This window comes from Bos grunniens, chromosome X, assembly GCF_055505025.1.
Source record: "Bos grunniens cultivar Pamir isolate PY7600 chromosome X, Bosgru_T2T1.0, whole genome shotgun sequence".
In the NCBI taxonomy this organism is placed as follows: domain Eukaryota; kingdom Metazoa; phylum Chordata; class Mammalia; order Artiodactyla; family Bovidae; genus Bos; species Bos grunniens.
In genome coordinates, this window is record NC_141194.1 from 17851960 (window position 1) to 18424236 (window position 572277).

Genomic DNA, 572277 nt, shown 5'->3' on the forward strand with positions numbered 1-572277 from the left:
TCCCTCTGGGTCGTCCCAGTGCACTAGCCCCAAGCATCCAAAGGCTTAGCTCAGAAGTCAACCGTCATGCTCCTCAAGAACAGTTACTTGCTTCCTATTCTGATCTCCCACCACACTTCATTCGTAATGCTGTTAAGGTGCTTACCTCAATATACATGAACACCTAAAGGGAAAAATGCTGCATTTTCACCATCTTTGCCTTAGTGCCTAACATATTGTCTGCCACACATTAGATACTAAATATGTATCTGTTGAATTAAACTGAGATGAATAGTTTTTCCAACAATACATAACAAACTAAAAACAAAACTCTCTGAAATAAACTCTCTGAAATAGAATTGCAGTTCAAATTAGTAAATGTGAGTAAATTCCAACTCTCAGGATAATGATTAGGGATGAAGAAGAAATGCTCTTGGGCTTGATAAAAGATCAAATAGGCATTTGCACTAGAAAATTATTATATGTGCTTTCATTTCTGGTCCTTTGCTGGGAGGTGACCACTAGGTTAGCATCATTTTGTATTATAAATATTGTAGGAATAAATTCTTAATCAGGGTCACCAGAAAATTACATCACTCAGCACATATAAAACTCTAAAATCTAAATTTAAAAGGAGGCTTCCTAGTGATGCTAGTGGTAAAGAATCTGCCTGCCAATGCAAGAGATGTAAGAGACATGGGTTTGATCCCTGGATCAGGAAGATCCCCTGGAGAAGGAAATGGCAACCCACTCCAGTATTCTTGCCTGGAGAATCCCATGGATAGAGGAGCCTGGCAGGCTATAGTCCTTAGGGTCACCAGGAGTTGGACATAATTGAAGCAACTTGATCCACACTTGCAGAAAAAAATCCATGTTACTCCTCTTTATTCTCTAAAACTAGCATGTCAACAAGAATAGTTCAAGTAACCAAAAACTACTCACACTTTTTTAATTAGACATCTACAGCAGATTTGGATTTTTATATAACTCAATAAGGCATTGAGACGACTCATTGTTAGAAACATTTCACATATAAAATTTAAAACTTGGAAGAAGAGAATTTAAAAAGAAAGGAGTTAACGTGAATCTAATCATGATGAGATAGTTGGCAAATTAAAACAAAGGAATAATCTACAAACCAATGGCTACAGTCCATAGGGTCGCAAAGAGTCTGACACAGCTGAGTGACTGAGCATGCATGCAAGCACTACAAACCAATTGACCTCTATTCTTCCAAAAGATCAACATAGTAATGGTAAAATTCAGTCCAAAAAATTGTTCTTAATTAAAGAAGACTAAAAAAATTTGGCAAATAAATGCAACAAGTGACCTTGGATAAAAATAAAAAGCATTAAAGGACATAAATAAAACAATTCAAGAAATTTGAATGATTATGTTATATAAGATAATGCTATCATATCAGTGATAAATGTCCCAAATTGAATAATTTTATTATGGTTATTTAAAAGAATGCATTATTCCTGGGAAACACATGTTGAAGTATTTTTAGGTCAAGAGATATCATGTCTGTAACTTCTTGCCAAATGATTCTGTGAAAAATAACAACTATGAATACAGATTAATTTATTCTTACAATTTTTGAAGAATTCTAACATAAAAAATAAAAATGATAAAAATAAATAAAGGGACTAGAGAAACTCTTGTACATGTGTATCAGGAGACATGTATAAGTTTATAGCAGCACATGCACGCTCATATCATCAAAAAGTTAAACAACCCTACAGTTATTCACTAATCATGGGTAAATAAATTACAGTATATGTATACAATGTAATACTACAGAGCAGTAAAATGAATCAGCTAGAGTTACACAGCACAACATGGGTGAATTTCTAAAACATAAAAATCAGAGAATGAAGTTGGAAAAGACATCATGCTGCATGACTCCATTTATTTAAAGTTCAAAATCAGGCAAAAGTAAAGATAACTATAAGGTAAAAGTCTAAGATAATCAAGGGTAAAAAGACATTATTATAAAACCATTTATCATCTGAAAAAAAATAATAGCTTTATTTGTATTGAATACCTTGCTGCCCTTTACTAGTTGTGCTCTTCTCCCGCTCCCCTTCACCCTCCTGGTTTTATTAACTCTATGGGACTGTGCTCAGGAAGCTTCAAAAACTGTGGTCTCATCACCTGTGGGAGCTCAGTTGAGGGTTTCTGTTTGTTTGTTTCATATTTACAGTCATTCTAATGAGTATCATAATTCATGAAAGAGGCTGGTGACAGAGAAACCACAAACTATCATGTTGAGATGCCTGCCATAAATCTATTTATCGCTATCTATATGTATTTTTTTTATCTCAGCACTGGAAAAAGGATATTATATTAGAAATTTGTTCCTAGGATCCTTAGTCCTTTTTCCATTCATCTTCTCCATTAAGTGCCACTTCCTTTTCTTCTATCATTGTGAGGTTACAATGATATTTTACAATGTAAAATATCTACCATTTCTTCTCAAAATAGCACCTCCCCTAGAAAAGGACAGAAATGGAAGTCTACTCATAGTCACAGCTAACACAGCCATTAATAATGCTTGGAGACACACTTTGAGCTTGGGGATAGAGATAAATAGACTGGAGATTTAGATACCCAAAGCCATACGGCATGGTAAACATTTTAAAGAATTTGATTATTAAGCTCTGGAGAAGAATATGGGGGCAAGGGAAACACTTTTGATAACTGAATTCAGGTATCTAAAGAAGTGTCACATGCAAGCTGGATGTGATTTGTTCTTCATGACCTCAAGGGACAGAACTTGGATCAATGGGTGAAAGCTTCAGGAAGATTGATCTGAATCAACATAAGGGAGAGCCATGAAGAAATATGATAGCACCATAGGGAAGTGAATTGCATATTTCAAGAAGCATTATGAAAGAGGCTAACCAAGTAATGGCATAGGACTGAAGGGTAAAATAATTAATTATTTAGGGTTCTAAGTTTCTAGGTTCTGTGCAGTTTCCAGGTATGAAAGAGGATGCTGAACTAGCAGTTAAGAGTCCAGAGTCATTGCACTGAAGTTCAGTTCAGTCGCTCAGTCATGTCTGACTCTTTCTGATCCCATGAACCGCTGCACACCAGGCCTCCCTGTCCATCACGAGCTCCCAGAGTTCACCCAAACCCATGTCCATCAAGTTGGTGATGCCATCCAACCATCTCACCCTCTGTCATCCCCTTCTTCTCCTGCCCTCAATCTTTCCCATCATCAGGGTCTTTTCCAATGAGTAAGCTCTTCACATCAGGTGGCCAAAATATTGGAGTTTCAGCTTCAACATCAGTCCCTCCAATGAACACCAGGACTGATCTCCTTTAGGATGGACTGGCTGAATCTCCTTGCAGTCCAAGGGACTCTCAAGAGTCTTCTCCAACACCACAGCTAAAAGCATCAATTCTTCAGTGCTCAGCTTTCTTTATAGTCCAACTCTCACATCCATACATGACTACTGGTAAAACCATAGCTTTGACTAGATGGACCTTTGTTGGCAAAGTAATGTCTCTGCTTTTTAATATACTGTCTGGGTCATAACTTTCCTCCCAAGGAGTAAGTGTCTTTTAATTTCATGACTGCAATCACCTTCTGCAGTGATTTTGGAGCCCAGAAAAATAAAGTCTGACACTGTTTCCACTCCCCATCTATTTCCCATGAAGTGATGGGACTGGATGCCATGATCTTAGTTTTCTGAATGTTGAGCTTTAAGCCAACTTTTTCACTCTCCTCTTTCACTTTCATCAAGAGGCTTTTTAGTTCCTCTTCACTTTTTGCCATAAGGGTGGTGTCATCTGCATATCTTAGGTTGATATTTCTCCCCGCAATCTAGATTCCAGCTTGTGCTTCTTCCAGCCCAGTGTTTCTCATGATGTACTCTGCATATAAGTTAAATAAACAGGGTGACAATATACAGCCTTGCCATACTCCTTTTCCTATTTGGAACCAGTCTGTTGTTCCATGTCCAGTTCTAACTGTTGCTTCCTGACCTGCATACAGGTTTCTCAAGAGGCAAGTCAGATGGTCTGGTATTCCCCTCTCTTTCAGAATTTTCCACAGTTTATAGTGATCCACACAGTCAAAGGCTTTGGCATAGTCAATAAAGCAGAAATAGATGTTTTTCTAGAACTCTTTTGCTTTTGCTATGATCCAGCGGATGTTGGCAATTTGATCTCTGGTTCCTCTGCCTTTTCTAAAACCAGCTTGAACATCAGAAGTTCACAGTTCATGTATTACTGAAGCCTGGCTTGGACAATTTTGAGCATTACTTTACTAGCATGTGAGATGTGTGCAATTGTGTGGTAGTTTGAGCATTCTTTGGCATTGCCTTTCTTTGGGATTGGAATGAAAGCTGACCTTTTCCAGTCCTGTGGCCACTGCTGAGTTTTCCAAATTTGCTGGCATATTGAGTGCAACACTTTCACAGCATCATCTTTCAGGATTTGAAATAGCTCAACTGGAATTCCATCACCTCCACTAGCTTTGTTCATAGTGATGCTTCCTAAGGCCCACCTGACTTCACATCCAGCATGTCTGGCTCTAGGTCAGTGATCACACTGTCATGATTATCTGGTTCATGAAGATCTTTTTTTGTACAGTTCTCTGTATTCTTGCCACCTCTTCTTAATATTTTCTGCTTCTGCTAGGTCCATACCATTTCTGTCCTTTATTGTGCCCATCTTTTCATGAAATGTTCCCTTAGTATCTCTAATTTTCTTAAAGAGATCTCTAGTCTTTCCCATCCTATTGTTTTCCTCTATTTCTTTGCATTGATCGCTGAGGAAGGTCTTCTTATGTGTCCTTGCTATTCTTTGGAACTCTGCATTCAAACGGGTATATCTTTCCTTTTTTCCTTTGCTTTTCCCTTCTCTTCTTTTCACAGCTACTTGTAAGGCCTCCTCAGACAGCCATTTTGCTTTTTTGCATTTCTTTTTCTTGAGGATGGTCTTAATTCCTGCCTCCTGTACAATGTCACAAACCTTTGTCCATAGTTCATCAGGCACTCTGTCTATCAGATCTAGTCCCTTAAATGTATTTGTCACTTCCACTCTATAATCATAAGGGATTTGATTTAGGTCATACCTGAATGGTCTAATGGTTTTCCCCACTTTCTTCAATTTAAGTCTGAATTTTGCAATAAGGAGTTCATGATCTGAGCCACAGTCAGCTCCCAGTCATGTTTTTGCTGACTGCATAGAGTTTCTCCATCTTTGGCTGCAAAGAATATAATCAATCTGATTTTGGTGTTGACCAAAATCTCATGTTCAAGAAGAATCAACTTGAGAGGAATTACCCTCCAAGAGTTGTTTTGGCTTTGGCTTCTATGAAATATCAGTATATTACCTGGAATTAAGTATCACAGTTTCTTTTTCATTATTTTGTTTTGTTACTAAGTAATACATAGGAGCAAAATTAATTGGTCACATATTGCTCACAGTATAAGTCTTTATAGTGTGTATGAATAGCTTACAGCATCCTTGATACCCCAGGAACCAGAGAGTCAGCTGTGTTTGTGTTTCATTATAAATTTTACAAAAGAGGGAAAACTCTTTATCTTGGCACTAAGATTCAGGACTATGGACAGGAAAGAAGGCTCATTTCCTGTCCTACTATTCCTATCTCTATACAAGGAATTCATATCTACCCTTCAACTGCACTATAGTTTTTAGCAATTTCTAATAGAGAAGTATATCAGTCAGGGTTCTGGCAGGAAATAGAATTCTACTGGGTGACTCAATGAGGAGATTTTAATAAAGGACTACATTCAGATATGTGAATGGGGTTTAGGAAAACAACAAGGACGGTTGAGGCATCCAAGGATGAGTCATAACTGGAAGCCATTACCAACCCTAGGATTGAAGAGGTAATGGGAGGAAATAGTATCACATAAACTACTGAGAGCTGAAACCGTGGAGGAGACACGGAGCAGAAGCTATACTCATGGAGAGATTTGACCACAGCCCGAACCAAGGCACAGAGATGAGTGAAATAGGGAAGAGATATCCCAACTTTTCTATCTTCTTGTTCTGTGGTCTCATGCTGGTGCCTCCATTTAGCTGAGTCAATGAAGTAAACTCAGAAACTCAGTACAAGCTCATAAGTGCTTGTCTCCTAACTCCCATTTCAGATCTCTTCCCATAGCAGCATAGTTTCATGGGGACATAGTCTAGGAATAGTGATGACACACACCTGTAAGTAATTTAGCCCATATGCCACTTGGAGACAAAAATGATGCACAGGGTCACATTTATCGAAATTTCATCTTCATCTAAAAATTAATTCAGAAACTATATGGTGCTAGAGACAGAAATTATCTCAGACCTCATGGATCTTGTGCAAATATAAAAGTACCTGGAGACATTCTCAGAAAAAAGAAGAGGGGATATAGATGCTATAAGCAAAAATAAATGTTTGCCTATACAGATATATGTATCTGGGGTATATTGTGTAGATGTCTCTGTGTGTGTGCTTTTGGTAAGTATGCACACATCTGTATATGTATACTGAATATCCTCCATTTCCCTTCTCATATCCCTCCCCAGATCTACTCTCCACTCTTCTCTATCTACTTTGTATTCTGGGAGCCTGAGCTATGTAAATTATGTCAATAGGTTTACTCACCCTCTGGCCTCCTGTTCAGACTATGGGAGGAGCAATAGCTGAAGATTAGAAGGCAGTAAAAAAGGAAGGTCCTAATATTTATTCCTCTGACTCTCCTTATTCCCCTGATTCTCTTTGTAGGGTCACTATGGCTGGCCACCTCCTGAACTGAAAATCACAGTTTCTATCATGTAATCTATTTTTCTTTACAGGTTCCCTTGTTTCTCCTTCTCTCGTCCCTTCAGGGTTGATGGTACCTTGCTGTTACTGTCTTCTGTAACTCTGGTTTCCCTGAACCCTGCTCACTTCTTGTTAATAGTACCTTTATTAAAGTCTTCTCAGAATACTCAATTTGAGTGTGCCATCTGTTTCCAGCAGAAACTCTGACTGATACAATATGTCTTAACAGCTTATAAGGATCAATAGTGTTTTTCTAGTCTACTGTAACTTTCCATGTTTTAAAAAATTATATTTGCTTGGTAATAATCTGGGTCTGTTAGACTGTGAGGTCTTCAACAGATCCTTCGGCAAGGATCATATCATATACATGGTTGTAACATTTGCAGGCCTAAATAGCTCCTGACCATAGCTGGCAGTCAACAATTATTCTGAGGAATTGAGTTTAACTGAAATACAACAGCTATTCCTAGATGCTGATCTTGAATGAACAAGATAAATATTATTTTAATCATTATATAAAAAGTCACATGATCCTAAAGAATTTGGGGATGTTAACTTGCTGAACATAATACCCATTTTAATGTCTTCTTCATGCAGAAATAAACGGTGTTTAAGGGTATTATAGAGCTTGCTGTGTAATTACATTAATCAGAGAGTGTCTCTTCTGTTGGTTCCTTTGCTGTTGCCATGGTAGCAACTACATGTTTGCAAGTAAAGAGCACATGTAGAACCCATTCTTAATTACAAGTATAGCACTACATTTCAGAGAACACAATAAATACGGAGGTCATGGAGAGCATAGAAAAGAGATATGATGAAAAGAGATTTGCTTTCCTATCTCTTGGTTATTCCCAAACCCTTTATTAATATGTTCTGACTCCCTATTACCCTTTTCTTTCACTGTAGTAAAAAGGCCTCTGCAGACACCCAACAAATTATAATCCTCTGTTCCTGAAATGATCCAGAACTTTTCCTGAAAAAAAATGTCAGTAGGAAATTAAGTCCTGTCATAACAAAAATACAGTGGAATAAAATTGTCCAGTGCCAATTTTCTAAGAAAACTGACACTACCTTCCATCTTTTCTGATATCATGGCCAAGTATCAAGGCTTCCCTTCTTTGTATTATTAAGAATTCTTATTTGTGTTTAAATACCTTGCTTGGCTGTGCATTGTGGGTAATAGCTCTTGCCATTCACAAGGATATTGCCAAGATTAGCTAATTACTGCATACTAAAAAATAAATAAACCAAAAGGTATAATGTAAAGGTTAAAAAGAATTTTCCAAAGGTTTCTCATTAAATCAGGGGTAAATAATATTTTTTCTTTCTTTCTCCCTACTTTTCAGATATTGCTTAAGGAAGATAACACATTCTTTGGAGAAATAAGAGATGGTCTTTCCTTAATTCTAATTAAGATACTCCAAAGAAGAACCATATGCCAACTCAATCTAGTTGAAAATTTTCTATTTATTTTAAATAGTCTCAAAGTTTAATCACATAATTTAGCATTCCTTTTTTCCAATAAAAATAATCTTACATTGGCAATAAATTATTATGCAGTAACACATTTGTTTTGCCTCTTTTTGGTCTTCAACTCATCAATGTTGATCATTTGTTTATTTATCCCTTCTATTAGCATTTTGCCAAATACTTATTATGTACTTGACATTTTCCCAGACTCAGAGGATACTGAAATGAATAGTTATAACTCTCCAAGAGCTTATATCTACTGGAAGAGATAGACACAACTATTTATGGTCTACGAAAATCTTAGTGGGAACCACTTATCTCTGCTTCCTGAGCATGTTCATCCTCCAGAAGCCTAGCCCAAGATAGTTCTCATGGAAAAGGGAAGGGAAAAAATGACAAGAAGTGCATAAGGGCTCCTGAGTCCTAGGCTTGAAACTGGACCACTGTCACTCCAACTTTATCCTATTGGTCAAGTAAAGTCACAAGGCCAACCCAGATTTATCGGGTAATTATATGGGCTCTACGATTCCCTGCTGGCTCAGACGGTAAAGTGTCTGCCTGCAATGCAGGAGACCCGGGTTGGATCTCTGGGTCAGGAAGATCCCCTGGAGAAGGAAATGGCAATCCACTCCAGTACTCTTGCCTTGAAAATTCCATGGATGGAGGAGCCTGGTGGGCTACAGTCCATGGGGTCGCAAAGTCAGACATGACTGAGTGACTTCACTTTCACTATCTCCAGATAGAAGAAGCAGCAAAGTATCAGTGCAAAAGGAGTGGATGCAGGGAGGCACGGAGGACTGGGGCCATTTTTGCAATCTCTATAGCACCAAATATGGGCTTCCCTGGGGGCTCAGTGGTAAAGAATCTGCCTGCCAGTGAAGGAAACATGGGTTTCATCCCTGGATTGGGACGATCCCCTAGAGGAGGAAATGGCAACCCACTCCAGTATTCTTGCAAGGGAAATCCCACGAAAAGAGGAGCCTGGCAGGCTAAAATTCATGGTCACAAAAGAGGACACAACTTAGCAATTAAACAACAACAATAGTATCAAATGTATAGTAATCAACTGAGTGAGAATCAGAAAAGGTTGAATACAGTCTTGAAAGATGAGTAGAATTTTCCATAATGATACACTTTAAAGGATAAATAAATACTTAAATTGACAGTATAAAACAGAGTCCAAAACATATAATTGAGTAATACCCTGGAGAAATGTGTCCCGTTGCTATGTTTCTCACTTAGCTATACCTCTGAAAAGTAAAGTAAGACCTTTTTTTCTGAGCTAGCTAAATTTAAACTCTGATTAAAGTTAATTAAGATCTTACACTCCTACAACCACTTCAATTGTGGGATTATAATGTTTAAGAATACTTAAGAACTCTTATCTGCCGACAACCAGAGAATCACAAAAATTCCAGAAACTAGCCTATAATAAGTGCTCCATAAGTATTTCTTTGGTGAATAAATTAATAAATGAGTAAATGAAAGGATGAATAAAGTAACTTTAAAAGACTGGGATGATTTGAGAGAATGGCATTGAAACGTATACATTATCATATGCAAAACAGATAGCCTGTGTGATGTATGATGCTGGGCACCCAAAACTTGTGCTCTGTGACAACCTGGAGAGATAGGGTGGAGAGGGATGTTGGGAGGGAGGTTCAGGATGGAAGGGACACATGTATACTGATGGCCAATTCATATTGATGTGTGGCAAAAAACATCACAATATTATAAAGTAATTATCCTCCAATTAAAATAAATTTATTAATTTTTAAAAGATTGGCTTAAAAAAAAAAAGCCAGGTAGTACCAAGAGAAGTGCTGCCACACAAAGCAGTCCAATCTGAGAAGCCTATTTATCCCCACAAGCTTGAGACAGATTCTCTTCTCCCATCAAAAGAAACTGGACATCCCAACCTGGAGAAACTCTTTCCATATCCTCAGACAACACCAGCAGAGACCAGTGGGAATTCCAGTGGCACCAGATAAACTGAGCAGACCAAATTAATATAAGAACGCTGAAAATTGAACTGCCATTGGAACTAGAGCCCACAAAAGTAGACTAAGGCCTTTTTGCTAAACCTAAAATGGGTGACAGCCTACTTAAAGAAAAGATTTAAGTAAGACTCTGAGTCTCCTAACATAATAGCAAAATATTTTGCTACCTTATTTAAAAATCTTCCCTAATTCCAAGAAGTGAGAAAATCACAACTTCACTGAGAAAAAACAATCATCCAATACCAACATCAGGACAAGTCAGACGTTGGAATTATCAGAGAAAGATTTTAAAGCAGCCATCATAAAAAAAGAAAATGTTTCAGCAACCAATTACAAATTCTCTTTTAACAAATGAAAAAATAGAAAATTTCAGCAAAGAACCAAAAGTTATAAAAGAACCAAATGGAAATATAAAACTTAAAAATACAATAAGAGGTTAACAAAATACCTTGCTGAATGGGTTCAATAGTAAAGTTAAGATGATATGAAATAGAAGCAGAGAACTTCAGGATATATTAACAGATTTACCTAACCTGAAAACAGAAAAACAGACTGAAAAGAAAAACAAACAGAACCTTAAAGACTTGTGAGAGAATGGCAAAGGATTGAAGTTTCCTATCATCAAAGTTATTAAAAAAAAAAAAAAGGAAGTAAAGAATGGGGCTGAAAACTATAAGAAGAAATAATAGCTGAAAAATCACGAAATTTGGCAAGACACAAACCTACAGACTTCAGAAGCTGATTGATACTCAAGTAGGACAAATCCAAAAATATTCACACGAAGACACCTCAGATTTAAATGTCTGGAAATCAAAGAAAAAGGAAAAGTTTCTTTAAAACTCAGCAAGAGAAACATCAAATTACCTACAGAGGAACAACTATTAAAATGATATCTGAAACCATGAAAGCCAGAAGGAAGTGGAAAACTTTTTCAGGCACTGAAAGAAAAGAACTATGAACTTCAAATTCTATATCTAGTGAAACTATCTTTCAATATATAATGAAGGGGAAATAAAAAAATTTTCAAATTAAGGAAAACTAAAAGGATTTCTCACTAGCAAATACAGCCTTAAAGATTGCTTAAAGAAATATCTTCAGATGAAAATGAAATAATAAAAGAAGGAATCTCAGATCATCAGGAAGAAAGAAAGAATAATGGAAAGAACAAAAAATATTGGTATATAAAATAGATTATCATCTGCATGAATTGTCCAAGCAATACTTGATAATTAAAACAAAAATTATAATACTATCTGATACTAAAGACAATGATATTTAAAGGTGGGGAGTGTAAATGAAATGGTAAATGGAATAATAATGGTAGTCAAATAAGATCAGTCGCTCAGTCATGTCTGACTCTTTGCGACCCCATGAATCACAGCACGCCAAGCCTCCCTGTCCATCACCAACTCCCAGAGTTCACTGAGACTCACATCCATCAAGTCAGTGATGCCATCCAGCCATCTCATCCTCTGTCATCCCTTTCTCCTCTTGCCCCCAATCCCTCCCAGCATCGGAGTCTTTTCCAATGAGTCAACACTTCGCATGAGGTGGCCAAAGTACTGGAGTTTCAGCTTTAGCATCATTCCTTCCAAAGAAATCCCAGGGCTGATCTCCTTCAGAATGGACTGGTTGGATCTCCTTGAAGTCCAAGGGACTCTCAAGAGTCTTCTCCAACACCACAGTTCAAAAGCATCAATTCTTCGGCACTCAGCGTTCTTCACAGTCCAACTGTCACATGCATACATGACCATAGGAAAAACCATAGCCTTGACTAGATGGACCTTTGTTGGCAAAGTAATGTCTCTGCTTTTTAATATGCTATCTAGGTTGGTCATAACTTTCCTTCCAAGGAGTAAGCGTCTTTTAATTTCAAGGCTGCAGTCACCATCTGCAGTGATTTTGGAGCCCAGAAAAATAAAGCCTGACACTGTTTCCACTGTTTCCCCATCTATTTCCCATGAAGTGGTGGGACCGGATGCCATGATCTTCATTTTCTGAATGTTGAGCTCTAAGCCAACTTTTTCACTCTCCACTTTCACTTTCATCAAGAGGCTTTTGAGTTCCTTTTCACTTTCTGCCATTAGGGTGGTGTCATCTGCATATCTGAGGTTATTGATATTTCTCCTGGCAATCTTGATTCCAGCTTGTGCTTCATCCAGCCCAGCATTTCTCATGATGTACTCTGCATATAAGTTAAATAAGCAGGGTGACAATATACAGCCTTGATGTACTCCTTTCCTGATTTGGAACCAGTCTGTTCAATCCCCAGTTCTAACTGTTGCTTCTTGACGTGCATACAGATTTCTCAGGAGGCAGGTCAGGTGGTCTGGTATTCCCATCTCTTGAAGAATTTTCCTCAGTTTGTTGTGATCCACACAGTCAGAGGCTTTGGCATAGTCAATAAAGCAGAAGTAAATATTTTTCTGGAACTCTCTTGCTTTTTTGATGATCCAATGGGTGTTGGCAATTTGATCTCTGGTTCCTCTTCCTTTTGTAAATCCAGCTTGAACATCTGGAAGTTCATGGTTCACGTACTGCTGAAGCCTGGCTTGGAGAATTTTGAGCATTACTTTGCTAGCATGTGAGATGAGTGCAATTGTGTAGTAGTTTGAACACTCTTTGGTACTGCCTTTCTTTGGGATTGGAATGAAAACTGACCTTTTCCAGTTGTGTGGCCACAAATGAGTTTTCCAATTTTGCTGCACTACTTTCACAGCATCATCTTTCAGGATTGAAATAGCTCTGCTGAAATGCCATCACCTGCACTAGCTTTGTTCGTAGTGATGCTTCCTAAGGCCCACTTGACTTCACATCCAGGATGTCTAGGTCTAGGTCAGTGATCACACCATCGTGGTTATCTGGGTCATGAAGGTCTTTTTTGTATAGTTCTTCTGTGTATTGTTGTCACCTCTTCTTAATATCTTCTGCTTCTGTTAGGCCCATATCATTTCTGTCCTTTATTGTGCCCATCTTTTCATGAAATATTCCCTTGGTATCTCTAATTTTCTTGAAGAGATCACTAGTCTTTCCCATTCTATTGTATTCCTCTATTTTCTTGCACTGATCACTGAGACAGGCTTTCTTATCTCTCCTTGCTATTCTTTGGAACTCTGCATCAAATGGGTATATATTGCCTTTTCTCCTTTGCCTATCGCTTCTCTGCTTTTCCCAGCTATTTGTAAGGCCTCCTCAGACAACCATTTTGCCTTTTCACATTTCTTTTTCTTGGGAATGGTCTTGATCACTGTCTTCTGTACAATATCATGAACCTCCGTCCATAGTTCTTCAGGCACTCTGTCTATCAGATCTAAACCCTTGAATCAACTTCTCACTTCCTCTGTAAAATCATAAGGGATATGATTTAGGTCATACCTGATTGGTCTAGTGGTTTTTCCTACTTCTTCAATTTAAGTCCGAATTTTGCAATAAGGAGTTCATGATTTGTGCCACAGTCAGCTCCTGGTCTTGTTTTTGCTGACTGTACAGAGCATCTCCAACTTTGCCTGCAAAATCTTATTATTTACCATCTGGTGATGTCCATGTGTAGAGTCTTCTCTTGTGTTGTTGGAAGAGTATTTTTGCTATGAGTGCATTCTCTTGGAAAAACTCTGTTAGCCTTTGCCCTGCCTCATTTTGTACTCCAAAGCCAAATTTGCCTGTTTTTCCAGGTATCTCTTGACTTCCTTCTTTTGCAGTCCAATCCCTTTTAATGAAAAGGACATCTTTTTTGAATGTTAGTTCTTGAAGGTCTTGTAGGTTTTCATAGAACCGTTCAGCTTCTTCAGTATTACTCATTGGCATAGACTTGGATTAGAAGTGGTAAAATGTTAATATCAGTAGATATCCTAGATAGACAGATTAAGGTGGATTCTAATCTAATTTTGGACTTTCCTGGTGGTTCAATTCTGATTGCAATATGGGAGGCCCAGGTTAGATCCCTGGATTAGGAAGATTCCCTGGAGAAGGAAATGGCAACCCAGTCCACTTCTTTCCTGAAGAACCCCATGGACAGAGGAGCCTGACAGGCTATAGTCCATGGGGTCACAAAGAGTCAGACATGCTGAACAACTAACATACTAATCCAATATCACTGGTGTCATTTTCAAAAGAATAAATTTGGACACTGTGTTAGACATGTATGGAGGGAGAATTATGTGAAGGGATACAAGGAGAAAACCATGTGGAGATGGAAGCAAAGATTGGAATTATGCTGACACAGACCAAGGAATAACTGGGGCTGCTAGAAACTGGAAGAGTCAAGGAAAGATCCTTCCCCTGTAGGTCTCAGAGGGATCATGGCCCTGACAACATCTTGAGCCTCCAATAAGAGACAATAAATTTCTATTGTTCTAAGTCATTCAGTTTGTGAGATTTTGTTATGGCAGCTGTTAGGAAACAAATACAAATATGAACAACTATATGCTCATAAATTGTGAGGGATTTGATTTAGGTCATATCTTAATGGTCTAGTGTTTTTCCCTACTTTCTCCAATTTAATTCTGAACTTTGCAATAAGGAGTTCATGATCTGAGACACAGACAGCTCCCATTGGATCATCAAAAAAGCGAGAGAGTTCCAGAAAAACATCTACTTCTGCTTTATTGACTATGCCAAAGCCTCTGACTGTGTGGATCACAACAAACTGAGGAAAATTCTTCAAGAGATGGGAATACCAGACCACCTGACCTGCCTCCTGAGAAATCTGTATGCACGTCAAGAAGCAACAGTTAGAACTGGAGATGGAACAACAGACTGGTTCCAATAGGAAAAGGAGAACATCAAGGCTGTATATTGTCACTCTGCTTATTTAACTTATATGCATAGTACATCATGAGAAATGCTGGGCTGGATGAAGCACAAGCTGGAATCAAGATTGCCAGGAGAAATATCAATAACCTTGGATATGCAAATGACACCACCCTTATGGCAGAAAGCGAAGAAGAAATAAAGAGCCTCTTGATGAAAGTGAAAGAGGAGAGTGAAAAAGCTGGCTTAAAACTCAACATTCAGAAAACTAATATCATGGCATCTGGTCCCATCATTTCATGACAAATATATGGGGAAACAATGGAAACAGTGAGAGACCTTATTTTGGGGGTCTCCAAAATCACTGCAGATGGTGACTGCAACCATGAAATTAAAAGACGCTTGCTCCCTGGAAGAAAAGCTATGACCAACCTAGACAGCATATTAAAAGCAGAACTACCCAGAGGGATGGTACCAGGAGGGAGGAGGGAGGGGGTTTGGGATGGGGAACTCGTGTATACCTGTGGTGGATTCATGTTGATGTATGGCAAAACCAATACAATATTGTAAAGTAATTAACCTCCAATTAAAATAAATAAATTCATATTTTAAAAATAAAACTTCACCATTAAAAAAAAATAAAATAAATTTTAAAAAGCAGAGACATTACTATGCCAACAAAGGTCCATCTAGTCAAAGCTATAGTTTTTCCAGTAGTCATGTATGGATGTGAGAGTTGGACTATAAAGAAAGCTGAGTGCCATAGAATTGATGCTTTTTTACTGTGGTGTTGGAGGAGACTCTTGAGAGTCCCTTGGACAGCAAGGAGATCCAACCAGTCCCTCCTAAAGGAAATGAGTCCTGAATATTCATTGGAAGGACTGATGCTGAAAATGAAACTCCAATACTTTGGCCACCTGATATGAAGAACTGACTCCTTGGAAAAGACCCTGATGCTGGGAAAGAGTGAATGTGGGAGGAGAAGGGGACGACAGAGGATGAGATGGCATCACCGACTCAATGGACATGAGTTTGAGCAAGCTCCGGGATTGGTGATGGACAGGAAAGCCTGGTGTGCTGCAGTCCATGGGATTGGAAAGAGTCGGACACAATTGAGTGACTGAACTGAACTGAACTGATGCTCATAAATATGACAACTTAAAAGAAATGGACCAATTTCTACCAAATTCAACCAAAATGAAATAGATCATCTGAATTGTCCTATTCAGGAAATTGAATCTATAATTTAAAATCTACTGAAAAAGAAATTACAGATAGTTGCACACCACTTGGGGAAATTAGGATCTCTCTGCTAGTCTTAGAACTGCACATGATCTACAATTATCTCAAAAGTTTTCAATTTAAAAACAGGTTACACAGAACTTATTGAGAGCAATCAGGACATAATCTAGGCATTCTTTATCTTCCCTTAAACAGAGACCTATATTTCTGTTGGGATATGTCTTTAGGACTTTAAAAACCTCTCATGTTGCCACCTGTCTTGCGAGCTCCTCCTCTATGAAGTGAATTTACATAAGGCTTTGAAGTACTAGAATTTGCAAGTAATAGTAGCAGAAAGGAAAATACTTTCAAATACCTTGTCAGAGTAGAAAGTAAAGATCTAAACCAATTACACATATATACTCTCTCAGCATAATATCAAACTTTCAAGAAACAGACTAGGCAGCAGTTTTCAGAGAATTTTTTTCTTCTTATTTCTCCTTGTTTCCTAGGATAATTTGATTCTATGATTAAAATTTAGAATAAAAAAGACAAAGAACAAAAGATAGAAAGAAGCAGTAGACTCAGGATCCTGGACTCTAGTGCCAAATTTGCTACTATCTATCTGTGTGAGTTTAGGCAAAACTACTCTATTTTTTTGCATCTCAATTTCCCGGTAAAGATAAAAGCATTAGACGAAGCCCCAAGATCCCTTCCAGCTTGAAAATATTCTATGATCCTATGAAATTTAAAATGTGGATGCAAATATGTTTGATGATGTTTTATCCCATTCCTTCATTAGGCTTAATTTAATAAAGTTCTCCACAGTAACTTCAATTGGCAATCCAAGTATTCATTTCAGCTGTGTAAATGATGCCCCTCATTCCAGCATAACTGTTCAGGTTTCATTATCAAGTCTCTAAGTGCTAATTAACTTTGAAGCAGCTCTCCAATATCGGCTCCATTACAATTCACACCAAACTGCTTCTATCTGCTTCCGAATTTTCTCCTCAAATTTTTTTCAGACACATGGAGTGTGTCATTTACTGCTATTCTAAACCACTTCCTTTTGAAGTTCCTCTTTTTCATTCATTCCTTTGAGTGAAATAATGTTAAAGTATGAAGAGACTGAAGAGGACATCAATCACATAGCAGCTTTAAGATTTCTAATGCTTTGGGGGAATCTTGCCCAATAGGCTTCTGGGGCTCAGATATCACCATTTCTCAAAATAAGAGCTACCCTTGATACAGTGCAAATTTTTCTTTTTTCACTCGACTATTGCTTTATCAGATCGTCCAGTCCCTCAAGAAAATCCTGGGTAGGAAAACTATCTGTAGTACTCATCTCCTCTTATTAGCTGATCCTCACTCCCTACCAAAAACCTTAAATATCTTATTGAATCTTCACATCAGAGCTGCTTTTTGAAGGGCAAACGTGGCTGTTGACCACAACTTAATGTATGGTGTCTTCCTTCATGATGTTGTGAAGTGCCTACTGTGAAACTTTTGCCTTTTCATACTGTTGATGGGGTTCTTGTGGAAAGGAGTAGGACAAGGCTGTATATTGTCACTCTGTTTATTTCACTTACATGCAGAGTACATTATGTGAAATGCTGCATTGGATGAATCACAAGCTGGAATCAAGATTTCCAGGAGAAATATCAACAACCTTAGATATGCAAATGATACCACTCTAGCAGCAGAAAGTGAAGAGGAATTAAAGAGCCCCTTGATGAGGATGAAAGAAGAGAGTGATAAAGCTGGCTTAAAACTCAACATTCAAAAATTAAGATCATGGTCCATTGTTCATTGCAGCACTATTTGCAATAGCTAGAATATCTAGCAACCTAGATGTCCATTGACAGATGACTGGATAAAGAATTTGTGGTACATATACACAATTACTCAGCCATAAAAAGGAATGCATTTAAGTCAGTTCTGATGAGGTAGATGAACCTAGAACCTATTATACAGAGTGAAGTGAATCAGAAAGAGAAAGATAAATATTTTATTCTAAAATATATATGGAATCTAGAAGAATGGTGCTGAAGAATTTATCTACAGGGCAGCAATGGAGAAACAGACATAGAGAATAGACTTATGGACATGGGGAGAGGGGAGGAGAGGGTGAGACGTATGGAAAGAGTAACATGGAAATTTACATTACCATATGTAAAATAGATAGTCAACGGGAATTTCTGTATGGCTCAGGAAACTCAAACAGGGGCTCTGTATCAATCTAGAGGGGTGGGATGGGGAGGGAGATGGGAGGGAGGTTCAAAAGGGAGGGGATATATGTATACCTATGGCTGATTCATGTTGAGGTTTGACAGAAAACAACAAAATTCTATAAAGCAATTATCCTTCAATAAAAAATAAGGGGTTCAAGATGGGGAACACGTGTATACCTGTGGTGGATTCATGTTGATATATGGCAAAACCAATACAATATTGTAAAGTTAAAAAATAAAATAAATAAAAATAAAAAAATTAAGATCATGGAATCCAATCCCATCACTTCATGGCCAATAGAAGTGGAAACAGTGACAGATTTTATTTTCTTGGGCTCCAAAATCACTGCAGATGGTGACTGCAGCCATGAAATTAAAAGATACTTCCTCCTTGGAAGGAAAGCTATGATAAACCTAGGCAGCTTATTAAAACACAGATATATCACTTTACCAACAAAGATCCATATAGTCAAAAATATGGTTTTTCCAGTAGTCATATATGGATGTGAGAGTTAGACCATAAAGAAGGCTGAGCACCAAAGAACTGATGCTTTCAAATTGTGGTGCTGGAGAAGACACTTGAGATTCCCTTGGACAGCAAGGAGATCAAACAAGTCAATCCTAAAGGACTGAATATTCATTGGAAAGACTGTTGCTGAAGGTGAAGCTCTAATAGTTTGGCCACCTAATGTGAATAGCCGACTCATTGGAAAAGACCCTGATGCTGGAAAAGACTGAAGGCAAAAAGAGAAGGGGGAGGCAGACTATGAGATGGTTAGATAGCATCACCACCTCAATGAACATGAATCTGAGCCAACTCTGGGAGACAGTGAAGGACGGGGAAGTCTGGCATGCTGCAGTTTGTGGGGTCACAAGGAGTTGGACACCACTTACAACTGAAAAACATAATACCATGAAACTAGACTGCTATATTATTCAGGCTTTTTACATTAATGCTGCTTAACAAAGACTTCTCCCTGCCTGTCCCCTCTCCAGTTCTCAGTGGTTTACAACCACAAATATGTATTTCTATAGTGCAGTTCTACAGTAAAGTCAGCTGTTGGTCAAATGGACTTGACTGAGCTTACATGGCCTGGCTCCTGGCTAAGAATGACTTCATGTCTATTTTATACATTTCTTCACTCTAGAACCAGCAGCTTTTCAAAAATACTTTTCATGGCAATGGATAGGTTTGCAAGGCAGCTAACAGAAACTTTCCATGTTTCTCTGAGGCCTGTAACTGAAAACTGACATACTCTTAATTCTACCCAAGTTAAATTGACTAAAGCAAATGATATGACTAAGTCAAACATTAGTGGGTTGAGGGAGCACTGGATTGGCCAAAAAGTTTGTCTGGATTTTTCTGTAACATCTAACAGGAAACCTGAACGAACTTTTTGGCCAACCTGATACAGTCTATACATGGTGAATCCATGGCAAGGGCGGGTAGGGAAAGACTTGTAAACAAATAATACCATCTATCAATTCTGCTGCTTACTACTACAAAGAGAAATAAGAACATGCAGCTAGCACTACTCCAATAAGTTGAAGGCATTTTACTTTTTCACCTTCCTATTGGAGAGTGAGAATCTGGGTTTTGGAAATGTGCTGTCAACTCCAATGATGTCTACATTATTTCTACTTGACTAGACTGAGGGCCTGTGCTGGCATCAACGGTGCTTACAAGGAATAAGGTGGGAAACAGGCTCTGATTTGGAGTAAGAATCCTTAAGGTTTGGGGCAGAGTTTGTGAATCAAGTAGTGTGAGTGTTTTCCTAGTCTTGATTTTCTCAAAAGACTGAGTGGTCTAATAAAGCAAGAGTCAACAAAAACAGCAAAGAAAATTCTGAACTATTGAACAATATATCAAGGGTAACTTTTATCTTAAGAACAGTGAGGTCTGAGCCCCAGAAAATTATTCGACAGGATCCCCCCAAATCACCTACAGCTAAGAGCTTGAACTACATGGTTGGAGAAGGAGTCTCCACTTTAAAATGCAAAATAGCCTTTCTGCACCCCTAGTTTTATTTCCACTCCTTGCCCTATTCTCTTAACTGAGATTTGAAGAGATGTGACTTGCCTAAGGGCAGAGAATGCTGCTGCTGCTGCTGCTGCTGCTAAGTCACTTCAGTCGTGTCTGACTCTGTGCGACCCCATAGACGGCAGCCTACCAGGCTCCCCCGTCCCTGGGATTCTCCAGGCAAGAACACTGGAGTGGGTTGCCATTTCCTTCTCCAATGCATGAAAGTGAAAAGCGAAAGTGAAGTCGTTCAGTTGTGTCCGACTCTTAGCAACCCCATGGACTGCAGCCCACCAGGCTCCTCCGTCCATGGATTTTCCAGGCAAGAGTACTGGAGTGGGGTGCCATTGCCTTCTCTGGAAGTATGTGGCTGATCCCCAATAAGAACTGCCAATAATGAGCATCTTGGAAGCTTGAGGGAGAATTTTTAATTTTCCCACTGGCATTTGGTGGGCCTGGGACGAGAGATATCTTACAATGAGCAGGACACAGACATACAACAAATGACTGGATTACACTCTACACGAGTTTCTAATGTCTTACCAGATGGTCACACAGATGAAAATCCCATTTATAAGTATCTACACTTAGAACCTAACTCCTGTCACATAAAATATTTTTTTTGCAAAGCATTAATTTGCTGAATTTTCTAGAAATGCAGCCACTGTATAAATCAAAGGAAGACTATATTTTGTTTCATGAGTTTTCTTTGGAATTTTACCAGGTTTTCTTCATTTATTTTTCAGGAAAATCATATCCCTGAGGCAATGCTGTGTATGTATTTGAGTTACCAGCACAACATACCTAGATTGGTCTGCAGCTGTAGCTGTTGCATTCACACTTATTATAATAATACATGGAATAATAGATGCCTAAAATGGCAACCCACTCCAGTGTTCTTGCCTGGAGAATCCCAAGGACAGGGGAGCCTGGTGGGCTGCCGTCTATGGGGTCGCACAGAGTCGGACACGACTGAAGCGACTTAGCAGCAGCAGCAGCAGCAGCAAACACATACTGAAACATATTATAAACTACATATTTTTGTGTGATGTATTATATGTAATAAAATACAGTTGAAACAGATTACATGTTATAAAACACATATTGAAACACATTTGTTATAAATTACTTTCATTTCTCTTTATATTACAATTGGTATGTCTACTGCTTTCTAAAAGCTTATTTGTTTGAGGACAAGATTAAGATAACAGAGTAGGAGAACACAGGGTTCACCTCCCTCTATGAACACATTAAAAAAACAAAACAAAAACTTACATAGGGAGCAATTCTCCCCAAAAACAAACTGAAGACTCACAGGAAGACTCTTATAGAACAAATGCTGTGGGAAAGATCCACACAGAATGAGGTAGGAAGGGAAGAGAAGCAATCAGGCAAGGACCTGTGCCCTCAGGAGGGGATACAGAAGAAGAGAAGGATTACACAGGCTTGGAAATCGTCCACGGATATATTGTACAGCAATCAGAATATAGTCGATATTTTAAAATAACTTTAAATGGAGTATAATCTATAAAAATATTAAATCACTATGTTGTATACCAGAAACTAATATATTGCAGATCAACTCTACTTCACTAAAAGCAAAAATGAAGAGAATCATATTCTTTCTCTGTAATAACTGATTCTGACAGTTGTGATACTCAGTTATAGTCTTTTGCCTGAGTTAGTGTTGAAATAACTAATAATAAACTTCTAATTCTTATAAAAAGTCATCAGCAAAAGTGGGTTATATTATATATGAATTTCATCTCATGGTAATAAAGTATAGTTCAGTCGCTCTGTTGTGTCCGACTCTTCGCAACCCCATGGACTGCAGCACGCCAGGCCTCCTTGTCCATCACCACCTCCTGGAGTTTATGCAAACTCATGTCCATTGAGTCGGTGATGCCAACCAATCATCTCATCCTCTGTCATCCCCTTCTCCTCCCAACTTCAATATTTCCCAGCATCAGGGTCTTTTCAAATGAGTCAGTTCTTTGCATCAGGTGGCCAAAGTATTGGAGATTCAGCTTCAGCAATAGTTGTTCCAGTGAATATTCAGGACTGATTTCCTTTAGGATGGACTGGTTGGATCTCCTTGCAGTCCAAGGGACTCTCAAGAGTCTCCTCCAACACCACAACTCAAAAGCATCAATTCTTTGGCACTCAGCTTACTTTACAGTCCAACGTTCACATTCATATATGACTACTGGTAAAATCTTAGCTTTGACAAGAGGGACCTTTGTTGGTAAAGTAATGTCTTCCTTTTAATATGCTGTCTAGGTGGATCATAATTTTTCTTCCAAGGAGCAAGCATCTTTTAATTTCAAGGCTGCAGTTATCATCTGCAGTGATTTTGGAGACCCCCCAAAAAAGGTCTCTCACTGTTTCCGTTGTTTCCCCATCTATTTGCTATGAAGTGATGGGACCAGATGCCATGATATTAGCTTTCTGAATGTTGCATTTTAAACCAACTTTTTCACTCTCCTCTTTCACTTTCATCAAGAGGCTCTTTAGGTTCTTCTTTGCTTTCTGCCATAAAGGTGGTGTCATCTGCATATCTGAGGTTATTGATATTTCTTTGGGCAATCTTGATTCCAGCTTGTGCTTCATCCAGCCCAGTGTTTCTCATGATGTACTATGCATATAAGTTAAATAAGCAGAGTGACAATATACAGCCTTGATGTTCTCCTTTCCCGATTTGGAACCAGTCTATTGTTCCATCTCCAGTTCTAACTGGTGCTTCCTGATCTGCATACAGATTTCTCAGGAGGCAGGTCAGGTGGTCTGTTATTCCCATCTCTTGAAGAATTTTCCACAGTTTGTTGTGATCCACACAGTCAGAGGCTTTGGCATAGTCAATAAAGCAGAAGTAGATGTTTTTCTGGAACTCTCTTGCTTTTTTGATGATCCAGCAGATGATGGCAATTTGATCTCTGGTTCCTCTTCCTTTTGTAAATCCAGCTTGAACATCTGGAAGTTCACAGTTCATGTACTGTTGAAGCCTGGCTTGGAGAATCTTGAGCATTAGTTTGTTAGGGTGTAAGATGAGTGCAATTGTGTGGTAGTTTGAACATTCTTTGACATTGCCTTTCTTTGGGATTGGAATGAAAACTGACCTTTTCCAGTTCTGTGGCCATGAATGAGTTTTCCTAATTTGCTGGCATATTGAGTGCAGCACTTTTAACAGCATCATCTTTTAGGATTTGAAATAGCTTAACTGGAATTCCATTACCTCCACTAGCTTTGTTCATAGTATTGCTTCCTAAGGCCCACTTAACTTTGCATTCCAAGATGTCTGGCTCTAGGTGAGTGATCATGATTATCTGGGTCATGAAGATTATCGGGGTCATGACGATCTTTTTTGTACAGTTCTTCTGTGTATTGTTGCCACTTCTTTTTAATATTTCTGCTTCTGTAAGGTCCATGCCATTTCTGTAATTTATTGTGCCCATCTTGACATGAAATGTTCCCTTGGTATCTCTTATAGGGGACTGGAATGCAAAAGTAGGAAGCAAAGAAACACCTGGAGTAACAGGCAAATTTGGCCTTGGAGTACAGAATGAAGCAGGGCAAAGGCTAATGAGTTTTGCCAAGAGAATCCATTGGTCATGGCAAATACTCTCTTTCAACAACACAAGAGAAGACTCTACACATGGACATCATCAGATGGTCAGTATCAAAATCAGACTGATTATATTCTTTGAAGCCAAAGATGGAGAAGCTCTATACAGTCAGCAAAAACAAGACCGAGAGCTTAATGTGGCTCAGATCATGAACTGCTTATTGCCAAATTCAGACTTAAATTGAAGAAAGTAGGGAAAACCGCTAGACCATGGAGGTATGACCTAAATGAAATCCCTTAGGATACAGTAGACGTGACAAACAGATTCAAGGGACTAGATCTGATAGACAGAGTGCCTGAGGAGCTATGGATGGAGGCTCGTGACATTGTACAGGAGGCAAAGATCAAGAACATCCCCAAGAAAAAGAAATGTAAAAAGGCAAAATGGTTGTCTGAGGAGGCCTTACAAATAGCTGACAAAAGAAGAGAAGCAAAAGGCAAAGGAGAAAAGGAAAGATATACCCATTTGAATGCAGAGTTTCAAAGAATAGCAAGGAGAGATAAGAAAGTCTTCAGTAATCAATGCAAAGAAATAGAGGAAAACAATAGAATGGGAAAGACTAGAGGTCTCTTCAAGAAAATTAAAGATGGTAATAAAGAGGACCTACAAAATTATGTTATAAAAAGGGAACACTGAACTAGATAGATTTGATAACCCCCTCTATGTCATCCTGCTGTTTCTTTTCCCCCACCTCCTTAATTCTTGATAAATAATTTAGAACTGTGAATTAGTGAAATCAAATTCAGTGAAGCAACCCTGATAAATGTCTAGTTTACCACAAATTAAATGTCAATCATTTTTTCTCTTAAATTGTTTTTTACAAATGCTGTTTGACCCCATTCCTTTTCTCTATGCTTTCCCTTCTCTATTCCATTATTATCTTACTCACTTCTTAGCCCTAATCATATGTTATGAAGATCTTTCAGAAAAACAAGAACTAAACCAATAGAGAGGAGCTTCCCGGGTGGTGCTAGTGGTAAAGAAACTGTCTGTCAATGCAAGAGACATAAGACACATGGGTTTGATCCCTGGACCAGGAAGATCCCCTAGAGAAGGAAATGGCAACCCACTCCAGTATTCTTTCCTGGAGAATCCCATGGACATAGGAACCTGGCAGGCTACAGTCCAGAGCATTGCAAAGAGTTGGACACAACTGAAAATGCACCTACATGCACACAGACCAATAGAGAACTCATTCTATAAAAGTATGAGTGTTTAACAGAGTCAGACTTTCTGGTTTCTTATTTTATTCCTTCTATTAATCTGTTTGGAGTAGGAAATGGCAACCCACTCCAGTATTCTTGCCTGGAAACTCTCATGGACAGAGGAGCCTGATGGGCTACCATCAATGGGGTCACAAAGAGTCAGACACGACTGAGCAATTGAGTATTAATCTGTTATTGAACATTATATCTGATTTATTTCCTTTGTCTTTGAAGTGATCTTATTTCTATCTTACTAAATGTTAAAGTTTTCTGATTCTCTGAATTAAGAAAATATATTTGGAAATAAAGCACTCTATCTGATTCACCATATAGATCTCTACTCAAATTATGTTCTTCTACATTAGCCAAATTTATTACTATGTGTTAGGTCATGGTAAGCACTGGGTGAGAAGGGAATGAAAAACTTAATAATTTCCACTTGGGTTTTCAGGAGCTTACCCTCCAGTTACATCAGTCAGCTCCATTTCTTAACCAGAAGCAGAAAGAAGACAATATATGTACACATAGCAATGTCATTAAAAGCCCACACACCAACACATCAGTTTCTCACACACTTTTTTCAGTTCTTAGTACCACGGTATTACATTTTCAGAAACTAAGTAGAACCTTTAAAAAATATGTAGGACTAAATAGTATCTATAAGTGTTTAAGCCCAGCACTTTGAACATGAAACTATATTCCATAAAGATACAGTTAAAGAGTTGAACTGCTTTCATTGTCAAATTGCAATTGCTTTGTTTTTCTGCTTACTTGCTGTTCTGTGATTATATATGAATTCAGGCCAAAGACATAAGGTTCAAATAATAATTATTTCCTAAAGGATCTCAGTTCTGTCATATAATAAACAATGGGTTTATAAAGACTACCCATGTATTTGTATGTCTTTGTCTGGAATTTTTGCCTTAGTCCAATTTATAAGCAAGAATTATGCCATTTTAACAGATGGTTGTACATGTAAATAACCAAACGAACAGGAAGAATGGAAGAGTGATAATGGCATGCTCAGAAAGAAAAAGAAACAATTATGTAAAACAGAGAATGAGAAAAGCATCATTACCCTGAATGTACATTGGGATCACCTGGGGAGTTTAAAAATTCTGTACAGTGATTCAAATTTAGCTAATCTGGGGAGTGACCTGAGTATTGAGATTTCTTGAAAGCTCACCAGGTGATTCTAAGATAAAGCCAAGGTTGAGACCTACTGCTCTAAATAGTGGAGAAGGCAATGGCACCCCACTCCAGTACTCTTGCCTGAAAAATCCCATGGACAGAGGAGCCTGGGAGGCTGCAGTCCATGGGATCGCTAAGAGTTGGACACGACTGAGCGACTTCACTTTCACTTTTCACTTTCATGCATTGGAGAAGGAATGGCAACCCACTCCAGTGTTCTTGCCTGGAGAATCCCAGGGATGGGGGAGCCTGGTGGGCTGCCGTCTATGGGGTCGCACAGAGTCAGACACGACTGAAGCGACTTAGCAGCAGCCGCAGCTCTAAATAAAACCTACAACTCAGCTCTGTTGCCAATCATATTTTACTAGATATTTAAAATAATTATATGATAGTTTTCTCAAAGCAAAATGCAATTCTGTCAGCATAATAAAATATTCTTCACAGCTGTAGATGATAATATACATTTTCTTTTGAGCAACAGTATTTTTTGATAGTTTTTCCAAGATAATTTTACCATTTTACCAAGATAATTCAGATCAGAGAACTATGATGTATAACATATTTCTATCTTAGTTTTCAAAATACCTGACATGGACATATTTAATTAAATGCAATAAAAATAGGTACTTCAAATTGTCAGTGAGTTGCTAAAACTCTATTATTATGCAATAACTCTAAGTATGCATGTTTCTAACTGCTAAAAATTTTATGGACATATTTCATGTTGAGAGTTTAGGAGAAATTAAACAGGATAGCAGATGGTATCATGGCTTTCCTCAAATTGTTTAGATTACTGACAAAATAGTAAAGCAATTTTTTGCTTTTCTTTCATTCAGTTCAGTTCAGTCACTCAGTTGTGTCTGACTCTTTGTGACCCCATGGACTGCAGCATGCCAGGCTTCCCTGTCCATCACCAACTCCCGGAGCTTGCTCAAACTCATGTCCATTGAGTCAGTCGGATGGCATCATCCAACCATCTCATCCTCTGTCGTCCCCTCCTCCTCCTGCTTTCAATCTTTCCCAAATCAGGGTCTTTCCCAAGGAGTCACCTTGTTGCATCATGTGGCAAAGTACTGGAGTTTCAGCTTCACCATCAGTCCTTCCAATGAATAATCAGGACTGATTTCTTTTAGGATTGACTGGTTGGATCTCCTTGCAGTCCAAGGGACTCTCAAGAGTCTTCTCCAACACCACAGCTCAAAAGTATCAATTCAGCACTCAGCTTTTGTATAGTCCAACTCTCATGTCCATCATAACTACTGGAAAAACCAAAACTTTGACTAGATGGACCTTGTTGGCAAAGTAATGTCTCTGCTTTTTAATATGCTGTCTAGGTTGGTCATAGCTTTTCTTCCAAGGAGCAAGCGTCTTTTTTTTTTTTTTTTTTGTCATGGCTGCAGTCACCATCTGCAGTAATTTTGGAGCCCCCCAAAATAAAGTCTGCCACCGTTACCATTGTTTCCCCATCTATTTTTCATGAAGTGATGGGACCGGATGCCATGATCTTAGTTTTCTGAATGTTATATTTTAAGCCAACATTTTCACTCTCCTCTTTCACTTTCATCAGGAAGTTCTTTAGTTCTTTGCTTTCTGCCATAAGGGTGGTGTCATCTGTGTATTTCTTTCATTACCCAAATCTGTATCAGTTTAAAGATAAGTCATGTTAATAGCTAAACAAAATATTCTTTATACAGGAAGTCTTGCACAAAAGTCAGTGAAGTTGAGACAGTGAAATAGGTGTGATGTATACAATTCTATTTCAGTTCATCCTGTATCGACTCACTGAAAGCTAATTCCCTGTTAATCTATGATACTCATAATGTGCTCTAAAGCAAGCAATGCAGGCATCACTTGGGTGTTTGTTAGAAATGCAGACTCTCAGGCCCCAGCCAAACCTACAAACTCAGAATCTGCTTTTTAACAGATTTGCAAATAATGCACATTAAGGTTCACATAACCAGTGACATGACCACTTCACCAAATTTTCCAAATTTATCAAGTTGTGAAAGAAAGTTTTAAGGAGTAGTCTGGAATTTATCAGTAATATATAAACTGATTAGTAGCATTTTAAGGAACGTTCAGTTGGTCAAAAGCTAAGGGTTAGAGAATAGCATAGTCTTCTATGAATCTATCCTTTTTATCAACATATTTATAATGAAATTGTGAATAATATGGAGTAATTTTTAAAATTCTCAAGTGTAAATATATTAATAAAGGATATATAGATATATAAGTACATTCTAATGCATATTCTTAGTATTTGAATACAAATTGTATTTTTTATAAACTTATAAATTTGGTAAAATTGACAAATTGGCCATTTGAGGAAATAGTCATTTGACAAATTAGCTTTAGCTCAAATGGCATTTGGTAAATTGATTTTCAGGGATCAGCCTGCTTCCAATGGGTAAAACCCCGCATGGCAAATATATCCGTATTTTGGCTATACTTTACTTTTCTCACTGTGGTTTTAAAACCTCAGAAATAAGCTGATTAATATTCAGGCAACATTAAGTAGGGTTAAAAGCAGACATGGGTTTGAGTACTAGAGTCACTACCTATATGATCTTCATTAAATTATTTAACTCTCTAAGAATGTTTCCTAGTTCATAGGGCTATTGTGATAATAATATACAAGTCCCTAGTACATATTAATCATGCACTAATCCTTCTTTTAGTCAGTCTATCTTGATTTTTATTTGTTTTAAAGATGAAGAAAATAAAATGAGCAAGAGTCATGCTGCTACTCCATTTTATTTCTAACATAGAGAAATGATTTAATCCAATTCTTCAGAAAAAAAAAAATACTGCGAAGATGGTTGATGACCTGGGTCTTTTATCTTGTTTTTAATTTCCCTGGTTTGTATCTATGAATGCCTGCTCCAGATATAATATCATTTCTAGGAGACTGTCAGTCATTCTAGGGCACAGAGGATAGTGCTGTTTGCTTTAAGCACTCTCAGTACCCAATGACAAAATTTTCTACAGAATCTTAGCAAACCAGAGAATGGGCCAAATGAATAAATGGGTTTAAAGCCAATGGTGTGACTTAGGTATGACTGGAGTACCAAAAAATCTCAGAAAGTTTCAAAGTGTTAACTTTGCCACCTCTCGTGTATTTTAATAGGAAAGAATTCAAGTAGGTAAGACAACTCAAATTATCCATAACAATCTATACTATAACCAATTCATTATCTATTACCTATGTTTTCTTAGATGGTGTTGGGCTGCACCTGGAAGGCCTGCAAGCCTTGTAGGCCCAGCCTCAAGACAGAAGAAAAACCCTACAGACAGTGACAAAGACATCAGTGGTTTATGGGATAGGAAATCTGGAAAGTCAGAAACAAAAGGTCCTGAAGCAACATCCCACTGTGGAACATAGCTGGCAAGACATGACAGCACTCTTTGCTACTGATGGGAACAGAAAGAAAGAAAGAAAGAAAGAAAGTGAAGTCGCTCAGTCATGTCCGACTCTGTGACCCCATGGACTGTAAGCCTGCCAGGTTCCTCTGTCCATGGGATTCTCCAGGCAAGAATACTGAAGTGGGTTGCCATTTCCTTCTCCAGGAGATCTTCCCGACCCAGGGATTGAACCTGGATCTCCTACATTGTAGGCAGACGCTTTACTGTCTGAGCCACCAGGGAAGTCCAGGGTCTGGGGAAGGGGAAGAGGCTACCATTTATAGGGAGAATTGATGTCAAGTTCACTCATTAATTATCAGGGAAACCAGTAGCTGGGATAGGGAGCAAGCATGGAGGCAGTTACTGATTAAGCCCTATAATTGAGAGGATTGGATAGTCATCAGAGTGAAACAGGGACTAGTTGAGCAGGGGATGTACAGACAGCAAGAGAACAGCCATCTTGAATGGCCTGACTGTACAGATGGGAAAACAGTGAAATTAAATTTCCTATCATGGGGAAACAAAATTTTTACCTTCAGATAGCCAATAATATGGTAAGATCAGCACTGGTGCTTCTTTTAAATTAAAAGTAAATTATGTAGGCTCAGTGAACTGATACCCCCTGTTCATATATATATATATATATATATATATATATATTTTACAATATACTACATCAAAGGCAGAGGAGGGATTACCAATTCATGTTTACTCTTTGCTGAGTACATTACACAAGTCACATCATTTACAACGGCCTTGTGAGACAGATGTATGTTACTGATGAGAAATTAAGGTTTGGGCTAAATGACTTGCCAAGGAACACACAACCAGAAAAAACTGAGCTGCAAACCCGGGTTTCTCTGCCTCTGAAGTCCATGCTCTTTGTAATGCCCTATGCAGCAATAGGGGTTCCCTGGTGGCTCAGCAGTAAGGAATCTGTCTGCCAATGCAGGAGATGCAGGTTCAGTCCCTGGGTCAGGAAGATCCCCTGGAGAAGGAAATGGCAACCCACTATAGTATTCTTGTCTGGGAAATCCCATGGGCAGAAGAGTCCATAGGGTCACAAAGAGTTGGACATGACTCATCAACTAAGGATTCCCTGATAGGTCAGTTGGTAAAGAATCCTCCTGCAATGCAGGAGACCCTGATTTGATTCCTGGGTTGGGAAGACCTGCTGGAGAAGGGATAGGCTACCCACTCCAGTATTCTTGGGCTTCCCTGGTCGCTCAGCTGGTAAAGAATCCGCCTGCAATGTGGGAGACCTGAGTTCGATCCCTGGGTTGAGAAGATCCCCTGAAGAAGGGAAAGGGTACCCACTCCAGTATTCTGGCCTGGAGAATTCCATGGACTGTATAATCCATGGGGTCACAAAGAGTCAGACATAACCGAGCAACTTTCACTTTCACTTTTTAGCAACTAAACAACATGCACCTCTCAGGGCCTAAGGTATATTGGAGAAAGCCTATCTGATTTGTCATGGAAACAAGGGAAATCATTAAGAGTTTTGGACCACCACCAGATAAAATTGTGATCAAGTAAATTATTTTACCTGTATTTCCTCATCTACAAAATTAAGAACTAGATTATAAGATCTTTAAGGTATTCTGGCACTTCTAAAAGAATGTTACATTAAGTAACCTCGTACATGGAATACATGTCTTATTCATTTATTTAATCACTGATTCATTCGTTTGTTTAAAAATTCATTAATTTATTTAAAAATGAGTTTAACAATTGTATTTATTAAATGCCCAGGTTGTTTTCCTATTTGTGTACATATGGATAACATCTGTGGTCAAAGGATGTTTTTTAAATGTTTGGGAAAATGCCAAAATAGATGGAATCTATCCTTAATCTGTAGCTACCAAGTACACAAAGAGCTAGTTATGACCAAGTACACAAAGAGCTAGTTATGAGAAGTTGGGTTGCTTATTAATCTTATGGTACTAATGAAGCTGAGATTTCTACTCAGAATAATAATAGTAATAATAATAATATCAATAACTAACATTTATTCAAGGTCTCTTTGGTGGAAAATGTTTTGTGTTCATCATGTCATTTTAAGTCTTATCCATCAAATGCTTTTTGTACTATTTTATAGATATTGATTCAGTACAGGAATTTGAAAAGGTAATAAGATACAGAAGGTAGAAAATATTACAGTCTTAAAATGTGCAGCAGATTCTGACTTGTTCAGTGCCAAGTCAAGGCAGAAGTATTAGCTGTATTATGATGACAAATGATATATCTATTCAGCAGTTCTTTACCTCCTTTGACAATTGTCTTCTGATTCAACTGTAAAATGTTCATGTATTTAATATATGCATTTTGCCAGTGATATATAAAAACATTAATAATTGACTTAATCCCTGTTCAGCTGAACCCAAAAAACTACAGCCCTGAGTAAACTCATGTCTAAGGAACAGACAGCCTTGGAGTCAAAAGAAAAGAGCCACTCTTGTATTATGTCAAAATATTTAAAGCTTGAAGCTGCCACCACATTCCCTTGATGTAACAGCAGTCAGCCAGTTTCTGCCAAAAAGGAAAAAAAAATGAGTTGCACATAACAACTAAAATAGCATTGAACATTGTACATTGTAGGACACATTAAATGCTGCACATTGCTACTCATGGAGTCAGCAGGATGAGCTGTGTACCTAGACTAACAAATTTCAGGTTTTCAAAGTAATGATTAGAGTTGAGTATAACAAAAATGCATAGTTTGGCTGTGAGACAGCTGAAACAGATTTTTACTTTATTTCCATTGGAAAAAACAACTCATGAAAAGTAGGACATAATGTAGAGAAGTTTCTTTTAACAAAACTATGTATTTCTCTTCAACAGAAAAGGCCCATAGTGTGGACTTTCAGACCTTAAACATGTTTATCCTTTGTTGTTTACCAAAATAATGGCCATATGTACAGGGCCAGCTTAATACCTAAACAAAGTGGGCAAGTTCTCCATTAAAGACCGTGGCCTCCCTTTCCAAAACATTGCTCCCACCAACCTAGTGAAAGGGCTTGGATTGCACCAGTTTGCCCTTTGAGTTAAAAGAATTGATCTTCCATAGAGTGCCTATTAACATAACTCCAAAGGGTTAAAATATCATTTTAATTATTAATAATCTTTAGTCCATAAACTCAAATAAATTAATATGTCAAATTTAAAGTAAGACATAGAACATAAAACAGGTAAATTTTGACAAGAGAAGGACAAACAAGGTTTGAGGCCGAGTTCAAATGCTGCAAGCCAAAACAGGATATGTAATTTAATGGAGATACTCTGGCAGACAAGGGAAAGCATGAGGACCTATGATCCCAGTGCCAAAAAAAGAGGCATGAAACGAGGGAAAGAAGGAAGATGGAGATGAACTATGTCTATATTTCAAATTTTGCCTTAGAGAAGCACTGGCAATTCTGTTTGGATGCATCTATATCACTATATTTTGCTTTGCATATTTTTTAAAATTTAAACTGCCTCATTTGAAAACTCTGGCCTTTCTAATTTTTACATATGAGATGCAGAATTAATAACTCATCATTATATTACAATATGGTTATGAAGGTACCTAAGGGAGCCGTTTGTTCAGAAGAGAGATGGCAAGTAAAATGGCATAGCTGCTGTTTTGGAAGAAGAAATGAGGATGTCCTTTGGCAGTAGAAGTCTATTTTCTGCTGTCATTCAAGGGCACAAAGTAAATGCTTCTTGCTCTCGAGAAAGCCTTGGGGCTCTCTGTCAGCAGTTTTCAGGGATATACCAATGGAAACCATGAAAGGGACATCAGATTCAGTGCCTACCTTAAAAAGTTCTTCCCACAGAGGACTCTGATACATCCTTAAAGACAAAGGGTATTTGTCAGCTGATTAAAGTTACTTTAAACTCACCTAAAGGGTGTTGTTTGATTCTTACAGAAAGCTTTGTTTTGTGTGCTTGGTTTTGAGTAGTTTTCTATTATAAGTGAAACATAAAGTGACTTATATTAACCATGGCCACACTGGCAAAACAACACAAGAAGCTGTGCTAGGAAAAGTATTATGGGGAAAAGTATGAAGGGTGACAAGGAAAGGGCAGTCAGAAATGCACCGTTTAAATGTGACTATCTTTTTTAAGAAACAAAAAATCCACAGGTCATGAAAATATGAGTTTTGCAGAATATCTCTTATATTGGGGAGCAGGTCAACAATTGTTAAGGCATTGATTTAAATGCCACCGACTGAAAGTGAGTGAGGACCTAGTAGCTCAATTGTCAGTAGCACAGAGCTTCTGGCCTCCAGAACAGAAGGTCCTCCACAGTGACCACCTCCCCTTTGCTTTCCTTTCCAAAGATATGAGTTTTACCAGGTGTATTTCAAGTAAGGGTAGAGAACTTGTGAAACATATGGAAATTATAGCTCTATAGTTTTTCTGTTAATTGTTTTTCAGTCATCTTGAACTAAGAATGCTAGTAAGAAATTTAGACCATTTCTTTGTTCCATGTAGAGTGGGAATTTAATATTAGTCACTAAGGGGGATTATTTTGGGGGGGCTCCAAAATCACTGCAGATGGTGACTTCAGCCATGAAATTAAAAGACGCTTACTCCTTGGAAGAAAAGTTATGACCAACCTAGATAGCATATTGAAAAGCAGAGACATTACTTTGCCAACAAAGGTCCGTCTAGTCAAGGCTATGGTTTTTCCAGTGGTCATGTATGGATGCGAGAGTTGGACTGTGAAGAAAGCTGAGTGCTGCAGAATTGATGCTTTTGAACTGTGGTGTTGGAGAAGACTCTTGAGAGTCCCTTAGACTGCAAGGAGATCCAACCAGTCCATTCTGAAGGAGATCAGCCCTGGGTGTTCTTTGGAAGGAATGATGCTAAAGCTGAAACTCTAGTACTTTGGCCACCTCATGTAAAGGGTTGACTCATTGGAAAAGACTCTGCTGCTGGGAGGGATTGGGGGCAAGAGGAGAAGGGGACAACAGAGGATGAGATGGCTGGATGGCATCACCGACTCGATGGACATGAGTTTGAGTGAACTCCGGGAGTTGGTGATGGACAGGGAGGCCTGGCATGCTGTGATTCATGGGGTCGCAAAGAGTCGGACACGACTGAGCAACTGAACTGAACTGAAGGGGGATATTGGCCTAGAGAGCCTTGTGAGAAGGGCATTCCAAGAACACTTTTTACCATATGTCATTTTTATCCGTGTTTTAATTTAGATACCTTAAATCTTTTCTGGAGCAAACCAGAGAAGGGAGGAATCGAGGAAGGGAATGAAGGAGGAAGGGAGGAAAAAAGGAAGGAAGGAAAGGGAAAAGGGAGGAAGAGAGGAAAGAGAAAGGAAAGAAGGAAGGGAGGTGTGATCACAGGAAGAAGGAAGGCTAGGGTATTATAGGTTAACCATTTTACCTGTTTTTCAATCCAATAATTTAAATGGGAGGAAGAAGTTCCACACAAAGGAATAATTTCAACGATAAATAGCACCCTAAACCAAAAAAGGAAATTAGGATCTTATGCTCTAATGTTAAAAATAAATGTCCAGTCCCCTATTTGATTTCCAGTTGATGCATGTCTCAGATCAGGTTCATAGAAGCAGAGCCTGAGGCAGAGATTTTGTGCAAGTGATTTGTAGAGGGAGTGCTCTCAGAAGGGTCCTGTAAAGGAGTGAAGGAATCAAGAAACAGCGAGGAAAAGCTAACCAAAGATGCGGTGGCAACAGGAGATTAACTTCTTCTTGATCCCCTGGGCAGTTCTAAGGCTTGAATTTCACCTCATAACAAGACAGTCAGGCTTTGATACCTCAGTTTCAGTGGGTCATTGCCCTCAGGCTGTCCCCTACCCCACAGGAAGGTATGCTGATCTCCCAGGCAAGGCAGTTCTCCTCTGCCAACATCAGTCCCTTCTAGAGAAGTGTACAGCTGTGAGCCTTTAGCAGGCAACATTCACAGCAGCTGGCAAATGGATGCATCAGTTCAGTAAAGAGGATCTGAGTGAGGCAGCACCCACCACAGCCCCTTTAATACCAAACAGCTAGATGGGGCTCAGGGTCTAGAGCAGCAAGGACAGCCTCATCACAGGAATTCTTTTGGAATAGTGCTGCTACCTAATTTCCAGGACTCTTATTTGAATCCTTATAGGGAAACATTTCTGACCAAATTATAGGAGCTATAGTATATAATATGGCATTTTCCTATTAACCAACCCCCTACAGCTCATGCTATAGAAGAGGTCCCTAACTGCAATCCCACAGGCATAATCTTAACAATTACTTGCCATAAGCCCTATCAGAGGAAAGCTCAATAAGTATATGAGTATGCCTTGAGATGGGCTTCCCAGGTGGCTCAGTGGGTTTCACCTGCGATGCAGGAGATGTGGGTTCAGTCCCCTGGTGGGGAAGATCTCCTGGAGGAGGGCATGGTAACCTACTCCAGTGTTCTTATCTGGAGAATCCCATGGGCAGAAGAGCCTGGAGAAGAGTCTGAAGCGACTGAGCGAGCGTGCATGCTTTGAGATCCCTTTTACCGTAACCAAGTTGTAAGAGCAAAGGTGTTTTGTTTTTGTTTTTTCCTAACAGACTTTATTTCTGGAATGAGGGCTAGTATTTACAATCCCTGGTTTATATTGTATCTTCAAAGTCTTTTTTTTTTTTTAAACTAAGATTGTGATTTGATTTCTCTCCCTCAGGCCCCATATTCCCAATTCTGTGTCTTTCGATGAGAAACTAATTCCCCCCACCCTTCTCAATGAGCAGATGTCATTAATTTTGTGTCTTTTCTACCTTTACTTTTTCTTATTTGCCATGTAAAATTTAAAAAGGAAATTTTTACATAACTGTGGAAAAGGCACGAGGAAGACTATCTTTGTTTAGTTAATCTACCTTCTCAATTCTTAACAGTCTCAGATACTTGTTGCCATGTTTTACTTATCCTTTATTTTAATTTTAAAAAATGTTAACAGTATATTTTGGCCTGACGTGGTCCCTTGGCTGAATGCCAGCTGCTAGCTCTAATTCTGGCTTTAAAAACAAAGTCCTGAATATTTAATAACTAAAAACTAGAACTAGTTGCCATCCTACTCCAAACCAGCTAGCCTAAAGGAATAAGCCTTTCCATAAAAGAAGCGTGGTAAGCAACTTCTAAGATGGGCCAAATTATCCGTGCCTTCTCATAGCCTGCAAGCTTCTGTAATCCTCTCCCCAGAATATAGAAAAAGGAATGGGATGTCACTTTTGAGACAAAATTTCATAAAAATTCTTGCTTCTGTCTTCCTTTCTCATCTCACTTGCTCTGAGAGAAGACTACTGCCATGCTGTGAAATGCTCTATTGAGAAGGAAATTAGGAAAAATTAGTGAACTTGGAAAACAGGTAGTTCCCCTAGTCGAGCCTTGAGATGACTGCAGCCCCTGCCAACACCTTGATTACAGTCTTATGAGGGGCTAGGAGCCAGAAAACCAAACCAAGTCATGCCTGGATTTCTGACCCATAAAAACTGTGATATAATAAATACTGTTTTAAGGCATTAATTTTTGGAGTGATTTATTAGGAAGCAAAATATAACTAATATTCAAGGCTTCAGTAATATTTTTTCTGTTTAAATTTGTCCCAAACCCCTCTTCTATTCTTAAAATGAAGAAAATATGTACATCACAGGTATTTTTGGCAGATAGTGATATAAATGTTGACAGTGATTGACTATCTGGATTTAAATTACCATCACTATTTTCATAGGGAGTATAGGAGTTTTATGTAAATGCATGAAAAAGAGCCTAAATTTGATACAAAAAATTTCTAAAACATGAATTTGTGAGCCCTTTTGCCTAAAATACAGATTAAAGCAGTGCTCTTTTATGCCATCTTAAATTTCAGTGACTTTGGTTTGTGTTATTACAACCTTTGAGCATCAGTAATAATGACGCTCATTTTTTTTTTTTTTTAATTTTATTTAAAAAAAAAAAAAAAAATCACATGCTCCCCATCCTGAACCCTACGCTCATTTTTTTCTCAAAGACATCCTGATGAAGCACTAAGCATTTTCACAATGGCAAAAAAAAAAAAAAATCAAATATTGCTGAAAAAGAAATCTAAGAGGCTAGAAAGCAGAGTAGTAAGTAGAGTAATTGCAAGTCTTACATACCAACTATCTTTATGTTGTCTATCACTATGTGGCAAAAAGATAGGCGTTCTTGTGATATTTTGGAAATTCTTTTTTGAGGGAATTTTAAATGCATGGTTCTTCAATGTTAGCTTGATTTTTAACAATAATGAGGAAAGGCTTGTTGAATAACTTTGGAATTTCTCTAATCCTGGTTTCAGCCACTTAAGAATCAGATATGGACATAGTCAGTAACAGCCTCTAGCTACAGAACTCAGACCTGGCTACTAGATTATTTAATCCCTTCAATATACAGTTATTTCAAAATCAAACAAAAGAAAATGACTCACCTTTAAGAAAAGGACTCCAAAAATGAAAGTGTTCATGCATAGGCTACCTCATCTTGGGCCTTTAGCTAATATATTCACTAGATGTAAACAAAGTAGACATAACTTAAAATTGTACGTGTAATAAAAAGAAACAAAAGCATGAAAAATTATTCATGCATTCATTCATTCAACGAATAGTTCTTAAGCATTTCTATGTGTCAGTATTACACTCAGTGATGATATAAAACACAAAATAATATACTATAGATTTCAAGATCCTAAGGAACTAACAGTGAGGATGAGAGGATGAGGAGTAGGGCAGATAAATGTACAAATAAACATTAAAAAGGCAAAAAGAAGGCATATACCACCTTAGTGGTTTTCAAATGGCAAGAAATAGGTTTTATTTAATAACTTTATAATCAATAATTTCTGACAAAATGTTCTGCCTTAAGATGAAATGATTAAACAGGTAAGTAAACTAGTAGCAAGTTGGAAATTTTCTACAAATAAAGTAGGTATATTCTGTTGAACACTATTACGTCTATATATTAGAATTACAAAAGATGAATAAGATATTTAAACAGATACCTACAATTTTAAGTATGGACAAGTATACACAAGTACTTATACAACACCAAAGAGGAAATTTTAATAAATGGAAAGTAATTATCCAAGTAAATGCATATGTTGGTTAGGGTGGCAGGGTTGAGAGCATTCTAGAAAGAGTTGACAGCATGAGCTAAGCTTCAAAAGCAATAAACAGTGCGCTATGTCCTGGGAATCTATGCCAGTCCAAAAATCACAAAATTCTCCAGTAACCCTGGCAAGTAATTTTCACCAGTTAACCAGGAGGAGTTACAATTTTATTCTAAAACTTCTTTTAGTCCCACATAGCTGTTAGAGTTTATTGTTTATGTTGAAATTTATCATAGTGAAGAACTATACATAAATTTCATGCAACTCTGAGGGGTTCAATCATTTTCAACAACTCTTTTGTTATTTCCATAAAGTCTTGAATTACAAAGCAATTCCAAAATTGTAGATCGCTATTTATATTGGGTCAACAACTCTCTTTGAGTCTTAGAGGAGACAAACCAGGTAAATATCACCCATGGAGAATACTTCTTTGGCAAGGGCTTTTCTGTTGTTGTTGTTTTGTTTTAATTTCTGGATGTGTTGCAAGTTATCCAGAATTTCTGCAAGCACTTCCCTTATCTTACTAGGAAGTATTGTGATTGTACTCAAGTGCTGTACTTTTCTAAGGCAAAAACTGCCAGTTCAACCCAAAATGTATTTCCTTAGCTGCTTGATTATTTCTCTGGCACAATTTATTTTATCACGGCCTTTCAACTTTTAGGCCACACTTGGCAATGCTGTGATGGGGACTGACTTTCTATGGCTTTGCATTTGACCCAACCTGGAGAATAATTTCATGCTGAGAAATAGAGGACATCAGTGGAACATGTAAATGCAGTTTGATTTAAATCCCCCAAACACAGTGTTTGTTTATAAAAATTGCCCTGATTGTTAATCTATTTATTTTTGTCACCTCTCAAAAACATTATTTCTAAGCAATTTAGTGAAAAAATGGTTGAACATACTTTTTATTACTCATGAGCTTTCTAGTAATTCATTTGTCTGCTATAGAAAGACTTCATTGTTAGTTTAAAACATTTTACCTGTGTGTGCATGCTAAGTCGCTTCAGTCGTGTCTGACTCTTTGCGATCTCATGGACTGTAGCCCAGCAAACTCCTCTGTCCATGGGATTCTCCAGGCAAGAATACTGGAGTGGGTTGCCATGCCCTCCTCCAGGTGAACTTCCCAGCCCAGGGTTCAAACATGCACCTCTTACGTCTCCTGCATTGGTAGGCAGGTTCTTTACCACTAGTGCCACCTGGGAAGCCTTTTGGATGTAGACAGCAAATATACAGCATTTCAAATATACTTTCATTAAAGATAGTGTTGTAATTTACAGATTTTAGTGCTTCTCCATATCTTTTAAAAAAGAGGTCTATGTGTACTTTAATAACTTATAGCTACCTAGTATATTTTATGGAATAAAAAATGAAAAAAAAAACAGTGCTGAGTTTCTTTTTAAGACTCACAATATTAACCTTTAAAATTGAAGATGCCATATGAATATTACTGATCTTACTAATCTATGATGCTTAAGGTTATAGGAAAAAAACACTGCTAGTCCTACATTTATTTTCCCTTTGACTCTCAAGAAATTTGGAACAGAAATTTTATGAAATTTATAGAAGTTCAATTTATGAAAGCTTTGGATCTAAACAGGAGAGAATCAAAGTAATAATATTAAAGATAATGTATTTTAAATGGGATATTTTTTTCTTCTTGGGATGTAATACTAAAACAAGCAACAAAATGCTACAACAAATGATAGTAATGTTTAATAAAGTATTACTCTTAGATTTAATTTTGCATTATAGCCTCATTACTATAAGTGGATGATAATCATTTAGATAAGAAGTAATCTTTAATTTCTTTTTCCATTTGAGTTTTTTTTTAAAGAAGAATTATAGATTTACTAGAAATCAGGGCAAAAAAATGATAACAAAATAAGAATGTTTTCTATTATTTTTAAAAGCAAATTATTTTACTATGTATATGACAGATTATACAGACCAAATATATCTTGGAACTAATTACAGCCTTAACACATAAAAAAGGTGAAAGTAGCCTGAGATCTGTCCCTCAGTATCAGTTGTATAAGGGGTTTCTGATATCTCTTCAAGAAAATTAGAGATACCAAGGGAACATTTCATCCAAAGATGGGCACAAAAGGAAAGAAGTGGTATGGACTTAAGACAAGCAGGAGAGATTAAGAAGAGGTACCAACAATACACAGAAGAACTCTAAAAAAAAGATCTTCATGATCCAGATAACCACAATGGTGTGATCACTCGCCAGATATCCTGGAATTTGAAGTCAAGTTGGCCTTAGGAAGCATCACTATGAATAAAGCTGGTGAAGGTGATGGAATTTCATTTGAGTTATTTCAAGTCCTAAAAGATTATGCTGTGAAAGTGCTATACTCAGTATGCCAGCAAATTTGGAAAACTCAGCAGTGGCCACAGCACTGGAAAAGGTTACTTTTCATTCCAATCCCATAAAAAGGCAATGCCAAAGAATGTTCAAACTACCGCACAATTGAACTCACCTCACACACTAGCAAAGTAATGCTCAAAATTCTCCAAGCCAGGCTTCAACAGTACATGAACCGTGAACTTCCAGATGTTCAAGTTGGATTTACAAAAGAAAGAGGAACCAGAGATCAAATTGCCAACATCCATTGGATCATCAGAAAAGCAAGAGAGTTCCAGAAAAACGTCTACTTCTACTTTATTGACTATGCCAAAGCATTTGATTGTGTGGATCACAACAAACTGTGGAAAATTCTTCAAGAGATGGGAATACCAGACCACCTGACCTGCCTCCTGAGAAATCTGTGTGAAGGTTAAGAAGCAACAGTTAGAACTGGAGGTGGAACAACAGACTGGTTCCAAATAGGGAAAGGAGTACATCAAAGCTGTATATTGTCACCCTGCTTATTTAACTTATATGCAGAGTACATCATGAGAAATGCCGGGCTGGATGAAGCACAAGCTGGAATCAAGATTGCCAGGAGAAATATCAATAACCTTGGATATGCAGATGACACCACCCTAATGGCAGAAAGTGAAGAACAACTAAAGAGCCTCTTGATGAAAGTGAAGGAGGCGAGTGAAAAAGCTGACTTAAAACTCAACGTTCAGAAGACTAAGATCATGGCATCTGGTCCCATCACTTGATGGCAAATAGCTGGAGAAACAATGGAAACGGTGAGAGCCTTTATTTGAAGGGGGGGAGTCCAAAAACAGACGGCAAAGCATCTGCCTACAATGCGGGAGACCCGGGTTTGATCCCTGGGTCGGGAAGATCTCCTGGAGAAGGAAATGGCAACCCACTCCAGTGCCCTTGCCTAGAAAATCCGATGGATGGAGAAGCCTGGTAGGCTACAGTCCACGGGGTCGCAAAGAGTCGGACACGACTGAGCGACTTCACTTTCAAAATCACTGCAGATGGTGACAGCAGCCATGAAATTAAAGGACGCTTGCCCTTTGGGAGAAAAGGTATGACCAAACTAGAAAGCACATTAAAAAGCAGAGACATTACTTTGCCAACAAAGGTCTGTCTAGTCAAAGCAATGGTTTTTCCAGTATCATGTATGGATGTGAGAGTTAGACCATAAAGAAAGCTGAGCACCGAAGAATTGATGCTTCTGAACTCTGGTGTTGAAGAAGATCTTGAGAGCCCCTTGGACTGCAAGGAGATTCAACCAGTCAATCCTGAAGGAAATCAGTCCTGAATATTCATTGGAAGGCCTGATGCTAAAGCTGAAACTCCAATACTTTGGCCACCTGATACGAAGAACCGACTCATTAGAAAAGACCCTGATGCTGAGAAAGATTGAAGGCGAGAGTAGAAGGGGATAACAGAGGATGAGGTGGTTGTATGGCATCACCGACTCTATGGACATGAGTTTGAGTAAACTCCGGGAGTTGGTAATGGAAAGGGAAGCCTGGCATGCAGCAGTCATGGGGTCGCAAAGAGTCAGACATGAATGGACGACTGAACTGACTGACTGACTCTGCATAGAAGTTGAATAAGCAGGGTGACAATATACAGCCTTGATGTATTCCTTCCCCAATTTGGAACCAATCCATGTCCAGTTCTAACTGGTGCTTCTTGACCCGCATACAGATTTCTCAAGATGCAGATAAGGTGGTTTGGTATTCCCATCTCTTGAAAAATTTTCCACAGTTTGTTGTGATCCACACAGTCAAAGGCTTTGGCAGTCAATAAAGCAGAAGTATATGCTTTTCTAGAATTCTCTTGCTTTTTCAATGATCCAACAGATGTTGGCAATTTGATGTCTGGTTCCTCTGCCTTTTTTAAATCCAGCTTGAACATCTGGAAATTCACAGTTCATGTACTGTTGAAGCCTGGCTTGGAGAATTTTGAGCATTACTTTACTAGCGTGTGAGATGAGTGCAATTGTATGGTAGTTTGAGCATTCTTTGACACTGCCTTTCTTTGGGATTAGAATGAAAACTGACCCTTTCCAGTCCTGTGGCCACAGCTGAGTTTTCCTAATTTGCTGGCATATTGAGTGCAGCACTTTCACAGCATCATCTTTTAGGATTTGAAATAGCTCAGCTGGAATTCCATCACCTCCACTAGCTTTGTTCATAGTGATGCTTCCCAAAGCCAACTTGACTTTGAATTCCAGGATGTCTGGCTCTAGGTGAGTGATCACACCATCATGGTTATCTAGGTCATGAAGGTCTTTTTTGTATAGTTCTTCTATGTATTGTTGCCACCTCTTCTTAATCTCATCTGCCTGTGTTAAGTCCATATCATTTCTGTCCTTTATTGTGCCCATCTTTGCATGAAATGTTCCCATGGTATCTCAAATTTTCTTGAAGAGATCTCTAGTCTTTCCCATTCTATTATTTTCCTCTATTTCTTTATTAATAAATGGAATGGAGGAAACTTTGGGGAAATATAGATATGCCTATGGCCTTGACAATGACAATGGTTTCACAAGTTTATATTTATCTATAGTCTCATTGAGTTATATACATTAAATATGTACAGTTCTTAACATGTCAATCATACCTCAATAGGTTAAAAAATAAACTAGGTGATAAAAATTCAGTCTCATCTCATTTTATTGTGTTTCACTGTATTGTGCTTTGTAGATAGTGCATTTTCTTTTTCTTAATTATATTATTTATTTTAATTGGAGGCTAATTACTTTACAATATTGTCGTGGTCTTTGCCATACATTGAAATGAATCAGCCATGGGTGTACATATGTTCCTCATCCTGAACACCCCTCCTACCTCCCTCTCCATCCCATCCCTCAGGGTCATTCCGGTGCACCAGCCCTGATCACCCTGTCTCATGCATCGAACCTGGACTGGTGATCTGTTTCACATATGATAATATACATGTTTCAATGCTATTCTCTCAAATCATCCCATCCTTGCCCTTCTCCCACAGAGTCCAAAAGACTTTATACATCTGTGTCTCTTTTGCTGTCTCGTATACAGGGTTATTGTTACCATCTTTCTAAATTCCTAATATGTGCGTTAGTATACTGTGTTGGTGTTTTTCTTTCTGGCTTACTTCACTCTGTATAATAGGCTCCAGTTTCATCCACCTCATTAGAACTGATTCAAATGTATTATTTTCAATGGCTGAGTAATAGTCCATTGTGTATATGTACCACTGCTTTCTTATCCATTCATTTGCTGATGGACATTTAGGTTGCTTCCATGTCCTGGCTATTATAAACACTGCTGTGATGAACATTGGGGTACACGTGTCTCTTTCAATTCTGGTTTCCTCAGTGTGTATGCCCAGCAGTGGGATTGCTGGATCATAAGGCAGTTCTATTTCCAGTTTTTTAAGGAATCTCCACACTGTTCTCCATAGTGGCTGTACTAGTTTGCATTCCCACCAATAGTGTAATAGGGTTCCCTTTTCTCCACACTCTCTACAGCATTTATTGTTTGTAGACTTTTGGATAGCAGCCATTCTGACCAGCGTGAGATGGTACCTCATTGTGGTTTGGATTTGCATTTCTCTGATAATGAGTGATGTTGAGCATCTTTTCATGTGTTTGTTAGCCTTCTGTATGTCTTCTTTGGAAAAATGTCTGTTTAGTTCTTTAGCCCATTTTTTTATTGGGTCGTTTATTTTTCTGGAATTGAGCTGCATGAGCTGCTTGTATATTTTTGAGATTAATTCTCTGTCAGTTGCTTTGTTTGCTATTATTTTCTCCCATTCTGAAGGCTGTCTTTTCACCTTGCTTATTTTTTTTTCATTGTGCAAAAGCTTTTAATTAGGTCTCATTTATTTATTTTTGTTTTTATTTCCATTATTCTGGGAGGTGGGTCATAGAGGATCCTGCTGTGATTTATGTCAGAGAGTGTTTTGCCTATGTTTTCCTCTAGGAGTTTTAGAGTTCCTGGTCTTATGTTTAGATTTTTCATCCATTTTGAGTTTATTTTTGAGTATGGCGTTAGAAAGTGTTCTGCTGCTGCTGCTTCTAAGTCACTTCAGGCGTGTCCAAATCTATGCGACCCCATAGATGGCAGCCCACCAGGCTCCGCCATCCCTGGGATTCTCCAGACAAGAGTACTGGAGTGGGGTGCCATTGCCTTCTCCTAGAAAGTGTTCTAGTTTCATTCTTTTACAAGTGGTTGACCAGTTCTCCCAGCACCACTTGTTAAACAGATTGTCTTTTCTCCATTGTATAGTCTTGCCTCCTTTGTCAAAGATAAGGGGTCCATGGGTGCATGGATTTATCTCTGGGCTTTCTATTTTGTTCCATTGATCCATATTTCTGTCTTTGTGCCAGTACCGTACTGTCTTGATGACTGTTGCTTTGTAGTAGAGCCTGAAGTCAGGCAGGTTGATTCCTCCAGTTCCATTTTTCTTTCTCAAGATTGCTTTGGCTATTTGAGGTTTTTTTTGTATTTCCATACAAATTGTAAAATTATTTGTTCTAGTTTTCTGAAAAATACCGTTGGTAGCTTGATAGGAATTGCATTGATTGCTTTGGGTAGTATACTCATTTTCACTATGTTGATTCTTCCAATCCATGAACATGGTATATTTCTCCATCTATTTGTGTCATCTTTGATTTCTTAAATTGGTGTTTTATAGTTTTATATATATAGGTCTTTTGTTTCTTTAGGTAGATTTATTCCTAAGTATTTTATTCTTTTCATTGCAATGGTAAATGGAATTGTTTCTTTAATTTATGTTTTCTCATTGTTAGTGTATGGGAATGTAAGGAATTTCTGTGTGTTAATTTTATATCCTGCAACTTTACTATATTCATTGATTAGCTCTAGTAATTTTCTGGTGGAGTCTTTAGGGTTTTCTACGTAGAGGATCATGTCATCTGGAAACAGTGAGTATTTTACTTCTTTTCCAATCTGGATTCCTTTTATTTCTTTTTCTTCTCTGATTGCTGTGGCTAAAACTTCCAAAACTATGTTGAATAGTAGTGTGAAAGATACTGAATTTTCTACAAATTGAGATTTGTGGCAATCCTGCATCAAGCAAATCTATCAACACAATTTTTCCAACAGCATTTGCTCACGTTTTGTTACATTTTGTTAATTCTTACAATATTTCAAGCTTTTTCATTACTATTGCATTTGTTAAGGTGATCTGTGATTAGTGATATTTGATGTTACCTTTTATTTGTTTGGGGGCACTGTGAACCTCGCCCATATATGACCACAAACTTAATCAATACATGTTGAGTGTGTTCTGACTGTTCCACTGAACCAGCTGTTTCCCATCTCTCTCCCTATCTTCAGGCATCTCTGTTCTTTGAGACACAATAATATTGAAATTAGGCCAGTTAATAATGCTACAATGTACTCTAAGCATTTAAGTGAAAGAAAGAACTGCAGAACTCTCACTTTAAATCAAAAGCTAGAAATGGTTAAGTTTAGTGAGGAAGGCAAGTTTAAAGTTGAGATAAGCCAAAAAGCTAGGCCTCTTGAGCCACATAGCCAAGTTGTAAATGCAAACGAAAAGTTCCTGAAGGAAATTAAAAGTATTCCCTCAGTGAACACATGAATCATAAGAAAGCAAAATAGCCTTATTGCTGATATGGAAAAAGTTTTAGTGGTCTGGTTGGAAGATCAAACCAACCACAACATTCTTGTAAAACAAAGCCTAATCCAGAATAAGGTCCTACCTCTCTTCAGTTCTGTGAAGGCTGGGAGAGGTGAGGTGGGTGTAGAAGAAAAAGTATAGCTAGCAGAGGCTGGTTCATAGGTTTAAGGAAAGAAACTGTCTCCATAACATAAAAGTGCAAATGAAGCAGCAAGTGCTGATGTAGAAGCTGCAGCAAATTATCCAGAATATCTAGCACAGATATTTCATGAAGGTGACTACAATAAACAACATATTTTCAATGTAGACAAAATAGTCTTACATTGGAAGAAGATACCATCTAGGCTTTTAATAGCTACAGAAAGATCAATAAGGCTTCAAAGCCTCAAATGACAGGCTGAGTCTCTGTTAGGGGCCAATGCAGTTGGTGACTTTAAACTGAAGTTAAAGCTCATTTACCATTCTGAAAATCCTAGGGCCCTTAAGAATTATGCTAAATCTACTCTGCCTGTGCTCTATAAATGAAACAACAACATGACATACTGAATGACAGTATATATGTTTACTAAATATTTTAAGCCCAGTGTTGAGATCTACTGCTCAGAAAAAGATTTCTTTCAAAATATGACTGCTCACAGACAATGTATTGGGTTGGCCAAAAAGTTCATTCGGGTTTTCCATACGTTGGAAAACACAAAAAATTCTTTTGGCCAACCCAACACCTTGCCACCCAAGAGCTCTGATGGAAATGTACAGTGAGTTTAATGTTGCTTTCATGCCTGCTAATACAACATTCATTCTGCCATTCATGGAACAAGGAGCAATTTTGACTTTCAAGTCTTATTATTTAAGAAATACATTTCATAAGGTTATAGCTGCCATAGAAAGCAGTTCTTCTGATGCATCCAGGCAAAGTAATTGAAAACATTTTGGAAAAGACCCACCATTCTAGATTCTATCAAGAACACTCATGATTCACAGAAAGAGGTCAAAATTAAAACATTAACAGGAGTTTGAAAAAAGTTGATTCCAGCCCTCATGAATGACTTTGAGGAGTTCAAGACTTCAGTGGAGGAAGTAACTGGAAATGTGGTGAAAATATCAAAAGGACTAGAATTAGAAATAGAGCCTGAAGATGTGACTGAATTGCTGCAATCTCATGAGAAAACTTTAATGGCTAAGCAGTTGCTTCCCATGGACGAGTAAAGAAAGTGCTTTCTTTAAATGAAAACTATTTCTGGTGAAGATACTATGAAGACTACTGAAATGACAACAAAGGATTTAGAATATTACATAAATTTAGTTGATAAAGCTGTGGCAGGGTTTGAGAGGTCAGACTTCAATTTCAAAAGAAGTTCTACCATGGGTCAAATGCTATCAAACATCATTGCACACTACTGAGAAATAGTTCATGAAAGGAAGAATAAATTGATGCTGCAAACTCCATTGTTGTCTTATTTTAAGAAATTTTCACAGCCACCCCAACATTTAGCAACCACCACTATGATCAGCCAGCAGCCATCAACACTAAGGCATGACACTCCACTACCAAAAAAGATTAAGACTTCCTGAAGGCTCAGATGATGGTTGGCATTTTATTTTTATATTAAGGTATGTATATTACTTTTTCAGACATAATGCTATTGCACACTTAATAGACTACAGCATAACATAAACATATTAAACATATCTTTTACATGCACTGGGAAACAAAAGAAATTTATGTGACTCACTTTATTGTGATATTCACTTTATTGCAATGGTCTGGAAACAAATTGCAATATTTCCAATGTACACCTGTGTATACAAATGACCCTTAAAAAATCAACAACTCAATATAAAATAGGCAAAAGTCATAAAGAGACATTTGGCCATAAGAATAAATATGAAAAACATGTGAAAAACAGCTCCTTCTCAAGAAAATACAAATATAAGCCATGTCATTGAATGAAGAAAAGCAAAATATGAAAGGACACAAAGTAAGTTATTACTCATTCAAAGTTCCAAAACCAGTAAAAGTAAACACATATTTTTCAGGAGGTCCTATACATATAGTAAAATTATAAAGAAAAGTAGAGGAGTGAGAAATTCAAAATTTCTGGCAGTGGTTATTTCTGGGATTGTATTCAGGCAAACAGGGGTTGTATTCAGAATAAGGTACAGATAGGCTCTAAGTACTGGTACTACTATTTCTTAAGTTGGGAGGGTAATACATTGGTGTCCATTATATTATGTCTTTAGGACATATATAAAATGTACAAATTCTTTTATTATAATATGTTTTATGATAAAGGTATATTTTTAAAATCTGAGTTAATTAGAAATAAATTTAATAAAGACTGTGCAGGATCTATATAAGAAAACTATGAAAGTGCAGAGTAACATAGTTCAGTCGCTCCATCGTGTCCGACTCTTTGTGACCCCATGGACTGCAGCACACCAGGCCTCCCTGTCCATCACCAACTCCCGGAGTTTGCTCAACCTCATGTCCATTGAGTCGGTGATGCCATCCAACCATCTCATCCTCTGTCATCCCCTTTCCCTCCCACCTTCAATCTTTCCCAGCATCAGGATCTTTTCCAAGGAGTCAGTTCTTCTCATCACATGGCCAAAGTATTGGAGTTTCAGCTTCAACATCAGTCCTTCCAATGAATATTCAGGACTGATTTCCTTTAAGATGGACTGGTTGAAAAAAAAAAAAAAAAGATGGACTGGTTGGATCTCCTTGCAGTCCAAAGGACTCTCAAAAGTCTTCTCCAACACCACAGTTCAAAAGCATGAACTCTTCGGCGCTCAGCTTTCTTTATGGTCCAACTCTCACATCTATACATGACCACTGGAAAAACCATAGCTTTGACTAGATGGACCTTTGTTGGCAGAGTAAAGTCTCTGCTTTGCAATATGCTGTCTAGGCTGGTCATAACTTTTCTTCCAAGGAGCAAGGGTCTTTTAACTTCATGGCTGCAGTCACCATCTGCAGTGATTTTGAAGCCCCCAAAAATAAAGTCTGTCACTGTTTTCCCAACTATTTGCCATAAAGTGATGGGACCAGATGCCATGATCTTAGTTTTCTGAAAGTAAGACTTTTTCCTAGATAGAAAGTTTCAATAATAAAAAATATCAATTCTGACCACACAAATATAAGCATTTAATGAAACTCAATACCAAACCTCAAACAATTATTAAGTACATCTAGAAAAGAAATATGTGAGAAAACCAGGAATTTTCTAAATTTAAGAATAATAATAAAATACACAATGATGCACTTATTCTGTCAAAATGTAAAATATATACTTTGGTAGTTAAAGTAGTATGCTACTGATTTAGGAAGAGACCAAGAAAGAAAATAAATAAATTTTGTTAAGTCTAACATCTATAAGAATTTAGCACATAAAAATGTCAAGCCTGGAGAGAAAACATGAATTGCTCAATGAATAGAGTTGAGAACTGGCCAGCCAAGTGGAAGAGGAAACTGCATGTTAAAAACAGTGCTTCCATCGTAATAAACATAATCTAAATAAAATATTTAGATGTAAAATATAAAATATAAACATACAAGTAGAAGAAATTATAGGAGAAGACTTTTTAAATCTTGAGGTGGTGCTAATTTGACACAAAAGCCACAAACGCTTTTAAAAAACACTGATGCTGTGACTACCTGAAAATGTGATTATGGATTTAAAAGAGAAACAAGAAACAGAGCAAAAAATCTGTAACATGTGTAAAGAAAAAGACTTTCAAAAAAGAAAACAAGAATGATGGCCAGTAATAAATTGGGCAAAAGATAAGACCAGGTAATTCATAAAGAAAAATTTGAAGTGAATAATAAAACCATACCAACAATAAGCAATAAAATAAAGTAAGAGTTTTCTCTCATATACCAGATGTACCCAAAGAAAGGCAATATCAAAGAAATTTCAAACTACCGCACAACTGCACTCATATCACATGCTAGTAAAGTAATGCTCAAAATTCTTCAAGCCAGGCTTCAACAGTACATGAATCAAGAACTTCGAGATGATCAAGCTTGATTTAGAAAAGGCAGAGGAACCAGAGATCAAATGGCCAACATCCAATGGATCATAGAAAAAGCAAGAGAATTCCAGGAAAAACATCTACTTCTGCTTTATTGACTATGCTAAAGCATTTGACTGTGTGGATCACAACAAACTGTGGAAAATTCTTCAAGAGATGGGAATACCAGACCACCTGATCTGCCTCCTGAGAAATCTGTATGCAGGTCAAGAAGCAACAGTTAGAACCAGACATGGAACAACAGACTGGTTCCAAATTGGGGAAGGAGTACGTCAGGGCTGTATACTGTCACCTTGCTTATTTAACTTATATGCAGAGTACATCATGAGAAACGCTGGGCTGGATGAAGCACAAGCTGGAATCAAGATTGCTGGGAGAAATATCAATAACCTCAGATACGCAGATGAACTACCATTATGGCAGAAAGTGAAGAACTAAAGAGCCTCTTGATGAAAGTGAAAAAGTTGGCTTAAAACTCAACATTCCAAAAACTAAGATCATGGCATCCGGTCCCATCACTTCATGGCAAATAGATGGGGAAACAATGGAAACAGTGAGGGACCTTACTTTTGGGGGCTCCAAAATCACTGCAGATGGTGACCGCAGCCATGAAATTAAAGGACTCTTGCTCCTTGGAAGAAAAGCTATGACCAACCTAGAAAGCATATTAAAAAGCAGAGACATTACTTTGCCAACAAAAGTCCATCTAGTCAAAGCTATGGTTTTTCCAGTAGTCATGTATAGATGTGAGAGTATAAAGAAAGCTGAGCACTGAAGAATTGATGCTTCTGAACTGTGGTGTTGGAGAAGATTCTTGGGAGTCCCTTGGAATACAAGGAGATCCAACCACTCAAACCTAAAAAATATCAGTCCTGAATATTCATTGGAAGGACTGATGCTAAAGCTGAAACTCCAATACTTTGGCCACCTGATGTGAAGAACCAACTCATTGGAAAAGACCCTGATGCTGAGAAAGATTGAAGGTGAGGGGATGACAGAGGATAAGATGGTTGGATGGCATCACCGACACGATTGGCATGAGTTTAAGTAGGTTCTGGGAGTTGGTGATGGACAGGGAAACCTGATGTGCTGCAGTCCATGGGGTCAGAAAGAGTCAGACACAACTAAGTGACTACACTGAACTGAACTGAACTGCTCCTTGGAAGAAAAGCTATGAGCAACCTAGACAGCATATTAGAAAGCAGAGACATTACTTTGCCGACAAAGGTCCATCTAGTCAAAGCTATGGGCTTCCCTGTTGGCTCAGATGGTAAAGAATCCGCCTGCAGTGCGGGAATCCTGGGTTCGATCCCTGGGTTGGGAAGATCCCCTGGAGGAGGGCATGGCAACCCACTCCAGTACTCTTGCCTGGAGAATCCCTGTGCATAGAGGAGCCTGGTGGGCTACAGGCCATGGGTTTGCAAAGAGTCAGACATGACTGAGTGACTAAGCACAGCACAACACAGTCAAAGCTATGGTTTTTCCAATAGTCATATATGGATGTGAGAGTTGGATCATAAAGAAACATGAGTTTGAGTAAGCTCCAGGAGTTGGTGATGGACAGGGAAGCCTGGAGTGCTGCAGTCTATGGGGTCACAAAAAGTTGGACACGACTGAGTAACTGAACTGAACTGAAAGTAAGAATTTTCTTTTATTTACCAGATTAGCAAAAACTGAAATGCGTAATAATTTCCAGTTATGACAAGTGTACAGAGAATCAGACACTCTCAGACACTGTCATTAGGACTATAATTGGTACAAGTATTTAGGCAGTAATTTAGCATTTTCTATTAAACTATAAATGTATTGCTCATGACCCAGTAATTCCACTTTCAGAAATTCATTCTATAAAAAACTCTTGTGCAAGTGCACAAGAACATGTATAATACACACTGCAGCACCGTTGTAATAGTGATAAATTACAATGTCCATTAATGGGAAGGAGTAAATAAATTATGAAACAACTATGAAATGAAATACTGTATTACTATTAAAGAATGAGGGAGAGCATGTACTCTAGAATGCAAGCTCTTATGTCTCCAATCTCTGATCAGAAACTAAAGCTCTCCTTAGGGGAAAAAAAGAATGAAGATAGCTAAATTTACTAATATGGAAAGCAGTCCGTGAAATATTTAAATTGTACCTACTTATATGCACTTTATGCACCAGTGAATGCTGTATGCTATATAGATGCATATGTATAAGTCATTGAGTTGTTCAGAACTGCAACAGCTATCTTGTCTTCATGGAGGGATGACAGAGATAATCTCGGGAAAATCAAATCAAAAACAGATACATTATTGAGCCACTATAGTCTGGAAAAATCTCACCTTCAAACTTCTGGTTATGTGGAATAGTAAACATCCTATTGTTTAAATCCCTTCCATTTGAGTCTTTTGCTACTTAGCCAGAAAATTCTAACCATAACAGCTGGGTTATCAGCACAACTTTAAATCAGTGACATGATGACTAAAAAGAAATTTATGGGATATTTTTATATTATATAGCCACAGAAGCTTTCCAGAGAAAGGAATTCTAAGGGAAAGAATGGAGAATTAATTTTACTTGAATTCTTTATTGTTTCTTTTCATAGGAATAAGATTAAATCAAGACAAATCCCTGAGATTCAGATATCATGTAACAAAAATCATAATAAAAATGTAAATTTTAAAAGATGAAGAGTTACTACTTCTAAAATATGAGTAAAAATTACTGTATTATTTATTGAATGATAAAAATTTTAGGAAGCACTTTTCCTTTAAAATTTATTTTGCTTAATACTATACATCAAACTTTATTTATATTAGTGATATTCTGAAACCTGTATATTCTAGCTTGAGTTCCTCAAAAAAAGCAGAGTCTGACACAAGGGCTTACATGCAGGTGGTTTATTTTGAGGTTATGGAAAGGCTGAAATATGGAAGGAATAAAAACAAAGAGTGCCTTAGTGAGCAAGGTAGTGCTGTGGGTAATTGGGGCTCAAATCCACTGGGACCCTTGCCAAGAAATATGTAGAAAGCATCTCAGACTTGCATCCCCAAGGCCTTCTTGAGGATTCACTTCCTTCAACTGCAAAGCTTTTCATGAATTCTAAAATCAGATACAGCTCTAAAATTTGTATTTATATATAGACACAAATGATGCTTTCATTGACCAAAAGTAATACAACAAAATTCATACTGTAAGCATGAGTAATTTCATTAATGTATTTTGAAATACATGCCAAACTCCCAGAATACTATTCCATATAATAATGCACAATGGGAAATTCAGTAGAAAAAAAAATAGCCTTCAACTTACTGGGTTTTTTTTTTCTATTTTATTATAAAGAATCTATACAATGACCAGGCAGTACTGGGAAATAAGTCACAGCTGAGAAGAGCTGATCCTTCAGTTGAGAATGTTTGGGATACTCTGCCACTAAATATCTCAGTATGTTTTAGCTATAAATTGATTCAGTCATAATAACTATGTGGAATCAAAAGAATAGACAGGAAACAGAAACTGCTATATCTAAAACAAGAGTGATCCAAAAGAGTAGAATAACTTAAAAAAATCTCTATCAAAACTAACATAAAAGTATTTGGAATTGTTCATTCCAGTTATTTATAACTGCTTTCTAGAGAGATAGATAGAGATGTCACATCATTATTTATTTATTTCAATCCACTGTTACATGCTCAACTTAACTTACTTTACTACTTACCACACTAAATAGGCACCTATTACAATTTTATAGGTTAGAATGATACTATAATACCTAATTTATTAATTCAACTCTACATCTAAAAATAAAGATTTTATCAATACACTTATAGAATTTCCCTTTTCTAATGAAACATAAAATTGTTGATATATTTTCCCTACATTTTGGCAATTACCTTTGTATTCACAATTAACAATAAGAGAAAATTTAAGAAAATTTAATTGTTTATTTGAATAATGGAAGAAATTTCACAATGCATTTCAGTTTATCATATTATCTGATAGTTTTGCATTTATGTTTATATGTCTATGCTAAAATTTTAAAAGAATATTTCTGGGGAGATTCTTTTTTTCTCTAAAGATTTCAACTGCTCCTATATTTTAACTATTGAATGAAAATCTGTAAAATACCTGTAAACCTAGCTGAGCAGGTTTTATGTACTTTATCTATATGTACACTGTAACTACTCAACTTCTCACTGATTGTAATCAATGCTTTTTTAAGTCGCTTTTGAACTTTAGTGGATATTTTGTGTATTATAGGTAAGGCTTGAGTGCATGTCCCAAAAAGCATTTTATTCTAATACCAACAGTCTTTGCAGTGTTCCTGGTTTGTTAATATCACATAAAATTCTCTAATGTGAACAGAGAATGTATACTAGTGTCTAGATACTTTACTTTTGAAGGTGGGTGTAAATCTTCTCCTAAGCAATGGAATGAACAAAAGACTTATTTGTTCACTGTGGTGGGTCTCACAAGATTTTGCCCCTATTAAATTTCTTTCCCAGTGTTAATTCCTTCATAATCCATTAGGTAACACAAAGTAGGCTTTGTTTTGGTGTACTATTAAAAGAGCCTCATAACTGAACTCATAAGAGAACTCATACTTCTAGCAGCATTATTTTCAATGTGCTGTAGATCTGTGTTCTGGAGAGTCACCCAGAGAATTCTGAAAAACAGCACAAGTGTGAAACAAGAATTTGCATCTTATCAAGAATTTGGGATTTTTATATGAATTGTCTCTGACAAATGTTTGCCATACAAACATTTATATGCGAGGGTTAGGAGGGGTCATAAAAGAAAAACAGCTGTGTTATAAACCTCTTAGTCTCCAAACCACTGGGAAAACATAGGCATGTTTAGACTTTTAGCAGTTCACTTCACAGCTTTCTAAAGATCAACACTTGTACAGTCTAGAGTCTGAAAAAAAATGGAGACTCTTTTCCTTTGGAAATTTTTATTTTAATCATATACATTTTTCAACCAAATTAAATTTATATAGTTCCTCTATTTTCATTTCTCTTTCCACCTCAACCAATCCTGAAATAACCAATAAACAAATTACATACAGTTGACACTTTAAGTAACATGTATTTGAAATGTGCAGGTCTACTTATACCTGGATTTTTTTTTTTTTAGTGAATAGGTACTATGGTACTACACAATCCACATTTGTTTGAATCCACAGATGCAGAATCATGAATAGAGACCTGACTGTAAAGCTATAATGGAATTTTTCCACTGCACAGGTGTTAGCACCCCGAACCTTTGCATTGTTCAAGCACAACTGTATGCAATGTTCAAGCTCAACTGTATATGCTAGGAAAACAATACCACAGCAGTATACAAAAATTCTTTATGAAAGAATGTAACATTTTATATCTGCACCTCTCCACCCCAGCGTTAAAGCAGAATTGGCAAAGTTAAAATTTAGATGGAATTCCTTTCTTTAGTATTAGCATTGTTTCTTTTTACTTTTTTATCAGGATACCATACTCTTCTTTGTTTATGACTTCTAATTGTCTTCTTTTTAACATTTCATTATAGAAATTTTCAAACATACACCAAAGTAGACAGAATAATGTAATGAACCCTCACATACTGATCACCTAGCTTCAACAACCTATAAATCTTGATAATTACTTAATTAATACTTCTATCCATTCTCAGTCCCCACCCATCATTATTCTGCAGCAAATCTGATATTATATCATTATTTTTCTGAGTATTTACCTGTGCATATCTAAAACAGGTCTGTTTGAAAAAATTCAAAAATGATAAAAATAGCTCAAAGAAAATTCATACTTCTTTAAAAATGAAGATTACTTTCTTCACAGAGATTACCAACTGCTAACATTTTTGCTATGTTCACTTTATCTTTTTCTGTATAGTATATAAATATATATGCACACATATTCCAATTTTTTTGTGACACATGTAAGTTTAGGTTGCAGATATTATGACCCTCCACCTTGAAATATTTCGTCATGTATCTCTCAAGAATAAGGATATCCTCTTATATAACCATATTACAACTATCAATTCGGGAAATGTAACACTGATACTGAAGGGAAGCTAAATATGCCACCTCAAAATATTCTGAATTAAAGTTACTTAAGAAATAGCTGGTACAAGAAGGACACTCTGACCCTCCCTTTCCCCCCTGAAAGCAGAAAATAAACCTCCCATGTGAAAGGTGTCCTTCCTGTACCAGGAGGGTAGAAGGTATTCATATCACCAGAAATATGGAATTTAAGGCTGTATGTACAAACCTTGTCCCTCACTAACATACTACCCCAAGCCCAAACTTGTCAATTCTTCACAAATTTATTATTTCTTTCTCTAAAAGATATAAAAGCTTCCTGCTTTGGTCACTTCTTTGAGTCTCATGTTTTTATGAGCTCCCATACATACGAAATTATTTGGTTTTTTTTCCAGTTAATTTGATGTATGTCAATGTAATTATTCGACCAGCCAAAAAACTTACAGGGGAAGAAAATAAAAGTTTTCCTTCCTTATAACACAATACTATCGTTTAATACATAATCAAATTTCTCTGCTGATCCCAACAATGCCCTTTATAGTAAATAATTTCAATCTGGGATCCAATTCAAGATTGCATTTAGTTATCATATATCTTTAATATCCTTTAATCTGAAATGATTCCTTAGTCTATTTTATTTTTTACAAAACTGATATTTTGAAAATATATCAATTTGTCTGTGGAATATTTTTCAGTTGTCTTAATATAGCCCCAGTATCAACCATCTCTATCGCTACTCTGTAGGCCTTTGACTTCTTTTGTGGATGCCAAACAGACAGCTGAAGTTGTGTTCACTTAGAATCTCTCTTTAAGATAAAAGTATTTGGATTTGTGGGGAAGTGAAAGGCAATGTGGGGAAGGAAATCAGAGTGGACACTCTTAAGTATAGGCTTAAAGTCATTAAGATTCAAACACTTAACATTTTCATTACAAGCTTTTTCAATTGCTTCTTTCTGTTACTATTTTTATAACTTCACTTGACAAGTGCTCCAAGTAGAACATCTTAATAAGCAAGCATGTGTATCTGATGAGATTTCCTGAGCAAGCTGAGACTGTTGCTGTAACATACTAGTTTGCTTTCTACTTGCCCTAGGCCCTATCTTGGCCTCTTAAATCCATCCTCCCACTGCAGTCAGAGGAACCTATTTAAAAACACAACTCTGCCCATGTTATTCCTCTGCTGAAAGTCACCAGTGAGATAAAGTTCAAGATCCATAGCATGACGCAAAAAGTCTTCCATGACTTGATATATCCTAGCTATTGCTCCAGTTTCTCATATTTCTTTCTGACCTTCTCAAAGAGGAATATGTATGTGCCCAGAGGTATGGAACAATATGCTGGAAGGATCAGTATGGTGCAGTTTCCTAAAGCTTCAACTTTATACAATGGTAAGAAATTGTGGAAAATTCTGAAAGAGATGGGAATACCAGACAACCTGATCTGCCTCTTGAGAAATTTGTATGCAGGTCAGGAAGCAACAGTTAGAACTGGACATGGAACAACAGACTGGTTCCAAATAGGAAAAGCAGTACGTCAAGGCTGTATATTGTCACCCTGCTTATTTAACTTATATGTAGAGTACATCATGAGAAACGCTGGACTGGAAGAAACACAAGCTGGAATCAAGATTGCCAGGCGAAATATCAATAACCTCAGATATGCAGATGACACCACCCTTATGGCAGAAAGTGAAGAGGAACTCAAAAGCCTCTTGATGAAAGTGAAAGAGGAGAGTGAAAAAGTTGGCTTAAAGCTCAACATTCAGAAAACTAAGATCATGGCATCTGGTCCCATCACTTCATGGGAAATAGAAGGGGAAACAGTGGAAACAGTGTCAGACTTTATTTTTTGGGGCTCCAAAATCACTGCAGATGGTGACTGCAGCCATGAAATTAAAAGACGCTTACTCCTTGGAAGGAAAGTTATGACCAACCTAGATAACATATTGAAAAGCAGAGACATGACTTTGCCTACAAAAGTCCGTCTAGTCAAGGCTATGGTTTTTCCTGTGGTCATGTATGCATGTGAGAGTTGGACTGTGAAGAAGGCTGAGCACCGAACAATTGATGCTTTTGAACTGTGGTGTTGGAGAAGACTCTTGAGAGTCCCTTGGACTGCAAGGAGATCCAACCAGTCCATTCTGAAGGAGATCAGCCCTGGGATTTCTTTGGAAGGAATGATGCTAAAGCTGAAACTCCAGTACTTTGGCCACCTCATGCGAAGAGTTGACTCATTGGAAAAGACTCTGATGCTGAGAGGGATTGGGGGCAGGAGAAGGGAACGACAGAGGATGAGATGGCTGGATGGCATCACTGACTCGATGGACGTGAGTCTCAGTGAACTCCGGGAGTTGGTGATGGACAGGGAGGCCTGGCGTGCTGCGATTCATGGGGTCGCAAAGGGTCGGACACGACTGAGCGACTGAATTGAACTGAACTGAAGGAATTGTGGCAGGGTGTATTTTCCAAAGATAGTTGCCGAAATACATCTCATCCCACACACTTTCTTAAATGTGAAAGTTGACTAATCATCAAGAGGCTGTATGCTCCCTTCTCTTCCAAAAAATGTATGTGTATGTATGTGTGTGTGTGTGTGTGTGTGTGTGTGCACACATGCATCCATGTGGGTGTATGACAATATTTGCATCAATGCCAACTGTAACATAAAAGTCCTAGAAACTTGGTGAATCCAATCATGATTCCAGACCATCTGTTTTCAATGTGGGATTCACACACACCAGGGGATTTGCAAGGCCATCACTAAGATATGAGAAAAGATTATAGAACCTGAACTTCCTTTTTATTCTCATACTTCTTTGATTTACACTTTTGAGGTTTTAAAATATATAAAACTACACTATCATATACTGTATTTGATTTTAGCCAAAAGGCCAAAAAGTGAATATCAGATACTGTAAGTCACTAGCCACATGTGTTTATTGAACACTTGAAATGTGGCACCTGAATTGACAAACTAAAAGTTTCAAATATACACCAAATTTCATAGACTTAGTATTAAAAACGTAAAATATCTCACATTTTTATATTGATGTCATGTTGAAATTATAATATTTTTGATATGATGACTTAATTGAACTATATTATTAAAATTAATTTCTTGTTTCTTTATATTTTTTGGTTTGCGTCCAAGTTAGTTCAGTCACTCAGTCATGTCCAACTCTTTGTGACCCCATGGACTGCAGCACGCCAGGCTTCCCCGTCCATCACCAACTCCCGGTGTTTACTCAAACTCATCTCCATCGAGTCAGTGATGCCATCCAACCATCTCATCCTCTGTCATCACCTTCTCCTCCTGCCTTCAATCTTTCCCAGCATCAGGGTCTTTTCAAATGAGTCAGTTCTTCGCATCACATGGCCAAAGTACTGAAGTTTCAGCTTCAGCATCAGTCCATTCAATGAATATTCAGGACTGATTTCCTTTAGGATAGACTGGTTGGATCTCCTTGGAGTGTAAGGGATCTTCAACAAAGAGTCTTCTCCAACACCACAGTGCAAAAGCATCAATTCCTCAGTGCTCAGCTTTCTTTATAGTCCAATTCTCATATCTATACATGACTACTGGAAAAACCATAGCTTTGACTAGACGGACCTTTGTCAGCAAAGTAATGTCTCTGCTTTTTAATATGCTATCTAGGTTGGTTATAGCTTTTCTTTCAAGGAGCAAGTGTCTTTTTATTTCATGGCTGCAGTCACCATCTGCAGTGATTTTGGAGCCGAAGAAAATGAAGTCTGTCACTGTTTCCATTGTTTCGCCATCTATTTGTCATCAAGTGATGGGACCAGATGCCATGATCTTAGCTTTTTGAATGTTGAGTTTTAAGGCAACTTTTTCACTCTTTTTTCACGTTCATCAAGAGGCTTTTTAGTTCCTCTTCACTTTCTGCCATAAGGGTGGTGTCATCTGTATATCTGAGGTTATTGATATTTCTTCCAGCAATCTTGATTCCATCTTTTTTTTCATCTAAGTTTTATTTATTTATTTATTTATTTTTACTTTACAATATTGTATTGGTTTTGCCATACATTGACATGAATCCACCATGGGTGTACATGTGTTCCCCATCCTGAATCCCTTTCCCACCTCCCTCCCCATCCCATCCCTCTGGGTCATCCCAGGGCACCAGTCCCTAGCACCCTGTATCATGCATCAAACCTGGACTGGCGATTCGTTTCACATGTGATAATTTACATGTTTCAGTGCCATTGTCCCATATCATCCCACCCTCGCCCTCTCCCACAGAGTCCAAAACACTGTTCTATACATCTGTGTCTCATTTGCTGTCTTGCATACAGGGTTATCGTTACCATCTTTCTAAATTCCATATGTATGTGTTAGTATACTGTATTGGTGTTTTTCTTTCTGGCTTACTTCACTCTGTATAATAGGCACCAGTTTCATCCACCTCATTAGAACTGATTCAAATGTATTCTTTTTAATGGCTGAGTAATACTCCATTGTGTATATGTACCACAGCTTTCTTATCCATTCATCTGCTGATGGACATCTAGGTTGCTTCCATGTCCTGGCTATTATAAACAGTGCTGCGATGAACATTGGGGTACACGTGTCTCTTTCAGTTCTGGTTTCCTTGGTGTGTATGCCCAGCAGTGGGATTGCTGGGTCATATGGCAGTTCTATTTCCAGTTTTTTAAGGAATCTCCACACTGTTCTCCATAGTGGCTGTACTAGTTTGCATTCCTACCAACAGTGTAAGAGGATTCCCTTTTCGCCACACCCTCTCCAGCAATTATTGCTTGTAGACTTTTGGATCACAGCCATTCTGACTGCAGTGAAATGGTACTTCATTGTGGTTTTAATTTGCATTTCTCTGATAATGAGTGATGTTGAGCATCTTTTCATGTGTTTGTTAGCCATCTGTATGTCTTCTATGGAGAAATGTCCGTTTAGTTCTTTGGCCCATTTTTTGATTGGGTCGTTTATTTTTCTGGAATTGAGCTGCAGGAATTGCTTGTAAAACACTGGTGAAAGAAATCAAAGAGTACACAAATAGATGGAGAAATATACCATGTTCATGGATTGGAAGAACAATATAGTGAAAATGAGTATACTGCCCAAAGCAATCTATAGGTTCAATGCAATCCCTATCAAGCTACCAAAGGTATTTTTCAGAGAACTAGAACAAATAATTTCACAATTTGTATGGAAATACAAAAAACCTCGAATAGCCAAAGCAATCTTGAGAAAGAAGAATGGAACTGGAGGAATCAACCTGCCTGACTTTAAGCTATACTACAAAGCCACAGTCATCAAGACAGTATGGTACTGGCACAAAGACAGAAATACAGATCAATGGAACAAAATAGAAAGCCCAAAGATAAATCCATGCACTTATGGACACCTTATCTTTGACAAAGGAGGCAAGAATATACAATGGATTAAAGACAATCTCTTTAACAAGTGGTGCTGGGAAAACTGGTCAACCATTTGTAAAAGAATGAAACTAGAACACTTTCTAACACCATACACAAAAATAAACTCAAAATGGACTAAAGATCTAACCTTAAGACCAGAAACTATAAAACTCTTAGAGGAAAACATAGGCAAAACACTCTCTGGCATAAACCACAGCAGGATCCTCTATGACCTACCTCCCAAAATATTGGAAAAAGCAAAAATAAACAAATGGGACCTTATTAAAATTAAAAGCCTCTGCCCAACAAAGGAAACTATAAACAAGGTGAAAAGACAGCCTTCAGAATAGGAGAAAATAATAGCAAATGAAGCAATGGGCAAAGAATTGATTCCAGCTTGTGCTTCATCCAGCCCAGGATTTCGCATGATGTACTCTGCATATAAGTTAAATAAGCAGGGTGACAATATACAGCCTTGACGTACTCCTTTCCCAATTTGGAACCATAATAATTTGCCTCCTAGAATATTTTAAATTATATATGTGGTTTTCATTTGTTGTTCAAACTATATTTTTATTTGATAATGTTGATATACAATACAGTTTTATAGTAATATGACTGTAAGTTTCAAACTAATACGCCTATATTGGGAGATGCATGTTTACACATTTTTATAATAATAGGAGTGGGCGATTAGAAATGTTTGGAGAACACTAATCTAGAAATTCATTTGGGAAATCCATTTTAAATTATGTAGAATACAATGTACCAAAAGGAAAAAAGCATCCATCTCCATTATGTTGCCTTTTCTCCTCACAAGTCCTCAAAAAATAGTCATTATTTTCTAAATCAATACACCCCTGTGTGTAGGACCCAGTCTGGGCCATTTCCCACTCTATAGTTTTGCTCAAGGTACCCCACTGGCAAAGCTGCTAGTGTGGGTCTTTCTCACTAACCAGCTACCTCATCCAAAAGTTGCTCTCTCAGAGGGCCTCAGGTTAGTACTGGCTACATATTTGTGGGGCCCAGAGCAAAAAGAAAACACAAGCCCATTGTTCAAAAATTATTAGGTATTTTAAGAAAGCAAAAGCAGAGCATTAAACTAAGTGCAGGGCCTTTCTGAGCCCTTGGCCCTGTGCAACTGCATATATCACATTCTCATGAAGCTGACCCTGCCTCAGGTCATATACCTTTTCAGAGCCTCCAGGTGTTCTTACTTCTTTCATATCCCTAGATAATTACTGTGAGGTACTGAGAATTCCCCATCCTGATTTAGCACAATGATTATAGGTCTTTATAATTATAGTTCCTCAAGTAAAGGCTCTACTCTTCCATTAAGCTGCTAAAACCATAAGTTTTCTTGAGTGTTCTCTTGAATCTCTTTGACCATCTCTGAATAGAGTATTCCTGGCCACAGCAAAGAAATTTGACTGTCTTCTCAAAAGAGATCTCATTCCTTTAGCATTCTTTGTCTGATTAAATTTGAATTAGAATGTTTTTCATATTGAGTAAGAGACAATGTTTTGATGATGATTATTTCTTCACACAATATAAGGCATAACTGACCTAATGAAAGTTAAAAGAAATGTGGAAGGTTGTCAGTCACTATTTCATTAAAATACAAGAAATACTGATAAATGTGTCTTAATACCCTATGAGCTTTTGATCCAATTTAATATATCATTATTATGCCAGAGAGATGTTTAAAAATGATTTTAAAAAAAAGAAGGTGCTAATGTTTCTCCGGCATTAAAAAAAAATGAATTTTTTATTAGCAAAATACAAAAAAACTGGTCCTAGTTAACTTTGGGCAAATAAATCATTGTATTGATTTCACTACAATAATAAGTATTGATCATTTTGGTTCATAAACTGAATGGCAAGAAATGTGTGCCTTCTAAAAGTAGAGGAAGTTTAAAACTATGCCTTTTATTGCATAATATAAAGAGAACTCGCACATGGGAAGCACATGGATAATGGAGATACAAATGAAGAGAGATGGAATGAGTCAAAAATACAATAAGAGGCACCATTTCATTGAGCTGTCAGCTACCATAAATTCCACGACCTGATTTTACTTCAATGACAAAAGGTTTACTTTTAAATAACTTATGCCCTATATTATGCTTGCATTCATTTTAAATTTAATTGGGTATGAGATGAATAAAAAATAAAACAAAATTTTAAAGCAAGGTATATAGATGTCAAATCAGTGCTTGAAAACCAATAAAATATATCATTAAACAACTTTCATGAAGCTATCATGTTTTCTTACAATAAAGCTTTTATATAGTCAATATAAAATCCTAATATGTGTAGTCAATTAGAATATCAAAAGAACAGAATCTACATTTATAATGACATGTCACCTGGCAATTCAGTGTTGAAATTTATTTGCTTTTGGTCATCATTCTACATTTGCAAACATACAGAAAATAAATCAGTAGAGATCTTTTAAATTATAGTATAATGTAAACATATCAGTAAATGCCCAAGTGAAATCTGCACTTGATTTTAATAACCACTGTTTACCAAGAGCAAGACACTTGTTCAATCTCTTAAAAATAACCATAACGCCTGCCCTGTTAACTCACCAGCTAATAAGATACAAATGAGATAATGAAGATGAAAAAACTTTAAAATCTACAAATTATGGTATAACTATATCATATTTGCATATCTTCTATTATCAGGACTGATTTAGTTCTGGGGCTCATCTGGAATCTCTTCTCAAGCAATTGCTTCCTCCTTGTAGTCTAGGGATTATTTTTTGAACTATGCTGCCTCTGTCTTCCAACTGCTACTATAGCATGATTTCTCATGCTGTGAACAAGCATGTGGTGAGTATAATATCCATCATAGGCATAACACAAAGCTACTTAGATTTTGTGGTGCTGGTTGATTCACATGACTGTTATTTACATAGCACTTTATAATAAGATTCATCTGCCTATGTTGCCTAAGTAAACAATCCCACCTAGTCATTACAATTGAACTTCCTATATAATGTGAATTAAGTAAAAGAAGAATGGATCTTAGCAGGCTGCATTTTCTTAGATAGATGACTCATTTGTCACACAGTGGTTGATTCCTTTGTGACACATGGAAGACAGCAGGTGAATGTGAATGAGAAAGGTCACTTTGTTCAAAGTAGGAAAATAGCTGTGATGTGATTTTCATAACTGTCAATCATATTTATCCACATAAACGTAGATAGTGACAAAGTCAATAATAAAATGAAACACTTCCTATTGGATATCTAGGAGAGAGTAAAAGAGCTCCATTCTGGGAATCCATCCAGCCATTTCCAGTGACCGTTTAGTTCTCATTCCAATAAATGAGATACTAACCTTATTTTACTTCCATTCAGTTCAGTCACTCAGTCATGTCTGACTCTTTGTGACTTCATGGACTGCAGCACGCCAGGCTTCCCTGTCCATCACCAACTCCCGGTGTTTACTCAAACTCATCTCCATCGAGTCAGTGATGCCATCCAACCATCTCATCCTCTGTCATCACCTTCTCCTCCTGCCTTCAATCTTTCCCAGCATCAGGGTCTTTTCCAGTGAGTTGGTTCTTCATATCACATGGCCAAAGTACTGAAGTTTTAGCTTTAACATCAGTCCTTCCAATGAATATTCAGGACTGATTTCCTTTAGGATTGACTGGCTGGATCTCCTTGCAGTCCTAGGGACACTCAAGAATTTTCTTCAACATCACAGTTCAGAAGCATTAATTCTTCGGTGCTCAGCTTTCTTTATACTATCACATCCATACGTGACTACTGGAAAAAGCATAGCTTTGACTAGACGGACTTTTGTTGGCAAAGTAATGTCTCTGCTTTTTAATATACTGTCTAGGTTGGTCATAGCTTTTCTTCCAAGGAGCAAGAGTCCTTTAATTTCATGGCTGCAGTCACCATCTGCAGTGATTTTGGAGACCCCCAAAATAAGGTCTCTCACTGTTTCCATTGTTTCCCCATCTATTTGCCATGAAATGATGGGACCGGATGCCATGATCTTAGTTTTTGGAATGTCAAGTTTTAAGCCAACTTTTTCACTCCCTTCTTTCACTTTTATCAACAGGCTCTTTAGTGCTTCTTTGCTTTCTGCCATAAGGGTGGTGTCATCTGCATATCTGAGGTTATTGCTATTTCTCCCGGCAATCTTCATTCCAGCTTGTGCTTCATTCAGCCTGGCATTTCTCATGATGTACTCTGCATATAAGTTAAATAAGCAGGGTGACAATATACAGCCTTGATGTACTCCTTTCCAGATTTGGAACCAGTCTGTTGTTCCATGTCTGGTTCTAACTGTTGCTTCTTGACCTGCATACAGATTTCTCAGGAGGCAGGTCAGGTGGTCTGGTATTCCCATCTCTTTCAGAATTTTCCAGTTTATTGTGACCCACACAGTCAAAGGCTTTGGCGTAGTCAGTAAAGCAGAAGTAGATGTTTTCCTGGAACTCTCTTGCTCTTATATGATCCAATAGATGTTGGCATTTTGATCCCTGGCTCCTCTGCCGTTTTTAAATCCAGCTTGAACATCTGGAAGTTCACAGTTCACATACTGTTGAAGCCTAGCTTGGAGAATTTTGAGCATTACTTTGCTAGCATGTGACATCAGTGTAATTTTGTGGTAGTTTGAACATTATTTGGCATTACCTCTCTTTGGGGTTGGAATGAAAACAGTCCTGTGGCCACTGCTGAAAGTTTTCCAAATTTGCTGGCATATTGCATACAGCACTTTCACAGCATCATCCTTTAGGATTTGAAATAGCTCAGTTGGAATTCCATCACCTCCACTAGCTTTGTTCATAGTGATGCTTCCTAAGGCCCACTTGACTTCACATTCCAGGATGTCTGGTTCTAGGTGAGTGATCACACCATTGTGGTTATGTGCGTCATGAAGATCTTTTTTGTAGAGTTCTTCTGTGTATTGTTGCCACCTCTTCTTAATATCTTCTGCTTCTGTTAGGTCCATACCATTTCTGTCCTTTATTGTGCCCATCTTTGCATGAAGTGTTCCCTTGGTATCTCTACCTTTCTTGAAGAGATCTCTAGTCTGTCCCATTCTATTGTTTTCCTCTATTTCTTTGTACTGATCACTGAGGAAGGCTTTCTTATGTCTCCTTGCTATTCTTTGGAACTTTGCATTCAAATGGGTATATCTTTCCTTTTCTCCTTTGCCTTTAGCTTCTGTTCTTTTCTCAACCATTTTAAGGCCTCCTCAGACAACCATTTTGCCCTTTTATATTTCTTTTTCTTGGGGATGGTCTTGATCACTGCCTTCTGTACAATATCATGAACCTCTGTCCATAGTTCTTCAGGCACTCTGTCTATCAGATCTAATCCCTTGAATCTGTTTGTCACTTCCACTGTATAATCGTAAGGGATTTGATTTAGGTCATACCTGAATGGCCTAGTGGTTTTCCCTACTTTCTTCAATTTAAGTCTGAATTTTGCTATAAAGAGTTCATGATCTATGCCATAGTTAGCTCCCAGTCTTGTTTTTGCTGACTGTATAGAGCATCTCCCTCTTTGGCTGCAAAATCTGATTTCGTTATTTACCCTCTGGTGATGTCCATGTGTAGTCTTTTCTTGTGTTGTTGGAAGATGGTGTTTGCTTTTACCAGTGCATTCTCCTGGAAAAACTCTGTTAGCCTTTGCCCTGCTTCATTTTGTACTCCAAGGCCAAATTTGACTGTTACTCCAGGTATCTCTTCACTTCCTTCTTTTGCATTCCGGTCCCCTATAACGAAAAGAACATCTCTTCTGGGTGTTAGTTCTAGAAGGTCTTGTAATATCTTCATAGTACCATTCAACTTCAGCTTGTTCAGCATTACTGGTTGGGGCATAGACTTGGATTACTGTGATACTGAATGGTTTGCCTTGGAAATGAACAGAGATCATTCTGTTGTTTTTGAGATTGCATCCAAGTACTGCATTTTGCACCCTTGTTGACTATGAGGGCTATTTCATTTCTTCTAAGGGATTCTTGTCCACAATAGTAGATATAATGGTCATCTGAGTTAAATTCACCCATTCCAGTCCATTTTAGTTAACTGATTTCTAAAATATCGATGTTCACTCTTGCCATATCGTGTTTGACCACTTCCAATTTACCTTGATTCGTGGACCTAACATTCCAGGTTCCTGTGCGATATTGTTCTTTACAGCATTGGACTTTACTTCCATCACTAGTCACATCTGCAACTGGGTGTTGTTTTTGCTTTGGCTCCATCCCTTCATTCTTTCTGGAGTTATTTCTCCACTGTTCTCCAGTAGCATACTGGACACCTACTGACCTGGGGAGCTCATCTTTCAGTGTCCTATCTTTTTGCCTTTCCATACCTTTTATGGGGTTCTCAAGGCAAGAATACTGAAGTGATTTGCCATTTTTATTAAAGTTACATATTAAAAATGTGGTTAGGTACGCTTTTGGGAGAAAATCTACTTATCCAAAGTTGTTCTATCTGGATAGGTTGGATATGGTCAAATAAGCCTTAACTTGAGCCTGAACTAATTACAGCACCCAAAGACTTGGTTCCTGCTACTTGTTAAGTACTACAGTGAATGTGTACACAGTATTGCCTCTAATTTTTTTCTGAATACTTAGTCCCATTCTGACTCTGACAGTACAATTTCTGATTCCAAAACAGAGCTTCATGGGATAAATTTCTGAAAGGTAAAGATCATGATTCACATATTATTACTTGGTCCATATAATAAAATCACAAAACATTAACCTAGAAGAGACCATAGTAATCATTTTATTTGTTTTATTATTTATATATATGGACACTAAGGCCTAAAGATTTTAAAGGACTCATAGAGTGAGTCAACAGCAGAGCAAAACCTAAACTTGGACTTCTGAGATCCTAATATACATGTTTTCTATGAATTAAGTTGCTTTTATTACATGTGGAAAAAAGTTTTTAAGCTGTTTCTAGGATTTTGGTTAACTCAGACACTTGATTAAATCCTAAATTCTGGATTTTTTTCTGTATGTTTTCTCTACCTTATACACTTGCACTATTGTAACAACAACAACAACAAAAGCTAAGTAATAAAATATTTTATATCTTCCAAACCTCACCCTGACTCCTTCATCCCTGAAATTGTTCTAAGGTGCGTTTTAGCTTAGATTTTCTAACATTATCCTCTCTGGAGCCCATTTTGAGAAGGGGTAAAGAAGAAAGCCCTGGTTAGAGAACAATGGGGACCTGTAAGTGCACAAAGGCACTCTCAGTCCTCTCAACAGGGCTATCTTACTGAGAAAAAGCCATCAAAAGTTGCAATTTCTCCTAAGGCTTATACCAGAGCTACTTGGCACATCAATTTAGATTGACTGTTTGGCTGTGTGGTTGTTATAAGGAGACTACAGGGTTTCATTCACAATTGTAAACTCCACAATATACCATAGGACTTCTTTTGGTCCCTGCTTCTTGGTTCATATATCATTTCTAACCCATCAGTCTCTATCCAACAGTAAGTATTTGACAAGTATTTTGTGTGCCAGGAGCTGTGCTGGCAGTGAAGATACAGAGATAAACAAAATAAACCAGCTACCATCCCCATGAAGCTAATATCCTAATCTGGCATAAGAAGAAAGAAAGATAATAACTGGTCTTGATAAAGAGTTTGAGGGAAGATAAAATGTTAACATAATAATACCTGACTAACTTCTATGAGGTGTCTTAAGTTGAATAAATGAGCCAAGAAGAATCTTTCTGAAAAGGTACTATTTGAACTGATTCCCTAAAGGGATAGCAAGTTGATGCAGCTGGCGAATAGTGAGCACGGGATTGCAGCATGAAATGCAAGTAAGAGACGGAGGCAGTGCTGATCATACAAGGCCTTAGAGACCATAGAAAGAGGTTTCGATTTTATTGTTAGTGGAGTAGAAAGCCATTGAAGGACTATGAAGGGACTGACCTTTTTATAATCTCAAAATATAAAACTGGAAAAGATCACAGTTATTATTCTGTTTAAATATTTTATTATAGTGATAAAGGCAGTAATGCTCAGACAGTCAAAGTGATGAGTAGAGTAACTCAATAGCAAGGCAGAGCCTAAACTTGGGTCTCTGAGCTCAAGAGAAAGACAAAGAAAGGCAAAGTTGAGAAACAAAGTAAGTTTGCCCAGATTTTGAAGTTATTCTCAACTTTAGGATATATTTTATCAAAAATTACCAAAATAAGGAGACTAGGGTAAATTCTAATAATCACAATGTCTAAGAGTTGATCTAGGTTCCAGCACTTATAGCTTTATGCCCATGGCATAGTCTTTTAAACACTCTGAGTCTCAGACTGACCTTTCTATAAATTGTATAAAACAGAGGAAATAACACTTACCCTGTGTATTTTATAATATCATGTGTGATAATATACATAGTAATACATAGTAAAGTGTATAAAATGGCTAAGAAATGTACACAATCACAGAAATCAGGTAGGTGTACATGAAACTTTATTTACCTTTCCAAAACTAAACATAACCTAGGTTTCTGGTCCTCTAGTTTCACTGATAGCATAAAACTTAATTTTAATTCAATCACTTTCATATTTTCCTTTCTTAACCTCTATGCGTTAGTCAATTCTTTATTCTCCCCTTTCCCCATCTTCTTACATCTGGTTCAGGATGATTGGAAAAGCTGGTGAAAGGGGTAGATCTAAGTTCTCTGAGAGGGTGAAGAAAGGGTCATATATAGATATGAATATGTATTTATATCAGGGAGGTATGGGATATCAGATTCCCAAACCATCCCATCTTTAGCCTCTGCTGAGCTATAACTCATGTCATTTGGCTTTCTACAAGATAGGCTGGTATCTATCGATGTCTGCTAGCTTGCTATAGTCCTTGACTACCAGGTCCATACATGTATTCTATGCCAATTCTAGCCTCAGACTCCTCTCAGTAATTTAGTGTTCCAATCACCCTGAAGTGAAGAGGAATGCTAGGTAGCTTTCCTACACCACACTGGGGTGCTTGCAGCTCAATAAGACTGCTCATCCCTCCAAACTTAGCCAATACTACCGCCTATCAGCATCAAGCTAGACACTGATCTTCTCCAGAAGAATTGCCGGAGAATCATGATTCAGGTTCCGTCTATTCTGGGCTCAACCAAACTTATCTCATGTTTTTATCAATCCTTTAAACTTACAGAGGGCAAGATACGGAATTCCCACATTCAGGATATGTATTAAGAGTACACATCAAAGACTCTTATTTTTCATCTCCTTATCCTCAACATCAATTTCTCTCAGTGGTAACCAGCTCTTATCCTAAAAGTTTCATGCTCTGGGTTCTCAGTCTTTTAGACTTTTGATATTCAATCTCTATTTTTTCCATCTCTATTCTTTTTCCATAAAGAAACTCAGGTACTTGCCTTGGCTTTCAAGATTATTGCCATAAGTCAAAAAAAGAAAATGTAAGTCATCATTAAGGTTCTACACAAATTCCATTTTTCCTTTGAGAAATATGGTAGGATGAACTTTCCCACTTATTTTGAAGTTAGAATTAGCATGATATCTGCTTTGGTCAATGAAATGCAAGAGGATGGTACATATATACAGTGAAATATTACTCAGCCATAAAAAAAGAAGGAAATAATATCATTTGCAGTTACATGGATGGACCCAGAGGTTATCATACTGAATGAAGTAAGTCAGACAGAGAAAGACAAATATCATATGATAATGCTTATATGTAGAATCTTAAAAAAAGGTACACATGAACATATTTCTAAACAGAAATAGAGTCACAGATGTAGAAACAAACTTGTGATTACCAAGAAGGAAAGTGGGAAGGGATAAATTGAGAGATTGGTATTGACATATATACACTACTATATATAAAATAGATAACTAACAAGAACCTACTATATAGTACTCAATACTCTGTAATGACCTATATGGGAATAGAATCTTGTAAAATGTGGATATATGTATATGTATAACTGATTCTCTGTGCTGTATAGCAGAAACTAACATGATATTGTAAACCAACTATACTCCAACAGATGTTAAATTTAAAAAAGAAAAGAAGTGCAAGAGGAAGCAACATGTCACTTCTAGCCAGAAGTAAAATCCAGTGTACATTTTCACTTCAGTTCAGTTCAGTCGCTCAGTCGTGTCTAACTCCTTGCGACCCCATGGACTGCAGCACGCTAGGCCTCCCTGTCCATCACCAACTCCTGGAGTTTACTCAAACTCATGTCTATCTAGTCAGTGATGCCATCCAACCATCTCATCCTCTGTCGTCCCCTTCTCTTCCCACCTTCAATCTTTCAAAGTATCAGGGTCTTTTCCAATGAGTCAGTTTTTTGCATCAGGTGGCCAGAGTATTAGAGTTTCAGCTTCAACATCAGTCCTTTCGATGAATATTCAGGACTGAATTCTTTTAGGATGGACTGGTTGGATCTCCTTGCAGTCCAGGGGACTCTCAAGAGTCTTCTCCAACAGCACTGTTCAAAAGCATCAATTCTTCAGTGCTCAGCTTTCTTTATAGTCAAACTCTCATATCTATACATGACTACTGGAAAAACCATAGCCTTGACTAGATGGACCTATCCAACAAAGGTATGTTTGGACAAAGGTATGTTCCAGACAAAGTAATGTCTCTGCTTTTTAATATGCTGTCTAGGTTGGTCATAACTTTTCTTCCAAGGAGTAAGCATCTTTTAATTTCACAGCTGCAGTCACCATCTGCAGCGATTTTGGAGCCCCCCAAAATAAAGTCTGTCACTGTTTCCACTGTTTGCCCATCTATTTGCCATGAAGTGATGGGACTGGATGCCATGATCTTAGTTTTCTGAATGTTGAGCTTTGAGCTTTAAGCCAACTTTTTCACTCTCCTCTTTCACCTGTACAGTATACATTTTACTGTATCCCATTTCAACAGCCCTAATTATAGAAGGATGTGTTGAAATGGAGCCTTCATTAACCTGGGTCACTGATTTCAATAAACAGAACTCCCTTTCCTCACATGTTCACAATGTTTGACAACTAGTATGAACAAGAAATGAAGCTATTTTGGATCAAGCCACTGAGGTTTGAGGGGTTTTTTGTTACTGTAGCATAGTCTAGACTATCCTGAATGATAAATCAGTCTGGAACTTTAATTTAGCTGTATGAAAACCTCTACTGATAATATATAAATATTGCTGATTTAATTTGGAGAGCCATGGAGGAAAAGAAATTAGGGGGAAAATTGAGTTATTTGGAAATGGGCTTCCCTGGTGGCTCAGACCGTAAAGAATTTGTCTGCAGTGAGGGAGACCTGGGTTCAACCCCTGGCTTGGGAAGATCCCCTTGAGGAGGGCATGGCAACCCACTCCAGTACACTTGCCTGGAGAATCCTCATGGACAGTGGAACCTGGTGGGCTACAGTACATGGGGTCACAAAGAGTTGGGCGCGACTGAGCAACTAAGCACAGCACACATCACCCATTTGTATACTGACTTACTTGGAACTATCACTCATTTGTAATCACATCATCTTTTAGGTATGAACACCAACTTATAGGAAGAAGGTGATCATTTATAAAGGAAAGGTGAAACCTGTTTACCACGTTGAAGTCTTAGGGAAAAGTTAGAGGAAAACAGCTAAGGAGAATTTAAGTTGAACCAGGAAGAAAGAATAAGAGCAGAAGCTTCAAAATAAAGTAACATAGTAGATGGTATGAAATGGTTGAGTGATGCTGGAGGGGCATTATGCTGCATTATAAACCCTCTCTGGAAAATATGGAGAAAAGTCTATGCTTTTGTTCCCTTACTAACAGGATACATCCATATTCATGACAGTCATTTAACTCTTGGCTTTCAGTTCCAAATTTATTCTTTTACACTTTCTTTTGTGATGGTGGGTCACAGAACCTATAAACTACATTTTCCAGATTCCCCAGGCCACCTGAGCACTAACTCTGGGGCAATTGTTACCAGAAGTTCGAACATCATTCATAGGTCACCCCAACCAGAAGTCTGAACAACAGGAACTCCCCAATATGACACCATTCCTCAGTTGGACCACCAAGAGATTGATTATATGAGACACTTTCCATCATGAAAACAGCAGCAATTTTTTTCTCAAAGGAATAGACATTCTGTATATGGATTTGCTTCTGTGGTAGGTAGGATTTTAGGAACATTCCCAATATCCTCCAACTCCTGGTATATATACGCTGTAAAATCTCCAGGACTGTGAACATAGTGAGTTTTACTCCTGTGATTAGATTATGTTTTATGGCACACTTGGTTTTAGAAAAAGATACTATCAGAGTGGGCCTGACCTAAATACAAGAGCCCTTTAAAATAGAGGGTTTTGGGGACTTCCCCAGCAGTCCAGTGGTTAAGACTCCGTGCTTCCCTTGCAAGGAGCAGAAGTTCCATTGCTCTTTGGGGAGCTAAGATCCCCTATGTTGTGTGGCATGGCAAAAAAAATAAATAAATAAAACAGAGAGCTTTCTACCACTAGCCCCAAGAGAGGAAATCAGTCAGAGGTTCAAAGCATGAGAAGAATTCAACGTGTCCTAACTGACTTAAAGATGCAGGGAACCACATGGCAAGGAATGCAGGTGGCCTTCAGGAGCTGAAAACAGCCTCTGACTGATAGTCAGCAAATAAACAGAGGTATCCATTCTATAGCTGTGAAGAAGTGAACTCTGTAAACAGCAAGAATGGACTTGGAAGAAGAATTTCACCCAGAGTCTCCAGATGAGAACTCAATTCAGCAACACCTTGACTTCAGCTTGTGATACTATTAGCAGTGAATTCAGTCACAATCATGCCTGCTTTCTGACTTACAAAACTGTGAGCTAACCGATGAGTATTGTTTTAAGCCACTAAGTATGTAGTTATTTCTTATGCAGCAAAAGCAAACTAATTAATACACCTTCAGTTCAGTTCAGTCACTCAGTCATGTCCAACTCTTTGCGACCCCATGAATCGCAGCACGCCAGGCCTCCCTGTCCATCACCAAATCCTGGAGTTCACTCAGACTCACGTCCATCGAGTCAGTGATGCCATCCAGCCATCTCATCCTCTGTCGTCCCCTTCTCCTCCTCAATCCCTCCCAGCATCAGGGTCTTTTCCAATGAGTCAACTTGTCGCATGAGGTGGCCAAAGGACTGGAGTTTCAGCTTTAGCATCATTCCTTCCAAAGAAATCCCAGGGCTGATCTCCTTCAGAATGGACTGGTTGGATCTCCTTGCAGTCCAAGGGACTCTCAAGAATCTTCTCCAACACCACAGTTCAAAAGCATCAATTGTTCGGCGCTCAGCCTTCTTCACAGTCCAACTCTCACATCCATACATGACCACAGGAAAAACCATAGCCTTGACTAGATGGACCTTTGTTGGCAAAGTAATGTCTCTGCTTTTGAATATGCTATCTAGGTTGGTCATAACTTGCCTTCCAAGGAGTAAGCGTCTTTTTATTTCATGGCTGCAGTCACCATCTGCAGTGAAATTGGAGCCCAAAAATAAAGTCTGACACTGTTTCCACTGTTTCCCCATCTATTTCCCATGAAGTGATGGGACCAGATGCCATGATCTTCGTTTTCTGAATGTTGAGCTTTAAGCCAACTTTTTCACTCTCCTCTTTCACTTTCAACAAGAGGCTTTTGAGTTTCTCTTCACTTTCTGCCATAAGGGTGGTGTCATCTGCATATCTGAGGTTATTGATATTTCTCAGGGCAATCTTGATTCCAGGTTGTGCTTCTTCCAGTCCACCTGTCTGCAAAGGCCAACTGAAGACTACAGCAGCAGTTGGGAGTTAAAATTGCAGTTAAAAAAAATCTGGTGAGATTGGTATAGTATTCTAGAGCGTGGAATATGCTTTGAACCAACCACAAATACATGTTGCTCTTTCACCCACAGATTCAGAATACAGGAATCCTGAAGTTACAGGAGGTGACAAATAAGACTGATTCCTGCTTCTTTTATAGTAGAACTATACAATTTGGGGTCCTAATGTCTACCTGGTCTGCTTTCCCCACCAGAATGATGTTGTTATTGGGAACCAGGGAAACAGGAAAAAAGGTACAATCTCTGCCCTCATGGAGAAGGTGATAGCACCCCACTCCAGTACTCTTGCCTGGAAAATCCCATGGACAGAGGAGCCTGGTAGGCTGCAGTCCATGGGGTCGCTAAGAGTTGGACACGACTGAGCGACTTCACTTTCACTTTTCACTTTCATGCATTGGAGAAGGAAATGGCAACCCACTCCAGTGTTCTTGCCTGGAGAATCCCAGGGACAGGGGAGTCTGGTGGGCTGCCATCTACGGGGTCTCACAGAGTCAGACATGACTGAAGCGACTTAGCAGCAGGAGCAGCAGCAATGTCTACCTGAGAGGACAATGTTTCAATTTAATAGGAAGCTGAGACCATCACCTACTCATTTGTGGCTCCTCATAAGACTGAACCAAAAGGCAAATGAGGGCTAAGCGTGATCAACATGTATTCAGTTCAGTTTAGTTGCTCAGTCGTGTCCAGCTTTTTGTGACCCCATGGACTGCAGCATGCCAGGCTTCCCTGTCCATCACCAACTCCCGATGTTTACTCAAACTCTTGCCCATCGAGTAGGTAATGCCATCCAAGTGTCTCATGCTCTGTCATCACCTTCTCCTCCTGCCTTCAGTCTTTCCCAGCATCAGGGCCTTTTCCAATGAGTCAGCTCTTCGCATCACATGGCCAAAGTATAGGAGTTTCAGCTTCAGTATCAGTCTTTCCAATGAATATTCGGAACTGATTTCCTTTAGGATTGACTGGTTGGATCTCCTTGCATTCCAAGGGACTCCCAAGAGTCTTCTCCAACACCACAGTACAAAAGCATCAATCCTTTGGTGCTTTCTTTATAGTCCAACTCTCACATCCATACGTGACTACTGGAAAAAGCATAGCTTTGACTAGACGGACTTCTGTTGGCAAAGTAATGTCTCTGCTTTTTAGTACATTGTCTAGGTTGGTCATAGCTTTTCTTCCAAGGAGCAAGAGTCCTTTAATTTCATGGCTGCAGTCACCATCTGCAGTGATTTTGGAGACCCCCAAAATAAGGTCTCTCACTGTTTCCATTGTTTCACCGTCTATTTGCCATGAAGTGATGGGACCAGATGCCATGATCTTAGTTTTTGGAATGTTGAGTTTTAAGCCAACTTTTTCACTCTCCTGTTTCACTTTCATCAACAGGCTCTTTAGTGCTTCTTTGCTTTCTGCCATAAGGGTGGTAACATCTGCATATCCGAGGTTATTGCTGTTTCTCCCGGCAATCTTCATTCCAGCTTGTGCTTCATCCAGCCTGGCATTTCACGTGATGTACTCTGCATATAAGTTAAATAAGCAGGGTGACAATATATAGCCTTGATGTACTCCTTTCCCGATTTGGGACCAGTCTGTTGTTCCATGTCCGGTTCTAACTGTTGCTTTTTGTCTGCATACAGATTTCTCAGGAGGCAGGTCAGGTGGTCTGGTACTCCTATCTCTTGAAGAATTTTCCACAGTTTGTTGTGATCCACACAGTCAAAGGCTGTGGCATAGTCAATAAAGCTGAAGTAGATGTTTTCCTGGAACTCTCTTGTTTTTTCTATGATCCAGTAGATGTTGGCATCTTGATCCAACAGATGTCTGGCTCCTCTGCCATTCCTAAATCCAGCTTGAACATCTGGAAGTTCACAGTTCATGTACTGTTGAAGCCTGGTTTGGAGAATTTTGAGCATTACTTTGCTAGCGTGTGAGATGAATGCAACTGTGTGGTAGTTTGAACATTATTTGCCATTGCCTTTTTTGGGCATTGGAGTGAAAACTGACATTTTCCAGCTCTGTGGCAACTGCTGAGCTTTCCAAATTTGCTGGCATACTGAGTGCAAGACTTTCATAGCATCATCTTTTAGGATTTGAAGTGGCTCAACTGGAATTCTATCACCTCCACTAGCTTTGTTCATAGTGATGCTTCCTAAGGCCCACTTGACTTCACATTCCAGGATGTCTGGCTCTAGGTGAGTGATCACACCATCGTGGTTATTTGGGTCATGAAGATCTTTTTTGTAGAGTTCCTCTGTATATTCTTGCCTACCTTTTCTTAATCTCTTCTGCTTCTGTTAGGTCTATACCATTTTTGTCCTTTACTGTGCTCATCTTTGCATGAAATCTTCCCTTGGTATCTCTAATTTTCTTGAAGAGATCTGTATTACCTAAAGACATTTCTACAAAACAAGAGAAAATGACTATAGTTCAAGGGATTCTTTGTGGTACCACTTCATATTTCCACATCCAATAGTAAAAGCTAATGGAAAACTAAAGCAACTCAATTAAGAAAGGACAAATAACAACTCCAGAGAAGGCAATAGCATCCCACTCCAGTACTCTTGCCTGGAAAATCTCATGGACGGAGGAGCCTGGTGGGCTGCAGTCCGTGGGGTTGCTAAGAGTCAGACACGACTGAGCAACTTCACTTTCACTTTTCACTTTCATGCATTGGAGAAGGAAATGGCAACCCACTCCAGTGTTCTTGCCTGGAGAATCCCAAGAATGGGGGAGCCTGGTGGGCTGCTGTCTATGGGGTCACACAGAGTCGGACAGGACTGAAGCGACTTAGCAGCAGCAGCAATAATGACTCAGACCTTTCAGGAATGAAGTTAGGGATTATCTTACCATGTAAAGATCCAATCAACTTATTTTCTGACAGTAAAGCAAACTTGGAAAGAGTAGTGGAAGAAACAAGTTATAAATTTCAACTATGACCTTCTGACTAGTTACAGAAGTTAAAATTTAGTAGCTTCATTGGTTGTTATGAATATATTAACCATTTTATTTTTTTTCTTTCATCTATTATTTTAATTAAAAAGAGTTACCATTATCTGATTGGTTATTTCAACTTATGCACAACCCCTTATGCTCTTTCAGCCTTCCAATGTCTAGGTTACTATTGTTGTTGTTTTTCAGTTGCTCAGTTGCAACCCATGGACTGTAGCACACCAGGCTTCTCTATCCATGGGATTTCCCAGGCAAGAATACTGGAGTGGGTTGCCATTTCCTTCTCCAGGGGATCTTCTTGACCCAGGGCTCGAACCCAGGTCTCCCTCATTGGTAGCTGGATTCTTTACCACTGAGCCATCCTGGAGCCATTTCTCTATATTAAATCCTGATGAACACCTAAAATTGTTTCTGTTTTCCCCATAGGACCCTAACTAACACTTCATTCTCACTTATCTTTCACAGGCCTCAGTTGTTGTGACTATAGCTTTGTATTATACTTTCCCCTCCTTTCAAGTTATATATCAATTCTGTTTATTTCTATAATAAACAAGTCACCATACATATTATATGTTGACTTTCATGTGGTGATGTCTAGAACTGAATTTAGTAGTTACACTTCTAAATTCAGAGAATTCAGTGATGCTTCAAGAACTGTGAATGGAGCTTCCCTGGTAGTTCAGTGGCTAAGAATCTGCCTTGCAATACAGGGAACACCAGTTCAATCTCTGGTCTGGGAAGATCCCACATGTCAGGGAGCAACTAAGCCTGTGAACCACAATTACTGAGCCCGCACACCTAGAGCCTGTGCTCTGCAACAAAAGAAGCCACAGAAATGAGAATCTCACACACCACAACTAGAGAGTAGGCCCCCACTCTTTGCAACTAGAGAAAGCCTGAATACAGCAATGAAGACCCAGAGCAGCCAAAAATAAATAAATAAATATTGAAGAACTGTGAATGATGGCACAGTTCATCACCACAGATGAGTGGTGAGGAGACACAGTTAATTTGCAGGGTAGGCGAGGGGAAAATATGTCACACTCGCCTATTGGTATTTGGACTTAGGCATCAATCAGGGATTTAAATGCTAACCTTTACACATAGGAGGTAGGGGAGCTAGTGGTTACCAGATCTAAGCTTTCTTCTTTTTCCTAAAAATACTCTTTCATAAAAATTTCATTATGCACTGCATATGTAGAAAAGAGGTAGGTTTTTAAAGAATCCTGGTAGTTTAATTTGGAATTAACTAAGGAAAAAGTCCAAATTGGTTGCTCAACCTAATAAAATAATATCACATAGCAAACCAAATTGCCTGTTTGATGAAGCCAGATTGCTAGACTTTGCATAAATGATACTGTTTAAAGAAATACTTTTTAACAGAAAACAACTGTCTGCTATACAATAATTTTGTTTTCTTCAAATTAAAACAGAGGAATAGAAAATGAAAAGTTCTGCAATTATTCTGCAAGTTTATTGGCAAAATGAATGAACCTGTATTTTGGTTGCTCTGCAGAGATGACGTGACCTAACTGAAAGAGCAATGTGATGCCTGGTGACAGAGCTGGATAATTGTCTTTTAGAAAAAGAGAGTAAATAATTATCCATCTTCTGTATTTCTTTCACATAGGGTTTATGATGACTACTTCAACCCTGCAAAATAACTCATGCCTCCCAAAATCCAAACCAGAGACTCTAATATTAGTTTGACTATTATTACTAATAGTAATAATATTACTATTAGTTTGACTTTAATAGTAGTTTGATTCAGGGCCTTTATTAGTAAAACAACTACTTCTTTACTACTACAATCACTGATGAATCAAGAACTGTCCTTCTGATTCTTTGTCTATAAGACGAGCACTAAGATTGTTCAGGGGTTTGGTTATTTGTTTTTATTTTTGTCTTGTGTTTTTGTTTTGTGGGTTTTTTTTTATTTGTTTGCTTTGCTTTTGTTTTCCCAGCAGCAGTTTAAAGTTTTTTCTTATCCATGTACAATCCCTTGCTGTTTTCCTCCTGATCAATGCATTGATTTGTTATGGTGTATCTGTAACTAGAAATAGATTGATGCTAAACAGACATACAGAAGGAAAAAAAAAAATCCATCAACTCTGCCTCCATATTCCATCGCCAAAATAAGCTACTCTTCCCAATTATTTGCTCATTTCCCTTTAGTTTCCAGCAAAGTGTGAGCTCCTTTGGAAATTAATCCTGCTTATCTTTTATTCTCAGTTCCTAGATAATGCACTCAGTAAATTCTGATGTGTATAGGAGATCACCTACACTTCAGAACAGTGCTATTAACAATGGAACAATATCAGTTATTTGAAGCTGCTATAGGAAGTCTGTGGAAAAATGTATAAGGTGAAAATACTTCCTTAATTTGCATTCTTACCCTTATTGTTATGTGGAATGGTAGTTTTTCACAAGCTCAATTTCAAAACCAGAACTCCATGCTTTATGCTCCTTAATGTTCAAAACATGAGAACTATCATAAATAATTAAAGTTGTTAAGGGGTCAGTTACTTTGATACTACATCTGTGCAGAAGAAAACTCAACAACCACTCATTCAATTCATTTGATGAACACATGGATACAAAGATGAACAAAAGACACACCCAAGTTTTTAAATACTACACAATCTTGTTGACCAAACAAGAATGAAAGAGTCAAACCATGGGGTATTACGGAACAGTAGGGGGAGGATACCTAAAATTCCAGGCCAGAGGGTTCAGGGAAAGTTTCCTAAACTGAATCTTAAAGAATGAGTAGGAAGCAGTCAGGCAGAAAGGATAGTTTGAGCAAAGACATTAAAAAAAAAAAAAAAAAAAGAATAGAAAAAACCATGGCATGTAGGAGGAAATGTAAACATTTAGATGTCACTGAAGCATAATAGGAGGGCAGAAGATGGCTGAAAAGGGAAGTAGTATATGGAATTTAGAAGTAAAGGGAGCCCTTAGGGAGTTTTAAGAAAAGCAATGACAGGGTTGGATATGCACTTTAGATAGATCATCTGAATTAGAATGAGGATGGATTTGAGGAGCACAGTATTGTAGGGAAGCAGTATTATAATAACCAAGGTGAAAGATATTGAATGGTTTGCCTTGGAAACGAACAGAGATCATTCTGTCATTTTTGAGATTGCATCCAAGTACTGCATTTTGGACTCTTTTGTTGACCATGATGGCCACTCCATTTCTTCTGAGAGATTCCTGCCCACAGTCGTAGATATAATGGTCATCTGAATTAAATTCACCCATTCCTGTCCATTTTAGTTCGCTGATTCCTAGAATGTTGACATTCACTCTTGCCATGTCTTGTTTGACCACTTCCAATTTGCCTTGATTCATGGACCTGACATTCCAGGTTCCTATGCAATATTGCTCTTCACAGCATCGGACCTTGCTTCTATCACCAGTCACATTCACAGCTGGGTATTGTTTTTGCTTTGGCTCCATCCCTTCATTCTTTCTGGAGTTATTTCTCCACTGATCTCCAGTAGCATATTGGGCACCTATTGACCTGGGGAGTTTCTCTCTCAGTATCCTATCATTTTGCCTTTTCATACTGTTCATGGGGTTCGCAAGGCAAGAATACTGAAGAGGTTTGCCATTCCCTTCTCCAGTGGACCACATTCTGTCAAATCTCTCCACCATGACCCGCCTGTCTTGGGTTGCCCCACAGGCATGGCTTAGTTTCATTGAGTTAGACAAGGCTGTGGTCGTAGTGTGATTAGACTGACTAGTTTTCTGTGAGTATGGTTTCAGTGTGTTTGCCCTCTGATGCCCTCTTGAAACACCTACTGTCTTACTTGGGTTTCTTTACCTTGGGCGTGGGGTATCTCTTCACGGCTGCTCCAGCAAAGCACAGCCATTGCTCCTTACCTTGGACGAGGGGTATCTCCTCACCACCGCCCTTCCTGACCTTCAATGTGGGATAGCTCCTCTAGGCCCTCCTGCGCCCACACAGCCATTCAATATCAGAGTAATCCAAGTCTATGCCCCAACCAGTAACGCTGAAGAAGCTGAAGTTGAACGGTTCTATGAAGACCTACAAGACCTTTTAGAACTAACACCCAAAAAAGATGTCCTTTTCATTATAGGGGACTGGAATGCAAAAGTAGGAAGTCAAGAAACACCTGGAGTAACAGGAAAATTTGGCCTTGGAATACGGAATGAAGCAGGGCAAAGACTAATAGAGTTTTGCCAAGAAAATGCACTGGTTATAACAAACACCCTCTTCCAACAACACAAGAGAAGACTCTATACATGGACATCACCAGATGGTCAACACTGAAATCAGATTGATTATATTCTTTACAGCCAAAGATGGAGAAGCTCTATACAGTCAGCAAAAACAAGACCAGAAGCTGACTGTGGCTCAGACCATGAACTCCTTATTGCCAAATTCAGACTTAAATTGAAGAAAGTAGGGAAAACCACTAGACCAATCAGGTATGACCGAAATCAAATCCCTTATGATTATACAGTGGAAGTGAGAAATAGATTTAAGGCCCTAGATCTGATAGATAGAGTGCCTGATGAACTATGGAATGAGGTTCGTGACATTGTACAGGAGACAGGGATCAAGATCATTCCCATAGAAAAGAAATGTAAAAAAGCAAAATGGCTGTCTGGGGAGGCCTTACAAATAGCTGTGAAAATAAGAGAAGCAAAAAGCAAAGGAGAAAAGGAAAGATATAAACATCTGAATGCAGAATTCCAAAGAATAGCAAGAAGAGATAAGAAAGCCTTCTTCAGCGATCAATGCAAAGAAATAGAGGAAAACAACAGAATGGGAAAGACTAGGGATCTCTTCAAGAAAATCAGAGATACCAAAGGAACATTTCATGCAAAGATGAGCTCGATAAAGGACAGAAATGGTATGGACCTAACAGAAGCAGAAGATATTAAGAAGAGATGGCAAGAGTACACAGAAGAACTGTACAAAATAGATCTTCACGACCCAGATAATCACGATGGTGTGACCACTGACCTAGAGCCAGACATCCTGGAATGTGAAGTCAAGTGGGCCTTAGAAAGCATCACTACGAACAAAGCTAGTGGAGGTGATGGAATTCCAGTTGAGCTATTCCAAATCCTGAAAGATGGTGTTGTGAAAGTGCTGCACTCAATATGCCAGCAAATTTGGAAAACTCAGCAGTGGCCACAGGACTGGAAAAGGTCAGTTGTCATTCCAATCCCAAAGAAAGGCAATGCCAAAGAATGCTCAAACTACTGCACAATTGCACTCATCTCACACGCTAGTAAAGTAATGCTCAAAATTCTCCAAGCCAGGCTTCAGCAATAGGTGAACCGTGAACTTCCTGATGTTCAAGCTGGTTTTAGAAAAGGCAGAGGAACCAGAGATCAAATTGCCAACATCTGCTGGATCATAGAAAAAGCAAGAGAGTTCCAGAAAAACATCTGTTTCTGCTTTATTGACTATGCAAAAGCCTTTGACTGTGTGGATCACAATAAACTGTGGAAAATTCTGAAAGAGATGGGAATACCAGACCACCTGATCTGCCTCTTGAGAAATTTGTATGCAGTTCAGGAAGCAACAGTTAGAACTAGACATGGAACAACAGACTGGTTCCAAATAGGAAAAGGAGCTCGTCAAGGCTGTATATTGTCACCCTGTTTATTTAACTTATATGCAGAGTACATCATGAGAAACGCTGCACTGGAAGAAACACAAGCTGGAATCAAGATTGCCGAGAGAAATATCAATAACCTCAGATATGCAGATGACACCACCCTTATGGCAGAAAGTGAAGAGGAACTCAAAAGCCTCTTGATGAAAGTGAAAGTGGAGAGTGAAAAAGTTGGCTTAAAGCTCAACATTCAGAAAATGAAGATCATGGCATCTGGTCCCATCACTTCATGGGAAATAGATGGGGAAACAGTGGAAACAGTGTCAGACTTTATTTTTCTGGGCTCCAAAATCACTACAGATGGTGACTGCAGCCATGAAATTAAAAGACGCTTACTCCTTGGAAGGAAAGTTATGACCAACCTAGATAGCATATTCAAAAGCAGAGACATTACTTTGCCAACAAAGATTCATCTATTCAAGGCTATGGTTTTTCCTGTGGTCATGTATGCATGTGAGAGTTGGACTGTGAAGAAGGCTGAGCGCCGAAGAATTGATGCTTTTGAACTGTGGTGTTGGAGAAGACTCTTGAGAGTCCCTTGGACTGCAAGGAGATCCAACCAGTCCATTCTGAAGGAGATCAGCCCTGGATGTTCTTTGGAAGGAATGATGCTAAAGCTGAAACTCCAGTCCTTTGGCCACCTCATGCGAAGAGTTGACTCATTGGAAAAGACTCTGATGCTGGGAGGGATTGGGGGCAGGAGGAGAAGGGGACGACAGAGAATGAGATGGCTGGATAGCATCACTGACTCCATGGACATGGGTTTTGGTGAACTCCGGGAGTTGGTGATGGACAGGGAGGCCTGGCATGCTGCGATTCATGGGGTCGCAAAGAGTCCGACATGACTGAGCGACTGATTTGATCTGATCTAAGGTGAAAGATTGTGAGGCCTTGACTTGGAAAATAGGGGTGAGTTCCAAAAATATTTAGCAGAGCTTGGTGATTGATGGAATGTGAGCTGTGAGGAAGAGACTCCCAGGATCCTAACTGGCACAAATAAGTGATCGTACTACTTGCAAAGGAGTTACGGAATGGGAAAAAAAAGGGGGAAGTGGTTTGAGGAAAGGATAAGAAGGATGTAAACAGACATAATGAATCTGACATAACGTTGGGGCATCAGATTGGAACTATATATCAGAAAGTTAGATATGTAAGAATCCCTCCATCACATTTTGGCAGTTGAAACCATGAGAGTAGATCTGAGGGGAGAACAGAGAAACTGCTAAGAGGAATAGTATCAACAAAAAGAAAGGAATTTCAAGGAGGGAATTATCAACAATCAAATCAGCAAAAAAGCCCAACTGGATAAGAACTGAAAATGTCCAGCTATATTTGATAATTAGTAGGTTTTATAGAACATAATGAGAGAATTTTCAGTAGAGAATAAAGCCAGAAAGCTGACTGTATTGGCTTCATTGTAAACGATGAGTGAAGAAGTAGAGATGAGTTCAGACGTTTTAAGAGTTTATATGAGAAAAGAGAAATGATGGTGGCTCAATTTGTTCTTTTATATGAGTTGCTCTTTTAGTGCCATATCTAAGAACTCTTTGCTTAATCCAAAGTTACAAAGATATTTTTATGTTTTCTTCTAGAAATTGTATAGCTCTAAGTGTTACCATTAGTCTATGATCCAGTTTGAATTACTCTTTCCATAAGGTATGAAGATTAAGTCAAGGTTTATTTTTTAGCATAATTGATGTACAATTGTTCCAACACTATTAGTTGAAAGAACCTCAACTGACTGCTTTTGCAACTTTGCAAAAATCAGTTGGTTGCACTTGTGAGGGCTAATTTCTGGACTCTATTCTCTTCCATTGATTTATTTAATTTTTTTTTATTTTATAATCGAGCTAAGTTGATTTACAATGTTGTGTTAGTTTCATATATACAGTAAAGTGATTTAGTTATACATACATTTATATCCATTCTCTTTCATATTCTTTTCTCATATAGGTTATTACAGAGTATTGAGTAGGGTTCCTTGTGCTATACAGTAGGTCCTTGTTAGTTATCTATTTTATACATTGTAGTGTGTATATGTTAATCCCAAACTCCAAATTTACCCCTTCCACTACCCTTCCCCTTTGGTAACCATAAGTTTGTTTTCTAAGTCTGTGAATCTGTTTCTTTTTTTGTAAATAAGTGCATTTGTATCATTTTTTAGATTTCACATATAAGTGATATTATGATATTTGTCTTTCTCTGTCAGACTTACTTCACTAAGTATGATAATCTCTAGATCCATCCATGTTGCTGCAAATGGCATTACTTCATTCTTTTTAATGGCTGAGTAATATTCCATTGTATATATGTACTACATCTTCTTTGTCCATTCATCTATTGATGGACATTTAGGTTGCTTCCATTTCTTGGCTATTGTAAATAGTGCTGCAATGAACATTGGGGTACATGCATCCTTCTGAAATATGGTTTTCTCCAGACAGATGCCCAGGAGTGGGATTGCTGGATCATATGGTAGCTTTTAGTTTTTTAAGGAACCTCCATTCTGTTCTCCATAGTGGCTGCACCAATTTACATTCCCACCAACAGTGTAAGAGAATTCCCTTTTCTTCACAACCTCTCTAGTATTTACCATTTGTAGACTGTGTCTAACCTTTCACTAATACCATACTATCATTTAAAAATTTTTTTTATTATTTTTTTTTACTTTACAATATTGTATTGGTTTTGCCATACATCAATATGCTTTTATCTTATGTCTTGAAATTAGGTAGTGGTGATTCCTCTAACAATGTTTTTTTTTTTTCTCTCCCCAAAACTCTTTTGGCTTAGACTAGTTACTTTGCCTTTCAGTATAAATTTTAGAATCAGCTTGTTGATTTCTACAAAATTACTGCTGGTATTTTGATTGGAATTTTGTTGAATCTTAAGATGAATTGGAAGAGAAACAGCATCTTAGCACTATCAAACTTTCCAATCCATAAACATGGTGAACATCTCCATTTATTTAGGTGTGATATATTGATTTATAATAAAAATATGTATTTGGTTTCCATCCCCAATTTCTGGCATATCGCTCCTAAAACGCTTGTAATTTCCTAAATGAGATAGGTAAAAGGAGTTTCTTTCAATGTTAATAAGGAGGTGATTTTGTAATGCCCCTACGTCACATCAGGATAGGGGTTGGTCACCAGAGGAACCAATCATGTGATTGAAGCTTTCAGTCCCTTCCACCCCTCACCCCACCTCCAACTACAAAGAGGGGAGAGGGACTAGAAACTGAGTTCAATCACCAATGGCCAACAATCCTGCCTATGTAATGAAGCCTCCATAAAAACTCAAAAGGACAGAGCTCAGAGAGCTTCTGGGTTGGTGAACACGTGGAGATTTGGGGAAAGTGGCATGCTCAGAAAGGGCATTGAAAGCTCCACATCCCCTCTCCATTCCCTTCCCTAGGCATCTCTTCCATCTGGTTGTTCCTGAATTATATCCTTTAATAATGAACTTGTAATCTAGTGAGTAAAATGTTTCTCTGAGCTCTGTGACTTTGTCTAGAAAATTACTTGAACCCATGGAGGAGGTTGTTGGAGCTGAAGATCTATAGCTGGTTAGTCAGAAGCACAGGTGACAGACTGGCATCTTAACTGGAGGGGGCAATCTAATGGGACCAAACCCTTAACCTGTGGGATCTAATGCTATCTCCAGGTAGATAGTGTCAGGAACGAGTTGAATTGTAGGACAATCATCTGGTGTCCCAAGAATTGTTTGATAGTGTAAAGGAAAACCCTCCTCCATATATTGGAATTGGGTTCAGAACTCAATTATTGGGTGTTCTTGATTTCTTTCATCATCGTTTTAGTTTTCACCATACAGATTCCGCACACATTTTGTTAGACTTGAACCTAAGTATTTCAACATTGTGGTACTGTCTTTTCAGTTTTGTACTCTAAATGTTCATTGCTAGCATATAGAAATACAAGTGATTTTTTATATTGACTTTTTACCTTGCAACCTTTGTAAACTCATTTATTAGGTCTCAGAGCTTTTTTGTAAAGCCCTTGAGACTTTCTATATAGAAACCATGCCATTTGTGCACAGATATAGTTTTGTTTCTTTCCTTACAATCTGGAGATCTTTTATCTTTTTCTTGATTTACTACACTTAATAGAACTTCCAGTATGCTGTTGATTAAAAGTACCCTTGTCTTGCTCCATCTGATGAAGAAGCATTAGTCTTTCATTACTAAGTATAATGCTAGCTGTGGTGTGAGTAACTCCCTCAAATAAAGGGATTTGCCTTTTATTCCCTGTGTGCTGAGAAAAAATTTTAATGACTAACACAGTTGTCCCCCCTTATCTGAGGTTTCACTTTCTGAGGTTTCCGTTGCTCTTAGTCTACCACAGTCTGAAAATTAAAAATGGAAAATTCCAGAAATAAATAATTCATAAGTTTGAATAGCATGATGAAATCTCACACCATCCAGCTTTGTGTGAATATATGTCCATTAACAATTCATGTGTTGTTTTATTAGTGTATTCCTTTTTTGAGGTTAATTCGTGATTTTATTTGCCAGCATAATTAATTATAGTGGCCTGCAAGCTTTTTTGATCTAAAAATTACATTTTACATTACAATCAAACACACATACACACAAATATAATATAATATTTGTTTGTGTGGGTGTGCATTAGTTGCTCAGTTGTATCCAACTCTTTGTAACCCTGTTGACTGTAGCCTGCCATGCTTCTGTTTATAGAATTCTCCAGGCAAGAATACTGGAGTGGGTAGCCATTCCCTTCTCCAGTGGATCTTCCCAATCCATGGATTGAACTCGGGTCTGTTGCATTCTCCAGTGGATCTTCCCAATCCATGGATTGAACTCGGGTCTGTTGCATTGCAGGTGGATTCTTTACCATCTGAGCCAGCAGGGAAGCTTATATACAATATGTATACATATTTTGTTCAGTCACTCAGTCATATCTAACTCTTTGCGACCCCATGGACTACAGCATGCCAGGCTTCCCTGTCCTTCACCATCTCCTAAAGTTTGCTTAAATTCATGTCCATTGAGTTGGTGATGCCATCCAACCATCTCATCCTCTGTCATCCCCTTCTCCTGCCTTCAATCTTTCCCAGCATCAGGGTCTTTTCCAATGAGTTGGCTCTTCACATTAGGTGGCCAAAGTTTTGGAGCGTCAGCTTCAGCGTCAGTCCTTCCAATGAATATTCAGGGTTGATTTTCTTTAGGATTGACTGGTTTGATTTCCTTGTAGTCCAAGGGACTCTCAAGAGTCTTATCCAGCACTACAATTCAAAATTTAGCACTCAGACTTATTTAGGGTCCAATTCTCACATCTGTACCTGACTACTGGAAAAACCATAGCTTTGACTAGATGTACCTTTGTCTGCAAAGTAATGTCTCTGCTTTTTTTAAATTTATTTTTAAATTGAAGGATAATTGCTTTATAGAATTTTGTGGTTTCCTGTCACATCAACAAGAATCAGAAATAGATATACCCATGTCACCTCCCTCCCAGACCTCTCTCCCATCTCCTTTCCCACTCCACCCTTCAGCCTGTTGCAGAGCCCCTGTTTGAGTTCCCTGAGGCATACAGCAAATTCCCATTGGCTATCTATTTTATATATGGTATTGTAAATTTCTGTGTTACTCTCTCCATACATCTCCCCTTCTCCCTTCCCTCCTCCCACCTTTTCCATAGGTCTGTTTTATATGTCTGTTTCTCCACTGCCACCCTAAAAATAAATTCATCAGTGCCATCTCTTCAGATTCCATATATATGTGTCAGTATATGATATTTATATTTCTGACTTACTTCACTCTGTATAATGGGCTCTAGTTTTGTCCACCTCATTAGAACAGATTCAAATGTGTTCCTTTTTATGGCTGAGTAGTATTTCATTGTATATATGTACCACAACTTCTGTATCCATTCATCTGTTGATGGACATCTGGGTTGCTTCCATGTTCTAGCTATGCTAAAGAGAGCTGCAGTGAACATTGGGGTACATGTGTATTTTTCAGTTTTGATTTCCTCAGGGTATATGCCTAGGAGTGGGGTTGCTGGGTCATATGATGGTTTTATTCCTAGCTTTTTAAGGAGTCTCCATACCATCTCCCATAGTGGCTGTATCAGTTTACATTCCCACCAGCAATGCAACAGTGTTCCCTTTTCTCCACAACCTCTCCAGCATTTATTGTTTGTAGACTTTTTGATGATGGCCATTCTGACTGGTGTGAGGTGGTATCTCACTGTAGCTTTGATTTGCATTTTCTTTTCATGTTCTTGTTAGCCATCTGTATGTCTTCTTTGGAGAAATGTCTCTTCAGGTCCCTTTCCCACTTTTTGATTGGGTTGTTTGCTTGTCTCATATTGAGTTGTATAAGCTGCTTGTATATTTTGGAAATTAATTCTTTATTAGTTGTTTCCTTTGCTATTATTTTCTCCCATTCTGAGGGTTGTCTTTTCACCTTGTTTGTAGTTTCCTTTGCTGAACAAAAGCTTTTCAGTTTAATCAGGTCCCACTTGTTTACTTTTGTTTTTATTTCCATTACTCTAGGGGTGGGTCATAGATCTTACTTTGATTTATGTCATCAAGTGTTCTGCCCACGTTCTCCTCTAAGAGTTTAATAATTTCTGGTCTTACATTTAGGCCTTTAATCCATTTTGAGCTTATCTTTTTGTATGGCATTAGGTAGTCATCTAATTCATTTTTTTTACACATAGCTGTCCAGTTTTCCCAGCACCACTTATTGAAGAGGCTGTCTTTGCCCCATTGTATATTCTTGCTCCTTTGTCAAAAATAACGTACCCATAGGTGTGTGGGTTTATCTCTGGATTCTCTATCTTGTTTCATTGGTCTATATTTCTGTTTTTGTGCCAGTACTATACTGTCTTGATGACTGCAGATTTGTAGTATAGGCTGAAGTCAGGAAGGTTGATTCCTCCAGCTCCATTCTTCTTTCTCAAGACTGCTTTGGCTATTCGGGGTCTTTTGTGTTTCCATATGAATTGTGAAAGCTTTTGTTCTAGTTCTGTGAAAAAGAAAACCATTGACAATTTGATAGAGATTGCATTGAATCTGAAGATTGCATTTTGGTAGTATAGTCATTTTCACAATATTGATTTGTCCCACCCAGGAACATGGCATATCTCTCCATTTCTTTATGTCATCTTTGATTTCTTTCATTAGTGTCTTATAATTTTCTGTGTACAGTTCTTTGGTCTCCTTAGGTAAGCTTATTCCTAGATATTTAATTCTTTTTATTGTAATGGTGAATGGGATTGATTCCTTAATTTCTCTTTCTGATTTTTCATTGTTAGTATATAGAATGCAAGTGATTTTTGTGTATTGATTTTGTATCCTGCAACTTTGCTAAATTCACTGATTAGCTGTAGTCATTTTCTGATACTATCGTTAGGGTTTTCTATGTACAGTATTATGTCATCTGCAAACAGTGAGAGCTTTACATCTTCTTTTCCAGTCTGGATTCCTTTTATTTCTTTTTCTTCTCTGATTGCTGTAGCCAGGACTTTGTGAACTTTGTGGAATAATAATGGTGAAAGTGGACATCCTTGTCTTGTTCCTGATCTTAGGGGGAATGCTTTCAGTTTTTTGCCATTGAGAATAATGTTTGCTGTGGGCTTTTCATATATGGCCTTTATTATGTTGAGGTAGGTTCCTTCTATGCCCATATTTTGAAGCGTTTTTATAATAAATGAATGCTGGATTTTGTCAAAGGCTTTTTCGGCATCTATTGAGATGATATGGTTTTTATCTTTCAATTTGTTGATATGGTGTATCACATTGATTGATTTGTGTATATTGAAGAATCTTTGCGTCCCTGGAATAAACTTGACTTGATCATGGTGTATGAGCTTTTTAATGTGTTGTTGGATTCTGTTTGCTAGAATTTTGTTGAGGATTTTTTCATCTATGTTCATCAGTGATATTGGCCTGTAATTTTCTTTTTCGTGTTGTCTTTTTCTGGTTTTGGTATCAGGGTGATTGTGGCCTCGTAGATTGAGTTTGAAAGTGTTCCTTCCTCTGCAATTTTTTGGAAGGGTTTCTTCTCTGAATGTTTGATAGAATTCTTCTGTGATGCCATCTGGCCCTGGGCTTTTGTTTTTGAGGAGATTTTTGATTACTGTTTCAATTTCAGTGTTTGTAATTGGGTTGTTCATAATTTCTATTTCTTCCTGGTTCAGTCTTGGGAGGCTGATCTTTTCTGAGTATTTGTCCATTTCCTCTAGGTTGTCCGTTTTATTAGCATATAGTTGCTCATAATATTCTCTTATGATCCTTTGTATTTCTGTGTTATCTGTTGTAACCTCTCCTTTTTCATTTCTAATTTTATTGATTTGATTTTTCTCCCTATTTTTCTTGATGAGTCTGGCTAGTGGTTTGTCAACTTTGTTAATCTTCTCAAAGAACCAGCTTTTAGTTTTATTCACCTTTGCTATTGTTTATTTCATTTCTTTTCCTTTATTTCTGCTCTGACTTTTATGATCTCCTTCCTTCTGCTGACTTTGGGGGGTTTTTTGTTCTTCTTTTTCCAGCTGCTTTGGATGTAGAGTTAGGCTGTCTATTCAATGTTTTTCTTGCTTCTTGAGGTATGAATGTACCACTATAAACCTCCCTCTTGGAACTGCTTTTGCTGAGTCCCATAGGTTTTAGGTCATCGTGTTTTCATTGTCATTTGTTTCTAGGAATCTTTTGATTTCTTTTTTTTTTTTTTCTTCAGTAACCTCTTTGTTATTTAGTAATGTATTGTTTAATATCCAGGAGTTTGTGTTTTTTGCTATTTTTTCCCTATAGTTGATATCTAGTCTCATAGCTTTGTGGTCAGAGAAGATACTTGATACAATTTCAATTTCTTAAATTTACTGAGGCTTGATTTGTAGCCCAAGATGTGGTCTATCCTGGAGAATGTTCAACGTGCACTTGAGAAGAAAGTGTATTCTTCTGCATTTGGATGGAAAGTCCTAAAGATATCAATTAGTTCCATTTGGTCTAATGATTCATTTAAGGTTTGTGTTTCCTTATTGATTCTCTGTTTTGATGATTTGTCCATTGATGACAATGGGGTGTTAAAGTCCCCTGCTATTATTGTGTTGCTGTTGATTTCTCCTTTTATGCCTGTTAGTGTTTGTCTTATGTATTGAGGTGCTCCTATGTTGGGTTCATAGACATTCACAGTTGTTAAGTCTTCTTGGATTTGTAGTGTCCTTCTGTGTTTCTTATGATATTCTTTATTTTAAAGTCTATTTTGTCTGAAATAAGGATTGCCACCCCAGCTTTCTTTTGGTTTCTATTCACATGGAATATCTTTTTCCATCCTTTTACTTTCAGTCTCTATGTGTCTCTAGGTCTGAAGTGGGCCTCCTGTAGGCAGCACATATATGGGTCCTGTTTTTGTATACATTCAGTCAGTCTGTATCTTTTGGTTGGTGCATTAATCTATTTACATTTAAGGTAATTATTGATACATATGTTCCTATTGGCATTTTCTTGATTGTTTTGAGTTGTTTTTGTAGGTCTTTCCTTTCTCTTGTGTTTACTGGCTATGTAAGTCTCTAGTATTTGTTGCAAGGCTGATTTGGTGGGGCTGAATTCTGTTAATTTCTGCTTGTCAATAAAGCTTTTGATTTCTCCATCAATTCTGAATGAAATCTTTGCCAGGTATAGCAATCATGGTTGTAGGTTTTTCTCTTTCAGTATGTTAAATATATCCTGCCATTCCCTTCTGGCCTATAGAGTTTCTGCTGAAAGATCTGCTGTTAATTGTATGGGTTTTCTATTGTATGTTACCTGTTGCTTTTCCCTTGCTGCTTTTAATATCCTTTCTTTGTGCTTTATCTCTGTTAGATTAATTGTGTCTCTGCTTGATTAATGTGTGTCTCAATGTACTTCTTCTTTGGTTTAACCTGTAAGGGACTCTCTGGATGTCTCTGCTTTTTGATACACTTTCTAGGTATGTCATAGCTTTCCTTCCAAGTAGCAAGCGTCTTTTAATTTCATGAGTGCAGTCACCATCTGCACTAATTTTGGAGCCCAAGAAAATAAAATCTGTCACTGTTTCCATTTTTCCCCATCTATTTGCCATGAAGTGATGAGACTGTATGCCATGATCTTAGTTATTTGAATGTTGAGTTTTAAATCAGCTTTTTCACTCTCCTCTTTCACTTTCATCAAGAGGCTCTTTAGTTCCTCTTCTCTTTCTTCCATAAGGGTGGTGTCATTTGTATATCTGAGGTTATTGGTATTTCTCCTGGCAACCTTGATTTCAGCTTGTGATTCATCCAGGCTGGCATTTCACATGTTGTACCCTGCATATAAGTTAAATAAGCAGGGTGACAATATACAGTCTTGACATACTTTCCTGATTTGAAACCAGTTCATTGTCCCATGTCCGGTTCTAACTGTTGCTTCTTGACCTGCATACAGGTTTCTCAGGAGGCAGGTAAGGTGGTCTAGTATTCTCATCTCTTTAAGAATTTTCCACAGTTTTCTATGAGAGTTGGAATAATATCTAGCATCTTTGTTACTGTTTTCCATTTGTTGTCCTTGTTCTTAGTTTCTCTGTTTGTCTTCCATTACTTTTCTGCCTTTTGTATTGTACTGCTGCTGCTGCTGCTGCTAAGTCACTTCAGTCTTGTCCAACTCTGTGTAACCCTGTAGATGGTAGCCACCAGGCTCCGCCATCCCTGGGATTCTCCAGGCAAGAACACTGGAGTGGGTTGCCATTTCCTTCTCCAATGCATGAAAGTGAAAAGTGAAAGTGAAGTCACTCAGTCATGTCCAACTCTTAGTGACCCCATGGACTGCAGCCTACCAGGCTCATCCATCCATGGGATTTTCCAGGCAAGAGTACTGGAGTGGATTGCCATTGCCTTCTCCGTTTGTACAGATGGGTCTTATTCACTTTGATAATCTCATCCTTTCATTGTTAGTGGTTGCTTTAGAGTTTGAAATATACATCTACAATTAATTCAAGTACACTTTCATCAAATAATATTATACACTTCTCAGGTAGTGTGGGTACCTTATATTACCAGTTCTTCCCTCTCATCCCTTATGATGTCTCTTATTACTGTACTTACCCATAAGCTATAATCACCCAATATATTCATTTGGAAAGGTTTTATTGACATATGTTCAAAATCACTAATTCCTTCCTTAGCTATGTCTAGTCTAGTGATGAATTCACTAAAGGCATTCCTCATTTTTGGTAAAGTGTTTGCAATTTCTAGCATTTCCTTTTGTGTCTTTCTTAGAGTTTCCATCTCTCTGCTTACATTGCCAACTGGTTTCTGCATTTACCCAATTTTCTATTACAGTCCTTAGAATGTTAATTATCATTATTTTAAATTAGCACTGATAATTTCAAAATCTCTGCCATATCTGTGTCTGGTTCTGATGCTTGGACTGATTCTTCAGACAGTTTTTTTGATTTGTTTTGCCTTTTAGCATAGCTTGTAATTATCTTCTTGTTGTTGTTGAATGTCAAACATGATGTATCAGGAAAGGAAATAAGGTAAACAGGCGTTTAGTATGAGGTTTTTGTGTTTATCTGGCTAGGAGTTAGGCTGTGTTTACTGTTTGCTGTAACTATAGGTATGGGAGGCTAAGATTTGTTCTAAAGTCCTTTTCTTTCCCTGTTTTCCCTGTTATTTTTGAGTTTCCCTAGAAGCTCCTTCTTAACTATAGCAAAAGTCTTGCAGTTCTTTCAGATGTAATTCCCTATTTACATACAGAAGCCCTGTTGAGGAGAAGGCAATGGCACCCCACTCCAGTACTCTTGCCTGGAAAATCCCATGGACGGAGGAGCTTAGTAGGCTGCAGTTCATGGGGTTGCTAAAAGTCGGACACAGATGAGCAACTTCACTTTCACTTTCATGCATTGGAGAAGGAAATGGCAACCCACTCCAATGTTCTTGCCTGGAGAATCCCAGGGATGGTGGAGCCTCGTGGGCTGCCATCTATGGGGTCGCACAGAATCGGACATGACTGAAGTGACTTAGCAGCAGCCCTGTTGATATTGTGGAAAGACATGGAAGGAAGAGGAGCCTGGCAGGCTGCAGTCCGTGGGTTCAAATGTCAGAGTCCAGCTCTAGCAACCAGGGAATCAGCCTGAAGAGATGAGTGGTGTCAGCAGAGAATGATGTAGCCTCTGACTCAAGGTGCGGGACTGCATGTTTATTTCAAGCATCAGGTCTTCTTTTATACTTTGACAAAAGCATTAGGTCAGAGGTTTTACATTTTTAGCTCCCCCTCACTCAGATTTATTGTCTCTTTGTTGTCTTTTAAACAGAGTTCCTGTTTCAGTGATTCTCTCAGAATCATGTTTATTTGTAATTACATTGTAACTCATGTTTATGTCTGGGCTGCATACCACATTCCTCAGTTTACTTTTTATCTTTTTAAATTTTGTTTGTCCCTAGTATCTTTAAGCTCACTATCTCCTAAAAAGGCTTCTAGCTATTCTTAATTATTCCTAAACCCTAAGCTCAGCAAACTTTCTTTGCCATAAACATTCCCCTCACAAACAGGTCTCAGATAACAATCCTTTTCATGGCCTCAGGCTGCAGCCTACGTGTTCATCCTGGAACATTATTTTTAAAGATCTTTGAACAAATGTCAATGGTTACTTTATAGATTATTTTCTGGGCACAACTGCAGAAGGCTTTGTGTTTTCTCGGGTTTTTCTCAAGAACAATAAGCACCTTAACATTCTTTTCAGCCAACTCAACCGAAGAAAGGAAAGAACAAGTCAGAATCACAAGACCTAACTCCTTCATCCTGGGACCATGCCTGCAGGATGAGGAGAGGGGGTTGGGGCCATGCTTCTATTTTGTCAGTAATGCCTAACACAGCTCCTGACATTCAAAGATCTTTCTCATCAGAAGATCTTCATGAGTGCATGCTAAGTTGCTTCAGTCATGTCCAACTCTGCGACCCCATGGACTGCAGCCTGCCAAGCTCCTCTGTCCATGAGATTTCCCAGGCAAAGAATACTGGAGTGGGTTGTCATTTCCTCCTCCAGGGTATCTCACAGACTCAATATATTTTGGCTTAACTTGGCCATTTAATGACTTTTTTCTTTCTGTTTTCTCCATTCTTCATTCCTCATTTTTTCTTACTTCTCAGTGAGGTATTTGAACATTCTTAAGAATTCTCTCCTGATAAATGTGTAGTGTTTTTTAATATATTTTCTGTATGGTTTTCTTAGCAGTGTCCTAGATACTATATATATATATATATATATATATATATATATATATACATATATACACACACACATAACACACACACATGCACACACATACATCACAATGAACTGGTTTAAACATTTATCCAATTTGAGTTAAGTATGGAACATGACTTCCACTTAGGTTCCTTGATCCTCACCATTAAAAAAGCATTTTTTCAAAGTGTGTCCTCTACTTCTGTTTAGCATCAAGCAGCTGGTGTTACAATTTTTGCTTCAGCTTCAAATATGATTTAAGAAACTCATGAGAAGTAGGAAATCTGTTATATTTACCTCTATATTTACACATTCTAATTTCCTTTCCTTTCTGAAATTCCAAGTCTCCTTCTGTTATCATTACTTATTCTGATTAGAGAAGTTACTTCATTCTTTTTTTTTTTTAATTGAAGGATAATTGCTTTACAGAATTTTGCTGTTTTCTGTCAAATCTCAGCATGAATCAACCATAGGTATACATATATCCCCTCCCTTTTGAAACTCCCTCCCATCTCCCTCCCCATCCCACCCCTCTAGGTTGATACAGAGCCCCTGTTTGAGTTTCCTGAGCCATACGGCAAATTCCCGTTAGCTATCTATTTTACATATGGTAATATAAGTTTCCATGTTACTTTTTTCATACATCTCACCCTCTCTCCATGTCTGTAAGTCTATTCTCTATGTCTATTTCCACACCACTGCCCTGTAAATAAATTCTTCAGTACTATCTTTCAAGATTCTGTACATGTGTGTTAGAATATGACATTTCTCTTTCTCTTTCTGACTCACTTCACTCTGTATAATAGGTTTAGGTTCATCCACCTCATCAGAACTGACTCAAATGCATTCCTTTTAATGGCTGAGTGATATTCCCTTGTGTATATGTACCACAAAGTCTTTATCCATTCATCTGTCCATGGACATCTAGGTTGCTTCCATGTTCCAGCTATGGTAAATAGTGCTGCAATTAACAGTGGGATACATGTGTCTTTTTCAATTTTGGTTTCCTTAGGGTATATGCCTAGGAGTGGGATTTATGGGTCATATGCTGGTTTTACTTCTCATTTTTTAAGGAATCTCCATATCATCTTCCATAGTGGCTGTATCAATTTATATTCCCACAAACAGTGCAAGAGAGTTCCATTTTCTCTACACCCTCTCCAGCATTTATTGTTTGTAGACTTTTTGATGAGGGCCATTCTGACTGGCCATTCTGCTTCACTGACTATGCCAAAGCCTTTGACTGTGTAGATCACAACAAACTGTGGAAAATTCTTCAAGAGATGGGAATACCAGACCACCTGACCTGCCTCCTGAGAAATCTGTATGCAGGTCAAGAAGCAACAGAAGCAACAGTTAGAACTGGACATGGAACAATGGACTGGTTCTAAATCGGGAAAGGAGTACATCAAGGCTGTATATTGTTACCCTGCTTATTTAACTTATATGCAGAGTATATCATGAGAAATACTGGGCTGGATGAAGCACAAGCTGGAATGAAGATTGCCGGGAGAAATATCAATAACCTCAGATATGCAGATGACACCACCCTTATGGCAGAAAGTGAAGAAGAACTAAAGAGCCTCTTGATGAAAGTGAAAGAGGAGAGTGAAAAAGTTGGCTTAAAGCTCAACATTCAGAAAACTAATATCACAGCATCTGGTCCCATCACTTCATGGGAAATAGATGGGGAAACAGTGGAAACAGTGTCAGACTTCATTTTTTGGGGCTCCAAAATCACTGCAGATGGTGACTGCAGCCATGAAATTAAAAGACGCTTACTCCTTGGAAGGAAAGTTATGTCCAACCTAGATAGCATATTGAAAAGCAGAGACATTACTTTGCCAACAAAGGTCCGTCTAGTCAAGGCTATGGTTTTTCCTGTGGTCATGTATGGATGTGAGAGTTGGACTGTGAAGAAGGCTGAGCGCCAAAGAATTGATGCTTTTGAACTGTGGTGTTGGAGAAGACTCTTGAGAGTCCCTTGGACTGCAAGGAGATCCAACCAGTCCATTCTGAAGGAGATCAGCCCTGGGATTTCTTTGGAAGGAATGATGCTAAAGCTGAAACTCCAGTACTTTGGCCACCTCATGTGAAGAGTTGACTCATTGGAAAAGACTCTGATGGTGGGAGGGATTAGGGGCAGGAGAAGAAGGGGACAACAGAGGATGAGATGGTTAGATGGCACCACTGACTCGATGGACGAGAGTCTGGGTGAACTCCGGGAGTTGGTGATGGACAGGGAGGCCTGGCGTGCTGCGATTCATGGGGTCACAAAGAGTAGGACACGACTGAGCGACTTAACTGAACTGAACTGAATAATGAGCGATGTTTAGCATCTTTTCATGTGTTTGTTAGCCATCTGTATGTCTTCTTTGAAGAAATATCTGTTTATGTCCTTTTCCCACTTTTCAATTGGGTTGTTTGTTTTTCTGGTATTGAATTGTATGAGCTGCTTGTATATTTTGGAAATTAATCCTTTGTCAGTTGTTTCATTTGTTATTTTTTTCTGCCATTCTGAGCATTGTCTTTTCACCTTGTTTGTAGTTTCCTTTGCTGTGCAAAACTTTTAAGTTTAATCAGGTCCCACTTGTTTACTTTTGCTTTTATTTCCATTACTATAGGAGTTGGGTCATAGAGGATCTTGCTTTGATTTAGTCATTGAGTGTTCTGCCTATGTTTTCCTGTAAGAGTTTTATAGTTTCTGGTCTTACATTTAGGTCTTTAATCCAGTTTGATTTTGTCTTTGTGTATGGTGTTAGGAAGTGTTCTAATTTCATTCTTTTACATGTAGCTGTCCAGTTTTCCCAGCACCACTTATTGAAGAGGCTGTCTTTGCCCCTTTGTATATTCTTGCCGCCTTTGTCAAAAATAAGGTACCCATAGGTGCATGGGCTTTTTTCTGGGCTTTCTATCTTGTTCCATTGGTCTATATTTCTGTTTTTGTGCCAGTACCACACTCTCTTGATGACTGTAGTTTTGCAGTATAATCTAAAGTCAGGAAGGTTGATTCCTCCACCTCCATTCTTCTTACTCAAGACTGCTTTGGCTATTTGGGGTCTTTTGTGTTTCTATATGAATTGTGAAATTTTTGCTCTAGTTCTGTGAAAAATGCCATTGGTAATTTGATAGGACTTAGACCATTCTTTCAGAGCAGGCAATGGCACCCCACTCCAGTACTCTTGCCTGGAAAATCCCATGGACAGAGGAGCCTGGTAGGCTGCAGTCCATGGGGTCACTAAGAGTCAGATGCGACTGAGTGACTTCACTTTCACTTTTCACTTTCATGCATTGGAGAAGGAAATGGCAACCCACTCCAGTGTTCTTGCCTGGAGAATCCCAGGGACACTGGAGCCTGGTGGCTGCCATCTATGGGGTTGCACAGAGTCGGACACGAAGCGACTTAGCAGCAGCAGCAGCAGCAGACCATTCTTTAATAGGAGGTTTACTAGCAAATAATTATCTTAGTTTCCCTTTTGTCCCAGAATGTCTTTATTGATCCTCCATCGCCAAAGGATATTTCTTTCAGATATAAAACTTGCTGTTAACAATTTAATTCAGTGCTCAAAAAATATTCTGCCACTCTTTAACCCCATATTTTCAGATGAGAAATCTGCTGTTATCCTGATCAGTGCTTCCCTATAAGAAATGCAGCATTTCTCTCTGGCTGCTTTCAAGGTACATTTCTTGTCTTTTGTGTTCAGAAGTTTAATTATGATATGTCATGGCATAGACTTCTTTGGGCTTATCTTAGACTTGTTTAGTTTCTTGTATCTGTAGGTTTGTTTCTTTTTGCAAATTTGGTTTGTTTTTAGCTATTAATCCTTGGAATAATATTTCAGTCTAACTGTCTCTCTCCTCTCCTTTTGGAAGTCTGATGATACAAATGTTCTCTTTTGCTATTGTCCCATAGGCCCCTGAGACTCTACTCAATTTTTTTTTTTTTTCAATCTATTTTCTCTTTGATGTTCCGATTGGGTAAATTCTACTGATTTGTACTCTGGTTTACTTATTCTATCTATTTTCTCTACTATTGGGCCATTGAGTGAATTCTTCATTTTGATTATTGTGTTTTTAGCTCTATCATCACCATTTATTTTTTGTTATAGCTCATTTTTCTGTGGTGAGTTTTTTTATGAAAATTCATTAAATCATCTTTGTGATGGTGCTTTAAAATTTTTGCCAGATAATTCCAATATCTGATTCCTTTTGATGCTGACATTTATTAATTTTCTTTTCTCATTCAGGTTTTATTTTTCTGGTTCTTACTATGCTGAATGACTTTTTATTATACCTTCAACATTTTGGAAATGGTATTATGAGACTAGAGATCCTATTTAATCTTTATTTTATCAGGCAGTCCACCTGTTGAGGTGTAGCTCCCATACCAGGTGGAGTATATGTTATGTTTCCTGCTGGGTTCTGCAAACACTACCTCAGCAAAAGTAGGGCAATGACTCACACTATCTCATTGAAGATAGGTGGGATGGAACGTAATCTCCTCCTTCAGTCCTGCTGACCCCTTCCTGGTGAAACTAGGATTCTGGCAGGTAGGAATAGAGACTCAACTTCCAGTGAGAGAACAGAAATGCTATCTAGCCTTTCTTTGTACCACATCATTCAGTCTCACTGTTACTGGGTAAGTATGTAAGCTCAACTTGGCACTGGCCTTGTTGACACCAGAGGTAGCTGGAAAGCTGGGTGCTTACTAGGCTTGACTCACACTATTTATTAATACTTAGTCTCATTGATCTCAGAAAAGGTGGAGGCTTAGTTTCTCACTGAGCCCTTTGACACTGGACAGCAGGTATAGGCCCACCTCCCATCACTTCATTAAATCTCATTTCTGCTAGGTACAACTAGAGGCTCAGCTCACCTCTGAACCCCACTGAAACTACCCTGTTGAAGGAACCTGAACACTGCTTAATTCTGTCAGATGGGGAATAAAAGACTGGCTCCCCACTCATCTCCACCAATAGAACCTTGGTAAGGGAATCAGAGCACCACCTACTTCCATCTGGCAGGGGATGGACAATCAGCTCCCCACTTGGTCCAGTCATTACTATCTCTATAGGAGAAATCAGATAACTGGTGTCTACTTCAGATCCCCACTTAGCTTGCTAACACCACCTAGTGGAGAAATCAGAGTGCCACTTACTTGCGCCAAGAGGACTACCACTGAAACATGGGGGATAAGGCATACTTTTTTCCCTTGATGTTTGTCTGGTATACGATGGGTCTTGCCAGAAAGGTTTTTTGTTCTTAGGAAATCCTGTTTCTAGTACTTTGGCTAGACAGTGGGAATTTGTTTTGTCTTTGCCTGTTGGTAGTTTTGGGTTGGAGGCCTCTGCCATACCCTGTCAAGAATATATGGGAGACAAGGAAACCCAGGGAACACATCACTGTGTCTCCTCTCAAGTCAAGTTACCTATACTGTCAGTCTTTTTTTTTTTAACCTTTCAAAGTCTACGATCATTTGCTATTTTAAGCCATGACTTTGTACTTGTAAGAGGGAGAACCTGGAAGGAATGGGGTAGAACCAGAAGTCTCCCCAAAAATAATTTAAAGGAGACAATATTTTCTGTTTGTTCCTTACTAGAATTTTATTTAAAATAGGAATTGAATATTTTACCAAAATTTTTTCCTTCATGTATTATGGAGATTGATTTGTGTTTTGACCTTTAATCTACTGATTAGGGTTAGGATGGACATTTAGGAAAACTTCACATGATGGCCCAAACATTTTTTTCCCTATGCAGAAGGCAAGACAGTTTATTGATCACCAACCTTTTAAATTTAAAAACAGACTTTGAAATTTACCAGTTTTGTTGAGAACCTGAAGTGAGTACTAAAGGCTTTGATATTTGATGTTATTAAGGTATGTAACTGAAGGCTAGAAGGTACTGAGTCTTCCAGTGAAGCTGCAGTCTTCTCAAAAAGAAGTATATAAAACTTTACTGGTAACCATTTTAATACTTATATGTGTGATATATTAGTATAAGAGCAGCTGCTCAGCCAAGTGGCTCCCAATATTTTGTTTCAGCTGACATCAACATGCTGTTCCTCTATATGTCATTTGACAACTGCTTAAAGCCTTCTATATTTCTCAGTGTTCCAGAAATATTTAAATATTATGATCAAGGCAGTATTCAACCTTTAATCGGTTCCTAGACAATGGTCATATGTTGAAGCATCAAAAGCTTATCCTAATGTCCTATATGTGCAAAATTACAAGACAGAATTTAATTCTTGGATATAAATTATGTACCATAGACAGACCAAAAGTGATCGGCTATATACATGGAGTAAAACTATGCCTTTAAAATCATGTATTAAGTAATTAAAATTAAACAGACGGTATGAAAACTTGATTTCTAATATTACTTTTCAGGGATTTTTCAGAAACAAAAGAATTAAGTATAGATCCGTGTGTCGGTATGGATGAATCTCAAAAATAGTATCCCAAGTAAAGAGAAGCAAGACACAAGAAGTATACATTGTATAATTTCATTTACATGAAATTCTAGAATGGACAAAACTAATAATCCATGGTGATAGAAAACAGATCATAGTTGTGGGGACATTCACTGAGATGGGACATAAGGGAGATTTCTGTGGTGATGAGGCTGTTCTGGGTCTTAATAATGGTATGGGTTAATACAAGTTTATGCATTTGTCAAAACTGAACAGTACACCCAGAGTATTTAGCTGTATTTAAACTGTATTCCAAAAAGTCAAGATCTATCTATCTATCTATCTATATCTATCTCTCTCTATATATATGATTAAAAGACTTAGAAAGTATACTGGCTAAATAAGTTTTATACTCTCCCAAATTAAATAAAAATCTTAGCAATATAGGGCAAAGCAGGGAGGAAAATGTGAAGAGAGAAAACAAGAGAACCAGATGTAGTGGAGGAAGGGAGGGCTGTGTCCTTCCCTTCAGATGCTATACAGAATCCTGCTGTGAGTATGTGAGACAGTATAACGAATCCTGGGTAAAGACGAGGGAGAAGGCAAGCCTTTTGGAAAAGCTCTTCAAACCATTAAAAGTGCAGTTGTTATTGTGTGCCTATACTGGAGAGGGCCAGGGAGTCCTGGCATACTCCAACCCATGGAGTTGCGAAGAGTCAGACACGACTTGGTGACTGAACAACAATAGACAAAATCCACTGAATTTCCTGTAGGATGGCATCTGAAAGTCCTAGAGAGTTAGAGAGGAGCCATGAAGAGAAATAGTTAATGAACTTGTGAAAGATCTACAGGTGATACTAATGATCACTAAATAAGAGGAATGTACAGCTATATAGTTTGATTTTAGCAGATCTCAACATGCCAGGCATAGGCCTGAGGACTAGACAGGAGAAGTCACATTACAGAGGATGTCAGTTTAGGATATAACCAAATTAAACATAACAAGTAGATACACCTACTTTATGGAAACTTTTAAATATTTGTTTAAGCTTCCTTCCAGCTTTACATCTACCTTGAGGAGGGGGAGAAGGTAAAACCTATGAATTTCTTAAGAAAAATCTTAAAGGTAACAAACTTTACTGGTTGTGACCAAATAAAACTTTCTAGGACATAGATAATTTTTCTGTTACTAGATAAAATTTTCTGGGCACTTGAGACAGAGAATACATTTAGTCAAATAAAAAGCAAATCTTCTTTTACTGTATGTACTTGTTTTAAACTTAGAGAAAATTTGCAAAAGTAGTACAGAGAGAGTTCTCTTCTATAGCTCACCTTGCTTCCCCTGTTGTTATAACCATAGTTTGATTATAAAGAACAAAAATTTAATATTGATACAATATTATTAACTAAACGACAGAATCTATTCAAAAGTCACTGATTTTTTTCCCACTAAGTTGTGATGGCAATGTGGGATCCTGGATAGGATCCTGGAACAGAAAAAAGACATTAGTGGGAAAAAAATCAGTGAATTTTGAATAAAGTCTGTCGTTTAGTTAATAATATTGTATCAATGTTAAATTTTACTCATTAGGTAACTACAGACATTCTTCATTTCTCCAACACCTTTAAACTGAATTGAAAATTTGGGCTGCCTGTTATGAACATTTTCACTGATCATTATATGTGTACAAATGCCTCCCAAAGTCTTTATGTGATAAATACTAGGGGAGGAGCAGATTGCATGGTGATTTCTTCTGTTTCAATGAAACCTTGCATTTGGTTTCACTGTAGCAAACTCTCTAGAAGGCATACCTTCTACTTCAATGATTTGTTTATTTTTTTCTTGAAAAGTCTTCTATGTATTTCTATAGGTAGTTACAAATTTTTTGATGCTATGGCAACAAGTTTTTCTTTTGAAACAATCAAACCTTATTTTGCTCATGATGCTGATATGTCACTGCACTAACTCATTTCTCCTGAATTGCAAAATGTTTTGGCCATATATGTTGCTTAGATCTGCTGCTGCTGCTGCTGCTAAGTCACTTCATTCGTGTCCGACTCTGTGCGACTCCATAGACGGCAGCCCATCAGGTTCCACCATCCCTGGGATTCTCCAGGCAAGAACACTGGAGCAGGTTGCCATTTCCTTCTCCAATGCATGAAAGTGAAAAGTGAAAGTGAAGTCGCTCAGTCGTGTCTGACTCTTAGCGACCCCATGGACTGCAGCCTATCAGGCTCCTCCGTCCATGGGATTTTCCAGGCAAGAGTACTGGAGTGGGGTGCCATTGCCTTCTCCTGAGGCATGAGAATTCACTGCATTTGATTACAAATCTGTGCAACAAAAAGTGTTTTGACCTGCTAAATCACCCCATCCCTATTCAAATTACCATTAATCATATTAATCCTCCTTCTGAACTATTTGATGGTAGAGCTTAGCTGATGTCTATGTCTGAGGAAGTCACTAGTTAAAGTGTGAAAGTGAAAGTGTTAGTCAGTTGTCTCCAACTCTTTGCCATCCCACAGACTGTAGCCCATCAGGCTCCTCTGTCCATGGAATTCTCCAGGCAAGAACACTGGAGTGTGTAGCCATTTCCTTCAGGGGATCTTCCCAACCCAGGGATCAAACCCCATTGCAGGCATATTCTTTACTGTCTGAGCTACCAGGGAAACTGAGACAGTCATTTAGATATTAGTGAATTTGGAAACATGTTGTGACTACACTCATTTGGGGAACGAAAGATCATTAAAACAGAACATCACAGTCAAATTGTCATAAATTTTCTCCTTGAAAATGTTTTTCTAACCAGTTTATGGAGAAGGTGGCATAAGTTCCACTTATCTTGAGCTTTTGATTCTCTCTAACACTCTTACTATACTTCTTCCAGGCCTTGACTATATGATAATATCTAAGGTAATGAAAGGTAGCAAAACATGCTATCATATGCTGCTTGGTATATTGATTATTTTGAGCTGAAGGCACTTAAAAACAGCAATTGCAGGGAGAGGCTTTCTTTGAACTCCCCTTATCTACCTAAAATTCTTCTAAAGGATTTCAATTATCATAAATCCCCTCCCTAGGAGTTTCATCAACTAGAGAGGACTGACTTTTCTCCAAGGAGAAACTAAAAGTCCATACCACACCCAGACAAACTTTGTCACACACTATCATATTTCACACATATTCTTTTAAGGCCCCATTCATCATCCCTAAAAATTATTTTATCTCCCCTAAGAAGCCTACCGTCGCCATCCCCTTTCCCTAGTAAGGTGGTTTTTGATCCTGAATTTTAAAGCCACCTCTTTTGTTAACCCATCTTTGATTATTGGATTCTCAGCTAAGAATTTAGAAGGGTAGAGAGAAAATTATTTTGTCTTCCCTACAATCAGTAAAGAATCCACCTGCAATGCAGGAGACCACCTGCAATGCAGGAGACCTGGGTTCAATCCCTGGGTTGGGAAGATTCCCTGGAGGAGGAAATGGCAACACTCCAGTATTCTTGCCTGGAAATCCCATGGACTGAGGAGCCTAGTGGGCTACAGTCCATGAGGTCATGAGAGTTGGATGCAATTTAGCAACTAAACCACCGCCACCACCACCACCACCACCACCACCACAGTAATAATGGCAGCTGTGTTAATACTACAGAAACTGATATCTAAGAAGCACAACTAAAATGTTAGCAAATTATTTCTTTGAGGTATTCAAAATAAATGCAAAATATAACTGTATAAATGGCAGGTATCAGCTGAAGTCATCTTTACCAAATGCGTACGGGAAGTCTTTGTATTAATGTTTGCTTGAGGTTGCTTCTTCTGTGTAACTTACTAAAACAGATAAATTACTATCAATAGATTTTTCAGTTTGCTATCACTGTTGAACCATAAGATCCCATGAGAGTCCAAGTATATTTTTCATACTAAAAATGAGGTACACCGCATGGTAACAGAACACTTCTGATTATACTAACAGCCTTTGAAAGAGATTTGATATCTTGCTATTTTTTACATATTTATGTTCTAATGGGCCAAGAAAAATTGAGTAATCAATATAATATTAAAAAGCCATGAAAAAAGAGAAACACACTGCATATCCAAAAACAATATCACTTCCCCCAAAGCAAGATCACTTTGGGTACCTAATATAATTTATGAATAGTGTTTTTAAACTAAATGTTGTATTTAGTTAATTTCATCATCTTTCTAATCTCTTTCCCAATTAGCTACAACTTCATTTTCTTTGTTCAGGTATAAATTTCGCATGTGGTCAGTCTCTTTCCATGAGATTATGCATATCAGAAGCTGTGCCATTAAGGAAATAAAGTTCTATATTTTCTAAGTATGGCAGTTTTTTGGGGGGGCACACCACACCATACTACACCACACAGCTTGTGGGATCTTATCTCCCCAACCAGGGAGATGCCCCTTGTAGTGCAAGTGCAGAGTTCTAAGCACTGGACCGCTAGGAAATTCCCCATGGCATAGAATTATTATTTTTTTAGAAAAAGACATATAATAATTCTATGACCTTTTCTTCTGCCTGCCATGTGAGGATTTCAACAATGTTACATAGGAACACAGATATGTGGTTTGGGAGAGAGAACCCTGAACTGCAGTTTACTTTCTAGCCTACAGAAAAGGTATTTCTGTAAATAGAGAACAAAGGCAAGGTTTAATTTTTTAAACCAATTTTGTTTTCTTCAGGTACTCATTTAAATATGTTGATAGTGAAGTGGTACTTTCGTAGTGCAAACATTTTTCTCCCTACTCCTCTCCCTTCCCTTTCCTATCTTTATTCACAATCCTGACAAAAAAGGAATAGTTTATAGGAGCTGACATTTTATTTACCTTTCTATAGCCACACAAGAATAACAGAATATTTCATATATCTCATTTTACAAACAAATTTACTTACTTATCTTGTGCTCTACTTTAAACTTCTATAGAGTAGTATCTTAAACCAAATATGTAGACCCATGATACTAATAGAATAACCTAAAGTACAGATAAATGTATTCTTTTAAGAAACATAAGCAAAGAAATGCAAACAATTAGTGTTAAGGCTTCAAGTAGTCATCTTTGGGATGTTGATATAATTCAAACACTCTGGGAGCTTTTAAAACATTGCTTTCAGTAATTTTATGTGGCATGTTTATAAAAATGTATATTTTATAGCTTATTTTTCCTTAATCAAAAACAGTATTAGTTAATTGGGGCATCAAATTTACTGGTTTGACATAGTTTTAAATGAATTTTTACTATCAAAATTATTCTTGTAGAAAAAAAGTTTGTCAGTTTTGAAGGTATTTAGAAAACTGTGCTACAAATTCTATGCAATTTGAATGATAACATTAGCTTACATTTGTAAGTTTACAGTGATTGTGAACACATTTTTAAATTTGAGCCTCATGACAATTCTAAGAATGTGAATTCCTATATTGCAGAAGAAAATACTGAGGATTAGTGGGGTCATGTGATTTGCCCAATATTACAGAGCCTTGAACTTAGAAGTTTAGACAGCAGGCCCAACTCTTCTCACTCCTAATTTAGCACCCTTTCTAAGTATATCATATCATTTTGCAATTCTACATGTTCTGGGAAGTTTATTTTTCTTATAATTTTATATGAAATTTATTTTCATATAAGTTATAATAATATAATTTATAGTTGCTCTATAATTTTGATGAAGACATATACTTCAATGAAAATTAAGGTTTGCTGCTAAAAACATCCTTAACTTTGCCTTTTGAATTTATACATTTAGGTTAATACATAAGCATATGTAAAGCCTCAAATCATTATTTCAAAATTTCTGGACATCTGGTACCATAAGAGTCATTGCATCAGAACAACCAATCCTTGATAATAATTAAAAAATCTGGACACATGCAAAGGAAAATAAATAATAATGTACACCTTTCACTGGATGGCTATAATCTGCCATGAAATAAACCACAAAATAAAACTGTTTTCATAGAATATTAAAAGTAGCCACATGCCAATGGAAAAAAGCTTGGTAATTATGCCTTCAAACAGGACTTTTGCAGAAAGTTATTTGCTTAGGAAGCAAGAAAATGCTGTCAAATTCTCATTATCAACTGATTTCTGTTTCTTCTATCACATTCCAAATCCCATAATAAGTGGGTTAACGTAACTATATGACATTGGAAACTGTACGTCTCTTCTAAGTAGAAAAGATATGTGGCTTCAGTCAAGTTTAGAAGTAATATATTGTTCTAAAAATAAGGTTTCTGACTTAGAAGACATATGGTGAATCTTCATGAAGTCAGTGAGAGAGGAGGAGTTGTCATGAAATGTGCTCCATTAGAATTGCCAGGGGGACAGACTGTACTTTCCCACTAACAAATGTCCCTTTTTTAATGTGACTGTCCCTATATTTTCTTATTACATGCACAATTCTTTCCAATTCTTTCACTTTTTCCCTGTGAATATGTGAAATACTTTCTCTATTGAATTTCCAGAATTCATGTTTCTAAATATTTACTTATTAGAACTTAAAAGGTATATTATATTACCAATTGCATATAAAAATGGAATTTAAAAAAATGCATGCTATAAAGGAGATAATTCTACTTTTGAGAGTGGAGGCTGCTTGATTTGAGAAAGGCTCTACAGAGGAATTTAGATTTCAGTAGAGCCTTTTTGGGTGAGAAGGGTACCTGAGGAAGAGTTAACAAGAGAAGTAAGACTTCATTTTCTGATGTGGCTAAAGCAAAGTATTCTAGGCAATGGATAGAAATAGAAGTAAAGCTAAACTGGAGCCAGCCTGTAAATGATTTCAAACACCATGTAAGTGATTTCAGTCATTATGCTCTTGTCAGTCCAGTAGAGACTTCTGGTTTTAATTAAAATATTTTTAAATGTTTACCAAAGTAATACACGCACAGGACTTAATAATCTAATGGTACAGAAGGACTCAAATGAGCAAACCATAGTCCTCTGCCCTACTCTTAAGTACTCCCATTTTAACTCTTGTAAGCCAATTGTCACTATTAATAGACTTATTAATTCAAGACACTACCATGGATTTTCTGCCAAGGCAGAAGAGTACTTAGCTAACTCATACCATATCTACTGCTTCATTAATTCTCCCCAATGTGATTATTTTCAGCTCCTATATTTCTTACTATTGTAAGTTCAAGGAATATATTTAATGTTTATTTCTTTTTCATCAACAGTATAAAGTAAATCTTTACTCTCTACCATGTAAAATGAGTTTCCCAGTACTTCTATTTTTTCTCTTTTACTTTTCTTCCCTCTTTGAAATCACTTTATCTGACATTAATATAGGCACTTCTGCTTATTTTTAATTAATATTTGCTCAATATATCTTTTTCCAACCTTTTACCTTCAACCTGCCTATATTGCTATATTTGGAGTTTATTGTAGACAGCATATAGTTATATCATGTTTCTTTCCCCACAAAGTTTTATTTCTTCAATAGTACACAGAATATTAAGTGGAATAATATGCTTTATGACCTGGAGAATCAGGTTGTGATATATTTTATTCTATTGTGCTAATGAGGGTTCAGCAAAAAGGATAATGAATAGGATTTTGTTTTACTTGAAATATAGTTGAATTAAAATATTGTGTTATTTACCACTATAGTTATACACAGATATACATTCTTTTTCATATTCTTTTCCATTTTGGTTTATTATAGGATATTGAATATAGTTCCCTGTGCTATACAGTAGGACATTATTGTTAGCTGCATCATGTTTTCTTTTTCATTGGAGGATAATTGCTTTAAAATATTGTATTGGTTTCTACCATACATCACATGAATCAGCCATAGGTATACATACACCCACTCCTTCTTGAACCTCCCTCCCACCTCCCACCCCTTTGGGTTGTCAGAGAGCACCAGGTTAAGCTCCCTGTGTCATACAGCAAAGTCCCACTGGCTCTCTGGTTTATATATGGTAATGTATATGTTTCAATGCTACTTGCTCAGTTAATCCCTCCATCTCCTCCCCCCACTGTGTCCACAAGTCTGTTCTCTGTGGCTGCATCTCCACTGCTGCATCTCCACTGCTGCCCTGCAAATAGGTTCATCAGTGCCATCCTTTTAGATTCCATATATATCCAATAATATATGTGCATCATGTTTTTCAAATCCACTCTTAAGTCTGCCATTTTAATTCTTGTTTTCTGTTTGTTCTGTTTTTCACTTCTTTTTTCTTGTTTCTGTCTTCCTGTAGGTTACTTGAATATTTTTAGAATTTTATTTTACAGATAGTTTTTGAGTATATCTGTTATATAGCCTTTTAGTGATTGCTCTAGGCAGTACATTATATATACATTAACTTATTACAGTCTACTGGTGTCATCATTTTACCAGTTCAATTGAAGTTTAGAAACAGTACCATTCTCTGTATGGTTTTATTCTCCCTCATTTATACTATAATGATCTTATATATGTCCTCTTTATACTGTATCGGGCATTGTTATATTTGTGCTTCAATCATCAGCCATAATTTAGAATACTCGAAGGAAAGTCTATATTATATTGTATTTACCCATGTTCTTTCTTCCTTCTGGATGTTCTACCATTCCTTTCTTATCATTTTCTTTCTGTTTAGAGAACTTCCTTTAGCCATTCTTTTAGGGTAGATCTGCTGGCAAAATTTCTTAATTTTCTTTCATCTGAGAATATGTTGATTTACACATCATTCTTGGAGGATATCTCTGCTGAATATAAAATTCTGAGTTCTTTCCTTTCAGTGCTTGAAAGATGTTGTGCCACTTCTTTTTGGATTCTATGGTTTTCCTTTTTTTTAAGTATTTTTATTGTGATAAAATATACATAAAACTTACCACTTTAAGCATTTTTAATTGTAAAATTCAGTGGTATTAAGTAAATTCACAGTGTTTCACAACCAACCTCTATTCATTTTCAAAATTTACCACTTAGACAATAACTCCCCATTCTCCCCTCACCCAGCCCCTAGTAATCACTATTCTCCTTTCTGTCTCTGTGAATTTGCTTATTCTAGGTACTTTGTGTAAGTGGAATTATACAACAGTGGTTCTTTTGTGTCTGGCTTATTTCACTTAACATAGTGTCCTTAAGGTTTATCCATGTTGTAGCATGTATCAGAACTCCAATCCTTTTTAAGGATAATATTTCATTGTATGTATATACCACATTTGTTTATAAATTCATCTGTTGATGGACATTTGGAGTGTTTTCCACATTTTAGCTATTGTGAATAATGTTGCTATGAACATTGCTGTAAAAGTTTGTTTGAGTCCCTATTTTTTTTTTTAGTCCCTATTTTTAAATTCATTTAGATATATACCTACAAGTAGTATTGCTAAATCATATGGTGCTTGTTTTTGATTTTTTGAGGAACTGCCAAACCATTTTCCACAGTTGTTGTTGTGCAGTCGCTCAGTCATGTCCAGCTCTTTGTGACCCCAAAGACTGCAGCACACCAGGCTTCACCATCTCCCGGAGCTTGTGCAAACTCATGTCCATTGAATTGGTGATGCCATCCAACCATCTCATCCTGTCATCCCCTTCTCCTCCTGCCTTCAATCTTTCCCAGCATCAGGGTCTTACTGCCAAATTCAATGTCATGGAAATTGTCTTCAGTGTTTTCTTCAAAGAGTTTTATAGTTTTAGTGCTTACATTTATATGTTGCATCCATTTTGAGTTAGTTTTTGTATATAAAGCAAGGGTCCAAATTCATTTTCTTGCATGTAAATTTCTGACTTTTGTTTTTTGTTTCATTTTGCTTTTTTCAAAAAATGTTTCTTTGAGGAACAAGAACATGAAGCTTCCTAGTTTGCAATCTTGCTGTCATCCTGGATTCCATGGTTTCTGATGAGAAATCAACTATCTTTCACATTATTTTTTCCCCATAGGTTAAGTCTTGTTTATGTCTGGCTGCTTTCAAGATTTTTGTTTTGCTTTTAGTTTTCAGAAATTTGACTGTGACGTGTCTTAGTTTGAATTTGTTTGGTTATCCTATTTGGAATTCATTCAGTCTCTTGAATCTGTAGGTTTGTATCTTTTGCCATTTTGGGGAAGTTTTCAGCCATTATTTATTTGAGTTGTTTTTCAGCACTTCCCTTTTTCTCTTTTCCTACAGGACTCCAATGACATGAATGTTAGGTCTTTTGTTTTTGTGTTACAGGTCTCTGAGGCTCTGTTCTTTTTTGTTTAAGTCTGCTTCCTCTTTGTTGTTCAGATTTGGTAATTTCTATTATATTTTATTTTAAAAAATTTATTTATTTTTGACTGTGCTGGGTCTTTGTTGCTGTGCACAGGCTTTGTCTAGTTGCAGCAAACGGGTGCTACTCTTCCTTGCAGTGCTTGGGCTTCTCATTGCAGTGGCTTCTCTTACTGTGGAGCACAGGCTCTAGGCTCAAGGGCTTCAATAGTTGCAGCACATGGGCTCAGCAGTTATGGCTCTTGGGCTCTAGACAGCAGGCTCAGTAGTTGTGGCACATGGCCTTAGCTGCCCCACAGCATGTGGATCTTCCAGACCAGGAATTGAACACATGTCTCCTGCATTGGTAGGTGGATTCTTAACCACTGAGCCACTAGGAAAGTCTCTATTCTATCTTTGATTCTTTCCTGAGTCACTTCCATCCTTGCTGTTTGACCTCTACATTGAATTTTTATTTCAGTTGTTTTATTCTTAGGTTCTTAAATTTTGTTTCTTTTTATGTCTTCTATTTCTTTGCTGATCTTTAAAAAATTTTTTCATATATTTCAAGTGTGTTCTTAATTGTTCATTGAAGGTTTTTAATTAGGGCTGCTTTAAAATCTTTGTCAGATAATTCTAACATTTATGTTATCTTGTTGGCATTAATTGTCTTTGTCTATTCAGTTTGAGATCTTAGTGGGTCTTGGTATGACAGATGAATTTCAACTGAAATCTGGACATTTTGGGTATTATGAGCCTTTGGATTTTAAATAAATCTTTGTGTTTAGTTGTGACACCACTCCAAAAGAGGAAGCAGAGGTGTGGCCCTTTTTCAGCCAGGTGTCATAAAGTCCAGGTTTCCCACTCAGACTTCATTGACACCTGAAGGTGAGGCTTCTCATTATTGTTTGGCAATATTTGGAATTTCTGACTTTCTTACAGACTTCCACTAATATTTTCCAGGCTGAGAAGGGTAGAAGTGTTTCATCACTTAAGCTCACCATTTGGTCTCTGCTGACATCGTGGGATGGGAGGTGGTATCATTACTGCTGGGCAGTGGTCAAACTCTTTACTTTCCACAAGGACTCCTCTGACACCACTAGAGCAGAGAGGGGGACACTCTGTTACTGCTGAGCAGAGGAAGGAATCCAGGTTTCTCCCTCACTGGAAGTGGGATGGAGGAGGTCATACTACCTGGCAAGGATGAAAGACCTAATTCCAATTTGGCATTCTCTGAAACCACCATGGCAGGGGTGTTGAAGTGCCTTGCTATAGCCTTGGGAAGTTAAAGAAGTCTAAGTGCCCTACTTTGCCTTTTGCTGGCTAAGGTGGGGTGGGGTTTAGTTTTCTGAGTGGTGTTTGGCTGGAGTAGAATGGTTAGTGTTTCAATGTTTTCTGCCTTCCTAAGCTGCTGGAATCAAGATTGCCGGGAAAAATATCAATAACCTCAGATATGCAGATGACACCACCCTTATGGCAGAAAGGGAAGAGGAACTAAAGAGCCTCTTGATGAAAGTGAAAGAGGAGAGTGAAAAAGTTGGCTTAAAGCTTGACATTCAGAAAACTAAGATTATGGCATCTGGTCCCATCACTTCATGGGAAATAGATGGGGAAACAGTGCAAACAGTGTCAGACTTCATATTTGGGGGCTCCAAAATCACTGCAGATGGTGACTGCAGCCATGAAATTAAAAGACACTTACTCCTTGGAAGAAAAGTTATGACCAACCTAGATAGCATATTAAAAAGCAGAGATATTACTTTGCCAACAAAGGTCCATTTAGTCAAGGCTATGGTTTTTCCAGAGGTCATGAATGGATGTGAGAGTTGGACTGTGAAGAAAGCTGAGTGCTGAAGAATTGATGCTTTTGAACTATGGTGCTGGAGAAGGCTCTTGTGAGTCCCTTGGACTTCAAGGAGATCCAACCAGTCCATCCTAAAGGAGACCAGTCCTGGGTGTTCATTGGAAGGACTGATGCTGAGGCTGAAACTCCAATACTTTGGCCACCTCATGCAAAGAGTTGACTCATTGGAAAAGACCCTGATGCTGGGAGGGATTGGGGGCAGGAGGAGAAGGGGACGACAGAGGATGAGATGGCTGGATGGCATCACCGACTTGATGCACATGAGTTTGGGTTAACTCTGGGAGGTGGTGATGGACAGGGAGGCCTGGCGTGCTGCGATTCATGGGGTCACAAAGAGTCGGATATGACTGAGCGACTGAACTGAACTGAACTGAAGCTGCCTCTTTCCTGGTCACTTAACTAGAGAGCTCAGGCTTTTCTTAGGACACTTTTGTCTGTGCCTTTCATTCTCTTCATTTTTCTAGGTTGCTAGCTTCTTCAGCTCTAAGTGATGAACAAAAAATAAACAACCTGGGAACTTATCACTGTGTCATTCCTTGGGTCTGAGTTCCCTTGCTTGTCTGCTTTCTTCCATATTTCAAAGCCTTCTTATGTTGTTTTATATATAATGTCCAGGGTTTTAAACTGTTATGTAGTGGGAGGACTAGGGGAAAGTACCTCTCCTTGGTCTTTCTGGAAGTGAAAGCTCAACTCCTTAAATTACAAATATAAATCACATCATGTTTCTGACCTGCTTCCAAGTCTTAAAGGTTTTGCACTATACTCCAAGCTAGTTACTACATGGACTTAGAAGACTTTTTTTTTCTAACTCAAGCCTATTTCTCTAGCCCCTTTCATGCCCTCACCCATTCTCTATATTTCAGTCACATGGACTTCCTTTCTGTTCCTCAATCACGTCAAATTCTTTATTGCCCCAGGGACTTCACACACGCTTTACTTCTCCCTTGAATGAGATATCTCTGATCTTTGCCTGCCTGTATTCTTTGTGTGTATTTCAACGGTGCCTGAAAGTCACCTACTCGGAGTGTTCTTTGATTACTGTAAGGAATTCTCTCTCTCTTGCTATAGTTGTTCTCTATCATTACACTTTGTACATTTCATGCCAGTGTTTTTCATAATTTACATTTTTATACACATATTTTGTTTGCTTACTAGTGTATTGTATGCTTTTCACTAGACTGTAAACTCCATAGGCTCAGGAGCCATATTCATTATATCCACTGGTTTATCCATGATGCTTAGCCTTGTCCCTGGTACACAGTAACCATTTAATAAATGCCCATTGAATGAATGAATGGAGACAAAACATTATACAATGTACAAATTACATTGCCATTTTATAATCTAGAAATATATGTATTTATTTGCTTTGCATTCATATTTTCATATTTTGAAATACACCCAAAATACCTTTGTATGTCTCTTTCATTTTACTTGCTACCATATGTCAAAAGTATCTATTTGTACGCTTTGTTTTGTTTAAAGGATTCAAGGACAGCAACTACGTTTTACATTTTTGTATGTATAGTGCTTAGTACAGGGCCTATACCAAGTAGATGCTCATGATGAAAAATCAATAAATGATAGCTTTTGCAATGTGCTACAAAGTATTTGAAATAGTTCCTAAGAGGAACTAAACAAACCAAAATATTTTCATAACTTAGATGATCCAAATAACTAAGTTTCCTTTCAAAATCAAGAAAATGTCAAAGCAGGGACAAACTTACATGCCTCTCTCTCTTTCTGGATACAGCTCTTGGTCAGTGGGAATAAATGATTTGTTCCACTTGGTATGACCATCTTTAATTTTCCAATCTTCCTAGAAGTAAATAAGACCCATTTGAGAAAAATGACAATTAACTATGGAGAAAGAAAGCAATCTTCCTTTTCCACTCCCCATCTTTATTCTTCTATACTCTGTGAATTATTAGCCAAAGATCAAACAATTTATGTCTTAAGTACTTTTTATGTTTAAAATTTTTGATTTGTTGAGCTAATTTATAAATAAAATGTCTGAACTTATCTAGCATCAATTTTGCCAGTTCACATTTGCCACTATTAATAAGAATAATAAATGTTCACATGAAAATGGACCTGACATTTTGAATATGAGGGAATACCCTAAGAGTGAGATGTTTTGTAAATAAATAATGTTAAAGCTCGGAAGAAAAGGTTTAGATCAGGTTTTTATTCTTACCCTGCAATATTAACATTGGATTTTTCTTTTATTAGTTATGGAGTTATCTTAGGCAGCCCCAGTGATTGAAGCAATACATCCTTTTTGAATTTGAAATCCAGCTCCTGCTGCTGCTCTTGCTGCTAATTTACTAGGCCAGGGCTGGACTGGCCTAGTTTATTCAGGCAGAGGTTCGGCAGAGCTCACTTTTTTGGGGAGTATTTATGGACTTCCAAGATCAAATCTGTGCCAAGTGGTCAAGCAATACCTAAGCAGCAGCGTGGTGGCAGCTGCTAGGTTGGTTTATCACACCTCCATAGATTCAGTCAGTAAGGCAAAAACAAGTCCAAATGAATTCTGAAAGTTTATTATTTACACAGACAGCAACACAACATCAGCATGGTGTCAACTCCCCACGTCCCAAGTCCCAAAGGATGATACCAAATTGGAGAGGCCAGATGATAGATGATACAATGGTAAGTCTCTCTGTCCCTGAAGAGCCAACTCTAAACTACTGCTCAACAGTTCTTTAGTTTGAAGTTGTATCTGAAGCTCCTATGAGATGGCAAGTCCCATTCCTCACTGGAACCAAGGTGGCAGATGAGAAATGGACTTGAGATAGCTCCTCACAGTATTGATTTGCCATGTTCCAGGGAAGATCACAGGTCGTTTTGCCATGGCATGTGTCAGACTGTGGTACAGCCTTGCCTATGCAGAGATGTGCAAGATGACCAGAATGCCATGGTAAAGTTGTTCTCCTATAATCTGATGAGGAGGGGAAGATTTCAAAGTCAGCCTAGTTAAAAGGTGCCATCATGGGCTTCCCTGGTGGCTCAGATGGTAAAGAATCAGATGGCCTGAAATGTGGGAGACCTGGGTTCGATAGATCTCCTAGAGGAAGGCATGGCAAACCACTCCAATATTCTTGCCTGGAGAATCCCATGGACAGAAGAGCCAGTGAGCTACAGTCCATGGGGTCGTAAAGAGTTGAACATGACTGAGTGACTAAGTACATACACATCATTCTATAAGTGGTGAAAGTATAATCGGGTAAGAGTAGGGATCATTATTAATGGATGAGAGTTCATCAGAAAATAGTACTGAAAGTGGTGGTGGTAAATTGAAGAACTGTTACCATTCATCGTCAAGCCATCTGAATAAGATATACACATAGATGGGTTATGAGGAAGAAGAAAAAAATCAACTTATGAAAAAGCTGATAGCCTATATATACCAAGTTTTCCCATTTTGACATCCAGTTCTTCCACAGATATCAGTAAGGCAGGTGAAGATATCAGTAAGGCAGGTGAAGATATCTAAACTGACAAAACTACCAGATTTTTCTTCTGAATTCTTACTGGAACAACATCATTTTTGCACTGCACGCCATTTTTCACTCTTTTCTATCTGAAACTCTTTTTTCATTGGGCTGCCATGACACTTCATTCTCTTGTTCTTACAATTTTATTTTCTCTTTCTCTTCTGTGGGTGTCCTCCATGGACATCTCATACTCTTCTGGTCCTCATTTATGTTTTAGGAGTAACTTTCAAGTCTACATTTTCAGTCCATACTGAGCTTCACATTCCTATATGTGAATGCAGAAACTGCCTACTGAGAAGCCCTTCTCACTTGTCCCATGGGTACCTCATGTTTAGAATGTCCACAAAAGAATATCTCAGGTCATTTTCTTTTCCCAAATCCTTTTTTTTTTTTTTTATTTTAGATGGAGAAGAAATAATTCACCCATTCACCAAAGCTAGAATCATGCAAATCATTCTTGATATTGCTGTTTTCCTAACCTCTCATATCCAATCAATTACCAGGTTCTGCTGAATATTTATTAAATTCATCTGACCCAAGTCATGTCTTCATTGGTCTATTGCCACGTCCTCCAGATTGACTTCTCCCTCCATCCTGTCCCTCTCACATCTGTGCTTCTCCATGGCTGCCAGTCAATATAAAAACATAAACACATAAATATGACCAAATCACTTAGTTGCTTAAAATTCTTGAAAGGCTATCTTTTAGGTTACCTTTCAGTTTTAATTTTTTCCCCTGATCTGGCTATTATCCACCCCTCCCACCTCATCTCCTGTTGCCTCTTGCTTTGCTTTTCAACTCCAGCCATTCAGGCACTTCTAGGCAGTTGCTTTGTAGCTACTCACACATTATCTTCCCCCCAGTTGTTAGGTTCTCCTCAGTGCATAGTACTAGACACATCTATCACTGTATTTATCACATTATCCTATCAAATTAATTGTGAATGTTTTCATTACTAGTCAATGAGTATCTTGGTCATCTTTGCATCTACAAAATAAAGCTCATTTTTTTCTGATTAAGGATACAACTTGGGCCACCACATTGGTAGTGTTCAAAAAAATGTTTGTTTAATAATGTTTATATTCTTTTCATTAATGGCTGCTAAATGTACCAGAAACTTCCCTGATGGGCTAGGGCTAGTCAAGAAGACTAGGTCTCCTAATCTTAGGTGGGCTCTGGGATTTTTATTAAACTGTGATTAATACCTGGAAAGAGCCCTAAAAACACTCTATTGGGATAATCTCAACTTCAGCCAATTTTTCTTCAATCAGAGATGATTGCTGTGAGTCTTGGTCTGGAAAGGACATGGCTTGATTTAATACAGTTTACCCCTGAGGCAGAACAGCAAAGAAAGGATTCTATTAATTTAATTATAGTCTCAGGGTCTTTCTCCCTGATAATCTAAAGGGAAGTTTGGCCCAGAGAAGCACACTTCAAGGTCCGTTTATGGTTAAAGACTACTCTTCCTACTTACCTCTCTGACTACTGGAGGCATAGACAGATTTGCTTTTTTTCAGAGGCTTTGGTTCTTTACTCATAGCTGTTAGTTGAATTATACAGCAAGAAAATAAAAACACTGTTTCAGAAATTTTCCTTTACTTTCTCTGGAGCAGGTTTTATATACTCTTCTTGAGAATAATTTGTATTTAGTTTTATCACTACTAGTCTTATCCGAATTGGCTAGCTAATTTTTCTGATCAAGGTATACAACTTGGGCCAGCATAGAATACCTGCTTTTGGAATTATAGAAAAGGTTTGGGCACAACTAAGTGGAAAAGAGAGGGCTCTCATCCTTTCCTGTCTTTCAGAACATGGATTTACCCACACAGATGTTCTGTGTGGTCACTCCTCACTAATTATTCAAAAATGAAAGATAAAAGAGAAAAAAATTTCTGATAATATATTACTCATTTAAAAAGCAAGAAATCTAAATGTTAAACAGAGAGCTATAGCAGAAACACAATCTAAACAAATTGGGAATATATCAGAAAGGGCTCTGCAAGACATTCTGTAAATATTAAATAACTAAAAACCATTAAAATAAGTCTTGCATTTCAAGTCTGAGGTCTGTGCAGAGAAAGCTTCTCAGCAGAAGAAATGGGAAGTGAAGATTAAGGCCCCTATGAAATAATCTAGGTTAGAACATGTGGAGGTTAGAGATCTTCAACTTGCAGCTCCAGAAGAAATGTTCACGTATTATTTACTCCTGTCTTTGGCCCCAAAGAGACAAAGGCTTAAGGTTCCCTCCCCATCTAGCACCTAGATTCTAGTCAGAGGACCTTTGTAAATTTTGTATCTGAAGTACTTAGACTCGTTACATATACTACAAAATCTTAACTGAAAATATTTTGGTCAAGACATTTTAATTTTTTATGGAAATCGAGAGGGTCTAAAAGACAAAAATAGAAAACTATAATAATTGGATTAAAAGATGATTTAAAGTGGTTTATTTTGATATAGTTGCAGACATCTAACAAGTTCTGTCTCCAATTAATTGAATCAATTTAATGTTTCTCCTTTACCTGCTTCCAAAAATAATCCAAGGCTGCTTCCAAATAATCAGTTTGGCTTTTATATCTGGACTGTTGAAGTCTGTGTCACATATCACTTAGTGCACTGTTGTGATATGTAGTTTATGACAACATACCTTTCCCCTAATCCTTGAGATTTGTTCATTGAGAAGGCAAAATTAAAGAGGTTAAAGCTTTATGTAATAACGTTATACTAACGAAAATGGGGCAAGAGATTAACATTTTGAATAAGAGGTAAAAGAATATAAAAGGTAGTTTATTTGAAAAGTTGTAGAGAGACTTCCTCAGGAATACAGTGGCTCAGGCTCCATGCCCTCAATCCAGGGGCCAGGGTTCCATCCCTGGTCAGGGAACTAGATCCCACAGGTAGAAAGTTATCTCAGGTGACTAGATTAAATAAATTCCTTAATGTAACATAAATAGGAGAATGTGTACAACCTAATTCTGTGATTAATTCTCAATATCCTCTTTTTCTAGGGCCTTTTTTCCCCATTTTCTCTGGCACTTGTCTTTTCATGAAATGCATGTCTTTTATTTTTACTGCACCCTGGTCTTTAGCATTTGTTTTGATTGATATTACATTCATTATGCAAGTAATATCTCACTTTAAGCTTGCTTGCACTATGATGTATAGTCTGGTTGCTTGTCATAAAAACACAGCCAGGATACACTGTTTGGGTGTTTCAGCCAAATTTCTTCATTTCCTATATTCTCAGTTGGTACTGCTCAGGAACACTGATGGTGACTCTCAGCCTCCTTTGTTGTTAACTTTCTGAGACATGGTCAGTTAACAATGAATAGACCTTCCCCTTCCAAAGTATTGTTCATTTTGTGACACTGATACCTATCTTTGTACTAGTTTTAAAAGCTCATATTGTGGAATCACCTTAACTTGGTATTACAATCATGCATCATTATCTCAGACAAATTACTTAACCTCTTTAAGCCTTATTCATTAATTTATTCAACATTTATTGAACTATGTGTCATAGGCTCTGGGGATAGGAAGTGAATGTGATAGCCACTAGTTTCTCATCTATAAAATGTTGCTAATGATAGAGCTGTTTTGAGGATAAAATATAAGTAAAATACTTAGCACAGGGCTCAATAAATGTTCATTGTTATTATTAGCACTATTATTTTGATCAAATTACTTTCAACATCTGTGACTGTAACCTCTAATGATTCACAATGCATCCATTCCATTTCTGAATATAAAGCTACTCCATAAATTACTGATGCTTGGAAATGATCTTTTATAGAAATATTGATGCAGCCTTCTGAGAACACGGGAATGGAGGCACTTCAAAATTTTTCACGCCTGGTTAAGCCAAGAAAAAAAACTGTAAATCACACCACGATCTGGATTATGAAAGGAAGGTGCTATGTCTGTCTTACCTGAGTGTAGACTTATCTAGATAATCTACATTTCTTTCTAAAATCTTCCATATACTTTTAAGTTTGTATTATTAAAAAAAAATAAATAAACCAAGCCTACAGACAGGTCATCTTAAGTTTTACTTCTTGTGTATCACTAGCCTGAAAAAAATCAAAAATATTTTTACTGTGGTTTCAGCTCTTTGTGTGTTTGAGGGGCGGGGTGGGGGTGGGGAGATGTCAACTCCTGTTGGTTGAGAAAAGTGGCAGTTCTGCATCTCATGCAGTTGAACTAGAGAAAATGGGTTACTGCAGGGGCTGGCAAAACCTACTGCCGTTATTGAAATGGTTATACAAGTAAAATTGAAATGGCTATACAAGTAAGATGAGTTTCTCTTTTACTCAGTGGAGCTATTTAAGAATGACAAAGATAAAACATCTACAATGGTGGCAGACTGCTTGTGCCCAAACATTCTAGGATGAATTATTTGTCGTTTAAATCGAGCCTCATTAGGCAAGCTTTTTACTAAGGATTGCACGGGAGCCTGTGTAACATTTCTGAAGAACGGGAGTTTTGAAGAATCGTTTTCCACACTTTGTCACTCATTTGCAAGCCCAGTGTTACCCTTCAGTTCTTACACAAGAATATCTTTAAACAAAAGGGCATCCCCTGAAATGGGCACTGGGCGCTCTGAGCTTCGGTGGAGTTGACCGAAAACCCCATACCGAGCCCTTCAAAAGGCACGTGGGGCCGAACCTTCCTCTGAATCGCCGCGGCCGGCGCTCGCAGGCTCCAGGCTGGGCGCGATTTCCCCGGCGGGTGCAGCACCGGGGACGGTCCCACAGCGCCGGCCCTCCTGCCTCGTCATCGCTGCGTCTTTGGCCGGCGGGGCCCGGTCCCCGTCCGCGGCACTCCACGCCTCCGTCTCCGCGGGCGTGCGCGGGGCTCGGGAATCACCTCGGGAGCCCACTCAGCAGCGGGAGGGCGGGAGCGAGGAAAGCCCGGGCTCCCGCTTTAACCCCCGCGCTCAGCGGCATCCCCCTCCCCTCGGCGGCGGGGCCACAGGTACCTCCTCAGCCGCCTCAGCAGTTGGCGCTCAACTGGTGGGCAGGGCGTCCCGCCACCGCCGCCGCGTCCGCTCAGAGGCCCTTCAGAGCCGCGCTCCCGCCGCCCCGGCACCTGACTAACAGACTGACTGACCGAGCGACCCAAAGCCGCCGCCGCCGCCGCCACTGCCGCCGCGCACGCGCTCCAAGTCCGCCTCCGTCCCGGGGCTGCCCGCTGGGCGGGAACGCGACGCTGGAAGCCGCCCGCACCTGCCTGACTGACAGGCAGACCCCGGGATCGGGCCTCGTGCGGGCGCGCACGCGCACGCGCATCGCGCTCCTGCCGTCGGCCCCGGGGGCGGGACCGCGCGGCAGCGAGCGGGCGGGGGGCTCGTGGCGCGCGCGCCCCGCACCCGAGGGCTGCGGAGAGATATTTTGGGTGGCAGGAGGCCCCTCGTCATTTCCGCCGGGTAGCTGGTCGTGCCCGGGGCTTCACTCCCGCGCACGAGGCGAACGGGCAAGTTGGCTTCGGGAGTGCGGCGGCAGCGCCTTGCCTTAGCAGCGCGACCCTCGGCAGTGCAAGCCATGAACTGAAGCCCCGAAGGGACCGAGACCCGAGCGGAGTGTCCGAGCCACGGCTGCAGCCGCCACCTCAGCGGGGAGCGAGCAGAGCCGGCGCGGAGCCGCGACCCCGGCGCCTTTCCCTCCCCGTCGCCTCTCCCACCGCTGCTGCCCGCCGTTTCCTGCGAGACATTGCAGCCGCGAGACTCGATACACAAAAGCCTCCTCCTCCGCGCCGCCCGTCCAGCGAGGCAGCGACCAGCGAGGGGACCCCACCTGAGGGCGGCTCAGGCTGCTGAGTTCGTTTTGTGTCTGAGCTCCGAGCTCCGCGCCCCGCGCGGAACCGACCCCGTGCCCATGGCTCTGATCATGGAACCGGTGAGCAAATGGTCTCCGAGTCAAGTCGTGGACTGGATGAAAGGTAATGCCCGCTGTGCGGACGGCGAGGCGGCCCTGGGGCGCGGGGTCCCGGCGCGCGGGAGGGAAGGGTCGCCCGCCGCGGCCGAGCCCGCCATTGGGGCTGATCTTGGGGCGCCGAGGGCGGCGGGGGACCGCCGGGACTGATTGGGGCTCGGGATCCCGGTCTCCTATTGTCTCCAGCCAGTGGCTTCCCAGCTGGAGAGGGGCGCGGAGAGCGTGGAGGTGGCCGGCGCAACCCGATGGGAAGCTGGAAACACGGCGGCGGAATCCCTGTCTCCGCCTCCTGGCTACCCTCGCTACCCTCAGGCCGGGAGGATGTAGCGACCCTGGTTTTCCCCCCTCAGGGAGGAGGCCCCAGGGACTGTCGCCCCTTCCTCCGGCCCCTTTGTTCCTGGGAATCCTGACACCCCCTTGGCGGCCGCCCCTGCCAACTGCCTTTTCTTGCGCCAACTCTCCCGGCAACTTTTAAGCCCACATAATGGGGTCAGGACTCGGCCGCAGGGGTTTGGATCCGTGAAGCTCACCCTCTTCCCCAGGTTGGGCTGAGGATGCTCGAGGGATGCTTTACTTTGGAGGAGAGGAAAACATGCTTCCCCCGGGACAGCATCTGCGCTGGTGTCTGTGGCTCCCTCCTGTGCATCCCCCCTCCACCCTCACCCCGCATCCTCTGCCTCCTCCTCTTCTGACCGCTTGAGGCTTTGCATCTTAAGGCTTTTTACTGGGGGCTCGACCCAAGAGATGATGCACATTCAAGTGCCCCCTCATTTCTTCCATCTTGAAGACGCTCCCCTTTTTTCCCCTGCAGTTTCTAATAACCATACTTAATTTATTCGCCCTCCTAATCTCAAACGTGGGCTTTTTCTCTAGTCCCTGGTCTTTCCTGCCTCACTATCTCCCTCTGTTGTCTGAGTTAAGGGGCCTGTAGAGGACCCCCTCCTCACGACCACTGCACCGCCTCCCATCCTCAAGATTCCTAAGATTTGGGGAATGCTGACGGGGGATGGACGGGATGGGAAAAAAAAAACGATTCCGCGCTACACTTGGGAGATGTTAGAGCTTTGCCCGTGGTTATTCTTAGGCACAAGCTCTGGGTAGATTAGTCAGGGACCAAGGCTTATCATTTGAAAATGCCCGTTCCGAAGATGGGGGAGCCCCTTCTTAGGGCTTGCTTAGCACTCAGACTTTCTAAGCTTAAGGTACTTTAGAACGAAAGGTAGGGTGATTGGAAGGGATAGAGAACGACAGGGGGAAACTCAAATTTTTTTTTTCTTTTTTCCCTGAGCCTTTTCTGCCTCTTGTTCTTGTGGATTTTCCTTTATCCATTTGCTTTCCTGTTATGCCTTTACTTGGCTCCTTTATTCTTCATTTACTTCGTTTTTCTTTTCTAATATGTGGAAAGTGCTTTGTAACTGCAAAGCACAGTACAAATGAGTGTATTGACTTAAATCGAGTTTATTATTTATCGACTGCCCCCCTGTGTTCGGTGAATTGTGCTAAGGTGCCATGGGTGCCATGACTAAGACAAAGTCCTGCAGTGGCTCTTTTTTTTTTTTTTTTTTTCCCTGCAGCTTCTTGTCTTCTCATATTTGCTATTGAAATTCCACTCTCCCAGATTCCCATCAATTTTAACCCCCTTTGGAGTGTCAGATGCAGACAAACATCTGTCTTCTCTGTTTCTCAGTCATGGAAGAAAGAGCCAGAGTACATGCAAGAAGCAAGAATGCTTAATTAAAATCCTTTCTTTGAATTTGCCTATAAGATTACTTTAGTTTCCGTCTTGTTACTGAAGTACTCAAAGAAAAGCTGTCTTGGCTCCATGGGAGTCAGATTACCTTCAGAGACTACCTCTCACAAATTCCCATGATGCTTGTAGTGAGTGCTGCATACTCCATCTTCTTCACCTCCCACCTTCCCAGTACATTTCTGAGGTTTCCCCTCTCTCTACACTTTAGGTCCACTGAAGCATACAGAACATATGATGTACATATTCTGACACACATCATTAGTTTCTCAGTACACTAGTCCTTTAAAAATCTCTCCAGCCTAAAATGCAGCTTCTTTGAGGTTGAACTGACATCAGTTGCTGTGCTTTTAAGTGATTGTTATATTTAAGTTGAATAATTTATTTTCCTACCTGTTGGTGACACATTTTAGCGCTATTTGACAAAACAGAATTCATGTATCTTTGTATACATTAAAGCGGAAGAGAATCACTGATGTATCTGTATATTTCAAGTCCCAAACTGCTTATTGCTGAAATTCCCATAATCTTCATATAAATTTGATTGCAAATACCATTGGAAAATAAGGTTTAAAAAAGTAGTTGGATGAAATGAACATTTCCTCAAATTAATTAAGGTAACTTACACTGTTACCTTAATTAATCCCTCCCACTCTTTTCCCCAAATAAACTTTATAAAATACACTTTAAAAATACTTTTCACCCTTTCTTCAGATGCACTAATGTTTAAAACTCAATTTAGGCTGTAGCTTTGGAATGGCTAAATCTCATTTAGTGTTGTATGTAGTGTTATATAGGCAGGACCAAAGCATGAATAGGACTTTCGAACAACTGTAGCATTGTGGGAGTTCTTTAAAAACATGCTTCTAATGTGACAGTTTCATCATCCTTAACATTTAAAGCATATATATAGCATATGGTTTCACGTGGTCACAATTGTAGATAGTTATAACTCTCTTTAGTAAGGTATATGCTTTATGTTCTTTCTAGGCTATTTTTTTTCTTCACTAAACAGGAAATGAACCACTAAGCATATAAAAATAGCATGGCCATGTATTTAATGCTTCCAGACAATTATAGAAGTGCTATAGAAACTCAGTCAGCAGAGCGGGAAATGAAAGGAAAAACTCCTGGCTGACAAGATTATTAAGCTTTGATAGAATAATTCAAGTTTAATTATGAAGGACCATATATACATTGCAATTTACTTTGATTTATTTCTTTTTATTAAAATATATTTCAGGACACCTAAGTATTAATCTGTGTTAATTGAGTGCTATGAGGAAATACTTCCATATTTTTTGCTCACTCCCAGCTTCACTATTTGTAAAATCCAATACTCATTGGATTTTCTGCTGACAATGAAAATTTGGTATGAGACAGTGTCAATGTTAGTTCCAGTAAATATATGAACTCCTCATGAGTCAGTAAAATAAGCATTTATGTCCCATATTATCCTGATAGTACTTCACACAATCTGGAAATGTCTCATAGCCTTCAAAATTAATTTAAAAAATGAATTTTATAAAAATATTTTTTGAGAAAATCAAATACACATTGTTTGAAACTAACCTTTTTCAGTTGGAAATTGCATTCAGTCCTCTTGTAGTTTTGACAAAATTTTAAAACCAAATCCTTTTTTACAGTAAATAAAAACAAAGCAGTTATTGGAAAAAGGTACAAAAGTAGGTCAGTACAGTAACTGTTTCTAATTTTTGCTTAGTCTATTACTCTAAAGTACATTATTTCTCAGCTCCTGTCTGTTCACTTGCAGTGCCTGGAAATATTTCATAATCTGCAGTTGCTTGAGTCTACTTTTTTTGCCCTCTGAAATATAACAAAAACCCCTAAACAAGTTAGGACCCCTATTACTAGTTTTATTACTCATTTTCCTTATCCATGTCACACCCAATGATTCCAGTTTTTTTATCACACCTTTTCTGACTTTTGAAATTCTTTCATAATATCCGTATGACTAAGATAAAGTTATTTTCCTGGACCAGCTCCCTTTATGACATTTTCCCAGTGATCTTTAATCCTTTTCTGGATCAAATAAAATGGATTATTGTTTTCAGAGTCAACCAACAGGCCCCACTTTGCTGATCTTCTCTTATGGTCTCTGTGACTTAGTTTCATCCACTCTTGTGTTATTGTGATTCCTAAAATAGTCTATATTTTTAAGATAGCCTCTTAAACCATCCCACAATTAACTGCTCTGGTCTTTCCTGTTTACTATAAACCATTTTCTTTAAGAAGCATTCACTGACTTCTAATTTCTGTCTGATGACTCAGCCTTCTTGAGGATAGAAAATGAAATACATTATTTTAGGTCTTAAAACATAGATAAAGCCGTTTTGTATACAGCTCTAAAAAAGAGGAAAATACAGTGATGAAATAAGCTCTATTTAGTATAAAAGTGTAAATGCTCTAAGGGAAAATGTGCCTGGTAACAGAAAGCAGTTTCGACAGGTACAACGCTCTTTAGTAATTTCTTTTCCCCCTCATAGGACCAGACCTGAAGTTGAAATTTATCTTAATCAGGAAAATGTCAAAATTTTGAGTTAACTGTCTTGAGAGAGAGATCGGAAATAATTTTCTGACAGGAATTTGAAAAGTATACACCATAAGGGGAAAAAATATGTTCAATGACCAAATTGGTGCTATCACCTCTATTTGAAAAATTAATTTTTTTTCCCCAATTGCAATGTGACTAGGTAGTAACCAACAGTTACCTGCTTTGGATTTGGCATTTTGGGAACAGAAATTCTTGTCATTTTATACAAAGAGGAAGTTTACCTTATATAGATATAAGATATATAGATATATAGAGTTGAGTTCACAAGAAACATTTTATTTATAGTGTCATTAACATTCGCTCCTTAAGGTAACACTCATAGTGCACAGTAGGAAAAATAGTATATTTATGTAGATATATTCTAGTACTTATATATTATTTACATAGTCTTTCAGCGTGGAAGGTTCTTTAATGGATGGATTTAAATAATTCCCTGCTTTGAAGAAATTAGTCTCTGTAAGGGATGGCAGTGACATTGACAAACCTTTGCCAAGACAGAGATAGGTCCCAATTAGTACATTTGGTAAATTTTAAGAGTTTGAATGTGCATACAAGCACGAGTGGAAAGAGAAGATGATGATTTTAGTAAGTCAGGAAAGAATCTATGAGGTAGCTGGGGTTTTCGCAACTGTTTAAGCAGTTTATTTAATTAAGGTATATTCTAAGAGGGATGTATTCTAAATGTAGAAGCACATCAGCAGACTGTAGAGTTGAGATAGGGTGATTAACCAGAGGGGTTGTGTCTAGGTTTGTCTGGTTGAAGGAGAAAGGTGGGCAGTAGAGGGAAAGTGAGGGAGGAGCATGAGTAGGTGGCACAAAAGTACAAGAACAAATCTGCATTTCACAAAGACAATAAAACTCTCATCGTGTCCTGAGTTTAAATAAATACCACATTATAAAACTTTGGCTGCCAAAAATAAGCCCACAAAGAATGTGTATTGAATTGGTACAGCTGTTTCAAATCTGTTTCTCAGGAATAATTTGGAAATAATGTTAAAATGAGTTATTTTGAAGATTAATTACATCATTAACATTATGTTGTTGGATATTTAGAAATTTACTGATCCAAATTCTTACATGAAGAATGAAGATGGGCTTTTAAATGTTGACATTGTTCTTAAAACAATGATAAATTATCATTTTCATTTATAGCAGAGTGACCTCTGATTAGGACTACTTTTAGCTTTCTCTGTGACTTCCCTCATGTTTAAGGTTTATTGTGAAAGCTGAAGTACTAACTTCTACAAAGAGTCCTAGAAGGATGGATCATCTGTAATGATTTAAAGGTGGGGGCGAGGAAGGGTAAGTAATTTGGGGAAAAAAATGGAATCTAAAGTTTTATGTTTTATAAGTTTGTCATATTTTAGTGTCTGGCTGAAGAACAGCCAGTGTAGTCTTAGCATTCAGTGAGTGAATTCAGTTTTCATACATAGCATAGGCCCGTGCTCCCCAAAATGGTATGTTTCTATGGTTGTGGAAGTCAAATGATCAAAAAAAGCCAAAGAGTTGATTTTTGCTAAGTATTGTAGAACATTATTTTTACATTAAAACAAACATATATTATATTCATGCTATAGAAAGCAAAATTGGCAGGATTTTAAAGATGAGACCAGAGGCTTAACAGGAATCTTAAGCTTGCAGCAGGCTGTTTAAAGCTGCATTTCCCAAACCTCCCAGGGTTATGAGTGTACTCCATTTAGCAATTATGGATACATCAGTGGAAAAGTTTGAGAAGTGGTGGTTGGGTTTAGAAAAGGTAAAATTTATGTACTCTGCTTCTTCTTTTTCTCCTATGTCAAGGGTCAAAATAAATTTTCAGTCAAGGTCATGATAATTATAGCATCTTTGTTGTATTCATAAAACTGTAGTCAGAATGAACTTCTTAAGAATGATTCTCTTCTGATCCTACCCTTTCACTTCTCACTCACCCCGCCCCAATTTAAAAATTTTAATGATTTCTCACTGTTTTGAGGAAAAAGTCCTCAAAATAGCCTATAAGACCTTTGAAAGTTTGGCTGTTGCCTATGCGGTTAAACCTCATTGCTAGCACCAGCTCCACTGGCCTTCTTTCAGTCCTGTTTACCCTGCCCTTGAGCCTTTGCACTTTTTCTTCACCCAGTTAAGTCCTGCTCATCTTTCAGATCTCAGGCCTCCCATCCTCCACCTTAGAAAAGCCTTCCTGAATCCCCAGATCACAGCAGATCCTCAGTTACCTGTTATCTTATTGCCTTGTATATCTTCTTTGTTCCATTTGCCATTTTTACGTTGATTTGTGTGGTTATTTGATGAGGGCAGGGAACCTATCTTTTTGCATTACAGTGCATAAGAAAATATCTGGTGAAAAGTAGGCACTCAGGAAATATTTGCTGAGTAAACGAATAAATAAATTTATTCACAGATTACTGATCTGTGGGCAAATCTGCTTTCCTAAATGGCAGTTCACGTAAAGGCTCTTATTAATACAACGCTCTAATGGATACTTCAGAGACAAAGTGTATACTGTGTGCCAGAATACAGTGGAAATAGAGTTGCTTTGTCTATTTTTCATAGTTGTGTTGCTGTCTAGTCAATTCAGTATTCCAAATCATGGTTTAGATTTATTTTGTTAAGAATTAATAATTTTAATGAATCTATAACACTTCTGTGTTTATGCTCTAAATATTATTTGCTGATAATCATTTAATAGGCCAACAGAGTAGGCAAACTTCTGCTTAAAAAATGAAAACATACCCCTTTTCTTAAGCATTTTTTTTCTTTCATACAAATTTTCTAATTGTTTCTTCATTTTGGTGTTTCTAAAGGAACTCTATATATTTTGGAATGTTGATAGAATGAAATTGAAAGAAAAATGCCTTAAATTTGTCCTCTTAAAAATTTTTTAAAAAGTTCAAATAAGAAATTAAAATTTATTTTTCTGTTGTGAGAAGAAAATGCATTGTATTTGTTAATTTGGAGGATAAAATGAAAAAAAGCCCTTTAGCTTAATGAGAACCATTATCTTCTCTATTATATTTAATATTGAATTTACATTTTTATTAATAGGAATAAAATTAAGATATTTATACTTGCATCTTAAGTTTAGCATTTCTCTATATTTTTTCATCTCTCACTTTGATTTTGAAAAATGAATTTTAATTTTTTAAGCCAAATATAAATTTATTTGGACGGGATGATTTGGGAGAATGGCATTGAAACATGTATAATATCATATTTGGACTAATTTTTTTGAAGAGTGTTCATTAAGAATCTATATAGGAAGTTACTGTAAAGCATAACTTGTTGAATACAGGTGCCTCGTGGACTTTTTGTGAATTACATGCTACTGGATAATCACTAGTAGGCAAGTTACAGAGATTTTTCTAATGAAATGTGTCCCTCCACCCAGATTTAGGATTGTTAAAGCATAAGTCAGAATAAGTGAAATTTTTAAGACTTTAACATAACTTTGCCTGTTAACTCTTAATAAAACAACACCTTCAGGCTTCAATGTCCTAGTTAGTACTGCAAACCAAGGATTGCAATTGTGCCCTGATTTGAATTACAAATAACCATTAAACATGCTAGAATTTTTTTTAACTTGAAAGATGTATTTAATTTCTTGTTCAATTTCAATTTAAATTACAATCATTAATTCTAATAGAAGTTTCATTATCTTAATCTTACTCTTGCAATTTCAGGAAAGAAAGGGTTGTGGGTATTTGCATAAATTCATTGAATTTTAAATTTTACTAAAGTACAATAACTACTGTTTTAGTTGTCTGCATTCATCTATTGAATAATTAGTCACAACATAAAATTGTTTTAAAAACCAAGATTTATTAAATAAACCAAAACTCACAATGGCATTAATGTATCCTAGTTTGCCACAGTAAAAACATTGTTACATAACTAATATCAAATGTAGCATACTTGTCTGTTTTATATTTATTTAATGTTAATGTTCTTGGAAATTAGTCTTATTAGGTAGGTTGAATCATCTTCTAATAAGATGATAGAGAAGAGGAAAATTTGTTACTTGCTTTTAAAGTGTTAACCAGTATCCTTTTGTGTGTTTGAACTATTTATTTTGTTTTAGCTATATCTGCTATTTTTAAAATGGGCTGGGAACATGGTTTCTGAAGTAATATCTACAAAAAATCAATAGAAGGCAGACTTAGATCCTGAATTTTACTTTTTTCCAACTTGTTTACCAAAGATTACCAAAGAATCTGTTTTTTAGCAAGATGTTCAGTTCAGTTCAGTCGCTCAGTCACGTCCGACTCTTTGCGACCCCATGAATTGCAGCACGCCAGGCCTCCCTGCCCATCACCAAGTCCCGGAGTTTACCCAAACTCATGTCCATCGAGTTGGTGATGCCATCCAGCCATCTCATCCTCTGTCGTCCCCTTCTCTTCCTGCCCCAATTCCTCCCAGCATCAGTCTTTTCCAATGAGTCAACTCTTCGCATGAGGTGGCCAAAGTATTGGAGTTTCAGCTTCAGCATCAGTCCTTCCAATGAACACCCAGGACTGATCTTTAGATGGACTGCTTGGATCTCCTTGCAGTCCAAGGTACTCTCAAGAGTCTTCTCCAACACCACAGTTCAAAAGCATCAATTCTTCGGTGCTCAGCTTTCTTTATAGAGTCCAACTCTCACATCCATACATAGCAACTGGAAAAACCATAGCCTTGACTAGGCGAACCTTCGTTGGCAAAGTAATGTCTCTGCTTTTTAATATGCTGTCTAGGTTGGTCATAACTTTCCTTCCAAGGAGTAAGCGTCTTTTAATTTCATGGCTGCAGTCACCATCTGCAGTTATTTTGGAGCTCCAAAAAATAAAGTCTGACACTGTTTCCCCATCTATTTGCCATGAAGTGATAGGACCGGATGCCATGATCTTAGCTTTAAGCCAACTTTTTCACTCTCCTCTTTCATCAAGAAGCTTTTTAGTTCCTCTTCACTTTCTGCCATAAGGGTGGTGTCATATGCACATCTGAAGTTATTGATATTTCTCCCGGCAATCTTGATTCCAGCTTGTGCTTCTTCCAGCCCAGCGTTTCTCATGATGTACTCTGCATATAAGTTAAATAAGCAGGGTGACAATATACAGCCTTGACGTACTCCTTTTCCTATTTGAAACCAGTCTGTTGTTCTGTGTCCAGTTCTAACTGTTGCTTCCTGACCTGCATATAGGTTTCTCAAGAGGCAGATAAGGTGGTTTTAGACGTGTACTAAGTTTATTAATTAAAAACCTTTTAAGTACTGGTTTTAAATAATTATGCTGAATGAGTAATTTCAACATTAGGTGAATTCTCATTATAATTTTGGTATGTTTTATATGTGTATGTGGGAGTTTATTTCATATACATTTTCCCCCAACTATCCATATTATTTTCAAAATGTTTGATAGTTCTGGGGACTTGTGGGTTTTTTCCACTTGACTGTGCAGAAAGTTCATATTTTAATTTTGTGTAATTCACTTATATTTTGACTATGCAAACGAGCTACTAAGCTATTAAAATATATAAAACAAGAGAAAGTGTTACAGAATTGCTGGTGCTCAAAATAGACATTATAGTCCAGTTTCTAGTTTTCCTCCCTGCTTTCCAGAACCTATATGGAAAAACCAAGTTCAGTTTGGTGGAAGACAACACATGGATGGCAAGGCTAGGTGCTTCTTCCCCGCTTCCCTCTGTATTGGTGATATTGTGAGTTTTGCGACAGTCTCTGTTGGCACCAGCTGTGCATTAAATTAATGGCAGCTTTCCTTATCTAGAAAGCTACTCCCTTCTAGAGGCTTTCATTGGGATGTTGAATTGTCAAAGCAGAGAGAAGCTTATTTCTATGGAATATTTAGAGCTAGATAATTTGTCTTTCTCCTTGGTTGCTCCTTGCAAGAAACTTCTTCCAAGCTTGCTCCTTGGAAGCTTGCTTCTTCTCCAAGCTTGCTCCTTGGAAGAAAAGCTATGACCAGCTTAGACAGCATATTAAAAAGCAGAGACATTACTTTGCCAACAAAGGTCCATCTAGTCAAAGCTATGGTTTTTCCAGTCGTCACGTATGGATGTGAGAGTTGGACTATAGAGAAAGCTGTGTGCTGAAGAATTGATGCTTTTCAACTGTGGTGTTGGAGAAGACTCTTGAGAGTCCCTTGGATAGCAAGGAGATCCAACCAGTCAATCCTAAAGGAAATCAGTCCTAAATATTCATTGAAAGGACTGATGTTGAAGCTGAAACTCCAATACTTTGGCCAACGGATGCGAAGAACTGACTCTTCATTGGAAAAGACTCTGATCCTGGGAAAGGTTGAAGGCAGGAGGAGAAGGGTATGACAGAGGATGAGATGATTGGATGGCATCACCAACTTGATGAGACATGAGTTTGAGCAAGCTCTGGGAGTTGGTGATGGACCGGGAAGCCTGGCATGCTACAGTCCATGGGGTTGTAAAGAGTTGGACACAACTGAGTGACTGAACTGAACTGAATTTGTCTTTCTAATCTGTCCCTGGATATAATGTTTTAAGTCTATTTATGATAAAAACTCGGAGAAGGAAATGGCACCCCACTCCAATACTCTTGCCTGGAAAATCCCGTGGATGGAGGAGCCTGGTAGGCTGCAGTCCATGGGGTCGCTAAGAGTCAGACACGACTGAGCGACTTCACTTTCACTTTCATGCACTGGAGAAGGAAATGGCAACCCACTCCAGTGTTCTTGCCTGGAGAATCCCAGGGACGGGAGAGCCTGGTGGGCTGCCGTCTCTGGGGTCGCACAGAGTCGGACACGACTGAAGCTACTTAGCAGCAGCATGATAAAAACTTGTTAACTCAGATTCCATTTATGTGATGTTTGTGATCAATTTGAGTAGGTTCCCACTGAAATTTACTTTTGACCTGTGAAGAAAGGGCTTGCTGATCAATCTAATAATGTAATCAAGATTGGAAAGAAATTGTTTGACCTTGGAGGATGCGGTGTTTTCAAGTATCGTACTTTGCCAGGAGCCGTTTCTATACTGAAGATATTCAAGCTAGAAATGAGTTATATTTTTAGTTAGAATTTAGCATGATTGGCTGGAGTCATGGTTTTTTACTTTTTTGGTATATTTTTGCAAACATCCTATAGTACAGCTTGGTTCTTCCCCTCATTCGGACATGTTAGGAAGGTCTCATGCATTTCACATCTATTAGTAGTAGTAGTATTAAAAGTGAAATAAAGGACAGTTGTTAACACCCTTTTTCCTGATAAGTTACAGAAAAGTTAAGTAGCTCAACAAAGATGTGCAGCTGTCAATAGCTAGGACATGGAAGGAACCTAGATGTCCATTGGCAGACAAATGGATAAGAAAGCTGTGGTACATATACACAATGGAATATTACTCAGCTATTAAAAAGAATGAGGTAGATGAAACTGGAGCCTATTATACAGAGTGAATTAAGTCAGAAAGAAAAGCACCAATACAGTATATTAACACATATATATGGAATTTAGGAAGATGGTAACGATGACCCTGTATGCAAGACAGCAAAAGAGACACAGATGTAAAGAACAGACTTTTGGACTCTGTGGGAGAAGGCAAGGATGGGATGATTTGAGAGACTAGCATTGAAATGTGTATATTACCATATGTGAAATAGATCGCCAGTCCAGGTTCGATGCATGAGACAGGGTCCTCAGGGTTGGTGCACTGGGATGACCCTGAGGGGTGGGATGGGGAGGGAGGTGGGAGGGGGGTTCAGGATGGGGGACACATGTGTACCCGTGACTGATTCATGTCAATGTATGGCAAAAGCCACTACAATATTGTAAAGTAATTAGCCTCCAATTAAAATTAATTAATTAATTTAAAAAAAGATGTGCAGCTGTAATTAGATTGAACATTAACTCTTTTTTCTGCCTACTGGATTGGACTTATACTTTTGTGAATGAAGAACAGAGTTCAAGTTTATACATAATTATCTTCAGGCTTAACTTTTTTAAAGTTGCCTGAATTTTCTACCTTTTAAAAATTGGCACAACTAGGTTGCTAAGAGTCGGACATGACTGAGCAACTTCACTTTCACTTTTCACTTTCATGCATTGGAGAAGGAAATGGAAACCCATTCAAGTGTTCTTGCCTGCAGAATCCCAGGGATGGGGGAGCCTGGTGGGCTGCCGTCTATGGGGTCGCTCAGAGTCAGACACGACTGAAGCGACTTAGCAGCAGCAGCAGTATATATTATAAAGAGTACTTTGAAATCAGATGCCTGGCTTAGTTATATTGAGGCTCCATTACTTCCTAGCTATGTGATCTTAGGGAGAGTTTAAGTGACTTGCCAGATTTTCTCATTTTTGTTAAATAGGGGCGAAAATATTATGCACCTCATAGGGTTGTGGTATGCTTAAAACAATACTTAGTATATACCGAGTGCATGATAAATGTCAGTTTTTTTTTTTTTTAATTAAGGAGGAAGTTTAATTCTATTGGTAATCTTTAGAGGCAGAACTGTTAATAGATAATATTTATTGACTGTGTACTATATAGCATGTCCTGTGCTAGGTGCTTTTCCTGCATCATCTTATGCTTATCCTAACCCTGAAAGGTTGGAATTATCCCTGTTTTACGGATGAAGAAACTTTTTTTTAGAAACTGAGTCACTTTGCCCTATATATCCAAATGTTTATCCAGCAAGTTTTCAATAAATATTTTGAGGAATGAATAAACATTAAGTGCAAGAAGCAGAGTTTGAATGAATTTCTAACTGGTTCTGAAACATAATATGTTTACCTTGCCTTTCTACCAGAGGTAGATGTGACATGAGAGGAATCCTGGGAATCCTTGCAAAAAGGTGGATGTCCTCTCCATCAGACCTACTTTCTTTAGTGTGTGATAAGGTGGGCTGTGGTTATTGAGTTCTCTTGACCTCTGTAGGAGTGTATGTGTGTCGTTTGTTTGGTGGTGGTAGTTTTTACTCAAGACTTTAGCCAGTGACAAAAATGCCACATATATGACTATAGTATTGGTGACATCTGTTGTTTCTTTTTGGCTGCACTGTGTAGCATGTGGGACCTTACTCCCTGACCAGGGATTGAACTTGTGCCCCCTGCAGTGGAAGTGCAGAGTCTTAACTACTGGACCACCAGAGAAGTCCTTCATCTTTGTTATTTTTAAGTGTACTCCAGGAGTTTGATATTCTCCTCTTCTGAGTGTGGTGGTGGTGGTGGTTTAGTCACTAAGTCATGTCCGACTCTTAAGACCCCATGGGCTATAGCCCCTCTGTCCATGGGATTTTCCAGGCAAGAATACTGGAGTGGATTGCCATTTCCTTCTCCAGGGGATCTTCCTTACCCAGGAATTGAACCCAGGTCTCCTGCATTGCAGGCAGATTCTTTACTGACTGAGCTATGAGGGAAGTGACCTAGGCTAAAGATCTGCTTTAGGATACTACTATCACCAGCCCTGGAGAAGGAATTGGCAACCCACTCCAGTATTCTTTCCTGGAGAATTCCATGGACAGTGGAGCCTGGCGGGCTGCAGTCCATAAGGCCACAAAGAGTCAGATACAACTGAGCAACTAACATTTTCAACACTGATTAACAACCCAGTGCTGAGATGTTTTATTCTGAAAGAATTGCTAATGAAAGTGCATGGTACCTCATGAAAAAGGATGCTCAACATCACTAAGCATCAGGGAAATGCAAATCAAAACCTCAATGAGTTATCACCTCACACCTTTCAAAATGGCTGTTATCAAAAATACCACAAATAATAAATATTAGCGAGGATGTGGAGAAAGGGGAATCCTAGATCACTCTTGGTAGGAATGTAAATTGGCACAGCACTGTGTAAAACAATATGGAGATTCCTCAAAAAATTAAATTGATAGAACTATTATATGACCCAGCAATTTTACTCTTGGATATATATCTGAAAGAAATGAAAATACTAATTAAAAATATACGTGTGCCCCAGCATTCATAACAGCATTATTCACAATAGCTAAGATATGGAAGCAATTATGTGTCCATCAACAGGTGAGTGGATAAAGAAGATACAGTATACACACACATATACACACACAATGGAATATTACTCAGCCATAAAAAGGAATGAAATTTTGCCATTTGCAACAATATGAATGGATCTAGAGGGTATTGTGCTTAATAAAGTAAGTCAGACAGAGAAAGACTCACTTGAAAGTGCATGTTTTCACTTATGTATGGAATTTAAAAAATAAAATAAATGAATATAACAAAAGCAGGAACAAACTCAGATACATAGAACAAACTAGTGGGTTACCAGTGGGGAGAGGAGTCAGAGGAAGGACTGATAGGGGAAAGGGATGTATGAGATAAAATAAGCTACAAGGATGTAATATATGACACAGAGAATATAGCCATTATTTTATAATTCCTCTAAATGGAATATAATCTGTAAAAATACTGAATCACTATGTTGTACACCTGAAATTAATATAGCATTGTAAATCAACTATACTTTAATAAAAAATAATAATAATAAATTTTACTTGTACTAGGGCTACCCTGGTGGCTCAGCTGGTAAAGAATCCGCCTGCAATGTGGGAGACCTGGGTTCGATCCCTGGGTTGGGAAGATACTCTGGAGAAGGGAAAGGCCATCCATTCCAGTATTCTGGCCTGGAGAATTCCATGGACTGTATAGTCCATGGGTTGAAAGAGTAGGACACAAATGAGTGACTTTAACTTACTTATACTTTGAGTAGTATGGATAAACATCTAGAGTATTTTTTAAATATATTTAATATGTTGTTATAAATTAAAGAAAAAAATCACCCCTCCCCTAGAAGTAATGGTGCCTATAGTAGATGTTCCTAAGGAGTATTACATTTTACTACAAATACAGACATACCTTGGAGATAATGTGGGTTTGGTTCTAGACCATAGGAATACAGCAAATATTGCAATAAATTGAGTCACATGAATTTTTTGGTTTCCTGTGCTCAGTTGTGTCTGACTCTTTGCAACCCCCTGGAATGTATGTAGCCTACCAGGCTCCTCTGTTTGTGGAATTCTCCAGGCCAGAGTACTGGAGTGGGTTGCCATTTCCTCCTCCAAGGGATCTTCCCGACCCAGGGATCAAACCCTGGTCTCCTTCATTGCAGGCAGATTCTTTACTGTCTGAGCCACTAGGCATAGTGAATCCCAAAAAAAAACCTTACATGCTGGAGAAAATTTAATTGTTATGTATCAAAAAATCTATTGTGAAATCACTGTTAAATACAGAGTGGTGAAGTTGAGCTAAAGATGTTTCATCAATTGAATACTTGTATTATACAATGGTACTGATAGGTACCATTACCTCAGATATGCAGATGACACCACCCTTATGGGAGAAAGTGAAGAAGAACTAAAAAGCCTCTTGAGGAAAGTGAAAGAGGAGAGTAAAAAAGTTGGTTTAAAATGCAACATTCAGAAAACTAAGATCATGGCCTCCGGTCCCATCACTTCATGGCAAATAGATGGTGAGACAATGGAAACAGTGACAGACTTTATTTTGGGGGAGCTCTAAAATCACTGCAGATGATGATTGCAGCCATGAAATTAAAAGACGCTTGCTCCTTTGAAGAAAAGCTCTGACAAACCTAGACAGCATACTAAAAAGCAGAGACATTACTTTACCAACAAAGGTCTGTCTAGTCAAAGCTATGGGTTTTCCAGTCGTCATATATGGATGTGAGAGTTGGACTATAAAGAAAGCTGAGCGCCAAAGAATTGATGCCTTTGAACTGTGGTATTGGAGAAGACTCTTGAGAGTCCCTTGGACTGCAAGGAGATCAACCAGTCCATCCTAAAGGAAATCAGTCCAGGGTGTTCATTGGAAGGACTGATGCTGAAGCTGAAATTCCAATGCTTTGGCCACCTAATGTGAAGAACTGACCTCTTGGAAAAGACCCTGATGCTGGAAAGACTGAGGGCAGGAAGAGAAGGGGATGACAGAGGATGAGATGGTTGGATGGCATCACCGACTCAATGGACGTGGGTTTGGGTGGACTCCGGGAGTTGGTGATGGACAGGGAGGCCTGGCGTGCTGCGGTTCATGGGGTCACAAAGAGTCAGACCCGACCGAGCGGCTGAACTGAACTGAACTGAATGATAGCTAAAGTTGCACCCATATTATGTTTTTAAATGATACATGTGGTTTTGCATGTGTATGTAAAATATATGTTCTAGCATGTATTTTTGAAACTTTAAACTTTGTCCAGCGTAGAAACAGAAACATAATATTTTCTATTTCTTTTTTGTTTTCCTTTAATAGAGTTGAGGTGAGTTTGCTTTAGGCTGGAAGTTTTAAAATAAGTGAAAACAACTTAAATTGTCCTTTGATTGTGGAGAGAATGATTTGAAGTCTCTCAGTTTTTATGAAAGCTACAATAGTCAGGACAATAGATATTTAAAAATTAACGTCAACTGTGAACTGTGGTAATTATCAACTATTTTCAAGTCGGCTTAATGTCCATTTGATTTTGTAAAGCATTTTTTCTCTCCTAATGTGCTCATTATCTTTGAAAATCCATACAAATTAAAATTAATTTTGTTTGGGTATGTTTTTGAGAATTCCATCACTTTCTTTGAAAAAGTTGACATTTGTGTTGATAAGTGGTAAAAGATAAACTTTTAAATACGGAAACACAATGAGTCTCCATCTCCATTAACTTTAAGATATGTCTAATGTTTAAACAACATGGTTTCTAATTTTGAGGTATCTTTTTGCAAATGAGGCTGTTCTGTCAGCGTGTTTTTACAATTGCGATCATCACACACAGAAATAATAAATACAGCAAAATAATACCTAGGGATCTACTAACATTTTTCTTTTTACTGATTTACCAGTAATAAGATCACAAAAAATTAAAGGCTGCTGTGTTTCTAAAAAATAAGGGCTTAAATATATATACATGATACATACCCCTACAACACTATTATTACACCAAAATTCATTTCTTAGTATTAAGGATCTAGTTCAAATTTCTAGTTTCATAAACATCATTAACATTTTTATAATTTTTTCCCCATAAATCAGGATCCAAATAAAGCTCACACATTGTAGTCTACCTTATTTTTTTCCTACATCAATCCTTTTGGATTCAGTAATCCCTTTATATGGCAGGCATTATTTAATGTCTCTTGAAGTAAAATTCATAGATAATAAAACCTACCTCTCCTACTATTAAAAAATTCACTGTAATGCCTTTAAGATAATTTAAAAACAATTTTTTTAAATAAAATAAGATAGGCTTTTATATATAAGTGCTTCTAATGACTCTACTAGAAAAAACCAATGTGTGCCTATTTATAATAAGAATGCCTGGATTTAAGCTAAGCAAGCAGTAAATTCAGAAGTTATTCCGTAAGTACAAGAAAATGGAAGAGCAGATGAATTGATAAACAATGGAATAAAAATAAGTATTAGAAGAAGTATCAGGATAGATGTACTTGATATGTCACTCTAATACTTTCTGTTCAACATTTATTGAAAGGAACCTCAGCTTTTTGGAGAAATGGTAGAATCTAGAGCTGAGGAGGGAAAATTTAAGATGAGTGTGGAGCATCTTTTGCCAGAAGGTAAGGAAGTGCTTAAAAAACACAATGATAAGAGCATGTCAAAGACTTGGAGCCCTTCTGAAAGAGCTGTCAGTGGCTGAAGCTGGAACAATTTGAGCAATGCAAGCAGTTTTGAATTTTAACTCAATGTATAATGTAAGTATTGAGTCTATACTGATGTAAATAAATATCTGGATAAACAAATGAGGGAGGAAAGAAAAAAATCTCCCATACAGATAATTTCAAATAATTTATGTAGAAACATCCCTCTCAAGGAAGTGACACATAACTCCACACTTTATGATCCTGAGCTCACTTGGTGACCTGTTCTGAAGACTAATGTGTGGGAAGGGAAAGTACAATTTCAGTGGACGAACCGAGTGAACTCTCTGTTCGCCACCCGATCACCGTTTGCATCATCAGTAATAAGTGATGTTCATCGCAAGTACTTTTGATATGATATGATGTGGTGAGAATGGCACCTGACCAATGTGGTCTTCTTCCCCAAAACCCACAATTCCAGTCTCAGTTCAGTTCAGTTGCTCAGTCATGTCTGACTCTTTGCGACCCAATGGACGGCAGCACGCTAGGCCTCCCTGTCCATCACCAACTCCAGCAGCTTGCTCAAGCTCATGTCCATTGCGTCAGTGATGCCATCCAACCATTTCATCCTCTCACGTCCCCTTCTTCTCCCACCTTCAGTCTTTCCTAGCATCAGGGTCTTTTCCAATGACTCAGTTCTTCACATCAGGTGGCCAAAGTTTATTCGCATTTTAGCTTCTGCATCAGTCTTTCCAATGAATATTCAGGACTCATTTCCTTTAGGATTGACTGGTTGGATCTCCTTGAAGTCCAAGGGACTCTCAAGAGTCTTCTCCAACACCACAGTTCAAAAGCATCAATTCTTCAGCACTCAGCTTTCTTTATGGTCCAACTCTCACATCCATACATAATGACTGGAAAACCATAGCTTTGATGAGACCTTTGTTGGTAAAGTTATGTCTGCTTTTTAATATGCTGTCTAGGTTGGTCATAGCTTTTCTTCCAAGCAGCAAGCGTCTTTTAATTTCATGGCTGCAATCACCATCTACAGTGATTTTGTAGCCCAAGAAAATAAAGTCTGTCACTATTTCCATTGTTTCCCCATCTATTTGCCATGAAGTGATGGGATCGGATGCCATGATCTTAATTTTTGGAATGTTGAGTTTTAAGCCAACTTTTTCACTCTCAACTTTCGCTTTCATCAAGAGGCTCTTCAGTTCTTCGCTTTCTGCCATAAGAGTGATATCATCTGCATATCTGAGGTTATTGATATTTCTCCCGGCAATCTTGATTCCAGCTAGTACTTCATCCAGCCTGGCATTTCACATGATGTACTCTGCATATAAGTGACAATAAACAGCCTTGTTATACTCCTTTCCCAATTTTGAACCAGTCTGTTGTTCCATGTCTGGTTCTAACTGTTGCTTCTTAAGCTGCTGCAGATTTCTTAGGAGGCAAGTAAGGTGGTCTGGTATTCCCATCTCTTGAAGAATTTTCCACAGTTTGTTGTGATCCACACAGTCAAAGGCTTTGGCATAGTCAATAAAGCAGAAGTAGATGTTTTTCTAGAACTCTTTTGCTTTTTCGATGATCCAACAGATGTTAGCAGTTTGATCTCTGGTTCCTCTGCCTTTTCTAAATCCAGCTTGAACATCTGGAAATTCTAGTTCACGTACTGCTGAAACCTGGCTTGGAGAATTTTGAGCATTACTTTGCTAGCGTGTGAGATGAGTGCAATTGTGCGATTGTTTGAACATTCTTTGGCATTGCCTTTCTTTGTGATTGGAATGAAAACTGACCTTTTCCAGTCCTGTGGCCACTGCTGAAAATTTTCCAAATTTGCTGACATATTGAGTACAGCACTTTCACAGCATCATCTGTTAGAATTTGAAAAAGCTCAGCTTAAATTCCATCACCTCCACTAGCTTTGGTCCTAGTGAAGCTTCCTAAGGCCCACTTGACTTTGAATTCCAGGATGTCTGGCTCTAGGCGAGTGATCACACCATTGTGGTTATCTGGGTCATTAAGGTGTAAACAGGAGAAAAACATTAAACAAATCTAAATCTATGGACATTTTTACAAAATAACTGACCAATATTCCTTCAGAACTGTCAAAGTAATCAAAAACAGGGAAAATATGAGAAACTCACATACCATAAGATAAGGAGACATGAGGATTATTTAGATCCTAGGACATAAACAGCCTGATAGGAAAAAAGTATTTGAAATAAAAATGAATTGTGAAGTTTAGTTAATAGTGGTATAACAGTGCTGTTCCTTAGTTGTGAGAAATGTGTCACAGCAATGTGAGCTGTTAATAATAGAATATAAAATGAAGTGAAGTGAAAGTTGCTCAGTCATGTCCAGCTCTTTGCAACCCCATGGACTGTACAGTCCATGGAATTCTCCAGACCAGAATACTCGAGTGGGTAGCCTTTCCCTTCTCCAGGGGATCTTCCCAACCCAGGGATCGAACCCAGGTCTCCCATATTGCAGGTGGATTCTTTACCTGCTGAGCCACAAGGGAATCCCAAGAATACTGGAGTGGGTAACCTATTCCTTCTCCAGGGGATCCTCCTGACCCAGGAATCGAAGCAGGGTCTCTTGCTTTGCAGGTGGATTCTTTACAAACCTAGCTATCAGGGAAGCCCTTAAAGTGAAAGTCGCTGTCGTATCCGAGTTTTTTTGGCCCCATGGACTATACAGTCCGTGGATTTCTTCAGGCCAGAATACTGGAGTGGGTAGCCTTTCCCTTCTCCAGGGGATCTTCCCAACCCAGGGATTGATCCCAGGTCTCTGTCATTGCAGGCGGGTTCTTTACCAGCAGAATATGAGTGAGGGCTATGCAGAAACTCTGTACTATTTTTCCAACTTTTCTGCAGACCTAAAATTATTCTGAAATAGTTTAAAAAATTAGAGTTAAATTTCTTTTGAAATTTGGTTATGTCAAAATATAAACAATATCTCATATGAAAAAGCTTTGGTTTACCATTTTGTGTTAATGATAAACTCTTTCAATGTAAGGGAAAAAGTCATGTGGTTTACAGGCAGTTGTACAGTGTGGGACTGTTGCATTCATCGATCTAGCAATCATTCAGTAACCCAATCATTGTGATAACCCCAAACTCCTCACAATACTTACAAGTGCACCCAAGGGCCAATATTGGCCCTGACCTGGCTACAAGAACCTCTGCCTATCTCTTTGCTCCAGTGTAAATCTCATGCTCTTCCACTTGTGAAGAAATAATTTTTTGAATGAATGTTACACCTGGTTTCCCTTCAACTGAAATTAATCTTTTACTTGATTAGCTTTTGTTTTTAATGTTTTGCTAATGAGTAAATGTATTTGAGAGAAAGAAACTGAATGTGCATGGAATAGGGTGGAAACCACCAAAATTTAGCTCCACCTCCTTATGTATATTACCTCAGTTATAACAGATTTGCAGTTAAACTGTTCGACAGAAGAGTGTGCTATTCTAAACCTTGTTAACAAAGCCTGATTACCAACACTTTCTAATTGTAGTTTCTGTTTCCTGCAGACATTGTGTAGGAATGTTAAACAAGGCATGAACATTTTTTAGCAAATAAATGTGGTTTATAATAATTGATTTTAACCTGAATATATAAGTGAAGCGAATATATAAATGTGTATATAAATATGCATTCATGTTTACTTAGGGGAGATATTTGCCTAGGGTAGATTTGCTGAAATTGAATATAACCAAATGAACTTTCATCATTGCTTTTCTACAAGGAAATCACCATTTTTCTTTTTGTCACTAAAGGTAACACTATTTTCATTGTATTATGGAGTCATGTCCTGTGTTTAGTGGGCTTCCCTGGTGTCTCAGATGGTAGACTCTGCCTGCAATTTGGGAGGCCTGGTTTCCATCTCTGGGTTGGGAAGATTCCCTGGAGAAGGGCATGGCAACCCACTCAGGTATTCTTGTCTGGTGAATCCACATGGACAGAGGAGCCTGGTGGGCAATAGTCCATGGGATTGCAGAGAGTAGGACATGACTGAGCAACTAAGCAAAGCACAGCACAGTGTGTTTAGCAGCTGAGTTTTGGGTATGAGAGTGTTTGTAACTTAATACCTCCTTTGGTCACATCTCTGAGAAATTATATTTGATTTCAAAATAGAATTACTTTAACACTTGCATTTTATTCCTGTATCTTTTTTTTTAATTAATATTATCCTTGTTTTCTATTTTACTGGCATGAAAATTTTCTGAAAGGAGTAGGCTCTGGTAATAAGTAGGTAAAACTGTGACCAGGAATTTGATGCATTAACTTGTTTTTTTCTTGCCACAATAAATTGAAATGTTATATTGATCACAATTTCAGCTTATTTGATTCTTTGCTATTAATCCACATCTATGAAAGTGTGAAGTTCTGCTGATGTTAATGTGAATATCTGAGAATTGTCTCCCTGTCTTGCTGCTAAATGTCCTTCTCTTTTCCTGACTTCATGCTCTGACTACCAGCCTAGATATACATTAATGTATTATCTATGAAATACTTTTGTTTTTTGTGCAAAGTGTTTCTTAAACTATGCTCACATGAATGAAGGAAAGTTTATTTTGTTTTTTCTGCTTTATTTTTTTTGTTTTAGTAAGGTAACAATGTTTTGCATTTTAAGAAAACTTAAAAAAAACAATCTGTGTAGATTGTAAGTTAAATATCAAAGCTTTGAAGCCATCTTTGAATATGTGATTAGAAATGATGGGTTGGCTTTCCAAGATTCTCCTATATCATAGACAGGATAGAATCTGTCCCAAGGTAGGTGGGCAACATTTAGATTGAAATTGTTTTCATAACTTTCCAATGATACTTTTCATAACAGAAGTACACAGATTTAGGATGACTAGCTATTACAGTAATACAGTCTCATAATAATTAAAAACAGAATGTTAGAAGCAAATAGTGTGATTTTCATGACTTATGAAATACAGATGGTAAGAAGAAGACTTGGAAGCTTTTTCAGAGTGCAGATGGACATGAGTTCTTCAGAGAAGTTAATTAAGAGTAATCATTGTATAGTAACTACTGTCTTGTAGGCTGCCATGAATTTAATATTCTACCTTCCCCAATAAAAATGCCAGATGATGTATTTAAGGCTGCTGAAAGCATCTTTATCACCTGTAGGCATACCAAAAGACTTACTCACCTTTTGTACCCCACTCTTCCCCCATCTCTACATGTCATAAATGTATAAAAATATGAATAAAAAGATAATCAAAGGGAAAAATATCTAGTAGGAAGCACTGTATAGTGAAAACAATACAAGTTATCTGTAGGACTGAGTTGGAACTGAAAATCTCCTGTTTTGGTCCAATTTAAATTCTGTTCCATTGTGTGTTTTTAACTCACCTCCTCATTTCTCAAGCCTTCAATTTCTTTTTCTAAAAATGAGGGTAAGGAAAATGTGCTTTATAGAGACTTCTGAAGAACAGTCAACATGTAGTCTGAGTAGAAATTGAGTAACATTTTTACACTGGCAAAAGTAGTTTATTAATTATTGAACAATATTTTAAAATGATATTTATGAAAAAGAATTTTAAGTATTCCAATTTAGAAATAAATTGCTGTATATAGCTCACATATACGAAGAAGCTAAGACAAAGATTATACTGATTTTAAAATATATTTGGAATATGAAGTGGCTGGTTCTCTCTTGGAAACTTTTCCTATTATTAGCTTCTTTCTGCCTTGTGTGTAGCCACTTCTCTCTAACAGCTTTATTGGTATCTTCCTTTCCAAACAATTTTTTCCTTATGTGAGTCAAATGATCACTTAAGTAATTCAGCCTAATTATTAGAATGGTATATCTTGTTCTCCCTGCCGGGAAACCAAATACTAAGGTCCAAAAGGCATTGCTGTTGATGCCTTACCATCCGTGTCTATGTCTCAACTGGTATGAGCCTCATCTCAGTAGGAATCCTTGCATATCATGATTCCTCACACTTCTCAGCTTTATTTTACCAAAAGGTTTATGATCACAGAAATTTCATTTTTCAGACATTGTCAGAAGATTGGAATATAAGTTTTATCAACACAGGCATATACATGCTGATCAAAATCGTTAAACACTGGAACTGTACAATGAAAATAACAGGCACTTATGAACACTAGAGCTCTATTTAAGTATTAAGAATGTATTGACTTTTCATGGGGAAACAGTCAATTGTAAGAAACAAATGTACCAATTCAGTTGAGCTTGGATCAATGAAAACAAGAGAGAATCACTGACAAAACAATGCCTTTTCTCATTCGTGTATCACAAGTGGTATTTGGATGGAGGACAATTGAGAAGCATTAAAACTACAAATTAGTTCCCATGTTTTGTATTATGGAATGGTTGTTGGAAAGTGTACTTTCCCAATGCTAGTATGCTATATATTTTTTTAATTACCAGCAGTTTTGTTTTTCTCCTTATGTTTCACATCTGTGTTTCCCTTGGAAAAATGCCCCATATATCCAAATTGGTATACTCGTGTAAATGATGTCAGCTCACATATAAAATTTAGTGTAGAAGAATTTTTTAAATACTGCAATTAAGAGCTTCCTTTTAATCAGTGTAACAGTGTAACAATGTTGCCTTTAAAACCTTTGAGAAATATTTTTCTTCATGATTTTGTTATTACTACTTTTCCTCCATCTTTTTGATTTTGTGTGATAAATGACAAAAGGCAATAATATGCCATATTTTATTCTTTTCATTCAAACTTTGAAGATCATTTGGACTTTTTTGGTCACCCCTGAGCCATTTATAGCTCATTTTTTAAAACCATTTAAATTTTAAATTAAACAAATGACTTTTGAAAAATGAGATCATGTAGTTAAGATAGCTATCAGAGTTACCGAGGGAAATAATTTGAACTTCTGGTTTTCTTTGCCTTAAAAGAATATTGGGTGACATGTTCTCCTTTAAAACTGGATTATAAATTTTAAATTCCTTCTTATATTTGGTTTAGAAGCAATGAATGATGAGCATTCTTGATTTTCTTTATATCTACTTTAGTGACAGTTGGGACTTCTGAATTTTTAGAAGGTTTAATTTTTTTCCATCCTATAAATTGAATGTCAGGCATAAAACTTCATGTACTTTACATAAAGAGTTGTTATGTAACAAAAGCAGAAGCTGTATTTTTGATGTTGTAGGTGGATCTGAATCCTTCAGGTCTGTGCCATCATTGCCAGATTACTTTTACAAATTCTGGTTAGCAGATTGCTCAGATGGTAGGTTACAAATCTCTCCTCTTTCTCCCTTTTCTCCCTTTTTCTATAATCTTTCACTACTAAAAACTGTAACAAGTTTTGCAAGAAGGTCATTGAGCAAATACCTTCTGATCCCTTGGATAGACTAACTCCTCACACTCTTTCTCTGCCTACTTCTTGGTAATATTAAAAAAAAAATTTCAGGTAGCTGAAAAGTCATACTATATAAAAATAAAAATATGAATTACAAATGCTCTCACAAGACAAGGAAAGCATAGATTAGAGTATGTGGTATATGCAAGTTGATACAGACTATCTTGACAAAAACCCCAATGCTTTTTGTTCTTGGTGTTCATTTTTAAATCATCCCTTTAAAATCAGGGTCTGTGTAATGTTCTTTCAAGTTATTTCTAGATATGTGCAAATTAATCAAACAGATTTGTATTAATGGATGTAGTGCAAATATGTCCCTTAAATTCTTAGCAAATGTTACAGATATTTTTATAAACCTTTAACATTTATGGTATTAATTATATTTGACAGGGAAATTCTTACTTAGGTCCCTTTATTGAAACATATCAGTTAAAACAGTTTGTAACACTTCTTTCATAAGAACATGCTTATTTGTGTGTACACTGACACACTTGTTCTCTGTGAAATAAATTGATAAGAAAGAACTTATAGAAATCTCTTATTACATGTAACCAACTGAACTCAGATTGGTTAAGGACTTGTCTAGATTCACATATCTTTTTAGTAACAAAATTACAAAAAGACAGCTCAGAAAAAGTGTGAGGCATACATCTTTTCATTGTTATAAGGACATCTCTGTTAGGAACAAAATTAATTATTTTGATCACTGGTGTCAAAGCTAGAACACGTCTTGATTAACACATGCAACAAGCCTACTTCATAAAAAATCCCCTCATTAAGAATGTTTGCTTTAGATTTCATTTATCATAAATCGAATATAAGATTCAGAGAATGCCAGACCCCATTTGTAAGGAGTTAAAAATGCTATTAACTGCTAGAAACACTTCTGATAGTCTTCAAATCTCTGTGTGCTGTGATTCAGTGATTTTTAAATATCATTTTCTAAGGCAATGCTGTTTGTTAGTATAGTCCAGGGCAACAGGATTAAATCCAAATCTGAACACACAGTGGATTTTGTGGTCTGTTTAGAGCTGTAAATGGTTTACTTTGCTGAATTGTCTATTACAATTCACTTATTTTTAATTATTTGCCATTTTAATTATGAATGATATACATGTTCCTGAATCTCTACATGTAGAATAAGTTTTGGCTTTATATTCTTTAACTATATAATTTAAGTAACCTCAGCATTCTGCTAGAATTAATATAATAGAATAAATTGGTCCCAACCAAACACAAATAGCTGTCTTTGATACATCAGAAAAGTACATTTGAAAGATCAGGACCACTGAATTATTTTAAGATTTGTTCGTTGAGTTGACTTATTGTGATGTCCTCCTTGATACCTATTTTAAACAGTGCTTTCTTCTTCTGTGTAGTAGATATTGCATCACTTATACTGTTCTCATTGCTTTCTCTTTCTGACATTCCTATATCTCAGTGTTAAAGCCACACAGTTGGAGTCTCTGATAAGTATATTAATGCCAAATAGGGAGACGTGAGTAAATAAAAATACTTAACAAAATGGAAACAAACATATAAATGGATTTTTTTAAAGTTTGAAACGTGTGGGTCTCTTGTATTAGGTGTGCTGTCACGTATTCAATAACTAGATGAAAACAAAGTATTTTTTCTTTCACCACTGAAATACCATTGTGTTTTCTATTCTAAATTTCCTTCTAATGGCATTTACTGTCCTTTAGGAATTACTTTTTTTTACATGTTAATCTAGATACTGTATTTTTCGAGCTTTGTCATCCTTTTAAGAATGGCAAAAATTTGTAAGTTAATTGCTTGAGAATGAACTGTGGCGTTATGCACATTTTCTGATAGCTGCTGTTAAAGATGGAATGATAATGCTTTTCCTGCCACCATAAGAAATGTGGTCACCTCAGGACAAGCACTGAGTCATACTTCTGGGACCAGTAGGAAAAGTTCACATCATTGGCAGCCACCCGGGCTCTTCATGTTCCATGACAAATGGCAAACGGGCACATAGTGTAACTGAAGTGTTTCTCAAATGTCTAAGTCCCAGGAAAATTAATGTTAAGGAGTGTAAAACTTAATTCTGTGACTGCTTTTGAACCAGCAGTTTTGAGTTATTAATTTAGTTATGCTTGTTTCACAAATCTATAATTGTGTTTTAACTAAATTTATATTATAACTTGAAATGGTAAAACTAAAGCACCTTGTATAGTGAAGAGCTAAAGAATTAGATCTTGTTCCTATATTTTTTTTGTCTGTTAACCCATCTCAGCAACTCAGATAACACTGGAATATGACCGTAAATGTTTTTTTACTATATGTTGGTCATAGATACACAGCTATTAAATTAACCTAGAAATTTTTGGACTTACATAAAAGTATTTATGCAGTTATGTACAACAGTAGTAGAATAATAGAAAACTTAATTGATTACCCTCATAAATACCAATAAAGTTTGGTACCAAAAACTGCCCACTTCCACCTACTCAAATAAACAACCTTAAAGCATAAATTCTACTTTAGAGTATTTTACTAATATTATGTGTTAGTACAATTAAAATAAGCACCTTATTAAAATAAAACCTTTAATTGAATCTCTTTGTTAATGTACATCTTCAAGGCACCTTACATTTTTTATGCAGAAGTTAATTGTATGTATATCCTTCAAATGAAAGGAAGTTTGTTTTAGAGACATTTTTCTCTTTTTGTAGTTTTACTTGAAACATGTAATTAGCTAAGTATATCAGAGCTAATTCTGTATGGTTGGGTAGTATTTTTATTTGTCCGTGGGCCGTTGAGTTTTTTAATAGTAAAATACAACATATGTTGCCTACATAATTAGGTATTTTTAAAAGTTGCTCTGAGAACATTGGAATCTAACATGAAAACCTTTTGGGATAGTTCAGTTATTTTTCCCCTCAGGTAATCAGAATGTCCCCATTCTAAATTAAAGTTTTGACAGAATATTTTTTTTACCATTTAATCCCATTAACTTAAACTCCTGTAAGGCCTGTCCACCATCACCATTGTATAACCACCTCCAGTAATCTACTCAGTGGTCACTGTATTACACAGTCTATTCCAGTAGTCACTTTATTACAGTGGCAAAAATGTAGACTTTGAAGCTAAATATACCTAGATTTAAATTCTAGTTTTGCTACTTATTGATTGTTTGGATTTGAGCATATAATAACCATTTTCTCCTTTTTAAAATGAGGACATAACAACACCTCCCCTAAAGACCATTGAGATTTAAATGAAGTAATCTATGCAAATGATATACTGATTATTGGTACTTACTAGGTTCTAACATTGGCTGTTATTACTACCACCACTAATACCACCTATAAAAGAGGGTTGTAGTCTGAGAGTGCTAATATATGCAAAGGTCATAGTAGAAACTGGAAAAGTATTGGTTATTATTGTTACCACTAACAACACAAAGTCACCACGCTAGCCTACAAATAATTTATTACTGTAATTGATGCTGAATGTAAATCATCAAGTATTTTTTGAGCTACTTAAATTTAATTTTACTGAAATAATAAATGAATTTTAAGTATAATGAAGCTGGAAAACAAGATTACTGAGAAGATAAAAATAAAGATTCAGTAAACAGTTTACATTTGAGTCAGAATCGAGACTCTGCCAGGAACGGACCATTCAGTTCAACATGGCTTACTCATACAAAAATTTCTGTTTATATGCCTCATGCTTTAATATACTTGAATTTAAAGCCATACTTCTGAAATGTAGAGCTTCACATATTTTCATATGGCGAAAATATAGTATTTAAGTCAGACTTAGCAATGTCTGAGTTTCAAAAGACTTTCAGAGTTGTATCTGGCACATTTATACAATAACTATTTTTGAATGAACTAATGAGTAAAATCACCTCAATAAATAAAAAGTGATCTAAGATAAATACTGCTCTTAACTTCTGTTTCATATGTCAATTTAGCTACAGCGCAAAGAATATTTTTCTTCCACCCTTTTAAAGATTAAGAAAGATAAATTTTTATTTAATCTCAGGGCAGAGACTTTCTTTTTATTGGTTTGTGTAAATTAAGTATTTTATCGAAAGCTTTTCTTTTATGAACTAGAGTTCAAATGTTGCGTGAATAAAACCCAAGTCAAAATATATAAAGAAAATATTTTAAAATGAATAAATGTTCTTAATTGTTTTGGGGCAACCTTACTTAAATTTGGGGGGGTCATTATGAATGATAAGAAAGAGTAGATGAAAGACTTAAACTTTTAGGTGTTTTAGTCACTTCTTTCTTCCTTAGGTCTTTACAAGTGTTTTTATAGTAGTAGAAGCATGCAAATACATTTTAAAATCTTTTAGTGCTTCTTTTTAAGAACACTCTGGAATTTAAACCTACAGCTATACCTTGTTCAAGCTAGTGTCTTTTGGCCAAGATGTATCTTTTCTAAGCAGTGATTTGCTGAATTAGGGGTTCTCTAATAAGCCAGGATGTTAGTAATACTAACAGAATGATGAGCTTAGAAAAGTAGGTTAAGAATTGTCCACTAAAAGGATAGTCCAGTAGCAGGAATCTTAAGTGTTCAGTTCAGTTCAGTTATTCAGTCATGTCTGACTCTTTGCGACCCCATGGACTGCAGCACACCAGGCGTCCCTGTCCATCACCAACTGTCGGACTCTACCCAAACCCATGTCCTTTGAGCTGGTGATGCCATCCAACCATCTCATCCTCTGTCGTCCCCTTCTCCTCCTGCCCTCAATCTTTTCCAGCATCAGGGTCTTTTCAAATGAGTCAGCTCTTGACGAAAGCCTCTTGATGAGCCTCTTGATGAAAGTGAAAGAGGAGAGTGAAAAAGTTGGCTTAAAGCTCAACATTCAGAAAACTAAGATCATGGCGTCCAGTCTCATCACTTCATGGCAAATAGATGGGGAAACAGTGGAAACAGTGGCTGACTTTATTTTTCTGCGCTCCCAAATCACTGCGAATGGTGATTGCAGCCATGAAATTAAAAGACGCTTACTCCTTGGAAGGAAAGTTATGACCAACCTAGACAGCATATTAAAAAGCAGAGACATTACTTTGCCAACAAAGGTCCGTCTAGTCAAGGCTATGGTTTTTCCTGTGGTCATGTATGGATGTGAGAGTTGGACTGTGAAGAAAGCTGAGCGCCAAAGAATTGATGCTTTTGAACTGTGGTGTTGGAGAAGACTCTTGAGAGTCCCTTGGACTGCAAGGAGATCCAACCAGTCCATCCTAAAGGAGATCGGTCCTGGGTGTTCATTGGTAGGGCTGATGTTGAAGCTGAAACTCCAGTACTTTGGCTGCCTGATGCGAAGAGCTGACTCATTTGAAAAGACCCTGATGCTGGGAAGGATTGAGGGCAGGAGGAGAAGGGGATGACAGAGGATGAGATGGTTGGATGGCATCACCGGCTCAATGGACATGGGTTTGGGTAGACTCCGGGAGTTGGTGATGGACAGGGAGGCCTGGCGTACTGCGGTTCATTGGGTCGCAAAGAGTCGGACACGACTGAGCAACTGAACTGAACTGAGCTTTAAGCCAACTTTTTCACTCTCCTTTCACTTTCATCAAGAGGCTCTTTAGTTCTTCTTCGCTTTCTGCCATAAGGGTGGTATCATCTGCATATCTGAGGTTATTGATATTTCTCCTGGCAATCTTGATTCCAGCTTGTGCTTTCTCCAGCCCAGCATTTCTTATGATGTACTCTGCATATAAGTTAAATAAGCAGGGTGACAATATACAGCCTTGACATACTCCTTTTCCTATTTGGAACCAGTTTGTTGTTCCATGTCCAGTTCTAACTGTTGCTTCCTGACCTGCATACAGGTTTCTCAAGAGGCAGGTCAGGTCTGGTATTCCCATCTCTTTCAGAATTTTCCAGTTTATTGTGATCCACACAGTTAAAGGCTTTGGCATAGTCTTAAGTGTAGATAGCAACAGTTTGACTTTTTATATTAAGGTCAAAAATAGAGGGTTTTAAAATTGGAAATAACATGCTCATATTTCTCGATAATTATCTAACTCTATAAGCACTTAAGGTGATAGCACAAACTCCTAAGATCTGGCTTAGAGATAATTCATTTTGACCTTTTTCAAAGCCAGAAAAATACCACTTGTGGGTTCACAGACTCTGATATATAATAAATACCTATTTCCTTTTCCTTAGTTTCTGACTGGAAGCACTGAAAAGTCTTGGAATTTCCTAAGTGAGGGGATTAATAAAGGTGTCTTGTTATTTTAATGAGGTGATTTTTGGACTACACCCAAGAATGTGTGACTGATGAGCCTAAATTTCTCTCTCTGAGGAGAGAGCTTGGAAGTGCCTTTGCCCTTTGCTGGTACCTTGCCTTGTTCATATCTTCTGTTTGGCTGTTCTCGAGTTATATCCTTTTATAATAATGGTAGTCTGATTAGTGAAATGTTTCTTTTATGTGAGCTGTTCTAGCAAATTAATGAAACCTGAGTATGGGTTTGTGGGAACCTTTGATTCATAGCCAGTTGATCAGAAGTAGAGGTAATGGTACTGAAACGCACTTGGGTCCACTCTCCCACCATGCAGCAAAGGCAGTCTACTGGCACCTGGTTGTGGTGACTGAGCATACAGCATTTATTGAAAGGGTACCAAGCAAGGAGAATGAGCAACTCATGCTCAAAAGATTGTACTCCCTTATGACCTTCAGGAAAGGGTTTTAAAGGCAACATTTAAGGTGAGGGTTATAGGGTGTATGACTTTCTTCTGATGGGTTGGTGGTGATATTTTGGGAATCTTAATTCCAGCCTAGTAAATTCAGCCTAGTTCCAACCAGTTTGGGATCTGTGTGCTTGTTTAGCATGTAGTCCCCATCCTCTACCTGGCATGTGGATGTCTTTGTTTCTGCAGAACAACTCAAAGATTTGTGTCTGATTGTTATGTATATCCCTTGAGGAGGAACTAGTACCCTGTTATATCCCTGAACTTTTGTTTAAGCTATTATTTTCTTGCTTGACAGCTTTTCCTATGTTTCTGCATTTACTCACTTCCCTAATTAGTAACTGTTTGAGCCTGTTCTTTGAGAATCAGAAAGGCCCAAGAGACTAAAGCCTTTTTCTACAAACAAGAAACCCAGAGGGGTTTTTGTGCCTGGGAGGGACCTTCAGGGTCTTGCTCTATTTCAGTAACAATCTGGGCTTGTGGTTGGCCTCCTGAGTTAGAGGGGATCCTTGGACCCTCCAGTTTGTAACTGGTGGGTCATAAGCACAAATAACCTGGGCTTTCTGATAGTGTCAGAGTTGACTTGAATTATCAGACACCCTCCTGGTTTTAAAGGAGTAGATTTCTACTCTTATAGCAAAAAGCTCAAAAAGAAGGCTGCCACATTCATTCACTTGTGTAACTTTTTACTATCCTATATATGACTGTACAGGTATGTATTACCCAACCTGCACGGATCTATGTGGTGTCCTTGGATAAGTAAGGATATGGAGTTGAAACCTAGAGCAAATAAAGGGAAATTTCATAAACTTTCTGGTTTTGCTTATCTAAAATTGAGAATATTAGAATAAATCATTAATATTTTAGAATGGTTTAGTTTATGTTCATTTTCAGTTTGGGTAATTGAATGCTTATGCCAAAGACTATGTTTGGACTTATGATGATACTTAACAGGCTTAATAATTATAAAGAAAACTTATGTTTATGATTTTTCTAATTTATTTCTAATCTAGTAACTAATCTGAAATTTAAATGGCAAATGACTACAAATAAATTTACTATAAATTACTCTATCTTACAAATAAAAATCCATTTTTTTACTATTCTGGAACATGCAAATATTTGACATGTAGTTAGCTCCAAAATATTTATACAAAAACAAGAGATCATATTAAAATTATAGGCATTTAAATTTTTATACTTATTTGACATAATTTAATTTTTTTGTGCTTGATTTACCATCTTGATTATGTTTAGGACATAATTTTTAAATTAATCTCTTGAATCCAGCTCACAACTGAGTATTTCAATCATCAAACTTGTAAACATATAAAAAAAGGAAGAGCTGGGAAAACCTGGAAAAAGAAAATCAATAAAGTGGGATTAACTTTACTAGATATGAAAACATTATAAAGCTTCTCTAATAAAAACAACTTGATGTTGACCCATAGACAGACAAATATACCAGTGGAATAGAATATAAAGCCCAGAACTAGATGTCAGCACATACAGAAATTTACTGTATGATAAAGGTAAACTTAGGTCCTTAACCTCCTACCATACCCAAGATGGTTTTGAGATCTAAATGTAAAAAATGAAACTGCAAGAGTACTAGAAAAACCCGATTTTAATAGCGGTCTCCATTTTTTAAAGAAAATTTCCACACAATAGAAAAATTTCCTTTTAAAATGATACCTTCTTCTCATTTTGCAAATATGATCAGTTGCAGATAACAGTCATAGGGAATATCTGTTCTCCTGTGCTCTCAATCTTATCATCCAGTATATGGATTCTTTTATTAAAAAAATCACTGTCAATTCATACTGATATTATGTAAGAATAGATTCACTCTCAGTGACCATAATATGTTTATATACATTATCAATTCTCTCCTCAATTTTTTCCTGTGAACCTTAGTATGAATTTATCTAACTATAAAATATCAGTGGCAATTCAGATTTTGTGATGGTGAGACAGGGAAAGTATTTTAAACTCTACTTGTGACTATGACTGATGAGTGTAAATTTCAGTTATAGAGAAAAATGAGTTAAGTGGTTCATTACATAAGGATTTTAGAAGGAGAAAATCTCATAAAATTTTTAAAAAACTCACAAAACGAATTTTAAATCTGTTGAATTTTGAAACAAAAGATATTTATTAGGTAAACATGTATTAAATACTTTCTGTTCTGGAAGTATAAAAATAGCATATAATACCAAAGCTGGTCCTGCTAAGTATATGGAGTTAAATGTATAATCTTAATTCTAAATAAAGGTTATTATATTGACTCCAGTGTATGAGTTTCCATGCTATATACAGCTGCTATATATTTCACTTAAACCACATGCTACTTGTCAGAACAAATGGTAAACTGGTACATTAAAGAAAAACTGCTTCCAGAAAATAGCATTATGTAACATACTATTCCTCCTGGAGAAGGAAATGGCAACCCACTCCAGTATTCTTGCCTGGGAAATCCCATGAACCGAGGAGCCTAGTGGGCTACATACAGTCCATGGGATCGCAAAGATTTGGACATGACTTAGTGACTGAGCAAGAACACACAAACAAAAAAACATACTATTCCTCATAAAATCTTCCATAGTAGCTTCTATATTCATAAATAGAAACATGCAACAATATGTACATAATGCAAACTAGATTTCAAGAAGAGCTTAATTAGTTGAAAGAATCAGTTGATAAATCCTCAATCATGTAAATAATTCACATGGATAGGTTTGTTTCTGGATTCTGTTTTTTGGGTTCATGTATTTCCTATTCAGTGCAGTTTTGAATTAATGTTGCTTTATAGAATGTTTACTATCTGAATGACAAGTCCTCCCCCAGCACCATGTTATGCTGTTTCAGATATTTCTTGCTTATTGCTCACTTTTCTTTTTATATGAAATTTGGGTTCAGTTTGTCAGGTCAAACAAAACAACATCCTATTAGGATTTTGACTGAGATTGAATTGAATAGGTTAATTTGTGGAAAATTTATATCTACTCACTCTTGGGTATTTTCATCCTGGAATGTGTGTGTGTCCTTCTTTATTTGCTTGGATATTCTTTTATATCCTTCCATGAAATTTGTAAGCTTTAAAAAAAATGAGTGTTGGCTACATTTTTTGTTAGGTTTTTTCTTAGCTACTTTGTGTTTATTCCTATGTGAATGGAATTTTTTTCATTATATTTTCTAATTGGTTTTCCTCTGTATCAGTTCAGTTCAGTTCAGTCACTAAGTTGTGTCCGGCTATTTACGACTCCATGGACTGCAGCACGCCAGGCCTCCCTGTCCATCACCAACTCCTGGAGTCCACCCAAACCCATGTTCATTGAGCCTGTGATGCCATCCAACCGTCTCATCCTCTGTCGTCCCCTTCTCCTCTCACCTTCAATATTTCCCAGCATCAGAGTCTTTTCAAATGAGTTAGTTCTTTGCATCAGGACACCAAAGTATTGGAGTTTCAGCTTCAACATCAGTCCTTCCAATGAATATTCAGGACTGATTTCCTTTAGGATGGACTGGTTGGATCTCCTTGCAGTCCAAGGGACTCTCAAGAGTCTTCTCCAACACCACGGTTCAAAAACATCAATTCCCAATCCTGAACCCCCCTCCGACGTGTACACCCATGGCGGAGGCATGTTGATGTATGGCAAAACCAATACAATATTATAAAGTGAAAAAAAAATACTAATAAATAAATATAAATAAATAAATAAAAAACATGCAAAGCAAAAAAAAAAAGCATCAGTCTTCGGCGCTCAGCTTTCTTCACAGTCCAACTCTCCCATCCATACATGACTACTAGAAAAACCATAGCCTTGACTAGATGGCCCTTTATTGGCAAAGTAATGTCTCTGCTTTTTAATACGCTGTCTATGTTGGTCATAGCTTTTCTTCCAAGGAGTAAGCGTCTTCAGTGTCATGGCTGCAGTCACCATCTGCAGTGATTTTGGAACTGAAAAAAATAAAGTCACCCACTGTTTCCACTGTTTCCCCATCTATTTGCCATGAAATGATGGAACCAGATGCCATGATCTTTGTTTTCTGAATGCTGAGCTTTAACCCAACTTTTTCACTCTCCTCTTTCACTTTCATCAAGAGGCTCTTTAGTTCTTCTTTGCTTTCTGCCATAAGGGTGGTATCATCTGCATATCTGAGGTTATTGATATTTCTCCCTGCAATTTTGATTCTAGCTTGTGCTTCATCCAGCCCAGAGTTTCTCATGATGTACTCTGCATATAAGTTAAATAAGCAGGGTGACAATATGCAGCCTTGACGTACTCCTTTTCCTAATTGGAACCAGTCTGTTGTTCCATGTCTTTTCCTAATTGGAACCAGTCTGTTGTTCCATGTCGATTTCTAACTGTTGCTTCCTGAGCTGCATACAGATTTCTCAAGAGGCAGGTCAGGTGGTCTGGTATTCCCATCTCTTTCAGAATTTTCCATAGTTTGTGGTGATCCACCTAGTCAAAGGCTTTGGCATTGTCAATAAAGCAGAAATTGATGTTTTTCTGGAACTCTCTTGCTTTTTCCATGATCCAGCGGATGTTGGCAATTTGATCTCTGGTTCCTCTGCCTTTGCTAAATCTAGCTTGAACATCTGGAAGTTCACAGTTCACATACTGCTGAAGCCTGGCTTGGAGAATTTTGAGCATTACTTTACTAGCGTGTGAGATGAGTGCAATTGTGTGGTAGTTTGAGCATTCTTTGGCATTGCCTTTCTTTGGGATTAGAATGACAAGTGACCTTTTCCAGTCCTGTGGCCACTGCAGAGTTTTCCAAATTTGCTGGCATATTGAGTGCAGCACTTTCACAACATCATCTTCCAGGATTTGAAATAGCTCAACTGGAATTCTATCACCTCCACTAGCTTTGTTCGTAGTGATGCTTCCTAAGGCCCGCTTGACTTCACATTCCAGGATGTCTGGCTCTAGGTCAGTGATCACTCCATCGTGATTATCTGGGTCGTGAAGATCTATTTTGTACAGTTCTTCTGTGTATTCTTGCCACCTCTTCTTAATATCTACTGCTTCTGTTAGGTCCATACCATTTCTCTCCTTTATTGAGCCCATCTTTTCATGAAATGTTCCAGGGAAGTTATTGTATACTCATCTTATTTTTGGCCACTTTAACCAATTTGCTTATTCTAATAGTTTTTCGATTGATTTTCTTGAATTTTCTAAGTAGACATATATAATATATATTCTAAATATATATTTTGATGGTTTTTCTTCTACTTTTTGTTACCTTTTTGTGTTGGCTCGGGCTACTGCTCACTGTTGATTATTCTTATCCTTAAAGAGAATGTTTAACTTTTATGTTGATCATATGATTCTGAATTGTTCTAAATGTGTCTCTTTATTTAATAAGGTCTGGTAAACCAATACATTCACCTTTATACTTATACTTAAAAGTTTTAATTAAATAAATACCCCATATTTATGTAAATCATAACAATTGGCTTAGAAAAGTTAGTTTAAGGAAATGATTATTAGTGGTCTCTGGGGAAGACTAGAGCTCTCCTCAAGAAAATTAGTTACCAAGGGAACATTTCATGCAAAGATGGGCTCGATAAAGGACAGAAATGGTATGGACCTAACAGAAGCAGAAGATATTAAAAAGAGGTGGCAAGAATACACAGAAGAACTGTACAAAAAAGATCTTCACGACCAAGATAATCACAGTGGTGTGATCCCTCACCTAGAGCCAGACATCCTGGAATATGAAGTCAAGTAGGCCTTAGAAAGCATCACTACGAACAAAGCTAGTGGAGGTGATGGAATTCCAGTTGAGCTATTCCAAATCCTGAAAGATGATGCTGTGAAAGTGCTGCACTCAATATGCCAGCAAATTTGGAAAACTCGGCAGTGTCCACAGGACTGGAAAAGGTCAGTTGTCATTCCAATCCCAAATAAAGGCAATGCCAAAGAATGCTCAAACTACAGCACAATTGCACTCATCTCACACGCTAGAAAAGTAATGCTCAAAATTCTCCAACCCAGGCTTCAGCAATAGGTGAACCGTGAACTTCCTGATGTTCAAGCTGGTTTTAGAAAAGGCAGAGGAACCAGAGATCAAATTGCCAACATCCGCTGGATCATAGAAAAAGCAAGAGAGTTCCAGAAAAACATCTATTTCTGCTTTATTGACAATACCAAAGCCTTTGACTAGGTGGATCACAATAAACTGCGGAAAATTTTGAAAGAGATGGGAATACCAGACCACCTAACCTGCCTCTAGAGAAACCTATATGCAGGTCAGGAAGCAACAGTTACAACTGGACATGGAACAACAGACTGGTTGCAATTAGGAAAACGAGTATGTCAAGGCTATGTATTGTCACCCTGCTTATTTAACTTATATGCAGAGTACATCATGAGAAATGCTGGGCTGGAAGAAGCACAAGCTGGAATCAAGATTGCTGGGAGAAATATCAATAACCTCAGATATGCAGACGACACCACCCTTATGGCAGAAAGTGAAGAGGAACTAAAAAGCCTCTTGATGAAAGTGAAAGTGGAAAGTGAAAAAGTTGGGTTAAAGCTCAACATTCAGAAAACGAAGATCATGGCATCTGGCCCCATCCCTTCATGGGAAATAGATGGGGAAACAATGTCAGACTTTATTTTGGGGGGGCTCCAAAATCACTGCACATGTTGACTGCAGCCATGAAATTAAAAGACACTTACTCCTTGGAAGAAAAGTTATGACCAACCTAGATAGCATATTGAAAAGCAGAGACATTGCTTTGCCAACAAAGGTCCGTCTAGTCAAGGCTATGGTTTTTCCTGTGGTCATGTGTGGATGTGAGAGTTGGACTGTGAAGAAAGCTGAGCACCAAAGAATTGATGTTTTTGAACTGTGGTGTTGGAGAAGACTCTTGAGAGTCCCTTGGACTGCAAGGAGATCCAACCAGTCCATTCTGAAGGAGATCAGCCCTGGGTGTTCTTTGGAAGGAATGATGCTAAAGCTGAAACTCCAATACTTTGGCCACCTCATGCGAAGAGTTGACTCATTGGAAAAGACTCTGCTGCTGGGAGGGATTGGGGGCAGGAGAAGAAGGGGACAACAGAGGATGAGATGGCTGTATGGCATCACCGACTCGATGGACGTGAGTTTGAGTGAACTCCAGGAGTTGGTGATAGACAGGGAGGCCTGGCATGGTGCGATTCATGGTGTCACAAAGAGTCGGACATGACTGAGCAACTGAACTGAACTGAACTGAGGCTTATGGATTTAGCTACCTGTCTTCTAGGAAGCAAATGTATGTTGAGGAAGATTTTTACTTATGTAACTTAGTTTATCAAGTAACTTGCTTTCATATTTTATAATAAAAATATAATTTTAGAGAATGTAAAAATTCTCTTTTAAGTCTATTTCAGTTTATTTTTATGTACTGATGATGTCATTAACATTTTAATTATTGAACCATTAGGGCATCTGCACCCATTATTGTTTATACATTTCCTGAAAGCTTTGTTGTGTTTCTCTGAAATGCATGAAGGGCTTGCCTGGTAGCTCAGTTGGTAAAGAATCTGCCTGTCTCAAGCAAGCCTCTGTGAATGAAGAAGTGAAGACATGAAACCATTGAACCACTCCCTGTTGGACCAAAGAGTATTCCATTGTTTCTGATCTTCATCTTCATTCCTTCCTGTCAAGACAAGAAGAAATGGGAGTAGGAGCTTAAGTGTCATGTGTCTCTTTAGTTTATAGAGGTAGTGATTTAAAATACAAGTGTACAGTCTTGAGGTCTTCCACATATCCAAGGAATATTAATCTGTTGCTAATATAAGGTGTATTTTTAAAAAACAGAAGATAAGTGTTGTCTGTGTAATCCTCCTTTTCTTTTCTTAAAGATCAAAATGTGTAAGAAGTCTAAATTGAAAAGTTTCATTGGTTTTGCTCCTCTTGGTAATACTTTCACTTTTGTGGCTTTACCAGGTCATAGTCACAGAGTAACACTCCTCTTCCTATTTGACAGACTATGAGAGCTTTTAATTGCGGAACATTAGTACAAGTTTATTATTTTTAAAATAAATCTAAGAGCCATAAGATATTTTGAAGCACATGTAAACCTGTAGTTCATATTGTAGTCTTAAAAAATTATATGAAGATTTAAATGAAGGATAAATAAATAAATCTTATTTCAGAAGAAATGCCCCTAATTTAGGTATTCATTAGCTTGCACCAGATTGAACTCGTTAAAGTTTACCTCAGGGCTGGAATGTACTGTATGTATTGAAGAGAAAATGCCATAGTAAAGCATGTGGGCCATGTTTCCTTGCAGAGAGGACCAGTTTCTTCAGATTAGCTGTATTCTCTTTCCTATGGTAGTCTTTTAAGTCATTTGTTAATTTCTTTTTCTTGTTGTATCCTTACAAGATAATCACCAGCTGCATGCCCCTCCTGTTCAAGCAGAAATAATTTTTTCTCCTCCTTTTTGGGATTTTAGGTTTGGGGTTGCTATGAAAAGTAATAAAATCAGCTTTTGGCATGATTCAGTTTCAGATAGGAATGCACAGTTTTATTTTGAACTCTTTACCGTTTTTTGGTTTAATATTATTTAATATTAATATTAAATATTATTGTTTTAAATATTATTTAATATTTAACAGCACTGGACGTCAGGATCAAAATGCTTTTTTTCATTACCAGAAGTGTCCAAAACTTTAACAGGAACTTAAAGTTGCCTTTATCATTATTCCATGAATCACACTCTTCCTAAATGACTTTAATCTGTGATGCTATAGCCAAAGAATACATTTCTTGGGAAGTTGCTGACAATAAAAGATGTAATTATAGCTTTTCCTGCATTGTTACATATCTTAGTATAATTCATATTTCCTTTCTTGAAATGAAAAATTCATATTCACCATAGGTTCCTTCAAGACTTTTTCCATTTCTGGAAAAATACCTTGAATTCCAGTTGGCTGTTAAAAGTTATGAGTAGTGAATTATTGCCTTTGAGAAAGGAACAGTTTTGACGCATGTCTGCCAGTATTTCTGTAGCTTTCACCAGGGTTGTTTGTAATGCTTATCACAGTTAGTTTTATTTTGTATATTTATAGCATTTGCAAAAGAGTTCAGGAAATAGCTTAGTTTGTGGCTGCTCAAGATGATCCTTGGTAAGCACTTGGTTCTTTTCACAGGTTGATTTACAGCTGTCTGGAGTATAGGCCTGTGCTGCAGTCAGTGGTAGCATATTTATATATATGCAAATCTTGCTTCCCTCAGGGTCTTTTTACTGAAATTAACCAATGGAGAGATTTGGGATTGAATTGAAATAAAAGCTTGCTAAAAGGATTGTTTGCACAGCTGCTTTTAGGCAGTGACCAAAGTCTCTCAGGAGAGTGAGTGAATACACTCCTGTTGGAGCAAACTCAGAAGTTTTTGAGTTGTGCTTTGCATAATATAAAGTCATTAATATGTTGAATCTTTGCCCTTGCTCTAACCTCCCCCAGCCCTCACATTCCCCCCATCCTGCCCCGCCTTTTCCTTAGTCTCCTTTCCTTAGAAGAGCTGATTGTTTATTCTTTGTGTCCTGTGGAGGTAATTTTTTAAAAAAAATTATGGTCTCGTGTGACATCAGTGTATAGTGATCTAAAGTTAAATTTCATGTTAGACAATTTTTAAATCGTGAGAACTGAATGAAATGATGTCCATGCATCTTTATCTTATAAATTGCTGTCTATGAAACTAGGGTTTTGAGTAGTAATTTAATCAAAGGAATCAGAGAACATTAAGCTCCATTAACTATTGGGTTGCCAACAATATGGATCTAGGATTAAATTATGACTTGGAACTTTGCAAATGTCATCTAAAAGTTAATTCTTAAATTCCTGGCAGGCGCTTGCCATCTGCTAAGAAACAGATGTGGTGGAGGTTAATTTGTGACTAAAGAAGCAATGTTGTCTCTGCGGTAAGGAGTGAGGGTAAGATTAAAAAAAAGCAGGTCTATCAAATTATTTCCTTTACTCAATATTTAGCCAAGTCCCTGACATGCTCCCTCCATCTCCCTTCTCCCTTCTCCCTTCTCTCTCTGTTCTCTTCTCTCCCTCCCTGTCTCCTGGCTCCCCTCTTTTCTCTCATTCATATGCATCTCTGTAGAACTTTATCTTCCTTCCTTTCTAATTTATTAGTATTTCTGATTCTGGTCCCCAGTTAGGAATTTGGCATCTGGAGGGAACAAAGTGCTCACTAACACTGTTTTTTTTTCCAGTTTGTTAAAAGGAGGAACCACACTTCCCTAACCAATGGTGATTGCAGTAGAATGTTATCACAGTGAGAGAGAATTTTAATTTTAATAAGCAGAGAGGAATTATGAGAAATATTAGAAGATTCTCATATCCTTGGAGCTCTTTGAGAAATGCTTAATGATAATGAAACCAAGCAGGACCCTGTGGGGCCCTCTCCAGTACAAATCCTTTGTGTCTTCCCTTTCTTATTTGTAGGAAATGAGCTTCATTCAGCCCCCTAGACTTTCCTTGAGTTCCAAAGGGTAGTTTCAAAGAGTTGCTAATCAGTGAAGTGAGGGAATGCAGAGACAAAGGGGGAGCCCTCAAGAAATTATAGCACAGCAATGAAAGATGGGTCCTGGTTCCTTCTCAAAGGATATACACAGCCATATATCTCTTGAGTTCTTCTACGGAAGCTAAAGCCCACCCCCCACCCCCCCACCCCCCGGGTGGAGAATGGAAACCAGACTGAGCACATGACTTTTCCTGGAGCACCACCCTTTATGTTACCACCAAATAATCAGAAGAAAGTCACACACCCTGCAGCCTTCACCCCCAATTTTGCCTATAAAAACTTGTCCCTGAGGTGTTGAGGGACAGGGAAGCTGGACACGCTGCAGTCCCTGGGGTCGCAAAGAGTGGGACAGGACATGGCAACTGAACAACAACAGCTGTACCTGGTTAATACTAATTGCAAATAAGATTGATCCAAAAAAAAAACTTCCCCCTGAAAACCATCTGGGAGTTCCAGTTTTTTAACACCTGTTCTCCTTACTTAGCCCTACAATAAACCTCTCTGCTCCAAACCCCAAAACACAAACTTGGATTGGATACCAATAGGGAATAAAAGTTTGTATTGTTTGTTGTTTCTTTATTAAAAAAAACAAAACTTGCACTGCATTCTTTTATAATTGATGATAATACTGTGAAGGATGAGAATAATTTAAGCTGGTGAGTTTCTCCCTGGATTTCATATTTTGGAAAATTAGGACGTTTTCTAAATACCAATCTTAAAAGATGCAGTTAGGGATTTATTTGAATAAACATAATTTCGATTAGTTTTGAATACCTTTTTTTCTTTCCACTTGGTTAAAATAATTTGTCTAGGTTACAGTATGAGAATTTGTTACCGTGTGGTTTATAAGTTTATGGTGAATATTTGTTGATCTGTGAGTATCATAATAAATATATTTCCTAATTAGGACTGGTAAGCCTATAAATGCTTCCCTGGTGGCTCAGATGGTAAAGAATCTGCCTGCGCTGCAGGAGACCCTGGGTTGGGAAGATCCCCTGGAGAAGGGAATGGCTACTCACTCCAGTGTTCTTGCCTGGATAATTCCATGGACAAAGGAGCCTGGTGGGCTACAGTCCATGACGTTGCAAAAAGTCATGACTGAGTGACTAAGCACAGCACAGCACAGCAGCCCACTTGTGTCTGTTTATGTGTATTGCCAGTCATCCTTATTGTCCTATTTGATAATGACCTCATCACTTATTGAAAAAGTCTTCTCTTTTTGCATCTGACAAGCTTGGCTGTAGTAATGGCTATTGTTATTTGGGACCTTGTTAAAAATACACAATCTCGGCCCCCACCCTACAGCAACTGAATCAGAATCTTGAGTTTAATCAGCTCCCTAGATCTTTTATATGCACATGAAGTTTGAGAAGCAATGAAAAACTGACATTGTTTTGCGTTATAATTATAGAATTATCTTGAGAAGGTCTTATGAATTTTAGGGGAAAAAAGTCAGCCCCTCCAAATAGCCTGTTGTCCTAGGTAAAGTAAAATTTACATATAGGCAAATAAAAATATCGAGCTTTTAGTAAAATTGTATGATATTATGTATTGATTCTGCTACATAAAGGAACACATATATAAAATTCAATATCAGAATTTATGTTTTTAACAGACAACCCAGAAATGACTAGATTCTTTTAATCTTGGAAATAAATCCTTATGAATACATTTTAGCTTTGTGTTAAAGGTCAAAATTCATAGCTTTTAAAATTTCAATATTCAGTAAAACTAAATGATACAAACATTAAATGGAAGGTAAATGTTGACTGAAAATTTGTCGTTGCTCAGTCACTAAGTTGTGTCTGACTCTTTGTGACTTCCCTGTCCTTCACTATCTTCCAGAGTTTGTTCAGATTCATGTCCCTTGAGGCAGTGATGCTATCTAACCGTCTCATCCTCTGCCAGCCTCTTCTCCTTTTGCTTTTAGTCTTTCCCAGCATCAGGACCTTTTCCAATGAGTTGGCTCTTCGCATCAGGTGGCCAAAGTATTGGAGCGTCAACTTCAGCATCAGTCCTTCCAATGAATAATCAGGGTTGATTTCCTTTAGGATTGACTGGTTTGGTCTCCTTGTAGTTTAAGGGACTCTCAAGAGTCTTTTCCAGTACCACAATTCTAAGGCACTCAGCCTTCTTTAGGTTCCAACTCTCATATCAATACATGACGATTGGAAAAACAATAGTTTTGATTATATGGACCTTTGTTGACAAAGTGATGTCTCTGCTTTTTATACACTGTAGGTTTGTCATAGCTTTCCTTCCAAGGAGGAAGTGTCTTTTAATTTCATGACTGCAGTCACCATCTGCAGTGATTTTGGAGCCCAAGAAAATAAAATCTATCACTGCTTTCACTTTTCCCCATCTATTTGCCATGAAGTGATGGGACTGGATGCCATCATCTTAGTTTTTTGAATGTTGAGTTTCAGGGCTGCTTCTCTTTCAGCCTCATCAAAAGGCTTTTTAGTTCCTCTTCAATTTATGCCATTAGAGTGGAATCATATGTATATCTTTTGTTGTTGATATTTTTCCTAACAATCTTAATCCCCACTTATGATTCATCCAGCCCAGCATTTCACATGATGTACTCTGCATATAAGTTAAATAAACAGGGTGACAGTGTATGACCTTATCATACTCCTTTCCCAATTTAGAACCTGTCAGTTGTTCCATGTAAGGTTGTAACTGTTGCTTCTTGGCTTGCATACAGGTTTCTCAGGCAACAGGCAAGGTGGTCTGGTATTCCCATCTCTTTAAGAATTTTCCACAGTTTGTTGTGATCCACACAGTCAAAGGCTTTAGCATGGTCAATGAAGCAGATGGTTTTTGGAAGTCCCTAGATTTTTCTATGATCCAACATATTTTAGCAATTTGATATCTGGTTCCTCTGCCTTTTCTTGTACATCTGGAAGTTTTCGGTTCATGTACTGCTGAAGCCTAGCTTGAAGGATTTTGAGCATAACCTTAATAGCATGCAAAATGAGTGCAAATGTCTGGTAGTTTGAACATTCTTTGGCACTGCCCTTCTTTGGGATTGGAATGAAAACTGACCTTTTCCAGTCTTGTGGCCACTGTTGAGTTTTCCAAATTTGCTGGCATATTGAATGCAGCATTTTAGCAGCATCATCTTTTAGCATTTGAAATAGCTCATCTGGAATTCCATCACCTCCACTTGAGCTTTGTTTCTAGTAATGTTTCCTAAGGCCCACTTGAATTCACACTCCGGAATCTCTGCATCTAGGGGAATGACCACACCATCATGGTTATCCAGGTCTTTAAGACCTTTTTTGTACAGTTCTGTGTATTCTTGCCACCATTCTTAATCTCTTCTGCTTCTCTTAGGTCATTACTATTTCTCTCCTTTATCATGCCCATCCTTGCATGAAATGTTCCTTTGATACCTCCAATTTTCTTGAAGAGATCTCCTGTCTTTCCCATTCTGTTGTTTTCCTCTACTTGGCATTGTTCATTTAAGAAAGCCTTCTTATTGATCCTTGCTGTTCTCTGGAACTCTGCATTTGGTTGCGTCTATCTTTCCCTTTCTCCATTGCTTTTTGCTTATCTTCTTTCCTCAGCTATTTGTAAAGCCTGCAGGCACCACTTTGCCTTCTTGCACTTTCTGTTTCTTTGGGATGGTTTTGGTCACTGCCTCGTCTACAGTGTTACAAATTTCTGTCCATAGTTCTTCAGGCACTCTTTCTACCAGGTCTAATCCCTTGAATCCATGTGTCACCTTCACTGTATAATGATTTAGACCATATGTGAATGGCCTAGTGGTTTTCCTTACTTTCCTTAATTAAAGTACAGGCTAGTAGCCGGCCAATCAGGGCAATGTATAGGCTAGGAGTCAGCCAATCAGGTCAACATATAGGTTCGGAGTTAGCCAATCAGAGCACAGTACAGACTAGAATTCAGCCAGTCATGGCAATGTACAGGCTGTTAATCAGCCAATCAGAGCAAAGTACAGACTAGATGGCAGTGAATCAGGGCAAAGTACAGGCTTGGAATCAGCCAATCAGGGCAGAATACAGCCTGTCTTTGTTCAGTTGCTAAGTGGTGTCCTACTCTTCATAACCCCATGGACTGCATCAAGCCAGGCTTCCCTGTCCTTCACTATCTCCCAGAGTTTGCTCAGATTCATGTCCATTGAGTCTGTGATGCTATCTAAGTATCTCATTCTCTCGCTCCCTTTTCCTCTTGCCTTCAATCTTTCCTAGCATCAGGGCCTTTTCCAGTGAGTCGACTCTTCACATCAGGTGGAGCTTCGTTGATTTACTTTAGGATTGACTGGTTTGATTTCCTCGCTGTCCAAGGGACTCTCAAGAGTCTTCTCTAGCACCAAGATTCAAAAGCATCAATTCTTCAGCCCTCAGCTTTCTTTATGGTCCAACTTTCACATTTGTACATGACTACTGGAAAAAACATAGCTTTGACTAGACAGACCTTTGTCTGCAAAGTGATGTCTCTGCTTTTTATATGCTGTTTAGGTTTGTCATAGCTTTCCTTCCAAGGAGGAAGTGTCTTTTAATTTCATGACTGCAGTCACCATCCACAGTGATTGTGGAGCCCAAGAAAATAAAATCTGTCACTGCTTACACTTTTTCCCTGTCTGTTTGTCTTGACGTGATAGGACCAGATGCCATGATCTTAGTTTTTCGTTGAGTTTTAAGTCAGCTTTTTCACTGTTCTCTTTCATCCTCATCAAGAGGCTCTTTATATACTCTTCACTTTCTGCCATTAGTGTGACATCACCTGTATTTCTGAGGTTGTTGATACTTCTTCTGTCAATCTTGATCCCAGCTTATGATTCAACCCAGCATTTTGCACGATGTTCTCTGCATATAAGTTAAATAAATAGGGTGATAGTATACAGCCTTGTTGTACTCCTTACCCAATTTTGAACCAGACATTTGTTCCATGTAAGGTTGTAACTGTTGTTTCTTGGTGCACACACAGTTTTCTTTGGAGACAGGTAAGGTAGTCGGGTATTCACATCTCTTTAAGAATTTTCCACCATTTGTTGTGATCTACACAGCCTAAGGCTTTAGCGTAGCCCTTCCTCCAGTGGACCATGTTTTGTTGGAACTCTCTACTATGAACCGTCTGTCTTGGGTGGCCTTGCATGGCTTGGCTCATATCTTCATTGATTTACACAAGCCCCTTCTCCAGGACAAGGCTGTGACCCATGAAGGGGACTGAAAATTAAATTGAATATAATATTTTATAACCTGTTTTAGGAGTCATACCATATGTAAAACAGATAGCCAATGGGAATTTGCCCTATGAATCAGAGAACTTAAACAGTCTCTGTATCAACCTAGAGGGGTGGGATAGGGAGGGAAATGGGAGTGAGGTTCAAGAGGGAGGGGATATGTGTATACCTATGGCTGATTCATGTTGATGTTTGACAAAAAACAACAGAATTCTGTAAAGCAATTACCCTGCAATTAAAAATAAGTAAATTTAACAAAATGTTTTAAAACACCAAAGATTTCTTTTTGGCTTGAACCTGTCAAATTCTTGACTAGTTATTGTCTATTATAGACATTTATCATGGCAATAAGTGTGTCAGTGTGTGTGTGTGTGTGTGTGTGTGTACCAGACGCAGAGGGTGCACACAGTGAATTTGGAATGCTGTATAAGATTTGTAATTAGGGAAGCATCATACGAGATGTATTGAGATTAGGTTTACTAGTGGATGGTACCCTTTGTTTCTACAGTTATTACTTTAATGCTAGAGTTTTCTTTTGGGAAAGTTATTTCACTCAGAATTAATGATTTGCACAAATTTAGATTAAAATGATCAGCTGTAACTTCTAAAGACAGTTTTTTACTTTCTATTACTATAGTGTTGTGTTTTTTTTTTGTTTTTTTTTGAATCACCATTTTAAAAGATGTTTCTACTTTTATTGCATTTTTTCCCATTGATTTTTGGTTTGTTGTTCAGGTATAAATAACATAGGATAGGTTGTACTTCTAGGTTTTTTCCCCTTACTTTTTGTTACCAGGAGGAGACTAGGTGGTGGTACGGGGGGAGGAAGGTGTGGTATAGGTAGCGTGGAGGAAGGAAATAGCCCAAGAAAAGCCATGTTTGGGAAAGCTTATTCAACTCCCATGACTGGAATAACTTGAGAAGTGAAGGTACTGAGCAGGAAGATGAGTTCCTGCCAAAGACGATCTTTTCTTGGCAAAATGTAAACTGGTCACAAGTCACTGTGCTACACATTGAAGCCAGCAGGAGCTTTTGTGAGCACAAATCTGAATGCAGCCTTCAGTAATACTGGCCTTCTTTCAGTGCTTCATACTCTCCATCCTCTGTCCCACCTTTGGATCTTTGCTGTTTCCAGAATCTAATGCTCTTCCCTCCCCCTTCACGTAACTGGCTCACACTCCTCTTGTCATACTTCTCACAGAAAACCTACCCTTGAACTGTTGAATTTGGTCATATCCCCCTATTACAGGCTTTTGAAGCACCATTCAAAGATACCTTTCCTTTGATTTACATGTCAGAGTTGCTTGTGTGATTCTTTATGTAATGGTCTTCTTTCCCATTAAACTGTTGGCTCTGTGAAGGAAGGGACCATGTCTATTTCTGCTTACCTTTTATTCATATTCCCTAGAATAATACCTAGATCATAACTAGGCATTTGATAAATACTTGTTGAATGAATAAATGAAAGTTGATATCAGGAAATGGAAAAGCACTTGGGAGGGATCCTGATATTGAGCCAGAAAGGCAGATATTCCTAGCTCAGCAAGCTAGTTGGTCAGAGGAAAATCATATACAGTTCTGTGCTAAGGAATAGTTATTGATTTAGGAATCTGATTTAAATCTGAAGAAAATCAAGAATATTAAGGGAAGCCTGGGGCTGAGATAAAGCAAGATTAGATGACTCTCCAGAAGTAAAGTTGGATCAACAGGTTTTGCCCTTTACAGTGGCATGACCCAGGTTGTCCCCACATCAACATTGGGCAACCACTGTCTACCCTCCCCCTTCCTCCCTAGAGAAGGAGATCTCTCCCAGCACTCAAAGATGACTGATTAATCCTTTCTGCTACTGTTCCTTCAACATTTATATGGATGGTGTTTGGATACAAAATTGCTTTCCTCCCTTGGTAAAGCTAATGTACAATTTTTTATAAAATTCAAAATCCACATATTGCTGAAACTTTTGGCGTGTCTTCACATTCAACAATACTGTTTAGACATTAAAATATTAAAAACAAAAGATAGCTAATTATTTTTTATGATGTATTAGCTTGCTTGAGGTATTTTGATGAGTTTCATGTGAGATTCCCTGAATGTAGTAAATCATTGCTTTTGATGGTTTCTTTGAAGTCAACAAAAAGAAGAGTTGTGTTTCTGTTAGAGAAACTTAATTACACAGGAACATACCATTTGTAATCAAACATAAAATAGTAAATTACAGGCGTGGCTTTCATAAACACATATACTTCCCCAAATGCTTAAGTATATTTAAAATTTGAAAGTAGTTAATTTAGGCTAAAGTTAATACTTTGGCCACCTGATGTGAAGAGCTGACTCATTTGAAAAGACCCTGATGCTGAGAAAGATTGAAGGCGGGAAGGAGAAGGGGATGACAGAGGATGAGATGGTTGGATGGCATCACTGACTCAATGGACATGGGTTTGGGTGAACTCCAGGAGTTGGTGATGGACAGGGAGGCCTGGTGTGCTGCAGTTCATGGGGTCGCAAAGAGTCAGACATGACTGAGCAACTGAACTGAACTGAATTTTTTAGATAGCTTGTACTTTTTAATATATACATAATGTAAAATTTACCATTTTTAATCATTAAAATTTTTTAAATTATAAAATACACATGACATCAAATTTACTATTTTAGACATATTAAAATGTACAAGTCAGTGATGTTATGTCCATTCACATTGTTAAGCTACCATCACTAATATCTATCCATGAAACAGTTCATCTGGTAAAACCAAAACTCTGTACCTATTAAACACTAACTCCCTCTCTCAGCCCTTGGCAACCAGCATTCTACTTTATGTCTATGAATTCTAGGTATTCTAGGTACCTCATATAATTTCAGTCATATAGTATTTGTCCTTTTGTGAATGGTCTATTTCACTCTGTGCTCAGGGGTCATCCATTTTATAGCATGTGTCAGCATTTCTTTCCTTTTTTTTTTAAGACTTAAAAAATATGAACAAAGTTTGTTCATCTGTTGATGGACACTTGGGTGTTTCCACTTTTTGTTTATTGTAAATTATGCTGCTATGAACATGGATATACAGATTTTTTTAACTTTTTATATTGGAGTATAGTTTATTAACAATGTTTTGTTAATTTCAGGTGTACAACAAAGTGATTCATTTATACAAATATCTATTCTTTTTCAAATTATTTTCCCAGTTAGGCTGTTAAATAATATTGAGCAGAGTTCCCTGTGATATACATTAAATCCTTATTGGTTATCCATTTTAAATATAGCAGTATATACAAAAAATTAAACAAATGAACTTATTTGTGAAACAGAAACTGACTCACAGACTTGAAGAATGAATTTTTGGTTACCAGGGGAAAGATAGGGGGAGAGATATTTCAGGAATTTGTGATTGACAGATACCTTTTTGAGACATTGCTTTCACTTCTTTTGGGTTGAGAAGTGAAATTACTGGATTACATGGTAGTTGTTTTTTTCCATTTTTTAGAGTAACTGTTGTACTCTTTTCCATAGTGGTTGTACCATTTTATATTCATTTAATGGTCTTTATCCACATCCGTGACAAAACTTGTTGTTTTGTATCTTGTTTATTTTGTTTTGTTGGATCATTGCTATCCTGATTGCAAATAGGAAAAGGAGTACGTCAAGGCTGTATATTGTCACCCTGATTATTCAACTTATATGCAGAGTACATCATGAGAAACGCTGGGCTGGAAGAAGCACAAGCTGGAATCAAGATTGCTGGGAGAAATATCAATAATCTCAGATATGCAGATGACACCAACCTTATGGCAGAAAGTGAAGAGGAACTAAAAAGCCTCTTGATGAAAGTGAAAGAGCAGAGTGAAAAAGTTGGCTTAAAGCTCAACATTCAGAAAACTAAGATCATGGCATCTGGTCCCATCAATTCATGGGAAATAGATGGGGAAACAGTGGAAACAGTGTCAGACTTTATTTTTGGGGGCTCCAAAATCACTGCAGATGGTGATTGCAGCCATGAAATTAAAAGACCCTTACTCCTTGGAAGGAAAGTTATGACCAACCTAGACAGCATATTCAAAAGCAGAGACAGTACTTTGCCAACAAAGGTCCGTCTAGTCAAGGCTATGGTTTTTCCAGTGGTCATGTATGGATGTGAGAGTTGGACTGTGAAGAAAGCTGAGCACCAAAGAATTGATGATTTTGAACTGTGGTGTTGGAGAAGACTCTTGAGAGTCCCCTGGACTGCAAGGAGATCCAACCAGTCCATTCTAAGGGAGATCAGTCCTGGGTGTTCTTTGGAAGGAATGATACTAAAGCTGAAACTCCAGTACTTTGGCCACCTCATGTGAAGAGTTGACTCATTGGAAAAGACTCTGATGCTGGGAGGGATTGAGGGCAGGAGAAGGGGACGACAGAGGATGAGATGGTTGGATGGCATCACTGACTTGATGGACTTGAGTTTGAGTGAACTCCGGGAGTTGGTGATGGACAGGGAGGCCTGGTGTGCTGCAGTTCATGGGGTCGCAAAGAGTCGGACATGACTGAGCGACTGAACTGAACTGAATGGATATGAGGTAGTATTTCATTATAATTTTGGCTTGTATTCCCTAGTGACTTGTGATGTTGAACATCTTTTAATGTGCTTATTGGACATCTATATACAATCATTCTTTGGAGAAATGTCTATTTAAGGCTTTTGGCATTTATTAATCAACCTTTTGTTGTTGTTGTTGAGTTACAGGTGAGTTCTTTACTCTGGAGTTCTTAATCTTTTCTGTCCCTTGCCAGAATTCTCACTTGCAAATATTTTCTCCAATTCCATGAGTGCCTTTTAATAGTTTAGTGTGCTATAATGAACAAAATTACTTAATTTTGATGAAGTCCGATTTATTTGTTTTTTTTCCTTTTATTGCCTGTGACTTGTACTTTTTTAAGTCAAAATCTGTAAGTGTGCTTTTCAATATTAGAAGTATGACAGTAGGAGTCTTTTATTTTCAGTTGTCATTGAATGAATATACAGTATGTATCCTCAAAACATTTTAAACACCTGTTGACAAACTACCGATTTTCCAAAGATGATTCAACTCCAACTCACACATTTATTTTTATTATTATAAAAGTGAGACTCTACTAGCTATTTTCTCCTTAGAATTAGAACCTCTGTTGAGAAATTGTAACATTTTTAAAGCCAGTAAATATGAGTATTTTTTGTCTTTGTGATAATCAGTTACTATTTGGCAAACAAGACAATAAAATTTTAGGAAAAATGTATTTCAACATTTCTGTAAGAGATTCCAATTAGAACCTATAGTTGTGTTTATTAAAGGGGTTTATTGAAGGCGGTATTCATTACATCACACAAGAATTTCTTCCAATGGGAAATCTCTTTTTGGCTTCAGTATTAGATACTTTTGAACTGTGGTGCTGGAGAAGACTCTTCAGAGTCCCTTGAATTATAAGCAGATCAAGCCAGTCAGTCCTACATGATTGGAAGAACTGATGCTATAGCTGAAACTCTAGTACTTTGGCCACCTGATGCAAAGAGCCAACTCATTGGAAATGATCCTGTTGCTGGGAAAGATCAAAGGCAAAAGGAAAAAGGGGCAGCAGAGGATGAGATGGTTGGATGGCATCACCAACTCAATGGACATGAATCTGAGCAAACTCTGGGAGATAATGAAAGACAGGAAGCCTTGCATGCTGCAGTCCATGAGGTCACAAAGAGTCGCACACAACCTAGGAACTGAACAACAACAAATCAGGAATAGGTGAACTTCTCTTAGAAATTGGTTTGCTTTTCTAATGAGTATTTTTAACTGTATACCTGATCCAGTTTTCTTCTTTATTATCTTCTAGGCAATTTACAAGCAGTGTTCTATCTTTTCCCATACTTTAGCAAGCCTAGTATTTTTCATTGTTACGAAGTTTGTGTATTACCATTATTTCTGGATCCCATTTAATGACTGTGTATTACCATTATTTCTGGATCCCATTTAATGATATTTTAATTAATATTATTTAATTAATATCATTGATATTTTTAACCACCATTATTTCTGGATCCCATTTAATGATATTTTCTCTCAACTGTATTTTTCTCATCGACTTTTAAATTTGTGTTCTCCTGCTGAGTTGTGGGGAGAAGGCAATAGCACCCCACTCCAGTACTCTTGCCTGGAAAATCCCATGGATGGAGGAGCCTGGTAGGCTGCAGTCCATGGGGTCGCTAAGAGTCAGACATGACTGAGCGGCTTCACTTTTGCTTTTCACTTTCATGCATTGGAGAAGGAAATGGCAACCCACTCCAGTGTTCTTGCCTGGAGAATCCCAGGGACGGGGGAGCCTGGTGGGCTGCAGTCTACGGGGTCGCACAGAGTCAGACACGACTGAAGTGACTTAGCAGCAGCAGCAGCTGAGTTGTGCGTGCTTGTGTGCATGTAGATGACATACTAAACCCCTTTTGATATAAAGTAAAATTTAAATAAAGGGATTTTAAGACAATGTCTTTAAAGTTTCAAATGGAAAATAGAAAAAATATTTTTGGTATAATGTCTTTCTTGTATGTTACAGATGATCACTTTGGGAAGAATTCTAATTCCTTCTAATTTAGCATAGGTTTTAAAGGTAGAGATTTGATGTCAGATGGACTTGGTTTTAGATTTGACTTTACTATTAAGCTATGGGATCCAGGGCATGATCTCTAAATGTCCATTTTCTTATCTGTAAAGTCAAGATAATTATATGTAATCCATAAGAGTGTCCTACAGATTAAATGAGAAAATGTTTGTGAAGTTCTTAAAACAGTGCTTGGCACACAGCACTAAATAAATAAATTGAAGGTATTACTGTTAATCAGAATCATCTTTTCTACTTGGAAATAATTTAAGTATTGCCAGCTTAACATTTTCTAGAAGAAATTAGGACAAAGTCTTGAATTTTTTTTTTTTTTTTTGCTTCATCTTCAGGATACCACCCGTTTCTCTCTCTCTCTCTCTTTTTTTTTTTCCTATCCCTCCTTTGCTGTACTTGCGCAATTTGGCTCTAGCAAAGTAATGCTCAGAATTCTCCAAGTTAGGCTTCAACAGTACATAAACTGTGAACTTACAGATTTCAAGCTAGATTTAGAAAAGGCAGAGTAACCAGAGATCAAATTGCCATCATCTGTTGGATCATAGAAAAAACAAGAGAATTTACAGAAAATCATCTACTTCTGCTTCATTGACTACACTATAGCCTTTAACTGTGGATCACAACAAACCTAAATTTTTTAAAGAAAATTCTTAAAGAGATGGAAATACTAGACCACCTGACTTGCCTTCTGAGAAACCTGTATGCAGGTCAAGAAGCAACAGTTAGAGCAGGACATGAAACAACAGACTGGTTCCAAATCAATAAAGGAGTACGACAAGGCTGTATATTGTCACCCTGCTTATTTAACTTATATGCAGAGTACATCATGAGAAATGCTGGGCTGGATGAAGCACAAGCGGGAATCAAGATTTCCGGGAGAAATATCAATAACCTCGGATATGCAGATGACACCACCCTTATGGCAGAAAGTGAAGAAGAACGAAAGAGCCTCTTGATGAAAGTGAAGGAGGCGAGTGAAAAAGTTGGCTTAAAACTCAACATTCAGAAAACTAAGATCATGGCATCTGGCCCCATCACTTCATGGGAAATAGATGGGGGAACAGTGGAAACAGTGTCAGACTTTTATTTTTCTGGGCTCCAAAATCACTGCAGATGGTGACTGCAGCCATGAAATTAAAAGACGCTTACTCCTTGGAAGGAAAGTTATGACCAACCTAGATAGCATATTCAAAAGCAGAGACATTACTTTGCCAACAAAGGTCCTCTAGTCAAGGTTATGTTTTTTTTTTCCAGTAGTCATGTATGGATGTGAGAGTTGGACAATAAAGAAAACTGAGCACCAAAGAATTTATGCTTTTGAACTGTGGTGTTGGAGAAGACTCTTGAGAGTCCCTTGGACTGCAAGGAGATCCAACCAGTCCATTTGAAAGGAAATCAGTCCTGAGTATTCATTGGAAGGACTGATGCTGAAGCTCCAGTACTTTGGCAACCTGATGTGAAGAACTAACTTATTTGAAAAGACCCTGATGCTGGGAAAGCTTGAAGGCAGAAGGAGAAGGGAACAACAGAGAATGAGATAGTTGGATGGCATCATTGACTCGGTGGACATGAGTTTGAGCAAGCTCCCGAAGTTGGTGATGGATAGGGAAGCCTGATGTGCTACAGAGGATGGGGTTGCAAAGAGTCGGATGCAACTGAACTGAAGACAACATTAAATTTTTAGAGAAAGAACTTGGCTTTGGGGAGAAAAGTAGAAATGCTGGTGGTCCCTATGGTGGATCTTGGCCGTCTAAGAAGTCTTCTAAAGACCACAGTCCCTGAGTGGTTTTCTACTGCATCACTCTATACATCCTATATTATATCAGCTTCTTAGAATTCTGGTTATAGTCTCTCAGCTCTGCCAATTAGCAGGGTGAAGGAGACTTTTCAAAGGTAGTTAAATGCATGAATGCACACTGCCCCAAAGTTAGTTCAGTTCAGTGGCTCAGTCGTGTCTGACTCTTTGCGACCCCATGAATCACAGCATGCCAGGCCTCCCTGTCCATCACCAACTCCCGGAGTTCACTCAAACTCACGTCAATCGACTCAGTGATGCCACCCAGCCATCTCATCCTCTGTCGTCCCCTTCTCTTCCTGCCCCCAATCCCTCCCAGCATCAGGGTCTTTTCCAATGTGTCAGCTCTTCACATGAGGTAGCCAAAGTATTGGAGTTTCAGCTTTATTATCATTCCTTCCAATGAACACCCATGACTTATCTCCTTTAGGATGGATTGGTTAGATCTCCTTGCACTCCAAGGGACTCTCAAGAGTCTTTTCCAACACCACAGATCAAAAGCATCAATTCTTTGGCACTCAGCTTTCTTCACAGTCCAACTCTCACATCCATACATGACCACTGGAAAAACCATAGCCTTGACTAGACAGACCTTTGTTGGCAAAGTAATGTCTCTGCTTTTGAATATGCTATCTAGGTTGGTCATAACTTTCCTTCCAAGGAGTAAGGGTCTTTTAATTTCATGGCTGCAGTCACCATCTGCAGTGATTTTGGTGCCCCCAAAAATAGTCTGACACTGTTTCCACTGTTTCCCCATCTATTTCCCATGAAGTGATGGGACCAGATGCCATGATCTTAGTTTTCTGAATGTTGAGCTTTAAGCCAACTTTTTCACTCTCCTCTTTCACTTTCATCAAGAGGCTTTTTAGTTTGTCTTCACTTTCTGCCATAAGGGTGGTGTCATCTGCATATCTGAGGTTATTGATATTTCTCCCGGCAATCTTGATTCCAGCTTGTGCTTCTTCCAGTCCAGCGTTTCTCATGCTGTACTCTGCATATAAGTTGAATAAGCAGGGTGACAATATACAGCCTTGACGTACTCCTTTTCCTATTTGGAACCAGTCTGTTGTTCCATGTCCAGTTGTAACTGTTGCTTCCTGACCTGCATATAGGTTTCTCAAGAAGCCAGTCAGGTGGTCTTGTATTTCCATCTCTTTCAGCATTTTCTACAGTTTATTGTGATCCACCTAGTCAAAGGCTTTGGCATAGTCAGTAAAGCAGAAATAGATGTTTTTCTGGAACTCTCTTGCTTTTTCATTGATCTAGCAGATGTTGGCAATTTGATCTCTGGTTCCTCTGCCTTTTCTAAAACCAGCTTGAACATCTGGAAGTTCATGGTTCACATACTGCTGCAGCCTGGCTTGGAGAATTTTGAGCATTACTTTACTAGCGTGTGAGATGAGTGCAATTGTGCGGTAGTTTGAGCATTCTTTGGCATTGCCTTTCTTTGCGATTGGAATGACAACTGACCTTTTCTAGTCCATAGGTACTTAGTATATAGTTGCTAAAAGGAATGCTGGAAACATTATTGTCTGGTCTCGGTCTTTTATATCAGTCACTATGATAAAATGATATGAGAAGGAAATTTTTTTCAGTAAAAATTTTAGTATTTTCCATGTAAGAAATTAAATTATATTCCAAAATTAATATTTTCCAAATATTGTATTGCCTGTAGTTCATTTATAATATTTGTAATTTTTATTTTTTTTCAATTTGCAGAATAAAATTGATATTGGTGGCATTACAATTGTATAAGTTTTAATATGTGTATAGATTTGCATTACCATATCACAGTTGGAGCACAAAACAGTTTAATCACCTCCAAAATCTCCCTCTTGCTGCTTTATGGTGATAGCCTCTTCATATACTCAGTATCTGGCAACTACTGATATCTTTTCTACTGCAATAGTTTCATCATTTTCATTATGTAATATAAATGGAATCTTGCAGTAAGCTCTTTCATATCAGTCATTTTCACTCAGCATAATACTCTTTGAGCTCCATTCAAGTTATTGTGTATGTCAGTTGTGGCTTTTTAATTGCTAAGTAGTATTCCATGGCATGGATGCTCCACTATTTGTTATTCTTGTTCACATTATTTCCCCTTTGTTAAATCAGATATTGCCTAACTTTTATTGCAATTTAGAATTATTTAGTGGCATAAAGGGTTTTGAAGAAAACTTTCTTATTTTTTTGGTTGAATAAAATTAAATTTGAAAAGAGGAAAAAACAGAGCAAAGAGTAAATAACGCTTTTACTTACAAACTAAGAGTGATGGCCAGCTTATCTCTGAATTAAATCAAGAATTTAACATGGCTATATCATCTCGCAACTATATGAGAGTTGTCAAAACAAAATTTAACTGCATGGGTTCTAGAGCAAAATCATGTGTCTAGATTTATTAGATAGTCTAGGTATCTGTAAAGTACCGTATATATTGATGTAGTTTGGTCAGTTTTCCGGTGATTAGAATACAGTATTTAGTTTTTATACTGGGATAGGTGGTGATACCTTTCACTGAGACGGTAATTACAGGAGACTCCTCTGGAGGGGAAAATGAGAAGTTGTGTTGTGGACGTGTTACAATATATAGATAATGTAAGTTTGGCATTCATGAGGGAAATCTGAAATGGATGTTTAAGATCTCAGATGGAAGTGGAAGACATGGATGTGGATGAGCTTCTTCAGTTAGAATGTAATGAGTGAGAGGTAAGGCAAGTAGAAAGGGGTCTTTGGAGCGTGCTGCTGCTAAGTCACTTCAGTCGTGTCTGACTCTGTGCGACCCCATAGACGGCAGCCCACCAGGCCCCGTGGTCCCTGGGATTCTCCAAGCAAGAACACTGGAGTGGATTGCCATTTCCTTCTCCAATGCATGAAAATGAAAAGTCAAAGTGAAGTCGCTCAGTCGTGTCCGACTCTTAGCAACCCCGTGGACTGCAGCCTACTAGGCTCCTCCGTCCATGGGATTTTCCAGGCAAGAGTACTGGAGTGGGGTGCCATTGCCTTCTCCCCTCTGGAGTGTAGGGCAACAATATTTTAGGACAGTTGAACAAAGCATCCTGAAAGGGAACTGACAACAAATAGGCAAAGAGAACCAAGAAAGAGCAATGTACACACACCAGTAGAGGGTGAAAGAAAGAGTAGATAATATAGAGAGACTGCAGGTTAACTCAAGTTACTTTAAGGAAGTTTGAAATTTAGTGAAGACTGTGTGACCTGGTATACTAGACTACCGTACCAGGAACCAGGCAGTTTTTAGGATTATCTGTTCTTCTTTCAGTGGCTACGTAATTTCTGTTATGGAACTTTGCTTCCCTTTGCAAAGTTTTTCTAATCTTGTCTCTGCTTTCTCTTATAATATCTGTTCCATCATAATTTCAGCTGAGTTGTAGCCCATTATTACCTTTCATTTCCCGCCTTGACATATAATCAAGACCTTTTAGATATTGAGAATTACCTCACTTTCTTGGTATTTCTTACTTAAAAATCTTATTAGTCCAGTTCAACATTTATATCAAGTCGTTTCATAGGTTATTGAAGCCACTCAATCTGTAGCCTGGCCAATCACTTATTGAAGTGCCCTGAGTAATCTTGAAAACCATATTAATTGTGGATTTCTGCTTTTGGATCTGTAAATTGCAAATGATTGTAGATTAAAGAGTGCATTATAGGTGAGGAAATAAATGTGTAAGGGGTTTGGAAGGGAATAACAGACTAGTGGGAAACACAGCATCAAGGAAATCAAGGAAAGAATTTTGTTTTATTTTGTTTTTTAAGGTGACAGAGGTTTGAACATAGAAGTCAATAAAAAAGAAATGGGTTACTTCAACATTTAATTTTTTAATTGTTGAAGTTGTGTTAAGGTGGCAGAGGAAGATTGAATAGCCTTGTATTGAAACAATGATACCTCTCCCTCTGCGATGGAGTTAAAGAAGAAAGGAGGAGGGGGCAGAGATAAATTTGGAAGTAGGGGAATATGCCCATTAACACATTTTGTGAAACAGGCCACAAAGAGAATGCTAAGAAGAGAGGTAAAGATTTCCAGTAATTGCTGAGGAAAATTCAAATAGGAACCTAACAGCTAAGGATAGGAGGAAGTGATTATCCTCCCCCCTCCGCCACCCCCAGTGAAGCCCATATATAGGTTGAGAAAAGGTGGATGACTGAACTAGTCCAGAGCTGAAATGGACTCAATTTGTGACTTGGTAGGAGTTAATGCTTGCTTTATTGTAAAAATTTGTTTGGTTCCACTGGGTTTTTTTTGTTGTTGTTTTTCATTCTGGTCTTCAATATGTTTCTTCTGCAGGTCTTGATGACTGTTTGCAACAGTATATCAAGAATTTCGAGAGGGAGAAGATCAGTGGGGACCAGCTGCTGCGCATCACACATCAGGAGCTAGAGGATCTGGGAGTCAGCCGCATCGGCCATCAGGAGCTGATTTTGGAAGCGGTTGACCTTCTTTGTGCACTGGTAAGTGCATCATAGAACTGGTGGGAAGGGAAACTTTGCTTTTTCTCCCTGTTTTCTTTCCTTTTAAAATTTTTTCCTATAATTTTTTTTGTTTCTTCTTCTCCTCCCCTTTACAAAAATAATTTCAATGCAAGAAGAAAAAAAAATCCCCTAATTATCAGTCAACTGGATGTGGTATTTTCCTCCTTCATTGTATATGATGTGTTATGCCATGCCAAATTACAAATTAAGGAGGCTTATTAACTCAATTTGTGGCATTTTATCTAGCTACTTGAAAAACTAAGAGCTCACCAAGGGAGTTTTCACAGCAGCACTTGGGATGTACAGTTGTATACAATCATTTATAAAGTTCATTTCCTTCTAAAAGCTTGATTTAGTATCCCAAATGTTAAAGTAATCCTATTTTAGAAAAAATCATCCTTAAAATAATCAATTATTTTAGTGTTGTTTGCATATATATCAATGAATATTGAATATTGTATTTATGTCTGCTTATGTATTGTTATAAGAGCAGTGCCTAGTCAAGGCAAGAGAAATCAATATCAAAATAATCCTGCAAGATTTTGATAGTACATTAGATATTCTGAGAGGAATATAGATTCCCCCCACCCCCCCGCCCGTGTTAGCTAAAATGACACTAGCATGATTGGGGCTAGAACTACAATGAGAAAGAACATGAGTCTTGTAATAATATGGGACTGAAATTTGACTCAGTCAGTTAATGACATTTGTGGGCAAATCATTTCACCATTGCCTTAGTTCTTTTATTTAAAATAGAGATATTTTATTTAAACAAGAGATATTTTATTTAAAAAAAAAAAAGTGCTTCCTTGGTGGCTCAGCCACTAAAGAATCTACCTGCAATGTGGGAGACCTGGGTTGTAACCCTGAGTTGGGAAGATTCCCTAGAGAATGGAATAACTACCCATTCCAGTATTCTTGCCTGGAGAATTCCATGGACAAAGGAGCCTGGTGGGCTACAGTCCATGGGGTTGCAAAGAGTCAGACTCGACGGAGCAACTAACACTTTATGGGCTTCCTAGGTGGTGCTAGTGATAAAGAACCTCCCTGCCAATGCAGGAGATGTAAGAGACTCAGGTTTGATCCCTGAGTTGGGTAGATCCCCTGGAGGACAGCATGGCAAACAACTCCAGTATTCTTGCCTGGAGAATCCCATGGACAGAGGAGCCTGGCGGGCTACATACAGTCCATGGGATCACACAGAGTTGGACATGACTGAAGCAACTTAGCGCAATATCAACTACCTCTTGGTGGTGGTGTGAAAATGAGATAGTGTTTGAATAGCTCCTAATTCACTGCCTGGCACCCAGTCGACATTCAATAAGTTGTCGCTATTATTAAGATGATGATTAATAATAAATGTGTAGATAATTAAACATGATTCAAGCATCCATATACTCAGCACTGTATGTGTCAAGTGTAAAATCTAGTTCCTGCCATCTTGAAAAGTCTAGTGGAGGGAGAGTGACACACAAATAAGCATAAATAATAAAATTACTAAAATAAAAGCATGAGCTAAGTATTAGGGGACACAGAAATTTTGACTAAGATAAATGGGTTCATATTGCAAAAGATGTCATCTTTAACAGCCTACTGGAATATGAGCTTGTGTTTAAGAGGTAGAGAAACAGAGGGAAGTAATTTCCAGGTAGATAAAACGGCACATACACAGGCACACAGAATAAAGAGCATGCCTGGTACGTATGGAAAATGGTAAGTTATTTTCCCTCCACAAGTAAGCGGAAAGCAGTGGGCATAAAATTAGACTTTAGAAGATAGATCAGACTGTAGAGTACCTTAATATCCTGGTAAGAGATTTGTAGTTCTTAGTCTGGGCACTAGAGATCCATGCAAGAATGATCAATTACTTGCTTTAAAAAGGTAACTGATGGTAGTGAAAAGGGTGGACTGGCCTGGACTGAAGATAGGGGAACAATTAGGAAATGTTTAAAATAATCCACTTAGGCTATGAGTATGGCTTGAACTGTGGATGTGCAACAGGAATAGAGTATACTGGTAAATAGGAGTGAGTGACATAAAAGAAGCTGAGAAAGATTCCATCCTTTTAGCTGCAGAGATAGAGTAGATTTTACAATAATGAAGATAGGCAATAGCAGCAAAAATAGATTTAGGTGGGAATATAAATTGAGTTTTATATTTGTTGAATTTGAGACATCTCTGGTTTATCCAGAAAGAGAGACTCCATCAGACAATTGAATTTATGAATTTGGAGCTGAGAAGTGACTGAGGACAGAGATTTGGGAGTCTCAAGGACATAGGGATTGAATCCATAGAGAGAGAGAGATCATTCAGGGAGGGTTTATAGACTTCAAAACCTTGACACTCCATCTGGGAAGGAAGGAGGGGAGGGAAGGGGAGAGGAGGCTGCAGAGGAGTTGTCAGAGAAGCATGAAGACAACTATGAAAGAATGGTCACAAAAGCAGTGGGAACTATTATTTCCATTAAGGAACATTAATAATGTCATCAAATTTCACAAAAAGCCAATAGAATAAGCAAAGAAAAGAGAACTGACTGAAAATATTTTTTAAAGAATCTGAAACCAGATTGGTTGAATAGTACCTCCTACTTACACATTTCAATCTTAACATTAATTGTCCTTTTGTCAGAGACATGCCCTGATCACTCACTTCCTCACCCTGACCGGGTCTAAAATCATCCCCTCACTGTTCTTCTCTTTCTTAATCCTCATCTTATTTTGTAATTACATATTTATTTATATATATATATATATATATTTTTTTTTTTAGTTTAGTATCTGTTTCTTCTGCTAGACTATTAGCTATATGGGAAAAGTGCCATTGCTTATTGAACACCTAATATGTAGCACAAATGCCTGGCAGCAGTAAATGCTGAATAAACATTTTTTTGAAAGTGGCAATGAAAGAGACTTGACATATTTTTCACATGATAATTTAGAGATCCTCTTGTTTCCTTATTCCTGAGATAAGAAAATTAATTCAGACCAGAACACACACTTGCACTAATCAGATCGCAGAAATCATGCCTGAAATAAAAGCTAGTACTCAGGGTAAGGTAAGAGTCCACAGTGTTTTTGCATATTGGTTTCCATATCTGAGTCAAAATGGTCATCATAAAGGTATCATCTAAGTGACTCAGAGACGGGAATCTGACCTAGCAGTACCCTATCGTTATAACAGTAAAGTTGAGCATGTTAGAGCTTGAAATCTAGAGTGAATGTGTCATAAGCAGGTCTTCTCATAAATGAACCATTCACATGCTGAGCTCCAGTCTGTCACTTTGAATAAGAGAATGAGATTGGTCATTATGGTACTACCTAGAAAGCATCTAGACCTATAGACTTTGGAGTTTGGCCCATGATAAACTCTGCTGACCTCAACTTACTTAAAATGATGGTATGAGAGATATAAACCACTGCCATGCAGTTCTGGGTTTAAGCACTCTAGTGTTGCATCATTTTCTTGGGGGGGAAAATGAAAACATTAAATTCATTCTTTCTATGTTTCTTCCTCAAAGAGGTCAAATGTTAAACTTCATTTTCACTGCTTCCTAATGGCTATACATCAGCAGCTTAAAAGTGGACATAGCTTACACTTTATGCAGTAGATGTTTTCCAGTAAATATAAAGCAAATATTTGAGCAATGAATCCGGATGTATTTCTCTATGACATTATAAAATCAGAAGGTGAGAGCCCTCCCCAGCAAGCTGAGTTGATTGCAACAGCAGTTGTGCTGTTGGGAACGGGAAACTATGTTTTGTCTCTTCAAATCTGTAATGTCTCTACTGACACTTCTACTTTTTCCTACATCTATTGTATTTATTTCTTCTTTTAACAATTATATATTCATGCTCATACAGTGCTACCACAGAGAATACAAAGATGAAAAAGGCATAGTCTGTGCTCTTAAAATGTCTATAGTCCAGTAAAGAGGACAAGAGTAGTTAAAAGATAATATAGATTTAAAACAAAAAAAATCCCAGGGGAAAGCAGAATTAGATGATAAACACTACTGAGGGATCCAGGAAATGTAAGTGGGATCTGTATTGGGACTTGCAGGATAAGTAGGTGTTTGCCAGATAAAAAAGCTGGAGAAAAGTTATCTAGGCAGAAAAATATGTGTAAAGACAGAATTGTGAAAGAGTTTGAGATGTTCAGAGAAAAGGAAGAATTTTGATTTAGCTGCTGAAGAGTGGGAAGTGATGGCAAGAACGGCACTTTGCACTTTGTGTCACATTATAAATCTTTGCTTTGGTTTTTTGGTCCTCAGTGTGCTTTCTGCCTGGTGCTGGACACACAGAGGATATTAAATGGATGCTAGCTTACTGAATGAAGTTCTCTACCTTTCTCCAGAGAACTGTATAATTTTTTTCTCTTGCCAATACAGCCTCTGACTCTGAAATATAAGGAAGACACAGAGAAGTTACCAAATTTCATTGTTTCATTTAAGCAATGGAATATTTTTCTGCCTTGTTTTAAAATTAGTCCTGATGGGAAATAAATGTCATGGAAGCTAATGAAAATCAAAAGTATATTCAGTGACTTGTTCATTTATGTAACATAGATTTATTAAGCTCCATCTATATACTGTTTGTAAGGACTTCCCTGGTGGCTCAGATGATAAAGCGTCTGTCTACAATGCGGGAGACCCGGGTTCGATCACTGGGTTGGGAAGATCCCCTGGAGAAGGAAATGGCAACCCACTCCAGTACTATTGCCTGGAAAATCCCATGGACAGAGGAGCCTGGTAGGCTACAGTCCATGGGGTCGCAAAGAGTTGGATATGACTGAGCGACTTCACTTTCACTTTAATATACTGTTTGTACAATGTTATCTTAGAAAGAAAGAAGCTTTTCATGATTTGGAATTATATTAACTCTTTCAAGCTGTTATGCTATCATTTGATGTGCTTCAATAGAGAGCACCTTCTATTAACTAAAATAATAGAGCATATATATATAGTTTAATGTATAGTCCTCAATTTATGTTCTGACAATACAACTTGTATTGAGAAGTACAAGTGAATCATTTATGACAGGATAAGAACAGTTTTTATTTCATTCATGTACTTTTAATGTAATAGGTATTTTGCATGAAAAATTTGATGTCACTTGCTAGGATTTGTTTCTTTGCAGCATAATTGCTTGGTTCATTCATCTCAAAATAATTTATTTCTGAAACTATTTGTTAAAGCAATCCTTTTAGGACTCACTTGTATTTATAAAGTATTATAAAACTTAAACATGTATTACATGATGCATTCAGATTAAGAGCTCTGAAGAAAATAGCATTGACATTGTAAAATGCATTGTACTAATATTTTCAGTTAAGTGTGTAGTGAGAATTTGCCACTAGTGAGGGTATAGCCAACTTGACTTTCTAAAATGTTGTTTCTTTCTTTCATGTGCTTTTCCATGCATATAGTTGAGAGAACAGTAGAAACTTAGCACCAGTTCTTTAAGACTAGACTGGCTATGTTGAATCCTTGTGGAGTCACACCTGATTCCTGGCATGAATGTTGTTGGCCACATAGGTAACATAGGATAAAGAAAATAGCAAAGTACATTTCATGTCCAAGCTTTTGTTTAATTGATTTAGTCCTTTCTATACCAATAGTAATGCCTAGTTGTCCCATGCGTATCCAGTAAAAGCAAGCCTGCAGTGAATAAACCTGCATTTTAAAAATGTCAGGACAGTAACTCTCACCTGCATACCTTTGGCCAAAACAAAGAGGCAGTTCATTTACTTGTTGCTTCTTTACATGGTAGGCTGGGGAGTGTGATTTACTGGTGACATAGTGAGTCAGAACAAACCATCCATTTTCATGAAGGAAAAGGCAAAATGGTATCTGTGTTGTCAGTAATTGATTTTGAGCTACTTAGAATTGAGTTCTAATATGATAAAAATTAACTTGCAGGATCAACTAACCCACCTCTTTTGTTAAAGTAGTATCACATCAGATCAGATCAGTCGCTCAGTCGTGTCCAACTCTTTGTGACCCCATGAATCACAGCATGCCAGGCCTCCCTGTCCATCACCAACTCCCAGAGTTCACTGAGACTCATGTCCATTGAGTCAGTGATGCCATCCAGCCATCTCATCCTCTGTCGTCCCCTTCTCCTCCTGCCCCCAATCCATCCAAGAATCAGAGTCTTTTCAAATGAGTCAACCCTTCGCATGAGGTGGCCAGAGTACTGGAGTTTCAGCTTTAGCATCATTCCTTCCAAAGAAATCCCAGGGCTGATCTCCTTCAGAATGGACTGGTTGGATCTCCTTGCAGTCCAAGGGACTCTCAAGAGTCTTCTCCAACACCACAGTTCAAAAGCATCAATTCTTCAGCACTCAGCCTTCTTCACAGTCCAACTCTCACATGCATACATAACCACAGGAAAAACCATAGCCTTGACTAGACGAACCTTTGTTGGCAAAGTAATGTCTCTGCTTTTGAACATGCTATCTAGGTTGGTCATAACTTTCCTTCCAAGGAGTAAGCGTCTTTTAATTTCATGGCTGCAGTCACCATCTGTAGTGATTTTGGAGCCCAGAAAAATAAAGTCTGACACTGTTTCCACTGTTTCCCCATCTATTTACCATGAAGTGGTGGGACTGGATGCCATGATCTTCATTTTCTGAATGTTGAGCTTTAAGCCAACTTTTTCACTCTCCACTTTCACTTTCATCAAGAGGCTTTTGAGTTCCTCTTTACTTTCTGCCATAAGGTTGGTGTCATCTGCATATCTGAGGTTATTGATATTTCTCCCGGCAATCTTGATTCCAGCTTGTGTTTCTTCCAGTCCAGCGTTTCTCATGATGTACTCTGCATATAAGTTAAATAAGCAGGGTGACAATATGCAGCCTTGACGTACTCCTTTTCCTATTTGGAACCAGTCTGTTGTTCCATGTCCAGTTCTAACTGTTGCTTCCTGACCTGCATACAAATTTCTCAAGAGGCAGATCAGGTGGTCTGGTATTCCCATCTCTTTCAGAATTTTCCATAGTTTATTGTGATCCACACAGTCAAAAGCTTTGGCATAGTCAATAAAGCAGAAATAGATGTTTTTCTGGAACTCTCTTGCTTTTTCCATGATCCAGCGGACGTTGGCATTTTGATCTCTGGTTCCTCTGCCTTTTCTAAAACCAGCTTGAACATCAGGAAGTTCACGGTTCACCTATTGCTGAAGCCTGGGTTGGAGAATTTTGAGCATTACTTTACTAGCGTGTGAGATGAGTGCAATTGTGCGGTAGTTTGAGCATTCTTTGGCATTGCCTTTCTTTGGGATTGGAATGAAAACTGACCTTTTCCAGTCCTGTGGCCACTGCAGAGTTTTCCAAATTTGCTGGCATATTGAGTGCAGCACTTTCACAGCATCATCTTTCAGGATTTGGAATAGCTCCACTGAAATTCCATCACCTCCACTAGCTTTGTTCGTAGTGATGCTTTCTAAGGCCCACTTGACTTCACATTCCAGGATGTCTGGCTCTAGGTCAGTGATCACACCATCGTGATTATCTGGGTCGTGAAGATCTATTTTGTACAGTTCTTCTGTGTATTCTTGCCATCTCTTCTTAGTATCTTCTGCTTCTGTTAGGTCCATACCATTTCTGTCCTTTATCGAGCTCATCTTTGCATGAAATGTTCCTTTGGTATCTCTGATTTTCTTGAAGAGATCCCTAGTCTTTCCCATTCTGTTGTTTTCCTCTATTTCTTTGCATTGATCGCTGAAGAAGGCTTTCTTATCTCTTCTTGCTATTCTTTGGAACTCTGCATTCAGATGTTTATATCTTTCCAAAGAATTGATGCTTTTGAACTGTGGTGTTGGAGAAGACTCTTGAGAGTCCCTTGGACTGCAAGGAGATCCAACCAGTCCATTCTGAAGGAGATCAGCCCTGGGATTTCTTTGGAAGGAATGATGCTAAAGCTGAAACTCTAGTACTTTGGCCACCTCATGAGAAGAGTTGACTCATTGGAAAAGACTCTGATGCTGGGAGGGATTGGGGGCAGATGGAGAAGGGGACGACAGAGGATGATAGACAGTGTTATATACAGATAAGCTGCTAAACTATTTTTATAGTCCTCTAGAATTTCTTAAATGCTTTTGAATTATTGGTTTAACTAGTAATAGTTCAACTAGTTATATTTGTTAACTAAAATAACTTTTAAGAATTTCCTTCTCCATCTTCTACTATGCATATTTTGTCTGTTCTTGCTACTGGGTTACTCTGTTTCCCACATTTTTTATCTGAATTTCCTTCATAAAGGGTATTTCTTTAGTAGGCTTCCAACTTAGAAGACCTCTGTATCTTACCAGATTTTGTCCAGAAGATTTTTGGATTATCTTAATTCTTGAGCTGTATTTTTTTTTAATGTAATACTATCTTAAAGTTTGAAAGCTTCAAAGTAGTTGTACTTTGCCTACAGATTTTTATTTATGAGAGAATCTGTATTCTTTTAAAATCACTTTTACCATTTCTAATAAAATATTTGAGATGATTGTATATAAGGAGATAGTTTAAATGGATCTTTTGTGGGCACTAATGGCTATAGAGTTCAAGTTATGTTACCAGATCGATTAGGTTCCTCATTTTTAAACTACTTAAATTTGAGCTTCTCTGAGCAAATGCAAATATTTTCTCATTAAAATGATTAATATACAGAAATGAAAAAAGCAGACACTGTTGTACTTCAGGGAAAATGCTTTAACACAGAGAAAAACTTCTGATAATATTTTCAAGTACTTCAGAAGTTTCATTTTAAGTTTAGTTGATATAATTTTTTTTTTAGTCATTAGAGTATCTGTTCTAAGAGGATTTTCTTCATAACATACAGACATGCTGGATAAAATCTCCTAAATGTCTCACAAATAATTCATGCTCAGATGCAATAGAATTTGAATAGAATGTTGTTTTATTTGTGTAAACCAAACCTTTTAACTTGACAAGACTATTGCAGTTCAAATTTAACAGTGAATATTTAATATATTATGTGTGTGTGTGTTTTGAATCTATGGCTCTAAAACTTTTCTTTTAGTAAAACTATAAATTTTCAGCAAAGAACAGTCAGATTTTTATCATTATTAAATCTTTAGTGGTAACATACATAAGTTGGTATTAATGTTTATGCGTCCAAATCCTCTTCCCACTCCCTTTTTTATTTCTTTCCTTAAATTACCATAGAAAAAAATAAACCTAAATTGCATGTAAACTTAGGTACGCAATAATTGTTGACTTGATAATAGAGCTAAATCTGTTGTTATATTTGCTTCCCTTTTTCATTTTCCCTATTACTTTCTTCCATTTTGCTTCATTTGTTTCTCCTACCCTGCATGAACAGGAACAGATTAGTAGTGCAAAGGAGTGAGTGTAGAGGTATTCTCTCATAGGTGGCCTGGTAACTTACAGTCCCATTCTGATTTCTGTCTGCTCTAAGCTCTGAGCTCTTTAAAGCAAATCAAAAAGTCTCCCTCACTTTACTTAACTGTAAAAGGAAAGGCTAAATCAAAGTTAGAATTTGTTTGTGCCTCAGAGACTATCTAACATTCTTCAACTTTCATGATTTTCTATGTTAATAATACTTTTAATTTTACACATGAAAATAGTGTACATGTTGCCAAGTAGTTTGATCAAGGTCATCCTCTGATCAGGTTAACCGGCCTTTCCTAGAAGTGTTTTACAACTCACAATTACCTGTTTTAAAATTTAGTTGTAACTTGGGAAATCTTTCGCTGAAGTTTATTTGAGAGGATCCTACAATATGTCCCCATTGAATATGGTTTAAAAAAATTATTTGTATTTATTCATAGAAATCCTTCTTGGAATATTTGGGGTGAGATACTATATATTACTGTGGGCTCACCAGGTGGTGCTAGTGGTAAAGAACCCACCTGACAATGCAGGAGACATAAGAGATGCTCGTTTGATCCCTGGGTTGGGAAGATTCCCTGGAAGAGGGCATGGCAACTCACTCCAGTAGTCTTGCCTGCCTGGAGAATCCCATGGACAGAGCAGCCTGGCAGGCTGCAGTCCATAGGGTTGCAAAGAATCTGACACGACTGAAGTGACTTAGCACACATGCACTGTATATTACTAGAAATTGAAAACTGAGACCAAGGAAAAGAAGAACAATTATACTTACAAAAAAGTCATTATGATTTCTTTAGATGTGATTCATACTTGACTGAGCTAATGCAACCATGACAAAATTAAAAGTTTAGTTTTAAATTTTGTATTATAAAAAGGAGAAAGTGTATTGGTTCCCTAAGGATGCAGAGGTTTACTATGTATACCACCATATCATAAAAGAAACTTCCTATGTGAGTCATTATGAAGAGGACACAGAAGGAAAGTTATATTGTATATGATGTATTTTATTGTTGGGTTGTACTTACTTTGCTCGTTTTGGGGAAACATAATTTTTCCTACTGTCTACTTTCATGACTATCAGTTCAGTTCAGTTCAGTCGCTTAGTTGTGTCCGACTCCTTGCGACCCCATGAATCGCAGCACGCCAGGCCTCCCTGTCCATCACAAACTCCCGGAGTTCACTCAGACTCACGTCCATCGAGTCAGTGATGCCATCCAGCCATCTCATCCTCTGTCGTCCCCTTCTCTTCCTGCCCCCAATCCCTCCCAGCATCAGGGTCTTTTCCAGTGAGTCAACACTTCTCATGAGGTGGCCAAAGTACTGGAGTTTCAGCTTCAGCATCAGTCCTTCCAAACAACACCCAGGGCTGATCTCCTTTAGAATGGACTGGTTGGATCTCCTTGCAGTCCAAGGGACTCTCAAGAGTCTTCATGACTATACATATGCTAATAGAATAGATAATCAAAAATAATTGTTGATAATTATGAATTTCACAAGTAAATGAACTTAGGTTTGCTTAAAAAAGAAACTGCTTATGAGTTCTTATAATTTTTCTGTCTTGGGTGCCTTAGTTCCAAGATACTATGCCCTCATCTCTCCATGTTCATGTTAGTACTTACACATTTTATTGTAATTTGTTTATCTGATGTTTCCTCAAATCCTCATTTGACTATGAATTCTGCTAGGCCAGGAATCCTATCTTATTCATGTTTAACTCTTAATACTCGTTCCATTGCCTGTACATATAGTAAAGTACTCAGTAAATGTTGACTGAATAAAATATTGATTGTAAGTATATTTGTTTTCTCTCTTTTTATAATTCAGAATTATGGCTTGGAAACAGAAAATCTAAAAACTCTTTCTCACAAGTTGAATGCATCTGCCAAAAATCTACAGAACTTTATAACAGGGAGGAGAAGGAGTGGCCATTATGATGGGAGAACCAGTAGAAAATTGCCAAATGACTTTCTGACTTCAGTTGTGGATCTGATTGGAGCAGCCAAGAGTCTGCTTGCTTGGTTGGACAGGTAAAACCTTTTACATGTTTCATAAGTTATCCTCTTCAGACATCAGTTTGAATATAACATTATTTCATTTTCTTGTGAAAAGATTGCTTATTGATAAATTGATAAGTAGAAGAATATTAAGTAAAAAATATCTAATTATGATTTACCACAATATAGGCATTGTGATACTAATTATTTGCAAAATTTTATATTTGCAAGATTTTATATTCAACTGACTAGCTAATCAGTCATTAGTTCCTGACAGTTTTAAAATACATTTTCTGCTTTATAAGCAAAATCATTTTTGGCTATCACAAGATTTGTAATACTGCCTTGCTTTGTCTCCTGATTTTCTATGTGCTTTTCATTCATTGGTCATATTTAAAGAAGCAAACATCAACATTCTATTTATTGTTTTAAACAGGTAATTAGACACTGACATTTTCATAGTGTGCATTGTATGTCTCATTACGTTTGCTTTATCCATTCTATATTATTATTCACATTGCACAGTCAATTTTGGATATTACAGACACAATTTTGGTCCTTTTTTTGCTAGTTTAGTTAATTTCATTTGTTTTGAACACATAAAATAACATAAAAGTTTTCATAATATAAAATGAAAAAGGTTGTTAAAATTATATATGTGATTAAACATTTTAATTGTGAAACATTACAAGTATTAAAACTAAAGTTTTCGTTTTTGAAAATTTTTTCTGAGGGACATAAGAATGTTAGTTGCTCAAACTCTTAGTGACCCCATGGACTATAATCCACCAGGATGTATACTATGTTATAATGGTTAAATAATCAAAAAAATATTTTGTCTGAGAAACTCTGATATATAGAAGTTTACTAGAATTTTTTCTTGAATAAATGTCAGTAGGATTTCCATACATGTACAGATATATATGAGCTTTCCTGGTGGCTCAGTGGTAAAGATTCCACCTGCCAATGCAGGAGATGCAAGAGACGTGGGTTTGATCCTGGGTTTGGGAAGATCCCTTAAAGAAGGAAATGGTAACCCACTCCAGTGTTCTTGCCTGGAAGATTCCATGGATAGAGGAGCCCAGCTAGCTACAGTCCATGGGGTCATAAAGAGTCAGACATGACTTAGTGACTGATCACGCATGCACATATGTATATACATATATACACAGTGACCCTTGAATAGCATGAGTTTGGAGTGCATGGGTCTACTTAAATATAGTTGTTTGTTTGTTTCAATCAATATTCATTACAGTACTACACGTCATAATCGTCCGTTGAATGAGTCTGTGAATATGGGCTGAGTATAAAGTTACACATGAATTTTCAACTGTGCAGGGTTGAGACTCCTAACCCTCTTGTTGTTTGAAGTTCAACTGTATTATATTTTTTCCTTTTTTTAAACTATAATACTTTATATTAAAAATAAAGTGTTTTTATGTCTAATGTAAAAGTTAAGATAATTTTACTTATTTCTATAATGTCTAAGTTTATATATATATATTACTAATAATATATCACGAAGTTGAAAGTGTTAGTCTCTTAGTCGTGTCCGACTCTTTGAAGCCCCATGGACTGGAGCCCACCAGGCTTCTCTGTGCATGGAATTCTCTAGGCAAGAATATTGGAGTGGGTTGCCATTCCCTTCTCCAAACATATAACATGATAATACTAAATCCAGATCTGAACAGTAGGCTGTATATTGTTAGCTTTTTGGATAATTAATTGGTAGACAGCATATTTCTCTTATGACACCATTAAATTCTTTAAATTGTTTAACCCACATTTATCAATTGTATGAATTGTCATTTAAACATAGATTCTATAAGTTGTATAATGATCAATAAGTAAATATATTTAAACTATAGCTTATCCTTAAGTAATGTAATATACTTGTTTCAAGAAGCTTCTCAGTAATTGGGAAACTTACAGAAAATATATTTGATTTTTAGTTATATCTTCTTATATCACCTATCCTATATTATAAATTTGTGAAGCCTTTATATTTTATTCAGTAAATTTCATTATTTTCTTTTTACATTAGTACTTATGAAATAAATAAATAGAATGATTAGAGAATGTGTTTACTTCTTAATGGCAGGTAATGTTTATAAAGTCACATAATGGCTTCTAGAACATTATATAATAATTTCTGAAATTCCATTGTATTATATAATTTATTATGGTTGCATTATTTGTATCATCTAAGACCACATCCTTAGTAAATGCTAGTTTATCTGCAAACATACATGAGCATACACACACACATACATAGTAATTTATACAATCAGTGGTGTTTTGTGTTGTTTCATAGGAAAAAAAAATGTGAGAAAAAGCTTGAAGGAAATAAATTAATTCATCTGTTAGTCTTCCATTGCTGCAAAGGTTCTCATAATCCTTATTTTGAATTATATAATACTACAGTGATAATTAAATCAAAGGCCATTTAACATTTTGGCCATAAAAATGAAATATATACTTTGAAGAAACAGACAACTTTGTGATAACCTCAAAAATCTTCTGACTAGACTATAAATTGAAAAAAGAAACTTAAGTTTATATTTTGAAGATTTTTCTGAGGAAAGTTTAGCTCCAGGCTGGCTTGCCTATAATGATTATGCTTTAACAGATTAAGTTTTAAAAGGGAAAGAAGAAGAACAAAAATAATTCTTTGTCATTTTAAGGTATTTGGTCTTTATGCTGAAGGCATATAGTTAGCTGTTTAGAATCACTGTTGTTTTCAGACCTGTGAATTTGGATGATGACTTGGGCTATAGTGTTGGGAAATATTAGGTGAAGAATAAGGCTAAAAGAAGTGAAACCAGTTAAGAGGTTGTTTTAGGAGTATTTGTCCCTTGTTATCTGCCCAGGAGTTAGTTCCAGGACCCCTCAGATACCAAAATTCGAGGATTCTCAAGTCCCTTATATAAAATGACATAGTATTTGTATAAAACCTATGCACATCCTCCTTTATGTTTTAAATCATTGGTAGATTACTTATAATACCTAATACATGCTATGTACATAACTGCCCTTGTGCAACAAACTCAAATTTTACTCTTTGGAGCTCTCTGCAATCTTTTTTTCCCAAATATTTTGAATCAAGTTTGGCTGCACCCATAGATATGGAACTTGCCAATATGGAGTGCCAACTCTAATCATGCTATTGCTACTATTAGTGATTCTGATACTACCAGCCACATTCACTTAAAGCAAACCTAGGAGAGTTGTCTTCATTTTGCAGATAGGAAAAATACAACATTCAGAGGCAAAAGTTAAGTTAAAAACCAAATAGGAAGTAAGTGGTGGAGCCAGGATTCATTCCAGTCATCTGACCACAGAGTTGATTCTCTGCACTGCTTGCTATTGACTGAGATATTTAATTGGAGAAGCAGGAATGGGGATAGAAGAATATTAGAGACAGATATAGAGACTAAGGAAAAGGGAGACATCTAGGGTGAATAAAGGTATCTGACTTGGCTCATCCAGTGGATGGTGAAGCCATTATCAAAATAGGAGGAACGAGTTATGGTGGAGGACAAGTGCTGAGTGTTGGCCATGATTGTGAAAAGTTCTTTAGAATATTGCTACTCAGAAAAGATACATGGTGGATAGAGATTTGGGAATCATTAAACTATGGGTGATAGTCCTAAATATATTAATATGGTGGTGTAAGGAGATTTTTGCACAAGCTGGAATCAAGATTGCCGGGAAAAATATCAATAACCTCAGATATGCAGATGACACCACCCTTATGGCAGAAAGTGAAGAGGAACTAAAAAGCCTCTTGATGAAAGTGAAAGAGGAGAGTGAAAAAGTTGGCTTAAAGCTCAACATTCAGAAAACTAAGATCACGGCATCTGGTCCCATCATTTCATAGGTAATAGATGGGGAAACAGTGGAAACAGTGTCAGACTTTATTTGGGGGCTCCAAAATCACTGCAGATGGTGATTGCAGCCATGAAATTAAAAGACACTCACTCCTTGGAAGGAAAGTTATGACCAACCTAGATAGCATATTCAAAAGCAGAGACGTTACTTTGCTGACAAAGGTCCATCTAGTCAAGGCTATGGTTTTTCCAGTAGTCATGTATGGATGTGAGTTGGACTGTGAAGAAAGCTGAGCACCGAAGAATTGATGCTTTTGAACTGTGGTGTTGGAGAAGACTCTTGAGAGTCCCTTGGACTGCAAGGAGATCCAACCAGTCCATTCTGAAGGAGATCAGTCCTGGGTGTTCTTTGGAAAAAATGATGCAAAAGCTGAAACTCTAGTACTTTGGCCACCTCATGTGAAGAGTTGACTCATTGGAAAAGACTCTGATGCTGGGAGGGATTGGGGGCAGGAGGAGAAGGGGATGACAGAGGATGAGCTGGATAGCATCACCGACTCGATGGAGGTGAGTTTGAGTGAACTCCGGGAGTTGGTGATGGACAGGGAGGCCTAGCATGGTATGATTCATGGGGTCACAGAGTCGGACACAACTGAGCGACTGAACTGAACTGAAGGTGATTTTTAGAATGAATTCCTCTTTTTCTGTTATATTTGTTTTCCATAACACTTAAACCCTTCTAACATTCTATATAATTTGCCTATGTGTTAGTCTTGTTTTTATCTGACAACTCTACACATGATGTATGCTTCAAGAGAGCAGGGATTTTCATCTGCTTTGTTCACTGCAGTCACAGTTATCTGGAAGAGTTCTTGGCCTATAGTAGGTACTCAATGAAGTTTTTTGAGTGAACGAAGCGAACTGAGATAAGGAATGACTGCTGCAGACCACCACCAATTGAAGGATGATTAGAAGTTCAGCTTATGGGGAAAAAATAAGAAGGTATAACCAGAGACTCCATAGGCTAGAATTTGTTGAGAGTGGTGTCATGGGAGCAAAAGGAGGAAAGAGTTTTTTTGGTATATTTGGGGAGAGGGAGTGTTGATATTTTTGTATTTTTCCTAACTTTATTGAGATACAAGTGATGTATAACATTGTATAAGTTTAAGCTGTACAATGTGATGATTTGATACACATACATGTTGCAAAATGCTTACCACAATAAGATTAGTTAATATAATTTATAAGCTCACATAATTACCTTTTTTGTGTATGTGGTGAGAACGTTTAAGATGGGAATAAAGAGTTTTAGGGAAAAAGTGAAGTGGTTGATAAGGTCAAATGCTGCTGACAGTTTAGGCAGGGTAAGACTGAAAGTATGTGGTAAATTAGGGAATCAGGATATATATAATCTTACAAGCAACAGTTTAGTCTTTTTATTTAGAATTAATGAAAGCTGGAATTCATGGGTTGATTGTGAGTTAAATGTAAGTGATAACTCTGAAGAAATTTTTCTGCGAAATGGTTAGTAGTTCAGGATAGTTTTGCATAATATCAGACTTTGACTTTTCATAGACTCAAGTCTTTTAGAGGTATTGGCAAGGAGAAAAGGCAAATGATGAGTGCAAGAAGGAAATGCCAACCCACTCCAGTATTCTTGGCTGGGAAGTCCTGTGGATAGAGGAGCCTGGTGGTCTGTAATCCTTGGGGTCACAAAAGAGTCAGACATGATGTAGCAACTAAACAACTTCTGTATTTGGGAACTTGACTTTGCTTCTCCACTGCCATAAAAGTAAAGTGAAAAGTGAAAGTCGCTCAGTCACGTCCAACTCTTCGCGACCCCATGAATAATAGCCTGCCAGACTCCTCTGTCTATGGAATTCTTCAGGCAAGAACACTGGAGTGGATAGCATTTCCCTTCTTCATGGGATCTTCCCAATCCAGGGATCAAACCCAGGTCTCCCGCATTGTAGGTAGATTCTTCACCATCTGAGCCACCAGGGAAGCCCAATACAAATTTCGAAAGGTTCCAAAGTCAAATATAAATGTAATAGGATTTTATCTGTAACTGTGCCAGGTAAAATATTTACACTGTTTGTTTTCCTGACAAGTAGCCCGGGAAAGTTTTCCTGACTTTTATTAGAGATTGTTAACAGATGTGTATTTAGGTTATATTTTTATTCCTTTCAAAGAAAAAATGTCTTCTAGGTAGTAGCTAGAGCACAACACAACACTCCACATGTCCTCTTGTTTCAGGGTATCCTACAAACTACACCAAAAGCTAGACACATTAATCAACACTAGAAAAGCCAAAAGAGCCGTATTCTCCATGACTGCTGTTGTGAATCCCTGCCAAAACTCATCATGAAATAGTATAAAAGACCGAGGGGCTAATAAGAAAGAGATGAGTTTCAGTTCTGCCTAATATTGAACCTTAACCTATGTTTTTCTTTCTAGAATAAGGATGTAAGATCTGGAGAATTTGAAGTTCTCTTATAAGCACTAATAGTCTGTAAATCATTGACCTTGTTCACCAAAGTGATATGAAAAATATATTCATCTTATTTCCCTTTACATAATTTGAAAGAACAAAATACTAACAAAATTTGTTAGTGATTTGTAAAATCATGATTTAACTATCTCTTCTCTGATTTAGTTCATATTAAGTTCTAGACCCAAACTGATCTGTTTTTGTGCTTTGTTTATATAAGGTAAGAATGTATCTTGTCTTTTTTATTTTCGTTTTGAAGAATTTAGAGCTTAAGTACTTAATTATAAAAGTTCCATAGAAATTATATTGACTTGTCATTGTAGATTAATTTGGAGGGTTTGAAATGGTCACTGCAATCAAATACTGCCAAGCATTGGACTTTAAACTTGGTTTATTCCTCTGATATATATAATGCTCTGGTTGAAAAATAAATTCTCTCAGTTGAGTATGGTTATTTTGATGCTAAGCAACTGGCTTAATTTTTAAAATTTGACTTTTGGCATTACACCTGTTTTACATTTTGAGGTGAACTTTCATGCACAGCAATATGATGACATTATTGCAATTTTTATTTTATGTCACTTGAAGGAGAAGAAAGGAAAAGAAAAAATAGGAAAAAAATCTTTAGTTCCATACTGAACTAGATGCTTTGCATGTATTGACTCACTGAGTTCTCACAGAACAGATATCATTATCACCATTTTACATATGAAACATGAAGTAACTTGCCTAAAGTTATTCACGAGTGTGAAAATTATCATTTGAATCTATGTTTGTTGTAATACAAAAGCCCTTCTGGTTTCACTTTTATCTTGTTCCTTTGTTATACTACATTTCCTTTTGAATGTGGACTGATTCTTCAGAATTTTGAGGAAGTAATTCTTTGGAATGCAGCATATATAAACATATATTTGTACTTGGGTGTTTCTCTTCAAATGCTAAAGAAGAATACCACTTTTCTGTTTCTGGCCTTGATACTTCAAAGTGCTATGTAAAATTTTGTTTCTAGAAAGTTTATTTCTCATTCTACTTTGAAGACATCAATGAGATATTTTAATATCACTGAAAGAATGCTAGGGGAGATGTTTACAAATCACAAAACCCGCAATTTCAGTGGAGCTTCTATTTAAATAATATTTAAAATGTTTGAAATAAACAACACTTATTTTAAAAAAACAGCTCCTAACATTTCTTAAATAAAATCTAAGGCTAACAAAATCCTTTTTTTTCCTTCTTATTTTAAATAGCAACGAATAAAACAACAGACTTTCCCAGAGGAAAAACCTCAGATAGGAATCACAGTTGGTTAATATTTTTATTGTTTATTTTCAATTCATGGTTTACTTGTCTATTTTTAACGTACGTCCTGCTATTTTTCACACCTCATCTTTCTTGCAGTTTTATATGGCTTTGCCAAAATGAATCTATACTTTGAGGTTTACAGATCAATTTATGTTCTATGTTGTGCCATAACCTTATTAAAAATGTTCAAAAGTATTATTTATAGAAAAAGTTTATTTTACTATTTATAGTGAAAGTTTAATCTTTTCTCTCATTTTTAGCATTAATACCTATTTCTAATTGTTTCTACATTTTAGGACCATTCTGTTTTGAAGGGATCAATGCGATATCTTTATATCATTGAAAACCTTTTAAATATTTAAGGCATAAAGGTTGGGATGCTAAGGAAAGAAATGTATTCTTTGAAATCTTTTCCTTTATCTAAGAAAGTGGTTGAACTAATTTCTTCTTTCATGATAAGGAAATATAGGACAAAAGTTATTTCTATACTAGGGAAAAATTATAGAGGCAGAGAAAACTACCCCAAACACTACCAGATGCTTGTTGTTTGGTCTTATTTCCTCTTGTGTGCTCACTGCTCCCACTTGGCACCTCTTGTTCCAGAAATGAGCAGTGATGTTAGCAAGGCTGCTGTTCACACACTGCCCCTCAGGCTCAGCAATGTCAACCTGAGAAATATTAAGGCCTTTCAGATTTCTTGATTAACTCTTAGCTTTTCTTATTAGCTTCTAATTTGTTTAGGATTTCTGAAACATTAATAACCTTTCCATAAATGCTTTTGTTTGAGAAGAATGTACAACAAGTAAGTTTTTTATAGTATCAATAACTTTTTTGTTAGAAGTATAAGCATTATATTATCCATTAGATTTGAGGATAGTTGCGTATTTTAAGATCTATGTAGGATAGTTTCTGTAATGGCCATTTATTAATGAGTCAAGGATTTTATCTTTTTTAAAAAACTTTTAACTTTTGGCATCAAAAAGTTTTCATGCCATGAACTTAATTTCCTTTAAGTCAGCCACTTATTTTTTTCTAAGTAGCCTGAGCTCTAACTTGGGGTTTTTTGAGACTGAGAAACAAATTCCTCTCATAATTTTGTTTTCAAACTGATCGTGTTCAGCGATTCTGTAATGATACATTTCTTTATCTCATTAAGTCATGATGAGCTTATCTCATCTTGATGACTTATCTCATAAGTCATCTTTGGTAACTCACGAAGATTGGAACCTGTCAGCCTTCTTTTATTTATGTATGTGTATAGCCAAGATCATAATACCAAATATTAATATATGCTAGCTAAGAATGGTTGTCAGTATAGTTGTATGTGATTTACCTTTAAAATGAAAACGTTAGGGGGATTCACTACAAGATAAAATTTATGTTTTCCTTGCTATATGTTTAGATTTTTTTCCCATTTTTTTTGGACACTTAATCTTGAGTGAGAAACTGGTCCTACTTGAAATGTGAAGGATCAGGAAAGTGGAAAACACACCTTAGAGTTCAGTTTGCTACAGGCATTCAGTTATCAAATAGATTTTTCTTTTGGTACATTTTAAAGATCAAATGAGTATTTTTTTTTAAGAATTTATAGGGAAAATCATGCTGTACTTCATCACTTCTGAATGAAGTTTTAGATTTTATTAACAGTCTTTGACCTTTGTAAAACTAGGAACCCAAGCTCTTTCTAATCATGCCAGAAGCATTTTGAATTCTTAATTAAAATGCCAATTTTTATGCTTCAGTGCAGCAAAAATGGTCTTGGGTGGTATTTTTAAATGATGTTTTCCTAGAAGTACTTTTATCTTACATCATTAAAAAATAGTTTTATTGAGGCCTAATTTACATTCTATAAAATTTATCCCCTTTAATGAGTTTTAATAAATTTAGATGTAGCTATGCAATGATTTCTACAATCACATTTTAGAAAATTTCCATCAGTATAGATTTGTTTAAAACTGGATCCTGCTTACAATTAAAGAGGTTAATTTTTTTTTAACAGAGAACACAGATTAATTAATTGCATATATTTTGCTCTAATTAACATTATTTGAATTCTTAATGATTCCTTAAGTTTTGGTAAATTTTGTTGGAAAAATATACTGTTTTGAAATAGTAATAAGCAGTAGTGGAACACAGCACAAAATAGACTGTGATATATAGAATCATTTAGAAAGCAATATGTTAAAACTCCTGGAGAAAGAAGGCTTCCCCTGTGGCTCATTTGGTAGAGAATCCACCTGCAATGCGGGAAACCTGGGTTCAATCCCTGGGTTGGGGAGATCCCCTGGAGAAGGGAAAGGCTACCCACTCCAGTGTTCTGGCCTGGAGAATTCCATAGACTGTATAGTCCATGAAGTACAAAGAGTCGGACATGACTGAGTAACTTCACTTTCACTGGAAAAAGGGTCATTAAATAAATGGAATTGGGGCACTTGATTAAGCCTTTCTAAAATAAATTATGATGGAGCACTACCTGTTCACTAAAGTAATTTTAGGTATATTATTTATTTAAGCGAGAAGCATTAGTTCATAAGGAAACTGGAGAAAATATAGACAAAATGATTTCCAGATGTAGACTTATTGTTTTAAAATGTGCAATAAAATACAAAGAAATATATTGTTTGATTATATAATATCGAAAAAAATGATTAGTATAAGATAGAAGACAAACTGGAAAAATACTTGTAGCAAACAGTTTTGAGAAATGTAGGGTTAATGTGTACTATGTGAATATTACATTTAAATTAAAATATAAAGCACCAAAGTGCAGTAGATGAGCCTATCAGAACAGATCACATCAGTCGCTCAGTCGTGTCCGACTCTTTCCCACCCCGTGAATCGCAGCACTCCAGGCCTCCCTGTCCATCACCAACTCCCAGAGTTCTCTGAGACTCATGTCCATCGAGTCAGTGATGCCATCCAGCAATCTCATCCTCTGTCGTCCCCTTCTCCTCTTGCCCCCAATCCCTCTCAGCATCAGAGTCTTTTCCAATGAGTCAACTCTTCGCATGAGGTGGCCAAACTACTGGAGTTTCAGCTTTAGCATCATTCCTTCCAAAGAAATCCCAGGGCTGATCTCCTTCAGAATGGACTGGTTGGATCTCCTTGCAGTCCAAGGGACTCTCAAGAGTCTTCTCCAACACCACAGTTCAAAAGCATCAATTCTTCAGCACTCAGCCTTCTTCACAGTCCAACTCTCACATCCATACGTGACCACTGGAAAAACCATAGCCTTGACTAGATGGACCTTTGTTGGCAAAGTAATGTCTCTGCTTTTGAATATGATATCTAGGTTGGTCATAACTTTCCTTCCAAGGAGTAAGCGTCTTTTAATTTCATGGCTGCAGTCACCATCTGCAGTGATTTTGGAGCCCCCAAAAGTAAAGTCTGACACTGTTTCCACTGTTTCCCCATCTATTTCCCATGAAGTGATGGGACCAGATGCCATGATCTTTGTTTTCTGAATGTTGAGCTTTAAGCCAACCTTTTCACTCTCCACTTTCACTTTCATCAAGAGGCTTTTGAGTTCCTCTTCACTTTCTGCCATAAGGGTGGTGTCATCTGCGTATCTGAAGTTATTGATATTTCTCCTGGCAATCTTGATTCCAGCTTGTGTTTCTTCCAGTCCAGCGTTTCTCATGATGTCCTCTGCATATAAGTTAAATAAGCAGGGTGACAATATATAGCCTTGACGTACTCCTTTTCCTATTTGGAACCAGTCTGTTGTTCCATGTCCAGTTCTAACTGTTGCTTCCTGACCTGCATACAAATTTCTCAAGAGTCAGGTCAAGTGGTCTGGTATTCCCATCTCTTTCAGGATTTTCCACAGTTTATTGTGATCCACACAGTCAAAGGCTTTGGCATAGTCAATAAAGCAGAAATAGATGTTTTTCTGGAACTCTCTTGCTTTTTCCATGATCCAGCGGACGTTGGCAATTTGATCTCTGGTTCCTCTGCCTTTTCTAAAACCAGCTTGAACATCAGGAAGTTCACGGTTCACCTATTGCTGAAGCCTGGCTTAGAGAATTTTGAGCATTACTTTACTAGCGTGTGAGATGAGTGCAACTGTGTGGTAGTTTGAGCATTCTTTGGCATTGCCTTTCTTTGGGATTGGAATGAAAACTGACCTTTTCCAGTCCTGTGGCCACTGCTGAGTTTTCCACATTTGCTGACATATTGAGTGCAGCACTTTCACAGCATCATCTTTCAGGATTTGAAATAGCTCAACTGGAATTCTGTCACCTCCACTAGCTTTGTTCGTAGTGATGCTTTCTAAGGCCCACTTGACTTCACATTCCAGGATGTCTGGCTCTAGGTCAGTGATCACACCATCGTGATTATCTGGGTCGTGAAGATCTATTTTGTACAGTTCTTCTGTGTATTCTTGCCATCTCTTCTTAGTATCTTCTGCTTCTGTTAGGTCCATACCATTTCTTTCCTTTATCGAGCCCATCTTTGCATGAAATGTTCCTTTGGTATCTCTGATTTTCTTGAAGAGATCCCTAGTCTTTCCCATTCTGTTGTTTCCCTCTATTTGTTTGCATTGATCGCTGAAGAAGGCTTTCTTATCTCTTCTTGCTATTCTTTGGAACTCTACATTCACATGTTTATATCTTTCCTTTTCTCCTTTGCTTTTTCTTCTAGTAAACAATTTAAAAAAGAAGAGACAGGGATTCCTTGATGGTCCAGTGATTAAGATTTTGCCTTCTAATGCAGGGGGTGAGGGTTCTATCCCTGATCAGAGAGCTAAGATTCCCGCATGTCTTGGAGCCAAAAAATCAAAACATAAAACAGAAGAAATATTGCAACAAATCGAGACATTAAAAGTAGTCCACATTAAAAAAGAAGAGAAAGAAACAAACTTCTAAGTTGTATAATATCAAGCAACAATTTCAAAGTACCTGAAGCAAAAACTGTCAGAACTAAAAGAAGAAATAGATAAATCCACAATTACAATTGGATACTTCATCTCCTCTCTCAAAACAGAACATAATGATTAGAAGAGCTGAGCACCACCACATAACAAGATATAATTGACATTTTTAGAGCATTTCATTCAACAAATATATAATACAATTTCTTTTCAAGTGTCCATGGAACATTCAGGAAGGTATACCACATCTGCATTATAAAACAAACTTCAATACATTCAAAATAATTTAAATCAGACTGTCTTCTTTAACCATAATGCAGTCAAATTAGAAATCAAACAACACACTTCTAGTAATCTATGGATAAAAGGAGGAAATCTCAAGGGAAATAAAAAGAAATACATTGAACAGAATGAAAATTATGATAAGTCACAATTTTTGTCAGTTCAGTTCAGTCACTCAGTTGTGTCCGACTCTCTGACCCCATGGACTGCAGTACACCGGGCCTCCCTGTCCATCACCAACTCCCAGAGTTTACTCAAACTCATGTCCATTGAGTCAGTGATGCCATCCAACCATCTAATCCTCTCTCATCCCCTTCTCCTGCCTTCAATCTTTCCCAGTATCAGGGTCTTTTCCAATGAGTCAACTCTTCGCATGAGGTGGCCCAAGTATTGGAGTTTCAGCTTTAGCATCATTCCTTCCAAAGAACACACAGGACTGATCTCCTTCAGAATGGACTGGTTGGATCTCCTTGCAGTCCAAGGGACTCTCAAGAGTCTTCTCCAACACCACAGTTCAAAAGCATCAATTCTTCGGTGCTCAGCTTTCTTTATAGTCTAACTCTCACATCCATATATGACTACTGGAAAAACCGTAGCCTTGACTAGATGGACCTTTGTTGGTAAAGTAGGTAAAGTAATGTCTGTGCTTTTTAATATGTTGTCTAGGTTGGTCATAACTTTTCTTCCAAGGAGCAAATGTCTTTTAATTTCATGGCTGCAATCACTATCTGCAGTGATTTTGGAGCCCCAAAAAATAAAGTCTGTCACTGTTTCCACTGTTTCCCCTTCTATTTGCCAGATGCCATGATCTTAGTTTTCTGAAGATTGAGTTTTAAGCCAACTTTTTCTCTCTTTCACTTTCATCAAGAGGCTCTTTAGTTCTTCCCTCACTTTCTGCCATAAAGGTGGTATCATCTGCATATCTAAGGTTATTCTTATTTCTCCCGGCAATCTTGATTCCAGCTTGTGCTTCATCCAGCCCAGCATTTCTCATGATATGCTCTGCATATAAGGTTAAATAAGAAGGGTCACAATATTAAAATTCAATTATAATATAATAATACAATTTTTATATATGACAATATAATAATGCAATTTTTGTGGGACACAGCTAAAGCAGTTCTGAAAGGGAAATTTGTAAAAACTGCTTATATGAGAAAAAAGATCTCAAATTGCTATCTAAGCTCTCTTCTCAAGAAAATAAATCAACAGGCATGGGCATAAGGTTTCAGTTAAGCAAGATGAAAAAGTTATAGATACCTGGTGTAGAACATTGTACCTATAGATAACAATACTGTCTTTAGCTGGTCCTTTTGTGATGCCAGTTGTCTTGCTGTTCACACTGTACTGTTCACTGAACTTAGCAGAGATAACGTATGCACTAAGAGACTGGAAGAAGACTCGAGGAGCCACAGGAATTGCAGATGTGTTTATTCTCTCCTGGCTGGCATGACAGCCATAACACAGCCTCTCTCCTGCCTGACACAGCAGCCATAGCAATAGCCATAGCATAACCATAATGTAGCCACAACGTAGTCATGAGATAACTTCATGTAACATACCCATGATGTCACTCCCGTGTACCCCCAGTGCTGTAGTAGCCAGGGCTTTCATGGTGAAGCTCATACAGGCGTACTGTACAAGGTAGCCTGTTGACCAAGTGAGTACCTTGTGACGTGTGTGTGCAGTACTGTAAGTGATCTCAGCTGTTACATAACTGTGTGAAGCCATTGTTTACAGAACATGGGGCGAGGGGATGAGAGAGACTGACTGGTGCCATCTTCTTAATTTCCCCACACTGTCTTTTACAGTTAAATTTTTAAGAGGTTAGATCTCATGTTAAGTATGCTTAAAAGAATTAAAATAGAAAATAAGCCCAAAGCAGCAGAAGGGAGCAAATAATAATGATCAAAGAACTAAATGAATGAAAATGGAAGCACAGTATGTTGAGAAGTCAATCAAAATTAAAAGGATAACAAGAAATACTACAAATAACTCTTTATAAATACGTTTGACAGCTTCGGTGATATGACTCAATTCCTTCAATATCACAAACTACTTAAACCAGTTGGAAAACTATCAGGGAAATTAAATAGCTCTTAAATATAGATAATAAATACATAGGGAAAATACATATAACTTTGGGAAAATACCAATTAAATCTGTGATATGCCCCTCTATAGCTATTAGAATGGCCAAAATAGGTAAGTGAAAAATATGATTTTTAAAACTATAACTAATAAAGACCCTCTCATATGGACACCTATGGAGATGGGAGGTGCTTGAGTTCTAGAGTTTTTCTGTAAGAGAGACATTCAGATTGTAACCAAGAAGCAGTTTTATATAAATTGCCTTAAGAGTTATCCGAAGCACTGAAGTTCTAGTTATCTGACTAGATTTTTAGCCCCATATCTTTTCTTTTTGTGTTCTTGTTATCTTTAAACTGGGCTTCCCATATAATCTCTGGTCCCATAAAAACGTAATTGGCATTCATAGACAAAGAGGATAAAGAATAATGGAAGTAAAAGTCACTCAGTTGTGTCCAACTCTTTGCGACCCCATGGACTATAAAGTCCATGGAATTCTCCAGGCCAGAATACTGAAGTGGGTAGCCTTTCCCTTCTCCAGAGGATCTTCCCAACCCAGGGATTGAACCCAGGTCTCCCGCATTGCAGGTGGATTCTTTACCAGCTGAGCCACAAGGGAAGGCCACTGTAAATTCATTTGGTGGCAAAACACTTGCTTGGGAAGACTGCTGCTGTCTGTAACATTCTTGAAAATAAAAACCTTGTACCAATATATATTATTTGTATGCCAAATTGTTTGATAAAGGATCTGAAGTGACATAAAGCCATTAGTTTAGTACAAGTGAAAAGCTACTTAAACTCACAGCAATTGGTATATCAGTGTTTAACTCTGGGCTGTGGAATCTGGGAGTCAGCCTTCCTCTGTTTGAATATTAGCTCCACCACTTACTAGTTTTCACTTAAGCTTGCTGTACCTCAATTGTCTCATATGTAAAATGGGAGTAAATAATAGTGTCTTGGAAAAGGGAATAGCAACCGACTCCAGTATTCTTGGGAAATCCCATGAACAGAGGAGTCCAGTGGGCTACAGTCCATGGGGTCCCAAAGAGACGAACATGACTTAGTGACTAAGCAAACAACAATAATAGTGCCTATAAGAGTTGTGAAATTTAGTACATGTAAAGCAGTTAGAAGAATAACTGGCACATAGTAAGTCCTCAGTAAGTGATAGCTGTCATGAGACTAAGCTCTAGATTGTGACTCTTTCTAGCTGATACTGGACTCAACAATGTTAGCTTCATTTGAAAAGAACCCAAAATGTCTTTGCTTAAGTATGCCATTTTTTATTTTATTTTAGATGTAGTAAAGAGACTTTGTGAGTACCAGAGAACTTTTAAGTATTAAGAACTAAAAAAAGAGAAAGTAGTATGATGGAAAGCAAGCATTGTTTCTTGTATTTAATTCTCTTCCAAGCATTTCTCTTAAATTTTTTTCCTTAAGTACGTTCTGAATATTTTTATCACTATGTAATCTTAAGAACAATTCATTTCACATTATTCAAAACCTTATTTTATGTTGTTGTCTTTGGGGACCTTTCAAAAGCTGTTCCGATTAATCACAGTTTTCCTTTTCCCTTTATAGATCACCATTTGCTGCTGTCACAGACTATTCAGTTACAAGGAATAATGTCATACAGCTCTGCTTGGAATTAACAACAATCGTGCAACAGGTATTAGCTGGCAAAATTTCCTTCTGTTAATTTATTAGTATCATATTCTTGTTTAATATAAATTTATTTATTTTAATTGGAGGCTAATTACTTTACAATATTGTACTGGTTTTGCCTATTTAGCAAGCATTTATAAAATACTGGTTTGGGATTTTTCTCATTCAAAGATAAATGGTTCATTAGCAATCAAATACATAATTCATTGGAAAACTGTGCATATAATAGCCCAATAAACAAGGGTTTTATTTATCAGTAGATGTAAATTAACCTGAACCTCTAGAGACAGTATTATATCAATAATAAGTAAGGCTGTTAGTCTTAAACTTTTAGTGGGGATGAATAAACTATATTGACTTTCACAAAATTAAATTGCCCCATTTGGATAGCAATCTGAGACTTTTGCTCTAAGATGCCATTAGTTCCTTATTAATACAACTAACTACAGTTTTATTTATATAGGTATACATAATAAATATATATAATAGCCTTTAATTATACTTACCATTTAAGTGATCTATTTACATGACCCAGTTTTTTTACTTTGAATATTATTTAAACCAGGGACTGCCAAATCAAATGTGTCCAGGAGTGCAGCAACTAAAATGTCCTGTCATAAGATATGAAGAAATGGTAGAGGAAGGAATTGACTAGTACATATACTGCAAAAATTTGTTTAAATCTAGCAAAACATATCTGAGAGGTGTAAGGCCAGCAAGCACCACTCTGTAGAAGCCAGATGTCAACATAGTGCTGGTGCTACTTTCTCATTATTTGTTAACCTATCCAGTGATGCAGAAATAGGAAAAGCAGAGGATAAAATGTGATGATACAGAAAATTATTGAGGAAATTAATGATTTAACTTATCCTTCTACTCCCTGTCTTTATTACCAAGGATAATTAAGAATTTACTATATTGCCTATATTTTCTCAAATAAGAAATTTTATCAGTACAAATTTTAATGTTTCAAGTGTATTTTCTGTTGTACTATGTAGATTTTATTAGCACCATTTCTCTGAAACTGCAGGTGTATAGAAAGGAGAGTTAAGTTTGTGACTTTTAATTGTGGAATATAAGAGACATTCATCATTCTGTCATAGCAGTAAGAAAGTCAGTAACTCAGTGCTGTTAGTCACAGACATTGATGAAGATGATAAATATTTGAAATACTCTTGTCTCAGTACATGTCTTCGTATTTGATATCAGTAAATTTTATTTCTGAATGTCAAAGATTTCTGGATAATAGGGAGGAGAGGCATTTGAGGGTGAGGGTCAGCAAATGTTTTCTGTGAAAGGCCAAATAGTATTTAAGGTTTTGGAGGCTTTATGATATAGGCTATATGGTGTTTGATCCAACTGCTCAATTCTGCTGTTACTCTGCAAAAGCAGCCACAGACAGTGTGTATGTGAAATGAATGGGCATAGCTGTGTGCCAGTAAAACTTGTGTTATGAAAACATGCAACAGGTTGAATTCAACCCTGGGCCACAGTTTGCTGACGTGTTCTAATGCTAATCCAGTGTGTCCAGTGTGGTTCATGGACTAGTGGCATTATTATCACAAAGAAACTTGTTAGAAATTCAGATTCTTGGCACACACTGCCAAATTTACTGTGGGGAATGCCCAGGAATCTGAATGTTTACTAGTTTTTCAGGTGATTCTGGTTCTCATACACTGTTCTAGGGCATAGGAATGAAAAAGCAGTAATATAGTCTATGGGTAATTTTTCCTGTAGTTCTGTATTATCAGTGACATTGCTTCAAAAAAATGTTTTCTAAAGCGACTTTTAAAAGCCATTAAACTTGACCAGAGACTTGAGATGTGGATAGCAGACTATTAGTTTCTTCTCTTTTACTATGAAAAAAATTTTCTCTGCTTTAAGGGTACCTGTTGTACAGTATTTGTATGATAATCGTTTATAGTATATTGGATATGTGTTCAGGAGTAATCTATATGCAAATAATCCTTGTTTTGCATTTTATGTATATAATTATATACATATATAATTTGCAAATGGTTATTGTCTGCTACATGACAAGATCTGTGATAATCATATTTATGTATTTCTTAATGTTTTCATTTATGCATGAGACCCAAGACAATTCAAATACTGTGGAATTAAATGGGAGAATTAAGTTTATTTTTTTTAACTTTTATACATGAGAAACTCATGCTTATTGTCAGTTCTTTGAGAATGCAGTCCATCTGATGTCACCTTCTAAAATAATGTAATTTCCATGCATAATTATGACAGAAAGTGGGTGTTTTTAATTTCTTATATCTCTTTTAAACATCTGAATCTAGATAGCCAGTTTAAGGTTAACTTTTGAGTAACTGGCCCATTGTTGCCTTGTAAACAAAGACTGCAGTTCTTCTAAATGGCAACTTTGAAAAGTTTTCTTGAAAAATATTGAAGGAGAATCAGGTGTAATCATTTTCACTGAATTCATTCATACCTAATTTTTTCCTATATAAAAATAATCTTATGTTATTAGATTTAAACAAACTCATCTTTTAAAAAGTTACATTTCTTTTAACATTACCTATAAAGTAAAAAATGGACAATTTTCTATGTGTATAATTCACAGGTTCTAGAACATAATTTTGTCACGATAACCTTCAGACGTTACATTCGGAACGGCTGAAATGATTTTCAGTGACTTTAAATTTCCTGTAGAGGCATGTGCAGGGGTGAAAATGCAGTTTGTGTAGAATATGACTAACCCACCCATTCCGCTATTTTAAGAACCTACCATCTAAGTAACAAGTGATGCAGTTTTCATTTCCAGAATGTATGAACACCTGCTATAGACATCTACTTCATAGAAAACATATGCCATTCTGATATTGCCCTCAGAGGCTTGTTCATGCTCACAATAGGACCTTTTAACAGCTACACTGTTTGGCTCAACGTTCTCTTTAGGAAGCTTACTTCAAGGCATAATGGGTTTGAGTTTTGGTAATTTACAGATCAGGAAACATTAGGTAGAATAGAGAGAGATGTTTTTACAGCTTGAACTTTAAGTACATTTTGTCTTGAACAAATGCAGAATTACTGAAATTATCCCCAAATAATTGAAATACTCCAAGTATACTGAGGACATAGAAGGACTTGCTGTACCCTCCACCCACTGTACATTCTGTTTTGAAGAGGATGCCTTGCCCTTCTTAGGACGTTTTGCCCTGATATAACCCATTTATTTATTTATTTTTTAAAGTTCAGTAGCTCATAACATTTGTCATTGTTCATTCTATCTCACCCTCATTTCCTGATCACATGTCCTGTCCCACATGTCACTTTTAAGATTTCCAAACAGAAAGTTCTCTGTACATGAATGTTCTTGGTTCTTGCCTTGCCTACCCCATCCCAGTATGTACCTGACTTGATGTCATAATTCATCTACTTTAATTCTTTTCTGTTGTACCTTAAAGGAAATATTAGATGTAAATTTTTCTTAATAAAGCACATCTTCATGACATTCTGGTTTAATCTACTTACAAGTATAGAATGGATCACGTTCAGACTAGTTATCCTAAAGCCCTGCTCTGATTCTGTCGCTTTCAGCAATTTTCCCCTAATCTCCAAACTGATTACAAATTCCTCTCTTTGGAATTCAAAGGACTCCTAGTATGGTTCTAACATAATTTTGATTTTATTCTCTAATTCTCCTTTGTATCTTAATTGTACTCTAGTTCATGTGGATGAGTTATTGTTGGTAAAATAGATCTTGTAGTTTCATCTTTTTATGTTTTGAGGCTGCCTCAGAACATTCCCCGTATATCTTTTTATCTCTGCCTGCCAAAATCATGTCCCATCCTTTAAGGCTTCTAGGGAATGCCACCTCAGTTGTGAAATTTTTTACCATTCTCATAATTGTTTATATTCCCCCTACTTTGACCATTTATATTTAATATAATTACTAATGTGATTGGGAATAAATTAAATATATCACCCTGCTGTTTGTCTTCTTTGTCTCCAGTCTGGTCTTTGTTCTTTTTTCTGCATTGATTATCTTATATGATTCCATTTTGTCCTTTTTATTAACTTCTCAGATCTAATTCTTTGTTGTGTGGGCAAAGATAGAAAGCTCTTATTTTACATGCATTTTCTATCTTGTCAGTTATAGTCTGCTGTGAATCATACTTATCTTTCTTCCATTAGATTGTTATCTCCTTGAAGACAGGAACAATGTGTGCTTGTTACTTACTTGTTAAAATAAATTGACCTGAGCCCCAGTTATCTTATATGGTTTAGCATATGCTCATTTATGCTCTTCCAGAAAAGTCCAGAATTAAATGCTTGAATTGTTACTCATTTTTATTTCACCTCCTGTGTAAAAGCCACAGTTCTATCTCTGCTACTCATATTAAGAACCCCAGAGATATCCAGAGATACCCATCACTTTGCATCTCAGTTTATTCATTAATTAAAATTACTGATCCTCATAACAATTTTCCAATGCTAGAATGAAAGTGAACAAAACTTCAGAAACACCATATGCTTTTATATAATGCTAGCAAAACATATTTTTAGAGGAAACTTAATTATAGTCATGACATGAATGTATATAAATCATCTCTTAAATAATCCACTGTTTTTTACTCTTATGTGATGACTTATCTTTGATACAAGGTCTTTCTGGGCTCTCTTGTCTGTTGACTCCTATCTTTGCAATAGGAGTGAGGATGATAATTAAAATAATGAAATAAAACAGTTAACTGTTTGCTTATTGATGATGAAAATATGGGTAATTTTAATTTATTTAGACTACTTTTTTGTGTTTTTCAAATTTTCTAAAACAAATTTGAGTTAGAAAAATATGAAAAGAATGCTATGTACATTGAAGAAATACTGCTTAAGTTTGATGGAAGAGCACAGCATAGATGAATACTTATTATATTTTGAAATAAATTATGTAGTTTACAAACAGTCAGTGTCCATCTAATGGTTTCATTCAGCCATTAAATACACAGTAATCATTGCATTCACTTGGACTTGTATGCAGTATCTAAAGACTGAATTAAACTTAAGCTGCCAGTAAAAGAGGCCAATTTGAATAAGCAAAGTGTAGATTAAAAAAAAATATCTAGGGCATGCATTTATTACTAGGCTTTCAAGAAACCTCATCTGAACAGTTATGATGATAGTTATGCTTTGAAATATGCTGTACTTCAAATTATTTTTCACTCAACTTTAATTATTTTTATTCCCTTTGCAGCAAGATGAGATGATCAATATCTAAAAATAAACTGTCACAAATAGATTTTTTTCCCTTCTTAACACAAAGGGGTGTTACTGTGAAGTAAGTGGAAAGTGCCTTTTGATATTAGCTACTTATATTTTAAGTAATGCAAACAATAGAGGAGAAAGATACTTTTCTTTTAACAAGTTCTGTTTGGAAGAATTTATTTAGTATTTCTGTATCTGTTTTTCTTATTTCCAGTTGTGATGGGTTTAGACTGTTAAAGTCTTTAAAAGAGATTCTTCCCCCAGCACCTCTTTCCCACATAAGATTGATTATAATAACACATTTGAGAAAAAAGGGAAACTGGTTTTAAAATCTTAAATGGAAAGAATTCTTACAAAGAACTGAAGCTGCAGTATTTAGAGCACTGTCAGCACCTGAAACAGAAAAGTGAGACAGGTACCCACGCACTTCTCAGCATTGAAATACTTGCCATGATGCCTACTCTAATGGGTATCAGCTTAACCTAAAATTATTCTAAAATTTTTTCCAGTTCAAACACACAAAAAATGATTAATTAGATTGTCATATAGTTAAGAAATGGTCATAAAAGTATCAGTTTGCAAGGTTCTACTTTGGTGGAATTTAGAATACTTGGGGCAAGGGACAGAAGGTGGGAATGATGAGTCCTGGGAGACTTGAGGCTTAGCCCCATTGTTTCATGCATATACATATGCATACGTATTTTGAAAATGGTCTTTTTCATTTACTATTGTGCCATAATTTTTTAAAAATTTTATGCACAGTTATTAGGTTTTCTGTTCTTTAAAAATGTTTATAAGATAATAATACTTGTTAGTTTAAAAAATACAGAAAACCTTAAAGAATAGTTACTGTCATGTTAATTTAAGTACCAGAAGCAACTGTGCCACTGCTATGGTCTTTCCTATAATAAGTGTCTTTAATTAAGTTGTTATTCTGACTTTCTGCCTGTTCATTTGTTTGATATTTTCCCTCATATTTACCTATCTAATGCATTTTCTTTTTTTTCTAAATCTTCATTCAAGAAAATGGAAAAATCATCTTCAGAAGTCAATATTAGTAATATTTCTTTTTGATGGACATCTTCCTCTAAATTATGTGTGTGTACTCTCTAATCAATTTTGTTACCTTTACATTGTTTTAAATACAAATCAGTAAAAGTAAACTATTTATGAGTTGTTCTTAAGTATACATTTTTAAATAAAGATGTCTGTGAACATATTGAGTATATAATCCTTTCTGAAAAGAATGCCTGCTTGAATTTAATCTAACCTGTTTTATCTTAATCCAGTTGCTATTTACTCAAGGTAAATTCCCAGGAGAAAATAAGAGCTTTTTAAGGACTTAATTGAATTGGTATTTATGGTTTAAATTGTTAGGGCATGTATTTATAAATACTAAAAAAACTTAAAAGATTATAGAATTTTGTAAAAATAGGCTTAGAAGTGATTTTTAATGTTTTATTAAGGACTTATACAAAAAAATTTGGCCTGTAAGTTTATTGACAATAGCTATCATATTTTAACTTCATTATACTTTATCCATATGAGTATTACCTCCTTTACCTTCCTAGTTGACCTTTTATGTTATTTACTCTTTTATTTTATGGCAAAATAGTATAGTGGGCTTTGACATAAAGTAGATGTGAATTCATCATGGCTCTGCTTTTTACAAACAGTATGAACTTTAGCAAATTACTTCATATCATAATTTTGTCTTCATCTATAAGGTACATCACTTTATTGGATTATTATAGGTGAATTTCTGTGAATATTGGAAATTGATCTAGTTCATGATCTGTCATTTTAGTGGGAGCTTAATAAATGGCAGTTTTAGTTATCTTGTATAGCAAAAGATCTTTGGAAACCCTTAAGTCAGTTTCTCGTTTCATACAAAATTTAAAGGACTGTTTCTCTGCTTACTTTTGGTATTGAGTAGCAATGAAGAAAGACCTAGTTCTGAAATGAGTGACTTTTTTTTAAAAAGGATTTTGGTTTAATTTCAGATATTTTTTAGCATTTAAGGCAATTGATAACTATGCTTCATATTCTGAATGATATTTTGAAATGTCCATGTTCAAATGGAATACAGAAATTAATTTTGATTACTTGTGAATTTGCCCTCCCTATCCACATATTCAAGTAACCTAGAGTTGAAAATGGAAAATTCAAAACAGGTAAAGGTAAAAGGCTAGTGTATAATAGTAAGTTACACAGAGTTTGTGTTCTAAAAGGGATATTAAGATTCAAGTAGTAGTGAGATACATGTATACTGGGGTAGGCAGGCTACATATTTTATGGTTCATGTAGTAAGTATTAAACCATATGAAAGCTCAGCCAAGATAGTCTATCATTCATCTCAAACATGACTTTCAGTATTATTTTTGCTGTATTCTCAGGGCTAGTGGTTAAGCCTTCCTGAAACAGACATTCTAGGTGACCTGAAAAATGGACTTGGGCTCTTGGGATTTGAAACTGGGACATTTCAGACCAAAAACCAGGACAAACTTTATATGTAATTTTTAAACAATATGAATTGCATTACTTAGCATACCTGTTGAAGGCAATATGAAAGATGATTCTTTTTTATTTTATATTTAAGCAATATATTTTAGTTCAATACTCACTCCTTTAAGTTTTCTTCAGTTGTTTTAGCTGACAATGAGAAGCAAAACCATTATCTTTTTAAACTTTTCTTTATGATCCTAATATATAATGAATCAGATAGTAGATATACAACTATTAAGCATAGTACCCAGGTAGCTCAAGGAATGTTTTTTTCTGAAGACAAGTATGAAACCAAAAATTTATAGAATTTACAAAGCTGAGATTATGTTGTGTGTATGTGCCTATATCCCTTTAAGGCCTGGAATATAGCATTATAATCAGAATAGATATAAATACACAGAGAAAAAAAGAAATCCTCATTCTTGATGTTTAAAAAATGATTATTGATAGCTGCAAATTTTCTGAAGGCTCAGAACAAAACTAAATAAGTGATGAAATTATTACATGCTAATAAGACTTTAGGAAAGCACTATTTAGAATATTGGACATAATAATTTTTTATTCTTCCAGCTTTATGACACTTTTTTATGGGAAAAAAAACTTTAAAACTTATATAAAATGAAATAGCTTGTTTTTATAGGTTCATTCTTTTACAAACTTAGACTGTGTTGCATATTATCTGAGCGTCTTACCAAGACATTTTTAAAGATGTAGATATTCAATAGTATCATCATTAATAATAACAGAAGAACTGGATGCGTGGTGCCATTTAGTATACTAATCAAATTCTTTTAGGTAATAAATAACAGAATACTATTTTTCAGACATCTGTTTTCTCACTATTATATTTTAAAAATTATGTTATATATACACACACAAAATAATTCATGTCATATATACGTTGTGAGGCATAAAAATAAATACTCTTAAATTGGCCATTTAATAGCTATAACATTACCAATATTGTCTTAGTTATAATTGTGCTCTTTCTTCTCATTACCCTGCCTCTTCTAAAGGTGTTTATTATTTCATTTTTTTTCCTTTAAAGTAATTTCATACATTTTCTAAACATTTCATTTAGTTAAGCTTGACTTTGAGCTTTGTACACATAGTATCACTTTGCATATTACTTTTTTATTTGATAGTGTATTCTGAACTAATTCATGTTTTGTTTAGTCACTGTAGTTCTTTCACTTTCAATACATAGATTACTTAATTATATGTATATACTTCAGTGTTTATTCATTCTCCTGACCATGAATATTTGAAATATATACTTACATTTAACTATGTATGTAGGAGGATAATTGCTGGATTATACAGTATACACATGCTCATCTTTAGAAATGTACCACATCCTTTTCTCAAAGTTTTATTGCTTATTTATGTAATATACTTTCATTGCCTTCCTATTTTCTGAATTACTACATTTTGTCATACTGTCTTATTATACAGTTCACTTTCCAAGAGGCTTTTAAAATATTCTCCCAAAGAAGATAGAACATTTAGCATTATTGCTCTATTATATATAAGGAAATAGAAAGATGGATTACACGATTCTTAACCCTTTTAGGTGGTCAGGTTTTCAGAAGAGAATCCTTGATGTGCTTCCATTTGTAATCTACTGTGGTGATTCCTTTTAAAGAATCAAGCCAAATGTAATACTAATCCATTTAAGAAAAGATTTGCTGTAGGAGACTTGGTAAAGGCAACTTTTCTGCTTTTTGCACCTGAGTGTCTCCAGTGCCAGGCAAATAAATGTTGAAAAAAGGAAAGGATTCATTTTCTCTTTAAAATTTCACCTAAAAAGGGGTTACAGGATTTTAAATGTAATCAATGTAACTAGTTCTGAGGCTGATGAAAACCTGAGAGAGAACTAAACAAAATACTGATTTCTTTTTTCAAAGTTGATAAAATCCAGGTATATCATGATTATTACAGATATAGTCCTTAATATTTTAAGGCTGTGGTGAACAGTATGGAGATTACTTAAAAATCTAAGAATAATACTACCATATGACCCCACAGCCCTACCACTGGGCATATACCCTGAGAAAACCATAATTCAAAAAGGTACACGTACCCCAGTGTTCATAGCAGCACTATTTACAATGACCAGGACATGGAAGCAACCTATATGTCCATTGACAGATATATATATATATATATATATATATATATATATACACACACACACACACACACTGGAATATTACTCAGCCATATAAAGGAATGGATTTGAGTCAGTTGTAGTGAGGTGCATGAACCTGTTAAACAGAGTGAAGTAAGTCAGAAAGAGAAAAGCAAATATAGTATATTAATGCATATATGTGGAATCTAGAGAAATGGTACTGATGAACCTATTTATATGGCAGGAATAGAGATGCAGACATAGAGAACAGGCTTGTGGACACAATGGGGGAAGGAAAGGGTGGGACTAATTGAGAAAGTAGCATTGAAACATATATATTACCATGTGTAAAATAGATAGCTAGTAGGAAGTTGCTATATAACACAGGGAGCTTAGCTGGTGTTCTGTGACAACCTACGGAGTGGGATGGGAGTGGGGGTGGGAGGAAGGTTTAAGAGGGAGGTATGCTTATGGCTGGCCTGCGGAGGTATGCATATGTATGTTTATGGCTGATTCACATCATTGTATGGCAGAAACCAACATAACATTGTAAAGCAATTATCCAATTAAAAATAAATTAAAGAATAGTTTGAGGCTGCTTCTGTTTCTTCTCCTTTTAATGCTTGTAACTCCGGGGAGATGAGTTGGGTGGGGGCAGGAGGGGGACAGTGTTAATGGTACTTGTCTCCTTGTGAAACTGGTAATAAGCTGGTGAATTAAGAATTATAGTGGTTCTTCCCATTTAAAGTATCTGCATGAATGCTTTCCTGTCCCGTCTTCCTACCTGCTTTTTAAAATTGAAATGTATTCTACCCTTGGCTCTTCAGTTCACCTTTATAACCCCTCCCTCAAGCCACGTCATCTGGATAAATCCTATATCTTATGACATTTAAAAATTATTAGCAAGAAAAAAGGGCTGTATAAAGTATAATAGGCAGGCAATGGTATTATTTCTATTTTGAGGTTGGCAAAATGCTTTTAGAACTTATCAGATTTATCCCCCACAATAATCAGGTGAAATAGGTAGACTAAATGTCATTATCTCAATTTTGTAAATGGATAAATGGAATTTTAGAGAGGGACAGTGACATGGTCAGTTAGTGACATGACCAGGACTCAGATCCAGCTGCTTTGACATGGTTTGTAATACTTCCTGCTCATTGTTTCTCAAGTTTGGCTTCACCTTGGAATGGAGTAAAGAGCTTTTTATTTAAAAACATAGATATTGGGTCCCATCCAAGACCTATTAAATTAGACTCTCTTGGTAGGGTTGTAATCAGTTTTTTAAAATGATGCCTCAGTTGATTCTAACATAGAGCCAAAGTTGATAACCACTGTGATGTAGTCACACTGCTTTAATGAGATGAACGTGAGGTAGTAAGAAAATGTATGTGATCAAGAACAGTGCTTCCCAATGGTTGGTCCAAGGACTATGATTTACCCAGGGAAGCTTGTTAAAAATGTAGATTTCTTGGACTTCACTACAGTATGAATGGTTGAGAGCAATGGATCAGGAGGTCCAACTATTTATAGGTTATATCAGCCCAGAGCCCACACTTTTATAAAACAGGCTGAAGTTTCGAATATACAACTGTTGCTATCAGTTCATAGTCTATTTGGGTCATAAATGTATTTCCAAAAGGGTTAGACTTGTTCTTCGAAACACCAAATATATATGTTATTAACAAAAATGGTCCTTGTGTATTCATAATAGCAAGAGAACCCATTCTAGAAACTAATGTGGTATCAACAGACAGAGGTAGAACTAGACTTACTAAAACAAGAAGGAATAGTAATATTTTAGCATTTTTATAAACCATATTATGCCTTATTTGGATTATATAGTTGAATCATTACACAAAATCTGTGACATAGATTTCATACCTACCTTAGATGAAAGCAAGAAATCAAAGAAAATATAGAACTGCTTTTTAAAGCCACTGGTTTTCTGAGATATTTTGCCCAACTGCTGATGTAGTTTTTAATAACCATGGCCTCTTGGGTTGGCTCAGAATAACCACTGATGTGAGATAGGTAATTCATAAGATATTAGACTCTGACACAAGTAAAATAACGGATTGAAATTGTAATCAACAGGGGCAGGTTGAAGAACTGGTCAGAATTAAGTAATTAGGACAAGTGAGCATAAATCAAACTGAGTAAAAATGAGGTAAAAATTCTCTAAAGTACAAGATGGGAAAAGACTAGATTTGCATGAAGGTAGTAGAATGTAATCTGAGGTTAATTGTGAATTACATTCTGTGAGGAGTGACATGGCACCTCATATTTCCTGAAATGAAGAAGTACAACCTGTAAAATTGATGAAATAGTTATTGTATTAAACTCTGTGCTGGTTAGATCTTCATTTGAGTGAGTGTTCTGTTTTTTCCCCTTTTTATTTGATGGAGGATTTTATCAGTCAAGATAAAGTTGATTATGCTGTGGTAACAACCTGAAAATGTTAGTGGCTTTTAATAATGCTCATGTCCAGTGCTCATGTTCCATGTCCATCCTGGGTTGCTTTAGCTCTTCTCCACATCCTCTTCATTTCACAGCTCAGACTAGCTTCTTCTTGAATACTGCTTGCACAGGGAAAAGAGAGCCTGGTGAACTATGAACTGGTACTTAAAGTTTCTGCATGGAAATAAGACATAGCACTTCAACTCACATTTTGTTGAACAAAGTAAATCATAGGTCCATGGCCAACATTGGTGGCTCCAGGAAATTTACTTTTCCCTTAAGAAAAGAAAGTATATATTTAGAAATCATAACACAAATCTGCTACAATATTGAACCTATAAACAATTTCATTATAGCATTTACTAGAATTTTAAGGACAACAATGTTTATTTGAATATAAGGAAAGGGGCAATAAAATTAGGTGCTAAAATTTCAAATATCAAGAAAACAGCTTGGTAAAGGTTGAATTTGAAGAATTTCTTCTTTTCCCTCAATGCTGTATTTATATGCGTGTGTGTGTTTCTTGGTATTTGAAGTATAGTCTACTGGAATATAGGGTGGGAAGTTTGGTGGGAAGGGGAGACTTTGGTGAGAGGGGGAGACTTTGAAATTTTTCAAAGCATAAAATTCTACCTGATAATCTCTCAGTGTTATGACTAGGAAATGCCAAATGGATACTGATTCCATGTAATATCTATTTTGAGGGTGTACAATGTTCAGCCTAGATATAAGCTAGTATTATTACTTTAACAATTTAGTATTTGTTATGATTTGAATATCATCATCATTGATCTAAAAATATTTGTTGAATGCTCGGGTAGATGTTACTTTTTCAAATGTTGGACATAGTTACTAAAAGAAACGGTTCCATTTTGTCTATGAAAGTGCAATCTAAGCAGATGAATAGGGCAAAGATGCATGAGCTTAAGGAATTTTTTAAACTAATACTTGGAATATGTTTTCATATATCTTATATCTTCCATTTATTTTCTGGCAGTCAGATGTATGGTCTTGAATTAAAGAATTAATGTTTAATTGATATCTTTATTTCCAATGGGGTGTGGTATTAATCTTTGCTTGAACTCTTCAGTTGGATTTATCACAAGGGAAAAATTCTCTCCCAATTTTAGACACTATAGATTTTCTTTCCATTCTCCAGGCAAGAATACCAGAGTGGGTTACCATGCCCTCCTCCAGGGGGTTTTCCCAACCCAGAGATTAAACCCAGGTCTTGCATGGCATCTGGTCCCATCACTTCATGAGAAATAGATGGGGAAACAGTGGAAACAGTGTCAGACTTTATTTTTTGGAGCTCCAAAATCACTGCAGATGGTGATTGCAACCATGAAATTAAAAGACGCTTACTCCTTGGAAAGAAAGTTATGACCAACCTAGATAGCATATTAAAAAGCAGAGATTACTTTGCCAACAAAGGTCTGTCTTAGTCAAGGCTGTGGTTTTTCCAGTGGTCATGTATGGATGTGAGAGTTGGACTGTGAAGAAAGGTGAGCAGCAAAGAATTGATGCTTTTGAACTGTGGTGTTGGAGAAGACTCTTGAGAGTCCCTTGGACTGCAAGGAGATCCAACCAGTCTATGCTAAAGGAGATCAGTCCTGGGTGTTCATTAGAAGGACTGATGCTGAGGCTGAAACTCCTAATACTTTGGCTACCTCATGTGAAGAGTTGACTCATTGGAAAAGACTGTGATGCCGAGAGGGATTGGGGGCAGGGGGAGAAGGGGACAACAAAGGATGAGATGGCTGGATGGCATCACCAACTCGATGCACATGAATTTGGGTAAACTCCGGGAGTTGGTAATGGACTGGGAGGCCTGGCATGCTGTAATTCATGGGTTGCGAAGAGTCGGACACCACTGAGCGACTGAACTGAACTTGCTCATTGCAGACAGATTCTTTACCGTCTGAGCCACCAGGAAAGCCCAAGAAGACTGGAGTGGGTAGCTTATCCCTTCTCCAGCAGATCTTCCCTACCCAGGAATTGAACCAGGGTCTACCTGCACTACAAGCAGATTCTTTACCAGCTGAGCTACCACAAAGCCCTTGTGATATATTAGATGGTCATTATAGTAAGTAACTTGAACATGTGGAAGCTAGAGAGACTTATTATTACAAAGAAATTTTAGCTTCATTGAATAAATATAAAATTCTTGATATCTTTTACATAATGCTAATCTTTGTGCTGAGAAAGCCCCAATTATTTTTGTTGAAAATATCTGCTGAGATCATGCAAATTGAAGTCTAATACCAAATTCGTATTTAAAATGATTTTAAAACTGTGAAACTCAGTCTTTTTGTACAAAATAGGAGTGTGAGGAAACTAAATATACTGTGCTAGTTTGTTTAGCAGTTAGTTTTGTTTTTAACATATGGCTTTAAAGTTTCGTTTTTATAACTAACCTATAAACCCAATGTTAAATACTTACTATGGAATATGAAAATAGAGACTCAATGGAATAAAATAATCATAAGTGATGAATTCACATTTATAGCATATACAGGGCCTCTGGAGATATTACAGAGATAGTGCAGTTGAATATAGGGTTCCTTTTTTGAAAATATTGACAGTCTAATGGGAAAGACCAACAATTAGATCACTGATAGAAACATAAAATGCATACAGTTAGAGTTATCTGGCCATTCAAGACCATTTTGGATTTGTTGGATTTACCTCAGTGCTTTTTGGATTTGTTGGAGAGCCACTTAGATGCTGGAAAAAAAACTCACTTCTGCTTCTACCTCCAAGTCTGTATAGCTAAAAAAATTAGTTTCCACATTCATCCAACTGCTGGAGCATTAGTATTTCGTTGTCAAGTAAAAGATGAGTGATTAGAGTCAAGTGTGCTTTCGTTTTAGATGAGCTCCTGTGGGAGAGCTGGAACAGAACTTTGGAGAGGAATATGATCCAGGGTGCAAAAGAATGTAATTATGTTCACCGACAGAAAGACTAAGATGGTCTCTAAGGTCATGCCCACCCACATTCTCCTCCTATTCTTGGTTTATTGCATTTTTTGTTATAATTCATAACCGTATTTAACCTAATGAAAACCTTAGCCAATTTTTTAAGTGGGTCATTTTAAAATTTCTGTTTTTTTTTTTAATTTTTTTAATTTTTTTCTTTTTGTTTTTATTTTTTAACTTTACAATATTGTATTGGTTTTGCCATATATCAAAATGAATCTGCCACAGGTATACATGTGTTCCCCATCCTGAACCCTTCTCCCTCCTCCCTCCCCATACCATCCCTCTGGGTCATCCCAATGCACCAGCCCCAAGCATCCAGTATCGTGCATCGAACCTGGACTGGCGACTCGTTTCATATATGATATTATACATGTTTCAATGCCATGAACATTCTTCTCATTTCTGAAATAACATCAGGAAAACTAACAAGTTTGTGATCATTGAGTCAGTCACAATGGTGAAGGGACTGCCAAGGAAGTAATTGTTGGGCTATTATACTTCTGCCTTATTTGCCAAGGACATTTATCTGAAATGAAAATTAAACTATGGCATGTTGATAACATATTCAGGAAGGATGTTAATGCCTGTCCATTCACCGTGGACATTCTTCTTTTCACTTGAAGTACTCAGTCAGTTTCAGTCTCTGATGAACCTTAATTTAGTTTGAACTTTTATTTTTCATCCATTGCAAATCATTTATCATTGGCACTGCTTTCTCAGTGCCCACAAAACTATGTGATGGGTTCTTGGAATTCATTTTTCATGCTCTTCTGTATTTTATCTTACAGAGAGAACTGGTGTTATTGTACTGTGTGGCTACTGTAGATGTCATAGTAGACTGGACTCTGCCCTTTGCTGAAGGGGAAAAAAAATGAAGGATCTGGTTAATGACTGGGAAATACCTTCATGGTTTCTTCCTAGATATTGCTTTTTCTGTTTTTTGTTTCTTGGTAAATGGCTTTTCCAGGCTTCCCTGGTGGCTCAGCAGTAAAGAGTTCACCTGCTTCACCTGCCGATGCAGGAGATGCAGGTTTGATCCTTGGGTCAGAAAGATCCCCTTTAGAAGGAAATGACAACGCACTCCAATGTTCTTGTCTGGGAAATCCCATGGATAGAGGAGCCTGACTGGCCACAGTCCATGGGATCGCAAAGAGTCTGGCACATCTTAGCAACTAAACAACAAATGGCTATTCCAGCTGTTGGATGGACTAAGTATATTTCTCTAGACTTGTGCTGTTGTCTAATATGGTAACCACTAGCTGCATGTGGCAGGTGTTTTTTTTGGCCACATTGTATGGCTTGCAGGATCTTAGTTCCACTACCAGGGACTGAACCCAGGCCAAAGCAGTGAAAGCATGGAAACCTAACCACTGGACAACCTGGGTATTCCCTGAATGTGGCAATTGAAATGTAAATTAGTTAAAATTAAAGAAAATTACAAATTCAGTTCCTCATTTGCACTTAAGGCATTTAAAGTGCTTAATAGCCACACATGTCTAATGACTTGAATTAGACAGCACAGATATGTTTTACTGTAACTCTGTTATCACTATAACTTTTATTAGATGTCTCTGTAACACTTTCTCCAGTTACTCCTGACCACATAACTAACTTCCTCCATCTCTTTTTTTAAATTAATTTATTTTTTATTGAAGGATAATTGCTTTACAGAATTTTGTTGTTTTCTGTCAAAATTCAACATGAATTACCCAAAAAATACGGAACGCTTCAAATATTTGCATGTCATCTTTGCTCAGGGGCCATGCTAATCTTCTCTGTATTGTTCCAATTTTAGTATATGTGCTGCCGAAGCAAGCATCATCTGACTCCTAAACATTCTCTGACCTTGTCCATAGCTGTCTTCTCACTACACATATTCTTTGTTGATGAATTCATTGTTGTTTCATTTTTCTTGTACCTTTAATTCTCTCTTTAATGTAAATATTTCCCAGCTTGGATTCTATTCTTGATCCAATTCAGCTTTTTTCTTAGCTACTTGCTGAGCAGCTTTGTATAGGACTGGCCAAAAAGTTTGTTTGGGTTTCTGTAAGTTGTTTTTCTATAAGATGTTACATAACATCTTACAGAAAAACCCAAATGAACTTTTGGCCAGCCCAATATATGGCCTTTCAGCCACTTCTAATTTTACATGCCCAAAGTAGAATTATTTTATTTTCTCTAAATTCTCTCCTCCTATCATCTCTACAGTGTTAATCATCCAACTGCTTAGAGTTGAACCCCAGGGTAATGTTTAACTTTCCCCTCCCCATTATTCTCTGTATCTATCAATTAATTACCGAGTTAGCTCATTGCTGGCTACGTGTATCTCATCTACCTTTTTTCATCTCCCCTTCCACCATCATCACCTCAGTTCAAGCCCTGATTACATATCATATTTTCTATTGAAAAAGTATTCCAGCTGACCTCCTTGCCTCCAGTTTTGCTCCCTTCCAAATCCATGACTACTTCTTCATCGTTTTCATGAAACATTTGATCACAGTCTTCCCATACTCAAACATTTGTGAGCACTTCCTTTAGCAGAGTAAATTGCATATTTCATCTTCCCCAGAGATGAAATGTCTACTGGTATATTTTGGAAGATAACACAACTTTGAAGAGATTCTTCCCTCTGAGACATGGCACCAAAGTTATTCTTGTAACTAAAGGAAAGGAACAAGAGAAAAAGAACTATGAGAAAAGAGAGATGTCTGTTTGAGTTGTTAAGCTAGACCAAAGAATTTGAACTATAGTCTCATCCCACCACCCCCGTATTTTGTTAAAATACACACACACTCATGCTTACCATTCACTTTGCTGTTTAATACCAACCATGGCACTAAGCGTAAGCTATCCTGATTTCAGCCTCTTCCAAAAGAAAGTCACAATAAATTGTCAAGTGACTGAATTAAGTCTTTGCTACCCCAATGGAAAGTGAAAGTCGCTCATTGTGTCTGACTCTTTGTGACCCCATGGACTGTATAGTCCATGAAATTCTCCAGGCCAGAATACTGGTATGGGTAGCCTTTCCCTTCACTAGGGAATCTTCCCAACCCAGGGATCGAACCCAGGTCTCCCACATTGCGGGCAGTTTTTTTTACCAGTTGAGCCACCAGGGTAGCCCAAGAATACTGGAGTGGGTAGCCTGTCCCTTCTTCAGCAGATCTTCCTGACCCAGAAATCAAACCAGGGTCTCCTGCATTGCAGGCAGATTCTTTACCAACTGAGGTACCAGGGAAGAGGGAGCTTCAAAATAGATTGCTTTACAAAAATAAAGCTTTTATTCCCTTTAAAACAACAAAATTCCCCCAGCCTATCATTGGTAACTGTCTACAATATGACTCTTTATTTTTTAGACTTTCTTTCTCATTGCACTCACCTCATGTATCTTAGGCTCTAGCCAAATTGATTTCCTTATCCTGATTGTGTGCCTTTGTTCAGTGTGTTCATATAATTTGGCATGATCTTTCCCCCTGAACCCCCAATTTCCAGACTTAAAAGCTATTTAAGCTCAGTTAAAATACCATCTCCTTCAGAAGATCATTCCAGAGTTAAGAAGTCAGAACTTATCTCCTTTTTTATAGGATCACCTATTAGCATTTATCTTGTTTACCTTGTATTATTATTTGAATAGTTTCACCTACTTCTTTACTAAATAATGAAATAATGATGGCCAAGGATCAAGTTTAATTTATCTTTGATCACCCAATAGTGCCTTACAGTGAATTGCATTTAGAAGATGCCAAAAAAAAAAAAAAAATTCTGGTGAATGGTATTGTGACTTGGGGCGCTTCCCTCATGGCTCAGTAGTAAAGAATCCGACTCCCAATGCAGGAGGCATGGGTCAGGAAGATCCCCTGGAGGAAGAAACGTACTCTTGCCTGGGAAATCCCATGGAGAGAGGAACCTGGCAGGCTACAGACCATGGAGTAGCAAGAGTCAGACACGACTTAGCGACTAAGCAACAACATTGTGACTTGAGTGAATGAATGAATGAGTAAGAGTATAATACTAACTCATTACATGAATTAATCAGTGAAGCAACATAGTGTAGAAATTTTGATATCTTGATAATAGAATATGTGAGGTATTTGTATGTAAGTACCCTTATCAAAGGTTTGCATGGCTGGCTTATTTAAATATTAGTTGAAAGTAAAGCAATTAATGACCTATGTACTGTTCTTGTGACTATCTATAATACACAGTTGATGAGATGTATTATCTGTACTGAATATTCTAATCCCCAGATGACAAAGTATTTAGCATTTATGGTAAAATACAGGATAGAAATTTTTTATGTATTCTGCTCAGTTTAGCAATTGGATCATGGTTTCACTAAAAGATTAACTGATTATGATTCTCTAGGGTGATCTTACTCTCCTAAGGAAAAAGTGATCAAAACTGAAGAAACACTCCTCATTTTATAAATATTGTCTTATTAAGAATTTGATACATTTAAATGTGCATCACATCATTTGAAAAAGTGTTATACATAAAAAGGATAAAGAAATTCAAGTGTTATTTTACATGTACAGTAAAAGACAGCATGAGCTACTAAAGAGAATTCCTGGGAGTGTATAGTGGCACAGCTCTAAATCCAATTTTAAAAATCTAAATTTAATCCTAACCTAAAAATAACTAGAACGTCAGAGGTGTACCTTTCCATAGTGTGCATAAGTTCAGAAAATGGAGATTTCTTCATATCCAGTGCAATTTTATTTTTAAAACTTGGGGTATAATCTTTTAGGAAAGGATTTGGCCTTAAGTGTTAATAAAACTCCCACTTCAGAAGCAAATATTTTAAAATCACATTTGATGGAAATAAAATGACTTACGGATGAGATGAATCCCCCCGAAGTACCTGCTGTATGTATGCTATGTGTGTGTGCTCAGTTGTGTCCTACTCTTTGCGACCCCATGGACTGTAGCCCACCAGGCTCCTCTGTCCATGGGATTCTCCAGGCAAGAATACTGGAGTGGGTTTCCATTTCCTCCTCCAGGGGATCTTCCCCACCCAGGTATTGATTCCATGTCTTTTGCGTCTCCTACATCGGCAGGCCAGTTCTTTACCATAGCACCACTTGGGATGCCTCATAGCACAACACAGTGGTTTTGTTGAATTTTATTAAGAACTATATTAATATTTTAATTTTTAATTAATTGACCTTTTATATGTTGATTTGTGTGATTTTGTGGCATTTATAGTCCTAAAGTTATTAAAATATAAAACTTCTTGAAGACTGTAGAATTTTACATATTGTAACTTATTTAGGTGAATGCCTATCTTCTTAAACTGTACTTCTCTAAGCCATGTTTTATTCATCTTTATATCCTTAAAACAGATGATTAATATTTGCTGAATCAAGAGCTATACAGATAAATAGCTGTATACATCTATCAAATATTATCCAATTAGTTTAATATATTCAATAGTATTAAACTTACTAAATATATTTGGCTATATTTAGTATATTTAAATTTTAGCTTCAAATATATTAATATATTTAATATTTAGTAATATTTACTATTTCTGTCCATTATAGTTATCCTCTTAGATACTCAAATTGCTCCATCTCTACCCAGGGAGAATTCTCTTCATATTGACTTCTGAATCCTACTGACACAATCCTTGTAATCTTTAATAGCTTCTTTCTATTTTGTGTCACAATATAATTCATGCTCCTCTTGACAATTCCTATCCCAGTTTGGTATTAGCCATTTTCCAAGAAAGCCTGTGAAATGGTGTTTGAATACCACCAATTGTGGAGGGTTCATTTACTACTAAATTGGTCATTGTTTCTATGCTTTTTCAGTGGACAGAGCTAAGAGAAACATATATACATACATAATACATCAAGAGACTCTAAGGTTTTTACTGTTCTTCTTATGTATGTGTCTGCTTTCTCCCATGCTAAAATTACTTACCAGTGTCACCAAGAGTGATAAAATGTTCAGTTCAGTCACTCAGTTGTGTCTGACTCCTTGCGACCCCGTGAACTACAGCACACCAGGCCTCCCTGTCCATCACCAACTCCGGGAGCCTACCCAAACTCATGTCCATTGAGTCAGTGATGCCATCCAACCATCTCATCCACTGTTGTCCCCTTCTCCTCCTGCCCTCAATCTTTCCCAGCATAAGGGTCTTTACAAATGAGTTAGCTCTTTGCATCAGGGGGCTAAAGAATTGGAGTTTCAGCTTCAACATCAGTCCTTCCAATGAATACCCAGGACTGATCTCCTTTAGGATGGACTGGTTGAATCTCCTTGGAGTCCAAGGGACTCTCAAGAGTCTTCTCCAACACCACAGTTCATAAACATCAATTCTTCGACACTCAGCTTTCTTTATAGTCCAACTCTCACATCCATATGTGACTACTGGAAAAACCATAGTCTTGACTGGACTGCCCTTTGTTGGCAAAGTAATGTCTCTGATTTTAATATGTTGTCTAGGTTAGTCATAGCTTTTCTTCCAAGGAGTAAGCGTCTTTTAATTTCATGGCTGCAGCCACCATGTGCAGTGATTTTGGAGCCCCCCAAAATAAAGTCAGCCATTGTTTCCACTGTTTACCCATCTATTTGGCATGAAGTGCAATTCATGGGGTCGCAAAGAGTCGGACACGACTGAGCGATTGAACTGAACTGAACTGAACTGATGGGACCAGATGCCATGATCTTAGTTTTCTGTTTGTTGAGCTTTAAGCCAACTTTTTCACTCTCCTCTTTCACTTTCATCAAGAGGCTCTTTAGTTCTTCTTCACTTTCTGCCATAAGGGTGGTGTTATCTGCGTATCTGAGGTTATTGATGTTTCTCCTGGCAATCTTAACTCCAGCTTGTGCTTCTTTCAGCTCAGCGTTTCTCATGATGTACTCTGCATATAAGTTGAATAAGCAGGGTGACAATATACAGCCTTGATGTACTCCTTTTCCTATTTGGAACCAGTCTGTTTTTCCATGTCCAGTTCTAACTGTTGCTTCCTGACTTGCATACAGGTTTCTCAAAAGCCAGGTCAGGTGATCTGGTATTCCCATGTCTTTCAGAATTTTCCACAGTTTGTTGTGATCCACACAGTCAAAGGCTTTGGCATAGTCAACAAAGCAGAAATAGGTGTTTTTCTGGAACTCTCTTGCTTTTTCAGTGATCCAGCGGATGTTGGCAATTTGATCTCTGGTTCCTCTGCCTTTTCTAAAACCAGCTTGAATATCTGGAATTTCACAGTTCATGAATTTTGAGCATTACTTTACTGGCATGTGAGATGAGTGCAATTGTGCAGTAGTTTGAGCATTCTTTGTCATTTCCTTTGGGATTGGAATGAAAACTAACCTTTTCCAGTCCTGTGGCCACTGCTGAGTTTTCCAAATTTGCTGACATACTGAATGCAGCACTTTCACAGCATCATCTTTCAGGATTTGAAATAGCTCAACTGGAATTCCATCACCTCCACTAGCTTTGTTCATAGTGATGCTTCCTAAGGCCCACTTGACTACTGTCATGTAATTGTTCACTTGCTTCATCCTGTAAGGATTCACACATAGCAGTTTCAATAAAACAGTAACAAACTAACAACACTACTACCAACAATGTGGTTACTGAAAATAGTATAAGTGAAAATAGTAAAAATCGTTCAGTCGTGTCTGACTCTTTGTGACCCCATGTTACTTACTGACCACATATTACTGTCCAAGCCTGAAAATAGTATAAGATTTTCTTTAACAATTCTTTTTTTATATCATACTAGGGATGTACAATGGAGAAGGCAATGGCACCCCACTCCAGTACTCTTGCCTGGAAAATCCCATGGATGGAAGAGCCTGGTAGGCTTCAGTCCATGGGGTTGCTAAGAGTTGGACACGACTGAGCAACTTCACTTTCACTTTTCACTTTTATGCATTGGAGAAGGAAATGGCAGCCCCCTCCAGTATTCTTGCCTGGAGAATCCCAGGGATGGGGGAGCCTGGTGGGCTGCCGTCTGTGGGGTTGCACAGAGTCGGACAGGACTGAAGCGACTTAGCAGCAGCAGCAGCAGCAGGGATGTACAAATAAACTATATTATAAAGAACCTTGAAATAGTTATTCTCCGTGTGATTATTCTCTCACAACAGAATATACATTTAGATCATATTTACTTTTTTCCTTGATAAGCATCCTTTTGAATTGTGAACATTTAATCCATATCATTTGATTCTAGGAAGGTAGGTAATTAATGAAACTTGCATCCATTACAGCTGAAGCTAGCTGTAGAGGCAGCATGGGGAAACTGGGCAACTTCCAGCTTTTCCCAAGTTATCTCTCTCTTCCCAGTGTAATTATGTTTGATGTTAATTCTGTAAAATTGGACTCTTCCAAATTCAGATGTAAGTACACATGCACTTTCCCAATATAAATGTTTTATCTACACCTTGCCTCCTCTGTACACATAATTCATTCATACTTAATAAAGAATTGACTTTATATGATTATATAGACATAGACGTGATTGTTTGTAACAGACTCCTCCTTTGGCACAGGAGCCCTGCCGAATGGCAAAACCCAGTCCTTAAGTATTTCTATTAGTTTGTGAAATGAATTAGACCAAATTTAATGTTAAAAAAATTAGCCCCCAAAAGAATATGTGCTTCTTCTGGCAAGGTATTATGGTGAAATGGTGTTACCAAAAGCTATGTTGAACAAGATTCCTTTTTGTCAAAATTAAATTCAGGGGGAAAAGTGAAATGGATTCTCATTCCTTGAAATATGCAATACTTTGGGATATATATATTTTTTCAAAATTATCTAGCCAAATAATAATCAGTTAACTTTATATTTTGAGGTAAAAGTAATTAGTTTAAAGTTCTTAAATCATGCAGAGCACAATAATTCATAGTTAAAATGTACTTATCATTTACTATATGTCAGATAGTGCTGACATATAGGAAATTTATTTCATTTCCTCATTTGATTCTCACACATTGCTATTGGTTTACTGCTATTATCATGCCCATTTTATAAATTCCTTGAGTAAACTGTACCATAGAAACACAGAGTTTCTAAGCAAAGATCACTTTGCTATATTACTGTTTATTATAAGTCTAGCAATTGCAGATAAAAAGACAATGGAGAATTGTTTTAAATAATTTTTTGTAATTTCAGAGACAAATTTAGGGAAGAACTATAAAGTTAATATTCATTGGTAGCATACACCAATTTTAATTGCATAATGCAAATATGTTTAATATATTATAATGTATTTTTGAGATTCTTTATATGACTATTGAAATTAATGTTAGTATTTTTCTTAATGTTCCAATATATAATAAATAAGTGTTTGAAATGTTGGACATATTTCAGCAAAATACATTTATTACATGTATAAGTTTGGACAGGAAATGATTATAGTAATTTTCCATTAGTTGCTTTTACATCTATTTAATGTATATTGTCCTTTATTATGTGTGTTTAAAATTAGTAAAATTAGAAAACACAGTTAAACAAAAATGAAAATATCCCTATCCCTGACCATGAGAGCAAATCAGTGTGAATGTTTTAGTATACAGTATTCCAGGAGTTTTCAAGACTTTTTCGAATTGTAGTACAGTTCCTAAGAAAGTATTTTAAAAGGAATGTTTAATTTTTTAAATTAATATATGTGTTTCTTTTTTCAGGATTGTACTGTCTATGAAACAGAGAATAAAATTCTTCATGTGGTAAGTATACTTGGATTTATTTTCATCTTCGTTGCAAAGTATGTATTCCTTTGCTTAACTAGTTATTAAGTAAAAAGCTACAGCCTGTGAAAAAGTGAGCCCTGTATATTTTATAGGGAAAGTACAAAAGAATCAAAAGATAATAAATTGTATTAGTTATAATCATTCTTTTTTAACTTAATAGAAAAATATGATACAGAATTTTAAGACTATAGTATGTAACAAGGTTAAAATGCCATAAAATAAAGAATCTAGAGAAAAGGAAATTTGAAATAAGAATTTTTCATTCTTGATCTGTGACAAAAGGAGATCAGAGGAAAATATTTGGTTTTGTAATAGAGATGATCCACCTCTGTTGTCATTTGGATGAAATACTTCATAAAATGATCAAACTGCCTTTACTCTGATTCTGTATTCACCAACCTTCTAAATTTTAATTTGGCCATATTTATTGTATCAGCTAATGACTTTGCATGTGTTTTATCTTATTACTAAAAATATTGAGTATGAGTACATTATACTTGGTAAAAAGGCATCTTAATGAAGTTTGCTGTTTTTCTTTGTAAATCCATTTCTTGGTTGATGCTCATCTGCCCTAATAACTTCACCTCTATTAGAAATGAGTGACAACATAAATAACATTGAAGAAGTTTAGAAATGAATGTAGTATAATATTTACTTTGATTATTTTCCATTTCAGCTAGTGAGAATTTAAAGATTTTGTCTGATAATGATTGGGGCTTCCCAGGTAGTAGTAGTAGTGTTAGTTGCTCAGTCGTGTCCGACTTTTTGCAGCCCCATTGACTGTAGCCTGCCAGGCTCTTCTGTCCATGGAATTCTCCAGATAAGGATACTAGAGTGGATAGCCATTCCCTGCTCCAGGGAATCTTCCCCACCCAGGGATCCAACCCAGGTGGCACAGTGGTAAAGAATCCATCTGCCAATGCAGGAGACACAAGAGACGCGGGTTCGATCCCTGGTTCAGGAAGATTTCCTGAAGTAGGAAATGGCAACCCACTTCAGTATTCTTACCTAGAAAGTCCCATGGCCACAGCTGAGTGACTGAGAATGTATGCTGATAATGTTTGAGACGGAGATTGGCATTAACCAATCAATTCACCTCAGAAAGCACTTGTATTTTCATGTTACTATTCTACCTCCTGTCTTGGCCTTTTTATGCAAGAATGGCCCAGCCTTCACTAGAAGGTTGGATACTTGTATATTGCTTTTCTCACAATAAGAATTATTTTTTTAAGAAAATAACAAAATGTGTAGTGTACTACTTGGTATATGATGCTGAAATACTTTATTTTTATCTTTTTTTTTTTTTGACACAAAGTTAACTTTACAATGGAATACTTTCTTAAAAACTAAAATTTCAGAGAAGTCTCTTTCTGGGTTTCCTGTAATATAGAAAGACATCAAACATTTCTCACTCTTCTGGAGACTGGGCAATCCAGGATCAGGGTACCAGCAGATTTAGTATCTAGTGAGGATCTGTTTCCTGATTCATAGAGGATCCTCACATAGTGGTAGAGGCAAGGGAATTCTCTGGAGTTTCTTTTGTAAGGACTCTAGTCCCATTCAAGAGGGGCCAAACCAATGATCTAATTACCTCTCAAAGCCTCCACGTCCAGATACCATCATATTGGGGATTAGGTTTCAGTACGTGAATTTGGGAGGAATACATACTTTAAGTCTGTAACAGATGGTGAGGAATAAAAAAGTATATGAGTTCTAACTACTATTTTTAAATCAAAATTTTTAATGATAAATCAAAAAATAATACAAATATCATTGAACTTACGTTTTAAAGAGACAAGCTCTGTTCTTTCTGAATTAAACCACAAAGACTACCATTACTTTCCAGTGGCAGTTATCCTCAGAAAACAAGGATTTCCTGTAAAACTAATGAAATACAAATTTTCATCTGTAGATTCGTAAACATGAACACACAAATTTATATAGTAGCACACTAAAAATATCCAAATGGTACTTAGAATCTGATGTAATAAGAATGGATATACCTTGCCTCTAGGCATGTAAGTTCATAAAACCTTTTTTAGTTAATTTTAAGACTCAAAAACATTAATACTAACATTTATGTAGTGTTTAAAATATGCCTCAGGCACTATTTTAAATGCTCTGTATAAACTAACTCCTTTAATCCTCATAGCAACCTTATGAGATGGTTATTATTAGTGTCATCTCTATTTTACAGTTGAGGAAACTGAAGCACTAAGAGGTTAGACAGCTTTCCCCAAGTGACATAGTTGGAATGGATTTAAGACAGAATTTTAACTCAGGCATTCTGGCCCCAGAGTCTGTATTCCTATACGGAGTCTAGTCTAAAAATAAATTCTAAAACACAATAGCATTTTCTATGGAAAGTAGCAGCGTTATACGTAATAATGAAAAATGGGCAATAGTAGGTTAATGCTTCAGTACACTATGGTGCATTCAAAGGATGAAATATTTATTCATACTATTTGAAGTTGTATTTGTGAATATATGATTTATGAATAAATTTTCCTTAAATTTTATGAATATATCAAAAATATCTTTTGACAATATTCATGGAAAGATTCTAAATGATAATGTTAACTAAAATCCAGACTAAAAGCATTATACACACAGAATAGATTACCATTAAAAATTGAAATAAAAAAATTCTTTATTTGAAATAGAAAATATTCTTTATTAATATTTGCTTATTTATTTGATAAAATAATAGCTGATTTTTGTTTGTTTTTTCTTTCAAATGTCATCCCAAGTTTCTTCAGTTAGTGTTACTTTTATAATTAAGTAAATATTTATTATGTTTATAATCCAGATGGCCTTTAATGGATAATTTTATTCTCTATGTTGTGAGATTGTCAAAAGTGATTTGGACAACCCTTCGCCTAGATTTCCTATTCACCTTTTTATCCTTAAAATTGGAGAGAGTTGTTTCTATTTAAAATGATAAAGTAATAGACTCTGAAGACCAAAAAGCTGGGTAGAAAAGAACATTGGTTGGTTTCAGTGGTAGACAGAGCTATCTTGGAGATAGGACAGCTTGGATTTCCTTGGAATTTTGCCATTAAATATAGTGATATAGATAGCAGAGTGCAACCATAAAGGACAAAAGGAAATGCAGGTATTGGTGTACTATATATCTGAGTGATTGTCACCTGATGATAAAGAGTAATTTATTTCACTCTCTTGATTTGATCTTTACCTCTCAGTGAGGCTTAGTCCCTAGGCACACATTCCCTGGTATGTTGGAGCCCATCTGTTTTTCTCTGCACAAATCCTTGTTTCATACAGTAAATCAGTTGCAGGGAATCTGGAAATCTCTTCAGTTGTGTGCCCTACTTTCTCCTCACTCCCACCTTTCACTACAATCTATAAAACTGGAGAGTATTCCTGAGAAGCCATTTCAGCCACTGTGCTTTAGCAGACCTATTTTGCTTGTCACAGCTCTGCTGCTCTCCTTGGTGAGCTGGGAATACATGTCAGCTTTGATAAACTCATGAAAATCCCAGGCCAGGCATTGATTGTTAAAGTCACATTGTTTAAATCAGATTGTACTGAGCTCAAATACACCTTTTACATTAACCAGAAGTGTGGTCTTACATATTGCACTTGCTTTGCACTAGCATTTTATTGCACCCATCTTTTTTATAAAGATGGGAGGAATAAATAAAGTAAATGCCTATTTATCATTTTAATGTTAACACTGTCTCTTCATTGTATAGTACTTTACAGTTTACAGGGCATTGTTATGAATGCTGTCTCTTCTCTCTCCTCTCTTTTCTCTCCAAGCTAAATTTTTTTTTTCATTTCTTATTTAAGTTTGATCATGAATTAGGCTTATTTTGGCCTGTTAACTATTTGTTTTATTTCACAAATATTTCATGTATATTTTATTCCTTCCTTTAAATTTATGCATTGTTTACCCCTAAACTCCATTTGAAGTGATATTACTGTCCCTTCTCTGCTATCTAGACTAGAAATGGCTAAAACTGAATAGAACCAAAAGTTAGGTTAAGAGGAGAGCCTGGAAGAGAAAATTAAAAGCTCATTTTAGACTTTGCCCTACCATCTATAGCATGTCATTTATCTAAGCATGGTTTCCTCCTAATCTCCCCAAACCTTGCAGATGTCAGTACTAGTGCAGCAGCATGCTCCATAATAAAATAAAAGTCATCGTATTAATATTTTATTTTTAGAGATTTCTTCAAAACAGTGACAGTCTAATGACTTTATAAAAATAGTTTTATATTGGGTCCCTGATGCTGTAAAATGGCAGCTTTCCCAATTATAGATTCTTCTCTTAAATCTGTGATCCTGAGCCATTGCAAACTGAATGTTTTTGTATGGTTGACATTGTGGTTGTAACTGGAGCATTTAAACATACAATTTATGGTCAATCTCATTAAAACATGAATTCTAATACTGGTTTTGTAGATAGAAAGCATTAAGATCCTTCTTTATTTTGAAAGTTAATGTGACCCTTCCATTTTGGCCCACTTCACTATCTTTGTGGTCACCCTAAAAAAGCACATTAACTCTATTACTGAAATAGGCATTGATTTCTTGAGTGTTGTATTAGATTATCTTCAGCTTTTGGCACTTTGGTGCTTTATAAATTATTTTAACTATAAAATTAAATTCTCCACAGCTGATGTCCCATGTAGGAATGAAGAAATCTAGTTAGAATATGATGGAGTTAGAAGATGTTGTTAGTCTTTTATGGGGAAAAAAAATGCGTATATACTAATGGGAATGTGACCACACATAAAAAATTAAAATTATTTGTATTCAGTGTCTTTTTAGTTTGTCTTTATGATTTGGATACACAGTATGTAAGTTGGTATATTTATGGATGTTTTTGCTAATGTCACATTTGCTGAATGCATTATGCATTGTAAAATCCTTTCATATTCAGATTGACTCTGAATGTACATTCCTCTTTATCAAAGAGTATTTGTTTCAGTTGTTAAGTCAAGTGAGGCCAAATAATGTAGTAGAAAGAGCAGCAATTTGAGAGTTAAAAAGATTTTATGTCCTGACCCCATCCTGGCACTTACTAGCTATGAACAAACTAAATTAGCCTTTCAGATTAAGTTGGGGTAGTGGAGTGTGTTTGATTTCAAAGATCTAAATGCCATAAATCTTTGGTGACTCACAAACTCAGTAAAAAACAATATGGCCACATAAAGAGATGATTGAAGGACTGTCTTAATCTAAGATCATTCTTTATGTGATCAAAGACACTATGTTTTTTAAAAAAACTATAGTTATTGTCACTGTAAATGTAAAGATTTTTTCAAAAAGATAATTGAATCCATCTGGAGACAGAAATTACACAGTAGCTTAAACAAGGGAAATTTAATCTAAATAATTATTAAACTGTGGTGGAAGAATACCGCTAAAGCATGCCCTAGGACTAAGACAGAGTACCCAAGGAAGGACAGCTTCTAAATGGACACCGTTCCTCCACGCTGAGGGTCAGAGCTCGTTAGAACAATCACATTGCAGCTTCACTGCGTTGCCTAACTAGAGCTGGTCCAGACAAGCAGGAAACAACCTTCCAGGACACAGGCAAGCGACGCTGGTAGGAGTCCTCACAGAGGGAGTGGGAAGCTGCTGCTGTGCGTGTGACGCTGACAGGGCTACAGCATGGTGGTCAGTGAGCCCACAGTGAGGCTATGAGGTCACTGAGGGACTACATAGTCTGGGCATCATGGATGTCCCCTCACACTTCTGCTAATGGACCTTGTACCAGAAGCAAATAAAACAAAACACTGCACAAAGGAAAGAAGAAAAGCCTCCCTCTCCTTTCCCTATCCCTCCAGCACCCTCTACTGATACAAACTTAACATTGTCCTTACTGTAGAGCACAAAGGTCCTGCCTATTCCTAGAGAAAACACTGAAGGGTGAATTGGAGCTGAGAGCCCGTGAACTAATAACTGGTACAATGTGATTAACTCTTTTCTCCATAAAATCACATATGGCAACTTTGAACTTCTCTACTAAAAGTAAAGACATTGCTCCCAGGTCTCTGCTATTTGTTCCCCATTTGTCCATAAACTGTATATATAGTACCTGTATTTTCCAGAAGCTCATCCAAACATAATGAACTGTTTCACTCTTGCTTTTTGACTCTGAAATAAAATGAAATCATCTTCCTAATAACCTACATCTTGCTTGAACCACTGGTATTTCCAGACTCTTGTTGATCTTTAGCCTGGAAAGTAGTGTGCATTCTAATGAGTACCCCTCTCATCTGCCTGGGAACTCCCTATAAGCCTATTGGCTCTACTTCCTGCCTCTGAGAGAGGAGGTAAATAGGATAGAGATTTTCCCAGATTCAGTTCTGGTTTCCATCTGACTGTTTCCCTATCAGAAAACAAAAGAGCAATGGAGGTTCATGTCCCAGCTTTAATTCAGACCAGGATGCCTCAAGAAAGTAGTTGTACTGATGCTGAAGCTGCTATACTTTGGCCACCTGATGCAAAGGGCCAACTCATTAGAAAAGCCCCTAATGCTGGAAAGATTGAGGGCAGGATGAGAAGTGGGAAACAGAGGATGAGATGATTGGATGGCATCATCGATTCAATGAATATGACTTTGAGCAAACTCCAGGAGACAGTGGAGGACAAGGAAGCCTCTCATGCTGCAATTCATGAGGTTGCAAAGAATCAGACAGACGACTTAATGACTGAATAACAACAGGATGTCTCATGAAAGTAGTTGGAAATAAGTTGGAAGTATCATGGATCTACTTCTTGTTCATCAAAGTAGGTGTACGTTTGGGACTGATGTTTTCTCACTGTTTGGTACTGACCTCATCATTCTTCGATGATTATTATTTTAAAGTGTTATTCCTTCTCTGTCATCAGGAACACAAGGACAGCATGGTTAATGTCAGTGATACTAAGAACAAGCCAAATACATCACCAGAAACACTGTCTCAGTTTGAGAAATCCTTAAGCGTAGCAGTGACATTTAAATCATGTAACAGATACTCAGTGCTTTTTGAATGAATGAATGGCTTAATAAAGCAGTGGTGGTGGTGATTTCTTTACATTTTGCCAATAGTTTGTTGTGCTTTTCCCCCACCATCAGAGTTTGAAACCTAAAGGGATTGGAGAGTTTTCTAGGTCTTTTTGGAACAAAGTTCATATGATCTTTATTATTTATTTGCAAATACAGTTGCTTTCTGAAGCTCTTTGAGACTCTTAATCTTTGTTATATACAAATATAATTTTTATATTGGTTTAAAATTGAAATTTTATTCTATTGTATTCGTTTTTAAAGTTTAAAAAAGATTTCTCGTGCAGTTCTTTTTACTCATATGAGTAAGAAATTCTTCCAATGTTGGGGAATGTGTATGTAATTAATACTTTTTAATATCAATTTTAATTGTTCTCTCCTGTTTTAATTTTTATTCTATATTAGAGTATAGTTGATTTATGGGCTTCCCTTGTGGCTCAACTGGTAAAGAATCCACCTGCAGTGCGGGATACCTAGAGAATTCCATCAACAGTATAGTCCATCGGGTCGCAAAGAATCGGACATGACTGAGCAACTTTCACTTCACTTCATAGTTGATTTACAGTGTATTAATTTCAGGTGTATAGCAAAGTGATTCAGTTATACATATATCTATTCTTTTTCAGATTCTTTTTCTATTTAGGTTATTATAAAATATTGAGTAGAGTTCCCTGTGCTGTAGAGTAGGTTGGTGTGTGCTAAGTCACTTTGGTCATATCCAACTCTTTGCGACCCTATGAACTTTGTGACCTACCAGGCTCCTCTGTCCATGGGATTCTCCAAGCAAGAGTACTGGAGTGGTTTACCATTCCTTCCTCCAAGGGATCTTCCTGACCCAGGGATCAAAGCTGCATCTTTTAAGTCTCCTGCATTGACAGGCAGGATCTTGACCACTAGTGCCATCTGGGAAGCCCAGAGTAGGTTTAGGGAGCCATTGTAAGTGCACAGTTGTTAACTCAGCATAGATCTGGCAAGTACTATAAACACTGTATTTCTGAATGAAGCTTATATAATTTAGAGTTTTCACTATTTAATATTGGACTAAATTTGTACTATTTTATAAAAACAAAGCCTCTCGTTTACCAATTATATTGGAAATATCCTAAATTGGCAGTTACATGATTTATAATACTGCTGCTAAGTTGCTTCAGTCATGTCTGACTCTGTGTGACCTCATAGACGGCAGCCTACCAGGCTCCCCGTCCCTGGGATTCTCCAGACAAGAACACTGGAGTGGGTTGCCATTTCCTTCTCCAGTGCATGAAAGTGAAAAGTGAAAGTGAAGTCGCTCAGTCGTATCCGACTCTTAGTGACCCCATGGACTGCAGCCCACCAGGCCCCTCCGTCCATGGGATTTTCCAGGCAAGAGTACTGGAGTGGGGTGCCATTGCCTTCTCCGTTATAATACTGAGGTATAAAAATATATAAACCAAACAAAAATATGCTCTGTCCTCTAGACTATTTTAGTTGAAATATTATTTATATATCAATAACTATTTTAATATGTATATATTATTTATCAAAACTAAACTTTTGTTATTGTTTTCCATATTATTGATAAGAAACCTGAATTGTTTTTGCTGTCCTTAAATTGTAGCTTTCACATCATTTTTCCCATCTTAAAATGCATATTCATCTGTTTATTGTTTCCTCATTTTATCTTAGTTTTACACTGTTGTCCCTTTTATATATGTGTATACCTGAAAGTAGAAATTTCCCTATATAAATCCTTTTGTTAAACTTCTGAACCCGAGGTTCTTTTCTATGTCAAATGAATTTCTTATTTTTAAATCTAAAGATAATTTTCATTCATTTCCTCAAATATACTCAGAAGAATAGCTATCCAGTATTCTACTTATTTAGAAAAACATAAATAAAAATCCTTTAAGTAGCTTAATCATGTCTGGCTGAATGTGCTCCCAGGCTAAGAGGCTGACTTAAAACTTTTTACCTACTCCTTCCCTATTCACTGTTGTTTGCACTTAGAATGCTTTCTCCATTTCCTTTTAAAAATTCTATAGTTTATTACACGTATTAATCTAAAAAGTGTCTGACAGGTTCAGTGATAATGAAAGAATGCTCATCAGAGAAACTGAAATAATGCTCTGTTATTGGTTAGTATATTATTGTAAGATTGCTGTTTTTCGAATCTTCACAGTGACTGAAATGTTGCTTTTATGACTTTTTAGAAACCACTATTTTATACTAAATGTGCTATGTTCTGATATTTTTTTCCCCTAGGAACTTTTAGATTTGGGTGAACCAGCCATACACTATATGCAAACCTATATAAAATATACTATGTGTATAGGATAAAAGATGAAAAGGTGCCATTTCTTCCTGAAAGTATACTCTATGATTATATTAATTCAGATTTGAAATTTATATAAATAACTGGAGAGGAAAAAAATGACAATACCATTAAATCCAGCCCATGACACTCTTCTGTTTTAAAAGTTTCTTAAATCCTAGCTAGCCATGTCTGTTAACTGTTATTCAATCACTAATCTTTTCTCGCCATTTTGGGTAGTATAAACAGAATCCAGAGGATCAGTTATAATACTCATTGCCATTTTATGTTTCCTTTATACTAAAGACATATTATTTTACTAGGCTTTAATTTAAAATTTCAAAAATTGTTTCTATTTTTAGAACTAAAGATAACAGAATTTAAAGTTCTTTGATATAAATATTTCAAAAATAGTGAAAGAATCTCCTTTATGCAAGTGGCTACCACTTATCTTCTAACTAGAATAGAGTTGTCTTTTTTGTTGCTAAAATTGCAAGTTTTCCCAGAGAGCTGCTGCTTTCATACTCCCAAGTCTACTAGTTCTTAGCTAAACTGCATTATAAATTGCAAGAACACTTGTAGGCACACCTTATATTTCATTATACTATGTAGTTTAAACATGTTATATAATATCCCTTTAATACTAACATAGATTTTAAACAATAAAAAAATGAAACTAATCAGCAACAAATGGAGATTTAAGGATTGAAGAGATGGTAAGCATAATGATTAAGAAGTCAGATTGTTTTGTTGCCAAGACAGTGACTTTATTTAGCCTTGCTTTCTCATCTGCTAAACTGACTATAATAATAACTACTTCAGAAAGTTGTTAAAAAGATGCATGAAATAATGAGGTGTTTAGCATTGTGCAGGACACATGGTAGGTGCTCTGTAGTGTTGATGTTAACTTTCAATAATAAAGAATGTATTTTCTTAGTATATTATAGTTAATTTTCTTTCTCTGGGATACACTATTAGGTAGCAATAGATAATACTGTGTGTTAATATGATGGCATAATATTACAATTTCACTGAAGGGAAAAATTAACTTTTTACAAGAACGTGTAGGGCATCATGCTAAGTGACATAAGTCAGATGGAGAAAGACAAATACTTCAGATGTCACTTACATGTGGAATCTAAAATCTACAACAAACTAGTGTCAACTGAATAAAATGCAAAACCTAAAAGTTGAGAATTCTGTTTTATTCGGTGGACTGTCTGAGAACTCAGGTCCTATAGGCAGCCTCTCAAATAGTTCTGAGGGACAGCTCCCAAGAGGTTAGGGAGTAATCAGGGTATATATGGGTTTTTGCAACAAGGACTAGGGAACATCAAAAGATCGCCGTTAATTAAAGAAAACCAAACATCTCAAGTTAACGAAATTAGTACTTGCCCATGTATGGGAAGATGCAGGAGTCTGGGCTCACTGAAATTAATTCTTTTGATACACACCTTAGCCAGCACCCTCTTCTTTCCCATCCTGAGTCTCCTCGGGGTGCACCTTTGAGGGTGGCTGCAGTGGCTAAGGGCTTTGTGGCCTCTGCATCCTTTGTTTGTGGATATGGCAGACAGTATTTTTTCATTCACACTACTGAATATAACAAAAAAGAAACCAAATAACAGATATATAGAGAACAAAGTAGTGGTTACCACTGGGGAAGGGAAGAGAAATCTAGGGGTGGCGAGTGGGAGATACGAACTGTTAGGTGTAAACTAGGCTCGAGGACCTGTGGTACAACATGGGAAATCTAGCCAATATTTTATAATAACTGTAAGTGGAAAATGACCCTTAAAATTATTTTAAAAAAGAAAAAGAAGTTCTAAACCCTACTTCAAATTCAGTAAATAAGTAAACAAATAAAAATAACTTCCTTGGAACTTTACTGTAGTACCCTTAATGTGGCTTCCTGCAGTGGCTTGATGTATGACAGTAATGAGTGTAGAATTAGCATATGAAACCAAGCCATTCTGTATCCTTTCTAATTGGCTTATTGAACCAAGTGCCAAATGCTACAATATAAGGATTCTAGTACATTATCTCTCAAACAGGGAGCAAGGTTCTAGCCAAGTTTCTTTTCTAAGTCTGTTATTTTTTCCAAAGTTTTTAATCTGTTAAATCCTGATAGCTTTGCTAGTAAAGTCAATGTTTTACTCATCTTTCATATTTCCAGCAGACCTAGAACATAGCAGGCATTTGACAAATAAAATTACTCAGTAGAGAAATCTGAAAAAATGATTTGCAACTTAATATGGTAGATTTAATTGGTATTTTTTTTTTTTTTGTAAAAACACCTACAATGTAGTTTTTCTTCTTTTCCTCCTACCCCACTTCTGAGTGCTTCCAGTGCTTGAATAGGAGAGCTACTGTTGCTCATTGCTGTTACATGAGGCCTTGAGTGTTGCAGTACACACATGTTGAGCCATTTTTATATATTCTTTACCTTCCTATTTATTTCCAGATTATAATGCAATTCAAGTATTCTGTATAGAAACCCTTCATATTAACATTGTTATCCATCCTGCCCCCCGCCACTTGAGATAGAGAAAAAATAAGAATGAAAATGAAACCACTTAAGGAAGGAAAGGAATAATTAAAAGATTTAAATCTGCCCTAGTTGCTTTTCTTCCCATCGAACAGTAGCAATTTGAACCATAGACATTTTTGTAAAGGGCTGCCATTCTGTCTTTTTCCTTGTGGCTGCTGATGAATATTTTCAAAAGAAATTTAAAAAACAAAAAACACAGAAACTACCATCCCAGGATGGGCTACATAATATGTGAGACCCAGTGCAAAGTGAAAATATGAAGCTCCTTGTTCAAAAAGAATTAAGAATGCCAAAATGGCACCAGCAGAGTGTAATACTAAACGCAGGTCCTTGTGCACAAGTCATATGCCCATGACGCTCGCCCTGTGCAGTTCCCTATAGTTCTGAGAGATAGTCTTCCTGTTGGCACTTTGCTTTGCAGCTTCAGGGTAAATACCTACACTGTATCTCTTGAAAGCATTGAAACTTGAATATCAGAGAGAGTAAAGAGGTTTGAACTTCCCATTATGACCATTCACTGTGATTACTGGTGATTGTAATATCATTAGCAAGGCCATGGAGTTAAGAATAATAAGATAATTCATCCCATGAGTGAGAATCGAGCCCTTTGAGCTTACAGAAAGCAACAAAGGAAGAATAAACATTTATTTGATGTCTTCTTTGGATAGAAACGATATTCAGTTCAGTTCAGTTCAGTTGCTCAGTCATGTCCGACTCTTTGCGACCTCATGAATTGCAGCACGCCAGGTTTCCCTGTCCATCACCAACTCCCGGAGTTCACCCAAACTCATGTCCATTGAGTTGGTGATGCCATCCAGCCATCTCATCCTCTGTCGTCCCCTTCTCCTCCTGCCCCCAATGCCTCCCAGCATCAAAAGTCTTTTCCAATGAGTCAACTCTTCACATGAGGTGGCCAAAGTATTGGAGTTTCAGCTTTAGCATCAGTCCTTCCAAAGAACACTCAGGACTGATCTCCTTTAGAATGGACTGGTTGGATCTCCTTGCAGTCCAAGGGATTCTCAAGAGTCTTCTCTAACACCACAGTTCAAAAGCATCAATTCTTCAGCGCTCAGCTTTCTTCACAATCCAACTTTCACATCCATACATGACCGCTGGAAAAACCATAGCCTTGTCTAGACGGACCTTTGTTGGCAAAGTAATGTCTCTGCTTCTGAATATGCTGTCTAGGTTGGTCATAATGGAAAAAGCAAGAGAGTTCCAGAAAAACATCTATTTCTGCTTTATTGTCTATGCCAAAGCCTTTGTGTGGATCACAATAAACTGTGGAAAATTCTGGAAGAGATGGGAATACCAGACCACCTGACCTGCCTCTTTAGAAACCTATATGCAGATCAGGAAGCAACAGTTAGAACTGGACATGGAACAACAGACTGGTTCCAAATAGGAAAAGGAGTATGTCAAGGCTGTATATTGTCACCCTGCTTATGTAACTTATATGCAGATTACATCATGAGAAACGCTGGACTGGAAGAAGCACAAGCTGGAATCAAGATTGCCGGGAGAAATATCAATAACCTCAGATATGCAAATGATACCACCCTTATGGCAGAAGGTGAAGAGGAACTAAAAAGTCTCTTGATAAAAGTGAAAGAGGAGAGTGAAAAAGTTTGCTTAAAGCTCAACATTCAGAAAACTAAGATCATGGCATCTGGTCCCATCACTTCATGGGAAATAGATGGGGAAACAGTGGAAACAGTGTCAGACTTTATTTTTCTGGGCTCCAAAATCACTGCAGATGGTGACTGCAGCCATGAAATTAGAAGACGCTTACTCCTTGGAAGGAAAGTTATGACCAACGTAGAAACCATATTAGACTTCTAAAATATATATTCATTATCCTGATTTGTCGTGTAAAATATATAAATAATTTTTATTACCTAATTTTTTACATGTGTAAACTGAACTTCAAGGATATAAGATAACTTGCTCACAGACACACAGCAAGTAACTGGCAGTGTGGTGATTGCCTACATCTCTTCATACCAAGCTGATGCTTTCCATGCTGTCCACGGTCTGTCCTTAGGGGTTGATAGCCACAGTAAACGTGCAGCCATGAAAAGCAGATGCAAAGGGCAAGGCTGCAGTAAGGGGGAGAAATTTAGCCATGCAGTTTCTGTGGGGTGAGAAAGCTGAACCAAGCAGAGACGGAGGTCATGGACCATGTATAGAATGCAGCAAATAAAGAGCCCTGAGGGAACTGACTCCCTTAAGTAGAGTAATGAAGTAGTCACAGAACAAATGTAACGTGTTGGAAATGGATAGAAGGTATGAATAGATTTATCCTAATTTAAGCAATAATTTTGTGTCTTCAGTCAACAACAACAAATGTTCTAGGATCTGTCTCCCAGGGGTAGGGGAGGAAGAGAAGTCAGAGATGAGTAGGACATGGTCCCAACCTTAGAGGGCTTCTGAATGAAGTTACACAATTTCAGACAGTTCATAGAACTTTGAAAAAGCAGGTTTGAGGGAGTGCCAAACTTTGCCTGGAGGAAGGGGGTACTTTACAGAAAGGTAACTTTAGAGGAGTTCACCAAGCCGATTTGGGAGATTCATTTTCCCTGGATTTTGGCTGGATTTTTTTTTTAACTTTTCTGATCATGAAGTAGAAAATCTTGAAGGTTTTTGAAGTTGTTGAATTCTCTTCCATCCAGTGGCTGGTATCAAGAAGTGTTCAGGTTATTAAGATTGTTTTGAAACAATCATTTCATTTTAGATCTGATGAATCAAATAATAGAAACAAAGCATAACCATAACTTTCTTGAATATTTTGATGTATGCATTCATGCTAAGTTGCTTCAGTTGAGTCCAACTCTTTGCAAGCCCATGGACTGTAGCCCTGGCTCCCCTGTCCATGGGATTCTCCAAGCAAGAATACTGCAGTGGGTTGCCATTTCTTTCTCCAGGAGATCTTCCAATTTTGATGTGGGTTCTTATAATTTAGATATAGATGTGTTTTGTGTGTGTGTGTATTTCTTAACCTGAATGAATATCTTTTTAATACAGATTTTATAAAATAAAATGCCAAGGACCTCCTTCTATTTTTTCTTTTTCCTTGTAAAAGATATTACAATAAAAAGTGATTTATATGTTATTTACAACATGTGTTGACCATAATTTTTTGTTTGTTTGTTTTCAGTGTAAAACTCTTTCTGGAGTCTGTGACCACATCATATCCCTGTCATCAGATCCTCTAGTTTCACAGTCTGCCCACCTTGAAGTGATTCAGCTGGCAAACATCAAACCAAGTGAAGGGCTGGTAAGAGAAACCATATTTATCAAAGCTGCTGCTGCTGTCACTTCAGTTGTGTCCGACTCTGTGCGACCCCATAGACGGCAGCCCACCAGGCTCCCCTGTCCCTGGGGTTCTCCAGGCAAGAACACTGGAGTGGGTTGCCATTTCCTTCTCCAACGCATGAAAGTGAAAAGTGAAAGTGAAGTCGCTCAGTTGTGTCTGACTCTTGGCGACCCCATGGACTGCAGCCTACCAGGCTCCTCCATCCATGGCATTTTCCAGGCAAGAGTACTGGAGTGGGGTGCCAGTGCCTTCTCCTTATCAAAGCTACCATCCATCAACAGACAGCTAATAGTATGGGTGGGCAGCTCCCAAATATGAGAATCCATTAATTTTAACAGAGTGAATAGTTTTTTGTTTTTTTTTTTCCATAGAGGAATTGAAGTGGTGGGAGATAGTCATGATAAAAAGTTTTATAAAGATAAAAGAAAATGAAAGAAAATTTTAAATAGTGATTTCTGAATTAGCCTGTTTACTTTGGTAAATAAATTAGCTTTAGTTACATTTTTAACCCTTATCAAAGTTCCTTAGAATAACAGGAAATTTAAGAATTTTGTAATAAAAACCACAGTGTTACCTGCTGATGCAAATAGGTGTTTTGTTTATTTTGCTTTTGTTTGTTTGTTTTAATAGGTCTCTCTTCCCTTAGGTTATATATGCTAAATAAACCTGATATTCTTTATAATTCACATCTTTTCTTTCTTTTAAGGGTGAGTAAGCAGGTAAATATCGCTAAAACTAGGCTAACATCTATGAGATATATTTTTTATTATGTCATAATAAAGATAATCTTGTATATTTTGTTCACCTGATTAAAAATTGTATTGATTCTAAATTTAACCCAAGGGATACCTTGTCTTTTAATGAGCCTCTAGAAAGAAAGCATATAATATTACTATTAATAAGTGAGAGATGAAAAACAAAACAAAACAACAACAAAAAAAAAAACAAGAAACTGGAGAATATCTTGCCTACTACACAACTATTTCATGATAGTTTGGTGCTACAGTGTTTCTACTCTCCCTAAAGGTGAATTTTCCAAGAATACTAATAAGGATATTTTAGAAAATAGAAATCTTAAAAACTACTGTTAACAGTGTAATTCAGATAATATATTCTTATAGATCCCTGTGCAGGTTTAACTTTTTATGTGACCTTCCTTTTTCGATTGAATATGTGTGTGTGATGTATGCATGTGTGTATATATATATATAACTGTTTCTGGGAGCAGTGCCTTCATTGGTCACCAGTGATTTTTTTTGGCTTGAAGTCCTGTTTTCTATAGAGCAACTTTTCTCTGGATACTTAACAAATTACTTTTGGGTAATCATAGTTCCCTGTCTTTTTGTGGCTTGTATCTGTATTTTCCCAGAAAGATGGAAATCAGCATCTCAGATATAGCCAAAGTATGTCATCATTGTAACCTATAAGTGTTATTAGTTATATTTTGATTAGTTTTAGAATTTATTTTAATGTTTATAAACTTATTTGAAGTAATATTTATGATTTTAATTCTTACTTTTCCTTTTAGTTATGTTTTACAAAGTCCAGTTTTATTTAAAGCATCTTTCTACCTGTAGTATTAAAGATTTTCCTTTCTTTAAAATCTCCCCTTTTAGTAGTTCTAAAGGAAAGAAAGTTCTTTAAGCATGATTTGCACTGTGAGAAATTATGAACTGCTACTATGTAATATTAGACTAGGAGACAGAAAACCTGAATACAAAACACTTCCATAAAATAGAGCTGTGCGTGGGATATGGGAGGGGTGAGGAAGTAAATTAAACCTCCTTGGCCGTGATATTTTCATCTGTAGAATGTGAGGGGCAGGAAGGGATGGACTAGATCCTCTTTAAAGCTCCCTGTAGCTCTATGAATTTGCAGTTCTGAGGACAGTATTGTTCTGAGTAAAAAGCCTGATTTTTCCCTCTAATTTCCACTGAAATAATGAGGTGAAAATAACAATGTGAAGTGAGTGAACACATTGCTCATTTATGGACTTGATGAAACCTTGATTTTTATTTTCAATGATGGTATAACCCTGGACAGGTCTTTTAAAATTTCAAGTATGTAGAGCTGGATGTGCTCTTTGGAATAGTCATGAACTTAAAATGCCAAGAACCAGGTTCAGTTATTCTGGAAGAGAGCTGGTAGAGAAGAGGAAGAAGTGAGTACCTACCATTTACCAGGTATCATCCTCACAACTCTGTAGAATAGGTATTAATTTTCTCATTTTAGAAAATGGTATCACAGATCCTCACCAGTTTGCCCTGTATGACATTAAGGTAACATACAACAGAGGCAGAGATTAAATCCAGGTAAATCTAAATGAGGTGCAATTTACCAGTTTGTTCCCTTATCCCACAGTTAAACTTGGGGTGGCTAAAAGGAAGTACGAGAAGTTTAGGAGGATGACTTTAAAATTAGAACTACTTAGAGGAATCCATTTAAAAGGGTAATGAGCAGTATTTCATTGGGAAAATATTTCCAAGGGACAAAAAGAAAAAGCTAACATGTTGAATATTAATAAAAGTATATGTAAAACCATTTCATATGATTCATGCTAAAGGGGAGATGACTAAATAAAAATCTTATATAACTTTACTCAAGGTATCATTTTAAAAATGAATCACTTGATTTAAGTTTAGTCAGTCATGTTTGAAATAGATTTGAGGATTTGGGTGACATTTAGGAAGAGCTTAGCCATAGAAGTGTTTAAATGAAGGAAAGGAACAGAAAGACATGGGAGAATACCAAGCTTTAATGAAGTTTAATCAGTTTAAAACACCTGCAGATGGTCTTCTGCCTCTTTCAAAGCAGAACATCTCTCATAGGTAAAAGGTAACGGGCTTTATTCTTGCACTGATAAACTAGATAGATTGTTCATCAACTTTCTACCTAAGTAGTCAAATGTCCTAGGGTTTCTTAGTTTTGAGAGTCCTGAGCATTATAAGGAATAGTGGGCATTGTGCTTAGTAATGGTTAAAATATATCAAGCTAGCTTCTAAAACGCTTTTAAATAACAATAATTCGCAGAAAGTTAAAGGAAGGAAAATGAGAACTATTGGAACATATCAAAACTAGATCAGAGCCAAGAGATGGAAAGAACAGAGAGGAAAGGGCTTAGGGAGCAACCTTGGGGAAGCCTCTTTGCGTTAGAGAGTTCTTTTGCTGTTTAGGTACTTGGACTCGCTCCTAAAATGCTTTAATCCATTGACTTGACTGTGAGGTTGCTTTGGCTCCATTGGTTAACCGCCATTTGAAGACAGTGAAGCAAATGTCATTTTGGCAAGCTGAACAGAAGACAGGGAGCTGTTGGAGTCAGCTCCAGAATTAATTAATTGCTTTAAAAAAAAAAAAAAAAGGGAAGGAAGAATGAAGATTTTGATGAAATTTTGATATTTGGCAAAACTAATACAATTATGTAAGGTTTAAACATAAAATAAAATTAATTTAAAAAAAAAGAAAAAAATAAAAATATTCTTAAAAAAAATAAATAAAAATATTCTTAATATAGAAAAAAAAAAAAAGGAAAACCAGATTTGTCCCAGAAAAAGAGCCATTTGAATTACATGTCCTCCTGCTGTTTGACCCTTTCTGAGAGGTGACCAGGTGATCAGATGTATTTCTATGAACTCTTCATTATTCAGATGATTAGTCTGAAACTCATCCAAGTAACTCGTTTCTTCTCTTACTTTCTGTTTGTGCTTGACTTTTGGCCATTTTCCTCGTTAGTACCACCAGAAAGATTAAAAAGCTGAAGAAGTCAGTCTTGATTATGAAAAGCAGTTACAACGAATGGTTTGTTGCATAAAGCATAATATCTTCATTCTATGTGGCATTTTAAAAATATGTTTTATTTCTGTTTTATTGCTCATAACTATGAAGTTGCTGAAACTGAACTCTGTATACATAGCTAGATCCTTATTTATTTAAGCATTTTAAAAATTTATTTTGTCCATCTAAAAAAAATTAGCTTTAATATAAATTATACATTTAATTATGTATAATGATGAAATTCTCTTCCTATAACTAATTGATAACTTGCTTCAGCTTACAATTGCCATTTTAAAAGTTCCTGGTATGTGTAGTAATTGCATACAGATTTCATTTCCTGAGTCATAACTAGATTATCTCCATGAGTTCTTATTATCCTGATGAATATAATGACTTTTCTAAATATTTATTTTAGGAGACTAGACTTTCTCTATGACCTAATCATTTAAGAAATTAAATTATATAGAGCTCTTGTCAAACACCTTAATTCATAATCAGTAATGCACTGTTGAAAGAAGTGTGGAGAGAAATATAATCAACTTTTACTTGCAGTTGTCAGAAGAGATGGGTGATTAAAATAAATTTGTAAAAGGTCAAACCCAGTTATTCTTTTATAACCACATTGAACTTAGTATATATGTGCTAGAGAGGTCTTCATCTTTTTAGAATGGATGTTAAACAGTGAATGTTTGACTCAGTATCTACAATTTCCAAATATCCTGTTCTAATAAGGAAAGTGAAGGTGGACAACCCTTCTGTTAATAAATCTGTAAATTAGGAGCCTCATGGTTGAGAGTATCATCTGGGCTCGAAACACAGCTTCACCTCCTTTGGCAGACCTGCCCAGTCTATCAGTAACTCAGTTTCCTTATTTCTGAAACAGAGATAATCACAGTGTGTACCACACAGACTATTGTAAATAAATGTCAAAACACTAACACAATTCTTAGCAGATTGTAACAAGTAGCTGTTAGTGATGATAGTGATAGATAATGATGAGTGATGATTGTTGTGTATGTCCAAGTTATATATTGATATATTGTTTTATTTCACTGTTTTTTTTCCACTTAATCCTCTCACAATCCTTCTATGTTAAAAAACTAAAACAAAATTTAGTGTTTAGCTCTTACAAATGTACTTTAAAAATCCTTTATTAATTTGATGTTATTTGGTTAACTCCCATGAGGATAATGATTGCAAGAATCTTGTCCTGTTCTAAGTAGTGCTGTTGTATTAAAGTGAAAGAAAGTGAAGTCGTTCAGTCGTGTCCGACTCTTAGCGACCCCATGGACTACAGCTGTTGTATTACCTTCCAATAAATAATGGGATTAAATAAAGTATGTTCAGCTCAATTCCAGAAAAATAAATGACCCAATCAAAAAATGGGCCAAAGAACTAAATAGACATTTCTCCAAAGAAGACATACAGATGGCTAACAAACACATGAAAAGATGCTCAACATCACTCATTATCAGAGAAATGCAAATCAAAGCCACTATGAGGTACCATTTCACGCCAGTCAGAATGGCTGCGATCCAAAAGTCTACAAGCAATACATGCTGGAGAGGGTGTGGAGAAAAGGGAACCCTCTTACACTGTTGGTGGGAATGCAAACTAGTACAGCCACTATGGAGAACAGTGTGGAGATTCCTTAAAAAACTGGAAGTAGGACTGCCTTATGATCCAGCAATCCCACTGCTGGGCATACACACTGAGGAAACCAGAATTGAAAGAGACACATGTACCCCAATGTTCATCGCAGCACTATTTATAATAACCAGGACATGGAAGCAACCTAGATGTCCATCAGCAGATGAATGGATAAGAAAGCAGTGGTACATATACACAATGGAGTATTACTCAGCCATTAAAAAGAATACATTTGAATCAGTTCTAATGAGGTGGATGAAACTGGAGCCTATTATACAGAGTGAAGTAAGCCAGAAGGAAAAACACCAATACAGTATACTAACGCATATATATTGAATTTAGAAAGATGGTAACAATAACCCTGTATATGAAACACCAAAAGAGACACTGATGTATAAAACAGTCTTTTAGACTCTGTGGGAGAGGGAGAGGGTGGGATGATTTGGGAGAATGGCATTGAAATATGTATAATATCATATATGAAACGAGTCGCCAGTCCAGGTTCGTTGCACGATACTGGATGCTTGGGGCTGGTGCACTGGGACGACCCAGAGGGATGGTATGGGGAGGGAGGAGGGAGGAGGGTTCAGGATGGGGAACACATGTATACCTGTGGCGGATTCATTTTGATATATGGCAAAACCAATACAATATTGTAAAGTTAAATAAAATTAAATTAAAAAGATAAATAAATAAAGTATGTTATATACTTGTCACCTGTATAAGTTTGAATATTACCATATGGTTATAGCCAAAAACTAACCAATTTCTTAATTTCTATTTGTATGTTTGTTGAGGTTAGTTATGTATTTCATATAAAATGATGAACTTTCATATAAGACATTAGAATTCACAGATAAATGAACATCTTGTAAAATTACGTTTATTTTGTTTCACATTAAGAGGAGATCCAGGCTTAAACAGTCTCTGAACTGATCAGATCAGATCAGATCAGTCGCTCAGTCGTGTCCGACTCTTTGCGACCCCATGAATTGCAGCACACCAGGCCTCCCTGTCCATCACCAACTCCCGGAGTTCACTGAGACTCACGTCCATCGAGTCAGTGATGCCATCCAGCCATCTCATCCTCTGTCGTCCCCTTCTCCTCTTGCCCCCAATCCCTCCCAGCATCAGAGTCTTTTCCAATGAGTCAACTCTTCGCATGAGGTGGCCAAAGTACTGGAGTTTCAGCTTTAGCATCATTCCTTCCAAAGAAATCCCAGGGCTGATCTCCTTCAGAATGGACTGGTTGGATCTCCTTGCAGTCCAAGGGACTCTCAAGAGTCTTCTCCAACACCACAGTTCAAAAGCATCAATTCTTTGGCGCTCAGCCTTCTTCACAGTCCAATTCTCACATCCATACATGACCACAGGAAAAACCATAGCCTTGACTAGACGGACCTTTGTTGGCAAAGTCATGTCTCTGCTTTTGAATATGCTATCTAGGTTGGTCATAACTTTCCTTCCAAGGAGTAAGCGTCTTTTAATTTCATGGCTGCAGTCACCATCTGCAGTGATTTTGGAGCCCAGAAAAATAAAGTCTGACACTATTTCCACTGTTTCCCCATCTATTTTCCATGAAGTGATGGGACTGGATGCCATGATCTTCGTTTTCTGAATGTTGAGCTTTAAGCCAACTTTTTCACTCTCCACTTTCACTTTCATCAAGAGGCTTTTGAGTTCCTCTTCACCTTCTGCCATAAGGGTGGTGTCATCTGCTTATCTGAGGTTATTGATATTTCTCCCGGCAATCTTGATTCCAGCTTGTGTTTCTTCCAGTCCAGCGTTTTTCATGATGTACTCTGCATATAAGTTAAATAAGCAGGGTGACAATATACAGCCTTGACATACTCCTTTTCCTATTTGGAACCAGTCTATTGTTCCATGTCCAGTTCTAACTGTTGCTTCCTGACCTGCATACCAATTTCTCAGGAGGCAGATCAGGTGGTCTCGTATTCCCATCTCTTTCAGAATTTTCCACAGTTTATTGTGATCCACACAGTCAAAGGCTTTGGCATAGTCAATAAAGCAGAAATAGATGTTTTTCTGGAACTCTCTTGCTTTTTCCATGATCCAGCGGATGTTGGCAATCTGATCTCTGGTTCCTCTGCCTTTTCTAAAACCAGGTTGAACATCAGGAAGTTCATGGTTCACGTATTGCTGATACCAACATCTTAGACATATGACATTACTGAAATGAATTTTCTGAATTAAAACCTACCCAAAGACTTCTTAATAATTCCATGCCATGAACTTATTGCTTCTTGTTTTTATTTCTTAGTTATTTTTAGTGAAAACACAAGTACATTTAGATATCAAAATATTAACATCCAGGTATAGGAAATTAACACTGCAATTTTCTACACATAATTATTTAAATGTCAGCTTTTTCTGAAATGATTGTTCTTAGTTATTAAGTCCCTTATATTTCAGGCTTCAGGTTTATTTTATAGTTAGTACTTTATAATTTTTGAAGTCAGTAGTTGAGATGCAAAGTAGTTTCAAAGTAAAACTCAGTAAATTTTTTATCTAACAGAATATTCCTTAGGAAAAAAGGCCATTCAGAGAATCATCTATTTTTTTCTGATTTATTTAAATAAAAATATTTCAGTATTTAAAATGTGAATCCTTTCTTGTAATATTTTTTCTTTTAGGGTCCTGTCACTGTGCATAACTTAAAGAAAGGTTTCATTTGTTCTTAAAACTTGAATAATTTGAAGATTTCTAGATAATATTTTATCTTTAATGAAGCTTTTTCTGAAATCACTTTGTTTAAATTGAAACAGAATTTCTTCTTTATTGGGAGAAGGGGGTGCCACACATTACCTCTAAATTAATATTATTATGATTTTAATTTTAAATATTTATTTATTTTTGGCCACACTGTGCAGCTTGTGGAATCTAATTCCCCAACCAGGGATTGAACCTGGGCCCGCAGCAGTGAGAGTGTGGAGCCCTAACCCCTGAACTACCAGGGAATTCCACCTCTTAATTATTGATAGATCATTGGATGTAATTATTAAAACTTCAGCAATAAGATTAAGATAGAATGTGTAGGATACCACAAAAGAGGAACAGAAAAAATTTTTTGTATAAACAATATTTTATCATTCTTCTGTCTCCAGTAGTTCTGTAGTGGCTCTATAGAAACCTACTTTTTATTGTGTAATATGTATCAAGTATAATAAACTAATAATATCCCAATATTTGAACTTCCCATTGTAACTTTTATTTTGCCACAGCACATGTAGTATGGATTTTGAGGAGAGTGAACTGTGTTCTTCGGGATATTGAATTACCATGATGCATTTTTTAAGTTCACTTTTCAAGTAATCATTTGATTAAGCTGAGTACAGGCTTCTTCAGGCAAACTTTAGAAGCCAGAACATTCAGATAGGAATTTCTTAAAGTTTAAAGACAGCCTTATTGAATCATGGATTCATCCCTGGGGCAATGGCAATTTTAACTTGATAGGGCAATTCGTTTTGTAAATGAGGTTATAATATCCTTGAAAATATTTCAGTTTTCATTTTTTTTCCTATGCTGTCTTTTTTTTTTTTAGGGTATGTATATTAAATCAACATATGATGGCCTCCATGTAATTACTGGAACTACAGAAAATGTAAGTATTCTAACATTTCAAATTTTGGAGTATGTTTTTTCTTTTATTGTTAACTGACTTATGGCACTTACATAATTCCGGTTGACTTTTGAGGAAATAAACAGATTAAAATATACAACTAAAAAGACATATTGAGTTAGTAAGCACTGATTTGGGGAGAATTTCAGTCATTTTTTTTGGTTGAGAATAGCTATTTATCTGAAGTAAATCAGATGTTTTGTGTTCAAAGCCAGAGATTTGTTAAGTATTTTCTGATTCATGACAAGTTATTGTGACATCTAAAAGAATCCACCTCCATCTGACAAATAGTGTAGTTTTATTAGGAAACTTAAATTGTGTAAGAAAGAAACATCAGATAAGTCAGGTTTCCTGAATACTTGAAGTATAATTGAACTTTATTCAGTGAAGGGGTAGCATGGTATAGATCAGCCCGTTTTCACAGTGAAGTCCATCCCTGGACCAGCAGCATCAGCTTCCTTTGGGACTGTCCCACCCCAGACCTACTGAATTAGCTCTGGAGACCAGTCTGTTTTTTAAGAAGAGATTCTCCTTTAACAGGTGGTTTTGACACATGCTCCACTGCAAGCAGTAGGTCAGAGTCGTTAGGCCTAAGCTGTACACCCAATTTTGATTTTGTTGGCAGTGTAATTTCTGGCGAGTCATTTACACTCTCACTGCTTTAATTTCCTCAACCATGCATGTATGCATGCTAAGTTGCTTCAGTCGTGTCCAACTCTGTGCGACCCTGTGGACAACAACCCACCAGGCTCCTCTGTCCACAGGATTCTCCAGGCAAGAATACTGGAGTGGGTTGCCATTTCCTTCTCCGTCCTCAACTATAAATCGTGAATAATATATCATCTGTACTGCATACCTCACTAGGTTTTTGTGAAAATTAAATAAGATAATAAATATGAAAGACTGTACCATCTCCCAGAGTTCACTCAAACTCACGTCCATCGAGTCGGTGATGCCATCCAGCCATCTCACCCTCTGTCGTCCCCTTTTCCTCCTGCCCCCAACCCCTCCCAGCATCAGTCTTTTCCAGTGAGTCAGCTCTTCACATGAGGTAGCCAAAGTACTGGAGTTTCAGCTTTAGCATCATTCCTTCCAAAGAACACCCAGGGCTGATCTCCTTTAGAATGGACTGGTTGGATCTCCTTGCAGTCCAAGGGACTCTCAAGAGTCTTCTCCAACACCACAGTTCAAAAGCATCAATTCTTTGGTGCTCAGCTTTCTTCATAGTCCAACTCTCACATCCATACATGAACACTGGAAAAACCATAGCCTTGACTAGACGGACCTTTGTTGGCAAAGTAATGTCTCTGATGGACAGGGAGGCCTGGCATGCTGCGATTCATGGGGTTGCAAAGAGTCAGACACGACTGAGTGACTGAATTGAACTGTACTATAAAGAAAGAGCTACAGAAAGGTTAAATGATTGTGTTGAACATTAACATGATCACTGTAATAGATTTGAGTTGCATAATAAGTCATTATTTCTGCATTTGGTTGTCCCAGATTTCCATCCCACTCTCTTAAGCAGGTTTTGAGCTTCAAATATTTTTATTTTAGAAATTCTGACAAATCACATTTATAGCATGTTCCTTCAAAGAAGACTGAGGTGAAATTAGTTAAATCTCAAGTTATTATTGTTCTCTACATTTTACCAGTGTTTTCTTTTTAAAAAGACAACATTATTTCATCTAATACGCCTATTTAACCATTTGTTGATTTTTTCCCCCTCCACTTCACTTAGTTTCTTTTGAACGGTGAAATACATTGAAGTTGCAGTTTTGTACTGGCATCTCATTGTTATTAAATATAAGAGTTAAATGAGATCAAGAATATGTTATTTGCATATTGTCAACTGTTTAACATTTTTAAATGCAGTGAGATATTTACAAACTATACTCTTGTCACTGATTGATCATTCTCATTCGTGTGTACATTCCTTTGATCATTTGTTTGATCATTTGTTCATTTAGCAGAACTCTGCTTCATGTCTGTTGTGTTCCAGACTTGAAACTAGATATTGAAAACATTTTTAAATTAAACTAACTTGCTGCCCCTAAGGCATACAAGTACAGATTTATCTGTGTAAACAGGTACTGAAATTTGCATAGATGGACAAAGGAAAGAATAGTAAATACTGCCAAATAAAAACAAGGAAGGAATCACAGAAGTGGTTATTTTGAACTAACTGTATCTTGAAGAATTGATCAAAACATATCTCTCTACATTGTATGGAGTCTGTAAAAAAAAATAAGTTGAGCACTATGCATTGTTTATATTAATTAGTAATATTTTATAAATGGATAAATGACCAAAGAAGGATTGATTCTATGAGTAGTTCAGATATAAATGATATGTTACTAGTTCATCATTTAATTCTTTTTTCTTGAAAGTATTTCACTATTTTTGGTACCCTAAATCATTTATCATTAGATCTGTGTTGAGTCTTAGTAAAGCTGCTCACTAAGTGGGTAAGTTATTTTGTTTTGCTGTACCCTAGTTTCTTAGTTTTTCCTTTGTAAAATTAGGGGTTTGGATAAACTCTCTCTAGGATAAATTTTAACACTGAAAGTCTATACTTTGTATGAATTGTTTCCTTTTTCACTTCCCTGTGCAAAAAGTTGTTTCAGTTTCTTTGAATTTTATGTAGCAACTATCAAGCTCTTTTACATTATGAATTAGAGCCACTGACTTGATTTTTTTTTTCATACACTCGTTTAAAAAGATCAGTTGTAAGCCAAATAGCACAGGAACAGACTCTATAGTTACAGCTCTATTTACAGACTTTGCAGAAATGTTACATGGTCTTGTCTGATTTGGAAGGTGCTGTGAAATAAATGCTTGTTTTTTTCTTGTTGTGACACTATTCTTAGAGTTGGGTTCACATCCTAGGTAAACTACCCTCTTAATTGTGGGGCTGTGTTACTCCTTCAATAAATGGAATTGAATTCTAGCCTACTATAAATATTTTTTAAAGAAAATCCTATTCCAGTGTCTTAAAAGTAGCATTTTACTTTGCAAGTTCTATCACCATATCATCCTTCTCTTCCTTTCAATAGATATTAATGAATTGTATTACAGTATTTATAGTTGTGTTTGATAAATTAACACACATATAAATACACAAATACATTGTTTTCATAAAATACTTTTTCTGTATATTCAAAAGCCCATATGCATATTATCATTAAAATGTCTAATATACATAATAGTCATTAGAGGGAAAAATAAAGAATTGTAGAGTATTTTAAATTCTCACAGTATTAGGAAATTTCTGTCTTAAATCTCAGTTTCCTAAAAACTTCAGAAAACTTGGCAATATTAGTTTACTAGTTTTTTTCTTTCTTGTTTGTTTTTGTTTTTAATCTCTTTGGGGAATAAAGAGGAAAAATGATAAAATTGTTACATCCTGTAGAAATATTGGCATTTTAGTTTATTTAATGTGGTTTTGCCAATGTATTATGCTGCATAAAACATTAGAAATAGGATTCTCTTGTAGTTAGATACTGTAAAGAATGTTATTTAATGTAACTTTGAGCTAATGGCTATCCTTTCAATTTGCTTTTCTCATTTATTCAGAATTGATGGTATTAATGATGAAATAAATTAGCGATATAATCATTAGTTGACAAAGCTTTGGTGCAGATCATAAAGATGTACTTGATAATATTTGTTTGCTGAAGTTAATGTGAATTATTTGTATTAAATGAAAAAGACCAAAGTTTTAAAAGATATGTTTTGACATATATATTTTTGAACCAGATGCCCAGTAGAACTACTGAGAGGGTTGCCTGTTTACAGTTTGCCATTATTATTTTTCCCTAATGGTCTCAGAAAGATAATGGTCTTTTACAACATAAATATCTATATATTGTCTTACATTCCTACTTTCTGTCATTAGTTTTACATAGAATACAAATAGTAGATCAAAGTATTCAGTCAGTTCACTCTCTCAGTCATGTCCTGCTCTCTGCTACGCCATGGACTGCAGCACGCCAGGCTTCCCTGTCCATCGCCAACTCCTGCAGCTTGCTCAAACTCAGGTCCATTGAGTTGGTGATGCCATGTAACCATCTCATCCTCTGTCGTCCCCTACTCATGCCTTCAATCTTTCCCAGCATCAGGGTCTTTTCCAATGAGTCGGTTCTTCACATCAGGTGGCCAAAGTATTGGAGTTTCATAGAACCGTTCAACTTCATCTTCTTCAGCATTACTGGTTGGGGCATAGGCTTAGATTACTGTGATACTGAATGGTTTGCCATGGAAACAAACAGAGATCATTCTGTCATTTTTGAGATTGCATCCAAGTACTGCATTTTGGACTCTTTTGTTGACTATGAGGGCTACTCCATTTCTTCTAAGGGATTCTTGCCCACAGTAGTAGATAAAATGGTCATCTGAATTAAATATCAAATATTAGTAACATTTTTTTAGTTTAATTTTATGAAGATTATAATTAAGCTCTTGATCTGATTTAAAGGGGTGAACTTATGGTAGTGTTTCCATAGAGAGGAAATGATTGATAAAACTTATGTTCTTTACCATTTCCTTTATGTTTAATTTAGTCACCTGCAGATCGGTGCAAGAAGATCCATGCTGGGGATGAAGTGATTCAAGTTAATCATCAGACTGTGGTATGTATAATTACCTTACAAGTCAGTGGGAGGAACTAATACAAAGATTGCTTAAGTCTTTAAAAGAATACAATGAAATTAAATGCCGGTTTGTGTACAAAATATTTAAATAGCCTTTTGAAAAATAATTGAATGACTATTTTTCTTAATTATCTTAAGAAATTTCATAAGGCATTGTTTTAAAATAACATGAGGATTTATTGGTGGTGGCTGATGTTAGATGTACAATTCTGTATGGATAATATTACCCCATGAACTGGGATGACCATTTTGGAATAGAAATTACAGTGACAGTGCATACAAATTCAAATTTTTTAGTATAACTTTTAAGTTTCATTTTAAAAAATTATCAGGTTACCTAGTAGATATGTTTTATAACACCATACATTCATTTATCTACTTTAACATTGATTTGTTCATTAAAGTATCTGGCAGATTGGTTTATTTTCATGTCATTTTTTTTTATTTTAGTAGCTGAATTGGCTGTTCATTTCCCAAAAGAGAACTATAGTTTAAGTTTTAAAACTATTGCACTTAACTGAATAAGTTCATAATTTTTTTTTTCTTTTTTTGTTCTTTGAACCTTATGATTCCCTTTCTAGGCTGAGAATGACAGTGACATTCTGTGCCTGTGGTAGATTTTCAAGGGCAATTTTTCTTAATCTTAGATTTTTTTTTTAATCTTAGATTTTTAAAATTAACATCATATGATTTTCATTTTGGACTAGTTTCTATCTAAATTGCTCTGTCTCTGCCAAAATAAAATATATGGTTTTTAAAAAGTGAAGTTAACATTAAAATAATCTGATTATTGATTTATAATCCACATTTTAAAAGAAAAACATTTTTTTTCCTGGTAAATGTTCTATTTGTTACTCACTGACTCTTCAGAGTAAGTAATTATTTCCTGCTGTACCTTTTAACTAAATTTGGTTTTGCCTATTCTAGTCATAGAAGAAAGGCTATATTTGGAGAGTAAGAAGACTCATGTGAAAAGTCTGATCTTTCTCAGTGATTCCGATATTAAGGCAGATGCTATTTTAAATTTGGTTTGAATGAGAAGTTTGTAATATCTTGGAGAGGCTCCTGAACACTGATAATTAAATTTATGATATTTCTTCAATAAGTTCATTTTCTAAGTGAATAAAAGTTAATGAAAGTATGAAAAATTTTATGTATGGGGTATAAAGTTAATACTAATTATTGTTAGCTAGTTGAGGCTAATTAATGGAGAATATTGGTAATCAACAGAGCCTTTCCACTCTGTGACAGTTTTGATGATGAGTAAGTTCTCATGACTAGAAACTATACAGTAAAAAGTGATTGTCCTGAGTAAAGTTTCTTGTCCTTTAGGATGAGGATTTGGGCAGTGGGATAAAAGAGCTGCTTAAGTAGATTGGCAGCTCCTCCTTCTGATGTTCACACTGCCTCCACTTCTACAATGTGACCTTAGCAAATATGATGTCTGTTGGATAGTTTGACCTATTTCCAGTTGGTCAATACTAAGAGGATAGAAATTAGTCTCTAATGAGAAATAAAGTTGTTAAAAGGATACTCTTTGTGGAGCAAAGATTCTCATGCCTGTTGAATATGAAAGTCTTTAAAAGACTTAAAGTGAACCAATAAAATTTATATGGATTGGTGATATTTAAATACTGTGAGAATGTGTCAACACATCTTTCTATTGCAGGAATATTCTAAAATATTAGAAACTACACAGAATGATGGTTGGAGGAACTTGCTTTCAGTTTTTGCTCTGAAATTGACCTATAGTTTTAAGTGAGTCATGATAACTATTTATCTTTTCAATAATAATAACCAGAGCCAACACTTACTGAGTTCTTACAGTGTGCCAAGCATCATGTTAAGTCCTTCACATATTTTATGTTATATACTCCTCACAATGATCCTGTGAAGAAGGTGTATATGGAGACTGAATGATTATTTAACCCACCCACAGCTCAAAGCTCACTGACTCCAAGGTCCATGCTCTTACTTCAGTTTTATTATACTCCCTCCCCAAACTCAAATTGTAAGATTATCAAACAAAAGGGGAGGAATTCCCACAATCCTGTAAGTAAATCTTAAGATTCAGGGAGAGGTTACGCAGAGCCAAGGGTAGAAAATAGAGGAAGTGAGAATTTACATAACTTGGATAGTGGTTCAGCTTAATTGAAATTAGAAATGGGGTTGAAATTTAACTTTACTGCTACATCCTCACTCACTCCTTTCCTCCAGATAGACAAGATACATAAAACACAATGCCAGGCACGTGTTAGAAGTTCCACAGAAATTAACTTTCCAACCTCCCTTTATCTACTACAACGGTTGGGCCAACTGGAGTCCAAGTCCTTAGCAGACTGCTACTGCAACCTGCAAATTGATTTTGGATGATAATAGAGACATTGTCTGACAGGAAATTATGTTGAATTCCATCAAAGTGACCTTCCTTAATAATGTGATCAATTAGCAGATTGCCTTCTTTTTGTTCAAATTGAGCCATTTTTGTGCATGAATGGTATCTTTCATTAAATGCACCCTACTGTGTCCTCTCTTGCTATTGCCCCCATTGTGGTCTGTGCAGTGGCCTTTACTTCTTACGAGACAATATACAAAGGTGAGGGAATGGACATTATCTTAGTGTTGTTATTATAAAAGGTTTGATAGATCGATAAATTAGTTGAAACAAGTGTAAGTTATTTGTAGTCTACAGTTATCCCTTCTGTCCCTGCAATCATAACCAGGGATATTAAGGGTTTGTTATGATATATTTACATTAAAATATTGCCTAATGCTTTTAAAATACATATTTTAATCCAGTATTTAACTAATCAGAATAGTGAGATATTGCCAATATTATGCTATACCAATATAGGTTCAAGAATGAAAAGAGTAATGTTCAATTTTATGTTTTGAATGTTATTAGCTCAGTATTTTTCTATAATTATAAAATTTCCTATTGTTATAGGTAGTAATGTACAATATAAAATTTGACTACTTTTCTTATTATAAAATACCTAGAAAAGCAATGTGAAATTTTCCCCTAAGAGTATGAGAAAGTTGAATAATCACAGATGAATTCAAAAACTATTTTTGAAATTGCTAGTATGGTATATCTTCAAGATGTTCTATTAGATGTGTGTGTGTGTATTTATAGTTTTCTCTTTAAAATATATATATATTTTTTATTTAAAAAGAAACTGGAAATTTTATGTCCTTTTTCACGTTGCTATATTCTTTATTATAAGTGGCTTTTAAGCTTTTCTAATCAACATACTTCTGTGGCTGAGAAACTGGCTGCCAGGTAGGAAGAAGAAAAAATCATGAACATCCAAGCAAAGCAGACTGAGTCCTATTGCATGTCTTCCCTGCCAGTGAAGATCCAACTCCTCAAAGGCTGCTGGAATCTCCCAAGATTTTTTCCACTTCATCTGCCACTACATTCCTCTCTGGGAGATACCTCGGCATAGTTTGAACCAGCAACTCTGCCCTCATGATGCACTTTTAACACTTTTTTTTTAGCTGATGAGTCTACTTATAGTTATTCAATCTATTTGGGCATATTCCTAATGAATCTGTTAAAATTTCATGTCTTTGCTGTTTTTGGTGTGTAAGTGTTATAAAAGTCTATCCATACTAAAAACAGATACTTTCTTCTTAGAAATATCAGTTGAAAAGAATGGGGTATGTGATGGTTGAAAAAAAATAGCAGTTGGAAAATTTTCCTTTTATTTTTTGTGTATACTAAAACATATTCACTATTTGGAAAGTCTTCTGGAACCTGGTGACTACATTATGGCAAGAAAGGGTTCAATAGATGGGGCTATAAAGCCTTCTGGAATGGAAAATAACCAGGTTGGGATAGTCAAGAAGAAGATAGCCTACAACAAACAGTCAGGATGCTTGACAGTGATCAGTGAGAGCTGGAAGACGAACACTATAAACTAGTGGGTTTTGTTACCCCCTAAATGGTAAACATTACTGAACAAGAATGCAGGTGATGTCATAGAGGGTGGGAGAAGGGAGAAGGAGATAAAGGACTATTGAGTTATCTGGAAAGGTCATTCTGACTTCATTTATGTAATTCTCAGCAGTGTCTCCTTTATTTTCTTATTCTCACTCTAGTCTCTCATTTGTGACTCTTTCTTCACCCTCTTGTTCCTTCAACAATAGGCGAGTTCGCAACAATAGGCGAGTATTGTTTGAAAGGGAAGCCAATGTAATCAGAATGGATGGAGAGTATGGTGACCCATTAAAACTCAAAAATCCCTTACCCCTGCCCTGCCCTTATCCTGTTGCCTGGAAGGAGTAGTTTATTGAGTGGATTCAGTACCACAATATTGGCTAACACCAATGTGCTTTCTCTCTTTTTTAAATATGTATAATTGTTGTCTTTATTTTTTAAGTTTTTCTTCTAACTTAGTTTTCTTTACTTGACCATCCTCATCTCTTCTCACTTGACTATTTCTCCTACATTCTTCACTGTTTTCAGTATTTTTTTTATTCTTGCCTATTTTCTTCTGTTCTCCTTTCTCAAAAGAGAAAATATTTATCTTATAATTTCTTACAACAAAAAGTATTGAAAACTCAAATGGCAGTATTTGCAGTGCACCTGCTTTCTTATCCCTGTAAACACAAGATGTTGCTGGAGTATAGAGATTAAGTATATTAGCATGGTGTTTAACATATTGCTTAATAAATGGTTATGATAATATCCTAAAATAATTCTGTTAGGATTCTAAGAAATTGGTATTCTAAAACAGAGCAAGTTAATTGTTTTCTTTTGGAAGGGGAAAATAACATGAAAAGACACTTACCAAAAATTAGAAGAAATAATACATCCAAGATTTCAGTTCCTCATAGTAAAATTTTATTTCAGATTCTACTTTGTATAGGATATAGTTTCTTTTATTTTACATTGAATATTGTGGATTTGATGAGAATGTGTGGAAACTGGTTTTGAACGGCCACATATTTATATAAATTATGTTTTATTATCCCTAGAGAAATAAATTTATTACTTTATTATCTAATATAATATTTTATGATTTTTCTGTTATCAAACTAAAATTATCTTAAGTCTTTATATAAAGAAGATAAGTTGTATGATACCTTAATATTGGTAACTTCCTGTGAACCAATTTATTTTTTCTGCGAATCACTGCATCCTGACTTATTTCTAATTTATATAACTCTTCCTAGCTCCACCAGGAAAAGACTAATTGGTTCTAAATGTGGTTAGCTCTAATTTTTTTTTATTATTAGAAACATCTTTCGGTGTTGACATACAATTAATAGGTTGATTATTTTACATGGAATTTTAAAATGTATCCACATAAGTGTTTATTTTATATGTTTAAAATGTATCTCTTGGCTGATGTTCTTTCCTACTCTGGATTTTAAGTGTGCAGCTCATTTGTAAATCAGTGTCAATAACTATATCCCTTTTCCTACATGTATCAAAAAGACAGAAGTCGGTCAGTTACAGTCCCCTGATTTACTTTATGTCTATAATAGAGGTGGGCAATTAGTAGATGACAGCTGCCTGATAAACATAAAAAATTATTGCATGAAAGGGAAATACATTAGAGCGTCATAAAATGGGAAATTCAAGAGATTTTAATAATGTTAAGTTCTTTTTAAGTTATTTAGCCTTAGGATTCAAATATAGGTTTCAGCCACTAAATTAACATTCTCAGCTACATTGTGGCTGAAATTTTAGGTCATGTAACTACTCATCACTTTCATATTTCCTCTCATCTTATTACTGTAATACTGGACAATAAAGGGTATTTTAAAATTGAGACTAATGGCAGAGAGAGTTCATGGGGCCCCATTTAGAACTGACAAGGAATTAGCTTTTTTGTCTGAGTTGTTGCATTTCTGATAAAATGATTTCTGAAGATAACATCTACAGTAATAAGTATTTATAGCCATTACGGAAGTTCTTAAACTAAAACTTTTTGTTAATAAAGATGTAGACTACTGTTTATTTAGCTATATAAATGCATATATGCACATTCTTTGGTTTTGTTTTGATAAATGCAGACATCTATTGCAGTACTTGCTAGTATTTTCAAATACACATATCTGTTAAATGTCTACCAGTAAATGACATTATAAAATTATTTATAGAAAAGTTATAGATTTTTAAACATGTTTCTTTATGAATACTTGCCTTTGGTTACTTTACATTTTTGTTTGGATTCCTAAATTAAGTTGAATTTTTCATAAATATAGATGTTTTCTTATTCTTTCTCAGAATTCTTACAAATAGGATGTATAGATTTTTAGATAACAGTGTTTCATCCCTTAGCTTTGGTGACTAAGACTCTTTATTTTAAAATACACATTTTCAATGTCTTTGCAAGGAGAACAGAAATGAAACATAGGAAGAAATGGCTGAGATGTAAAATTTCCATATATATGCAAACATAAAATTAAGTTAAAATTTAACCCATGCAAGTATCTTTATAAAAATTCTAGTTAAAAACTTGTATTATTATGGTTCTTTGAAAATATCCCATTGATTTTGGGGGTAATGAAGCTCTGTGATATGACCAAAGATTCATCCCCACATTCTTTTACTGTTACATGATTGTCTTCCTTCTCAGTGTCTCCCTAGCAGAGGCTTTTATACTCACTGAATTTTATGTTTTGGAGAAGTTAAAGAATACCATGAATGATAATGAAATAAGAATAAAATGGGCTTTGATTTAGTTTCCTATAGCATATACAAATGTGAACCATGAAGCCCCTCAAAATAAACTTTTGACCTTCAGAGACCAAAATATTACCAAATACCATACTGAGTTGGTATATTGAGTTGCTCAAAATGCTAAACTATACCAGAAGCAGAGATACCAATGATACAAAGGTGCAGTTTATATAGGTAACAGGATAGGTAATAGAAGATAATGCAAGTAACAGGATGTGGAAATGTATCTATCACCTTTGGTAAAAACAATGTGGGTGATCTGTAGAACTAAATGGAAAAAAATCATGCGTATTATTTTCTTCCTCCCATGAGCTTCCTCATGAGTCAATCAAGAAATTCTGATGTAACTCTCAGAACTTCTTGGTTATAGAGAAAGACTCCAAGAAGGTGGTGTACAATAGGTGAAAACAAAGTACTTCTTGTAGTCTTCAAGTTGGTTTTCTCTCTTGGACTCCCTATCCATCTTCAGCGGTGAGAAACTGTTCTCTGTGCTTTCTCTTAAATAAAACACACACACACACACACACACACACACGTATATTATATATGTGACTGTGAAATAAACATGAAAATATTAGCTACCAAAACATATGTGTAAATTCAAGTTGTGAGGAGCTCAACATGGTCCAAGTTTTACAGTAAAATTAAACCACATAAAAAACTTGCCTTTAAAAAACAAATGCTTTAATAAAGTCTTATTTCATTGTATAAATACTTAAGGAGGCCATGAGATGAAGAGTGGCTCAGTGAATAAAGACATAAAATTGTGGAGTATTCCCTGTAATGAAAATAAAACTTTTTAATTCCTTCTTTTTGAATGTTTGTTCCCTTCATCTTTTCCCAAGATTATCTCTTCTAGTCATGTTTGTAAAAAATAATCAGTACTAAGGTTTCATTTATAATAGATAGAACCTTGGGTCATTTCTAATACTCTGAATTACCTATTTAAATTACTCCATGCTGGAATTTTTTTTTTTAATTTTACTTATTTATTTATTTTCGGTTGTGCTGGGTCTTTGTTGCTGCACATGGGCTTTCTAGTTGTGGCAAACAGGGGCTACTCTAGTTGCAGTGCACGGGTTTCTCATTGCAGTGGCTTCTCTTGTTGTGGAGCATGTATGGACTCTAGATCACAGGCTCAGTAGTTGTGACACACGGGCTTAGTTGCCCCATGGAATGTGGATCTTCCTGGACCAGGGATCAAACCCATGTCTCCTGCGTTGACAGGCGGAATTCTTAACCACTGGACCACCAGAGAAGTCCTCTATGCTGGAATTTAAAGTAATTTTTTTTTTTTTGCATTTAGTTCCTTAACCAAATGCATACCTTTCAGCTTATATTCCTCTTTATTTGAACCATGGGTAATTCTCTGTTTCTACTCACTAAATGAATGATTGTGAAAAAGCAAAATTAGGATATCTCCAAATATATCACACAAATATATTGTGTGAAAAAAATAAGTTTAGGTGAAGTTTTTAGATTGGTACTTAAATTTAGTGATTCTAGGATCTTTGAAAGATACTGTGTATCAAAATTCATTAATTCTGAAATGTTTTGAAATGTTTCGGTAATGCAGGAGAACAGAGCACTGTAATATCTCAGCACCAAAACATTTGGCAAAGACACAGTGTCATTAGTCTGAATGTGATGGGTTGTATATTGAATTGTCTCTTTAGTGCTTTTAAAAAGAGCAGAGGAACATTTGGGTATGGTGTGACTCATATCGTCAGACATTCATATAGGCACACTTCAAGCCTCTTTGAAATTTACTTTGTGAATAGGTATCATTTAAACATTACAACCATGAGTAAGAGCCAGTGTTTACACAGGAGTGTGTGTAATTGTTAATGAATGGGTCTGTTACTTTGTCTTCTGAAGGATAATAACTTTGAAAATATTTTAAGAATGTCCTATCTTCCTACTTGTATTTCTAGAGATGCTTTTTTATAATTTCAAATACAGTTGTAACAGAGGTAAAGGTCTAAGTTGATAGGCTTACATTCTTTTATGCTTATTTGTAACTTTGGCTACTTGGAACCATAGAGAGTCTTTTCATTTGTTGGTCAAATAATTCACTACCTATTGTTTAGGAATCAGATAGGCTAGAGAATGTCCTAAAGGGATCAGAGACTTCTTCACTCTATGTACAAAGAGGAAAGGAAGACTGTCACTTCTTTAACACCAACCCCAAAGCCCTTTGTGTACCTAATCTGGGCAACCCATTGTCTAAGGACCTGCCCACTTATGTTGCCATTTACCCAAGAACCCTTGGTATCTGCTTCAACCTGATCAAAGCAATCACAAGCCCTGTCTACAAGAAAGCAGAGCATGTGGCTTTAAACTCTTGGGATACCTTAAAAACTCTGTTGGACCATTTTAATTCTGTTTGTGCTGAAAAATACATTTCAGTGTCCAAGTTGGGGATTGCATTTAAACTAGTAAGACATGCCATTGTTTACAGACACTGAATTTTGCTACCTGGACAATCAGGAAGATACTATTTGTAGTTCAGCATATGTGAAAAACATATTATCTTTAATAATATGACATACTTGGTATCAGATGTTATAGGTGGATTTTTAAAGGTCCATGAACTTTAGTGTGAATAAAATATTCTATTAAATATTGAGAAAGGAAAACCTGGACTTTATATTTTTCTAGAAAACCTTCCTAACTGTTTCTATAATGTATATGATGAAACAGAATATTTCTACAAGAAATAGCAACTATATCCATTGTTACTATGGGTATATATTATTATGGATATTATAGATATTATGGATATTATATATTATTATGGAAAATATTTTTCTTGTCATAATCAAATCACTGTGACTTTAGGTCTGAAGTATCCACTCTATATTTTTTTTCCAAATGTTAGTTTATAAGAAAGTTTATTTGGTAATTTGAGGTAAAGAATGTTTATTATAGCTTTAGTATCAAGTATATTACATTAAGAGAAAAATTTAATATTACATCTTAGTTTTATATACAAAACAAAATTCCCTTTGGACTTTTAAGGCACTTCATTATCTCTGAAACATTCACATTCTCGTGTCACCATGTCATTTCACTAGTTATCAACAAATACTCATTAAGTCTCTGCCATTTCTAAGACATTGATTGCAGGTATATCCAGAAAAATGAGACTCAGTTTTTATCCTCAAAATAAAAGCCTCAATATCCAGTTTTGTGAGGGTAGATGAAGGACATGAGGAAAAATATATAGCTTTAATAAGCAGCAGTACATGAAAAATGCCATAAGAGAGATGTAAAGTCACATGAGGAAAATAAGGTCCTAGCTATAAGAGGCTGTATGATGGGTGTTGCATTTAATAAGCACCATTACGGATACATGAGATTTTATACGTGGCAGAATAAAAATGCAAGTATTTATATAATAAAAGGGTACTTTTGCTGAGAAGAAAAGCACAGTGTTGAAGGGCAGCATAATACTAACTTAACCAATTGTTCCACCCATACTGAACTACTGCTGCTGCTGTTGCTGCTAAGTCGCTCAGTCATGTCTGACTCTGTGTGACCCCAGAGATGGCAGCCCACCAGGCTCTGCAGTCCCTGGGATTCTCCAGGCAAGAACACTGGAGTGGGTTGCCATTTCCTTCTCCAATGCATGAAAGTGAAAAGTGAAAGGGAAGTCGCTGAGTCGTGTCCAAATCTTAGTGACCCCATGGACTGCAGCCCACTAGACTTCTCCATCCATAGGATTTTCCAGGCAAGAGTACTGGAGTGGGGTGCCATTGCCTTCTCTGATACTGAACTACTGAGAATTGCTCAAACTGGTTTTAACTTGTCTCAGGGCTTTCTTCAGTCCCTCAGCTTCCATATCCTCTTCACGTGTCCACTTCCTAAGAAATTCAGCTTAGGCTAATAGGAAACCGTTCCTGAACCCTCAAAAATGGGTTAGCTGCCCTTGGGGGGGCTCCCATTATCCATTCTATTGGGGTACTTCTCTTCAGTTCAGTTCAGTCACTCAGTCGTGTCCGACTCTTTGTGACCGCATGAATTGCAGCACACCAAGCCTCCCTGTCCATCACCAACTCCTGGAGTTCACTCAAACTCCTGTCCATCGAGTCAGTGATGCCATCCAGCCATCTCATCCTCTGTCGTCCCCTTCTCCTCCTGCCCCCAATCTCTCCCAGCATCAGAGTCTTATTTATTGTAAATGCTTATTGAGCTGCTCATCTCTCCCCTGCTCATTATGCTTTTTAAAGAGTCACAGGTTGTGCTGCAAGCGCCATTGCGCCCATAATACATGGAAGGCACACATCAATATTTAGTGATTTTATAAGTTATAATATCCAATCTTAAAAACATATTAAAATAGTCTAGACATGGGCAAGTCACTGGCTTCAAGAAGCTCACTGTTCTCAAACAATGTTTCCTGACCAGCTGCATCAGCATCATTTGGTAACTTGAGGGAAAAACATGTAGATTCTAGGGCCCCACCTCATACCTACTGGATGAAAAACTGGTATTTCCAGATGGTTCTAACACATTCTCAAGTTTAAGAACTACATTAAAGAGAAACTATAGGAGATAGTGATGGCCATATTGGCACAGGGTCTATTATAGGAATTGACTCTTTAGTTAGGCCTTTGGTGAGCTTTTCAAGTGTTTTGAGGAAAAGAACACTGTTATGCTGTAGCTGTATATTGGAGCTGCAAAAAACTAGTAGTAGAAAGAGCAGTTAAGACTTAAGTCTAACAACCTGGTATCCAAGACAGATAAAGGAATGAGAAGAGGTATTAATTGCCAGAATCTGTTCTTTAGGATGGGCTTCCCAGGTGACATAGTGGTAAAGAATCCACCTGAATGCAGGACATGCAAGAAACACAGATTGGATCCCTGGGTAGGGAAGATCCCCTGGAGTAGGAAATGGCAACCTACTCCAGTATTCTTGGCTGGGAAATCCCATGGACAGAAGAGGCTGATGGGCTACAGTCCATGTGGTTGCAAAGGGTTGGACATGACTGAGTAAGCACACACATTCTTCAGGGTAGATGTGTATTAAAAACAGGGGGAACTGTTGTAGGTGACTCCATGCTCAAAACTTGAGAGGATGATGGGGAACTTTTTATTGTTGCTGTTGCATCAAGTGTTGCATTCGTTTGTACTACCAGTGGAATATTTAGAGGAGGATGTTTGCTGTCATAATGCCTTGTGCTTTAGAATCAAACAGACTTGAATGAATTCTGGCTTTGCAACTTACTATGTTTCTATTGGGCTTCCCTGGTGGCTCAGATGGTAAAGAATCTGCCTGCAATGTGGGAACCCTAGGTTCGATGCTTGGCTTGGGAAAATGCCCTGGAGAAGGGAACAGCTACCCACTCCAGTATTCTGGCTTGGAGAATTACATGTTTCTATTAATAATGTTGACCAAGAAAACTTAATCTCTTTTTGCTTCAGTTTCTTCACATGTAAAATGGGTTTAATAGTTTACTTCCTAGGGCTGTTGTAAGAATGAAGATATAAACAAAAGGAATGCAGTATGAAGCACCTAGCACAGTGAATTACTGGTGCTTGATTATTCAGTAGCTATTAGTATGGATGAATGAACTGTTGAAAATATGCCACAACTTCTTGATAGGGATTGGGGACAGTTAGGAGGATTTGTGAGTCATGCAGAAAGTTGTTAGTGGAAGTTCTGCAAACAAGAGTTTTTTTGTAAGATGACAGCATGAAATATTAGGGGAATAACACTTAGCCTGGAGGAAACTCTTGCATGTATTGGTTGTGAGGAGGAAGAAAGATGGAGGACAAGTATTCAGAGTTGTATCAGGACCACATCCATTTACTACAAAGCTCATCTGTTGTCATCTATTTGTACTTTTCTACCCATTCTGCATAGTAAAGTTGTAACGTATTGTGATTTTTGAAGTCTAATTATTTAGCCTGTGCAGTAATACATAAACATCTCTTTTGGTATTGAGTTCACTTTTTCACAAGTCTATCAGTTCCTTTTTGGATGTCTTTGATTATTAGAATGTTTTTCTTTGTATCCCAGACTCACTTAAAGTTTTGTACCTTATTTAATTCCTTCCCATATTAGTGGATTATACTTTTATATTAGCAACCACTAGAATCCCTGGTTTTCCTTCTTTCAAAGCTCCTTCTATCTCCTAGTACAGAAAGACTTTCACTGCAGCCAATGTAAAGTATATAATTATTTTTCATATTACTGTTGCATCTTCACATGGCTTTTAATTCAGGTCTATCAAATTTAATACTTTAAAACCATAGCCAGAAACTCAAATGAGGAAATAGAAAAATAAGTTTGAAAAATGATTAATACACATTGATATATTTCACTTATTTTGATGTCTATGTACCATATTTAGCTCCGGAATGGGGCTCCTGAATTTCTTGAAGTTGTAACCCATATACTTGCCTCATTTCATATTAATACCATCTATTCATGTCCCCCCTATAATCTGTCAACCATAAGTATCTTAGTAACAGAGAAATAAATTTATTTTAATAATTCACTATACTTATGTTTGAAGATATGTGAGGATACACAGAACCAGAGCTGAGAATCATTTTTCCTAGAGCTCTAAGACCACACCACATCTGCCCTTGAATAGAACATGGTACAATCCAATAAATGGGTACAGTTGTTAAGCATAATATGCAGTAGAAAAGGTAGAAAGTAATGAAGAAATTATCCAAGTCAAGGAGCTTGAGAAAGGACTAAGGAAAAAAGATTATTCATATGAGAGGCATGTAGTCTGGTTGCTATTTATAGGTATACAAATACTGGGGTTGGACTGATATAGCTAAAACCTATCTGTTATTAAGAAAAATGTTACATGTATACTGGGAATTACACAGCCAACTTCATTATATTACTATTCAGCAGTTTCCACAAAAACCTAAATTAATACTTACGTGAGGAATCTATTGAAATCATTCATTGAATAAAAAATCAACAGATAATGTAGGTCTTATTATGAATAGTTGAGTAATAATTTTATTTTTCTTTTGACAATTATTTAAAAGGATAATGTACAGAGCGGATGTCATTTCCCCATCACCATCTTTTACTGTTCTACATAGTGTTGCCTTTCTGGTTGTTTTTGTGGGAATTTACCGTTGATAACAAACAGTCCTAATGAGATAATTCAGAAAATTCACAATTTTCTAACTGGAATATTACTCTTAGACTAGGTCCATTAATCAATATTTTGTTGGCTTTATTGTTTATAAAACACATGTTTATTGCCAAAAGTTTAGGAAATTAAAGAGTAAATGGGAAAATATATATTACAGTCTTTATTACACTTTAATGTAACCATTGTTAATAGTGGTATATAGCTTTCTGTGTTTTCTATATTTATATACATATTTTTAACAAAAGTAAAATTGAATTACATTAGCGAGTCAGACATGACTGAGTGACTTCACTTTCCCTTTTCACTCTCATGCATTGGAGAAGGAAATGGCAACCCACTCCAGTGTTCTTGGCTGGAGAATCCCAGGGATGGGGAGCCTGGTGGGCTGCTGTCTATGGGGTCACACAAAGTCGGACATGACTGAAGCAATGCAGCAGCAGCAGCAGCTACATTTAAACTTTTCCTACACAAATTTTATGTCCCATGCTAATGGACATTTGCATAACGTACAGTTTTTGTTTGGTTTAAACAGCACTGCAACATACATGTTGCACATTTATCTCTATGCTTTTATCCAGTCATTTCCTTTTGGCAGTAGAAGTAGAATTTGGGAGCCAAAGATAAATATATGGATTGCTTTTGTTTAAAAGACTGCTAATCGAATGTCAGTGAGCGTGGTAAGGCTAATTAAAAAGTAATAAAGTTATATAATTTTCTGCAATTAAATAACATTCATTCAGCTTAAAATTTAAGGCTTCCCAGGTGGTATAGTGGTAAACATTCCACCTGCCAATGCGGGAGATGTGAGAGACACAGGTTCGAGCCCTAGGTCAGGAAGATTGACTGGAGAAGGAAATGGCAACCCACTCCAGTGTTCTGGCCTGGAATATCCCATGGAGAGAGGAGCCTGGTGGGCTACAGTCCATGGGGTCACAAAGAGTTGGACATGACTGAGCGACTGAGCATGCATACAAAATTTAAATCTAACCAAATAATTACTTTGTCATCAAAAATCAATTTCACTTTTTCATGGAGAAACAATTCTGTTTTTTGAAATTGTGTACTCAAAAAGAGCATAGAGAAATTGTGAAAGAGTAGGATGAATCGAATTACACTAAATGTTACACTGGAAAACCCAGTCAAGCCCTAAGAATTTTCAACTAGTGACATGATTATGTCATAGAATAAAATGAAGAGAAATTGGTACATAGAAATCAATGTGTAATTCGTTGTCTAGAGTAGATAGGCTGAAAGAAGGTTACAGTAATATTGACTGCTTTAGTATCATTAGCAATTATCTAAATAATTAAAATAAATGATAAAATGTGGTTATCATTAATAAGTTGTTCATAAACTCTTTGTGTAAACAGTATATTTTTTCCCTCCAGACCTGGTATTCAAAAATCTGCTCACTTATTTTTTTGGCAAGCAAAATGAATACTTGAATTTGAACTAACTTTGCTTTGATCTTGGCTCATAGAAATGGCTGTAGGGACACTTCTTAGCCATCAGAAGAATCAGAATCAGTGTACCTTTGGGGATGTAATAATCTCCACTTATATATAATGGGAGACATTTGACCAATATCATTGCTGTAGCTGATCCACATTAAAGTGATTTTTTAAAAAATTGACAGCCTGTTATTCATGTTAGGCAAGTATCATAATGATCATTTTGATTCCTATCTGAGACCGTGAGGTTTTAGGCATTATAATGTCTTGCTTCCTTTGTGTCCTCTTTCTCTTAAACTTCGCTCAGTTTAGCTAGAGTAGAAGCTGTAGTTTAAATGAATGGTCCATCATATAAACTAAAGTCTCCCATTATCCTTCAGTGGCTGTGGTCCAGAGTACCTCTTTCATCATAGTCTCTGGGATCTGTGCTAATTTGGATGAAAGTGCTCATTCTTTACAGCTTGAGCATTATCTCCCAGGCAAAAACATGGTGAATAGGTACAGGCAACCATTCCGTTTCATTTAGGTGCCTAGGAAGAAACTAGATCATGTTCAGACCATTGGCTAAATCTTGCTTGCAATCCAGGATAAATTTTGACCCACTGTATTTATATAACACATTTATATAATTTATGTAGCATAAATTTCTAATCCATTAGAGTTGGAATAAATGGTTGTCTCTTTTAAATGTGAAATATATTTTTTTAAACCTTGGAATAATAGATGTTTTTAATGTGTTTCTTTAAAGAATACTTCTAGGATTTCAAATAACTGCATAACCAGTATGTCTTAAAGCAAATTAACAAATATTCAATAATGTAAAAGAATGATAAGTAATATAACATGGATAACAGTTGAGCCAGGTTTTTGGACATTTATCAAGTACTTCTGTTTAATTATACATAATTATACAATATGTTTGGGGTGATATTCACATATCACATAATGGCTTCATTAAATTTAGTTTATTACATTTTAAATTTATAGAGTCTTTTGGAACACATTTTCAATAGCTGCTGCATTGGAGTAGCATTACCTTGTCATTTCTTACTCTATATTGTGGTTAAAGGTTTATTTTATCAATCCTGTCTTCCACGCTCAGAATGTCGCCTTGGTGTGTCAGTACCAGCTACTGGTAGTATAATGTCAGTCTCACTTAGGGACACTAGTACCACATATCTCTAAAAGATGGTGATGAGCAAGCATGTGGTTTAATTTGTGAGTTCAGGACATTGCCAAATCTTTGTTTCAGGCATGCGGATTCTTAAATTGTAAGTTGTGAACAAAGCTTGGATCTACACCTTGTGCAGCATTAATAGTGCCATAATTTCTTTTAATTCTAAATTATTCTATTGGTTGGATACCATCTTAGTCTCTGCTTTGACTTGTAAATGTCCATTGTTATCTCATAATGATATGGACTCTAATGCAATAACATGGTTAGTCAATTCAAAAATAAAATATCTTTTTGAGTTTATATCTCCTGAAAATTGATAGGATGGTACACCAATTATGTGGTTTTCTTTTTTTTCTTACTAATCTTATTAAAGGGGGAGAACATTAAATCTTTGAATACTGTACCTCAATTTTATTGTAATGATTTTGCTGGTTACCAGGTGGGGTGGCAGTTGAAAAATTTGGTGAATGCACTACGAGAGGACCCGAGTGGTGTTATCTTAACTTTGAAAAAGCGACCTCAGAGCATGCTTACCTCAGCACCAGCTTTACTGAAAAATATGAGATGGAAGCCCCTTGCTCTGCAGGTAATGAAGCTTAATCATAAGTCATACACCATCATTTTAGCCATAGATTATCTCAGTAATGCTTCTTTATTGTGCCTCATCTCAGCAGCATATGGATTAATCTTGTATGCTTTTGAAAATTTGTTTGTGAAATGATCTCTTCACAGCTGATCCTAATAGGCTTAATTGTGATGAAATTTCAAACTCACTATAACTAAAATCAAATGATAAAGAACCCTGCCTTAATTTTTAAACATTTTAAAGCATAATTCCAAAGAAAAGCACAAGTTATTTGAAGCCAAAATGTGGATAGAAATGAAAGTGAGAGGTTTCATTTTGTGATATAATCTTCCATTTAAAAGTTATATCCATATATACTTCTTGAAGAAACTAGATAATAGTTTATAGAATTCTTTTAAATCAGCTCATGAGATAAGAATAGTTGTTTTTGAACAGTAGGTAGAGAAAGTTTTAGATAGTAATTAAAATGTACCTATTACATTCTTCCTGATGGATCATTTCTTTCATTTCCACCATGTATAAAGGCAAAAACAGGGAAATTGTTACGTTAGAAATTCTGCATTTTTCTTCAACATGAAACATCACTCTAAAATGTTACTCTGGGTGTTGATAAATTAGGTTCATTAAGAACCAGAGGTATCTAGGAAGTGATAAAAATATTCTGATTGATAAAGACAAGGAAATAATACATTTTCTTCCTTTTCAGTCAGGCTATAATGTTTAAACACATCATAGAAGAAAATTTTACTCTTCACAAGACCTGCACTTTTAAAATAGAAGACCATTACCTTTCATAGAAGTTTAATTTTTAAAAATTAAAGTCGCCCATTGAAATAGAACATTTCCTGTTGTTCAGATTAAAAAGAAAAGCAATAAATGAAAATGCCATTGTTATCGCTACTATTAAGTTCTGTATTAGTACCTTACACCAGTCTTGATTTTTTTTCCCCTGAAATTCTCAATTCTTCATTACACATGAATGGCCTTATAGATTACAATGATTTCTCATTGTTTAAAACTTTCCTACTTCTTGGCCTCAAAGTTGCATTATACTTAAATAAGATAAAAATATAAAAAGAACATTAAGATCTTTAAATTTTTAATGTGAATCTATTTTTTTCAAATAAAGATGTATAAAACTATATTTTAAAACTATATTAATATGTCCAAATGCACTTGACTTGCAGTGTATGTTTATTATCAAAGATTTTTGATGATCATTAAAGTTTAGAGACCAGTATTTGACTCATTAATTCATAGATTAGCAAATCAGACCTTCCCATCACATCATTTTATTTTCTCACTGCATTGTAAGTTACTTTGTTGTTCCACTCTGTAGTTTTCTATTGACATGTCTTCCCCAAAGATCCTTCTTCAGAGCCTGAAAGGTGGGAACCCTGAAGAAGAGACCCTTTCAGCCATTAAGTTTTCGTCTCTATATGTGTGGTTAAATTTAACAGCTTCTCTCTAGCCCCTTCTGCTTCACAGTGAACACCAAAAAGAAGCTAATTTCTTGTTGATCCATGAACTCTATTTGAGGGAATATCTCTAGAAGATAAATTGATGATTTGGTCCCCTTTTAGATTCTTTTCCACAAGCACAAACTGGAGAATTAAGCTAATGACAATATATAGTTAAGAATCACTTTTATAGAAAATTCTGAAATAATCGAAAGACCTTTTTTCTTTGCTACACATACATTTGGTGTGTGTGTTTAAACCTAGAGAACAAAGACTTTAATTTTTTAAATTGTTCTACATCATTCCTTAATTATAATAGATACTTAAGACACTGTTTCTAGGTTCATTCCTAAATGCCAAGAAATGTGCCTCATCAGATCACTAATTATATTTATTCCTTATTGCCTATTCAGTTACTTTGAGTATACTTGTAAATTTACTTTTTCAGAATGCTGAATTCAGAAAAAAATAAAATCAGTATTTACGTAAGTGCTTATATGTGTTGACATTTTTATAAATTTGCTACTTCGCCTGCATTTAGTTCACCTAAAATGTATTGTCCAAGCTCGACTCTTTATAGATAAACAATACTATTAATGGGTTGGAGGAGGCAAGGAGGGACCCTGCTTTCAACTTTGAAAATTGACTTTAAGAAGCAGAAGAAAGAGTAGTAGTTTTAAGTAAATATTTACAGGTGGTGGTAAAACAAAGTCTTAGGAGTAAGGGCAATGGATTAGTCCTGTAACATCGCACGCCACTACCAAATCTCCCACCGCCAAATCTCCCTAAAGTCTATTTTGAAGACCTGAAATTGTACTGTTACAGAGTTTCATTTTGGTATTAAGGCTTTGGCTTGTGCTAAAATGTAAAAAGATACCAGAAGCATAATGGAAACTATCTGGCCAGAATTTTAAGAGAATGAATACAACCAAAGATGGATAAAGCTTGAAGATTCCAGGATCTGGAGGTTGTAAGTAGACTGCTTCCAGAAGGGGAAAAATCAAAGAAATAGTGGGATGAGAAAGTCTTACAGGCAGTTCTGGATTCTTTGTAACTTTGCCTGAGACTACATATTTTTCCTAGTGGCCAAGAAAGGACCTCATATGTGAAACTTAAGTGCTTAATGTAGCAACAATCCTCTGTGCAGACATAAGTACCATTCTTATTGTAGTCCTGCTTCTGGTGTGTTGGAGCCAAAATGCCCATTAACTCACCTGAATACAAATTTTCATGTTCAACCTGAAGAATTGGACATTAGGTTATTTCTTCATAGGGTATACCAATAGTCTACTAAGAATTATTTCAAATAGAGTTTACAAAAAGAAACAATCTGTGGCATATATTTAACCTCAATATGTATATTTCATCTTTTTCTTTTATGATACCAGGCTTAGCGTTTTCAGATAAAGTATAGCAAAATTTGTGTAGTTTGGAGGTAGATGCTAATACATGCCTCTAATGAAGAGAACAACTTCATTCTAACAAAGGAATAATTATTTTTTAAACTAATAAGGAAATAATTTGTACCTGCACAACTAAAATATAGCCTTATCTACCTTAAGGTTGATTTTTGAGGAATACACGTTTTAATAAAAGTCATTTTAGTTCTAAAACGAATAGTAGCTTCTATTATTAATTAACTGCAAAAAAAAAAATAATTAACTACAATGACAAATTTTAATCTGGATTTTCTTTTTAAAATCATTCGTGGAATTATAGCCAAATAAGCAAAAGCATACAATTGAACTTCATGCTCACAGAGCAATTTCATTAGTACATTTCATGAAATTTGGCAACTCTTGTTAAATTCCTGATTTCTCAAATGTTTTGCAATAGAACTGAAAGACTTAAAGATATTTTAGTCAAATACTACAAGCAGATTTAATCTGGAATTGAATTTGTTGTCATCTGCACCCATTTATATATATACAGTAGAGATGTTCTACCTGAGGTAGAATCTTTTGTTCTGAGAAAGCAAACTAGCAATTCCTTGCTTTCTGAGAGCTGTTTTTAAAACATGTCCTTAGTAGCACCCTCTACTAATGTCCTGGATTTTGGTAAGCATGGTGGTTGCTTATGGTCAAGTCCTTGAAATTCAATGAAAAAATCCTGGGGAATTATGGATAAACCTCAGTGTATATTTTTTGATGTTTGTCGTCTTAAATTAGCGTGCATAGGTCACCAGCTTGCACGAGTGGTGGTGTTTTCTTCTTACAAGAGATGTATGGGAGAATTAGCTGGACACTGGTGAGAATATTGATTGAAATCATCACTGGGAATCAACAATTTTAAAAAACATTTAGGAACCCAACTTTTTTTTTTTTTTTTTTGGTGAAAATGCATCTCAAAAATAATCACTAAAATCAATGCTGGAATTTGATTTACTGATACAGGTTTCATTAGACATTTTTAATGTAAAATGATATCAAGCTGTATCATTAGAATTGCTCCTAGGCTGTTCTAATCCATAAGTCTTTTATATCGAAGTGGTAATTTTTTGTGTGGTTTTTGTGCTTTTCACTTTAAATGTTATTGCTTAGCATTACCTTGATGCCATTTTTACAGGATATTTAAATTAAATACATTTGAGCAGAGAAAGAAATGGAAAAAGAAATGGAAAGCAAATAGTCGTAGTAGTCAGTTTTGTTTATCAACTGGTGTAACGACTGAAGAACACTGATAATGTTACATTTCAGATACATAGAAATATGAATGGTTGAAGTCACTGTAAAAATAAAAACATAAGGAATAATAAAATTTATTTTAATATCAAAGTTATAGGATGGGGTGGCCAAAAAAACATTAGAAGCAAAGTTTATATGTTTCTGAGAATTTTGCTTTAAAAGCATGTTTTGGAGGAAGGAAGGAAGGTAACTAATATTAATATGACACTAGAGAAGAAAATAAGTTTTAACTAAAAATGTAGTTGTGCTGACTGGGAGGCAGAAACAATTACATGTTTCACATGCTCAAGTTAGTAAATAGCTGCAAGCAATTGTCACATCAGATTTTTGTTCACCAATGCTTAAGCAAATTAATTAAAGGATCTAAATCACATTTGTGGTTTTCAACCAAATGCTTTCAAAATGTTAACACAGACTACAAATAATCACCTAATATAAAAAATCATTTAGTTTTTCTATTCTTTAGCTTCCTAATCTTTCTTTAGTTAATATTCTAAAAATAATGTGTAGTGTAAGGTGAAAAAAGTAGAAGCTCCGTTTTAATGTTGCAGTATTAACTATGCCCGTAAGAGTGGACAGCATAAATATCCCAGTGGTAGTTTCAGTACAGTGTGCAAATTTTGATGATTAATTGGAAAAAGCCATTTTTTGATGTGACTCTAAAGTGTATATTATTTGTGTATTATATAATCATGTACATAATTTTATGCCCATAGATTTGTTTTTAACTTATACAGATACAGCTTCCTGATCAAATCTGTGGTTGAAAAAAAATGTTTTTTTCTTTGTAGTCTGATAAGAAAAGGAAGATTACATGCTTTAAGAAGAAGACTTAAGTCTTTTGTATTTATAAATTTGTGTTTTAGAAAAAGCTGAGAAAAAACTGAGAGTGGGAGAATTTAGGATACAGGTGTTTCTCTTACTTAGACTCTTTTCAAGTCATTGAATACTTAAGAAAATCTTACCCAGGAAAAATTATGCCCAATAATTTTCCAAATTAGATCTAATATTCTTTATATGATCAAGAAATTTACAAGATTGTATGCAACTTCTTGCCTCCCAAAATCCAGAATACATTTTATCTGGAGCATTTCTTTAGATGTCTCAGAGTTGCTAACATAAAACAATATTCTGGTACTTGTATTGGAATTATAATAAAAATGTGTTTGAACTGAATAAGGACTTGTGTGAATGTTCTGTGCTAAAATAATGGGGTATTGTGTTCCAGTTGAGTCTGTACTTATTCCCAAGAGTGAATAAAATTAATGGCCAGGTTTTCTACTTGATGTAATCATTCATATTTCAATGAGTATTTTCCCTCTGGAAGACAAAGCAAACTCTTTGTGATATTTGCACTAGTGAGTTCTACAGATAACTGCATAATGTGTAATGCACCATTTTCATCTTTTAACATTGGGGCAGTCTTTATGTCATTGATTCCATTCAAGACTTTATGTAGCTCTATGAAAGCTGGGTCACTTACCAGATAGAGGGACAACCAAATTAAGATATGCTTGCCAGGAGTTGTTAATATGTAAAATGTTTCCAATAAAACCTTTAACATTAACTGTAGTTTTTTAAGTATAGCTACTCTTCTTTCATAGTCTTTAAGGCCGTATGGTTTTCAGAAGTACATTAATGCCTTCCAGATGTGCTCAGTTACCTTAGAGATGTTAGAATCTGGGACACGAGGAAAGGGCTTGAGCCATCAGAGGACTTAAAGTGAGATTTCAGTGATCCCTTACAAAAGCTGAAAATTTTAGTTTATACTAATGACAGCCTCCCAATGATGTTCAAACTGGAGGAGTAGGATCTTTTTACTAAATTCATCACTGATGATTCAGAGGAAGATTTGTGCCATGCCATATTTTGGGATACAGTTTAAAGGTATTTATAGAGTTCAAACCGACAATATGAGAAATGTATGTGTACATAATATACTTCTGAGTCCTGTTCATAGTAGTAACTTATCATTAATTGACTAAGGTTATAACTGTATACTTGAAGAGATGCATATATGATCATTTTATTTACGATTTGGATATTTCAACATATGCATGCCTGTGCCCCAAAAAATCTGTCATAGATTTCTTTTAGAAGAGTAACAGTATGTATGCAAAATATGTCCTTCCTGTTGGAGCCTCATTGAATCTGGAAGGAAAACTTTGTCATTAGAACTGTTGGGATATGAAAAATAAATTTTGTGGAAAGGTCCTTTCAGAAAATAAACCCACTTGGATAGAATCCAAGATGGATCCATGTCATGCTTGATTGCATACCGAAGTGGATCAAGTTATACTGAAGCTTCATGCTTATTTGAGTTACAAGATGCGGTCTTAAAATACCCTTGTATTTTATCCATAAGTGATAATAGTTCTTAATTCTCTTCCTATGCAGATTTTCCCGTTATAAGAGAGAGAGTCAAAATAGCAAAGTGGTACAATTAAAAAAAAAAGTATCCTTTATTTCTACTCTTTTTCCTTAAATTGGAAATTCTTAATAGCACAATGGTAAAGTACTTTCCTTATACTATTTTATGAAGAAATTTTTAAAGTAAATGTTACCAAGGTAGGAAAAACTATCCTTCTGCATTATTATACTCACATATTTAGGTTTTTGTCTGAACTCAGGCATATGTCTGTTAAATTTTGAATTAAATACAGAGAGAACTTTTTTTTTTAATATCATTTTATTTTTAAACTTTACATAATTGTATTAGTTTTGCCCAATATCAAAATGAATCCATCACAGGTATACATGAGAACTTTTTGATTTGAGGAAAGCTGTGTTTTCCACTTTTTGTGTGTATTAGATAGTTATTGGTGGTAAGTGTAATTTTAATGGCATTTGTTACACCTAGGAATTTCTCACTGATAATTTCAACTAATAGCATCATTTATTCTGTGCTTTATTTAGTCACATTTTGCCTATCTTTCTAATGTTCTTTAATGCCATTTTCATTCTTTTGTCATTTATATTTTGTAACGTTTCAATTCTTGTCCTAACTTAGAGCTTTTTAAAGGCGTTATAAATGATCACAAATTTCCTTTGGGGTTAAGTAGCTATTTCCATTTTCCCATGAAGATTCTATTTTGCCATACTTTATTTTTCCATTGCTTAATGTCTTCTTTAAAATATTCTCAAGAATAATTTTTACTTTTTAGTTTGAATTAGCTTGATAAAAATATACTGAATAAATTTATTATTTGTCATGTGTCTTATACTTAGTACAAGGCATACTGATTTAACCAGCCAGACATCTGCATGATAAACCAATTTAAATGTTTTCTATGATTTACCAGTTAATAAAATAACTAGTAAGTAGAGTTAACAGAATCGACTAATTTCTTCTTTCTCTGAAAGAATAAGTTGTTTTTTCCAACCACTTGAATTAATTGAACCAGCTGAGACAATCAAACCTGTTATTTAAGTATATCTGTCTTTTTCTTCTACATTTTTGCTGCTAATTTAACTATGCTGAGAACATTAATAGCAAATTTGTGCTGAAAATAGAAACCTATAGAAAATATCAATTTGAAGGAAGTTGACACGACTAATATTTAAAGTTCCTGGAAGGAGAAGGATCAAGTACCCTAAATAGACAATCCTTGTAACAGTCCAGGCAGAAGAAAATACTTTTATTGGTCCTTACCTCACACTTCACTTGTAATCACTGACTATTACTACTCCTTTTTTCCTTCCTTCCTACCTCTTTGGGGAGGACAGGAATAGATACCAAGAGAAATTATCTTTAGTTCTACAGATGGTAAAATAAAAGGAGAAAAGTCTTCAGAATTTAGTAATCCTAGAAAAGAAGAAAGAGAATAAAAAATGTTTAGATTATTTTTTTAATGTTATGTTTTTAGAACTTGTTTTTAAGTTCACTCATAGTGTTAAAGATAATTTAAAATAAGAGCATATTAGAGCATTTAAAAAGCATACTGAATATACGTTTTTCTCTCACAGTGCATCAGTTATAGAAAATGTTGGCAAGTAATGTACTGTGTAATTAATGTTTTCTTTACATTTCTATAATTATGAAATTTTGTTTAGATTTGTTGTTTAGTGTCATTTGTATTTAATAATAAGATATCCTGACAGGAAAAATTTGTAAACAGTCACATTACAGATCACACTTAACCTAAAGATCCTATCATTCAAAGATATATTGGAGAGACTTGTAATACATTCTTAGAAATGATATAATTCTTTATTTCCTCAGGCTTCATGGTGTTCATCTGTACAGGCTACTCCTGATTACCTATATAAATTTCAGAATTTCCCATTGCCAAAATTTTTGTTTCTAAAAGACACACATAATTTAACTTAGTGCTATTCCAAAGTCAGCATATTTAAACATAAACAACATAGTCTTTACCATATGCTTTCAAAATATATCAAAATTCTTCGACATGTAAACTTCCAGACTTTTTAAATATCATATAAGATACAATATTCTAGAATCCCAAAATAAATTATCAATTATTTTTCCCTTCTCTCTCTCTTTCTTTAATTTCTATTTCACATAGATTAAAACTTAACCGTCATTTTGGCAGGATGTGTGATTTCAAGCTATTAAGGTGAGCTGTGTAAAAAGGAAGGTCAAAAACCATGAACTAAGCCATAAACTATGTAGCCTACCCCAGGGACCTACATTGTACATTGTATTTATGCTTGGATTTTTGAACAAATTTTGTTTATCTGTAAAAAAATATTGTCATAATATAAAATAGTTGTACTATGCCATTTTTTAAGTGTCCAGCAATACATGTTAAAGTAATAGAACTATGGGTCTATATACAGCTATCCTAAAAGTGTTTTCATACTGGCTAAAATGGCAACATCTTGTCATGTGAAGATGCAGTTCATTTTGTGATCATCATTTTTGTTTGCGATTACATTGAAGTTCTTATTTCTCAATGTTATTGTATATGTAGCTAATAAGTCAGGTATCTGTAAGATAAACATGAACATGTGTGAATTTTAGTTTCACTTTAGAGTAATTTCTCAAACGACAGTATCATTTCCAAATGCTATGATGCTTAGAATTGGGAGTGTTCATAAGTTAATGCATCCTGATGTATTGCTTAATTCAGTAAATAGAATATCTTAATTTTTAAAAAACTTACTTAATAGGTAAATACAGGCATGAAAATAAGATCTATAGGTATACAATTAAAAGTTGTTTTAAGCAATGGTAAATGTGTGTGCCTATGACAAGTGAAATGATTGTGTCACACTAATCACCATACTTTTGAAGATGTACCATAAAATGACTTTGAGAAGACAGTATTGTTTATATTTATGGAAGAAGTACATTTTCCTAGGAAATATTCTCATATTAGCCTTTCATACTCTATTTTTGTAACATTTTCTGAGAATCTGTGACTTTCTACTGACTTAGGAGTATAATGTATCTCTTTTGGGAAAAGATTTGAAATAATCTTTCTTGTATAATCAGTCAGGATATAAGTGAGCTCATTCTTTTGGAAGTTAGTCTTTATTATCTTTCTTTCAAAAGTGGAATTCTAACAAAGCAAATTCAAATACGTTTCTAACTGTGAGATAGATCTCTCCATTATGAAACACTGCGTGATATTATTACCTTACAAATAGCTTTAACTGATTATGCCACACAATAAGGTGAGTTAGGAACTAAATGGAAATCTGTTTGTTTTTGAAGATTCAAAGGAATATCCATGTGCTAAATAACATACTTCTTGATTTCAGCCAAGTTTAAAAACTTTGTAGAAATAGATCACTTAAAATTGATAACTATGTGTCGTTGTTGTTGTTGTTGTTGTTTGTGTGTTGTTTGTGTGCGTATGTATTTTCTTTTTCATTTTAACCAGCCTCTTATACCTAGAAGTCCCACAAGCAGCGTTGCCACGCCTTCCAGCACCATCAGTACACCCACCAAAAGAGACAGTTCTGCCCTTCAGGATCTCTACATCCCCCCTCCTCCTGCAGAACCATATATTCCCAGGTATCAAACTAACCATCGTTTTGTTCTGTGTAGCTTCCAGCTAAAGACTGACCTCAGTACATGAAAACTGTGAAGTAAATTCTCATGGAACACCTTGAATATTTTCTCAGTTAAGAATTCTGAGCACATTCTGGAAAAAAACATTACATTATAGAGACTGTGGGCTTCCCAGGTGGCTCAGTGGTAAAGAATCCGCCTGCCAATGCAGGAGATGCAGGTTCAATCCCTCAGTTGAGATTATCCCCCAGAGGAGGAAGTGGCAACCCACTCCAGTATTCTTGCCTGGAAAATCCCATGGACAGAGGAGCTTGGCAGTCCACAGGGTCACAAAAGAGCTGGACATGACTTAGCAACTAAACAACAACTTAGAGACTTGTATTCTAGTTAATATCAATAACCATGATTTGTATTAAACACTCTACATTAAATGTCTTATAAACATTATCTCATATAATAGGAAATAATAGGAAACTAATATAAAAGTAACAATTTAGGGTTTTTTTAGTAAGTGAAAAAAAATTATTGAGGCTCTTTGACAAAGAAAAGAAATCTCAGGTTACTTTGCAGCATTCCATACTTTTTCTCTAAATGAGAAAGTTACAGGTAACTTTTATGCCTTCTTAAATGTATGTAATTAGGAAGAATTTTTTTTTTCTTGGATGATAATGAGAGAGAGTGTATTTTCCCCCAATACCTCTGTATCTACAGTTTCCACTTGGTTAGTTCATTAATGTTTTCTTTCAGAAAGTAGAAAGAGTTTGCAAAGAGAATGAGTTGCTTTTAAAGTCTATTTTCAGGTTTCTGGAGGCTGTATCTCTATTTCATGTTCCACGTTCCTATTTGAAATTCCTGGCAGGTGGAAGAATATAATTCTGTGCCATCATGCATTCTGTCCAAAAGCATTCTGGTTTCCAGCCTGTGGAATACAAAAATTATGGGAAAAGGCCAGCACTAAATGGAGATAATTAATACCAATCACAAAGTATTTGATTCAGTTTTTAAATTAGTTGTGCAGTCATTCAAAAACAATAATTTAATGTCTCATGTTTTCAAGCTATACTTAATATTAAAATTCTTTAGTAAATCAAAGCACGGAAATTCCTCTTTTTAATTACTTTTCATTGTTCTTTACTTTAATACATCTAATGCTTCATTCTATTGGCTATGATGCTACAGACATTTAACAGTCTAAATGCTACATGACAACATGGCATGTCTGCAAATCCTGTGTTGTCGTCTAGTAATAAAACTACAGCCAATTCTAAAAACATTTAAGGTCTTTTTTTAAAATTAAATGTTGTGAGAACATGGTTTGTGAGAAGATATAATTTGCTAAGCTGGCATTTCAAAAATCTTACTAATATATAATTTATACTCATGTTAGATTTACAATCAGTTGTACAAATTGATTTGATATCCTAGTCAAATGTAAGTTGAATTTTAATTAAGGTAGTGTTGGACTTTTTAAATATTCCTGTAAAAGGAACAATAAAAGCATGTGTATTTCACATAGGAAATGCCTCTTTTGGTTTGTTTTCATTGGAAAGATTTTATTCAGGACAAATGATTATTTAAAAGACCTTATTTGTCAGAGTGCCACATGTCCAGATAAGCATCAGAAAACTATTTTTTAGCAAATCTCTGCAGTTTTTTTATGTTCTTTCCTTGCCTCTTGGATAGGGAGGAACTTGTAATAAAGACAGTATTTCCTAGACAACATATTTAAAATGTACTTCAGAAGACAAGAGTTTTAAAGAATTTAGTTCTGTCCTCCAAGTGTGGTGCAGATATGAAGGCAATAAATTGAAGTCAATAAAAAGCTTTAAATGTGCTATTTACAAAAACAGAATGCAAGAGACTAAAGTATCAACACCACAGTACTTGTTTTGGTAGTATTGCTTGAATGCTCCATACTTTTCAGGAAAATTCATAATTAGAGTCTTATCTCTCACTTTAATTGATTCTTAGTCTAGCATGTAATTTAACAGAATGTTCTAACTGTATTCTGAGTCAAATTATTAGTTACCTAGTCACACAGTCATTTGATATATCAGTTAGAAAATACATACATCAGAGTCCCTTTGTACCACAGCCTCATATAAATTATCAGCATTTTCTAATTTCACTTGAAGTTATAGTCATAAAACTTTTTGCATTTGTCATTCTTTTATAGTAACGGCCATGGCATTTTCCCCCTTATTTTCATGATGAAAGATTCATCTAATTAAACTCATCTAAGCATTTCTTTTTTTCCTACATTTAAAACATTTGTCTTTATAGGATAGGCATTTCGGTGATAATTTGAATTGTGAATAATAAGAGCTTTCTCATCTTAAAACCAAAAAACCTTAAAAATGCTAGGAATAGACTTTTCTTCATGTGATTATCATTCTTCAAACACATTTATTCCAGTAAAAGAATGTGATCACAAAAATGACTTTTTCACTGAGAGAGAAAACACTCATATATATGATGTGAGTGAAGTTTAGTCCATTTTTTATTATATGACTATATACAATTTCAGTATCAAAGTAGATAGTGAACTTTCATACTTAACCAAAATTCTTTATTTTATCTTGAAAACTAAGGATTTATAAATCTTGCACAACTATGAAGTTTAAGTACTAATTTATCTCATTAATTTTACTATGAGCCATTAAATATAAAGATAGTACAATGAAGCAGTGCTCTAGCTTTTCATCGATTCCCTTAAACACATTTTAGAGCAAAAGCGTAGGTTTTTTATATTTTGGCCACCTGACGCGAAGAGCTGACTCATTTGAAAAGACCCTGATGTTGGGAAAGATTGAAGGCAGGAGGAGAAGGGGACGACAGAGGATGAGATGGTTAGATGGCATCACTGACTCAATGGACATGAGTTTGGGTAAACTCTGGAAGTTGGTGATGGACAGGGAGGCCTGGCGTGCTGCGGTTCATGAGTCACAAAGAGTCAGACACGACTGAGTGACTGAACTGAACTGGTAGCTGTATAGGGCTTCCCTAGTGGCTCAAATGGTAAAGAGTCCATCTGCCAATGCAGGAGACAGGCGTTCGATCCCGGGATAGGGAAGGTCCCCTGGAGAAGGGAAGGGCTACCCACTCCAGTATTCCGGCCCAGAGAATTTCATGGACTGTATAGTCCCTGGAGTCATGAAGAGTTGGATACGACTGAACGAAAAGACAGAATGCAGAATATGAGTACATATACACATAGGCACACACACTTGTATATGCAAGTCATGTATCAATTAATTATACTGTAAAGTTTGGTTTTGGTTTATACTTTTCTTAATTTAGCTTTATTAAATGCATTCCATATAGACATGTCTAATAAATCTTCTTTGTTGGCATAAGGCCCCTCTTTCATATCATGATAGAATCAGGAATACCAGCCCTTCCCATTTTCTACCACAGGGTGTATCCCTATAAAGAGTGTGGTGAGAATTGAATCACCCTCTGATCTCAGCTGCATTAATATTAATGTCACAGGACTGATAGAAACATCTGCCCACTTATAAAGAGGCATAACCTTCTCCAGTGCCCCAGGTTCATTAGGGCTGTTTCCAAGCTAATTGCAGTGTCAGTTTCTTTTTGCTAGAGGTCTGACTTAACAAGAAGTGCCAGGCAATTTGTTCAGGAAAAGTTTTTAGCTAGCCGAAAATATATGTTCCTGGGTTTTATATTTCCTTCTTCTTGTTTAAGAACTAACTTTCATAGTTACAATTTGGTAAGTAGCAACACTTTTATTTAAAAAAAATTAAGGAGTGCCAGCTTGCTGATTCCTTCTTGAATATTATTTACTACTTTCTACATAGTTCAAATAATAAGAATATAGTTCTCTTCATTTGGACAAACCCAACGTATACCTGAGATATAGTATACTGTAGTATAAAAGTATAGTATTTTTGCTGAACTGAAACTCATATTTTAGAATTGGCATTTATAAGCTCATCACCATCTCATAAGACTTAGTAGATCAATTAAAATTTGGTATTTTTCTCTGTTTTGTTTTAATTCAGTTTATTCTGTAGAGTTAAGATTTCACCCTTGGCATTTAACATAAAGTTAAATTTTATTTGGTTTGATACGATTCATGGTTCTGTTTAGGGTAGAACTGGAAATAGAAATTGGAAGAAATAAAATTAATGATCCATGAAGAAAGAAATACTGCATTTGCATTTATAGTCATGTTCTAGAATGTGAGCTTCTCTAATAAAAATTTCATAGCTGGTTAGTGAAATTATCATAAGATAAACAAAGTTCATTTTAACTAATCCTAAATGGAATATTTCTACTGAAACACCACTCATTATGGGTCCAATCACCTGGGCTGTGTGATTAATACTTTGTGTGAGTAAGAGTTTTAGGGATCTCATAAATTATTAGAGATTTTTCTTTTCAGAATCCTATAGAAGAAAAAATCATCTTGTCATCATCTTAAATCCCATTCTTAAATTCTGTATATGATCAAGTTTCTCCACCCTCTCTCCACAAGAAATGTTGCTAATATGTAGTGAAATTTTGATATATCCATTTAGAATGAGTTCCAGGAACATATCTTTTTTACTATTAAACTAGATATATACCGTTTAAATACAGAGTGTAATTCTTTTCACTAAGGTTATTTTATTAATAACAAACTGTTTGAAATTCTTAAAATACCACTTTATATAGTGCTAACTTGGTTCTTAAGGTCACAGTACCCTCACAGAGGTGGTAGTTCTTAAATACATCTATGTTTTTAAGCAGTGCAAATATTACCATGAATCAGTTAGATGAACTGGCAGAAGCAGCCTATATTGTTAGCATTGTTAATATTATACCTATTTTCTTAAGCAGTAAAAGCAATTTATGTGCTGAGATGATTTCTTTTATATGCCATAGTATGGTGAACATGAACTAGAGCAGGAGTTAGATTATCCATAGTCCATGTCTAGCTGTGTCATTTATTACCTGTGTAACCTTTAGGCTAGTCATTCAACCTCTCTGAGTCTTGGCATTTTTTTTTCCCTGCAAAATAGGAATGATTAAAAATTGCCCTATAAACATCAAAGAAAGCTTGGAAAGATCAGAAGATATACAGGAAGGATATTATTACTACTTTAAACCCTCTGCCATTTTACCTCCCTAACACTTCCCGACATCCTTCTCCTTTACCCTTTCTTTAGGGATGAAAAAGGAAACCTCCCTTGTGAAGACCTCAGAGGACACATGGTGGGCAAGCCAGTGCATAAGGGATCTGAATCACCAAACTCATTTCTGGATCAAGAATATCGAAAGAGGTTTAATATTGTCGAGGAAGACACTGTCTTGTATTGTTATGAATATGAAAAGGGAAGATCAAGTAGTCAAGGAAGACGAGAAAGCACCCCAACTTATGGTAAGAAGTCTTCTCTTACGTTGATGAAGGAGTTTATGTCTGGTATGGGAATCTCAGTTTTTTTTCCTAGGCTTTTTGGTTGTGAAAATTACCTGAGAGCTTTTGAATCTTTGATCTATTTCTGTTGTGTGCTTCCAAGTGGAATCTCAACAATATAAGGCATGACATTAAAATTTACTCTAAATTTTCCAAAGGTAAGCAAGAATAATTGCCTTCCAAAGGCAGTGTTTTAACTTAACGATACATAGACCCCTTTTTGAATCACATGTAATTTTTGTGTATCACAGGTTGCCAAACTGAAGTAGTTCAAGAGGGTTTTTTTTCTTTTTTTAATCAATACTTAACTGTTAACTTACTTAAAATCAAATTTCTGTATTTCTCAGATATTAAAAAAATCTTAGATGGACTTTTCTGGGTAAAATTTCATCTCAATTTTTGCTTTGTTTTTTTATAAGAAGTGGTAAATTTTGAGTGGATTTTAAATAGAAAGGACATAACATATTTAAAGCAAAGATGGGCCTAGAGTTACCATGTCCCAGGATATTTTTTTTTTATCTGACTCCTATTTTTCCATGCATGACCAAGAAAGTAACCCAGAATTGATATAGTTTAGCTGAACCATTTGCAGATAAATTTGCCTAGTGTTAGAGTAGTAAAGTCTATGGTCCTCTTACAAGAATGAATAGATTTAATTGGAATTCTGTACTCCTTGCTTTCCAGTTTTAGGAGAAGGGCAGGATCCTTGCTGATAAGTGCAGATTTGATCAGTGGAAGCTGAAGAGAAAGAAAGTTGTTTTTAACTTTCTCTTTCCACTTACTTGCCTTACTTGTTCACCATGGCCATATGCCTCCCTCCTGTGGTCCCAAAAGATTGGTCATCACATACTTTATAACTGACACCCTATTTCATTACAGCTTTTTGGTAATAATGAGTAATAATTAAGTGTGGAAAATTTTGCCCAAAACGATCCTAAGTAATAGAACCCTACCTATCATGCTTTATATTATTCTCTGTACATGTGCTGTTTTTTCATGTGCTCCTCATTTATACTACCCTGGTGGCACTTATTTTGAACTGTCATAAATTGAAGGTATTTGCACCTTTGCTTTTCTCTACTATTACATTGTAAACTTCTGCAGTAAACTTCTGCCTGCCATCTTCGTTATCCCCGCCCCTGCCTCATCACGAGATTTTTATTTTTCTGCATTCATTCCACAAGTACTTATTGACTACATATTATTAGATAAGCATTCAGTTCAGTTGCTCTGTCGTGTCCGAATCATTGTGTCTCCATGGACTACAGCACGTCAGGCTTCCCTGTCCCTCACCAACTCCTGGAGCCTGCTCAAACAAATGTATATCAACTCTTCTTTTTTTTATGTCCCAGAATTTTCTGGCTGTTTTCTACTTGTATTAAAGTAGATAAGAATATATAAGGGGAAAGTATAGTCACTAGATAAAGTTGATTATTGATAGCTTTATGAAACATAGTTTACCAAGGCCTTACTTAAATAGCTGTGAACTGTTAGTCCTTCAGACTATGGTTTAAAGCACCTAGTGCTATCATGTTCCACAAATCATACCTCTTCCAATAAAATAGAATACCATTTAAATTTTAGAAAATGTAGATATCCTATAGATACCTAAAGTGTTTTTACAAACAACTTAGGAGAAAATAAATGTATATATACTTAAAAGAGGAATAAGGAAGTAAAAACAAAAGTTCTTTTACTTTTGGATTTGAAAGTGTTTTTTTTCCTTTGTTTTTTGTTTTTTTTTTTTAATTTTGAACCTGAAATATAGCCTGAACTTTCACTTAGAGATACTTTAGAGATACTACAGTAGAGATTCCCTGGCACGACTGGAAAATTGTTCCATGTAACTAGCAGTTTAATGTATATTTACCTTTTTAAAATCAGATCTTAAGTAATAAAACCTACTTGTCACATACATGAATTTCTGGCCATAACATTCCCAAAGAGTAATTTATCTGTTAATGCATTCAGCTGATATTTGTTGTGTGTATAAAGTCAGCCAGGCACTGGGGATGCAAAGATGAATAAAACATAAATCTTGCCTGGAAGGCAGTCATAACCCAAAGGGAAAGAACAAAGAGATGCAGTGCAGCAGCAACTTTAGGTAAGGAGGAAAGTGAACAAAGTGCTGCAGTAGCATGGGAGTTGAAGTCCCAGTGTCTTCCTGGGAAGTCACAGAAATATAAGTGACGTTTATGCTGAGTTTTAAATGATGAATAGTCATCATTCAGGGTTTCTCAATGCTAGCTATCCCTACCAAATACTTGACACCCTCTCAAACCTAGTACTGAGATCTGAGAGTTCATATAAATCTCCCAGCCCATCCCCTAAAGGCCCCAAGTATTAGTAACTTCAACCCTTAATAAGTGCTAATTGATGACAACTTCATTTAACCTATAAAATGGTCCCATTATATGGATCCCCAAGTATGACAATATTCTCTTGGGTTTAAAAATAATGATAATGAAATGCTTGATCCTGCTGAAGTATATAACAAAAAAAAAAACCCTGATTACCAAAAAAAAAGTTCACAATTTATATTTTCTGAAAATGAGAGTAATTTAACTTGTTACCACTTGTGAAATACCTTAAAAGCATTGTATAAGTCCTTTAGCCTTACAGTTCAACTTAGTTCTTCATTGCAAATATCCTTATCTTCCAGTGTGTGGACTTAGCCACCATCGCTACCTATTAACTTCCCAGTTACCTATTTACTCAAAGAGGTTCAGAGTTAAGATTTTAAGAATCTAGATAGTGTTTTGAGAAGCAAAGGAGAAACATAATACAGTTTTTACTATGTGCTTTTGTCTTCATTCATATTTTAAAGTTAGATATATAAAACAAAAATTAAAATTTACAGACACTCTGTTATTAGACTCAGTGACAAAGAAACAGATATAAAGAAAAATACTTGAAAATATCCTAATCATGAACTTTATTTATTTTAAGACTGGAGGTTTATTAAATGCTTTATCATATTTGTTAACCAACTTCTCAGTTTATATCATGGACCCACTATTCGTGGGTAAGAGTGAATTAAAAGATCAGTTATTTGCCCTAAGCCATAAGATAAATACAGTATGGATAGACAGTGGATGGCCTATCTAGAAAATAAGTAAGTACTTGTTGAGCTTTTATGTATGCCTTTAAAAAGCATTGGGCTTACCTCATAGGTCAGTTGGTAAAGAATCCACCTGCAAGGCAGGAGACCCTGTTTCAATTCCTGGGTTGGGAAGATCCGCTGGAGAAAGGATAGGCTACCTACTCCAGTATTCTTGGGCTTTCCTTTGTGGCTCAGCTGGTAAAGAATTCACCTCCAATGAGGGAGACCTGGGTTCAGTCCCTGGGTTGGGAAGATCCCCTGGAGAAGGGAAAGGCTACCCACTCCCATATTCTGGCCTGGAGAATTCCATGGACTGTATAGTCCATGGGGTCGCAAAGAGTTGGACATGATTGAACTACTTTTACTTTCATTCTAAAAAGCATTAACCCATTTAATCCTCACAACCCCAAGAGGTAGATAACTAATAGAATCCTTACTTTATAAATGGGTTAAATATCTTACCCAGCTAGTAAGTGGTAGAACCTTGATATTTGTTGACTCTATCAGTGTTACTAGCTAACTAAATAATATGAAAATATTTTGCTAAAGTGTAGAAAAGTAGTTCAAAAAGGCAAAATGGTTGCCTGAGGAGGCCTTACAAATAGCTGAGAAAAGAAGAGAAGCTAAATGCAAAGGAAAAAAGGAAAGGTATACCCATTTGAATGCAGAATTCCAAAGAATAGCAAGGAGAGATAAGAAAACCTTCCTCAGTGATAATGCAAAGAAATACAGGAAAACAATAGAATGGGAAAGACTAGAGATCTCAAGAAAATCTGATACCAAGGGAACATTTCATGCAAAGATGGGCACAATAAAGGACAGAAATGGTAGGGACCTAACAGAAGCAGAAGATATTAAGAAGAGGTGGCAAGAATACACAGAAGAACTATATAAAAAAGATAACCATGATAACCATGATGGTTTGATCACTCATCTAGAGCCAGACATCCTGGAATGCGAAGTCAAGTGGGCCTTAGGAAGCATCACTACGAACAAAGCTAGTAGAGGTGATGGAATTCCAGTTGAGCTATTTCAAATCCTAAAAGATGATGCTGTGAAAGTGCTGCACTCAATATGCCAGCAAATTTGGAAAACTCAGCAGTGGCCACAGGACTTGAAAAGGTCAGTTTTCATTCCAATCCCAAAGAAAGGCAATGCCAAAGAATGCTCAAACTATTGCACAATTGCACGTATCTCACACGCTAGCAAACTAATGCTCAAAATCCTCCAAGCCAGGCTTCAACAGTATGCGAATCGTGAACTTCCAGATGTTCAAGCTGGATTTAGAAAAGGCAGAGGAACCAGAGATCAAATTGCCAACATCTGTTGGGTCATCAGAAAAGCAAGAGAATACCAGAAAAACATCTACTTCTGCTTTATTGACTACGCCAAAGCCTTTGACTACGTGGATCACAACAAACTGTGGAAAGTTCTTATAGAGATGGAAATACCAGACCACCTTACCTGCCTCCTGAGAAATCTGTATGCAGGGCAAGAAGCAACAGTTAGAACTGGACATGGAAAAACAGACTGGTTCCAGACTGGGAAAGGAGTACATCAAGGCTGTATATTGTCACCCTGCTTGTTTAACTTCTATGCAGAGTACATCATGTGAAATGCTGGACTGGATGAAGCACAAGCTGGAATCAAGATTGCTGGGAGAAATATCCATAAACTCAGATATGCAGATGACACCACCATTATGGCAGAAAGTGAAAAAGAACTAAAGAGCTTCTTGATGAAAGTGAAAGAGGAGAGTGAAAAAGTTGGCTTAAAATGCAACATTCAGAAAACTAAGATCATGGCATCTGGTCCCATCACCTCATGGCCAGTAGATGGGGAAACAATGGAAACAGTGAGAGGCTTTATTTTGGGGGGCTCCAAAATCAGTGCAGATGGTGACTGCAGTCATGAAATTAAAAGATGCTTGCTCCTTAGAAGAAAAGTTATGACCAACTTAGACAGCATATTAAAAAGCAGAGACATTACTTTGCCAACAAAGGTCCATCTAGTCAAAGCTATGATTTTTCCAGTTGTCATGTATGGATGAGAGAATTGGACTGTAAAGAAGGCTGAGTGCCAAAGAATTGATGCTTTTGAACTGTGATGTTGGAGAAGACTCTTGAGAGTCCCTTGGACTGCACAGAGATCAAACCAATCAATCCTAAAGGAAATCAGTCCTGAATGTTCATTGCAAGGACTGATGCTGATGCTGAAGCTGAAGCTTTGATACTTTGGCCACCTCATACGAAGAACTGACTCATTGGAAAAGACCCTGATGCTGGGAAAGATTGAAGGCAGGAGGAGAAGGGGACAACAGAGGATGAGACGGTTGCATGGCATCACATGAGTTTGAGTAAGCTCCGGGAGTTGGTGATGGACAGGGAAGCCTGGTGTGCTGCAGTCCATGGGGTCACAAAGAGTCGGACACAACTGAGTGACTGAACTGAAGTGAGGAAAGTAGTTTGTCAAAATTTCATTACTCCTTCAAAATTCAAGCATCTGATTTCAATCAAGCAGAACTAGGTCTAATTATGTATGTTCTTCTATATGTTTTGTATTTCCTGATGGTACAGTAAACATGCATTCACATAGACATGGCCCTAACACACTTTAGGAAAAGACAGCTGAAATGAGGGGTAAAGTTAGCAACAGTGTGTTAGGCTGTTTTTAAATGAGAAACTGTAATTGGGTTTTACTTTCCTAAAAAGATAAACAAGAATGATTCCTGGAAACACAGATACAGTAGGGTAAACAACCTAGATTAGTGATTGCTGGTATTGGCTTTATAATCAGCTATACTTGTTAATCCTGTCTGCCATCTAATTACTCCACTCTAGGGCTCAGTTTCTCATTTGTTAAATGAAGATGATAATATCTGTCTCATAGACATTTTGTGAGAATTTAATGACAACAGACTGTAAATTGACTAGAAAGTGCCCAGTATGTCCTAGATATTTATTTTCACTGCTTCGTTATTACATAGAAACTTTAGTGCTGCTGAGAGAATAGATCTTAAGTGTTTTCACCACATACACAATAAAGGATAAGTATTTGAGCTGATAGATGTGTTAAGTAGCTTGATTGTGGTTATCATTTCACAGTATATATGCATATCAAATCATCATTTTGTATACCTGAAATGAATGCAATTTTTATTTGTCAATTATCCCTCAGTAAAACTGGAGGAAAAACAATCAAAGAACTGAAATACTTCAACATGTAAATAATATTAATAATAATAAGAGCTATTTAAAATTCTTTGAAGAATAAGATGGGATGAATAAACAGAAAGTTCAAGGAAGAAAAGAAATTGTAATGTGAAAATAAAAAGGAAAAAAGGATAGCATTAAATTACTTTAACTATTTGGTCTCATCTGCTCATGCTTCAAAGGCAAAGGTTCAAGTTGGATGAGATTAGTTGCTTGGCAACTTTTCAGAATGATAGTATTTCCCATCAACTTTCTTTTTTCACTGTTCACAGACTCCTTGCTCTTGTTGCTCCATCACAGCACATTTCTGTGCATATAAACCTGCTAAAAGGTAGACACAGTTGGCTGAGTCCCTTTGTGGTTGTGAGTGGTCATGTTTTCTAAAAATAGGATAAAAACATATTTTTGACAATAATATTGTAGAATAGTATTCGTTTGAAGAAATTCAGACCTTTTCTGATTTATTGAAAATCCAGGACCTCATAGAAAGCACACAAGTGAATGCAAGGTTGGTATTTTACAAGTGCTTCTCATAAATGTTATTTGTCCACAGTGTGCACTGAGGAAAATTAATTTCTATATTATACCTGATCATTTTCCACTGGAGTAGTTGGAACAAGAGAAAACCAAATACCATGTCCTTTTTAGCTACATAAATACTACATGGCTTGAAATGACCTGTAATAGCATGATGAAGGACCTATGGGCAGTGATACTGGGAACTGAGCTTTATCATTGTGAGGTCAGGATATGGTCTGAAGGTTTTAGGGTCTCTCATCTTACTTCAAAATCACCTTTCTCTGTCGTACAACTTCATTCTATCTTTTGGGCAGTTGAATTACAATTAATAGCATTATTTCAAACATTTCTTAAAGATATGCAGAATACATTCACAAATACATTTCCAAATGAAAGCTTGTTCCCTCTCCTGTGTTTTTTTAGTATAAATTGTCTTTATCAAACAATAGCCCAACTGTTATTCATCAGCTATTAGAGACAAAAGAAAATGAGATTCTAACCACAAGAAATTTGTGCTCAAGTAAAATGTACTACTTCCAAAGCAGAACTAAACAAAGTACAAATTAGTAAATAAAAAATGCAGATATATGAGACAAGTACTGTACTCATAGGAATTCTTATTTAGGACTGACTTAATACATTTCATAAAGACTGCATGTTGGTTAGCTTCACAAAATAATTTTGACTATCAAGCTGATGGTGATAAGGGACCGTGTAACTGATGGAAAAGTAGTTCAGCAATATTTTGGCATGGAAATAGAAAATAGTCTAAGGTAAAATTTAGAGTAATCACCTAGGGAAGGTGCTCTTCCTTAATCTCTATAATTTTACTGATTAAAAATGGAGCATAAGTTTTGAGGTCGGATAGAACTGAATTTGGTGCCAAGGCTTGGCCTTTAATAACTGATTGACCTTGTACTTGAGAGTTACCCTCACTGTACTTTTGTTTCCTTATCTGTAAAATGGGATAGCAATACTACTCAAAGTATTTTGATGAGGATCAAATGAATTTTATGAGGATTAAATATATGCCAAGTACTTAGCACTGATTTTGCCTCATAGAAAGTACTCAAGTAATGGTGCATTAAATGGCATAGTAAATCACTGCTGCTCATAAATAAAAGTGTCTCAAAGATTGTGAAGTGCTGATGGATCAAATTAATACTTCCTCCTTTACTGTGGAGGGGATCAGTGACGAACTAAAGGAATGGAAGTATTCCCAATAACCAACCATTTAAATCATGCCTATGAAAAGAAATAGTTTGCTTGTTTTTTTCATTTGGTTTTGAAAAGTAAAAGGAAGAACATCAAATAGCTCATAACACTAGAAATCTCTGTGATACAAGTTTTCTTTTTAAGTTCTGTTACTGAAATCATCACTTCATATGTTAGGTATGTTTAAAACAATTTAGACTCCACATATTTTTAAAGTATAAGATTAGTCGCTTTTTAAAAAAGAATAGAGAAAATAATATGCTAAGTAAATTGAATAGCTGGAGACTTTCAAAAAAGTGAAATCTGGCAAGAGGAAACCAAGTAACAGATAATAGTAAGATTAAGGGGAAAAAAACTTTTAATAAAATTCTAGCATATTAATATATAGATAAAAAGGAAGAATTAGCAAACCAACAAAGTTGACGCAACTATTAGAGAAAAAGAAAAACATCTTTAAATGAATTAACAGAAAGATAGGAACTAAGTGAATTAGTGCTTCCCTTAAAGACAAAATGGGAAAGCCAAAAATAGAAATAAACCAACTCAGGAGATTTGTAACTGGGTCAGTATTGTCCCCTAGGGGACATTTGGCAATTTCTGGGAACCCTGGTAGTTGTCATAAATGGACGTGGAGGTGCTACAGGCATCCGGTGAGTTGAAGCCCAGGATGCTACTAAACATCATAAAATGTTGTTTTATGATGGGGGGAGGACACCCCTCCCCCCAACAATAAAGAATGATCCAGTCCAAAACATCATGAGTGCTACTGTTGAGATACCCTAGCTAAATTAAGAAGAATCGGTTGTCACAGAGTCAGATATTTACGACTCGAAAATCAAAGAACCATTGTATGACATAGGGCCAATTGCCTTTTTCTTTCATTCATACAATCTGGGAACTTACTGCTCTGAAATGATAAACCTACATTTACTCGCACTTAGCATATTCTCGGGAGAAGGCAATGGCACCCCACTCCAGTATTCTTGCCTGGAAAATCCCATGGACGGAGGAGCTTGGTGGGCTAAGAGTCAGACATGACTGAGCAACTTCACTTTCACTTTTCACTTTCATGCATTGGAGAAGGAAATGGCAACCCGCTCTAGTATTCTTGCTTGGAGAATCCCAGGGACGGGGGAGCCTGGTGGGCTACCGTCTATGGGATCGCACAGAGTCAGACACGACTGAAGCAACTTAGCAGCAGCAGCAGCAGCAGCAGCAGCAGCATATTCTCTGGGAAGAAATAATACAAGCTTGTGAGTGTCTGAGATGACTTACCCAGCTCTACAGTAGAAAACCTAATCATGGCATCCCTTGGAGCAGGAGGGAACTCACTGTCCCTAATTGAAATCAGAATGCATTTTCCCTCCATGGGAAAATGATGTACTGAATAGCAGCCAGGTGAAATTTAAATAGAGTGGTTGATGTCTGCTTTCAAATCACAATGTGGCTTAAATAATCCAGCATTTTCTTATGTGTGTTCTTCAGATCACTACTTCTGAAAGAGATTCTTTGTAAAAGAAAGAGATTATGTGGTTAATTAAGATTGGGAAGCTCTGCATATTTTATCCCCGTCTTGGAGATTATTACGTGTACATTAGCATACTAAAGGCTTTGAAAATCTTGGTTTCCCAAATGTATTTGTACATTGCATCTTCTTTGGTTTTGGTCACAAAATACCTCCCAATGTAACTGATGTTTGATGGCATATATTTTGACAAAAACTGATACAGACTTGCAGCTCCTCTTAAAGACCCATATACTAATGATAAAATTTAAGTTGCAAACTGCTAACTTAACAGAAATCCTCTATCCTTAACTTGAAGTCTGCCCCAGCAGACAGCTTGTTGAATGTCGTCTTCATTCTTATCATGCCGAAAAGCCATTCTCTAGAGTAAATCTTATTTGTGATGAAAGTCCAAACTAAAGTAATAAATACTAACTGGAATGATCAGTGCATGGCTCCTCATAGAATTACTTTTATCACAGCAAGACAATTTGCTGGAATCTTGGAAGAAATAGATCCCTGGGGATAGAAAATGTCAAGTGTGAGATCCAATCTTGTTAAAAGCAAAGACTAAAAATTATACACTGAATATCTTAATGACTGGAAACATTAAAGCAAATAATTAAAACAATAGACAGCCATTTAAAAGTATACATATGACAACCTAACATTACTTTATAAATGACACATCATGTCAAGCCAGTTTATTTTCCATCTTTGTTCAGGGATGGATAACAAACACAGTTACAGCTACAGTTTATGTTCCAATCCTCTACAAGTTCTTTACCTAGCCTTTAAGAACTTTTTGCAAGAGTTGCAAACTGGCTGGGAGTATAGTTGTTTAAAAAGCAGTAATCATACATGTCAGTGAATTATTTTTGAAGAAAAATGAATTGAATCTTTGTATAATGCAATGGTCTTCAACTCATCACTGAGGCAACTTAATATAATGAAGTTACAAAGTCTACGTTCACAGGCTGACTCCAACATTGATTATCAATGAAATCCTAAGAAATTAACTGGGGTGTGTGTCAAGTTTTAATATAATGAAGTTACAAAGTCTACGTTCACAGGCTGACTCCAACATTGATTATCAATGAAATCCTAAGAAATTAACTGGGGTGTGTGTCAAGTTTTTCATCTCTACTGTTTTAAAAAATATTTTGCTCTATTGTCATATTTAACTGGAAAATGGGATGTTTTTAACCAAATAATATTTACCCCACATCATCCTTCTTTCCCACAGCTGTATTGCTGAGCACAGCAGGAGGCAAAAGTATTTAGCATAGCTCATTGCTTTTTTACCCACCAGAGCCTTCAGAAGAGAACCCAGAACTGTTTTGCCACTTAGTATTTAAACCACTGAATTCTTCCCAGACCTCCCACATGCCTCTAATGTAGAGGAATAGTCTCTATGCACAGTGGCAACATTTCAGCTGAAATAGCCTGCCTTTCTGTACTCCAGTGTGTACAGCACATTTGCTTTCTTGGCAGAATGTAATTTGGTTCAAAATGTAATTCGCCTTGGAATCAAGTGTTCAAAATTCCCTATAATTTTTGATGCGGTTCAAAATTTTCTCCTTCAACAATTTTTATGTGACTCCCCATTTAAAGTCTAGATCACTTTTAGGGAGCAGTAAGAAAATTCACAAACAAGATATAGCTTATTCTTTGAAATTATATTTTGTTTTGCTTCTCTATTAATGCAACCAAAAAGATTTCAAGTTAATAATCATCAGGTTTGTATTTGATTTATATTGTTATAAGGTGTTAAATCCAGTACTTAAATAATCATCACATTGTGATGTTTACAAGCCAGTTTTTCTCCCAAACTCTTTTATCTAGAAGTGAACATTTTAAAATATGGCCCTAGAGATCAAAGTGCCCATTCTTACTTATTTTATTAGATCCAGATATGTTGCCTTTATCCTTTAAAAAGCACTGACTTTCCATTTAATTCAGTTTTACTCCTCTTTAAATGTGTGATTCTCTACCTTAAATAACCTCGGGATGTTTTCCTAGAAATGCAGTCAACCATCTGAAAGTAATTTTTCTGTCTGGTATGTGGGGAGTTTGATGGGTGTATGTGACATGCTTATAACTTAACATTCCTTACTATACTCATTTTCATCAAAATATTGGCTAAAATATTCAGAACAGATGTGTATTTGTGTGTGCGTGTATTTTTCTAGAGAAAGCTTCTTTTGTGAGCAATTAAAAGGTACATCAGACATAAAGAGAAATTTCTCTGCAGCCTTTTTTCCCCCAGTTCTTTGGCAACTGTAATAGAGAAGATTACTTCTCAGATGCTGTATATCATCCTGAAACGTAATGATTTTAGCATGTTGGGGCCAGAGTTTTAAAAATGTAGGGGAGGGATACGACTGAAAAAGGCAGCAATTCAGTAGTATTTCAACATGCACCATGGGTAGTTTAATATGGAGATGTTTCTAGATAAGAAATCAGGAGGCAGGATTTCTAGTTCTGCTTGATTAGCACACAGCTTTGTCAGGCTCAGTTTGTTAGAATAATGAAAGTGGTTGGTCAGAAAGGGAGGGAAAGTGAGGGGGAGGGGGAATGGAAAGCTGACAGGAAGAAAGGGAAAGGAAACTTTGAAAATAGAAACTAACTGTATAGCTTGGACCATTTTTAACTCCAACGTATGAGGAAGGTCCCCTATTTACTTTCTTAACAGGTCATCAGTTAACAAATATTGAGCTGTTAACTATGTTTAAGTCACTGTGGTAAATGATAGAGATACCATGGTGAACAACAGAGAAATTTCTGTTCCCTTGTGAAATTTACATTATAGAATGGTGACAGAATTCAAGCAACTAATTTAATAAATACTTACTTGACTATAAGTGACACACTATGAAAAAAATTATGAAAGAAAAACAAATACAGAGATACCCAACCTAGAACAAGTTCAACAAGAATATCCCTGAGGAAATGACATTTTTGCTGAGCTCTAAAGTATGCATTTGAGTTTAGTAAGAGAAGAGGGGACAAAAACCAGAGAAAGATAGTATCCTGGGTGCCAAGTGAAGAATGTATTTCAAGAAAAGAATAATCCTCTGTGTCAAATGTTGCAGATAAGAAAAGTCAAGGGTTCTGAGAATTGTCTTTTGGATTTAGCAACATGGAAGCACTAGTAACCTTGACAATAGTAGTTTTAGGGGAGTTAAGGGGCAAGATCTTAATTGGAGAAGATTCAAAGAAAAGAGGAAATTCTACATGTAAGTGAGATCATACAGCATTTGTGTTTTGTGCCTGGCTAATTTCATGTAGCATATGTCCTTCAGCTTCATCCATGCCATCATAGATGGCAAGATTTCCTTTTTATGGCAGAGTAATATTCCTGTGTGTGTGTGTGTGCTCATGCACCACGTTTTCTGTATTCATTCATCTATTGATGAACACTTGGATTGTTTACATATCTTAGCTATTGTGATCAGTGTTACAATGAATGTGAACTCTTGGAGATACTGATTTCATTTCCTTTCAAAATATGCCCAGAAGTAGGGTTGCTGGATCCTACAGAAGTTCTATTTGTAATTATTTGAAGAACCGCTGTGATGTTTTCCATTATATACACTTGAATTTTGCTAAGAGAGTAGATTAGATCTTAAGTGTTCTTACCACACAGTCGACACAGTCATACATGCACACACAGATAGTAACTGTATGAGGTGAAGGATATCATAACCTGCTTGCTGTAATCATTTCACAATGTGTTCGTGTGTATACATACAATCACATTTCACACCTCAAAAAGTCATTCTGTACAGCCTTAATGTGTAACATTTTAATTTGTCAATAATACTTCAATAAAGCTAGGGGAAAAAAGAGGAGAGAAATTGGAGACTGAAAATCAAAATGAGACTTCTAGGAGTTTTTCTGTAAAGGGGGCCAGAGAAAGGGGTAATGGGGTGGCTGTTAGCGAAGAGAGGTTTGTTTATTTTTTAAGACTGTAGACATTACAGCATGTTTGTATGCTAATGGGAATCACGGGTAGAAAAGGGAAATTGATGCTACAAGAGAAAGTAAGGTAGAATTGTTCAAGAGATGCCCTTGAGTGAGAAAAAAAGGAGTAGGATCCAGTGAACAGCCCAGTAATCTCCCTAATGTCTAGCATCCTTTCATTCAAGCGTTCAAAAGAAATTTAGTGAATACCCACACTGGGTCAGAATCCTTGCCAGGAACTTTCATAACAAAGATATATAAGACCCAGTTCCTGCCAAAAAGTAGGAAAAACCTATAAACAGAAAGATAGAATACAGTATAATTAAGGATCGTGTATACCAAGGAGCTAAGGGAGCCCAGTAGAGCAAGCAGTTAACTCTGCCACAGAGCACCATAGCATGTGTAATTGCATTGAAAATACTTTATTGGCTAAGGAAAAAGTCAGTTTATTTTCAGACAGTTCTGTACACTGCTATTAAAGCATAGTTTCATACTGAAATAGTATTTGATCATTGTAAGGCATTCCATCGTTGTCAATATTCTTTTTTTTTTAATAGATCACCAGTTTATTATAAAGCATATAACATGGGAATAGCTGGATGGGATAGATGCATAGTGAAAGACATGGGGCAAGAGCTTGGAGCTTCTGTGCCCTCCCTAGGGTGCCACTCTCCTGAACTCTCCTTCTGTTCATTGCCTGGGAACTCTTCAAACCCTGTCCTTTTGATTTGTATGGAGGTTTCATCGTGTAGACACAGTTGACTAAATAATTGATCCTTGGTAATTAAACTCATTCCCCAGCCCGCTCCAGTCTCTAGAGGCTGGGACTAGGACTGGAATTTCCAAGCCTCTAATCACATGGTTGATTCTTCGGGTAACCTGCCAGTAATTGGAATATTACCCCATGTCTTTGCTTCCAACAGTAGATCCCTGTCCTACTGTATCTCGCTGGTGCTACTCTTCTCCTGAATTGTCTATTTATTGTTTCTTTGCTTTTTTAGAATATTTCTTATCAATTTATACATGTCCCTTACAATATGCTGTTCAGTTTGGCTTGTTCTTGGACTTTCTAAAACTTCTATCTGCTGACACTCAGTGTTTTTAATTTAATTTAGTATATCTTTATTTTATTTTTTAATCATTTTTAAAATCGAAGTGTAATTTACAATGTTTTGTTAGGTTTAGGTGTACATCAAAGTGATTCATCTATATATATTATAGATTATTACAAGATATTGAATTATAGTTCCCAGTGCTAAATATTCTTTAAATTGTATTTTGTGTTCTGTTTGTGTTTAGTTGCAGCTAAATATAGTTCATATTTTTTAAAAAGCTACTTGCCATTAATTTCAGAATAAAATTCAAACAAAATCCAAAAGTATCTATCTTTGACCTCTTCTACATTTAGTATTCTACAGTAAGAAATACAGTGCACAATTGGCACCTCTATAGAGATCCTGGTTAAAATACTCCAGATGTGCAACAGATATGAAAAGCCAAGTAACAGAATAATTTAACTATGAGACAGTAGCAGAGAGATATTGCAAGGCTTATGATCGTGTGTCACCTACATCAGCTCACCCAGATTCTCTCTGTAAAATTACAGAGATCTACCCCATGAAAATTTGGAAACTGAAGTGATCATTTATGAAGTCATTTGCACACCTTGTAAGGAAGTCATTAAGTAAATACTTCATTTGTGGGTCATTAATAATTTTATCATGTCTAGTTCATCTCAAATTTCAAAGAGCTTAGTAAAATATACTGAATAAACTGTATTGGCAAAATGCCATTAAGTTGTCACATTTTCCCTTAACAACATAATGAGGAAGAAGTATCTTAATGGATTTTTTAACGAAATATGTGGAATGTCTGTAACAATTTGATTGTGAAATTTATCTAGCCAAGGGGGAGAGTGATGAGAACATATTGTGACCAAGAGGTGTTGAAAGGTGGGAAGATTGGTAGATTAAAGGAGGAATTGTTAGAGTGCTGTGGACGATATGCTAAAAATACAGGTTTTAGTTGAAAAGTGGGATACTGGGAAGAATTACTGCCTTTTCAGGTGACAAGATTAAGCATATGACCACTAGAATGGGTGGAGGAGAGAATCTCAAAAAACTGAGAGCCCAGAATATGAGTGGGTGAATATTGAAGTTACCAAAAGTTATTGCAGAAGTACGATTTGAATGCCTAGATTTGAGCCCTGGTAGTACACACTTACTGTGTGTTCTTGGGTAAATTGCATATGCTGTCCCAGACCCTTCATCTGGCAAAATGAGGGTAATGGTTTATTTCTTGTAATTTTGAGAATTAGGTGTTGTGCTAGGTGTCCTTTTTAAACTTGTGAGTGATTTTTCTTTTGGCTATTTTGTGCTTCATAAATTCTGAATTGATCAGAAATCAATTGATCATCCTCACCAAAAAGCTATCCTTAAAGTCTATGTCATGAGTTCTGCTTGCTAAAATAAAATGCTGTTTAGTAAGAACACAGACCCAGAGGAAAATGGGACAGACCAAAGCAGTGATTACTTGAATCTGGAAACTAGAGTTCATAATAGCAAAAGAGATGCTCAAGGGCAGACCCAGCTTTAGGCCGTAGAAAAGAATCTAGCCGCATTGCTGAAGCATGGTAGTATCTAAAAAGCAGATAGGAATTAGGAAGCAGTGAAGATGGGAAGTTAATACTGTGTTCCAACATTAAATACAAGGGGCTACTGTCTTGAAGATTGCCTATCAAGATAAAGATACTTGGACATTGAGGAATAAGACAGATCCAGTTATAGAAAATGAAGACACTAAAATAATGGTCCTCTTTGTAAAGGACCACATTCTTAAAGTCTAGGGCTCCTGAGAGAGCAAACCTAGGCTGTTCTGTATTACTTATAAAAAGTGCCTTAAGTTTGCATTATCACCTGGCCAATTGCCACAGGCAGTTTCACCTTCTGGCTCAAAACACACATATTTTTCATCTTCACAAATGCCAACCATAATGTTGCATATGAGTGAGTGTGTTTTGCAGACTGTAGCTAAAAGTCAGTTTAAGTTTGAGCATTCATGGGGAAGAAAAACAATGTGATGTGAATTTTGTTCTCTGTGTTTAGGCAAGCTACGACCTATATCTATGCCAGTGGAATATAATTGGGTGGGGGACTATGAAGATCCAAATAAGATGAAGAGAGATAGTAGAAGAGGTAAGTGTTCTAGAATTTCAGTGTAGGCTGGGTTGTTGAAACAAAAAGCAGATTTAAATGTTTTTTTACATAGGATGTTATGGCTTCAGTGAAAAACTATTCATTCTCTTATTGATTTTTATGATATATCCAAACCGACTCAGACCAACCTTTAACTGTCTTGATCGATTATTAAATAAATATCTTCTCCGAATGCCTCCTAAGGGATTTAGGGTAGATAAGTACAGTGTAAAAAATTAATATCTGTTATTTGAAATTTAATACTTGGAAAACAAGGTCAGAAGTGTGAAACTGCATAAAATAATTAAATTCAATGAATAGGAAGTGTTTGTGATCAGTCCCCATTGGTCCGCAATGCCACCCTCACTATTTTTGTATTAATATAACCTTAAAATGAGTTTTGAAGTACATGGGTAAAAGCTAGTAGAAACTGGGCCAGTGTCTCTAAAAGAAAACCATATAAAAATGGAAGAAAAAAAAACCTGCTTTGCTTTTTTCTCTCCTGTTTGCTGTTCAGGGTTATCTTCTTACTTGGGGGTGGGCTACACTTGAAGTATCTACTAAAAGTAAGTTTTTATGTTCACTTATTCCTGCTATTGAGGTGAGCAGTAAAGAAGGCAACGGGAAATTTCACTACTAAATGGGATTGAACCAAGTGTGGATGGATATGGTGGGCCCAGTGGGTCATGCTGCTACTTCCATTTTCTGAAATAAGATCCGTGAAGTTATAGATGAAAAACAAAAAGAAACAAAGCAAAAAAAAAAAAACTCTTCATAGAACATGACTTCACAAAGCTTCCTTTAAAACATGTTTAACCCATTTGCCTGTTATTTCTAGCCTGTGTGCAAAATTTATTTCATTAATGCACAGATCCACAGACCACACAGAAATAAGCAAGCATGAATATCTGCTTCATTAGTCTTAACACTTGTTTTATGGAGCGAGCATTTCTGAAAATGTTGGTAAATATAGGAGCATTGAGATTACTTTACATCTATGTATTCACTCCATTTTCCAAACTTCAGTTTCTAACCTCTTCTGTTTTATAGAGTTAATCAAGAAAAATATTTTAGGAAAGAAACACTTGTATGCCTTTTCTGAGTCACCCTTTTGGGACTTGATATGATAGTAACATCTTGGGGAATAAAGTCTTTATGAAGTAGAGTTCTGGCTATCGATTTAAGCATAAATTTTTTGGACTAAGTTTCCTCACTATTGGTCCATAATGTGGGCTTTTAACTTCTCCAAGGATGCTCCCTAGGATGTTTGTTGTCAGATTTTAGCAGAATCTCCTTGCGAGAACTTGTTAAAAATTTTATGAGCCACACATCTGAAACTTATGATTCAGGTTCTGCAGGTAATTCTGATATGGTTGGTTCAGAGCTAAACTTGGAGAAATACTCTATAGGGTATCAACTTCCTGTTGTCCTGTGATCCCAAATAATTAAGATTCTCCATATTTTTACTACAAAGGTGTTTCATAAAGGAAATCAAGTTACATTTCTGAAATGAAATCTAATAGTACACTTTAAGGATGGTAAGTTTGGAATATTTGCATATCTACATTGGTGTATTTATCTTTTTTTATTTAGAAAACTCTCTACTCCGATACATGAGCAATGAAAAAATTGCTCAAGAAGAATACATGTTTCAGAGAAACAGCAAAAAAGACACAGGGAAGAAGTCTAAAAAGAAGGGTGATAAGAGTAGTAGCCCGACTCACTATTCGTTGCTACCTAGTTTGCAAATGGATGCACTGAGACAAGACATCATGGGCACACCTGTGCCAGAAGCCACACTGTACCATGTAAGTACACTTTTAAAGACTCTGTGATGACAGTTTTATTGGCAGACTGGCAATTGACTCTTTTTGGTAAATTCCAGATTATTTATTTTTATCCTCTTGTCAGATTTTCACAAAAAATCCTAAATTTAGATTTTATACCCTGAAAAAACATTTTTAAAAAATTGATGACTTATTGATTTGTCCCTCAATTCATATATTCAGTGAGTGCATATGTTGTAGCAGCTTATATTTTTAAGGATATAACTTCATAACTTCCTATGCACAGAACTGATGGAGAATAATAATTAATTAGCTGATCAGTTATTATTGTGATAATATACAGTAAATGAATAGCTGTAAAGTTCAACATTAAAAATAGGATTTTTAATATATTTATGATTTCATTTAAAAATGAACATCTGTTGTACAGTAGACTTGGACCATGATTCTTGAAGTAAAGATGTGAAAAGACATAGATAGCACCCCATTATATGGAAAGAAAGACACACCAAGAGTTCTAATACAATTTGTAGTAAGGCAGTGTAAGAGTGTAGGAGAAGAAGGGCCTTTACTTGGGGAGTGAGAAGAGGCTTCAGAATGAGGAGCATATGGGTAAAGAGTGAAAGATGAGCAGCAGTATTTTTGTGGTGAGACATATGAAGGTGTGCTACCAATGTGTGTGAACGGTATGTTCCAGCAATTTTATGTGGCTCGGAGTTACCGGTTCACTAAAAATTGAGGGAAAGCATGTGAGAAAGGGCAGTAGATGGGCCCCTAGAGAGCTAAGTGGGGAATTGTATGATAAAATACTTAGGCTTTTTGCTGCAGTAATGAAGAGCTAGTGAAGAATTTCGTCCTGGGGACTTGCATGATGAGATTGGCCTATAGGATCTCTCTAGTGCTGAGAGCATCCATCAAGAGATGTGAGGCCAAAGGCAGGGCCATTAAGCTCAGACCAGATGGATGATGAGAGATTAGGACAATGGTAGCGTGGAGGCTGATAATCTTACTGACCCAAACATTCAATTCACAAAATCGACCCATTTTATGACATTTTGGTTAGAAGGAAGTTTATTGTGCTTCTTGTTAGAAGACCATGAAAAACATGGCTACAGGTTTTTAAGTAATTTGAGCAACAGTGCTTCATGTTCACAGCATCAAAAAAAATTGATGTTACTGTTGTGGAAGATAGACCATCTAGATGTACAAGATGTGAAAGATTTAACAACTTAAATTTGAGTTGCTTTCCTGAGTATATCTTTTAAATATCTTATTACTTGTTATTCTCTCCTAAAACTGAAGTGTAGGAAAATATTTTCATTTATTTGGGTTGATGTAGGAGTGCAGTTCTCTATGGCAATTGTTCTCTATTGTCTCTTGTCCCCAGTTATATACCCCTGGCATCTTCCTCCACAAGAATAGTGCCCTTATCAAAACCTGCTACTCTGAATAACTGAGTAATCAGGTTATTATTTTTTCCACAAACATTTGAAGTTGTTCTGAAATCAATACTCAGAACTGTGTGACAGGAGACACTTTTGTTCTTACTTGTCAGAAATGCTCTCTTAACACTCAGCTCCTTCTAGAATCTGGCATTCCAGTCAGAAGTAATAGCCTGAACAAAGATCGAAACATAAGAGACAGCTGGCCTATTCGAGAGGGGAGTTGGTAGTGAGAGATGAGGCTAGAGAGGGAAGAAGAGGCCACTTCACCCAGAGCTTGTTAACTATTAAAGGGTTTGGATTTATCCTAAGAGGAATGGTAAGCAATTGAAGGTTCATTCAAACACTCAGCCTGTGCCATCCTGTCATGCACACTGGGACAGGAATATACTGTGTGAGGAAGGAAAAATAGCTGTGAGTCTTATGGATTTTGACTAAATAAATTATGGAAGATAGCAAAAGGTAAAACTGGTATATTGTTAGCACCTTTCTGAAAGGCATTGTTTAGGTGGCACAGTGGTAAAGAATCTACCTGTCAATGCAAGAGATACAAGAGATGCAGATTCGATCCCTGGGTCAGGAAGATCCCGTGGAGGAGGAAATGGCAACCCACTCCAGTCTTCTTGCCTGGGGAATCCCATGGACAGAGGAGCCTGGTAGGCTACGGTCCATAGGGTCGCAAAGAGTTGGACACGACTAAGCGATTGAGCATGAGCACATGAAGAACCTGGTCTAGTAACTTCATTTCTAGAAATTTATTCCAAGAAAAAGGGAAGAGCCTACTTTTGCCTCCTATTTTTATTCTATATCCTGAGTTTGTAACATGATATTTCCCAGATAGATATTTATCCCAGCTAATTTTTGACAGAGAGACAGTACAGGGTAAAGAATATTGTTAATCATGGAGGAAATCCTCCCATGTAACACTGACCCACTAATTTCAGAGTGAAAGGCTGAACAGTTTCTAACTCTGGTCTCTTGTTTTTAAAAAAGCTAAATAATTGTTAATCCCAAAGAGTATGTTAAATGCCTATGACCGGTGTTCAGAAAGAAAGAACATTTATTGATGAGTTGTTTATTAGACTTAAGTTCCTTTGAGGACCTTAGTTGATTAATTTAGGACTTTTGCAGTTATCAAGGGAGTTTCCACATTTACATATTTTTAAACCTCACTGGTGTTGGAGAAGACTCTTGAGAGTCCCTTGGACTGCAAGGAGATCCAACCAGTCCATTCTGAAGGAGATCAGCCCTGGGATTTCTTTGGAAGGAATGATGCTAAAGCTGAAACTCCAGTACTTTGGCCACCTCATGCAAAGAGTTGACTCATTGGAAAAGACTCTGATGCTGGGAGGGATTGGGGGCAGGAGGAGAAGGGGACGACAGAGGATAAGATGGCTGGATGGCATCACTGACTCGATGGACGTGAGTCTGAGTGAACTCCGGGAGTTAGTGATGGACAGGGAGGCCTGGTGTGCTGCGATTCATGGGGTCTCAAAGAGTCGGACACGACTGAGCGACTGATCTGATCTGATCTGACAACTGTATTTGCAAATGACAGCTCGAAATGGTTAATTGATTAACCCAAAGCCATGTTGCAAAAAAGTGCAAGAGTAAGGACTAGGATCCAAACCACTAGGGATCTTTCCACACTCTGCCTTGGTCCTCCGTAGGTATTGCATACACATAGGAATTTGAGCTTTAATAACTAATGAGTGAGTTTTGGAAAGGTTTTACTTAAAGAACTGTGTGTGCTCATATGCTGATATTAGTAGCATTTTTAGTAACGGGATTGATTTCTACCCAGGTTTCTCTTTTGCTCTTTGTTACTATTTTTTATTAAGTTCAAAAAAACATACAGAGCCGCTGCTGTTATAAAACTCAAGCAGTTATTCAGCGTTATCTATTACAAAGACTACAGGGTATTATAGTTAAATTGCCTGGATTTGGGAGGCAAAATAACATATACGTAAATGATTGCTTTTTACATTTCACAGAATTTTTTGGGTTTTTTTTTAGTCTGTATATATGTACTTATTTAAAATAAAAGGACGTTTCCTTATGTTAATTTTTTTAAACACAAGATCAGTATCAATATATAATTCACTTACCTTCATAATGAACCATTATCTTCATTCTTACCAATTATTCCTTTGGATGATACAGCTCTTTTTAATGAAATAGAACTTAAGTGGAAGAGGACTATAAAGATAGAATACGGAGTTTCGTAGGCTGCTGTCTCTGCTATAATACTAGTTCTATGTGGTCTGAGTTGAAATTTAGAGAAAAATTTAGTTGAATTTTGTAGCAGGATCATATCAGCAATAAATACCCTTAAAAAATTTACTAAAGCTGTGTGTGTTGGGGGGCGGGGTGTAGGGTGTTTCTTTTTAAGCTCCTAGATTAAAATCCTCATTACTGTATTCTGGAAATTAGCCTAATAAAAATACACAAAGCCAGGCAAATACAGTTTGACTTCAGTGTGACTCATTCCTCTTAGCAATTATAGCAGAAATGTTTATATAATAGTAAAGACAATTTAGAAGTTTATGGTATTGGAAAATACATAATTTTATTTTTATTAATTCCATGTTTGTTATTCTAGTTTATGTATTTTTCTTAAACTTATCTGAAAGGAAATCATTCTCTTTGCCTTAACTACCCTAATCATCCACCAGTCTTTGCCACCTCTTTCATTTTTGGCATATTCTTTGTCCATGGGGTCTCAAAGAGTCGGACACAACTAAGCAACTAACACTTTCTCTTTCCCTCTACTGAGAATGCTTCTATTCGGTCTTTACCTCTGGCTGGCTCCTATCTAAAGCTGAGATTGCAGAGAGATTTTTATCTGATCCCTACTCCCTAAATTAAATCAGTTTCTCCTATTATAGTCTCTTAGTACCCTATATAACTTCTTGGAAAACTTTATGGTTCATTTGCATGATTATCAGCTTAGTGTCTTTCTTCACTATACATGGTAGGGAGAGCATGTCCAAGTCCATGGCAGGAAAGGATAGTTTCTCCATTTTGTTCAGCACTATATTTTAGTACCTAGTCTAGGTCTAGTACCTTATAAGTGCTCAGTAAAACTGTGATGAGTAAATGAATGAACGAGTGAGTGAATGTGACAGGAACTTTAATGCCTTTCTCAGTATCTCTCAATTGCAAAACAGTCTGCAGTCCTCAGTCTGCAAAAACAGCCACCTCCACGTCCTTGGCTAGTCCCGTCCAGCACAAGCAGGCCTTCAGTTGGGGTGTATTCATAGTGGGAATCACCAGGAACTTATTACCATAGGTTCAGTGTCCCATATGCCTGGGCAGAGATGTAGGACTCTGAATGTCTTCTGTCATGTTTGTCTAGTCCACATGACTAAATTCTACTTTGTTTTATCAATTACCATTTTACTCCAAAGACTGGGACTCTGCCCTTATCGGCACCTCCTCCAAGAAGGATTTGGCTGGTTTACCAGTACAGGCAACAGACCATGTGGAGCCTAACTCTTACCATCCATCCACCTATAAGAGTATTGGAAGCACCTAGAAATTTATACTCACCACATTGGGCTCCCTGTCAAAGCAGGTCCCAGTTTGCACCTTTTATGGGACCGATTTACAGCACTGCCCTGCTCCACAGGTGCCACCAGGGTAACCCCCTCAGCCTAGCCTTGCCTCTTCCACTCCAACTAGTTTTTGCTCTCTTCTTATCCCTGACCTCTCATTATAGAGGTCACAGTATGGCTGTCTGCTAAGCATGTGATGGTATTTTTCAAAAGAGTATAACGTTAGTTTGCCTACTCACTGATCCTCTGCCTGAAAATGTGGGAGTTGTTAGCTGTGGAAACCCTCTTCTGACCTGCTAGCCCATGAAGGAAGGGCAGACAGCAGTATCTGGTGTGTGTGTATGTGTACGTGTGTGTGTGTGAAATCCAGATGTAGTGGTAAAGGCTTTAGATAAGGAATGATTAGATTCAGAGCTTTTTTAAATCCTTAATATGATATACATATGACATCTTAACTCTCACATTAAAGCTGATGAAGTAAATCCATAAACAAAGTGATAGTTTGTTTTAAATCTACACACTGAGATGCCAGAAAAGTAAAATCTGATAATGGATCTAGACAACCTGCAAGTGTACTTTCATAAACTGAATAATGTGATTTTAGGTGACTTAAAACAGACTTTGAGTAGGTGTTAAAAAGTCTGGATGATTCGTTTCCTAACAGTCCAACATTTGTGTGGCTTGTCTTAGCTATTTAGGGTATAACTGCAAACATTCAGTTACTGTTTTACTTATGATAAGTCCTTTTAGCTATTTCCATCAAACTGTGGCAGGATTTTTGGTTGAGCTTCTGGGGGAAGGTGGTGGAAATCTGTTAAAAGACATCTTTTTTTTTTTTTAATTTAGCAATTAAATAAACATTATGAAACAGACACTATTCTAAGTAATTTGTAATATTTAACTCAATACTCATAAAAAAACTTAGAAGGAAGGTGCTAGTATTATCCCCATTTTATAGATTAGGAAGCTGGGGCACATTGGATTAATAAGTAAAATGGTAGAGCTGGGATTTGAACATTGGTAGAATGGGCAGGACTACCACCAACAGTAAATGTGTTCAATTCTATGCTGTTATTTCATGTAAATGGAAGATTTCTTGATTTAATATTTACTCCCATTACCACCTTACCCCACTTGCTCACGTTTAGACTTTTTTCTGCAGACACACACTAATGAGAAAGTAAGGGGAAAATATTTTTCTTTGAAATATTTAAATCTCAAAGGCTTTTATTTGTTTATTTGAAAATTAAATATGTAGAAGTATTTATCCTTGTCCCAACTGTTTCAAATTGCCCCTCTAAAACAACATAATTTAGCAGAGACTCAACAGCAATTCTAGTGTGCCAAACTATCTTTAAGGCACAATAAGTATTGTGGAATATATATAAGTAATAATACTGTCACTGCTGTTACTAATAATAGCTAACATTTACCTATTGCTTACTAAGTTCCTATGCTAAGTACTTATATACTCATTGAACTTATATCTCATTGAATCCTCAAATTGACCTTCTGAGGTTGCTACTCAGAAGTTCTTCCATTCTTCAGTTGTGAAGAACTGAAACACAGAGTTTACCTTGCCCATGGTCATACGGGCAGAAAGTAGCAGACTTGAAATGTAAGTACAAGCAGTCTGGCTCCAAAACTCACATTTTTAGATGAATAAAGCCATATCTGCTCATAAGGATTTTACCATCTGTTAGAGAAGCCAGAGCTAGTATTATCACAAAGATGAAAAATATGCTGTATTGTCAGCCTATAAACATTTATAATTTGCCTGCAGTTATAAAGGTTGGTTTGTCTAGTATAGGCCTGACTTAGCTGCATTGTTTCAGGATCAATGTAATTAAAATAAGAGAGCAGTTATTTTCAGTGGCTAAATAACCATCTCTGAGCTAACAGTTTATAACAACCACTTTCTCCACACTTTGACTTTACTCACCTAGATGACAGCCGTGGTACAGTGTGATGTGAATCTTCTCCTCACCAGGGTGCGTGCAGATGTGTTAGATATCCATTCTAAATGTGATTCTATTCATATCATATGTATTTCCTGGTTCCCATGGATGACTTCATTATTTCTAGAGTGTTAATGCCAAATTCATGGTAGCGCTGGCAAAGCCCTACATGGGAACAGCCTGGACTGCGACAAGTGTTTCCCACTGGAACACTTCACTAGAGCAGTCATTCTCAAATTTAGTAAATGGCTCTTAGTAACTGAGGCTTGATGTAGAAATGATAGACCTTCCTTTGATTCTTACAGGCAAATACCACATAATTTCAGAGACTTTAATTTTCCCTCGTGATTATATATTGCTTCCTAGTAACTTACTAAATGACTTTAAAAGGTTATACATTGAATAGCCATAAAATGATGCATTAGTAGAGTTCACTGAATATTACAATTCACTATTTTTCCTAAAAGCCTGATATTCATGCAACCAACAATGCAGTTTTGCTCTTCTCATACAAACCCAAGTGTAGGTAGTTCAGGTTCCCACAGCTTTCAGGAGGAATACTATGTTGGTACCTCATCAGATTTTAAGTTACCTATAGTTTTCAGTTGCCTTTTTATTATAAATTATTGTTAGACTATTGATTTTAGTTTGCTTTAGGTCGCTTGCTTTACCTTCTGTGTGTGTGTGTTAGTCACTCAGTTGTGGGTTGCATGGGCAACCCCATAGACTGTAGCCTGCCAGGCTCCTCTGTGCATGAAATTCTCCAGGCAAGAATACTGGAGTGGGTAGCCATTCCCTTCTCCAGGGGATCTTCCTAACCCAGGGATCGAACCCAAGTCTCCTGCAGTGCAGGTGGATTCTTTCTCATCTGAGCCACCAGGGAAGCCCAGGCTTTACCTTCTAGCATGTTGTAATTCATATTACCCATAATTTTTTTTAATGGTACATCACTTCATGGGAAATAGATGGGGAAACAGTGTCAGACTTTATTTTTTGGGGCTCCAAAATCACTGCAGATGGTGACTGCAGCCATGAAATTAAAAGATGCTTACTCCTTAGAAGGAAAGTTATGACCAACCTAGATAGCATATTCAAAAGCAGAGACATTACTTTGCCAACAAAGGTCCATCTAGTCAAGGCTATGGTTTTTCCTGTGGTCATATGTGGATGAGAGAGTTGGACTGTGAAGAAAGCTAAGTGTCGAAAAATTGATGCTTTTGAACTGTGGTGTTGGAGGAGACTCTTGAGAGTCCCTTGGACTGCAAGGAGATCCAACCAGTCCATTCTGAAGGAGATCAGCCCTGGGATTTCTTTGGAAGGAATGATGCTAAAGCTGAAACTCCAGTACTTTGGCCACCTCATGCGAAGAGTTGACTCATTGGAAAAGACTCTGATGCTGGGAGGGATTGGGGGCAGGAGGAGAAGGGGACGACAGAGGACGAGATGGCTGGATGGCATCACTGACTTGATGGAGGTGAGTCTGAGTGAACTCCGGGAGTTTGTGATGGACAGGGAGGCCTGGCGTGCTGCGATTCATGGGGTCGCAAAGAGTCGGACATGACTGAGCGACTGAACTGAACTGAACTATGAATTATCCACACCCTACAGTACTTTTACAGTCATATTCTATTAGTATAACCTAATTAATTTCCCACTAGAAACTGGGGACAAATGGATCACAGGATCTGCTGGCCTAAAATAGAGTCACAGTCAAAAACTGCTGAAACCCACTGTCTTAAATACAGTTATGTGGTTTTTAAGAAGTTGAAGAAATGAAATCTTGACTTTTCTTGTCTGTAAATATTAAACCATTTTATAGAATGCAAATCCATAAAGAAGTCTAGGAGGAAAATACACTTGTGTTTCCTGACCAATTTGTACTAGTAGTTATTTTTGTGAAGACCATTTGAAAAAAATCATGCTCCTTCTCTACCACAACAGGCCTCGAAAGTGTCTCTTCACTAAGAAGACAGAAAAATCTTAAATGTATGTGCATCAAGCAACAGAGATTCAAAATACTAGAAGCAAAGTCCAACAGAACTGAAAAAGAGAAATTGACAAATCTATAACCATAGTTGAAATCTTCAGCACCCCTCTCAGTAATTTATAGCACCACTAAACAAAAATTCTGCAAAAGTACAGAGTGCTGAATGACTATCCACCCACCAATGGTCTCCCCAAAATAGCAGAATACATATTCTTTTCAAGTATGAGTGGGACAGTCATCAGGATAGACCATACCTTGGGTCATAAGATAAACTTTAATTATAAAAGAACTGTGATCATACAATGTATGTTATCTAACCACAATGGAATCACACTGGAAATTAACAACAATTAACAAGTAAGTCTCCAACCTCTCGGAAATTAAGGAACACCTTTTTGAATAATAAATCCATAGATAAAAGAGGAAATCTCAAGGAAAATTGAATGAAGATGTAAACACAACGTATGTTTAGGGGAAAATTATAGCAATAAATGCTTATATCAGAAAAGGGGAGTGGATTCCCTGGAGATCTAGTGGTTAGGACTAAGCACTTCCACTACTGGGAAGCAGGTTCAATCCCTGGTCATGGAACTAAGATCTCACAAGCTGCACATCAAGGTCGAAACAATGAATGAAAGAAAAGGAGAAAGTTGTCAAATCTAAAAACTAAGCTCCCACCTCAAGAAATTAGAAAAAGAATAACAAGAAATAAGCAGGCATAAGGAAGACAATAGAGAGAAGAAATGAAATTTGAAAACAGAAAAAAAGCCATAATAGAGAAAATCAAATTAAAAGCTTTATTTAAAAATATTTTAAAAGAAAAGCTCTTTTTAGAAAATCAAAAAAGAAATTGATAAAGTGTCTAGCGAGACTGACAAAGGGCAAAAGGAGAGAAGACTCAAGTTATCAGTGTCAAGAATGAAAGAGGAGTTATCACTACAAACCTCATAGACATTTAAAGAATAATAAGGAAATGCTATGAACAACTCTGCACTGAAGTTTAACAGTTTAGATGAAATGAACCAAATCCTCAAAGCCCACTAGCTACATAACTCTCCCAAGATGAAGTAGATGATCTGAACAGTCATAACTATTAAAGGAAATTAATCATTAAAAGACTTCCAAAAAATAACGACAGAAATACTGAACAAAAGGGCTAAACATATTGCACTTTTATATTGCTGAAGTGCAAGAGTAATCCATTTTGCTTTTACTATTATGTTCTGTGGTGCCTTTAAAGTGCTGGAAGCCTTTAAAATATTTGATGTATAGGGCTTGTGACTTAGTGGAATTCCTAGGAAACTGATTAAATTCATAAATTTTATTAATGGTGAAAATATTGTTTAAACATTTGGAAAAAATTTTTATTTTATAAATGTTTTAAGTTTAATCAGTTATGCAAACAAACAAAAAAGATTCACTAATACGCCCTCACGCTTTAGAGAGGTTTCTGCTTACACTGTATAAAACAAATTATTTAAAGTCAGCCCCATCAGTTTCATGTTTGAACCAAACAAGGTCCGGTCCTCATTCTGCTAGTTCTTGGCTAGATAATGGCTGCCAGGAAGCAAAACACAAAATCTGGCTTAATTAGCAAGGCATCATGCAGAACAGGACACAGAAGAATTGGATTAGGAATTTATTAATTTTAAATTTATTAAATTTAAATCTTACTATGAATTCCTTGTTGCCTTTTAAAAATAAAATAAAACATAAATTCTGATGAGAGCCCCTTCACTTGGTTGCTGTGGTCAATAATTACAGACTGTTTGGATACATACCTGTTTTTATCAGAGAGGTTAAAGAACCCCATTCTTTTTTATATTGTAGGCCTATCTCTCCCAGCTTCATAGCCTGAGAAAATTTCCTCAAGTTTTGTTAGCAATAGACATTTTTTGCTCCCATTATCACATTACCCATATTACCTCACCACCATAACTCATTTAATCAAGCATTTCAAGTTTAATGAAACTCCAGGTAAAATCATTTTACCCCTAGAACTATTTAAAGCCTCTTCTGATTAAAGGACCATAACTGATAATGAAATGATTTTCTTCACTCAACTTGTAAAATACATTACTTCCTTGATGATTTCAGCACCCTCCAACTCTACAAAATTGTAGACCTAATCATTTGCTGTATATACCAAAATCTCATCCAAAGATTTCTCTTAATAGACTGCATATCTGAATCTCTTGGCCCAAGTCTTATGTGAGAATGAAGTTTAAGGCCCAGTTATTGACTGCTGTTACGTTCTAGTTTCTTGAGGATAGCTTCTAAGAACAGTGTTAAATTGTTTGCACCCTTCACATATTCATCTTTGGCTTTTGGCTCAGACAGCAACTGGCAGCAGGCCAGAGTGCATGAGCTCAACCTGGAGTCTTGGTTCTAAATGATATTGTTAAATCTGTTTCTTAGCATCTCTACAGGTATCAGGTTAAGCCAAAACAGTATCCTAATAGACTTGAACCCAAAACAATCTGCAGTGTTGAGAAATGGATCCGTATTTCAATTCCTATTCTTTCTATGCAAATAATTTTAGATTATAACTAGATGCAAACTTTCCTGAAATCTCAAATAGGAGAATAAGTTACCTTCTCGTGTTTTCTTTTATTATCATAAATTCAAAGTGGCCTCAAGGACAACCAGTTTCAAGTGAAAGGGCCCAACATTAAAGATTCAGATAGCTAAGAATAATGCTCTATTTAATAGAACATGAGCTGTTTGAACTTAGACATTTCTGAACCTCATTTTCTCATCAGAATAGAGAGGCTAATAATACTTAATTTGCTCAGCTATTACAGAAGTAAATCATATACTGTATATAAAGTTTATTCCACTGTGCTGGGCAGATAGTGACTATTCTTAACACCATATAGAAAGGAAATGGGTTCATTTACATGGAAGGGGATTGCTTCCTGATGAACAAATCAGAAAGGCTTCTAGGACCAGAACATCTGTCTTCATTGGGCATTTTAATGAATGTATCAGTTAGGGTTCAGTCGGGGAGCCAGAAGCACGAAGTGGCATGGAATAAAGGACTAGATCTTACTCAATCAAGGAGCTGAGGTGAAGACACCTCAGCAGAGCCAGTGGTCATGAAGAAAATCTGGATGTAAAGCCAGGGAGAGCAAGATGAAGTAGAATTCATCAGCACAAACTGGAAGCCTGTCTCCAACTTCATCAACGAAGCTGATGCCCTCTGCCATGGAGATTCACAGGCTCCTGGTCCAGGATTTAGAGGACCTGAAGGAGTTGCTGGCCTGGCTACTGACCCAAACCAACAAGAGTGGCATATGTGTGCACGGTGGTAGTGACTGGCGCCCTACACTGACCTCCAGAGCAAGGCTGCTGCCTCATTTTATTCTCCAAAACTCCCACAGATTTACATTGATTGACCCTAACTAACACCATACAGGAAGAGGTATTCTGAGATACATAGTTCCACCTTTCCCCAGTTGACATAGCTCTTCTCAGTTTGTTGATAACCACCACACTGAGTTTTCCTTTTCTGTTGTCACCATAGGTACATACTAGGTAAAACCTGCTTTGAAAATTCTAGAGACAGTGTGTGTATCACTGTAAAGTGAAAAATTCTAAACGACCATAAATTTGGAGTGGATGCAAGGTGTAGCCTACTTATTTAACTTCCCAGAGCATATAGGAAACTATAACTTCAAATTGTCTTTCATCCATCTTCAGTGAAAACAGTGACTGCTGTAAGTAACAATTAGGATAAAATGCCTGATTTACTTAAAGAGGTTTCTACTTAATAAAACACATAAGGCAACTCTTTAAAGAATTTCTTTGTATAATCTGTTTTAGGAAGAGTACCAGAAAGCCATGTCCCTCTACCATGTTATTTTAGTCACTTGTTGAATCTTCTTCACTTAATTGCATTTTCCATTATGTCCTCCATTTTTATCAGATGCCTGGTGTAAGAAAGAAGCATATGAAGTTCACTTCTTTGTTTGCTAGTAAAATATTTTTGAGGGTATTATATTCTTCCTTTGTGTCTCTCTCGTATATATTTTATAATTGGATAAGGACTTTGACTCCCTGTAATTAAAAAACATATAAAGTGTCTGATACAGTATCTGGCACTTGGATAGTGCACATATATTCTTAGCGTCCTTCCTCTAACCATACTACCAAATGTCCTCAGCAGTGGGCTGAGAACAAGCCAAACCCTAATCTTGGTGCATTTGAGGCAACGAGTTCTGGAAAAGTGGCAGCAAACATCAGGCCCTGCAGAAATCTAATTTTTCATATCTGAGCTTGCATAAATTGCTTTCTTTCTCTTACTCAGTTTTCTCATTTACAAAATGAGCATAGCACTGGAAAGAGGACTATGGAAAATGCCATCTAAATTGACAGCATAATGATGATTTGATTCCTGTTGCAAACATAATTTTTTTTAAAATATCCCCATCGAGCTCTTTTTTCCTTTCTGTTAGATAAAACCAGTTTTACTTTTTCAGTCTTAAAATCATGTCCTAGTAGGTGGTTGTGTATAGAAAAGAAGGCAGTGTGTGATTTATCTTATTTTACTATAAAATAATTTGTGTATAGGAACTTTTGAAACTTTCTAAACTTAACTTTTATTTTTATCCAGTATTACCTTTGAGAGATTTTCTGGTAAAGAAAAACAATCTCTGGATCAAGAAGACTGCAACTAAACTAACAGATATAGAAACATTTTGAGTGAGTGTCTTTGAGGGCTCGTCTATTCTCTAAGCAAAAATCCCAGAATAAGAGCCTGATATAAACATCCTCATACCCATAAAGGTATTTAGATAAAAGCTAGAATTCTTGGAACAAATTACACTGACATGGCAAGCATCCCATGGTGAGAAAATATGTACAATTTATCAGAGCAACAAAACTAAAAATAAAGGTAACCCCAAACCATTTAGTTTCAGATTCTTGTGGCTCAGCTGGTAGAGACTCTGTCTGCAATGCAGGAGACCTAGGTTTGATCCCTGGGTTGGGAAGATCCCCTGGCGAAGGGAAAGGCTACCCACTCCAATATTCTGGCCTGGAGAATTCCATGGACTGTATAGTCCATGGGGTCACAAAGAGTCAGACATGACTGAGTGACTTTCACTTTCACTTTCATTAAATCAATAACCAGAAATTTTCCCAATATTTATGATTGTCATAAAATTGCTGACAAAATATGCCATATCCATTTATTTGAGAGTTTTAACTTTTTGTACATTCTTCATTAGAGGTGATTCATTTGTATTATTTTTCTCTCTTTTCTTTTGCAGATAGTTTATTTTTATGTCATTGAATAGCCTTCCAAAGGCAAATCTGGTTCTCTCAATTTTTTCTGATCATAAACATTTCTTTGCCACAAAATATGGGCAAGCCTATCCTGATCTCTCTGACACATAAATGTCGACAGTTTGTCAAACAGAAGATTCAGGAGCAGGCACTGTCCTAGTTCTGCTTTTCACCTATTCAAAGTTTCTGCCTCTGTCCCATGTTGTACACATTAATCAAACACCCCACAATAGCTATATCTAAAATGGCTGGAAATAAATGATTTTCATACATGGTGCAACTTAAGCATAAACCAAGTACCTTTCAGTGAATAATCTAGCATTGTGTTCAAATTAACACTGATTACAGGTATATGTAATTAATTCCTGACACATCAATAATTGGATGTGCATTGGTAACTAGCCATTTTCTCCCTTCATTTGTAAGTCAGAATCATGTACAGTTAGTGCTTATAAGATATCCTAAAAGCATCTGGTCCAGCTCTCTGATCCTGCCGATGAAGAAATTGAGATGAAGATTACTTTCAGTGACTTATCCACAGCCATAGAGCTGGAATATGGAGAACTAGAAGTCAGGTCTCTTGATCTCTACTATGGTATTGTTCTCCTGGTGCTGTGCATTCCATTCTTGCTGAGACAGCACCCTTCAAAGTATATCACTCCAGCTGGTGTGTTGAGAATAGGCTGCAGGGGCTTTGTGTAGTATGGAACCATGAAAACAAGACAGTCTAGTCAGTTGACTAGGATTTAGTCAATTCAGGTGAGAGATGATAGGGGCTTAGCCCTGGGTGCTAATTGGAAGAAGTGAGAAGGCCTTGGACTCTGGATATGAGTGGACTGGATATGCTGACAGATTGCATATGAGATGTCATAACTCATACCCTCACTTTCCACACACATAGGTAGTATTTGATTCATGCTTTCAATAGAAGATTATATGTCAGGTCCAGTGTTAGGAGTTGAGTAGAGAGTGGCAAGCTAAGCAGATGGTTTCTGCCTTTGTAGAAACTAATGCAGTAGTTAAAAACTGCATTTTGAGAAATTGAACCAAGTAATTTTAAGGCATAATAATCAGCAATGTATCAAGTGAAAAATTGCATAACACAATGAATCAGCTCCAAGAGATTTCTCCTGTGTAAAGAATTTAGTGGAGAGGCAGGCTTGCCTTATTTGGATCACTGATTTCCTCATCAGTATTGACATAGGGTTTTTTAATTGCATTGAATTCAGTTAACACTGTTAATATGTTTGGAATAAAATATGAATGCAGTCTCATCCTTGTATAACTTGGCTGAGACTTATTACCTTTCTGTACCTTATTTTCTATCTCATTTGCAAAATTAAAATGTTAACATGAGCCTTCCTCTCATGAAAATATGATTAATGGTTACCTCCCCCAAACAGCTGCAAATCTTTTTTTAAAATCCCACAGAGCAGTATAACTTGCTAATTCAAAGAAAATCGACAAAAGCATGAGAATCAGAGATTGGTAGGATGTTAGATTGGTAAGATTGCTAAGACTAGTAAAGTCTTAGACTGGTAAGATTGGTAAATTTAGAGATGAGCTTCTCTGGTGGCTCAGACAGTAAAGAATCTGCCTGCAATGCGAGAGACCTGGGTTCTATCTCTGGGTTGGGAAGATCCCCTGGAGAAGGGCATGGCAACCCACTCCAGTATTCTTGCCTGGAGAATACCATGGACAGAGGAGCCTGGCAGGCTACAGTCCGTTGGATCGCAAAGAATCGGACACAACAGAGCTACTAAGCTACACAAGGTGTTACCTGTTTAAATTATCTCCATGAATATAAAAGTATAATCCTAGTATCTTTCTGTTTTACAGAACCTTTCCACATAACAATGCACTTATATCACATGTTATGGGAGGTTTTCATAAATGGATATCTTTGTGTCAGATACAGAAAGCAGTTCTTTTCTCTAAAATGGTTACCATGACTACACAATACTTGCCTGAGAGGCGATATTGCATGGAGTGGTTAGAACGGGTTTGTGAATAGGTAGACCTGGGTTTGAATTTTGACTCTGCCACTACCTGTGTGCTCCTGAATAAGTTATCTACTCTCAGTTTTCTCCTCTTTGAAATGGCATTCACCACTGAGCAAATGTATTATAAGCATTAAGATTGATAACTGATACAAGGTCCCTAATGCTGTGCCTCACACGTGTCATTCAGTCAGTTCAGTCACTCAGCCTCACACATGAGCCCTCAGTAAAGATAATTATTTAGATCCAAGAATGACAGTTCCTATTTCCCAAGGGTAGTGACTTTTGTTACTCTTCCTAACCAGTCATTACTCTTCACTCTTCTTCCCATCTTACCACTTACTACTCGATAGGAAAAGGGAAATCACCTTATAAAATACTGTGTAAGTTTCCCTTACGTACTTCCTTCTGAATCTGATGTGCATGGTATTCTTCTGATGAAACACTGACTCTGCCCTTCCTAATGAATTTAACCTTCTCTAAATTCCCCCAGTCATTGCCTTTTTGTTCTTATTTGACTCATAATTTATTAGCATGCCTATTTTTTAAAATACACTTATTTGTAAGTATATGTAGAGCCATTTTCAGTCAATATAAAGTCAGATTAACTTTATTGACAGAATCCAGAGCAAGCTCACCCCACTGTCTTCAGAGAACCAGTGTGCATGCAGTATCTTGTCCCCACCCCATTCAGCAGTTTCTCTCCTGTACCAGAATGGGCAACAAGCTTGTTCAGTTCTATGCTGTTATTTCATGTAAATTGAAGATTTCTTAAGATAATATTTACTCTCATTACCATATCACACTTACTCATATTTAGACTTTTTCTGCTGACACACAATAATGAGAAAGTAAGTGAAAATACATTTCTCTGTGAAATATTTAAATCTCAAAGCCTTTTGTTTATTAAAAAAGATTAAATATGTGGAGATAGTTATCAGTTGTCCCAAGAGTTTCAAATTGCTAAGCACCTTATGTATAAGAAATAAGCTTTTGGTTTGACTGGAGAAATCTTGGAACTTTGCAGAAAATTACAGTAAGAGGAAGTTGCTATATTGCAACAAGAGAGTATTTTGATTGCAAATTTTTCCATAAGTATGGCAATTTGCAACTTGAGAAGAATTTAATAGTAGCTGAGCTTTCAAAATGTAACACAGAAACTGTCATTTTCTTCCACAATTAAAATAAGTGCTTCTGAAAGTTTCAGGATAAGAATGACCCAAATTACCCTCCCCCACATTTCCTCATCTAGAATAGGGGAGAATGGGGAGAATGTTTGAACAGAACATCTGTGGACAAAATGAAAGACAAATGGTCTTTTCAGGCAAATGTCTGAAAAAGCGATCTTTTATAGCCAAATAGAATACTGTTGCATGCATCACCATGGTTAAGAAGAGGATCAACAATGCTTTCATAATGGCCTTTTATTTTAGCACATTCTATTTTTATGAGTTGAATTGTGATTTCAACACATCCATTCATAATTCATCATATAATTGTATGCATAAATATCTTTTGACACATTAAGGCACTTTTGCCGGCCACATCTTGAATTCAAATTTAATTCAAACTAAGTGCATTAAGACAGATCTCATTTCCAGTAATGTTTTGGAAAATTAGATAAAAAAAAAACTTTTTTATTTAACAAAAGGAGTCTACTAAAGAACCAAACTTTCAGTAATATGCTGTACATGGATTGCTAGAGAAAAGATACCTGGCTTACTTATTTCCTGCTGAAGGACTTCAGGTTAAAAAGCAATCAATTAATTAAGACTACATCCTGTGTTCTTTGCTGGTGGTCTGTTCAACTTTTATGCACTCAATCAATATTTATTTAGTACTAAATAATCCCTGTTCTAGTCAAAGGATAAAACAATGCATAAAGTAGAATTTTTGTTTCATATAGCTTATATTTGGAGGGAGGGCTGAGTAATAAACAAGAAGTATAAGTATTTTTGGTAATGCTAAGTTCTAAGGAGAGAAATAAAGCAGGGGAGGAAAACAGGAAGTGTTGCAGGCAATAATGAAAACCATTTTCTATAGGGAAGCCTGGGAAGAATGATCTAAAGGAGGTAAGGGAGTAAGCCATAACGGTATTGTTACCAAACTCAGGTTTGGCTGCTTGCTGCTCATAAGCCAATAATTCGAGAGGCAAGTGTCAGTAGAAAGGAAAGGTGCTTTAATCAGAAAAGCCAGCAATCTGGGGAAAATGTGGACATGGTCCAGACACCAACTCCGAAGATTCTGCTCAGCCATGACAGTTTTTAAAGGGGCATAAAATGGGGATGGTAAAACTCAACATTCAGAAAACTAAGATCATGGCATCTGGTCCCATCACTTCATGGCAAATAGATGGGGAGACAATGGAAATAGTGACGGACTTTATTTTGGGGGGCTCCGAAATCACTGCAGATGGTGACTGCAGCCATGAAATTAAAAGATGCTTGCTCCTTGGAAGAAAAGCTAATGACCAACCTAGACAGCATATTAAAAAGCAGAGACATTACTTTGCCAACAAAGGTCCATCTAGTCAAAGCTATGGTTTTTCCATTAGTCATGTATGGATATGAGAGTTGGACTATAAAGAAAGCTGAGTGCTGAAGAATTGATGCTTTTAAACTGTGGTGTTGGAGAAGACTCTTGAGAGTCCCTTGGACTGCAAGGAGATCCAACCAGTCCATCCTAAAGGAGAGCAGTCCTGAATATTCATTGGAAGGACTGCTGCTGAAGCTGAAACTCCAGTACTTTGGCCACCTGATGCCAAGAGCTGACTCACTTGAAAAGACCCTGATGCTGGGAAAGATTGAAGGCAGGAGGAGAAGGGGATGACAGAGGATGAGATGGTTGGATGACATCACCAACTCAATGGACATGAGTTTGAGTAAACTCTGGAAGTTGGTGATGTACAGGGAGGCCTGGCATGCTGCACTCCATGGGGTCGCAGAGTCAGATGCGACTGAGTGAACTGAACTGAACTGAACTGAAAATGGGGATCAAGAATCTTAGTGAATCATTGAAGCAGGAAGTTGGATTCTGCATCATCCTCCATTGCATGCAGACTGGCTGACTTCAGATGTTCTCTTGCCTGCATGATCTGCCTCAGGATTGCTAAGACGGCTGTTGAGAGTAGAGAGCTAGTCATTTTTTAACTGTTTAATTCTTCATTCTTTCCTCCTTTTATCTAGGAAAAAAAAAATCAACAGTTTAGAGAAGGCATGGTGTGCATTCAGAAGAGCATAATCACAAATTAGTTTCAATTGCTTAGTGGTCTCATTCTTTGAATTAGATTCTTTTAAAGCTAGTGGGGAACAGAAATGGGCAACCAGGAAGGTGGCAAAAGAGCTACTTTCAATATCTGAACAAATATTTCAGACAGAGGGAACAGCAGGGGTATAGACCCTAAGGTGGGACTCTATTCCACACAATCCAGAAACAGCAAGTGTGGCTGGAGCAAAGTTAATAAGGGGCAAGAAGCAAAGGGAACAGCCCAGGTCATACAGGGCCTTCAGGGTCAGTGGAAGAATTTGAGTATTTATTCAAAGTGAGGTGAGAAGCCATTGGAGAGTTTTCATGATCAAATCATGTTTTAACAGGATCACTCTGCCTCTTATGTTAAAAACAGAAGAAGTGAGGACAGAGGAAGGGCAAACAATAAGATATTTCAGTAATCCAGGTGAGGGATGATGGTGGCTTCGACTGAGGTGATAGTAATAGAGATGGTAAGAAACAGTCTTATTTTAAACATATTTTGAGTGCAGAGCTGATATAACTTACTGGTGGATTGATTATGGGCTGTAAGAGAAAGGAAAGAGTTAACATTGACTCTAATATTCATGGTTTGCACAGTTGTGGGGAGAAATGGAATTGCCATTTACTAAGGTATAGAAGAGGAGCAGAATTGGTTGATGGGTGGTGGGTATGAGAAGCTTAGTTTTGAACACATTGAATCTGTTGAGTTAGGCAGCCTGTAGCTCAGTCAAGAAGTCCCCATTGATTATATAAATTTATAAGTTGCTGAAGATCAGAGCTTATAAACACTCTTAGGGAGAAAGTTCAAAGAACTTTCACCCAAATGCTCAGTACAATAAACATAAAGTGCAAATGATGGTGTTAGAAAGATTTTATTGAATGATAATTCAGGAAATAATATAAAAATATTTTTTAAGAGAAAGGACCTTCAAAAATGTTTACAGAAGGAATCTATTTTTGGTGGTCAGTAAGCATTATGAGCTCATACTTTAAATTCTCACACACCCCTACCCCAAACATAAAAAGATAGTCATGGTCAAAAATGATATCTAGTCTCCAGGGACTAGAAAAAAGAACAAAATTGCACAACAATAAATGGGAACTAAAGCCATATACCTGTTAGGCTCTGAGTCCAGAAAGGGCTAGAGATGACCAGAAGTCTACTCTAATGGGTGTGAGAGAACAAATGGACCCCAGCCATGTCAGGAAACTGAAGATTGACTCATGGGGTGAAACCAGCTGGGAGGGCAAACAGAGCTTCTTCACCCATGAGTATAAGAAGGTTGAAGAAAGATACAGCCATTGACCAGAGCAATAACTTGTTAAAGGTGATTCTTTCCTTAATAGATGGAAATTTTGGGAAATCCAAAAAGCCCTTAAAATTTGAAGTAATAACAGGATGACTAAGACACTGGATGTTCAGAAGTGCTAGCACCAACTAGTCATCCTGGATATGTAAAATATAGTCAGTGAAATAAACACTCTATAGGTAAAATAAACTTTATACAGGTATGTAAAATCAGAGAATTAGAAAATTGGAAAACAGTAAATTCACCTAAAAAGCATTGAGGAAATATGAAAGGATAGCAGTATTAAAGATAGATGGTAAATTAAGAGATACCAACATACATCTAGAGACAAAAAAGAGAAAGTAAGTAAAGAAGGCCATTTGGAGAGAGAATGCCTAAGAATTTTCAGGATTGAAAAACGCCTTCAAGTACAACACAATGAATTTGAAATGGGGTTCATTAATATCATTTGTAACCTAGACACATCAGAGAGCAATTGCAGAATATCAGGGATAAAGAGGAAAATATTTAAAAACTTAACAGAGAGACTAAAGACAAATTATAATGAATGAGAGTAGCTACAGATGTTTTAAGGGCAGTGATGCTAAAAGAAAATAAAGTGATATATTCAGATTGCAAAGGGAAAATTATTTTCAACTCAGAATTCTATACCCATCTAAATATTATTTAAGAGTGAAAGGTTTTTATATTTTCAAACATAAATACCTAGACGTGTTTGCTACTCACAGACTGCTATGAAAGAACTTCTAAAGAGCATGCTTATTAAACATGAACCTGGAAGAAGGGTGATCTGAAACTATTAAGAAAAATACAGAAATAAAATATATTACGAATTTTCTCTATTGTGAGAAAAGCATTTATCATGAAAGCAAGGATTCCAAGCCCCTTGTTTTTCTACATTGGTCATAACACTTTATATGATTTGCTGTTATCCATTGTAGTCATGTGTCTATTCTTAGTGTCCTTCTTTTATTAAATATTTCGTGATGTTGTCAGAAACTGGGGATATGATATCAAATACCTGTCAGAATGAATAATTCCATCTTTTTTACTAAGAAAGACTACACAGGATTGTAAATTTGCACCTCAGGGTATTTAATCATACCTGCTGATAACATGAGGAAACCTTCACTATCAGGAGCTTATTTATGTGTGTGAATATTAAACAGTTTCTGATATAAGTTTTTAAGTAATCTTTTGAAAATGAGTCTATGTCAAGATCCCATATCACCCACATGTCCAGTGATTGACTAGGCCTCAGAAGACTCTGTGTTCTATCCACAGCTAAGATTTTATTACAGTGGTACAGCAAGGGTATCCAGCCAGATTGGTATGGAAAAAAGAGACCATGGAATCTGAAGAAATCCACCTACAGGCTTCCTGTGCTCTCTCCTCATTATAGATCATGCAGAGTACACTTCACTTAGCAGCAAAAATGCAATCACACGTGTGTAGTGTCTCTGCCCAGGGGAGCCTGTTAAAGACTCAGTACCCAAGGACTTTATTGAATTAGTTACATAGGCATCCTCTGCCTAGCAGCTACTTTTCCTTTCCTGAAATTAAAGCAAGTGTTTAGTCCCCAGGTGGGCAAAGTAGTCTTATTGCTTAGGGAGGCTGCATGTCAATACAGAGAATTGTTTTACTAGCCAAGTTCCCAGATGTCAGCAGAGGGCCAGCCTTGCAAGCAGGCCCTTCTATGATAGCAACCTCAGGCCTGCTATATTAACACTTTTCTACACAAGGGACCTATTTCCTTAACTGTAGTTTTCATTGTTTTTTTTCCATTACTTTCAAAAGAATATAGTTCAATTAACTTTCATTTTAGAAAATATCACATCACTTGAAAAAATAATGAAGTCTCTTTTAAGGGAATGCCGTAGTATTTACAACATTTTAAAAAGATAGCTAAAGCTTTGCTTCTTTGAATGATGGATAAATCTGTACTGTGTGCCTCGGAGTTCTTAGGTTCCAACAATATGTATACTGATTATACTCTGCACTCATGATAATGATAAGTATGAGAATATATTTCTATAGGGAAAGAAAAGATAATCTTGTTGAAAAAGAAAACCTAGAGAGCATAAAATACATTTTGTGTAGATTTTAAACTAGACCTTCAGGTTCTAAGAAGTAATGTGCAAAAAGCATAGGAAGTACATTATATAACTCAGTTCTTTAAAGCTGTCTGTTATCCATGTAGCTTCCTAAAAAACAAACCACCCCCATCTTTGTCATTTTTAAAAATAATGAGCTGTTAAATTACAGTGATTACTTGTGGTAACACTAAACGAAAAAAACCTAATCAGTAATTTTACAGCCAAACAATTTAGGGAAAATAACTATATGTAAATTAACTATACTTAAACATACTAGCCTGAGTTATTATTTGAGTTATTATTCTGAAGCAAAGTGCACTCAAGAAAATTAGCATAACATGATGGGTTTTATCTTTTATGCTTTCTCTCTAAAATTAATTGTGAATTTCTATAGCCATGGATCCTGCAACTGATTTATACACACACACATCCCACATACATATTGGGTGGTTATTTCTGGGTTACACTGAATGTCAGCAAATTATTTGATCCTTATCTTTAGGACTAATATCCATCCATAATATTATATTCCTAAGAATTATGTAAACCATATACAAATTGTGAAAATTATTACAGTCTATGGGGTCACAAAAGAGTTGAACATGACTTGCAATTAAACAACAAAGAATGTTATTTTATAAGCAAAGATATTAAATAAAGTATGTCACGTAATATGAATTTTCTGTATAAACCCAAGGCCAGCAGATTTTGTGTGGACAAAATCCAGTTGTTCCTTACAGATATACCTTTGTAAAGAAAAAGAAGAATCTGTTACCTAAAATTCGTTTTGAGGGATTATCTGTGAATTAAAACTATGTATACTGTTCTCTCTACCCTAACTAGCTACTCATATGAATTTAACCTTATTTAGACTAGTGAACAATCTAGTTTAGTAGACTGACTAGAACCAGTGATTTGTAGTCATTAATTGAAAGCTAAACCAGTTGTGGGTTTCTCTGTTAAGACATTACACTCTTCTGGTCCTTAGCATGGAATGGACTGATAGGTGGGTTTAATGGATGGCTGTTTAGCTCGGCAAGCATGATGCAGGAAGTATAGCTCCAGGGAATGGTTATAAAGGTGTTCTGTGGAAATCAAGTGGAATAAGAGAAATAAAGGCACAAAACAGTGGTAATGTCAATAAATTGGATACTTGAGTGGAGATTTTCTTTTAAAAAATTGCTGGGTTGGAGGTAGTGTACCATGTAGAATGGAGATAATAGAGGCAGTTGTTGGAGTGTGCTTAAGAATAACAAACATAGGGCCATGGGGGTGGATAGCTGGAGAATGGAGAAGTAAAGAGCATTGGAGCTAAGGGACTGAGGAGCCAATGTACTGACATCACCTACATGAAGATTGCTGGTGCTGCTGCTGCTGCTGCATCGCTTCAGTCGTGTCCGACTCTGTGCGACCCCATAGACGGCAGCCCACCGGGCTCCCCCGTCCCTGGGATTCTCCAGGCAAGAGTACTGGAGTGGGGTGCCATTGCCTTCTCCAATGCATGAAAGTGAAAAGTCAAAGTGAAGTCGCTCAGTCGTGTCCGACTCTTAGCGACCCCATGGACTGCAGCCTACCAGGCTCCTCCGTCCATGGAATTTTCCAGGCAAGAGTACTGGAGTGGGGTGCCATTGCCTTCTCCGACATGAAGATTAGTTCTGTGTAATAGAGGCAAAAGTAGGTGTGAGAAGAAAATATTGATTCAAGTACTGAAATACTAGGTTGGCCAAAAAGTTTATTTAAGTTTTCTTTGAGCTGTTACAGAAAAACCCTGATGAACTTTCAGCCACCCCAATATTTAACACCTGGGAGTGTTGCCTAGGAGATCAGTAGCTAGTGGTGGCTTATGGAGTAGAATGAACTTCAAAGGAACAAGTGATAGTCATATTTGCTTGACTCCTTCGTAAAATTTTGTGAAAATCAAGTGAGACTGCCTGAGAAGGCACTCTAAACCCCTAAAAAAGGTACGCAGTAGTACTCTGCATGTTTAAGAGCCCTGAGTTTCACCACTGCTTTGTATCCCTATTTCTCTGCCTACAGAATAAGGACAAAGATAATATTATTCTCTCCTGCTTCACAAGAGATAAGAAAGTTTAGTGGCATGATTTTTGAATTTGTTTTGAGTCTTTGGAAAAAGAAAGTACTTTTGTTCACTGGGGTTCAGAGTCACTGTTCCATTCAGCTTTTCAGTGTTTTCTGCGACTGTTAGTACTTCAGTGGCACTCTGTGTATCAAATAACATTCTTCCCCATCTTTGATTTCAGACATTTCAGCAGTCTTCTCTGCAGCACAAATCAAAGAAGAAAAACAAAGGTAAGAAAAGTAAATGAAACAGTTAGCTGCTTAGTCTACACTGAAACAATCACCAGCCCACTTCACCCATCCTCTCTTGCCTGAGCCCAGTGTGGTGTGGAAGAGAACCACCCCCTAGCACAAGAGCTACAAAGATCAGCTTCTCCTTCAGGTCAATTATGGTACAAGGTACCCTTTACAAGTGGTCTCAACAGGTTTTCAGACTGGGACCATGCATTTCGAATTAAATTTTATGTCTATGTAGATGAAAAAGTATTAAAATTTTCCAGTTTTTTTTATTTTAATACAATGAGAAAAATATTTTTAAGGTTTAATATACAGACTTATTTTTTATGATCTATAGATTAATCTTCTACCTTTTATGATCTATAGATTAACTTAAAGAGCACATTTACCCACTATTATTTTTAGGTCCTATAGCTGGCAAGAGCAAAAGACGAATTTCTTGCAAAGATCTTGGCCGTGGTGACTGTGAGGGCTGGCTTTGGAAAAAGAAAGATGCGAAGAGTTATTTTTCACAGAAATGGAAGAAATACTGGTTTGTCCTAAAGGATGCATCCCTCTATTGGTATATTAATGAGGAGGTAGGACAAGCACATTTTGTTTTCTTATTCATTTTGTTTTTAACCAAAAGAATCACTGTTTTAAGATTTATATTTTAAAATATAATCAACTTAAGGCTAATTCACGAGACTTCTAGTAATTTTTCAGTCTGCCCTCTTAAAATGGTTGCATTGTGGGATTCTGTGAAGGCAGTTGTCTCAATTACTCTAATGAAACATGTCTGAAACATAGGTAATATATAGTAAAATTCTGTATATCTAGTTAAAAATATGAAGCTAATTCAAGCAATAGCTTACTTAAAAGGATTATATATAGAGAGAGAGATTTGATAAAGATTTTTAAATGTCTTGCTTTTGTTCAATGTTTTACATTTTTTTATGTTTGCTTTTTTGAAAGGAAGTCTTTTATAGTAAGTTAAGTTAATTAATTGGAGAAGGCAATGGCACCCCACTCCAATACTGTTGCCTGGAAAATCCCATGGACGGAGGGGCCTGGTGGGCTGCAGTCCATGGGGTCGCTAAGAGTTGGACACGACTGAGCGACTTCACTTTCACTTTTCACTTTCATGCATTGGAGAAGGAAATGGCAACCCACTCCAGTGTTCTTGCCTGGAGAATCCCATGGATGGAGAAGCAGCAAGTTAATTAATATCTGCATTTGCTTCAGTTTTTCTTAAAGAATAAATGAACTAGTAGACTAGCTTTAAAAATCTGCAAGTATTCATTTCATTTGACCCAATAGGGGAAGGAAGGGGAGAGTATATAACAAATGCCAATTGTTCTTATGATTTCCTATTTCATTTGTGGTAATTAGATTTATATTCAGAGTAATTATATAACCTGTCAAATATCACAACAAATATACAGTATACCTTATTTTTTTTATATTCTCTTAACTCTACATTTGCTTCCATTGCTATAGCCATCTATCAGTTCACTTTAAGTTTTTATTTATTTATTTATTTTTGGCCACACTGCGTGGTATGTGGGATTGAACCCGTGCTCCCTGCATTGGAAGGTGGCGTCTTAACCACTGGACTGGCAGTGAAGTCCTCAAGTTTGTTTTTGGTTTTTTTTTTAATATAAATTTATTCATTTTTAAACAAAAATTTCTTTTGTTAACTTGTTTTATCATTAAAAAAAATATACATGGTTTTAAATAGTGTGCTGGCTAAGTACTTTTTATATGTCAATGAAATAGTATAAAAACATAGCTTCTTTATGTTTCTTTTTATTTTAGATCACTTATAGATTGTCTACTGACCACTATTTTTTTTTAGTATAATGGGGAGATCATAACTACCCCAAAAGTTTTTTAAATTTTTCAAAATTTTAAATTTTAACATTAAAAACATCAAGGGTAACATAAGAGAAATCAAAGTTAAGAAAGAGATTTGAGACTATTGTATTTACCCCAAGATTGGAAGAAAATAAAAATGGACTTCCCTGGTGGCTCAGAGGGTAAAGCATCTTCCTGCAATGTGGGAGACCCGGGTTCGATCCCTGGGTTAGGAAGATCCCCTGGAGAAGGAAATGGCAACCCACTCCAGTATTCTTGCCTGGAGAATCCCATGGACAGAGCAGCCTGGTAGGCTTCAATCCACAGGGTCACAAAGAGTCAGACACGACTGAGTGACTTCACTTCACCTTTTCTTCATTAAAAAATATTGGAAGTTACAACACTACTTTTGTATATAATATACATTTTAGTCACTATCATTAGCATCAAATTTTACTAAGTTTTACATATAAACATACATACACACACTAAAAGAATTGAGAATCTCTATTCTTTTTCTTTGAGATAGCAGGTGGGAATGTGTAATGTCTCTTGAACTTGATATATAAGAAGCCATGAACTGGTTATAGCACACATCAATGTTTGGGAGTAAATGTCTGAGAATTGGCTTATGTACATGAAAGAAACAACAATGATTAAAGGGTTTAGCCAAAAATACTTGGTTGATTTAGTCATTAAGTCGTGTCCGACTCATGTGACCCCATAGATGGTAGCCTGCCAGGCTCCTCTGTCCATGGGATTCTCCGGGCAAGGATACTGGAGTGGGTTGCCATTCCCTTTCTCCAGGGGATCTTCCCAACCCACGAATCCAACATGGGTCTCCTGCATTGCAGGTAGATTCTTTACCAAATGAGCAATGAGGGAAGCTTAGACTAGTTGAAATAACTTATATCTAACATGAGATTTTAGATAATTCTCCTATCTTGTATTTCTATCCCACATTAGAGAGGGGGACTTTATGGATTTCATTCAATTTTCCAAGTGAAAAATAACATTTTATATATATATAAATATATATATATATATATATATATATGTATAGCATGTAAACCAAGTCAGATATTTGAAAATCAACTTACCCTATCCACTTGTAAAATGTTGAGTAAACAAAATAATTATTTAATTTGTGTTTGATAAGAGATTCTTCTGGAGGTAGAAAAGGAACTAAATTAATAGATATCCCTATATTTTACATCTGGACATTTAAAATGGGAGGAAATTTAATTGTAAATGTGGACTAAAGTTATTTTATATGTTATAAAAGTCTGTATACATTCTGGGAAAAATACTTAGAAAACAGGTTTTACATTGAGAATTAAATTATTTTTTCTGTCTTTATTTTAATATAGAAAGAATTTTTAAACATTCTGTATATATATTTTAATATTTACTATTCTAAATGTTCAAAATATACATTCAGTTTAATGGACTATAACAGGTAAAAGTGAAATTCTAATCTCTCAAATGTCTAATTTAAGGGATTAAATGAACTGTTTTATTAGTATAGATGTTTAAGACATAGTTATATAGTAGCGTCAGCTTTAAACCTTTGTATATAATATCCTAAACAAGAGTGTTGCCTCTTCAGGATGAAAAAGCAGAAGGATTCATCAGCCTGCCTGAATTTAAAATTGATAGAGCCAGTGAATGCCGCAAGAAATAGTAAGTTGACTTTATTTGGGCCAAGGGAGAAAAAGGAAGGGTTTTTTGGGGATTTTGTTTTGATTTTTAATTTCTAGCTTTTAAATTATAGATTGCTTGGCTAATGCTTTCAAATTGAGGTAATAAGAAAGCAGTTTTGTGGGCAGAAAATTGAATTTTTAACTGATTTCTGTCATCATGGTAGAAGCATTATATATTCATACTCAGGTTAGATTTGAGGCAATTTTATCCATAAAAATTATCTGGTTCTAACTTATTTCCCAATCTGAAATGAATGTACTCTGTTTCCTTTTGCAGTGCATTCAAAGCCTGTCATCCTAAAATCAAAAGCTTTTATTTTGCTGCTGAGCATCTTGATGATATGAACAGGTAAAATGTTACTTATATTTCAAAATAGTCTGTTAGGCTTAGAATTCTCAGTTTTCCCCATTAATGCTTAGAGAAAAATATCACTGAAGTTTCTACATCAGATTTAAAATAAAATGGACCTAGCCATAACTCCATACCTAATTTTAAAGAATAGCATTTTAAAATGTCAAAATAAACTCACTGACTTTTTAAGTTTACCAAAAATGTTCCAAAATCCATATATAGGCCAAATATATATACATAAAGGCCAAAAAATACCCACTGCAGAAAAAAAAATTTTAAGTCCATTTCAGGAATATGTCTCCAAATTTATTCCCAAGTGAGGAAAATAAAGATCCCCACAAAAAAAGCTGACTTTTCCAAGTGCAGAGTATTTATGACAGAATAGCCATCTCAATAATTCAAGCCTAAGCTTAGTTGGTATATCTTTCTGTCACCTTTCTTCTGTTGCTAGACAGGATTGTGCAACCAAGTGATTAGATGGCACATGGTTATGTGATGCCTCTGGGAAAATCTGTATATATATATGCTATGCTAAGTCACTTCAGTCGTGTCCGACTCTGTGCGACCCCATAGACGTCAGCCCACCAGGCTCCCCCGTCCCTGGGATTCTCCAGGCAAGAACACTGGAGTGGGTTGCCATTTCCTTCTCCAATGCATGAAAGTGAAAAGTGAAAGTGAAGTTGCTCAGTCTTGTCCGACTCTTAGCGACCCCATGGATTGCAGCCTAACAGCCTCCTCCATCCATGGGATTTCCAAGCAAGAGTACTGGAGTAGGGTGCCATTGCCTTCTCCATATATATATATATATATATATATATATATATACACACACACATACACATACACACACATATATTTTTTTTTTAATCATCTACAACATACAGCTTCTTGTTTCCATTTTGGCTCTTATTGATCCTTTCTTCCTTTTTCTTTCCTTTCCCCTTTCCTTTTTCTAGATTTGTAGAAATTGAGTTTAAGATTGAAAATATTTCCTTTTATAGATCTTCACCAGGCAGTGCATGTTACATATATAATGTGCCAACACATTATACAGAGGTACAGAATAGGGAGTTACAGAATAGCATAGGGAGATACAAAATAGCATAGTGGTTTAGAGTATGAACTTTGGAACCAAGCTGTCCAAATTCCAGCTATCCCACTTACTAGCTGTATGACCATGGATGCAGAACTTAACCTCTCTATGTCAGATATTAAGCTCTTGTAAAAGTGGTGATAATAACCATCTTCATCCATAGAACTTTTATGAGGAGCAAATAAGCACACATGAAAGGCTTAGAATAGTAAATTGTAAGTGCTATATAAGTGTTTCCTTTCAGTATATATTCTTTTTATTGGGTTAGCCAAAAAGTTCGTTGGGGTTTTCCATACAATGTGACCAAAAACCCCAATGAACTTTTTGGCCAACACAATATATACTTTGGGCTTTTACACCATATACCTTTCTTTGTATATCTCTAAGGAATTTGTGTTCAGATATTTTTAAGCACAAAACTACATCTTCATAAATGTGCTTGAATGCACTCAATGAACACTTAATATGCTGTCATAAATAATCTTGTTCTTTGACACTTTGGAATATAGGCACGATTTTTCCAAAGCAAGGATATGAATATAAGGAAAGGGCAAAGAAAGGTATTGAAAAACTTGATAAACTCTTTTTATATTTAATAGGAAAATTGAGCCTTTCTTTTTTGAAGTTATTAACAATGTTGTGTTAGTATCTGGTGTACAGTGAAGTGATTCATTTTCACATATTGGGTTGGCCAAAAAGTTTGTTCAGGGTTTTCCATACCATCTTACAGAAAAATCCATGGTTTGCAGATATTTTCTCACATTCCTTACATTGTCTCTTTGTTTTGTTTATGATTTCCTTTGCTGTGCAAAAGCTTGTAAGTTTTATTAGGTCCCATTTGTTTATTTTTGCTTTTATTTCTACTGCCTTGGGAGACTGACCTAAGAAAATACTGCTATAGTTTATGTCAGATAATGTTTTGCCTATGTTCTTTTCTGAGAGTTTTATGGTGTTATGTCTTATGTATGTCTTTAAGCCATTTTGAGTTTGAGTTTTTTTGTGTATGGTGAGAGGTTATGTTCTTACTTCATTGGTATGTATGAGTCTGTCCAGCTTTCCTAACATCACTTGCTTGAAGAGACTACCTGTTCTCCATTGTGTATTCTTGCCTCCTTTGTTAAAGATTAATTAAGCGTAGATGTATGAATTTATTTCTGGACTCTATTCTGTTCCATTGTTCCATATGTCTGTTTTTGTGCTGATAGCATACTGTTTTGATGACTGTTGCTTTGTAGTATTGTCTGAAGTTAGTGTGTGTTGTGGGGGTGGGGTATGCCTACAGCTTTGTTCTTTTTCCTCAGGAATTCTTTGTCAATTCTGGGTATTGTATAGTTCCACATAAATTTTAGGGTTATTGGTTGTATTTCTGTGAACTGAGCCTTGCATTTGGTTTCCACAATCTTCTCTTGCTTTGTATGTTGCCATTCTTGAAATTTCACATGAGGCAATCAGAATTTGCTGAGTTTGTTCTCAAAATGAAAATTATGTAGTTGCTGGGGAGTGGTGCTACTCTATTTTGTGTTTTAACTATTTTATAATCTGCTCTTGTAGTTACTATTCATTTTTTCACAGTTGAGCTCAGTACCCTTGGGATAAACATGAAGGATTATAACATCATAACCAAACAGAAAATAAGTGGTATATATGAGCCTGTCCTCTTCTACAAGATAAATCCACTAGAACACAGTTTAACTCCCATCTAAGAATTAACATAATTTAATCATTTGGGATACTTGCTAATCAGGGTCTTTTTAGGTTTAGAAAATAGCCTGCTCAAAAATGCATTTTTATTAGCTGTAACACCATTCTTGGTCTCCATTTTCTACCCTGTATTAGGAATAACTTTAGAAGTATATGATGCCACTACTCTTCCCTGATACTCCTTTGGATGTATCTGGTTCAGGATATTAGAAAAAAACTAAGCCAAACCCATAAGTTTCACTTTGTTGCCTTTTCTAAGCAGCGAATCAAAGAAAAAATAAATAAATCTGATCAAGTATGTCATCATCTCCATATCATACATTTCAGAGTGCTGTTTTATATTAGCCTTTCCATAGTGTACTACAACCTTCTTGAATTGTCCTGAAAGTTTTTTAAAAATTTAAGTATAATAGACTATTACTGTTTTGCCTTGCTTTTTCTTTCTTTAATAACCATATTCCCAGTATCTATTTTCAACAAACAAGTTGTTTAAAAAATTACTTGTCAGTAGGACAGAGAGTGAATGGCAATGTTCACAGAGGATTGGTAATAGGGAAAGACACCCTTCAACAACTTTATTTAATATCCTAATTATTACATAACAGCAAGATGTCCTGGGTATTGGTTCATTCTATATGTAGTCCTTTGAAGGCGTGTACCTAAGCCTTCAAGAAATGATAAATAATTATAATAATTATAAATAAATACCTTATCTGGTTATTTCATAATTTCTAAAGTATTATCATATGTATTTTTAAAATGTAGTGCTAGTTTCGGAGAAGGCAATGGCACCCCACTCCAGTACTCTTGCCTGGAAAATCCCATGGACGGAGGAGCCTGGTATGCTGCAGTCCATGAGGTCGCTAAGAGTCGGACACGACTGAGCGACTTCACTTTCTCTTTTCACTTTAATGCATTGGAGAAAGAAATGGCAACCCACTCCAGTGTTCTTGCCTGGAGAATCCCAGGGACAGAGGAGCCTGGTAGGAGGCCGTCTATGGGGTCGCACAGAGTCAGACATGACTGAAGCGACTTAGCAGCAGCAGCAGCAGTTTTGACAGGACCTAGTAATTGGAATGAAAAGGCAATCCTTAGATTTAATTTACTTCTATAAAATCTTCATGTATGTATACACATTCATACACTTATTCATACATATACCCAAATATACATATACCCAAATATAAATGTTAGAATATTAAAACCTCACCTTCTGTTTTTTGAGTAGCTTTAAGTTGGAATGTGAGGTAATTTGCAAAAAACACTTTTGAGCACCCTACCACCAATCCATCTGTTCCCTCCTCAGAAATGAGCATTGAAACCTTAAAAAAATCTTTTTTGCCAGTCTGTGTGAAATCTGTGGGAAGAAAATAAAACATCATGTTTCTCAAGTATTCTGAGACTTATTTACTGAATTTACTTGGCCTGTGTATTCCTTTTCATGTCAGCACATATGTCATTGTAATTGTCAGGACTCACCAGTTTCTGTTTAGTAGTTATTATTTGTACATTTCTTCCATAATTCTTACTCTTATTTCCCTCTCAGTACGTTATTCTGTGTGTTCTTGGCAGCTTCACTGGAATGTTCACCGTAGGCCCAATCTTATTCCTGCATGTTGTCTGTCTCCCTCACTGAAAATATAGGCATCATGGAAACAGATACTTTATTTCATTTATCTCTCTATCCTTCATGCCTAGGACAGTACCTGGCACACCTAAATATTTCTTACCTCAATTAATGCATCAGTTCAGTTCAGTTCAGTCATATCTGCTATTCATAATAGCATATAAACACCAAATCGTAACTGCAACAAGTGTTTAGTTAAGCATTTTCTAACCAGGGCCTAAGGAGACTTATCCAAGACAGCAACAACAGCTGTGTAGCATTCAGCCTTTTGTATTTGTATACCCTGGCCCAAGTTTATACACATACTTTCTAAAGAGTTTTTATTGTGGGCAGAATTTGTCTTCCTAAAAGTAGTTTAATGTTTTCACTGTCTTGTGAAATTTAAGAATCCTGGAGCTCATCAAAGGCAGAAATTATGTCTTATTCATTTTTGGACCCCTAAAGCATAGCTCATTGTTCATCATATAACAGACATTTAATAAATGTTGTTGAGCTGAAAAATTAAGAAGCCTCTTTTTAGTTTCTTTATTCATCTTATACAAGTCCTCATTGCTCTTTAGCTAATAACAAAATTAAATTTCAATGATATATTAAGAAGTAGTAAATAGGAGGTACTGAATTAAAATTCAGCAATAAATGTTCCTCTGGTGGAACATCAACATCATTTCTACCCAAAAAGCACCAACGCAGTCTTTCCTAAGGGTGCTAAGACTTGCCTTGTAATACAAATTCAACTCCTTTCTTACTACAAGTCACCTATAGACTAGATTTTCATGTTGACCTTTTACTAATGATTAGTCATTTTTAAAAGGTTATTTGTTATGAGGTTAGCTTCTTACAGTTTATAATTTTCTGCATTATGTGTGTATATACCATCGTACTGAATTCATTTGATTACTTTTTGTTTTCATTTCTGCTCCCTTTTTTACTTCCCAGACATACTTGAGGTAATCATTGCACTGTAGGTTTTGTCAAAGTTGAGCTTTAAGTGACTTGTTCCTAAAATTAAGCCTTAAATTTCCATGGGTGTGATTTTGTCCATTAGAGAAACAACTTTCCTCCCTCTCTCTTCAAGATATTCTCAGTATCTGATGCACAGTCAACAGCACTTGGCACAATGATGAAGTATATGAGTCACTTCAGAGATATTCATCTTCCAGTTGACAGGGGAAATAATCTCTTAGGAGAAGAAGTTCTCAAAAACAATTTTTTAAATAGTTAAGATCAGATTATTCCACAATTTAATATTAACTCTATTAGCTGGTTTAGAAGGCTGATTCTCCCTTACTTTCTTATTTGGGAAAATATATGAATCATAGTTCAGGATTAACCAGTGAAAAATTGTCAAGTTAGTTTAAAGACTTTGTGATTCGATAAACTGATGCAGTGTAAACAGTTACCAGAGTAATGGAACATAAGATGGAGATTGAAGCAGTGCTTTGCTTCAGGTAGTCCCCTATGTTGGCAATAGCAATTCTCCTGAAAGAGGAGAGAACTAAGATTTAATTTTAAATTACTATTGTTTGTGGAAATAAATTTTCAGGATCCAAAATGTAGGTTAAAATTGTATATGTAATTTTTGTTTTGGAAAAACCAAATACCCTTGTATTTAGAGACAGATTTCCATAGTACTACTCAGATGTGTTTCCCCTTGGATCATTAAATATAAAAGAGATTCATCAAAACTAATTATAGGACTTTGGTCATCTCAGACCCCTTTATATTGCAGATATATACAGGCTTGTCCAAGACTTTTCTTGTGAAATAGCATCTTTACTGTGGGAACAGTTAGTACTACAGCAAATTATAACTTATTGACAACTCCATGTGTTAAGAGTAACAAAAAACAACACATCTTTTATCTGAGGTTATTCCATATACTCATATGCATTTGAAAATAAATATTTCCAAAAAGGTAAATTATAAGAAATTCAGTTGCAATGTTACTGATATTTGTTATTTCAGGTGGCTTAACAGAATTAACATGCTGACTGCAGGATATGCAGAAAGAGAGAGGATTAAGCAAGAACAAGGTAAAGGAATACTTTTTTTTTTAACTATTGTTATGTTTTTTTCCCTTGCTATTTTCCTCTACAGTGTTTCATTGCTATCACTTGAAAGAAAATGCAAATGTCAATCTGTGGTGGTGTTTTTTTTCTCTCTTTTGTGCACTTCAAAGGAATCCAAACCATAGCATCTTATGGGTAGGATTTAGTAAATCAAACAGGAAATAAACTCAGATTTTTAGAGCGGCTAATATGGAGTTTGTTCCTATTTGTTGCCATCTCCTTTAGACTATTTCTTAAAAATTAAAAAGCCTAGAATTGGTCCTATATTGACCCAATTCTAGGTCCTTAGTGGTTTTTTCTACTTAGTGGTTTCACAGACATTTAAGTGCTTTTTCATGCAGAGAGCTCAGATGAATGATTCATTCTTTCATCAAATATCTCATTTGGTTGTGTTCTTCAGTTCTGTTAGTGTGTTAGCTCTGTGATCATATGGAACTTGCCTTAGTATTGACCTCATATTTATGAAACACAATATCCTGATGCAGAATTGAAATCTCAACAAAAGTTGTGGTTACCATTCTAAAAGTGGCTTTACTTTTCCCAAAGAATGTTTGCTGTACATCCCTTGGAAGCATAACTCGTTTTTTGAAAACTTTTGAGACATCCTAAAGCTAAAGGAATTCTATAGAATGATACACAAACATACTTCTAGTTGTGTCTCCAGTATGTATAGTCTGTGTGTTGATGTGAAGATTCGGAAAACTTTGTTTCCTCACAGAGAAAACTTTTTAAAGCATCTAAAAACTAAAGGTTAGAGATATCTAAAAAAGATAACCAGATCCCAAAACCAATCTGTCAGCAAAGTTTTAGGTCAGGGGTCAGGAAACTTTCTGAGTAAAGAGCCAAACAGTAAATATCTTAGGCTTTGAAGGCCTTAAGGTTTCTTTGAAGCTATTCAACTCTGCTACAGACACATGAAAAGAAGTGACTGTACTTCCATAAAGCTTTATTTATGGACAATGAGATTGAATTTCATAACATTTTCACATTTTGAAACTTCTTTTGATTTTTTTTTAATCCACTTAAAATGTAAAAGCCATTCTTGATCCACAGGCTGTATAAAAACAGGCCAAGTGCCTCATTTGGCCTGCAGACTGTAGCTTACCAACCCCTGGTTTAGAGCCATAGGATAAGAGAATGGAGGTGCCTAGAGCAGTGAAGAGTGGGGAGATAGGGCAGGAACATGTCCAAGAAATAACATAACATGATTTTTGCCGATGGGAATTTATCATCTTGTTGAGAATTTCAAAAATATACACTTGAAATTACCTAAGAAAAATTAAAGAGCGACATAAAGTAAATGAGTACTAATTTTTGCACAACATGCAACTGATTTTAAAAATTGCTAAATGGATACAAAATTAAAAAAAAAAAAAATCCTGAAGAGGGGGCAGGATTAACGAGGATATACTTGGAGAAAGTAATCAGTGAGCCTGATGTAAAATATTAGCACTGAAGAGAAAGAGAAGACTTTATTAAATATTGAGGTGTTTCTGGCATCATCGACTCAATGGACATGAGTTTGAGCAAACTCTGGGAGACAGTGAAGGACAGGGAACCTGACATGCTGCAGTCCATGGGGTCGCAAAGAGTCGGACATGACTGAGTGACTGAACAACAACAAAGTGTTTCTGAGTGAGGCCTTCATCTAGCACTCTAATTGTATTATGGTGAAATTTTTGGAGAAGGCAATGGCACCCCACTCCAGTACTCTTGCCTGGAAAATCTCATGGATGGAGGAGCCTGGTAGGCTGGAGTCCATGGAGTCACTAAGAGTCGGACACGACTGAGTGACTTCACTTTCACATTTCACTTTCACGCATTGGAAAAGGAAATGGCAACCCACTCCAGTGTTCTTGCCTGGAGAATCCCAGGGACAGGGGAGCCTGGTGGGCTGCCGTCTACAGGATCACACAGAGTCAGACACGACTGAAGCAACTTAGCAGCAGCAGGCACTCATCCTGCCTGAAATTACATTGAATTGTAGCAGAAAAGATACTCTTAGTAAAATAGAGAAAGTGAGACATGGAAAAGTACAAACCGAATTCCATGGGAATGAGTCTGGAGAGATTTCTTCCAGGAAGGAAATGGGAAAGACATTATGTGGACATAATCTGAACTGGTTCTCACAGGATGAGAAGTAATAAAATAAAACATTTCTGAGAGTAGAAGCAGCATGGGTACATCCACAAATAACATGGAAGCCATCTCCATCAAATCACTGTGCACAGGCAAACCCAGCAAGGACTATGAAGTGTCAGGCCAGTAATTAAGTCACATTTCTTCATTGTTAAAGGTTTATTCCCTGCTTAATTCTTCTACTTAATGTATGGGCCTACAGTTATAGTAAGAGAACTAAATACACACACACACACACACACACACACACACCAGCCCCTTTTCAAATTACTTTTAAAAGGCATGAAAGCTGTTCTTTAAAAGTGCTTGTAGATTTGTTTCTCTGTTTTTTAAGATGCAAGAATTAGAAGTGTGGGCAATGTGCTGATAGGGAAATGAATCTTTAAAAAGTCAATTTGCATGAATAAGGAAACTTGGATTTTCAGGCTTAACTTCTGTATTTTGTCACTCGACATTGCTTTGAAGCTGAGCATGACCTTGATTTTAGTGGATTTCCTTTGTACTTGGTATTATATAACCAAAATTCATTATGGATGAAAGAACTGGTAAGTCACATTGCACATGCAGGTTCCAAAAAATACTTATTCCATGGATTCATGCTGCCATAGTCTGTCATGTGAGCATTTATTTTAGTGCCTACTAGAAAATGGTAGATAATCATAAGTAGAAGCTTAAAGTTACAGTTCAATTCTCTACAACCAGAATCTCTGAGATAATTTAGATTTCCCCTTAGAGTATACATTCATCAGACACTCTGACATGGATCAGAAGCGTATTAGACTTCCTACCTTATATGGGGTTAGGTCTCACGATATCCTATATAGTCAATTGCTGGATGCACGTGTCTACACCACAGTTCTATAGAATTGTTTGACATCTGAGTACCATTCTCAGCACTGAAGTTAAACCTGAAACAAAATAAAGCTCTTTGAGAATTGGGAATATTTCAGAAAGATGCAAAGGAATAACTGCCAAACACTGTTTCTATTTAAATACTGAGTATAGCTTAGAAGTGACTCTTTCATTGACTTAAAAGTTTAGTGACTTGCTGTCTTTAACTACAGCAGTATAAAGGATATGAGGATCTTTTTCATTATGCATTATTTTATGTAGAGAAAACAGGGTTACATTGAATTTTGCCAAGATCATAATTTGGCTAATGTCTGCGAATCCTTTTTTGTATTTTTCCAGCTTCAGATCAGACATTCATGACACATTATTTTCAATCACACGTAAGGTCTTTGTAAAGCTTTAATTACATAAAAATGAATAAAGTTCATTGTGTTTCTTTGATAGTTCTAAATGAAAAAGTCAATTTTTTTCAGATTATTCTTTGTATCAACATGAGAAGTGGAAATTTTCCTCTTCTATTGATGGCACTGTTTATTCATGATTAGTTACTTGTTAAATTGAATATCACTGCGAGAGACTTTAAAAAGTATCCATTCATTCCGTGCTAAATAAGAGAGCTAAGAAAAATAAATTAATTTGCTCTTAGAATGAAAATCAGACTGGTTTCAGCCTCTGGGCAGCAGTGTGCTGGTAATTTTCCACACAAACCCAAAAAGGCCTGAATTTTCTGTAGGCTCTTCCCTGGCATTACTCTCTCAGGGACACGTGGCTTAGTGTATGAAATGAAGTTAATTTACAAAGTGGTATTTCAACCTCTTCTTAGACAACCCACGAAAAATTTGGTTTGATGGTGCTTCTTTTTTAGCAAACCAAGAATTACATCAAATTTCAAACTAGAATTTTTCCTCATTTATCAAGGAAGGAGGGATTAGGGCGGGAAGTAGAGAGAATCTCCTGAATCTGTCACTTGTAGTATTAGTCATAGAGATCTTAAGAAAATAGTTATCCTCTCCTTCTCAATGTGCTGATTGGACCATTTCAGGTGCTAACTCCTTGAGACCCAAAGTCTCACTGCAAAGGTGAAGGGAAAACTCAGCACAGGTGTCATAGTTTCTAGAAATAGTAGGAAGGGTAAGAGCAGAGTGATCTTGGCAGGCCTACTGCTTGGGAGAAGGAGGAGGGGTGCTTAGTACCTCTCCCTCCAGCAATAATTTCCCAGTAGTATTCAAGCTCCCACACAACTACCCAACTGAGGCCCCAGAGATCCAGAATTCACTTTTCATTGCTGGAACTTGCTACAAGAAAAAATTGATGGCTAAGAAGATGGGAACACCAGGCATTTATTTCCTGTGTGATCTGGGACAGACTGTCCTAGTGTGCTACCTGCCAATCCACCAGTATTAGGAATCCTAATATTTTTTAGTGCTTTCAAGGTGTAAGGCACTTAAATATGTGCTACCATAGTACCCCACTCATACAACTCTGAAAGGTGGTGTTTATTAGCCCCGTTTTACAGATAACAAAACAGACTCAGAGAGATTAAGTCACCTTCACAAGAGCACGGAAATGGCAGTTGGTACAGCCAAACATTGAAGCTGCATCTGCACGAATATATAGTCCATGCTTTTCTGACTAGCATTTACTGGGTCTGTTTCTAGGTAGCTACATCAATTCATATTTGGGAGGAAACTTAGTACGCTTCCCATCACCAGTGTGACCCAGTGTAAAAACCAGATATCAAATTTAGGTTAACTATAGTCTTTGCTTTTCTTTTACTCAAAGGGGATAATTAAAGCAGGAATAGGATTTTCAGAGACTTTCTCTCCATTGCTAAAGAATTTTGACCAAATTCTTTAGCAGGGAGGACAGAGGCTTGAAAAATCATGAATATATGTCACATTAAACTCTCTCTTTAATGTCACATTAAACTAAGTCATACGAAAGTGTCCCAGTAATTTAACCCTTCAAGGTTTAGAACAAGGCAATTTCTTAGTTCAAACCCCAGTTTTACTACTTTCTATTTGGCATATAATAAGTACTCAGTAAATGTTAATTGTACTTATTAATCAGCACCACAAGGAAAATGTATAAAAATATTACAATATGGGAATTCCTAGATGGAAAAAGGTACCTATAAAAATATGTGCCATGATTTTTCACCTACATCTAAGTATTAGTTAAGCCTTCTAGTGGTTCTTTTGTGGTGGAGCTTTTCATAAGAATAAGAAACCTTTTGTTTGGCTACCTTTTCTTTTATCATTTGAAATTCATATGGGTGATACTTCTAGATTTTTCCTTGTAAACACAAAAAATTAACCCAGCAGTTATAGGGTGGTTGAAATATTGGTAGAACAGATCTGATGATTGGCCTTTGTGCTGTATTTTATTCAACCAGTGTACCTCAGTTTTTCCTCTTCCCTCTTGCCTGAGGTCTGCCAAGTCATTTTGTCTAGCGGCTTACATTTTCTACCCTTTTAAGTAATTCTAGAAGTTTGGAGCTTACAGCCCACATCAGCAGATTTGCCCTTTTGCGTTTGGCAAGAATCAAGGTTTGCCATGTGTTTCCAAGTAGAGGTGGGAGTATGGTGTTATAGAGACTCGTGTCAGCATGACTCTGGAAACAGCGATTGTTAGATAACCAGTGAACTGAAGCCAGAGAAGAGAATTGAGAACATTATTTTGGGAGCTGTTTATATCTGTAGAGATCTCCAGCAATGTATGCATTTCTTCTTTGAGTGTTCATCTTTAAGATAAAATGATACCCCTTTAAGAAACGTCATGTAACAGCATTCATTCTTTGAAGTTTCAAGTAGTTTGGTCTGGAATTATACCCTAAAGCTGATTTGACTTATGCATTATCTTTTTCGTAACTCCTTAAAACTGCAGCTATGTGTAATTGCTTGCTTTAAAAGGAGGTGGGAATTGGGTGATTGTACTCTTTCTTTCTCCTCAAATCCCAGCTGAAAATAAAAGTTGTTGGACCTAGAGTAGCCAGTGCTGGGGATCAGTGTCTAGAAATGGAATTTAAACTTCCTTTTGTTAGCTGGTAGTGCGTGTTACTGAAAATATGGCTAGACACTTTTAATGGAATATTGATGTATCCATATGTGTGAACTTTCAGATTACTGGAGTGAGAGTGACAAGGAAGAAGCAGATACTCCATCAACACCTAAACAGGACAGCCCTCCTCCCCCCTACGATACATACCCACGGCCTCCCTCTGTAAGTTGCCAATAGTAATGTACTCAATATAGTATTGGATTCTTGGATCTGAAACATCCTTTTTTTATGTTAAGAAACATTGTGTGGTGAATTACTTGTCAGACCTTGGGTTTTTCAGGGGGAAAGAAAACAGGGAGCCTAAAAGAAATAAGGGAGAAACTTTAAGTATACAAAGAATATTTAATCAGGAGAAACAGTCACCACAGATTCCACACTTAGAAATATCTTACCAGTTTTATTAAGAAAACATACCATTTGTATCAGAGTAGCCTTCATGAACTATCAACAAAAAAAAAGTTTTGTGGAAAAAGATATGTAAATTGACCTTATCTATTCTACGCTAACAAAGTTCATTCCTATGTTCTTTAGAAACAGTAGTAAAAATTGATATTATATCTGTATTGAACATGTTTTGGTAGGTAGCTTTTCAGATAGCTATGGGATCTGGTTTAATGTATATGTGTTTATGTGGTACCCTTCTTAAGACTTCTTAAACGTGTTTAAATCATTCTGTGTATAGACTGTACCTTGATTTTTTTAACTGTCCCTATTTGTTTTATGCTCATCAGAATTATTGAAAGAGTCTCAATACTGTCCCATTTTAAAGACTGTACATTGCATGGTCATGGTACGTAAGAGTCCATTCTGCCTATCTTGGGACTGAATCTTCCACATAGGTAATGGAAACTGGATTTAGGTAACAATAGCAACCAACCTGATTCCACTTCTGTGTTACTCCAGGGGATTTTTAACAAGAAAGGTGCTATGCAAGATGTTGATATAATTCGAGGCCACTTCTCAACCTTGGCTATGCATAAGGATCAGCTCTGGAATGTTTTAGAAATGCAGATACTCAGGCCTAATCCAGAGATACTAAATCGGCATATTTGGGACTGCAAACAGCTCACTGAACTGGACTGTGAACTTTTTGAGAACAGGGACTCCATTCAATTCATCTGTTCATCCCTGTGGCCTAGCACAGCACTGATACTTATTTATTCAGTGCTCAGTGAATATTTCTGAAATAAATAAATGGAATAAATGGATAAATATTTTGGCTAATGACTGAAAGGGAAGTCACATTTTTAATTGAAATGTTTGATGATAGTGTCTCTTACCTAAGGGAAAAAGAAGAAAAGTAGAAAAAAATGCAGAGTTGTATACACATGTCCATATACACACTTCCTTAATAAATGCTGCAGTGCAACAGAATGCCAGGATGAACTAAACAAATGAAATAATGAAGTCAGTAACAAGATATAGTTTGTATCATATTTTCCCTCTTTCCCTAAAAAGTCAGGATCTGAATATTCTTTTAAAATATTTGTAGGGACTCCCTGGGGGTCCAATGGTTAAACCTCCACGCTTCCAATGTAGGAGGCATGGGTTCCATCCCTGCTCGGGGAACTAAGATCCTACATGCTGCATGGCACAGCCAAAAGATACAAATAAATAAACCTTTAAAAATAAAATATTTGTAAACATGAAAGAAAGGGAAACTGCTTGACCAAACTGCTCTTTAATGATAGCAACTTGTGAATTTCAAGAAGGAAACTACCCACATTGTTATTAACACGTGGGTGGATAAACTGCCCACAGAAGATGCCACTGAACTCCTTTACCCAAAGGGGTAGATGTACTTTCACCTTAGGCTTTTCCTGGCCACAACTTCAGCCTCAGTCGTAATGACCACATTGAACACACCTGGCTCCTCCCAGTAGGGGTGCCTCCAAGTCTTTAACAACATTCACTTGATGCCAGTCCTTCTTGGTTGTGCTTTGTGCTGTAACACATGTTACCAAACTTTAAATTCCACTGATAAAAACATTCCATTTCTCTTTTGTGTTTATGTATTCTGAAGGCTGTGCTCAAGGCAAATGCTAATCCCCATCAGGGTATAATCTTATCCTTCCTACATTTTAACTCTAGAGTGTGCCACAGAACTGACAAGACCATAAGAAAACTTTTCCTTGGCTCCATAGGAGCAGACAGTCCACCTTTGAAGAAGAGGAAGGGTTGTGTCTCATTAGAGAGAATCACCTTATTTTTACATCCAAAAGCCATTCTTGCTCTCATCCCCAGACTCTGTAAAATCTGGAAATATGAATTTGACAACAGTTCTTCAGGATTTTTAACACATAGAGATTTTAAAACTTGGGGTTTGTTTTTTAGTTGCTGAATATTTCTTATATAGGCACTCACATTCCCTTATACTTTGATTGTGGTGAAACTTTGCACGAATATGTCACATTTTACATGAGAGCCCAGCATAGCTGTATTTCAATACATCCATGTCTCAGTCTCTGAAAATTTAAGCTGGGGCCTACCTTTGAGATACGTGAAAAGGTGAGTAGTCATTCACTCAAAGAATAAATATTACCTGCTGGGAATCAAAGGTGTCCCTTGGTGATAGGAGTGGTCTGTTACTTCTGGGAGACTGATCAGAGTCTCCTTTCCACAGATGAGCTGTGCCAGTCCTTATGTGGAAGCGAAACACAGCCGGCTGTCCTCCACAGAGACCTCCCAGTCGCAATCCTCCCATGAGGAATTTCGCCAGGAAGTGACTGGGAGCAGTGTGGTGTCCCCCATTCGCAAGACAGCCAGTCAGCGGCGCTCCTGGCAGGATTTAATCGAGACGCCCCTGACAAGCTCGGGATTACACTATCTTCAGACTCTGCCCCTGGAGGATTCTGTCTTCTCTGACTCGGCGGCCATCTCCCCCGAGCACAGGCGGCAGTCTACCCTGCCAACGCAGAAGTGCCACCTTCAGGATCACTATGGGCCATACCCCTTAGCTGAGAGCGAGCGGATGCAAGTGTTAAATGGAAACGGGGGCAAGCCTCGAAGTTTCACTCTGCCACGAGATAGCGGGTTCAACCACTGCTGTCTGAATGCGCCAGTTAGTGCCTGTGACCCGCAGGATGACGTGCAGCCCACAGAGGTGGAGGAAGAGGAGGAGGAGGAGGAGGAGGAGGAGGAAGGGGAGGCAGCAGGGGAAAACATAGGAGACAAAAGTAAGTATGTCGATGGAGATTCTTAGCCTGTACACACAGATTCCTAACCTTTCAAACTTCTTATTTTAAGAAAACAGAATTTTGTTTCCCCTTTTTCTTAAAATAATGGTCTTGCTGCATAGGAAGTTAGGTATCCCTTGGTGTCCTACTTTCATAACTTGGGGGGGAAAAAGGATGAGTAGTGAAGCCTATATCTCAGGACACTCACAGCTAGAAGAAATAATTTATTTTCTCCAGTTACTCACTTGCCTTTTCAGGTCGATGGCATTCGTTTTTCTTCCTCCTCTTATCTACTTACTTTCTTCTCACTCACACACATCATCCCTTTGGTCCACAGTTGTTGACCTCTGAGTTTGGGTTAAGAAGCTATAAATGCTTCAAGCAGGTGTTAGCAGGACCTTGGTTGAATAAGTAAGTAAATACACAAAAAATACACACACTCATACATATACATACATACATACATACATACATACATATGTAACTTCCCTTTTCACTATTAGAAGATTGAAAGGAAAAATCCAAAAGAGTTGTTTGAAGCAGAAATTTTATATAGCGTTTCTATCAACTCCAAATAGCAGAATCTGTTTCTAGAAACCAGTTTGCCAAAAGCATCCATGTACTTGCCTGGTATGTATGTTGATTGCAAAGCTCAATTTATGTGAATCAACTCCTGAGAGAGAGAAGTCATTTAAGCAACCCTTTGTCTTATTGGCATTAAAAATTCCACAACCAGATTCGGTCCCTGGTCTGGGAAATGAGATCCTACAAGTCGCTTTATGTGCCCCCCCGCCAAAAAAAAGTAGGTAAAACAATATGTTTACTACTTACCAAGACTTGAATGTAAAATACCGAAGAAATAATATAAAATCTCTTTATTCAAAATGAAATATTAAATAAATAAATGAAATATGGGCCAGTTAGTACAGATGACCCAAGCCAGTGTTGATGAAACCACAGTTACTGGTCTGGTCCCATGAGGGCATTAGACTTCTCTTTTTAAAGGATACCAACAGACTGTGTCCTTCAGCTCATTTCACAAAGTATATGAGACTTTGATTAAAGGATATATTAGTGTAAGATCATCACAACTGGAAAAACAAGTCAAAGCTCACAGGTTACCAACAAGTCAGGAACCTCATATCGATTTCAGGTTTGGCTTATTTAAAATGAGGGTTACTTTGGAGATTATTGACAAGAAAATTTAGTGGACCTCTTCTACTATCAAAATATGAATTGCTTACAATAAAATTCACATGTTGAAGCAGTTTCCATATAAAGTATGTTGTAGTCATAATCTCCATGAGGACCATTATAAAAGGTGTACTGTTGGTTCAGGAAAGTTGATTACCTGCCAAGCTCTCATAACATTCACATCTATTAGAAATTATAAAAGAATCTTGTAGAAGAAAGATCTAGGAACCATATCAGGCCTATGTAGGAGTTCTGGGAAGCACGATCATACATTTTTAATGTTAGGATGATTAATGAGTTGTTTTCTAAAACTTAACTAAAGATAAGTTAGAAACCTCATTTTGACTGTTGTCCGGGTACTGCATAACTGCTGCAACTAAGTATGGGAGGTTTATTCAGTATTTTACAAATGCATTAGGGAAAATACTTCATCTCTGCCATTTTCAAATGAATTGTGTTGAAATTAGGCACAGCCCTCTGAAATAGAGAATCCTGTTCACAACACATTCCTTCATTGCCATACGTAGAAGTCTTTGAAGCTGTCTTTTTCTGTTAAGCTAGATACTTAGCACTTCCTCCTGGTCATTGTGTAGGGAGGACTAGAATGGAGAATATGTCCTAGGACCTGAAAGGCAAAGCTAGGCCTTTGCTTGCCCTTCCTTCAGGCTCCACTAGGCTACAGAGCATCTCTAGTTAGATGGCATTGGATTATTTTCTCTTCTATTGTCAGTTTTTTGCTGTTTTGTTGATCGAATGTATTTTTAGCTTACAGATGCACTCCAAGTGGATGGGTTTTTCCTTCAGGTTCCCAAGTGGGTCAAGTAGGCAGTTACTCAGTACTTTCCATCTTTTTCAGCAGGCTTTCTCTTTGTGGAATGATTGCAATAAGGGAGAACAGCCCTAGGAAATGTGTAGGTAAACTTGGTATTGCGTATTTTGCCTTTACACTTTGATATGGTGGTGCAGCTTGGGCTATTGCAGTCGAGTCTGTTTCACCAAAGGTGGCCGTGCACTGTCTTACACAGCCCCATCTATTTCTGGGTATTTTTCTATAAATCTTGCCACTTGATGTCTCAGTGTCCTTTAAACCATTCTCATCAGGGCAGTACGTTTCATGCTTGCCTAGAAGATTAATGATGGTTTTTCTGCATTATTGTTTCTAATATTGAGAAGCATACAATTTGATGAACACTTCATTTGGGAAACATCAGCTATAAAAAATCAGTGTTTTCAACAGAATCTTTAATGTCTAGTTAAGGCAAGTGTCTTATTCATGACTGCTCTGAGTTGGCCATTAGGAGTAAGTATTTTAGGCTGCTTATTCAAATCAGGCTGCTTGGTGTTATGTCAGCAGAGTCAAAATTATACACAGGAAAGAAGCTGTGGCCATCCCATCAGCCTCAGACTTATAGCCCTCCACACGGAGTGCTCACTATGCTACCACTCAGGTCAGCAGGCTACCATGCTTGTTAGAATCAAAGACTAGCAGCAGTGTATTACTAACTGTCCTGCTGAAGGCCAGCATGCGTTGTGACCTACTAAAGTGAATTTGCACTAACCAAGTACAGACCTGCAGAGGAAATAAGTTTCATGTCTCTAGCTCCAAACTTTTTTCTCAGTTTGCCAAGAAAGTTAAGGATTAGGAACTATGTCACCACAACCTAGATGGGTGGGATGAGGTGGGAAGTGGGAGGGAGGTGACATACGTATACCTATAGCTGATTCGTGTTGATGTATGGCAGAAACCAACACATTGTAATGGAACTATCCTTCAATTAAAAGTAAATAAACTTTTACAAAAGAATTATGTCATCAACCAAACCCATTTCATGATCTGTATCATGTAGTGCTTATGAGTTTACAGAGCAATTTAAGAAGCAAGATATACCTACATCTGTTACCTGAATGGTTTTTTCATTTTCTTTGTACATGTAGAATTTGGCCCTGCTTGGGAGGTGTAAATTTAGTCTTCTTTGGAGCATACTTCTTAGAGCATACTTCAATCAATGTTCTCATAGTTGAACTGCCTTTTGTCTTATTTTGAAATTCAGTTCTTTAACTGAGTCATATTGTGATTTTTCTCAGGCTGAACTCATTTTAATCTAAATGGATAGTACTAAAAGTACACAGATGAGACCTGTCTTGTTTTCCTTTGACTGAAAAGTCAGCTTGCATATTAATTATCCTGACCTACTTCACTGGCATTTGGGAGAAGACAACTAATTTCCTATTATCCCAATTAGCACTTTGGAATCTTACTGAGGTGTAAGCCTTATAATACCTCAGTGAAATTAAATTATAAATTATGTCAGCCTATGCAGCTTTCAAGGAGTATTAATCATAAAGTTATGGGACAAAATATAAAGATATAATATTCTTTATTCAGAAATCATCTGCTGTAACACTAAAATACAGTTTTGGTTAATACAGCTTGAAGTCTGCTTCTAATAGCTGTCTTTCCCTTGCCATACTATGCGGTTTAGGTGAGATTTTTGAAAGCTTTATCCCTTAGTCCTGCTGATTTCCCTCTTGGCAATTAAAAGAGCACTCTTCATCAGCCATACATTTTTGGTGCCTCCGGGTACTCAATGAAGTTATAATGTGCTCTTTTTCATTGTCCTAATCTATCAGCATTCAATTTACACATTTATTAGTTTGGTCTTAGGAATCTAAAGCAAATCCTGGGGTTTTTTGTTAGCAGGGATGAGAGTTGGTGATGGATAAAATGTTACCTACTAGCTACAATACCTATCAGGTTATCTGGCTAGGATATTTATTGATGCTTTCAAAATGAGATCTGCCAAGAAGTATGCTTTAAAGTTGTTGTTGTTATTGTTGTTTCTAACAGCCATTGCACACCATTGCTAATTTAAGAGCTATACAAAATGTGCAGCTCAGTGCCTTAATATCTTAAATAATCTAGGCAGAGAGGCTAGATAATGACTACTAATATCATGCAGAAGAAGATAGATTAATCCTCTTCAATCATTTTGAGAGTCGTGAAGTAATTTCCTGAAGAGTTTCTAAATGCTATGAATTTTATTTTTAAGAACATTCAGGTAAGAAGTATATGGGCAAGGGAAAGATATTCTCAGAATATGAAATTGTGTTAAAGGAAAAAAAGGAGCAAGTTGAAAATAAAAATATTGCAGTACTTTTTACTATTTTATTTATTGTCAAGATAAATTATGCTCAAGCACAAAGAGTTTGGAAGAGCATAATCATCAATAATATCTTAAATTACAGTTCAGGTCTAAAGGGAATAGATGGAAAAGATATACAAGCAATGTGAATAAAAAGACAGGTACCAAAAAGAGAAAGAATAGTAGAGAACCTTAAAAATGTCACTTTTGTGAAGTTCAAGGGCACCATTCTTGGCTGCTTATGTAAGACATAGATATTGAAAAAAAAGAAACAGGACTTCCCTGGTGGTCCAGTGGTTAAGAATCTGCCTTCCAACACAGGGGATGTGGGTTCCATCCCTGATCAGGGAACTAAGATCCCATGTGTTCCAATGAAGATCTGACACAGCCATAAATAAATAAATATTAACAATTAAAAAAAAAAAAAAACTCTAGAAAGCAAAAACAAATACTCTCTTAATACTGTACTACCTGATTTTGAAGAAAGACTATTAGGGAGACATAAACACTAAAGATTGGATATAAAGTAGAATGTAGCTATGATTCTGGTATTAGTTATAGGTTGGATTTTTAATCACACCTCCTCCTTTTTTTGTTTGGATAATGGGGAAAAGCTAATTATCTTAACTTACTGAAAGTTCAGAGATGGAGTTGTTCTGGAATAAATGTCATGGCTCTGTAATGTCAGGACTCAGCTAACTTTTCTGTAATGCCAAAAGCTCTGAGCATCACTTTTCATAAGATAGCATCCAAAACCCAAAGACCAGACCCTATTCTTGGTATTTTTTGTAAAATCAAAACTTCCTAGATCCTTCCAGCAGACTTAGCCCTAGATTTCACAGGCCAGGGCTGCATCACATGCCCCTGCCTAAATATCAAAGGAAATGAAATGATTATGAGTTTAGACTAACCTTGATTTGTAAGATCATAAAGAACAGGAGTGTAGCAAACTGTCTACCATTACTATCTATTGATACATGAGCCTCGGTACTATTATGTGTATCATCAAATATATTTGTTCCAGTAGTGTTTCACCCTTTCAGTGTATATATACAAACACACACCCCAGATCACATCACATCATTTGAAACTCTTGACCCTAATAAAATGTTAAATATCAGAAAGAGGATGTATATTACATAAACCTTGAAAATGTAACAAGTTAGATATGTAGTTGACCTTTGAAATAAATAAGCATGTTTTCCTATGAACACTGAGTGACCAACGGCTAGACTACAGTTTCTGGAGACATTCCTCAGTTCATATCTTTGCTTTGTCACTTTACCACTTCCAAGTGGTATGACTGATCAAGTTACTTAACACCTCTAGACCTCAATTGTTAGATGATGTGGTAACAGTTCCTACCTTTTGAGGTTATATGAGGATTGAATGAGGTAATGCCAGAAAGCACTTAGTTTCCATTTTTGACACACTGTAAGTCTATCCAATAAATGTTTTATAATTATGTAATTTATGTAGATTTCATGCAGATTTGGATTTAAGCAAAGAGGGCAATTACAATACTTAAATAGTGAATTAGTCCTGGCAAACCTCACTGAATAACATTTACCTGACTACATGACCTAACTTTGTTCAGTGCCAGATATTGAGTTGAATCATATGAATTGCTGTTTTTGTAGGTCAAAATGATGAAGTATCAGCAATTTTGTATATTTCAACATAATATGTTAGCTGTGCTCTAGGAGCTAAAATAGAAATGTCCCTCATTTCACATTCTTATCAGTCACTCTTCCTTTCCTTTTTGACTTTGGACATTTGGGAACTCAAAAGAAACTTTGTATTCCAAATAGAAGTTACTTCATATATATTTGGGCTTTTCTGGTGACTCAGATGGAAAAGAATCTGCCTGCAATGCGGGAAGACCTGGGTTCGATCCCTGGGTCAGGAAGACCCCCTGGAGAAGGGAATGGCTACCTACTCCAGTGGCTACCTACTCCAGTAGGATATATTCCACGAGGTCACAAAGGGTTGGACACAACTGAGCACCACTTTCACACTTTCACTTTTTTTTCATATATATTTACTGAAATATTTGTTTATAGATCTTGCCATTCAGGTTCAGATATTTTCCCCTAAGAGAGATCTACCCTAACAGCCCAGTCTGACCCAGATGTCCCTTCCCTGCCCCACCCCCACCATTCATCCTTGGTTGTGCTACCCTGTTTTATATTCTTCACAGTTTTATCACTTTGAGTATAATATCAATACTGTTAGCTGGTTTATTTTCCATCTCTACCCACCAGTGTATAAATTTCTAAAGAACAGGGATTTTATTCTTGTCTTGTATACCCAGTGCCCAAAACAGTATATGGCCCATAGTAGGCCAGGCAGTATTGGATAAATGAGTAAGTGAAGGAATGAATAATTGTAACCCTTTTATCACTAATTCTTTCCCATTTTATTATATAGTAGTTAAAGCTAAGGGGAGGGAGGAGGGTTCAGAATGGGGAACACATGTATACCTGTGGCGGATTCATTTTGATATTTGGCAAAACTAATACAATTATGTAAAGTTTAAAAATAAAATAAAATAAAAAAAACATTACAAAATTCTTTATTTTGGGTATCTTGTAAAGGGAAGGGCAGGACTGCATGTGTTCAGCATACCTTCTCCATGCTGGGCACCACAAAGCTAGGATACTAATAACTAGAATTACTGCTCTTTGTATTGATATTATAGCTAATTTATAGTCACTTTCTCTATGTTGAAACCATTTTCTTCCTGTTATACTCCCATTTCAAAGATGAAGGCCACAAGAAGATGACATATTAGATAAGCAACTTATTGTTAGAAACCAGATCTTTCAGCACCCATTGGTAGTTGATTTTCCTACCAAAATCTGCTGCCTTCCTCAGAAGTCACCCAACACCTAACTTTGTCCTGATTCATTCGTAAAATGTGTTGAAATTGCAACTTGTACTTTAGCAAATAGCCAATAGCCTGCATCAGCCAGGAAAATATTCTCAGAAGTTTCATAATAAGTAATGAAGCCAGATTCAGTTGGCTAAAGAATGAATTCTAGATGCTGCAGAGTCATACCAGCAGAAGGTGTGGACAGAGAAGAGTTAAAACTCACATACAAGAATGACAACCCCTCACCTGTATAGCTAAGACTAGTTATGATTTACAGTTTGTTTTCCCAGGAAAGATGATGCAGTTCAGCCACACTGCTAGTTGTTACTATTTTCACACACCAAAAGGCAATCCCCTTTCTTCAGATCAGTGGTAGCATATAGTCAGTTTCTCAGTAAAATTTGTTCTAGCTTATTTTATGAGAAGCTGTTCTAAGTTTAAACTCCTTTTATCTGGGTCGCCCTTGCCAAAGCTGAAGGTCACAAATGCTGCTTTTTTTCCCCTCTGTATATGAAGTCTACCTGCTATGGTTACCAACTAGTGGAAGATAGTAGATTAAGACATAATAGGGATACACTATAAAACATGCATTTGAAGTTTTTAAACTTTCCTACATGTTTTTCTTTTATTGTTTTATTGAAAAGTAGTAACTTACTTGTTGCTAGATAAACAAATTAATTAAAATACAATGATAAATGTATCATTATGATACATTTGTATATGTATAAAGTATATATTATGATACAAATGTATCAAATGATAAATGATAAAGTAAAAAGCAACCCTCATTCTTACTCTCCAGAGGTAACTTCTTTTAAAAGTTAAAGCTTTAAAAATTCTTGTATGAATTTGTTTTTCTCATATATCTTTTTCCTGTAACTCAGTGTGAGTAGGGAGGGATGATATGGTTTAGTTGGTTTCAAGTTAGTGTATTTCCTCAAATTTTTTTGATGTGATTTATAATATAATATAATTGTTTATAATATAAGCGGTAGTCTTGTGTAATTACTTACATACCACCTCAGAACCCAGCCCCAATCCCAGCATATATCACCCTAGAAAATGCAGCAGTTACCTGTTGACTATTTCAAAAATGATGGAAGGAGCTGGAAGAAATGACAATGGCTGTACATTCATGCTTACACCTCACACACATACACACTCAGAGTGGTATGTCGCTCCTTGCCTGCCTGCCCAATGCCTTAATGCTGTGACTTTTTCCCACCCTTCTTTACGGGGGTCTTCCTGTAATGTCAGCTTATCCCAAATATCTGTGATGAAAACAGCTAAGCCAGAGACAAGTAGCTAAAAAACATAGCAAGTCTAGCCTTCAAAGCTAGAACGTAGAACTCAGAGATGGACTTCAGAACTACTGTGTCTGGTGGTCAGTTTTTTTCACCTGTGACTTTGGCTTTAATCTTTTTACTAAACCATCTCCCTTACTTCTTTTTTCCAGTGTTCTCACAAATTCCTTCCTCTGGCCTCTCAAACTTTCTTATGTTTAGTCATATGCACTTTAGCCCTAATAGTTGGTCCTAATAGCTCGATCTTTTACACTCTGAAATTTTGTCTTTAATGTGAAAATACTCACTAATATGACATCCAATAAGGAAAAAGTACCTATCATTATATATCTTAAATGCAAAAGTGGCAATTGGTCATTAAAAATATTTTAATATTTAAACCTCATCCTTGAGAATTCTAGGTTATTGTCTCTGATATGTAATTTGAAAATTTCATATATATTTGTTTCTATTACAAATAAAAATTTCCAATAAGATCAATTTTCTAGGTTATCTCACAGAAATTATAGAATGTTTGAAAATAAGAGCGATAGTTATTAAGATTCATTTTACAGATATAAATTCTTTAACATTCTTAATCCTGGATTCCCTAATATTTCAATATCTAAATTCAGCCTACTAAAATGTAAAATAAACCTCTGTATTGTATTTTTGCTTTGCTGTATCAATATATAGTCTATTGAGTTCTAAGTGTGTATTTATTCATTCATTCAACAAACATTTACTGTTTGTTTATTACAAGCCAGGCACTATGTTAAGAGTATATCTAACTCTTTTGTAAGTCTACTTACAACAAAAGTTTGTAAATTATCTTTGAAAAATAAGAAAAATCTTTCTGATAGCATGAAACAGAGCAAATAACTCAAAGTATTCAGCCTCCTTTTTACACTATGCCAATAATTCCCCTAATAACCAATTGATAATATAAAAATGATCCTTTGAGAGATACTGCAAGATATTCTTTGTTCATTTTAAGGTACTTATCACTTATGCAAAATTTATAAAGCTGGTTAGGATCAAATAATATCACTCTTGAGCTATTTCTGATTTGGCTCATTCCTTAAACATTATGGTTGGGGAAAATACTTCTTGGTTAATCTCATATGCTGATTAACTGAAACCAGATGTCTAAAACGTCTCATTTATTTCTATAAAATTAGGAATTTTTTCTCAATCGAAGAAATATTAATCTATGGTCAGTATGATACATAGGCCATGATACTATACTGACCACAAGGTAAATATTTGATGATTGAGAAGATGCTTCCCAGTTTTATAGTACAACTAAAATGGAATTTGATCATCAGAAAAGCCTACTATTGACAGAGTACCAAATACAGAAAATTATACTGTATTTTGAATGTCCATTTTAGGGAAATCTTAACCTTTTTAAACAGAATTTTTCTCTTTCTTCCACCTTTATAACCCCATATCTTCCATGATTTTGAATCTGGTATATTTATTGTGCTTTTTCTCTTCTGATAAATGATCTGTAGGCTTTCTTGACTTAATACCTAAGATTTATTCATTTAAGACCTGAATTTTCTCATCCATGACTTTATTGCTTCCTTTCTTTTAATATTTTCCTTAAATTGTTGTTGCCCTAATTTTGAGTCTATTCTATAACCTTATGAAATGGGTATTTTGAAGCACTCACTTTAGGATTCTTAGTGAGAGAAAATAGCCCATAACTTCAGCATTACTAAACTTAAACTTTACCTTTTTTCCTCTAGCATCTCTGCTATTTTCTCCTTGTTCTTTACCAATGTCAACAGGCAGGGGTTTTCATGCCTTTTCTATAAAGAACAGGGAGCAGGGACAGCTTGGAATCTGTTTGGCTTCAACACAACCCACTGCCAACTCTGACAGTAAGCCCCACCCCTCACTTTGTATTCTATTCTCTGATACCCTATGAGTTTGCTGGGGAGCCATCTCTTGATTTAGCATCCTGGGTTCTAAGACTCATGATCATCTTTTATTAACCTAATTAGAAGGAGTGTGCCTCAGCTCTGGAGGTCGAAAGATGTTTACAATTTTAAAAATAATTCTGTACAAATGTTGAATATCTTTGCTGAATAATTAAGTGAAAAGTTAGCCATAACTTTGAAATCTTCTTTAGATATGTAACACTTTTTGTGTGTGTTGCTGTGAATAGTGTCTCTCTGGTAAATGCTATAGAACCCATTTTAAATGTTTTATATTAAGGTGAAGAATTAATTTAATAATAGATAAATTGTTTTTTATTGGAGGAGGCATATAACAAGTGCCATGCTATGTGTAAATATGCATAATGATTAGCTATCTCACCATAGAAATTAGAGTTTTAAATATCATCCTCACACCCAATATGGAAATATCTTTATACACTTGATGAATTTTACTGAGTCTCTGCTTGAATATTTTAGGGACCTAGAGCTTACTGCCCCCAAAGACAGGGCATTCCATGTTGGACAGCTCTAGTTTAAAAGGTCTTCCTGGTAGTGATATAAAAGCTGACTTCTTATAAATTTTCTACTCATTGTGGGTCTTGACATTGAAAATCAGAAAAATACTGAAAGGCTGACATGTGGAAGATGGATGAATGATCTTTAAGATTCCAGAGGACATAATAGATGCATGGAGGGTGATTTTAGATTGATATGAGGGAAAACGTTCCAATGATTGCATTTGCCCAAGAGTGGGATAACTGGTTTTTGTCAGTTTAGAGGATTCCTCCTTACCCTGTGTTTAAGAAGGAACCAAAAACCAGCTACCAATCAGGGCTTCCAGAGTCAGTGGGACAACTGAATGTGATTGCTTCTTCTAACTCTAAGATTTTATGGTTCTCTTCAGCATAATGGCCTCACCTTTGCTCTCTTGTGTATCTGCACATTGTACATGTCCAAAAGTGTACAGTGGAATTGTGTTATCAGACATTATTTGTGTTGCCTTATCTCCGAGCTGAATGCATATAATCACCTTAACTTTATAACCTGTGACATAAGTTCTACACAATCCTGGTTACCCGCATCTGTCTGCCTTGTTTCTTTTCAGTGTCTCCATGCCATGTGTACTGGAACTGTTGCAGCAATCTAGACATGATATTTTTGTGGACATGATTATATTAGTTTAACCTACTCACTGTCGATTCATATGATGCTTTTATGTCAAGTAGCATCCCCACACTTATTTACTTTATTTTTAACCTAAATGCAACTATTTATTTTTCTTGCTGTTAAAGTTTTAACTTTTCAGCTTTTCACCTAGCAATATTCAATCCTGTTAAGAAAGTTTGGACTCTCAGTTTTATTCTATGGTACTAATCATTCCTCCTGTTGTTGAATAATCCTCCAAGGTTCCAAGTATCCTTTCTATGTTTTTAACTGCTTCACTGAATAAGGAAACACACAAAACATTTTAAAGAAGAAAGGAGCAAGGACATAGCTGTGGGGCATTCAAACTGAAATTTTATATATGTTAATTTCATTCAGTCATTCAGTATCCTTATCTGGCTCCAACTAATTAATAGTAATATCACTCAGTCCATATTACACCAGTTTATTCATAAGGATATCATGCAAAATTTTATCAAATGCAAGGCTCACTGCCCTTGGCTTTCCACTTGTCTCCCAACCTAGAGATACTGTCCAGGGCAGGTGGGGGAAGCCAGTTAAAAATGTTTCATATCTATTGAATGCATGTTGGTCATTCAACTGAAATTAAAAAATGAAACTCCTCCCACTAATAGTCTGTTCTAAAACTTTATCATGTATCTATGTCAGGTTTATCACTGTGTTCTCTGAAGAACCCATGCAAAGTTTGGTTTATTTGTATAAGAGAACTCTCTCTTTAAACAATGTCTCAGGCATTCTGATGGTGACCCTAAAATAAATTCCAAAAATTCATTCAGTTCCTAAGATTATTCTTCTAGTTCAAAGAGACCATAATGTAGTTCTTTTGATAAGATAGGCCCTTATCTCAAGACACATGTCTTTTAAATTTCCTAGTGTAAAGACTTCTCTCCTTGCAGGAAACACCTAAAATACCATTGAAGTCATATACTACCTACCACCTTCCCATTTGGATTTAAAAAAAAAAAATTTTTTTTTTTTAAGTTCTGTCTTCAGCTTCTTAACAATCCTCAGCTGAACATTTGCCTTCCTGGTATTCTTCTTGCAAGCAATTGGTATTATTTTCCACTTGTTCATTTCTAGTACCCTCTTCCTTAAAAGCTTTTACTAAGGAATTTCCTGTAACTATCTTGACTGGAACTACATCTCCTTTCCTTCTCTCATTGAGACTGTTTATGTTTGTACTACTAGAATTTCATTTTTTAAAACTACTGATCAAAAAAAAAAAAATGATCATTCAAAATTTCTGTTTTACTCTCTGAAGTTTTAAAATCATATTCCTTATCATCTCATGTTCATACCCAACTATGTGTTTTCTCTCCTTGCCACTAGAAAAAATAGAAAACAATTAAGCTACTTTTAATTCCCTACATGTCTAAAGTGCCACTTAGTTATCCCCCGTTGTTCAGTGTTAGATTCCAAATAGATTTTAGTCATAGTCATTTCTTTATATTTTTGTGACATGAAATTGTCAGGGCTTTAATGGACTCAGCAATTACTTACAAGTATTAATCTCATTTTTAATTAATTAAGCCCCATAGTATATTGGTGATAAGCAAAAAATATTGGAACTCAGGTTATATTGTTTCATATTTGTTCATCTTCAAAAGGTTTCATAGAAGCTGATCACAAGCTTTTTTGTATTCTGCAAATTGCACAACTGGAGTTATAAAAACTAGATTACTTCATTAGGACAGTTTGTAAGATCTTTTATTCTTACATCTCTCAATACCAGAATGTGCCAAGATACAGTATTAGAACCACACAGACCTTGGCCATTAATAGAATCTAGCAAGAGTAAGGAAATAAGAATACCAGAGATTTCTGGTAACTTTTTTTTTAACCCAGAGTGCTATCCCTGATCAGCCATATTCCTTGGTCAGCCTCATTCAGTGGTTCCTAAGACTTAGCATTTCTTGGCTTCCCTGGTGGCTCAGACGGTAAAGCGTCTGCCTGCAATGCAGGAGACCCAGGTTCGATTCCTGGGTCGGGAAGGTCCCCTGGAGAAGGAAATGGCAATCCACTCCAGCACTCTTGCCTGGAAAATCCCATGGACGGAGGAGCCTGATAGGCTACAGTCCATGGGGTCACAAAGAGTCAGACACGACTGAGCGACTTCACTTTCACTTTCAAGAATTAGCATTTCTTCACTGTAATCTACGTCACATTTTCTATCAACTGTAGCTTCAAATTGTAGAAACAAGCTGCATTCAAATCTCTTCATGTTAAGACCTTTTATATAAAATGATATCTTGGTAATAAAAAAAACTATACTACCAATTTCTGGTCTAAATAATTTATGGGTGACACTTTCATACTTCTGTTTATTGAATTAACTTGCTATAATAAGATATATGCTGCCTATCTATAAAAGACAAGGATATTTCTTGGCGATCGTCTCTTTTATTATGGTTTTTAGAGAATATATGGTAAGATCTCATGTGTGGTTTAATGAAAAGTAGAGTTGAGCTACACTGTCTATGTACTTTGATACTGTCATACATAGTTAGTGATCTCTCTCTCCTATCTGAATAGTTAATACAACTGATGGTAAAAATAAATGAACAAACACACACACTAGATTTAGCCCTTCAAAAATTACTTTGCTAATAGTTCACTGAGCATATGTGTATTAAATAAGGTTTATATTAACAACATATGCTTCACTGTCATAGAACCAAGACTATACAGATAGTAAATAAAACTTTTGGGGGGATTTATATAATAGCTTACAAAATACTGCATGCTGTTAGAAGAAGAGACATGGGTGTCCCCAAATTGGTTTCCGATTAATATAATATGGAGAATAAAAAAAGGAATAACTGTTCTATAATTCCAGCTAAAATTTAGCAATTCCACTTACTATTTTGAGCAATTTATCAGTGACTTTCAGGCTTTCAGAGTTTAATAAATATACCCCAAAAATAATAATGAGAAAACCAGACTATGAATGACACACTGTTTAAGCATCAGTAATATTTCCACTGGTGAATTCAAATCAGTCTTCAGTTTCTGAAATGTATAGGGAAGTCCTGTGCATTACTGACATTCAGAGCTATCTTTTTAGTATATTGAGATGATTGACATCAAACTAGAGACTTTAAGCCAGTTAAACTATTTTCATGAAATGCAGAGCTATCCTATTTCACACTCTTAAGTTTTAAAAAGAAAAAGAAGGAAAAGGGATATAATGCAGTTTGTTTTACTTAGTTTTTGGTGGCTCAGACAATAAAGCGTCTGCCTGCAGTGCAGGAGACCTGGGTTCGATCCCTGAGTTGGGAAGATCCCCTGGAGAAGGAAATGGCAACCCACTTCAGTACTCTTGCCTGGAAAACTCCATGGACTGAGGAGCCTGGTAGGCTACAGTCCATGGGGTTGCAAAGAGTCAGACACGACTGAGCGACTTCACTACTACCAAGTTAAGCAGCACTTAATTATCATCTGAAAGGTAAACCATAAAAGCAGTCATAAATGATGTCTTTACAGGTCATACATTTGACCAGTGACTAAAAGCTCAAGAATATTTTATTGTATCTGCAATTGAGTTTAGTGGAGTTGAAATGATAAAAATTGTGTCTATGAAGTTATAATTCTTATGGCTAAAGAATACCTAAATCAGATCCCTGATGATTATACAGTGCAGGTAACAAACAAATTCAAGGGATTAGATCTGGTAGACAAAGTGCCTGAAGAACTTATGTCCAGGAGGCAGTGACCAAAACTATCCCAAGAAAAAGAAATGCAAGAAGGCAAAGTGGTCATCTGAGGAAATTTTACAAATAGCTGAAGAAAGAAGAGAAGCAAAAGGCAACAGAGAAAAGGGAAGATATATCCAACTGAATGCAGAGTTTCAGAGAATAACAAGGAGAGATAAGAAGGCCTTCTTCAATGAACAATGCAAAGAAATAGAGGAAAACAATAGAATGGGAAAGACGGGAGATCTCTTCAAGAAAATTGGAGATATCAAGGGAACATTTCATGTAAAGATAGTCAAGATGAAATAGTAAGGACCTAACAGAAGTAGAAGAGATTAAGAAGAGGTGGTAAGAATACACAGACGAACTATACAAAAAAAGATCTTAATGATCTGGATAACCACAATGGTATGGTCACTCACCTAGAGGCAGACAACGTGGAGTGTGAAGGCAAGTGAGCCTAAGGAAGTATTACTACAAAAAAAGCTAATGTAGGTGATGGAATTCCAGCTGAGCTATTTCAAATCCTAAAAGATGATGCTGTTAAAGTGCTGTACTCAATATGTCAGCAAATTTGGAAAACTTCAGTAATGGCCACAGGACTGGAAAAGGTCAATTTTTATTCCAGTCGCAAAGAAGGGCAATACCAAAGACTGCAAACTACCATACAGTTGTGCTCATTTCACAAGCTAGTAAGGTAATGTGCAAAATCCTTCAAGCTAGGCTTCAACAGTATGTGAACCAAGAACTTCCAGATGTACAAGCTGGGTTTAGAAAAGGCAGAGGAACCAGAAATCAAATTACCAAAATACGTTGGATCAGAGAAAGCAAGGGAATTCCAGGAAAACATCTGCTTCATTGACTACACTAAAGCCTTTCACTGTGTGAATTACATCAAACTTTGGGAAATACTTGAAGAGATGAGAATAGCAGACCACCTTACCTGTTTACTGAGAAATCTGTATGCAGGTCAAGAAGCAACAGTTAGAACCAGACATGAAACAATGGACTGGTTCAAAATTAGAAATGGAGTATGAAAAGGCTGTATATTGTCACCCTGCTTATTCAACTTCTGTGCAGAGTCCATCTTGTGAAATGCTGGGTTGGATGAATCACAAGTTGGAATCAAGATTGCCAGGAGAAATATCAATAACCTCAGATATGCAAATGATACCACTCTAATGGCAGAAAGTGAAGAGGAACTAAAGAGCCTCTTGACGAAAGTGAAAGAGGAGAGTGGAAAAGCTGGCTTGAAACTCAACATTAAAAGAACCAAGATCATGGCATCTGTTGCCATCACTTCATGGCAAGTAGAAGGGGAAAAAGTGGAAACAGTGACATTTTATTTCCTTGAGCTCCAAAATGACTGCCCACGGTGACTGCAGTCTTGAAATTAAAAGACACTTCGTCCTTTGAAGAAAAGCTATGACAAACCTAGACAGCATATTAAAAAGCAGAGATTGTACTTTGCCAACAAAGGTCCATATAGTCAAAGCTATGATTTTTCCAGTAGTCATGTACAGATGTGAGAGTTGGACCTTAAAGAAGGCTGAGTGCCGAAGAATTGATGCCTTCAAACTGTGGTGTTGGAAAAGACTCTTCAGAGTCCCTTGGACAGCAAGAAGATCAAACTAGTCAATCCAAAAGGAAATCAACCCTGAGTATTAATTAGAAGGACTGATGCTGAAGCTGAAGTTCCAATACTTTGGATACCTAATGAGAAGAGCCAACTCATTAGAAAAGACCCTGATGCTGGAAAAGATTGAAGGCACAAGGAGAACGGGGCAGCAGAGAATGAGATGGTCATATAGCATCACCGACTCAATGGACTCGAATGTGAGCAAACTCTTGAACATAGATACTAGAATGCAAAAGTAGGAAGTCAAGAGATACTTGCCTGGAGTAGCAGGCAAGTTTGGCCTTGGGATACAAAATGAAGCAGGGCAAAGGCTAACAGTTTTGCAAAGAAAACACACTGATCATAGCAAACACTCTTCCAACACAAGAGACTACTCTACACATGGACATCACCAGATGGTCAACACTGAAATCAGATTGATTATATTCTTTGCAGCCGAAGATGGAGAAGCTCTATACAGTCAGCAAAAACAAGACCAGGAACTGACTGTGGCTCAGATCATGAACTCCTTATTGCCAAATTCAGACTTAAATTGAAGAAAGTAGGGGAAACCACTAGATCAGGTATGACCTAAGTCAAATCCCTTACGATCATACAGTGGAAATGACAGATTCAAGGGATTCGATCTGATAAAGTGCCTGAAGAACTATGGATGGAGGTTCATGACATTGTACAGGAGGCAGTGATTAAGACCATCCCCAAGGGGAAAAAAAAAAGGCAAAATAGTTGTCTGGGGAGGCCTTACAAATAGCTGAGAAAAGGAGAGAAGCAAAAGGCAAAGGAGAAAAGGAAGGATATACCCATCTGAATGCAGAGTTCCAGAGAATAGCAAGAAGGGATAAGAAAGCTTTCCTCCATGATCAATGCAAAGAAATAGAGGGAAACACTAGAATGGAAAAGACTAGAGATCTCTTCAAGAAAATTAGAGATATCAAGGGAACATCTCTTGCAAAGAAGGGCACAATAAAGGACAGAAATGGATATGTTGTAATGGTGTCTTATTTTGCCTTAGCAACGTGGTATAGAAACCTAATCGTTCAAAATCGTCTGAAATGACTGTTTTGCACATAGCAATAAACCTCAAGGCTGCAACGCCTTCCAGCATCTCTCCAAGTTCAGATCACATCAGTCGCTCAGTCGTGTCCGACTCTTTGCGATCCCATGAATTGCAGCACGCCAGGCCTCCCTATCCATCACCAACTCCCGGAGTTCACTCAGACTCACGTCCATCGAGTCAGTGATGCCATCCAACCATCTCATCCTCTGTCGTCCCCTTCTCCTGCCCCCAATCCCTCCCAGCATCAGAGTCTTTTCCAATGAGTCAACTCTCCAAGTTAGCAAGGTGTTAATAAGATTTTTTTGCAGTAGTTCCTTCTAATCAGCCTCTGTCAACAGAGGACCTTTCGAGAATGTATTTATATACTATATTTATAATTAAAAGCTTGTCCTGAATCTTAGTAAAATTTTGACTCACCTCATCTACTCTGAATGTGAATGACATGTGAATAACTTGACAATCTAGGTCATTCAAGGAAACACCCTTTAGCAGTGGTTAGGCTATCACTTCATATAAGGTCTAGATCATTCTTTTTTGACATAGCAGTGCCATAAATAGCATTCTTTGACCTCAGCGACCTATCTTCCTAAGGTTTTCCCCTCTGCCACATAGTTCACATTAAAGACTTGAAGTAGATCTTCTTAGTAAAATGGAAGGTCTAGTGAAGTAAAGCACTTTATCCAGTTGTATAATAGAATACTTTATTCAGCTTGTACCTCATGTTTGTTATTGTTTAATCACTAAGTCATGTCCAATTCTTTTGCAACCTAATGGACTGTATGTAGCCATCCAGGCTCCTGTCTGTTAGATTTCACAGGCAAGAATACCGGAATGAATTGCCATTTCCTTCTCCAAAGGATATTCCCAACCCAGGGATCAAACTCACCTCTCAGCATTGACAGGTGGATTCTTTACCACTGAGCCACCTGGGAAGCCCTGCACCTCATATATTTAGATGTTAAAATAAAATTATTTTAGTGACTTAATTCAATTTAAGTAATATCTATGGAGCAACCACAATGTCTTGAATATGTACTCTCCTAAGTGTGGGAAAAACAAAGATTTTTAAAAATCAATCAGTAAGTTTGCCATCAAATAGGAGAGAAAAGCATCCACATGTAACATTACAGTATATTAAGTCTTTTAAAAGATGGAGCATGTTAAGTTTCATGAAAGTAGTTAAGAGGTCTTGATTATTTCTACCTTGTGAAATTAGACAAGAGGTCACAGAGGATGTGACTTTTAAGCTTAATTTCACCAGGAGGAAAAGAAAAGTGGTTCTTTGTGATTAAAAAAAAAATAGCATCAGCAATGGTAGAAATGAAGAAAAATGACAATTAAGAAAATACAGCATATAATATGGAAGAGTAGAGATGAGACAAAAATTGTTGAAGAACTAAATTATAAGTCTTGGTATTCCATGCCCAGAAGTTTGGATTGTATCCCAAAAAAGCATGATGGAGAGCATTTGGAGATCTCAGTAGGAAAGTGCTTGTAATCAGACATGTTTCAGAAAGGTCACTCTCCTGTATAAAAGTACAGAAGATGTATTGGTGTGAGAGCATACAAGTGATGGGGAGACAAGTTAGGAAACTGAACAGTCCAAATGAGAGTTACTTTATCCCCTCTACAAATGCGGAAGCAAGTAGTTATCTGTTCAAAGGAAGATCCATAGGTAGAGAGTAGGACTTGAAGAATCTAATGGAAACTTGGAGCATCTCAATGGGGAACTGGAAATTGAACTAACCAGGCACTAATAAGAGATCTGCCAAGTGATCCTTGATGATGAAAAGTCAGAATACCCGAATTTAGAATGGTGCCAACTCAGCATGGACATACAGTGTCTTCTAGTAATGCCCAGTGGCTAGGTAGGAATAAGAAAGCAGAAGTTGAATACTTGAAAGTGTATGGTTAGTACCTATCCAAGAGGGTAAGGAGATTGAGAGTTCTAGTTAGAGTGGTTCACGCTGGATGAGGAAGTGAATGCAGGAGGAAGTTGTGTTCTTAATTAGCTCAAAGATTAGACATAGTAGAAGAAATAGGAGAGGAAGCTGTAGTCATGGAGAGCTGTATAATACATCAGAGGTGATATGGTTCACCATAATGGCAAGCTGAAATATGTGATGCTTTTGGATTTGACAGTAAAAATCCCACACAGAGGGCACTGATTTCAAAATAACTCTTCAATATCCCTCTTTTATGTTTGTATCTTAAAGAAAAAAATTAATTTTGGACATTTAGCCACATTAGTGTGTCAAATAAGCTGTCAAATGGCAAGTGGGAGACACACATTGATAAGGGAAATAAAAATCCCATTTGTATTAATATGATTTATTATATATTTCAGTTGTGTAATGAAATATATTTAATGAGCATAACTTGAACTGTAAGGAAGTGAAAACTGAAGATGTTCTAACTTGCTACCTCCATTCTAAGTAAATCTTAATTCATTTCAATCAGGTTTACAACATCTTTAATGGTCAGTCTTTGAATAATGTTATCAAAGACATTCTGAATAGAATGACTGAATTATGTGTTGCTGCTGCTGCTAAGTCACTTCAGTCGTGTCCGACACTGTGCAACCCCACAGACGGCAGCCCACCAGGCTCCCCCGTCCCTGGGATTCTGCAGTCAAGAACACGGGAGTGGGGTGCCGTTTCCGTACTTGGTCTTTTACTTTCACTACTGTCTTAGGAAAACTCTCTTCACCTTTCCTATGGACTATACCTGTCTGTTGAATGAAAGGCATTTCAGTGGTTTATCTTTTCTGTAAAGGTATGCTACATAGTCTGGACTTGAAGTGCAATCTGCAAAGTTAGGCATGTCCATAAATCTGAATTTTTCATTCTTCTCTCATGTAGAGAGAAGAGATATTTTTCCACATGGAAAAAATACTGTAATGGAGTTGCCTTCCCTAAGGTAAAACCAACACATTTATAATAGGGTGTATTTTGTTTAAATCTTGTATGCTTGTTGAACACATTATCTTATCACAAATAATTGCTAAGACTTTTAATGAGTGCTAACTATTCTAAGGTTCTTGCACAATATATAACCTATTTAATCGTCACAACAATCCTGGGAGATAAATACTGTTACTACCCTCATCCTCTAGATGAGGAAACTGATTTAATAGCATGATCAGGACTCCTTGGTAGTTAATAGCACATCTGAGATTCAGTCTAAAACTTTCTAACAGCAGAATGAATGCTCACAACCACATATTGCCCCTCAGATCTATCATTGTAATTGAGGTTAAAATTTAGCAAGATGTTTCCTTTATCTGTATGTATATTAGACCCATATAAAAGAAACTAAAATGTTTAAGTTTTAATATAGCAAGTCAGTATCACCATTAATACCCTCTTTCAAAAGAATAAATCAAAGCCCTGCACACCACTTGGCTCTTTATTACTAAAAATTGTAATTGGTGCACTTTCCAATTTTAACTAATCAGTATCCAAAAATCATGTACCTTGATATGTATAAATAGTGAAACAATTCCCCCAGTTGAGTCAAAACTCCTAGTATTTTAAACTTTGACATGATTCCTTTCATAGCTAATTTGTATCAAGTTAGTATTGGTATATTTAAAAAAAAAGAACTACTTCCGAAGAATTATGTTGAGATGAATTTGAAAAGTATTTCACGTGGTGGACAAAGTTACTTCAGTTTTCCCTTCCAAGTTCTGCTTTATTCATCTTCTTTGAAATAATCCAAATCTTTCTGCCCTTTTTTTTTTTGGTGTCAGCTAAAGATCTTTTTGTTTATTTTTTTTAATCTTTTGATTGGTACAGGGGATAGAGAAGCAACAGATTTAGAAGTAAAATGGGAAGATGCCACTCATATTTCCAGGTACCAAATCTGATGTACTGTAGATGACTATGTTTTCTTTCATGATAAAACGTATCTTCGTATCACCTCTTGCACACCTGAAAAGTTGATTCATGTGCCCTGAAAGGCACTATGAGAGAGTACAACATTTGCACTTCCATGTGTTTCCAACTTCAGATTTCTCACTTGTACTTTGCAGTCGGTAGCATGAAAAATTCATTACCAAAGTGAACTCTAGTGAAATTCTCTATTTTCCACATTTTTTGAGATATTGCATTTTTAAAAAGCACTTTAGAAAGTAGAAAGTAGAACACAAATGTTAGTATCATAATTAATTTGCCTTCAGAATGTTTACACGAAAGTGAAGGAGAGTAGAAGTTGTTCAGGCTATTTCTTAAGATTAAAAAATCTTTTAAAAAAAATGCTTCTTGAAAAAGAAAAGTGTTAGTCACCCAGTCATGTCCAACTCTTTGCGACCCCATGGACTGTAGCCCGCCAGTCTCTTCTGTCCATGAAATTCTCCAGGTAAGAATACTGGAGTGGGTAGCCATTCCCTTCTCCAGGCTATCTTCCCAACCCAGGGATTGAACCCAGGTCTCATCATTGCAGGAATTAGATTATATGAATTTTGTAAGAACAACAGTGCCACTATTAAACTTCTAAACCCAATTTAAGAAAACCAAATTCAGAACTAGTGAATAAATTGTTACTTTTAACCTATGTGCTCTGGCATTTGGTTTGATGTTTTAGTAGTAAACGATGTGGATATCTGTAACCTGCCTTTCTTAGCAGATTGCCATGGTAACTCCCGAAGTAAGGTACCATTTCACTGGAGCTTCAGGCTTTGGCGATGCTAAATACAGAAGCTGCATTTGATTTCAGCTTGTCTGTTTCTATGGGGAGCAATGTACCACAGTTCTTTCCACTTCTCAGGCTGACTTTCGCATCACCATGGAGACCAGATCTGCCCACGTGACTAAGATCTGAAACCATTCCTAGTATGGCTAAAACTAAGGCCTTGGTTCCCAAGGCCTTCTATAATTAAAGTATTGTTTTGTTAAAGAAGAGTTCCTGTTTCTGCTTTTGAAGTATTTATTGATTTTCTGCAAAGAGAAAACAGACTTTCTAGTGCTGTGCTGAAGATTTACAATAAGGAGAAAGAAAATGTCATCATGACATTTTCCTTGGTCAAGTTCTGGTTTTGTGTATATTTATGATGTATACTCCACTTAGTCAATTAGTATGAAGTAATGTTTCTTTCAAATTATGTGATAGTTTTCCTAAATGGTAGTATACATACTTAATGTACTGTTCATAGTGGTCTTAAAGTGCTGCTTTTAATTTTGGTTTTGGGTTGTCTAACTTTGTTCTAAATCTATTATTGGTGTCATTTGGATTAGTTCTGCACTTGCTCGCAATAAAATCAGTATGAGAAAACTTATTCTAGAACCTTGATCATAACTATGCATGGGTTTAAAAGAAAGGATTGGTGTAATGTATCACTGTAAATCCAGTTTTAGAATATCCGGATAGAGCAGATCAACTAGCTATAAAAGATCATACACACCAGTACAACTTATTATAATGTGTTCTCTTTTTTAATTTTATTATAATAAGAATGTACTCTTTTATACATATGTTAATATCACAAATATATATGTTAATATCACAAAAAGGGCCAAAGTTCTGCAGAGTTCTTTGGTGATCACATTTGATACATGCATGCTCAATCACTTCAGTCATGTCCGACTCTTTGCAACCCCATGGACTGTAACCCACCTGGCTCCTCTATCCATGGGATTCTCCAGGCAAGAATACTAGAGTGGGTTGCCATGCCCTCCTCCAGGGGATCTTCCCGACCCAGGGATAGAAGTTGTGTCTCCTGCATTGCAAGCAGATTCTTTACCCACCGTGCCACCTGGGAAGGCCCCTCACATTTAATAGGAAGATACTAATTACACCCTAGCTGCTATCAGTGTCTCCTTACCCTCCCTCAAAAATGGGGCCAGTCAGAAGAGATAGTAAGAAAGTCTTAAGTGGAACTTGAGAATTCCAAAGTCTCCCCTTGATTTGCACATGCTTACAAATTCACAAATCTAGTTTGATGGTTGTGTTTTGTTTTTTTTTTTCACCTTAGAGAAGACAGCTTGGCCCTTGTTTAATATAAATATGCTAAATAGGAATTACAAAAAAGCCTGACTTCAATTAAATATGAAATTGTCCTTAATTTTTAAAAGATACTATGCATAAGCTAGTACCATAAAGTTGCTATAAGTTAACTAATTTACAAATGGAAACCAAATTTGTTAATATAATTGGATTTCTTGTTTTCACTAGCAGGAAGTGAGTGATTCATTGCTATATTTGAATATAAATTAAGTTGTACAATATGGAGAATCTTTTGACATTTCAAATGTTTGAATTTTGCAAAACAAGCTCCCACCCTAATGAACTCCTTGTATGATTCTAGTTTTCTATAATTACATTTGAAAATGTGAAATTCAACATGTGATGATAAATGTTAAGCACAGATATAGCTGGAAACCTTTTGCAATAGCTATAAAGTCATTTGTATTTTTCCATAAAAACACTGAGAGTCAGCATATCTCTAACGCTTTAGTAAAACTTACTGTTTTTGAAAGGGCAATGCTCTACAATTTTGTCAGGGGTGGAAAAAATGAAACATATATAATAGGGTATTTTATTTAAAAATATGTTCTTAGATTCCATAGTTTTCTATCCTAAAAGTAAAATGAGTTCATTGGTTCAAAATGTAATAACTAATCATTTCAAAACAACTAAGACCGAGTATAAACATTCGTTATTCTCCTCTGAGTTTTTTGCTAAGATGAATGTTCATGCTAATTTGTTTACATCCATGCTATTTTTCTAATAGACATGATTTTATTGTGGTTTTTACCAAAATAGTTTTCATTCTTATCATGTACACAATATATTTTAAATACCTGAAAATGTAATAGTTTAAATGTCATTGTATGCAGATAACCCTAACAATGGGGATTTATGAGAATAGTCTCTGATGTAATTATTATATATTGAAAAATAGAATCTGAAAATATTATTGATTAGGGTGAGAGATTAGATTTATAACTGGTTTGAGGTAAGAAAAATATGAATTCTGATAAGTAACTGTTTACATAAAATTTTAGACTATTACAAACACCTTTTGAATTTTCTTTTTACTTTTTCTGTCACTTGCTTTGCTGGGAAAGGTATTTTTGGTTGTCTTTATTGCTAAGAAATTCAGTTGGCGGAGCCCCCAAAGTAACTTCTTGCCAAAGTTGCTAATGAGCAAATGATCCCAAATGTCAGGCTGGTATGCCAAGGAGGTTAGTAACAAGGTATTAACATTTAGAAGTTATTGAAGGGGGAAATCAGTATTGCAAATTTTTGGTAATATAAGTTCAGCCAGGAAAAGTAAGCAGAAGTCCATTTCAAGTTTCTATAGTCATAAACAGTGTTATAGCATGAGAGAAAGTAATATCTTAAAATTTTTAGCATAAGAATCACTCCTTTTATTACTATTCCCAACCTACACACATGCACCCATTATGGTACTCTTATTGAAGAGAATTTATTATTTCACTCACTTCTACAGATCAGTCCCTCTATTTTCCCCCTCATTTAGTCTGGATGGTATCATGATACTGGAGCTGATACTGAATGATATTTTTTTTTTAAGTAATCTCACCAAAATCAGTATGGCCATACTTCGAGGGTAGTATATGACTCTAGTGTGAGAATAAGAATAGGCTGGAACTTTATAGAGCAGAAGTTCAATAAGATCTATGTTACTGTTAATTTGAAAAAAAATGTACATTAAGTCTTTATTTTAGATAAAATTTTCAAGAATTAAGAAGTTATGCCATTGTCTACTTTTAGTCTACCTTAATAGCAAGCTGGGCAATAAAAGCACAGTTTGTATCAGCTCAAAATTTACTGATCCTAGATCATGTTTGCTGCTCAGCACCTTAGAAGAGGACATAAGGCAAAAAGACCTTTGTTTACTTTGAGAAAGTTCTGATGGACTCAGCATATGAAATGTGTCTTTACAACTCCAAGCCCCCCAGGTAGAGATACCTTTACCTGTTATTCCATCAGAATGTCCAGTTTGTAGAATTCAAGTCAAGTGCAACAGGCAAATGAAATAATTTGAGTCATGAAAGTATAATCAGTGTTCTGAAGACTTTTTTACCATCTAGTCTTATAAGTGATTCAAGGTTCAGATAACATTGGAATTGCTTTTTTCATTGCTTATCACTAGGAAAGAGAATGTCCTAATAGGGTTGGAAGGACCAAAGAGTAATTCATTGAAATAAATAGTCAAGAAAATGACTGAAATGTAGCTAGTCCCAATTTACCTTTTCATTTTGGCAGACTAGACATAGTCACAGATGAAGTGTTCTGTCACATAGGATATACCTGTTGGCAGTTCTCAGCACTGAGTTGCGGTTCACACTGATTATCATCCAGACTGAATATCATCTATTGAATTTCATCCTTTTATTATTGGGTTGGCCAGAAAGTTCATTTAGGGTTTTCTGTAAGCTCTTACAGAAGTCCATAAGAACAAACTTTTTAGCCAACTCAATATAACCATGTAAGGTGCTGAAAGTGAAAGTGAACTCGCTCAGTCATGTCCGACTCTTTGCGACCCCATGGACTGTAGCCTACCAGGCTGCTCCCTCCATGGGATTCTCCAGGCAAGAGTACTGGAGTGGGTTGCCATTTCAAGTTTTCATAAATTAAAAATATACATCATTCATCTCTGCATTATTGGAGAATAAAAAAGTCTTTAGCTCTCTTACCTCTTTTGGAAATGATAATTGTAAAAAGATTACTTTAAAATAAATAATCATAAAATAGGTTGCAAGAGCCAATAAACTGCCATCTATCCATGTTGCTGAAAATTATCTCAAAATAACTTGATGAAATACATGTACTTCATATTTAAATATTTTTAGTATAAATATTTTAAAATATATATGACTTAGAATAGAATGGCTTAAGGCTTGATTTAAGTGTTTTATAGGGAAATAAAGAAACATTTCCTCTGCTCTGTTAGGTTATTTACCTGGAACCTGTGAATTAAACTAACAAATGACAGATTAACCAGAGAAAAGATATACAAGTTTTATTGTGTTAATTTAATTTTTATGTGCATGGAGGCCTTCAAAGGAAAGAAATGAAGACCCAAAGAAGCACTTTGATCCGAGGTTTATATACCATTTTAACAAAGCATGGTAAATTACGGAGAAGTGACAAAAAAACAGAAAGGGGGTTTGGATTTCTAAAGTGGTAAATTTTGGAAAAGTTTATATATGGGGAAACTAACAGAAGATAAGGGCTATTTTAGTAAGATTTTGTTCGTGCAGACCCATCTTGATGCCAACTTTCTGTCTTCAGTGTTAAGCATTGTTCTCCCGGAATGCAAGAGGAGAGGATGAACAGTTTCTGAGTGGGAAACATACGTCCTGCTTTATGGCAGTTAGAGGGATGGCCAAAGGTCTTTCTGTGTCTACTGTTTCTTAATTACCTTCAGTTCAAAATAATCCTTAGGCCAGAGTGGTATATTTTAAGGTGGCATATTGTGATTCCTTTCAAGTTTTTTTTTTAAAGGTTTTTTGTTGTTGTTTATTTTTCATTGGAGTGTAGTTGATGTACAATATTATATGTTACAGATGTACACAGTATAGTGATTCACAATTTTTAAAGGTTATACTCTATTTATAGTTATTATAAAATATTGGCTATATTCCCTGTGTGGTACAATATATCCTCATTTATTTTATACATAGTAGTTTGTACCTGTTAATCCCCCACCCCTATATTGCCCCTTCTTCCTTCTCTCCCTACTGGTAATCACTAGTTTGTTCTCTGTATCTGTGACTATGTTTCTTTGTTGTTATATTATATACAAAATATATATTTTGTATTTTTTGGATTGCACATATAAATGATATTTTAAACTATTTGTCATACTCTGTCTGACTTATTTGACTTAGCATAATGCCTCCAAGTCCATTCATTCCATTATATGCCACATCTTCGTATCCATTCATCTGTTGATAGACACTTGCTTCCATATCTTGGCACTTGTAAATAAAGCTGCTATGAACACTGGGGTGCATGTATCGTTTTGAAATAGTATTTTTTGTTTTCTTTGGATATATACCCAGGAGTGGAATTGCTGGGTCGTATAATAGTTCTAATTTTAGTTTTTTGAGAAACTACCATAGTGTTTTCCATAGTGGCTGTGTCAATTTACATTCCCACTAACAAAGCTTCCCTTTCCTCCACATTCTCACCAACATTTGTTATTTGTTTTCTCTATGATGATAGCCATTCTGTCTGGTATGAGGTGATATTTTATTGTGGTATTGATTTGTATTTCCCTGGTGGTTAGCGGTGTTGAGCATCTATTCATGTGCCTGTTGGCCATCTGCATGTCCTCACTGGAGAAATGTCTATTCAGATATTCTCCCCATTTTTTACTCAGTTTGTTTGTTTGATGTTGAGTTGTATGAGCTGCTTATGTATTTTTGATATTTACACCTTATCACAGGTAAACCCTTTGCAAATATTGGTCTGGCCAAAAAGTTCATTCTGTTTTTTTCAGTAACTACATATGAAAAACCCAAATGAACCAATCCAATATTTTCTCCCATTCCATAGGTTCTTTTCATTTTGTCAATGGTTTCATTTGCTATGCAAATACTTTTAAGTTTAATTAGGTCCCGTTTGTTTATTTTTGCTTTTGTTTCCTTCGCTTTACTGATCTCCAAAAAATTGCTCTTATTTATATCTAAGAGTGTTCTGCCTGTGTTTTCTTTGGAGTTTTATGGATTCCAGTATTATATTCAGGTCTTTAATCCACCTTGAGTTTATTTTTGTATATGGTGTTAAAGAATGTTCTAATTTCATTCTTTTACATTTAGCTGTCCAGTTTTCCCAGTACTGCTTATTGAAGAGACTATCTTTTCTCTATTATATATTCTTAATTCCTTTGGATAATAGACCATAGGCGCATGGGTTTATTTCTGGGTTCTCTATTCTGTTCCAGTCCCCTTCAGTTTTCAAGTCTATTCTAAGCACCAGAACTCAGCTGTTTTATATCATATATATATATACATGTATATACACACATATATTAATATTTTAGTGGTATTCTTTAAATTTGCCCTAAAATTTATTATTTTCTATGTATTCCAAATATATTAATCCATTTAAATTAATATATTCATATAATATACATTGTTAGGGTAATTTTATAATTACATTATAGTCATATAGTTGTATCTGTGTATATGTATATATATATTTATACTAGTAAAGTAGAGCTTTATTTTACTGATAATCCTTAATTATAAAATTATAAGACAAAAATGGGGAAGGGGTTATACAGCTATGCCATTAACTCTTTGAGGTCAGACTATCATCTTTGTATATTTACCCCTAACATTTGATGTAGTATACACATATATATATATACATAGGCACCCATTAAATCCTTATTGAACAATGCATGTCTATAAAAATGAATTCCTCCCATTTTCTGTTTTAAAATCTGAAATATGACATTTGGAATGACAATATAATGTGGCCGAATTCCATAGTACATTTTTCTAATATATCTATAGGCTCTTCATTGAATATAAACTCAGGCTAAATTGAATTAACATAATAAGTACTTCTGTGACTATTAAATATAAAAGACCTTTTCAGTTGTTACTAATATATAAGCTTAATTTAAAGGATACTTCAGGTGTACCTTTATTTCAGGTAGTGGTTTTAATGCAGACAGGAAAAGTAATATGTGATATACCCATAAGTCCTAAATGCACTTTAAGGTCATAGTATAGTGGTAAATAGTTTAAGATGAAATACCACTTCATAAGGAAATATTCTGTCTCTTGTGAATTATACACAGAGAATGGAATTGTTAGAGTAACATTCTAATCTGGAAACAGTATTTCCTTATCTGTTTTGCTTGTGGCTAGGTTCATCAAATATTTTTATTATACCTGAAATTTCTAATTAAAGATATCCATAAGTATTAGACGTATAAGCACAAACTATATTACTTTTTGCTATTTATCACTTTATTTTGAAAAAGAATACTTCATCATTCATAAAATAAAAGACTTCCTAGTCCCTCCCCCATGGTATTAAAAATAAGCAAACAAACAAATTTTTTAAAATCTGATATTATGTCTGTTTGAGCTTTATCTTTACAAGGAAATAGACCCTCAAAATTTGAACAGCTACTACTCAAGCCACAAATAAGTCTCTCTCTTGGTTTGAACATTCTGAATCAAGGTTTCAGCCCACTTTTTCCAAGACTTTCATTGAGAAAAATTATCACTGACTATCAACTCATGGTGTTAGATATTCCTGTTTTACAAAAAGAAAAACTTAAATGTGAACATATACATTTAGAAGAAGAGAGAGATCCTGATAATCGTAATAAATCAGATCTTTTTCAAAAGCTCACAGCAATCTGTACTCTCCCAGGAGCTCCACATGTGTTACTATTGATAGGCTTGGATGCCTGCCTTGTTATCTGCAAGCAGCTTAAGACCAGTTGTCAGTGGCTTTGCCCTTAAATTTGCCCTCAGGCTCACCGATAATGGAAGTGAGTATGTGGAACCAGTTTTCTCTCATAACTCAGAAGTAAAAATCTTTGAAAGTGCTGTTCTGGCTTAAGCACTTCTTATTTCCATTTTTATGTATTTCCTTCTGTTTCATTCATTAAGTAAAAGACTTATTTTTTACCTATTTTGTATTCAAACTGAATCATTCTCTTGCAAATGTTTGTACCTCTATCCTTACCTTATAATCTATTAGCCTGATTACATTTCTAAAAGTTACTTCTAGAATTTCTATTTCTGCTTATAATTTGCATGGAAAGAGTTTTAAATTCATAAAACAAAAAGGGAAAGAAATATTTTTCTCACCATATCCTACATAGATTCAGTCTGTAAAGAGCTGGCATGAGAAGTGGATCCACACTGGAATAAGTCATCCTATACACAACATGGCATTACATCTGGGTACACCATTCATATCTCGAGGGGTTTAGTAACAGGGAAGTAGGATCTTTCTCTTTCTACCCAGCTGGGCTGGTGGCCTCACAATCAAAGGTTTCAGTGATGAATGGCAGCTCAATAATTATTTAAGTAATATGCCAAACAGAAACATTACTGATTTTCTTGGGCTAGGATAGAAATATTGCTGTTGTTTCAAAATGTACTTGATTAAAAGCTTGTTAAATAGTGAAGTATATTTTAAGAGCAGGAAGTAGGGAATGGAATATTTTTTATAGTTGGGATATTGACCAAAAGAATAAAAACAATCAAGAGCCATACAATTTAAGTTTTGGGGTTTTTTTTTTGTTTGTTTGTTTGTTTAGAAACACGCAATTTCCACTTGTCCTTAAAAAAAATAAATAAACAGGCACAAAATTTTGTTGTTGTTTAGTCCCTAAGTTTGTGTCTGACTCTTTTGCAACCCCATGGACTGTAGCCCGCCAGGCTCCTCTGTCCATGGGATTTGAGTAGGGGTAAAATTGTCAGTTTGGAGATGTCAGAAATGGCTATCTGCTCCAGTATTCTTGCCTGGAGAATCCCATAGACAGAGGAGCCTGGCGGGCTACAAGTCCATAGGGTCTCACAGAGTCGGACACAACTGAGTGACTAAGCACAGCACAGAAATAGGCAGAGTGAGAATGCCTGATGAAAATACAAAGGGAGGGGAAAAGGAATATTGAGACCCAGAAAGGGACTTGCAAAAAGTTGAAGACACATAGATATGAGATTTGCAGAAGTTAGGCTTTCATAGAACAGTATCTTTATGAAATATGTTTTTATGTTTTAGAGGTTTCATGTAAATTAGCTGTATACCAGTCCATCATATCTGACCCTCCTCGCCTGCCAATGCTGTTCATACTTGAGATTCAGAATGCACACCCCAAGACATAGATTCAGCAGGCTTGAGTCTGGAAGTATCTGTTTATTTGTTCTGTTTGCCTCAAAAATAAAGAGGAGCTATTTAATGCTTACCTAAAAGTATATCTTTAAAGAATTTATTCAAGCAATATACCACAATCTCTCATTTTGCCATATTCTCAGTAGACCAGGGTATTTCCATCAGATTTCTTGGCAAAAATCTTGAGATTATTTGAGTTACATAATACAGTGTTATACTGGTGACAGGACTGAAAATAAAACTCTGTGTGATGTGTCCAACTACAAAGCTTGTGACGTAAAAACTCCTTATATGTGCAGTACAAAAGTTGGCATCACTCAACCAGCCCTCCCCACAGTGTAGCCCATCACAGTGTGACTGGCCCAGTGCACGAGGTCTCAAACTGCAGTGGGCAACAAGAATCACCTGGGTTGCATGCTTAAAATGCAGATTCCAGAGTTCCATACCCAGAAATTTTGATTGAGTAGAGTAAGGGAAGGGCCCAGTAATCTGTATTTAACAGACCTCTACCCTGAGATTTGGTAAGCTGACCACTACTAGTTGAAGAGACACCTTGCCAGAGAGTTACCTTCTCTTATGTTAGTATATACAGACTTGGAAATAGCTGAGCATGCTAAGTCGCTTCAGTCGTGTCTGACCCTTTGCAACCCCATGGACTGTAGACTGCTGGGCTCCTCTGTCCACAGAATTTTCCAGGCAAGAATACTGGAGTAGGTTGCCATTTCCTCCTCCAGGGAATCTTCCCCACCCAGGGATCAAACCCACATCTCCTGTGTCTCCTGCACTGCAGGCAGATTCTTTACCACTGAGCTACCTGGGAAGCCCTGGAAATAGCTGTAGTCACTTTGAAATAGTGATCCACCCACCACCATCCTGCATGTTGGCAAGGCCTCAACTGAGGAGGTATTTCCAGTCTCTTGAAGTAGAATTTCCCAATCCTAATTAAATGGTGTCTTAAATGTAACTAAGATGTGACTTGATTACCAAGGCTCTAGTTCAGATTTAGGATGGGTTGAGTTCACTAGAAATTAAAGCATTCGTGTAAGTTGTTTTTGAGGGGAAATATTTGAGTTGCATAGATAAATTAGAAACAGTTTAAATTTAAGGATGACCTTGTGCCAAGCATTAGATTGCCTCTGACTTTACCGTTTGAAGTTCTATGACCTTATGAAACAGTGGTAGAATCCAGAGTTCGCATTACAGTATTATAATTTTCTTAAAAAAAAATAAGGTGTTGTCTTTTCTTTCATTTGACCTACCTATGAAGATTATTTAGTTCCCAGCCCCTTTTCTGCAAAAGAAGGTTATGATATGATAAACAAAAATTAGATCTGCTGATTTCTGAACCATACTGCATCCTATTTTCTAAATACTGTGCTGTGGGCAACACACTCCCTTCCCATTTTATAAAGGAGCTAGTAGTGAACAACATGCTGTCTCTGTTCCCTCTCCCAGTTTGTTCCTTCTTCTTGATATAACTCAAAAGGTACTAAAGGATGTAGCAAATAAAGATCTGCCCTAGGTTATAAAGAAAAAAAAAAAAACTGCTGATTGGTGCCTAGTGGCAATATTTGAACTCCTCAAAATCCAAAATAAAATGAACTAAAAGAGACTACAGTTTATTTTTAGCCCACTTGTTCTGAGTTTTCCAAGTCATTCAGAAACTTTAGTCTCTTCTAGTTTCTTAATTCCTAAGAATGTGGCTTGTGCTCGGGTGTCAAGTCACCCTTTCATCACGTTGACCGTGTGAGAGCTTTTCACCTCTGTTCACTTTGTATTGGTCTGCATTCGACCACTTCCTTGGAGCCACACTAGCTGGGCTTTTCTCTCACCACTCAGCACGTGGTAGCATGTGAGTCGGGTTAGTTAGTTAGAAGGTGGACCAGAAAAGTTTTCCTCATACTTCTTGATTGGATGAATTTGAGGAAAGATCTTGTATAGAACTACAGTTTATTTTTTTAGAAGATTAATCATTTTATATGTGTATGGAGAATACTTTTAACATAAACTTTCTGATTAAAATTACAGATACGCATGTACAAATATAGAGGTGAGAAAAGATATATCTGTGCTATGTATTATTTTATATACATAAGATTGGCAATTCGAGATAACCAAGCTTAAAATAAAGTCCCATTTTTGGCCAAGTAGACTTGCATGCCAACACAAAGACATTATGGTATTAAAACCATATGCAATTCTAGCCATATTTTTCTCTTTTCTCTTCATGGGTATTGCATGATGGTATTTCTAATACAAATACTAATATGCTTTGGAAATAATGGCACTCGCAGGTCTTTCATCATATTGTATCACTGCTTTATCATATTAGGCTAATACACTGCGAGAGTTGGTAGAACCTCTCCATGCCAAATCGGATCCACTTCTGTTGGCACTCAACCCATTGGACTCACAGATTGATAAGCTAATGTTTAGAGAATTTAGATCGGAGAGAGTCGGCACGACGCAGACTTAACATCAACCTCTTGCAAGCAACTAAAATGGCCTCGACCTTGCTGTTTATAACAGAAAACAGACTTTTAAAAGCTTAGATCATCAAGTGTTTTGGATTGGGGGCCTCCCTAAAGGGATATTAAGAGGGGCAGGCCACTCTTAAGAAGAATGCAAGCTTTCTTCACTGGGACTAGCATAAGATCAAAGCCAGTCAAGATGGAGCACAGTGACAGAAAACTGCTGTTTCTGTGGGTGAACAGAGGCAAAGGGTACTGACTGGGGAAGGGCTCAGTTGTGTTCTCCTGTCACAGGAAAGGAGAGGGATCAGCTCCAATAACTAGAAAACCCTGGCTGTTCAATGGACTCTTAAGTGGCCTCTTGAAGGCAAAGCAGAGAAAGCGAATTCTGTGTGTTAAGTGTATTTTTGCATTTTTAAAATTTGACGTGCTGTATTGTACTACATTAAGTGTAATCTATTAAGGCAAGGTATCTACAACCTGCTCTGAAACTTACTATGTTTATTCTATTATAAAGTGTATTCAGGTGCAACACAGAGACTGCTTTCAGTGGCACTAATGAAGAAAATGCCACATGCCAGGCTTTAGTAGATTCCTCAGCTAAAATCCTAACTTTCTCCTTACTTCTTGGCACTTGTATACAAATGGTGTTGCCTCATAGGACAGGCATGAGCTATTCTTTTCTGTAAAATTTTCCAAATCTATAGGCTGTGGTTTTCACTTTGGAAAAAGTATTTTGTCTGGTTGTCTTTCAAAATAGTTTCAGATATTATTTAATACTATGTAACTGGGTCCCTTATGGCTCAATATTGCTTATTTTTCTTCTGTAGTGGATGTGAAATTTCCTTTATTTAGTTGGATAAGATACTCTGTAATAATTTTAATGCTAATTAATGGATATTTCATACTGTGCAATGAACAGATAATTTAACATTGTATTTGGAAATGTTTTTTTTTCTTCCTCTCGCCGCAGTGTGTGGTATTGCATAATGTGAATACTTGTAAAAATATAAATTACATAAAAATAAAAATATGACCAATTGGTATCAGATCTTTTTAGATAGCTAAATAATTTGCTAAGTATGCTTGATAGTAAATATCTTTCTAAAGAGGAGTAATCTATGCTTCTTTCTCACAAATGGAATTTGTGTTGTGAATAAAATCACATTGATATGCCTTACAGTTGCCTCTGTGCTCTAACCATTTTAATGTGTTTTTTTAAGTATATATAAAAATGATGGTTCTGGTATATAGAAATGCATCAAAAAGCATTATGTTGGTTTTAAATATTCGTGGGATTGTCTTGAGTCATTCTCCCTGTTTAAGTCATAGTAAAATTTTATGATATGAAGAATTTTAGTTTTTTCTCATTAAGGAATATGATGACTCCACATTAATTTTTTAATAATCATCTTTTAGCTTTGTTTTTAAACTGTATCCTTTATGAATTCTTTCCTAAGAACCAGGTACCTTGACCTCCATATCTTTATATAAATTTTCTAAATTCGCTGGGTAAATATAGAATCTGTTATTTATGTTTGCAATTCTCCTTCAAAGAACCTTCCCTTTGGGTCAATAAATCAATGCCAAGGACACCAAGATTTTGCCATCTGAACTATTTGTCATAAAAACAACCGTAATACCCTGAAAATACAACCACTTTCATAGTTGTGGCATTAAACCACATAATTCGGCAGAAATTACCTGCTTCGAGAATGAAATGTAGAATAAGCTTCAGCTCTGTCTGTGGTGTCACCTCTTTGTGGAAGTCAGCTTTACTTTTGTGCAGAAGGGATTTACAAACACTGATACGGCTGTACTTAATTTTGGTGAAGCACAAGGTCATTCGTACAGGGATGGGTTTCACATATTCCTTAAAAATTCACTTAGCAATATTGGTGGACTCACTCAAGCTGTCCTTTCAAAAAAAGGACTTTTTTTTCCCCTCAATTTTTTTCATCAGACAAATTATTGTTATTTTGCCTAAAATAAAACAAACCAATTAATTCTAAGAAGGGTAGTTGATTACAGAGTAACAAGTAAAAGCCAAGTTGTAAAATCGTATGCTTTATAACAAACTGTCCTCCCCCCAGTTTTACAAGGCATAGCTAGTTGACTTATATAAAAACATGAATTAAAAGAACTAATCTTTCATTATAAAACAATTCAGATTATAGTGTAAACTCCTGAATGCATAATCATCTTTAGCAAAAAAACCTACAGATATTGAACCTATCTCCATTAAACCCATTAAAACTTTGGCACCTTACATAGAAATAAGTTGTTCATTATGGTGCACTGGTAAATTAGTATTCACAGAAAACAGTCCTGTGTCTAAATGCAAATGCTAATTGCCTTTCATGGTGAGAATAGTGCTCCACATACTTGATGCCATTCGCCTGGAAGCCTTAGAGCACTCCGCGACCGTACAAGAACGAATACCTCTCACATTTGACTGGTGACTAATGCTACTATGTCCAGCCTTCTCCCCCACTTGTGACTTAGTCTTTTCCAGCTTTCTATGCTCATTACCCAGTTGTGTTGTGGAAGGAACAACTGTTTCCATGAGGACATCATTATCCTATTTTAAAAGAGCACAGTTCCCTTCCAAAACATGTACAAGAACTGATTATTCATTGCTGACTTGATTCTTTAAGAGCCTAGTTCGTATACTCGTTTTGTTTTGTTTTGTTTTCATTTTTTACTCTCCTTCCACATTGTCATTGCAGAGGCAGGGAAACAGCGAGGACACCAGAATAACATTTTAGGTCGCCACACTTGTAAACTCTGCTCTTAATTTTCACCGAAGAAACATGAACGACATTACACAAGAGACTGGTATAAAAAAATTACTCAGACTGATACAGAGTCCTCTTTGGAGTACTTGGTGTCTAAAGTGAAGAAAATCATCACTCAGTTTAAACATTGGGTTCATCAGACACCATGTCCTGTAGAAGATTGGGAAATGCAAAGAGAGCAAGGCATAAGCACTCAGGGAAAGTCGCAGTCTAGGTCTCTAGAGGTGCACATGGAGTGAGGTACAGAACGAAAAAACATTGGGATTTCTCCTCAGGTTTCACATCTCATTTTCTCGAATATCTCTTCTATCTATCTATTAATATAGAGTAATACATATATTGAATATTTATCAACAAAAGTGTTTTAACTGAAAAGGGTATACAATCGAACAGGTTTAAAAACACTGGGCATGAATGTAAGGAAATAGGTCAACCAAACATCCTGCGGTGTTTGAGGAATGCGTTATCATCTGCTAATAAGCCTTTTCAAGAAAGTTCCAACCAACTATTATTTTCTATTGGCTAATCTTTTCTTTGAGCTTTTATTACTGCCTGGAGGTCATATTCAACCTGAAGGAGCCAGACACAACTATATTGATGCTCAGTGCATTTCTTAGAGTCACAGTGTTTCATGGTGTAGCTAGAGTATAAATGAAACGATAAAGAGGATCTTCTTCTAGCCCTGCCACTATGACACAGCCAGAAACGAGTCCTCCCTTGGCTCAGAATACAAGTTATCCATAACTTCATTGGGATCCTCAAATCTATCAATGAAATTTTATATAGGAAAGAGAACTTTATATGTTCTCTTCACTTTAATAAAATTGAAATAGAAAAGTGTGTCATCTGACACAGGACTGATTTACATGTTGTAAATGTAAATGTGATTTGATGGCAAATTTATTCCTGCATAGGCCCAGAATTTCCGAATCAATTTGATACAAATTTAAATTTCATTGTACCAGGGATACACTTCCTCTTGAGGAATCACAGAAGGTTCCTCTATATGTCCTGTGGTTTGCATGTGGTTTTCTACACTTTACCAACTTTCAGAAACCATCCATTCAAATTCCGAAAGAGCTGGGCTTGGGGCCAGTGTTCCCATGACTGAATTGGCACATTGAAAGAAAGTCAATCAGGAAGCAGACCTCACCAAGTGCTTGCCTCCTCTTCCAAAGCAAGCCTCTTCTAGGAGAAGAAAAGCAAGGGTTTAAAAGAGAAACCAGAAGAGAAGGAGACAAAGAAGAAGAGGGCAAAAAGAAGAAGTAAAGGTGCTTTCACATTTTCAGTTGCAGCGGTAGCCCCGATTGAGTTAATTGGTATTCATCTAAGAAAAAAAAAAAATCAAGGAAACCAGTTTGAAAATTATAAAAGAAAATAAAGGTCTGTTTTTGTCTTGAATGTTGAGTTCTGTGTTGTTTTGACTGTTGAGCACAGTGAATCAGATTTCAAATGTGACTCCGGCCCTCACCCCCTTCCTCTGAAAATAAAGGGACTCTTTGTCTAGTCTTAAAATGTTTAGTACTTGGTGGCATTTTGTAGGAGCCTGGCATCTCAATCCTTCATCCTCCGCACCCCACGACTGTGTCTTGTGTCACATATGTGTGTGGTGTGTAGGGGTGGGGGAAGGAGGCCTGACTTATCTTTAATATCTCTATTCCATTCATAGCTTGGAAATGTTTCTGTGTTCTGTCTCCTTGTGATTCCCTGTTCATATGTGCTGCCCAAAGATAAATCCATGCTTGATTCTCCTTACAGCTGTCAAACCAGATTCTTTGTAGAATTATATGTTGTACTTTGGTTGAACGTGTTCCACCTCCCCCCTCCCTTAATGGCAAGAAGAAGAAAAAAAAAGCTTTCAGTGTTAAGTCATGTTTGTCATTTTTTATATTAAATCTTTACCATTCTTGAAATAAAACTACATTGAAATTTTATTTTATAATCCAGCATGTGACTCAGTATTCCACAAACTGTAAGAATTGAGGAGAAAGAAAACTGGGTAAGAATGTTTTTTCAACAAAATATATACTCCTTACAGTGTTAGGTAATATGGAAGAAGGTTATCTTAAAAATTTACTATGTGGAAATGTTTCTGCCTCCCTTGAATCCTAAAACTATTATTTGAATTCCTTTTTTCTTTACCTTCCTTTAAGAACTGAAAAGCAAATAATACATTAGGCTTCATGATACCTAGACTACTATAATTCACATCTGTTAGGGCTCCGATTTCTCCCCCACCCTCTGCTTTATGAAATTTTTCTGGTTTAAGATGCAGTCTTGCCTTGAAGCAAAAATAATGATAACTACTAAATAATTCCTCAGGGTTCTTTCCTGGCCTATGATTTTATGAAATGGAATTATGCTGTTCAAATGTATCCTTGTTTTTACAACTCCATTTAGTTTTACACTGAATAACCTTATGATTTTTTGCCTTCCTGGCTCCAAACCATTCTGTTTAAAATTCCTTATCTCATTTCAACCTTAGCCTACAAGGCAGCTAGTTGCTCTTTTTACAGTCCTCTGTACCCCCACCCACCCCTCAGAATCCTCTAGGTGCTGCAAACATTGAAGGATGAGGCAACAGAAAATTAAAAAGCTGTTTTCTTTTTTTGTACTTTTAGATTATAGCTCTAACTTAGATATATGATTAGAAAGTTAAAGTTTGTTGTAGAGGAATAGTGGTAGCAGGTGCTGATAACAAAGGACTTTCTAATGAGAGAACTCAATAATCACACTTACCAATAGTTGCTAACCTTAGCAGGAAAGTAAAAATTGAATATGAAACTTAAATGAAGTCACTTTTTCATCCTAAAGGTGATCCCTTCAAGTTAAGGTACTGTGTTTGTGGGCTTTGGGGGAAGTTTTAGGTACACTCTAAAAAAGTTTTTTTCAATGCTGTATTTCAAGCATCTCACAAATTCATTAACACCTCCTGTTTAATACACAGTTCAAATGATTCCTGACAAAACTGGCAGTCTAGAATTCTTACTAAAATCATGAATTCTGGAGCCACACTGCTCAGTTGGAGTTCCAACTCCACCACTTAGTAAATGTGACCTTGAGCAAGGTACTTCCCTGCTAGAAAATGAAAATCAAATAGATCTACTCCTAGTACTGCTATGAGGATTAAATGAGATCATGCATGTTAAGCATTTACCCTAGTTCCTGACACATATAAATGTTTACATTATTACCAATTAGGGTGTCTTTAAAAAAAAAAATGTGTCAGAAAGCCTAAAATATTCACATGGACCATGGTGGAATGAATGATATTCCATATTTGCTTTTTGGGCCAATGTAATTAGCATTCCTCAAATAGGACTCTTTGGCTCTCTATTAAAGGAAATGTAATATAACCCTAATCCTATCTGCCAATCCAAGCAAAATCCAAGTTAATCTTTGTTTATCATTGAGAAAAATACATCAGTAGTCAGACAATTCAAGAATAATATGGTAGTTTGATTTGCTCAAATAGATTCAAGATGCTTTCCTGAACCAGACCTTTTTTTTTTTCCTCAAAAATATTTAATTGGAGTGTTTTCTTCCTTGGTCTTTCAAATGTTAAGTAGCTTCCTTCAATACATGCCATATTTTTACTTATATTTGCATATAAACATTCCCACATGTCATTCTAATTAAAGCATTATTATTGATGATCATTTACTGTATTTACAGTGTGGCAGGCATTACTATGGCAGTCACATGAAACCTAATAATCCTCTACAGCATACTTTTGGAAGATTTTTACAATCATATATACTCCAGCGAATGCCATTCCATCTTATGAATTCTAGAAAAATGTAAACATCAGTTCATTCAGTGTTGTTAAACCAGGAGAGCTCTGTTACTTAGCACATCTATGCTTATCAGTATAATGATAAGGGATATTCATTACTGTTTTAAAATGTTAAATTATGTTCAGAATTGTTTCTGTGTTGTGTACCTTTTGTACTGTAATTCTTTGAATTTAATGGACTCAAGATATGTACAGTGATTTGCTATTTATTAAGAGTATTTTATTAAAGCATCCTATTATTCTAAAACAATTGGCTGCCTGTAGCTAGTCTTACCCAGTATAACTAGCAACTGTGGGTTTGATGGGTTGTTTTTCTTTTTTTTAATGTAATAGTGTTTTCCCTATCATTCATTATTCCGTTTCTCAGATTTTTTTTGTTTGTTTGTTTAGTAGATTTTTGGAGTGTCAAATCACTGTATTACACTGGATTCATATTTCTCTGGTTTTTTTTTTTTTTTGGACATTGCAGGTGAAAGTAGGGAAGAAAAGTTAGGAGACTCTTTGCAAGATTTATACAGGGCATTGGAACAAGCCAGTCTGTCGCCTCTGGGAGAACATCGCATTTCAACCAAGATGGAATACAAACTATCCTTTATAAAGAGATGTAATGATCCTGTGATGAATGAAAAACTACACAGGCTGAGAATTCTCAAAAGCACTTTAAAGGTAAGATATGAAATGGAAGGAGACATTCGTTTTAAGAGATTCATTCCTGAAAAAATCGATTATCAGATACTCTAAGGGACAAAATGGGAGGGGGATAAATAGAACAAATGTAATAAGTGTATTTGGCCAAAAGGAAATAATCTTAGCTTTATATTAACATCTCAGAGCATGCACAGACTACACATTATGTGACTTAGTTCTAGCAGAAAACAGGATGTAATTTTTTTTTTCCCAAAAATGTAGGGCTAGTGTTATTCCTCAGTCTTTTGTTTTCCTAAGATAAATATGCCATGTTGTAGAATTGATACAGTTATTAAAAGAGCACAGCATTCATGCAGGGGTGGGTGCTAAAAGGGTTTGAGATATTTTATGAATATCTCTTGTAGCACATTTGGAGTGAAGCCACATTGTTTCATATCCCGTGTGGAAATTTTATAATTGTGCTGTATACATTAGCAGTTCCCAACTCACGTGTTACTTTTTTCTTACACATTTCCATAAGCACTTACATTGTCTCCAGTCTTCTTATGCCACCCCCAGATTGGGGAGGAGGTGGTGAGGAAAGGGAAACAGGCAGGAAGTTGAAGAAGGAGCCAGAAAAGTCAGCCCCCTCACTGTGTGTCTCAGTAGAGAGGGCCTGCCATACATACTCTCCCTAATCAGACCATGCACCCTGAAAAACTCAAAACCAGAAAAGAACTGTCATACCAAGTTTGTGATGCAGTCATTTCAAGAAATAAAAGGTCAGAGAGTTCGTTTGGAAAATATTTCAGATCCATAGTCTACTGCTGAGGTTTCATAATTTTGAGACAGAGTACCAAAGAGATCCTGGACTTCTCTAGTGGTTCAGATCAGATCAGTCGCTCAGTCGTGTCCGACTCTTTGCGACCCCATGAATCACAGCACGCCAGGCCTCCCTGTCCATCACCAACTCCCGGAGTTCACTGAGACTCACGTCCATCGAGTCAGTGATGCCATCCAGCCATCTCATCCTCTGTCGTCCCCTTTCTCTTGCCCCTAATCCCTCCCAGCATCAGAGTCTTTTCCAATGAGTCAACTCTTCGCATGAGGTGGCCAAAGTACTGGAGTTTCAGTTTTAGCATCATTCCTTCCAAAGAACACCCAGGGCTGATCTCCTTCAGAATGGACGGGTTGGACCTCCTTGCAGTCCAAGGGACTCTCAAGAGTCTTCTCCAACACCACAGTTCAGAAGCATCAATTCTTTGGCGCTCAGCCTTCTTCACAGTCCAACTCTCACATCCATACATGACCACAGGAAAAACCATAGCCTTGACTAGACGGACCTTTGTTGGCAAAGTAATGTCTCTGCTTTTGAATATGCTATCTAGGTTGGTCATAACTTTCCTTCCAAGGAGTAAGCGTCTTTTAATTTCATGGCTGCAGTCACCATCTGCCGTGATTTTGGAGCCCAGAAAAATAAAGTCTGACACTGTTTCCACTGTTTCCCCTTCTATTTCCCATGAAGTGATGGGACCGGATGCCATGATCTTCGTTTTCTGAATGTTGAGCTTTAAGCCAACCTTTTCACTCTCCAGTTTCACTTTCATCAAGAGGCTTTTTAGTTCCTCTTCACTTTCTGCCATAAGGGTGGTGTCATCTGCATATCTGAGGTTATTGATATTTCTCCCGGCAATCTTGATTCCAGCTTGTGTTTCTTCCAGTCCAGCGTTTCTCATGATGTACTCTGCATATAAGTTAAATAAACAGGGTGACAATATACAGCCTTGACGAACTCCTTTTCCTATTTGGAACCAGTCTGTTGTTCTATGTCCAGTTCTAACTGTTGCCTCCTGACCTGCATACAGATTTCTCAAGAGACAGATCAGGTGGTCTGGTATTCCCATCTCTTGAAGAATTTTCCATAGTTTATTGTGATCCACACAGCCAAAGGCTTTGGCATAGTGGTAAACAATCCACCTTCCAGTGCAGGAGACAGGTTCGATCCCTGGGTCGAGAAGATACCCTGGAAAAGGAAATGGCTACCACTCCAGTATTCTTGCCTGGGAGATTCCATGGAAAAAAGAGCCTGGTGGGCTACAGTTCATGGGGTCACAAAAGAGTTGAATATGACTTAGCAACTAAACAACAACCAAAGAGATAACAAAATAGGAAATGCATGATTTGAAAAAACTTCTGGTAGCCAGCAGCCAAGTTCTCATAGTCAGTTAGCTCTCAGTTGATATTCATGTGAATGCTGTTGCAAATCCATGGGACAACGTAATGACCTTTTGATAACTAAGACCAGAATTTTTAAAGAGCTTTAATATACATAAGAATAATTCTGGTGCCCAGCTAAGGTCCAGAGATATCCTTACTACCTCCCACTTCACCGAGCCCCCATTCTCATTCAGGTCCAAACTACCAACTGAGCATCTAGCAGGAGGAAATAGGACAATGCAAAAGTAACCCAAGACACAATGGGGTAAGCCCACTCAACAGCAGTGATCAAATGTTATGGGGACTTATAGAAATGAAGGAGAAAACATTTTTTCAGTTGTTTAAGGAAGGCTTGAAGAAATGAGAGGCGTATGAACTGGACATTAAAGGATGAGGAAAAGTTTCCATAGGCAGAGATGGGAAACAGGATAGGGTCCAAAGGAAAAATAAACCAGGGTGCCTACATGTAGAAAAAAGTACCTGAGGATTTGAGTCTAAATAGTGAGTTTGAGTATCCAGTGAACCAGTGAAGTTGTTCAGTCATGTCCGACTCTGCAATCCCATGGACTGTAGCCTACCAGTCTCCTCCATCCATGGAATTTTCCAGGTAAGAGTACTGGAGTGGGTTGCCATTTCCTTCTCCAGGGGATCTTCCCGACCCAGGGATCGAACCCAGGTCTCCCACATTGCAGGCAGACACTTTACCATCTGAGCTACCAGGGAAGCCGGAGTTTGAGTATAACAGAGCTGTTTCTTCTGGGCTTTTGCCTGTTAACTCTTTAGTTAAAATCTGAAGAAAATTGTCCCTTTTGTAACTCTTGAATCCTTTTATTTTTCAGGCCAGAGAAGGGGAAGTAGCCATTATCGATAAAGTACTAGACAATCCAGACTTGACATCGAAAGAATTCCAGCAGTGGAAGCAGATGTACCTCGATCTTTTCTTGGATATCTGTCAAAATACCACCTCAAATGACCCATTAAGCATTTCTTCTGAAGTAGATGTAATCACTTCCTCTCTCACACACACTCATTCATACATTGAAACGCATGTGTAAGTGTATTGTGCCGTCTGGCCATTTGGTACCTTCTGGTACTTTGAACAAGTATATAAGGTAGTTTTTATATCAACGTGTGGGACACGTTGACAAGCTATACTTTAATGTTACCATTATATGAAACAAACCCTATATGGTCATAATACCACTGTCTTTAATGAGCATTTGTATATTTTATATGCAGTTAGTGCTCAGCTTATATTTACCATGTGCAAAATCAACTGTCTTCAATGATTTAAAATTAACTTTTGCAAACAACCCTGAAGACAGGTGGTCTTCAAGTAGAAAAAAAAAAAACACAAAAAGGCGGTTTTCTATCTAAGGTCATCTTTTCTCCCTTTAATTTTATATAAACAAGACTTCAAAACTAAATCACATTTTTTCAGGTGCAGACATCCTTGTGGGTGGGAAAGAATTTAAACCTTTTTTATATTTATTAAAATGTTCTAAGGATTTTCTTAAACATTGCACAAAGTTTAATGCTGTAGTTTTATTTTTGTGAAATGTAGATGCGCATACATACAAGAGTTAAGCAAAATAGAAGAGCATCAACATAAGAAAAGTTCAGGTATCAAATATTCGTCTTAATAGTCTATTAACTTGTGAAAGCTGGTTAATGGAAATACTATTCCATATCCATGGGGACACTCAATGGTGTATCAGGGCAAAGCTTTGTAAGATGTTTTTGTAACTGAGACCAAAATTGAAGATAGAGCTGCTTTATTTTCTTGGTTTAAATCTTCCTTTATTTTTGTAGTGATGAAATGCTGATTGTGTACAGAGGAATTTGAGAGTGAATTTTTTAAAACACACTTAACTCACCCAGAAAGGCAGCTAACATATATATATATAATTTCAGCCCAAACTCATGTTTTTAAACTCCAACTCCTAAAAACCTACAAGGTATAAACGGAAATGAATCAACTTCCCAGTTAGTGTCCAATTTTCCCCCTAGTCCGTTAGTGAAACTTATGTAATTATACTTCAGGCAGGGAAGTAAAATATGTTTGGTTTCAGGCTGATGTGTGTTCTAATATAGAAAACAATGTTGAATACGAAAAATGTACCTCTCTCCTGAGGAGCAAGAAGATGATGGTCATTCAGAGAGATATTACATTGAACTATACGATAGAAACAATTTTTAGAGGTTTTTCCTAGTTTCATGATTTGTTCTATAGAGTGGATAAAGTCTATGAAAAAAATTCTCTTCATATATTTCCATTTATAAGCATCTCATTTTTGAAAAGTGATCACAGCATGATAATGACTGTGCTGCTTTTTAGTGTCTGGCTGCATAACGTACAAGTCACAATTTGCTGGGTTTTGGTTTGGTTTTGTTTTTTTTCTTTAGAAGGAGGAAGAGACCCTCCTTTACTATTCTATATCCTGAAATCTACTTCTAATCAGCTTTATACTGTTGCCTGTACAGCTCAGTGAATGTACTTTCATCTCTAAGCGTTCAGATATCTGCCAGTGACTATTTTTGCTGTAGAGAAGAAAGTAAAAACTCCACAGCGAGGATCTTTTTCTTTGCTTTTGAAACCACCATTGAATCACTATCGTTTTGCAGACTTTGCACAACTGTACAGGAGAGTGGCCTTTCTACAGCACATTTTCAGTAATCCTATATTTAGTCAAAGTGGATGAGAAATCATGTATTAATGTTTGTATGGAATTTGGGGTCCAGTGTAATATTTTTATCATTTAAAAAAACCTATTTGTAAAAACATTTATTTACTGCATGGATATTGACGCACATTAAATTTGTGGGATTTTGTATATGTAAAAAAAAAAAAAAAAAAACCAAAAAGCAAAAAAAAAAAAAAAGAAACCTCTTGTCCTAAAATGAATTGTGCTTGTTACAGGTGTTTAGACTTGTTGATGTTTACTAGGCCAAATGTGTACATTTACTTAAAAATATCTGTACCTGATGGATGTGTCGTGGATACAGTGGCCAGATTGTGCCCCTGTCAACAGCGAGCAGTTGATGGAAAGACTAGCTGTGTTGCTACTAAGCGGCTTTTACTTTGGTGAAGTTGGCTCTGTTGTTTTAAATGGTAAAAAGTAAACTAATGAATTTTAAAAGACTCGTGGCTAGCTTAGCATGAAAGAGACCTTTAACGCTATATATCTGTACATTTTATTGCATTAGTTTCAAATCTAGGAGAGAGGCGGCACTGTAAACTGAAGTCAAATAAATTCAGCTCTTAATGAATCCTTATAAAGCACCTATTTTATTCATGCAATCCACATCACATTTCTTTGTGACCGAATCACACGCCACCCCACCACCCCCAGTTACAAGTTTTAACTTTGTCACTCCACTGTGGTATAAGCCAGAAGAGGCAATGTCCAGTATATACAAGAATCTTCTCTGAAATCCTGCAAAATCAAGTTGGTTTCCCATTTACCTGACACAAACTTTAAAATTTCACCTGCTGCTCTTTCCTTTCTCTGTGATTCTTTTGGGAAGGTGGGGTAGAAGGTCTAGGAGGCCGGGTACCATCAAAAATAAACTTAAAAAAAATTTTTTTTACAAGTATTACCTACAGCGTATCTGCCGAATGAACGTTTAAAGAGGATAAAAGAAATAGGGGTTTTGTTAGCTGCTGCTGCTGCTGCTAAGTCACTAAAGTCATGTCCAACTCTGTGCGACCCTATGGACTGGAACCCACCAGGCTCCTCTGTCCATGGGATTCTCCAGGCAAGAATACTGGAGTGGATTGCCATTTCCTCCTCCAAAGGATCTTCCGGACCAAGGGATAGAACCACTTCTCTTATGTCTCCAGCATTGGCAGGCACTAGAGCCACCTGGGAAGCCCCGTTAAATGTTCCACTAAATCAGAGAAGCCGGATTATTATGGCTAAAGTGAAGTGAAAGTGAAGTTGCTGAGTCGTGTTTGACTCTTTGCGACCCATGGACTGTAGCCTACTAGGCTCCTCTGTCCATGGGATTTTCCAGGCAATAGTCCTGGAGTGGATTGCCATTTCCTTCTCCAGGGGATCTTCCCAACCCAGGGATCGAACGCGGGTCTCCCGCATTGTAAACAGACACTTTACCATCTGAGCCACCAGGGAAGTTATTGTGGTTAAGGGCTGCACAAATAAAACCAATAAGCTGCCAAAAGTCAGAGCAAAAGCAGACTAGGGTAAGTAAGGATGAAGTACAGAAAAACTTAACCTAGGTTATTTTCTCCAAAAATAAAGTGCTTTCTAGTAGATTTTTTTTTCTCAGTTCCGTATGTATATTAAACCGTCAAAGCAGAACTATAACCATGATTCTGTATCATAAAATCATAGTTCTCCTTACAATGATTGCATGTTTTTTAACCAAGGCACTTTCCCATCACTATTTATTCAGATAATGCCATCTTCTAGAACCATTCATTACAGTCATTATACCTAACAATTTTCTGGTCTGGCATATAACTTATTATTGTACGTTTTTTGGCTGTTTGGCACAAAAATAATCACTGTTTAGAACCTGGGAAACACTTTTAACTACAAGAGGGAAAACGGGGTCATATTTTATTTTTGAAAGTCCATCTCTAGCCCAACATGAGAATTTCTAGAAATGCCCAGCTCACTGGAGATGATTCATATATCCTAAATTTGATCCCTCCTGTCTCCCATTCTCAGAATAAGGGCAAATGTTTCTCTTTGGCCAAGTCTAGGAAAAGCCCACGACTTGCTCCTCCCTAGCCCCGAGGCTGCTTAACCCATTAAGCCCAGAACAAAATCCGGTGTCTCTCCCGGCTCTCCCTCCCTCTGCTCGTCCCCACCCTCTGCCAGCTGCAGCACTGCGCACTGCAGGCCGCTCCAGGCCCAGGGGAGCGCGCAGCCAATGTCCTCCCAGCGGTCCAGGTCGAGGTCATAGCCCACCACGTTGCGGGTGGGCACCTGACGTGAGTCTCGCCACTTGAGGCCGCCCAGTAGCAGCACCGTCTCCTCCACCAAGGCCAGCCCATAGCAAAAGCGGTCGTAGGGTAGCGGCCGCAGCCGAGTCCACTGGTCGGTGCCGGGGTCGTAGCGCTCGATCTCGGAGAAGGGCTCGTAGCGCCCCAGAAAGGCGAACACCGCGCCGCGCAGGGCGGCCATGTGGTGCCCGAAGCGGGCTGTGCCCATGGGCGCTCTCTTGCTCCACGTCTGCTCCCCGGGGGCCAGGGAGAACACGTCCCGGAGGCTGCTCGCGCCGCCGTCGCCTCTCCCCGCCTTGCCCCCGGAGATGTAAACGACGCCGCGATCCCCGACGGCGCCCGCGTGGCCGTGCAGAGCCCGCGGCAGCGCCCCGGCCGCCGTCCAGCGGTCCCGGCGCAGGTCATACATTTCCACCGAAGCCAGCGCTTGGCCGCCCGCGCCCAGGCCCCCGACGGCCAGGAGCCCCTCTCCCACGGCGCCGCACCAGAAATGGGCCCGTGCTTCCCGCATAGGGGGCACCGTCGTCCACACGTGGAAGCGCGGGTCGTAACGGTGCACTTGCGCCACGACAGCCATAGGGCCGTCCGCTGGGGGCGAGCAGGCGCCGCCAGACGGGCTCTCCCCGCCCAGGACGAACAGGAAGTTGCCCGCGACACACACGCTGTGCCCCAGCAGCTGAGCAGGCAGCCGCGTGAGGCTGCGCCAGCGGTGGTTGTACACGTCAAAGGCCACCACGTCCTGGGTGAGCTCCCACTCCTCCTCCTCCACCTGCCCCTCTTCCTCCTCCTCCTCCTCTCCCTCCTCTTCCTCCGGCTCCGGCTCCGGCTCCGGCGCGGCGCCCCTGCCCCGGGCTGCCCGCGGGGGGACCACGACTTCCTCAGTCACCACCTCCCGCCCCCGGCGCCCCCCGACCAACAAGATGCGTGTTTGAGGGCTCCGGACGCTGGTCTGCTCGCCCTGCATGAGCGGCTGGCGGGAGGGCGACGTGTGGTAGTTGAGGGCCTGGATGATGAGGCCCTTGACCCGGGCGGGCAGGGTGAGGCCGGAGCCCGAGTACACGCGCCGCAGCACGTCGGCGGGCACGAGGCCGAAGCGGACCCGCTCGAGTAGCTGGGTGCAGTGGGCCAGGCGTTCGGCCTCAGGCTCCTGCCGCAGCCAGGCCAGCGCCAGGCCCAGCAGCCGGGCCTCAGGCACCCGCGCCACGTCAGGGGCACCCAGCACGGCCCTCAGCGACGCGGGGTTGAGCTCCAGAAGGCCGGCCGGGCCTGCGCCCCGCGCCAGCAGCTCCCTCAGGTGGGTCACGATGCAGCGTTCGGCCGCGCTCAGCGTGTGCGCCAGGCCAAAGCGAGCCGCCACGTTGGCGGCGAAGCAGCAGTTCTCCAGGGCCAGCTGGCGCTCCAGGTAGCGGCCGCAAAGCCCCAGGGCCTCGGTGACCTGCAGGTAGCTGGCGGCCTCCAGCGTGTCCTCCACTGTGTCCATGGAGAGCGGCAGCCAGGCGGTGTAGATGAAGTCCAGCAGGCGCTGCAGGCCCGCCGCCGACGGCACGTGCAGGTGGATCACGCTCGCCTGGGATTCCCGGGTGTGACTCTTGAACAGAGCCCTGAAGTAGTCGCTGGAACACGCGAGGAGCGACCTGTGCGCCGGGAACTCGCTGCCCTCCGCCTCCAGCGTCACGTCGCACAGGAAGCCCTCGGCGCGCAGCGCCTGGTAGCCGGTGAGCAGCGAGCCGCCATGAGCTTTGCAGTAAGACAGGAAGTAACTCATGATGCCCAGGGCGGGAAGCTGCCGGGCCGGGGCTGGGGCCAGCCAGGCGCGGCCGGAGGCATCCCGGGACACGGAGCCCCCGGGCCCCCCGCGCTAGCCGAAGAGCCCCTAGCAAGGGTCCATTTTTGCCTGCTCAGCTTAAAGCCCAGGCCTCCTTCATACAGGTCCGCAGATCTGCCCGTACCCTTCTCAGGGCAAATGTGGTAGGGAAACGATTTCCAGAAGCACCTAGTAGCGGAGAGCGCGGGGTTTGGAGTTTTCCGGGAGGTGCAGGGTTCGGTTTCGGCGGCTGCCGAGACTGCCAGCGCGTTGCCCAAAACCCCCTCCCCGGCCCTGTTTGGGGAACCCACACCTGCGCGCCTGGGGCCGCAGTGGCCGCGCACCATCACCTGGAAGGGCGGAGCTGCGGATGTACTGACTCCCGAGGCGTGCTGGATCTCCGACGGCCCAGATGCACAGATGGGGCCGGACGAGGGCTGTCCGGGAAGTGCGGGGCGAGGGCTCTGACCTCCCGGGGGTGGACAAGGAGGGTTCTGCGGGCACCGGCGAGGGCTGGGGACAACTAACTAAGGGGCGGGGGGGGGGGGGGGGTGAACTTGTTCCGCGCGGAGGATCAAATCAAAGCCTGGGGGATTAGGGAGGAGGGGCGCGGGTCAGCGCGACGGGTCGCAGGCGTGATTGGGCGCCACACATAACATGCCAGTAGCTCACAGTGACAGGAATAGCGCGCGGCCTCGGCCTCCCTGGCGCGCCCCGCCCCGCTCCCCGGCTGCTGGCTGAGAACCGAGGGCGCGGGAGGAAGCGGCCCGGCCTGGGACATGACTCTCGTGACCCGTCAAGCCGCCGGTCACCAGGGGGTCCCGGTAACCCGGCTGGGGGTGCGAAGAGCGCTCACCGGAGAGGCGCGAGTCGCGGGGACGCTGTGCTTGGTGGTGTCTGGGGAGGGGCGCCCGGCTGGGCTGGAGGAGTGACGACCCCCTTCCCGGGGCTCCTGTGGCTAGGAAAAAAGCCCCTGGCTCGCAGCTTTCTGCTTAAGGAGGCCCTAATTAATCCTTCGGGAGCGGGGATTAAGCGGCGATTTTGCGCGCTGACACCCAGGAGCCCGCTACGCGCAGAGGAGCCGCTGGCCGGAATCTTGCCCGGGCGAATCCAGGCTCCCAGCCAGCGGCGCTCCGAAGCACGCCCCTCACCTGGACTCACCCTTGCGTGATGCTGGGCCTTACTCTGCGCCCTTCCCGAGGTCTCCCTGGCTTGTCTCACACTCCGCTTTCAGGAGTTTGCGCCCACCTCGCTCCCCGACCCCGGCTGAGTTCTCCCTTCCTGTTCTTAAACCCTGCCTCACCCATCCCTTGGCAAAGTGGACGAAGAAACTGTAGGTGACTTGGGTTTTCTGCTTTTGAATGACCACTTCCTTTAAGAAAATAAGGCTTTGCAGTTTCTCTCCCCGACTTTCCAGTGTATTAGTCGCTCAGTCGTGTCCGACTCTTTGTGACCCCATGGACTGTAGCCCGCCGGGTTCCTCCGTCCATGGAAATCTCCAGGCAAGAATACTGGAGTGGGTAGCCATTCCTTTCTCCAGGGGATCTTCCTGACTCAGGGATCGAACCCAGGTCTCCCTCACTGCGGGCAGATTCTTTACCATCTGAGCCGCCAGGGAAGCTCCAGGCTTTCCAGGCTATGATCTAATTAAGGTCCACCCCGTCCTCAGTGATGTGATAATGGGCAGTAAGGTTGAAAAGCTGGCAGAGGCTGCAGTTTCAAAGCGCCCCTCCTCAGGAAGTTATTTTTATAAGGTGCACCAAGCACAGAAATGATGGCTGCTGCTGCTGCTAAGTCGCTTCAGTCGTGTCCAACTCTGTGCGACCCCATAGACGGCAGCCCACCAGGCTCCACCGTCCCTAGGATTCTCCAGGCAAGAACACTGGAGTGGGTTGCCATTTCCTTCTCCAGAAATGATGGCTAAAACCACCCTAATCTTGAAACATTAGGAAAGCCTTTCTCCATCTCCAGCACCCTGCTGTTAAAGAACTAAACGATTAATATAACTGCCCTTTCTTGCCAATTTGGAAAATTCTGTGTGTTTTGCTTTCATCTAGAATTGATTTTTCTGTTTTCTAATACAACCTCTCTGGTCATCTATTTTAAGCAAACCTTTTGAATGCGTTTGAAGTGACTTGCATTTCTTACAGTTGAGGTTGTATTTCATTAAAAAATAAAAGCCAAGGAAGGATAAAATTCTATCATTTTCTGCCTGGTATGCCATTGGTATTACAAGGTCTCCACTTAGAAGTAGTTCTTGAAGTACATAAAAATAAGTAAAATGATTTTGCTTTGTTGTCAAAGATGGAACTGTTGTATGACTTAAATTAGACAAATTATAAAATGCAGGCAGGGGCTCAGGTTAAGGGCTTGCTTAAACTCCAGAGGCTAAAAATACTGCAATTTGAATTCCTAATGTAGAGCTACAGATGGGTTGGGGGAGGAGAGGATGCTGGTTGGTTTGGGTTTTTCTTTTCTTTTCTTCAGTACTAAAATTCTTAGCTCAAAAATAAAATACCAGCTTGGTTCACTATGCACAGATCTGTATGGTGAAGTTAAATGGGCTTTACTCAACCTGATAGAATTTTGCTAGAAGGGATATTTGACATCATTTAGCCAAACCCTTTCCCTTTCCTCCCCCAATTTCTTGTTTTTCTTTTTAAAAATGTGGCTGATGAGCCCCAGAGGGAGTACGGTTTGTCTGGGTGACTTGGATATTGAGTTACAGAGTCTGGACCTATATTATGTGACCTCGTGTATGATAAAAATAAAGTAGTGCAGTGCACAGTCAGTTGATTTAAACCAAATTTCAGAGTGATGAAGTTTAAGCACAGTTTTTAAAACAGCATATTTCCAACCCCCAAATTGAACCACACATCCCATCAGCTCTGTCCATCAGCATGCATTCAGTTTGAATGCAAAATGTCACACTTACTTGAGAACAGAGATGGTGTGGAAGATTTTAAACTCTTGACATCAAAAATCCAGTTTTACACAAGTACCTGTTCATTGCCAGCCCAACATGCCACTTTAACATATTTTGCCATTGAGGATATGATGAACTGTGTTAAGTGAGAAAATTTACCTATTAGATGTGTCTACAAGGTCTTCTTTAGAACATATATTAAAACTGTCAATCCATCCAAGAACATTATTGTCCTTTGAGTAGCATTTATGGAAAGTATCAATATTTTAATTTCTTGGCAATATTAAGTAGGATGTGATTGGTCTGTTGAAAATGATCAGCTTATAAGTTTTCCTCCCCCTTTAGACTATGGACTTCTTGAGGCCGGGAACTGTTTCTTAATCTTTTTATGTCCATTCCGTGTCATAGTCTTTGGCATGAGTAATGTTGAGTTGAACAAATATAGGGAATGGCATTGTCAGTGGGAGGAGTAAAGGGTTGTTAAGAGGGACTTGACTTAAGACAATTACTTCTTTCTTTCTGCTTCTCTTTCTTCCCTTCACACAGCTGCAGTTGCAGACACCTCCTGATACAGCCATGAACTAACATCCCTAGGAATCAAGTGGCTCACCATGGGTGGCCCACAACTGAGAGAAGGTTGGACCATATCATCCAACTCTCTGTCCTATATCCCTATTCCTTTACCAAGACCAGCCCCACATGGCTCTTGGCATCTAGTTGGACACACTAATCTTCCTCCTCCTCCTGGGACACAGGGCCCCAGGTACTCCAGCAGCTCCTCCACACCCCACTTTGTATGGCCAGGCTTCTACTAAAGGCCCAGCTACACATTCCAGTGTGCCTGTTGGGACCCTGCCCTTTCTCTGAGCCCCTCACCCCATGTCAGGACTGTGACCTGCTGTCAACCATCCCTTTCATACATCTGCACCTCCTGTGACAGAGCCTACAACTAAAGTTCTCCTAGCACCCTTCTCATTTCCCACATTAAGGTAGCAGTGCTAGTCAACCATGGCACTATTCCCTGAATGGGCCCTACCTAGCTAAATGTAAATTCCGTAGTTCCCACCTCTAAACTAATTGTATTTGTTGAAAAAATTCCACAAAACATCCATGTATAATGGGCACTTACACTTTTTTTGCAAATGTAATCTGCAATGGTAACAGCTTTGTTGAGATATTATCCATATAATACACAATTAACCTGATCAGAATGTACAATTCAGTGGTTCTTAGCATATTTCCAGAGTTGTACAAAATTCTCCAAAATCTCATTTTGGAACATTTTCATAACCTTGAAAAGAAACCCCATGCTCTTTAATTCTCACTTCCTTGTACCACCTGTCCCCCAAGCCCTAAGCAACCACTGCTCTATTTTGTGTCTCTATAGATTCTGGATATTTCATGTAAATGGAATCATGTAATACATGGTCTCCTGGTGATTGACTTCTTTGACTTAGCATAATGTTTTCAAGGTCCATCCATTGTAATGCACTTTTGAGGGAAAAAAATAAAAGGATTTATGTGGTAATAACATTGGGAACTTTTTCTCAAAACCACAACATTCTAAACTGTGCTGTTTGATATTTAGGATATAGTTTTGTCAGGTTAACTCTTCTCTTCAAGAATTTTTTATTATGTTTTTTTTTTTTTTTTTTGGCTACACGGGTCTTAGTTACTGCATGTGGGATCTAGTTCCCTGATCAGGGAACCTCTGCCCACTGCATTGAGAGCATAGAGTCTTAGCCACTGACCTGCCAGGGAAGTCCCTTGGCAGGTTAATTCTTTATCATCTATCACTACTGACTCTTTTCAATCCCAATATGCTTCCTTCCAACACATGATTTCTGGAAACTTCCATGGAGAGCCTATTATTAGAAATTGACACGTTAACTTAGCTAATTGTGAAAACATGATTACAAAAAAAAATAACAGACATTCAGTAGAGAAAAAAATCCCATATTAATGTCACTCAGATTAGCAAGACCATTTTTTGTGGACGTAAAACATATTTTATCTTTGTGTAGCTTGAATGAAAGAATTTCAAGGGTGTGTGTGTGTGTGTGTGTGTGTGTGTGTTTTAATCATGAGTGATTTTGGCATTCTGGGCCAACTGACAGCTAAAGAAGCAATGTGGTGGGTAGAAAAGAACTGGGCTTTGGGGTCAGACAGATCTGTGCTCCAATTCCAGATTTGCCCCATTAGACTTTAAACAAGTGACTTAAATTCTGTGAATGTCTTTTTAGTTCCTCAACCAGGGATTGAACTCAGGGCTACGGCAGTGAAAGCATCGAACCTTATACGCTGGACCACCAGGGAACTCCCTCATTTTATTATTTTTAAGATACTGCTTCTACTTTCATAGCACTGTCAAAATAAAATTAGGTTATGTATCTATGACAATTCCTAGCCTGAGTATACAAAATATATCTGAGTTTCTCTTCCTTCTCTCTCCCTTAACTTAAAACCTTCTGAAAATTCATAATACCAGAGGCCAAGCAGCCAGGAAATGTAATAGCAGTGGTTTTCAGTGGTCCTCCTGCAGCATCACCTGGCAACCTGTTAAGAAGTGTAAATTCTTGGCCTCGCCTCAAGCCTAATACATCAGAAACCCTAGAAATGGGCCCAGTAATCTGCTTCACAGCAAGCCCTCCCAGTGATTCTGATGCACAAGAAAGTGTGAGAACACTGTAATAGAGAATTGATGATAATTCTCTATTCTCGATTTTGGGAATCATACATCCCAAATTCACTATTCTTGGTAACAACTTGTTCTAAACACAATGTCAGTATTTTCCCCCCAAACAAGAGAAAGCCCACTGGCTCCAAAAGGTCAGAGGTTGGAGACTTAGACAAGAAAAATTAGTAGCTCTGCCATACATCATATGACTCTAAAATAAATTGTTTGCCCTTCCCTATCCCAGAGAAGATGACAATATTAACAGTGATCTCTGTGGCATGAGATGATTCAGTAATCAATGCATTTTCCCAAACAACACTTGATTGAATACTCAAATCAGAAAGTGGAAAAGGAATATGTCAGGGCTGTATATTGTCACCCTGATTATTTAACTTATATACAGAGTACATCATGCAAAATGCTGGGCTGGATGAAGCACAGGCAGAATCAAGACTACCAGGAGAAATATCAATAACCTCAGAAATGCAGGTGACACCACCCTTATGGCAGAAAACGAAGAGGAACTAAAGAGCCTCTTGATGAAGGTGAAAGAGAAGAGTGAAAAGGCTGGCTTAAAACTCAAAATTCAAAAAAGGCACCTCTACCAGAAAAAGTAGGCACAAGGATGATAAAGGGGGCCAAGGGAGGGGGTGGGTACTAACCACATCTACCCTGCCTACATTGAACTAACAGAAAGTCAGCAACATCTGTGTACATCTAGGGAGGTCCTGAAGCCCCAGCATTCCCACTTCAACAGAAGACTGGATGGGTATATCCGTGGTCCCAGGAGCATCAGCTATCGATGGTATTGTGAGGATCAGACACCTCTTACCCAAGTAGTGCTTGACACGAAATGCTGACTAGGCCTATTGCCCAGTAGGCAGTGAATAGATTTGTCCTCAGGGCTGCATAACTACAGACTGGTGACCCCAAACATGCTGCTCAGTGCCCAAAGATCCATAAACAGACAGGTCAGAGGACCAAATTAACTGCTGCTGAAGGAGGTTGGAACACACTTTCATTCCTGTGCAGTCCACTAGGACAGCAGTCCAGCAGTCATCTAGCATCTGCCAACCCTCACCCTCCAGGTAGACCCTGTGGACCAACTGAAGGATGGCAATTCCTATCCCAGTAAGACTCCTGAGGGTGTGGTCCTTGCCCTGCTCTTTGTTTCTCATCCCAGTCTGTCCCTATCCTCTCATTGAGGCTTCTTATTCCTCTGAGCCTTGTGACCAGTTGTGACTTTGTCAGCAACTCATCTGTTTGTGCTTTTACCTACAGAAAGAAATACGTTTTGTACACAGTTAAAAGAGTGGGCTCTGGGGCCAGCGTGCCCAGGTTCAAATCCTGGCTCTACCATCCTCAAACCGTTTGACTTGGAACAATTTGTGTGGCTCCCGGTTTCAGCTTTCTCATTGTAGGAATACACAGGACAGGACTGAGGGCTGTGTTAATAGCACTGACTACATTGTAGATAATAAGCATAGATAGATATTCTCCCTAAATACATTGGGGAAATATACATAGTCCTGGAAAAATTATTTTATTTTTTAATTAAAAAAATTATTGGAGTATAATTGCTTTACAGTGTTTGTTAGTTTCTGCTGTGCACCTGTGAACCAGCTGTAAATATGCATATCATATCCACTCCCTCTTGAGCCTCCTTCCCACCCTTCTAGGTCATCTGCTGCTGCTAAGTCGCTTCAGTCGTGTCCGACTCTGTGCGACCCCATAGACGGCAGCCCACCAGGCTCCGCCATCCCTGGGATTCTCCAGGCAAGAACACTGGAGTGGGTTACCATTGCCCTCTCCATTGTGTGAAAGTGAAAAGTGAAAGTGAAGTTGCTCAGTCGTGTCCGACTCGTAGCGACCCCATGGACTGCAGCCCACCAGGCTCCTCCGTCCGTGGGATTTTCCAGGCAAGAGTACTGGAGTGGCGTGCCATCTAGGTCATCACAGAGCACCAAACTGAGCTCCCTGAGTTATACCGCAGCTTCCCACCAGCTATTTCACACATGGTAGTCACACATGTCAGTGCTGCTCTCCCAATTTGTCCCCCTCCTCCCCTGTGTCCACAAGTCCATTCTTTTTAAGTCTGCATTTCTACTCCTGCCCTGCAAATAGGTTCATCTCTACCATGAGAAAATGACTTTCAGTGAAGAATTTACATATATTGTTAATTCTCCCTCTGTGAAAATATTCAAGAACTTTACAGAAAAACATAGAATAATCCTTGAACTATGGTATTTAATAGCAAGCATTGATTGGTACAATATATTGGCTTTTTAAGCCACCTTTCTTTAGTAATTTATACTCTGATAGAAAGGAAAAATCATTACATGGGAGATCAATCAGTAGGTTCATGACCTATGATGGGATTTTACTCTGGATCCTCCCATAACACTTGCTCAAAGGCACTCATGTTTACTTAGGGGCAGAGTAGGGCTCTGAATTCAGGTTTCCAGTGCCCCTATCATAGGACTCTGAAAAATAGCGGCAAGCGAGGGTATCCTTGCAGTAGTGTTCTAGGATTTTAAGAAAACAGCAGAAAGGGATTTTTGCAAAGCAATTCTTTCAGCCAAAAATCCATGATGAATAAGTTTGTGTAGTATAGATGTTTAATAGTAAATGTTGAATAGTTTTACAAATTGGCCTTGTAAGCAGAGCACATCATAAAAGCCTGTGACTGTTAATTGGAGGGTGTACCTGATACCATGGTGGCCTGATAATGATGCTCTGTGTTGGTGTTCAGACTAAGGGTTATGCAGGAGATCAGCCATCTTCCTGTCCTTATGGGTATGAAAAGTGAAAGTCAGTCAATTGTGTCTGACTCTCTGTGATCCCATGGACTATACAGTCCATGGAATTCTCCAGGCCAGAATACTGGCATGGGTAGCCTTTCCCTTCTCCAGGGGATTTTCCCAACCCAGGGATCGAACCCAGGTCACCACGTTTCTTACAATTGCCTCCTTGCATAATAATATATAATAAATACTGTTTGCATTTTTCTAACATAACATACATTTTTCCCCTTAAATAAACTATGTTGTTAACTTTTCTCACCTTTTTTCAAAGACGGAAATTTTAAAATCTTGACCAGAACAGAAAAGAATAATAAACAAAGCAAAAATGCCAAAAATCTTTCCATTAAGTAACCACTAACACTGATGGGATCATGCCACAAATGCTGTTTTAAAGTCAAAATTTTTCTTAACTATATGTTTTGAGGATATTCCCAAGTAAATGTATATGGCTATAAATATCCTTTATAATGTTTATATAGTATTTTACAGTATTTAGATGAATATAGCAAAGTTTAAGAAGTCTTGTTCTATGGATATTCAGATAACTTTTCACTCTTTTTAAAATTTTTTTATTCTTATTGGAGTGTAGTTGATTTACAATGTTGCTTTAGTTTCAGGTGTACAGCAAGGTGAATCAGCAATGTATATACATATGGCCACTGTTACTGTTTTTTAGATTCTTTTTCCCTATAGGTCATTACAGAGTACTGAGTAGAGTTACCTGTGCTATAAGTACGTCCTTATTAGCTATCTGTTTTGCATATAGTAGTGTATATATTGTCAATCCCAGTCTCCCAGTTTATCCCCTTCTTTCCCCATTGGAAACTCCAGTACTTTGGCCACCTCATGCGAAGAGTTGACTCATTGGAAAAGACTCTGATGCTGGGAGGGATTGGGGGCAGGAGGAGAAGGGGACGACAGAGGATGAGATGGCTGGATGGCATCACTGACTCGATGGACGTGAGTCTCAGTGAACTCCGGGAGTTGGTGATGGACAGGGAGGCCTGGTGTGCTGCGATTCATGGGGTCGCAAAGAGTCGGACACGACTGAGCGACTGAACTGAACTGAACCATGAGTTTGTTTTCTACATCTGTGACTCTATTTCTGTTTTATAAATAAGTTTATTTGTACTATTTTTCTAGATTCCACATATAAAAAATATATGATATTTATCTTTCTCTGTCTGACTTCACTCAGTATGACAATCTCAAGATCCATCCATGTTGCTGCAAATGGAATTATTTTGTTCTTTTTTAAGGCTGAGTACTATTCCATTGTATATATGTACCACGTATTCTTTACCCACTCCTGTCAATAGACATTTAGGTTGCTTCCATGTCTTGTAATATTGTAAATAGTGCTGCTGTGAATATTGAGGTACAGGTATCTTTTCAAATTATAGTTTTCTCCAGATATATTTCCAATCGTGGGATTGCTGAATCATATGGCACTTCTATATTTAGTTTTTTCAAATATTTGAAATTCAAGAAAGATCCAAATGGTAGAGTACTAGGTCACCTTTAAGATTATTTTTAGAAGAATATTTAATGACATGGGAATATGCCCAGAATATATTATTATCAAGTGAAAGAATAAGGTTACAAAAGAGTAACTGCAGTATTATTCTAACTAAATCTGTACATGTATATAGAGCGAAAAAAAACCCTGTAAGGATATACATTAAAATGAAGATTAAAAAAAAAAAACAAATGAAGAGTAGTTATATCCAGGGGAGTATTACAGGGGATATTTTTTTTTCTCTTTGTAGCTTTCTGCATATTCCAAATTCTCTACCATGACAACTATTACTTTTACATTGGGGAGAAAATGATCAATTTTGTTAAAAATATTATCAATAATAACAAAAGCTTTGGCCTTGATATTGGTGTAACAGATCAGAAAGTGTGGAGTTATGAGATTTGGGGACAGTTTCTTTCACTAAGCTTTGGGAAAACTCAGTTGATCATATTTGTGAGCAACTAGCCTGGAGAAGGCAATGGCAACCCACTCCAGTACTCTTGCCTGGAAAATCCCATGGGCAGAGGAGCCTGGTGGGCTGCAGTCCATGGGGTCGCTAAGAGTTGGACACGACTGAGCGACTTCATTTTCACTTTTCACTTTCATGCATTGGAGAAGGAAATGGCAACCCACTCCAGTATTCTTGCCTGGAGAATCCCAGGGATGGGGAAGCCTGATGGGCTGCCGTCTTTGGGGTCACACAGAGTTGGACACCACTGAAGCGACGTAGCAGCAGCAGCAGCCTGGAGATGTTCTGATAAAAGAAAGAAAGCTTTGAAAGCTTCAAGTTATGTGCCTGCTCCAGGTCATCATATACCAGCTTTACTTGGATTATTCATCAGATGAAACTTCAGTCTGGTTGTAAATTTAAGCAAGCTGTTAGATGGCAACATGGAACATCACTATACACTGAGATAAGCAAGCCCCATTTGCTTCATAATATGAATACATGTATCTATAAGATGAGCTTCATTATAAAAATCAAGTTTCTGACTGTCAGGACACACACCATTAGTGACACATGGTGCAAGTTAAAAAAAAATAGCATTTATTGAAGGAAAATGTATAAAAGAGGAGAAGGAAAGAATGTGCAATCCTCCAGAACTCACATTGTCCCACTGCTTACCGTGGCCAGTGTTCCACCAAATGACCCACCACCAAGATGCCCCACATACTGTAGTTCTAGGTTCAGGAGGCCAGGAGACATCGATGCAACTGTGTAACATAGTGGAGACCTCCTAGATGGACGAGTGGCTTTATTAAAAAGGGAAGCCTCCAGACCCAGTAGCTGCTACCAGCCTGTCCTTTTCTTGAGCTAACTAGACCTTTTGAGACAGACTGTCCCTAAGCTCCTCAAAGTAGAGAGGACATCAGCCTTCAGAGCCATTCCAATAAGTCTTGCTTCACTGGTTTTTGTGCATTTAGAACTGAGACCGAGTTTCTCACAACTGCCAGATACCTGGATCACCACAACAGGTTTCTTCCACAGAATAGGAAATGAGAGCTATTCTTCTACTTGGAAACTTGTCATCCATTATATGGAAACTCAAGATTTCCCACAAGGCCTTGCCCAAAGTATAGCCATTGCCTTTGTTCAAGGTCTTCCATGTACAACTGGGAGTGACTTATCCTCTGTCATTCTGCTGGAGGCTCTTCCAGCTCCAATATTCTGATGGGGTGACACCAATGATGGCTTCCAAGACTCACTCTAGCTCCTCAGTGGTCTCTCTTCTGGTGACATTTTGAACTCCCAAACCATTTCAGTCATACATGCAGTCCTTCATCTCCTGTCATGAATCTGCTGTTTCTTTGATGTGAGTCTTGGGATTTTCTATTTGTGTAACGCACTTCAGTCACTTTTTAAACTGATGTATTTTTCCATAGTGAAGTGATGTCTTCCATGTTGAAACAGGAACTATGCAGAAGGGGCCCTGTCTCAAGACTGTTATGCCCTGAAATCTATTGAAGACAAAAGCCCCCTCACAGCTCTCAGTGGCCTTCCAAAGACAGTACGGAGTTGTGCTTTTTCTTCTCATAAGAATTCCTTTTATGATAAGTTTAACATTTCTCCAAAGAAAATGTTACAATACCACAAACTTCTAAGTTGGCATTTACTTAGTTTTTACAAGAGGGATATTTAAAATTTACACATGGCTTACATCTGAACATCTTGAGGTTTTGCAGGTACCTCAAAGGGTAACTCTAAAAACAAAACTTAAGGCTACCACATTTTCACAGGTAAATAGAAGCACGTCCATGTGACTAGTTCTAAGTCAATACACTTAAATCCTTGGAGCTTCACTGGGTTCTCACCCCAGGTGGCCAGCTGCTTGCCAGGGAAGTGCACTGGGCCAGCCATGTTCCCAATGTGTGATTCACCGACACATGGGTTGTGTGAAGCAACCCATGGGAGCAGTGAATTATCTACCTCCTTATCCCCTCAAACTTACCCAGAGATTCTCTCAGTAAAGGCAGCTGTGCCATGGACTCACTACCAGCCTTTCATTATGAGGCTTGTTTTGTAAAATAAAGCCCTTTACAACCCCTCAATTAACAGTGATCCTACTCTTCTCCTTTGGGAGAAAATAAACCAAAGCTCCCATACCCTCTGCAGCACAAAAAGCTGTTTTTGAAACACTAAAAAAAAAACAAAGTTTCATAAAGGAGAAAATAAAAATTGTCCATGTTTACACATCCACAATAGACTCCCATTGATATCTTGGCCTGTTTATTTACATGGTTTTTCTTTCTGTCTCCCCCTTCTTCCCTCCTTCTCTCCTTTTTCTTATTTCTCTCTCTTCCTTTCTTTTTTCTTTTGTTTTGTGTAGGAGGGGTGCTTTTTGTAATTTTATTGGAGTATGGTTGATTTACAATGTTGTGTTAGTTTCAGGTATACAAAAATGTGATTTATATATATATTCATTCATTTTCAGATTCTTTTCTCATATAGGTTATCACAGATTATTGACTAGAGTTCCCTATGCTGTACAGTAGGTCCTTGTTGGTTATCTCTTTTATACATAGTAGTATGTGTATGTTAATCCCAACCTACTAATTTATCCCTCCCCTGCACGTTTCCCCTTTGGTAACCAACAAGTTTGTTCTCTATGTCTGTGAGTCTGTTTCTGTTTTTGTAAATAAGTTCATATGTATCATTTTTCAGATGCACATGTAAGTGATATCATATATATTTGTATTTGTCTGAATTACTTCACATAGTATGATAATCTCTAGGTCCACCCTTTTTGCTGCAAATGGCATTATTTCATTTTTTATGGCTGGGTAGTATTCCATTGTATATATGTACCACTTCTTCTTTATCCATTCCTCTGTTGATGGACATTTATGTTTGCTTTCATGTCTTGGGTATTCTAAATAGTGCTGCTATGAACATTGGGGTGCATGTATCCTTTCAAAGTATGGTTTTCATTGGATATGCCCAGGAGTGGGATTATAGGATCATATGGCAGCTCTATTTTTAGCTTTTTAAGGGATCTCCATACTGTTTTCCATAGTGGCTGTACCAATTTACATTCCCACCAACAGTGTAGGAGAGTCCCCTTTTCTCCATACCCTCTCCAGCATTTATCGTTTGTAGGCTTTTTGATAATGGCCATTCTGACCAGTATGTTTTCTTCCTTTCTTTCTGATTTTTTATATATATATTTTTTCAAATAGTCTTTCAAACCCTAAATCCACCATCAGAAAATTACTAGAGCTTATCAATGAATATAGTAAAGTTGCAGGCTATAAAATTAACACACAGAAATCCCTTGCATTCCTATACACTAACAATGAGAAAACAGAAAGAAATTAAGGAAACAATCCCATTCACCACTGAGATAAAAAGAATAAAATACTTAGGAATAAATCTACCTAAAGAAACAAAAGACCTATATGTAGAAAATTATAAAACACTGATGAATGAAATCAAAGATGACACAAATAAATGGAGAAATATACCATGTTCATGTATTGGAAGAATCAATAGAGTAAAAATGAGTAAACTACCCAAAGCAATCTATAGATTCAATGCAATCCCTATCAAGCTACCAATGGTATTTTTCACAGAACTAGAACAAATAATTTCACAGTCTGTATGATGTAGAGTACATCATGAGAAACGCTGGGCTGGAGGAAGCACAAGCTGGAATCAACATTGCCGGGAGAAATATCAATAACCTCAGATAAGCAGATGACACCACGCTTATAGCAGAAAGTGAAGAAGAACTAAAGAGCCTCTTGATGAAAGTGAAAGAAGAGAGTGAAAAAGTTGGCTTAAAGCTCAACATTCAGAAAACTAAGATCATGGCATCCGGTCCCATCACTTCATGGCAAATAGACTGAGAAACGGTGGCTGACTTTATTTTTCTGGGCTCCAAAATCACGGCAGATGTTGATTGCAGCCATGAAATTAAAAGGTGCTTACTCCTTGGAAGGAAAGTTATGACCAACCTAGACAGCATATTAAAAAGCAGAGACATTATTACTTTGCCAACGAAGGTTCGTCTAGTCAAGGCTATGGTTTTTCCAGTTGCTATGTATGGATGTGAGAGTTGGACTCTAAAGAAAGCTGAGCACCAAAGAATTGATGCTTTTGAACTGTGGTGTTGGAGAAGACTCTTGAGAGTCCCTTGGACTGCAAGGAGATCCAACCAGTCCATACTAAAGGAGATCAGTCCTGGGTGTTCATTGGAGGGACTGATATTGAAGCTGAAACTCCAGTACTTTGGCCACCTGATGCAGAGAGCTGATTCATTTGAAAAGTCCCTGATTCTGGAAAAGATTGAGGGCAGGAGGAGAAGGGGATGACAGAGGATGAGATAGTTGGATGGCATCACCAACACAATGGACATGAGTTTGGGTGAACTCTGGGAGTTGGTGATGGACAGGGAGGCCTGGCATGCTGTGGTTCGTGGGGTTGCAAAGAGTCGGACACGACTGAGCGACTGAACTGAACTGAACTATGCAAATACCAAAAAAACCCTCGAATACCCAAAGCCATTTTGAGAAAGAAGAATGGAATTGGAGGAATCAACCTGCCTGACTTCAGGCTCCACTACAAAGCCACAGTCATCAAGACAGTATGGTACTGGCACAAAGAAATATAGATCAATGGAACAAAATAGGAAGCCCAGAGATAAATCCATGCACCTATGGACACCTTATCTTTGACAAAGGAGGCAAGAATATACAATGGAGAAAAGACAATCTCTTTAATAAGTGATGCTGAGAAAACTGGTCAACCACTTGTAAAAGAATGAAACTAGAACACTTTCTAACACCATACACAAAAATAAATTCAAAATGGATTAAAGATCTAAATGTAAGACCAGAAACTATAAAACTCCTAGAGGAAAACATAGGCAAAACACTGTCTGACATAAAGCACAGCAAGATCCTCTATGACCCACCTCCCAGAGTAATGGAAATAAAAGCAAAAATAAACAAATGGGACCTAATTAAACTTAAAAACTCTTGCACAACGAAGGAAACTATAAGCAGTGTGAAAAGACAGCCTTCAGAATGGGAGAAAATAATAGCAAATGAAGCAAATGACAAAGAATTAATCTCAAAAATATACAAGCAGCTCATGCAGGTCAATACTAGAAAAATAAACAACCCAGTCAATCAAGAAAGGGGCCAAAGAACTAAACAGACATTTCTCCAAAGAATACATACAGAAGGCTAAAAAACACATGAAAAGATGCTCAACATCACTCATTATCAGAGAAATGCAAATCAAAACCACAATGAGGTACCATTTCATGCCAATCAGAATGACTGCGATCCAAAAGTCTACAAGCAATACATGCTGGAGAGGGTGTGGAGAAAAGGGAACCATCTTACACTGTTGGTGGGAATGCAAACTAGTACAGCCACTATGGAGAACAGTGTGGAGATTCCTTAAAAAACTGGAAATAGAACTGCCATATGACCCAGCAATCCCACTGCTGGGCATACACACTGAGGAAACCAGAATCGAAAGAGACACGGGTACCCCAATGTTCATTGCAGCACTGTTTATAATAACCAGGACATGGAAGCAACCTAGATGTCCATCAGCAGACGAATGGATAAGAAAAAAATAAAGTCTGTCACTTTTTCCCCTCTATTTGCCATGAAGTGATGGGACCAGATGCCATAATCTAGTTTTCTGAATCTTGAGCTTTAAGCCAACCTTTTCACTGTCCTCTTTCACTTTCATCAAGAGGCTCTTTAGTTCTTCTTCACTTTCTGCCATAAGCGTGGTGTTACCTGCATATCTGAGGTTATTGATATTTCTCCCGGCAGTCTTGATTCCAGCATGTTTCATCCAGCCTGGCATTTCTCATGATGTACTCTGCATATAAGGTAAATAAGCACGGTGACATTATACGGCCTTGACATACTCCTTTCCCAATTTGGAACCAGTCTTTTGTTCCATGTCCAGTTCTACTGTTGCTTCTTGACCTGTATACAGATTTCTCAAGAGGCAGGTCAGGTAGTCTGGTATTCCCATCTTTTTAAGAATTTTCCACAGTGTTGTGATCTACAGAGTCAAAGGCTTTGGCGTAGTCAATAAAGCAGAAATAAATGTTCTGGAATGCTCTTGCTTTTTTGATGATCCAATGAATGTTGGCAATTTGAGTCTCTGGTTCCTCTGCCATTCCTAAATCCAGCTTGAACATCTGGAAGTTCATGGTTCACGTAATTTTGAATCCTGGCTTGGAGAAGTTTAAGCATCACTTTGCTAGCGTGTGAGATGAGTGCAATTGTGTGGTAGTTTGAGCATTCTTTGACATTGCCTTTCTTTGGGATTGGAACAAAAACTGACCTTTTCCAGTCCTGTGGCCACTGCTGAGTTTTCCAAATTTGCTGGCATATTGAATGCAGCACTTTCACAGCATCATCTTTTAGGAAGTGAAATAGCTCAACTAGAATTCCATCACCTTAACTAGCTTTGTTTGTAGTGATGCTTCCTAAGGCCCCCTTGAGTTTGCATTCCAGGATACCTGGCTCTAGGTGAGTGATCACACCATCATGATTATCTGGGTTGTGAAGATCTTTTTTGTATAGTTCTTCTGTGTATTCTTGCCACCTCTTCTTAAAATCTTCTGCTTCTGTTAGGTCCATACCATTTCTGTCCTTTATTGTGCCCATTTTGCATGAAATGTTCCCTTGGTATCTCTAATTTTCTTGAAGAGATCTCTAGTCTTTCCCATTCTATTTTTTCCTCTATTTCTTTGCACTGATCACTGAGGAAGTCTTTCTTATCCCCCCTTGCTATTCTTTGGAACTCTGCATTCAAATGGGTATATCTTTCCTTTTCTCTTTTTCCTTTCACGTCTCTTCTTTTCTCAGCTATTTGTAAGGCCTCCTCAGACAACCATTTTGCCTTGTTGCATTTCTTTTTCTTTGGGATGGTCTTGATCAGTGCGTCCTGTACATGTCACAAACCTCCATCCATAGTTCATCAGGCACTCTGTCTATCAGATCTAATCCCTTGAATCTATTTCTCACTTCCACTGTATAATCGTAAGGCATTTGATTTAGGTCATACCTGAATGGTCTAGTAGTTTTCCCTACTTTCTTCAATTTAAGTCTGAATTTGACAATAAGAAGTTCATGATCTGAGCCACAATCAGCTCCCAGTCTTGTTTTTGCTGACTGTATAGGGCTTCTCCATCTTTGGTTGCAAGGAATATAATCAGTTTGATTTTGGTATTGACCACCTAGTAATGTCCATGTGTAGAGTCTTGTGTTGTTGGAAGAGGGTGTTTGCTATTACCAGTGTGTTTTCTTGGCAAAACTCTATTAGCCTTTGCCCTGTTTCATCCTGTACTCCAAAGCCAAATTTGCCTGTTTCTCAAGGTATCTCTTGACTTCCTACTTTTGCATTCCAGTCCCCTATAATGAAAAGGACATCTTTTTGGGGTGTTAGTTCTAGAATGTCTTGTAGGTCTTAATAGAACCATTCAACTTCAGCTTCTTCAGCATTACTGGTTGGGGCATAGACTTGGATTACTGTGATATTGAATGGTTTGCCTTGGAAATGAACAGAGATCATTCTGTTGTTCTTGAGATTGCATCCAAGTACTGCATTTCAAACTCTTTCGTTGACTATGATGGCTACTCCATTTCTTCTAAGTGATTCTTGCCCGCAGTAGTAGATATAATGGTCATCTGAGTTAAATTCCCCCATTCCAGTCCATTTTAGTTCACTGATTCCTAAAATGTTGATATTCACTCTTGCCATCTCCTGTTTGACTACTTCCAATTTGCCTTGATTCATGGACCTAACATTCCGGGTTCCTATGCAGTATTGCTCTTTACAGCATAAGACTTTATTTCCATCACCAGTCACATCCACACCTTGGTTTTGTTTTTGCTTTGGTTCCATCTCTTCATTCTTTCTGGAGTTATTTCTCCCCTGATCTCCAGTAGCTTATTGGGCACCTGCGGACCTGGGGAGTTCATCTTTCAGTGTCCTGTCTTTTTGCCTTTTCATACTGTTCATGGGGTTATCAAGGCAAGAATACTGAAGTGGTTTGCCATTCCCTTCTCCAGTGGACCACGTTTTGTCAGAACTCTCCACCATGACCCGTCTGTTTTGGGTGGCCTTACATGGCATGGCTCATAGTTTCATTGAGGTAGACAAGGCTGTGGTCCATGTGATCATTTTGGTTGGTTTTCTGTGGTTGTGGTTTTCAGTCTGTCTGCCCTCTGATGGATAAGGACAAGGGGCTTATGGAAGCTTCCTGACAGGAGAGACTGAGGAAGAAACTGGGTCTTGTTCTGATTGGCGGGGCCATGCTCAGTAAATCTTTAATCCAATTTTCTGTTGATGGGCAGGGCTGTGTTCCCTCCCTGTTATTTGATCTGAGGCCAAACTATGGTGGAGGTAATGAGGGTAATGGTGACCTCCTTCAAAATGTCCCATGTACACACTGCTATACTCAGTGCCCCCAACCCTGCAGCAGGCCACCACCGACCCACACCTCCACGGAGACTCCTGGACACTCATGGGCAAGTCTGGGTCAGTTTCTTGTGGGGTCACTGCCCCTTTCTCCTGGGTCCTGGTGCACTCAAGGTTCTGTTTGTGCCCTCCAAGTTTCTATTTCCCCAGTCCTGTGTAAGTTCTGGTGGCTCTATGTTGGGGTTAATAGCAACCTCCTTCAAGAGGGCTTATACCGTACCCAGGTCTGCTGCACCCAGAGCCCTTGCCCCTTTAGCAGACCATTGCTGACCCATACCTCCTCAGGAGACACTGAAAGACAGTTCTATTTCAGTCTCTGGGGGGGTCTCTGGGTCCTGGTGTGCACAAGGTATGTTTGAGCCCTCTGAGCATCCCTGGTGGGTATGGGGTTTGATTCTAAATGCAATTTTGCCCCTCCTACCATCTTGCTGGGGCTTCTTCTTTGCCCTTGGACATGGGGTATCTCCTCAAATTAACTCCAGTGCTGTGTAGTCGCCACTCCAGTGCCTACTGTCTTGCTGGGGCTAGAGTAATTAGCCCCCAATTAAAATAAATTAATTAATTTAAAAAATTAGTCTTTCTGTGAACATAATGCATGCTTATTTTGAAGAATTCCAATAGTTTAAAAAAAAGTACAAAGTTAAAGAAGTGAACAGTCACCCACCAAACACCATCCAGAAGCATTTATCGCTGACATTAGGGGAGTTCCAGCCAACTACCTGGGCTCATACAAAAAGATAGATAAGTAGATAATGACAGATACAGAGAGGGAAGCTTTTTAGAAATGCTATTTCTTAATTAAAGTAAGAATAAAATAGCTAAGTGCTATTTTCTTTTAAATGTTTTTAATTTCATGTGAATATCACATAAAATAAGAAATTGATGTGAAACTGAAGAACTCCTAATGATTTTTCTTCATCACAGGCTAGTATTTTCTAAGACATTCTTGAGTTTAAGGGGGAAAAAAGATTCTAAACTGTTGTTAAGGGGTTGGAGTTGGAATGTTGAAACTCCCAGTTTAGACAGTACTGACTCTTTGCTACAAACAATGAGGAAATTCATACTTTCCCACCACCCCTCACCTCTCCCCACTTTCCAGTGTTTGATGGTTGTATATTCTTTTCTCCTTGGCAATTTAGAGCCTTATCCTACTCTTTGATGGCTGAATAGGGGCAAAGTCTTACAAATGACTTTTCCTCCCTGAACTTCTCTTAGGAGGGGTTTCTGATGTTCCATTTGTCCTGTGCTGAGTCCTAGGCTTTCCACGTGCTCCATCCAGTGTGTCACTGAAGTCCCTGCCTCCAGCCGCCTCAGCACCTCTCCCACTAGCCCCTCACATGCTAGCGGTAGAGGGGGGACAGCTCCCTTAAGGTGATGGGAACTTGTTTCTCTACCATTTCCCCCTATCTCTTAATGTTTCTCAACCAACTGAATAAGGAATCATTCAAGATTTTGGCGGCCAAAGCCTCCTTTTCCTTCTGGTACTTTCCATAACTCACTGCTGTGGGGCTTGTCTCTTTAAAGAAAAATAGGATCATAAGAAAAAACATACCTTAGGGAAAGTATGTGGAATATTTCAAAGGGTAAACACAAGCAGTTTACCTAATAAAGGAGGTTTCTGATGAGGTTCGAAGCCCTTCATCAGGATAAATTATAGTAAGTGCTAGGTAACAGAAAAATATGGAAATAAAAAGCACAGCAGGGGTGGTGAGTTGGTGAAAGGAATCTCAGAGGCATCAGTGACAATACTGAGGAACATTTTATATTTACCATGCAGCACAAGCTAAATAGAGGACATCTTTTCCCCCTGCCTCCCTGCACACATGGTCCCGGGATGAATAAAATTTAGTCCCTGAACTAATGATGATGATTGCCTTATTAAAATGTGTTTTAAGAATATTTGCCCTCAAAAATAAACAATAGAAATGTCCATCAATCACAGTCCAACAACACACACTTTTTAGAAAGTCAAGAAAGAATGACTCAGAGAAACTTTGGATCACAGTAAGCCCTGGTGGCTCAGTTGGTAAAGAATCCACCTGCAATGCAGGAGACGCCACGGATGCAGCTTCAATCCCTGGGTCGGGAAGATCTCCTGGAGAAGGAAATGGCAACCCATTCCAGTATTCTTGCCTGGAAAATTCCATGGACAGAGGAGCCTGGTAGGCTACAATCAATGGGGTCACAAGAGTTGGACATGACTTAGCAACTAAACCATCAAGCCCATCTAACTAAGAATAGCCTCTTTTGAAGGACTATGACACTCTGTTCAGAACTGTGTCTTTGGTTTGTTAGGCTGCTTTCTGAGATGGCTCTCAGTGATCCCCACCTCCTAGTGTTTATATCTTTGTGCAGTCCTCTCCCTTGGAATGTGGGTGGGGCCTCTAAATTGTTTCCAACTGGAAAAATATGACAAAAGTGATGGGATGTCACTTTGATGGTTAGGTGACAAGTGATTATGACTTCTGTCTTATTAACAGACTCTGTTGACATCTCAGTTTGGATGTTTTGAAGTAGCAAGTGACCATGTGGGAGAAGCTGAGAAAGGTCCCAACCAATAGCCAGCAGGGAACAGAATGCTTCTGATGACCACAGAGTGAGCTTGTAACCAGGTTCTTCCCCTGCTGAACATTCAGATGAGACTGAGACCCCGGACTACCAGCACCTTGATTAGTCTCATGAAAATCCCTGAAGCAGAGATCCTGGGCTCCTGACTCACAGAAATGGGGTCACACACTCTGAAGTATGTGTTGTTTTAAGCCACTAAGACATGGAGTAATTTGTTAGCCCCAACAAGTATGGGGCTTCCCAGGTGGCGCTAGAGGTAAAGAATCCACCTGCCAATGCAGGAGACATGAGAGAGATGCAGGTTTGATCCCTGGGTTGGGAAGATCCCCTGGAGGAGGACATGGCAACCCACTCCAGTATTCTTTCCTGGAGAATCCTGTGGACAAAGGAGCCTGGACAGCTACAGTCCATAGGGTCACAGATTCAGACATGACTGAAGCAACATAACACAGCACAAGTATAACTAATACACTTAAATTCACATATACTAATATATACCACCTCTGGGCAGTTCAGCCTGATGGAGAATTACTGAGCCAAGACAAACATGTGAGAATGTCAAGAGTAGTTACGGGGAGTTTACAAAACAAGAGTGAAGTTAATGTGGATCACATTTTTAGTTCAATTGGCTATGACAAACCGCTGCTATTTAAAATTAACATTCTGTCTCAGTAATTTACACAGTTGCTTTTTACTACTGACTCTTCTTACTATATTTTCTTTTTTTAATTTAAATGTATTTATTTTAATTGGAGGCTAATTACTTTACAATATTGTATTGGTTTTGCCATACATCAACATGAATCTGCCATGGGTATACACATGTTCCCCATCCTGAACCCCCCTCCCACCTCCCTCCCCATACCATCCCTCTTTCAGTACAACATTTATAATTATTATTGGAGTTTCCTCATGAATTCAGTGTAAAACTCCAGAGATAAATGACTGTAAATTACTGAGATAGAATGTTTGTCTTGAATTTAAGATACTTCTAGCTTTAGATACTAACGTTTGGATGCTCTCATTGATTTGACTTTTTGAAGTGATTTCCAAAAAATTTATTTGGGTATATTTTTTTAAACTTGTTTTCAGTACATCTTTGTCTTCACATGGTTCAGTTATAATATGTATTCTTATAACATTTATTTCAAATTCCCATCTTTCAAGTGAGTAAAATAATACATCTCTCAAACATGTCAAGGGTATTAAAGATGATGCTTAAAGTACCATGGAACTGAAAAGTGCTATTAAATTCATTTTTATCGAGTCTGCTCTTATGAGCCATTATCACATCACACTTTTACACAGGCTCTGGATTATCTACTGCCACCCAGAGAACAGGGAGTTCAGGCTTATTATGTGAATCATTTGGTGCTTATATCAATCAAAGTTTTTGGCTGCAAGCAGCAGACACTCTGGCTTACTTAAATGCACAAGGAATGATTAACTGGTGTCATGTGGCTCATAAAATCCTCCGTAGGGCCAGAAAATAAGGTTTGGGAGGCTGTGCAGCCAGGAAAATGCTTCATATCACACCTCAGAGCTGGAACCACAGAGACACCATTAGTGCTTCCCCTGGGCTTTGATACCCTGTGTACTGCTGACTGCTGGACACCACTATGAAGACTACTGCTCTCTTTGGAGAAATGACTGATTCCAGGCATGGGGCAGGTATAAAGTGAGCCTGGAGCATCTTCTCGTTCAGAAAGCAGGGAAGTGATCAAGCAATGGAGACACATCCAAAGGACAATGGGGCTGGCTGGAAGGGACTCCCACTGGCTGAATTTGGGATAACTTGAGGATCACAATGAGTAATGATAGTAATGAATTACAACAAAAGGAAATCAGTGAGTCCACAGTCAAGGATAAAGGTGGGATGAGGAAAACTTCTTTACAAAATAATGTCAGTTTAGACATATAGAAGGAATGATAGAATTTGAAAATCACCATTTCACAACCAACAACATAATGACTGGTTCAGGCAAAAAAAAAAAAAAAAATACCAATGAATACTAAAACCAATGGGTGAAAGGTTAGTGGGTAACTGAATATTCATATAATCTCAAAGTATCACCTCCCAGATTACTTATTAATTTCAAAGGGGAAAAAGATATATTTGCCCTAGAGAGATATGGTGGACCCCCACCCCTTAAACAAATGATCAAACTTAGCATCTCCAGTAATGGGACAAACTGATACCATCTTCCTCCTGATATGATTCAGTGGAAGGACACAGTAGAAATATGTAGAATTCTTGTCAAAAATGTTTAACCAATATCTAATAGTGAGGAAATATTTAGACAAATCCAAAATTTCAATAGTCATGAAAAATAAAGATGGAGAGATTGTTCTTGATTAAAGGAGACTAAAAAAAATATGATAGCCACATGTAATTTGTGATTCTAGACTTGATCCTGGGGCTTCCCACATGGCACTAGTGGTAAAGAACCTACCTGACAATGCAGGAGACCTAAGAGACACAGGTTTGATCTCTGGGTTTGGAAGTTTCCCTGGAGAAGGGAATGGCTACCCACTCCAGTATTCTTGCCTGGAGAATCCCATGGACAGAGAGGCCTGGCGGGCTGTGGTCCATAGGGTTGCAAAAGAGTCAGACATGACTGAAGTGATTCAGTAGCAGCAGCAGCAGCAGCAGCAGCAGACTTGTTCCTAGATTTTCTTAAAAAGATACAACTATGTTTCAAGGACAATTGGAGAAGTTTGAATATGAAATGTATATTAGATAATATTACTGGAGCAACATTGCATTTCTTGGGTGTGGCAGTGGTCTTGTGGATATGTAAGAGAATGTCTGTTTTTAGCAGATACATTCTGAAGCATTTACAGGTAACATGCCATGATATATGCACATTATTTCATTGTTTGCAAAAAGAAAACAAAGTAAAACTTCTGTGTGTTGAGAAGGGATGGGGTAAAGATTAAGCACATGTGGCAGGATGTCAAACAATTAGTGAATATAGGTATAGAATATATGGAAATTTAGACTAGTTTAAATTGCCCCACATTTCATTTATTTTCTGTTCCTTCTTTTTTTCATTTAATAAAATTCCAAAGAGGGAAGAACCATTCCTAAATGAGCAGAAATCAGCACCTGCTTTCTTCCCAGGGGGCATTCGCCAAGTATGGACAAGGACTGAGAATCAGGCCTACTGTATGCAGAGAGACAGTGTAGGGATAAAAATCAACGAGGGAAGCTTTTAACAGTTGTGTGGGCTCACACAACTGACTGGAATCAAAGGGAGCCCAAAACATATATCCAGTTTTCTCCAACAGGCCTTTTGCTGAGTTTAGGGGCAGTGAAGGAGGCTGGGGAATAGAATCAACTTGGTAGACATAAACCCAACTGTATTGTAATTACATTAAATGTAAATGGACTAAACACTAGAATGAAAGACAAGGACAGCCCAGATGAAAAATCCAACACCCAATTATATGCTCTATAAAAGATAAACTTTAAATATCAGGGCACAGCAAAATTGAAAATAAAAGGATGAGAGATAACTGAAAAGAAAAATCTCTGGCTACATGAATTCCAGACAAAGTAGACTCTAAGGAAAAAGTATAAACAGAAGTAAAGAGGATGGTCCATAATGATATTAGTAAGAATCAACTCAGCAGAAAAGCATAATGGCCTTAAAACTGAATGAACTTCTAATAACATAGTTCCAAAATATATAAAGGAAAACTTAACAGAACTAAAAGTAGAGATAGATGGACAATCTTAGTTGCATAAATTTAAAATTCTCTCACATTAGTTGCTAGAACAAGTAGGAAAAAAATAATAGAGATATAAATAATTTAAACACACCATTAACCAATATGACCCAATTGACATTTGCAGAACATCTGTGGAAATCTCATGGAATGTTAACCAAAATATATCTATATTCTAGGGCATAAACAAGTCTTAATAAATCAAGGGTGGAAATCATACAGAGTAAACTCTCTGACTACAGTGGCTTAAACCAGAAATCAATAATAGAAATAATATACCTAGGGGAAAAAATAAGCAAAAACTTACAGTTAATGAAAGACATTTGGGTCCTTCATGCTTGTGTCACACACCAGAAGAGGGGAAGCTGGTTGAATGATGCATGTGGGTCATCATTTTTCCTGCCTGCAAGTCAGAGTAGAGTTCCTGAAATGGGATACATGGGGAGCGCGACAAGATATGTGCCTTCAAAGCAGCTTGCAAAGAGAAGACTCCCTAAATAGCACCACCAGGTAACTTTCTGTTATCACCATCTGAGAGAATTGAAAAGAAGGGTGGTGAATTTTGTATCCAAGGATAAGAGCCCTTTACATTCTGAAATATTTATAAATGAAGTGGCATTTACTTCAAATTCTTATGGGAGGGGAGATCTGATAGATATATACATAAAATAAGATCAGCCACAAGTTGGGAGTGGTACACTAAGTGGCTGGGTACATGGGAGTTTATTATAGTGTTCTGCTTGGTACATAATTTAAGTGTCTCCATAGTAGACAGTTTTTAAAAAAGAAAAATCACAAATAATTTATATGGGTAACTGGTTTGAACCATGGGGTTGATAAGTGTCTCTTAAAAACTGTCCTGAGCAGAAGGCAAATGAGAAAGGACAATTCCCTTCTTCCTTTTTCCACATCCAGAAATATAATCTACAGGAGGATGATGGGAGAACAATGGAAAGATACCAGCTGGTTCTGAATGAGAATGTATGGACTGCACTCTGGGATGAGATTCGTATCCAATTGATTTAGAAATTGATTCCAGGGTCAGGAGTTTTAGAGGTAGCACCATAAATAACTCGCATAATGGAACTTTGTGTAATAATCACTCTTCTGACATTTTCTCCTTTCCAGTTTTTATTTTTAAATGTATATAAAATTTCTCAGCCGTGGGCCTAATGTTTTCTTCCCTTCTTGCATCTGGTGCTCATGGTACTTAAAAGGCCAGATCTCTATTTTTAGTTTTTGTGGGTTTGAGCAATGCTTCCAGATTCAAGGTATAAAGATTGCTCATTAATATTTGTTTAGAGGATGAGGTAATTTCACAAACCAGGCTGTGAAGATCAATAGTGTATCAAATCTGATGAAATTATGAATATCAAGCCTAGTGAGAAGAAGAAATTCAATACAATTATGCAAACTTATAGTGACATTGATATGATATAGTTTATTAATCTCTTATGAACTGCATGAATTATTGGAGCATGTGAGCCATGCTTCGATAAGCACAGTGTTGCAGGCATAAATCAAAATCAAAATAATGGAGATTTCTCCACTCATGTTTGTAAAACCAAGAGATGGATTTGGCTTAGTGGCACTATTAAAACAGCCTTCTATTTATTCATGCTTTCATTCATATGACAAATGTTTATGAAGTCTCTGTTAGTAAGCCATCCACTTTATTTTTCAAATTAATGTCCAGTTTGCAAAGATCTCAGATAGCCTTCCTTGAACCCTAAAAAAAATTAGTAAGGGGAGTAAAATTTCACCCATGAAAAAACTAAATGTTAGGATTCAATTTGGGAGCAAAGACATCTCTAACATTTGCTACCTGCTTGTTCTGCACTTAACTCCACAATGGGTTCATTGAGGAGGATAAATTGTAGCCTAGCTCTTACAGAAATCATGATCTAAAAATTGCCCATACTCTTAAATATGGCTGACAAAGTCATTTACGGTTTCTGGTGCCTCAGCAATGACACTAAACCACCCAACCCCACCATAATTATCAGTCAGCTGCACTAAGGTACCGCTTCCCACAAGAAGCCTTCCCTTACCCTCTAAATAGATGGCACTGGTTTGTTGAGGAGTCTGTTTGTTTGTTTTGTTCAATGACTACCTCCCCCTTCTCTACTAGGTAGCAGATCCTTTAAAACATCTTGACCAGTCATTTTTTTTTTTTTTTTATCAAAACAGTGTTCATTCAGCTTAAATACTCAGTGCTCTTCACTCTCAAATTTCCATCTCAAGGTCAATTTAAAATTCATCTGATTCCTCTACTCCCAAGTCAGGTTTGGAGTAGAAAGTAGTACAGTCTCTTTATACACATTCCCTTCCTCCATGCTGCGGAGACTAACTTCCCCTTGTATTCAATAAGTATTTTCTGATAAGACCAGGCCAGATAACTTTAGTGTGGGAAGGTTTTAAGAAAAAGTTTTAAAGGAATTTGAAAGAGAAGATGTACTTGTTTTCAGAAAGAAAATGGAAGATAATCCAAATAAGGGTGATAATTTGAGGGGTAAATGTGCTGATAGAAAAATCCTGTGCCTATGAATAGAGTTATGTTTGTTTAAATACAACAAAATGATGATTGTATACTATGTCAAGAAAGGACAAGTTGCTTTATAGAATTGTTGTTGTTTAGTTGCTAAGTTGTGTCTGAATCTTTTGCAACCCCATGAACTGTAGCCTGCCAGGCTCCTCTGTCCATGGGATTCTCCAGGCAAGAATATTGGAGTGGGTTGCCATTTCCTTCTCCAGGGGGTCTTCCCAACCCAGGGATCAAACCTGGGTCTTCTGCATGGGCAGGAGGATTCTTTACCATTAAACCACGAAGGAAGCCTGCTTTATAGAATATATAGTTTCATATTAATTTTGTAGAATCAGTTGCCTCCATTGTAAATATCTGGTGGAAATATCGCAAGGTGTCAATATCAAGACATATGATCTCTGTTGTTATGGCAGGACTAACCTCGACCCACTTCCAAAATCCCTAGAACAGATAGACTTTTCAGGTAGAGATACACAAAGAGTGTTGCACTTCATTCTTCACAGGCATTGATGCAGTCAAGCTTTGCTGAATAGTACAATCTTTGCTTTAAAGTTCCTGTTGATTTCCTCCAATAACTCAGTCTATGCTGAGTGAATTCTAAAACCATTTAAGGCCACACATTTGGTCATGAAATAAATGCCCTGACCATGGTTTATAAATGCCCAATTAAAAGCATTATTCTTGCTGAAATTCTCTGTATACCTCCATTCGGTGTTTCATTTCCTGGGTCCTTTCATGAGTATTCAGACCAGATGTAGTTTACCTAGACTGGATAGGCATTTTTAAGTTTTTCTGACAGAGATTTTCCCAGAGTTAAGAGAAATATTTGTATGTGTTGAACTATGTATCTTTGCAACAGAAGGGTAAAGCTGATTTTCCGGATCACCTGTCTCCACAAAAAACTCTCTTCTTGGATCAGACTCTGCTGTTTGGCTCCTTTTGAACTTTACATAACCAGTAAATGGCTGTGTGTCTGTTGGGAGAAATAGCAAGGCTTGGGTGTAGATTTGGTTAAGGTCATCTGCCATTGGAAAATTGACAAGTGGTGCTCCACTAGGAAGAGAGTTTTCTCTTAGACCTGACCTTGACTAGCTATGGTTGACAGTGACTGGCAGAAATGAGTTATTTGAAGAATCTGGTTCGCATCGTTTCTGGTTGCAAACTGCCTTTCTCTCTCCATCATTACTTTTTGGGGTGAGAATTCAAGCTGACATTCCATATAGCCTTGAGTTTTCCCTCAGTGTTTCCTTGAACTCCTTTTTTCCCTAAAATCCTAAAACAATTGTCACGTATTTCCACAAGTATTTATTACCACTGCCTTATGCGTTCTCTATTTTGGCCCATGTGTATGTTCTATCCCGAGGCACTTACTAGCGGAGGCAAGAAGGGGGCAGCCTTTCACCCAGACAGGCTCTAAACGCTGTGAAGGAATTCTTGGCATATGCCTCTCAAACTCTCAATATTCCTTTTCTGAATGCAGACCTCCCTTGCTATCTGTATCTAATCCATCCCTGAAAGCATGTTGGATAGCAAATTTTTCAGATAAAGGAAGCTGATAGTCTGTTATTTTAAATGAAAAAAAAAAAAAATGTATCCCCAGCCCATCCAAAATCTACAACCAATTTTCCTAAATATCACTAAAATACTCCTAAAGCCCTCTATAAGCATCCACCAGGGATTCCTACATAATGTAAAAACATCAAAACACCGACTATCTGATTTTTTGTGTGTATAATACTCCAGTGTATAGCAGGGCTTTTCAAACTTTGGCACTCATCAGAATCATCTGAGGACTCTGGGATCCTCGGACCTAGAGTTTCAGATTCAGTAGGTCTGGGTTAGGACCCAAGAGCTAGCATTTCTTTCTCAATATTTATTTTTATTTATTTATTTGACTGTGCCAGATCTTACCTGCAGCACATAGGATCTTCAGCCTTCTTTGTGGCATGGGGGATCTAGTTATATGACCAGGGATTGAACCCAGGCCCCCTGCATTGGGAGCGTGGAGTCTTAGCCATGGAACCACCAGAGAGATCCCAGAACTAGCATTTCTAACAAGCTTCCTGGTGATACTGACATAGCTGGTCCAGGACAACACTGACAGGAGGAACACTATGGAGTAGACGAAGTTCATCTTTCCCACACTCAGTGAGTATAACTGAAACATAAATAACTATTGTTGTTCATTGGCTAAGTCATGTCTAATTCTTTGTGACCCCATGAACTGCAGCACACCAGGCTTCTCTGTCTCCCAGAATTTGCTCAAACTCATGTCCATTGAATCAGTGACACCATCCTACCATCTCACCCTCTGTCATCTCCTTCTGCCATCAATCTTTTTCAGCATCTGGGTCTTTTCAAATAATGTAATAAATAACTGTAATGGAAATAATATGTTCAAAATACTTTAAATAGGGAATGAAAGTTATGCTTAGAAAAATAAAATGAAATAATAGAGCAGTTTTCAGGTTCTGGTTAGTGATCAACGTAAGAGTTGCCCAAGCAGAGTCTGCTGGGCCAGAGGAAGGAGGTGGAACTTCAGTCTCCTTTGAGGGTTGGGGTTGAGGGAAAGACTGAGTGGGATGGTAGATGCATCACATCCTACACATCCAAACAAGGAAATGGGGGGTGGCTGTCTGATTGGCATGTAAGACTCTGGAAGTGGTTGTGACTCTGAGCCGTCATTTGGAGCTATAGATGATAACATGTAGTGGGGAAAGCTCACAAATGAACATGTTTGTATTGTTTTTGTTGAAGGTTATACAGCTCCCAATGGCATGAGACAGGGTGTGTCACTGCATTTCTGGGGTGCAGTGCTTTCTTTGATGTCACAATCACATTCCCTTGGCTGCAGCAATGGTTTTCTGCATGTGATCTGGGATTTCTTGTAAAGATTCAGTACACGGATCCTCTTTCCTTTCCTCCAAATGATGATGAACATGAAGCTGAATGAGTACTACTTTCTGAGAAGACATTTTCACTAAATAACTAGGAATGCTGATCATCTAGACATCTGGACATTGGTATACACTTAAACAAGTATCCATATCAGGGGGCTTCCCAGATGGCTTACTGGTAAAGAATCCGCCTGCAGTGCAGGAGACGCAGGAGATGAGGGTTCGATCCCTGGGTCAGGAAGAGCCCCTGGAGAAGGAAATGGCAACCCACTTCAGTATTCTTGCCTGGAGAATCCCATGGACAGAGGAGCCTGGCAGGCTACAGTCCATGGGGTCACAAAGAGTTGGACACAACTTTGCAGCTTAACAATAATCTGTATCATGCAGCCATTGAAATAGGACTGCAACACAATCTACATTCTCTTACCTGGGCTCACATACACCTTAAACAGGCTTTCTGGTGTTTGTTGGCTGGTTTGTAATAAATCTGGAATTTTTGCAAGTCATTTTAGTGGATAACTGGATAGTGAGAATTTAGATAACGAAGGACACCTGGGTGAACTAAACCTTTACTATGTGGCAGGCACAGGCCTGGGCGCTAGGTTTAGAGTAATCAACACAATAAATATGGTACTGCCCTCATGGCCTTACAGCTAGTGAGAGAGAGACACAATAAAACTAGAAAACAAAATGTAAACCACTGCAAAATGTGATAAAGACCAAGAGAGGAAATAACAGAATGCTATTAGAGATAATAATGTAGGGATGGGAAAGGGGAGGGGAACCCTTCTGAGAAGGTAATGTCTTATTTTTGTTTTTACGGAACATTTTGTTTTGAGTTTTCTATGGAAATGTTTAAAGTGCAAAAAAGTACCAGGAAGAAAATAACATCCACCCATATTTCCACCCTCCAGAAATAAACTCTTAGTATTTTGGCTTTGTTACTTCCAATTAAAGCTTATAAAAGATCTATTTTGCTGCTGCAGGGAGCTGCAGGTTTAATGGTGAAATCAGGGTTGCCTGGCTCAGTAGTTACTGTGCTGTGGAGTAAAGGGGAAGTGACAGAAAGGATCTGGTATACAACAGGGTTTGGGGATGATTGAGCAAGTGGCCGAAGGAGAAGGAAGAAAACAGGATGAATCCCAAGTGTTTGGCATGATCAAATAGGCGATAATGTCATAAGGAAGACAGGAAGAGGTGTGTGAAACAGGTTGGAGGTGGGGACAGGAGAACAAAAATTTGGTAATTCTGAAGATTCATGTGCAACACCTAGCTATCAAGTAGACCATTGGAGAAAAGATCCTGGGGCACAGAAGATAGAGGATATTAATTTGAAATGTTGCATACAGATACTATTTAAAACCAGGGACCTGGAAGAGATCACCTGCAGAGGACGTTTAGAGAGAGAAGAAAGGGGGCCAGGGCTAAGACCCAAGTACAGTTAACATGAAAATGAATTAAAGGAAGAGCAACTGGGCTGAATGAGTAAAAATTACCTCTTACCACAGATCAAATTGCCCACATCCGCTGGATCATCGAAAAGGCAAGAGAGTTCCAGAAAAACGTCTATTTCTGCTATATTGACTATGCCAAAGCTTTTGACTGTGTTGATCACAATAAACTGGAAAATTCTTCAAAAGATGGGAGTATCAGACCACCTGACCTGCCTCTTGAGAAACCTATGTCCAGGTCAGGAAGCAACAGTTAGAACTGGACATGGAACAACAGACTGGTTCCAAATAGGAAAAGGAGTACGTCAAGGCTGTATGTTGTCACCCTGCTTATTTAATTTATATGCAGAATACATCATGAGAAACGCTGGACTGGATGAAGCACAAGCTGGAATCAAGATTGCCAGGAGAAATATCAATAACCTCAGATATGCAGATGACACCACCCTTATGGCAGAAAGTGAAGAGGAACTAAAGAGCCTCTTGATGAAAGTGAAAGAGGAGAGTGAAAAAGTTGGCTTAAAGCTCAACACACAGAAAACTAAGATCATGGCATCCAGTCCCATCACTTCATGGCAAATAGATGGGGAAATAGTGGAAACAGTGGTCCACTTTATATTTTTGGGCTCCAAAATCACTGCAGATGGTGACTGCAGCCATGAAATTAAAAGACGCTCGCTCCTTGGAAGGAAGGTCATGACCAACCTAGACAGCATATTAAAAAGCAGAGACATTAATTTGCCTACAAAGGTGCATCTAGCCAAGGCTATGGTTTTTCCAGTAGTCATGTATGGATGTGAGAGTTCGACTATAAAGAAAGCTGAGCGCCAAAGGATTGATGCTTTTGAACTGTGGTGTTGGAGAAGACTCTTGAGAGTCCCTTGGACTGCAAGGAGATCCAACCAGTCCATCGCAAAGGGGATCAGTCCTGGGTGTTCATTGGAAGGACTGATGTTGAAGCTGAACCTCTAATACTTTGGCCACCTGATGTGAAGAGCTGACTCATTTGAAAAGACCCTGATGCTGGGAAAGATCGAAGGCAGGAGGAGAAGGGGACGACAGAGGATAAGATGGTTGGATGGCTTCGTCGACTCAATGGACATGAGTTTAGGTAAACTCTGGGAGTTGGTGATGGATAGGGAGGCCTGGTGTGCTGCAGTCCATGGGGTCACAAAGAGTTGGACATGACTGAGCAACTGAACTGAACTGAACTTACCACAGGGGTAGGAGAAGAGCCTAGTGAGGTGTGTGGTGGGCAGAACAGTGGCCCCAGACTATCTTAACGTAGTCCCTGCAACCTGCCCAACTCCATTACCTAAAGTGGCCAAAGGAACTTTGCAGATGGAATTAAAGATTCCCAGGTGGGCCTGATGTAGTCACATGGGTCCTTAAAAGTGGAACGGGGGGCAGAAGTGAAGGTCAAAGAGAGACACTGATGGAAAAAAAGGCAGGAGAGAGAGAGTGTAGGGCAGCAGTCCCCAACCTTTTTGGCACCAGAGACCGGCTTCATGGAAGACAGTTTTTTACACTGACTGGGGGTGAGAGGATGGTTTGGGGATGATTCAAGCACATTACATTGATTGTGCCCTTTACTTTTATTATTATTACATCAGCTCCACCTCAGATCATCAGGCATTAGATCCTGAAGGTTGGGGACCCCTCATGTCGAAGGACTTGATTCAACATGACTGGCTTTGAAGACGGAGGAAGAGACCCATCAGCCAAGGAATGCAGGCAGCCTCTAGTCGCTGGCAACAGCCCTCCACTGACAGCCAGTGAGAAAATGGAACCCTCAGTCCTACTAGCATCAGGAACTGAATTCTGCCTCTGGCTTCAATGAGCTCCAAGCAGATTTTTCCTGAAAGCTTCTGGAAAGGAACTGAGCCCTGCTAGCACCTTGATTTTTTAGACTGCTGAGACCTGTGGTAGACTCCTGACCTACAAAACTGTAAGTGAACACAATTTCTTGTTTTAAGCCTCATGGTTTATAGTAAATTGTTACGGCAGTTAGTCCTAAGGAATATCAGGTATTATTGCTATCCTTTTTTGAGACATGAAGGTGATGATTCCCTTTCAGTAGGTGTCCTTATTTGTTTTTTTTTTTTTTTTAAAGGCTAATGCATACTTTATTCAAGACCATCATGATAAGTATAGTTATTAGTGCAATGGACTTTTACAATAAGACAGAGAGTCTTATTTTACAATAAGACAGAGAGATACAACTCTGTATGCAGAAAGGAAAAGTGGGGAATTTTCCCCTAAAGAACATAATGGAAGTTCATTGGATGAAAAATTACAAATAGTTGAACTGACCTAGTAAATGCTTGCTGGTGTCCTTATTTGTAACTGGGGTGAATCCTTACAAAGTTAACCAAATTACCCATAGCAGACTGTGTCAGAGGCAGTGGTCAATGTCTCTTCCATGACGTCAGCTTGTTTTAATTAATCAGGTGACCCAGTTCCCAGCTGATGGCTCAGGGATGCCCTCTGCGTGATGGTGTGCTGCTGTCTCATTACATCACTCGTGTCTAAGCCATCCTTACACCATCGCGAGAGTTCCTATCTCCAGCTAATGCCTCCTCTTCAGAGAGGAGCTGCATGCAGAGTAATGGAAATGTTGAGACATTTTGTGCTCCCTGCCTAAATGTCAGGCTTTGACAACTATTGCTTTCTCACTGTTCTCCCCACATGGGTAATGTCATCATTCCTGACAGCTGGGATTCACTCATCTGTTAGACGGAGCCACCCAGGGATAACCTGCAGCCCTTTGCCTCACAGCAGGGCTTCATAAACCTGGCTGCACATTAAAAGCAGCTGGGAAGATTTTTATAAAGCTACTGATAGTCAGGTCCCCTTCTGATCATTTGAACCTGGACTTCTGAGTATGGGGCTTGGGCATGGACACTTTTCAAAGGTGCTCTGGGTGATTCCAAAATGAAGTGATGCTGGAGAAACACTGCCTTGGGGCACTTTGCCTTTCATGGCTGAGGGTGGGGGAGGCCCCCTTTTGTACCCAGAGGGACGTTTATTTAAGTCTGAGCCTTGCAGAGCTAATGGACAGAGCGTCCACAGTGCAAAGCACTGCCATAGACATGTGGGAAGAGACATCCAAACATCTCTAAGTGGGGACGGTCTTCCCTGCAGCCACCTTCAGTGGTGATTCTGTGCTCTGGGTCATCTGAGAGACAGGAAGGGGCTAGAGTTGGTAAGGCAAAGACATTTTATTCTTTCGTAAGCTTTATTCAGGATGCTCATTGTTTTACCTAAGCAAGAAAACACCATTGACTGTCTCCTCACAATGTGGCACGCAGAATGCTACCCAGCTATCTTAGTCAGCTGGAGTTGCTGTAACAAAATAACGTGGACCGGGTAGCTTAAACTACAGACATTTATTTTTTACAGTTCAGGAGAGTGGAAGGTCCAAGATCAGGTGCCAGCCAACGTGGTTCCTGATGAGAACTCTCTTCCTAGCTTACAGACGGCTGTCTTGCTGAATTTTCAGGTGGCTAAGAAAGGAAGTAAGATGGTAGGTGTTGCGACAGGGCATCAGAGGACAGACACACTGAAACCATAATCACAGAAAACTAGTCAATCTAATCACACGGACCACGGCCTTGTCTAACTCAGTGAAACTAACCCATGCCATGTGGGGCCACCCAAGATAGGCGGGTCATGGTTGAGAGGTCTGACAGAATGTGGTCCACTGGAGAAGGGAATGGCAAACCACTTCAGTATTCTTGCCTTGAGAACCCCACAAACAGTATGAAAAGGCAAAATGATAGGATACTGAAAGAGGAATTCCCCAGGTCGGTAGATGCCCAATATGCTACTGGAGATCAGTGGAGAAATAACTCCAGAAAGAATGAAGGGATGGAGCCAAAGCAAAAACAATTCCCAGTTGTGGATGTGACTGGTGGTAGAAGCTAGGTCCAATGCTGTAAAGAGCAATACTGCATAGGAACCTGGAATGTTAGGTCCATGAATCAACACAAACTGGAAGTGGTCAAACAGGAGATGACAAGAGTGAATGTCGACATTCTAGGAATCAGCGAACTAAAATGGACTGGAATGGGTGAATTTAACTCAGATGACCATTGTATCTACTACTGCAGGCAGGAATCCCTTAGAAGAAATGGAGTGGCCATCATGGTCAACAAAAGAGTCCGAAATGCAGTACTTGGATGCAATCTCAAAAACGACAGAACGATCTCTGTTCGTTTCCAAGGCAAACCATTCAATATCACAGTAATCCAAGTCTATGCCCCAACCAGTAGTGCTGAAGAAGCTGAAGTTGAATGGTTCTATGAAGACCTCCAAGACCTTTTAGAACTAACACCCGAAAAATATGTCCTTTTCATTATAGGGGACTGGAATGCAAAAGTAGGAAGTCAAGAAGCACCTGGGGTAACAGGCAAATTTGGCCTTGGAATACAGAATGAAGCAGGGCAAAGGCTAATAGTGTTTTGCCAAGAAAATGCACTGGTCATAGCAAACACCCTCTTCCAACAACACAAGAGAAGACTCTACACATGGACATCACCAGATGGTCAACACCGAAATCAGATTGATTATATTCCTTGCAGCCAAAGATGGAGAAGCTTATACAGTCAGCAAAAACAAGCTCAGATCATGAACTCCTTATTGCCAAATTCAGACTTAAATTGAAGAAAGTAGGGAAAACCACTAGACCATTCAGGTATGACCTAAATCAAATCCCTTATGATTATACAGTGGAAGTGAGAAATAGATTTAAGGGACTAGATCTGATAGACAGAGTGCCTGATGAACTATGGACAGAGGTTCGTGACATTGTACAGGACACAGGGATCAAGACCATCCCCATGGAAAAGAAATGCAAAAAGGCAAAATGGCTGCCTGGGGAGGCCTTACAAATAGCTGTGAAAAGAAGAGAAGCAAAAAGCAAGGAGAAAAGGAAAGATATAAGCATCTGAATGCAGACTTCCAAAGAATAGCAAGAAGAGATAAGAAAGCCTTCCTCAGCGATCAGTGCAAAGAAATAGAGGAAAACAACAGAATGGGAAAGACTAGAGATCTCTTCAAGAAAATTAGAGATACCAAGGGAACATTTCATGCAAAGATGGGCTCGATAAAGGACAGAAATGGTATGGACCTAACAGAAGCAGAAGACATTAAGAAGAGGTGGCAAGAATACACAGAAGAGCTGTACAAGAAAGATCTTCATGACCCAGATAATCACGATGGTGTGATCACTGACCTAGAGCCAGACGTCCTGGAATGTGAAGTCAAATGGGCCTTAGAAAGCATCATTACGAACAAAGCTAGTGGAGGTGATGGAATTCCAGTTGAGCTGTTTCAAATCCTGAAAGATGATGCTGTGAAAGTGCTGCACTCAATATGCCAGCAAATTTGGAAAACTCAGCAGTGGCCACAGGACTGGAAAAGGTCAGTTTTCATTCCCATCCCAAAGAAAGGCAATGCCAAAGAATGCTCAAACTACCGCACAATTGCACTCATCTCACATGCTAGTAAAGTAATGCTCCAGAGAGAGTTCCAGAGTTCCAGAGAGTTCCAGAAAAACATCTCTTTCTGCTGTATTGACTATGCCAAAGCCTTTGACTATGTGGATCACAATAAACTGTGGAACATGCTGAAAGAGATGGGAATACCAGACCACCTGACCTGCCTCTTGAGAAACCTATATCCAGGTCAGGAAGCAACAGTTAGAACTGGACATGGAACAACAAACTGATTTCAAATAGGAAAAGGAGTACTTTAAGGCTGTATATTGTCACCCTGCTTATTTAACTTATATGCAGAGTACATCATGAGAAATGCTGAGCTGGATGAAGCACAAGCTGGAATCAAGATTGCTGGGAGAAATATCAATCACCTCAGATATGCAGATGACACCACCCTTATGGCAGAAAGTGAAGAGGAACTAAAAAGCCTCTTGATGAAAGTGAAAGAGGAGAGTGAAAAAGTTGGCTTAAAGCTCAACATTCAGAAAATGAAGATCATGGCATCTGGTCCCTTCACTTCATGGCAAATAGATGGGGAAACAGTGGAAACAGTGTCAGACTTTATTTTTTGGAGCTCCAAAATCACTGCAGATGGTGATTGCAGCCATGAAATTAATAGATGCTTACTCCTTGGAAGGAAAGTTATGTCCAACCTAGATAGCATATTCAAAAGCAGAGACAGTACTTTGCCAACAAAGGTCCATCTAGTCAAGGCTATGGTTTTTCCAGTGGTCATGTATGGATGCGAGAGTTGGACTGTGAAGAAAGCTGAGTGCCGAAGAACTGAGGCTTTTGAACTGTGGTGTTGAAGAAGACTCTTGAGAGTCCCTTGGACTGCAAGGATAACCAACCAGTCAATTCTAAAGGAGATCAGCCCTGGGTGTTCTTTGGAAGGAATGATGCTAAAGCTGAAACACCAGTACTTTGGCCACCTCATGCAAAGAGTTGACTCATTGGAAAAGACTCATGCTGGGAGGGATTGGCGGCAGGAGGAGAAGGGGACAACAGAGGATGAGATGGCTGGATGGCATCACTGACTCGATGGACGTGAGTTTGATTGAACTCTGGGAGTTAGTGATGGACAGGGAGGTCTGGCGTGCTGCAATTCATGGGGTCGCAGAGTCGGACATGACTGAGTGACTGAACTGAACTGAACTGAAGAAAGGAAGCTCTGAGGTCTCTTCTTTTGGGGGCACTAATCTCATCATGGGGCTCTACCCTCATGACATCTTAACCTAATCACCTCCAAATACCATCACACTGGGGAGTAGGGACTTCAACACGTGAACTGTGGAGGAACACATTTAGTCCATAGCACCATACAACTTTCTTGGACTCTGTAAGTTGATCATTGTCCTACGAATACCCCGTGGAGCCCAAATAACTAAAGATTTTTTTTATTGAAGTATAGTTGATTTACAATATTGTGTTAGTTTTGGGTATACAGCAAAGTGATTCAGTTATTACAAGATACTGAGTATAATTCCCTTTGCTATACAGTAAATCCTTGTTGCTTATCTATTTTTGTATAAGTAATTTGCATCTGTTAATTCCATCCTTCTAATAGGTCTGTGTCACCTTCCCTCTCCCCTTTGGTAGCCATAAGTTTATTTTCTATGTTTTTGAGTCTGCTTCTGTTCTGTACACAGATTCTTTTGTATTTCTTGGATTCCACATATAAGCGATATCATATTTTGTTTGTCTTTCTCTGACTGACTTCATTAGGTATAATATTCTCTGGGTCCAGCCATGTTGTTACAAATGACAATATGTCATCCTTTTTGTACCTCAGTAATATTTCATTGTGTATATATACACTACATCTTCTTAAGCCAGTTGTTTGTTGATGGGTACTTGGGTTGTTTCCATGTCTTGGCTATTGTGAATAGTCCTACTATGAACATTGGGATGCATGTACATTTTCGAAATAGAGTTTTCACTTTTTCTGAAATGGGATACCCAGAAGTGGAATTGCTGGATCATATGGTAGCTCTATTTTTAGTTTTTAAGAAACCTGCACACTTTTTTGATGCTGAAGCTCCAATACTTTGGCCACCTGATGCAAAGAATTGACTCATTGGAAAAGACCCTGATGATGGGAAAGATTGAAGGTGGGAGGAGAAGGGGACAACAGAGAATGAGATGGTTGGATGGCATCACCGACTCAATGGACATGAGTTTGAGTAAACTCCAGGAGTTGGTGATGGACAGGGAAGCCTGACATGCTGCAGTCCATGGGGTCACAAAGAGTCAGATATGACTGAGTGACTGAACTTAACTGAGCACACTTTTTTCCATAGTGCCTGTACCAATTTACATTCCTACCAACAGTGTAGGAGGGTTCCCTTTCCTCCACATCCTCTCCAGCATTTAGTATATGTAGACTTTGTGATGATATCCATTTTGACTGGTGTGAGATAATACCTCATCATGATTTTGACTTGCGTTTCTCTAATAAGTGACAGGGAGCATTTTTTTTCACATGCCTGTTGGCCATCTGTATGTATTCTTTGAAGAAGTGTCTATTTGGGTGTCTGTTTCTGCCTATTTTCTGATTTGGTTGTTTGATTTTCTGATGTTGAGTTGTATGAGCTGTTTATGTATTTCGGATATTAACTTCTTGTCAGCTGTGTCATTTGCAAATATTTTCTCCCATTCCATATGCTGTCTTTTCCTTTCATTGATGGTTTTCTTTCCTCTGCAAAAGACTCTGAGTTTGGTTAGGACCCATTTATTTATTTTTTAATATTTTTTAAAACTTTATATTTTGTATTGAGGTATAGCCATTTAACAGTGTTGTGATAGTTTTAGGTGAACAGCAAAGGGACTCAACCATACATATACATGTATCCATTCTCCACCAAACTCCCCTCCCATCCAGGCTGCATATAACATTGAGCAGAGTTCCATGTGCTATACTGTAGGTCCTTGTTGGTTATCCATTTAATATAGCAGTTTGTATATTTCCATCCCAAACTCCCTAACTATCCCTTCCCCTGATCCTTCCCCCTGGCAATCAAAAATTCCTTCTCTAAATCTATGAGTCCCTGTTTTGTAAGTTCATTTGTATCATTTCTTTTTAGATTCTGCATATAAGGGATGTCATATGATATCGCTCCTTTTCAGTCTAACTTAGTTCATTCAGTATGACAGTCTATAGGTCCATCCATGTTGCTGCAAATGACATTATTTCATTCTTTTCAATGACTTAGTAGTATTCCACTGTGTGTGTGTGTGTGTGTGTGTGTGTGTGTGTGTATCAGTATCATATCTTCCTTATCCATTTCTCTGATGATGGACATTTAGGTTGCTTCCATGTTTTCACTATGATAAACAGTGCTGCAAAGAAACTTGGGGTGCATGTATCCTTTCAGATCATGTTTTTCTCCAGATATATGCTTGGGAATGGGATTATAGGGTCATATCATAGCTCTATTTTTAGTTTTTTAAGAAACTTGTATATTTTTTTTCCGTAGTGACTGTACCAACTTACATTCACACCAACAGTGTAGGAGCTTTCCCTTTTCTTGATGGGTCCAATCTAAACACATGAATCCTTAAAAACAAAGAAGCTTCTTAGACTTGAGGCAGAAAGACGCTGCACCATCACCAGAATGAAGATGGAGAAAGCAGCATGGTGAGGGAAGCAAATGGCCTCAAGAAGCTGAGAGAGGTTGCTGGTTGACAGTCAGCGAGGACATGGAGACCTCAACCCTATAACTGTAATAAACTGGCTTCTGCCAATGACTTAAATACGACTAGAAGTGGTTTCTCCTCCAGAACCTCTGGAAGAGAACTCAGGCAGGGCAACAATCAAAGTCAATGTTACTAAAATTGCTTAACACAAACCACAAGTTGAAAGATGAGAAACCTATCAAGTTAGGTGGTCAATTTACTTGTGGAAGATTTAGCCTGACTGTTGAGTTGCCAAAGATGAGTTGTGATGGTGACAACTTAGATGATGTTCCTTTCTACAAAGTTCCTAAACATAATAAAGGGAATCCCAATGGGCATCAGAAATTATTATGCCTGGCCAGCCCTGTTGTAAAAAAATGACACAGAGCTATGACTATTGCCAAAAATGTTCAAAATGAAATGCATACTTGGAAAAAGAGAAGTTTAACTATCATCAAGACAATCATCAAGACATTTTTTCCTGTCATAGATGTGAGGGCAGTTGGGACTTTTGAGCAATTTATCTCAGTCATTTCCCGTGTATGTTATGCTAAACAGCCAGGCATATCCACAGTCTTAATGCTCTTCCAATTTCCCAGCAACAGACTTCTAGCCAGGAGTCTCATTAGGAAATGCCTGCATTTTAGAATCATGGCAACATCCTTTAAAAGGCTCCCCTCTGGGCATATTTTATTAACTCCAACAACAGAAACCAACTGTGTTCACCTTAAACACTTATTGCAGTTATTTATTGAATAGCTCACAGAATTAACAGGAAGGTTTGGAGAATTGGATCTTCTCTGATGGCTCAGATCCACCTGCCAATGCAGGGTATCCAGGTTCGATCCCTGGGTTGGGCATATCCCCTGGAGAAAGAAATGGCAACCCGCTCCAGTATTCTTGCCTGGGAAATCCCATGGACAGAGGAGCCTGGCAGGCTATAGTCCATGGGATCACAAAAGAGTCAGACACAACTTGGCAACTAAACAACAACAATGATTGGAGAATCAGCTCTGACAATGGGTACTTAACTAGGGAAGCCAAGCAGTTGGATCCACTGCTAAGATTACATCATAGGAAGAGTTGATTAAAGAAGTCACCTCTGAACCACTGATGTTGCCCACCCACCCCCTGACTTTCACCTGTGGAGGCCAGTTACTATGGTTGCAGATGTCAAGACTTCTGAACTATTCCCTAGTATCTCCAGATCCAAAATCCCAAGTAGAGGAATTTCATTTTTCTCAGCTCAGATAACATGCAAAAAATTCCAGCCACCAAGGGTCAGAAAAAGCACATAATAGAGTTTCCTCAGTAGGAGGCAGGACTGTTCTTCCCTCCAAGACTTACACTGTGGGTAGTTTCCTTGACACAGAAAAGGGTGCCAAGTAGATGGAGCTGTCTACCCCTCTGGCTGTCTAATATCTCAGAAGACTCATCTTCTCATACATCTGTTTTTTTAAGTGTTGCCACTTCAAATAATCCAACATATTCTATTCCCAAAGAAAATATCCTAGCTATTTCATCAGTCACTTCTTCTAGCCCTCACCCAGGGCATCTGAGGGATATCTGTTTCTCTCATAATTCCTTCTCAACCACCATCACACTCAGTGCAATGGTGAAGTAAAGGAAAAGGAAACAAAAGGCAATCAGTTTAAAATATGTAAATAGGGACTCCACCTTCCACTGTGGGTGGAGATGGCAGGGTCGGGGGGTACAGGTTCTATCCCTGGTTGGGGAACTAAGATCCCACATGCCATGGGGTTCGGCCAAAAAGTAAAAAAATAATAATAAAATAAGATGTGTAAATAAGCATGTGGCACAGTGAGGAAGAGAATCTTTGTAGAGAATGTATGGTCCTTGTTTGTGCACCTGATGAGGCGGTATTTATGACTACCCCTGGCCATTCCTCCTTCATGGTCCCATTATCTTCTGCCCCACCTGGGCTGACTGCAGTGGTGTGCTGGTAAGGTTTAACTAGATCTATAAAAAGAAAGATATTCATTACAAATTTTACTGATGTAAAGGATGTTTAGCACATACTTTAATAATAAAATCTACAGTGTTCTTTATTATAAATTCCACATAGCCAATTGATTGTCAAAGGTTGAGGGTTTGGGAAGCATCACTACGAACAAAGCTAGTGGAGGTGGTGGAATTCCAGTTGAGCGATTTTAAATCCTAAAACATGATGCTGTGAAAGTGCTGCACTCAATATGCCAGCAGATTTGGAAAACTCAGCAGTGGCCACAGGACTGGAAAAGGTCAATTTTCATTCCAATCCCAAAGAAAGGCAATGCCAAAGAATGCTCAAACTACTGCACAATTGCACTCATCTCACACGCTAGTAAAGTAATGCTTAAAATTCTCCAAGCCAGGATTCAGCAATACATGAATCATGAACTTCCAGATGTTCAAGCTGGTTTTAGGAAAGGCAGAGGAACCAATTCAAATTGCCAACATCCGCTGGATCATCGAAAAAGCAAGAGAGTTCCAGAAAAACATCTCTTTCTGCTGTATTGACTATGCCAAAGCCTTTGACTATGTGGATCACAATAAACTGTGGAACATGCTGAAAGAGATGGGAATACCAGACCACCTGACCTGCCTCTTGAGAAATCTGTATGCAGGTCAGGAAGCAATAGTTAGAACTGGACATGGAACAACAGACTGGTTCCAAATTGGGAAAGGAGTACGTCAAGGTTGTATATTGTCACTGTGCTTATTTAACTTATATGCAGAGTACATCATGAGAAATGCTGAGCTAGAGAAAGCACAAGCTAGAATCAAGATTGCCAGGAGAAATATCAATAACCTCAGATATGCATATGACACCACCCTTATGGCAGAAAGTGAAGAACTAAAGAGCCTCTTGATGAAAGTGAAAGAGGAGAGTGAAAAAAACTCAACATTCAAAAAACTAAGATCATGGCATATGGTCCCATCACTTCATGGCAAATAGATGGGGAAACAGTGGAAACAGTGTCAGACTTTATTTTTTGGAGCTCCAAAATAACTGCAGATGGTGATTGCAGCCATGAAATTAAAAGATGCTTACTCCTTGGAAGGCAAGTTATGACCAACCTAGACAGCATACTAAAAAGCAGAGACAGTACTTTGCCAACAAAGGTCTGTCTAGTCAAGGTTATGTTTTTTTTTCCAGTAGTCATGTATGGATGTGAGAATTGGACTATAAAGAGAGCTGAGCGCTGAAGGATTGATGCTTTTGAACTGTGGTGTTGGAGAAGACTCCTGAGAGTCTCTTGAACTGCAAGGAGATCCAACCAGTCCATCCTAAAGGAAATCAGTCCTGGGTGTTCTTTGGAAGGACTGATGTTGAAGCTGAAACTCCAATACTTTGGCCACCTGATGCAAAGAGCTGATTCATTTGAAAAGACCCTGATGCTGGGAAAGATTGAGGGCAGTAGGAGAAGGGGATGACAGAGGATGAGATGGCTGGATGGCATCACCGACTCAATGGACATTGGTTTGGGTGGACTCCAGGAGTTGGTGATGGACAGGGAGGCCTGGCGTGCTGCAATTCATGGGGTCGCAAAGAGTGGGACATGACTGAGCGACTGAACTGAACTGTACTGATGGGTAACAAAACCCCCAAAGGACAAGAAGTGGTTTTGTTTTCTCCCCTCAGAAATGTCAGCAAACCAAGTCTACTGTGGTGGCTCTGTGGACCTAGTTTCCTAATAACACACAGCTTCCACCTCATGGTCCAAGGTGGCCACTCCCGCTCCAACTATTACATCTGCATTGCAGCTAGAAGAAAGAGGAAAAGGGAAAGAAAGAAGTAGCTGACCTCTACCTTCAGGGTCGCTCATCACAAATTATATACACTGTTTTGCTTAATGACCTTTAGCCAGAATTTAGTCACAGGGCTACTGTGAGCTGAAAGAGGAGTAGTTGTGCAGCTAGTTATAATTCAGAGGTTTTATTACTGAGGAAGCGGAGGGAAAGTGAATATCAGTGGACACCTAGATCTCTCTGCCACTTTCAAGACATTTTTACATTTATAGTGGTGAAACTACTTTTGCCCTTTTCTATGCTCCAATCGGCACCCCACTCCAGTACTTTTGCCTAGAAAATCCCATGGATGGAGGAGCCTGGTAGGCTGCAGTCCATGGGGTCGCTAGAGTCGGACACGACTGAGCGACTTCACTTTCACTTTTCACTTTCATGCATTGCAGAAGGAAATGGCAACCCTCTCCAGTGTTCTTGCCTGGAGAATCCCAGGGACGGGGAAGCCTGGTGGGCTGCTGTCTATGGGGTTGCACAGAGTCGGACATGACTGAAGCGACTTAGCAGTAGCAGCAATCACCCCCAACTCACCGTGGCAGGGAATCCACCCAATGGGAGAGACTTGTTTGCCACCCTTCAACCTCAGGGCATCTCAGGACATCATATAGTGACTTACTCAGCCGCATTTCTGTTGCTGGTGCTTTCATTTCCTCTTCCTTCTTGATGCTGTTACCCTATTTGCCATTTTCACTGCAGAGCCTAGCAGGCTACCAAATCATTGGTATCGATTACACCTTAAGTTCAAGTTCTCTTTCTCTTTTGCTCTTTTTATCAATTCATTCAAGAGTACTTTCTTATTGAACTGATACTTAAGCCCCAAGTTGTGTTCAGTTTGCAATGGCTTACATAAACAAGACTGACAGTCTCGGGTGCTCTGGAGACGTGGGGTTTAACCATGAGGATATTTTATTGGAGCTTTCAAAAACTCCTAATAGATGAAAACATGCTGCTTTTATAGAAAAGGGAAATCTGGGTCTGATCAACAGTTTTTTCTAGGAACATATCTATTTTAGAAATAAAAAACAAGCCCTCATAGTGATAGTAATCTTGTATATTAATTGTATATGGAGCGCAAGATTCATTAATCGTGTAATATTTATATTTGTATAGGTGTATTTATTTATATATAACTGTATAAGCTGGCTGCAACAGACCATGCATAAGCGTGGCCGAGAGGAGCTACCCCACGTCCGAGGTCGGGGCGGTGGCCAGGAGGAGCTACTGAAACCCCGAGACCAGGGGCGGAGGCCAGGAGGAGCTACCCCACATCCGAGGTCAGGGGCGGTTGCTGGGAGGAGCTACTGCAACCCCGAGACCAGGGGCGGCTGCCAGGAGGAGCTACCCCACGTCCGTGGTCAGGGGCAGCGGCCGGGAGGAGCTACCCCACGCCCGAGGCCAGGGGCGGTTGCCGGGAGGAGCTACTGCAACCCCGAGACCAGGGGCGGCTGCCAGGAGGAGCTACCCCACGTCCGAGGTCAGGGGCGGCGGCCAGGAGGAGCTACCCCATGCCCGAGGCCAGGGGCGGCGGCCGGGAGGAGCTACCCCACGTCCGAGGTCAGGGGCGGCGGCCGGGAGGAGCTACCCCAATTGCGAGGCCAGGGGCGGTGGCCGGGAGGAGCTACTGCAACCCCGAGACTAGGGGCATCGGCCAGGAGGAGCTACCCCACGTCCGAGGTCAGGGGCGGCAGCCGGGAGGAGCTACCCCATGCCCGAGGGCCAGGGGCAGCGGCCGGGAGGAGCTACTGCAACCCCGAGGCCAGGGGCGGTGGCCGGGAGGAGCTACCCCACGCCCGAGGCCAGGGGCGGCGGCCAGGAGGAACTACCCCATGCCCGAGGCCAGGGGCGGCGCCTGGGAGGAGCTACTGCAACCCCGAGACTAGGGGCGGCGGCCAGGAGGAGCTACCCCTCGTCCGAGGTCAGGGGCAGCGGCCGGGAGGAGCTACCCCACACCCGAGGAGCGGCGGCTGTGCGGGCGCAGGAGGGCCAAGAGGAGCTACTCCAAGTTCAAGGTCAGGAGGGGTAGCTGTGAGGAGATACCCCTCCTCCAAGGTAAGGAGCAGCGGCTACACGTTGCTGGAGCAGTCCTGAAGAGATACCCCACGTCCAAGGTAAGAGAAACCCAAGTAAGACAGTAGGTCTTTCGAGAGGCATCAGAGACAGACACACAAACCATAATCACAGAAAACTAGTCAATCTAATCACACGGACCACAGCCTTGTCTAACTCGGTGAAACTAAGCCATACCTGTGGGGCCACCCAAGATAGGCGGGTCATGGTGGAGAAGTCTAACAGAATGTGGTCCACTGGAGAAGGGAATGGCAAACCACTTTAGTATTCTTGCCTTGAGAACCCCATGAACAGTATGAAAAGGCAAAATGATAGGATACTGAAAGAGGAATTCCCCAGGTCGGTAGATGCCCAATATGCTACTGGAGATCAGTGGAGAAATAACTCCAGAAAGAATGAAGGGATGGAGCCAATGCAAAAAGAATACCCAGTTGTGGATGTGACTGGTGATAGAAGCAAGGTCCAATGCTGTAAAGAGCAATATTGCATAGGAACCTGGAATGTCAGGTCCATGAATCAAGGCAAATTGGAAGTGGTCAAATAGGAGATGGCAAGAGTGAACGTCGACATTCTAGGAATCAGCGAACTAAAATGGACTGGAATGGGTGAATTTAACTCAGATTACCATTATATCTACTACTGTGGGCAGGAATCCCTTAGAAGAAATGGAGTAGCCATCATGGTCAACAGGAGTGCGAAATGCAGTACTTGGATGCAATCTCAAAAACGACTGATCTCTGTTTGTTTCCAGGGCAAACCATTCAATATCACAGTAATCCAAGTCTATGCCCCAACCAGTAACACTGAAGAAGCTGAAATTGAACAGTTCTATGAAGACCTCCAAGACCTTTTAGAACTAACACCCAAAAAAGATGGCCTTTTCATTATAGGGGACTGGAATGCAAAAGTAGGAAGTCAGGAAACACCTGGAGTAACAGGCAAATTTGGCCTTGGAAAGGAATGAAGCAGGGCAAAGGCTAATAGTGTTTTGCCAAGAAAATGCACTGGTCATAGCAAACACCCTCTTCCAACAACACAAGAGAAGACTCTACACATGGACATCACCAGATGGTCAACACCGAAATCAGATTGATTATATTCTTTGCAGCCAAAGATGGAGAAGCTTATATAGTCAACAAAAACAAGACCGGGAGGTGACTGTGGCTCAGATCATGAACTCCTTATTGCCAAATTCAGACTTAAATTGAAGAAAATAGGGAAAACCACTAGACCATTCAGGTATAACCTAAATCAAATCCCTTATGATTATACAGTGGAAGTGAGAAATAGATTTAAGGGACTAGATCTGATAGACAGAGTACCTGATGAACTATGGACGGAGGTTCGTGACATTGTACAGGAGACAGGGATCAAGACCATCCCCATGGAAAAGAAATGCAAAAAGGCAAAATGGCTGTCTGGGGAGGCCTTACAAATAGCTGTGAAAAGAAGAGAAGCGAAAAGCAAAGGAGAAAAGGAAAGATATAAGCATCTGAATGCAGAGTTCCAAAGAATACCAAGGAGAGATAACAAAGCCTTCCTCAACGATCAATGCAAAGAAATAGAGGAAAACAACAGAATGGGAAAGACTAGAGGTCTCTTCAAGAAAATTAGAGATACCAAGGGAACATTTCATACAAAGATGGGTTCGATAAAGGACAGAAATGATGTGGACCTAACAGAAGCAGAAGATATTAAGAAGAGATGGCAAAAATACACAGAAGAACTGTACAAAAAAGATCTTCACGACCCAGATAATCACGATGGTGTGATCACTGACCTAGAGCCAGACATCCTGGAATGTGAAGTCAAGTGGGCCTTAGAAAACATCATTACGAACAAAGTTAGTGAAGGTGATGGAATTCCAGTTGAGCTATTTCAAATCCTGGAAGTTGATGCTATGAAAGTGCTGCAGTCAATATGTCAGCAAATTTGGACAACTCAGCAGTGGCCACAGGACTGGAAAAGGTCAGTTTTCATTCCAATCCCAAATAAAGACAATGCCAAAGAATGCTCAAACTACTGCACAATTGCACTCATCTCACACACTAGTAAAGTAATGCTCAAAATTCTCCAAGCCATGCTTGGATGAAAGTAATATTCAAAATTCTCCAAGCCAGCCTCTTGATAAAAGTGAAAGAGGAGAGTGAAAATGTTGGCTTAAAGCTCAACATTCAAAAAACTAAGATCATGGCATCTGGTCCCATCATTTCATGGGTAATAGATGGGTAAACAGTGGAAATGCTGTCAGACTGTATTTTTGGGGCTCCAAAATCACTGCAGATGGTGATTGCAGCCATGAAATTAAAAGACACTCACTCCTTGGACAGAAAGTTATGATGAACCTAGATAGCATACTAAAAAGCAGAGGCATTACTTTGCCAACAAACGTCCATCTAGTCAAGGTTATGGTTTTTCCAGTGGTCATGTATGGATGTGAGAGTTGGACTGTGAAGAAAGCTGAGTGCTGAAGAATTGATGCTTTTGAACTGTGGTCTTGGAGAAGATTCTTGAGAGTCCCTTGGACTGCAAGGAGGTCCCAGTCCATTCTAAAGGAGATCAGTCCTGGGTGTTCTTTGGAAGGACTGATGCTAAAGCTGAAACTCCAATACTTTGACCACCTCATGTGAAGAGTTGACTCATTAGAAAAGACTCTGATGCTGGGAGGGATTGGAGGCAGGAGGAGAAGGGGATGACAGAGGATGAGATGGCTGGATGGCATCACTGACTCGATGGACTGAGTTTGAGTGAACTCCAGAAGTTGGTGATGGACAGGGAGGCCTGGCGTGCTGCGATTCATGGGGTCGCAAAGAGTCGGACACAACTTAGCAACTGAACTGATATTACTATAGATAGATACTTCCCTGGCTTTATGGCTATAACATTATGATGAAAATGTAGTTTGAAAAATATAGGGGAGTGGGGGTATTTGTGAAATTTATAGTTGTTAATTTATTTTCATCATCAATATTGTTTCAAAATGGTTACCCTTGTAGGAAAAGAAACAAGGATGCGACTTAGCTATCCAGAAGATATTTTCCCCTTCATTTGTTACGAGAAAATACCAGGAATAATTCATTTCCTGAATCAATTTTGTATATTTAGCTGGTCACATCTTCAATAGAAAATGTTTGTGGTCTACAGTAAGAATTTCATTTTTGTCCTTTTGTACATAGAAGCTCTAACAGGACCTGTGCCTCACCCATATCCTACTGGCTCCCACATCTCATTACATGACTCAGCTTCCAGGCTGCCAATCACCACGCTCCTTGGTAGTGGGGAGGGTGCTTTCCCCATCTGCAAACAGTACTTTGCCAGCTGGTGGTTAGTTGTTCTTTGTTGATCAGTCATAAGTCATGTCCAACTCTTTGTGACCCCATGGGCTGCAGTACACCAGGCTTCTCTGTCTTTCACTATCACCTGGAGTTTGCTCTAACTCACATCCATTGTGTCTATGATGCCATCCAGCCACCAATAGGCAGCTCTCAATCAGTGATGGATGGGAAGTGGTGTATAAATACCCCAGCTCTCTCCCTTGAGCTCAGACCACTCTGGAGCATGTGTTCTATTCAGACTCCCAGAGCTTCCCCATCACTGGGTAAGCTCCAGTTACCCATTGTTAGAACTAGCTTCACCACGTCTCTTCAGCTGCCTCTCCTGCCTTATTTATTTCATCTTCCCAGCCCCTGCTGATATTTCCTTCCCTACCCAAATGAGCTTGTTGTTGTTTAGTCACATGCAACTCTTTTGTCACCCCAGGGACCATAACCCCTCAGGCTCCTCTGTCTATGGGATTTCCCAGACAAGAATACTGGAGTGGACTGCCATTTCCTTTTCCAGGGGATCTTCCCCACTCAGGGATCAAACCTGCGTCTCTTGTGTTGGCAGGTGGATTCTTTACCACTGAGCTTCCAGGGAAGCCCACCAAAAAAAGCTACCTTTACTTAAATCCTTGCCTCAGAGTCTGCTTCTGGGGAAAAAAAAAAAAAACACAGAAGCAAACAAAAAAATGTTTCTTGCTGTGCTTATTGCCCTTGAGGAATCTGGATTGTGGGGGATTTAAATTAAATCAAAATGACTTGAAGCATGACTTAAATCACTAGATAGGTAGATTCATTTTAAGTCATTGTTGGTAATTTTTTCCCTATACTTTCTCTCTCCGTATACTCATCAAATACGGCCCTTGTCAATGTCATCCTTAAACCATACTCATCAAAACTGTGGAAGTGTCTGAGTGAAGGAAGGGACTCCACACTGCAGTACGGTTTCCTCCCACAGGGCCCAGCCCTGTACTGGATGGAGGCTCGTTGCCTATTAATTGGGTTGTAGGTTTTATTTTGAAAACATATGCAGCATTTTAAGTGACTGTTTCTCTTTCTGATAGAGCATCCAGGATTGAAATGCCAATCAGCCTGAGTTCAGAGACTAAGCTCTTAACAGTGCAAAAGCCTCGATACTTGCCCCTGAAAGCTAAAAGCAGGAGAAAAGCCTGCTTGGGAGCCACTCAGCGGGCTAGGGCTGAGTTAATCTTGCTAGAGTAAGGAGAGCAAATAAGGGATTAAGAAAGGACTGGGGCCTGAGTCACCTCAGGGCAGTTCCAGATCACATGTGCATTTGAGACTATGTGACATTTAGATGTCTCAGGTCACCTCAAGCCAGATTATCTTTTAGTCCTTGCTTGGCTTTGCCACATACACTTGGAAGGTCTCACACATCCTCCTTAATACCCTTCAGAAGAAAATAGATGATGAGTGTTCGATTGTGCATGAAAGAGATCGGCTTCTGCTGCTCAGCCAGACCACAGAGAAGCCATGGAATCTTATTCCATGACCTTGGCTCTAAAGCAAGTACACTCAATCTCCCCTCCTTTCCCCTCTCTCCCTTTCTCATGTTTGCTCTCTTTATCTCTTGCCCTTTACCTCCTACACACCTTTCTCTTTACTGCCTCTTATGCAGCAAGAGAAGTCTGAAGTTTAAAAGCAGACGTGCTCTGTCTTTGTTTGAGTGAGGTCATATGATACTAGGGCCATGCCCCCCGGCCTCCCAGTCATTCTTCCCAGCTCCCACCTTTCTTGGACCCACTGACCTTGGGTCTGGGTCTCTGTTGAGTTCCTAGTACATCAACAATCAGGTCGAAGGCAATCAAGCTTCCAAAGGAGAAGGCAGTCCTTTTGAAAATCTGAATCCCAGAACCACAGCTAGTGATTTCTGCTTATTGACTGGGATGAAAAGTTGGCACATAACCATGGTTCCGAGGATGAGAGACTGTTACATAACCATCCTTTGGCGGAGACAATGAGGTCACATGTTTGCCCATCTAATCACTGATCAGGGACATGTTTGATTGCAGATAATGTGCTCGCTGGCCCACAACTTAATTACTGAATATCTGAATCAACAAAGCTTTCAGATGTAGGTCTGGCCTAATGGTGCATCTATTAGAGACCATCGCCTCCACTCGGCCCCTAAACGGAATGTCTGGGGGATACCAGGCCACTGCCAGTGCTGTGCCCAGTGACCTCTCATAAACAAACATGCCAGTTCCCACGGTTTATTTTCCAGCCAGCAATAGGCATTATTGTTTAGATCCAGAGCTAAATGAAATGAAAGACTCCAGGGTGGCAGATACTGTAAAGCTTCTGGTGGAAGCATGCTCTCCAAGGAAATTAATGCCACAGTCATTTTGGTTTAGAATCTGCAGCTGGAGTCCAGTTATCCAGATGGGAAGATTCCAGAGCCACAGAAAGGGGAGAGTTCCTTTCCCAAACTGGTGAAGAAAATATGTTGGGAGAAGTCTAGGGAAATAAGCAAGGAGTGAAGTAGAGTCACAATGTTGAATCTATAGGTCAGTGGTCCCGGAAGTTCACCTGGATCTAACTACGGAGTCTGGAGTCTACCACTGGGCCTGTCAGGCTTCCCAGGTGGCTCAGAGGTAAAGAATCCGCCTACTAATGCAGGAGATGCAGGTTTGATCCTTGGGTCACGAAGATCCCCTAGAAAATGAAATAACCCACTCCAGTATCCTTGTCTTGGAAACCCCATGGACAGAGAAGCCTGGTGGGCTACAGTCTATGGGGTTGCAAAGAATCAGACATGACTGAGACTAAGTACCCACGTACGAACTGGGTCTGCCATTTAGGGACATCTCTTATTTCCTCCTTGTGAATTCCCCACTGTGGGTGTGGGTGTGTGTGTGGTTTGCCTGGATTCCAAGTGGAGCACCTTGCCTCTCCCTCCTCAACCATTATCATCAACCATGATGCCTGCCTGGCAATGACTTTGAGATTTGGAAAATACTAGGTTGGGGATGGGGTGTTTGGGGAGTGTTTTGAGATTTAAAGAATCGTGGTCTATGCACAGTTGTTATTAATCACTAGAGACGGCTATGCCTGTTTCCTTGCCTGCAAGTTTAAATAAATGCAACATACCATTTTCAAGAAATTATAATAAAGTTGGGTTCCCCCAGATGATTTTAGAACACTAGGCAAAGGCCTAATTGCCAATACCGAGCAGAAATGTCCAGGACCTGGTGGGTGTCCAGCCCCATAGAAGTGGGTCGAGGAGGGTGAGAACTGCTGAGCCCCAAGATCTTTGTGTGTGTGTGTGTGGCTGGAGCCAGAAGACACAGTAGAAAGCAGAGCAAAACAAAGCTATAAATAAACCTCAAAACCTTCCCTGTTTTTGTTTTTTTGGTTGTTTTTGTGGGGTTTTGTTTCGTTTTTGCCTAAAGCCTGCCATCAGCTGTGAGGCAGCAGGACTTGTGTGGGCTGGTGGATTGAATGTCATATGTGAAATTCCTCCAGGACCCTCCCTCATCTAGTGCACCATAGAGTCCTAAGCAATATTAGGGAGCAGGAAAGGTTTGCAGAGAAGCCTAGAGCTTCTTCTGTTTGTTGAGAGCAGCCTGCCCACCGGGGTGAAATTCCACTTGTGCCTCCTCTCCCCATCACTCTGCCCAACTCATGATCAGGTTCAAAATGACATTTTTAGAGCGCAGACCACCTTTTGCTTTGCAGCTCAGCTGCAGGCATCTGAAGCCCAAGGGGAGAGTCCTCATTCCCCCTGGAATCTGCTTCTTGACAGTATTCTCACTGAACGAGGGGAAAAGCAGGTCATAAGAAAAAGAGCCCTGTTATCTCCTAGTGTGCACACTCTTAGTCTGGTGTGGCACTGAATTATTTTGCACCGAAGTCAGATGTTATGGGAGTTCTTTTCTCCTGCAATAAACAGGCATAGGGTTGAGGGATATGAGGCCAAGTGCAGCCCAGAATCTGAAAACGATTAGTTAATCAAGGTTGTTTTTCTTTTTTTGAAAAAAAGGTGAAGGTGTTGTTATGGCTGTGATCTTATTTTGCAACTGAATCCCATCTTTTATAATCAGCACATACATTTTTTTTTGACAAGTTTGGTCATTCGCTTAGAGAAATAAATGAACTCAGTATATGACCTCAAAGGGTTTTCTTTGCCCAGCAACCTGCTGGCAACTGGTGTTACCCTGAGTAGGTCGCACCGTGCGTAGCTTGTTGACTGAATACACAATTGCATCCAAACGTTGGGGCAATATATCATCTCCTTTGGAGGAGCACAGCAATTTCAGTAATGTTGTGTGAGGCAAGGAACTAGCAGTGGGCCCCATTGATGCATATATTCAGCAGCAGGTTAAAATCCCAAGGGAGCATCAATTACCAAGTTAAATGAAGTTTCTTTTCAAAGCTGAAGATTGCAAAGCAGTGGGATAATGCCACACGCCTTCGAAGGAAACTGGTGTTAATTGATCAACCTGTGGTCCTTGAAACCAAATAAGCTCTGTTCTCATTCTGCCTGAACTTTTCCACATCTTATCTTGCAGCGGGGAACCTAATTCTACATGAGCCCAAGAATGTAAGAGAGGGCATGTCATAGAATGGCATGGCCACATCAGTGGCACTCCTTCTAGGGACCTAATGCTAACAAGAGGCTTCGTGTAAATCCTCTAACTACTCTAGTTCAAAATGAGGGATTTGTTTGGGTAATTATCATGCCCCATGCTCTGGCTGCTGCTGCTGCTGCTGCTAAGTCGCGTCAGTTGTGTCTGACTCTGTGCGACCCCATAGATGGCAGCCCACCAGGCTCCCCCATCCCTGGGATTCTCCAGGCAAGAACACTGGAGTGGGTTGCCATTTCCTTCTCCATGCCCTGGACCTCACTTCAAAAATTCTGGTGTGTCGTTCAGCTACTCAGGAAGTAACCTTGGAAGCTAAGCTATTTATCCTCCAATCTGTGCTCTCAAAATGTAGAAATCATAAGAAGTGAGGGCTTGAGATGATTCCAGAGAGCCTCACTTGTTCCAGATGCCTTCTGCTCCAGACAGAGGAGCTTTTCAGGTGTCCCACGTGGTCCCAGACCCTGCAGGGGCCTTCTCCTCTCACTCAGTCTTGAGGACAGAACACAAATATCCCATTGGGGAGTGGAGGGGCCATGGGGCGAGACGCAAGGGGATGTTCTAGATGAAGATGTGTGTCCCCCCGCCTCACCCACAGTGGGCAGTCAGCTGAGATGGATGAAGGGACTGTATTTTCCCCTCAGATATCCTCACCTGTCAACAGAATCGCTCACTGTTGGACCATTTAGAGCACGGGCACTAAAATCACCACTATCCCTATGAAAGAAAGTGAACGTGTCAGTTCCTCAGTCATGTCCAACTGTGTGCAACCCCGTGGACTGTAACCCGCCAGGCTCCTGTGTCCATGGAATTTTCCAGGCAAGAACAGTGGAGTGTGTTGCCATTTCCTTCTCATGGGGATCTTCCTAACCCAGGAATTGAACCTGGGTCTCCTGCATGGCAGGCAGATTTTTTAGCTTCTGAGCCACCAGGGAAGCCCCTATGCTTGCTCTTAATTCCTCAAAACAGCATTGTTTCTCTCTCTTCTAATAAATCTTCAACTGCTTGTATCAATACCTTGTTCCACCCCCGTGGATAAGTTGCATAATAAGCAGTTGTTTACAAACCTGTAAGATAAATAATCATACTGTTTCAATGTGATGTATGAGTTTTTAAAGAGCCATTTAGCATGATACATGTGAGTTTTTTTAAATTATAACTTCACTGAAAATAAAATCTGTCTTTCCCTAGATTATATGTACTGTCCAATGACTGATAGACTATGGAACTTGCTAGATCCCATAGAGTGAATTTGAGTCTTAACAAAATAAAATACCCATTAAGTGAAAAATTAAACAAATACATTGAATATGCCTAATGACTCAGATCTGTGTTATGCTGCAGATTTGAGTTGGGAAACCTCATTAAAATAATGAAGATGGCTTTTATCACATTAAACCTGAATTTAATTTTGAAACTGAACATGGATCATTTATTAATATATATAAACAAACTATTTCAAATCCTAAAAGATGATGCTGTGAAAATGCTGCACTCAATATGCCAGCAAATTTGGAAAACTCATCAGTGGCCACAGGACTGGAAAAGGTCAGTTATCATTCCAATTCTAAAGAAAGGCAATGCCAAAGAATGTGCAAACTACCACACAGTTGCACTCATCTCACACGCTAGTAAAGTAATGTGCAAAATTCTCCAAGCCAGGCTTCAACAGTATGTGAACCATGAATTTCCAGATGTTTAAGCTGGATTTAGAAAAGGCAGAGGAACCAGAGACCAAATTGCCAACATCTGTTGGATCATAGAAAAAGCGAGAGAGTTCCATAAAAACATCTATTTCTGCTTTATTGACTACGCCAAAGCCTTTGACTACGTGGATCACAACAAACTGTGGAAAGTTCTTATAGAGATGGAAATACCAGACCACCTTACCTGCCTCCTGAGAAATCTGTATGCAGGGCAAGAAGCAACAGTTAGAACTGGACATGGAACAGCAAACTGGTTCCAAATTGGGAAAGGAGTATGTCAAGGCTGTATATTGTCACCCTGCTTATTTAACTTCTATGCAGAGTACATCATGAGAAATGCTGGGCTGGATGAAGCACAAGCTGGAATCAAGATTGCTGGGAGAAATATCAATAACCTGATATGCAGATGACACCACCCTTATGGCAGAAAGCAAAGAAGAACTGAAGAGCCTCTTAATGAAAGTGAAAGAGGAGAGTGAAAAAGTTGGCTTAAAGCTCAACATTCAAAAAATTAAGATCATGGCATCTGGTCCCATCACTTCATGGCAAATAGATGGGATAACAATGGAAACAGTGACAGACTTTATTTCCTTGGGCTCCAAAATCACTGCAGACGGTGACTGCAGCCATGAAATTAAAAGACGCTTGCTCCTTGGAAGAAGAGTTATGACCAACCTAGAAAGCATATTAAAAAGCAGAGATATTATTTTGCCAACAAATGTCTGTCTAGTTAAAGCTATGGTTTTTCCAGTAGTCATGTATGGATGTGAGAGTTGGACTATAAAGTAAGCTGAGCACTGAAGAATTGATGCTTTTGAACTGTGGTATTGAAGAAGACTCTTGAGAGTCCCTTGGACTGCAAGGAGATCCAACCAGTCCATCCTAAAGGAAATCAGTCCTGAATATTCATTGGAAGGGCTGATGCTGAAGCTGAAACTTTAATACTTTAGCCACCTGATGAGAAGAACTGACTCACTGGAAAAGACCCTGAGGCTGGGAAAGATTGAAGGCAGGAGGAGGAGGGGACAACAGAGGATGAGATGGTTGGATGGCATCACCAACTCGGGGAGTTGGTGATGGACAGGGAAGCCTAGTGTGCTGCAGTCCATGGGGTTGCAAAAAGTCGGACATGACTGAGCAACTGAACTAACTGATAAACAAAGGAAAAACTGAGATACAGTTTGTCACTCTACCCAACTATCCTGATTAGGAAGGGGCGGAATGTTCTGCAGATGATGAACTGGTGTATTTTGTTCTGCTTGATATTCCCCGCCCTGTATGACTACAGTAGATTTAGATCATCAGCCTAACCCACAGGCCAGTGAGATATCTGGGACCCACGACCAGATAGATGGGCGCCCCTTCAGGAAAACCTAAACTCATCATGCACTGCCTTAATCTACAGCCAGTCACATAGGTGCAATGGTAGTCCTGCTTTTGGAAACCAATCTTGATGAGACAGAAAAGCTAAGGACCAGTTTACAGTTGGAATGTTTAAAAGGACATCCAACATTTTTTAAATGGCAGGAAGTGAAGCGATGAAAAAAGTCATGGTGTTGGGGTGTCTGCATACCAAGTAAATGACACACTTATCTCTGAAACAGTGTGAGCTCAAGGACGTGGTCCCTGTGGTCCTCATTTGTACTGTGAAGTTACAGGGATAGCTGAGGAGCTCAGCAGATGCTAGCAGGGCATGACCAATTCTTCTTGGTTTGTGATTGTTTCATAGAGACTCCATCTTAGCAGTAGGAGACTCATTTCATGTTCTTTGGACAGCTAAGTTATGAGCAGTCTCTTGCTTTCATTCTCATCTCTCAGCTTTACTTTATTGTGCCTTATAATGGACTCTACTCCATCTGGGCCAAGAGAGTTTCTTAGCTTCTATGGAGGTAAAATATACTCACCATAAAAGTTGTCCTTGAAGGAGGAATGTCAGCGATGCCCAGTTCCTCGGGCAATATTTAACTTCTTTTGCAATGATCAGTCAGCCATAGCTTTACCTGTGGTACCCAATAATTCAGAATAAGAAGCTCCCATTTAGGTGGTGTGGGATTCAGTTGGTGCTCACATCTGGTTTCTCTCCATGTGGGGGAATATGTAGCTATCTGAACATAGGAAAATTAATGTAGTCTAGAGTCACATTTTACATTTACTCAAATATTTATTTGAACTCATAAAAAGTTTATTGACATAATTTAGAAGGTGAAGAACTCAAATACATTGCAAATATTGACCAAAATAGTGTGGGAAGTAGCTTAGAGAACTTTCCATCAAAATCATTGTTATGCATATCATTGTATCCTTCTCTATAAAATCATATCCCTTCTCAAAACCACACCTTCCAAGTGGTAAATTCTGGAACCGATTTGCTCTGCAAGTTGCCAAATGTGAAAATAAAGTAAGTAGTGCAGCCAACTAGAAGGAAGAGATATAAATGTACAAACAGGACATTTCTGCTAGAGTCTTAGGCATTCAGGAGGTACATAATCTTCATACAAATATATAAAACTTTTTATTGAGCCATTTTTGTTTGAATCCATTCTCTTACTCTTCAATTCTTCACATCAAGCCTGCAAAGGAAAAAGCAAAGGACCTGTTAGTGCCCGTGAGATATTTTAGGGACAGCTTGTAAATCAATATGATAGGGACAGGTCGAAATTGAAAACCTCATTTTCACTTGAAAACTTTACCTCTTGAGTCCGTGAAGGTAAAGTGAACTATGAATAGAAGCTGTGACCATCAGTTCTGGCTCTAGGGATCTGAGTGATTCCAAACTAAATGAGGATGACTTCCTTCTGAAGCTCTAGAGTATAAAGTCGACATTAGATCCATCCTCATATCACCGTGAGGAGGATGGGATTCCTCATGCCTGAGCTTGGCCATGTGACTTGCTTCAGTCAAGAGAATGACACAAAAGTGCGCTGGTTCTGAGCCTGCGCCTTGAGAGGGATCACATGTTTTGATTTGCTCTCTTGCACATCTGCCATTGCCACCAGGAGGGTGTGCCCAGGCCCCCTACTGGTCCCCAGTGAAGGATGGGCAACATGAGCACAGCCCCCAGCTCACACCAATACCCAGCCTAGGTCAGTTGAGCCACAAACAGATGAGCCAGAGTAATAAATGCTTTTGTTTTAGGCCAGGGGTCCCCAACCCCCAGGATTTAATGCCTGATGAGCCTGAGGTGGAGCTGATGTAATAATAATTGAAATAAAGTGCACAATCAATGTAATGCACTTGAATCATCCCCAAACCTTCCCCCGCACCCCTGATCTGTGGAAAAATTCTCTTCCACGAAACTGGTCCATGGTGCCAGAAAGGTGGGGGACCTCTGGTTTAGGCCATTAGATTCAGAGATGGTTGGTGATGCAGCCATAGCTAACTGATACAATGCCCTTTCTCTTAAAGGCAGTTGCAGTGCCAGGATGGTTGAACATTATTCACCGCTTTGTTTTCCATTATTCTTTGCTGCCATTTCTTGCATGTTTCACTTACGTGGATAGGCTGAATCTTTTCTAAGAAATAGAATCTTTATAGTTTTGTTCTGTGTTTTTTTTTTTTGCCAGTAGCTGTAGGAGGGTCACCCCGCCCCTACTACACCTGCTGTGGCAGTCACTATGGCTTGGCTCTCTCTGTGTCCATTCACAATCCCCTTCTCCTTTGCTTTTCTCTGCTACGAAGACTTGTGGCCAAATACTCCCTTTCTCGGTCTCTCTTATAGCCTGGGGCAGCTGTGGGACCCAGCTGTGGCCAGTGAACCCCAAGGAGAATTCTGCAGCAGAGGTCTTTTAGAAAGCTTTGCTTTCCTGTGTATTTCTATAGAGATGACAGAGCCCGTGGCATCACTTTAACATTTATGTAGTGTAGCCATGATGCAGGTTGTATTATACTCATTGTTGGGATGAAACACCTAGAAGTTCAAAGCACCAAGTAGCTCAAAGTCTCAAAGCTGTTAAAGGGATTTGAATTCCAGTGTCCTCGCTCTGGGCCCCTTGCACTCCCTTAAAGGGAAGGTTTGGATGGTTCTAGAACTGGAGGGGAAGGTAGGAATGCGTCATTGACTACAGAACTGAAAACGGTACCCCCACTGGCTCCTGTATTTTTATAGCATTTATTTCCTTTTCATAGCAACTCAGTTTTCAGTGTAGGTCATTCACCAGAAAAAAGCAAAATGCTTCCTCTTTCCCAGTCCATGATTTCCTGGCTGAAATGCACTTTGTTGACCAGCAGCTTCCCAGGGTCACCTGGGGTCCCCCATGCCAGTCTGGGTCTCCCTTGCACACCCTGCACTGAGTTTGTTGCCACTTACTGCTCACATAACATGATTCAAGCCTTCAGGCCTCTCCCTCTTAACTGAAGTTAAGTGGCTGATAACTCTTAACTGAAGTCCCCCCACTCCCGCATGGCTCTCCACATCATCGGTTGCATTGTAGTGAGCTGCCTATACATCCTCTCTCTCCCCTCATCTCATTCCCACCATAGCCGTCCTGTAGGCTGTGACCTTCTGAAGGACATGTCTTTCCACACCCTTGCCTATCCTGGCACCTGACACAAAGCAGAAGCCTAGGGACCAGCAAGTTGGAGCACTGGAGGGCTGAGAGCAGGAAAAGAAGTGGCACTGGAATACTTGTGAGGCCGCAGGAGTGGGCGAGGGGCCACAGAGGCAGGACACAGCAGTGCATCCCCACTGTGCTGTCACACCTGTCCTGGGCCCCAGTCATAGTTCCATCAGGGCCAGTGTGTGCCCAAGCCATTTTACTGCTGTGGTCTCTGTGCTCGGTGACATATGGCCAGTCTCTCTGGCCAAGGGAGAGGCCCGTCACAAGCTGCCCTTGAAACCGAGGCATTCATTCCTTGAGCTTCTCTGAACAGCATGGAAAGGGTGATGGTTCATAGCAAATTGTCACCGAAGCTTGTTCTATGAGGAGACATTTCTCTCCAACAAGTGTCCAGACTATAAAGCCTCATCTGCAGCCGTTTCTGAGACAGGCTTAAGATGGACTTTGACCCTCACATATCTGTCTCATGGGGCTAGAATTATAGCTATCCTGAGAAATAGAGGATGAGCCTTTTGCAGCAACCCTTCAGCAACTGTTTTCTTAAAAGCCCTAAGATGCCCCTCATGACTGGGTTCAGCTTGTGGACATCTCTGACTTTAAGACAGTTTTGGAAACATAAGGAAACCTTGACGTAGTTTGCCCAGACTACCATGGCCACTGAGATTTAAGAAAAGCTAACTGTGCTTCATAAGGGGATGCAGGAATCAATGACTTGACATAGTCACCTCGTCTCATCTACAAAGTGAGCCTGGGTCTTCCTTGTAGAAGGAGCTGGCAGGAGGCAGCAGACAGAGCAGAAGAGTCACTGGAGTTGTCATTCTACAGACCACCCTGCCCTCCCTCAGCTTCTCCTCTCCTTCCCCGGCCCCAGTAGAATCTGAGAGGGCCCAGCGGCCCTGGACACAGGACATTGCTGATGGCCAAGGTCACAATGGTCCTTCCAGGAGTGCAGGGCCCCCAGAGGACCAGTGTCTCCATCCTTGGCCTGGTGGGACTCCGAGTGTTCTCAGAATGCCTTTATGTGACCAGAATCCAAGAATTCAGAGACCTGGGTCAGGGCTCACATTTAAAATTGAGAACAATGGGAAGGGATCCAGAGCTAAAATTGCCCCTTCTGTAAAGCACACTTGTTTGTCGGGGTGCTGGAATGCAAGGGTGTTGGGCGGTATCCCGGGCCACACTGCTTTGCCGCCTAGACCACAGCTGTCAGCTATTCTCCTGTGTCCTGTTCTCCTGCCGGGGACATGGGTGAGAACGATGGGGAATGCAAGGCCCCCTGTGGGAAACGTCACTCTCCAGATACCCGGCATCCCTTTTCTACCCTAAGCAAAAAAGTTCACACTGAGAAAAGCACACCTTGGCTGTGGCAGGGGTGATACCCCAGACAGCTCCCATGTGTCACTCTTAAGTCCAGGCTGAGGGCATGTGATGTTTACGCCTTGCCATGACCCATTTATAGCTGTGTTACTCATACTTGCCACGGCCCCACATACATCATTTAGGAAATGGAGTCCACTCAACACCACTCTGCATTTGGTCCTTTACCCAGACACCTGGGGGCGGTGCAATGATAACTTCCTCCTGCGTGGTGCTAAATCATAGAGCCATAAACACAGTGACACTCAAATGTCGTCAAGAGAAAGGCCGTGCCTCATGTTCCACCCAGTTCCATATGGAGTGGCCGACCAGGCTCCCGGAGCACACTGGTTGAAGCTTTGGAGTTTGTTAGAGGGCATTGGTGGAGTCCTCTCGAGTTTACAAAGCACATTCATGTGCGTTGCCCCACGTGACCATCGTGACCACACAGAGATGAAGGCGGTGCCGGCTACAAGCACGACTCTTAGTGCCCCTCCACACCAAGGTCAAGGACAAAGGAAGCACACTGTGTGAAACTGCACCAAGGCCACTCCAAACCCAGAACTTTATCTCCACCAGCCACTCATAAAGTAAAAGAAACAAAACTCTCGGTAAAAACTTTTTCCTTAAACTGCAAAATAGCCACGCCAATTGGCTTTGGTACATCACGAAGCCTTTGGTGGCTAAAGTAAAAACTGAAATGTTTCTACTAATTACTAGTTAAAAAAAAAAAAAAACAAGGGAGATGAGAAAGACACAAAGAGCAGGACATTTGGGGATTTGGGGGGTGTGATTCTACACCTAAAATCCAGTCAAGCAGTGTACATGCTGGGTGTGAAGAATTTGAGTGATGCTAAGAAGGCAAAGTACATGTCCAGGTGAAATTCATTAAAAATAAGTTCAAAAAGGTGTGTTTTTTTTTTTAATCCTATTATACTGAGAGTTTGTTGGCTTCGATATCAAGTCAGGAACTGGCAGCTGAGATGATATTGAACTTGTTGGTAGAGATCTTTGTGGAATCAGGGGCATAATCCAGGACTAGTTACCATTGGTGGCTCTTGGCTTTGCAGTCAGTGTCTCCATCTGTCAGAGCACAGACCCCCCTGTTTCTAAAGGGGCCACAGATTTTACTGGAAAAACACTGGCCCAAGACTTCTGAGTAAAGCAGGGATCAGTAACGCACAGAGGCAGACCAAGTGGTGAAAAAGTCGAGTAGACTGCTGTCTTAAGAGGTTCTCAAGTTTCCAAAGATGGCAAACCTTCTATGTTGTTTAGGCCTGAGCATTTGAGACTTAGGGACAATGGCACTTCCATCAGAAATGCCCAGTATCCTCTTTGAACTGTCTGGCATGGTCTCTGGCAGGCAGAGGTCCTGGGACATCCAAATGGAAAAGCAATTTCTTAACATAAAGTTAACAGAACATATGAAATAAATGTAGGCCTCCCTCCCTCTCTCCAGTAAAGTATCCTGGGAAGAGGGTAGAGATCCCCTTAAAGCTCACTGACATTTTGTTTTGTTTGTTTTCATAGTAACGATGGTAGTGAGTGGTCCATAGTCTCAGTATTAAATTTGAAAACCTGGATATTGGTATACCATCAAGCAAAAGTATAGCTATAAAGCTTTGCAATCTTCCAAAATAGTAAACCTATTTTCAAAGATGGATGAAACTTGAGTTTTCTTATTCCTCCTCATTTTAGAAATTAGGAAATTGAACTCCAGAGGGCTTGAATCACTTGTCCAAGGTCATGTAGCTAGTTAATGGCTGGTCCAAGATTAAATGCTTGTCTGGAGCTCCTAGCCCCTACAATCAGTCTGTACATGTTGATGGTATTAGAGGCACCTCAAATGAATAGCTGATATGTATAAGTGTACCTGTAGTGTAAAAATAATTTGACTTAACATTCTAGTACTTGTCCTAATGAATACCTAATTTTCATTTTAAAAAATATTTTTGCCTTCTCTGAATTTAGTAGTGTTAATATTTTCATTGAGTAAAATGCACAAATCATAAGTGAACAACTTAATGAATTTTTTCCATATGTATATACCCATGTATGGCTGTTATTTTTGCGTAGCTCTTAAGTACTACCATATATGCTTGTGTATCATTAAGGTTTTGTTCATTTGTTTGAGAAATATTAGTTCCAAGAGACAATAAAGCAAGTTTCACCTTTGAAAGAAAGGGAAGGAAGGGGGAAAAAAACTTCCCATGGTCAGAAAAATTGAGATTACTGGATCAAACACAGATAAACCATTTTCTTAGTGTTAGGGCACCTTGGAGCTTTAAATGTACAAATATATATTGCATATTATTCGGTATGAAGATGATATCGTGTAGCATTTCAGAATTTGATTACTGAATCATTTGTCCAGTTTTCTACTGTTTGTATTCTTTTTTTATTTATCATTCATTATGTCACAGCTGGTGGCTTCCCTGTGGCTTAGACACTAAAGAATCTGCCTGCAATGCAGGTTTGATCACTGGATTGGGAAGATCCCCTGGAGAAGGGAATGGCAACCCACTCCAATATTCTTGCCTGGAGAATCCCATGGACAGAGGAGCCTGGCGGGATACAGTCCATGGGGTTACAAAGAGTCTGACACAACTGAGCAACTGACACTTTCACTTTCACATCACAGATAGTATGTGTACTATTCCATCAGGTGGGTATACAAGAGCTGACTTAACCATAATCCTATTATTGGACACTTAGGTTCTTAATGAATTTTGCTATCTTAAGTAAGCAAAACTTTTGCCACATATTCTCTTTAGGATGGCTTCCATCAAGGTCTAATTGGGTTGGAGGACATAATAATCCACAATGGCTGGAACTTTCTTCATTTACTAAGGCCCACACCCTCGTCACTTAGGCTGGCATAGCACTTGCTCTACGGAAGACTATCTGTCGAGGATATGAACAAGCCCCTGTTTCATGATCATTTTCCCATTACTTATTGTGAATATTACAAGTAACTTTTTTCATTGAATATCCGTTTAATTACTAATGAGGTTCTCATTTTCTCATGGCTTCTCTATTAATTCTGCATCTGCTTTTGTGAATTGTGAGTTCAGTTCCTTTATTTATTTATTAAGGTATTAATATTTTGCTTCCCAATTTGCATGGGCTCTTTATACAATTGTACTGTTTCATGGGAAACAGTTTTCTTAATAGTGTTTGCCATTTATTTGGGTTTTCTTTTTCAAGTACAGAATTGTTTTATAATTAGCAAGATTTTGAGGGATGTTTTGGTGACTCTTCTTTAAAAAGCTCTCCGAGCAAGCTTAAATTAATGCCTTCATTCCCTCCCCCCCCACCCCAAATCATTCCAATCATTATTTTTAATGAGATCAGATCAGATCAGTCGCTCAATCATGCCCGACTCTTTGCGACCCCATGAATCGCAGCACGCCAGGCCTCCCTGTCCATCACCAACTCCCGGAGTTCACTGAGATTCAGGTCCATTGAGTCAGTGATGCCATCCAGCCATCTCATCCTCTGTCGTCCCCTTCTCCTCTTGCCCCCAATCCCTTCCAGCATCAGAGTCTTTTCCAATGAGTCAACTCTTTGCATGAGGTGGCCAAAGGACTGGAGTTTCAGCTTTAGCATCATTCCTTCCAAAGAAATCCCAGGGCTGGTCGCCTTCAGAATGGACTGGTTGGATCTCCTTGCAGTCCAAGGGACTCTCAAGAGTCTTCTCCAACACCACAGTTCAAAAGCATCAATTCTTTAGTGCTCAGCCTTCTTCACAGTCCAACTCTCACATCCATACATGACCACAGGAAAAACCATAGCCTTGACTAGACGAACCTTTGTTGGCAAAGTCATGTCTCTGCTTTTGAATATGCTATCTAGGTTGGTCATAACTTTCCTTCCAAGGAGTAAGTGTCTTTTAATTTCATGGCTGAAGTCAACATCTGCAGTGATTTTGGAGCCCCAAAAAATAAAGTCTGACACTGTTTCCACTGTTTCCCCATCTATTTCCCATGAAATGATGGGACTGGATGCCATGATCTTCGTTTTCTGAGTGCTGAGCTTTAAGCCAACTTTTTCACTCTCCACTTTCACTATCATCAAGAGGCTTTTGAATTCCTCTTCACTTTCTGCCATAAGGGTGGTGTCATCTGCATATCTGAGGTTATTGATATTTCTCCCGGCAATCTTGATTCCAGCTTGTGTTTCTTCCAGCCAGTGTTTCTCATGATGTACTCTGCATATAAGTTAAATAAGCAGGGTGACAATATACAGCCTTGACATACTCCTTTTTCTATTTGGAACCAGTCTGTTGTTCCATGTCCAGTTCTAACTGTTGCTTCCTGACCTGCATACCAATTTCTCAAGAGGCAGGTCAGGTGGTCTGGTATTCCCATCTCTTTCAGAATTTTCCACAGTTTATTGTGATCCACACAGTCAAAGGCTTTGGCATAGTCAATAAGGCAGAAATAGATGTTTTTCTGGAACTCTCTTGCTTTTTCCATGATCCAGCGGATGTTGGCAATTTGATCTCTGGTTCCTCTGCCTTTTCTAAAACCTGCTTGAACATCAGGAAGTTCACGGTTCACATATTGCTGAAGCCTGGCTTGCAGAATTTTGAGCATTACTTTACTAGCATGTGAGATGAGTGCAATTGTGCGGTAGTTTGAGCATTCTTTGGCATTGCCTTTCTTTGGGATGGGAATGAAAACTGACCTTTTCCAGTCCTGTGGCCACTGCTGAGTTTTCCAAATTTGCTGGCATATTGAGTGCAGCACTTTCACAGCATCATCTTTCAGGATTTGAAACAGCTCAACTGGAATTCCATCACCTCCACTAGCTTTGTTCGTAATGATGCTTTCTAAGGCCCATTTGACTTCACATTCCAGGACGTCTGGCTCTAGGTCAGTGATCACACCATCGTGATTATCTGGGTCATGAAGATCTTTCTTGTACAGCTCTTCTGTGTATTCTTGCCACCTCTTCTTAATGTCTTCTGCTTCTGTTAGGTCCATACCATTTCTGTCCTTTATCGAGCCCATCTTTGCATGAAATGTTCCCTTGGTATCTCTAATTTTCTTGAAGAGATCTCTAGTCTTTCCCATTCTGTTGTTTTCCTCTATTTCTTTGCACTGATCGCTGAGGAAGGCTTTCTTATCTCTTCTTGCTATTCTTTGGAACTCTGCATTCAGATGTTTATATCTTTCCTTTTCTCCTTTGCTTTTCACTTCTCTTCTTTTCACAGCTATTTGTAAGGCCTCCCCAGGCAGCCATTTTGCTTGTTTGCATTTCTTTTCCATGGGGATGGTCTTGATCCCTGTCTCCTGTACAATGTCACGAACCTCATTTCATAGTTCATCAGGCACTCTATCTGTCAGATCTAGGCTCTTAAATCTATTTCTCACTTCCACTGTATAATCATAAAGGATTTGATTTAGGTCATACCTGAATGGTCTAGTGGTTTTCCCTACTTTCTTCAATTTAAGTCTGAATTTGGCAATAAGGAGTTCATGATCTGAGCCACAGTCAGCTCCTGGTCTTGTTTTTGCTGACTGTATAGAGCTTCTGATCTGAGCCACAGTCAGCTCCTGGTCTTGTTTTTGCTGACTGTATAGAGCTTCTCCATCTTTGGCTGCAAAGAATATAATCAATCTGATTTCAGTGTTGACCATCTGGTGATGTCCATGTATAGAGTCTTCTCTTGTGTTGTTGGAAGAGGGTGTTTGTTATAACCAGTGCATTTTCTTGGCAAAACTTTATTAGTCTTTGCCCTGCTTCATTCTGTATTCCAAGGCCAAATTTACCTGTTACTCCAGGTGTTTCTTGACTTCCTACTTTTGCATTCCAGTCCCCTATAATGAAAAGGACATCCTTTTTGGGTGTTAGTTCTAAAAGGTCTTGTAGGTCTTTGTAGAACCATTCAACTTCAGCTTCTTCAGCGTTACTGGTTGGGGCATAGACTTGGATTACTGTGATATTGAATGGTTTGCCTTGGAAACAAACAGAGATCATTCTGTCATTTTTGAGATTGCATCCAAGTACTGCATTTTGGACTCTTTTGTTGACCATGATGGCTACTCCAATTCTTCTGAGGGATTCCTGCCCGCAGTAGTAGATATAATGGTCATCTGAGTTAAATTCAACCATTCCAGTCCATTTTAGTTCACTGATTCCTAGAATGTCGACATTCACTCTTACCATCTCTTGTTTGACCACTTCCAATTTGCCTTGATTCGTGGACTTGACATTCCAGGTTCCTATGCAATATTGCTCTTTACAGCATCAGACCTTGCCAAATCCTACCTTTTGAAGCCATTATCAAAGGTCCTTAATTTTATCACCTTAAAAGTGACAAGAGGTCAAAAACAGATGTTCATGAAAAGAAAAGCATTGCTTTGGAGATATGGGGTTTTATTTAGAAGTTTTGGAAAATCACTCCCTAAGTTGCGGAGGGGTGAGTTTCTTTAAATCCCCCAGAACAGGAGCTCAAATTTGGCTGCACATCGGAATCACCTGGGGAATTATTAAAAATTCCAAGGTCCAGGCTGCCCCACAACTATGACACCAGCATCTCTGGGGGTGGGATCTCCTGGGCCTCTGATGTGCAGCCAAGGTTGAGAACCGCTGGCCTAGAAGCACTTCTCAGACTTTAATGTCCAGAGGAAGCACTTGAGGATCCTGTTAAGCTGCAGATTCTGACTCAGGAAACCTGGGGTGGGGGCCAAGGGCTGTCCATTTCTAGCAAACCTCACAGGGGATGCTGTTGCTGTTGGTCCATGGAGCACACTTTGAGAATCAAGGGTCTTAGGAAGTAGTTCTCAGTGAAAGGGATGGCATTTTGCCCCTGGGGGACTAAATGGGTGGAGAGGAGTATTGGAAGCAATGAACTGAGTTGAAATTACAGAAAAAAGAAGGACCGGGGCAATCAGTGGATAACTGGACTCTGGGGAAAGAATGAATGAGAAGAAATCATAGACTAATAATGGGTCAAGAATTTTTAGGTCACTTTACAATGTTAATCTTAGGTGAAGGTTTGCATTCCTTTTTGAGACCACTTTCAGTGATCAATTGATGTTTCTTTTGGAGGAGACTGTACTTAAACAGTCTTAAAGGTGGAAACCAGATGCCTGGTTTTATTTTGGTTATATTGTATGCCAGAAAATGTTTTAGGTTGGCACTGTGGACACACCAATGGGTAGGTTATACCCCTTCATGGCACTGATCATCTAGAAGGAAAATCAGACAATAAAGTAAGTGATGGCAATCCATTCCTCCATGGTGACGGGTGCAGCCATGAGGGGACCAACACAGAAAACTGTGGATGCTTTATCAGTTTGAGGGGCTATGGAAAGGCTTTTCCCAAATCGTATTTAAACTGAGACCTGAATGATGGGTAAGAGTTAGCCTGCTCATGGGAAGGGAAAGAGAGAGAAATTGGAAAATAATACTCTGAGCATGTATAAAAGCCTAGATTCAGCTTGGCACCTCCATGAGCTGGCTTGGAGCAAGGGATGCCCTGGATGGGCAGAAATGCCTGTTGGGAGAACCTGGTGAGCCTGAGTCAGTTAGTGCAGGCCCTGGGAGCAGTGAGGAACCACTAAGGGCTGTTTGTCAGGACGGCCTGTTTATCGCTTTGTGTTTTTACTTTTTTAAAAAAATCCTGTTTGCTGCAGGGCTCTGGTGATGAAAAACCAGGGAGAAAAGGCTTTAGGGAATGAAAGGCACAGGTCACTCTGAGAGCTGTGGGCCACTAATGCTCTGATTGCTCAGAGAGGTCACGTGCATGGCAGCAACAAGCATGGTGGGTGAATGGAGTTCACAAACCTTCTTTCAAGGTAACAACAAGGGTCAGACATCTAAGAAACTCACAGCACTTGTCCAAGTGCTGAAACATCTCCACTCCAGTCTCAGACTCCAGCAGGGGCTTAGGAAGGTTCCCAAGGGCCTCCCACTTTACTCAGAGAACAAAGTATGAGACAAATCACAAATGACCACAGACTGCCGGCCAGGCTCTCACCTGTCAGTGCCCAGTAGTTTGTGGGCTAGGAAGAATCTGAGCTTCAATAAAGCAGAAATGGACAGTCTTCCGATCTCATGGCTTAATTTATTGAACAGGAAATAAGCCTTGGGAGGGAAACGGACTTGTTCCTAATGATTTAACCATTAATACAGCCCTGCTATAAATGGAACTCAGAAGAAAAGGTGGCTTGTCAGAGGGTGAAAGAGTGGACCCCATTAGACAAAATAGGTCAGGCAGAGAGAAAGTCGTCCTGTCTCCTGACTAGTTATGTTGATCAGAGATGACAGGTCTTGTTGTTTTTTAACTGTTAGAAAAGGGAGAGAGATTATAGAAGTGGTTTCTTTCTGGTTGCTGTCCTTTTTAGAAGATGGCTGTTTCAAAGAGGACCCTGAAAACAAAGGAGCTGATGGTATTTATCGCAGTTTCGAGTTTTGTGCTTAAAAATGTGTGTGTGTGTGTTTTCAGAAACAAATTTTTATAGAAGAAAAATTCTGTGTTTCTTCTAGGGAGTCTTCTCTGGTTGATCACTGCCTTTCTTCTTGGACTAATGAGACAGTAACTTCTAAGGAGGATCACCCTTCCATCAGTCTGATTTCTGGTGTTACTCTCTGCTTTTTTCCTGTTTTTGTTTTCACCCTCCCAAATCGAAAGAGAATAGGAACACGATCACAATATGAGAACAAACCGAGGAGAGGGAGCAGTACACAAGCTGATTTATCCCTTCAACCTTGACTTTTTAGCTTACTTCTGAATTTGCCCTACCTAAGAGTTTCTGCTTTCTCCTCCCTCCCTTTGGAGCGCCTGCTGCCTAATGACTCAGGGAAGTGAAGAGAGACCTTTCCCTAGTGCTCAGAGTTTGTGCTTTGCTTGTATGTTGTCTGGTTTATGAAAGCGTCTGCTGTTAAAAACATCAGGGAAACTGGCTTCACATTTGGAAGTAATCTTTCTAATCTCCCCAAAGATAAACAACATTTGGTGTTTTAAATAAATATAAGAAATTGTGAATGATGGGGATCAGTAGGGTTGAAAGAAAAGCAAACACTGAGATGTTAACGCTATGTGACGCTGGGCAAAACCTCACTTCTCCAGACCTCAGTTCTGTCAAATGTAAAAAAAAAAGAAAAGAGGGGTAGGGGTTAGGTTTCTGAGGTAGGCATCCTCCCAGGTGAACCCCAGTGAGTCTTGCCACCTGCTATTCATATTGAGTATTCAACATTGAGTAGGGCTGACTTGTGTAATCAGTAGCATATTACAGAAATGACAGGGTGTGACTTCCAAGACTGGGTCTTAAAAATCATTGCAGCTTCCACCTTGCTCTCTTTTAGATCATTGGGTCTGAGGGAAGCCAGCTGCCATGTTGTAAGGGCACTCAAGCAGCCCAGTGGTACCAAGACCTCCTGATAACTGTCATCATCAATCAGCCAGTGGTGAGAGTACACCATCTTAAAAGAGGATCTTCTAATCTTACTCAAGGGTTCAGATGACTACAGTCCCAGCCAATATCTTGACTGCAACATCATCAGGGATGCCAGAACCACACAGCTCAGCTACTTGTGAACTCCTGACCCACAGAAACTCTGAGATAGTATTCTTGCTTTAAGCTGCTAGGTTTGGGGTAATTTTGTTATACAGCTGCTGCTGCTAAGTCGCTTCAGTCGTGTCCGACTCTGCGACCCCATAGATGGCAGCCCACCAGGCTCCTCTGTCCCTGGGATTCTCCAGGCAAGAATATTGGAGTAGGCTGAAATTTCCTTCTCCATGTTATACAGCAATATATAACTAATACAGTTGCCTTGGGCCAAGTCCAGCTCTTATATTTTATATGTCAGTGAGTAGAGGTTATTAATGGGAATCTCAAAGTTGGCATTTTGTTTATCTCAAAAACCAGATCCTAGCTGCAGGATAAGACCATATTGCTTTGGGCATTTCTAAAAAGGCAAGTAGCCAGTCTCTAGAGACTTGCCATCCTAAGAACTCATGGATTCCCCTTTGTGGAAGCAGACCGACACAGCTGGCTGGCCTTGAACCAAAGCTTACAGTGCCATAGTTCAGCAAGCAGCAATTAGTCCTTAGCATATCATACAAACCCCACTTACATTGTGTTTACATCTAGACACTCAACTTGTTAAAGCAAACTTCAGTGGAATGGGGACTTACTTGGGCTCTGCTCTTAATGAGTCATTCCAAAGGGTGCAACTGGAGGAAACAGCACCCCTAGCAGTTTTTAGTCTGAGATGAATTGGGAGAGGGGTTCAAAGTTGCTGAGTTAATGGTTAAACTCAAGTGACTCTCCAGGGCGTGGGAGATATCTGGAAAGCAGGCCCTTTGCATCGGCCTGGACCTTGGTTAGACTGAGAGACATTGATGGCACCCTTACCTGTGATGATATGACTCTGTGTATCTTGGAATAGACACACAGCACTAACAAGGCATATAGCACACTCACTAGTGGGAACCACCATATCTTCAGCCCCTTCTAAACCCAACATGGCTATTGTTCTGAACTCATGTGGTAGTCTGGATACTTCAGTATCTCTTCCCCATGTCCTATCCCAAACAGAGGTTGTGGCTCACCAGGGATCACCCTCTGAATAAATGGATATAGATGCTGCCTGGCGTTCAAAGAATGTGTGGCTGTTTTCCACATTTAAGAGACTTTCATTGCAACCATCTTCACATTCAATGAAAGAGATACTTTTCCAAACAAGAAATATTTCAGTTTGATTTGTCCATGGAGGATCTGAGAAACATTCTCTAACCCAGTCCCTCTGACACAAGTTGCACATTGGACTCAGCTGGGGGTCTTGTGAAGCATACCCTCCCTTATTTTTTGGGAGGGGCTCAGGCAAGTCCAGGTGATCCTAGTGTGTAGTCAGCACTGAGGATGGTCTAACTGTACCCAGCAACCTGCTGCTGCCTGACCCCAAAACTAAAGGAACTAGAATAAAAATAAGTCAGTTGTTCAGAAACTGGCTTCAGTTCTTATGTCATAATATTTGAGAAAAGCTATACAACTGCCCATCAATCAGCCAGGTAGCTGGGATCCTGGCCCTGTTTTGTATTGGACTTGAAAGATGTTCAAATTTAGAACATCTTCTGTGTTTTATTCCCACTGCCTGGACATCCATAACAGTATGCTTGAATGAAGATGATCATACCTGGCTTTTTGGTCTCTGCATATACCTGAAATTTGGCAAGGCCTTCCTTAGAAATATTTCTATAGAGATTGGAAAAGTGACTGCTCTTATTTCTTGCCAATCACTGCATCCAGAGATCTCTGTATTATTTGTTACAACTGCATGCGAGTCTAAAATTATCTCAAAATTAACTAATACAATTATGTAAAGTTTAAAAATAAAATAAAATTTAAAAAAATAAAATTATCTCAAAATTAATTAAAAGTTTTAATTGAAAATCAGATAATGGGCTATATTTGTTCCCTGGACCCTGGTTTGCCAACCCTTGGACTATATCAGGGTTAAAACTTAACAGTTACAGAAATGAGTATTGTATCAGTGAGATTAAGTGACTGGTAGGTAAGTTGATGCCTTATTCCTCATGCATTATATTATGATTATCTCTCATAATTTACACAGTGCATCCTGTGCAACCTTGGGCAAGTTATGTAGCTTCTCTGTGCCTCGGTTTTCTCACCTGTAAAATGCAGCTCTTATGTATAGTAACTTATTTAAGAATTATGAGGTAGAGTACTTGGGACAGTGCCTGACCCTTGGAAGCACTATTGTAAGGACTAATGACTGTTGCTTCATCAACGCATCATGTTATCTGAATTTCAGCAATGAAATGTGGCCAAGTTGCTTTCTATACCTTTGGATACTAGCTATAAAACTGTGGACCAGATACTGGAATAGTTAGGGGATTTGGAATGTCCAGACCTAAACAATCTAGACTGAGGGCTCTAGGTCAGTGGTTCTCAAAGTGTGGCCCCCAGACCACCAGCGTGTTAGAAATACAAATTCTCAGGCCCACCCCAGACCTATAGAATCAGAAAGTCTGGAGGTGGGGCCCAGCATTCTAAGTTTCAGGAAGCCCTCCAGATGGTGCGGATGTTTGAGAAAGTTTGAGAACCACTGCTTTAGGCCAGACTGAAGAGTTTCTGTAGCCATAGCCCACAGGATGCTGTCCTTGGTGCTGCCTTGTCCCCACTCTCCTCAAGATCTCAGTTAAATATAGAGACGAGCTTGCTTCTCAGATTGGCAGATCAGACACACAAAGTCAGCCTGGAGAAACAACTACACTAGTGGATGCTGGAATGTGGACCTGAAATTGTCTCAGTCGGTTGGAAGTGCCAGCCAAAATTTGCAGTTGTTTTGATTTTTAATAGAGTTTTATTTTTACCTAACACAAATTTCTAACTCAAGTTTCTTGGCATTTGAACTCCTACATGTTCAGTGAGGTTGTCAGCAGTGATGTGGGTATCCAGGCACTGTATTTCTAGTTAGCACTGTGGCCAAGATTGCACGATTGCAGCAGGTTGCCCCTGAGTACAGGACTGAAGCCTTGCCCATCACCTCTTGGCATTTTATGATTTCATCACCTAGTGAGGAAGGGTACCACCCAGGAGAAAACAGAGTCTGCAGTTAGTTATGGAGTTGCAGTGAGATGGTGAGGTGACTCAGGGGTCATTCTGATGCAGCTTCATATGCCATCTGTTTTGGTCTCTGGGCATTATCAGCTGTTTTGTCTTATCCAGGCCATGTGCTCTTCCCGTGCACTGGGATTCCCTGCCAACCAGGGGCTCTAAGACCAGCTCAGTTGGTGGTATAGCCTAGTCCTGGCGATGGAAGCAGGTCTATAATTGGCCCTTAATTGGATTGGATTTGGCTCAGAATGACTCCCAGGCTGTCTGTCCCCTGACAGATAACCAGCAGTGAATGTTGTATATAATCCTGTAAGGGATCTCGGATGCCATTTCTTGGCTGTTGCTGACAATGGAGAGCTTTCCAGAAGAGTTGACCTTCAGGATGATGATCTGGGAGTATCTTAAAGAGAAGTTTTCCCCAGGTCCATTTATTTGCCACCTGGTCTTTCTTAAATTAAGACATCCCAACCTGATTTTCAAATTCCAGAATCAAATATGTGTGTGTGCATTGTGTGTGTGTGTGTGTGTGTATATATATATATACACATATAGAAATGATACAGTATTTTTTTAATTAGGCAGCAATAAAACAGTAAACAGAGATGGAAATTGAGATAGTGCTTTTCCTTTGAAATATATCTATAGATATAAGTGGGTAACTTAATCCTAGCTCTTTTTCTCTGTGAGAAAAGTCCCTCTGGGTATAGGCAAAACCATCATCTGTCCTGTTCTGGCCCATTGCATGGGTTGTAACTAACCCCACCCACCCCCAGCACCTGCTGCACCCTGAACGGTGGTCCTACCTTTTTGATATATTTGAAATGAAAAGTACTATCTCAACCCATGCAATGGACCAGAACAGGACAGATGTTGGTTCTGCCTATACCCAGAGCTTTTCTCACTGGCAGAGAAAGAGAGCTAGGATTAAGTTACCCACTTATATCTATTGATACAGATGGACTTAACTACACTTAATCAAAAATTAGTCTTAAAACAAACTCTCTTGATGATACATCCCACAGTCTTCTACCCTGAGTGAAGCTGAAAGTCACATAAGAGTGAACTGCAAATTCAATTCCTGTCCTGCCTGTCTCATGGAACTGTTGTGAGCCTCAGAAGAAAATAAACACAGAAGTAGGCTGGACTTTTAAAAATCAAGTGCAAGAACTTGTTAATATTATTACTGCAAGTAGGTTCCAGTTAAAACATGGGATTTAAAACTTGCCATAAAACTCCAAATGAGCCTTTATTTCCTCATTGCCTGGTTCTTGACACCCCCTAAAGTAGCCATTTCATAGTCTCCAAACTGCCATGTTATGTGGCAGTTATATTTAGTACTGACTGCCTACCTGTTTCACTCTTGTTGCAAAGCAGAAATGATTCAGTTGTCAAATTTAGTATCATCAGAAAGAGGGAGAAAACGCCCCTGGAGAATACTAAGAGGAGGAGACTGGATGTGAATGGGGCATAAGCCAGGAGAGGACGTCCTAGAGAAGACACAGGGCTGCTTCTGGATGTTTAGATCAACATGGATCTTGTTTTAGTTTCTGGACCAGACTTCAATAGTATACAGTCTGTGTACAAAAGATTACTAAAAAGATGAGATGCCTGTTTTTGGCCATTAAGCCCATTCAAAATGCTCAGTAAAATGGTGTCTGAAATGCATTGTTTCCCTTTCCCTTGATAGTAAGAGAATGGCAGGTTGACTCTAAATATTTCTTAAACTGATTTTCTTCAGAGAAAGATCAGAAATGCAAACTGGACATATTTGGTTTGAATCAGTTCTAATGAGATGGATGAAACTGGAACCTATTATACAGAGTGAAGTAAGCCAGAAAGAAAAACACCAATACAGTATACTAACGCATATATATGGAATTTAGAAAGATGGTAACAATAACCCTGTGTACGAGACAGCAAAAGAGACACCGATGTATAGATCAGTCTTATGGACTCTGTGGGAGAGGGAGAGGGTGGGGAGATTTGGGAGAATAGCATTGAAACATGTATAATATCATGTACGAAACGAGTCGCCAGTCCAGGTTCGATGCACGGTACTGGATGCTTGGGGCTGGTGCACTGGGACGACCCAGAGGGAGGGTAGGGGAGGGAGGAGGGAGGAGGGTTCAGGATGGGGAACGCGGGTATACCTGTGGCGGATTCATTTCGATATTTGGCAAAACTAATACAATATTGTAAAGTTTAAAAATAAAATAAAATTTAAAAAAAAAAGTGGCCAAGGAGGGTGTGGAAATCCCTTGAGGTCTCCAAAAATCAAATGAAAGTGCTCAAGTAAAATGTGGGTAATTTTACTGGCTTTGGAAACAGTAGCTGCTGCTGGTTTTGAAAAATGGGACTGCAGTGCCTCCTTCTGGAGAAAGATGGTACTTGCAGATTAGAGATCATTTCAGGAGGTCACTGAGACACAAGTCCTCCCAGGGGCTTACAAGGGCCTCGGTGAGCTCAGATTAGTCACAAACAATTAATGGGGTTTCTTTTTCAGTGAGCTTTTTCATATTCCCTGGGGAAATATGCAGAACTCCTCTTTAGAGATAATTTCATGTAAAAACCAACCAACTGACACTTGGCCTTGGAAGAAAGGGATGGGGAGCAAAGGGCATGGGCAATTTGAGGGGACAAAAAAGGGAATGACGTTTTCTGGATGCTGATTTGTGCCCGGTGCCCCATCTGAGTCAACTCACTCTCTTTATGTTTGCCTCTCATGATCGAGATAATCATTCCTATTTATAGACGTGGCTCGGAATGGTCGGGAACTTGCCCAAGGTCACAGACTTACTACGTGACACAGCCAGAAGTGAAGCGCAAATGTGTCCCACTCTATCCAGCACGTCCAGTGCTCAGTGTCTTAAGTTCCCTCTCATGGTAGCATACTATCATAATAATAGCTGTTACTGTGTACACACTATGTATGCAGCTTGGTGTCTCTCAGCCTCGACACTCCTGAAGTTTCTTGTGGGGGGATGTTTGGTGGCATCCCTGGTCCCTACCGACTAGATAGCAATGGCACCCACCCTGTATTGTGACATCCAAAAAAGTCTCCAAACATTGCTCAGTGACCTTTAGGATGGTGAAAAAACTTGCCCCCATGAGATAGGTATTACTCTCATTTTTCAGAAAAAGAAACCATGATGAGCCAAATCACAGACCAAGAGAATAGCAAAGCCAGGGCATGAACCTGTGCCTGCAGCACCTCTAAAGCATCTGCTCTTCAACCTCCTTTCAATAGAATATCTGTTTTCTAACATCCTGTCTGGAATCTCTGTCACTTGTATTCAAAGGCCACGACTTGTTTCTTTCTTCCTGCTGCAGCCATTATGTGCTAAAGTCCACTTTTACATTCGTCCCCAACTAGACTGGGAGTCTCTCAGGGGACACTGTCTTGCATCACCTACCATTAGTGTCACAGTGCCTGGCATATAGTAGATGCTCAGATGTTCACTTACTAAAGGAGTGAATTCATTCCAGTCCTTTAATCCTTCCCTCCCATTCAAATCCAGCTCATGGTATTAACTTGCTTTATGAAGAAAAAGGTTAATTTGGCTAAAGTAAATTCCAGGTAACCCATATATAGATGATTCAGAAATGAAAATCAACTTCAATCTATTCTGAATAAATGGATGTTTGAACATGCAGAATTGAATAACCCTGTTTGGTAAGGTTTCAGGATCTGTTGCCTCTGGAACAAAAGGGCAGCCATGATTCCTATCACTTGTATCTAAAAGCAGGGGTCAGGCAAAAGCAAGGCAGAAAAATGTATATTATGTGTTCAGGATTCAGTTGTGCCTCTGACACTCACGGCAGGTCTTCTGGGGTGGAAAGAAGTGCCACTGTCCTTTCTAGAGGCTTCCAGTGACTTCTGGGTGATAAGACAGGCTTGCTTTCTCCTGTTTTCCCAGCAGTCAAGATGAAATTGTTCTGAGCTGCCTTTGTGCCACCTGCCTGGTCAAAAGCGACTCCAATCTGTCTGCAGCTTAATAGAAATGTCCCTCGGTGAGAAGCCAATTGCCTGACCTGCCTGGGATTAAAGCAGCCACCACCTCACCCTACACATAAAGCCCTAAACCAGAGGGTGTGGACTGATCAGTCCCCGGGCAGGGAGAGGTGGAACGAAGTACAAGTTAAATGTGCAGGTCTCGTGTGACTCCTTCTCCTCCTCAAATGCCACAATGTGTCGGGGGAGTTAGAGCGAGCAGCGTTGTCACGATGCAGCCGAGCCTGCTGAGACAGCCCAGAATTCACTTCCCCAGTTTTCTGCGTGGGCTGCACACAGCATGAGAAGGAATGAAAGAGAAAAGGCCTCATGGGTAGGAGACTGCCTCTTGATGACACACAGATCCTGCCAAGCCCTTGCTCAGCCCAGGAGCAAAGGCGGGCTCTGCAGAGGCCTGGCCTTCCTCGGACCAGCCGCAGCTTTGTCAGCACCAGGCCAGGGCCACAGCCTCCCAGGCTCGGCCCCTACTGCCCCTCTCCTTCTTCCTCCCCTCCTTCCTTCCTTGCCTTTCACCTCCTTGGCCTTTCTCTCATGCTTGCTCTGATATTTACAGACATTAAGGAACCCTTCCTGTTTTCCATGACCCTTAAAGAGAGCAAATGATTCATGCTTCTAGGCGGTATTCTGCCCATTCACCTGACCCCGGCTAGACTCCCTGATCCGTATTTGAATCCCCAGAGCTGGTATCCTCAGAGCCTGGTGCAGGCTTTATGCTCAATAAATGCTTGTTGACTGACTGAATTCATACATGAATGGATGGATGAACAAGCAAACAAATGAATGAATAAATAAACCAACATGTCAAAGTTGTGATGTCACCTCTTTGTGTAGATGACAGTTTCTGCAGCCTTTTTAAGCCTTTGCTTGTTTTTCCTGCAAGCTAACACAGTGAAATATTGGCAAAACCCAGAAGACTATAACTAAAAGAACATTTTTAAAGAATGCAGTGGGTGCTAGTGATTAAAAGAACTGGCTATGGAGTGTAATATCTGACCTCTGTGACTTACAAGCTGTATGACTTTGGTCAAGTTAGGCAAACTATCACAGCCTTCTTCCCCCCACATAAATGAAACGGGCATCACAGCATATACTCTGTATAGTCAGCACAAGGAGTAAATGAAATAATGTATGTGAAGTACAGGACACAGTGTCAGGCATATCACAAGTATATAATAAATGTAATGATGACAATAAAAATGATGACATTGATATTAGTGCTGATGATTACTAATGCTTAATGCCTAACATTCATATTTTAAAAGACTTGATGAGCTACTGAGATAACCTACTGCTTTCTGATACATCTGAGAGGAAAAAGTAACCTACCCAAACTGGTCATGTTTAAGGCCAAATACTGTAATTCAGGAATATGCCATGTATACCATAAATATACTTAGTTTATCAATTAACAAAAGAATATTTAAGAGTGCTTGATTCCTAAGTCTCTGATCAATATGAATTGATTATAAATATTGGGCCATTAATTACTATTCTCTTTTTATTAATGTTTTCATTTCTGTAAAATGCATTGCATTGACTGCTTGGAAAAGAATGTTTGCAAGATGGTCCTGATGTCAGTCTTTGAGGTAGATCAATCAGGGTTACTTACACTCAGCACAACTAACGTTTAAGATTGGATAATTCTTTGTTGGGGAGCGGGACTGTCCTGAGCATTGTGGGACATTGACCAACATCCCTGGCGTGTCCCCCAGTGGCAGCCCATACCTCTCTGAAGTTGTGACCGATTACTATCTCTAGACACTGCCCTCTATCCTCAGAACCACTGGAGATAGAGTAATGAGTTCCATTGCACTGGGAGTAGGGCAAGTGCCAGTGGTAACCATCCTTTAGCCCAAGGAAATCTACATCCCAGATTACAAGCGTCTACATCCTGAGTCACCTCTGCCTTCTAGTGAGCTGGCCAGAGCAGATATGCCCTTCTCAGGGCTCAGATCTGCTTTCACCAATTCCAAATCCCTCCAGAGAATCCACACATTAGGCCTTCCAGATCTCTGTTTTAATAGAAACCATCCAGATAGCTTCTGTGTGTTTGCTGTAGAGAGGCTCTTAAAGCAACTGTCACCATCAGCTCAAAGGCTCCTCACATTCACCTTCAAGAGTACTTTACACCCACACAGGCTGTAACCAGGGCCTAGAACAAAAGCTTTACCAGGGAGGTTAACAAATGAATAAAACCTTGCAGTTCGAAACCATTGCAAACTCATCTTTATCCTCAGCAATTGGGGAGCAGGGAAAAAAAAAGAGCATCACAAATCAAAAGAAATGTGGCTCCACTAGAGAGTGAAAAATCTCAGCATAAAACCATTTGCTTCAAACAAAGTGAATAGAGCATCTGTAATTGGGTCAAAGCAGGGGACATGTCAAAATTGAGGACAAAAAATTTCAAGCAAACCACAGAGAAGACATTTGGAGAAGTTGTTAGGTTTGTTTTTTGTTTTTGTTTTAAGTTTCATTCTATGTAAAACAATAAATCAGTCCTCTGTCTTCTGGCAGAGGGAAAAGGTTATGAAAACATGATTAAGTCAGACTATGAAAAATAAATCCTCTTAATTCCAAAAGCTACAAGCAGCATAAAACATTTTTATGATAGAGAAAGATAGATACTATACAATCTCACTTATATGTAGAACCTAAAACATACACTCTCATAGAAAAAGAGGTCAGACATGTTGTTACCAGAGGCAGAAGGTGGGAAGAATAATTAGAGGAAGGTGGCCAAAGGTACAAATTATCAGCTATAAGATAAATATTGGGCTGGCCAAAATTTTCATTCGGATTTTTCTGTAACATCTTATGAAAATACCCAGACAACCTTTTTGGCAAACCCAGTAAATACTAGAGATATAACGTACAACATGATAACGATAATTAACAGTGCTGTATGGTATTTAGGAAAGTTGTTAAGAGAGTAAATTGTGAGGTCTCATCACAAGGAGAAAAAAATGTTTATCTTTTGTTCTTGTCTTCTTTCTTTTCATTATATCTGTATGAGATAATGTGAGCTGAGCCTATTTCTATAGTCATTTTGCAATATATGTAAATCAAACCATCAAGCTGTATGCCTTAAACTTGGCCAGTGATGTATGTCAATTTTTTCTCAGTAAAACTGGAAAAACATTCTTATGAGAAAATGTGAAGTGGAAAAAGATTCAAAACCATACATGTGCTATGAATGATGCTATTTGAGAAAAAAAAAATGAAGGAAAAGTAGTTCCCATTTGTGTATAATTACCCCATCCCAGTTGCTGTGCCTAGATGTGCTTTTTAAAATACATCTTCCTAATCCTTCATGTCTCCCTAATCCTAAACCCTATGAGGAAGATGCCATTTTCTGCTTTTTATGAAACCAGGAAAATAGAGACACAGAGCTCAAAGTTGCAAAGGTAGAAGGTAGTTACTGCAAATCCCATATTGTTAGCAGCTTTAGTTATATTGCTTCTCCTATGTAAACCCAGGGGGAAAACTGGAAGGGAAGATATCAACGTGAGTACTATACTGAATGATAATTTTATAGGTGAGTACTTTTATTTCCAAGCATCTATTATGTTGTGACAGTGTTTATACAAATAGATTTTTTAAACGTATTACATTTTATCATTTGAAATGGCTGATATATCCATTCAGACATCAGTTGAATCATCTGCCATTTATGTAGAAATGGGGTAAGCTTACTCTAAGATGATAAAGGGCATGGTTCCCAAATATGGAGCTGCTAGTATTGATTTGACTGGCTGGTCATTAATTTCAGATCTTTACTCTTTTCTTAATATAGATCTTTACAGCTATTAAATGTAATAGCTCTGATGCGAAGAGCTGACTCATTTGAAAAGACCCTGATGTTGGGAAAGATTGAAGGCAAGAGGAGAAGGGGATGACAGAGGATAAGATGGTTAGATGGCATCACCGACTCAATGGACATGAGTTGGGTAAACTCCGGGAGTTGATGATGGACAGGGAGGCCTGGCGTGCTGCGGTTCATGGGGTTGCAAAGAGTCGGACACGACTGAGTGACTGAACTGATCTGAACAGCTATTAATTTCCTCTAAACACTGCTTTTGCTGCATGCCACAGTTTGGTGTCTGTTATTTTCATTTTCAATTGTCTCAAAGTGTTTTCTAATTTCTCTTGTGATTTCTTCTTTGACTCATTGGTTATTTAAGAGTGTGTTGTTTAAGTTGTACACCTTGTGAATGTCCCAAATTTCCTTCTGTTATTGACTTCTAATTTCATTCCACTGTAGTCTGAGAACATATTTGCCATGATCTCAGTCCTTTCAAATTTATTAAGAGTTGTTTTAAGGCCTAACATGAAACAAGTCTTGGACATTATGTCACATGTGTGCCTAAGAAGAATATGTACTCTGATGTTGTTGAGGGGAGTGTTTCCCTAGTTAGTTTACAGCATTACTCACATTTTCTGTTTCTGCTATAGACTGAATGTCTGTGTCCTCTTGCCCCAAATTCATATTTTGAAGAGTAATCCACTGTATGATATTAGGAGGTGGGAACTTTGGGAGGTGAAAAAGTCATGAGGGTGGAGCCCTCATGAATGGAATTAGCACCCTTATGAAAGAAACCACAGAAAGCTTCCTTGCCCCTTCAGCTATGTGAGAACGCAGGGAGGTGGCCATCTATGAAACAGAAAGCAGGTTCTCACCAGATACCAAATCTGCTAGTGCCTTGATCTTGGACTTCCCACTCTCTAGAACTGTGAGAAATGAATTTCTCTTGTTTATAAAGCACCCAGTCTATGGTCTTCTTATATACCAGCCCAAACAAATTTCCTGAGACAATTTCCTTGTTGATCTTCTGTCTAGTTGTTCTATCCATTGTTGAAAGTGGAGTACTGAAGTTGCCTGCTGTTATTGTTCTGTTGTCTGTTTCTCCCTTCAATTCTGTTAGTTTTTGTTTCACGTATTTTGTGGGTCTGTTGTTAAGTGATAAACACACTTCATCAAGTGTCTGAGTACATCAATTTGCCCTTCTGCCAGCATTCTCAGAATGGGCCTTTGAATCAGCAAGAATAACTGTGGTATGTAGTGCTTAACATTTAGGAGTAATGAACGCCTTATGTTCTCCTCGAGCAGAGATGGCATCTTTCCGGATGACTGGTTGGTGAATATGTCTTATCTGGACATAGATGTTCTTTGAAAAATAAATCCAAAGAACTCTTGAAAATTAAATGATTTTCTTCTGGATTTACATATTTTTCTCCCCCTTTGAGGAAAATGAGCCAATCTTGACATTTTTCCTAATTGTTTCCAGTTTCCCAGAGGAATAAAATTATAATCAATAAATTAAAGTCAAATTTCTGATACCTTTACTGATTGTGGCCAACAATGTTACTTTCAGTCCTTGACAGAAAAGCTAGTCTTGCTTTTAAGTAGTAATCTCCCAGAGAGTGCATGGACCTGGAAAGTCTGTAAGAACACATTTCTACAGACTTGCTGTGGTCAGGGCACCAGTAATGAGGCATGTATGCTCAAGATGTATCCAGTGTGCCCCGGCCTTTGAAAAGCTATATCCTAGCATAATAAGAAGATTAAAAAAATAAAATGAATAGTCTGATAAGCATTGTGACAGCATAAACAGGTGATGCCAGAGTTGCCACAAAGTACTTGATGGAGAAGGCATGCCTCCCCAATAGGGCACATGATAATGGCTCTTTTCAAAACTACAAACTCTAGAATCAAGGCTGGTTGGTCAATATTGGGTACAGGATAGAGACTAACTTGACACCATGGGGCTGGATCATTCCAATTCACTCTCACTTACTGCCCTACAGCAATGTTGCTTAAAGTATGGTCCAATGCCCGCTGGGTGACTTTAAAAGACTCTCTGATTCCCAAATGCAAGTGCTTCCCTCAGTTCAGGCCAACTTCCATGGTGGCTCAGATGGTAAAGAGTCTGCCTGCAGTGCGGGAGACTGGGGTTCTATCCCTGGGTCAGGAAAATGCATGGCCAAAAGCTAAGTGGGTTATTAAGAATCACTAAAATTTTGCATTTTTCTAAATCCCTGGTTTTGTCTGCTGTCATCAGATCTGGCTGTCACACACCACATGGCCACGCTGCAATGTCCAACACAGAGAGGAGGAGTTCCTGCCACTTCAGAAGGACAATTTCTTTCTAGTGCTTCATGGCTCCCAGGGCTTTCAATTGCTGCTATCTTTGTGTTCATTAACATAATTGTAGAACTCTTCTTAGGGTTTATCTTTGTTAATCATTCTTCTCCTAATTGCTACATTGCCACTACTTTGATACTTATTTTGTTCCTCTCTAATTCTTTGTTATCACTGAGTTCTTTAACTGCTGGAAAAAGAGAAGAGATGATGTGGGTGGGCTGTAGGATCTTGTTTTGCTCTGCCCTGAAAGTCTAAGAAGTATTGCCCTAGAAGAACTCTTCGGTCTCAGCAGGCTGGTCCGCTAATGATGCTCTGGACAACCCCTACACTCAGAAATTATCTCTGAGCCTCTGTTTAAATCATTCCATTCCTACCACCTCCTTGAAGTTGTCCCTGATGCCAAATCATTGTGAGTCTCCCCTTCTCGTGAGTCATAACCTCACTTTATTCTACTGACTACTAGTCATAGGGGGTCATAAAGCCACAGGATATCTTGAATCACTGAGAGGCTATCTAATTCTTGAATGTTACCTATCTTTTGAAGTATTTTGTATTTATGTTTCCATTAAAATAAAAGTATCCTGAGAGCACTGACCAAGTTTGACATTTACTCATCTTGTAGAGCAGAATGAAGTGCCCACAGTACAGAAGCTAGTTACAGAGGTTCTTTACTGGGCTCCTGTGGTCTGATCTGAGGGTTGGGAGGGAGCAGAAGTGGACACAGAGTCTATTGGACAACAGCCCTTAGCAATCCTCCAGGTTTCCAGACCCCTATTCGTGAACTCTGAAGTGGCATCTGCTTCAGCTACAAACAGACAGGCTAACAGTGGCTTTTGACAGGGGACGTGGGGTTGGAGATTCCTGATCATGCAACAAACAAGTAGGTATGTGAGCATAAGAGGGCCCTTGGTTTTCAGGCATTGCTGCTGCTTCTTTCTCTTCATCTAACTCCTAGGCTTGCTTAAATCACCCTCTGGCCACTTTGAATAGCAGCCAGGAGACTCCTGAGAGATACAGGAATGAATACCTGCCTTCCCCTGCCCCAGTGTGGCTTAGGGCCCCATTTGGGATTCTCCTGTCTTTCGTGGTCTTGACTCAGTATGTGCTGTCCCTTTGTTGCCTGGTTCTGGTTTCTGAGGAGGTTAAAGGCTAAGTCCTTTGCCATAAGCTGTGATTCAGTTCAGTTCAGTTCAGTTCAGTCACTCAGTTGTGTCCAACTCTTTGCGACCCCATGAATTGCAGCACGCCAGGCCTCCCTGCCTGTCACCAACTCCCGGAGTTCACTCAGACTCACGTCCATCGAGTCAGTGATGCCATCCAGCCATCTCATCCTCTGTCGTCCCCTTCTCCTCCTGCCCACAATCCCTCCCAGTATCAGAGTCTTTTCCAATGAGTCAGCTCTTCACATGAGGTGGCCAAAGGACTGAAGTTTCAGCTTTAGCATCATTCCTTCCAAAGAAATCCCAGGGCTGATCTCCTTCAGAATGGACTGGTTGGATCTCCTTGCAGTCCAAGGGACTCTCAAGAGTCTTCTCCAACACCACAGTTCAAAAGCATCAATTCTTTGGTGCTCAGTTTTCTTCACAGTCCAACTCTTAAATCCATACATAACCACAGGAAAAACCATAGCCTTGACTAGACGAACCTTTGTTGGCAAAGTAATGTCTCTGCTTTTGAATATGCTGTCTAGGTTGGACATAACTTTCCTTCCAAGGAGTAAGCGTCTTTTAATTTCATGGCTGCAGTCAACATCTGCAGTGATTTTGGAGCCCAGAAAAATAAAGTCTGACACTGTTTTTACTGTTTCCCCATCTATTTCCCATGAAGTGATGGGACCAGATGCCATGATCTTCGTTTTCTGAATGTTGAGCTTTAAGCCAACTCTTTCACTCTCCACTTTCACTTTCATCAAGAGGCTTTTTAGTTCCTCTTCACTTTCTGCCATAAGGGTGGTGTCATCTGCATATCTGAGGTTATTGATATTTCTCCCAACAATCTTGACTCCAGCTTGTGTTTCTTCCAGTCCAGCGTTTCTCATGATGTATTCTGCATATAAGTTAAATAAGCAGGGTGACAATATACAGCCTTGACGTACTCCTTTTCCTATTTGGAACCAGTCTGTTGTTCCAAGTCCAGTTCTAACTGTTGCTTCCTGACCTGCACACAGGTTTCTCAGGAGGCAGGTCAGGTGGTCTGGTATTCCCATCTCTTGAAGAATTTTCCACAGTTTATTGTGATCCACACAGTCAAAGGCTTTGGCATAGTCAATAAAGCAGAAATAGATGTTTTTCTGTAACTCTCTTGCTTTTTCCTTGATCCAGCGGATGTTGGCAATTTGATCTCTGGTTCCTCTGCCTTTTCTAAAACCTGCTTGAACATCAGGAAGTTCACGGTTCATGTATTGCTGAAGCCTGGCTTGAGAATTTTGAGCATTACTTTGCTAGCGTGTGAGATGAGTGCAACTGTGTGGTAGTTTGAGCATTCTTTGGCATTGCCTTTCTTTGGGATTGGAATGAAAACTGACCTTTTCCAGTCCTGTGGCCACTGCTGAGTTTTCCAAATTTGCTGGCATGTTGAGTGCAACACTTTCACAGCATCATCTTTCAGGATTTGAAATAGCTCAACTGGAATTCCATCACCTCCACTAGCTTTGTTCGTAGTGATGCTTTCTAAGGCCCACCTGACTTCACATTCCAGGATGTCTGGCTCTAGATGAGTGATCACACCATCGTGATTATCTGGGTCATGAAGCTCTTTTTAGTGCAGTTCTTCTGTGTATTCTTGCCACCTCTTCTTAATATCTTCTGCTTCTGTTAGGTCCATACCATTTCTGTCCTTTATTGAGCCCATCTTTGCATGAAATGTTCCCTTGGTATCTCTGATTTTCTTGAAGAGATCTCTAGTCTTTCCCATTCTGTTGTTTTCCTCTATTTCTTTGTGTTGATCTCTAAATGGCTAGTCACTGGCCTTTATGATTCTTATCCAAAGTGTTTTTTATCTATATTCATGAATAATTCTAGCCATGACACAGGACATGGAACGAGTCTGAAATCTCACTAAAAGAAGTGCTGATCTTAGCTAGAAGGGGGTGCTCCTCTATCTTATGTCTAGAGTATTATAATAGTTATACCCTAGACTTTGAGCCTTGTGGTTTTCATAGCTTGGCTGTTGTTTTTTTAGTCACTCAGTCGTGTCCAACTCTTTGCGACCCCATGGACTGTAGCATACCAGGCTCGTCTGTCCATGGGATTTCCCAGGCAAGAATACTAGTGTGGGTTGCCATTTCCTTCTCCAGGGAATCTTCCAGACCCAATGATCAAACGCTTATCTCCTGCAGTGGTAGGCAGATTCTTTACCACTGAGCCACCTAGGAAGCCCTCATAGTTTGGTACTGTGGAGTTACTCAGTTTTAAGACAATGACCTGTTTGATTAAATCACTGAACAATAATACACAGGGTAGGTGATGAATGGGTGGCCCAAAAAGGAGGAAATCAAATCCAACCAGTGAGGAGCTAGATGATGGCTGGTCCAGGGTATTTACTGTTTATGATTCCAGCTAATCAATCAATGTTAAGAAATCCTCTCCCTCTGTGACCGTGAACCGTGACCATAAACCATGGCCATGGAAGTCTCAAAATCTGACAGATTTGCAGAAGAATTGATGCATCAAAATCAAAACAGCTTACTACCTCTCCTACAAAAATAAAGATCACTCCTTGGCTCAAAACAGTGACTGTCTTCATCAGGAGTTCAGATCAACTACCTGGACAATTTAAGTTTTTATATCCCTGTAGAGTAAGGACAAATGGGCTTCTCTGAGTGATTTTGCATTATTAGAATTTTTTCAGGAGGGAAGAATCATTAAAGTCTTCTCTGAGATAATGAAGTAACAAAAAATGTATTCTGGCTATTGTGGTACCATTTTGGTATTTTATTGAGTTGCTATTGTTCTCCATTACCATAACCACAGATTCAAGTCTACAGAATCAATCTCACTGCTGAATAACACCACAGGATCCTCTCTGAACTAATTTTAAAACACATTCCTTTGAATCTTCAAAACCAAATTCTTCTGCAACTGGAACTGGGGTTAAATTTAGGTCAATAAGAATTTCATAAAAGCAAAAACCCTTTAAAGTTTGCATTAAAAATTCATGTGTCTAACTGAACAGCCTTAGTTGGGTGATGATAATAAATATTACCGAAAGTTCATTTCACTTCTGGGGGCTTTCTCACAAGAAACTTCTGCTGCCTCATCCCAGACATACTGGAATATTTCATCTCAGCTTGGCAACGCAAGCAGTACTGAGTACAATGACACACAGTCATCAGTTCATCTCATCCTGGCGTAACAGATACCGAGTGTGTATGGCTTCAGATCAGTTCCTGCTTCTGTCACTTTCTCCTCATCCAGGTTCCTGGATTCACTCTATGGTCATAGAATCTATTGTGTTTTGTTCTCACTTCTTTATTCTTTCATATAACTATGCTCAAAACACTGGATACTGTTCTGTTCTTTTGACTTGAAACAGCTCCTCTCTCTCCACTATAAAGGAACCTTATCAGCAGAAGTTACTTGTAAATGCCCTGGTAAGTCTGCATCAGTGTGACACAAGTAGCGTGGCCATTGTCATGTGTAGGACTGTCTCACTAAGAAGGTGACTAGGAAGGGGAAGGCAGGCCAACATCCTCAGTGGCCATCTGACTGGTCTGGGAATAAGACAGGCCCCAAAGCTTTGTTTACATACTGGAAAACCTTTGTGCCAGAAGCTCTGGTCTAACGTGAGAGCGCCAATACTTAGTAAACACTTCTGGAATTCCAGGCTTCTTCTGTGGAAGGGTTTCATAAACCATTTTTATAGTGGTCTTTTTGAGACAAAGGAAATAGTTTTTCACTCACCTTTTTTCTTCCAACTACTGTTCAGCTTTGGGGACATACTTCAGTTCACTTTTAATGTTCTGGATCTCCGATAGGTTGACTGCAGGTCCTGGAAGTTTCTTAGCTCCTGGAATTGGCTTCTTCTCCTCGTCCAAAGTGGGAGGAGCACCCTAAAGAAAAAATAAAAAGAGAAAAATTTAGCTCACTGAAAAAGACATATGGTCTCTTTGGGTCATGGACGTGAAGCCGAAAAAAAGCAAAAATAACATCAGTGTAATTCTAGCAGACTGACTTCTTCTTGTGCTGTTGTGATCCCCTCAGAGTTTCAGGAAGATCTCGTGCAATTTATGGAGGAATAAAGCTGGAAGAAAAACACAAGTAATTTCCCCATGACTTAGAAAACACAAGAGTACTGTGTCTGATACAGTGTCTGATAATTCATAAAAATTAGCACTAGTGAAAAGGATTTATGTTTTCAAGAGAAGTGTCTTACAAAACCAAATTTAATCTAGTGGGAAAGAAACCACCTTGCTGGGGAAAATTGAAGGCAGAGGGAGAAGAGGGTGACAGAGGATGAGATGGTTGGATGGCATCACCAATTCAATGTACATGAACTTGGGCAAACTCTGGGAGATGCTGAGGGACAGGGAAGCCTGGTGTGCTGCAGTCCATGGGGTCACGAAGAGTCAGACATGACTGAGCAACTGTACAACAACAAAGAATCCACCTGCCAGTGCAGGAGACACAATAGACTCACGTTCAATCACTGGGTCAGGAAGATCCCCTGGAGGAGGAAATGGCAACCCACTCTGGAATTCTTGCCTGGAGAATCTCATGGATAGAGGAGCCTGGTGGGCTACAATCCATAGGGTCGCAAAGAGTCAGATACAACCGAGCCACTGAGCATGCAGGCACGCACGCCCACACACACACACACACACACATACACACACACACATCATAATATCATAAGATGCCTTAAAGGCAGAGTTTGTAGACCATTAGTACACAGCCACCTCTAACAATGACTTGGTCCAGGAGTTTTCTGTTTTTTCGTTTGGGGCATATTGGCTGCCAGCCTTTGTTCCAATGATGTTTCTGGGGTACAGAAACAAACTGACATAAACAAAGCCTCTTTATATCTGGATGGGAGAGGATGCAGCGGCAGAGGAGGGCTTGCCCCTCCTACTTTGGAAAGTATTTTACGTTTTCTGTTTTTCTGTTGTGGCTTTAGAGCAGGAGCACATTCTATACTTGTTTTGGTGGCTCCTCCAACTACTGGTAGGGGCTTCCCTGATAGCTCAGTTAGTAAAGAATCCGCCAGCAATGCAGGAGACCCCGGTTCGATTCCTGGGTCGGGAAGATCCGCTGGCGAAGGGATAGGCTACCCACTCCAGTATTCTTGGGCTTCCCTTGTGGCTCAGCTGGTAAAGAATCAGCCTGCAATGTGGGAGACCTGGGTTCGATTCCTCGATTGGGAAGATCCCCTGGAGAAGGGAAAAGCTACCCACTCCAGTATTCTGGCCTAGAGAATTCCATGGACTGTATAGTCCATGGGATCGTGAAGAGTCGGACACTACAGAGCGACTTTCACCAGTTACTGGTACAGAAGCGCACAAGCACACTTGTGGATAGCTGTTTTGCTGATTAATCCTGAAAATTTCCCATAGTGACAAATCTATGCCTCTGTGTACATACACCAAACACACAGATTTACAGGGGCTGTAAAACAGTAAGATCCATTGCTGTTCGTGACTCCTAGGACCCCAACGAAGTATTGCAGATGGTTGCTGGATAGCTCCTTCCTCCTATTTGCTAGCGGTGAGGTGCCTAGTCTCCGGGGCCCTGGACTGGAGGTGCTGGAGGAACATTTGATCTCTGTGGCAGCCACAAGAGCACGCCTCTCGGATCAGTTTCCTGCAGGGAGGATAATTGAATGACAGCCCCAGCTGCTTTGCCCTGAGATCCGCCCATCACCATGCTGAGGTCACACTTCCCACGGCTGCTCGTGGCCAATGGCTGAGCGTCATAGGATCTGAAGGCGGGCTTGCTTCTGGGAGACCTGGGCCTCCTCTGGGAAGGACTCGAGAATTTTCCTGAGAACAGTACTGTTGTCTAGGTCACTTCAGCCCCACTCTCCGCTCCATGATCCTTCATCTGCATCACGGTCTCATGTTTCCTGACAGGTGTTTTCCCCAGTAAATACTTTGCCCGTCGAATCTCCTCTTTGGGTCTGCTTCTTGGAGGCCCAGACTAACATAGGCTCTCTGAGACTGGCAGAGCTCCACCTGCTGGGCCAGCAACTGAGTGAACCGGTTCAGTTATGGGAAAAAGAATAAGAAAGAGCACGCTTGTCTCAGGTTCAAGCCCTGTGCCGTACGTGTGCCAGCCAGTCCTGTACGTGTGCCAGCCAGTCCTGTAACTCGGGTAGTAAAGCCCAGGCTGTGCTTTAGCCCCCATCGGGCTCCTACATCTAGTTCTCGAGTTGTCTGAACCCTAAAGGGAAAGGGAAGAAAGTTTCCCAGACTTCAACCACTTACGTGGTGCATGTACAGAAACGCTTTTAAATTGTTTATTTAAAGGGCTGAATAGAAATATAAAATAGTGAGGTGCTTGTCTTCTCCTATAGGCTAGTGGTTTTTCCTCTGGTCATTTTCTTAGATTCTGGCACAGTGCTAATGAAATAGCTAACATGTCACCCACACGAAATGAGAGTCATGCAATGTCAACTCTACCTTTGTAAATACCCACAGAATGTTGTTTCCCTGAGTCATTGTACAGAGCCATAGGCTCAGCTTCTTTGCATCCTTTGCACACATTCATCATTTATAAATGCAGATTTAGAAGCAGTAGGTAAAACTGTTAAAGCTCCACCTAGAGGACAAGGTATTCTGAAACTGTGTTCATTAGGCTTTTGAAAAGAAATTTTTAGCAAGGCTGTAAGGTGTTCTTTTTAGAAAATATATGTGTAGTGGTGAGATGAAAAATGTTTCCTCACTTATAAACATTCCCATGGTTGTTAGGTGGATAGAGCTTAATACAGAAACATGAAGGAGAAAAAATATTTCTAATTCCTTCTGTTAAGTTCCCAGATAAGTCACAGTCACTTTATAATTTCAAAATGTGCTATATTACCACAATTAACACCTAAAGCCGATGTGTGCAGTTATGTGTCTGTGTGCAAAGATTTATTGTGTGAACATACACAGTTAAAGGATGAAAATATTGGACATTAGGCATTTTCCTGGAAATTTATTAAAACCTCAGTGCACTGTGATTTTTATTTATCAAGGTAAAACTTTTAGCTCTTGATTTGGTAGGGTCACAAATAATGGAAAGTTATAAGTGGATATATTTAAGAAGTAGGTTTTAAGACATTGACTCAGGAAGGGGTTAGTGGTGGTACATACTCTTAGTTGAATCTTCTCTCATCTTTTAAAAAATAATGCGAATCAGATTCCATTTTTTTCTATGAATTTGTTATCATAAGAATTATAATACATTAAGGCATGAACAAGCAGGGTCCAGATGGTGCCATTTGGCTGAGTATGCTCTCTTTTCTTTTTTAAGTAGATATTTGAATTGAGAAAGAACATGGAGGACACTCTTTGGTTTTAGATAAAACTTAAGAGACAGCTTATCAACCCCCAGGCCAGTCCCAGTTTCAGGAATGGCTATTGTCAAACAGAAATGTCCCTTTTGGGGGTGACAGAGTATTTGTAAAATTGAGCAAAATGATTAACCATTTTCCAGCTATCTCACCTTCCTCTTCCTTTTTACTGCCAAGTGCCCTGAGTTTTCCCCTAAATTCTCTTTTGTACAACAATACAGCCTGATATGCTCATTATGCTCAACCACTGAAGACTGAAAAATAACAGCAAGCACACTACTAACACATTCAATCCTCACATCAATCTTCAATCCACAACCATTATTATCCCTGCTCTGCAGTTGAGGAAACTGAGGAACAAAACTAGGGGGAGGGGCAAGAAACTTGCCCATGGCCTCACAGCTAGAAAGTAGTGAGACCAGAATTCAATAGTGTGTTTGCATTGGGAAATAATGAACAGAAAATCCCAATGTGCTATTTTGTGGCTTGATAATGATGGAATTTGAGTCAAAAGTAAGATTTGGGAGACAGAGTAGGGGCTTGTCAGTATCCTTCAAATCACTTTAATCAAGCAACTGCATTGTTTTGGGCAAAAGACCAGCCCAGCTTCTTAAGATCTGGTTGTAAGGCTTCTGTGTCGGGCACACGCCAAGTTCTGGCTGGGCCGAGCAGATGGAGAGCACGCTCCAGCTCTGCAAGCAGAGCAAGGGCTCACAGAGACCTTAGGTGAATGGGAGGCCCAGCCAGTGCTCACAGGCCTTGTCACATGAGCCATCCTGGCTTCCTGCTAGGGTCCCTCCTCTTCTTCACATCTGAGGTAGTGGCAGGATTGAGATGGGGGAATTCCTGGCTGTGACAGAGATGGGCTGTTCTGTTCAGGGATAGTATATTATGTCCTCGACTCTAGACAGTAGTTATCTTAATGCAAAGCTAGGCAATGAATCCCAAATCTAAGAAAGTGAGCAATTCCAAGGTTTTAAACTGGATAGTAATAGAAAAGCGGGGCAGTACAGGTTAGTTGAATTCAGATTCCATTGTCCCATTCAAACTATGTGACAAGAGGTGGCTCAGGCCTTGCAGCCAAGCCAAGCACCTAACTTTCCCCCTGCAATACTGTTTTCATGAGAACCTTACTCCAACATTCAGCCCAGATACCGCCCCTCCCGAAGATCCCAGGAGCTCTTACAATAAGGGATACCACCCTTCGCCAGCCTCCTGATCCATGAGCCCCACGAAAAAGATGTACCTCAACTCAGGAAACATTCCTGGGGTCTCCAGATCTCTGTGGATACCTCGCTTCCTCTATCCCACAAAGCATGTCGGTTGGCCATTTGTTTATGTGGTTGGTCATAAAATAGGTTTTCACAACCCAGGCTGTTATCAGGCTTTAGCTATTTTGGAATGTGCTGGAACCATCAGACTGGAAACAAGGCAAGAGTAAAAGCAGATTTCCTAACTGGGACACTCGTGTGGAGAGAGTACCAGCTGTAAAGAAGTGAGGGCCATGTCTACCACAGAGGAAGATGAGGGGCAAGCCTCCAAAACAACTGTCATATCAGTCAGTTTAGTGAGAAAAGAGAGTCAAGCTACCTTGCAACTGTTTGCTAGACACAGTGACAGACACAGATTAGGAGGAAGCACAGGAAGAAAACCGAACTAATTAAGAAATTAAGAAAAACAGATGAATGGAGATGTGGGAAGAATGCCTTTCTGCCTTCCCTTCCACCTCCCTGGGCTATTTTCTTACAACATGCAAAATAATAGGTCCAGGAGTCCTTCATAAAAATTGGATAATTCAGTCAGTCAGTGAACAGTAATTTACTGAATACCTGCTAGGTTATGCCATGTACATTATATCACTGACTCTTTCCTTACAGAGACCCTTGGAGAAATGGGGGGGGATCGTATTTTGCAAACAGAGGTTCAAAAGGAGAGTTCATGATCATGAGCTAACTGGTGGCCAGATTAGCAGCAGCAGAACTTGAAATTATCTACCATTAAATCAGAGTAGGGCTGGATCTTTTCAGCTTTTATGTTTAAAATGTTACTCATCAAGGGTGACTGAAATTCCAGAACTTGGTGATGTCACTCAAAGATTCTATCTCCTTTCAAAAATTATCTTTCTCTTTATAGGGGGCTGGAACCACTAACTTAGGACCACATCAGTAATTATTTATGAGAAAGCAAAAGGTTAGATGCAGGACAACCAAAGTTTTATTATGAAATTTTGAAATGCTGATTCTTTTGGACCAAATACCAAAAAGGTCACCTAAAACTTTAAAGAACTCTTCACCTTTTAAAAAACAAAATACAGTTTGCAGTGCCCTGTGACTTTATTTATTGCTCCAAGACCTTAACTTTTTTTTTTTCAGACTCAGACCTTCCAAGTTTCATCAGTAAAGTCACAATTGAGGAAAAATATAAACATTTGGATGGGGAACTATTCTCTATTTTTTGTACCCATGATGAATTTTAGCCCCCATTTTAGAAGACTGGGTATTTGAATTTGGAGGAAACATAAAGAATTAGAGGGAGGGGGAAAATTCAGAAATTGATAGACTCCCTTGCAAGTTTCTCTTTTCAAAGGAAATATCCAGGGATTGGGGCTTTCTGTTTGAATCTGCAAGTAATTTAATGTGCTTATTACCTGTGTTCCCACTGGGGTTCATTGCTCATCAGAAGCTGTACTAAGTGTATCCTGCTCGATTCAATAAAAGCTTGGAGTGAAAACTTACCAAGCTCGTGACTACTACTGAATCAAGAGCATCTGAGAGGTTCCACTTCCCCCTACATATACACGTACACAGACACAAACACACACACATAGCAGACACACAAGCTGACATAGACAATGAATAAATAAACTAGATGCCAAACTCAGCATCTTCCAAGTACCTGGGCCAGGCACTTAGAGTCAGCTGAAGGGAAGTGAGAGGCAGTATGTTTCAATGGCTGACTGAGCAAGAAAGCCAAAGAAATGTGTGTTCTATGTGATGACTCCTTGACCCACATCCACTTGTGCCCTCCTCGTCCTGGAAAGCTGGCCCTCGCCTTGCCTCTGGGCCCTGTCTAGTCAGGATATTGGAGGAGGAAGATGGTGCCGAGTTCTACCAGCTCAGTTTTCCTCACCTCCTCTATCTCCGGAGTACATTCTTTTCTTCTAGGGGGTTGCCCAGCTCCTGGCCGAAAGGCTCCCATTGGGATATTGATATTTGCCTAAAAGAGAAAGCAGGGAAGATTTAGCTTAAGAGAAGTAAAAAAAGGCAATAACATTCTGAGACAGTAATCATTGTCAGGCAAAACAAATCTGAAAAGTACATCTTTAAAGCTTTTCACCTCAAGAAAATTGCTATAATGACAGTACAAAACTATGCAAAGGATAATTTGACTTCCATTTATTCCACATTTGTGGTACTCATCCTTAGGTCTGTGCAGTGATTTCACAGCTCCCTACTGGCTGAAAGAATTGGAAGACAGTTTGTTCTGGCTGTTGCCCTCCTGGGGTGCTTAATATTTTCTGCTCTCTGGGATGAGGAAGGAACACATAATTCTAGGAGAGGAGGCAATGGCATTTGCACAAACCATCCCACACCTTAGTCCTCCTTCAGCTTCCTTCAGATTTACCACAGGAGGAGGGCAATGATACCTCCTAAACCGCCTCTTCCTTCCCGTAACGTCCTATGGCTATTCTCACACTTCCTTAGGTCTCTGTAATTGACACTCTTTTACCTTCTCCCTGACGCACCACTGTGTGGATCAGTGCATGAGGAAAGTGCTGGAAAGTCAAGTTCATTGGTACCACAGTTCATAGATTCTTCTCCTTCAAGATGACATACTAATTTCCATCCATTAGTAAAAATAAAAAACTTTCTAGAACACACTAAATATGCTAAACATTAAATTATGTAAGGAAAATAAATGACACAGTAATTCAGACTTGGGAAAGAATATGTAAATTTGAATTTTGTGCATATTTCATCTGTTATCAAAAGGCAAGAATGTTTAATGCAGACCAAAAACATTTTCACCCAGGAGTATCACTCATATAAAACAAGCATTAAGACTTTTCTTTAAGGCAGAATGTATTCTTTCTCACTTGAGATAAAAGTGTTGCCTTATGAGTAATTGGATATGTGGGCTTGAAAAATTGAAGTTGCACTTTGATGTTATGAATGAAAATGATGCCTGAGCAAAGGGAGCAAAATATTTTGTTACCTTATGACTCAATTTAGACAATTTTGGTACCACAGCAAACGGAATCATTAGGAAGTGTATTTGAAACTGCCTGATATGAGTTCTGTTGCCAGGGGAATGTTTAACTCAAGACACAGAAAGTATCCAGTGTCCATGTTCATGCAACATGGAGGATCTATGTCCTGTTCTGTGTGACTTTTTCCACACAGAGGCTTTAAAACTTTTTTCCCTACTAGAATAAGGCTGATCCCACAGAAAAGAAACAGATTAAAAAGTGTTTGTAGTACATATCCAGGGAGGTCCATCACCTTTCCTAGGGCAAAAACATGCCAAGAAGTTTTTGGGGTCAGTATGTATCATATATGTTCAAATATAATCACAACACAATTTTAGAGGGAAGCATTTTGCAAATACTAAGGCTGAACCTTCTATGCTATTTCTCTGCTTACTGGAAGCGTCAGGTGACCTTAAGAAGGGAGGAGGGGGAGCATAAGACAAGGGGGAAAGTATGTCTTATATGGTGGCAAATACTGTAGCATACTTCATGAATTCCAAAATGCACCTCTTTTAATATCTCTGAAATCAGAGTGCCTTACAGACAATGGTATCTTAATTTTTAATAGGTGCATTGGTTTTATTTCTTAGAAAGACATAAAATACTGGTGTTTTACAATAGACAGTGTCTTAGATTGGTTGAAATATCATTAGGGTCCTGAAATAAGATCAAAACAATGTAAACAAGACTCACTGAGGATGATATATATTGAACCAATAACTTTCCATTACTACAGTTTGGGTGAAAGAGGGGAAAAGTTGATATAGGGATTATTTGGAAAAAAGTTAACTGGCTAAAAGTTTAATTAGATCACCACCATCCTTACCCATTTATTAAGCATTTACAGAGGGCATCTTCCTAATAGGAAGTTCAAGTTAGCATAATTGTTTCTGAAATATAAGATTAGTAAGCTAACCCATTTAATCAAGTGTGTATGCCTTACGGTAGGTTGTGGTTTTCAGTAACGGAACATGTAAAAATCATCCAGGATAATGTATTTAGTAAAGCACATGGTCAGGAAATACCACCTTTTCTTGCTCAAAGATTGATTTTAGCAATGCATGTGGCCTCTCCATGGTCCATGGGTGGCCTATGGTAGAAAAAAAGAGCCCACTGCTAGGAGTGGCTACAGCTACTCTCTGCTTGGAAAAGTGACAACTGCTCTGAGTCATATCTTCCCCATTTGTTTAATAAGAATATTAGGCTTCATGAGTGGTTTTCAAACCTCTTGTCCATGGAACCCTTCTTTTAAGTAAAGCATGGTGAGACTATCTAAAATGCAGACCCAGTGGAGATGGACCTGCTCTGGCCAAGGTGATGGGGTGCCCAGATCCCACCTCCTTCCCCCAAGCCCTGGGCCATGAGCAGTTCCAAGGAACTCGGGGCCCAATCTGATAACCATTGGAAGGGATCATCCCTAAGTGGATGAGTATTGATGTACATTTAAAATGTTCACTCTGCCCATGGTTAAGATGTCTGTAATTTACTTTTAGCCACTTTAGCATAGACAGTGTGATATTTTATATACACAGATTGGTTTAAACTGCAGTTGTAGGAAACACCATTGCTCTAACTGGGAGTTCATCTTCCTGGGGTGGTTAGGTAATAAAATATTACTAAGACCGCATTCTCCAGATGGTGCTTCAAGTGTTTTCTGTTAGCCTCGTCTCCACCAATGCCTGAGACTTTAATGTTTGCAGAAATGTCAAAAATAGGTGAGATAATGAAATGAGTGTTAGAAATGGCTTCTCTTGGTGAAGGTGGAGGAGGTTAAAATATGTAGAGTGGTTAAAATATTTGAGAGAACTTTCCCATACTGCTGAACAGAGTGTAAGGATCTGATGCCTATAGTTTGCATCTTTAGATTCAGAGCTCAGAAGAGTGATCCCTAGATGGGCCTGTCTCCAGCCATTGATAATGAGGAATTCCAGCTTACAGCTGCCAGCCTGGGGCAACAGAATCCCCACAGGAATCTTTTCTGCAAACTGGCAGTCACTCAGAGCGCTTAAAGGGACGAGAGGCGAGGCTTCACCCAGCTCACAGACAGACTGTGCAGATGGTTTCTGCTTGTTCGCTAACAAATGTGTGCTGACAAAGTGGCAGAGTTGGGTTGGGACTAGCTTTCACCTTAACCTGGCGGTGATACTGTGGAACAGTGACTGCCTCTTCCCCACCCCCACCCACTGCCATATTCACCCCAGACCCCAAGATTCAGCCTAGGTTGTTGTCACACTTTCATCCTTACCACAAACTTCTGAGGTTCAGACTGTCAGCTTCATTTTATTCACAAAGAAATTGAGCCTCACAGAGGTTAGATGACATACTCAATGTCACACAAACAGTTCAAGAAAAAGCCAGGATTCCAGATCCACATTCCCTGACCTTAGGGACAGACTTTTTCACTCTATCAAACTCCTCTCCAAAGAGCTCTTTTCACTTGACCAAAGTTAACTCTAACCACTCTCACATTCTCTAAACCAGCTCTAAAATTGCAAACTCACACCTTGAGAATGGCCTTGGAAAAGGGGCACAAAAATGGATAATTCTAGAATAGGTGTCAAAGGAACACTGAAAAATGAGCCATTAATTAACTGGCTTGATGCTTTTTCATCTTTAAGGCATCACTCAAAAAACCAGGAACCTAAATGGGTTTTTTGACAGGATCTACAGCAGCCTATGAACATGTCAAGTATCCAGTCGTTAATATACACACCAAGGGAATGCCGGCAGAGCACTTTGTAAATAATTAGAGATGATTCGTTAATATAATTGTAGGGTGGTGATATCTGAGTGACAAATTATAGACTAAATTAGAGCCATAGGAAAATTCCTTATAATTTGAATCTCACAGAAATGTATAGAGCTATAGCGCTCTGTTTTTATTCCATCAGTGGGAGAATTGTCATGTTCTTGTTTCTTTCCGTGTCCTGCTCTGTTTGAACACAAACAGAATACCTTCTCAATGACTTGATTTTTCCATCTGCAAATTGAGCATCATATTCACTACTCAAAATGGGTTTGGAATATGAGCTACATTTTTATGAAAGAGTAAATAAACATAGAAATCAATGACCTTGGGTTGATATAAGGTTGGACTTCCTTCTTTATATAGATTCTGCATAAATGTAAAGGAAGTGGGCTTTTATTTTTCTTTTGTAACACATTCTCTAGCATTTTTTCCGTCCTTGAGATGCATTCATCTTAGATATTTTTAAATATGCCTCTGACACAGCAGACCCACTGCATCACTTTCCCAAGCTATACATAATTTGTTACATCCTCAAAGTCGGGAATGGAAAAAATCTACTAGATCATCTTTTGCCAGAACAGGATACAGTTCCCTGATAATAGACCTATCTGATGTGAAATGAATACTACACTTGATCTCACCAGGTAAAGTAAAGCTGAAAGAATTCCCTGTAAGTTAATTCCACCAGTCCCTTAATTATTTGTATCGTTCTCCTGCTTGGCTCCGGGCTTTGAGCCCGAGAATTCTGGAAACAGTATTCCCTCCAAAGCCACTCCTGTGTGACTTACAATGCAGTGACATCTTTACCCAGTGGGCTGGGTTCTGATCGCTGCCAGCCACTGAGTACTGACAATCCCACTCCACTTTGCTTTCCAGAGCCATTGTCCTCTGATCTCCCCCTCCTTTTGGTCCCCACTCCATCTCTCTTTTTAGTGTTCAGTCTTTGGGAGTTTCCTCCCATTGCATATTTGTTTCAGATGACTCCCTGTGGGTTCTAGCTTTCATTTTCAGAAGTTTCCAGCAGCTCCTGCCAGAATCTATAGCATCCCCCATGCCTTTCTCCCATCCCGCGTGTAGAAGAACCCCTACAGGGTTGCATTTTGCAGTATTTCTTCCTGAGCTTTCCTATTCTTACATCCTAGTCCTTCTCTGAATGGAGCAGGGTATGGCATTTTGAGATTTCTAGCATCTTCACAGAATTTCAGAAAGAGATGTGTTTTACCTATATCTAACTAAAAACTAAGATTTCTTATTTAATGTATTAGCCCAAATTAGGAAGTCAGACAGACACACACACACACACACACACACACATACATACACCATCTAAAATATATTCAACCCATTTTAAAATAAAATTCTATATCACTGGAATACATAACTTCTTTGTCTGTAGAGATTCTTGAAATGTGAAATGGATTCAGAATACACAAAACTTTCCCACTCAACACCATTTTGAGAAACTCCCACTCAGCCCCAGTTCTTCACTCATGATGTTTCAAATTGAAAGGTTTTTTCCCCGCTCTGTTCTCAACACTTTTTGTTCTCTTCAATAATTTCCTGAGTGACTCAACCATAGTCTTGTCATCCAGGGAAAAGCAGATATCAAGAATGTACTGTACAGCTATTAAGATAATGTGTACAATTGGTTGGAGGTAGGTTATGTTTCTGATGTACTTGTGAATGTCAGCCTCAAAAAATGACATCTTTTCGTCAGTATATGGCTGTTTGCCTCATGTCACCAATATGGAGCCCTGGGCAGAGCAGCAAAGATCACCAGCTGGAAGTAGCTCTAGAGTCAAATTGCTCCATTTTAAGTTCTGGCTGCACTTCAAAGAAACCAGCATTGGAAATCATAAACAATGGATTACAGTGGTTTACTTAAGAAAGGAACAGTAGATCCAAGGTCAAAAGAAAAACGTGGTAGATGAAAATTCGTTTTTTTCTCTTTTACAAATTTAAATAAAATAGTAAAGAAAGGTATGTATCATCATTATTATTTTTAGCTTTCATAAATATATTTGATTAACTGACAAACCATGGGTGGTGATAGTCTCTTCCTTTGTACCAAGGACTGTCATATACCTGAAATCTTTTTTTAAACTGAAAATTGTAAATGGGATTAGAGTCCCTAACACCTGTCTGTAATTCTTTTTGTCGGGCTGTTTTCTTCTTCCATGGAGCCCTTATGCCCTGGGCAATGGAGCGTGGAAGAGCAATGGTAATGGATGGGGAAAGAAAAGACGTACTAAAACTAGGGGCATCAAGATATTCTGTTCTACACATGGATTGGGTGATAATGGAAACTTCCCATGGTAAGAGGCCACACACCAACTAATGATGCAAGGCTCATACAATCATTCCTCTAAAATGTATGATAAAGAAGTTAGGTCTAGTTTCACAAGCAGCTTGATTAAATCAATTAAGCAGAGTGGTAGGATTCAGTGGCCATGGTCATTTGTATTTCCAGACCACGTTTGTCACTGAGTTACTGTACTTTGTACTTTTCACTCCTAGCCGACTTACATGTAAGGTGACTTTAATCAGTGTAAACTGTTAGCTGCTTATGCTGAAATGCTGATAGGCGTTCTGCATGTCAGTTTGAGGGCTTTAAAAGGGAGGATTCAGCATCTATAAAACGGTAATTCTCTCTCCAGTAGCCTTGGTCAGTATGATTACCTTTCAGATAGTCTGCTCCCACCCCTCCATCCTTATTCTGTGTGCCAAGGTGGAGATGGTAAGCAATGAGACTGGACAGTTTTGCAGGGTGGTTCCTGACATGGGCTTTGGGATTAAGCAAGTTGGGTTCAGCTCCTGACTCTTCAACTCACGTACTGTGTGATCCTGAGTGAGTGCTTTTGCTTCTCCAAACCTTTCATTACAATCCATGGAAATCCCATTGCATTGTGCCAAGTACATAGTAAACCCGGAAGAAACTGTGACTATTATAATCATCCTAATAATAAACCTTAGAAATTAGTCTCAAGAAGTTCATAGATCATATGGTAGTTCTATTTTTAGTTTTTTGAGGAACCTCCATACTGTCCTTTTAATAACTATCTGTAATGTTGAAATATCTGAAATATCTGTAATGTTGTCCTTTATGGTGTCTGTAATGGTCAAGATCAAATTGTGAAAGGTAATAGCTATTACTATTTTAAGCTAATAGGTTTTTCAGTGTTTTTGTGTAGTAATGATTAACCTGTAAGTGTGACTTCCAAAGAGATTTAAGGCAGACTGGCATACAACAAAGGGATATAAGTAAATTCGACCAAAGTAAAAAGTTTGTAGACTGTTAGAGGCTGGACAGAGGCTTACAGGTCATTTAATGCAGCATCACTCCCACCCAGCTCCCATGCCCTTGGCAGCTCACAAGGACCATGGGGGCGTGAAGTCACAGAGCCCAGCTATGACTAGGATACAGGACTCTTTTCCGTTCAACCATGAAACTCTCAGATCTCGTGGGAAAGGACAATAATACTCTATTCACTTTGATCATCAATGGAGAAAAAGGGCCATTGATGACCCAGAGAACATTGGCTCTCAGTGGGCTGAGGCTCCAGGGAGGCCCCATGATACCTTCCAAAGGGGGTGTGTTCAGGAGGCAGGGGAAAGACAGGCATGTGCTGCCAGTGGTCATTGTCACTTGGTCTCATTAGACTTAGTGAACAGATCGCTGATGGGGTTAGATTTCCCGGCAGCTCTAGCTTGCCCCACCACCTGTCACGTCACATTCTTTCATCTGAAAGTGTCAGATCCACCGTGCCTAGTGTGCTGAGGTTACCTTGGTTGCAACTCCATTCCCATCAACAATGGGGTTTAAGAAGCAGACTACAGAGTACAAAACCAGGGTCAGCAAACGACAGCCCATGGGCCAAATCCATCCTGCCACCTGTTTTTGCAAAGAAATTTTCACTGACACATAGCCACCCCCATTCACTTGTATATTGCCTATGGCTGCCTTTGTGCTGTCACAGTAGAGTTGAGTAGTGCTACAGAGACCCAGTGATCTGTAAATCTTGAAGTATTCACTATTTGGTTCTTTACAGAAGAGGTGGGCCACCATCCAGTCCAGAACCTTATCAGCTGCTTGGAAGACTAAGGCCCTCTCCAGGCTATGGAAGGATTAACTGATTTATTCAGGATATTTTTATGCCCCTGGCATAAATGAGATTTCATTAACACAGTTGAAAGAAATGTAGACTTAGAATCTTCTTATAATTCAAACACAGTCTCTTCTTCAATGTGAATGTGAAAGACAACTATCCATGTCCTCTAAGGGTGGGTCTCATGGGAGGAGATGGAAGCAGCTGAGGAGAAAGCAAGGCCATTCCATGCATTACTTGGATAATTGGAAGAACCATCTCTTAAGGACTTTGTGCGCTGTAAACCAGGCACTTGCCGTACATTATTTTGTGTATTCATTATAACAATCCCATTCAGTAGTATGATTGTCCTTATTTTACAGAAGGATAAACTAAGGATAACTAAGTTCACAGAGTGAGTGAATGGCCAGGTAGAGATCTGTAACCATTTGGCCTCATGTTGTCTAAAGCACATAGGTACAGTAATTCAATTACCTATGCCTGACTGCTAGAAGTATGGTTGACAGTGGCTTCAACTTGCTCAATCCAGACAAAATAGAGATCTAGCCATTACTTCTAGAAGTTTACACTGAAAAATACTATCCTACAAGATACTCATTTCAAAGGTCCAATATGTTTAAAAAGTATTGCATGTATCACTGCCTTCTTGGAAATTGCAAAGTTATTAGCAAGTTATGGACTCTGAGAAATCCTGCAGTAAGGATCCTATTCAACTTTGCTTAGTGCAGTGTTTCCAAACACTTTTTCATGAAACTTTTTAATTAACAGCATCTCACAAAACAACTCTTCCAAGAGACACACTTTGGGAACCACATGATTACAATGATGATGATTGATAATAATGGCTAATATTTATTGAGCAGTTGCAATAAGCCATGGATTGACCTAGGCATTTACACATATGGATTCATTTAACCCTCACAACAACCCTATGAGCTCACATGTGATGAATTCCCCACTTGACAGATGAGGAAACCGAGGCACAAAAAGGATGAAATAAGTTGCCCAGTCACATAGTCCTGGAGACCATGAGCCCCTCAAACTCCAGGATCAGGTTTCAATTCATCTTTGCATAGCTGACACTTCGTATAGTGACTGGAACAAAGCATGCGCCCAGAATATGACAGCTGAACTGGATTAGAGATAAGAGCCTAATAAAAAGAAGTGGCTAGAGTGTGTTGAATAGAATATTTAAGATCTTTAGTATTTATACAACGAGGGCACTCCCTCATCAGTTGAGGTTTCTATTTGTTCTGCATAAGACCATACCCTAGATAATGTTCCTACAATAAAGCATTTTGTACTGTGTAAACATTTTCATATTTTATTTAATAGACCCTACTTTAGGTTAATGTGAGATGATAGGAAAATATCAGATAGTGCAGATCCTATTTAACCACAAGAAATAAAATTTCATTTGAAGGGGCATTAAATTAGGCTTTCTGTCTGGCATAAAATACATTGAAAGAGGTGATACCACATCCATAAGGAAGTACTGTATTGCCTTTGTTGGTAGAGTAGATGGATTTTTTTAATTTTTATTTTTATTTTTTAACACATAAAACATTTTGTATTGGAGTATAGCTGATTAGCAGTGTTGTGATAGTTTCAGGTGAACAGTGAAGGGACTCAGCCATACATATACACGTATCCTAGATGGATTTTTTAAAAATGCAGTATAACAACAGCTATTATGAACAGTCAATGAGAGTTTTTTTAAATATTACAGACCTAAAAATATATCAAGGTCAAAATTAATAGAATACTGATGAGTTTTCATTGTAGATTTGAGGGAGGCTAGGAAGCACTAAGGAAGAAAAATCAACACATTTTCAGCTGTAAAAGGAAAAGAAGAAAAGGCAGACTGAGAGACTATGTTTTTATGTTCTGCAAAATAAAAAGGAAATTTTGTTTAGTACTTCAAGAGCTTCAAGTGCAGTGATTAAATGGTATTATTTTTTTGTCACTTTAATGTAGAGCATAGAGCATTCCTGAATGATTATTATAATAACAGTTTGACCCTTAAGGAGGGCTTACTATACTGTTTTAAGCATCTTCTGTGTGCAGCCCAGAAGGTGTTTTAAGCATCACCAGGTGCAGCAGGTGAGTGCTGTTACCTGTTTACAGATGTGGAAACAGTACAAAATGGATTAAGGGTTGAAGCTCCAGTAATCTCTGGCTTCACAGCTTGTACCAGTAACAGCTACACACACTGGGTAACACTGACAGTTCAAAGGCTCAAGGATGCCTATGTGCCTGGGAGGCAAAATGAAGTCTACTACCAGTGTGGGGTACATCAGAGACTCATCAGGTGTACACCGGAGGGCAAGCATGGCAATGCAAAGTTGATTCCTGGCCGATAGGCCCTTCCTGGGTGGTTTGTTCTGTGACAGTTTTTCTGAGGTTATTATACATCTTACCACTTAAGGACCCCCTCCACGTAAGGCTATGCATTATCATGACAGGTAAAGATACATCCCTTCACCCACTTCCACCACCTGTGTGTGCTAGGATCCTTCACCTCACAACCTGACCACATACATGTCCCTTCAACATACAGTAAGTTGCTTATGAACAGGTGTATGTGTGATTGTGCATCAGACCCCAAGTATTCAGGAGCTGCCATATGCTCTGCAGTATTCATGAAAGTCCAGGAAAAAAAAAAAGTTTAAAAGTTCCATTAGAGAAAGTACAGATAACTCCATTTTGATGGAAAGGAAAGATGGAATTTTGCACAATAAAGCATTGTGCCCAGCATCTCAGGGTGGGAGCCATTTGAGAGTTAAACACTGAGCTCTTAAGACAAATAACAAATTTAGTATTGAGTCAAAACAAATACTAAAAGCTTTCTCTGTAATTGTGTTTGGGCTCCAAAATGCCTGCTTCCCCCTCCCCTTATTGTAGGTAACACTTAAGTCTGTTGAAGCAATCAAAGAATTTGTTTGCTGGGAGGGCATGAGGAGACATAATAGAATACAGACTTTAAAAGATAAACGCCCAAGCCTTGGGAAGAACACTTGACAAGAAAAGGATGTTTTTCAAGAACCATGTATTCTAAACAGATGGGTTGACAATGGATCTAAAAATGAAAATGGAATTTTAAAATTTCTATCAATGAGCATATCAAAAACTTACACATCAAAAAACATATCAAAAACATGTGCACTACATTTTTGTAGAAGGCCGTTTAATTCTCATTCATAAACTTTGAGTCCCTTACAATTATGCATATTTACACAGAAACAGCTTCTCCCTTCTCAGCTGTATATTACCAGCCTTTTTTCTTCCTGAATTGTACCTTATACAAGTCTTTCTTCTCTCTGTGAAGTTAATCATCAGGTGGGTGAACGATCACAGAAAGTCTGATTTATTAAGCAAACAGGCTGGAAGTTGCTGATGCGAACACGCAAATGTGTCTACTCACCTGGATGGCTCTGACATTGGAAACTGGCTGTTTCGACATACTGACGCGGTCTTATCCCTAAAAAAACAAGTAAGAAACTGTTAGAGGTGGTGGCGTTCAGATTCTCAGGAGTGATAAATTTGAATTTGACTCATGATTCAGCTGGGCAGTCACCCCTTTCACTGGCCATATATTCTTTCAGTCTCAGTTTCCGGTTACTTAGAGACTCTCCTTCCTCAGGCCTCAGGGACAGGGAACACTAGAGCACTGGATAAATCATTCAGGAGGAGAAATGCTGAGATGCCTTGCCCCTGATGCTCCTGATAGGCAATCAGAAACTTGAAAGGCGCTATCATCTCCTTCCCTGCCCTCCTGCCCTCCTGCCCAGAACGGCAAAGCAAAGAGGTTGTGGGAATAAAACACCTTTGTTTGGGGCCTCGGAAGCTTTCTGGTTGAAACTGAACTTTTGATCTGAACTGAGTTGTTGCCAGGGCTGTGCAGCCAGTCCATGGGGAGCGCCTCCCCTGCGTCAAACACCCAAGGAGAAATGGCCCATACTTCATTCCTATTACTGAGATGCTCTCTGCTCACTGGGCACGTATCTGTTCCAACCAGAGACCTGGGGGCCGCATCTCCCTGCTCTGTGTGTCCAGAGCCTGGGCTCTGTAAACCCAGCAGCTCGCAAGCAAGCTTCACCTCTGTCTTCTTTGCTTTTAATGAAACACTCTCTGGAAGCACATAGGACTTACATGATGGTGTCAGATCCCCAAGGTGAAGCAGTGCTTCCTTCTGAAAGGACCTTTGCTTTCTTTCAGTTGAAGACCTGACTTTGAGCCCAGTGACTAGTGGTCGTGGTCTACTGGGTTCAGGGAGCAGGGAACAGCCCAGCTCTGTACATGTGTTGTCTTAGCTTGGTCTATTAAATATGACAGGGAAAAGTGGTAAAGTTTGAAATTCAGTGAATTAAAAACATGCTGCTTTTTAAACCCCAAACTGTAAACTGGGTTGATTAGCATTTCCTCAATTGACTGATGTAAGAGTGTGGGTTACTGGTGAGTAATTGAACACAGCAGTGCCTGCATTTGCCACAAGTCCAATGTCACCTGAACTATGTCAGTCAGCATCCTGGGGCCCATTTCCTCTTCTTTAAATTTTACCTGCTTCACAGGTTGTGGTAAGAATCAAAATGACATAAGGGCCCTGAAAATGCCTTGTGAAGTATATAAAGGCATGATGCAAGTATTTATTGTTTTATTGCCATTGCTTTTAGCTGGAGACCTTTAGTTCTTTACTGCTATACAGTTTTAATACAGAGTAAGAATTGCGATAGTGATGCCCCACAACACTTTAGAAATAAAGGATCTGAGAACTCTGAAAAAAATCTTCAAAGTGTTAGGCTCTATTATATGAAGTTAAATCATTACATTATTTTTTAAACTCTCGTAAATAGTACATGCAACTATATGGTCTTTGGAATCACATACCTGAAAACAATGGGTTTTTTTTTTTTAAAGTTCTACCTGAATGTTTTGGTAATATACAGATATAGCCACCATGCATAAGGGTCTAGGTAGAATTATTTTCAATATGGTTAAAAAAATTAAAGAGCTATCACAAATCGAACAATCAGGAATGCATTTTGCTCTGTAATATGTTTCAGATAGATTGCTATCTTTTCTGCAGTGTAAAAAAGTCAATGAAGGATTTTAAATTTTTGGATCTAGGACACAAAGCTCAATTTCAAAAAGAAAAGCTTCGTAGTTTAATATTTAATGTTTCTATTCCTCAAAAGCTATTAGAAGTCAGGCAAAGCAATAATTCTCACAGGACTTTAAATATCTCATCCTATAGCATTCTCTATAGGTGTACAATTAAAGTTTAACTATTAACACTTGAGAACTTTAAAAAATGTATGTCAGTTTGAAATGTGGGGATTAGGAATTTATTTATGTTGTTAAAATAACAAGTTAAAATGTGACAAAAATAAGGCAATGAATGATTGCATTTGTACTGGATGGGTTTTTTTTTAATTAGACTGATTTTGTTTTTTGCTAAACTGGATTCGTTGTGTGTTGTGGACCCCTCAGCCTAACGGATGGCTATTCCTCGGGCCTTGTCTCCAATATAGCTTTGGTATAACCTTATTTGCATACAGATTCCTTCTCAACATATATGTCAGTCTGAGAGAGAGACACCTCTAGAAAGTTGGTCAGATCCAGCTCTAATTCCTTGCAAACAGGCAGATAACGTTCGTGTTCATCAGTTCTGCAGCCCATCCTGCTGTCCTCATTATTCTCAGAGAAATCAGGGCAAAGCACACTGGTGAATAAAAATAGACAGTGTTCCCTGGCTCTTTCATGGCCCTGCATTCACCTCCATTAGGGATGCAGGGTGTAGAATGCACCTTCCTTCTGTTTCTGCATGCTGCATCCCGGGCCCCCAAAAAGAGAGCTGTGCCTTAGATGTACAACTCCACTCACATCGGGACCACAGCTTTGCATCCAAGGAAACACTCTTTAGAGTACCTCTATTACTGCGTCTCCTAGTTCTGGCTTCAGTTGGAAAACACAGACAGTTTGACCAGGAGTGTATGGACTTTTACAAAGCCTGTATCATAATGGAAATGCTTGCCAGTTTAGCACGGTTGAATTTTCCTGGCGCTTGTGCAAGTCTGTGGGGATCTTTAATGGTCTATACGCTGAGTCATGAACAGTATTCCTCAGCTGGTATTTGATTGGACAGCATCTATATCTGACTTCTAAATAAGACTCTTTCATGTACTAAACATTTGTCAACATTAATAGCACTAATTTAAGAAGAAGGGAGTCAGAGGAAAATAAATCAATATACGGAGAGAGGGGGCTTTGTTCTTTTTAAAGGTCAATTAAGTGGCTACAGCTCAGTCTCACAGGGAATTATCTTCTGTCCTGCAGCTAAAAATAATTCCCAAGAAGGGTGCAGAAAGATGTTCAGCTGTCCAAACTAACTCTTTATTCAACTGTGCATGAGATGTGCCGAGAGGAAGAGGCAGTCCGTGTGCCACGCATCAGCCTCTGGTGCCCACACAGAGAGACAGGGTTGCTGCCCTCTCTGCTGGGTCTGGAGAACCCTGTGATCGAAGGGTGGCTTTCGAAAAGACAGTATTAACAGTTCTATAAGTTGATACAACTTTATCACTGAGGTCAAGCCTGGCACTTAGGGAGAAGAGAAAAGCGTTTTAAACTTGTAATGTGTTAACAGCTCTGGCAATGATTTGTGTTCAGGTAAACCAAAGAGCTAGCATCATAGCTTTTCTCTGCCCTTAGTTCTCCTAATTATTTCTAGGCTTACAGCTTGAGTCGGGTCTGCAGCTGATCAACTGGAACCCTGGCCATAAGAATCAAAATGACAGTGTTCAGGGTCAGAGTCATCTTAGCTGGACCGTGAAAATTTTCTTCAAGTCACTATCAATGAAAACTACTTTTAGTTCAATATTCTTTCAACCTCCCCACCCTCCGAACAATTTAGAAAACAGAAGCAGCAACATAACCAATGGAGAGTGAATTTACAAGGAAGTTACACCCTCTAGTTACAAGCCTACAAAGTTAGAAGTAGCCACTTCAAGTTAGGTAGCCAGGGAATTTCTTTCAGAAAACCCGGTTGCCCAAGGTGAGTCCTCCTGCTTACCTGCTTTATGCACTTGTTTCCTGCCTGAGGAAAGTCCCAGGCAGCCAGGTACAAGAACAAGGCTCCTCAGTGAGTGGAAGGGACGCCGGGTGTCCTCTGAGCTGTGATCTCGGTTCCGATGCTTTTCATGTGGCTGAAATAGCTCAAGCGATCTGTGCTTCACCCGGTACTGAGAGCTGCTCCCGGCTCGGGGCTGGAGGGGAACTCGGTTTAAGGATAAGTGTTAAAGAGAATTCCTGTCATAGTTCACAGTTGTTCTTCCTAAATATAGAGTTTGATACAAGCCATACGCTGCCTCCAAAAGGCTTGACCGTGCTGAAAGCAGGGCTCAAATGTCAGCCGGAAGGTGGCTCTGGAATCTTACTGCCCTCCTCATCTTCCAGAAGATGCTGGCTGCGTTTTCTCACAAATTCTGAGGGGGCACAGGCAAGTTTGAAAAGTAGGAAAACCTTCTATCTTTAGCTTTATTACCCAGAGGCCAGAAGACCGGGAGTGTTGAATAAAAAATTGGAGAGAGGCAGCACAAGCGCCAAGCAGTGTTTGAGTCCTCGCTTGGTCACCGAGGAGCTGAGAAAGTTACTTCAGAATCAGCACTCAGTCTGACTACAATGAACTATAAAACACCGTCCTTTTTGTAGGTCAAAACTGGTCACAGATTGACAAACTCGTGTGCTTCCAAGGCCCAGAGTCTCTCTCTGCTCAATTGCCTCTACTCATGGCAATGACTATAGCCTTACAATATGTGAGGCAAGAGAACAAAACAAAAGAGAGAATATCTATTTTATGTATGACAAAGGCCAGGACCAGGTATCAGACAAAACACTTTTTAAAGAGAACACTGCCAAATCCTAAAAAATATGCTCATTAGTTTTAGCACTACTTTTCTTTTCTTTTTTTACTTCTCTAGTCTCTAAAATTACCTTGGAACTTCTCTGGCAGTCCAGTGGTTAAGACTCCACCTTCCAGTGAAGGGGGAGTGAGTTCAATCCCTGGTTGGAAAACTAAGGTCCCACAGGCCACAGGGTGCAGCCAAAAAATTTTAAACATAGTAATACAAAATAAAATTACCTTTACACAGAACTCCCCTTCAGTAGAAGGATTAAGCAGTGGACTCACTCATCATTCATCCAGTTATAAGTGAGGGATGTCTGAGTCCATGGCAGCACAGTCAAGCTGCAACCATCTACTACCTGTCCTCTTATTACATAAGATGAAGAAGCTCCAGTCTGTATGAGCCCCTAAAGTAGCATGTCTGTTCTCTGCAGCTGAATGTATTCCCAATACTTGATTTCAGGTCAGTAAAGAGAAAATCAACTTTCCAGTAGCTAAGGAAGTCAGCAGATCATTGTGGATCATCTCAGTTTGGGGCTCACCAATTAACTTCTGTTCATGTGCTGTTTAAAAGAACTGTGTTTTCAAAAGTCAGTTTAGACATCATACTTTGAGGTTTTGTGGCACCAAAAGTGAATTCTTTATACACTGGGAAAGAGATTAGGGTGAAAGTCAGTCAGTCATGTCCAACTCTTTGTGACCCCATGGACTATAATAGTCCATGGAATTCTCCAGGCCAGAATACTGGAGTGGGTAGCCTTTCCCTTCTCCAGAGGTTCTTCCCATCCCAGGGATCGAACCCAGGTCTCCCACATTGCAGGCTGATTCTTTACCAGCTGAGCCACAAGGAAAGCCCATACTTCCTGAGATTAGGGTAGGCACCTTAATATTTCCCCAGATGTTTGGATGTTCCTCTGCGTTCAGAGCTCTTCCCCAGACACTAGGTGGCGTCACTCCATGAATGAACAACAATGAGCCATTTTTGACACCTTGCCCTGCAGTCATCCCATAAATTTTGCCCCCAGTGACCCCTCAGTAGCTCCTCCTGTTGTTTATGTGAAGGAAAGTGCTCCTGGCAGCAGTGCCTTGTACACAAGGCTGACCCAACATGGACGTGGCTGCCTCTGTGGAAAGAACTGAGGTAAGCTGCATAATCGGGGCTTCTTTATTCAGAAATGACAGAAACGCAAAGTAAGCTAGTTTAAGCCATGAGGAGGCGTGGCAGACACCGTTGATGTCTTTCTCAATATTGCTGTACCCACTGAGCTCTGCAGCTGTAGACATTCCTCAGTACACTGTCGGCTTCACACCTCAAAAGCCGGAATCTCTCTGCTTCTCTACATTGGAGCTCTCTCCATCTCCACGGCAGGTTGCCTGGGTGTGCTACAGCCATGACCCAGAATTGCTGGGGAGCAGACACCCCTAGGGACTAACCTCAGCCAATGGAGACGCCAGTTGGTGATAAATGCCCCACCTCCCCATCCTCTGGTGGAATGATGGTGAAATGTGGTCTAGTTTCCAGAGGTCCCCAGCAGGACTGAGCCCCCGTTGTCCACAGCAGCAAGTGACTCGCTCATTATTACACCCTTACTGGTTTTTTCCTTTCCCTGTCTCACTTCAATCCCTCACTTATGTTCTCTGGGATCACCACCCAAACAGACCACCAAATAGACAAGTCCAGGTCTTTGTCTCCACATCTAGATTTGAGGCAACCCAAACCACCACAAGGGGGTCACTGGGAAAGCTTCATATTGTGACAGGAAGCGCAAAGTGCCTCTTTGGTGCTCACGCTTAGTTGCCCCGTGACATGTGGGAAACACATGAGGTGCAGGTGGGCCTCAGAAATAACGGAGAAGGAATGTTTGTGTTGAATGTCCTGTGCTTCTACTAAGCACCAGCACTGTCCTATCCCCACCATCCCTGGGGAGAAAACTGAGTAAGCATATGTTCCTGCCTGCAGAGCTTACAAGAGGGAGTCGGTGGTGGACAAAGCTGAGTAAACAAGATAACCCCTGTTAAGTAATATGAAAACAAAAGACTGAAGAAGAGAAACTGGGGCAGAGGGTGAGTGGCATCTCTGTAATAAGAACTGAGATTGATAGGGTGAGAAAAGAACACTTTAGGCAGAGGAAGCTGAAGGTGCAAAGGCCCTGAGGTGGGAAAGTATGTTTCCAGAACTCTCAGTAAAACAGTGCCGCCTAAACATGGAGAAGGTGGCATGACATGAGGTGAGAAAGAGGCAGAGGCCAGCAGGGCCTTTGTAGGCCATTTTGGCAACAGGTGCTGGTTTTCTTAGTGTAGTAGGAATCCTTGGAAGGCTTTTTGTTTTTGTTTTGGCTGCACTGGGTCTTCATTGCAGTATGCTGGTTTTTCTTATTGCGTTGCACAGGCTCTCAAATTATGGTGTGCAGGCTTGGTTGCCCTGCAGCATGTGGGCCCTGAGTTCTCCAACCAAGTATCAAATCTACATCCCCTGCACTGGAAGGTGGATTCTTAACCACTGGACCACAAGGGCAGCCCCACTGGAAGGTTTTAAGCAGTGTAGTTGTTTGGTTTGAGCTTTGATGAGCTCATATCACTGCTATGTGGAGAATAAACTGTAATAGAATAAGCAAGGAAGAGGGGAGAATATTTAAAAGGCTAGAGATGATGGTGGCCTGGACAAAGCTGTTGGTGATGGAGATAAAGACAAGAAGAGAGGTTCAAAGTGTATTTTAGTAGTAGAGTCAAATATGTCCTTGCTTACGGATTGGATGTGGGAGAATGGAGAAGAGGAATCCAGGTTTTGACTTGGATCATGAGGTATGAAGGAATGTGGTCAGTGGGTGACAAGTGAAGGTAGCAGCCTCAATAATGAGGTTCACATCTAAAGAACTCGACAGACACAAGGCTTGGCACATAGCAAGCTCTTAAGATGGGGCATGAAGAATTGAAAGCCATTCTTGCCTCACAGAGAAGTGCTTCAATGGATTGAGGGGGTGCTTCAAAAACTAGATCACTGCAGGTTGTAGCATGAAGGGTTGAGGCAGCAAGTGGACTCATCTCTTCTAGACCCTTGATGAAGAACAGAGAAAAAGGATAGTGGCTGGCTTTGGAGATCTCCAATATGGAGAGAATTTTTTCAGCTGTATCTTGTTTCAGTCTGAGCAATATTTAAACATGTTTAGAAGGCAAGGTGCAGAGGTTGACAAGGGTCAAGCAAAGGGATGAAATCTTGCCTCTAGAGGTGGGAACAAATGTTCTTCCCACTGAGGAGGCGCTAAAAGGGAAGGTTGAGACTGAGAAGTTTGTAAGAGGGTCTGTGCACTTGGAGAAGGAGGCATGGGGAGAAGCGAGGCCACCTGCTGGCGGCCTCAACTTTCCAAAAGTCTTACAGAGGATAGATACCAGGTGTAATGAACAAAAAGCTCAAAGTACTGCTTAGCAGGTGCAGGGTCCAGTTGGGTTTGGAAACCTCACTGCCTCAGAGACAGCCATCCATCAACATGGTGACTGTACTAAAGAACACACATCTCCCGTTGGGCTTCCCCCAGAAGCAGATCTTGAAATCAGGATTTGTGCACAAGTGATTTACTGACTAAGTGTTTCAGGACTTCCTGGCAGTCTGGTGGTTAAGACTTTGCCGCCCAATGCAGGGGCACGGGTTCCATCCCTAGTTGGGGAGCTACATGCCTCGTGGCCAAAAAACTGAAACATAGAAACAGAAAGAGTATTATAACAAATTCAATAAAGACTTTAAAAATGGTCCACATAAAAAATAATCTTTAAAAAAGAAAAAGTGTTCCCAGGAAGACTGGGGAACATTGGAGCAATCTCAAGCCCCACAGAAGGTGTCTTCTGTCTGATCCTTCAGGGGAGTCTAGAGTATAAGTTTCACCATAAAGCTTTGCTCTAACCCGGGAGAAGGAGTGAGGCTGTCATATTCTTGTACCTGTCTATCATTGGGAAAGGGCTGCCCAGACACACAAATTCCCAGGGACTCTGGCTCTCCTTGTGGGTGTGTGTCCTCAGTCATGTCCCACTCCTTGAGACTCCATGGACTGTAGCACACCAGGCTCCTCTGTCCATGGGATTCTTCAGGCAAGAATACTGGAGTGGGTTGCCACGTCCTTTTCCAGGGGATCTTCATGACCCCAGGATCAAACCCATGTCTCCTATGTCCCCTGAATTTCAGGCAAATTCTTTACCACTGAGCCATCGGGGAAGCCCCTGGCTCTCCTTACCAGCTGCTCCAGAAGCTCTAGGGCAGGCCTCCAAAACAGAGCTAGGATGATGGAAGCGAATGCCCACTGAAGCCAAGAGCAGGTAACAAATTGGGAAAGGACTGGAGGGCATCTGGGCTGAGCTTGGTTATTATCTGCCCCAACCCAGCAGTCCATTATGGAACATGGTTTATGGTGGTTTAGTCACTAAGTCGTGTCCGACTCTTTCGACCCCATGGACTGTAGCCTGCCAGGCTCCTCTGTCCATGGAATTCTCCAGGCAAGAATACTGAGGTGGGTTGCCATTTCCTTCTCCAGGGGATCTTCCCAACCCAGGGATCGAACCTGGGTTTCCTGCACTGCAGGCAGATTCTTTACCAACTGAGCTATGAAGGAAGCCCCGTTATGGAACATAGGCCTCATCAAAGTTGTTCTGAACTACATTGGCATCTAGTCTCTAAAAACCCTAATTTATTTGGAACAATCTTATAAAGTTATATGATTGCAATGTTGAACACTTCTGTTTCTTGTTAGTCATTTTCTAATGAGTGTTGAAATGAACTATTTTTGCAGGGTTTTGGCAGTTTACAGAAGTATTTAGACTTAACATTTTCCTGCATTGTCATACAAAACCTCTATAAGCTGGCTTTTTTTTTCAAAAATGAGGTAACTGTAGTCCCTTTGGTGACATGTAGTAGAGGAGGGATGGTCCTCCTCTAGAGTCTGAAGCAGAAACAGTAGCCACCTGGCATATGTACCAGCAATCTGGAATGTTACAGAAACGTCAGGCTGCTGCCTGTGTGCTCTTGAACACAGTTTTTACCCAGCTCGAATTTTACCCATCGTCAGGATCTGTAAAACTGGGGAGAATCAGTGATACCACATACTATGCAGGACAATTTCCTAGCTCCTTTCCCTCCTGCTCTGCAAAGCTTTTGTTTCTAAATGAGAACCATAAACATAAATGAGACAATAAATTTGTAAACATTTGGATCCTCCTAGAGGGAAAGAGGGTAAAACTCGAACTTAAAGCAGGTCACAGAGGCAATGCTGTGAGTTGAGCCAGTGTCTCCTCTTCCTGGCACACAGCACATGATATGGTCCAGGCTTGCACTGGGGTCATGCGGCCACGTTCTGGCCAGTAGGATGTGGGCCCAGTTACTGTAAATCAGCGCTCCTCAAACTGTGGTCCATGCAGCAGTGCCCATTTGCAAACTGTACGTTACCAGTTTGCAGTGAGTGAATACAGAAATGTAAAAGTAGGCAATTAGGGACTTTGACAGCAATTTGACATTGCCACTGCATCCAAGCAGCATGTCCTTTTTCTAGTCATTCATTTTTGTGAAAGTATTGGTCCATGATAGGTTAAAGTTTTTTAAAAACTTGGTCCTTGGATAGTTTGAGAAACACTTCTGTGAGCCATTCCAGGCCTCACCCTTTAAAACATCTTGTGCCATCCAGGAAGGTTTCTTCCTCCTCCATAGCAACCTTAGAAGCCACTGGTCCTAAATGTCATCGCTACAGGATGAAAAAGGATCACCAGACGCACACCAGGTTATGACATGAGTGAGAGAGAAATATTTACTATGTAAAGCTACAGAAATGTGGACATGTTAGTGACACATAACTTAGGATTGTTTGATTCTTAAAAGGAATAATTGCCCTCATTCTGGAAGTTGGACCAGCTGGGGCCAGGGGACCCACTTGGATGCCCTTTGTCGGGGATGGCTGGAAGGCTGGCTTAGTTGGGACTGTCAACCAGAATATCCACATGTAGCCTCTGCAGGATGATAGCGTCAGGTCAGTTGGCTTCTTAACCTGGAGGTTCAGGGTTCCAAGAGCAGGTAATCCAGGGAAAAGGACAGAAGCTGCATGGCCTTTTATTACCTAACCTTGGAAGTCATGTAGCCTCACTCCTGCTGTACTGCTGGCTGAAGCAGTCACAACCCCATACAGATCAGGGGAAGGAGACATGGACCTCTGTCTCTGCGTAGGAGGATTGTCACAAAATTTCAGGTCGTACTTTAAAACTGCCTTACTATGATTATAATTGGGGGCTTTGGTTCCAGATATCTTGTATTTCCTTCAAACCACCTGACCCCAAGCCTTCTCCATAGCAGATACTCACTAAATGTGTGTTGATGATCGTAGAGGGGAAAGCTAGGAAGATTGCTCCTGTTTTGAGGATAACTGAGTCTGTTCATGGGAATTTGAGTTCATGGATTCTAAGACGCACTTCTTTCACATTTTAACATCTCTGAAATTGGCACTTGTTAAAATTTATGGCATCTTATAATGATGTTTATTAGCAGGGCTTTTTCTTTCTTGAGTACGTAAGATAACCGTGTGTCGTCCAACCAGTAGCTTGTTAGATGAAATATAGTAAATGTCAAGGACTCAATATCTACTCAGTGGAGCCTTAGCTAATGAGAAGTAACAAGAGGAAAGGAAATTATGGGGAAATGCCTACACTCTCTGCAATGAAACTGATGAGCAAAGAAAGACGGCCAGATGGAGAGCCAGCAATCACTGCAGTAAGATATTCCTAATGCTGTAAGGAACCCAAAAGGGCGTCATGTCCAAACTCTGCCCAATGGCTGCCCCACCACCACACTTGCTCCGTATCTATGCAGTCTCTGGACCCACACCCTCCACCCACTGTGCTGTAACAGAAAATATTAATACCTTGGACAGCGGCCAGTTGAGGTTCAAATTTGGGCTCTGTCATTTCCCTCTCGGAATTATAATTTCTTCATCTGCAAAATGAAGTGAGCTAGTGGAAACAGAGCACAGGGCTAGGCACGTAGTAGGTGATGCACCAATGGTATTTTTTTCTTTTCCTGTGATTAACTCTCCCATCATTTCCAACTAGTTTATTTTCTGCAAGTCTTGAGATAATCCTCTTTATTACTTTGTAGACCATGAGTCTTTGATTTATTAAAACTATTGAGAATATTCTCATACTGTTTAAAATCCTAATCCCAGGTCTGAAGAATCAGACAAAATAGCTCCATATTAACCTTAGAAACATTGCCATCAAGTCACCCACAGCCTGACCTCCCACCCTTCCTGGAGGTTTTCACAGCTGTCTCATTAAGTCATTCAAAGTAAGGAGAAAATAACATATAAAAGAGGCTCCTAGTCCAAAGGAAGAAAGCCTAAATTCACTCATGTATTCATTCAGCCTAACAGCAAATATTTTTGAGCATCTACCACGCACCTCAAACTGCAGTAAGTCATGAAAACACATGAAACACTCATAGAACCCATCCATACAGAGTTCACAGTCTGTGAAGGAGACTGATATTAAATACAAAGTTATTACAAAGGGGGTGGATGCACTCAAGTTAGAGAAACCTAATCTAGTTGGGGAACCAGGTTTAGATATGATTATTAAAAGCACCCACAGAGAACTTGTGGGCAGGTAGTTAATTTGGGAAGCAATCCTTAAGAACAGGAACAAGGGAGTGGGGAGAATGAGATGGAAAGACTCTTGTAAAAGCCAATGAAGGATGCCATAGTGGGCAATTTGCCTTTGTGGGCAACTGAGGTTGAATCCTTCTGGGGACCCTGCAAGAAACTATACAGAACACACCTCAGAGTTATCTTACCAGAGGACAGGGAGCCTGGTGTTTACCCACTGGGCTGCCCCCAGAACATTAACACACATACACACACTTCTGAGCTGCATCGATACCAGGGTTTCTCAACCTGGCACTACTGACATTTGAGGCCAAATCATTCTTTTTTTTAATTCAAATATAGCTGATTTACAGTGTTATGTTAATTACTGCTGTACAACAAAGTGGTTCAATTATACATACATATATATTTATACACACACATTCTTTTTTAAAGTATTCTTTTCTATTATAGTTTATCATAGGATATTGAGTATAGTTCTCTGTGTTATACAGTAGGACCTATTGTTTATCCATTCTGTATGTAAAAGCTTGCATCTGCTAACCCCAGTCTCCCACTCCATCCCTCCCCCAAACCCCTTCCTCTTGCCACCACCAGTCTCTTCTCTATGCCATGATTCTGTCTCTGTTTAATAGGTAGGTACATTTGTGTCATATTTTATATTCCACATATGAGTGATATCATATGGTATTTGTATTTCTGTATGGCTTACTTCATGTAGTTTGATAATCTCTGGACCCATCCATGTTGCTACAAATGGCATTACTCCATTTTTTTTGTATTTTTTATTTTTAATTATTTTATATTTTGTTCTTTTTAATGACTGAGTAGCATTCCATTGTATGTATGTACCACATCTTTATCCATTCATCTGTTGACAGACATTTAGGATGTTTCCATGTCTTGGCTATTGTGAACAGCACTGCTATGAACATAGAGGTGCATGTATATTTTTGAATTATAGTTTTGTTTGGATATTTGCCCAGGAATGGGATTGCTGAATCATATGGCAATTCTATTTTTAGTTTTCTGAGGAAACTCCAAGCTGTTTTCCACAGTGGCTGCACCAACTTACATTCCCACCATCAATGTAGAAGGGTTCCATTTTCTCCATACCCTCTCCAGAATTTGCTATTTGTAGACTTTTTAATGATGGCTATTCTGACTAGTATGAGGTGGTGCCTCATAGTAGTTTTGATTTGCATTTCTTTAATAATTAGTGATGTTGAGCATCTTTTTATGTGCCTATTGGTTACCTGTATTTCTTCTTTGGAGAAATGTCTATTTAGGTCTTCTGCCCATTTTTCAATTGGATTGTTTGTTTTTTGATATTGAGCTGTATGAACTATTGTTAATTTTGGAGATTAATCCCTTGTCAGTTGCTTTATTTGCAAATATTTTCTCCCATTCTATAGGTTGTCCTTTCCTTTTGTTCATGATTTCCTTTGCTGTGCGAAAGCTTATATATTTGATTAGGTCCCATTCGTTTATTTTTGGTTTTATTTTTACTGTTCTAGGAGACAGATCCAAAAAGATACTGCTGCAATTTATGTCAAAGAATGATCTGCCTGTTTCCCTCCAAGAGTTTTGTAGTATCTGGCTTTACGTTTAGGTCTTTAATCCATTTTGAATTTATTTTTGTGTATGGTGTTAGAGAGTATTCTAATTTCATTTTCTTACATGTAGCTGTCCAGTTTTCCCAGCACCACTTATTGAAGAAGTCCCAGCTGTGATCCCAATTTGGGGTGTCACCATTGTGAAAATGATGGGCTTCCCAGGTGGCTCAGTAATAAAGAATCTGCCCACCAATGCAGGAAATGTGAGTTCGATCCCTGGGTTGGGAAGATCCCCTGGAGAAGGAAATGGCAACCCACCCCAATATTCTTGCCTGGGAAATCCCATGGACAGAGGAGCCTGGCGGGCTACATCCACAGGGTCACAAATGAATCAGACACGACTGAGCAACTAAACAGCATTGTGGAGATGGTATTTAAAACCAGGGTTCAGATGAGGCCTCCTAGAGAGGGAGTGTAACTAGAGCAGAGATGAATTCAAAAGGCTGAGCTCTAGAACACAACATTTAGAAGTCAAGGAGAAACTCAGGATGGAGTGAGGCAGGGACAGCTAGTGTTTCATAGTGTTTCACAGAATTTCCCTTTTGCAAGATGAAAAGAGTTCTGTGGACAGGTGGTGGTGATGGTAGTTCAACAATGTGAATGGACTTAATGCCACTGAACTGTACCTCTATAAATGGTCAAGAAGGTCAGTTTTGTTCTCTGTGTTTTACCACAACTTTTTTTAAAAAGAGGGCGATAAACAGGTCCAAGAACCCAAATGAAAGAAGTGTTTCCAGAAGGCAGGAGGGATCAACCAGGTCAAAACACTGCTGAGAAACCAAGAGTTAACCAATGGTTTTGGCAACGTGGTAATCTTGAGAGCAGAGCAGGTGACAGCAAACGCTTGCTTGAACTCGGCTCAGAGACAGCATGGGGGATGAGGAAGGCAAGATGGACAGGGTAGCTAACTTTTCAGGTGGCAGAAAAATGAGGCCAGTGGCTGGAAGTGGTCACAGGAAGGACTCTTATTTTAAGATGAAAGATAATCCAACATATTTCAGGGCTGAGACTGGAATGACCCCACAGAGGGGGAAACATTGATGAGGCAGGAAAGAGAGGGGACACTTGTCACCAGGGCACTAAGCCAGAGCAGCCGCGAGTGGTGGGGATCCGATTTACGGAGACAGCATGGGAGCAGGGGCAGCTGACGGGTGTGACCAGAGCAGAAGCCTGTGGACGCAGAGGTGAGCAGGATGGGCCACTTGCCATGGGGAGGGTAAGGATGGGCTCTTCTGATTGAGAATAATTTTTCAGTGAAATAAGAAGCATGATTGGCAGCTGACAGTAAAATGTAAGGAAGAAGTTTTGGAGTTTTGAGAAGGTTTAAAATAGCCCTCTCAGACAGGGAGAGGGTATTTCTTGGAAATGTAGTTGGACTGGGAGGCAGCTCTTGAGGTCAAATTAAGGTTTTTGGTCGTAAATTTCAAGTGAGACTAGGATAAATTTTCATCTGAATATATATTAGTTTTATTGTTAATAAGTTCCTAATATGTTTCTTCAGTTTTTATTTCCTCTCTCATTCATTTATTATATATAAGAATTTTTAAAGTATTTCTAAAAAATGAGGAGTATGTTTTTTTTTGAGGAGTATGTTTTAATATAAATACAAGCCACCAAAATATATCAATCATGAACCTGTAGGTACTGACAACTTTTTGTCAAAATACAGATAGCCAAGAGTATTATAAATACAAAAAAAAAAAACTTTGACAAAACACCTCTTTGAAATTTGGAAAACCACCTAGTTAAAAATGGATATAAAAGATTGTAATATTACAGTGTTTAAACTTGATTGAATATATAGATGTACATACATATGTGATTATGTGTGTATAATATGTAATACATGATATGTATGTATAATATATAATACATGATGTATATATATATATCATATGTGTATATATATACACACACATAAATTTTTAATTCAGCATCCATTTCTTACTGTCACAAAATATTTACAGAAGTGCTTAAGGCCCTATGAGACAGAGAAAACCTTAAATCTCCAAACTTAGAAATTACGTATTCTAAAATCTCTGACCTGAATGCTGAAAAGCTAGAAATTAACAATACAAAGAAGGAAATAGAACTGTTAGGAAAATAAATAGTAAAATACTCTTCTAAGGAATTCCCTGGCAGTCCAACTGTTAGGACTCCGTGCTTTCACTGCGTAGGGTGCAGGTTCAATCCCTGATTGGGGATCTAAGATCCTGCAAGCTGCATGGTGCAGCCAAAAAAAATAAAAATAAAATAAAATACTCTTAAAAAAATAAATAAAGTAAAATACTCTTCTAAATAACTCAAGGGCCAAAGAAAATAATCAAAATTACAATTATGACTCCATTATAAATTAACCACAGTGAAAACAGTGTGCACTCAGAGGAAAATTCTGAGCCCTCAAACTACCTTTTAATTGGAGACAATGCAATATAGCGCAACATGTTTTTCAATTTACTACAAAGGCAAAAAATAGAAAGGCCTAGAGAGGTACCTAGGGAAATTGCTGCAGTACATATCTTCTCTTTTAGATCATGCTTTTGAGATCCAATTTAGCAAGCTCAAATATGTCCTGCTTAGAAATAAATGACTTGAACTGGGAGCTCGCAGCAGTCACAATGATCACTAACATCTCATCTTGCCCACCTCTTGCATCTCAGAGGTGTGGTCAGACCGAAAAAGTGTCCTGCCTTGCTTTCAAGGTCAAGGGAATAGGAGAATAAGGGAATCTGTCTTTTCCTTCTCTGTCTACTGTGCCCAAATGAATAGTCTTTATTTCCTTTTTATGTGTGTGTAGTGATGGATGCTTGGTTAGGTGCATCTGCACAGGCAGGTTAGATACGAGGAGGAAAAGCCTTTTGCTCCACCCTAATGCTTTAGGTTAACTGAAACGTCCTTAGGAACATGTATAAATATGTTCCAGCTTAAATATGGAAGATTACAAAAGTGTACAAGGGTCAAAGAAACAGCTGTTTGGAAAGGTAAAGGGCATCATTGAGACAGGGAAAATGAAGTAGGCAGACAAACACAGTATATGCATTGAGGTGACAGAAAATGCACTAAGTTGATTCAACATACATTGCCAGGCACCAAAGAATGAGATATGAAACATGTCCTCAAGGGACTCACAGCTGATACTCTCATGCAATGAGTGCTTTCCTCGTCAGGGCTGGGATTAGAGTTAAAATCTGGTGCGATCCAAATGAAAAAATGTATATAGAATTATTTGAAAGATTATAAAGCACTGAATTCTATGATATGATTTTCACTATTTATTACTTGATGAAAATGTTCTCCCGAGTGATTGATATATAGCAGGAATTAGCAAACTATGCCCTGCTGCCTATGTTTATAAATAAAGTTTTTTTGGACTACAGCCACACCTGTTCATTACATATTGTCCATGGCTGCTTTTCCCCTACAAAGGCAGAGTGGAGTAGTTTTCATAGAAATGACACAGTTCAAATTTGCTATCTGTCCTTTACAGCAAAAGTGTGCCATCTTCTGATGTATAATGTTATTCAAGTGTTCCCTGGGTCACTCAGGTCTCCTGAGTCATCTTTTCCCTTTGGAGAATAACTATTTTCATGTATAAAAATAACCACCCTCATTCAAAAAATACTTTAAAATCATGTGAAAAGCATGATGGTATATTCTCAACTGTTAATTATATTACTATATAAATATAATGTATATTATATAACATGATTAACACAAATTATAATTTTTATTATTTTGTATTTTACTGAATTATTAGAAAAAAATTTTGCTTTTATTACTGAAAAAGTATATTCTGCAGTTTGGTAACTTGTGCCTTTCTAGTCTTTTAAAAAGGAAAGCTTTTTTTCCTTCAGTTGTGACAGTCTGCTTTGTAGAAGAAATCATTGCTTTGTGTTAAGGTGACTTGCTTTATTCTGTTTTATTATTGCCAAGCAACCTCATCTTAAATCCCGAAGTTCTAACTTCTTTTAATAGACATAGAGGTATTATCTGAGTTCCAAGAATTTATATTAAGCTCTTACAAAATGTATTATGAATGTAGCCCACACAAACACTGAAATATAACTCTGGGACAGCTGCATTAGACCGAAGGTTGGTTTCAGCTATCATTTAATCTTTGAATATAATAAATATCCGGCAGTAAAAAACCCTTGGAGAAACTAAGATTTTAATTGGCTTGGTTTAATCCCACATAGGCATTTGTGATCCTCAAAAACCTGCAGCCACAGCCGTGTGACCTAACCAAGATGGCAGCATGAACTTGCTTCTTCCCTGCCAAGTATTATTTCATATATACTGTAAAAATCATCACTCCATCTAAAACCAACAGATTTACTATCTTTTTTTTCATTTGGTTTTGGCATTGGCCATGATGAGCAGCATGCAGAATCTTAGTTACCTGACTGGGAATCAAACCCATGCTCCCTGCAGGGGAAGCGCAGTATCCTAACCACTGGACCACCAGGGAAGTCCCTGGGTTTGCTACCTTTTAACATTTGAATAAGGTTTTAAGAAGAAAAAAAGCCTTTGGTTTATTTGAGCTAAACCTTAGGAAATCACTTCTGAGGCTCTGAAGAAATAAGAACTAGGCAAGCATTAGTTTTGAAAACCTAAAAGATAGTCATACTTAATATTCAGTCCTCGTTATTGCCAGTTGGACACATCACCCCCCGCTCAATTCCCTAATTTCTCGTCTAATAGATTCTTCTAGTCACCATTCATTGAGTCATTTTGAAAGTGTTAGGTCACCTGTTGTTGAAGGCTGATATTGTCCCAAAATAGAAATGTAGAAGCAGCCTAGGCCAAGAAAGGCCTTAGAGTGAAACATATATCAACAGGAGAAGATTCTGGAAAGTAGACCAAAAAAAGGAAGAATCCTGTTTGATTAGAGAAAAATAATCAAAAGATTCTTGGTGATTCGGAATATATTTTATGTTCACATTTAATCTGAAGAGAAGTATTTACCCACTAGCCATCTACTTTTGGGCATAGCCAGGCTTTAAAGCCACAGTTGACAGTTTTCCCATTACTAGATGTTATGGATTTACTGTGTGTCCCCCAAAATTTGTTGGGGGAATTACATTCCCCAAAGCATGTTGAAGTACTAAGCCCCAGCACTTCAGCATGTGACCTCATTTGGAAATGGGGTCGTTGTAGAAGTAATCAGTGAAGAAATGAGGTCATAATGGAGTTGGGTGGGCCTCTAACCCAATATGACTGGTGTTCTTATACAAAGCGGAGATGTGGGCACAGACATGCATACAGGGAAAATGCCATGTGAATATGAAGGTCATGTGAAGATGCATCCTGGGAATGTATCTACAAGCCCAGGAAAACCACATTCTGCCAGCAAACCACCAGGAGCTAGAGGAGAGGCATGGAACAGATTCTCCCCCAGAAACAACTCTGCACGCACCATGATCTGAACACTTCTAGCCTCTAGAACTATGAGATAATAAATTTCTGTTTAAGCCAGGGGTCCCCAACCTCTGGAATCTGATGCTTGATGAGCTGAGGTGAAACTGATGTAATAAAAATAGAAATAAAGTGCACAATCAATGTAATACATGTGAATCATCCCAAAACCATCCCCCTCATCCCAGTCTGTGGAAAAATTGTCTCCCATGAAACTGTCCCTGGTGCCTAAGCCATCCAATTTGGGGTGTTTGTTATGGCAGCCCTAGGAATCTAATACAGTAGCATCCACATCAAATTCTCAGTCAGCATCTACACACCTGTAACAGTACCACTGTGGGTCACAGGGCCTCTCCCTAGGCCCATTCCTTCTGTAGACCACTCTGAAGAAAACTCTAGTCAGCTCTACATAGACTATTGTTCCTCTATCTGATAACATTCAGTTCACGTTTTCATTCCTCTACTAAAGCAGCTATTTCCCAGCTTTATCAATTTTTCACTTCTGGTTTCCAAATTAAAGTTCTCTGGTAACTATAAAATGATACATATGTTCTTTCTTTACCCCTCATTGGATTGAAATACACAATATCTATAAAAAGATGTTAGTTTCAAAATACAAATAACCATAATACTTATCGAATGTTTTTCTAAATCAGGATATGCACAATTACCTCTAATATATGATCTCAATTTGTTTCATTGTTTTTCTCTTGATGAACATTTCATATGCAAGGACCCATCACATCTTTGTACTTGAGTTTTGTTCCACTAAACCAAAAAAATCTCAAATGTGAATTATTCACATTCTTACTTAAAACATAAGTTTAAGGTAATAAAAGAAGCCTGCTGCTAAATCACTTCAGTCGTGTCCGACTCTGTGCGACCCCATAGACGGCAGCCCACCAGGCTCCCCGTCCCTGGGATTCTCCAGGCAACAACACTGGAGTGGGTTGCCATTTCCTTCTCCAATGCATGAAAGTGAAAAGTCAAAGGGAAGTCACTCAGTCGTATCCGACTCTTAGTGACATCATGGACTACAGCCTACCAGGCTCCTCCGTCCATGGGATTTTCCAGGCAAGAGTACTGGAGTGGGGTGCCATTGCCTTCTCCAAAAGAAGCCTAATGAAAGTAAAATAGTCAACTTTGTGAGATAAAAGGATTTGGCAACTTTGACTATGATTTAATCCATAAGCCATGAGTAAAGTGGGAAAGAATGTACACATAATATGACTAAAACATAACTAATGTCTTCTGTATTGAGTGTGTTAAGTGTTTTAGTGACATCCCTTATTCCACTGTGCAGTCTAATAAGTAATACTAGTATTTTCCCTATTTTATAAATGTAGAAACTGAGACACCAAGAAATTAAGTTAATAGCTCAGGGTCACAGAGCTAGTCATTGGTGGAGCAAGAGTGATGCCTAGGCAGCCTGACTCCAGTCTCCACACTAACCCTCTCTCATAGAGCCTCTCAACATCCTGGCACATTTTGTTCTTCTTCTGCATGCTAGAAGTGGAACCAAAACAAACCATAGTCACTTAAACACACTGGGCGTTCAAGAGTTGAGGAAGTTGATTTTTAATGCTCTTAGAAACACTTAATGATCATCTTTTCTAACAGATCCATCATCTTTTAAAATAGTTACAACATTTGAGAGGTAGGAGTTACTTGCTTTTAAAGATGGAGAGCTCATAAGGAGAGATTCTGTATCTACTTCACATTAATAAGATCAGATACTGAGGAAATCTGTGACATGCGTAGGAAAGACTTGCTTTTCAAGGCAACTGACAAGCTTTTAGGCTAAAGTACTGATTGTACAAAAAGAGATGAATGCCTGTCCCAAAATTCAGGGCCAAATTGTGAAGCCAGTGAAACCCAGGGTCTGTGTCATGATGCCTCTTGTTTTGTGCTCCTATCTTCAATAAAACCAACCTCAGGAGTTGAGAGAGAGATGGAGGGAGGAAGAGAGAGAGGTGAGGAATCCTAGTGTGGGTTCCCCGGATGCAGAACCTGAGGCAGGGATTCTTGTTCATGTGGTTCTGATGAGAGTGCTCTGGGGAGAAGGGACATGAGAGAAGCAGGACAGGAAAAGATCAGTGTGGTCTCAATTGGAGACCAGCTTTAGCCTGATGCCGTGGAAAGCTCTGGAGTACACATGGCACCATGCCAATAAGGTGTCAGCATTGTCACCCCTATTTTTTTTTTTCCTAGGAGGTTGGGGGCGGGAGAAGCTACTCTTGAGCCAAGAGCAACTCTTTGGAGACGGGGTCCCCAACACTCACTGCAGCTGGAAGACTAGGGCACTGACCAGCAAAGGAGATCTGTGAGGGACACCAACAGCACCCACTAGGCTTGGAGAGGTTGCCCTACAACGAGCGTCTTTTCAGTGATCGTTTCCACCAAGACTCCTCCCCCAAACCTCTGCTGTGGGTCTGAGAGAATGCCCCATTTTTTTTTTTTTTTTTTTTGTCTGCTCTCATGCAGCACGACCACACTTTCATGTGTTTTCCTTTGACTCTAGCAAGCAAACAGGCTTCTCATGCTAAAGGTATTGGACTTCTACAACTAATACCAAAACTGGAAGGAGAGCTAGCTGTCTCCCATATATCAAAGATACCCTTCTAGCCACTGGCATGATAATTTGACTCCGTCTTTCCCTCTATCTTTTGGTAGTCTGCTTTCTACAGTGGCCTGCCTCCACCTCTGTTATTTTTTTTCCCCTCCGACTTCTGTTCTCTGTTGCTCTTTCTGACTCCATCTGAGGCTACCGGCACAGTTTATCATGGGCTTCCAGTTTCTAACATTGCCCAGGGTCGTCTTCAAAATGACAGGCCACAAAGATGGGGCTTTGGGCTAAGGATCTTTCAAACAGGGCATCCATGCTTTGATCTGTTGTGTATATTGGCCTTCTTCTTGAGCTATTGTTTGAAGATGGGGCTCAGTGACTTTACAGAGTTTCAAACACACTGGTGTCTACCACAGCTGCATCTACAGTATTTTATTTGAGGAAGCTGAGTCCTTCTATAGACCAAAGATTCTGCTATTTGTGCCTTGGATCCCTTTGCATCTAGTAAAGCCATTAGGTCCCTTCTCAGAAGGTTTTTAATGCAAAAAATAAAATACATAGTACTATAAATCTAACCAATTATATTGAAATACAGGTATAAAAATATTTAAAATCAATCTGTGGTATAATAATATTTGTGTTTGTTTATTAGTGCATTAAAAACTGAAGTCTAGAAGTAGTTCTGGTAACTCTCATAATTCCCAAGTGATGAGCATAAATGATATGGCAACATGGTAATGTCCTGGAAAATATCTGTTCCATTGGTGATAAAGTTACAGATCAATGCCTCATATCACCATGGTTCACTACCTATATTCATAATTGAAATAGATGCTAAATTTCAGTTAGAGGATAGTGAAAAGAAAAATGTAAGTCCTTAAGCCCCCTGAATGAACTCCAGGTTAAGAAGCCCTGGTGAAGATAGAGTTTAGAAAATAGGTATCATGCCATTCTTCAGTTCAGTTCAGTCGCTCAGTTGAGTCCCACTCTTTGCGACCCCATGGACTGCAGTACGCCAGGCTTCCCTGTCCATCACCATCTCCTGGAGCTTGCTCAAACTCATGTCCATTGAGTCGGTGATGCCATCCATCCATCTCATCCTCTGTCGTCTCCTTCTCCTCCCGCCTTCAGTCTTTCCCAGCATCAGGGTCTTCCAGGAGTCAGTTCTTTGCATCAGGTGGCCAGAGTATGGAGTTTCAGCTTCAGCATCAGTCCTTCCAATGAATATTCAGGACTGATTTCTTTTAGGATGGACTGGTTGGATCTCCTTGCAGTCCAAGGGACTCTCAAGAGTCTTCTCCAACACCACAGTTCAAAAGCATCAATTCTTTGGCACTCAACTTTCTTTATGGTCCAACTTTCACATCCATACATGACTACTGGAAAAAACATAGCTTTGACTAGATGGACCTTTGTTGGCAAAGTAATGTCTCTGCTTTTTAATATGCTGTCTAGGTTGGTCATAACTTTTCTTCCAAGGAGCAAGCATCTTTTAATCTCATGGCTGCAGTCACCATCTGCATTGATTTTGGAGCCCAAGAAAATAAAGTATCTCACTGTTTCCATTATTTCCTCATCTATTTGCCATGAAGTGGTGGGACCAGATGCCATGATCTTAGTTTTCTGAATGTTGAGTTTTAAGTTTGCCATTCTTACAAACTGTTAAATAACTCGTACAAACACGTACACACGCAACAAAAGTGACACGTTTGTGCCACATTCTTTGAAGTTGAATGCCATGACTTGGCTCCCAGGAAGCCCCAGTGCCCCCTGCTTCTTTCCGGGTCCAAGATCATCTATCTCACAGTCTTTGGGAACAGGGTCAGACACTAGACAGATGCCCAGAATCTCCTTGAAAAGGAAAAAGAAAGCATTTTAGGGAACATTTACACCCAAACTCCCCACAAATTTGTAAGATGAAAGTTCAGCAGTAGAAAATCACTTGCCCAACACAGTGTGAGCTATGTGGTTTGCAAGATGTTAATTGCAGTTGGCACTTCTGAGGCTGGTGTGAGATGTGTTGGCCTTCATCTCCCAAGTTGTTTCTGACCTACTTTCTTCCTGACCACCCCACTAGAAAAAAGAAAGAGGAAAAAACTGAATTTGCTCTAAGTGTTTTCTGAGGACTTTTAATTAAAATATTTTGATGGATAATGTGCTTTCATAAAAATTTTAATGGAAGTTGTCTTTAGAGCTCATATTTTATGTCAGCGGGCAGTTATGACCTAGATTGAACAAAATCTAGGCCTAACTCATTTTTCTATTAATATAGTGATAATCCCCCATGAATATTCATATTTTCTCCATTCTTAATGTTTTTATGTATCTCCCTTAGATGAAACAGCTTAAAATTTCCATTTTATCATACAGGAAATAAGCACAGTAGATTTCAAACAGGTAATGTAAACTCTGGGGGTTCCTTCATGGCTCAGTAGTAAAAAAAAAATCCATCTACAATGCAGGAGACGTGGGTTCAATCCCTGGGTTGGTAAGATACCCTGGATGAGGAAATGGCAACCCACTCCAGTATTCTTGCCTGGGAAATTCTATGGACAGAGGAGCCTGGAGGGCTACAGTCCATAGGGTTACAAAAGAGTCAGACACAACTTAGTGACTAAACAACATAAATGTAAATTTTACCAAACTTGGGTTAGTTTATTTCACTGATTTTTGTGTACACACATTTTAATTCTCAAGTGAAACTCCAGTCAAATGAGTCCCAATCCTTGAAGACCATTTTATACATCAAATTCTTTCTTCCCATTCCATAAGGTCTCTCTTCCTCCAGAAAAAGCATTTTTATTCCATCCTTTACTGCTGAGATGTTCTAAATTTCAATCTATTTGTTTTAACAAATATTTCACTAAGATGTTCTCTCTAATGGGCAGTGAACTAGACCTGGGGATGCAATAATAAACAAGATGTGTTCTGATCCCTGAGGGCCTCATAGTGAGGAAGACAGATACAGCTAACCAGACTGGTGGTACAATAGAGGCAGGAACGGAAAGCAGTAGAGGTACTGAGGAGCGTATCATCCATCTGTTTAAGGGATTAAGATGAAACTTAAAAGAGGTAAATGATTTTTTTTTGAACTGGGTCCTGAAAGATGAGTAGGAGTTTTACAAGTGGAGAAGCCTGGAAAAAAACTCTCTAGGTTTTAGTTATAGAATTTTCAGAAAGCAAAATTAATTAATTAAAAATTTGAAAAGTAAACCTAAATACTAATCCAAAAACTGGATGAGAAGATGAAATACATCCTTGGGGCTATCTTCCACCCAGAAGTTTGTACCTCCACTCCCTTACCCCTATTTTGCCCCTCCCCCCTCCATACTGGTAACCACTAGTTTGTTCTCTGTATCTGTGGGCCTGTTTCTTTTTTGTTATATTAACTAGTCTGTTGTATTTTTAGATTCCACTATAAGTGATATCATACAGTATTTGTCTTTCTCTCTCTGACTTATTTCCTTTGGCATAATACCCCAAGTCCATTCATATTGTTGCAAATGGCAAAATTTGATTAATTTTTATGGCTGAGTAGTATTTGTGTGTGTATATGATATATATATGCAACATATATATCATGTACCATATGACATCTTCTTCTTCATTCATCTGTTGATGGATACTTTGGTTGCCTTCATATTTTGGCAATTGTAAATAATGCTGCTATGAGCATTGGTGTTCATGCATCTTTTCGAGTTAGTGTTTTTGCTTTTTCTCAGATATATACCCAGGAGTGGAATTGCTGGATTGCGTGGTAGTTCTATTTTTAGTTTTTTAAGGAACCACCATACAGTTTTCCACAGTAACTGCACCAATTTACATTCCCACTAACGTGTAGGCGTGTGTGTGTGCTAAGTCAGTTCAGTCGTGCCCGACTCTGTGTGACCCTATGGACTGCAGCCCTCCAGGCTCCTCTGTCCATGGGATTCTCCAGGCAAGAGTACTGGAGTGGGTTGCCATACCCTCCTCCAGGGGATCTTCCCGACCCAGGGATTGAACCCGCATTTCTTATGTCACCTGCCCTGCCAGTCGGGCTCTTTACCACTAGTGCCACCTGGGGTTCCCTTTTCTCCACATCCTTGTCAGCATTTGTTATTTGTGTTGTTTTTGATGATAGCCATTCTGACAGATGTGAGGTGACGTCTCCTTGTGGTTTGGATTTGCATTTCCCTGATGATTAGCAATGTTGAGCATCTTTTCATGTGCCTGTTGGCCATCTGTATTTCCTCTGAAAAAAAATGCCTATTCAGCTCTTCTGCCCATTTTTAAATCAGGTTGTTTGTTTTTTTTTTATGTTGAGCTATATGAGCTGTTTGTATATGTTGGATATTAACCTCTCATCGGTCATATCATCTGGATCTGCATAACTCCAGAAGGCTTTGGCATTACACTGGGTTTTTCTTTTAAATGTGTAAGTATGCTGAGGCTGGCCTTGGGGTAGTCTAGTTTTGGGGGGTAAAAAACAATTTTTATAAGCATTTGATCTACAGGATTTGCAAGAGAAATGAACAGAACCAATGTGCCAAAGAGAGCATATGGCTAACTCTGGGGATTCCGATTACCTCACTGGGGACAAATCCAATAGACCACATGACATTTATCATGATCTCTAGTGTCCTGATTTGGAGTGGGAATTAATTTCCTCTTTGACTTTGGACAAACTTTTAGGGAAAATAATGACATAGGTCAATGTTTGTTGGGGACAGGGTTGGCAGGGAGACTCAGGATGGAAATAGATTGAGGATCAGTTCCAACAATCATCACTGAATGAGCCAAGGGTTCTTACTTTAATGAATAGAGTAGAAATAAACATTTCAACAAACACACATCCCCCAAATTTCATGTCCTCGAAGAGGAGGATGAAAATTAGTGGCACATATATTAGCAATCCCCCCTCCACAAAGAAATCCACAGCAAATTTAGAACCAGGAGAAAAATCAAGCTAACTTTTGTTCTTCGGTTATTCTTCGTTTGTGTTATTAGATTACCATTCTAAAAATACTTGGTGAACACTGTACGGTGTAATGAAAAGAAGTGGACTTTGAAGTCAAACACACCTAAATATGAATCTCAGGTTACTAGGGGTGTTCTCTGCTGCCTACTTCATTAGGTGGGATACAAGGATTAAGTGAGAGATAGAATTACAGAGCATGTGCCTGGTACCTAGAAATTGCTCAGTCAAATTAACCAGCAGTCACAGTAGTAGCAGTAGTAATAGTAGTATTAATATTATTTAATAACCTTTCTGAATGTCACTTTCTTCATTGGTAAAGAGAGGGAAATAATACCCACCTTGTAAGTATTTTGAGAATAAATTTGCAAATGAAATAACTTGTTTAAAATACCTAAGCCAGTGTCTGGCTCAATGGAGGTATTCAATTAATATAGTTGCTATTATTAGTGTGTTATTGTTTGCCCAGTACCCCATGACTTCCCCTCAGTGATCCCTGTTTCCATTCACTGGACATGTCCTTAAAATCATATCCACTAGTCCAGTGGACCATAGTTATCGCTCTACCCTGGGTCACGTGACATGCAATTAGAAATGTTTATCATTGGATAGGAGCATTGATTTGGCTTGGTCCTTACTGTAAGTTCTCTCTCCCTGATTTTTTTTTAATATTTATTTATTTGGCTGTGCTAGGTTTAGTTGCAGCACACAGGCTCTTTAGCTGTGGCATACAGGATCTAGTTCCCTGACCAGGGATCGAACCCCGGGCCCTCAGTATTGCAAGTGCTGAATCTTAGCCATTGGACCACCAGGAAAGTCCCTGCCCCAGGTCTTAGTTGTAGCACGTGAGATCTTTGATCTTTAGTTTTGGCATGTGAACTCTTAGTTGCAGCACGTGGGATTTAGTTCCCTAACCAGGGATCAAACCTGAACCCCCCTGCATTGGGGATGCGGGGTCTTAGCCACTGGACCACCAGGGAAGTCCCTTTCCCTGTTTCCTTGGGCACTCTTTCCCCCACTGGCACTCTTTCACCGTTACCAACCTCTTTTAGTTCACTGCTTAAATACAAGTATTTTTATCTGAGGAAAGGAAGCAGAACCATTGCTTAAGACAAAGTCCTCCAGGCAGTTGCATTAGGAGATCGTGATGTGGTGAAATCTCTGTTCTAAACAAGCTGTTCAGTCTGTTGCTTGGACAATGGGAGGAGCAGCACAAGGACACGTGAAATGGGGGTGAACCAAAATCTTGGTCCTGAAAAACATAGGTTGTGCCAGGTGGTACCAGGTGGATGGTGAAAAACAGAGACTGCTTCTTATTTTGGAGCTTATTTATCAACCCCAAGTAATCTCCAATTTGTTGAAGGGGACCTTTAATCTCTGAAGTAGAACAAAACCCAGCTTTGATTACAAGCCTTTATTGTGAATTTATGAAGCATCTAAATTTACAAAGTAAATTTCCTGAGAAAGTAAATTGTGCAGAGAAATCTGGCTCATGATAACACATCCAAGCGCAGAAGAAAAAAATCATTTCCTGTTCCACTCAGGTTGCTAGTAACTTTTCCATTTACCTTAAATTTCCTCTTGCTTTATGTTGTTTCAAATAAGCAATAAATGTAGAAGAAACAGAACTTTAAAAAATTAATTATTAAATCCTATAGGACTAACACTCCCATGTTTCATTTCCTGTCTTGTGTCCCAGTGAAGCGCAACTATGAAATGATGTATACAGCATGATTCAATCAACCCACTTAAAACAATTTTCTATTTATCTTTTTGTGAATGGTAAACTAATTCATGTTTCTTGTAGAATGTAGAAGTTGCCAAAGCTGAAAGAAAAACCACTCATAGCCCCAGTAGAGAAATAAATACTATTAGCACGCTGGTGAAGTTTGTTCCTGTACTTCTATGCATTTGATGTTGTATTAATCAGAATCATAGTGTACATACATACTGTTTTGTGATCACATTTTAAAGTCATTAAATGCCTTTTTCAACATGAGCTTTACTGGCTGCATAGTATTCCATCAAATGGCTTATTTAGTAGTCAATCTCATTTGGTTAGCCATTTGTTTTGGTTATTTCTAGTTATTTGCGCTATTTTAACACTTCAGGTGGGAATTCCCTGGCATTCCAGTGGTTAGAATTCTGCATTCACTGTTGAGGTAAGTTAAGTGGTGCAGCCAAAAAAAACATTTTGGGAAACATTGTTGTACATACATTTGGCCATGGCTATTTATTTATTTCTCCAGGTTAAATTCCTAATAGGGGAGTTTCTGTGAAAATGGTATGTTTACTTTTTAAAGGATTGTTTTAAAGGTGCATTTTTTACTTTGTAGAACCTACCACACGTATAACTAAATGACCATTCTTAGAATTATTTTTCAAATGACTGACTTCTCAAATAGTTCTAACAATTTGGCCTCCAATCTATATCTCTTTGTCTTTCATACTTGAAAGAACTATGAAAATCTTTTTATCAGGAACATGTGTCTTTTTACTTTGGGTAGTACAGTAGCTATAAGCATATGCCATGAATCAAAGTGTTCAGTAAAGCCCTGTATATGCGCACACCTAACACAGATGTTCCCTAGAGCCCGTAACTTCCACAAGGGCAGGCATCGCCCATCCGCTTACCTCTGTGTCTGTAGACACAGCATAGCATCTGGCACATAGAAGAAGCTCAAAATTTACTTCGGTTTTTTGTTTGTTATTGTTATTTTTAATTGGAATATAATTGCTTTGCAATGTTGTGTTAGTTTGTAGAGGTCCAAGAGGGAAGGGATATATGCATACATATAAAAATTACTTCTTGAATAAATGAATGAAGGATATCTGGTAAGGATTACATCAATTTGCTTTCCCACCAATAATGAGAACAGCTCTCATAACATGTCAGTTAACCTTTAGGCAAAAATTCTGTATATTCCATAAATGCTCAGTGGTTTAATAAAATACATTTTAATAGCTTAAGTAGACAAAACTATCTAAAGGAGTCATTCTCACCAACGTTAAAAGCATATGATGTTAATTTACCTACTTTATATGTAAATGACCACTAGAAATTTGAAGTAAGCCACTTATGTAAGCCACTTATGTAATTTTAAATTTCTTAGTAGCCACCTTAAATAAAAAGAACTGGGTGAAATTCATTTTAATATATTTATTTAATCTAGTAAAATACTTTTACTTTCAACGTATAGTAAATATTGAAAAGGATTATAATTTTACACTGTTTTTCATAAGTCTTCAAAATCCCATGTGTTTTGCATTTAGAGCACCTCACAATTCAGACACTCAGTTTTCATCAGAAATACTTGACCTGTGTTTAGATTTCATAACATTTACAGCTGGTCCATACTCAAAGGTGTTCCTTTGAGTTTGTGTGAGGTGGGAATACTCACACACAAATTGTTCCAAATATCCTACAATGTTTACCAATAACTGAATCAAGTATAAGTTTTTAAATTTGAATTCAAATGAAATTCAGTTCCTCACTGGCACTAGTCATAATTCAAATGCTCAGCATGCTTGCATGGCTCATGGTTGCTGTATTGGATAGTATTGCAGAGACCAGCTCTTTAAGTATCTTTCATATGGCCTATTTAACAAGTACTTGCATAAATTAGACCTTATTACCCCTATTTTCAGATGAGGACATGGAGGTTCTGAGAAGATATCACTTACATAAGATAACGCAGTTCGGAATTGGTTAAGACTCAAATATAGCCATTTAGACCCCAGAGGCTAAATCCTTCTCCCTATCCCGTTAGCTGGAAAAAAAAAAAAAAAAGACAGCAAAATGGAACATCTGTGTTAGGTGTGCAAATATCTGGAAGTTTCCTAGGCCCTTTGCTTCCATGGCATATGGTTATGGCTACCATGTTGCCCAAATTAAAAACATAAACACATGGTTTTGCCAAAAGATTCTTGCACTTCTTTCAGGTGTAAAAGACAGTGAGAGACATCGTTTGGAAGCCAAAATGTTGGAATCTGAGGACATTTCAGTAGTTTATAGTAGTAGTTTCTAACTTCTTTTAAGCAACAGAACCCTTTTGTACCTGAGATCTTAGATAGAACCCCAATATATAGACTCAACGAAAGCGAGGCTTCTCTATTAAATCACAGATGAGGGAGTTCCCACTCCACATCCCCGTCTGCTATGCCCTCCCCTTACCATGGAAGTCCCTGAGGTAATGCCTCAAAGCCCCACAAACCCCACCTTCTAAGTAAAGCTAAAAAACCCCTGAACATTATATGTAAAATAAACACAAGAAGACTCAGAAAGGTAGAGAGAAGTCAGAAAAGCTAGAGTTTGGACCCTGAATAAAAACACGGTGGTGAGTTCTTGGTTTCTCGGCCTTTTGATTTTGCCTCAAATATCCTAGTCCAGGTACTGCAGAATCTGGCAAAGTGGAAACACCAACAGCCACAGACCCAAAAAAGCGCCACACCCAAAACCTACCCTCTTTAGCCAAAGGACCATAAAAGAGACATCCTAGAAAGACAGAAAACTTCAACAGTGGCCATTTGTCTCCAGGTAAACTCCATAGAAAGACTGCAGCCACCACCGCCATCTTCATCAGCAAAGGAAAGTATGGGAAACCCATATTTGCACACTGTCCAGGCTGTCACAAGGCACTGAAAGCTCTCCAAAAGGGTGTTAGCAGGGGTGACCAAGTCAAGAGCTGGGACCTTCGTCTCTTCCAGGCTGAAGATGGTTCACCCACCTCCTGGTGTCAGCAGGGACCACGCGGGAAACCTGGACTTCCATTCCCACCTGGAAGGAAGGAGGAACCCCTCCTCTCTCCCATTGGAGTGATGTCAGAGGCGGCCTAGCAGAGAGTCCAGACTTTCGCCACCATTCAGTGGTAACAAGGCCTTCCGCCCATGTTGTCAGTGGAAGCTTTGTGGGGAGCAGTAAAGAGGCACCCCTGTTCCTCTAAGCCAGGGTAGTTCACAGAGGCCCAGTAAGGAAGGAACCTGAACTCTCACGAGAAGCCCTCCCTGCCCATATGTCAGTGGAGGCCAGTGGAGAACCTGGATTTCTCCCCATGCCTAGCAGTAAGAAGGCAGTACACACACCCCTCCTCCCTGCTAGAGTGACGTCAAAAGAGGTCAGCTAAAACAGAAGCCTTAAATAAGATCCAGTATCTCATAACATAATATCAAATATGTCCAGGTTTCAACCAAATATCACATGTCACACCAAGAACGGGAAAAGCTCAACTTTAATGAGAAAAGACAATAATAGACATCATCACTGGGATGATGCAGATGTTAGAATTATCTGTCAAGGATTTTAAAGCAGCCATCATAAAAATGCTTCAGTGGGCAATGATGAACACACTTAAATTAAAAATCAGAAAGTCTCAGCAAAATAATATAAGGTATAAAGAATCTAATGGAAATTTTACAAGTGAAAATACAGTAGGCAAAATTAAAAATTAAATGAATGAGCTCAACTGAAGAATGCAGAGGATGGACAAGAAAACTGGTGAACTTGCAGACAGAACAATAAAGATTACCCAATCTCAACAACAGAGTAGACTGGGAAAAAAAAATTAACAGAACCTCAGAGACCTGTGGGACTGTAACAAATAATCTAACATCTGTGTCATCAGAGTCCCAAAATGAGAGGAAAAAGAGGGTCAGGCCTAAAAAGTATTTGAAGAAATAATGGCTAAAATGTTTCCAAATTTGGCAAGTGGCACAAAAAGACTCAAGAAGCTGAGCAGACTCCAAATGGGATAAACCTAAGCGATCTTTCACACAAAGATACATCATCATTGGGAATTCCCTGGTGGCCTAGTAGTTAGGACTCCTCCTTTTACTGCGGAGGGCCTGGGTTTGATATCTGGTTGGGGACCTAAGATCCCACATGCTGCCCAGGATGGCCAAGGAAAAAAAAAAAAAAGAACGGTAAAAGATAAATCGTGGTCAAACTCCTGAAAAGACAAAGGACAAATCTTGAAAGCGGTGAGAGAGAAATGACACATTACCTATAAGGGAAAACTATTCAAATGACAGCAGATTTCTCTTAAGGAACTAAGGAGGTTGGAAGGACGTGGCATAAAATTTCTGAAGTAATGAAAAAAAGAACAGGACCGCCCACCAGAATTCTACATCCAGTAAAAATAACCTTTAAGAATAAAAAACATAATAAAGACATTCTCAGATGAAGGAAAATATAAGGGAATCTGTCACTAGCAGACCTATGCTAAAATAATAGCTAAAGGAAATTCTCTAAACAGAAAGGAAATGCTAAAAGAAGAAAATCTTGGAACGTCAGAGAGCAAGAAAGAATAATGGAGAGAATCAAAACATGGATAAGTGCAACAGACTTTCCTTCTTGAGTTTTCTAAATTATGTTTGACAGTTGAAGCAAAAATTATAATACCACCTGGAAGAGTTCTCAATGTGTGTATAGGAAATGTTTAAGACAATTATATTATCCATGGGAGAGGGTAAAGGAACATAAAAGGAAGTTGGATTTGTACCCTTCACTCGGATTTGTAAGATGCTCAAACTAGTAGACAGTGGCGAGTTATGTACATGTAATATAGCAACAAGCAGCCATTTATTCAGAGAGAGACTCAGAAACAATAAATCAAATAAACAGAAACTAATCATGAAAACACAAATAAATAAAAATGGAATTCTAAACAATGTTCAAGTAGGAAGACAGGAGGAAAAAAAAAAACAGAGTACAAACAGAAAACAAAAAAAAAGTGACAACTTCTTTCAAGAATGTAGAGTAGAGACTTCTTCCCTGGTGGTCCATTGAATGGGGCACTGAGCTCCCAATGCAGGGGTCCCAGGTTCCATCCCTGGTCAGGGAAGTAGATCCCACATGCCAGAACAAAGATCCCACCACAACTAAGATCCAGCCCAGCCAAATAAAAAAATTAATAAGTAAATAAAAGGAATTTAAAACAAAAGAATGTAGAGTAACTGGATCTCTCTCTTACATTTTTGGTGGGAATGTGAAATGGTACAGCCACCCTAAAAAATAGTTTCAGTTTCTTAAAAAACTAAACATAAACTTACCTTATGACCCAACAGTCTTACTTCTGGGCATCTATCATAGAACAATGAAAACTTATTACTACACAAAAATCTATGTACCTGTATTAGTAATAGTCCAAAACTGGAATCAACCAAGATGTTCTATTATAAGTGAATGGTTAAACAAACTGCTACATCCATACTATGGAATCCCACTCAGCAATAAAAAGGAACCATCGTGATTACACAGCAATCTGGATGCGTGTCAAGGACACCACACTGAGTGAAAAGCACAATCTCAAGAGGCCACAGACTGTACGATTACATTTATGTAACATCCTCAATATGACAGAAGTATAGAGACAGAGCCAATTAGTGATTATGAAAGGTTAGGGCTAGTTAGGATAGAACTTTAAAGGAATAGCATGAGGGAAACCTCTTGGTGATGGAACGTTTCTGTATCTTGATTGTGGTTCCTTCAATCAATCATTATTTCAAAATACAGTTTTTTTGAATGGTCAGATTGAACTGTATCAAATGTGAGTAAGAAGGTTAGAATAACTGGAACTTTCATTCACTGCTGACAGGAGTATAAACTGATAGAATCACTTTGGAAAACACTTTAGCCATACCTACGGAATCTAAACGTGTATGTCTGTGTGTGTGTAGCCAAAAGGTACACACACATACCCACACAGCCCTTTCGGTTTGGCAACTCCACTCTTTGTTAAATACTCAAGTGAAATGAGAACAGATGTCCACCAAAAGACCCATGAAAGAACGTTCATGGTGCTTTTATTCATAATATTCAAAACCGAGAAACAACTAGAATATCCATGACCATTAACGTGGATGAGTAAATTGAGGTGTATTCATACAGTGGAAACGAGACCACCGTGGAAAGAACTGAGGACTGCTTCACACAACCACAGAGCCAGACACAAAGGAACACACACATTGTATGATTCTGTTTGTGTAAAAGGCAAGAACTGGCAGAACCAACCAGTAGAGGTGACAGAGGTCAGAGTACTGATGATCTCAGAAGAGGAGAGTGCTTACTGACTGGGAAAGGGCATGAAGGCGTCTTCCAGGGCTCGGGATATACTCTGTATCTTGCTCTGGGTGGTGTTTCTGGGCATGTATACCTATGTAAAAACTCATCAGGCTGTACACGTAAGATTAGAGTACTTTACCATATGTACATACAATAAAAAGTAAAAAAAAAAAAAAAACTGAAAAAAGACAAACCGAACTGGTACTGGGAGACTGCTGCGCACTGTCTGGGCGTGGTGTATGAGGGACATAGATACTCCTTCTTGCCTGCTGGGGCCTCTGGCATGGAACGCCCTTCTCACCTCTGCCACCTTTCTTGGTGGCAGCATTTCAGCTCCGAATCTGGAGTCCCTGGCTCTTCAGTCCAGGCCATGGTTATGTTACACCCTACATTTACTTACCTCAGTTAAGGAAGTGATCGAACCTTGGGTGAATATCTGTTTACAAATATTTGCAGGGAATAATGCAGCCCAGTGCTCAGGCATGGGCTGTGAAACCAGATTACATCGCCTGGATTTGAAACTCTGCTCTGTCAATTATTCAGCCTATTGGGGCAAGACCTTCAGCTCTGTGGCTCTTCAGTTTCCTCCCCGCAGGGTTATGATATCCAGTAAAGTCTAAGCTAAAGTTAGGTAAGATAGAGACTTTCCTGGTGGTCCAGTGGCTCGGACTCTGCACTCCCAATGCAGAGGTCCCAAGTTCAATCCCTAGGCAGGGAACTAGATCCCACATTGCCCTAACTAAGAGTTCACATACCACAACTAAACATCCCATATGCCGCAACTGAGACCTGGTGCAGCCAAATAAATAGTTACTTATTTATGCAAGATAATATGCCAGTGTCTGATATTTAGGAGCAAGAAGCAAATCTGATTCATTCCTGGGTCCTAAATACTACAGTGCTTGCCACACAGCAAATGATGGTAGAGTCTAATGGTTTAAAAAAGGGTTTCTGGAGCCACAGAGATGCAGGTGTTCAAAACCCAGCTCTCCCTCTTACCAGCTGTGTGGCTTTGGGCACACAACTTAACCTCTCTGATGTCAGTTCCCTTGTTTATACAATGAGAGAATTAAGTGTCGATTCATAGATTTAGCATATTTAGCTGATGCATAGTAGAAACTCAGAAGTGTTTGCCTAAACATAAATATCTGTTTGACGGACTTGAACTGCAAAGGGGTTGCAGTTGAATCTACAAAGTGAACAACTGTACTTCTCTGAGTAATCCGAGCCTAAAGGTTCCATGGAGCTTAGGAGGAAATATTTGTCCCCAGAGTGTCCATTATGGCTGAAACTTACAATGTACTCTTGGGGGAAGGTAAACTTCTTTTACTTCAGACTCCACCTCTGAAGGGAGAGATGTGAGCTGCTTTCACTGATGAGCCTGAGGGAGGGGAAGGAAAAGCTTTCCTTTTCATACCCTTCTTCTGGATAAAGGCATACTCGTGTGGAAGCTGGTAGGTGGCACTGGGCCCACTGAGGGGTATTGATTTGTTCTTTCCAGGAAGAAATGCACATTATTCATTTTTAATAGGCTGTCTTGTTCTGTAAGGCAACTCCTGTGACTTTGAAATAACTCGTTTATGTGGGTTAGGCATTGGCTGCTTTGGAGGGGAGGTGTGCTGTTTTGATTAAGTGGGTGCACAGAAGAGCTCTGTTCTCACTCCTGTGATTAATGGAGGAAGTGTCCTTTGTCCTGCTCTCCACCCACTCCCCCCTAGGCGCTCACAGTGCACAGTCACCCCAGAGCTCATTATGACCAACAACTTGTTCTGTAGCACTGTCTTCTCTCGTATGGTCAAACGTGTCATTCTACAGACTAGTTTGAAAAGCTCTGTCCAGTATCACTTCACCTGGCACTGATCACTTTTCCAAACATCTCTCATCACTGTTTTATTTTGCCCTCACAGCAACAACCCGGTGAGGTAACAGACAGACCTATTTCACTGCCAAGAAAACTAAGGCACAGGCAGTGGAAAATGGAAGACAAAAAGAATAGGAGTTAGCCAGTCTGAAGAAGACAGGGCTGCCGGGGCCTTTAGAAATGAATTAATCATTTAATTAATTAGTTAAGTAATACTGTGCAGCAGATGGTGTTTATTCTACTAAGAAAAAGACAAAAAAATAGATATATTGAAACACTGGACATCTAAGTCAGATACCAAAGAATGTTTTCCCAAAATATTCTAGCACAACTTTATGGATAGGGATTCTAATAAGTTGTGCTAAATATAATTTCCTTCTGTATTCATGAGTTTATTCATGAAATACTTCTATAAATATCTCTTGCATGCATCTTAACTGCAAGACACACTGTGGAAATGGAAAAATGAAAAAACATGTGACCTCAAGAAGTTGACCATAGAGTAAGAGGAGATTTTAAGGTACACAAATAAAACAGAATATGGAAAGTAACTTTAGGGTTTCAGAGGAGATGGAGGACTATGGGAGCAGCAAGCGATCCCAGGGAGAGTTTCAGGAAAGGCATCTCTGAGCCTAGAGTTCAGATTTGCACAAGTGGGGAGGCTATGAGACCCCACCAAAGCAGGTTCTGTGCTGTGCTTAGTTGCTCAGTCGTCTGACTCTTTGCGACCCTGTGGACTGTAGCTCACCAGGCTCCTCTGTCCATGGGGATTCTCCAGGCAGGATACTGGAGTGGGTTGCCATGCCCCTCTCCAGGGGATCTTCCCAACCCAGGGATCAAACCCAGGTCTCCTGCATTACAGGCAGATTCTTTCTCGTCTGAGCCACCAAAGCAGGGGACTGACCTAAATAAACACATCCAAAGTCAGAAAGCACAGGACTTTCTCCAAGTGTCAGAATGACCAGCTGAGCCTGTTACTATTGAGGCCTATTTTAACAGTGCTTGAGGAGAGGAAAAAGAACTAAATCCTCTCATAACATACATTCTCTCTGCTTGGGTTCTGCATTGTGCAAATTCAGTGGTGTTTGTCTGCTTTCTGGAAGCATTGGTCCTATTCTCTTTCACAGGGACGCAGCAGAGGAACCTTTCCTAATCATATCTGTGTGCTATTTTTAGTATAAATTAGTCCCATGAAGACTTCCAGATTAGGCCCGATGGGGCTTTGCATCTTCTGACTCCAGAAATAATTAGGTCTAGAAGGCCACACCAAGAACTGCTTGGGGTTTCCAGCCCGGCAGATTTTGTACCGTCCACAATTTGTGTAGCCTCGCTGGGGAGGCCTGAATGTGGCTAGCTCTACAGTTCAGGACTGAGAGCTCACATCCCCCCACTGCGCAGGATGTGTCCCAGGCAGCTGTTCTGGCTGTCTTCACAATATGACCTGTCCTATCGTTGCCCCTGCTCGAGGGATAAACCTGGAGATAAGCGTGAACTCCCTTCCCAGCAGCCCATGGGACAGGGGATTAGGATGCCACCTGGCCTGTGCCCTCATGGAATTACTGACCGTAGTGGCCTGGAATGGCCTTGGCAGTTATTTTTAAGCCAAGTAGTTAAGAGTAAGTCATCACCTAAAATTTAAGATGTGTGTTTCTCGGCCTCCTAGCAGACAACATTGCTCAGTACATATCTTTACCCTTGGGTGCGACCTATAATAAAGCTGCAGTGTTCTGTAACAGTTACTCATATCATAGTCCAGTGTGATGGATCGTCCTGAGCCTTGAGCTGCTCACTTTGGTCTCCAAAAGGGAAGTGCTTCAAGATCCTTTCCCACTGAGAGGCTTGGATAAGATGGCCCTTATCCAGATACCATCCCTCACAAACCAGGAGCCATCAGGTTTTTCTCTCTGCATCAGCAGGAGGGATAGAAGAGGGTTCCTAGCTTGGGGGAATGCCCACAGGATCAAGGCTTGTTGGTTTCTAGGGCCCACAATGCTCCATGGATAGATAGTTGGACCCCTGACCCTTACTCTCCCTGCCACTTGCTTCGCATGGGTTTTCTGACTCTTTACTACATGGCTACCCTGTGACCCTCTGCCTCTCACCCTCCTAGCTCCTCAGTCTTCCCATCCGTCTGCTCTGTTCCACCCTCCCAGAGCTCCTGCCATCTTTCTGCAGACAGACAGTTTACCAGGCTCCTGCTTCTGGCTTCACTGTGGGCCTGACTGCATCTCACAGCCTTATAGGAGAACCATAGGGTCTGTCTCTTCCAACCCTTTCTTCTCCTTGCACTTGGCTATGACCCTTGCCATAGCCCTCTGGGATGCAGCTATGGGTCCTTGTTTTAGCAACCCTTACTGCCTGTGTTGGTTCTATGGACACCATATCCACATGTAAAAACCATATAACTCAGCAGTCCCACTCCTAGGTATATATCCAAAAGAACTGAAAGCAGGGACTCAGATCTCGGTACACAGATACTCATAGCAGCACTATTCGTAACATCCAAAAGGTGGGAACAACCCAAGTGTCTATCAACAGATGCATGGATAAACAAAATGTGGTCTGTCCAGACAATGGAACATTATTCAGCCATAAGAAGGAATGAAGTTCTGGGCTTCCCTGGTGGCTCAGTGGTAATGAATCTGCCTGCCAATGCAGGAGACATGGGTTTGATCTCTGGTCCTAGAAGATACCATATGCCACAGAGCAGCTAAGCCCGTGCACCACTACTACCGAGCCCGCACACCTACAGCCCGTGCTCCGCAACAAGAGAAGCCACCACCATGAGAAGCTCACACGCCACAGCTAAAGAAAAGCCTGCGCGGCGATGAAAACCCACACAGCCAGAAATAAAAACAAATGAAGTTCTGACGCATGCTGCAGTGTGGAGGAACCTTGAAAATATTATGCTAAGTGAAAGAAGTCAGACACAAAAGACCAATACTGTATGATTCCACTTACACGAAATATCTAGGCAAATCCATAGAAAGCAGAGCAGACGTTACCAGGGGCCGAAGGGACGGAGGGATGAGAAGCAGTAGTTTAATGGGTACAGAGTTTATATTGGGGATGATGAAAAAGCTTGGGGTATAGTTAATGGTGATGGGCACACAGCATTGTGGATATAATTAATGCCACTGAATTGTACACTTACAAATGGCTAACATAACAAATATTATGTTATCTATAAACCATATTTTTTTTAAAAAAAAGGCAGTCTCCATCACCAGCACAGTATGAGTTACTATCTGAGGACAGTAGCTGGCACCTGCAAATGCTCAGATATTCAAAACAGATGAGCTTACATAAGGATAGAATTGACTACCCACTAAAGGCCTTACCATTTCCAGCAGAGTTTATTCAGCAGGACTGCCACGGCCTTGCAGAATTACAAAGACAAATCTACTCATAAGGAAAAGAGTCAGGGCCTGCCTTTAAGACAGAGGAGAGAAGCAGCAGAGTCCTTTGAAAAAGGAATAAGGCACCTTGCAGATGCCAAAACGTGGGAACACAGAGCTCATGCCTCCGCCCGCCCCCATTTCTCAGGCTGCTTTCTCAGATCAGCACCGTCGTAGGAGAAACTCCATCCGCAAACAGCCATTCTGTCCCTGGAACTGTGCTTCCCCAAGAAGGCAGTGTCTGGAATTTGTCCAAGAGCAAAATGGATTTGTAGGGATCAAAGACTTAATTCACATGAAAAGCAAGGTTTTTACAGCTGGGAAGAATGACTGTTTAGTGCTTCACCGCCCGCACCCCTCCTTTCTGTAATTTATTTCTGGTGTGTTAGAAAACCCTGGGGGAAAATTCATAGGCTTTTTAAAAAATTAAGACGGGCTCCAGTGAAATTTTCATTATATTCACCAAACCTCAAGTTTAGAAAGACACTGTGAGTACTTATGGAAATATGCATTAATGTTCTAGATAATTCTTTAAAGTGTTCTCTATAATTTTTATTGTGTCTCCAAGTTTAAAATTCACTTCCTGAAATATGTAAATAGCAGTGACAGGGAAAGGATCACTGCTCTGTTTTATACATGGAAATAGAAGCCCAGAAAGGAGCAGTAGCAGCTGACTTTGGTTTGTTTGTGGGAGAGACCGGACTAGAGCCAACACCTCCTCAATCTTGAAATCCAGGCCTCTTTTTCCAAAATATCACACTGAACAGATGCAGTGCAGGGACTGAGATCAGGTTTCTTGGCCAAGGTCAAAATGACGTCAGCAGCAGCAACAGAAATTCTAAGGAGTGAGGCACCTAGAACTCACATTTTCAGCACTGAGAAGAGCCATTTCTGGGCCTTAACCTTCCAGGCTGTGTGAGTCACAGCCAGTGTGAGCCCACCGGTCAGCCATGTTGGGAGGCCACCTTAACCAAAGGGCTAGCAAGGAGGCCTGCAAAAGGCAGAATTGGGCAAGGCTAGGACCAACGGAGCTGACATTGCCTTGGGTGACCTGTAGTTCAAACAACAGTGTTCCAAATAATAGTAAAGCCTTGGGTCTAGAAGGACAACACAGAAGGGGTGTGATTCAGTGAAAGGGACACCATGGTGAGATTCTCTAGCCTGAGTCTCCACCTGAGTGCTGGCAAGCGAGACATCCTTGGGTCTTGGCCAGTGGCTGAGGATAGTCTACTCCAGCACCTTGGAGAGAGGGAAATGTAAGAGCTGGGAAGGCTCTGCCTCTTCAAACAAGGGCCTGAATTGGGGCCAAAAGTGGTGCAAATCAGGAGAAAAGAAGTAGTTTGGGTACATAAACTAGACACACAGGTTAAGAGTTATGGTATCATTTGGAAATGCTTCTGGTTATAAGTGACAGATAAACAGCTAACAGCGGCTTACCTTAAGAGCATCTGTTGTTTGAAAAAGAGTCCAGAGATAAGTAGTCCCAGGATTTGTTCAACATCTCAACACAGACATAGATGTTTCAGGTTTTTTTCCATCCTTCTACTCTACCATTCCTCCGCATATTGGCTTTTTCGCCCTTGGCCTTGCTGTCTAATGGTCACAAAATGATAAAATGGTCACCACAGCTATAAGTATCATATCCTCATATAACTGCCCCCAAAGGCAGAAAGCAGGGGAAAATATTTCTCCAGAAAGTTCTCCTTATGTCCCTTGGCCAGAGCTGTGTCACATGACTACCCTCAAGGACACGTGATACTTATTTTTTTTAATGGGTTGTCACATTTATTGTCATAAAACTTTTTACAACAATTCTCATCATCCTTTTGAAAAACATAGTTTTTGTAGTGTTGACCTGAAATAGACTGCCAGATGTGTCTCCAGTGACGATGGGTGTATCCAGGATCAGCAGAGAATTGCAATTTGGGCTCTGCAACCATGTGAGCAGCCTGCAAGTCGCCCCTTGCTCCCTCCACCACCCCCAGTAAGGGAAGGAGAAGACCTTTACAGAGGGGAAATGAAGCTGGGAGGGCTGCAAACAAAAAGTCTCCTGGCTTTTCATGGCCGAGTCCCTGCCAGGAAAGACAAGAGTCTTTCTCCTTCCTGCTGGGCTCTGGCACCATCATCAGTTCAGTTCAGTCACTCAGTAGTGCCTGATTCTTTGTGACCCCATGGACTGCAGCACACCAGGCCTCCTTGTCCATCACCAATTCCCAGGGTTTACTCAAACTCATGAGACACGTGGTATTTAATTGTGCATTACTACAGTGTAAGGTCGGCAAAGGAGAAAGAGGAATGGCTATAGGATAACCAACCAATAGCATCTCCCACCGCGTGGCAAGGAGGCTGCAGCTTGCTGGAATATGCTGGGCACCATGGTCCCCCAACCCAGCAGCATCCCGGAGACCAGGCGTGGGCAACCAGACCAAGTCCAGATGCCCATTTCCAACAGTGATGGGGCTTCTAACGCTCGTTTAGATGGCTCAGGGCCTGTGTGGGACTAAAGGTCTTTGTAAACACTTTTTTTTTTTTTTTTTTGGCTATGCTGGATCTTAGTTGCAGTATTTGGGCTCTTAGCTGCGGCATTCAGGATTTCGTTCCCTGACCTGGGATCAGACCTGAACCTGCAGCATGGGGAGTGGACCAGCAGGGAAGTCCCTGGCTGAGGGTCTTTAGCACAGACAAATGTTTTTGGAACAATCCTTTTAACCTAAAACTGTGTGCATGAAATACTCCTCCCTTCGTGTGAGAAATAATGGTGAAGTCCATCACCATGCCCTTTCCAGAGCTTAGCTGCTGCCACCAGTTCACTGTCCATCTTTGCATCAATGTCAGGAACTCCTGCCCTGGCTCTGCTCAGGTCCGGGGGGCATTACCATGTGGAGGCTGCCAAGCCCCACCCAGCAACGAAGTTTTGTGAAACTTCCCCCTAAATTGCTGGTCTCCTCAGGCACCCCTGGGAAGGCCAGGGCCTCAAATTCGTTCCTGTGATAGGCTGTCTAGGTGTCTTGGCAGCTGAATTTCCTGATAAAGCAGACAGACCCTCTCCTGAAAGATTCGATTCCAACTCACAGCAGCTGTCCCCAGAGTCCATGACAGCTAACCAGTGACAGCTGACCCTTAGGTAGCATTTACTGGGAGCCAGGAACAGCATGTTCCATGGCCTTTCTATGCCCACACTCGTGTAATCCTCGTTAACAACCCTGTGAGTAGGTACTGTTCTGATCCCACCCATTTTATACACAAGGGAACTGAGACACAGAGAAGTTAAGAAACTTGCTCAAGGTCACCCAGCTAATAAGTGGCAGAGACAGGTTTTGAAATAGGGCAGCCTGATCCCAAAACCCTTGCTCTTCACCACTGCCCTGCCTCTTACCATGTAAACTTTGCAGTCGTGTGAACTAAGCATTGCAAAAATGTAGCTCACAATGGCGGTAGGAAGCACATGGATGCCGAAGGAATGCCAGGCCTGTCATTCATTCTGTCATTGGTCCCCAGGGTCTGGTGCTTTTCCCCAGTGCTGTGGTGGTAGGTTATGGTGGCACCCATCGGGCACTGAGGACTACTCCATCTAGACAGCACCACGCTGTGTTCCTAAGAAGCCTAAGTGGGCAATGTCTAATCCAAATATTTGTCAAAAGAGCAGTCCCCATGGCTGGGCTGCTCTGGGCCAGGCAAGATCAGACATGGCATATGTTAGAATGGAGTTGTCACTTAGGTTATACTGAACATTCCCACATAATGGAGTCTTTGTGAACTTTTGACAATACATAAATAAAACATCTTGTTTCTCATGCAGTGACTTCAGACAGATTTTATGGCTGCCTGCCTAATGCTGACATGAAATACCTTTTGTCTCAACTACTGGAGTCATGAGGTATCAATATTTGAAACATGAAGCCTGCTCCTATCTGTTTTAATTGCTTTGTGCCTTTCTTGTCCATGAAGCACTAAATACGAAATTCATTTTTATGCATGTAGATTTCCTTCAGGGCTCCTTTTAAAGGTTACTCATGACTTCATAAAATATATAAAATTTGAGTTAAAATATGAGGTCTCTTTAATGATTTAGAGTTTTCAGACTGTAATAATCAACGTGAATGACCTTCTGACTTTAGCAACACTTTTAGGTAACTCAGCCTCTGACAAGGGGAATATCAAAATTCTAATAGCTCAAAAACAGTATTTCACCTAAATCTGGTGTTTGGGATTTGCTTCTGGATATGTGTGAATCATGGGACAGGTATACAATATTTTCTGCCAAGGGGTGACTCTCTAATGACCTAATCCAGTTCTGGGGCCACCATTACCTCACTCTAAGTTGATTCAGTTTAATGACACACAGTCAGTGACATTAATGACATAATGTGATAAATAATAACCAATGAATAACCCAAGTCAATCTCTTTGATACATTTAAATTTGATTATGAAAAAATGAGCTATATAGAATGAAGACCTTGTTAAGCACTGCTAAGATGGAAATTGCAACTTAAATATTTAGGATATAATCCGATAGCCACCACCTTAAATTTTCCTTCTGCCCCTGATTAGGAATGAGGAATGGCCTCCTGTGAGAGGTTGGGCCATATGGAATGGGACCAGGTAGGGAAGAACTTCCTAAGGCTCAAGGACAAAGCTAAGTCTCAAGACTGGCCCTTCACAAAAGTATGAAGTTAGGAAATTTCATCATCTGCATCACCCCCAAAATCCCTTTCTTGGCCTGGCCCCCTTCTCCTCACTTCCTCCCCCACTTGCTTTCTGTCCAGTGGAGGAAGGGATGTTCAGGGAAGGCCTCAAGGTCACTGTCTCTTTTCTAAACTCCTGGCTCTGATGTTTCAGTTAACCAGGTTGATTAGATCCATTCAGATGTAACCCAGACTCCCAGGAGGTGAATTTGTAGCAGCATTCCAAATTAATAACTTACAGTGCAAGTGTACTGATAGTTTCCAGGCAGACCGATGGATAAGACATTGCCTCTCTTGCAAGATAGCCTGCTAACAAGGCAATAGAAATTTAGGAATGGCTAAGTTAGCCTGTGATAACCATTTCAAAATTTCAGTGGCTGACAGCCAGCAAAGGGTATGTCTACTCACACTACACATCGAGCACAGCTCTGCTCCATGTCATATTCACTCAGGCTGCTGAGGTAAAAAAGGAAAACAGATTTCACAAACCACAGGTGAGGGGTACTGTAGAGAGAAAAAAAGAAGTATTTGGTGGGGGGGAAAGCAATATAATCTATAGATAAAGCTCCAGTACTTTGGCCACCTGATGCAAAGGGCTAACTCAGTAGAAAAGACTCTGATTCTGGAAAGGCTGACAGCAGGAGGAGAAGGGGACAACAGAGGACAAGATGGTTGGATGGCATTACCGACTTGATGGACATGAGTTTGACAAGCTCTGGGAGTTGGTGATGGACAGGGAAGCCAGGCGTGCTGCAGTCCATGGGGTTGCAAAAAGTTGGACACGACTGAATGACTGAACTGAATATAATCTGCCACAAATACATGGAATTATTTCTCAGGAGAGCCCTAGATGGAGAGTCTAAAAGCAGAATTCCCTTTCTAGCTTTGCTGCATAACCAATTCTTGACCTTGCCCAAGTCACTTCACCTCTCTGAGCTTCATTTGTACAATCAGGACAATAGGGGACTGAATTCCATGACTCTCAAAATATCTTCCAGCCTAGAGACCAGAGGTTCACGATGTCTAGAATAGGGATCCACTCACCAGCCAGAGCCTGAAGCGCATCACCAAAACTTCTCTCTGAAGACTCTAAAACTCTTCAGACTCTAGGCTATAAAAAGCCTGCCATCTCCACTTGGTTTCCATATCTGAACCCCAGAACACAGATGATTCAAGTGACTCTGTCCTTATTTCTCCCAAAGAGAGCTGGTAAGTACCATTCTAGATGCACAGAAAAGAACATGGAATGAACACCCATAGCACCCCTGGTTCTAATCCCCTCTTAGAACTCTCTTATAACTGTCACCTGGGTCTGTTTTGTGGCTTGGAGGGAACTCAGGTCTCCCCAAACTTTGTGACAAGTTCAGTGCTGTCCCGAAATGTCTGCAGATCCCTAGGAGCTCATGATTTCCTGTATTTCCTGACCACTTCTCGGTAAGATTTCCAGCTCTTGCTGAGTCTCACTCACACATTTCTTCCTGTTCTGTTTTCTCTTCTCAGTCCAAGAGGGAAATACAACCCCTTATCCTTCATGCACTTGAGGGAAATCAGCTATGCCAAAAGCTAAAGAACTCTGTGTCATGTGTCCCAAAAAGTTAAAATCCTAAGTAACAAGAGATCCTTAATGCTTTGTTCTTTGAACATTTGATTCCTCTGTTCTTCTGAGTGACTACTGTAATTCTTTTTAAGTAGTCACCTGAATATTTTTCCATGTGAACAGTCATTCTATTTACTTTGATTCCCTTTGTTTCCAAATGTATACTTGAATTGCTTTTCAAAGTCATCTCTATTCATTTATGAATACAAGAGTCTGCATTCCCTATGGATCCCAAAACAATTTCTGGAAAGGAGTGGGAGGGGCGGGGTGGGCATCTTGAATTTTGTACTCATAAATAAGAGTAATGGTAAACCTTATGTTAAGAACTCAGGCAAATTAACCTTTGGCTCTGGCTTGGGACTTGTTCTCCTCCTTTCTTCTCACATGGATATTTTTTTAGTAAATGTCAAATGTTCCTATTTCAAAAATGTCTGAGTCTCTGGTCTCATTGCCACATCAGTTTCAACAGAAAACATTCCCCAAAGGCCTAAATTTACAGCAAATACCAAGTACTAGATGACCTTGTTCTGAAAGTCATAGCCGCCCCCCCCCCGCCCCCCGCCGCCAACCACCAGGAATTTCTCAGGTATCCAGCCTGCTACCTGATTGCCTGTTCACCCCGCTCTCATTCTCAGCCTCACACTCACTCTAGTCCTTGCTTAGTTGCTCCCTTGCTTTCTCACTCTCTACTTCCCCTTCTCTTTCCCGTCTTCACTCACTCTGGAAATTCCTATCCATTTCTATATAGGCAATTTTGCCTATATCTTTGTTGTCTCCTTTCACTCACTGTCCACGTGCTTCATCTTCCATCGCCCAGGCAGCCTATCAAAGGGCTTAGACCCTTCCCTAAACTCTGGTAGCAGCTAATATAATTGAAATTTCATCCTCCTGTGCTAGCTTAAAAGGAATCATTCGGTAGAAGTACAAATACTCCTGCTAGGATGGGTTTGAGCAACCTTAGTAACTGTGTCACCAAATTTCCTATCAGTGACCTCAGTTTCCCAGTATCTGGGAACTGGGCTTCCTGCCTGTCCTGGTTCTCTCTTGCAGCAAACACACTTTCCAAAACCCAGGGGCTTAAATAACCACTTCTTTCTCTTTCACCAATCGCTTGGTGGACTGAGCTCAGCTGGATGGTTCTCCTGCTCCACATAATGTCACATAGGATTGCAGTCATCTGGGGGCCCCAGGTCTGAAACCCTCAAGATGTCTCATTCATGAGGCTTGCAGTAAATACTGGCTGTCCAATGGGATCTCAGTTAGGGCTGTTGACCAGCATATCTGAGTTCTCCTTTAACATGGCTTCTTCATGTGCCTTGGGCTTCTCACAGCATGGTGACTGGGTTATGAGAATGGAGTGTCTCAAGAGTGAGAAACTTTGGAAGCAGAAGCGTAACTGCCAGTTCTCTTAATGACTGGGCTCAGAATTCCAAGAATATCAGCATAAAGTGAGTTGAAAGGCCAGCCCAGATTTACAGGAAGGGGAAATAAGTTATGCCCTTGATATGAAGAGTGGCATGTGCATAGAGAGAAGGAATTACTGGGACCATTTTGGGAGACTAGCTAGCACAGTGTCTTTAACTCCTAGGAGCTTCGTGCCGACCTCCCCAGTATCTGCTGTCAGATCACTGTGATACCTCAATGTTGGAAAATCTTCATAATTATTCATACAGGCATACCATACTGACATTTTAGATCTCGGGCTATCCAAAGATAATCATATTCCACTAGTCTTTTCCATGTAAACCAACTTTTTGGTTTGAAATTTTCTTCATAAAGCTCCTAGAATATTTTCTCTGCTTCTGTTATTTTTAGACCCTGACTATACTGTTTAGTGTCCAGTCTGAAAATAGAGCCCAGATCAGTTGTTTTAACAGGAAAAATTTAATATACGGGTTTCGTAAAGCAGGTGTCAGAGGGTTGGAAAAGCCAAAGGGGAACACTGACATAAGACAAAGACAGTAACTGCAAGAAGCAGGTACCGGCCCTGGGACTGAGGAAGCAAAGGAAAGAAATCAGAGTTGTTGGAGCCTCGGAGCTCAGAGAAAGGACCCCATGGAGCCGAGACCCAGACCCCAGAGGATGAAGCCGAGACCCAGACCCTGGAGGGGTGAGCTGCTCGGCTGGTGCCTCAGAGGCGTGAGAAGACAGCCTCACCGAACTGAGGAGAGGATGATGAGCTGGCTCCAAGAGGACTATAAACAACCTGGAAAGTGGAACCAATTGGTGCTGGAAGCCATGGCTACTGATAAAGTATAGTTGCCAGCCAATGCCAGACACAGACGGCACCATCCCTTCTCTGTCTCCCAGCTTGGCAGTCTCTCTCCAGTGCCCCTTTGGGCAGAGCCCAATGCTGACAGCTGGCAAAGCACACGTTTGTGGAATCCCCACCCACCCTAGCATCACAAAGAAGAGTTTGGAGTTGAGAAACAATGGCTTAATAACCTGCGTACTGCATCACACTGAGTGGCAGCAGTTTTACTGAGTTATTTTCTTTTGATGAATATATTTATAATATCACTTATGGGGATTAGTGCAGGGCGAGCACAGAAATTGCTAAATCTGTGAGTGAAAACATACTTTAATGTACACTCCAGGGGCAGTTAGTGAACATTGAAGGGCTCTAATCAATAATCCACCCTCAGCAGGTAGCTGTGCAAACATGGCCATCTGAATCTGCCCTGGGGCTTTTATATTAACTGAAAGGGTGTTGAAAAAATTTCCCAATGGTCATATGAGAGATGTTCAAGATACGTGATGGGCTGGAAAGACTGAATGGGGCTCATAACTCTT

General features: G+C 38.3%; 3 protein-coding genes and 1 non-coding gene across 9 annotated transcripts; 1 reads left to right on the forward strand and 3 right to left on the reverse strand.

Annotated features, from left to right (window-relative positions):
• Positions 1 to 125199: 125199 nt before the first annotated feature.
• Positions 125200 to 411289, forward strand: CNKSR2 (connector enhancer of kinase suppressor of Ras 2). Of its 6 annotated transcripts, XM_086387240.1 has the most exons (22): positions 125347 to 125974; positions 186382 to 186545; positions 197751 to 197953; positions 214367 to 214454; positions 239396 to 239437; positions 254478 to 254597; positions 263620 to 263679; positions 268260 to 268328; positions 285247 to 285393; positions 295390 to 295523; positions 300692 to 300903; positions 317563 to 317652; positions 319246 to 319460; positions 344589 to 344637; positions 345049 to 345221; positions 348089 to 348162; positions 348460 to 348531; positions 354921 to 354988; positions 361137 to 361237; positions 363699 to 364251; positions 405645 to 405841; positions 408859 to 411289. In XM_086387240.1, exons 1-22 carry the CDS (start codon positions 125911 to 125913, stop codon positions 409072 to 409074), a joined length of 3111 nt encoding a protein of 1036 aa, XP_086243366.1. In that variant the 5' UTR covers positions 125347 to 125910; the 3' UTR covers positions 409075 to 411289. The 6 variants fall into 6 exon arrangements, with proteins under 6 accessions (XP_086243369.1, XP_086243367.1, XP_086243366.1 ...); XM_086387243.1 differs by lacking the exon at positions 285247 to 285393 and having other exon boundaries at positions 125200 to 125974; XM_086387241.1 differs by lacking the exon at positions 317563 to 317652 and having other exon boundaries at positions 125324 to 125974.
• On the reverse strand, positions 231472 to 231578 carry LOC147339881 (U6 spliceosomal RNA). Its single transcript, XR_015160020.1, has one exon. It is a non-coding gene; the product is annotated as a U6 spliceosomal RNA (small nuclear RNA).
• Positions 411286 to 415285, reverse strand: KLHL34 (kelch like family member 34). Its single transcript, XM_086387247.1, has one exon. The coding sequence runs from the start codon at positions 414754 to 414756 to the stop codon at positions 412789 to 412791; it is 1968 nt and encodes a 655-aa protein (XP_086243373.1). The 5' UTR covers positions 414757 to 415285; the 3' UTR covers positions 411286 to 412788.
• Positions 415286 to 473691: 58406 nt separating this feature from the next.
• SMPX (small muscle protein X-linked) lies at positions 473692 to 527064 on the reverse strand. The gene is made up of 5 exons (XM_086387248.1): positions 526876 to 527064; positions 523231 to 523287; positions 511832 to 511918; positions 505114 to 505262; positions 473692 to 474120 (listed from the first exon to the last, which is right to left on the reverse strand). The coding sequence occupies exons 2-4, from the start codon at positions 523267 to 523269 to the stop codon at positions 505128 to 505130; spliced, it is 261 nt and encodes an 86-aa protein (XP_086243374.1). The 5' UTR covers positions 523270 to 523287; positions 526876 to 527064; the 3' UTR covers positions 473692 to 474120; positions 505114 to 505127.
• Between the last annotated feature and the right edge of the window lie 45213 nt (positions 527065 to 572277).

Coding starts and splice junctions, on each gene's coding strand:
- CNKSR2 (XM_086387240.1), top strand. CDS start 125,911: ATGGCTCTGATCATGGAACCGGTGAGCAAATGGTCTCCGAGTCAAGTC. Junction 361,238..363,698: donor CATACCCACGGCCTCCCTCT/GTAAGTTGCCAA, acceptor TCCTTTCCACAG/ATGAGCTGTGCCAGTCCTTA. Junction 405,842..408,858: donor TTCTCAAAAGCACTTTAAAG/GTAAGATATGAA, acceptor TTTATTTTTCAG/GCCAGAGAAGGGGAAGTAGC.
- KLHL34 (XM_086387247.1), bottom strand. CDS start 414,756: ATGAGTTACTTCCTGTCTTACTGCAAAGCTCATGGCGGCTCGCTGCTC.
- SMPX (XM_086387248.1), bottom strand. CDS start 523,269: ATGTCGAAACAGCCAGTTTCCAATGTCAGAGCCATCCAG. Junction 511,919..523,230: donor CCAATGTCAGAGCCATCCAG/GTGAGTAGACAC, acceptor TTTCTCTTTTAG/GCAAATATCAATATCCCAAT. Junction 505,263..511,831: donor GTACTCCGGAGATAGAGGAG/GTGAGGAAAACT, acceptor TTTTTTCTTTAG/GGTGCTCCTCCCACTTTGGA.